Here is a 576,716-nt window from a genome sequence, read left to right on the forward strand (position 1 = left end):
AGACTTTTTAATTCCAGATTTTTATTGAATTCAAATTCCACCATCTGCCATGGCAGGATTCAAACTCAGGTCCTCAGAGCATTCTTGTGGGTCTCCAGATTAATAATCCAGCAACAATACCACTATACCATCACCTCCCTCTTAACATGAAGATTCTTGCTTTTGTGTTGCATGTACAATGTAATCTCCAGAAGCAGTCAATCTTCCCAAGCAGTAGCTTGGTTCAAATAATGCCATCCATCAGCTGGCTACTAGTCACTCACCATGTTCCAAATTATCCAACCTCCCAGGTTAATAGTTGTTCAAATGTATAAATTACACCAATGTTTACATATTTTGAAATAATATCACGTTCCTTTATCAAATTGTCATGAAGGCTCACTACATTTTTTTGTCAAATGGTAAAGTAACCTCAAGCCACCTTGGCAGCAATGGTTCAAATGGAAATTGAAACTCTGCATTGGAATGCCAAAGGAAGTGGAAAAAAACCTCTATTCACATTCAAAGTCAAGATCAGTGAATCCCCATGAAAAGGAATTCTGATCTGGAAAGGAAACGACAAAGAAAATCCTTCTCAGACTATCCACTCATTTCCTGTCTTCTCCTATTGGAAGGCATTGGGGAATTAATCTTTGCTGGAAGAACAATTGTAACCAAAGAATGCAAACTGATATTGGGGAAAATGTTACTAATTAACTGTATGCAAAAATATGTCAATTTTAACACAAACCAAGGGTAACAATGGAAGTGTATGATCAAAAAGCCTGGTGTGGGGTTAAATTCTATCATACTAGTACATGACACAACATGAATAAAGCAGGCCTTAAATATTTTAAGCAGTTTCACAGTAACGTGCAGTCAGGTGAGAGAGCAGAATCTCAAACAAGGTGCTAAACCTATATTGAACTGCCCTCGCTTCTTTCCCAATGAATACATTTTCAATGTGACAAATTTTATGAACTGCAAATGCAGTTCTTTAGAAAGTATAACTGGAGCGATGTAAGAAACTATTTTTCGTTTGCAAGGTTCTCCAAGTCATTTTAAAGCACATAGGGGTAAAAATTCGACCTCATTGCAGCCTGAACAAATCTCTTAATGGATAAATGACAAGATAAGTGGGAGGCATTTAAAAAAAGAATTTAATGTGACACAGAAATAGGTTATACCCCTTATTGGCAAAAGTTCTATAGTACTTGTCAAAAAGCAGAGTCATGGATGACTAATGAGGTAAGAGACACCATAAAACTAAGAGAAAAAGCATACAAAAATGCAAAAAAAAGCACAGATCCAGGCAAATAGGAAAAATACAAAGACAGCAAAGGATGACAAATTGGTAAGTACTCTAACAAAGGAGTATGAAACGACAAAAACAAAAATACCTGGAAAAACTCAGCAGGTCTGACAGCATCTGCGGAGAGGGACACAGTTGACTTTTTGAGTCCTTATGACCCTTCATCAGAACTAAGACATATAGGAGTATGAAAGGAAACTTGCAAGGGATATCAAAATAAATACCTCTATTTTTACAGTTATATTAGGAAAGAGTGGGTGGTCAGGGGCAATGTAGGCCCCTTGGAACAATTGTCAATGAAAATAAGGAAATAGTGGACATGCTGAATAATTGCTTTGGACCAGATTTTTTCAGGCCGGTACAGAAGTGGGCAGCCAGAAAAAACAACAGTGTCACATGCAGCTGGACATCCAGCTGGACCTCCATTTCCCTCATCTATGATATTTGTGAGATTTTTGAGGAGAGCGCAGGCTTCCAAACTCACTCGTGCTCCTAAACAGGCCAATTAATCTCATTAAGGGCTCACGGAAAGCCAGCCTGTAGAAAATTTCTGTGTTTTCCTTGGGGGCAGCCAGTGTTTTGGAGCTGTCTGCCTCAGACCAGCTGAAGGCTGGCGTGCACCAAATCAGGGGCGAGTCAGGAGTTCAGAAATCTTTGTGAGGATTACTGTCTTGGCAACTCATAGGTGAAAGGGTTTACCCCTTTGGAGAAAAATTTGCAGTGGCATATCAGTGGACAGGAGAGGACCTTAAGATCTTTGGCAGTTCAGGAGGTTTTCACCCTCCTGGCATTGCATTGGCATTGGAGCATTGATCAAGGCTTTGTGGACCCCACCTGAGCTGGAAATGGGTGCTGTACCCTGAGAAATCAAGGACAGCACAGGAAGGGCAGAGTGCCAGGCATTAGGAGGACACAGGGGAGGAAGGGGGTGGGGGGGGGGGGGGGAAGAAAAAAAAAGAGATACAACTCTGAGCACAGAATCCAAAGGCAGAGGCAAAGTGATGTGGACATGACTATGAACCAGTGCCAGTGGAGACTGTGACTCTCTAGGCAGTTGGTCACAGACATCTGTGTCCTCGTCAGCAAGAAGCTTACACCTCGCACCACTCATCACCATACCCTGCCAGTAGCAGTCAAGGTAACTGTGGCCTTAAATTTTTCTTTGCCTCTGGATCCTGTCAATGGTCAACTGCGGACAACTGCGACATCTCACAGGAGGCTGCACACTGCTGTCACCCAGGTGACAGTTGCCCTCTTCGCCAAGGCTCAACACCATATCAGATTCACAACTGATGGGGCATCACAGGCTCAGAGGGCACTGGGTTTCACCACCATCACCAGATTCCCCAATGTGCAGGGCATCATTGAATGCACCCATGTTGCCATCAAGCCACCCAGTTTCCAATCAGAAAGGTTTATTAACAGGCCTACCACTCCCTGAATGTCCAGCTTGTCTACAACCACAAGAGGAATTTCCCCCCATGTGTGTGCATGCTTTCCTGGTGATTGGTAGCTGCCATCACACTTGCATTCTCTGTCAGTCCAGCATTCCGCAGCTATTCAATCCCAAACACACAAGTCTGGATAGATTACCATCACGGAATCCTCCACTATCAACAGCCTGGAGGTTACCATTGACCAGAAACTGAACTGGACCAGACGTATAAATACTATGGCTACAACAGCAGGTCAGAGGTTAGGAATCGTGCGACGAGTAACTCACCTCCTGACTCCCCAAAGCTTGTCCACAAAGCACAAGCCAGGAGTGTGATGGAATACTCCCCACTTGCCTGGATGAGTGCAGCTCCCACAGCCTGACACCATCCAGGACAAAGCAGCCCATTTGATTGGCCCCACATCAACAAACATTCACTTCCTCAACTACCAACACACAGTAGCAGCAGAGTGTACCATCTACAAGACGCACTGCAGGAATTCACCAAGGCCCCTTATACAGAACCTTCCAAACCCACAACCACTACCATCTAGAAGGACAAAGGCAGCAGATAGATGGGAACACCACCACCTGGAAGTTCCCCGCCAAGTCATTCAGCATCCTGGCTGGGAAATATATCGCCGTTCCTTCACTGTTGCTGGGTCGAAATCCTGGAACTCCCTTCCTAACAGCACTGTGGATGTACCTACACCACATGGACTGCAGCAGTTCAAGAAGGCAGCTCACCACCACCTTCTCAAGGGCAACTAGGGATGGGCAATAAATACTGCCCCAACCAGCGAAGCCTACATCCCATTAATGAACAGTAAAAAAAGACACAAGGAGAGCTTATGAGAGTTAGCCTCTGAGACCCCGAAGGCTCTGCAATATTGAGGTCTTCCACACCATCCAGTGTTTGCCTTGCTTTCAAATGAGAGGTCGCACAAGCCAAACAATGCCCAGATTGGCCTCTTCAATGACCATGTGCACCTGGATTGGCAGTCTCGCCATCATCCTGCCATGGCACTTGAACTACTTCCATAGCTGTCTCCTCAGTCGCCCTTATAGGAAGTATAAGGGGGATCTCTCCACCAGTCTTGGCTCTCTAACTCCTTCTAGCCTCAGTCAGGCTTCCACCTGCAATCATTCCACTCAGACTCTCTTAAGACTTAGCTGCAGGCCTCTGGTGATGAGACAAGTGGTCCAGTATTTAATTCTTCAGCTGGTCCAGCTGCCCGTGAAGGCAGGACATGTACTAGCAACTTGCACCATTACCTAGATGATGCCCAAGGACCAGATTTTTGCAATTGCCGAGACTCTGTCTTGAGGTGCAGAGGATGATCCTCACTCTCATTTATTGCTTATAAGTTAAATTAATTTCTAAGCCCTCATTTTTGAGTTGGGTTTTGGAGAGGAGATAAATTAATAGATATATTATTAAATAGAAGGAAAATTGAAAATTGATGTTTCTTTTACATAAACACGGATTACAGGATGGGGTCACCAGCTAGTCTTATCACCTATACTTAGCAAATTACCCAGCAAATTACCCACAGGCATGGTGATAGCCTACAGAATAGACGGGAAACTGTTCAACATATACTCCCTTTAATCCAAAACCAAAATCACTCCAACCTCAGTCATGGATCTTCAATATGCAGATGATGCTTGTATGTGCGCTCGCTCAGAAACTGAGCACCGGGTCATTGTCAACTCCTCCAAAGCATATGAGAAATACGGTCATTCATTAAAAACCTGGAAAACTGAGACTCTCTTCCAACTAACTGCCAGAGCACGTCACCTTTCCCCGTTGATTAAGATCAATGGCAAGATTCTGGAAATTATGGGCCATGTTCTGGTATCTTAGGAGCCTCCTCTCGACGAAGACCACCATAGATGATGAAATTTATCATCGCCTCCTAAGTGCCAGCTCAGCCTTCAGCCATCTGAGGAGAATGGTATTTGGGTGCTAGGATCGCAAACAAAGCCTAAGGTCATGGTTTACTGGGCAGCAGTGAACCCTGTGCTTCTAACTGCTTCGGAGACTTGGACAACCTACCGCAGGCACCTCAAAGCACTGGAGAAATATCACCACTGGTGCCTTCCCAAGACCCTCCAAATTAGATGGCAAGAAGCCCCTCTCCCAAGCCAACATGCCCAGGATCAAGGCAGCAATCACTCAAAAACAGCTCCGCTGTATGCGTGGCACCAGACTCCTGAAGTAATTGTTCTACTTGGAGCTCGGCGGTGACAGAAGACTCCCAGAAGGTTAGTGGGAAGGTTTCAGGGAAAGGCTTCAAAGCATCCCTGAAGAGATCAAACATTCCAACTGTTTCATGGAGTCGCTGGCTTGTGACTGACCAAAATGGAGAAGGTTTCTATAGGAAGGCACCCAACACAGCGAGTGACTTTGTGAAGAATGCACAGAGTTGAAGCTGAGACATTGAAGAGAGTGCACAAAACTTCAAACACCTCAACTACCCAACCGTCCAAGCACCAGCTGCCCTGCATGTGGCAGAGTGTGCAGACTGCACAGTCATCACACACTCCATCAACCAGAGTGGAAGCAAGTCATCCTTGATCTCAAGGGACTGCCGAAGAGAAGGGACTTAGAGAAGGTATCCCAGTTAAGCTGGAAAGTTTGTTTGCAATGGTTCCTTGCCAAAAGGCAGATGACAAAACAGTAGAAGGGACAAAATAGATTCAACACCAATCAACATTTCAACAAAGCAATATTTTGAACTTTTCAGCTCAGTGGTTGGCATTTTATCATATTTATATAATACTATTTTATATTTAACCTTTTGTTCCTAATTTGAGGATGTGGTTGCCAATTGTACAAGAACATGGGGCATTATACATCCCGGGGGCAGATGCGTGCATAAATGGCTCGCGATGGCATTGGGTAAATGTCCCGATGTCATCACACGCTTACGTGATAGCTCGGTCAGCAGGCGTGAGCAGGTGCCAGAGCTGCACCCGTCATTAATTAAGAGGCCACTTGGGGCAATTAAAAAGCCAATTGAAGGTGGTTTTGCATTGCCTGTTCGATTTTGTGCTCATCACAGAATCTAATGGCACAGAAGGAAGGCATTCGGCCCATTGAGTTTTCACCGGCTCTCCAAATGAGCACTATGACCTAGTGCCATTGCCCTGCCTTTTCCCCATACCCTCACACATTGTTTCTATTCAAATAATCATCTAATGCCCTCTTCAATGCCTCAATTGAACCTGCCTCTGCCACACTTCCAGGCAGAGCATTCCAGAGCCGAACCACTCGTTGTGTGAAAAAGTTTTACCTCACGGGCAAAACGGGCAGGCGGCCAACTGACATTTTCACAAACCTCATCCACGGGCAGGATAAAAGGGGTGAGCAGTATTGCCAGTGTCAGTAGTGGGGAGTTTGGTACATATGTCTGAGGTGCAATGCCGAAGGAGGCTCCACCTCACAAGGGAGATCGTGACCTCCATTGGTCAGATGATTGGGCCTGAGATCTCCTCCAACTGTGTGGGCGGACACCTCATGCCAGTGGCTCTGAAGGTCACAGTGTCCCTCAACTTCTATGCCTCCGGCTCTTTCCAGGGCTCAGCGGGGGATCTGTGTGCAGTCTCCCAATCAGCTGTCCACAGTTGCATCAAGCTGGTGACAGAAGCTCTGTTCAGGCGGGTCCTGACCTTTATTCTTTACTGTAAGATGAAGCCAGCCAGGCTGAGCAAGCCAGAGGCTTTGTAGCGATTGCTCGGTTCCCCCACATCCAGGGTGCCATTGACTGCACACATTTGGCCATCAAGGTGGGTCAGCCTTCGTCAACAGGAAGGGATTCCACTCGATGAACGTGCAGATAGTGTGTGACCACAGGATGCAGATTCTGCAAGCCTGAGCAAGGTACCCTGGCAGTTCCCATGATGCTTACATCCTGAGACACTCCCGAATGGCGAGGCTCTTCAGTGTTCCAGCCCGACTGGATGGGTGGCTGCTGGGTGACAAGGGAAATCTGTTGAAGAGTTGGCTCATGACGCCTCTCCGCCACCCAAGAACAGAGGCAGAGCAGCGTTACAATACGAGTCATGCCTCCACAAGGACAGTTATAGAGAGGACCATAGGTCATCTCAAGATGTGCTTCTGATGCCTGGACTGTTCATTACAATACCCTCCAGAGCGGGGGGTCACTGATAGTGGTTGCATGCCACACTCACCACAATCTGACATTGGCAAGGGGGGACCCACTGCAGGAAGAGGATTTTGATGCAGCTGCTCAGGCCACAGATGATGAATCCAGTGGTGAGTCAGAAGAGGAGCACAGTGAGGAGAAGGCTGAGATTGTGGAGGGAGACCTTGGTAACCTGCAGGGAGGCAGGGACACCAGGGACGCCTTGATCCAACAATCCTTCAGCTAGGCTACCAAGGATCAGCTTCAACCTCATGCCAGGGCTGCCGCCTCCATCCCGGATGTCTGAAAGGACCCTTTCATTTGAATCCAAAGGACACTCAGTGCTTGTGCAATAAAGTTCAGAGCCACTTACAGCCAGCATTACATGCTGGTGTACCCTGCATGCAAAAAAAGGTGAAGCATTCTTAGGCCATGACAACAAAAACAAAATTTATCTGATTTTGACAATTCAAAACAATTTACAAAACCTTCTCTGGTCTTCATTCCCAGACCAATATAGATAAAGCAAACATAAATGAACAGAAAATCACCCATGAACTGTCCCTCTTGTACTCATGGTGCCTTTAACTTATATTTCTGAGTGCTATGTCTTGGTGCCCCTCCCCTGCTGGCAGCAGCGTTGGAGACAGCCTGCTGACACTGCTGTCTTGTTGGCCTTGATGACCTAGGTGGTTGTCCTCTGGCCAGTGGAGCCTGTGCTGGCCCTGTCTGGGAGGAAGCGGCCAGTGCCATGGCTGGCATCTCCCCAGTCGTTGCAGCCTCATCAGATGCAATGGTCGCTGGCAGAGGGGCGGGAGAGCTGCTGCCGTCATCCAGACCACCCTGAGAGGAGCCTGCAGAGATGAAAGGCAGCTTGCGCACCCACGTGAGGTCGCTGTGAACCTCCCTGCTCACCATTGATGGATGCGTACCCAGCTGGGATACTGGGTGCCTCATCCATCTTCCACACCAGCACTGACCACTGGAGGTCAGTGCCTGTGTGAGGGCTTGCAGGTCCGAGCACAAACCCAGGAACCCCTGATTCTGTCCCTGGAGCTGCCTGGAGTGCGCTTAGCCATGAGAGTGAATGAAGTGTTATGCTCCACACGGACTCCTCTACAGCGCAGATCATGGCACACAGACTCTCATGGATCTCGGCCAGATCCTCATGCACATCTCGCTGGACATCCAGCCTCTGCCGCCTAATGGACGACTCCAGAGGCTCATCACCAGCCTTCGGCTGAACATTGTCCTGGTCCCCAGCAGTCCTCTGACTGCCGGCGTGCTGGGCACTCTCTGCCTCTGCGTGTACCTCAAGTGAGTGTGAAGTGCCCTCATCAATGTGCACCGAGATACTAGGCACCAATCTAACGCCCACCAAGGTGTTGGTATCTGTGCTGGTGCCTGCCTCAGCTCTGATGCAGGTGCAACTGAAGCTCAGTGGTCCTCTGGCGTCATGGGTGGCCCTTCAGGGTCCAAAGAGCGAGTGTGTGCTGGTGAATCTAAAAGGGAGAACAAGGACATGTCATTATTTTAAGTCACCACACTGTCACTGTGCATGCCAGGCACCCTGGTAAGACAATGGAGATCTGCATCATGATGCCATCATCTTTCAATCACAGAATCACAGAATCTTAACGTCACAGGAGAAGGCCATTCAGCCCATCATGTCTGCACCAGCTCTCCAAAGGAGCATTATGACCAATTGCCATTGACCTACCTTTTCCCTGTACCCTTGCACATTGTTTCTATTCAAATAATCATCTAATGTCTTCTTGAATGCCTCAATTGAACCTGCCTCCACCACACTTCCAGGCAGCGCATTCCAAACCTGAACCACTCATTGTGTGAAAAAGGTTTTTCTCGCGTCACACTTGCTTCTTTTGCAAATCACTTTAAATCTGTGCCCTTTAGTTCTTGATCCTTTTATGAGTGGGAACATCTTCTCCCTATCCAATCTGTCCAGCCCCATCATGATTTTGAACATCTCTGTCAAATTTCCTCTCACCCTTCTTCTCTCCAAGTAGAACAGTCCCAACTTCTCCAATCTATCCTCATAGCTGAAGTTTCTCATCCCTGGAGCCATTCTTGTAAACCTCTTCTGCACTCTCTCCAACATGTTCACACCCTTCCAATAAAATGGTACCCAGAACTGTACACAATATTTCAGCTGAGATCAATGCTCAATGGAGGCTCCAAGTTCGAGGTTCAAATCAATGAAGAGACTGCACTACAATGGTTGGACAAGCCGAAAGCCTCACCTCTGTTCACTGCGCTTTTACCTTCATCAGGCACTCCCACCTCTCCACACCCGGTTGCACGGGGAGCATGCCAGCTTTCGGGCTCAAGGGTGTCCTGCTCAAACCTGCTGAGTAGCAGCAGGTTGGGTGAGCCTCCACCTGCACATACCCCCTCTGTTTGGTTATGGCTCGTCTTCTCCTGAAAGGACAGAGGAGCGTTGATTAGTCCACTCTGTACCTGCAGCGCCATTGCAGCCTGGCCAACCCCAGCTGAGGAACACCTCACAGGGCACATCCGAGTCGTGGTCCTCAAGCCGCAAGACACTCAGTTCAAGCAGCCAGGGCAGACCCCTTGGCCAGCTTCGGAGTCATTGACAATTGGCACTCAGACTCTAGCACCCCTGAGGACCATGGGGGAGACGGCCACACCTGAACACTTCTGTACACTGACCCGTGCCAACCCGTTCTGAGCACAGCTGGTCATTGAACAGCTTGCAGCATTTCACCCATGTGCGCCACACCACGTCATGGCTGCTCACCAGCGCTGCCACCTCCTTCCATGCCCTCTTTGTGAGGTGCAGTGGTCTCCTCCTCCCATCTCTGCGGACAAAGGTGTCCCTCCTAGCAGCCGCCTTCTCCAGGTTAATTTTGAGGCACTCATCCAATGAGTGGGGGAGTGGCGGGGGGGGGGGGCAAGTGCCGACCTGCCCAGCCATCCAGCCTGCTGTGTCCTGCCACACTTGACTCCATAACTCCAATATTGACAACACAGAGGAGATGTTCTTCCAGAGGCTGTCCCGCCCCAACTCGGCCCTTCCTGACCAGTGACAAGCCATGTTTCACACTGGGCGGGCCTTAATAAGCTCGCCAGCGTGAAATTGCGGTCAGGGGCTGATCGCGGGCGGTGGATGTTTCCTGGCCACTCCTGGGTCTACCCATCATGCTCACCTGACAACCTCAAAATCCTGCCCATGGAATAAATCATACATTATTTGTTTTCATTTTAAGGATATACAGATTACTTCTGCTAATGTGACTGATCTCACTGACTGATATCTTCTATTAGGAGACGTGGAGTTCAATCGAGTTGGAAATCTCTCTATTATAATGGCAGTAGATATCATGATGAAAGGCTTTTGACTTTGGAAAATATTATTGCTTTGAGATTCCAGGATTGTAAATAAATGTAATCCATTTGTTTGGATTTGCAATATTTGCAGCAGCTGACTATGATGACAGACAAAACTACCATAATCATAAGTAAAGCATAATTGATACATTTGCATTATAATTATTGCTCTTCGTATAAAGAAGGATCTGCTTTGTTTCCAAAATTTTAGACTTGTGTGCTATCTGGCCTGTCAGTTTGGTAATGTGATCCTTGTTGGTCAGTATGTTGTCTAAACTTATTTAAGCATCCAACAGTTAGCTTTCTCCAGGATGAAGCTTTTTCTGTTGGTTGCCCAAGTGACTTTTCCCAGAAAGTCCCTGAAAAAGGTAAATAAATTTGATTTGATTTTGGTAATGCTTATCTTGACAAGATTGTCAGCCAACTTCTGGGAAACTCCAGTCATATTCCCATTCATACTTTTCCCACAATTTTAACAGGTTCATAAAAAGATGTTTTAGTTTGAATGGTCAACATTTCACTGAAATATCTGTCAGTTAGAGACAGAATGGTCAATCTCCCACCCTATGCTTAAGCCCCCAAAAAATCCCAAGCACTTATTAGAGGAGTATTTTTGGGATGGGGAAACTACTGAAAGGGGTGGTACAAGACTCATTGCTGTGACTACCACTGTTTCTAATTTACATTGGTGACACAGATTCACAAACACAATGCAAATCAGTTAAATTTGCATGTGATTCCAAATTAGAGGGGGAAATAGAGTTGATGGATGCAGCTCAGAAATTGCAGAATGAGTTAGAATCGTAGGGTAGAACTTAATGCCCTTCCGCAGGTAAGTTTGGAGGTGGGGGGCATTTAATTGGATGGGAGGGTACCAGGTGGGGGGTGCACTGCCTTCCCGTTTCTGCCTCAATTAAGTCCAGGGCAAGAAGGTTCGTGCACAGCCTTTCCACCCAGGTGCCAATTGAGGCCCTTAAGTGGGCAATTAATGTCCATTTAAGGGCCTCATCCAGCCGGTTTTGGGCAGAGCAGCCGCCACCCTGGTGTTTTTGCTTGCAGGCTCTAGGGCCGGGGGTGGGGTGAGGGGGGGGGAGTTGGCGAGGAGGGTGTCCCCCGTTTCTAGAGACAGTGCCTGATTCAGGCCCCAGCATCCGGAAGGTGGGGGCCCACTGAGAGACACCCTCCCACACTTTCCTCTGAAACCCCTCTCCGAACATCCCAACAACCCCCATCCTGCTCTCATTCATCTCTGACCCAGGTCTGTCGCTGATATGGGGCTTCTGGTGAGCTTTGCTAGCAGCTAGCACTGGCCCCCCGGTGGCGTTGATGGCAAATGAGGAGTTCCCAACCTCTGATTGGCCTGTAGCTCTCGGGATGGTGATTTCTGCACCTTGAGGTCCTTGATTCCAGAGAAAGCTTGCTGCTGGCCACTTTTGTATTGCTGGCACTTAATAAGCCGGGCCTTCCCCAACAGATGCTATGTGGGGCTCTCATGGGATCTCTAGCTGGTGGGTGAGACCCTGAACCAGGATCAAATTCTTCCCAGAGAATAGTTACAGCACAGAGGAAGGCCATTCAACCTACTATGTCCCTGCTGACTGTCTGTAAGGGCAATTTAACTTTTCTCACACTTGTCCTTGCACTTTCCTTATAACCCTGCACTTTTTTTCTCTTCAGGTGCTTATGCAATTTCCATATGAAAGACACAATTGAACCTGCTTCCACAACATTCTCAGGCAGAACATTCTAGATCTTAACCACTCAATGCACAAAAAGGTTTCTCCTCAGGTTGCTTCTTTGGCCAATTACCTTTAAATCAGTGTCCTCTGGTTCTCGATCCAACCACCAATAAGAATAACTCCTCTTCATCGACTTTGAATAGACACTTCTCTTAACTTTCTCTTCTCTAAGGAGAACAACCCCAGCTTTTCCAATCTATCCATGTAACTGAAATCCCTCACTCATTAAAGCTTTCTTATAAATCATTACTATAACTTCAACTAAGAGTTTGGCCGGAACTTTCCAGACCCTTTGGCGTTGGACATCATGGTAAACAGTTGGGGGGTTCGGAGGGTGGGGTGGGTGGGTGGCAGGGGTGAGGGGCACTGGTGGGGAGGTGAAGCAATATGGTGAGAAGGCGAAAAATCAGCTTGATACTGTAGTGAAGCCAGTTTGCGATTGTCCGCTCCACCCATCAGTGGTGGGCCTTGTTTCCCACCGCCGTATGTCAGGAACCTAATTTCCTAAATACTTTAGCATCTCCTTATAAGTCCTGCTCACCAGAATCATCCCCCATGTTGGATCATCAGGCATGTGTTTCACAACTGTACAAAAGCGACGCATACCTGGCGAGCTGCACTTCACTCAGGACTTCAAGGTTTGTTTGCCAACCTGGCTTCAGGCAGCACTCGCAGTCATCAGCACCAGGCTTCACAGGCAGCACCACATCATTTTTAGGGGGGCTCACGGGCAGGTCTCCACTCACCAGACCAGCCGTAAGGCGGGGGTGACTTTTCAATGGCTGCAGGGATAGGGCTTGCTTGGCTGACATTTTCCTTTGATCCTTTTTTGATCATTTGCAATTTTCCATTCCTATGGCACCATCCCTGCATCTAAAGAGGACTGGAAAGTAATGGTTAGTGCATCCACAATTTCCACCCTTATATCCCTCAGCGTCCTGAGATATATCCCATCTGATCTTGGGAATTTATCAACTTTAAGCATAGCCTGTCTTTCTAATACCTCCTGTCCATCAATTTTAGCCCATCCAGTATCTCAACTACCTCTTCCTTCACCAGGACTTTGGCAACATCTTCTTTCTTGGCAAAGACAAATGCTCATTTAGTATCTCAGCCATAACCCCGCCTCCATGCATAGGTTCCCTTTGTGGTATAAATGGCCCCAGCTCTCTATTTAACATTCTTTTTCTATTTATATGCCTATTGAAGACTTTTGGACTCCCTTTTATGTTAGCTGCCAGTTTCTTCTCATGCTCTCTCCTTGCTGTTCTTTGTGCTTATTTCACTTGGCCTCTGAACTTTCTATACTCAGCCAGGTTCTCATTTGAATCATCAACCTGACATCTGTCATATGGGCCCTTTTCCAGCTTCATCATACTCTCCATCTATTTCGTCATCCAGGGAACTCTGACTTTGGTTGCCCCACCTTTCCCTCCCACGGGAATGTACCTCAACTATACACAAAGCATCTCCTCTTTAAAGTCAAACCATTATTCCATGCCTGTTAGTCTTTGATTCCAATTTACCTAGGACAGACCCATTCTCACCCCAGTAAAATTGGCCCTCCATCAATTAAGTATTTATAACTCCAGATTGTTCCTTTTCCTTTTTCTATAGCTAACCTAAACCTTATGGTACAATGATCACTGTTCTCTAAATGTTCTGACAATTGGTCCACTTGACCCATCTCATTCTCTAGAACCAAATCCAACAATGCCTCCTTCCTTGTTGGGCTGGAAACATAATGATTGAGAAAATTATCCTAAACAGACTTCATAAACTCTTTTCCCTCTTTGCCTTTACACTATTACTATCCCAGTCTACTTTAGAATAATTAGTCCCCTGCAAAAAAACTATATAGCTATTTTCACCTTTCTATAATTTCCCTGAAAATTTGCTCCTCTATTTCTTCACACCAGTTGGTGGCCTATAGAATACACCCAATACTGTAAAATAAAGCCCTCCCTCCTGCATCATTTCTCCAACCACATTAAGCTAAATACTTCCAAACTTCACTACAACAGCACGGACCTTTCTACACTGATTCCGCGATTCCCAGTCAGTCTTATAAAGACATCAGGAGATGGCTCCAGAGATGGAGCTGAGTGTGGATACCTCCATACACACTGGCCATTCCTGATTCCCCAGCTCAGTAGAGCCCCAGCTTATTACAGGAGGCAAGTGAGATACAGTGGTGTAAGCTGAAAATCCCAAAATCATTTAAGAAACAATTCATTCCAGCAATGGCGAGGTGGGGAGCGACTGGGGGAGTGTAGGAGCGTTCTGGATGGATAAATTGATATTTTGGAATGGATCTCCATACTTTTTCAGTCATTTGTATATGAAAGCTGTGTATTAATCAGGAACAATGGACAGGAAGATCAATCTAGTAATGCAGTAATTTCTATGAACCAAAATTAAGAGTTCACAATCAGCAACTGTTTTAATGCAAGTTCAAAAATAAACACACTTTTATTTTCCTGAGGCAAACTGATCATCTTTGCAAACCTTTCCCACTAAAGGAGATCAAATGACAAGACTTTATTGTTGCGAACTGCAAATATTTTTTGTATAAGAGCAATAACAGGTGATACACAAGTAAATGAGGTCAGGGAGGATCAGATAAACTGCAGGCAACTACTAAGGTGAAAAAAAACTAATACTTAGAACTAACAGATCAGAGCCAGAGCTTTACAAAGCAAATGTTTGAACTAAATTCAATTAGAAGTCTAAGATGTGATGTTACAAGCCTAAGTATTCATATGAAAACCATCTGTTCTGCTTCTTCATGAACAATAACAACTATAAGAGAACAGCTTTGTACCATTTAAACCAGAATGAAGTAGCTTCCAAAGCCTTAAGATGTATCATCCAATTGTTAACGTTAAATTCTGTCTGCAAGATTTTAAAAAGACATCTGCTGAGAATTTCCTCATGAGTCCACCTGATTGGCCACCATAACTTTAGCAGATGGTTGGCAGAAAGCCCACTCATATGGTGTATCTATGATTTCTGCCGATCCTCGGCTGGGTTATTCTGGACATTTAGGAGAACCCTGAGTACCTATATGAAAAGAAAGACAGCCCTTATACTTTCATGGAAATTCTTAGCAATTGTCGCAGATGATATACCACAGAAGCCCAGAAATTAGTTGGCATGTGCCCTTTTTAAAAAGGGTAAAATAGATTCCAAAGGGTTCAATATAACGAATGGTGTGTGCTCATGAATGTGCTATTGCAGGTGCACCAGCCACCCTATTAGGAAAGGCAGAAACAGAAGTGTCCAGAGCACGTGCCTGAAACAAGCATTAGAAGTTGGGGAGAGATTCTTTTACACAGGAGTGGTTATGGCCTAAAACGTACTGCCATAAATGGTGGTGGAATCAGATTCAATTGTGGCTTTCAGAAGAGAATTAGATATACATATAAACAGAAGCGCTATTTATGGGGAAAGAACAGGGGAATGGAACTGGATAGCTAAAGTGATGGCATGAGCACGACAGGGCGGATGCATTTCTCTCTGTTGTAAGGTTTTATTATTCTAATGCCTGCTTTCCTGGAAAATGTTGCCACATGCGGCCTAGACAGCATTTCTTAAAAGACTGGTGGCCAACAACAACAAAAAAAATAAGTTTGTTAAAAACTATTCAACTGAATCTGGAGCTATGAGGAGTAGGTGTGCTCCTTCTGGTTCCATTGCACTGCTGTTGGTCACTGCCAGCTTCTGCTACACTGTCCCAATCATCCCACCTTTGAGCACTCATTCCCCCATCCCCTTCAATCGTCACACCTCACTCCTGACCACTTTCCCGACTCTCAAGATTTCCTTGAGGGGTTGCGCCTGGCAACACAGTGACCTGAATTCCAATGCTAAACCACCAGCAAGTTTTCTGGAGTGCTCAAAATGTGTACACAGCTTGCCAGTCCCATTCAAATGGGATACAAGGCCCAATATTAAGTCTGCCTCAGGCCTACCCATTCCGGTGCAAATAACATTCTCTTCTTATGGAGCACTGAACACCTGATATGTTTTGGCTTCTCTAAATCCTTTTTGCTTTATGGAAATGGTTTAGGAATGAGTTATAGACGTGTTTTATTATAAAGTGATTTTCCACAGGTTTAAAATAATTCATTGGCACAGGTTCATTAAAACTAGATAAACCAGTTTGTGGAATGCTGCAGCTGGTCATCAATGTCAAACACAAATAATGAGTTAAAAACAAAAAACTGCGGATGCTGGAAATCCAAAACAAAAACAGAATTACCTGGAAAAACTCAGCAGGTCTGGCAGTATCGGCGGAGGAGAAAAGAGTTGACGTTTCGAGTCCTCATGACCCTTCAGCAGAACTGGTTGAATCCAAGGAGAGGGGTGAAATACAAGCTGGTTTAAGGTGTGGGGGGGGGTGGTGGTGGGGAGAAGTGGAGTGGGGTGGTGTTGTTGTAGGGACAAGCAAGCAGTGATAGGAGCAGATAATCAAAAGATGTCACAGACAAAAGAACACAGAGGTGTTGAAGTTGGTGATATCTAAACAAATGTGCTAATTAAGAATGGATGGTAGGGCACTCAAGGTATAGGTCTAGTGGGAGTGGGGGGGCATAAAAGATGTTAAAATAATGGAAATAGGTGGGAAAAGAAAAATCTATCTAAATTATTGGAAAAAACAAAAGGTAGGGGGAAGAAACAGAAGGGGGTGGGGATGGGGGAGCAATGTCAAGATCTGAAGTTGTTGAATTCAATATTCAGTCCGGAAGGCTGTAAAGTGCCTAGTCGGAAGATGAGGTGCTGTTCCTCCAGTTTGCGTTGGGCTTCACTGGAACAATGCAGCAAGCCAAGGACAGACATGTGGGCAAGAGAGCCGGGTGGGGTGTTAAAATGGCAAGCACCAGGGAGGTTTGGGTCATTCTTGCGGACAGACCGCAGGTGTTCTGCAAAGCAGTCACCCAGTTTACGTTTGGTCTCTCCAATGTAGAGGAGACCGCATTGGGAGCAACGAATGCACTAGACTGAGTTGGGGGAAATGCAAGTGAGATGCTGCTTCACTTGAAAGGAATGTTTGGGCCCTTGGACGGTGAGGAGAGAGGAAGTGAAGAGGCAGGTGTTGCATCTTTTGTGTGGGCATGGGGAGGTGCCATAGGTGGGGGTTGAGGAGTAGGGGGTGATGGAGGAGTGGACCAGGGTGTCCCGGAGGGAACGATCCCTACGGAATGCCGCCGGGGGATGAAGGCAAGATGTGTTTGGTTATGGCATCATGCTGGAGTTGGCAGAAATGGCGGAGGATGATCCTTTGAATGTGGAGCCTGGTGGGGTGATAAGTGAGGACAAGGGGGACCCTATCATGTTTCTGGGAGGGAGGAGAAGGTATGAGGGCGGATGCGCGGGAGATGGGCTGGACACGGTTGAGGGCCCTGTCAACGACCGTGGGTGGAAAACCTCGGTTAAGGAAGAAGGAGAACATGTCAAAGGAGCTGTTTTTGAAGGTAGCATCATCAGAACAGATGCGACGGAGGTGAAGGAACTGAGAGAATGGGATGGAGTCCTTACAAGAATCGGGGTGTGAGGAGCTGTAGTCGAGGTAGCTGTGGGAGTCGGTAGGCTTGTAATGGATATTGGTGGACAGTCTATCACGAGAGATTGAGACAGAGAGGTCAAGGTAGGGAAGGGAAATGTCAGAGATGGACCACGTGAAAATGATGGAGGGGTGGAGATTGGAAGCAAAATTAATAAATTTTTCCAAGTCCCAACAAGAGCATGAAGCAGCACCAAAGTAATCATCGATGTACCGGAGAAAGAGTTGTGGAAGGGGGCCAGAGTAGGACTGGAACAGGGAATGTTCCACATACCCCATAAAGAGACAGGCATAGCTGGGGCCCATGCGGGTGCCCATAGCCACACCTTTTATTTGGAGGAAGTGAGAGGAGTTTTAGGAGAAATTGTTCAGTGTGAGAACAAGTTCAGCCAGATGGAGGAGAGTAGTGGTGGATGGGGATTGTTTGGGCCTTTGTTCGAGGAAGAAGCTAAGGGCCCTCAGACCATCCTGGTGGGGGATGGAGGTGTAGAGGGATTGGACGTCCATGGTGAAGAGGAGGCGGTTGGGGCCAGGGAACTGGAAATTGTTGATGTGACGTAAGGTGTCAGAGGAATCACGGATGTAGGTGGGAAGGGACTGGACAAGGGGAGAGAGAAGGGAGTCAAGATAACGAGAAATGAGTTCCGTGGGGCAGGAGCAAGCTGACACGATCGGTCTACTGGGACAGTTCTGTTTGTGAATTTTGGGTAGGAGGTAGAAGCGGGCCGTCCAAGGTTGGGTGACTATCAGGTTGGAAGCTGTGGGAGGAACATCTCCAGAGGAGATGAGGTCAGTGACAGTCCTGGAAACAATGGCTTGATGTTCAGTGGTGGGGTCATGGTTCAGGGAGAGGTAGGAGGAAGTGTCTGCGAGTTGACACTCAGCCTTCGCGAGGTAGAGGTCAGTGCGCCAGACAACAACAGCACCACCCTCGTCAGCGGGTTTGTTGACAATGTTGGGGTTGGACCTGAGAGAACGGAGTGCAGTAAGTTCAGAGAGAGACAGATTAGAATGGGTGAGAGGAGCAGAGAAATTGAGACGACTAATGTCGCGCCGACAAATAATGAGTTATTTGTTTCGCCATAGACCCATTAAACCAAGTTTGTCCCTACTTATTTTGATAAATGATGTCTGATGTCCCAGAACCCAAGGCAGGAGGAGAGGTAGCTGGTTTTACTCAAAGATCTATTGGTGTCGTGCTGAATGTGGAAAAGGTCAACTGGATTGCCATGACAAACATCAACAGTCAAATAAATCTGGGGACAAAGTCTGGCCTAGAGGAGAGAAACACATTCTTCCGAAACCCAGATTCAATTAGGATTGAAGGGTTCCCAGGAAACGTTAAGCGAGCCCACTAATAGACAGTGTTACATAATTTTATTATTTTTCTTGGTCTCGAGGAGGGTTCAACAGTTAATTGAATTAATTTGATTAGATCCATTACTTTGTAAATTTCTTCTGTCTGTCAATGATAATTCTCTCCTGACTTCATCTCACCAAAGTATTTCAGCCTATCTTGAGAAAGATTGGACAAGTGCACATGAGGGCATGTGCAAAGAACGCAACATTTAATCAGATCACAAAGGAGTTCCTGTTGTCATAACCTTGCATTATGCTATTAGATAATTAGATATTGAACATTACAGGCACACTCCTGAACATAAGCCGCTCAGAGTACTTACAGGCTTGGCCAGCTTGCTGCAGCCCAGAGAATATCTAAGCTAAGCTGAAAATAAACAGGTAAACTGATTGGAAAATGGAGCAATGGATACATGACCTGACAGTTATACATTGAAATCCTTTGATGTCTATAATGACTGCACTTGAACAGAGTAATCTCTAAGTAAATATAGGATGAAAGCCCAGGAATGATGTTTTCTATTGGATTAATTATTCATTTGGACTGTTTTTAGCAACTAACAACAAGAGAAACCACTTCTTAGATTATTACAAACAAATCTTATATTGGTTGAGGGAAGTGTCATGTTCCAGTGTATTATGAACTTTCAGACAATATTTTAAAATTTTGAACAAACACAGACTTAAGATGGCTGCTGCAAGCCATTTTTGGTAGTATCAGCTCCAGACAGTCCTGAGACTCAGGCAAGTACCTAATTACATAATGGCAGTCACAGAGATCCTGGAAATTTGCACATCCCTTTATTTAAGGATGGAATGTCAACAAAAAGATTATAGCATTCCAGCATTATAGCATTTCACTATGGAAAAAAGACACATCGAAACTCACTGTGCATTAGACCAATGTGATTTTTTTTTTCATTCATGAGATGTGGGCTGCCTTCTTGCACCACTGCAGTCCATGTGGTGTCCATGTAGGTACACCCACAGTATTGTTTGCAAGGACAATGCAGGATTTTGACCCAGCGACAGTGAAGGAACAGCGATATATTTCCAAGTCAGGATAGTGAGTGGCATGAAGCGGAACTTCCAGGCAGTGGTGTTCCCATGCATCTGTTGCCATTGTCCTTCTAGATGGTAGTGGTCATGGGTTTGGAAAGTTCTGTCTAAGGAGCCTTGGTGAGTTCCTGCACTGCATCTTGTAGATGGTACATTCTGCTGCCACTGTGCATCAGTGGTGGAGGGAGTGAATGTTTGTAGATGGGGTGCCAGTCAAGCAGGCTGCTTTGTCCTGGATGGTGTCAAGCTCCTTGAGTGTTGTTGGAGCTGCACTCATCCAGGCAAGCGGAGAGTATTCCACCACACCCCTGGCTTGTGCCTTGTAGGTGGATAGGCTTTGGGGATTCAGGAGGTGAGTTACTCACCACAGGATTAGTAAGGGGCACGTGAGGAGACAGGGGACTACACAGGTGTGAGACAGAGACTAATTGAGTAATAAATTAGGTTCATGTGGTAAGTTCTGGTAAGTCCTTTTCAGGTTTTAACTATAGATGAAGAATCAAGATCTGATGTAGTACTAACCTTCAAATAAGTTAGGTTAGCTTATTAAGTAGAGAACTACATGGAGTGGCAGTTATCTGCCAATCACCTGAAAGCAGTTGGTTCAAGTGGCGATAATTACTGTAGCAGGAAGCTAAACTAGCTAGTGACTCATCAGAGAGTCTATAAAAGAGACAGGCTTTTCAAACTGCACAATCAGTAAGGGACGCACAAAAAATAAGGGCTCTGTATCTGAATTCGTGTAGCATTCATAATAAAGTAAATGAATTGATAGCGCACATTGAAGTAAATAAATATGATCTGATAGCCATTACAGAGATGTGGCTAGAGGATGACAAGGATTGCACCCTGAATATTGAGGGGTATATGACATTCAGGCGACTATGCCAGAGTAAGGTGGACGCTGAGTGATTAGTGAATTAAGGTCATGTGGGAATTCAGCGCACGGGGGAAAGAGGCGTGGTAGACAAAGGAATCATTCTAAGTTAATTAAGTGAGTAATTAAATTAAGTTAACTAAATAACATAAGTAACAATGGCAGGCCAGGTATTATGTTGCAGCTGTGGAGTGTGGGAGCTTTAAGACACCAAAGTGATCCATGACAAACATGTCTGCAGAAAGTGTAAGCAGCCAGAGGAATTCCAGATCAGGAATATTAATCTGGAAGCCAAACTGCAGACATTGCTCAACATAAGGGAGGGGGAGAAATACCTGGACATTTTATTCCAGAAGGCAGTCCCGCCTCTTTGAATAGGGTTGTCTTCTTTGGTCAGCAGTGAGGGACAGGCAGACATGATCGTGAGTGGGGCAGGTAATGGGACTGAGCAGACAATGGTGGAGGAGCCACAGACTTTGCAAATGTCAAACAGGTTTGAGGTATTCACAACCTGTATGGACAAAAGTGAGGTCTGCAAGGTGGATGAACAGGCAGGCCATAGCACCATGGTACAGGAAACTGTTCAAGCATGGGGTGCAAACAGGAATGTAGTGGTAGTAGGGAACAATATAGTGAGGCAGATTGACACTGTTCTGTGTAGCAAAGAGCGAGAGTCCAGAAAGGGTGTGTTGCCTGCCTGGTGCCAAGGTTTAGGACAACTGCTCAGGGCTGGAGATGAACTTGCAGTGGGAGGGGAAGGATCCAGTTGTCATGGTCCATGTATGTACCAACAACATAGGCAGGACAAAGAAAAAGTTTCTGCATAGTCAGCATGAGAAGCTAGGTACCAAATTAAGAAGCAAAACCTCAAAGGCAATAATCTCTGGATTATTACCTGAACCACATGCAAGTTGGCATGGGGCAAATAAGATCAGAGAGATGAATGCGTGGCTCAAAGTCTGGTGTGGGAGAAGTGGGTTCTGGTTCATGGGGCACTGGCACCAATGCTGGGGAAAGTGGGGATCATACCACTGGGACGATCTACACCTGAACCATGCTGGGACCAGTGTTCTTGCAAATTGCATAACTAGGGAAGTAGAGAGGGCTTTAAACTAAACAATTGGTTGAGAGATCAAGCTTGTGTAAATATGGCAAATCCAGGGGTAGATTCAAGGCAGGAGACCATAATAGCAATATGGGAAATGAGAGTCATAGAACAGTAGGAAGGGACAGAGAGACTAAACCTAAGAATACACCAATAGTCAAGACTATACAAAGATAACAAAAAGACAAAACTGGAGGCTCTGTAGCTGAATGTGTGTAGTATTCATAACAAAATAAATTAATTGACAGCGCACATTGAAGTAAATAATTATGATCTGAAAGCCATTATGGAGATGTGACTACAGGGTGTCAAGGATTGCGTCCTGAATATTGAGGGGTATGTGGCATTCAAGAAGAACAGGAACCGAGATAAAGATGGAGGAGTAGCACTGTTAATCAAGGATGGCATTAGTGCAATAGTTAGAGATGACTTTGGTTCAGGAGAACAGGATGTAGAATCGGTTTGGGTAGAGATGAGGAATAGCAGGGAAAAGAAGTCAGTGGGAGTAGTCTAACAGGAACCACAATGTAGGACAAAGTATACAAGAAGAAACGTTGGGTGCTTGTGATAAAGGGACAGAAATAATCCTGGGTATTTTACTCACATATAAACTGGAAAAATCAGATTAGCAGTAGTAGCCTGGATGAGGAGTTCATAGAATGCTTTCAAGAGTACTTTAGAGCAGCACATTCTGAAACCAATCAGAGAGCAGGTTATATTAGACTTCGTATTATATAATGTGACAGGATTAATTAATGACCTCAGAGTGAAGGTACACTTAAGCAGCAGCAACCACAGTACGACTGAATTTTGCATCCAGTTTGAAAAGGAGAAGAGTAGGTCTAAGACTAGTATTTTAAACTTAAGTAAGGGCAACTATGTGGGGCATGTAAGCTGAGCTAGCTGAAGTGAACTCGGATACTAGGCTAGGCAATAGATCAATAGAGAAGCAGTGGGATATTTCAGAATACTCAGAATAACTATATTCCTGCTATAAAGAAAAATTCTATGGGGTGAACCCACCATCTGTGGTTATCTAAACAAGTTAAGGAAATCATCAAACTTAAGGAAAAAGCATATAACAGCGCAAAGATGAGTAACAGGTCAGATGATTGGTCAGAATATAAAGAACAGCAGAGAATGACTAAAAGGATTATCAGGAGAAAGAAATTAGGGCGGAGGCATCACAGATTTGTACTAAATGCGGTAGTGGGTGGGAAAAAGGTCATTTTAGCCGTTGGCCACAATGGCGGGTTTTCAAGGCATATCATCCTATTCCTGCCTCATTAATTATACAGCCACATGAAACATACTGTCTTGCTGGTGGGCAGCCTCTAATTTGCCCACCAAGCCATCACCTCACTGCCTCCTCACACAGGGCACCATATTTAAACTGCAGCTGCACACACACTTCTCAATGCTTGCAGCCCAGGACTGCTCCAGTAAAGACATGGCCCCCAAACCCAAGAAGAGTACAGCCCGTGGATTCAGTGACACTTCCTGGGGATGACTGTTGCACTCCATGGAGGCCCATCATGATGTCCTCTACCCCCGCTCTGGCCGCAGGAGGCCCATCAGTCTCACCGCTCCAGCTTGAAAGGCAGTGGCAGAGGTGGTCAGTGCCAATGCTGCATGCAAGAGGTCAGCCATCTAGAGCACAAAACATATGAAGGGCCTCATCGTGCCACCAGGGTGAGGGAGCCAACTTATTTCTCTAAAATCACACACTCACAAGCCCATCACATATTCATTAGCATCTCACTCACTGCCAGCTCAAGGGATATCACCACTCAATCTCACACACCCTCAAATCCCTATCTGGCCTCAACTTCTCTGGAGATTGTCTCCTCAGCCTTCACCATCTTGAGGCCACTTGTACAGATCAACATGTGCTCCCAGACATACCCTGGGAACCCCCCTTCCCCAGTACAGCCCTCGCCCTACAGTCTTTTTCCTTGTCTGAGACCACTTCTCCCCTTTCCCCAAGCAAGCCCTAGCCCTACAGCCATTGAAAAGCCGCCCCCATCTCATGGCTGGCTTGGTAGGTGGAAACCTGCCCGTGAACCCCCCCTAAAAGTGATGTGGTGCTGTCTGCAAAGCCTGGTGCTGATGACCGCGAGTGCTGCCTGAAGCAAGGCAAGCAAACAAACCTCAAAGTCTTGAGTGAAGTGCAGCTCGCCAGGTGCACGTCGCTTATGTGCAGTTGTGAAACATGTTGGCATAATGCTGGATGATCCAACGAGGGGGGATGATTCTGGCAAGCAGGGCTTATAATGAGATGCTAAAGTGTTGAAGTTAGGTTCCTGACGTGTGGCAGTGGGAAATGCGGCCCACCATTGACAGGTGGAGCAGATTGCTTTCAAGATAGTGTGAAAGCAATTTTTGGCCTCCTCACCATATTGTCCCTCCCTGCCCACCATGATGTCTGATGCCAACGGGGCTGGAAAATTCTGGCCTTAGAGTATGAGGGGCTACTAGCTTCTTAAGGGGCAGCAGAGCAATTAGCCAACAGGGCAAGTTGAGCTGGTGAGCGACCACCACAAACAAATCCTACATGTCAGACATGAACGCTGATCATCAGAACAAGGAGCCACAGGCAAGGAGAAATTCTTGCGAGTTTATTTGCAATAGTGAACATTAAGTAAAAGTGATTAATACCCATGCACAGGCTGCACAACTAATTATTCGTAACCCCCCGCTTTCCATCAGGGACCTGGGTTGGAGAGTGTTGCACGTAGCAGTCCCGAAGGATGTGTCGGTTCACGGACTCCCAAGATACCTGCCCCTTTTGCGGTCTTGTGGAGTCCGTGGACCATGTTTACTTAGGGTGTTGAAGGCTGCACTCGCTTTTCAGTTATTTAAAGAACCTTTTATTAATGTTTTGTTTGCACTTCAGCCCCACACTCCTGATCTATGGGTACCTGGTGTGGAGGGGGGAGCGAGAGGGAGGAGGACCTCCTTGTGAACCTGTTCCTGGGCCTGGCCAGGTTAGCCATTAACAGGTCCAGGCAGCGGGCGATCGAGGGCATTGTCCGACCCCAATGTCTGCCCCTCTTCCACGGCCACTTTCATGCCCGGGTGTCCCTGGAGAGGGAGCACGTGGTGTCTGCTGGCACCGTTGAGGCCTTCTGTGCCCAGCGGGCACCATGGGGGCTGGGCTGCTTTATCGACCCTCTTAACCACATTTTGGTTTGATGTTGTAAGCTTCCTTTAAACTTTGTCTTTGGTTTTACAGCTACCCTAATTTAGGGGCTGTGTTTATTTTGTCCCTGATTTTGTTAATTTCATTTATTTGGTGGACCCTAAAAGAGTTAATTCTTTGTAACCCCCCGCTTTCCATCAGGGCCTGGGTTGGAGCGTGTTGTATGCAGTAGTCCCATACAATCGTTGGATGTGTTGGTTCACGGACTCCCAAGATACCTGCATCTTTTGCGGTCTTGTGGAGTTCATGGACCACGTGTATATAGGATATTGTAGGCTGCACTCCATTTCCAGTTAATTAAAAAACCTGTTATTGATGTTTTGTTTGCATTTCAGTCCCATGCTCCTGATCTGTGGGCACCCGGTGCAGAGGGGGGCCGGAAGGGAGGAGGACCTCCTCGTGAACCTGCTCCTGGGCCTGGCCAACTTAGCAATTAACAGGTCCAGGCAGAAGGCAATCAAGTGCGTCATCCAGCCCAACTGTCTGCCCCTCGTCCATGTCATGTTTGCAACCAGGTGTCCCTGGAGAGGGAGCACGTGGTGTCCGCCAGCACCATTGAGGCCTTCTGTGGGGACTGGGGTGTTTTATTGATCCCGTTAATCACATTCTGTTTTAATATTGGTAAGCTTCCTTTAAACTTTGTCTTTGGTTTTGTAGTCTCCCTAATTTAGGGGTTGCATTTATTTTGTCCCTCATTTTGTTAATTTAGCTTATTTGGTTGACTCTAAAAGAGTTAATTCTTCATAACCTTCTTAACCATGCCGCAATGCCTTGGTGCTCCACAACATCCACAGCAGAAATGGATGCAGCCTGCTGACTGCAATGTCCTGACTGTGATGCCCTTGATGTGCGTCCTCTGGATGACCCAGGCCTGCTTTCAGGTCCTGCTGGTCAACAGTGGCACCCTCCAAAACCTGTGGTGCTGGAGCTGCTGGGGTCACAGGAAGAAGGGATTTAGATAGGCTGAACACTCCCGAAGTTGCCTGGGTGGATGGCCCCAGGATGTACAGCTGCTGACCCTCCTCCCTATGGGCGCCTCAGGACCCCTGACTGACTCCTTGAGGAGAAGGAGTGAGATCGAGCTGCCTGGCACCCCTCTCACTTTGACAACTGTTGGAAGCCAGTGATGGAATTCAGCCCACGCAGCAGTGCAGGACCAAATTCCTGGACCATGGTCTCCATGGAGGTTGCCATCCAACAGTGTTGCCCTCAGTGCATTGGCATGCTGGTGTTATTACCTCAGTCTGAAGGGGGATGGACTCCTCCATTGTGCCTTGCAATCTAAGATTGCAGTGGACATCCCTTCCTCGTGTTCCCGAGCTTGCCTTTGCTGCTCCAGCAACTGAGGTATGACCAAGTCCAGAGGCTCATCATCTGACTCAAACTCAGCAGATTTCAGGCCTCCAGCAGTCCTCCAAGTCCCGGGAACCTGGGAAGTCCCTGCTGCTGCCTGGTGTGGATCAGGCAGTGCGATGTGCTCACCAGATTTTGACCCCAAGGCTACTCTAGAACTAGGTCTCACTGAAGTGTGTGTCTCTGCGCTGGTGGAGGGGGTGGGTGAGCACTGTGATGGGCCATCAATTAGAGTGTCATTAGATTTTTTTTCCAAGGTGTCTTTGGGGCTTGAGTCAAGGATCTGGGTCGTGGACTCTCTCGGCTGCTTCCCAGATGTGCCTGCGAAAGCAAAGAGAGATAATTAGTGCATGGCAGGGCGCTGCGGAACAAGGGAACTCACTCACAGCACGGTTGTCTGATGGGTGTTGCACTGCTGGATCCTCACTTGGTTGAGCATCACCAACCTCAACGTCAGCGGAGGAACGGTCCAGATCCTTGCCAGCCGGCTGGATGACCCTATTTTCAAAGTCTGGGAGGACCTTGATGTAAGGCATTCCTCTACCAGTCTGTGACCTTTCCCTTTTGTTGTGTGCCAGCTTGTCCTTCATGAAGACAGGTGGAGAGCGCATAGGTAGGACACATGCCAGGCCAAATGAGAAGGATGCCTGGCGTGTGTGGGTGGTGAGTGGCGTCATGGATGGGGTGAGGACACAATCCGTAGAATAGAGAGAGTGAATGTTGATTTCCCTTGAACTGACAATAGTGAGATCACTGTGGAGATGTGATGGGTTTGTAAGCATGAGTTGAGAGTGATGAAAAGAATGACTTACCTCAACAGGACGGAGGAGATCATTTATGCACTTTTGGCACTGCCTGGCTTTTGTCTTTTGCAGGCTATTGATGCTGACCACCCCTGCCGCTGCCTCCCATGCTGGATTGGTGACTTTGTTTGCTGGTCTTCACCCAGAGTGGGGGTAGAGGACTTTACGGTGGGCCTCCACTGTGTCCAGTAAGTGCCCAATGTTTCCTCCCTTTGGCAGCCATCACTTTGCAGCAGCTTCTGATCCTTTAGACAGTGCTAGCTCTGTGCAGGGGCACCCTTTAAATATGGCACCTGGATTACTGACAGCCTGAGGCGATGGTGTGAGAGCAAATCAGAGTCTGCCCCGTCAGCAATCTGGTGAGTTTGCCGGGAGTGCATTATTAATGAGGTGGGATGTGCCAGGAATAGGACGATATGGTATGAAAACCCACTACTGCAGCCAGCAGATTAAACGTCCTTTTTCCCACCTGCTACCACACTTAGTGAAAATTTGAGATGATTCTGCCCAGAGTTAGTAATTGAAGCAAGGCCTATAGTTAAAATTTGGAATGGGTTGGATAGCTGGTTGAAGAAAAAGGGAATAATGGATTTGAGAACAGAAGATAAAATCCAGCATGGACTGGTTGAGCCATGTAACCCATATACATATTGTAACATCTTCGTAATTATATCTCAAAATACAATTGGATTAAATTTCACACAGGTCCCAGTCATAGGGATAGACAATGACATATTCCTGCAGATTTACCTGAGTTAAAATCAAAATAAAGCACAAGTCCTTGGGCAGAATAGTTCCAGATTTGCACAAAGTGCAATAGCAGGCTGGAAAAAGTCATCTTACCCGCCTGCTGCAATAGTGGGATTTCTCACCGTATCATCCCATTCCCGGCGCGTCCCACCTCATTAATAATGCATTCATGGGAAACGCTCCAGATCACTGGCGGGCAGGCTTCAATTTGCCTGCCCCTCCATGACCTCAGTGCTTCCTCACTCCAGGCGCCATATTTAAAGTGCGCCAGAGCACAGCCTACTTCATGTTTTCAGACCAGGGCTGCTCCAGGCGACAGATGGCCCAAAAGCAAAGAAGACAGCAGCCCTCAAATTTAATGACGCCTCTCTGGGGCACCTGCTGGGCACACCGGAAGACTGCTGCGACATCCTCTACGCCCACTTTGGCCACAGGAGGTTCACCAGAGTCACAAATCCGGCCTGGGAGGGGTGGCAGTGGCGGTCAGCATCACCAGAGCACAAAGAAGGTCAGCCATCCAGTGCAGGTATACTGGACTGTGTCCCTCATCCGTTCCTCCAGGGTAAGTCAACCACCTCATCACTCCAAACTCACACACTCACAAACCCATCACACATCCACAGGGATCTCACACCTCAAGAGACAACACCACTAACTCTCACACACACCCTCACATCTCCATCAGGCTCATTCCCATGGAGCTCGCGTCCTCACCCTGTCCATGGTTTTGCTGACCGCACGAACATTCCATGCAATGCCATGTGTCCTGTCTCTCCATCTGTTTTCATGCAGGAGAAGTTGGCTCACAACAGCAGGGAGAGGTTGCAGACCAGGAGTGGAAAGGCCCACATTCGGCCCCTCACTCACTTTGAGAAGTGTCCCATCCCGCTGACTGGTGAGGACATTGTCTCTGCCTGTGACGCCGGAGAGGTCGGTGGCAAATACCCATGTGAGGATCCTGCATCACATCATCCCTCTCTCAATGCAACTGCGACTGCTCTCTCTCCTGTTTTTGACTCTACTGCCATGCACTAATTATCTCTACTTTGGTTCACAGGGAGCTCTGCCAAGCGAGTGACACCGTCAGACAGCCAGTCCCTCAGCTTCAACCAGGTCCTCACCTCCAGCCAAGAGGACACCTCCTCCATTGAAGAGCTGGAAATAAGCAGTCTGGAAGATCCATCACAGCGCTTACCCACACCTTCCACCAGTGCAGAGACACATACCTCGGCGGGACCTAGAGCAGGCTCGGTTTCAAAATCTGTGGGTTACTGCATAGACATGTGTCCGCAACAGGAGGAGGCAGGTTCAACTGAGCTTCCCAGCACCCGGAGGACTGCTGGGGAAGAGGCATCTTTGAGGTCCAAGTCAGATGACGAGCCTCTGGATTTAGCCTTCCAACTGATTGTGGTCAGTCAGCATAAGGTGGGGGAACATCACGCAGAGCTGTTGGAAGCCTTCAACAGAGTGGCATGCGAGTTGGAGGAGTGTGTTCGCTTGGTCTCTGATAAATGGTGCTCACATATGTGCATATGGAGGTCTCCATGAGAAGGATGGTGGACGCCATGGAGACCCTGGTCCAGCAGAAAGCGGAGATGAGCACAGGCCTGCACTCCATCATGGTAGTCATGGATGAGTTCCTCAGGTGGCTACACAAGAGGGAAGCAGGGCACCTTGATATTTCTCCAGGTGCTCCTTGCCCTTAAGGAGTCAGGCTAGGTTTCTCGGGCACCTGAAGGGAGGAGGAGCAGCAGGTGGACACCACTGGGTCATCCTCTGAGGAATCTCAGAGGCTGTCCAGAGCTTCGGAGTTCCCTTTACCTGTGGCCCCCTCAACCTCATTCTCTGTCACCACAAAGGGAGCAGCTGGCCCACAGGAGGAGAGCCAAAGCAAGCTGAGCCCCTCAAGGCTTCTGCTCTCCAGAGGACTAAATCATCAGAGGTGACAGAGACAACCATTACAAAAGGCTGTCTCCACCCCTGCTGTGGATGTCAGGTCACCACTTAGAAAAAGTGGTAGGCCTAGAAAAGTTAAGAAATTCTGATAACAAGTGGCTGTATGGGTGGACACATTTTGTTACTTTATAATCTGAAAATATATTCACTTTCACTACATAATGTGTAATGATGCCTTTCAGCTTCATTGACAGGCTTCACAAGTCCTCCCATTACATCCACCCACCCCCCCAACACCCCACCCACCACCCCCCATCCCCCCCGTCCCCATCTCAGTCCCAGTCCCCCACCACTAGCAGTTCAGCTGCACGCAACCAGACCATGAATGATTCTGGAGAGAGAAGTGTGTGTGTGCAGGGTCTTTCGGAACTTCATGCAAGCACTCTCCCACATACCTGGAGCCTTCATCCTTCACACTCATCTCACTGACCTGAGCATTTTCAGTACTGCCTGCTGGAGTTCTCTTTCAGTCGTTCACCTGAGCTGACCTGCATCTCCACCCACCCACTGAGCGGGTGCAGCACCTGTACCCCTGTACCCGTCCAACACAAGACTCCACTGACTTTCGATTTTGACAACAATGGTCGTAGTCAGATTTTTCTCAACTCCCCTGTCCTTTCCCCTCCCGCAGTCACCCATGTCCTTCCCCCCATTGCTGTCGACCCCCCGGCATCATCTTCCACATCCCCACCATTACCTACCAACCCTTGTCTTTTCAGGATGTCCAGGTAAACGTGCACATCCCTGCATTCCCGAGAATCCCACTCCCATCCATATTGACCTCCTCTTCCTCCTCCTTCCCACCCCCCCAGGGTCTGTGTCTGCCTCCAAATCTTCACCAACCATCTTTGCTGCCCCTTCTACTGCTACCCTTCTAGCACTCTTGGCCCCCTTTCATACTCACCATTCCATCCTACCACGCCCACCCTCATTTTGCTCCCCAGGAGATAGTCATTGACCCTAAGACCCTTACTTTGCGCGTTCACCTGGATATCCCCCACCCCTTACTTCCTCCTCCATCCTCACTCCCTCCTCTCCCTGCATACCTTCTTCCCCACTGGACTCCTTCCCTCCTCCAAATTCCTTTCCCCCTCCAAACCCCTCCCCTTATACCTTCCTCCCACCTTACACCTACTTGCAGCATTCTCCCCTGTTACAGCCTTCTCCCCCTGTAGTCCATCCTCCCCCCTCTCAACATCACACCCCCTGACATCTTCGTCCCCCGTCTCCCAACCTCACCCCTACTGACACCTTCATTTCCCCCACACCCTCAATCTCCACCCCCGGTACACCTTCCTCTTCCACTCACAGCTAGACCTTCCTCTGTCCCCACTTCGCTGATCATCCGTAGCAGCCCATGGCCAAGACCTTGATGTTCCAAAGTAGGCCCAAAGCATTAACGGAGACTTCCCTCCTTCTGTGAGCTGCTTCGCAGTGGAGCCGTTTCCATGAGAAGCCACCCAACATGTGATGTGCGTGTTCCTCCAGGGCCTGGTAGCTATAGAGCTCCAGCATCTTCTGCTCCTCAGATGTCCACAATCTGAGCAAGGCCCTCCTGGCAAGTCTCGGCTTCTGCACATCACACTTGTTTGGATGTGTTCTGGGCCAGTGTGTTTTCCTGCCGGCGTAATAGTAAATCTGGCAATGGGTGGACAATTCCGGTTGGGCCTTACTATGCATCCCATTAGCAGGATGCAAGACAGGTTCACGCCGGTCTCCAGCAAGATTCGCATTCTCCCATGGCAGACACCATCAGATGATCCAGCTGTGCTTTGACACCAGCGTGAAATCAATTTTTGGCCCTCTCGCTATATTATCCTCCCACCACCTGCCAAGATGCCTGATGCCAACGGGGCCGGAACTTGTTTCTCTCACAGTGTTTATTTATTTTAATCAACTATTCACAAAAAGCTTTCATGCTTTTATCCCGAGCAGCCGTAATGCTCCTTTCCTAAAACAAGGCAATGCTTCCTGTACTAACAGTCAGTACCATAGATTCCACCCGGCTACAGGTTTTAAGAAACTATAGATTGAGAAAGACCATTCAGTCTATCAAAATGTATCCTTCCACAGAACATATAACTCATAATGAACTCCATGTCACAGGCTAGAAAACTCTGCACTGACGGATAATCTATGGGGTCGAACTTCAACCCACCTCTGAATAAACCCCTGATCCCCTCCCAAGTCAGAGCTCAGGGTACTAACTTATACCATTTTTTGGTGCAACTTGGCCACCTGCTTCAATAGAGCAGGAAGGGTTCTACTCCAGCACCTTGCACAGTGTAAGTGGATCAGCTGGGAAATTAAAGATTTTTTTAAAAATTACAGTGTCTGAATTTTTAATTTGTTGTACAAAAGTTATCTTTTGAAATACAAGTGTCCCAGGATCAGGTCCTGGTGCACATAGATGGCTGCTTCAGAACTGTAGGGAATTTTAATTGATGGGTCATCTTACCATCCTGTCTGTTGCCATGAAGTCCATATGGAGGTGGCCAGAATTTCAAAGCACACAAAGAAAATGAGTGATAGGGATCCAGAAGAGCTGGCACATGCTCCAAATTCCTCTGTCCTTTCACAGATTGGATGATTATTTTACCTCAGAACAGATACATTTTGGTGGTTGCAGATTGAATCTCCTGAATGATTTTTTCCTATGCTGTAAACTTCCGTAGTTCTAAATTTCTTCTGCTCTAATGAAAACAGTTCTCTTTTTCACTCAATAATAAAGTCCTTATTTCAATAGTGAATTGTGATAAACAATTTCACATTCTAAAAGGCTTCTATGTGAAAAAGATGTCTTCTAATCCCAAAAAGTAATGAAGGAAAATTCCAGTTCTCTATCTATTCCCAAATCTTTGCGGTGCCCAGACGTTCAACTCATCAGTAAGTGTAGGGTTGAACTTTGAATAGACAAATTCAGTTCAGACATCAACTATTTCAGGTCGACCTGACCTTATGAGCAGGAACTGAGTAATAAAGGGAAGCCCTGCTGGATACTGGATGATTTGCCAATTCCATTGTATCCTGGTGAGGGAACAAAGCAAGAGAATAAGGAAGGGTCCCTTACGTTATGACAAATAAAGTTCTATTTTAACCTTAAATGTACATATTTTTTAACAAGATGAAGCATTCTTTCAAGCATTCTTTCTTCATATTCTGTAAAAGTAGATCTATTGGCTCACAAACTAATACCCTTCACTTCTGAAATCAAATCACGGACCTAGAAAGTCAATGATCATCTGGTGAATATCGACATCTATGTTCTTAATATTTCTGATTTGTTTTGTGGAATTGCTCCCCAACCTGACAAAGTGTGAATATTACACAGTGACAGTTGAAGAAATGTTTATTGTGTGTTGAGTCTCCAGAGGGAGAAATAAAAAACACTCCATTTGTAATAATGCACTGTGTATTTTGCCAAGCACATATTCAGCTACAAGTGTGAAATTTGGCACTACACGCAGACCTAGGGAAAGATTTTACCTTTTGTTAGCGAAACATGAGTCATATACTAGAGTTGATTGCTTTTTCAGGCTGCCTGCAATATCAGACAAAATATGACATGTAAAAGTGTACGTATAATAATCGCATAATATGTCTATCTGTTATTAACTTTCAGACAGATGAGTGATTGTCACCTCTGATCTCCTAAGCCCAGCCAGCTTTGCTTCTTTTTATTTAATGCATTGCGTTGCTGAAAAAAAAACAATTATGTTAAAAAACTTCAGCTATCAGTGGTAGATTTATTGCTACAATATAAATATCAAATGGTAAAATAATTTTATTTGAAAATTATAAATAATATGAACAACAAACTTTTTCACCTTATTGGTCCAATTTTCCCACTCCCTTTTTTATCACTCTCTCTTTACATTCTAGTTTTTTTTACATTAATTTTCACTTGTTTCTACCAATTTCGTCTTTCCTAATTTCTCCCAAAACAAATCAGTTTGACATCTTCTCCTAACCAGTCTTCTTTTTTTCCTGCCAAATTCCATTAATTTTGGTGGTAGCTATTGTACGAAGTTGTGTGTGTCTGCATGCCACTGCAATATAAAGGTGCTCAGCAGAGCAAGGGTTAATGTGGGACCGGAGAATAGCACCACCCATGATATGATGTATAGAGTCACATTATAATGGACTGAGCGAACAGTTTTGAGAGAACACTCTGGAACCAGCCTGCGTGGAGGTAACAGCACCATGCATGACAGTAAGCGGGGGGATCTGTAAATAGTTGAAGGTTAACAATAAAGAATTCATGTTTAAATATACAATTCTCAAGATCTCATCATTGAGACATCTAAAGAACCCATAGTACAACAGTAACCATTCATTGACTTTTAAACTTGTTTCCCAGCCAACTGCAAGCCCAGACTTGGAAAATTGGCATGCTACAGGTCAATCCTTGACTTGTTGGCACGCATTAAACCAGAAAGAAGGTTGACAAATGAGTTTTTTCACTGGCAGTCCCTGGAGCCTATCAGATCCAGGATAAGTGAACTAAGATTCAGGGGCTCATTTGAAAACTGGTCAAGTTTGCAGACAATACTAAAGAAGGACAGGTAGCTGAGACTGCACAGCTTGGGAACAACAAATGAGTTAATCGAAATGGATAGAACAACAACAGGTTAAATTTAATTTCGGGAAATTTAGGGTAGTCCATGCAGGAAGAAAAGTGAGAGAAATAAAGATTTGACAAATAGTATTAAAGTAGCTAATGTTGAAGTGAACGAGATCTAAGGATTTTGTAAAGCCAATTTTCCTTCCCTTCCTCCATCAGACTTGGCCTGACCTAAATCCACCTGTGTCGGATCCTGGTCCTAGGTTTAGTAGGTCTAATGGATCCAGATTACATGCTTGTTTTGGGATGGCTGAGTTGGCACCATGGACAGATTAGATCAGCAGACAATTCTTATGTAGAACATGTTCTACTTATTTACAAAGGAACTCGGTAGCAACACTTATGTGCTTACTGCTCAAACTTTGTCTCTACATTACAGACTCTAACTCCAGACTTCTTCTCCTAGCTACAAACTACTGACTACTGAAGAAGACCACACTACTCTGTCATTGGATAAGATCAGGTAATCTTCCGGTATATATTCTTCTTAAAGGCATATTGCACATCAGATTACCACATCCCTCCCCCTTTACTCAGGAATACCTTTTACAGTTACTATTGCAATTTTTCTCAAAATATCAAGTTATTTATACTGATAAGCAATTTACAAACACAGTCTTTCTGGGGGTTTCCTTATGCATGTAGGACATCCCAGCTCTACGGCTTCAGATGTTTGGTCAGAACCTGCTTTCCTGGTGTTGTCCGAACATCCGGTTCTTCGGTGAGCACCTGAAAATCTGTTTCCTCGACTCTTGCAGGTACAGCCTGTACTCAGCTGAGTTCTTTCAACATGAGATGTTGATGCAGTCGTGAACACTGGAGGAATCATTTCTCGATACTTTGTTTCTCTCCTCCTTATATGATCTACATCTCCATAAGATTCGGTCTTCCACTTTTACGTGGTAAGAAAGAGGTCCAGTCATCGCACTTATTTTACCTAATAACCATTTAGGCCCTTCACCAAACTTTTTCACATATACCATCTCTCCTATGGTAAACTTTCTGTCACAACTATGCCAGTGATGTCCAATTTTCTGACTTCCCTGACTCCTTTCTATCTTCTCCCTTAAGTTTGGAGCTACTAAGCTCAATCTCGTTCTGAGACGACGTTTCATCAACAATTCCACAGGTGTGATACCTGTTGTCATATGAGGGGTTCTATAATGGAAAAGAAGGCATGCTAGCTTGGTCACAATGGAGTCTCCTGTTAATTTCTTCATACCATTTTTGAATGTTTGAACTGCTCGCTCAGCCAGTCCATTCGAAGAAGGGTGGTACGGTGAAGTTTTTACATGAGTGATAACATGAGTTATTTTTGAGGCTGATAAACCATTGAATCTCAGCACTCATAAATACTGTGCTGTTATCTGATACAACCACTTCTGGTAGCCTGTTGATAGCAGAACTTTGATGCTTGTCAAGTGTCACAGAAGACATTGGTGACTTCACCTCATATACGTCCATCCATTTTGAGTGAACGTCAATAATAAGGAGCAACATTGTTCCCGTAAAAGGACCCACATAGTCAATATGCAATCATATCCATGGCCTTCCTGGCCACTCCCAAGTGTTTAACAAAGCTGCTGGAGGTAACTTTTGCATTTGCTGACACTGCATCCAACTTTTCTCTAAGCTCTCTATTTCTCCATCCATTCCCAGCCACCATAAGTAGCTGCATGCTATAGCCTTCATTGGAGAAATACTTGGATGTGTACTATGTAGTCCAGTTAACAATGGCTTTTGTCTTTTTGGAGGAACAATCACTCAAGCTTCCCACAGTAAGATACCATCCTGGCTGATTATCTCATTTCTTCTGTGAAAATATGGTTTCATTTCGTCAGATTCCTGTTCTTGTAACTAAGCGTGAAGAACTTGTTCTCGCACTTTGGATAATACTGGGTCTCGACTTGTCCAATCTCTGTTCTCACTAGCACATACCAGTGATGAGTCTAAGAAGTTCAATAATAAAACGAGTTATTGAGAAACTGGAACATCCTCCTCATTTTATTTCAAAGGCAAACGACTAAGTGTATCAGTGTTTGCAATCTGATTTCCAGGCCTGTGAATGAAAGTACACTCATACGCTGCCAGAATCAATGCCCATCTCTGTTCTTGCTGAGGCTTTGGGTGATATAGCCTTGTCCTCGCTGAACAATCCCAGCAAAGGTTTGTGGTCCGAAACGATAGTAAAATGATGTGTACATACAGGTGAAATTTCTTAACACCAAAGATGATTGACAAGCCTTCTTTTTCTACCTATGAGTATCCCTTTTCTGCTGTGTTGAATGTTCTTGATACATATCCAATATGGCTTTCTGATCCATCATCCATTCAATGGGAGAGCACTGCTCCCACTCCATCAGATAATGTATCGCATGGCAAAACTAAATCTTTTCTTTGGTCAAAATGTACTAATAGGGTGGAAGAGTATAACAGTTGTTTCACCTTTGTGAAAGCTCCTTTCTGTGGTGTTTGCCAAGACCAACATTGTTTTTTCTTGAGTAGGTAATACAGGGGTGCTAGTTCTGTAGACAAATTAGGCAAGAAGTGTCCATAGTAATTGATCAACCCATTTTAGCTGGTTTTAGCTTGGAGGTTTTCCTTGGCACTTGTGCCTCTCTAATGGCTCTCAATTTTTCCTCAACCAGGTGGAGGCCCTGTGAATTTACTCTGTGACCTAGATAAATTACATCTTTCGCTTGGAACATGCACTTTTCTTTTTTCATGCAAACTCCCACCTGTGAAAAACGTTTCAAACCTTCTTCCAAGTTTGCCAAATGTTCCTTTTCAGTGAGCCCTGTCAGTAGAACACCACCTAAATAAACTACAACGTGAGGCAAACCCTGCAGTGAATTTTCCATTGTCCTCTGGATTATGGCACGTGCAGAGGATACACCAAAAGGCAAACGGGTATATTGGTACAAACCTTTGTGTGTATTATTTGTGACAAATATCTGGGAGGCCTTCTCTCACTCCAATTGTTGATAAGCATAGCTCATATCAAGATTTGTGTAGGCGGTTCCACCTGCCAATTTAGCATACAAGTCTTCAATTTTTGTTATAAGATGTCTGTCCAACTTTGCCACTTTATTAATAGTCAATTTGTAGTCTCCATAAATTTGAACACTTTGGTCAGGCTTCAGTATGGGGACTGTTGGTGCTGCCCATTCTGAGAACCGCACAGTTCATATCACTCCCAGTTTCTCTAATCCATCCAATTCAGCGCCTACCTTTTCCCGCATTTCCTAAGGTACTGATCTTGCCTTCATAAATCAGGGTGTACTGCCTGGATCCACGTGAATTTTTGTTTGCAGTCCCGGAAAACTGGGGCATACTTTTGTAGTAGCTCAGGTAGTCTACAGGCTCTCAGCTGGAAGCTCTCAGCCCAATCCAATTTAATTTCTTTCAACCAGTTTTGTCCAAGGAGGCTTGGCCCCTCACCTGCTACCAACATAAAAGGTAACTGATTGACTTCCGCACTGTACAGTAATCCTGCTTCTCCTTTGATTTTGATGTATTCTCCCATGTAAGTTTTCAATTTGGCATCTGTTTCTTCCAAATTTAATTTACATTCTCCATAATTCAGGTATTTGATGATGCGCTCACCTACTACTGTAGTGAAAGCTCCTGTATCCACCTCCATTCTGATAGGCCTATCATTCACCCTCACTGTTACATAGATTGGTTCTGTTCTTCCTACCTTTAAATTATACAATGAGTAAATATCAGAATCTGTTACTTCAGGCTCTTCGATGTTGTGGATCTCACAGGGTTTTTCCTTTTGATTGAAAATCTGCCTGATTCTATCCTTGCAATGTCTCATGAGTGTCTGTTCCGATGACAGTAAAAACATTCAATGTTTTTAAATTTCCATTCATTACAAGGTTGTCTGCTTCGACTTCTGTTACCATTATTCCACGTTTTAGCTGCTAAGTCATTTCCTTTTATTTGTCTGCAAGCGGTGTCTGCTTCCCACTTCTCATCAGAGCTGTGCATTTTAGCTGGGGCTCCCTGCCCAACATGGAGTACTGCACCATTTTGCGCTCCCTGTATAGTTTCCGAGTTCCTCACTGTGCTTTCCATGGCCAGTGCTATTTCCAGTGCCATCTGAAAATCCAAATTTGTTTCAGGCAGTAATCTCTTCTGAATTGGAGTGCCGTCAAGCTTCCAATCAAGTCATAGGTCTTACTCCCACACATGGATAAGAGGATCATGCGCCTCCTCTCCTCTCTCGTAATGTCGTTAGCTTGGAAAAAGAACATGAAGCGTTCAACATAATGAGACTAATCATCCACAGTTTGGTCGAGAGAATCAACTATTCCAAACTGTGGCTTGCTTCGAGGGTATTGTTTTGACGATTAGGACGGAAATTCAACTTACAATTACCTTGCAAGCTCTGGCCCGCTTTCGGTTTACGTGATTCCCTTCCCCACTTTTCTTGCTTTTTTCTCGTCCTTCCTTGCTTTTCTTTGCTTTATCTCTCATCGCCAGTTTGTTGGATTCTGGTCCTTAGTTTAGTCTAATGGAGCCGGGTTGCATGCTTGATGACCGAGTTGGTACCATAGACAGAGTAGATCAGCACACAGTTCTGGTGTAGACCACATCCTATTTATTTACAAAGGAACTCAACAGCAACACTTATGCACTTACAACTCAAACTCTGTCTCTACATTACAGACTCTAAGTCTAGACTTCTTTTTCTGACTACAGACTGATTACTGAGGAAGCCTGCGCTTCTCAGTCATTGGATTCATTGGATAATTAGATCATGTGAACTTCCATTATACATTCTTCTTAAAGGTATATTACACATCAGATTACTACAAACTGTATTTCCAAGTTCAGGCCATTTCAATAGCCAGAACACTTGCCCAGCTCAGGAACACCAAATGCGCCTAGAAGGGGGAAAGTAAATCATTGTTGCAGGCTTCTTAGCTCTCCAGGTAGCGTGGAGGGAAAAAAATAAAGCAACCAGACCTAGTTCCCACTTCCTTCTCAAAACCTTTGATTTGAGAAAGCTGGGCACATTCAGTAAGCTTCAATATCAATGGATGATCCACCATTGGTACCTCTGTTAAGCAAAAACACAGGAAAATAAGGTGGAAGGTGTTGTGACATCACTGGCACTCATTCTCATATATCTTCAATTCCACAAGTGTAGGCAGAGGACAATCGGACCTCTTATGGTCAAGCAATACAAAGCACTAATCAACAAAGCAATTATAATCAAAGCTGTAGAGTGTGGACGGAGGAATATAAGATAGTATCTTTATACAGAAGGTAAATTTGGAACACTTCCTGAAAGCAAGCCATGACACTATGATAAGAGGGCAAAAGTTTGAATTGCTAAAATATAAAGGGCTAATGTCTGGAAGTTCTTCTTTAGACTAAGAACGACAAACGCACAAGTGGACTTACACAGAAAAGCTTGGCAAAAAAATTTAAGAAGCACTTGGATGCTATGAAAAGTAGGGTGTAGGGTATTCTGAATGGATGAGCAAATATGGATTGAATAGGCTTTCTTATCTGAATCTGTGATTTTCTTGTGATTTTCTGATCTTGTAATCAGTAATGTTTGAGAACTAAACCTGCAGAGTCAAAATGCCAATCTCAATTTGGAACATGATATCTGATCACTTAATGCTTAGAAAACCAAGAATTTCAGATTTTATGGTTAAAAGATAGTTTAGAGAACAATGGCATGGCAAATGGCTTACCAGCCATTAAGAGCAACTGATACATTCATAGATTGTCAAAAAGTTGCTCTTGCTTCAGTAAATTGAGAAGCTGCATTACTTAGGAAAAAGAGTAGGGAGAAGAAAGATGACCTGACAAATAGATTCAAAGAAATTCCTATATGATGATCAGTCTGCACGGTGAATGAATACCTTCATATAGGATAGAAAGTAGAATGCTGGGATATCTACAGCCAAAACATTATGAATATTGAGACACCGTTGAATTCTTTGCATTACAGTTGTGAAAATACAATACAAAGTTTAAACCCCTTATTCACAATGAAATGCTGAAATGTTGTCAAGGCAAGAAGCTATTAAAGATCAATTGGTCATCTTTCATACGCAACTGCATACAGTCTGATCATCTGATATGAGGAGACTTTGATCATCTGTTGGAGAGATTTTCATTTTCCTTTGAAATTGTTAAGGAGATATTAAAGTAAGTATGGTACAGGTTAGAAAACAGTTGCACCTTTTTGTAAAATTTATTCATTCATGGGATATGGCAAGGTCACCGTTTATTGACAATCCCTAATGCCCCCTGAAACGATGGTGGTGCCCTGCATCTTGAACTGCCACAGCCCATGTGGTGCAGGTACTCCTTCAGTGCTGTTAGGTAAAGAGTTCTAGGATGTTGACCCAGCAATGATGAAGGAACAATGATATTCATTCAAGTTATGTAGTGTTTGACTTGAAGGGGATCTTGCAGGCGGTGGTGTTATCATGCATCTGCTGCCTTGTCCTTCTAGCTGGTAGCAATCACAGGTTTGGGAGAGGCTTTTGAAGAAACTTTGGTAAGGTGCCACAATGCATCTAATAGATGTTACACACTGCAGCCATGTTGCACTTGTGGTGGATGGAATAAACGTTTAAATTGTTGGATGTAATGCCTATCAAGTGGTTTGTTTCATCCTTGATAGTGTTGAGTGTTTTGATCCTTATTAAAGCTGAACTCACTCATGTAAGTGTGCCACATTCCTCACTTATGCCTATAGTAGGTAGTGGAAAGAACATAAGAAATAGGAGCAGAAATAGACCATCTGGCCTCTCTAACTTGTTCCATCATTCACTACAATTATGGCTGATCTTCTACCTCAAATCTGTTTTCCTGCCAATTCCCCATATCCCTTGATTCCCTTAGAGATTGGATATCTATTGATCTCAGTCTTGAGTATACTCAATGCTGGAGCATACACAACCCTCTGGGATAAAGAATTCCAAAGATTCACAACCCTCTGAATGAAGAAATTTTACCTCATCTCAGTCCTAAATAACCAACGCCTTATCCTGAGACTATCCTTGTGTTCTAGATTCCTCAGTCAGGGGAAACAACCTCTCAGTGTCGATTATGTTAAGCTCTTTCAAAATCCTGTATGTTTCAATGAGATCACCTCTCATTCTTCTTAACCTCCAGGCAGTATATGTCCAATTTACTCAGCCTTTCATCAAGTGACAACCCTCTTATCCCAAGAACTAATCTAGTGAAGCTTCACTGTGTCACTTCTGAAACAAGTATATCCTTCCTTAGATATGGAGACCAAAACTATGCACAATACCCCAAATGTGGTTTCACCAAAGTCCTATACAATTGTAGCATGACTTATTTATTCTTATACTCCAAGCACCTTGCAATAAAGGCCAACATGTCCATTTACCTACCTAATTTCTTGCTATACCTACCTGCTAACTTTCTCAGTTCCTTGTATGAATACACCCAAGTCTTTTTGAACATTAAATTTAAAAGTCTCACAACTTTTAAAACATGGTGTTTTTTTTCTATTTTTATGACAAAAATGAATAACCTCACACTTCCCCTCATTATACCCCATCTGCTACCATGTTGCACACTCAATTAACTAAGGTATTTAGGAAGTCAACAGGTGAATTATTCAGGCATAAATTTCAACCTCTGTCCTGCAGTTGTAACTACAGTGTTTATGTGGCTGGTCTAGTTAAGTTTCTTGTCAGTGTTGACCTCAGGATGTTGATGGTGGGGGTTTGATGATGGCTATGCCATTGAATGTCAAAGGGAGGTGGTGAATCTCTCACTTGCTGGAGATAATCATTGCCTGGCACTTATGTGCTGTGAATGTTACTTGCCGCTTTTCAGCCCAAAGTTGTCTAGGTCTTGCTATATGGGATCAGGAGCTGTTTCTTTATCTGACGAAATACAAATTGAACTGAACACTATGCAATCATCAGTGAACATTCATACTTCTGACCTAATGATGGAGGGAAAGTCATTGATGAAGCAATTTAAAATGGTGGGATTAGTGCACTGCCCTGACGAATTCCTGCAGCAAATTCCTGAGGCTGAGATGATTGGCCTCCAACAACTACAACCTAATATAAATATGTTACTTCAAAATTGCTCAGACAAAAGACAACACAACTTTTTAGGAGGTTAATGAGAGTTATTATAATGCATCTTAGACTAGACCTATTCATCAACACATAAATCCCCTTATTGGTATTACATCAAAGCTGCTAACAGGACATTCAATTCTGGATACAGGAGACATTATTGTTATAATGAGCTGTGTGTTGGGTTTAGATTGAGCTGTGAGTATTAATCCATTGTTTCTTCTGAGCATGGTCAATGGGAGAGGACCAGGAGTGTTTGTGTCACATCTTTGAGTAGTTCCCGCCAGCACTTGGTTGTAACACTGAAACAGGAATATTGGGAAGCAGCAATACTCCCTCCCAATCCTTAGCCATAGAGATCAAAAGCAGACTCAACGTCATTTGTAAGGCATAGAAGGCATTAAAGGAAGGGAAAGTTGTGATCTATTTTTGTCCCTTTCTACTGTTTAAAAATAAGGGGTCACCCATTTACACAGAGATGAGGTGAAATCTTTTCACTCAGGTGGTCGTGAGTGTTTGGCACTCTCTTCCTGAAAAGGAGGTGGAAGCAGAGTCTGAATATTTTTAAAGCAGAGGTGGATAGATTTTTGGTAATCAAAGGGATTGATAGGTTATCGGGGGGTGGGAGGCAGATTTCAGGTTACTATCAGATCAGCCATGATCTTATTAAATGGCAGAGCAGGCTCAAGGGGCTGAATAGCCTAGTCTTGCTCCTTGTTCGTATGTTCATAATTGCTAAAGAGATACCTGCTTGTGGCATAAGCACATATGTAAATGAATTTTTAATTCACATATAAATGGGAAAGAGTTTGGCAAAAATGTACAATCTATAACAAAGCTTTTAGTAGTCATTTGAATTTACAGCTTTGTTATACCAGAGAAGCTGATTTAAATATATAAACTGAAATGCCAACAGATGTACCTGAAAAATATGATCAATGTTCACCTTTTTTAGAGGAAATGAAAAGGATGTTTTGTTACACATCCCTTGATGATTGTGACAATAAATCTTTTCCACTATAGATGAAAACAGATTAAATATTTTTGAATATCAAAGAACGGAAGCTCAAACTGTGTTCCTGCTGGCAGAGATGGTAAATTTACTATTTAGTGTAGTAATGAAAGTCAGGTAGATCCCAGTTTTCATCCCAAATTTTTGCTGGGTTATCTGGTCTTGATTGAAATGACAGTGAGGGGTACCACAGTTGGCTTCAATACCTCTAGGCTAGGGAGAGGAAAGAAATTACCAAGTGTTCTTCCTCCTGATGGTTCTTCAGTGACTCTAGTTGGAAAGTGTTTGGGTGTGGCTGTTGGATGAGTAAAGGATCAAGCTAATTGCACTGTCGTTGCTGTAAACATTTGTGATTTGGCTCACATATGTGAGCTGCGATACTGGGTGACCAGTTGCACCACACATCAATAAAAACACTGAAAGATTTCATCTGAATTAAATATTGTAACCGCAGCCTACCTTAAGGCATTGATTGCATAACTAGTTCTCTGCAGACACTGAGACTCACTTAATCTGTGTGCGATGACGTTGGAGATTCAGGCTTGATGCCAAGTCTCTGGACTTATCGAGATGCAATCTGATTGACCAACACACAGATTTAATACAAAAAATCTCCATCTTTTGCAAGTTTAATCTTCAGAATGCTATAGATGTGGAGAATCCAAAACTTCTGCTTTCCTCTTTCAAAGCTCTTTCCTTTTGAGGATTTTTTGTTGTTGCATATTTTGAAGTATTTCCCTCTAGCTTTTGTGGCTTCTGGTGTTTTCAGCCTGCCTCTAATCTTTGTTCTGTTTAGTTTCACACTGACAGAGTTTCCTAGGCATGAAAAAAATTCCATCTGCTCTTCCTTCCCCCAGTGTGATTTGTGCTTATTCCAATTTGGCTGATGCAAAATCTTTGGGTAAGATGTGTTTCCTCTACCATATCTTTGAGTCATTCTTGTACAGATTTACTGTTGTAAAATACAATATAGTGCAATGAATCTGGGAAAGGAAAAAGAACATGCAACTAGAAATTCAGGTCACTATTGAACTATGATTTTAAAGCCCCCGCTATTCCTATCACAGACACTGTCAAATTTTCTGCTTGTAGTACAGATTCAAGCTTCAATTGCACATATTATAAAGTAAACAAAATACCTAGATCAACACACAATAAATTTCAAATTATATTGAAAATGTTGTTAATAATATAATAAATTCATGACTTTTTTTTACATACAAAAGATTTCACTAATTGGGTTGCACTAGAATGCATAACTTCATTTCAGTGGTACATTTATTACTCAATGAGGAATTTTATGAGTTATAATGTGAGTCCATTTCAAGTTTGCACAACTGCTAAATAGGACCAGAATACTTTGGAGTTCTTCCTAAAACAAGGTCATTGTCATTTTAGTAACTGTTGAAGTTTAGATTTTTAGCACTGTTCTACTTTTGCGCTGAATATCTTACACTTTTGTTTCTTTCTACATTTCTGCCATTTTTCTGAAGCCATCACTATTCTTCCAGGCTACTGCCTGCAGGGGATATACACTGGGTAAGTCAAAGTGCAATTCATATCTATATAAAGTAAACAACTATATTCATGTTTGCCAAAGGAAACACCAGTTATCATTTTTCCAGTGGAATGGAGTCATTTGTTCAGGGGATAATGTATTTTTACCACCAGACAGGGTTGCTGAAAGTCCAAGATATTACAGATGAAATGCTCTGGTCTGCAGTGCTCCGTGCACCAACCTAAATGCATAGAGGAAAAGAAATACAATTCCATATATCTTCAGGCCGTTTCATATAACAGCACTGTGATTTCATAAGTTAATTCACATTTTTCAATGAACAGCCATAATCCTTTAATTGTGAAACAGTCCATTTGTTTGCATTATGTGAAGTCCTGAGAGAATAGACAGATGGCTTTTTGGAGAGCAGGACTACTTTTTGCAGCCATGGATGATGATAGTCCGATTGCTGCCCAATTAGACAGCAAAGTAACATGTACAATGCCACCACCTGAAGTAGTATGAGTCATAGCATGAGGATGTTGATGTATAAGCTTTGTTATTTGAGCTGCTCGGGCAGGGGTTCTCCACCATAGTCTAGCCAAAGTCTCAATTTCATCACTGCTGTGGTTGTGCATGTTACAGATCACACAGGGAGTCCAAGTTGCTGTGGCAACATACATTTTTACATGTGTGTTGTAGTCCGGAGCTATGGATGGTATGGGTTGCAACTTTCTTTTCATTGCATTGGCTGACCAGGAAACTTTCCCACTGCTTGCAGGTTGATAATAAACCCCTTTGACTGTATTATGAACACACCTTCCTTGGCCATCAAATCCTGGGGTGGGACTTGAACACAGAGCTTCTGACTCAGAGGCAGAGACACTAGCCTCTGCATCACAAGACCTCCCATCACCATTGTAGCCTGCACAATATTGCCATCCAAGAAGGAGTGAGCAGGCAACAAAATGGTAAGGATCCCTGTGGGGCGGCCACCACAGAAAGAGGCTTCAGGAAGATGAAAAAGACATAAGTGAGTCCAAGATAATGCCTTCAAAGGGAGGCAAGGTCATAAGACATTTTGCAGTCCAATTTCTACACAGGTTACCCTATACCATAACTTTGGTGGGAAGCAGAGTGAAATAGGTCGGAGAGCTATCATGGCAGCTCCCGGTCATCCAATGCCACTTCTATGACATCCCATAGTGCATTGGGGAATACAATACTTCCAGTGAAATTTGAGCAGGCCTATTATGAGCAAGTAACAGGGTGGCTTATTTCCTACATTTGCCCTTGAGCAATGTTGGCTGCAAGAAATCTTGGTGCAGCCCTGGTTTCAATGTTGCTATGAGCTGTAGGTTTTATTAAAATTTTAACAGGTTACTAATGTAATTAATCATAGAACAATTAAGTGCCTTAGTCAAAGTAGCAAGCTTAAAAATTTAAACTTAAAAAAAGGCTTAATTTTAAATAAGCACTGCCAGCCATGCTATGCTGCGCCTACAATTGCCTCCCCTGAACCTAAGGGGGCATTCCAGCAGTGCTACAAATTAACCCAGTGCCTGTTTCCATAGGTAAATTATCCTGACCCCAGAAAATTGGAAAGAATAGGGACACAAGGAAGCGGCAAGTGGAAATTCTGTTCTGATAAAAATGCATGGTGTTGCAGCTGAAGAGGAAAATTGACCCAGGAGTATGTCATGCACCTACTTAGCAAGCGTGGCCCCAGTGGGGAAGAATAAAAAAGTATGTTGGGAAGTAAATGGGGAGCACAACCACTAAACAATCGATTTTAGTCAGCTGGAAAATTAGCCAATTCATTATATTTAATTATTGCAAATGTGGAGTTCCCTAGTGGTAAAAAGAATTTTAAACATCAGATAAATGGCACATGCAGGAATAGATCTAAACTGATTAAAATGTAGGAAATAATGAAATGGATTTTACAAATCAGCATTTTCGACAAGAGGTTTTTCATTAGGAACATAAATTCTATCTTAACGTTGTGTGATCAGGAAAGGATATGAACATTTTTTTAAATGGTTACATAAATCTGAAGGCTAAAAAAGCACTGCTCGAAAGTAGTTAGTAAAGTAATTAATTGCATAGCCTGTACAGCATAAATCTCATAACACAGTTTTGAGCGGAATAACATTTCGATTTCACTCTGAAAATTTATATCATAAATTTAATGCTATAAGAATAAAATTTGTGCACCTACTCCCAGGGAACCAATAGAAGGAGACATCAGGCTGACACGAACAACATAATAACCCATGGGGCAGAATTTTGAGGTCATCGGGCAGGCAGGCCCAAGAACGGCTGGGGAATGGTTCGCTCCCCGTGATCAGCCCATGACCACCAATTCACGCTGGCTGGCCAATTAACGGCCAGCCAGGTGAAATACGCGCTGAGAAGCTCAGCACTGCCAGGATGGGGACAGGAGGCGTGCAAGCCGTAAAGTCTGCACATGCACGGGGGAGCACGCACTGAAAGCTCCCTGAGGGCACAGAGCTGCCTCAGGAAGCTGAAGAATTGGACATAAACAAATAAAAGATTTTAGAAATGATATAAACATGTCCCCACGTGACTCAGTCACATGAAGAGGGACATGTTAAAAAGGATGTTAAAAAATGTTTATTGGATTTTTATTTACTGTTGGAAACCTCATCCTGTCCGCGGATGAGTTTTCGTGAAAAATGCAAAGGCTACCTGGCCAATTCGCCGGGTTGAACCGGGAGCAAAAAACATAAATAAATTAATTGACTAAGGGCCTTAATAGGCCTCTTAATTGTCAGCAGGCAAGCTGCTGACTTCTGTGCACGCCTGCTGACCGAAATATCATGCAAGTGCGCAATGACGTCGGATTGCACGCCTGACCTCATCACGCGTTATTTTATGCCCAAGCGGGTCAAGCGCGTACCCACCCACGGGACGTAAAATTCAGCCCATGTTGTTAGGCACAAGAATAAATCATTTAGCCTCTCAAGCCTGTTCCTTCATTCAATGAAATCATGGCTGATCCTCCATCTGCAGTGGATAGCTCAACATCCTCGACTAAAATAATCTACCGCACACAAACTCCAGAAATTTCACATGGGCCAGAATTTTTTGGTCAGGGTGCGGGCATGTGCCCGACACACTTGAGTGTAAAATGACGCGCAATGACTTCAGGCAAGCGTCCTGGTGTCATCACGCACTCGTGTGAGATTTTGGCTGGCGGGTGTCGACAACATGGCTGCCAACAATTAATGGGCCTATTAACCCATTAAAGTAATAATTAAATGAAATTTTTCGGTGAATCGGCCAGACGGTCTTTGGATTTTTTATGAAATCTCATCCCCGGGCAGGATGAGGTTTCCAACAGGAATTAAAAATGTTTAAATCTCATTTATAACATCTCCTTGTTCATGTGACAAACTCACATGAGGGCACATGTTTACCTTTTCTTTTAAATCTTTATTTGCAATGTTATAAATCTTAAGCTCCCTGAGGCAGCTCGGTGCCTTCAGGGAGCTTTCAGTGTGCACACCCACGCGCAGATGGAAATTTTCATGCTCGCCCTCCTCCCACCCTGACCCTGGCAGCGCTGCAGCACGTGATTCAGGCTAGCTGGCCTTCAGTTGGCCAGCCAGCATGAAATCGGGTTCGGGGCCTGATCGTGGACAGTGGCCGGGTTGGTAGCTGCTCCCAGGCCCGCCTGCCGCGCCCACCCAACGAGGTAAAAATCCTCCCCTATGATCCCTTCAGGCAAGCATTGGCTATATCTGGGTATTCTCAAACACACCTTCTGACACTGGGCAAATGTTCTGAAGATCACGCAAATTATAATTGACTTTAATGTCCCACACTGACCCAACCTGGGTCCGTTTGGCCTATATTCCGCCAGTTAAGAAATCTCATTGTTACTTGCAGGTTTGCTCAGATTTCATTTCAAGCAAGAAGTGCAGGAAGGTACATTCCTCAACTCTGGTACAACCGACTACTCATCCACCACAAAAATGTGGATAAAGAATCTGGAGGACATCTGCCAAGCAGAAAAAATAATACACTGACTGTACCTGTAACCAGCATGTATCTCCTCCCATCATGCAGGCATGCCTTCTAATCTGTATTCCACACCAACATGAGAAAAGGTGTAACTTGCTGTATTACTCAATAACAAAATAAAATTATTTCTTAAAAAAAAAGCAAGTATTATAATTTCATTTTTATACACAGCCCTGCTGGATTTTATTATGGAGAACTACACTACTTGCTAAAAGTCTCTTTCAGTGTGATCTCTCTTCCTTATGACCAGATTAAAAGTGGTTCTATTAAAATAAACAAGTCACGGATACCGCAGAATAAATCAAATTTAAAAATCATATTACAGGGAAGAGACAGGAATAACTGTTGTAATGGGCAGAATTTTCCCGTTGGCCTATGGGGCCGGGGCCCCCACACTGACATGTAAAATGATGCTCGCCATCGCGATATTTCGGTGGGTGGGCATGCGATGATATCGGATGTGAGCCCGCTGTTAATTAGTTGGCCACTTAAGGCCCTTGAGACACCAGTTGATGCTGATTTTTCGGGGCCTGTGCAATCTTCGGGTCAGCGCACAGGCGCAACGGGCAGGCGGTTAGGAGACATTTGTATAAACCTGATCCACGGGCGGGATAAGAGGTGGGTTCACAAGTCACATGGAGGTCACAAGTGTGCTCTGTCAAATATTTAATTTGGAAAGTAACTGATACTTGACTGTGTGAGCTGCAATACTTCAAAATGCATACCAGCTGCTTGGACTGGACTCACAACCTTCAGATCAGCACTCTGCAGTGAAAAATCTTTTGGGGGCCTGCAGGCTTCAGGAAGCCTTCCCTTAGCCTGGGAATGGGAGTTGAACTCTCAACAGGAGGCACCTCCTCTGAGGAGGAAGGGAAGGCTAGAAGGGGGAGGAGGCCAGGAATGCACAATCAGCCTCCAGGGGAGCTACCTTTGGGAGGGGAGGCGCAGGCACAAGGGGTGCAGGGCCAAGAGGTGGTCCAAGGCAGAAGGGGCTGTAGAAGATGCCACTATCCTGCTGCCAGGATATACAGGTGGCAAAGCAGCTACCTCAATATATCTGAGGTGCAGTGCTGAAGGAGGCTTCATCTCTCAAGGGAGACAGTCAACTATATCTGTCAGGTGATTGGGCCTGAGATCCCCGCTAACTGTGTGGGTAGACACCCCATGCCAGTGGCCCTAAAGGTCACAGCTGCCCTCAACCTCTATGCCTTTGGCTCCTTCCAGGGGTTGGTGGGTGATCTTTGCAGTGTCTCCCAAACAGCTGTCCACACTTGTGTCAAGCAGGTTACAGATGCTCTGTTCAGATGGGCATTGACCTTCATCCACTTCCACTGGGACCAGACAAGCCAGACACAGTGAGCCATAGGCTTCACAGTGATTGCTGGCTTCCCTTGTGTCCAGGGTGCAATAGACTGCACACATGTGACCATCAAGGCACCAACAGGTGAGCCCAGTGCCCTTGTCAACAGGAAGGGCTTCCACTCCATGGACGTGCAGATAGTGTGTGATCACAGGATGCTGATTCTACAAGTCTGTGCAAGGTACCCAGGCAGCTCCCACGATGCCTACATCCTCAGACACTCCCAGGTGCCAGGGCTCTTCAGTGCTCCAGCCTGGCTGGATGGAAGGCTGCTGGGTGACAAGGGCTAATACATCAGAAGGTGGCTCATGACGCCTCTTCACCATCCAAGAACGGAGGCTGAGCAGTGGTACAATAGGAGCCACGCCTCCACAAGGGCTGTGGTGGATCTTCTCAAAATGCACTTCCGATGCCTGGACCGCTCGGGGGGCGCACTCCAGTACCCCCCAGATCGTGTCTCGGTGATAGTGGTTGTATGCTGCGCTATCCACAATCTTGCACTGGAATGGGGGGAAACAGTGGACGACGAAAATGTAGATGCAGTAGCTGCGGCTGCACACGATGACTCCAGCAGTGAGTCCGAGGATGAGCATGCACAGGGAAATGCTGAGGTGGTATGCGGTGACCCGGGCACACTCCAGGGAGGCAGGGGCAGCCAGGAGGCTTTAATCCAACAAACCTTCAGCTAGCACACCACATATGGACCTCCAGGACAAGCCTGGGCTGCAGGCTCTATACTCAATTCCTGTGGGCTAAATCTGCCTAGATAGGAACATTAACTAAGGGCCTTGTTTATAAAGCTGAATGTCACACAAATCACTTATAGCATTATTGGTAACCATCCACCTGCAGAAGAAAAGAGGTACCCTCAGCCATGGTGACATGTCTGAATTTAATGGTATCGCAAAAGGAACTTAAGAAAACAAAATGACAAAGGTGTTAAACATCACACCAGCTCATAAAGACCACATTGCAGGCCAACACAAAAGCACCAGTGATAAACCCATGGTGTTCCAAAGGTGCCTTACGTTTACACTTTTGGGTGCTACGTCTTGGTGCTGCCTCTCAATGGGATTGGCATCTGAGACAGCCTGCCCGCTCTGCTGTCTTGTTGGCCTCGATGACCTTGACGGATGTCCTCTGGCCCGTGGAGCATGTGCTGGCCCTGCCTGGGAGGGAGCTGCCAGTTCCACAGCTGGCATCTCCCCAGTCGTCACAGCCTCACTGGATGCAATGGTCACTGGTAGAGTGGCGGAGGAGCTGCCACCCTCATCTGGAGTGCCCTGAGAGGAGCCTGCAGAGGCGACAGGCAGCTGCTGCGCCAATCTGAGGTCGGTTCGGACCCCCCTGCTCACTATGGGTGGATGGGCACCGAGCTGGGAAACTTGGTGCCCAGATCATCCCCCACACTGGCACTGACCAGCTGAAGTCAATGTCGATGTGAGGGCTCGCTGGTCTGAGCGCATCCCCAGGAAGCCCTGATTGTTCTCTTGCAGGAGCCTTGCCACGAGAGTCACCACTCTCTCCATGGAGGAAGCATGGCACTTGGCCATGAGGCTCATTGCATTGGCGATGGTCCACGTAGACTCCTCCATCACGGGCACTGAGACATGCATAGCCTCATGTATCTCCACCAGGTGCTCCCACACACCCTGCCACATTTCTTGCGTTTGCTGCGTCACGGACTACTCCAGAGGCACATCATCAGCCAGCGAATGAGCATGTGCCTGGTCCCCTGCAGTCCTCTGACTGTTGGCACCATGGGCACTCTCTCTCCGCCAGCACCTCCAGCGACTGTGAAGTGCCCTCACCACTGTGCCCCGGGACACTAGCCAATGATCTAATTGCCACTGAGGTACTAGTTTCTGCCCTGGTGTCTGCTTGGCAGAGATGGTGTGATGCTGGTGAGTGAGAGACTTCAGGGCCCTCAGGTGTGAGTGAGGGCCCCTGCTCCTCCTCCTCTCGGCTCTGCTCTGCTGACGCTGAAAGAAAGAACAAGGACATTTGATTAGTTAAAGTGGAGACAATGTCAATGTGCATCACTGTCCCCTAGATCATTATGCGCTCATCCTTCCATAAGCAATGATCAAGCCATGTTGCAAACTTCAAGTATTGAACATTCAGCACTGCCATGGCTGTTGGGAGAACAATGGTGACCTCACTGCCGGACATACATACCTGTCCATGGCACCCCAGCCTCACCCCCAGCGGTGGACCTGGACGCATGGCGCCTCTCCAGATCTAAAGCCTCCTGCTCAAAGCATCACCACCTGGGCCGGCCCTCCACCAGTTATGTGTATTCTTCTCCTGAAAAGGAAAGAAGAGCATTGATTCGTGCTACTTGTAACTGGATTCTCTTCACGGCCTGTCCAGCCCAACCAGAGGGGACACTGCAGGGCTCCAGTGCCTCCTCACCCCACTGCTGCCGAGCACTCACACAAAGATGCTAGGCCTGTCCCCCGCTACCCTTGGCCAAATTCTGCTGACATCACATGTGGCACCACACGGGCTAACCTTCCATAACAAGGATGCACAAGCACATGGAGCGCAGAGGACAGCAGATCGATCGGTGCCATGCCACCTTGAAGCTCCCCTCCCAGCATGTCATCACCCTGACTTTGGTTGGGGGTTGGGGGGGCGGGGGGGGGTGGAGGGGAAGAAGGGTGGGGGGGTGGAGGGGTGGTGCAGGGGGAAAACCTACCTGCTGGGTTAAGTGACAAATGCCAACATGGTACTCAGTCTTCCCGAGCACAAGAGGTCATTGAAGCGCTTGCAACACTGGGTCCAGGTGCGTCGCACCATGTCGTGGGAGCTCACGACCTCTGCAACATCCTCCTAGGCATGTTTGGTCATGTGGGGGGACCTCCTCCTCCCATCCTGGGGTATAAGGACCTCCCGCCATGCTGCCACCTCCTCAAGGAGCGCAGCAAGGCAATCGTCTGAAAAACGAGGGCAAAGTGTCCCCCTGCCCTTCCCTCCTGCCTGGCCTGCTCACCAGCAGCGTTCTGGGGACCCCTTCCAGTAGCCATGTTTGTCAGCCTTTGAAAGGCCGCAGCAGCTGTTTCAAAAAGGCCACAGGTCGTCATTGGACCCAGTGGTCATTGCAGTCCCATTGCCACCCGTCCACTCCCGCGATCCTCGGGAGCCGTGATTCAGGCTGGGCGGGCCTTAATTGGCCTAAAATGTCCACAGCCGTCCGCTCCTGCTCCACCCGCCCAACAGGCAGAAAATTCTGCCCAATATTTAAGTTCTTTCCTTGCATTCATATTCCTGATAAGGGTGATTAAACAAAAACATATTGTGAAACCGTAGGAAGTATACCTTCAAAATATCTAGTCATTTGTGCTGACTATTTTAGTCAGCTGAACTCACCGATCAGAGTACATGAGGAAAGATTACACTTAGTTACAGTTTTGTGAGCAGCAAATGGCTCTCTTAAATAATTTATCATAAAAATCATTGAAGAGAGAACAAGGAGAAATTTTCTATCAATAGAAAACAATCATGCTACTTGCCAGTTTGTGAAACACAGAATTCAGAGCGACATTAAACAAAACCTCTGCAGCTGAAAAAAAAAAACTAGTTAGCTTTTATTTGTTGTGATATTCACAGCAATATGCAAAAATGTGCAATGAGCCAAAATATATAATAAATATCAATCAGTTTGTTTATTGCGTTGGGTACAAATAGAGTGCAGAAAATGGAACATATTTATGGGAAAAAGTGAATCCACGTATATAATGTATAATGTGATTTCAAAAATGTGCTGACTATTTATTAGTATGTAGTACTATTCTAGGGCAGAATTTTATGCCCCAGGATTTTACACTCCCGCTAAAGTCAATGGACTTTAAAATGGCTCGCTGCATTTTGTGGCCCCTCCCCTACCACGACAGGGCCATAAAATTCTGCCCTAAAGATTACGGCTATCCAAAAATGGGTTTACCACAAATTTACAAAAAGCAACAGAAAAAACAATTGTAAAAACCTCTCAAAAAGTCAGCTTTAAAAAACTTGTGCAAAATTACTCAAGGTGGGAGAAAATCAAAAATGAACACGCCATTGTCCATTTTTGATGTGGATATCAGCATCTTGAGGGCCCGTCTACTTCACCAGAATTGTAGTTCATGGCGTTAATTCTAAGCGCTGAATCTTGTGCTCTCGCTGGTGGCAAGCTTGGAGTTGGGAAGGACAAATAATTAGGTAGTGTACTGGAGCCCTGCTGCCACCTCGCCTCCACCAGAATTAAATTCTGGGCAGGAAGGTCCATGGTCAACCTTCCCACCCCGCCATCTATTGAGGTCCTTATGTGGCCAATTAATGGTCACTTAAGTGCCTCATCCCGCCATCGCTGGTATAAACCCAGTAGTGGATGAGCCTATCGACAAACGGCCTGCATGACAGGTAAAACTGTTGGGCCAGTTTATCACTCTGGGGGGCAGGGGAGAAGTCACTCAATCAAAGGCACTCAGTACCTGATTAAAGGATTCAGGAAGGGACGCCACCCCCACCCTCCCTGCCCTTGCTGCTAACCCCTCTACACTCCTCTCCCAGGGACTTCCACTCGGCGAAAACACATCCCCCCACATTATTTACCTGTGGCCTAGTTGGCTCTGCGATCCTGGGACTCCAATAGACATTTTTCCTGCTGCAGTTACCACCTGCCATGTGGTGCTACTGAGCACAAGAGCTACCAGCCTCTGATTGGTGAGACTTCTGCCACTGGGCTCTTGATTCCAAGGGAAGGCCCGCTGCTAGCCTCGCCAGTGCCTGATTGGCTTGTGGTTCAGTGGACCTTCCCGAAAAGAGGCAGTGCGGTCTCTTGCCGGCTCTGCAGCCAGCAGGCGAACCCTCCAATGCCAGAACAAGATTCCTCCCTAACTGTGTGATATGCTAGTGAGACAGTATACATCATCACAGGAAGTGATGCAAGTCTCATGATCTTGTTCTCTTTCGTTGGACCTCTAGGCAAGATGAAGCCACAGTAAATTGTTTCTTAATAAAGCTAACGTTTTCCTTACTTCAATGGACTCTGTAAATACTCTGTATTAGCTACAAGACTGGGAATATTCTAAAACTCGTGTCTGGAATTCAGTAAGATTTAACCCCCTTCACCTCAAGAAATTCCAGGCATTTAATTGAGTCCTCGATCGACAGTGGGCTGTGAGGGTGGGACCTCCTTTCTGTGCACTTTTTAACCCATGGAGGGATCCCCAGGCAGCAAAGACCTTCCCTGTGACAACGGCACCACCTGTCCACCAAGGCATCACCCACCCCCACCACCATCCTCCGCAGGCCTGCCTGGTCCCGGCATCCCCAGAGCTCAGTAATAACGCTGCTACAAACCATCTGTTCCACTTCAACACTCATTAAGCAAACTATTTTCCTATTCCTGAAAAGAATTTCATTAAAAGATGTGGATCTATAGTTATTCATCCATAAAGTTCCCTGTTCTTCCTGATTAGTTTTTAAACTTTTATTTTTGAAAGGGAGGATTTTATTGTATGAGAACAATTTCCACATAAAATATTCAAGCAGATGTTTCTCTATGGGCAGGGGAATTATGAAATATTTTTCCTACCTTTTAGGAAAGTCTTTGTTTTTCTTCCTCATCAGCAGCCTGCTGGAAACGCACATAACAGATTTCTCCAAGCCTTTGCCAAGTATTAGCAAGTACCCAGCAAGGACTTGGAAAAAAAAATGCAAGGTACATTCCCCATTGGTGTCTACAAGATTCCTCCTTTCTTTGGAACTGGTATTAAAGGGAATCTCTGCCTGAGGTCATTTCAGCAATACTGCTCCATTGCAGCTATCTGAAATAGGTATTTGCAGAGTTCCAAATATTTCTGTAAAACTGAGAAACCTAGTTGAATGGCCACAGTGCAGTTTGATTCCAAGGTTGAAAAAGAGCACAGAAGACAAGTGATATCGAGAAATAGTGAGTAGGTAACACTAGGTTTGGTGAACTCCTTACTATTCACTCAAGCTGAGTTGGGCAGTACATGACCATAAATAATATATACCATTGAAAATAAGAACAGAATATGCTGGAAAAACTCAGCAGTTCTGGCAGCAGCTGTGAAGAGAGAAACCCGAGAACATGGCCCATAGCACTCCATCAACTCTCATTATAAGGGGGGCTAACAGTATTTTGGAGATTCAAGTTATAGCTCAGGCTTAGACCTTCAGGGTGCGTGCTACACATACCAGCTGACAGGTCAGTACATGTGTCTTCATTGGTCATATCAGCTTGCTTGCAGATGTATCGAGCATGGATGAGGAATCTTCCAGCCTGGGAATCTGTTCCGACTGACTCATACTGTCCCTACTGGCACAGACATCCACTGGAATTATTAAAATAACCAAAATAACTTACACCAGATTCCATACACTCCAGCAGGGTAATACCAGACGTTCCTAACAAGAACATCACAGTACCGATGCCAGGATGTTGTCCCATGACTATTCAGGGCTGTTGTCTTTTCCAAATACCAGTAGGTCTTCTCCCCATTTTTTAAATTTCATAATTGAAAAAGAAGTTCTTTAATATGAGGAGCACATGTTAAGAGGTAGACTTATTTTAAATCAAAACATTATCCACTTATAAGATCACAAAATAAATATTCACAATAAAAGTCAATTTGAAAAATTCCACGGCCCACATTATGGCACCCAATTGTTTTTTAATGTAGCCTGAGTCTGAGCTGCTGTGTGGCAGGGAGACAAATATGAGCATCTATGCTGCCCTCCTTTGCAGTGAGGCCAGAAAATCCAGTGAAGCTAGATTGGCTGCAGTGTGAGATAGGCCCCCCAACTGAAGTGATTGAAAAGGTTGGCCTGCTTTGAAAAGTCCTACTTCCATTATCATATAGCTGGAATCTCTAGAACACAGGAACTCTTGGGAGAATGGAGAACATTTTCCTGGCCCTGCTTTCCCAATTGCTTTGTTAGGAGCAGGTGGATGTTCTACTCTCACTAAGCATCATTGATAATTGGGTGCAAGGCCAGAATGTGACATGACAAAGTGCCGGCTGAGTTTCTTGCCAAAGTGAAAGTGGGAGCCCACAACACTAGGCATGGACTTTTGGGACCTAGAGGTGTGAAACCTGGGTCCATGGCATCGCTGGAGCTGGCACTATAGAAGACTAAAGTCCTCCAAGTGCGGGGTTTAGCACAGTCAGCCCCTGCTGAATCGACATGCCTAGCGGCTCATGCTGGGAAAGATGCTGGTGGGTTTTCTGTGCATGCACCGGAAGCTTCCCAACTGGCCAGATTGTGATGTAAAGCAACTTTACTGACTGATTCGCTGCATGATTTACAAACGTAGACCACACAAGCCATTCAATGTATTCACTTGTCACTCACCAATGAACATTTGTTGCAAGCGGGACACACTAGCATTATTTAAAGGACCAGGCACCAAAATTGCAGATAAGTTGATTTAATTGACTTCTGCTATTGTGAAGTGTCTGAAAGTAGTGTGAAGTGTTGTGATGAGTTGTTGGATTTGGCAGGGAATGTTGCTGATCCACACAAAGAGAGCAGACAATTTACTGACCTGTTCACAGAAAGGCTGCAACAAGGGTAGCAGCTGCAATGCCTCTACATCTGCAACACAATGGGGAGATGGAGCAGAGGCTGCAGAGAGGGGAAGCTCTTTGCAATGTCCTCTGTCAAGTTCCTTGACAGTGACAGAAGGCTGTTTGGCCAGCCAATCCACCCAGCATTTCAATGTACCCTCATCAATATCCTCCTGTATGTCAATCCATTAATATCCTCATCTGAGTCTTCTGCAGCAGAACCTGTGACCTCGCCTTTCGGGGAGCTGGCACACAAACTACCCTTTCCGCCTGGCCTGGTTCATGCCCAGTGACTCACCACATGCTGCTCACATCACTACATTAGACTCAAAGGTTATATGTAGTGCTGGTATTTGAGCTGGTAGCTGCAAATGTCAAATGAGATGACTGGGCCTCTTCATTAGTGCTGTGATGTTGTAATCTCTTTTTCACCTGACACTGCTGCGGCTGTATATGTGGCAGTTCTTGGGTGTCTGAGAGCAGAAAATCAGTTGGGGGAGTTTGGCATGAGGGAAGGAGTTGTGGTAAGGAAAATAAGGGGTCCATGGTCACATCATCAGCAGCTTGCACACCATGCCAGATTGCAAGATGTAAGTGAGCAGGGAAATGGGAGGAAAAGGTAGGAACATAATGTCATCCTCAATATTCTCAGTGACACAGGGTACCATGGGCTCTGTCACAAACGGCCTTATGATACAGAAAATCATCTCCTTCTTAGGACTCAGGAGATACTGGTGTCCTTGCCTCCCACCACTACCCTACTCTGCTCCCTTATTGTGGATGACCTTGTCCTGCAACAGAGCAGACAGAATGTCAGTGATTGTGTGGCAGTGTATAGGAAACGTGCTTGCTACAGCTGAATAGTTGGAGGTATGTGAAGGCAATAGGACCTGGGTGTGAGTATGAAGGCATTGGTAGGTGTGTGAAGGTGAGGTGAATTATCTGGATGTTCAGCCTGAACCCTCAGTGCCAGGAAGTACTTCTGGGTGAGTGATGCAGATGTAGTGTTTTGAGCAGTGTGAGAGGTTGGTGGTGCAGTCACTATGAGATGTCATGTGAAGAAGAAAGCACTGACCTTGATACCTCTATGAGCACATTAGAAATGCAGAAATAGCATTCAGCAGCAGCCTCTGGTGATTAACTGCAGCTTACCGTTAAGAGGCACAGCTGCCTTTAAGAAGAGCAGGTTAGCTGTATCATATTTTAGCAGTGCACACTGCTGGGTTCCCTGTCTAGCTATTAGATAGCCAGCAGTGCAGGTCCTGCTCAGCTGCAATCATGATTGTGAACCATGATCTGAAAATGGACCATAACCAATTTTTAGCCCAAGATTTTTAAGAATGTTCCATTTATGCTCTGCAAAAGTGTTATTGGACAACACCAGCCCCAATTACTTTGCTTCAGCTGCTCTCTTACTTCTTTGAAGTTGATTCTTTTAAAAAATCTATATCTGACCGCATGTCTGCAAACTGTATGAATAACTGACCATGCCAGTCTATCCTGTAAGACATGGAAGGCCTAGAAGGATTATGTGCCTATCCCTATGTTCAGAAGTTAAATTAAAACCAGATTTTTTAGTTGGCTGGTGCAACTTAAGTGAAACATTAATAAATGGAGATTGACAAAGAGTAGAATCAACAAATTCTATTTTTTTGATTGATGAACCATGAGTGGTGGGTAATTGTAAGACAATAATACAGAGACATTAATGCCCACCTCAAGGTGCAACAGTTAATTTCACAGGTCTGACAGCAACAAGAAAAAAATGAGGACACTGATTAGGCAGCAAATCATTTGGTTAGATTTATTTTGCTGTTTGTGCACAGGACAAAACTACACAATTTTACATGAACGTGTGAAAATAATGGACAGAAAAAGTACATTGAACCTGTTGAGTTGAGCTGCCAGTGTCATAAGTGCACTGGAAAAGTTTTGTTTGAGGGACCACTAGATTTGGGTATACAGATCTTCAGTATTGGAGTGGGTTGTTGCCAAGTCCTTGGCCTTTGTGTGACCAGTGTACTCTCTTTAATGTCTGATAGTGCATACCGAATTGCCTAGATATTGGCAAATATGATGATTAGGACCTCAGGGAGAGGCCAGCAGCATCACATGCTGATGATGCTTGGAAACACTTTAGCCTCGCCTCTTGCGCTCATGTGTTTGGCTTCACCAGAGTTGATGATAGGGATTCTTACAGAACCTCCTCCTGTTTTTCGCCTGACTGTCCATCATCATTGTCAACTAGACATGATAGGGCTATGAAGCTTTGTTCCAACTGATTAGTTGTAGTACTGCCTAGTTACATCTATAGCCTGCTAATTTTGGTATTTTATGTGTTGGTTGCCCTGTGGTCTAGTTTCATTTGGTTGGTGCCTTTTCAAAACTATTTAAAAATATAGTAATTTTTACCTGAAAATATTTTTAAAGTATTCCAATTCTCCCTTACTGGGTGTCCCATTCTCCATTTGTAAATTTCAGCTTATTCAAAACTCTTATGTCTGTTTTCTATCATGCATCAAGCCCCAGGTCACCTGTGAACTCTGTCCTCATTGACATATATTGGCTCTTGATCCTCAATGCCTCAAACTAAAAATGATTATTCCTCATCTTTAAATCCCTTCAGTCATCATCTTCTTTATTTCTTGTAATCTCTCTACACCCACTGTATAGCCCCCCACCCCCAACCACTGAACTCTCCTTTCCCCTGATCTGCCTTCTTGTGCCCTCTTCCCCTTTCTTCATCCCACCATTGGTGACCATGTCTGGATCCATCCAGGCCTATGTTCTGGCATGTCTTCCTTAAAGCTTCAGTATCTCCACCTCCCTTACCTCCTTTAAAGCTTACATCTTTGGCCAAGTTTTTGGTCATTCCTCCTAATATTTTCTTATTTGGCTCAGGATCCATTTAGTGCCTTGGGATATTTTTTACATTAAGGCACCAAATGAAAGCAAGTTGTTGTGTGTCTGGTGCTCATTGAGTGTAGCCTGTATACATGACACTGACTGCACTTGGCATCCGCCCTTTCCACCACCACATCCTCAGTATCCTTCTTCTCAAGGCGTAGGAACAATTACATTTCAAAGACAAATCTGTTGTTCATTATGTATTGCTCCCTTTAAATCATCTTCAACTTTCACAACATTCCTCTAAATGCTCAGAAACTGTAGCTTCTAAGTATGAAAAGAGATTTTTAACCAAGACACTGTTGCAGAATTGTACTCCTATGTCACCTTTCACCTGCCAGATCTCTTCCTGTCTGTGGGGCACCATACAAGCTCAGCATAATCACATTAAATGAATCCCAGCCAAGACATAGGGAGGAATTGTCCCAGATTTGCATTAAGTGTGGTAGCGAGGTGGGTACATTTTACCTGCCAGCCGCAAGGGCGACTTTTAACGCTGTATCATCCCAAACCCACCGCATTAATTGTGCATTCCTGGCAAACACACCGTTTTCATGGTGGGCGGTGTCTCATTTGGCTGCCACACCATTACCTCACCATTTCATCATCCCAGGCGCCATATTTAAAGTGTAGCCGCGAGCACGTCTTACAGCCTGCAATTGCTGCAAAGAAGACATGGCCCTGAAAGACAAAAAGACTGAAGCCCCCAGGTTCAATGACTTGTCCATAGAGGGCCTTTTGGATGCAGTGGAGGCTTACCATGAATGTCCTCTACTCCGGCTCTGGCCGCAAGATGGGCAGCAACATCACTAATCTGGCTTGGGAGGTGGTGGCGAAGGTGGTCAGCGCCAATGCCCTGCAAAAGAGGGCAGCCACCCAGTGTCACAAGAGGATGAATGATCTCTTCTGTTCCACCAGGCTAAGTCACTCTGCTCATCACTCTCATAAACCGATCACACATCCACAAGGCCCATACTTACTGCCAGTTCAAGGGACATCACCATTCACTCTCTCACACACACCTTCATTGTCCTCATCCCGTCCATGGGACCACTCACCACCCATAACTGCCAGGCATACTTACCATCTGGTCTGGCAGGCATCCTGCTTACACTCTCTCCATCTCTTTTCGTGCAGGACAAGCTGGTACAAAACAAGAGGGAGAGGTCGCAGGCTGGTGGAGGAATGGCTGTAATCAAGGTCCTCCAGACTTTGAAGATAGAGTCATCCAGCTGGCCAGTGAGGATCTGGACTGTTCCTGTGCTGACAGTGAGGATCCAGCAATGCACCATCCATCAGACAACCATGCTGTGAGTGATGTGTCCTGTTTCACAGGCCATTGCCATGCACTAAATATCTCTCCTTGCTTTCACAGGCACGTCTGGGAAACTGCCAAAGGAGTCGATGGCCCCGGGCCTCCAATCAAGCCTTGAGGGAGGCTAAGAAGAGTAATCTGCTGAAACCCTCCCTGAAGACCCTCACAGTGCTCACCAACCCCCTCCGCCAGCGCAGAGACACACACCTCGGTGGGACCTAGCTTTAGAATAGCCTCGAGATCAAAATCTGGTGAGCACATCACAATTTCTGAACCATCGGAGGAGGCAGCAGGGACTTCCCAGGTCCCCGGCTCTTGGAGGACTGCTGGAGGCCAGAAAATTGCTGAGTCCAAGTCAGATGACGAGCCTCTGGACTCGGTCATGTCACAGTTGCTGGAGCTGCAAAGGCAAGCTCTGGAATATCAGAAAGGGATGTCCTTTTCACTCCTTTGATGGAGGACTCCGTCCGCCTTCAGGCTGAGGTGAAAGCGCCGGCATGCCAACACATCAAGGTCAACACTGCTAGGATGGCAACGCCATGGAGACCTTGGTCCAGGATGTCACTCCTGCACTGCTGAGCAGGCTGAACTTCATTGCTGACACCATAGTTGGCCTCCAACAGTGTGTATGTGAGGGGGGTGTGGGGCAGCCCGATCTCACTCCACATACCCCCATCTCATGGTGTCTCCCTATGGACCCTTATGGTGTCTCCTCACTGCATGTTATCATCACCCTTCACAAATCTAGCAGCTATGAGGGCCTCCCTAGCGCACCTGCCTCGTCTGGCCAGTACGAGGGCCTCATCGCCATCGTCTTCGCCTTCGAGGTTCTCCTCACCCTCATCGTCATTGACATCCTCCTCATTGGAGGAGACATCCAACTCCTGCATCTCCTCCTTAGCCAGCTTCTCTCCCTGTTGTAGCACCAAGTTGTAAAGGGCGCTGCAGGCGTCAACGATGCGTGACACCCTCTGTGGACTGTATTGCAAGGCTACACCAGACCAGTCCAGGCACCAGAACCTCATTTTCAGCATCATGATGGTTTGCTTCACCAAGTTGCGAGTTGCAGCATGAGCCTCATTATACCTTCGCTCTGCTACAGTCCGCATGGGTATCATTAGCCACGTCCTCTACGGGTAGCCCTTGTCCCTGAGGAACTATCCCTGCAGCCTCTGTGGATCCTGAAAGACATCAGGGATCTGTGACCGACTGAGAATGTAGGAGTCATGCACTGTCCCTGAAAACCATGCGCAGACCTGCAGGATGTGTTTGTGGTGGCCACACACCAGCTGCACATTCAGTAAATGGAATCCTTTGCGGTTGACATAGTTTATCGTGTGTTGCGATGGAGATCTGAGCACCAAGTGAATGCAGTTGATGGCACCTTGCACCTGTGGGAAATCTGAGATCTGGGTAAATCCAATCGTTCTTGCATCCTGGCTCTCCTCGTCCCAGGCAAAATGTCCTATTGTGTGCCCTCATGAAGATTGGCATCCTTGACTTCATGGATGCATTTGTGGGTAGAGGCTTGTGAGATCCCACAGAGGTCACCTGTGGAGCCCTGAAAGAAGCCACAGGCGTAGAAATTGAGCGCCGCGGTTACTTTCATGGCCAATGGCAGTGGATACCCTTCATGTCTACGTGGCGCCAAATCCTGTAGAAGCTGGCAGATGTGACCAACCAGTTCATTAGACATGCACAGTCTTCGGCGTCACTGGTCCTCAGTCATCTGCAGGAATGAAAGGCGCTGCCTATAAACCCTTGGTCTAGCCAGGCACCAACCAGCAATGGCTCGCTGTGGCTCTTCGGCAGCATGTGTGGGAGCCCCAGCCGCCCCTTCTTCCAGAGGGTGCTACTCCACCCTCTGTGCAGCCAAGCGCCTCAGTCACTCTCTTCTTCGCTGTCTTTGCTCTCTGTAGGCTATGAGGCATACAGCTCATTCACCAGGCTCCATGATCCTATGTACTTCTCCTGCAGGATGAAATAGAGAGATGCGTGGGTTAGCATGGGTGTACTAAGAACTCTCTTGGTTAAGTCAGAAGACCCCTGAACACATCGCAGAGAGGGCTGGCCACCACTTGGATGGCCAGAGATTAGTGTGCCGCATGGCTGCCCGAAACCCCAACTTCCTCCGCCCCATTTCACCTGGCAGCTTTGCCCATTGGGCTGCATGCTGTGGTCTCAGCTCAGGCACAGGCATTCCCCTAACCCGCGCCACAAGGCTGCACTGTTAGCTTGAACCATTGGGGAAACAAGCCCAATTCGGGGTGATGACATTGCAAGGGGCTGTGAGCTCCCCCAACAGTGACTGCTCCATGGCCAGCTTTAGCAAGGAGACAGTACTATGTGCCCAGTTGTCCAACTGTTCTGCAGTCTTCTAAAATGATCATTAGTTTGCAGCCTGTGCCTGAGGGGTGAAAAGCTCTGGAGCACTTGGTCACACTTTGATGCATCTGCGTTGCTTGAGTGGGCAGATAAACTGGAGGCTGGACTCCAATCGTATCAATGTGGCTGCACCTGAACTGTCTCAGCTGCAGGGGAATGGTCGCTTTATACAGGGTGCCCCTAATGAGTGCCCGCTTCCCTTGCCCACACCTCCCCACTCCATTCCACATGTGATTGTATGCTACCTTAACCACAGGGCAACCCTTGCAACCCTCCCCCCACAAAGTTGCCTCAACTGCAGGGCAGCCTTTGCAGCCCCCCCGTCCCAAAAGTCACCTCAACCGCAGAGACCCTTTGCCCCCCCACAATGCGCCTCAACCTTGAAGTCCAACAGGCACTCCACGCGAAGCTCCACAACATTACTGTGTACTAACCTCCAAGTTTCCCTCAAAGTGCAGCCTGCCAAGTGCACACCTTTTATATGTTGTTGTGAACCACATCAGCGTGCAATCACGCCAACGTGGGTGGACAATTCAACAGGACGGGATGAGTCCAGTGGGCCAGCCTTATAATAATATGCTGATGTGTTATAATGAGGTCCCCATCATCCGATGGCAGGAACTGTGACCCGCCATCGACGGGCTGAATGGAAAATCATAAACTGATTTCACGATGTCGTGAAACTGATCTTTGGCCTTCTCGCCTATTGTCTGCTCATGCCACCGAACACGCCTGACGCCAGCGGGCACGGAAAATTCCACCCATAGTTACAGATTGCCTGTGACATGGTTCACGTTTCATATTGCTTTCTGTCTTTGGGACACCATAACAGGCTAGCACCATCACATTGTAACAGCGGTTATTTTTTGGAATAATATGTGGGGACAAATGGAGGAAATGCTACTAAAACCTCGCCACCCTCTTCCTCTTTCATCTACATATGGTAGATGACACAGAGTCATAGCAAGGTCTTAGTAGAGAAATCAGAACAGCCATTTTTGGGGCAGAATTTCAGTGCAAGTCCTTTCCCCCACTTTTTTATTTGCCAGTATGCTTTTGCACTGCCCAAAATTAGACCATTTTTCAGAGGAAAATCTAGGCCAAAAGTGTCATCTTCACTCTGAAACTGCCCTGTACTGTGTAGTGTGGCATACTTCCATGCTAATGGCACATACTAGGAGCAGCACCAACCTGGGCATCCATAAGGCACTCAGCACTTGATAATATGGAGTACCTAAACTTAGTGCATTGGGTGCCAGGTGGGAACCCCACTGCCTTCCCCCATCTGCCCAATTAAGTCAGCGGCGTGAAGGTTAATGGATGGCTTTCTTGCCTGGATGCTAATTGAGGCCCTTAACTGGGCCATTAGTGTCCACTTAAGGGCATCATCCCTCTGACACTGGTATTCAACCAACGGTGGGCAGGGGAGACGCCACAGAGGGAGTCCAAAAAGCCTGTGGGTTTCCTAGATGGGTGGGGCGGCGGGATCCTTGGTTCAAAAGAACTCAAAGGGGCCCGACATTGGGAAGTAGGGAGGGGATGCTGAGAGTCGACTATCGCACTTTAAGGGTAATTCCAAGTATTTTTTCAAATATGATGAGGGTTTCTGCCTCCACCGCCCTCTCCACATCCTCAACATCCTCTGGGTGAAAATAATTCTTCTCAACTCAACTTTAATCCTTCTACCAATTACTTTAAACCTATACTCCACGGTTATTGATCTCTCAGCAAATTTAGACCGCTCTATCCACCCTATCCAGGCCCCTCATAATCTTATACACTTCAATTAGATTTCCCCTCAGCTTCCACAATTCTAAAGAAAACAATCCCAGTTAACAAATCTTTCTTCATGGCTACAACCCTTTAGTTTTAACAATAGATGTGCTCATAAATCCCTGTCTAGTGCAATCAGACTCTTCCTTGTCATGTGGTGAGCAGAACTGTACGCAGTGCTCCAGCTGTGACTAGTGTTTTATACAATTCTAGCATAGGGGAGGATGGGGGTGGTGGACCGCACACATTTATGTTAAAAAACAGGCTGCCTGCTCCTGCCCTGCTGCCCATGCCAAATGTTTTATGGTGTAGACAGCGTATTATCAAGGTCAATTGACTTGATAACTAGCCTATTGACCATTAATTGTTTTTTTAAACATGGCGGGTGGGCTGCCAATTTCAGAGCTCACCCACTCCCCATATTATGGGGGAGAGCTCGGGGGTGGCCGGGAATGTGGTGGGATGGGCGCCCACCCAATTTTATGTGACTTCCATGGGAAATGTGCTCATTAGGGGCATGTAAAATTCAGCCCATGAAGTGCCAACAAGTTTTACTAAGTACAGTGTAACTCTTACTTTATCTAAAATAAGATTTCTTTAGTTGAAATGTATGTTCCCTTTGTTGAAGGAGAAAGGAGAGGTAAGTTAACTGTGCTTTCAGTCATCTACGGAAACATACTAATTCTTTCAATTTGTGTTGAAACTCGAATAATTATATAATGCATTATTATTGATATGTAGATTCTAGAAAGATGTATTCACAGAGGGTGTCAATTTTCCGGTAGTATCAAAAGATGATGATTTCAACCATGTGGCTAAAATAATCAATGTCATCCTCATTACACAGTGCTCACTGTCTCAAAAGGTCTTTTCTCATATTTGCCAAATTCAGAACAAATAGAATGTTTATTGTCAGGAAAATCCAGCAATCTCAGATAACGAACGGCTGGAAATGTTGAACGAAGCTCATGTCAGAAGCCATCAAAATGACGAGTTGGCCTTGCTGGATGCCTCAAGGCATCTTGAATATTATCTAAACACTTTTTCTGCACAGCTTGAGCATTGTTCATGAGTAGATGAAGAAGGCCCCGGGGAATGTCATAAGCATATAGCTTTCAAAGGACAGCTATTGAAAGTTAAAGTGTTGTGGCCACTTAAAATTAAGTTCAAGGTGATATGAAGTATTGTAACCTTTGAAAAATGTTTCTGTCAATACTGTATGTGGGGAAAAAGTGAAAATTAAAGGACATTAAATCTAATGTGGAGGAATGAAATGGCGTCAAAGTAGTCCTGTTCTCAGTTCTCAGTGCCTGATTGAGGTTTCTGACTGAAGCAGGTGCAAGGGTCATTCTCCTGTTTGGAACTTCAGAGCACCTTCTCATTAGGATAACAGGAGGCAACACCCTGTTCAATCTGTGTACAATACTGAACTCGACATCAGATGTAGGAAAGGAAAACTCAATTCAGCAAGGTGAGATCAAAGGTGTGGGGCAAAAGAAGTGGTTGATAAATTCTAAAGGAATGCTACATACATACAGATGAGAAGAATTTGAGTCTGTGGCCAAGTGATGATGCACTGCAACATCTGAAATCTTGTAATTGGTTGCTGGCAAAGTAGATGTACTGCTCAGGAGGTAAATGCAAAGAAGGTTGTCCTGTTTGGCACTAAACACCACTTATGTAGAGGACAGTCATGCAATATACCTGGCTGGAGGTGGTAGTTGGGCCTGTATCTGGAAACAGAAGTGGAGGAAGATGATACAGCATAACGAAGCTGCTGAGTAACAGCCATTTACCAAGTAGACAACCCAAGCATGCTCATCACAAAGAGCTGCATACCAATATATTTCACATTTATTGCTGGCTCATCCAAGCCCTCTCATAATTCTACAGCTCTTTTGTTGCTTTTCATAGAATGGTTACAGCGCAGAACGGTTATCGTGTATAGAAGGAGGCCATCATGTCTGTGTTGACTCTCTGCAACAGCAACACAGCTAGTCCCCTCTTTCCCCTGTAGTCCTGCATTTTTTAAAATTTTCAGGTGCTTGTCCAATTTCCTTTTGAAAGCCATGATTGAATCTGCCTCCACCACACTCGCAGGCAGTACATTCCAGATTGTTACCGTTTGCTGCATTAAAAAAAAATTCTCATGTTGCTGTTGGTTCTTTTGCCAATCGCCTTAAATTGGTGTCCTTGGGAACTCAGCCTTTCTGCTGATGAAAACAGTTTCTCTCTATCTAGACCCCTTATGATTTTGAACACCTCTCAATGTTCTCTTCTCTCTCCAATCTATCAAATTCATGAAGGTCTATATTCCAGCAGAGTGCACCTTCAAACTGACATGAGTGAATTCAGAGCATTTCACATATAAAATCATTGTAACACATTGTAGCACAATATATGGTTAATTTACAAATCATAAAATTGATAAAGGGAATTCAGTAAAAGTACATGTGAACTTTCAGGAGGTGTTCAACAAGGTGTCTCACAAAAGGCTTCTTACAAACTCAGGCAAATAAAAATTCAAGTAGGTGGGGAAATGTTGCTGCATGGCTAGAAAGCTGATTTATGGACATAAAGATCAAGGCATGGAGTTAATTTTGCTCAGATTAAAGAAGAATTCAAAGTTGTGTACACCAGCATACAGTGCTATTGACTTTGGTAGGTATAGATAGTTTGGACTTGAGCACAAGGAACAAACTATCAACATCTCCTGATGACATAACATTAATGTGTTTGATGCACAGAAATACAGATTGTTTAAAAACTTTAGGAAGATGTAGACAGATTGGTAGAATTGACAGGTAGATTGCAGATCCAATTCAATGTTTTGGGAGGAGAAGCAAAATGAATGAGTATACACTAAATGGAAATATGCAATGGATGAATGGAGTGACATAGGGATTCAAATATATAATCCTGGAAAGTGCAAATGCAGGTAAATAAAGGCATAAAAGATCAATAACATTTAGGTTTTATAAATAGAGGTAGTAAGTACAAGCTTAAAGAGGTAGTAATAAACCTATAAGGTAATGGTTAGAGCATTCTACATGGTATTGTGTGGAGCTTTTGGACACTTGAGCATAGAAAGTCTCTTAAAGAACATACATCACAGATTCAGCAGGATGATACCAGGGATGAAAATCTATAATTATAACAAAAGGCATGAAATAATGGCTCAAAATATCCTGAGGACTTGCATGATATTGTAGGGACCCAAGAATGGTGCAAAGTAAGGAAAGCAGAAATTATGAAGTAGGTGACTTACACCATTAATTATGTCACCCGATGCTTTTCTTGCTCTCTGCATAAATAGTTATTATCTGTGCCATATGACCAAAGCTCATTCAAATTATGTGAATATTTTCAGAATTTAAATGACCAATATTCTCGCTACCCATAGTCCTCAACCTCACTAGTCATGAACACAATAAACATATCTTTTTAATAAAACAAGCACATCTGTTCTAATAACTCTAACTTATTAATCATAATTATTGTGATCAAGTATAAGTAAATTGATGGTACACATATTTGAAAAAAACATTTCAAACCATTGACTCAGAGAAATGTCAACATGTCAAAATTTTTGTTGGCTGGAAAGTTTTGCAATCTTGAGTCTCATTCATAAAAAGAACTTTTCAATATTACAAATCAAAAATTAGCTCCTTAGCTAATTTCAACCCTCATAGTCAATAAAATTAAAAGTTAATAATTATGTAATTCCTAAATTATCAATAATGTATAATCAAAGAATCACAGAATTGGTACGGCACAGAAGGAGACGATTCAGGCCATCGTGTCTGCACCGGCTCTCCAAATGAGCAACTCATTAAGTGCCATTCCCCCACCTTTTCCTGTAACCCTGCACATTCTTCCTTTTCAGATAACAGTCTAGCTTCCTTTTGAATACTTAAATTTAACCTGCCTCCACCACACTCTCTGGCAGTGCATTCCAAAACCATTTACTGTGTAAAGAAGCTTCAACTATCACTTTTGCTTCTTTTGCTAATTAGCTCAAATCTGTGCTCTCTCGCTCTAGATCCTTTCACAAGTGGGAACAGTTTCTCCCTATCTACACTGTCCAAACCACTCATGATTTTGAATACCCCTATCAAATCTCCTCTCAACCTTCTTTTCTGTGAGGAAAACAGTCCTAACCTTTCCAACCTATCTTTATAACTGATGTACTTCATCCCTGGGACCATTCTCATGAATCTTTTCTACACCCTCTCTAATGTCTTCACTCCTTCCTAAAGTGCAGCGCCCAGAACTGAATGTAATATTCTAACTGAGGACGAACTAGTGGCCTATACAAATTCAACATAACCTCCTTGCTCTTGTACTCTATGCCCCTCTTAATAAAGCCCAGGATACAGTATGCTTTATTAGCTGCTTTCTCAACCTGTCCTGCCACCTTTAATGATTTCTGCACATATACACCAAGGTCCCTCTGCTCTTGCACCCCCTTTAGAATTGTGCCATTCTTTTGGGGGAGGATGAACAGCCAGAGGTCGTGGTCCGCATTGGGACCAATGACATAGGAGGAAAAGGAATGAGGTCCTGAAAGCAGATTTTAGGGAATTAGGAAGGGAATTAAAAAGCAGGACCACAAGAGCAGTAATCTCAGGATTATTCCCAATACCAAGTGCTAGTGAACATAAGAATAGGAAGATTGAGCAGTTCAACACAAGACTGGAGAAATGGAGCAGGGGTGGGGGGCTTTAGATTTCTGAGGCTTTGGGATCGGTTCTGGTGCAGGTGGGCCCAACAAGAAGGGTGGGTTACACGTTAACAGGATTGGGATTAGTGTCCTCATGGGAAGGTTTGCTAGTACTGTTGGGAGGTTTTAAACTAGATTGGTAGGGGGATGGGATCCTGGGGGGAAATTCAGAGTGGAGAGGAGAAAAACTGGCAGTGGGAAGTTGTGAAGTGTCAACTGATAAAGGGGATATATCAGAGAGTAGTATCAAGGTAGATAGAATACTTGAGAGTTTAATAGAATTAGAGTAGACCACAGTAAGTCATTAGATGGGGTCAGAATATGTGGGAAAGTAAAAAAGCCTAAATCAGGACTAATGTGCATGTAAGTGAGTGCATGGAGTGTGATTAATAAGATTGGTGAACCTCAGGCACAGGTTGACAAATGGAATTATGATGTTATTGCTATAACAGAGAACGGGCTCAAAGAAGGGCAGGACTGGGCATTAAATATTCCTGGGTAGGTGTTTAGGAGAGACAGGAAAGGAAGAAAAGTGGGGTGAATGGCAATATTAGCTAAAGGTGGCAATACCGTACTGGAGAGAGAAGATGTTCCAGAGGATTCAAGGACAAAATCTCTCTGGCTAGAGGTAAGGAATGGGAAGGGTGCAATAACATTGTTTGGTGTAGTGTATAGACCAACAACTAGTGGAAGGGATGTGGAGAAACAAATTTGCAAAGAAATTACGAAGGTGCAAGAATTATTGAATAATCATAATGGGGGTCTTCAATTATCCAAATATAGACTGGGATAGGAATAGTACAAAAGGACAAGAGGGGTGAAAGTTCCTGGAATATGTTCAAGATAATTTTCTACAGCAGTGTGTTTCCAGTCCAATGAGAAGACATGCACCTTTGGACCTGGTTCTGGGGAATGAGTTGGCCCAAGTGGATCAAATATCAGTGGGAGAGCCTCTAGGGAACAGTGACTATTGTATCATAAGATTTAGGTTATTCATGGAAAAGGACAGAGAACAATTCAGAGCAGGGATAATTAATTGGGGAAAGCCAACTTTGATGGGATGAGAATGCATCTGAGTCCAGTGAGTTGGAGTCAAATGTTGGCAGAAAAGACAGTGGCTGAACAATGGGCCACCGTCAAAAAAAAAGTATTGCAGACAATGTCAAGGTATATTCCCTTGAAGGGAAAAGGTAGGACAAATAAATCCAGAGTACCCTGGATGATGAGAAAGATAAAGGTAAAGATGAAAAGGAAGATGTGTGTGTACGACAGATGTCAGATAGAAAATACAATGAAGACAGGCTGAATATAGAAGGACCAGAGGGGAAGTAAAGAAACTAATAAGAAAAGCAAGGAGAGAGCATGAAAAGAGGCTGACGGCGAACATAAAAGGGAATCCCAAGGTCTTCTATAAACATGTAAATAATAAAAGGGCGGTAAAAGAAAGAGTATGGCCGATTAGGGACAAAAAAAGGGACTTGCACGTGGTGGCTGGGGAAACAGCAAAGCTGTTGAACTTTGCATCTGTTTTTACAAAAGAAGGACTTGCTACCCAGGCTGAAGTATGAGAGGAGGTAACTGGTACACTAGAAGAACTTACAATTGAGAGGAAGGAGGTATTGGAAAGGCAATCTTAAAATAGGTAAGGTACCAGGACTGGATGAGATGCATCCAAGGGTACTGAGGGAAGTGAAAATGGAAATTGCCGAGACACTAGCGATAGTCTTCCAGTCTTTCTTAGACACAGGGAAGGTGCCAGAGAACTGGAGAACTGCAAATGTTACATCCTTGTTCAAAAAGGTGTGCAAGGATAAAGCTGGCAACTACAGGTTAGTCTGTTTGGCCTCAGTGGTAGGGAAACTTCTGGAAACTATAACACGGGATAAAATCAATAACCACTTAGACAAGTGCAGGATAATTAAGGAAAGCCAGCATGGATTCATCAAGGAAAAATCATGTTTAGCTAACTTCTGTAATTTTTTGAGGAGGTAACAGAGAATTTTGATAAAGGAAACAATGTTGACATGGTGTATATAGATTTTCAAAAGGCATTTGATGCCATGCCACACAACAGGCTTGAACAAGATTCTAGATCATGGAATAAAAGGGAAAGTAGGCACTTAGATGAGAAATTGACTGGGTGACAGGAAACAGAGAGTAGTGACAAATGGTTGTTTTTCAGATTGGAAGAAGGTTTGTAGTGGAGTTCCTCAGGGGTCATTGTGGAGACTCTTGCTCTCCCTTATATATATAAACGACCTAGACTGTGGTGTGCAGGGCATGATTTAAAAATTTGCAGATGATACGAAGATTGGAAATGTTGTCAACTGTAATTCAGGTAGTCTTAAACTCCAGAAGGACATAGACATGTTGGTGGATTGGGAAGACAAGTGGTAGATGAAGTTCAATGCAGAGAAGTGTTTTGGCAGGAAAGATATGGTGAAACAAAATAAAATAAAGTGAGAGTCTCTAAAGGAGTTGTAGGAACAGAGGGACATTGGTGTATACAAACATAGGTCATTGGAGATGGCAAGGCATGTTGAGAGAGCAGTCAATAAAGCATGTAGTACCTTAGGCTTTATTAATAGAGGCATTGAGTACAAGAGTAAAGAGGTCATGTTGAACTTGTATAAGACACTAGTTAGACCTCATCTGGACTACTGTGTGCAGTTCTGGGTGCCATACTTGAGGAAGGATCTGAACCCATTGGAGAGAGTTCAGAGGAGATTCACAAGAATGATTCATGGGATGAAGAACTGTAGGTATGAGGATAGATTAGAGAGGTTGGGACCGTTTTCCTTAGAGAAAAGAAGGCTGAAAGGACACTTGATAGAGGTATTCAAGATCCTAAGGGGTAAGGACAGGGTAAATAGTGAAAAACTGTTCCCACTCGAGAACATCAAGTTCTAGAGGGCACAGATTCAAAATAATTGGCAACAGGCATAAATGTGATGTGAGGAAAACATTTTTTATTCAGAAGGTGGTTGGAGCCTGGAACAAAACTTACTAATAAAAATAAAACGCTGCTCATCACCCGCATGAATCGGACTCGAAATATTAACTCTGTTTCTATCTCCACAGATGCTGCTAGAACTGCTGAGTTTTTCCTGCATTTTCTCGTTTTGTTTCAGGTTTCCAGCATTTGCAGTATTTTGCTTATATAATAATTCAAAAGCTGTTCTTGTTTAAGAACATAAGAAATAGGAGCGCAAATTGTTCTAAAGAGTCATATGTATTCCACTCGAAATGTTAACTCTGTTTGTCTCTCCACAGATACTGCCAGATATGCTGGATATTTCCAGAACTTTCTGTTTTTATTTGATTTCCAACATCCACAGTATTTTGCTTTTATTTAAGAAATTAAGTGTTACATAAAAAAATGTTTTTCAGAAGTTTAACTTAAAAAGACACCTTAAAAATATTTTTGAAAAAATATCTCAGCTGTGGATCAGTGAATAACACTCTTGCCTCTTAGTTGAAATAGTCTGGGTTCAAGTACTATTCCAGTCTTGAGATCAAAAATCAAGGTTTATACTCCAGTGCAATGAGTGTTGCATTGTCAGATGTACTATTTTTCAGATGAGATGTTAAACTGAGACTTCAATTGCTTAACTGGGTGGATGTAAAAGATCTCATGACACTATCTTTCTGGAGAGCAGTGGAATTCTCCACAGTGCCCTGGCCAATATTTATCCCTCAATCAACATCAAAAGCAGATTATAGCAAAATACTGCAGATGCCGGAAATCTGAAACAAAAACAGAAAATGCTGGAAAAACTCAGCAGATCTAACTCTTCGCATTTTCTGTTTTTGTATCAGAAACAGATTATCTGGTCATTATATCACATTGCTGTTTGTGGGAGTTTGCTGTGTGTAAATTAGCTACCTTGTTTCCAACTTCACAACAGCGACTATACACTTCAAAAGTAATTAATTGGCCGGTAGGCGCTTTAAGACCGGTTGTGGAAGTGCTATATAAATTGAAGTTATTGTTGGTTGAGTGAAGTGGAGTCGAATGAACTGAAAACTGCAATTCCCAACATGCACTGGTGCCAGATAAGCGCATGCGCCGTCTCCAGCCCGGGGAGGACGGTGGCTGCCAAGGGCAGGTGGAGAACGAGCGCGTTTTGAATTTTAGTTTCGAAAGGAGGTGGGGGAGGGAAATGTGAGTGACTGACGAGCATCAGGCAGCAAGTGAAGCTGAGGCGGCGCGAGTTCCAGCGAGTGTGAATCCGAACGTCGTGTTCGGGGGGGTGGGGGGGGGAAAATAAGAGGAGGAAGAATTTAAATTAAAACGAATAAATAAAGAAGCAAACGGGAGAGGCAGAGCGGGTACAGCACGACGCACATTAGGGCACGCGCAAGATTGCTCTCTCTCTCTCTCTCCACCCCCCCCACCTCCTCTCTGCAAGTCGCGAGATGGACGGTTTCGCCGGCAGTTTGGGTGAGTTATTTGAAAAAAATGAAAAAGAAACACAGCCTGCGAAGGAATGGCTGAGATAAACAGTGTCGGGGGCGGGGGGGAACCTGTGTGGGGTCTGTGCTGAGGGAAGGGCAGGAGCTCGGGACAAGCTTCTCCTGCTAACTTTGTGTATTTTTTAAACCCCATCTATTTGTGCTGGAGTCACTGCTCAGATTGCAGGAGGTGACAGTGAGCACTGGTTTTACATGGCGAGCGGAGGGAGGTGGGGGGACTTGCGGGGAAGCTTGTCTCGGTGTCATTGAGGATTGTATCGCTTTCTGGCCGGATTTAGGTTTTATTAATGCGGGTTGTGGATTTTGCGGCAACGCCGCAGCCAAGAGCCATGTCCGAGCCGAACCGAGCGATTCAACACGGCCATTGCGGGGACAGCGCCTCCGGGTCCTAGTGCTCACCTACTGCAAGCGTACACTGCAGCTCCATCTCAGATCAGGACATTTTCCATCTCTCCTCAAACCTCCTCCTCCTCCCTCCCTTTGAGGCACATTCATAGGTGCTTCTGTTTTCTCCCGTGCCTTGTCAACAAATGGTCCTTACTCTTGTGTGAACTTTAATGGTGAATGTCAATAGACTATTTGAACTCGGGGAGTGACCTATTCGAGCTTGGTCCTGTTTACCTCAGAGGTGCTTTTCCCTCGGGCTTGCTGCAGAACAATCTGGAACAGAGGCCAGGACTGATTTTCTCTTCCCTACCAACTCCATCCCTCTCCCTTTCAACTGCCTGAGACTGTTTGCAAACTTGTCATATTTGACCTGAAGGTGAGCTTCTGATCACATCTGCTGTATCACCAAGATTGCCTTTTTTCACCTCTGCAACATTGCCTGACTTAACCCCTACCTCAGCTCATTTGCTGCTGAAATAATGCCTTTGTTACCTCTGTTATCTCTATACTTGACTATTCCAACACAGTGCAGGCCAACCAACCACGTTCTACCCTCCATAAACTTGAGGTCATCCAAAACTCTTCTGCCCGTGTCGTAACTCATCCCAAACATCACTCATCACCTGTATACTTGTTGGCCTAATACAAAAGCAAAATATAAAACACTGGTTTGGCCTTAACAGGAGTATTGCATCCAGTTCTGGGCACCACACTTTAGGATGGATGTGAAAGTATTAGAGAGAGTGCAGAAAAGATTCATGAGAATGGTTCCAGCAATGAGGAACTTCAGTTGTGTAGAAAAATTGCAGAATTTGAGACTCTTCTCCCTGGAGAAGATTGAGAGGAGAGGTATTCAAAATCATGAGGACAGAGTAAATCGGGATAAACTTCCCATTGGTGGAAAGACGGAGAACAAAAGGGCACAGATTTAAGGTGATTGGCAAAAGAAGCAGTGGAGACATGAGAACTTTTTCATGCAGTGAGTGGTTAGGATCTGGAATGCACGGCCTGAGAATGTGGTGGAGGCATTCAAAAGAAAGTTGGATCATTATCTGAAAAGGAAAGAAAAGCAGGGGTGTGGCAGTAGTTGAATTGCTCTTTCAGAGGGCCAACACAGACATGACAGGCTAAATGGCCTCCTTTTGTGCTGTAACCGTTCTATGATACTGGATGTTGAAAACCTGAAATAAAAACGAAAATGCTGGAAATACTCAGGTCTGACAGCATCTGTGAAGAGAGAAACAGAGTTAACTTTTCAGGTAATGATCTTTCATCAGAACTTGGAAAAGTTAGAAATGCAGTAGGTTTTAAGCAAATGAAGGGAGGAGAGTGGGTAAGAGAACAAAAGGGAAGGTTGGAAGATTATGCGACAAAAGGATTGAGGGTGGAAGGACAAAGGGAATGATAATTCAACAAGGGAAAAAGAATGTCTAAATGAAGATGGCTAAATGAGGTGCAAATGGCAGAATCATGAACAGCTGCTGTCAGCCAAAAAAGAGAGAGAAAAACAAAATCAGCAAAGCAAAAGAAAACAAAATAGGGGCAGAGGTTACAAGCTAAAATTATTGGACAAAATGACCAGAGTAGGAGCAAGATGGATAATTAAAATGATGGGCAACTGGCACCTCGGGGTCAAACTTACTGGTTGAACTCAGGTGTCTGCAAAGTGGTCACCAATTCTGCATTTGGTCTCCTCACTGTAGAGCAGACCACGTTATGAGCAGCGACTACAGTACACTAGGTTGAAAGAAGTGCCAGTAAATTGTTGTTTCACCTAGAAAAAGTATTCAGGGCTGTGGACAGTGAGGAGGTAAAAGGCCAGCTGTTGTATATTGACATTTTAAGGCGAGGGTGGGGGAATTTTCAGTTGAGGAAAAAGAAAGAGTTAAACATTAGTGCTGGTTGGAACAGGTACAACCCAAGTTGGAGAAGTTTCATCAACGTTGCCTCCAATTTCCACCCTTGTCTCCCTTCACATGGTTCATCTCAGACAACTCTTTTCTCTCTTTGACCCCTCTGGTTCCATTTTTGGGGATATTAAGCAATATTCACTATAAGCTTAATGACTCTCTCAGCTACCATGACCACACTTCTTCACACGCTGGTTCATGTAAGCACGTTATTCCATTTCACCAGTTTTTCCGTCGCTGAGGAAAAACTTTTTGGTTGTGAATATTTAGAATTCTCTTCCTCAAAAGGCAGTGGAGGCAGAGTTTTTGAATATCTTTAAGGCAGAGCTAGATAGATTCTTGATAAGCAAGGGGGTGAAAGGTTATTGGGGATAAGCGGGAATATGGAGTAGAGGTTAAAATCAGATCAGTCATGATCTTATTGAATGGTGGAGCAGGCTCAAGGGGCCTGGTGGCCTACTCTTGCTCCTACTTTGTATGTTTGTTTTGATGATGCAACCTTCCATATATGCCGTATCAGTATCTGATACGAGCGTGAGAGTAGGTATGGCATTTCTTCTTTATCACTGCCTCCCTGTTCTTTCACCTTTCTCTTCCACCACAGCCTGACAAGATGGCAGTTCTTGGGTAACTGAAAGGAGAAAGACAAAAGCGTGGGGTTGCAATGGGTGGCAGGAGGGCAGTAGGGGGCACAGTGGTAGCCATCTGTAGCTTGTTTACATCAGAAGAGATTGTGGGGTGTGGGAGAAGCAGAATGTGAAAAGGAGGACTTGGGTAAGAGCATACCATCAACTTTAATGTCTTCAGCCTGCCACTGGTCATGGCCTTGGTTATAGCCACTCCAATGATGGTGAACGCCGCCTCCTCCATCAGGTTGATGACATGCAGCCATGACCGACGCCCTCCAATTAGCTGCTTCTGTCTCTGGTTGTGTGCCTGTTTGTTTTGCAAGAGAAACAAAAGTATGCTGAACTGTGTTTTGGTCATGTAGTTGTCCTTGTTCAATAGCTGACAGTGTGTGTAAGCTGTGAGATTTGGGCCCCCCTTTGCAGCAGTGTTAAGCGTGAGATGAAGCTATGAGTGTTAGGTATGAATCGTGATTGATGGAGATTGTTAGTTGATTGTTGGCATGATGAGGGTAGTGGTGTGGCACATTAAGTAGAGTGTAACTGGTGGTGCAGTGATGGGATGTGGTAATCGAAGAGACATTCATTGATCTTGACCACTCGTACAATGTGTTCTGATCCCCGTAGAGAGCAATAACGTTTAAAAAAAATTAAAACTTCCAGTGAATATCTGAAAGGATCACACATCATGATTTTAAGTTTTGAAACTTTTATCGTAACACACAAAGTAAAAGCAACATGACTAAGCCACTATTTTAGAAGGCAAGTTATACTGTATACTACAGAAACGATCTCCACTTTAAAACAACTGAAGATCTCCTTCCATGGTTATACTTTATTCTGCCCCCTTAAATGGATGCTTAATTCTGCAGAAATCAATCCCAAGTGACTCTTGGCTCCCAAGAGCTTGCTTCCTTTGTTTTTCTTTTCCAGTCGATAACTTCTAATGTCCGAAATGGCTTTCACAGTGTGGGTTACCCTCAATGTCCCTCCTTCTATCCAAAGCTAGACAAATATTCCAGCTTTGTTTAAACCGTCATGAGCTAGATCTTTGCAATCTGAGTGTGAGCTCCCACCCACTTTCTTGTGTGGTGAACCATAGGGACCTTGGTGTATAGGGCACAATTTCAAAATTTGCGGATGATACTAAACTTGGAAGTATTGTGAATGGTGAAGAGGGTAGTGCAGAACTTCAAAAGGACATAGACCATAGTTGGTGGAATGGGTGGACAGGTGAAGTTCAATGCGGAGAAAGATGAAGTGAATCATTTTGGAAGGAAGAACATGGAGAGACAATATAAAATAAGGGTATAACTCTGAAGGGGCTGCAGGATCAGGGGGACTTGGGTGCATATGTGCATAAACCATTGAAGGTGGCAGGACAGGTTGAGAACATGGTTAATAAAGGACACAGTATCCTAGGCTTTTTTTAATAGGAACATAAAGTGGAAGAGAAAGGAGTTTAAGTTGAATTTGTATAGGACACAGCTTCAGCTGGTGTATTGCGACCAGTTCTGGGTGCCGTACTTTAGGAAAGACGTGAAGGCATTGGAGAGAGTGCAAAAAAGATTCACGAGAATGATCCCAGGAATGATGAAATACAGTTATGAAGATAGATTGGAGAAGTTAGCACTGTTTTCCTTAGAGAAAAGGTTGAGAGGAGATTTGATGGAGATATTAAAAATCATGAGGGATCTGGACAGAGTAGATAGGGGGAAACTGTTCCCAATCGTGAATGGATCGAGAACGAGAGGGCGCAGATTTTAGGTAATTGGTAAAAGAAGCAAAAGTGACATTAGGAAAATCTTTTTCATGCAGCGAATGGTTAAAGTCTGGAATAATCTGTCAGAGTGTGGTGGAGGCAGGTTCAATCAAAGTATTCAAAAAGGAATTAGACTGTTATCTGAAAAGGAAGAATGTACAGGGTTATGGGACAAAGGTGGGAGAATGCCACCAAGAATTGTTCATTTGGAGAGCCGGTGGCTGACACGATTGGCCGAATGGTTTCCTCCTGTGCTGTAATATTTGTGATTCTGCCTCCCACTCTGTGTCACATTTTTAGGAAAACATGGAAACTAATCCTGCAATGGCTTCCTATGGATCCTTCCCCTCTCAAAGTCCATCTCCATGGTAATGTGAATCACATGGGTCTTGTATCCAGGTAGAAATGCTAATTAGCCATCATTTAGACTCCCAACTTCACTCTATCTTGAAACTAAATAACTGTTTACAAAGATAAAAGCAAAATACTGCGGATGCTGGAAACCTGAAACAAAACCAAAAATTGCTGGAAAAACTCAGCAGGTCTGACAGTATCTGTGGAGAGGAAGTTAATGTTTCGAGTCTATATGACTCTTCATCAGAACTAAAGAGAAATATAAGCTGATTAGGTGTGGGTCAGGTGGAGCTGGATAGAGGGCCAGTGATAGGTGGAGGAAAAGGAGAGATTGCCAAAGATGTCATAAACAAAAGGCCAAAGGGGTGTTAATGGTGGTGATATTAGCTGAAGGATGTGCTAATGGTGACATTAAGGGTAGAAAGCAGGATGAGCAAGTGGCAGATGGCCCTAGTGGGGGCAGGGTGGGGGAAAAGGATCAAAATAGGCTAAAAGGCGGAGATAAAACAATGGATGGAAATAAATTTAAAAATAATAATAGAAATAGGTGGGAAAAGAAAAAAATATATAAAAAATATATAATAATTAGAAAAAAGGGGAGTGAGGATGGAGGAGAGAGTTCATGATCTGAAGCTGTTGAACTCAATGTTAAGTCCGGAAGGCTGTAAAGTGCCTAATCGGAAGATGAGGTGCTGTTCTTCCAGTTTGCGATGAGCTTCACTGGAACATTGCAGGATGCCAAGGGTGATATGTTAAAATGGCAAGCGACAGGAAGGTCTGGGTCATGCTTGCGGACAGACTGAAGGTGTTCCGCAAAGTGGCCACCCAGTCGGCGTTTGGTCTCTCCAGTGTAGAGGAAACCGCGTTGGGAATGGTGAATGCAGTAGACTAAATTGAGGGAAGTGCAATTGAAATGCTGCTTCACTTGAAAGGAGTGTTTGGGCCCTTGGATGGTGAGGAGGGGAAAGTAAAGGGGCAGGTGTTGCACCTTCTGCGGTTGCATGGGAAGGTGCCGTGGGAGGGGGTTGAGGTGTAGAGGGTGATGGAGGAGTGGACCAGGGTGTCCCAGAGGGAACGGTCCCGGGTCCCTATGGAATGCTGATGGGGGGATGAAGGGAAGATGTGTTTGGTAGTAGCATTATGCTGGAGTTGGCGGAACTGGTGAAGGATGATCCTTTAAATCGGAGGCTGGTGTGGTGATAAGTGAGGACAAGGGGGACTCTTATCATGGTTCTGGGAGGGAGAGGAAGGTGTGATGGTGGATGTGCGGGAGATGGGCTGTACACAGTTGAGGGCCCTGTCAACCACTGTGGGTGGAAAACCTCGGATGAGAAAGAAGGAAGACGCGTCACAAGAACTGTTTTGGAAAGTGGCATCATCGGAACAGATGCGACTGAGGCAAAAGAACTGAGAGAATCACCACCGTTAATACCCCTTTGGCCTTTTGTTAATGACATCTTTGGCTATCTCTCCTCTGCCTCCACCTATCACTGGCCCTCTACCCAGCTCCACCTGTCCCCCCCCAATCAGCTTATATTTCACCACATTTCTATTTCTCGTTAGTTCTGATGGAGTCATACGGACTCGAAATGTTAACTCTGTCTACCTCTCCACAGATGCTGTCAGACCTGCTAAGTTTTTCCAGCAATTTTCGTTTTTGTAACTATTTACAAAGCCTGACATTACTAATGCCTTCCTCAGACTTGTAGACCAACAGTCTGTCCATCATCCATACAGATGGTTTTGTTAATGCCTCTAGGCATGAACACCTTGCACCTTCTCCCTAATAAAACAACCTTGATTTCCCCCCCCCCCAATTTAATCTTTAACAACCAAACCACCTCTGCTTACTGTCAGCAGAATTCAGAATAGGTTGCATGACCCCCTTCGTTATTCCATTTTGCCCTAAATTAGCGACAGTCCCAAACATAACAATCTTATAAAACCTTACATTTGTTAATGAAGCCATTATCTTTTGAGGTACTTGTGGTACTGTATCCAGGCCTTCGGGGCTAGACTGTTGGCCTTGACCACGATGGCTATTTGCTCCCACTACCTTTGCATTATCTGTTTGAGAGGTTTCCTCAACTCCTGTGGATAGAGGACCTCTCACACCTTCTGCACCAAGGCTTCCAGTGTTGCAGCAGGAGAACCTTGGAGTGCATACTATCTCCTTTTGTGCCATCATAACTCTTCTTGCAGGTCAGGCATACTTCTGCAGCCACTTCCAGTGCCTAGCCCAGTCAAAATGCAACCCCCTCCCTCAACAACCCCTTCAGAACTGTAGGCTGACTTGAACTCTTGCAAGTTTCTTACAATTTTGCACCCCTGCTCAGCCACTCAATAGCACAGTTTGTGCTGGCTACACACTGAAAGCGCATAAAGAAAGTTTGTGTGCTGCTTGCATTGGAAGGAACTGGTGTAGATTAATGCCACACCATAATCCTGGCACTCATTTTCGGGCCTTATTGAATTTTGGGCTCAAGGCCTCCACTGGTGTGGAGGAACAAAGCTAGATAACAAGAAATCAAATAGCGAATTTAAAAGAAATGCCTTTACTCAAGAGATTGGTGAGATTGTGGAACTTGTGACCACAGGGAGTAGTTGTGGCAAATTGTATCGGAGCATTTAAGGGGAAGCTAGATATGCAAGAAGGGAATAAATAGAGTATTATGCTGATAGAGTTAAATGAGGAGTCTCAAGTGGAGCATAATTTGTTGGGTGGGCCAAATGGCCTTTTTTTGTGCTGTATGTTCTATGTAATATGCATTAGAACTGACACCTGAACATGCCATATTGGATCTAGTAATGAGGAACAAACTAGATATAATTAGCAATCTGACAGTGTTAGAGTATTCTGCAAAAGGTAACCACAATATGATTGAATTAGGTTTGAGACAAAGAGGGAAAGGAGAAACACATATAAGTAAGGCAGATTTTGCAGTGCTAAGAAATAAATTGACCATAGTAAACTGGGCTGAATTGTTAGGGTAAACTCTCAATCAAACAGTGGCAAGTTGCCACAAAAGTATTTTGTATTATCGAAAACCAATATATACCCCTGAAAAGCAAAGGGACACTTCTGCATTTAAGCCAACAATGAGGTAAGCGATGACATTAAACTAAAAGGCTTACATAAAAGAAGGAAAAGTGAAAGCTCAGTACATCGAGAGTTATTTTTAAAAAAAAAAGCGCAGAAATATGTAAAATGGGAAAAAAATTGGAAAGCGTATAAAAGGTAGCAGCAAAATTATTTCTACGATATATGGAAAAAAGTAGTAGAGGGAAATATGGGACCATTAAAGATGGATGCTGATCCCGTAGAAAATGCAGGGTTTGTTAAATGTGTGCTTTGTATCCATTTGGATACTGGAGGAAGTGGACAAACTACCAGTCGTGTAAGGCAACCTAAAAATAAGTCAATGAGAGGAACTTAGTGGATTTAGTATAGGTTGTAGAAGTGGTAATGGAGAAAATAATGTGAATTAAGATGGACAAACTTTCAGGACTTGATGGATTTCACCACAATTCATAGAACCATAGAAGTTATGGCACAGAGAAAGCCATTCAGCCCATTGTGTCCATGCTGGCCAGAAAAAGAGCTATCCAGTCATATCTCACTTTCTAGCTCTTGGTCTGTAGTTTTGTAGGTTTTAGCACTTAAAAAGTATATTTTATGTGATTATGGTATAAAAATAGCTTATGAAGTTACAAATTCATTAGTCATAACTTTCTAAAGTGCTCCCTTTCAGGAGTTACAACTTTTAGATTGGAAAATTGCAAATGCTGCTCATTATTAAAGGAGGAGGGCGAATACTGGTAAATGCAGCAAAAACAAAAATAGCTGAGAAAAACTCAGCAGGTCTGACAGCATCTGCGGAGAGGAAGACAGTTAATGTTCCGAGTCCGAATGACTCTTCATCAGATTCATTCGGACTTGAAACGTTAACTGTATTCCTCTCCGCAGATGCTGTCAGACCTGCTGAGTTTTTCCAGCTATTTTTGTTTTTGTTTCAAATTTCCAGCATCCGCAGTATTTTGCTTTTATCTTACTGGTAAATGCAGACCTGCCATTTTAACATGAAGACAGAGTGACTGAGCAGTTCAGTTGATCAGAGACTCAGCGTGGTTTTGTGAGGGGCAGGTCGTGTCTGACTGATCCAGGTGGATTTTGTGATGAGATTAGTAATACGGTAGACAGAAGTGTGTGTATAGATGTTACCTAACTGGAATTCCAGAAATAATTTGATAAGGTTTTGCACAAGAGGTTTTTTAAAAAAATAAGAACATATGGGATTGGGGGTTACCTTGTCACATGCTGATAATTGGTTGGAAGGTAGGGATAAAGGGTTTGTTTTCTGGTGGCATTATGTTCCCCAGGGATCTATTGGCAAAATATGAAATCATGTGATGTTATCCACTTGGGAGACACAAAGTGGGACTCTGTGGAATATTTTTGTAAAGATGGTAGGACAGGAGCTGTGGAAGAGCGTAGAGAATTTAGGTGGTCATGTACATAAATTGCTAAACACTAGTGCACAATTACAAAAGAAATAATGAAAAGTTTGCCTTATGTCAAAGTAGTAGGAATTCAGAAGTGAATAAGTGATGCTTCAGCCGTTATGAACCTTGGTCAGTCCACATCTGGAGCAATGTTCTGTTTGGGCACTGAACCTCAGAAAAGAGATATTAGCTTTGTAAGAGGTACAATGCAGACTCATCGGAATGAAAAGGCTAAAAGGGTTAAACTATGAGGCTAAATTGTGTCAACTTGACCTGTATTTAGGACATGAGTTTAGGAGCTTGAGGGGTGATTTAATAGAGAAGTTAAAATGATAAAGCGACTTGGTAGGATAGAGACGTAGAAACAGAGAAACCATCTCCTTCAGCTTGGGAAATCCAGAACAAGAGGAGTGGGGAGGGCAAGATAGACAAGGCAACAAACAGAACATTGATTTAACATAATTTATTTCTGAATTTATATTTTATTAATTTTGCCTTTCCCTTTGTCTTCTCCCTCAAAGTAGTTAAATTTTATTTCTAATGAAATATCACAAAAGCAGCAGTTGAAAACGTTCTTTTTTTTGAACTAAGACATAAAGACACTTAAATGACAATGTTAGCATTGGTACTGCCTTTTTATATGGTGCAACTGCTCTCCTCTTGTGTTAAACTACATTGTTGATTAAATCATAATACAGACAGTAATGATGAATTATTTGTAGCCTTTGCAATTTAGGTGTTATTGAAGTGCACACGTTTCCAAACTTAGGCCCCTCGCACTCTCCAATTTTCCATAATGAAATAACACTACAACAGTGATAGTAACAAATCATTCATAAATTCTTGTGTGATTTTATACAGTGGTGCTGCCAGTGCTGTCATTTTGATGTGCTGTGAATGGAAGTGTGATGATACCAATGCTGTTACTCTTTTTTGCTCTGCCTTCTCCAACTAGTGCAATTAAATCTCTAATCAGGACAATGTTATGAAAGCAGCGGTAGCAATTGTTTATAAACCTTGTTGTTTAAATTATACCATGCCTTAATCATACCGTTGGAACTGCTATCGCTTTATTCTCCTGAATGACACCTTCCAAATATAGGATCTTACATTTATCCTTGGCTAACATACCTTCATTTATATTTCTGATGAAACTGTAACATTGCGACTGTTGTAGATGTTTGTATGTGTTCCTTTTAAATTTTGTTACAATTTTGATATCGTCAGTTTCCTTGAAACAATGTAAATTACATTGTGTAGTTATATTTCCGCTTGCATTGCTGTTGAATTAGTAAAAATAGGACTCATTGTTTTAAATATAATCCTCACTGTTCAACTCCCGTTGATAAAATGCTACATGAAAGCAAAACGGATGGGATCGTTGGTTCTTTTCAACTGTTGAAAATCTTAGCTAATTCAGTGGGTCGCCTGACCTATTTTTAAATAAAGGAAAATATCTTTTCATTGCCTTCCGTTGCACTGTAGCTAAGATTTTTATACTAGAAAAAGTGAAAGGATGGAAATTTGGCACTGCTATAGTACACACTTTACATCAGTATGACATGAGAAATTGTAAGACATACTGTATAATTGCTGCATTAAACAGGGTTTAGGCAGGATATTACCAGATAATTCCATAATAATATCAAAAAGAAAATTGAATTTTCTTTTCACATTTTGTGATACATTGAATTTAAGGTAGAATTAAAGTTGTATAATGAAACCGTTATTTTTGAAAGAAATAACTTGTGTATAATTTCCTGTCACAGGTTTGTCAGTGTAATTTCAATGTGGCTTTTAATTGCATTAAGATTATTTTAATGTTGAGTGTTGTGTGCATTATCGATGGTGGCAGGGAGCAGTGAGGCTACTAATTTAATGTCAGAGTTCAGATGACCTCTGTATTGCACTTGAGCTTTGGTTTTCTGATTTATAATCTCAGTTGAAACCAGAGAGTAATTTACAGAGCCAGTAAATGGTGTGTGGGCGTATGTCAAAAGACAGTAACGCACTCAGAGGGTTTGGGATGTACTGGAGTTGCAAACAGAGAAGATTTTACAGTTAGTGATCTATAGCTTTGAATTTACAATTTAAAAAAATTGTATGCAGTAGAGCATTTTGGCGCTAATTTTTTTAAGATCTATTGTTTAAGTTTGTATTTTTCAAATGGCAACATTTTATAGATTTTATTTTACTGTGACTGCACACCGATTATAGTTTCGTATCACACTTGCTATTCTAACTAAAACCTTGCAGTCCCTTACTTATGTTGACTTCTTGCTTTGGCATAGTTGATTCCAGTATTGTCTTTGACTTCAAGTGAAACTCTTGCTTGACCATTGCTAAAGCTACCACCAAAACAATAGACTTCCTCTTTTGCAGGAGACCTTTTCTTCTCTCTCAACAACTTCCAACACTATAAATGTTAAGGCCATCAACGAATACTGCTCTCGTTTCTGAGGAGATACTTCCAGCAAACCATTTGCCACCCTGGATCAGATACAGATAAAGGCATGTCGTCTGATGGACAGTCTCACTGTTACCATTTAACTTGTATACCCCCATTTTATTAATGCTACAATAGCCTGTATTCATTTAGAAATTACTGTCCCCTTCAATTGGATGAATACTTAAAGGGGACAGAGTTGCAGGGCCATGGTGAAAGAACAGGAGAGTGGGACTAATTGGATAGCTTTTTCAAAGAGCACAGTGGACCAAATGGCTGTCTCCTGTGCTGTGAGATTCCATGATTCTGTTCTGTTTCAAAGTTCCAAACTCCCTGCTCTACATGCTCAGTCTCTTCCCAACATCTCCACTGTGTTGAAATCACGACTTGACTATACTCACACTATAACTAACCTTGCCACCTTTAGTCTTTCTTCCTATAAGGATCAGCCTGTTGAAACCTTAATTTGTCATCCAATTCCTCTCCAATTTACCTGGTTGTCCCTTATTCTTTTCAGTCTTTGTGGTGTCCTGGTTTATGTGACTTGGCCCTGCACTGTGACTGCTCAATTTTTAAAAATCATGGAAAGAAATTAGATGTTTGACTCCAGGTCAAAGTATAATAGCATCAGTAATCATGAAGTAAAGAACCTTGAAAATATTTTTGGTACCTTTTCCAGTCCCTCTTACTTGAGGCTGTTGACATTTTACAGAAAAATGCTGCACCATTTTTATAATGAACAACACATCTAAATAAGTTACAGATTCTGCTGCTGATGTAGAGATTGACCAGATGTGAGTATAGCTTGGAGATCTGAAACAGTACCCTGCGCTCTTGTCTAGCAAGGTCTTGCATATGTAAGGGTCATAATTTATGCCCTAATATGTAGAATAACATACAGGCTTGTGTGTATGTCTATTTTTTTAAATAGAACAATTTATTGAGGTGGTCAGATAATGTCTTTTGGCTGTAACTGCAAAACTTGAGCAGGAGAGCAAATTGATTTTATGTTGTGCATGACATAGAATTGGAGTCTGCATATTTTTGTTTTGTGAGGGTAGTCAGTGTGGTTGGTTGGCAGACAGCAGGCTCTGCAACAACATCAAATGTATTATAACATATCTGGTATATATTGTAATTCATAACAAAACATAATTTATTGTGATTCAATTGATTTCATCAGCTGCAAGAACACAAGCCTTCATGCGGAATGATCTTCACACAAAAGGATGAATGCTTTCTGTTGCTATTACTGCAAGCTTAATAAAGAAATAGGGCACCAGAAATTACTATCGGCTGCTCCCAAAAATATAGAAGCTATCAATCAGCCTTTCTACCTTTTGATTGAAAGAAAAAAACTTCTGTAAAAACATTATAAAATTAAATCACTGTTTAATTACAGGACTTAAGTTCTGTGCACTTGCAACCATTTTATCTTAATAGTCATTTTAGATGTAGCAATGTTTCATTGTGATCATTTCAGTGAAGAGAATAATTGCTTGCAAAGTGATATAATAAATGAGGGAGAGACTTGGTAACTCTCAAATGATTTATGGCTTGACTCAGCTGTGGTTATGCTTAAGCTGTCAACCATCATGTATTCTATTTATAATACCCCCACGAGCCCATCTGAATACTTTATAATGCATATTCAGGGCCACATTAAATCTTGTACATTATGTGTAAATATGAAAACTCTTTATAGACAGTGTAACAATCCAAGGAGCATACTGTAGAACAACTAATGCTCCATAAATTGCACATGTATTGATACACAGAAAAATGTATATAACTCAGTGGAAAAATTGTTTTGGTGATGTGTGCTGATTCACCCCCACTCTAGTCGCAATTTAACTGGTTAATGTTTTGAGGGTCAGAAGTGATTATTGAGCCCTTATGGAAGTACCTGTAGCCCAAGAAACTATGAATGACTTTGGAATGCTGCTTTGTCACTGTGATATTGTTTAAAAGAGCATTTTAATTTTCATTACCACTTGTATCTATATATACAGGTTGATTAACCTGAATGAAAATTTAAGAATCGGGATGAATTATCTTAAGAATATTAGCTCATTAACAGCAAACAGTGGAGTGCTCCAGGGACCAGTTTTAGGACCCTGTTGTACCTAATTTACGTTAATAACCTATAATCATTTGCCTTGCAGATAATGGCAGAGAATTGCAACGTAAGCAAGCAGAAACTACTACACATAGAAAGAAAAAATGGCAACATATCTACTCCATAACTTGGGTTTGAAATTGATAAGAGATGTAGGCTATTTAGTAGACTTCATGCTTGGTTTTGTCCAATGACTATGATAGTCAACAAAACATGTAGACTACTGAGCTTATAAAGCCTAAATTGTAGAACACAATCTGGAGGAAATTGTGGTTAAATTCTTTCTTGTGGGACCATAGCTGAGGTTACTGATACAAGGGAAACATTCAAATTTTGGAAGGAGTGCAAAAAAAGAGCCATAAGAATGGTCATTGGAATCAAGTAACTGAATTAAGAAGAAAAACTAGTGAAAATTGGGCTTTTCAGTTTTGAAAGTTGTCTGAGTTGACCTTGCAGTGGTAAGATAAAAGATAAAAAGGAAAAGACAACCCTGGACCATTATTTGAAACTTGTCCATGACTATAGAAAATTGAGAAAATAATAAAATTAGTGAAAGTTAATGATTTTAGAAATGATGCCAGGTGTTTCTTCACACAATGAGTAATTAGCACATGAAATAGACTTCTTAAGGTGGTGTAGCAGGAGATCCTAATCCTGACATCATCGCAGAATTGGTTCCATGTGCTTCCTAGAAGGACTGTAACTATTTTGTGAATTTGAATGAAGGGGAATGCTTTTACTAATATTTGTAACTTAATGTCATAACTAGCATTATGATTCAATATATTTCATTATAATTGCTTATCCAGAAATAATGTGAAATGATATTGCCTGTCTTTATCACAACATTGAGGATTGTTTGATTAACACACCAAAGTGTCAATAGTTTGAATCCACCCCAGACTGGATGTTTCTTCTCTGGTTGTAAAGATCCTTTTTAAATGAAGTTTGTTATTTTAATTCAATCCCTAATAGATCAGGATATATGGCAAAAGTATCAGTCTAATGTAACTGACAGTAATCACATATGAGCATTAAGGTTGGATGTTATGGCAAAATAGAATATTTCATATGGTCCAGCAAAGAGATACTGTTCCAAGGTTGGGATTAAAGGGGAAGAAAAATCTAGAGTGACCATTTTTAGATCCTAAGTATTATTCCCTCTTTTTATAGAGGACAATAATGACCTTAGCAGAATTTCCTTTGACATTTTAAGAATAAAAATCTTTTATTGCCACGCTGGAGACCCCCAAAGCACCTGGCCAGTAGGCTTTTCCTTTCTGCAAGGCTGATCTGGTGTCATGAATGTAGGGAGAAATCTGGTCGAGGTGGAAGTCGGGGCAAGCGGGTCAGTAAGAGTGGTTGGGGTGTCAGTTCTGTGGTTATCCAGGAGTTAGACTAGGATTTTGCTGTCTAACGTTTTCTGGGTAATTATTCAGGTAAACTTGGAGTCGGGGATGTTCAAAGAAGGTCCTGGGGATAAGGGGAATTGCCCTTTGGAAGTTCAAACTTACAGGAAATTCCCATGGTGATCAGTGCATTGGGACTTCGGCGGAATCCGGAGAACAGAAGATCTGGACTATTATTAGAAGCAAGAGTAGGCCATTCAAAAACAGCAACTACTTGCACTTATTGAGCACTTTTAATAAAATGTTCCAAGGCACTTTGTAGGAGTGATGTGGAACAACAAAATTTAATACCAAGCCACATAAGGAAATATAGGCCAGCTGACCAAAAGCTTGGTCAAAAGGGTAGGTTTTAAGGAGTGTTTTAAAGAAGGAAAGAGAAATTGGAAGATTTAGGGAGGGAATTCCAAAGCTTAGGACCCAGGCAGCTGAAGGCACAGTCATCAGTGGTGGAGTGATTAAAATCTGGATTGCTCAAGAGACCAGCTGATATTTGTTCAAGTGCTCAGTCACTCTATTTCTAATGAAAGTTTCTTCTAGTAGTTTTCCCGCAACTGATGTTAAATAAATAACCACACATACAGCACAAAAGGTAAATAATTTACTATGTACTGGAAGACCGGAATGGAATAGTAACACTGAATAGTCAGCTTCAGGTGGAAGATTGAAGCGTATGATGAAATCTAGTGGCATCTCTAGTCAGCCTGATTATAATGGCTACAAGAATGACCAACATTCAGAAGACGCCTTCTTATTGGATGTTTAGCAAGTGTGCAATGAGGAACGAAACTTAATAAGAGATGGCCTTAAAATTCATTATTTTCTTTTCACTGTTGAAAACACACTACAAATATTATAAATAGACGGTGCCTTGGTTAACCATGTGATCTGATAAATCTGTCCACAGACTGACCGGTCAGCTTCTCTTGTGGACAGATTTATCATATCACATGCTTGGCCCAGGGTATGGACTATTTATAACTCTTGTAGTTTGTTTTTAATTTCTTGGGGAGACGGGTGGTGGTGGAATGGGGGCGGGAAATTGAGCTTTTGTTTCCGCTCAAGAAAATCTGGTGAAATTTTTGTGATGCAGTAAATGTAGAGCTGGGATTTTTATTTCCATTGGTATTTCTTCATAAATGTGGTAGCTTTTTGTTTGTGGAGTAATAGTGATTGGTGGAGCTTCACAGGAAATTCCCAGAGGCCCACTGTTCATCATTATTGATGCTGATTGGACTATGTAACATGTCTGGATTTGCTGATATAGAATTTTGCAAATAGTAGGCAAATAATATTGCAGAGGCATATTCAGAAGGGTCCAGAGAAACTTGGCATTAAGGCACTGATTGACAAATGACCTTTAATGCTGGTAAATACTAAGGTAATATACTTAGGCATGTAGCACAAGTTGGAGCAGTCTCATTCAGATGCAGTGCAGTATTAAATATGACTACATAATAAGCGATCAAATCTTTATAAAATGAGAGGCTAAAAAATTCATTTATGGTTGCTGTGTGGACCAGCACATGAAACTGTTTCGCAGTCATCAGAGTTCAGTCCATTCAGGGCTGAATGTGCCATGTGCTTTGCGCATGGTGTTTTGTGAATTTCACATTCTTTTTTCCGTATTTCCTGACTTGCTAGCATATCTCTATATACTAATAAATATTTCTTAAATCATAGTGCAATTTTCCTGCCTTACTTTTCATTAAATCATGGAATGTGGGCATCACTGGAAAGTCCAGAATTTATTAACCTTCCCTAATTGTCCTTGAGAAAGTGGTGGCGAGCTGCCTTTTTTAACCACTGCATTTCATGTGGTGTAGGAATACCATAGTGCTGTTGAGGAGGGAGTTCCAGGAATTTGATGCAGCGATAGTCAAGGAGCGACAATATATTTCTGAGTCTGGTGCATGGCTTGGAGGGGAACTTGCAGGTGGTGGTCTTCCCTTGTTAAGAAGATAGGAGCAGGAGGAGGCTATTTGACTCTTCAGGTCATTCTGCCATTCAGTAAGATCATAGCTGATCCAGTTGTGGTCTCAATTTCACTTTCCTGTCTGTCCCCATAACCCTTGACTCCTTGTTTATCAAAAATCTATCTGACTCAGTCTTGAATAAATCTAATAACCTAGCTTCCACTACTTTCTGGGAAAGAAAATTCCGCATACTAGTGGTCTCTGAAAAAAATTCTCCTCATCTCCACCTTAAAAGGGAAACCTCTTATTTTTAAACTGCCTCCCCTAGTTCTTGTCTCCTCCACAAGAGAAAATATCCACCCTGTCAAATCCCTTCAAGATCTTATATTTCATTAAGATCACCTCTCATTCTTCTAAACTCCAATGGTTATGGGCCGAACTTTCTTCATAAGTCCTTCATCCCAAGAATAAGTTGAACGAACCTTCTCTGAACTGCTAATGCAATTATATCATATTTTCAAATAAGGAGATTAAACTGTACACAGTTCTTCATACAAAAACAAAAATAGCTGGAAAAACTCAGCAAGTCTGACAGCATCTGCGGAGAGGAACACAGTTAACATTTCGAGTCCGTATGACTCTTCATCAGAACAGTTCTCCATATGTGGTCTCAGCAAGGCCCTGTACAGCTGCAATAAAACTTGCCTACTTTTATATCCCATTTCCCTTGCAATAAATGCATTTACCTGGTAGAGGGTTGTGGGTTTGGGAGACTTGGCGAGTTGTTGCAGAGAATTTTGTAGATGGCTTATACTGCTGCCACTGTGTGATGGTGGTGGAAAGGGTGCATATCAAATGGGCCGCTTTGTCCTGGAAAGTTGTCAGGTTTCTTGAGTCTAGTTGGACCTGTATTTATCCAGGCAAATGGAGAGTATTCCATTTTTCATGACTTGTGCCTTGTAGATGGTGGTAGCTGCAGAATTCCCAACCATTGACCTGCTCTTGTAGTCACAGTATTATGGCTGGTCAGTGGTGGTCCCCAGGATGTTGATGGTATTCAGTGATGACAATTCCATTGAATGTCAAAGAAAGATGGTTAGATTCCCTCTTGTCAGAGATGTTGATTGCCTGTTGCTCTCAAGTAACATTCATGCCACACCATTTATCAGCCCAAACCTGAATGTTGTCCAGGTCTTGCTGCATGCAGGCATTGACTGCTTCATTATCTGAGGAGTTGAGAGAGGAGCTGAATACTGTGCAATCATCAGCGAACATCCTCCCTTCTAACCTGATGGAAAGAATGTCATTGCTAAAGCTGCAGAAGATGGTTTAGCCGAGGACACTGCCCTGAGGAACTCCTGCTACAATGTCCAGGAACTGAGATGACTAGCCTCCAACAGCTTGCTTTGTGCAAGGTGTCCCTCCAGCCTGTGGAGAGTTTCCCCCTGATTCCCATTGGTTTCAATTTTGTCAGGACGCCATGATTGCACACTTGGTTAAATGTTGCCTTTATATCAAAGGCAGTAACTTTCATCTCAGCTCTGGAATTCACCTCTTCAGTTCATATTTGCATCAAGGCTGCAATTAGGTTTGGGGCTAAGTGGTCCTGTAGGTATCCAAAATGAACACCAGTGTGAAAGTTGTTGCTGAGTAAGTGCAGTTTATACCACTGTCCATGACTTGTTGCATCATTTTGCCGATGATTGAGAGTAGACTGATGGGGCAATAATTGGCCAGATTTGTCCTGTTTCAGATTGTGGTGGAATACATTTCTGATGATGATGATGATGGCCTCAATTTTGAGCTGGCAGATCCGTTCTGAATCTGTCCCATATCGCTTGATGGAGCATGTTCTCAGTGTGAGGATGAAGTCATGTAAGTGTTTTCCTTCTGCTTGTTCTCTCACCACCTGCCGCAGACCAGTCTGACAAATATGTCCTCCAGACCTCAGCCAGCTCGGCCATTAGTGATGCTACTGAGTCATTCTTTGTGATGGACATTGAAGTCCGCCAACCATTCTGTGCCCTTGCTACGCTTGGTGCTTGTTCCAAGTAGTGTTCAATGTTGAGAAGCCTGGAGTCATTAGTTGAGAAAAGGTGGTAAATGGTAATCAGTGTGAGGTTTCCTTGCCCATGTTTGACCTGGTGTCATGAGATCGTATGGAGTAAATATTGAGGGCTCCCAGGGCCACTCCCCTCCACGTATACTGAAATGCTGCCGCTTCTGGTGAGATTGACCTGCTGGTAGAATGGGGCATACATTGGGATAATGATGGAGGGAATTAGACATAATTGATGTTATAAAAATATATAATTTCATAATTCATGTGCCTCAGAGGTATACACTTTAGTTTTAGGAATTGAATTTTAGGGTAGACAAATGGAAACATCTGATTGAGAAACTGGTAAACAACCCTGAAGTAACTACAATCCAAACAGACTTGGGGTAATTACAGTTCAAAGGGAAAGTTTTATAGTGTTGCTGGGATGGTGGTAAAAGGTATTCACACCCAGGATTATAATGGTTACTTTGGATTTATCTGGAGGAGCCAGTTTGTCTCAAGACATCTTGGAAAAAGCTTTAAAGTTGGAGTAAAAACTGGGAGGTATCAATTATTCATCTAAGTTCCCCAAATTAAAGAAGCTAAAAGCAACTTGGAAACATGGGATTTATTGATGGAACCAGTAGACCCAGTAAAAGGCCAGTACCTACATTACAGATATAAATTATTCATGTGGGTCTCAGAATCAAAAGGATGTTTTGAGGGCAAAAGATAATTAATTTACATTTCCATTGGGAACATCCCAGGTGTGCCATGTTGCCTTGGGGATAGATTGCAGGGAGGCAGTCTTATGTTTTGGATTTATCTGTATGTTTTCTCACAGAAACAGTTAATTGTAGCCTAGAAGCATCTTTGAGACCAGCAGAGAGAAAAATTTGCCAGGATCTGTAGATCACGAAGCAAGGACAGAGTGATGTTTATGCTTCAGCTGGGGTGTCCACAATCCTGAGGCGCTTAAAGAGTTATAGGGTTGCCTGACTGAGTGCTAGTGGAAGGAACCCAAGGAAGCTCATACCTCAGAGAATAGCAGGAACACTGAGGAGAATTGGAGTGAATTCCTAAGAACTGTGGCACACCTTGATTAGGTCCCAGCAGAAGTGAAGGAACTCTCAAGTCCTGGAACGTATTGGGGAATCCTTAGGTGGAACTAAAAATAGGACAGGAACTGGTCCATTAAAATTTTTAGGTTTCAATAATAAAGGTCTACAAAATATAGTGCTAAGTTAGTAACACTTGCTTTGTTTAATCCTTGTACAGTAAAGGTTTTAATTTAAAACGTGAAACGTGTCATTCTACCAGTTAATAACTAAGAGTTTGAATTTCTTTGTAAAAGTTAATGGTCTCCTTCATGATCATAAAAATTGGGGGCTTTTGGAGAGATTGTGGATTCACAGATTAAAATGGATGCGCTGAGATTTGCTGACGTTTAGGCTAACAGGATTTCACAGTGAATTTTATTGTACCTATGATAAGTAGAATGGATTTGTCAATTGTGAAGACTTTTCTGGGGCAGGAAGATTTGTCCCTGGGTGTTTTGCAGCAATTAACAAAGTTGAAGTTAGCAGCATTAGCGGGAGAGTTGAAGATAGTTAAAAGCAGGGGCTAAAAAATCAAATAACTGATACAATAGCACAGTATTTGGAATTTGAAGGAGAAAAGCAGAAATGAGAGGCAGAAAAAGAAAATGTAGCTAGAAATGGAAAGAGAAAGTTGCAGTTACAGATGGAGCAGCTTGAAATGGAAAGAGAAATGAAAAAGCTTGAACTCAAAAGAGAGGAAAGAGAAAGGGAAATGTGAAAACTTGAATTAGCATTTCAGTGAGTAAGAGAATAGGAAAGTCTTGAATTACAAAAGGAAAATGAAGCAAGAAACTTTGAACAGAATGAAGAGAGGCTTTGTTTACATGAACAGGGAGTAACGGGTAGATTTGATGAGGGATCAGATCTAACTTCTGGTTTTGATTTGGCTGGAAATATTCACCTTCTGCCTAAATTTAGTGAGGAAAGAGTTGAAAGGCACTTTGCCTCCTTTGAGAAAATTGCTCCAAATTGAACACTAGAGACATGGACCATTATTTTACAAGGTGCTTTAATAGGATAGCATTGGATGCCTATTAAAACCTTTTGAAGAACAATCTTCAAATTATGAGACAGTTAAACTGCAACATTTAATGTGTACAAGCTTGTCCCCAAAGCCTATCAATTAAAATTTTGGACTTTGAGGCAAAGACAGAATCACACATTATAGAATTTTGCTAGGGAGAAAGACATGTTGTTTGACAGATGGTTCTGATCAATAAAGTTAGAGGAGATTTTTAAAAATGAGAGCATCGTTATTAATAGAATAATTTAAAAGCTGCATCCCAATAGCTTTGGAACGATTGGGGAGCTGAGCCAGAGCTTCCTATTGGAAGAGCATGTCCAAAATTCCAGGCTCTCTCGTGACTAGAATGTAAGAACATAAGGATATAAGAACATAAGAAATAGGATTAGGATTGGACCATACAGTCCTTCGAGCATGCTCTGCCATGAAATATAATCATAGCTGATCTTATACTTCACATTCCCGCCCACTCTCTATATCCCTTGATTCCCTGAGAGATAAAAATCTATCCCTTTCAGCATTGAATATACTTAATGATGGAGCATCCATGCCCTCTTGGGTAGAGAATTTCAAAGATTCACAATCTTCTGTGAAGAAGAAATTTCTCCTTATCGCATTCCTATATGATCAACCCCTTATCCTGAGACTGTGTCCCTGTGTTCTAGATTCACTAGCATGGGGAAACAACCTCTGTGTCTACCCTGTCAAACCCCTTCAGAATCTTGTATGTTTCAATAAGATTACCGCTCATTCTCCTAAATTCCAGAGAATAGAGGTACAGTTCATTCAGCCTGTCATGATAAGACAACCTCCTCATCCCCGTATCGATCTAATGTACATTCACTATACAGTCTCCAATGTAAGTACATCTCTTCTTAGAAACGGAGACCAAAACTGCGCACACTACTCCAGGTGTGGTCTGACCAAAGCCCTATACAATTGTAACAAGACTCCCTTGTTCTTGTAACTCTTTCGAGTACAAACCTGTTTCCATCTGTTTCAGATGAAGTTACATTGTTTCATAGTTTGCCATTGTGAGATTTGAACTCTTGATTTTGGGGTTACAAACCCAGTACCATAACCACTTGGCTATTTAGGCCAAGCCCCTTGTTCTTGTACTCCAATCGCATTGCAATAAAGACCAACGTGCCAGTTGCCTTCCTAATTGTTTGCTGTAACTGCATGCTAATTTTCTGTGTTCCTTATTCAAGTACAGCCAAGTCCCTCTGAACCTCAACATTTACAAGTTTCATGGCTTTCTAAACAATATTCTACTTTTCTATTCTCAGTACTGATGTGAATAAGCCTCCACCTAGCTTTGTTTGTCAGCAAATTTGGAGATATTATCCTCGGTCTCTTCATCTAGGTAATTAGTATAGATTGTAAACAGCTGAAGCCCCAGCACTGATCCTTGTGGTATGCCACTGGTTACAGCTTGGCAAGTTGAAAATGACTCATTTATCCCTACTCCTGCTTCCTGTCAGTTAACCAATCCTCCATCCATGCTAATAGATTACCCCAACTCCATGTTCTTTTTCTATTAACCTTTCATGTGCTACTTTATAGAATGCCTTTTGGATCAAGTTCACAGCATCTGCTGGCTCCCCTTTATCTACTCTGCTGGTTACATCCCCAAAAAATCTCGAATAAATTATCAAACAGGATTTCCCTTTCTAAAACCATGTTGACTCTGTCTGATCATACTATGATTTTCTAAATGCATTAAGACTTCATAGATAACAGATTCTAGCATTCACCTGATGATTCATGTCAGGCTAAATGGCCTGTAATACCCTCTTTTCCCCCTCCTTCCTTTCTCGAATAGCGATTGTTACATTTGCTTATGTCCAATATACTGGGACTGTCCTAGAATCTAAGGAATTGTAGAAAATCATAACCACTGCATTCACTATCTCCGCAGCTACCTTTTTTAGAACCCTCAGATGTAGGCCAACAGTTCCTGGGGATTTGTTGGCTTTTGGTCCCTTAATCTTCTAATACTTTTTCTCTGCTGATACTATTTACCTTGAGTTCCTCACTCTTAGTAGCACCTTGATTACCCTCTATTTCTGTATGTAAATTGTGTCTTAACTGTGAACCCAAACACACAATCCTCAACATCTTTGCCATTTCCTCATTCCCCACGATAAGTTCTCCTGTCTCTCCCCCTAAAGGATCCAAGTTTAATGTAGCTACTCTGCTTTTTATATGCCAACACTTGTAAATAGCTGCCTGTCTCTTAAAACTTGTGTCATCACAACAGCTGGAGCTGGTTTGCAGTTGTTGTTCTGACTTAAATGTAGCCAACAATGTACAGTACAAGTGGAATTTAAATTTAAACTCTGCAGGACTCTGCTGAAAAATATCTTGATTATAAACTCAACTATTTGTGTCTTTATTTAACTCTGAGAAATCTCAGATATGGATGAAGAAGATCATGTAGAGGATCATGTAGCTTATCCATCCAAAAAGCAGTTAGAATTCTATCTGTTTTCCCACTACCCCCAGATTCATTTGTTCTGAAGTCAGGTACTTTCATGGTTGACTCATCTTCCATCATAACTCAATCCTCGTGGCTCCATTCTCCTTTGCCTCCAGGGCATAAATGCTTGCCTGCATGGTGACCAGAACAGGACATAGTGTGAGCCAGCTGAGTGTTGCACAGTTTAAACAAAACTTTCTCCCATTTGTGCTTTGCCTTTTTGGATACTTGTAAGTTGGAGGTTTGGGGAATCCTAATTTTTTGTTCGATAATTAAAACTCTTCAAAAGTATATTTCTGTTGTTATTACTTTGTCCCTGATTTTTCTACAAATTGCATCTTCAATTTGTTTTTTATTGTTGAATGTTCAGAAATGTGACTGGTTTCTTGCTATTGCTCAACTCGATCTAAAGGGATTCTGTTTAGACCACTTCTTTAATTTCTGTCATATCATCTTTAACAGGGCTATCCGCTTCTCATATTAGCCTGCCTGGGAATTTTATATGAAGGGATGTTTAATTGCCAATCTGACCCAGGTGTATAACCATGTTTTAGTTACTGCTGCTTTGTCATGATTTTTTTTTTTGTCATTTCAATCAATGTTTCTAGTTTCTTATGTTTGTTCCTTTTTACTTTTGGCAACTCCTCTCCTGCCATTCAGGTTGATGTTTTTTTAAACTAGGCCTGCTAAACCTATTCAAGCTTTCACCTTCCTTGTTCCTTTTCCTTTTCCTGTGAATGTAAACACATTTCCCTCCAAACTTGCTATTCCAACCTTTGTGTTTCTCCTCGTAGATTAGTTTAAATCCACTCAACCTTCATACCTGTAGTTAATCTTCTTTGCAGCCAATTCTGATTGGACATATTGCTGGAATTGCATCACGTTACCTCCCACCTCCGACTATGACTCCCTGCCCAGTGTAACAACCTATTTTCCCATATCCAATAGTTTTCTAAATAATAAACAAAAATGCTCAAAAAAAACAAAGCGTGCAATCTTTTTTTAATGGCCCATTTTTTTTCTCCTGGGTAGCTTGGAGCAGTGTCCAGGGTACTAATCTTTGATTCCTGGGGACACATGGACAATCCTGGAGAGTTAGCAACCAGGGTCTTGGTTCTTTTCGGGTATAGGCTGCCCTGTTGAGATCAAGGCAAGAGTGTGGTAAATACTCACTAAATTGTCAAAGTCTGGAGGCTTTAATTATGAGGACAGCCTAGAGAAACTGTTGTTTTTTTCATTCAAACCAAAAAGCTTAAGAGGCTATCTCGCAAATGTGTTCAAAAGTTGTGTTTTGAAAAGTTAAATAGGGAAAAATATTTCCACTGGTGATTGATTAACCTAACATTTAATAATGAGCATAAATTTAAGATAATCAAAAGATTGAAGGGAGAGCTTAAGAGGGCTTTCTTTTTGCTTAGAGGGTTGTTAGCACATAGGATGCTCTACCAGAGAAAGCTGTAGAAACAATATTCATAAATTTTAAAGGAACGTGGATAAATAATTGTAAAACACAAATTTCAAAGGGCTGAGAAATAGGACTTGAGTACACTTGTGTTTTCAGAGAGCTGGCACGTGCAAGATGAACCAAATGGCTTCCTTCTGTGCCGTAAAATTCTATGATCCCTCTAGTATCAAATCTCCTACTAACATTGCATTTTTCCACTTAACTTTCTCCTCTGGGAGGAGATTTATGTGCAGGAACTCAGTGATGGTGCTGTGGTTGCTCTCCTCTAAGTCATTGTTCTTGGATCTAGTATTTGGTATTGAAAAGTTACTTGCCAAAAAAATTCTCTCCACTTTTGCACTTCCTTCCTGCTCCTCTTCCCATCCAAACAGATGATCACTCATTTCTGATCTTTATCATTATTACTACGTCTACCTGTGAAGTGACCATGTTTTTATAATGGTGTTCTTAAAGCCTTTTGTATAATGGAATGTCTTGCTGTTCTTCAAACTCAGTAATGTTGACTTTGAGCCTATGAGCAGTTGGAAATACTTGCTGCAAATTTGTTTACTTGGATGCTCAAAGCATTCACGAATTCCTTCATTTGCACAATAAGTTGTAATTCTCCTGTCATTGTCAAGCATATATATTTATGAAGAATAAGATGTGGATGATGTACTTTATTTATGTCTTGATTAATATTTTCCTAAATCTTTGCACCAGGCACTTCAGATCCTTTTTAAGGATTCTTCATGTCCTTGCTATGTTTGAGTGGATGCTGAAAGATGAAAAGTTGGAGAATACCACCAGAAAGAATAAGACTGTTATAGTACAGTATTAACCTTCGTGCTTATTGTTAATACAAACTCTTTTTAGTGCATTGAATTGATGGCACATTCAGAAAGACATTAATGTAGAGAAGTACAAAAATAAAATTCTACTCCTTAGAACATGATTAAAAAAAGTTTATCTAGAAGAACATAATTGCATTGAGCTTAATTCAGAAGGGCAAGGGAAAGGAGCTACAAACCTAATCTGGTTGAAGGTTCAGATGAAGCTCAATCTCTTTCTGTAATTTGAGCCAGACGATTGAAATCACTCCCAGATGTTCTAGTTTTTATAATGTATTGTTGACGAGTGAATTTAGTTCATAATATAAATTCAAATGAAGCTCATTCAGACCATTCCAGCTCTGCAATCTGGAGAAAATCTATAGCCCCTGTCCCTAATCACAGCATTCAACTGTTTTTTAAATGATTCCATGTTCTTTTTCTTCCTCTACTTTCACGCAGAAGACGGTTCCACATGTTCATCGATTTTTCTTTTGTCTGCAGAACTTCCTGTTGTCAGTTTCAAATTAGCCTTTTTCCAGTTTGAACCTGTGCTCCCTTGTTAGATTGCTGTTACATTTAAATTAGTAGTATTCTAGTTTTAACCATTTTCTATGCTGTTTTGCCATCCTTTAAGCTTTTATGCAGCATTCTGCTATTTGCTGAAAAGTTTGGCAAACCCACATTTTACAATCATAACCTGCTGCTCTGTTGCCAGGGATTGATTTCATGGCTTTTTTTCTGTACCAACAATTCGCTTTTATGAGAGCTGCTGTGCGTCATATTACCGATGTACGATGAGAATTCTTTATTGATCACTGCAAGTTTTATTGAGATTCTTGAAAATTATGCAGCCATGTATTTAAAAGTAAATGAAGGAAGGATATGAATTGAAAAGAAAGTAAAATTCTATGCAATACTTTTTAACACATTCTTAAAGCAGTATTTTGAAATTATAGAGATGGCAAAGCCAGCTGAATGGATGAGAGTGAAAAAGACTAAGGTGTTTGGATTCTGAAGGGAAAGCTGGGATAGAAATTATTGCTTTTATTCTTAATTTATCTGGAGGTTGTCTGCAGGGCAGGATTATAATGGTTTGGGAAAGGAAGCAGCTTTTAATGTCCTTCCTTTTCTGTCAAATGAACAGAAATAAAATAATTCATTACTCAGCATATTTCTATAAATATAGTAACTCCTACTATACAGTTTTTAAAAGTAGGTTTGTAGCAAATGGTTGATGATTTTCGTTAAAATCAAGGATTTTCTTTTAAGTGAAAGGTGAATATCTTTTAATTGATTCAGTGAGTTTTGTTTGATAAATTCCTTAGCACTTGGGGCCCGACATGGCCGTTGATGCTTCTTCACTCACTTACCATCTCTTTCCCTTCCAAAATTTCCCCCCACCCTGTGATGTTTGTATTGCAGTAAGTGCAAAGCATAAATTGCTGGAGTCTGCTTTTAGTGGCAGAACACCAGCATTCCCAGTGCCTGCACCATTTCCTTTCCTCTTTCAGTATACCCTTTCAGTAGTAAAGACATATTGCTTTGTACATTGCAACTTTTATACCTTGATACCTGACAAATAATTGTAATTGATGAGGAAGGCATAACTGAAACTAGCCTAATAGCCAAATGTATTATTTAAATACCATAAGTTGTATAAAATTTGTTTTTATTTACTTTTTTTATTAGCTTAGATGTAATTCTTTAACGTTAGTGTTTCTTTCCCAAGTGCAGACACTTCCATTTGTCATAATGTTGCAACATGTTTTGAACAGTGAACATACTTTATTACTTAACATGTTGAACATAGCTGTTTTAATCAAGCATATTTACAATGTTTCTTAGCTACATTGAGCAGCCTTTTATGACATGCAACTTCCCTGAATTTCTATTTTCTTTAAAGAGAAGGTAGGATATGCTGAGCATATTAATGAGAAATGTTACTCTTTGCGTTCATGTGTTACTTTGTAAGAATTATAATTCATTCATGGGATGTGGGCATCGTTGGCTCGGCCAGTATTTATTGCCCATCCCTAATTACCCTTGTTTAGAGGGCATTTAAGAGTCAACCACATTGCTGTGGGTCTGGAGTCAGATGTAGGCCAGACCAGGTAAGGACAGCAGATTTCCTTCCCTAAAGGAAATTAGTGAACCAGATGGGTTTTTACAACAATTGACAGTGCTTTCACGGTCATCATCAGATTTTTAATTCCAGATTTTTTTTTTAATATTGAATTTAAATTCCACCATCGGCCATGGTGGGATTCGAATCCAGGTCCCCAGAGCATTACATTGGGTCCCTGGATTACCAGTCCAGTGACAATGCCACTATGCTTCTCCACAATTCCTGTTTATATTTGGCAGTAGGATTTTTTTCTCTCATTACTTCACCCAATTTATTGGATGCAATTGCTGTCAATTTTTAATTTGTTAAAGTTTTTCCTGAAGTGATTACTCCTGGAGAAGCACAAGTTATTCAACAATATTCAACAATAACACTAGATGGCAGTACCACAGGGCATTTTTGTTTTGATCTACAAAAAAAATCCCAAACCCTCAACAACACAAATCCCTCTTTTTGATATGTTGTTTGGTACCAAAGCATGACACCATTTAGATGCACTTTACTTTTTATCAAAACTCTTAAGTTTATTTTCATTGATTTTCTTTAGTTAGAATATGAATGTTAAATTAATCCACACTATTTGAGAAAAAATAATTTGTGTAATTTTTAATATTTTTTAATAATGTGAGCTGGTTCAATGCTGTGATATAGGTGGCTTAAGCCTCAAAGCTGCTTTGTTTTAAAAAATACAATGGTCTGAATTTCAATATGAAATTGGGACCAAGGACAGCTTGAGATCGGGTGAGTCAGTGCTGCTGGAGAGAGAGAGAGGTCGAGTGTGTTCATATGGTGATGCATGGCACTGACTGTGGATCTCAGGATATGGCGAGAACAGCTGTCCGAGGAATGTTGTATGTCCCGGAGGTACCTGTAATCCTGGGTGGATTCAAAACATGATGGAACTTCAGTTGGAATCCATGTGATTTAAGTTGGAGACTGAGACAGTTGCTGAGGAAGAAAATATATGGCTGTGAAAGCGAGTTTTGGTAAACATCTTGTCAAACACCCAGGAGGGAATGCAAAGCAATGAAGGTGAACAAGGTGAAAGAGACAAATGGAAATCCTGTCAGAGAGAAGAGCAGTACTTCTTCAAAGTAGCCATTTCTGGAAGAGAAGTGGCAGTGAAACACCAAGATAAAAGCAAAATACTACAGATGGTGGAAATACAAAATAAAAACTGAAAATTGCTGGAAAAACTCTGAAGAAGAGTTGTGTTTTTATTTCATATTTCCAGCATCTGCAGTATTTTCCTTTTGTGGGCTAAATCTTTCTGCCCCTGTGGTGACAAACATGGAAGCGGTAACGGGTTTGGGTTGGGGGGCAAGACTGAGAAAATAGTGGGGGAGATGTGCCAGGATGGTTCCCTGACATGTTGACACTGTTGGGCTTTCCTGGGACAGCCTGGGAAACTGATCGGCTACCTGCTCCACTGAGGTGGGCAGGGAATTAACGTTATTAAGGCTCCGATTAGGAGTAATTTTGCTGCCTTGCTGGTTGCAGAGAAGACCCTGCCATGTGTGAAAGCTACCAGCTCAACGGAGGTGGCCACGCTGTGGCAGGCTAGGGAGCCATCGAAGCCAGAGTTTTCATGTCCCAAGGCAGGAAAGGCTGCACCAATTGCCCAGATGATCCACCTGGAGGGATTTCCCTTGCGCTCTAAGGGGTCTAAGGGCTTTTGTCCTCAATTTTGGAAATGGATCCATGGCTCTGAGGGTGCCTCTATGTTGAGATGCCTTCCTGAGCTCTGACCTGCCTCAGCAGTGCCCATCGCTCCCAGCGGAACTCCTGAAGTCTTAAATCTGCTGGCTTGTTGAATGGGCTGACAGAATCGGGAGCCTGGGATGGCAGGTGTGGAGGTAGCCAATTAGGAGGCTGTTTCCAGGAAGATTGTGGTGCCGGTTCCGCTGTCAGTAGGTGTGACCTGAGGATCCCCATTTGGCGCCAATGTTGGGATTCCAAAGCCTGTGGGAAAATCCAGCCCAAGGTGGAGGGTGGTAATTTTCAGAGATAGGATAAATAATCAGATGCCTTTTATATTTGATGGATTTTTGATCCCATTTCAGGAGCCATCATGCTCTATCATATGGTAGAGAAACTCTGTGAAGGCTCCAATTCTCTATGAAAGAGAGCATTTAAATCCAGATTTTTCAATGAACGACCTTTGGAGGATATTCAGACAGATTGGGCATGAAGTTGGTTGGGGATTTCTAAAACTGTGCTGACTTAAACCCATACAGATTTTCCGGTGCATATACAGGCTGTGGTTCTCTGATCTCCAGTTGACCCAATAACAAGTTCTTATAGAATTCTCCTTTACAAAGGAATCCATCAAAGAATTATGTCACATTTGTCAATCTGACCTACAGCAAACCCCTATCCTAGTTTTAAATGTTGCAGCAATACTTAATTTCACACTCCCATTTAGGCAGGCCCCAAAGAGAGGTGTTGGAATACCTGGAGCTCACTCTCAGGATTGTAATTAAACTTCCCCAGAACTTCACTAGGGTCAGTACTTAGTTTTGTGATGAAAAACTCACCCTACCACACTTCCAGGAGAAATTTCTCCTGGAAAATCTGAACTGAAGATTCAAAAACCTCTGCAGTAGTTATAGTTGGCATGATTGTTCATTTTTCCAGAATGTAGGGGCATGACTGCAAGAAATTATGTGGAATTCAAGAAATTTTCTAACATTTTTGTAGAATTGGATGGCTGTCAAGTTTTTGCTCATGATTTTGTAAGTTACACAAAAATCTGTTCTGTTTCATTGTTATAAAAAAGGATTCTGATAAGCATAGAGTTTTGTACGGGTGTGGTTGTGTCCAAACTATTGAAAATAGTTTTGCACTTCAAGGTTTTTGTTTAACTGCACCTCTTTTCTAATGTGGTACACTATAGTACACTTATCAAACTTTACTAAAGCTTGTTTAGGTAAATATTTTGGCTGTATTTCACTGAGTTCAAAGGTATATTACTCTTTTGCTTTAAAGTGAAAAGAGGGGAAGTAAACAACTGTGTGATACTGTTAGCTCTGTCCTTTCTCTGGGACATGGTTTTGAATTGAATGCACATGATGCAATCAAAATCACATCTCTCCACCAGTTCAAAAGGTTCTGAGTAAAATTAGTGTGAAACACTAAATCATATTCCCAATGGGTGCAAATGTATAATGTAGAGTTTTACATAATTTGACATGAAATTGACAGTTACACTGAGCCTCAAATTGAAGTGAAATAGAGCATTACACAGGCCTCATGTGAGACATGGGAAAAAGTTCAAAGAATATGCAAAGTTAAGTGTTAGACAATATATAATGGAGAGCAGTTTTTCATCTTCATTATCTTCTGTGTCATCTTTTGTTAACAAAACCTATGACCAGAACATATATGGTGAGATTAAAATATTAAGTAGATAAATCTGAATGAGCAGAATAGGATGAATGTTGAACCAGTGGTGGGTGCCTGAGGTAGAATCCTCGAATTAGTTTAGTTGGCTTCAGATCAAAGGAGATCAGTAATATTGTGGCCTGAAGGGAACTCCAGTGTTTGACTTCCCATCTCTGTCCCTGAGAAAGAAGATGTGTTATTAAGGACATTTGGGTTACCCTCTTGGATTACCTGAGGGGAAAGAACTAGTAGGTGGAAAAACATAATATTTTTGAATAGTTTGGGAATTACCCTAGCAGCTCAATCAGTTACCAAGGAATTGGTTATAATTTCACTGTTCTACACTTATGTTTCAGCATTTTGTTGTTAAGCCTGTCTGAATGTTTGAGAGGATTGTTGTGTGTATCTGAAGCCTTTTTACGTTGAGGCATAAGCGACTGAGCAGATGGGAAGAGTTAGCTGTGGGAAGGTGTTATGGGTCTTCCTAGCCCGGGGAAGGAGAGAGAATGCTAACTGTTTGCAACAAAACTCAGGATATTTTGTGATGAGAGGAGCAACAGGTCAAGTGCCGTTAACACTTGCTGACCAACTCTCACTGCCTAGATTCATACACAAACCCATACATGGGTACATTTGACTGACTGTGGCATCAAGGGGCCCAAGCAAAACATGAGTCAATGGGAAACAAAAACAGAAACAGAAATACCTGGAAAAACTCAGCAAGTCTGGCAGCATCGGCGGAGAAGAGCACAGTTGACGTTTCAAGTCCTCATGACCCTTCAACAGAACTAAGTAAAAATAGGAAAGGGGTGAAATATAAGCTGGTTTAAGGGGTGGGGGGTGGGTTTATTGTTTATATTGGGATTTCCGGCATCCACAGTTTTTTGTTTTTATCTGAGTCAATGAAAATTGGTTGGGGTGCTGGTGGGGAAACAATCCTCTGGTTCTAGTCATATCTATCATAAAGGAAGATGGCTGTGGTTGTCGCTGCAGGAGGTCCTTGGGGTAGTATCCTAGGCCCAACCATGACCTTCTACCAGCATAAGATCAGAAGTGAGAATATTTATAGATGATTGCACCAATGTTCAGCATCATTCACGACTCCACAGATACTGAAGCAGTTGTGCCCATATGCAGCAAGACCTAGACAATAAGTGGCAAGTAACATCGCACCACACAGGTGCCAGGCAATGGCCATCTCCAACAAGAGAGAATCTAACCATCTCCCCATGACATTTAATGGCATTTCCATTGCTGATTTACCCTACTACCAATATCCAGAAACTGAACTGGACCAGTCATATAAATACTGTGGCTACAAGAGCAGGTCAGAGGCTGGGAATTCTCTGAAGAGTAACTAACCCCCTGACTCCCCAAATCCTGTCGATCATCTACCTGGCACATATTGCGAATGTGATGGAATAATCTCCTCTTGGCTGGATGAGTGCAGCTCCAACAACACTCAAGCTCGACACCATCCAAGACAAAGCAGCCTGCTTGATTGCCACCCTGTCCACCACCTTCAATGGGGCCATTGAATGTTTTTAAGGCAGGGGTAGATTCTTGTTAGACCAGGGAATCAAAGATCATTGTGTTTAGATGGGAACGTGGAAATCGATACACCAAGATCATCAGCCTTGGTCTTATTGAGTGGTGTAGCAGGCTTGAGGGGCCGAATAGTCTACTCCTGTTCCTATTTCTTATGTCCTTATGTATCAATCACTTCCTCCACCACCAATGCACAGTGGCAGCATTGTGTACCATCTACAAGATGCCCTGTAGCAACTCTGCAAAGCTCCAACGACAGCACCTTCCAAACCCACAACCTCTACCACCTTGAAGGACAAGCAGCAGATGCGTGGGAACACCACCACTTGCAAGTTCTCCTCCAAGTCACACACCATCCTGACTTGGAATTATCGCTGTTCCTTCATTGTTGCTGGTTCAAAAACCTGGAACTCCCTTCCTAAGAGCGCTGTGGTTGTTCCTACAACACATGGACTGCAACAGTTCAAGAAAGCAGCTCGCCACCACCTTGTCAGAGACAATTTGGGATGGGCAATAAATGCTGGCCTAGCCAGTGATGCCCACATCCCATGAACAAATGAAAAAACAAAGAATGCCCACTTCGGGGAGCAGACTGATGTTTTCAGGGAACAATAGAATTCCATTGCAGCACACTTCAGCTCGTTCAAAACAGCAGGAGAGAAAACTTGAACAAAAATAAAACCTTTATAGGGTACTGTGGTTCAAAATGAATTAATTCACTGAAAGCATCAATTTGTGATTCAAGATTCAAATAATTTTGGTTGTAAATTCCAACACTTTTATGTGAAATCATCATAACATTATGTAAAAATAAGTAATTTCAAAATGAAGAAATGGTCATTGTGCATAAAATATAATTTTAAAATATAAATAAAAGGTAACGGTTCCAAATGATGATGCGAATCACAAATGTGAAGTTTGAGTGGTTTAGAAGTAATATTTTAGCCAGAGTTGGGTTTGCTGCCTTGTAATCATCCCCAGATATCTATTATCAGTACTGGATAAACCATCATAATCTCCATGCAATTGATGGGCAGTTACATTTATGCTTGAAACTTAACAACAGTGCTGTAATGAATGCAAGTTGATAATTAACTGGAAATAAGCATTTAAAAAAAATTACTCCTCTCTCTGCCAGTTACCTGTGATAACTTTTTTTTCAAGAATACACCCAATTTCCATTGAGAACCACAAGTGAATTTTTCTGAAGCTGGCATGCAGCAAATGTAGTTATTTCTGTTAGCACAAAATTACTATATATGCTGGGGTAAAAGTTGATCTCATGTAAAAGTGAACCTTAACTTTTGGCCTAAAAACTGCAACCTTTCATATACCTTCTGTAAAATTTGATCCTCGTTTCCTAGGGGTCAAACCATGGTGTGATTATTAATTGCTTACCGGTAATTACTGCAGTTCATTAATTTAAAGTTACCTTTAGATTTGCCCTTCACTAGTTCTAGTAGCACTTCCCAGCCAATCAACAAGACTAGTATATACCACATGATTTATCACAATGCCTTCGAGAAAGAATAACATGTACGCAGCTCAATTTGAACTGTGTTAACGAGCATCGGTAAAATGGCCATCTAGTTTCAGGGAAGCATAGTAAGATGGCATTCTAGAATTCAAGGCCAATGGTGGGTGATGTACAAGATTCGTGAAAAGGCATGATTTAGTACTCTTGTCAGAAAATGAAAATTTCACTGTCTGCCACCTGAACTCAGCAACAAACTCACCAAATTTCATCGATTTGTCATCTAACATCGAGACAAGAATAGGTATTGAATGGCCTACATTGGAAATATGGATGAAACACTAATAAACTTTGACATGCTGACAAACAAGACCATTATCAAGATCAGTGAAAAAAACACCCTTTTAAAAACTACTGGTTGTGAGAAGGCATGGTTCACAGTGGTTCCAATTTGAATGGCCGATGAAACAAAATTAAAGCTGATAGTGTTATTCAAGTGGGAAAAACTTCCTCAAAGAGGAATTTCAGAAAGACGTAATCATTCATGTCCATGAAAGAGGCTGGTAGATGAAGGCGGTTGCAAGAAATGGATCAGAAGTTCGAAACTTGAGACCAGGAGGACTACACACACAAAAGGTTTGCTCATCTGGGACATGTTCAAATCCCACCTTTGTTAACACACATTAGTGATGTAAGACTGACCAATACCAGTAGTTATTGCCAGCTGTCTTTTTAGTGTTGTTAGCGCTTGGATGTGTGTGCAAATAAACCTGTCAAGGACAGCATCCGAAAGACGTGGAACATTTGGATATTGGAAAAAAAAATGTTCATTAAGGGTGGAAATGTGTGAGGACCCTCACTAGCAACATTGTATCAGTAGGCCTTGGACAGGTGGATCCCAATATTGTCAAAAAATAAAATGGAATATCAAACGTGCTTTACGGGTTACTGAGGATAGTTACTTGTGGAACGGTGATGCTGAATTTACTACTGATGATGGAGATGAAGATCCATATGATCGTATTATACAATCAGGCGATGGGGACAAATTGTTCAGTGATTCAGATTGACTTTGGAGGATTTGAACATATGTTGTAGTTAATTTGTTGTATATTCATATTGCGTTAGGTAAAATGTATATATTCCGTGATGTTATAAAATGAATGCTAGGTAATTAATATGGATGAAATGTGTCAGTTTGTAATGTTATGAAATAAGTAATTGCTAAAATGAATAATTTAGTGCTGTTGGGTTTTACATTATTCCATTGCGATGGTCTTTTTTTTGGATTTCACTTGAGCCCATATCAAGCATTATTGTCAACCCCTCAAACATCCCTTGTGTAAAAGTTTGGCTTAAAAATTTGGTCTCAACAATGACTTTTACATGAAAATATATGGTATATTTACAAGTTTTCTCTAATTTGTAAATGAGTAGATGTTGCAGAATAAAACTAATGTACATAGAAACATGGAGAATATATAGTTATGGGAGTTTTGTTTTCCCGTTTAAAGTGCTGTGAAGCGCCCCTCTTCCTCCCCACCACCCCCATGAGTGAAGTTTGGGAATCTTGTGCTGTTTTTAAGTCAGCTGTAAAGTAAACAAAATGTGTTGATGCCAGTGCTGGGTGACTTAGTCATTCCAATTTTACCTCCCTTCCTTACGTTCAGCATATTCCAGCAGCCTGGCTTGCTGATAGAAATTTGGCTGTGCTATCTTGCCCTGCCATAACTATAGGATTCATCTTACTTTAATCAAATTACCAATATTGGCTGTCTTCTTTTATTATGATACTTTGAATGCCACAATTAAATAGTTTTATTTTAAATACATGCATCTTTTACACTATCTTCAGGAAGGCTTATGTAGCAGCTAACGGACGATCCATTAAATGATCTAGGAATTGCAGGAAGAGCTGTTTTCATTCTTCCAAAGAAGGTATTTGACAATGTATCACTTGCTTTGCTATCAGAATTGATAGCAGAAGACACTAAAGTGACATGCACCAATAATTGTAGTTATTGCCTACAATAGCCCGTATTGTAGTCTTCTTTGGTATGAGTAAGACTGTGGCATATGGTGCTTATTTCTGACCCTCTCTCATATCTCTTGGTACAAAATTCACAAGAGCAGTGTACGGTGGTAAGACAAGGTGAAGTGGAGCTCTGAAAGGCAGTTAAAATCTGCTGTGCCACCTTTGCGCACTTAACTTTGCTGTGAGATATACCTTTTTGTTGCTAATCAGTATTTGTTGATTTCTCCAATTATCCTTTGTGGTTTGTGAAGGAACTTTAAGTCTATCCCTAGATATTAATAATTATTGAATATTAACTTTGTGGTAATACCTTTTGAAACTTTGCATATATAACAAGATTTGCATATTCCATTTCTACAGATTTTACAGCATTCCCTCTGGACCAAAATCATTGACGTACACAGTAAACATAGATGGCCCTAAAACTGAACTCTGAGGGACAATCACTATCCACTACCTGATGCCAGCTGTTATTTAGTTGGTAGCACTTGCTTCTGAGTCAGGAGGTTGTGTATTGAAGAACTACTTTAGAGGTGTGAGCACAATAATCTACTGCGTGAGTGCTGTACTATTGGAGATGCTATCTTTCAGATGTGACATTAAGTTGAGGCCACGTCTGCCTGTCTGGTGAATGTAAAAGACCCCATGGTCCTGCTGTTGCTCCTGGACAATATCTACTCCTCTACCATCATCCCTGAAACAGATTATTCTTGCCATTATCATATTACTTGGCTGTCTTGGCTGCCACATGTCCGACATCATGAGGGTGACTACACTTCTCCTTGTTCACTCTTTTGGGCAGGAGTCCTCCCCATGTTCAACAGATCCTTTCACCCACCTCCAGTATTCTCCCTCTACCTTGACCCCTTCCTCTGGCTTCATACCTGCTCTTGATCTTTTCATTGAGAACTGTCGGTGTGACATTGGCCACCTTAATTTCTCTGTTCCTCTCACCCATTCCACCCAGTCTCCTTCTGAACTTGCTGCACTCTGTTCTCTCAGGTCCACCCCTGACTTTGTTATCAACCCTGCTGACAAGGGAGGTGCTGTTGTTGTCTGGTACACAAACCTCTACCTTGCAGAGGCTGCACGCCAACTCTAAGACTCCAACTCCTACCTTCGCTGGACCATGATCCCACCACCAAACATCAATCCATTGTTTCCAGGGCTGTCACTGACCACCTCTCCTCTGGAGATCTTCCCTCCAGTTTCCAACCTCATAGTCTCCCAACCCCACACAACCTGCTTCTACCTCCTTCCCAAAATCCACAACCACGACTGTCCTGGTAGACCAATCGTGTTAGCCTGTTCCTGCCCCACTGAATTAATTTCTTCCTATCTTGACTTCATTCTCTCTCTCCTTGTCCAGTCTCTTCCCACCTACATTCGTGATTCCTCTGATGCTCTGCGTCATATCGACAATCTTGTTTCCTGGCCCTAACTGCTGCCTCTTCACCATGGACGTCCAATCCTTGTACAACTCCATCCCCCACCAGGATGGTCTGAGGGCTCTCCGCTCCTTCCTTGAACAGGGTCCTGAACAATCCCCATCTACCACCCTCCACCTGGCTGAACTTGTTCTCTCACTGAACAATTTCTCCTTTAACTTGTCTCACTTCCTCCAAAAAGGTGTGGCAATGGGTACCCAGATGGACCCCAGTTATGCCTGCCTTTTTGTGGGGCATGTGGAACATTCCTTGTTCTAGTCTTACTTAGGCGCCCTCCCACAACACTTCTTTTGGTAGGGTGATGACTGTGTTAGTGCCGCTTCATGCTCTCATCTGGACCTGGAAAAATTTATTGATTTTGCTTCCAATTTCCTCTCTCACCTTCACGTGGATCATGTCCAACAGTTCCATTCCCCTCCTTGACCTCTCTGACTCCATTTCCGGTGATAGACTGTCCACCGATATTCATTACAAGCCACCACTCCAACAGCTCCTCACACCCTGCTTCCTGCACGGACTCCATCCCATTCTTTCAGTTCCTCCTCCTCCGTCGCATTTGTTCCGATGATGCCACCTTCTAAAATGGTGCTTCTGACATGTCTTCCTTTTTCCTTAACCGAGGCTCCTGCCCACACTGTGGTTGACAAGGCCCTCAACTGTGTCCGACCCATCTTCCGCATCTCTGCCCTCACCCCTTCCCCTCCCTCCCAGAACCATGCTATGGTCCCCCTTGTCCTCACTTTTCACCCCACCAGCCTCCACATTCAAAGGATCATCCTCCGCCATATTCTCCAACTCCAGCACAGTCCCATCACCAAACACATCTTCTCCTCACCAATCCCCCACCCCCTCCACCCCGTCAGCATTCTGTAAGGACCATTCCCCCCGTGATGCCCTGGTCCTCTCCTCCATCACCCCCAACACCTCATCATCTTCCCATGCAATCATAAAAGGTGCAACACCTGCCCCATTACCTTCTCCCTCCTCCCTCCTCACAGCCCAAAGCCCCAAACACTCCTTTCAGGTGATGCAGCGCTTCGTTTGGACCCCCTTCACTTTGGTCTACTGTATTCGCTGCTCCCAATGCAGTCTCCTCTACATTGGGGAGACTAAACACAGACTGGGTGACCACTTTGCAGAACACCTTCGCTCAGTCTGCAAGGATGACCCAGACCTTCCTGTCGCTTGCCATTTCAATACATCATTCTGCTCTCATGCCCACATGTCCGTTGTCGGCCTGCCACAATGTTCCAGTAAAGCCCAACGCAAACTGAAGGAACAGCGTCTCATCTTCTGATTAGGCACCTTACAACCTTCTGGGCTTAACATTGAGTTCAATAACTTCAGACCATGAATATTCTCTTCCCTCTCGACCCTTATTTTAAATCCAGTTTTGATTTGTTCATTTATTTATTAAATGTTATTTTATTCCTTTATTTATTTATTCATTTTTAAATCCTTTTTCCCCAAATCTCCCCCACAGGGCCACCTGTCACTTGTTTTTATGTTTTGCTTTCGCAGAGTGCTGACCTTTGTTCTGCTATTAATGCTTCTGCTATCTTACCTTTATGCCACTATCAGCACCTTCTTTACATTTTACCACTAACATTAACAGTCCCTTTGTCTTGTGTCTATGACATCTTTGTCAATCTCTCCTTAGCTGTCACCTATCCCTGACATCCTATCTCGCTCCACCCCCTCCCAAGCAGTATAAAATCAATCGTATTTCTACTTCTCTCTAGCTTGAAGAATCATAAGAACTCGAAACGTTAACCATGTTTCTCTCTCCACAGGTGTTGCCAGACCTGCTGAGTTTTTCCAGCGTTTTCTGTTTTTATTACACTTCAAATGCATTCCATTGGCTGAACACTTTGGGATGTCCTGAGGTATTGAAAGTTGCTATGTAAGTGCAGCCTTTCCTTTATACTTCTAACCATTCTGAAAAAACTTCTTGACTTCATGGGTTTTTTCTGATGATAAGCACATGGTTATCCCTGCACTTTTTGCCTTAATATAATGCTTCCCAAACTATTTTCCAATGTGACCTCATTTTGGCACATGATAGTTAACGTTAACCCAGGCTCCAGCAAGAGGCCCTTAAGTGGCCAGTTTCGGCCACTTAAGGGCCGTTTCTGGCCCAGCCTCAATTTTTAGGCAGGTGGGAGGATTTCCCTGGCATTGGGGAAGCCCGAAAATGAACAGGCTTAGACTTCGGGCAGGAAGCTGGGGGGTGGGGGAGGTGCCTCCATCTAACTAAGGGCACCCCCCCCCTTTAAGGTGGGAAGGGGACCCCAACCAAACTATTCAGGCCCATGTGTTTTAATTCAAATCTCTCAATATTTTTGACTTGGGTTGCAAGGTCAACTCCATTGTACAAGTAGAAACTTGTGAGCAGAAACTTGACTACATCCTTGGGCAAATTTTGTTTGATAATGCTCCTTTGAGATCCTTGAAATTTTTCTGTAAGACAAGTACTATATGAATGCATAAGCAAAATACTGGAGTTGCTGGAACTCTGAAATAAAAACAGAAAATGCTGCAAGTGCTGAACACAACTAACAGCATCAGTGGAGAGAGAAACAAAGTTAATGTTTCAGGTTGATGACCTTTCATAACTGAAAGACAAAAAGTTAAAAGTTTTAAGCAAGTGGAGGAGTGGGGGCTGGTGGTGGGCAAAAGAACAAAAGGAAAGTTGGGGTGCTAGCTTAGAAGACAGGAGCAGGTAAATGACAAAATGAATGGTGGTGCAAGGCCAAAAGAGAGTGGTACTAGGACAAGCAAAAAAGCAGGAGATGTGTCTGGAGGAGGTGTGAATGTCAAAATGATGAACAGCCGCCATCCAAAAGGAAAAACAGCAGTAAAACCAAAACTCACAAATGAAAAGGAAACAAAATAGGAAGCAGAAATTATGATCTAAAATTGCTGAACTGGGTGTTGAGCAAGAAAGCTGTAAAGCGCCTAATTGAAAGATGAGGTGCTGTTCCACGAGCTTACATTGAGCCTCATGGCAGAAGGCCAGGGACAGAGAGATCAGTGTGAGAGCAGGTGGAAAATTAAATGGACCGATGACCAGAATCTTGGGATCATGCTTGCGGATTGAATGGGAATGTTCCGCAAAGCGGTCACCGAATCTGCATTTAGTCTCTCCAATGTAAAGCAGGCTACGTTGTGAGCAGCGAATGCATATTAAGTTGAAAGAAGTACATGCAAATTGCTGTTGCACCTAGAAGTGTTGGGGCTCGGGGCCTTGGACAGTGAGGAAATAAAAAGGCAGGTGTTGCATCACATGTGCTTGCATGGAAAAGTATTGTGGAAAGGGGAAGAGTTGTTGAGGGGATTAGGGGAATGAGCCAGGGTGTCAGGAAGGAAACGGTCCTTACGAAATGCCGAAAAGGGAGGAGATGGGATAATATGTTTGGTGGTGGTGTCATGCTGAAGGTGACGATAAGGGGAACCTGTCATGGTTCTGGGAAGGAGGGGAAGGCATGAGAGTAGAAGTGCAGGAACTGAGATGGACATGGTTGAGTACTCTGTCAACCCCGGTGGAAAAGACTCCTCAGTTGAGAACAAGGAAGACCCATGGAAAATATTAGTAAGGGAAGTTGCATCATCAGAACGGATGTGACAGACAAACTGGGAGAATGGAATGGATTCCTTATAGGAAGCAGGGTATGAGGAAGTGTAGTTGAGGGACCTGTGGGCTTACAGCGAATATTCGTTTAAAGCCTATCCCCAGAAATGGAGACAGAGAAGCGGAGGAAGTGAAGGGAAGAGTCAGAGAGGGACCATATAAGTGCTTGTTGTTGTTACTGTGCAATTGATGAGCTTCTGCATGAACAATGCATCCATTTAACATTGAAGCATACATTGGAAATAACACCTCATGGTATACACTCCACTCCAAATGACAGAAATGCCAGACTGATGAAACTTTTAACTTGAACTAAAATTGCTAATTCATGCATGGTTATGAAGAATTAAATGGGAGCAAGAAAAATAATTTTTAACTTACAGTATTTTAACTTACAGTGGCTAATCCAAAACAAAATTTTTGTAATCGTATCAATTTCCAATTTCCTTCCAAAAATTCTTGCAGCAATAGATCTGTCGAATAAGTCTGCTCTTGACAAAGACTGCCTCTCAGACTTCCTGATTTAATTTTCGTACTATTAGAACAAATTACAACTACAATAATTCTTGAGAGATCCTCTTCCCATCCTCCTGTTATGTTGTGGCATATTTTTTTAAAAAGCAAAGAAAGAATCGTAAGTATTAGTAGTGACAGCCCAATTAGGCCCCTAAGTTTTGTAATGCTGTTAAGTAATCAACAGAAACAGAGGCAAATTGTCACTGTCTTTGCAAGCCTGTATCTGCATACTAAAAAAATATGAATTTTCTCTGAGTAAAGATTACAATTTTGTTTACAGCCACACACTTGTGTAAAAAAAATGTAATTACCTAATATAGAGTTCTTATGATCTGAAGCAAAATATACTATTATGACACAGCCGGTAGTAAAGGCTGAGTTTTTCAAATCCCAGAGGGAAACTTGAAACAACTGTCATAACCCATTTTTGCAGTTTGTATGTTTCGAGATGCAGGCTTTGAATTCAGTAGTGATAAGATCATTGATTGCCAAGAGGTTTTTTATAAAACTAAATTAAACGTTTATTAAGACAAGGAAGATTGTAAACATGTACATATGTGTACAAAATTACTACTATAATAACTACAAAAATTCCCAAATTAATCTGACTCTGTTGCACCCCTGTTAAGGCAACAGTAAATCTCATAGATTTAAAGAAAAACCTGGAAAAGCACCCCTTGGACAGTTGCGTTCAAAATGAGTTTCTTTCAGCTCTGGGTCCTTGCAGACAGCAGCTTGAGGCTTCTCACACTTGTTGGATCTTAAAATGCCTCTACCTTATACACAATGTCATTTATACATATCTTTCTCTTTGTAAATTTTCCATTGTATCGCTAGGCTTTTAACTTTACCTCTTCTAACAATTACATCCTTTCATCCTACCAATTTTATTAATAAGCTGAAAAATGTAAACACATTGATTGGTGTCTTCTAGTTAGGTGTAAGATTGCATCCGCAGCCTTGAATGTATTCTTTTAACAAATACGAGTTTACACTTTACCTTCTACCCTCCTCACATCTACCTACTTAACATCTCAAAACTACTATACATCCAAGCACCCAGATTAGCTGGTTTTAATCCAATTAAGACACATACACAGATCCCACTGGAACTCCATTTTAAAAAATAATTTCCAATTACATAGACATATCTCTTCATGACATACCTTTAGAATTTTAGCATAATATTCCATCGCTAACTGACTAGATGATCCTTCCAAGTGAGTAGAGAAACTACTCAATATTCTTATTCTTTGCAACAGTTTAAAAAAATATATATTTATTCCCTGGATGTACATGTTGCTGGCAAGCCCAGCACTTATTGCAACAAACTCTGGTTGTCCTTAAGAAATGGTATTTAGCTGCCATTTTGAACCGCTGCAATCCATTTGGTTAAAAGTGATCCCACTATGTTGGTAGTTAGGGGTTCCAGCATTTTGATTCAGCAACATTGAAGGCATAGTGTTTATATGGTTATAGGGGAATTTGGAGGTGATGGTACTCTCATTTACTTGCTGCCCATGTTCTTTTAGGTGAAGGAGGTGGATTTGAGGAGTTCCTCAAAAGAAACTTTGCCATGTTGCTGTACTGCATCCTGTAGATGTTACCGTCTACATCCATGGTATGCTGATAATGGAGGGAGTAGATATTTAAGCCATTGGTTCTGATGCTGAAATAGTGGATTACTTTATCTAGATCGTAAGTAGCTTCTTGAGCGATGTTGGAGTTGCATCCAGGCAAGTGGAAAGTATTCCATCACATTTATACCTTGGTGGTAGAGAGACTTAAGGGAGTCAGGAGATGAGCTATTTGCCACAGAATACCCAACCTCTGACCCGCTCTAGTCACAATGGTATTTATGTGGCTGATCAAGTTCAATTTATGCTTGTGGTGATACCCCAGGATTTTGTTGGTGTGACTTGGCAGTGGGAATACCATTGAATGGTGCTTATTGTTAAGGTGCTTATGTTCACTTTTGTTAAGGATGCTCATTGCTCCACTTATCAGCTCCAGCTTGGATGTTTTCTAGGTCTTGATGCATGCAGCCATGAGTATACATATTAGAAATTCACCCATAGTCGTCTGCACCTAAGTTAGTGTTTATAAAATAGCTATATTGTTCAGGAGTTCCATTCACTAGATTGTATTGTTAAGTGATTTTTTTCCATTTTTATCAGATTGATAGTAAAAATTGCTGTGCTTCAGTTGTGTGTGTTCTTAATCTTAAACACTCCACTTTAGATTTTCATTTCTGAAGAACACATGATGATTCAGGAACAGGGCACATCCACAGTGATAGCTCTCATCAGCTTTTCTTGAGGAAAAAATAGTTGTTCAACCTATATTGCTCTGACCTCCACCAATCCACTTAGGTTAATTTACAGTCAGAATATTCAGTTGATGTTCTATAATGAGGCAAATGAGTTGTGTTAATTCATGTAATGTGTAGGCATTTCACCCTGGGGTTATAGTTAGTCATTTGGCTGTAAGGAAAGAAGCTATCCAAACACTAATATCCACAATTATGGAGCTGTAACTTCTGAGCTCCCCAGTGTCGGATTTGTGAGGTACCCTAAAGATGCACTGAGGAATCTAAACTTCTAATTCCTGCAGGCCAACACTTTCCAACGCTAGTTGGAAGTTACGGTCCCATTGGTTTCACTCTTGATTTAAAAAACATGTATCAGGCTTCTGGAGCTTTCCAGCATTGTATACTGTCAACAAATCTATTTCAGTAAATTTAAATAGATGAGATTTTACGCATGAAAGAGGGTAACTAACCTCAAATCAACCCTCCTCTTCCACTTTTGTGGCATAAAGAAACTGGTAAAATGCCTCTATTCCAGCCTTAAAAATTAAATGTAGTTATGTAAACTGCCATATAGCCCATAATCATGCCAGACAATGGTTCAGTGGTAGCGATTTCATCTGAGTAAATCGATGGTGGGCTTAAATCCCACTGCATACTTGAACACCAAATCTAAACTGACAGTTGTTTGCAGTAGTGTCAGAGGTGCTGTTTTTCGGATGAGACTTTAAAGCGGGTCCCCTTCTGCCCCTCGGGTAGACACAAAAGATCCAAGGCACTATTTTGAAGCCTATCAAAGGACTTCTTGGTGTTGTGGAAAATGTTTATCCTTCAACCAACATTTGTAAAAAAAACATTTGGTCATTATCACATTGCTGTTTGTAGACCTTTGTGTGGAAATTGGCTGCTGTTTACTATAGCTGTACACTTCAAAAGTATTTAATGGACTATAAAGTACTTTGGAATGACTAAGGTCTATCTTTTTTTCTTTTATTTCATGAAGGAGCTTCCTGCACACTTGTCTGGGGCCTCTACCTTGTTATATATTTTTGCCTCGAACAATATTTGAAGCAGCCTCAGAGCAGACATTTATGGTACATCCACTCTTCCAATGACTTTGCCTAAAAAGGAACTTGTCACAAATACATGAGAAGAAGCTGCTCCACAACTGTCTCTGTTCATAACAAAGTTTCCTGCTAATACCATTTTTAAAATTCATTCATGGGATTTGGGCATCGCTGGCTAGGCCAGCATTTATTGCCTATGCCTAATTGTCCTTGAGAAGAGGGTGGTGAGCTGAACCTCTGCAATCCATGTTATTGTAGAGGGCATTCTCCTTTTGGCTGGTGAGCATGTTTAGTGCATTTATTATGTAAGATGGGGGGGCGGGGTGGTGGTGGTGTGGAATTTAAACTCCCTCTGTTCTGTGGTACACTTCGCTGCTTGGATACTGCCCTGTGGCTGTTTTAACATTGAATGATTTCAGATATTTGCTTGATTGAAGCAGATACCTCATAGATGTTACTCACAATTAGAGGTTGTGGTGGAAGAATTAATCCAAGCTTGTCTTTTGGTTCAAGCTGGTTTATTTTCAAGACAATTCCTCAGTGCTACTGACTTCCAAGTAGCTTCCACACAGTGTTCCAGCTGTATCTTTTTATTCTATTTAGATGGGATAATTAAAACCCATCACAAAACAAAAACAGAATTACCTGGAAAAACTCAGCAGGTCTGGCAGCATCGGCGGAGAAGAAAAGAGTTGATGTTTCGAGTCCTCATGACCCTTCAGCTAGTTCTGTTGACGGGTCATGAGGACTCGAAACGTCAACTCTTTTCTTCTCCGCCGATGCTGCCGGACCTGCTGAGTTTTTCCAGGTAATTCTGTTTTTGTTTTGGATTTCCAGCATCCGCAGTTTTTTGTTTTTATTATTAATTAATAAATACCCATCACCTGTTTAACTAGCAGTTGTCCTTAACAAGGTGATTGCCACATTGACAATAGATGCAGATGCTTGATAAACGTTTGAAAATTGGAACCCTACCACTGAGAGAGGCCCCTGAGTTTAATTTAACTGCGTACTGGCTGGGCCATCCACTGTAACTGGGTGATTTCATGCACCATTTGACTCGAGCAGATGCTTCATAATATCTATGAAAATTGGGATCCTACCAAAAAACTAATTTCATTAAGTTTTTAGGGTTGTAACAATTTGGATGGATGAATTTTAAGTGCTTAGTAATATTCACATCTAACTGAATTCCTCACCATGTATAAAATAGGTTTTCAAACTGTAGAGTTAAGTGATTTAGTTGATGTATTGACTACTTTTCATCCATCTAATAAGCCTTATAGTATCAGCATGTTTAATTTTGTATTATTGATGAAATGTCAAGAAAGTTCCACTTTGGAAAGAACACTTCTCTGATTTTTTTATTTGCTGAAACTGAAGTTTAATATTTTGACATTATTATGGAACTCAATGGTGCCAGTACTTGTAGAGTAGCTTATTTTGCAGAATTGAAATGCTATTCTGTTTAATTGAATTGCTGTGCAATTGGTACAAATGTCCACATGTATTCTGAATCATTAGGATTAGTAGAGATGTAACAATGATCTAATTGAAATCTGCCTCATCTTTGGGTGCTAGTGGAGGAATGATTCTGAACAGTGTTCGCTTTTGGCTGTGGCAGCAGAAAAATACAAGTGATAAGAAAAATAGCAGTTCTTAGGATTAACTTATTAATAGGTGGAATAGGAATTGGTTTTGGCAAGCAAATGATATTCAAGATAGGCAAAGCTGCACTGCTCTGAAAGTTTTCTTTTAATTGTGATAGTCTCCCTCATTGTTTGGCAATCCTAATCTTTCTGGTGGTGTAACACAGAAGATACCTACTTTTTTTCCCACTCTAATCAAGAGTTGGATCAGGCAGAATTTCATGGCAGCATCGTGTTGGCAAGATGAACAAAATGGATAATGGCTGCTAGAACTTTGTGCACAGTGTGGACTTTGTGTTACCAACAGCTCAACAGCTTCCAGGGCAGGCATCGGCACAAGGCGTCATGGTGTCACCTGAGACCTAGCTGCTGGCACCAAATTGACCTGATAATCACCAGAAGATGTGATCTGTCCAGCATTCTTCACATTCGCACCTATCAAAGTGCGGACTGCAAGACTGATCACTCTCTACTTCAGCCTCAAGAGAAGTGCAGAGAGCAGCAAACACCTCTTTACCTTGCTTTTATGGATCTCACAAAAGCATTTGCCGCCATAAACAGGACAGGCCTCTACCAGATACTAGAGGAATTTGGCTGACCTCCCAAGCTTTGCAGTTTCATACAGTCCTTTCATGATAACATGCATGGTACCACTCGGTTCGACAGTTCCACCTCTGACAGTTTTGAGATCAAGAATGGGGCGAAACAGGGCTTTGTCTAAGCCAGTACCCTTGTATCTTTCTCTCTGTCCTCCTGACTTAATGCTTTCCTTGCCGACATAGTAGGAATGTACCTCCACACACGATCAGATGGGAAACTCCCCAACCTATCGAGACTTGAAGGCAAGAAAAAATGAGGCATGTCCTGATCAGAGATTCTTCTGTATTCTTCTGATAACTCTACTAGTTGCTCATATGGAAGACCAGTTCCTGAGGCTCATGGATCATTTGTCCCATGCCCATGTCATGTTCTCCCTCACCAACAGTGTCAAGAAAGCTATCGTTATGGGGCAGGATATTTTATGTCTCTGGCTGTGATCAGAATCAGCAACACACTACTGGAAGCAGTCAACAAATTCTGCTACCTTAGATCTACAGTGATAGACAACCTGTCTCTTTATGAAGTGCTTAGCAGCACCGACTTTGCCGACTAACAAAACGGCATTGAAAAACAACAAACTGACACACAGGTCTAAAATGCTTATCTACAAGGCCTGTATCCTCAGTACATTGTTGTATGGCAGTGAAGCCTGGACAGCTTGCACCTACCAAGAAGAAAGGCTCAATAACTTTCATCTCCAGTGTCTATGACACATCCTTGGCATCATGTAGAAAGACAAAGTTGCCTATGAAACAGTCCTTTCTAGGGTAAATATGCTAATCATGCTAGTGCTAATCAAGCAAAGAAAGCTTCGCTGGCTTGGGCATGTGTACAGGATGGAAGATGGCCACATTCCCAAGACTATGCTATATTGGGAGGTAGCCCATGCCAAGAGACCAACAGGGCACACAAATCTCTGAATCAAGGATGTTGTGAAAAGAGATGTGAAAGCCCTCAACATCAGTCACAACATGTGTGAAACTCTGGCTGACGACCAAGGCAATTGGCGACACCAGCTGTGGGCAACAACATGTAGTTTCAGAAGCTCCACAGCAGCCACCAGCCCTCCAAACAAGGCAACAGCAGACATCATGCAGCACCGCCAGCAAGGAACAACTTCATGCATGGCACTTGTAGTAGATTTTGCCTTTCCAGAATCTGCTTGTTCTCCCATTGAAATAGGTGCAGCAGATGATCTGACCCTGCCAAAGTTCTGAGGCTGTGTTCCCATCATCTCTTGCAGATGGAAGGATTCCAGCTAACTAGGTAGAATAGGAATTGGTTTTGGCAAGCAAATGATATCCAGGGTGGGCAAAGCTCTGAAAATTTTCTTTTAATTGTGATCGTCTCTCCCAGAATAATTAGTAATTATTTAATCCTAATCTTCCTGATGTTGTAACACAGGAGATACCAACTTTCTTCTCATTTTAACCAAGAGTCTTTTAGTTTTATCCTGTTTCCATTGTGGTAAACTTACATGTGTTTTTTTTCTACTAAAGGAAAACAATGAGGCTGGAAATAGTTAATTTTGAAGTTTAAAACATTTTTTTTAGTCCAGCTTTTAAGTGGCTATCTTCATGTTCCATTCTCAATAGTTATTTATTTGCACAAGATAAGTATTTATGCCTTGGCAAATATGAAGTGTTTTCTCAGTTAGACTTTAGGAATACTTAAGGTAGATGTAGAAGAACCATAACTGGAGATAACTATATTAACAGAACAGTGTATTAGAAAAATTAAATTGGACAAAAGATATGATGACTTTTCATTTCAGAATGCTTTTCAGAAGGAGATTAGAGGCAGTGAGCAGAAATCTCAATACAATCTTCAGCACAATTCGTATTTCCAAACAAATGGAAATGGCAAATTATACCCTTTTTGTTTAAAAAAAAATGTAAGAAGAATAGACTTTAGCTGTGGTTAGATTTCCAGAGTCCATCAATATAGTTGAAATTATTGTACGTGCAAAAAGGCTAATCGAGCATAATCAACAAATGTAAAGGAAATGTGTTGACTAATTTGTGTATTGCCTTGATGAAACCAGGATGTAGATAAAGAGAATGTAGTAGTTGCTGTAGGCACTCGATAAGGGAATGCCATTGCTGGGATGGAAGGATAACTTTGGGGTAGGAAACAAAGGTTAGGGGTAAATTAAATTTTTCAAACTGACAAAATATGGCAAGTGATGTGTCTCACAGATTTGGACCGAGACAAATTTCATTTCCCATCTGTAAGATTATTTGTACACAAAAGAAAGAGGAGTAATATTTAAGCTTGAGGATACCAAATTGTAAACTTAATAAACTGAAAGGACGATTGCAGGAGGATATAGTGAGAGAGTTTTGGCAGACTATGTTAGATGCAGCCCCATGCAGCCAAATATGAAATAGTACATTTTTGGGGAAAACTAATAGTAGAAGTGTGCCCAAAATGTTAAGGGACTGGATAGACTGGAGAGACATTTACATAGATCTTTAAATGTGAGAGTACAGGTAGACAAAGCTACAAACAAAACACATGTGGTTCTGAGGTTTATATACAAGAGCAGTGAATACAGATAGGAAAAAGTTAATTTGAATTTGCACAAAACATTGGTTAGACCACAATTCAAGTATCAAATGTGGGATGTGTACATCTACATGCTATTACAGGAGCCAGGAAAGAACCCAAAGACGACTTATTGAAATAGTACCAGGAATGACAGGAGGGAGTTCAAAGGTTTGGCAGCACATGAGATGGAGTTTGGTGGAGGGATCTCTGGAGGTACTGATGAAAAAATGTGCAGGGTTGGGTAAATAGGTTTAAGGAGATGCCCCTCACAATACTTAAAACCCTATGAGTTCTGCCCAGTTTTCTCATAATCCATAAACATCATCTACATCTGAAAACCTATTCCAAATTCTCTGGCATCTTGAGGTTCCCCACACTATATGTATGTGTACTTTTGTTTTACTTAATTCCATACCATTTCCCCCACCATTGACTTCTTCACCACCACCCTAATTCTTCCTTCTGACTTCGCTGAATCATACCATTAATCTATTTCATACTTAGCATTAAACTGACTGCAGCTTTATTCTATTTTTGTCTTAACTGTGCTGTCAATCAAATGACAATCCCACTTTACCACCTTCTTGCCATCACCAGCCTCTTTTCACCATTGTCAAATTCTCTGCTGCTGCATTCTCTCTTGCTCCATTCCCAACATTTTATATCTCCTCATCACTGAATCCAAACTCCTACACCTTCCTCTTCTGCATATGACACATCCAACATCAAATAACAAACTCCAAAGTAACCCACCTCTTTGAAAACAAATCTTCCACTTAAGTACTAGTTCCCAACTTCCTGTCTCATGACACAGTCACTATTGGACAATCATCAACATAAATGCCATTTGCTCACAGTACACTGATATTCACACAAATTAAAAATTATTTTATAAAAAAACCTTCATATTTATTATACTAACATGCCATGAGCTAATTGTGGAACAGGTTTGAGGGGCCCAATAGTGTACTCCTGTTCCTCTGTTCCTGTAAGCAAAGGGGACTTAATAGCATATATGTTAGACATCTTTCACCCCTTAGAAGTTGGGATTAAGCCAGTCCAGACTAATGGGATGAATGTCCCCCCCAAAGCTTTTGGCTGTAAATGGTATATGCAATGTGTACATAGGCAACTTACAGCACAAACCTGACCCCAGTTTGTATTTGAACATGTAAACTCACTTACAAGACTCTACATGTTGACTTTTGGGGCTGAGGTAATTTGCTCTGGCAGTGTAACAGCAGCTTTACTTAACATTTAACCATGTAATAGCTAATCTGGAAGAACTTTACACTGACACTGAATCACTTTTGTAAATCCCAGAGCACAGAAAAAGCATAAACTGTAATTCTTGTAAGTACCTTTTATTGCCCTGCTTTATACAAGTGTGCACCGTGTTCCAGAGAATAGAGATGGCTGATTAGGATCATTTTATAAGTAACTTGGGAGTATAAACTGAAGCATGTGCCCGTATGAATCTGGATAATGAGAGTTGGTAAGCTATTTGGGTGTTCAGGCTACTAAAGCAAACCTGAATCCTTTCTTCATCAGTACTCAGAAATTAATACACATGTATTTTCAGTTAGGAGTCCCCTGGGTAGTGATCGGGAGTCAGACGTAAACTGATTTTTCTGGTCCCTAACCCAAGGGTCTTGAGGCCTGGTGTGGAATTTTTATTGCTTTCCTATTTGGAATCAGCAAATTCAACATGTATCAAAAATTGAACTTGGAATTTTCCTGATTTGCTCATCTTAGTCTCTTAGGCATTTCATTTATCCATTAAAGCATTGGGAAACTTAAAAATAAGTGCATTTAAACACTTTTGTTTCTGTAATTTACTACATAGTGGCATTCTTGTTTGGGTTGTGTACCGTGTAATGTTATGCATTTAAACTTTGAGCTCATTGAAGTCTCCTTACCTGAAATCGCACTTTTTATTTTTATGGCTGAATTTGAAAACATCCCTCTTCCCCAACTATTGCATTGCAGACTCTGTTTGCTATAGAGATGACCTTAAGTCTTCATAGAAGAGATCAAACTCCACAACCGCATTGCTTTATATACAGTAGTGTTAACCTTCAATCCATGTTGTCAGGTTTATACTCATTGTGGGAAGGAGCACAGATTGTAAATAAAACGTCCAAACATATTACAGTTTCTGGCAAAATATGTACATGTATTGAAGATGAGAAACTTATGTAATGAGTCCTGAAAATACTTGGGATGTTTTAAATGTGAACCTTTTGAAGTGGGTGCCAGTCTATTGGCCTATTATAGCTGATTAAATTGTATTTGAGCTGTGTTCTTGGCAAAACCTGGCCTGACCTTACTGTCACTTAGAAATGCTGGTTGATTGGTTGCAAAATTAGCTGCTCTTGTAACAATTGACTGCTGGTATGAGCTTGTTCCCTTGGAGCACTGAACAGGGTGGATTTTCAATGTTAGAAACTGTGGCCACCAAGATCAGCTGGTGTTAGAACAGCTGATCTTCCAGCATTTCTGCCTGACAGCAGGTGGTTGGGTTCTGAAAGCATTTCAGATGCTGCATTTTATATTTTACATTGGAAAGGACATCAGCTGCAACTTAAGGGGGAATTTTGTGAAAATCCAATGAGCTGCTGTCCAGAATGTTGATCCTCATACGTGAATTAGATTTTTTTTATCTGGAAAATTGGGGTGGGGGTGAAGGATTTCAGATAACTTGGTTACCTTCAATGTAATCTTTTGGGAAAAATGTTTAAATTACATCTTTTAATAGAAAATTAAATTGTGGACACAATGACTTTAAAACCTTATCCATATATAAGTGTACTACACTTTGTAATCTGAACATAGAGCATTGCATGATGCACATAATGGTGGATCTGCATAGAAGCCCAAATGGAGGTGAAATAGCGATCAGAAAGCTTTGTGGAAAGTCATTTAAGAGAAATAGGTCAAACTTGACACTGATAAGAGAGGTTTTCATTTGAGCATATGGTTGGGTTACATTTGTAAAGCCATGTTTTAGTTCATGGTGTCTTTTTTTCAAAAGAGCATGCAGTATGTGACCTTTCTTTAATGCCTCATCCAAAAGTCAGTCTCTAACAGTGTAGCTGTCTGTACTGTACTGAAATACTCGCCTAGGGTTAGTCTCTAGAGTGGGAGATGCAGAAGTAATTTTAGAAAAGAAACTCTTAATGATTCTTAAATTTTAGGTTTGTAACTTGAAATTTAAATGGTAAAATTAGCTACTACTTGATTTAATCTCTTAAACCTGAAGTCTAATGCATGCTCCCTGTTTGTAATGTGTTGAATGGAACATCTATTGAAATGTAACAATAAGATTAAATGAAAGGTTGACATGTAAACAGCTGTCTAATGTCAAATGAAACACTTTCAGGGTTCAACCCACAAATGGGAGAAATGTATCATTGCATTGTATTTCCCCCCTCTTTTGCTTTTTGCAGTGCTTAACACCTGGGACTCCTGTGCTAGGTGGGGACGGGCAGGAAGGAGTTTGAGAATTTTAAAGCCTGTGACGTGTGTGATTGATTTGCATTGGGGCTCACTGATCTTTTGGAGAAATTATTCAGAATGATATAAGTAAAGAGGCCCACAAAAGGGTTAACATAAAATTAAGTCAGTAGCGGAAAAAATTAATGGGAAATGCCTGTGAAAGTAAAGTTAATCAAACCATAACTCTTCTAACTATCACAAGTTAATTAACCAATAAAATCTTCAAAGTTAAAAGCCTTAACTTCCAATGTATATAAACAAGGCAGTTTGTTACTAGTGTTAGAAGCGTTAGTGCTATTTATAAGAAGCACAAAGCTAGAGAAGAACATCTAAGACATAAAGTGGTCATACTCTGTCACGTTTGTGCGTGATTGCTTGAGGGGTTGTAAAAACAGATACACGTCTTGAGGATTCCATTTTTTTACTAACTGAGATTTCTCAGATAACCTACTGACTGTTTGAAAGGATTGACAGCAAAAGCTGTGAAACCTTCAAACACATTTTACTCAGATTAGTCAGAAACTTCTCTTTGAAATTAAGATATAAAAAATGTTTTTTTTTTCAGTCAGTACTAAAGCAGCAGACAAGCCTTTCTCTCAGATTATTTTAGCTTCCCTTTGTATCTGGATTTTGTTTATTGCTCATTTAGAGTAGTAATCTAAATTTAGCAGTCATAGAAAATACCTTTACAAGTACCAGGACAGAAAATTAAAGGCTACAGATCACGAACTCTCTCCTCCATCCTCACCCCCTTTTTGATCCCTTTATTTCTAATAATTATTATATATTTTTTATATGTATTTTCTTTTCTCACCTATTTCTACTATTTTTAAAATTTATTTCCATCCATTGTTTTATCTCCACCTTTTAGCTTATTTTGATCCCCCCCCCCCCCACTAGGGTCATCTGTCACTTGCTCATTCTGCTTTCTACCCTTAAAGTCACCATTAGCATATCCTTTAGCTAATATCACCACCTTAGCACCTCTTTGACCTTTTGTGTATGACATCTTTGACAATCTCTCCTTTGCCTCCACCTATCACTGGCCCTCTATCCAGCTCCACCTGTCCCACCCCCCTTAAACAGCTCATATTTCACCACGTTTCTATTTCTCTTTAGTTCTGAAGAAGAGTCATATGGACTCGAAACGTTAACTCTGTCTTCCTCTCCACAGATGCTGTCAGGCCTGCTGAGTTTTTCCAGCAATTTTTGTTTTTGTTTCAGAAAATGAAAGGGCTGGATTTTATGTACCCCTGCCGGATATTTTTTTGGGGGGTGCATATAAAATATGTCAGGTGCCCAGCCCACCACCTTCCCACCCACCTGAGCTCATCCCATAACGGAAGGTGGATGTGCACCCACCTGCCTTATCTAAGTAATTAGGGGTCATTTGGGCTTGTTAACAAGCCAATTGGCTCCAATAATATGCTGCCCACGCCATAATACTGTTGGTGTAGGCGGGAGCGGGCAGCCCTTCTTCCCTTCCTTCCAACCAGCCTGTTCTCTAAAATCCAACCCCCCACCATCCCCTGCCCCTCTCCCTGGCCAAACCCTCCCCACCCAATGCCCTGGACTTGCCTGACTCAGGGAGCCATTGGGCCTTCTTGAGACTGGCCAGGACTATTGGATCTGCTGGTCAATTCAATTGGCTGGCAGCCCCTGAGGGTGGGTCTTCCTCCTCAGTGAGGGGTGAAAGTCCTATTGTCAGCCAATATAGCTCGCCCATGGCATATTATGGCTGCAGGGCAGGCTTGCATGGAGTGCGGGGGGGTGGGGGGTGGTGTGGGCTGAGTCATCTGTGCTTCTGTGAAATCTTTGTAAAATGCAGCCCAAAGTTTAGAGAAGTCACATCATACAGCTGCATCAGCCAGTTATCAACTGAGATTAGTGTGTCACTGAAGTGTACAGGTGTCTCCGATCAGTTAAGATGAAAAGTAAGCCAGTTAAGGTATCATCATTTGTGTGAAGGTGAGGCCAACAGAAACTAATAATCCAAGTGTAACAGATAACCAAAGTGACTCATTGATTCAGTGCTCCAGAAGCTGTTGCCTGCAATCCAGAGCATAAGGGACATTGACTACCCTTTATCTATTTTATTCTCCCCACACCCAACTATGTTTGGTTTTTAATAAGGATTAATTATTTTCCAAAATGTAACAACAGATATTAATTGTATGGTGCTCTAAATTAGATTGAGGTGTACCTTCCAGTGAATGTCTTAAATTACATAAAAGGTTGTATATATTGTACTGTATAATAGTGAGTACTGCTGTGGTCTTGGTAGAATGGGGTTGATAGAATGGAGCACATGATGATGTTGCTTAGTAGCCATGAATATTAAGCCTGCCCATTGCAATGTAGTATTTTCCTGGTTAGTAACAGCTACATATCTGAGTCTGACATAGTGAGCATTTTGTAACTTGATCATTTTTAGGAGGAAAGATGGTGAAAGTATTTCTGTATTTTAAAATAGATCTGATGGAATGTGTTACTACATTCAACTTTTGTATTGCAATGCCATATCAACTTGTTTTCCTTTCGTACAGATTACCAAGTCTTCTATCCCTATCACCATTTTTCTCTTTAATCTGTGCCACAAAGTTTTTACTGTATTACACACACCACCTGCATAATGGTAATGTACAGAAATAACTTTTTGGGAAATGGACTAAATCATGTAAGACATGTTTTAAGGTGATATTCAAAGTCTTGGGGTTCTTCTGCCATTTAAGAAACTCTCAAACAGTTATGGCTTCATCTCATAACAATGACTTGAATTAATTAGCATTTCATAGTTCCCTGCCAACCATATATTTTTTACATGGACAAGATTTCCTGTTGAGTTGATCATGGTAAATCATAGGATGCACTATTTTATAAAACAGTGATGTTTGTGTTATTGGTGCTATTATCAGGATTACTAATAGACAGTAAATCACGTCAAATTTTGTTTAAATTAAATTGAGTTTGGAAGCATCATGGAGCTGTTGGGGTTGAAAGCTTGTGATTTTCTTTCGCCTGGCATCATTGTGGACATTATTGTGATCTTTCAGAATAGGTTCTAGAATGGTCCCAGTGGCTTGGAAGCAAATATAAGCTTGCTATTTAAGAAATGAGGGATAAGAGGTAATAGGGGACTGCAGTCTAGGCCAAATAGCTTGGCATTGTTAGCAGCGAGAATGCTAGAATCTATTATTAAGGATGTGGTAACAGGACACTTAGCAAACCATAATCATGTTGGGCAGAGTCAATATGAATTTGTGAAAAGGAAATCATGTTTGATAAATCAAAGAGATTTTTAAGGTTGTAACTAGTCGAGTTGGATGGATAAGGGATAGTAGCGTACTTGGATTTTTAAAAGGCATTTGAAAAGGTGCAGAACTTGCACAAAATTAGGGTTAATGAAATTGAAGGGAATATGTTAACATAGATTGAGGATTGGTTAATAGACTGAACACACAAATGATCATTTTTGGGCTAACAGGCTGTAAGGCAGTTGGGTGCGGATGGAACAGTGTTTGGGCCTCAACTATTTACAGTCTCTGTTAGTGACTTAGATGAGGGAATAGGTTGTAAAGTTTGATGATATGAAGCTAGGTGGGAAAGTAAGCCTTGAGGAGGATGCAAAGAGGCTGTAAAAGGAAATAGGTTAAGTGAATGGGCAAGAACATGGATGAAATATACTGTGGGGAAGTGTGAAGTTAGCCACTTTGGCAGAAAAAATAGAAAAGCAGAATATGTTTGAATGGTGAGTGACTGGGAAATGTTGGCATTCAGAGAGATAGGGTGTCCTTGTACAAGGATCACAAAGTTAATGGTACATCAACCGATTAGGAAAGTTTAGTAGTATGTTAGTCTTTATAATAAAGAGATTAGAGTATAAGAGTAAAGAATTCTTTACAGTTGTATAGGGCCTAGGTAAGATCACGTTGGGAGCACTATGTACAGTTTTAGTCTCCTTATCATAGGAAGGCTGTACTTGCCTTAAAGGGAAGGAATGCAATGAAGATTTACTAGATTGATTCCTGGGATGAGGCGATTACGCTATGAGAAGAGATTGAGTAGACTAAGTCTATATTCCTTACTTTAGAAAAATGAAATGTAACCTCTTTAAAACATAGAAAATTCTTAAGGGACTTGATAGTTCAGATGCTGGAAGGATGCTTCCCCTGGCTGGAGGGTCTGAAATTAGGGGGTCACAGTCTCAGAATGAGGGTTCAGCCATTTAGGACTGAGATGAGGCAAAATTTCTACGCTCTGAAGGCTATGAACCTTTGGAATTCTCTACAGCAGAGAGCTGTGGGTGCTTATCATTGAGTATATTCAAGTTCAGAGATAGACTTTTGAATACTAAGAGAATCAAGGGAAATGGGAACAATGCAAAGTGTAGCTGAGGTAGAAAATCAACATGATCTTATTGAATGATCGTCACACTTGATGAGCTAACTGTCTTACTCCTCCTATTTCTTTTGTTCCGATTGATCCTCCAGCCCTTGGAAACAGTTTCTCCTTATTTTGTCTATCTAAAACCTTCATGATTTTAAACACCTCTATCAATCTCCTCTTAGCCTTCTCTGCTATAAGGAGAACATTCCAAGCTTCTCCAGTCTGTTAACATAACTAATCGCTCACCCCTAGAACCATTTGAGAATATTTCTTCTGTGCCCTCTCGAAAACCTTCATGTCCTTCCTAAATTGTGGTGCCCAGTATTGGACACTAGTCTGAACTGGGGCTGAACTAGTGTTTCATATAGATTTTGCATAGCCTGGCTTTTGTATTCTTACCTCTATTTATAAAGCCCACGATCCCGTATGCTTTATTAATTGCTTAGTTAATCTCTGCTGCTGGCTTCAAAGATTTGTGCACAAACACCCCCAGGCCTCTCTTGCACCCGCTTCAAAATTGTACAATTTAGGTTGCATTACTTCCACTCATTATATTTAACAGCTATGTTTTTTACTTGGATGCAGTTAATTAACAAGTCAATAGCCAGTGGAGCTGACACTTATGGGTGTAAAGTGAACATGCATAGTTATACACAAATGCATTTGACTTTGTATATTTTTGCTTGGCAAAAGATGCATTCTATATGTTACAAAATCATTCTAAAAATAACTCCCAGCTGGGAGTCTCATCATTTCAGAATAATTTATCCGCATTGCACTCCGACAAGACTCTGCTTAAAAATTGCTTATTTACCATTTTTCAAATAGATTTTAAATAACAGCTCATGAAAATTACCGTGTTACATACAAAATCAAAAAGTGTTGTAACAAATAAGATTTGAATTTGAAGTCAGTCACGTCTCATTGGCTTACATAATTAAGGTGTAATTGATTATTAGTAGGGCAAGAACCTGTATAAAAGATCTCTGTTAACCTCCACTGGAATTTGAAGGCTTGTAATTTTTGAGACCCACTCCAGGTCAGGTCTGTTCCCTTATAGGGGGTGCTGTCTTGTGCAAGTGAAATAGTTTTGATCTCTTCTGTGTTGAAGAAACATTGATATTTGTGCTGAAAACGGTGTCCATCCTAAGTGACATTAGGTGATCATGGAAGCATACTGTGTACGCTGGTTTGTTTTTTGGTGTAAAAGTCCTTTGAAAGTATTAGTTACAATTGGAATGTGTGTCCCATGGGCATATGCAGTCAACAATGAAAGAGCTTGTGTGAGAATTTGGCACAGGCTGGTAATAAAAGTATACTGACTTGTCCAGTAACCCTCTGCATTCGTTTTATGGGCCATGGACCTGGTAAATGATACAGTTGAACTCACTTTGGCAGCTTCCTTTTTATGAAACCTGGTGGATTGTTTACAGTGTTGAGACTGGCAGTCATCTCCTGCCAGCCATGCTTCCTTTGTGTTTTCTGGGGAAGGTATCCTGGGATGGCAAACAGGGCAAGCCAGTGTATCATCTTCATTGTTCTGGCAAGCACATTAGTGTTTTGAATGCTATGACACTATGAAAATTATTATATCTTCCTGACAGGGAGGGGGACCAGAGTATGACTGGAACAAGGAATGTTCCCCATGTGCCATAGAAAGACAGGCATAGCTAGGACCCGTGTAAGTACCCATGGCAACAACTTTTATTTGGAGGAAGTACAAAAAGTTAAGAGGAGTTGTTAATGAACAAGTTCAACCAGGCAGAGGACAGTGGCGGTAGATGTGGACTGGTTGAGCCTCTGTTCAAGCAAGAAACAGAGCCCTTAAACTACCTTGGTAGGGAATGGTAGTGTAAAGAGCTGTCCATGTGAAAAGGAATTGGTTAGTGCCAGGAAGTTGGAAATTGTTAAAGGTTGGAGGGCATTAGAAGTGTCCTGGATGTGGTTAGGGAGAGACTGGCCAAGGGGAGAAAAAGTGTAGAGTCAAGATAGGAAGAAAGCAGTTCAGTTGGGCAGGTACAGGCTGAAACGATTAGTCTACTAGGATCAAAGTCTGCCATACTGCCTACCCAGATAAAAACCACCAATTCCTCAGCTCACTTGAACAGGCGCTCTCTGGCATCCAGAGGGTAGAAGTGAAATGGAACATACTTCGAGACCCCCATCTGCAGTACTGCACTGTCAACATATGGGAAACATATGTATGAAAGGATCAAAAAGTCAACAGTCCATCAGCAAGCAAGACTGTTCCATTAAGAACGAAGGCATGGGAGGTCATCACCAACTGCAATAAACTGTTGGAGAGATGGGTGAGACACTAACTTGAGTTGTTATCTAGGGAGAGCACTGTCAATGAAGAAACTCCAGACATCATAGAAAGTCTGCCGATCATAGCAGAGCTGGATATCAAACCCATGGTGGAGGAGCTTAGCAAAGCTGTTGACTCGCTTGCATGGGCAAAGCTCCAGGTGCTGATGCTATACTGCCTGAACACATCAAGCATAGGAAACCAGCACTAGTGCAGCATCTGTAAAAACTTCTCTGTCTTTTCTAGAGGGTGGGGGCAATGCCCCAGAATATGTATATTGGAAGATTGTGACCATGTACAGCAATTGTAACAACTATCAAGTCATCTCCCTGCTGAGCATCATGGGGAAAGTATTTGCCCATGTTGCCTTTGTCAGATTGCAGATCATGGCTGAATACACCTATCCCGAATCCCAGTGTGGTTTCAGAACTGGACGATCTATAATTGTCATGATCGTCCCAGTTCGGCAGCTGCAAAAGAAATATTGTGAACAAAGGAGACCACTATATATTACCTTCATTAATTTCTCCAAGGTATTTGACCATGTGAGCTGAGGCAGTCTATTTAAGCCTCTGGAGAAAATTGGATGCCTGTCGAAGCTGCTGTATTGATCTCCTCTTTCTGTGACAACATGATGGATAAGGTCGGCTATGATGGGGCAACATTGGAGTCCTTTGAGAACTGCAGCAGGGTCAAACAGCACTCTATTCTGGTGTCAAAACTCTGGCACATTCATTCTTCTCTTTGCAGGGTGAAGCTATCATATGCCTTCAGATCATCTACAGAGGGTGTCTACCTATATAGCAGAATTGATAGAAAGCTGTTCAGCCTTGCTTGCCTGAGATCCAAGACAAAGATGCATCATGTCCTAATCAGAGAGTTGCTCTATGCTATTGCATTAGCATTCCATACCGAGTAATACCTTCAGTGGTAAATGTACAGACTCTCTCATGCCTATAAGTAGTTTGGTTTGACCATGAACATCAGGAAGACAAATGTCATGGTCCAAGATGTTGCCATACCACCATCTATTAGCACTGACAATGTGACACTGGAGGTTGTTGATAGCTTCACATATCTTCACACTTGTCAGAAATCTGTCACCTGATGCTGAAATCAACACACACCACAAAAGCTGCAGCTGTTATGTCCAAGCTGAGTGCGAATGTGTGGACCAACAACAACCTGATTAAGAACACAAAATGCAAGTCTACCCAGCTTGCATCCTCAGTGCACTCCTCTGCAGTGGTGAGACCTGGACAACATATGCTAGGCAGCGGAAAAGATGGAACAGTTTCCACCTTTGCTATCTGAGAGGTCCTGGAGCTGCTAGTTCTATAGCTCATTGCTAAGCCAACGACATCTGTGCTGGCTTGGCCACGTTCAGTGGATGGATGACAGCCATACAGCCAAAGACTTTCTGTGTGGTGCACTGGCCACTAGACCCCATGATTCTAGACATCTTTATCTCTGCTACTAGGATAACTGCAAGCGTGATATGAAAATGGCAGATAAAAGCAAAATACTGCAAATGCTGGAAAACTTAAATAAAACAGAAAAAGTTAGAAAAGCTCAGCAGGTCTGGCAACATCTGTGGAGAGAGAAACAGTTAGTGTTTTGAATCCATATGGCACTTCAGAGCCAAGGAGAAGCAGAAATATTATGGATTTTATACTGTTTAAGAAGAAGTGGAGCAAAATAAAAGGTCAGGGATAGGTGGGAGCTAAGGAGAAATTTAACAAAGATGTCAAGGACACAGGATGAAGGGAGTGTTAATAGTAGTGTTAAAGACTACAGGAGGTGCTGATAATGGCATAATGTGTTAATAGTAGAACAAGGATCAGTGCTTTGTGAAAGCACACCATAAAAACAAGTGACAGATGGGGGTTTGGTGAAGGATAAAAAAAAATTAATAACAAATTTTAAAATAAATTGGATTAAAAAAGGGCTAAAGGAGGAGAGAGTTCATGGTCTGAAGTTATTGAACTCAATGTTAAGTCCAGAAGGCTGTAAAGTACGTAATCAGAAGATGAAGTGCTGTTCCTCCAGTTTGCATTGGGATTCACTGGAACATTGCGGTAGGCCAGTGATGGACATGGCATGAGAGCAAGATGGTGTGCTGAAATAGTAAGCGACGGGAAGATCTGGGTTATGCTTGCGGACTGAGCGAAGGTGTTCGGCAAGTAGTCACCCAGTCTGCGTTTAATCTCCCCAGTGTATGAAAATGGCAGAGATTAACACTGATGTTGGAAAACAGTTGCTGTGAGTTGTGATTTCTGGAGGCTGACTGTTTGGAAGTGCATTCAAAGATGCGAGCAGAAATGAAAGGCCCAGTTAACCAAGAAGAGGGCCTAGAGAAAACAGATCAGCAAATTGTGCGCCACCTCATCCCACTGTCTTCCTCTGCAGCAAAGACTGCCATGCCAGAGTTGGGGCTCCTGAATCATACCTGGTGATGCTTAACACAGAGTTGCCCACCATGATGCATGCAAAACATCATCTTAGAGATGGAAGACGGCCACCAGAGCAGTCCTGTTTGTGGATCTTGGGAAGGTGGTAGAAGTGGGCCGTTTGGGATTGGGGGACTATAAGGTTGGAAGTTGTGGAAGCAAGATTTTTGAAGGAGATAAGATCAGCAACAATCTTGGAAATAATGGCTTGATGTTCGGTGGTGGGATCATGCTATGGGGGAGATAGGAAAAAGTGCTGGAGAGCTGATGTAAGGCATTTGCTAGATAGAGGTCAGTATGCCAGACAACAGCAGCAATGTTAGTGTTGGACTTGAGAGAATGGACTGCAACAGGTTGAGTGGGAGACAGATTAGAATGAATGAGGGGAACAGAGAAATTGATGTGGCTGAGGCCATGTTGGCATTTCTCAATGAAAAGATCAAGAGCAGTTAAGAGGCCAGAGAGAGGTGTCCAGGTGGAAGGAGAGCACTGAAGACTATGAAAGGGTCTGCTGATGGAGAGGGAAGGAGTCCTGGCCAAAGAGGTGGGTGCTAAGGTGATGGAAGAAAAGCTGAACGTCATGCCAAGCTCAAAATTTATTAAGGTGGGGACCTAAGGTGATAAAGTTGAGCAGTTTGGTAAGGACTGACTGTTCAACATCAGAGGGGAAAGTTAGAGTGTATCATGCATGCACAGCGAGAGATGAGATTAGATGAAAGAATGGGATTAGACGGAAGTGAAGGGGAAGAAAGGAGGGGCCTTGGTACCCATTTAGCATTTTAAGGAATGGTAAGGTTCAATCAATCACATCTTTTGATTTGATTCTGAACTTTTATATATGTACCGTCTTTGCCACACTCCCCTTTCCTTTCTTGCTCAAGTTATTCATCTAGTTGCTTTTTATTTCATGGTAGGTATGTTAAACAAGCCAAGGTACTCAAAATTAAGTAGCTTTTTGTTCTGTAAGCCTTAACTACTTCTATTTAAACTTTATGTACATTTCAGTTTATGCTCCTTTTGTCTAAGACTGCTGCATTTCAGCATTTTTTAAATTTACTGATCAGAAATTTAGTTAACCGCGCATCTTGATTCCCAATTTATTACATGTTGCCAGTCTGTTGGACAGCACTCTTCTAGTACATGATTCATTGAAGGTTTATGACCATCGTCATGAGGCTATTACAAAAGAAGAATGTTTAGATGTATTGTTAGTTCAATTAAATATTAAACAAGAATTGCTATTGTTTCCTTATACATGGTCCCGATCAGGCCAGTACTAAAATATTATTTTGGTTTCTTTACATGATGATGATACTAGGATCTGAAAAAAGTTCATAGGAGGGCCTCTGGTTGATGCCTTGTTTAAGGGACCTTCATTATTGGGACATCTTAGAGAGTTTGGGACCTTTTACTGTGATGACTTCAAGTAGGTAAGATTTGAGGTCTTCAAAGCAATGAAAAAGGTTGGAAGACTATCTTGTGGATTAACTATTTGATCTTTGGAATAAGTTACTGGCATGTACAACAAGTGTAGATTTACTGTTAACATTGAAAAAGGAGTTGCAAGCGGCAAACATCTCTACATTTGGAAGGGTAGGCAGGTCTTGAGGAGCTGTGTGCCACCAGTCATCATGAAGTCCGAGAACTTGCTTGGTCATCTTTGGATGTCTGAAAGGAATTTTCCTGTTTTTTTTTTTTCTCTGCTAAATTGGCCTAAGATTTTTTTGCCTCCTTTCCTTTTCCCAGACGTTATGTAACTAAGGTGATGGATGTAAGTTATACCATGCTGTGATGGGAAAGGCTTAATGGACCAGCTTATTATGGCACAGCTGATGGTAAATGCTGAGCTGCTGAAATCCCAAAACAACTGCCACAAATGTTTTGCAATTTGTATATACTTAGAGATGCATGTCTTGAATTCAGTGGTATTAAGACCACCGAGCCTTTTAGGTTTCTTACAAAACTAAATTAAACCTTTATTAATAGAAGAAATGATTTTAAGCAGATACATAGATCTACAAATTACTACTATGATAACTTCTAAATCCCTTAGTTAACCTATCTCTCAATTATACTTTTGTTAAGGCAACAGTAAGACACACAGATTTTAAAAGACCCAGGCAAAGTGACACAGTCGAACACAAAATGAGTTTTTCTCAGCTTCAGTTCCTTGTAGACAGCAACTTGAGGCTTAGATGCTGGAGGCTTTTCACACTTGTGTTAGATCTTAGAATGCTTTCTCCTACAAGCAGCCTTCTCTCCTTCATACATATTTTTTCCCTTTGAATGCAAATTCCCATTGTTTCACTATGTCTTTGGACTTTACCTCTCTAATAATCAAAATCTATCAAAGCACCAATTTTACCAGTAATATTTGGGAAAAATAAACACACTGTTTCTTAACTTCTGGCTAAGTGAAACATTTCACCTCTTCTTTTGAATTCATGTTAGTCTGGTTTATTTAAAAATGCAAATGTTCCTTTTACACCTCACATTCTAAAACTTCCCCCATGTCTATTTAACATTTCAAACCTAGCTTATCTTCTGATACATCAAAGCCTTCAGACCAGTTGCCTTTAATTCAATTAAGCCCCACACGTGCATGCACACACACACAGACCCCACTATTACTCTACAATAAATTCCAGTAACATTATGAGAATTATTATATCTTCCTGACAAGCTGGTCTTATTCTTTTCTTTCATTCATTTAACATTATTTTTTAAATTTTTGCTAATTTAAACCAATGTTGACTGCTGAAGTGGTGACACTTCCATTTGCACAATGCTAATTAACATGGGCTCCAGGGTTCCAATTTGAGATACTATGTGGAGATAGATACAGGAGTCGTAGATTTCTATTTTCAGTGAATAAGAGCTTATTCTTTAATGGACATTATTTCACTGTAATACCTAACACAAACCAGAATAAATCTTGGTTTGCAGAGTTGTGTAGGATGCAGCATGTGTTTTACTTATATTTGAATTAATTGAAATAAAATATATCTTGCTGGACTTGAAATGACTGCTGCTTGGTGCAAAAATGGCCTGTTGGGCTATAACAGCATGGTATTAAGGCCTTTTATTATCTGTTAGCAAGAATGCTGCAGCAGAAAGAGCTCATAAAAGTCATTGTGGTTCACATGGGCAGTACTGAAATTGTTCCTTTACTGTGGCAAAAAAAAAATCCTCAGGCATTCTTGTATGCTCTCTTTGTAAAACACTCATTAATTCCCATTTAAAAACAACATAAGGTGGGTGGAAAAATAAAAACCACAGTTATGGATGAAGGTATGCTAACGTCAACATGAAGAGTAGCCTCTTACTGAGCTTTGCAGATTTCTGGAATATACTGCCACCTAGTGCAAAAAAAATACTGACATTTCTCTGTTTGTCCAGACAGAATTATGCATGTTTGTGATTCAGGAGAGTGGAGAGATGTAGTTTTCGATAGGAAATGCAATATGCAAAAATACTGTTCAAGAAATAGCGCACATGGAGTGCGAATCTCTGAAGGAGGAGGGCAAAGTTTTAAAACTCTTAACTGGCAGTATGAAGGAGAACCAGATCTGATTTTGGCAGCTGGGGAACCTCTTCTTTCTTGGCCTATAAGTTCCAAGTTGAAATTCTGCTTTAGATTTCTTCTATGATGTCTGAAAAAAGGCTTTGATGATTACTATAATTGATATAATGTGCAATCCAGAGCTGCTATGAGACTCTCAAATTCCTTAATATGTTGTTATATCCATTTACCCACATGCTTGAACCTCTCCAGTAAGGTTTTCACCACTGGCGCACAACACTGAAATTGCTCTAACTAAATTTACAATGGACAGCCTCTAAATATGACCAAGACGGTTTTTCCCTCAACAACAACTTGTATTTATATAGCAACGTTAACATAGTAAAACATCCTATGACACTTCACAGGAGCATTGTCAATGGCCAAAGAGGTTTTAAGGAGCATCATGAAGGAGGAGGGAAAGATAGACAAATTTAGGTGGGAGGGAATTTCAGACCTTAGGGTCTTGGCAGCTGAAGACACGGCTGCCAGTGGTAGAGCAATTAAAATTGGGGACGCTCAAGAGCCCAGAATTGGCGGAGTGCAGGTAACTCGGAGAGTTGAAGCTTTGGGGGAGATACAGAGCTAGAGAAGGGTGAGTCATGGAGGGATTTGAAAGCAAATATGAGAATTTTAAAATTGAGCCATGCTTAACCAGGAATCATTGTAGGTCAGTGAGCTCTTCCTCTTTGTAACTTTTGACATGGTTGACTAAACCATCCTCCTCAAATGCCTCTACTCCATTTGCCAGATCAGTGGGACTGCTGTTATGTGGTTCAGCTTTTAGTTATCAATTACTTAGCAAGATAAGTTCCACCAATGGTTACTTTTTCTATCCCTGAATGGTTTCCACTGGAATTTACCATGAATCTATATGTTACCCTTTCCTGTTCTTCATCTTCATGCTATCATTTGGTGCCGTCATCCACAGACAGGGGGTTGACTTCCAAATAAACACCGATATACCCAACTCTTATTCTCCACCGTCTGTCTTGACTTTTCACTGCATCAAGGCTGTCTATCTGCTTGCCTGGCATTCATTCTAGAATGAGCTGCAGTTTCATCCAATTAAATATTATGAAGACTAAAATTCTTGTTTTAGGTTTCTGCCACAAATACCATACCTATGCCATTGATTCTAACCTTCATTGGAACTCTCTGAAGTTAACCCAGAGTATTCACCACCTCTGCCTGAGCCTATCTGCAATTGCATTATTGTGCCTGGCCTCAGTTAACTTCAATTTATCCAACACTTTGTTACCCATATCTTAACCTGCATCAAGTCTTTCTCACCCATTGCTCTTGCGCTTGCTGATCTACCTTGGATGCAACAATAAGAGCAAAATAGTCTGGATGTTGGAAATCAGAAATAAAATTAGAAAATTTTGGAAGTAATCGGCAGGTCTGGCGGCACCTGAGAAGCGAGAAAAAGTGTTAATGTTTCAAGTCAACGATCTTTTGTCAGAATTGGAAGAAGATAGAGATGTAAGCAAGTGACAGGAAAAGGGAGAAGGGGTAAAGAACAAAAGGGGGCAATCTGTGATAGCGTGGAAGGCAAGAGAAATTAAATGACAAAAGGGATGATGGTGCAAAGCAATGGAACAAGTAATAAAGGAACAAACGATGGGTCTAGAGGGGGTGTAGTTGGGAAAAGCAGAATCATCACCAATAGCTGCCATCCAGAAAAGAAAAGAAAATGGATTCAAGCTATCTGAAAATGTTAAACTCATTGAATCCAGAAGATTGTAAATTGCCCAGTCAAAAGATCAAGTGCTGTTCCTCAAGCTTGCATTGAACTTTATTATGAGTGTAGGAGGCCAAGGTCAGAGGGGAGTGAGGCGGAGAATTAAAGTGATGGGCTTCTGGAAACTCAGCATCCCACTTGCAGACTGAATGGAGGTGTTCCGTAAAATGGTCACCCAATCTGCATTTGGTCTTCCCAATGTAGAGGAGACCGCATTGTGAGCAGTGGAAACAGTAAACTGAATTGAAAGAAGTGAAAGTAAAGTGCTGCTTCACCTGGAAGGAGTGTTTGGATTTTGGATGGTGAGAAGAGAGGAGATAAAAAGACAGGTATTGCACCTTTACACTTTTCAGCACTTTACAGCCTTTTGGACTCGTCTTTGAGTTTAGGAATTTCAGATCATAACCCCTGACCTGGCTTTTTTTTTTGTTTCTGAATGGCAGCTGTTGCTGATGATTCTGCTTTCCCTACTTACATCTCCTGCAGACCCATTTTTTGTTGGTTTCCTTGTTCCATTACCATCTCCCATTGCCTTGCACCATCATTCCATTTGTCATTTAATTTCTCTTGCCTTCTACACGATCACAGACCTTCCTTTTTGTCCTTCAGACCCATGCTCCACTTTTTCCCTACCTCTATACATGCCTAAGACCTGTTATATGTCTCACTATTTTTCCAGTTGTGGTGAAAGGTCATCAATCTGAAATGTGAAATCTGTTTCTCTCTCCACCGATTCTGTCAGACTGACTGAGTATTTCTAGCATTTTATGCTTTATTTCTAATTCATTGGATGCTCATCCTCAATGCCTCAAATTTGAAATTCTCACCTTAGTGTTTAAATTTCTCCATGGACTCTTTCTGTAAGACCTTAATTAGCCCATGGTGAATTCCACTGCCCCTCTCTATGATTGATGGTTGTGTCTTTCTAGACCATCTAGCTCTGTACTTCCTCCCCAGTTCCCTAAGCTCCTTCAAAATCATCCTCTTTAAGAAGCTTTCGACTATTTGTGCTAATAACTCCTGTTTTTGACTTGGTATCCATTTTATGTCAGATTACATTTCTGTGATGCACTTCAGGGTGTTTTTTTATGTTAAAGGTGTTTAATTGCAAGCTGTCTTTGTTGAAGCGTATAGGAAGAATAGAAAACAGGAAATTCAAATTAAAGTCCAGTGGCAGTTAATGCATTTGTTTTTACTAATGATTAAATAATTTTAAAAAAAGATTGTGTACACTGAAGTTTTGCATATCTTTAGAAATGGAACATTTCCCTTGACATGTTCCTTGTCATCTTGGATGTTCTTTCCTTCCGTAAATGTGATTGGGTTTGAAAGCAAAGATCTGAAGTTGTTCCATGTAAATCTCTAATATAGCAAAATACGTGTGTCAAGTTTGTGACATTTGAAGTTATACAAATACTGAAAGCCTAGTCATGTTGTTTTGGGTACCTTGCCACACCAAAGTGAACATTCTTAATCACTGTAGTTCATTTTAAGCCCTATGGGATACCATGGCTTTAATTTTCTGTTTTGTGCTACGTTCACTTCATACAGTTTTCCAATAGGCTACAAAGTTTTTCTCTTTCCTGCCAAGTACAATGCATTTCTTTTAATTGGATGGAGAGAACAGGGCTGGAGAAATTAATGCAGCAGTGCAAATAAAGCTATTCTAACTAAGCATGCCATGGAACAAAATTGTTTCTTTAACCATTTGCTTAAGTCTTAAATAACACTACCTATAAAAGCTCAAATATTGATGATTCAGATATAAATCTTTTCCATTTGGGCATGCCCAGTAAGTATACTTAAGTTTGGAACTGAACTAACCATTTGCTGGTTTTCTTATTACAAGTGATGATGCTAGATTCTAATTATTTCTGGAGTCTATGTAATAAGCTTCCATTACAGTTGGGGTGGCTCCTGATAGGGCAGACTGAATTAATTTTAACTTTTTTTTTTGAAGTAGAGTGGGATTGATGAACTTTCAAGATGATTGCAGCAATAGTCTTAAAGCCAAGCTTTTCTTGAGTAGTTGCTCCAAAAATATTAGACATTGACTTGGTATTTCAGGCTTTATTCTAGGTATATTGGTTTCTGTGAAGGAATTACTCTAAATTAGATTCCTCACAGTGAGGAATTTTTATCACTAAATTATGGGAGTAAACTAGAATAAGGCTTTAATTTCTCTGTAAGGAAATGGTTAATTAAACTGTCCTGAAGGCTACTATTGCTAAACTACAATTGATTCCTCTCTTATATTGCAGTAATATTGACTGTTTTGCCTGTTAAACAGGAAGTATGAGTCAGTTTAAAGTACCAATGGGCTCCTGAACCAGGGCTGACCCCACAGGAATGTTCATTTTCAGAATGAAATAATAAGAGGCCTTTGTGAGTAAAGATTTGTTATTGCATTCTGTGTCATTTAATGCCAGTGTATGAAAATGGCTGGTTTTACAGAATTGTTGCATAGAGGGAGAATATATCCATGATATCCAATTTTCATTGTTTATCGACCTTATTGATTTGAGGAGTAATATTAATAAGTAAGAATCCTGCCTTGAACCGGGCTACATATGGCACCCCCAAGATTGATGGGGATGCATTCTGGGATTAATCAAATTTGGTTAAATGTACATTTGTGCGGGATCACTACAACAGACATTAGTAGTGTAGGATGTTTGATAAATGTACAGAGGCAGGATTTCTTGTAGCTGTTTGAAATGAATTGACAACATTTGTAAATTGCTAGAGCTAGTATTTACCATGTGTGTTAGTAGCCTGTGTTTTGCGATAAGCTCTATATTTGCACTGGTGTGGCTGCATAGATATGTCAAGGACAGTGTAGAATATTGTGGTTCCCAGACAAAAGGCAGGAATGTGCCAGGAAAACCATCAGCCTGATTCTCAGAACCTTTCTTTGTCTTTTATTTTTACATCAGCCAATCAAGCTTTTGAAGTTGCTGACAGCAGCTGCAAAGATCTTTGAAAATGAGCTGACTGGATAGAATGCTGATTGTACATGTTTTTAGCTTGACAGTACCTTTTAAAATAAACCTCAAAAGTAAGAATGAATTGTTGGCAGCTTTGTTATTTTCCCTTTTTAAGATGAAGATTGTTCAAAGGCTGTTGATGTGGAAAAGAGAAAAGTAGAACAAAAAGCTTGGCAAGTTTGAATTTTAGTGCCATCCTGTAGAAAGTGCTTTGTTTCACAAAGTTATTGTTTATCGATCTTTAGATGTGAAAATCTTAAAGTTAGAGGTATCAAATAATGCACAAAATTGTGTTATTGAAAATGTATAGTTCGGATTCCTGGTGGTGAAATAGCTAAGGGTGAGCTGAAAGAGACCTCAATACCTGAGTAGACTGAATAGGCTAAACCTGTTCAATTCGTACAGAGCTGCAATCAGCAAAAGCAATATTGTGTAGAACTACATATTTAAACTGGATTATAATTCAAGAAGATGAAATGACCAAGTGTTTTGGTGCTGTGATTAGACCGCACCTTGAATACTGTGCCATTTCTGTTCAGCAAAATTAAGAAATATGCTTCAAGTGCTGGAAGTAGTATAAAGAGGCAGGAGGTGTGGGGGTATCCAATTTCAAGACTTGGGCAATATGAACTCAGTTTGCTCAGGAAATGCAATAAATTTGACTAATCAATAAAACAGTACATAAACCACAAAACCATGAATCACTTAGCAATCTGACCAACTATACACATTTCAAAACTTCTATTTCAAAACTTGCAACAGAACTCTAAAGGGCTGAAAAACCACCAACCCTAATTAGAAGTAGGAGTATAAAAAATTTGACATCTTTTAGCTCTTATTTACAGCTTGAGATATGTGTCACAGTCAAATTATAATGGTGAAATCAATCCTAAATAAATAGACCTGAATTTTTGTTAAATTGTAAAAGCTGTAAATCTTATTAGGATAGAATTGAGGCTATTGACACTTTGAAGATACAAGCATTGTGAAAGTTAATGGAAATGAAATAAGATGGTCATTATGGGAGGGTTCATTCATTGTTTTGCAATAGATAAGTGAGTGGGTTAGGTTTTTTATTCTTTCATGGGATATGGGCATCGCTGGCTAGGCCAGCATTTATTGTCCATCCCTAATTGCCCTTGAGAAGGTGGTGGTGAGCTGCCGCCTTGAACCACTGCAGTCCATGTGGTGTAGGTACGCCCACAGTGCTGTTAGGAAGGGAGTCCCAGGATTTTGATCCAGTGATAGTGAAGGGCAACACAGTTCCAAGTCAGAATGGTGTGTGACTTGGAGGGGAACTTGCAGGTGGTGGTGTTCCCATGCCTCTGTTGCCCTTGTCCTTCTAGGCGGTAGAGATCACACGTTTGGGAGGTATTGTCGAAGGAATCTTGGTAAGTTGCTGCTGTGCATTTTGTGGATGATACACACTGCTGCCACTGTGGTTGAGGGATTGAATGTTGAAGATGGTGGTGGAAGGATTGAATGTTGAGGGTGGTGAATGTGGTGCCAGTCAAGTGGGCTGCTTTGTCCTGAATGGTGTGGAGCTTCTGGAGTGTTGTTGGAACTGCACTCATCCAGGCAAGTGGAAAATATTCCATCACACTCCTGACTTGTGCCGTGTAGATGATGGACAGGCTTTGGGGAGTCAGGAGATGAGTTACTTGCTACAGAATTCCCAACCTGTGACCTGCTCTTGTAGCCACACTATTTATATGGCTGGCCCAGTTCAGTTTCTGGTCAATGGTAGCTCCCAGGATGTTGTTAGTGAGGGATTCAGTGACAGTAATGCCATTGAATGTCAAGGGGAGATGGTTGGATTCTCCCTTGTTGCAGTTGGTCATTGCCTGGCACTTGTGTGGCAAGAATATTACTTGTCACTTATCAGCCCAAGCCTGAATGTTGTCCAGGTGTTGTTGCATATGGGTACAGACTGCTTCAGTGTCTGAGGCGTCGCAAATGGTGCTGAACATTGTGCAGTCATCAGGGGACATCCCCACTCCTGACCTTATGATGGAAGGCCAATGATGAAGCAGCTGAAGATGATTGACCCTAGAATACTACCCTGAGGAGCTCCTGCACTGATGTCCTGGTGGTCATGGAATTGCACTTGCAATGTACAAAGAGTTCACATATTGTTTTCTCCTCCAAAAAATACTACTTGCATAAAAATTTGTAAATTACAATCCATAACAGTTGAAATTGGATATTACCGAAAGTGCAATATAGTTCAAGCATGCGGCCCTCTGAGGTATCTCAATACAATTGCAATTAGACATGATTTTACAATATGCACCCCATGACAAAGATACAGCTCAAGTAATCTTAAGTAGTTTCCAGTCCCTTGCTGTAATATGGCAGGGGCACCTTAGACCATGTCCTTTCCCGAATGAGCCTTTGTGGCAGCTGCCCCATGCTTTCATGCGTCCCTAAGTACCTAGCCCTGGACTTGAAATGTCTCCGGTCTGCAACACTCAGTCATGGACAACGTTTGTACTGGAAGAGCAACAAGTTTGGGGCTGACCAAAGTGTATCTTTCGCCAAGTTGTTGGTCCTCCAGCAGTCAGTGTTTGTCTTGGTGTGTGCCCCTGGGAACAGCCTGTAGAGCACAGAGTGCTGTGCCAAGCAATTACTCGAGATGAATGTCGACAAAAGCCAGCCTTTCCAGGCCTTCTTTGCAAAGGCACACCCCAGAAGAAGATAGGCGATGGTCTCTTGCCCACTGCACCTGCCTTGTCAGTGTCAGTTTGCTGCTGAACAGAAATGGGCACACTATTCAAGGTGCGGTCTAATCACAGCACTATAACACTTGATCATTTCATTTTCTTGAATTATAATCCACAGTTTAAGTATGTAGTTCTACATAATATTGGTTCTGTTCATTGCAGCTCTGTACGAATTGAACAAGTTTAGCGTTCAGTCTGCTCAGGTATTGAGGTCTCTTTCAGTTCACCTTCAGCTATTTCACCACCAGGAATCTGAACTATACATTTTCAATACCACAATTTTGTGCATTATTTGATACCTCTAACTTTAAGATTTTCACACCTAAAGATCAATAAACAATAACATCATGAAACAAATGCAATCAATTTGACTAATCAATAAAACAGTATATAAACCACAAAACCATGAATCACTTAGCAATCTAGGCATGCAGGAAGGATCTGACTGGGAGGTCCTTTCTCACCATCAGCCAAGCTACATCCAGGTGTTTGTTTGAAAGTTCTGATGATGAGGCCTTCTGCCAAATGACTGGCTGTCTGCTCAGGAAACCATTCAACAGGATCCATCGTCTCCTTTTCCTGCAGGGCCTTGAGGACATTATGTACGGACCACTGCCTGATGGACTTGTGGTCAAAAATGTTTTTCTGCACAGACTTCTCCTGAGGGACAAGTGGTATGGTACAATCCAACTGGCTAGATCGTTCTGTGACAGCATGGCCAGATCCATCCTTTGCAACACCGAGTATGGTAGAACCTCAGCACACGTTGACACTTGGTGTTTGCGTGCCAAAGGTCTACACATTGCTCAATGCAGCTGTACACAAAAGTGGCCATCAGGGTGAAGGTGATACAAAAACAGAAAACGCTGGAATAACTCAACAAGTCTAACAGCACCTGTGGAGAGAAAGACAGAGTTAATGTTTCGAGTTCGTATGACTCTTCAGTGGTGAAGGTGATGTTTGATATGTCTTTGTTCTCCCCTTGTCTATTTATGTAACTGGGATGTGTGGCAGTCAGTGGTGCTTAATTATCTGAACGCTTGAGCTTTTGCATTGCCCTTTGCCTCCGTGGCAGTCAGTTGTGCTTGTCACTCCAAGGTGAGTGACTATCCTGCCCATAGGATTAGGGTTGTCTCCATAAACTGGCATGGGGGGAGGTGGTGGCATAGTGGTATCGTCACTGGACGAGTATTCCAGAGATCCAGGGTAATGCCCTGGGAACCAGGGTGCGAATCCCACCATGGCAGATGATGAAATTTGAATTCATTTAAAAAAAAAATCTGGAATTAAAAATCTGATGATGACCACGAAACCATTGTCATAAAAATCCATCTGGTTCACTAATGTCCTAATTTACCCATCTGGTCCACCCATCCAAAAAACCCATCTGGTTCACTAATGTCCTAATAACCTGTTGAGCTAAGGTATACAGTATTTCTGCAGCATGTGAGGAGAAATATCATTCAACGAATGAGAAAGACCTTGGCAATGAGGAAAACTATCTTTCGTCAGTTAGTTAAGTAGAGGATTCCTTGGACATTTGGAAATAGAATGCATAAAAGTGGCAAAAGTGGCATAGGCAATTTAGCATCAGTAATTTGGATGGATAAAACATTTTTCAGTATTGTCAAAGATCTGCATGTTTTGATTCATAATGTGACCTCTGATATAAGATGCCTACCCATTGCTAATACATAAACTAAAAATTGTTCTTTCTAAGATTAAATTTTTGTAAGGGTTTTCATGGACCAAATAATTTAGTTCTCTCAAATTTTTCAGTTCCTTGGCAGTTGATGAAAGGTAAAAAAAAATCCAATTGTAAAGATGATGATTGCATCTAACAATATGAAATGATAGCAGTTGTCACACTAACAGTGCTTTGACTAAAGGTTGTGATTGTGCTGGTTGGGTAACTGAGGGGCTAGAAAAGATTGCAAGGTTGGAAATGAATGTAAGTTTATAGATAACCCTGTTCCATATGCATCAAGGGGTAATGTGGAGCTTGAGTATAATTAACCACTTGGTTCCCCAGTTTGAGGCCTTGGTGATCAAGGTGAGATAAATTCATGAAGGATCCCACAAAATGCTGGCCTGTTATTCTCAAATTGGATGCTCAAGTGCGATTAGGATGCATCGTGTTTTAGGCCATATTTTCAGCTAATACTGAGAGGGATGGCAAAAGCTCTTAATTTCAGAGAAATTTCAATAATAGGCTGTAAAGTATGGATTTGTTTATATTTTTAGAAACTCAGTAGCTATCTCCTTGTGAAAGGTTTTTCCTCCAATATGTGTTAAAAATTAAATGTTTATTGATATTTTCTTTTAAAATATGTCCAATTTTTATTAAATGTGCGATGCAGTGCACATTTGAAGTGCACTTCCCTTACAAATTTCCATTGATTTGGCTCAGATTTGTAGGGATTATATGTAATAAGATCAAAGGACTTGCAATTACTGCACGACACCAGCTGAAAATTTTCCAAGAAAAAGGCAGGTTAGCATTGTTGGGTCAGAGAAAGAAAACTGGCTTCACCGAAAAAATTGAACTTCTTTCCAAAATATATAAATAGATTGGGAATTTTTAAAAATTAAGTTTGAGAGCATGATAGGTGTTCTCATACTCCCTTGTTCATGTACTGATACCTTGTGTGCAACCAATTATATAAAACTCTGGAAAATTGTTGCCTTTTTCTGAAATCTTATCCCTGTATTTCCTATTTAACAACAGTGACTACACTTCAAAGTACTCCATTGGCTGTAAAAGTACTTCTGGAAGTCCCAAGGTCACGAAAAATGCTATATAAACGCAGGAATTTCTTTTCATGCACATCGTGTGGGATAGCCAGGGTTTGAAGCATTTAAGCTCCTTTTTGTAAGAATCTAGAACATGAGTAGCTTTAGTACCTAATAAATCGAGGCTCCTGACTTAGTCTTCTATTAATTTGTGGTCTGAGGTTACAATAAAACATATTGCCATTCATTTTTATGAAATTGCAATAATGCATCTTAATCATTAGATGTTTTTATCCAGCAACAATAAAGATAACATAACAGCAGGAACAAAACCTTGAGCCAATGACAACTTTAGATGCCTTTAGTAAATCTACTATTTCTTGTCACAGCTTGACAGACCACTTATGCTTATCAATTCAAAACAGGATTCCATGTGACAGATTTAGCGAAATCTTTTTTATGGTCTTCCATATATAAATAAAATAATTTTTCCAGCTGAAGGAATATTTTATAGCTTGTACTACACACCAACTCCATGTTGCTATATCTTGCTAACTGAATTAGATGTGAAATTTGTGCTGAAGTTACCTTTTATAGTCAGTTTTGTCATTGGATATTTAAGCAAAATGAAGTAGCATAAAAGCTTCGGGTTGACATAGCATTTCATTTGATTTAAAGTACTTAAAACAAATAATATATCAAGGAAAATCAAATTGCTTAAACATGTAATTTCTGAGCATAATTGTAGCATTTAATGATTTCATAAACAAAAACAACTCAAACAAAAGTCAACTTGTTTTTCTGCAGTCTTCACCTTGTTAAATTATAGTGGAGAATGCTGTTCTTAGGACTGCTTGGTAAATGTTTTTCCTTCACTTGATCATTTAAATTCATATGTTAGTAAATGATACAAATCCAACAATCTGTCATTATGACCTTGTCGATCACCTTTTTTGCACATTCATTAGTCAAAATACATGCAACATTTTTAGGCAAACTAAACTGTCTCCAGTTGCAAGTGTGTACTTGCCTCTCGAAAGGTAATTAGTAGTTATTTTTTTTGATGTTGGTTGACAATGTTATTATAATCTGAATAAAACATGGCTAAAGTATCTTGGGTTTTCTTATTATTAATCCTCAATATTTCATTAACTAGAGTTTTACAATATGCTGTAATATTTAATATTTTCAGGAATTATTTAACTTTTTACCCCCCACCCAGCCAAAAACATTTCTGTACTCAGAAATTAAAGGGATTGATTCCTCCCGACTGGGGATTATTTGAGACAGATTGTCGACTTGTCATCTGAGTGTAAAACTGGCACCGTGGATTGTTTGCCTGTTATAGAAACTGCTTGATTTTCATTCCTATTTGATCAATAACTGCTAATAAAATTCTCATTATTTAAAAATTTAAAATAATTATTGAAATATATTAAGCAATAACCTTTTAAAAATTCTAAATTAATTTTAAATACTGAGTCGCTTTGTTATACAGTAATCAGCCTTAAATAATACAGGTACAGTGTCACAAAATTGGCAACCTCGGGACTGAGGTCATGTTGGATTTCGGGCTGGGCAGTTTGAACTATGGGTATTTTGGGTCAAGTTGGCTTGGTTGGGGTCAATGGTCGCTTGGGGCAGGGGAATTGACTGGCGCTTGGGCAGCAAAGCGGATAACTAGTCCGGTGTCACCCCATGTCAGTGGAGCGCCTAGCCGCATTGCCAGGTAAGTTAGTTTTTTAAAATTTTGTTCAATTAAAATTGATGCATGGCACATTCTAAAAATGTCCGGATTTCGGACAATTCAGATTTTTGGGCAATGGGATTTGAGACACTGTACCATGTAATTTATGTATTTAATTCCTTCCCCTTTGGTACAACAGTATTGATCATTGGCTGTTATCATAGCCCCAAAGAAATTGGTAGCAGAAATGTGCTGAGACATGTACAGCAAGTAGGAATTGGGAAAGTCTAAATAACATCCTTTTCCTCTCTTTCCCCTCCACCCCCCCGCCATTCTCTCTCCTCCCTGCTCCTGTTCTCTCTCTGCCTTCCATTCTGTCACCTCCTTCAAACAGTTAATGCCTTTTAAAATGGAGTGAGGGGTTGGTTTGTAAATGAATGAATTTGGTAGTAAATAGACGTGAAAATATTCAGTGTAAATACCCTAATTGCGTTGGACAAACCTTAATCCAGTTGCCTCATGTACTGGACTGGACTGGATTCCTACAATGTACATGCCTAAAGTTTGTAAGATACCTTATTTGGCTTATGTGCTCCAGCCAGTTGAAAATGTTTTTAGTTTTACCTGAAGCCAGTCAAGTGTAATTGCAATCTAGTTAAAGGTGTTAACTCCTTTTTGACAGTCATCCAAAATGAGGCCAGGGACAGTTGGTTTAACAATTGCAATATCTAAATTAATACTGTGAATATAATAGTAAAGTTGAGGATTGAATACACACTTGGGCAGGGATTCCTTAGCAACTGAGTATCAGTTGTTCCAGGCATAAACACATTTAAAGTCTTTTCGCAGTATCTTGGGTATAGCTGAATACCCTTGATAGTATAGCAAAGTTTTGTTTAATGTCAAATTACTGTATAGCTTAGCAAAGTTAGGTTTAGAGCTTGTATTTGACTTTGCAGTTCTATTTATTTAACATCCTCTTATAGCTTGCAAAGAGTTGCCATCTTTGGCCATTACCTTCACTCTTTAGTCATTATCATTCTTATATTCCAGAAAGCTGTGAAAGATAGTACTGGAGTCTATCTTTATTCAGCCTTAAATTTATTTACAGAGTTAAACAGTACAAGCATATATCTCTCAACTCAACCACACACAGTTCAATACATATTTCTTTATATGTGCTGAAGTGAAACCTCAGTTAATATCTACCAGCTGCATACAATTAAGCATAATTGTATACAATCATTAATCATCTTGTCTCAACTTGATTAAATTCACTTGTGACAGAATATACTGCTGTAAAGGTACACACTTGGATAAAATTTTCACAGGAATTCTTTCAATTTCTCACCATAGATTCTGCAGAAACTCTGGAGGAATGGCATAAACTTCCAGGGTTACAGTGGGTAATCTGTGGAAATTCTACTCTTAGATCTCCCTTAACTTTCCAGTTTCATTCTTTGTAGTTCCTCAGCCTAAAGTCCCTAATGGTATAGCCTGTTTCTGCATGCAAAACCAATAGTACCATAACCAGGAATCCCAAGACTCACCTGAAATTGGACTTCTGGCCTCATTGCAATAATTTAGATGACTTGCAGGCATTGGTCATTGCCAACGCATCATTTCTGGGCTGCTTGCCTCACTGGCAGCTGGCTTCAGGCAAATTCTGGGAGGAGGGGAAGAGCTCCTGATCTCTTGGCTCTGCATAAAACTTAAATAAAATGCATTTATCTCTTTGAATACAAGTAATATTATAAACTTAAAATCTTATGTATGTTTTTGCATGCATTTTCCTGAAGCAAATATGAAAATATTTTCCCTGCTGTCTTGTCTTTTTGCATATCCTTACAGCACATAAAAATCCGTTCAGTTAACTATAGATCCAGCACATGGGTGTGCCCTCTTTACACTAAAAATCTCAAGATGTCTTTTGTAGGTTGTCATTGAGCCATGTACTTTAAGATTGTTCACTTTGGTGGATTGTGTTGGCACAAAATCCTGTTTATTCTGTCTGTCATCAATTTTGGCTCACATGCCTGGAAGGGAATGCTGCCTGAAGTGTCTACACAGCCCATCTATTAGAGTTTGTCGCTTTGTGTGAACAAAGTGGCTCTTTAAGGATCTAGAGTTTCCTTATGAAACTTGGCAAATTCAAAGCACTAAGTGGCTGTATTAATGTGGACCAATTAACCTTTGCTTTCCTGTCCAGAAACGTTCAGAAAAAAAATTGAAGGGAAAACTAAATAACTCTAATGGTGCCGCATAACATCTAATGAACAGTGAAGTATTGTAAAGTCTTGGCTTCTTAGAATTTTTACGGCATCTTGTGCAGCAAGTCATTTGGGATGTTTTGAGTAACTGTTGGAAAGCGCAGGCTGTGTCCTATGGTGATGTGTCTTTTTGATGTTTTACATGTCAGCTTGAAGTGTATTGAGCATTGTGATAACACCTGTCTATGAAAACGTTATGTCGGCTAGCTTCCAATCTCCTCGTTAACTTGCTAGCAACAACTAAATTGTGGCCATAAACACCTATAAATCCAAATATAGTTCTAAAACGTTACTGGACTAGTAATCCAGCGGCCTGGACTAATGATCCATAGACATGTGTTTAAAACATCAATAGCAGCTGGAGAATTTAAATTCAGTTAGTGAGTTAAATAAACCTGGAAGAAAAAGCTAGCATCAGTAATGGTGGCTGTAAAATACTGAATTCCCATTTTAAAAAAACAGTCTAGTGCGCTAATGCCCTTTAGGGAAGGAACTCTGTCTTCCTTTATCCAACCTGACCTATAGGTGACTCTAGACCCACAGCAGTATGGTTATTTGTCTCTTTACTGCCCTCTGAAATGACCTAGCAAGCCATTCAGTTGTATCAAAACTGCTACAAGAAGAATAAAACCAGACCCATCCGCTGGCATTGGTTTGGGGGCATTGGATTCTGATATAACAAAGGTGCATCCAGTCCAGTTGACCCTGTAAACATCTCTGTCACTGAAATCTGAGGATTTGTGCCAAAATTGGGATAGCTGTCCCATAGACTAGTCAAGCAACAGCCTGACACAGTTGGACTAACGAATCATACCTTACAGCCGAGGTCCCAAACTCCTCTCTCTCCATTCCTGGGTATTATCTGGCAGAACAACCCAGAGGTGGCAGCATTGGTATACGGCCAGGAGGGACTGGCCCTGGGAGTCCTCAATATTGACTCTGGACCCCATGAAGTCTCATGGCATCAGGTCAAATATGGGCAAGAAAACCACTTGCTTATTACCACCTACGGCCCTCCCTCAGCAGATGAATCGGTACTGCTCCATGTTGAACACCATTGCCAAGTGATAGCATCACTATTGACTGAGCTGGCTGGGTCCTGAAGGACATATCTGCCAAACTGGGCCCATGGCAGGTGGTGAGAGAACCCATGAGTGAAAAACCTACTGGACCTCTTCTCCATCAATCTATCTGTCGTGGATGCATTTTTCCATGATAGTGACCACTGCATTGTCCTGGTGAACTATGAAGTTCCACCTTCACAACCTCCATTGTGTTCATGTGGCACTAGCACCATGCTAAATGGGATAGATTCAGGCCAAATTTGTCAGCTCTCAGATGAATGTTTGTGTGGGGCATCTGGAGCAGCAGAATTGTATTCCACTCCGATCTGTAACCTCATGATTTTGCATATCTCTTAATCTGCCATTACCATCATGCCGTGAGGCCAACCCTATTTCAATGTGAAGTGAAAAAGCACATGGTAGGAGCAGCAGTGTCAGGATTATCTTAAAAAATGAATTGAGGTGCCAACCTGTTGAAACGACACAACACTGCATGCATGCCAAATAACTGAAGCAGTATAGTCCGAGGCAATCAATGCCACAACTGACCAGGTTGGATCAACGATTTGCAGTATTGCCACATCCAGTCATGAATGGTGTTAGACAAAAAACTATTGGGAGGAGGAAGCTCCATGAACATACCCATCCTCAATAATAAAAACAAAAAATGCTGGAAAAACTCAGCAGGAATGGCAGCATCTGTGGAGAGCGAAACAGAGTTAACGTTTCAAATCTGTATGACTCTTCAGAGCTGAAGAAGAGCCATACAGACTCGAAACATTAACTCTGTTTCTCTCACCACAGATGCTGCCAGACCTGCTGAGTTTTTCCAACATTTTTTGTTTTTTTCATATTTCCAGCATCCACAGTATTTTGCTTTCATCATACCCATCCTCAATGATGAGAATAAGAAATGGGAGCAGGAATGGGCCCCTCAAGCCTGTTCTGTCATTTAATAAGACCATGGCTAATCCTGGACCTAATCTTCTCTTTCCCACCTGATCCCCACATCACTTGATTTCCTAGGTGATGGTGGTGTGTTACCATTCACTCAGGGAATCAGAATTGCTATGATAACATGCACTTTTACATGCATATTGTAGTCTGGAGCTATGGATGGCGATGTTCGTGGCTCCAAGGTTCTTTCCATCACATGGCTGACCAGGAATCTCTCCCCCCACCCCTTACCCCTTGCCCTTGATGTCTGTTGGAAGGATTTGCAGGTATGCTTAACCTGTTTGGCTGCATTTTACAAGCACTTTCCTTGGTCATCAAGTCCTTGGGTGGGACTCGAATCTGAAGCTGCTGGCTCAGAGGGAAGGAAGCTACCCACTGCACCACAAGACCACTTTGATTCCCTTAGAGGGCAAAAATTTATTGATCTCAGTCTTGAATGCACTCAATGACTCACTATCCACAGCTCTCTCAGGTAGATAGAGAAATTCAGTGATTCACAGCCCTCTGAGTGAAGAAGTTTCTTCTCATCTCAGTTTGAAATGACTGTCTCCTTATCCTGAGACTATGCCCCTAGCTCTAGGCTCTCAAACTAGGAGAAATAGCTCTCAACATCTACCTTGTCAAACCAAATTAAAATCTTAAGTTTCCATGAGATCATTTTTCATTCTTATAAACTGCAGAGAGTAAAGGCCCATTCTCTTCAATCTCTTCGCATAGGATAACCCTCTCATCCCAGGAATCAACCCAGTGAACCTCCATTGCACCCCTCCCCTTGCTCCTTTTTTAGGTATGGCAACTGAAACTGTACACTCTGCACCCGATGTGATTTCATCAAAACCTGGTACAATTGCAGCAAGACCTCTTTACTCTTGTACTAAACCCTCCTAGCAGTAAAGGCCAACATACATACCATTTATCTCCCTAACTGCTTGTTGTACCTGCATGTGTTTCTTGTCAAGGACATCCAAATCCCTCTGAACATCAAATTTAGTAGTTTATTGCCATTTAAAAAAATGTTTTTCTATTCTACCTATTAAAGTGAATAGCCTCACATTTCCTTCCCTATATTATAATCCATCTGCCAGCTTCTTCAACTTCTTGCCAACTTACTTTTGCAGAGTTTTTTCACCTTCATCACAGCTTACTTTCCCACCTAGCTTTGTAAGTAAACTTGAATACATTACACTCTGGCCCTTCCAGATCATTAATATATATTGTAAATAGCTGAGGCCCCTGAATTGATCCTGTGGCAATCCCACTAATAACATGCTGCAACTGAAAATGGCTCATTTATTTCTACTCCCCGTTTTTTTGTCCTTGATCCTTGCTAATGCCTACAACCACATGAGCCCGTGTCTTGTTAAACAAACATAAGTGTGGCACCTTTTTGGATGCCTTTTGAAAACACAAGTATACTACATCAACTGGTTCTCTATATCTACCCTACAAGTTGCATATTGGGAGGCCTATAAGGAAACTACATTTAATCGCTAAGGCAGGTTATAGGCCAAGTAATAAGCTTTGAGGCTAGTGAGATAAGAAGACCATTGCCTGAATGTATGCCTTTGAAACCAAGTACAGTACAGTATCTCAAATTCAGCTGTCCAAAAATCGGAGTTATCCAAAAACCAGAGTTGTCCGAAAACTAGACATTTTTAAAATGTGCTATGCATCAATTTAATTTAAAATAAAAAAAAAGCTTACCTGGACAATTCGGCTAGGTGCTGCATTGGCACAGTATGGCGCATGACTAGTTATTCCCTTCGCTTGCACATTGGTCTATCCTTGCACTCCGAGTGCCCCTTGACCCCACCTGACTCAGCTTGACCTGAAGCACCCAACCTGAAATCTGGCAAGATTGAAATCTGGCATGGTTTTGGTCCCAAGTTACTGTACCCATGTTGTAGAATGTATTAAAATGTGATTACTTATTTTGTACCAAACTTGATAAATTAATAATGTGTGTAGTGGTATTCTTAAACCCTGCATGCGACATGAGATACCATGATGAGGTCGGGGTCAATCCAAGAGTCTAAGATTAGCTCAGCTTGCTGCTAGTTTCCATTACCATGGCATAGAGATGATGAATATATAGCAGGATGAGGATGTTTATTTGAAGATTAATGACCAGTTAGCTTGTTGATTGGTCAGTATATGAATGTAAACAGTATCAGTTAAACCTGAGCATCAAAAGCTTCAATTGTTTACCCTCAATATTATTAAATTCAGTTATTTACAGTTATATGCAGAGTTTTAGAAAATTAGGAAGTATGAGGATGTTCTTCAATGTTTTAATGTTATGTGAACAAAAGTACGTGAGGACCTTTTTAGCTAATCAGTTATAAAAATGGGAAATGCATTTAAATTTCATAGATTTTAAATAATTGAGTGGAGCTTTGAGAATTGCCATCAATTGGAGTATCGGTATTCCAAATCAATAGTGATCATTTACAAGTCTCGATGAGTATATTTTATTCTGGAATCCCAAAAAGAAACCCACTTAGCACAATATTATTAATCTGTCGGCCTTTTGAAGGAGAAAAGCTCTAGGACAAGGGTAGCAGACGTATGGGAACACCAGCACCTGGGGTTCAGGTGTAGGGGCTGATCCCCCTCCCACAGCACCTTCCCATGCAACCGCAGAAGGTGCAACACCTGCCTATTTACTAACCCCCTCCTCACTGTCCAAGGGCCCAAACACTCCTTTCAAGTGAAGCAGCACCTCACTTGCACTTCCCTCAATTTTGTCTACTGCATTTGCTGCTCCCAATACAGTCTCCTCTACATTGGAGAGACCAAACGCAGATTGGGTGACCGCTTTGCGGAACACCTTCAGTCTGTTCGCAAGCATGACCCAGACCTTCTTAATGCACCACCCTGCTTTCATGCCCACATGTCTGTCCTTGGCCTTCTGCAATGTTCCAGTGGGCTTTTGCGTTGTGATTTGGGGTTATCAGACAGTCAAAGCAGTGTGGTACCCTCTCCAGGGATATCCGGGACCTCTATGAACAAGGCAAACGATGGCGTATACACAAATGAATTTTTACTGAGGCATGCAGAGTCTAAACCAGGGGTTGCAAATTAGAATATTTAATTAAATGTGAAATCATGTACAGAGAGTGAAATAAAGAGGGAAAGACAGATGAGATTGAGAGATAAAAATACAAATATGTACAAAATTAAAATATCTCCATTAATATTTAAGTTCTGAAGGAATAAGTCTGTGCACTTGTTGAAGATGCTGGGCAGTAATTAAGACTGATCACAGTTTAAAAATTCACACATACTTTGATGTTTAACTTCTAACTTTTTCTGATGTCTTTAGTGGATATCTAATGGATAAGCACCCCAATTTCATGCCTTCGTATATTTGAATGTCGAGTGCCTCACTGAAGTATCGGTGCAGTTAAACTTGAGGAAGAGCACGGCAAATCAGACAGTAACTTGCTGATTTCTGTGTTTGACTGTGCATGTGTGGAGGCTGGCAGTTGCTATTTAATTTAGTAATGCTGATAGCCTGACCATTATTCTAACTGCTAGATCTGGGCCCTTGTTTATTTATTACTAATCGTTTATGTGGGCAGTGTCAAATAACCTACCCAGTCCACACAGCAGAAAAAGTGTTTATACGAATAGTTGCTTTTAGGAAGTGGAGGGAAAGGGGTGGCAAAAGAGACAGCATTTCTATGATAAATAGAATTGCTGGTTTACTTAGGTTAAGCTTCAGGTTATTACAACATCAGAAAAAATAATGTTTTAGTTTGCTAACTACTGTGGTTTATTCAAACAAACTTTGCTAGAAATTATGAATGAAATTTTAACCCTCCAGGAGAAAATATGCTGTTCATTTTAAGCATAGTACACATTTCTCTAACATTTAATTTGTTACAAGTGAACATTTTTTATCCTCATCTCAAATTTTGCTTTGAGCTTAATAAACTAGTTTCTGACCTAGTGCAGATGGCTGCAGCACATTGTTAGTCTACTGCCACTGTGCATTATGGTTTGTAATATAATAATTTACTGTATATGATGTGGTACTGCCACCTCTTACCAACAGTGGCCTTTAGTATAAATTGACGTGATTGGCTCTTGCTCTCACAAAGGTTAAGTCTATCTGTAGTTTTCGAATACAGGAAACTTTGTTTGCCAAAGTCCTAATTACATGACGTAGCCCAGTCAGGTTCCAGCTGCCACACCTCTGTTAGCCTACTTCTCACTCATTCATTTTAACCTTTGTTCCTTTCCTGTACAAGTCATCCCATTTAGTCTCCTGTTAAACGTTGCAGGGAGACTACCTTATAATTGCTAAACAGTCCACTGGACTTGAATAAGCATATGCAACTGTTATACCGTCCAGACATTTCATTGGACTTTTTTTCTTTGAAATCAGATACTTTTTAAAAAAGCTGATTCAATGGCTGCGCAGCTAGACTTTGTCTCCAGCAATTGTGGTAAGGATATGTTTTATTTCATGTATTGAAACCATTTTCAACAGAGTGTCATGATTATGTCTTGTGGGTTGAGGGGCTGGGGGGTGGTGCGGTGGGGTGCTGGGGGCGGGGAAGGGGGAGAGTTTTTTCCTTTCAAAACCAGATGAAATTTGAGGAGGAAAATTGATTAATATAGCCTTTCTGTTATCAAGAAACCTGCGTGTATGTTCTTTAAGTAAATTTGTTTGTGACAGGCTTCGTCAGATTATTAGCCCTAACTAGTATGCATTGTATGCAGATCCTCTAGCCTCAGTTGAAGCCAGCTGTAATGTTAGGCAATCCACTAAAGTGCATGTTTCCAATTTAAAAACAAATACCAAAGACAATTAGTGAAGTTTATTTATTCCACCTATTTGCTATTGTTTCCAAGCTTACTGCAATGTTGCACAAAAGTAACAAAACAACTTTTTTGTACCTATCTAGATACTCATGACAGTTAGGGAGAGGATTATTATTGATCAAAAATTTCAGCTGCTGATACATGAGAAAGGTCTTAGTATTAAAATAGTAATTTGGTTAACAAAGCATTAACATTTGATAGCAGCAGAACTTGAAACCAGCATAAGCTGTATTCAGTTTAGACCTTGTGTATGAAGATATTTGTGTTTTTAAAGTACAAGTTGAACTCTGCTGCCTCTATCTGAACTATTTAGTGGCAGGCGGGGGTTATCCAGGATTGGAAAATATCGATTGGATTTCAAAGATGGCGAGATTTTTAAAAATGCACTCTTTAAAATTTCACAAATATTGTGATTATGTGGAGTCTCTCATATGCTCATGGAAACCCTCCAATTTTTCTTCAAAATCAAAATGTAGCTTATAAGACCTCCTGCTTTTCTGAGGTAACTTCCCCCATTTCATCTCTCTTGGTACTGTATGAAAATTGGGGAAATTTTATTTTGCTAATGTATATAAAACTGGAGAATTGTACTAATTTATAACTTGTACACTCTAAATTCTTGCTACTGAAAGATTCACAATATTACGGGTTACTAAAGGATTCATTGCATCATGAGGGTGTTGATAGATTTGTTGATCGTAGTCATCTCTAGCCATAAACTCCATGAATCATCTATTTGAAAGATATTTTCAGTTTCCAAAAATAGAATGTGGGCAGGATATACAGGATGTTATATCTTGCATAGGTTACATTTGGCGAAGCCTTTTATGTACTCCATAGAAATTTCTATGCAGATGTGATTGAGCCTTTGTTGAAAAGCATTGAAAACTAAGTCAGAAACACTGAAGAAAAATTTAGCAAAAATGTTTCATGTACTGTAAAGCACAATGTGCAAGCTCAAAATGATATGCATTTAAAAGGAAAACTGAGAATGAAGGATATCTACTGGTGAATTATTTTAAACAGGGAAGCTTGAAATATGCAGTTTCATTCTGAGATTAGATTACTATATCCGAGCAAAGATGTGTTCTGAGTAGGCCAGAACATTTATGTTGTTTCTCTATTAGTGAGGGAGAATTTAGGCAGAAGAAATCTGATCCAAGAAATTGTCTTAATTTCAGGATATAGCTACTTTTTCATTTTTTTCTTATCCTTGCCAGTTCAATATGCTATGGACCAAAGCACCTGAAGGTGAAATTTGCATTTTGGGGCCTGCAATGCTATCATGTTGTTATTTCATATTTGAACTAAATGCAAGAAAAACTTCTTCCTTTTGTATTATTGGAAAGGCAGAACTCCTCAAGATGGAGTGGCCTTGTTATAGACATTTTGTTGGCTGACCTCTTGTTCAGAATATTCAACTTTAACTTTCATGTAAAAATATTTAAAAAGGGAAGAGCCGAGGAGATAAAAACGTGTGACATTGTGTAATTTGTACTAGTGAGATAGAAAAGTTAATACGGAGTTGAGGTTTATTCCCCAGTTCAAATTATAGAAAACACAGTAAAATGATTTCAAGAATAAGAGGGGAAAAGCGTTAGATAAAACCAGCAATTTTGGTACAAATTGGAAAATGCATCTGCAAACTGCAAATGCTAGAAAATCTCAAATTGAAACAAGTGCAGGAAATAGACAGCAGGTCAGTGAGTAACTGTTAAAAAGAAAGACAGATTAACATTCAGGCATGACCTCCTCCTGGGTTTGAAAAGGAGTGGGGACTACAAGATTAATTCCCTGGTTAAAGTGCCCTTAGTTACCTAGATAGGTTCAAAGAGCTGGGCCTGTACGCCTTAGAACAGTTTAGACTTGATGATTTGATCAAGGTTTATAAAATGTTGATGAGAACAGATTGTGTTTATATGGATAAGTTCTATAGCAGTAATTAGATGTTCCACAGTTTTTCTTTTCCCATTTAGTACCTGTGCAACTGTCAGTTTGTTCAGTGATTTGCTGTATTCTTTTGAGAAAATGGGATCTGTTTCTGGCTAGGGCAACCTACATTTTCTATAAGTTAGGTGCCTTGTAATATAAATCTGTGACTGTGTAATCTCTTGAACTAGCTTTGATTGTCTAAATGTGTATGAGAGGGATGTTTTAAATTTACTACCACCTCCAATTGGTCTGGGTTTTTTTCTGCTTTTTTTTCACTTGTCGGGAGATTGCATGGCACAAGTGGATAAGGAGTAATTATGATGCATAAGACGTTATGATTGTATGAGAGAGCCTAGATGGTCCAGGGGTTGCCCCCACTCCCCTCCATCCGTTATTTTCAATTGTAAGAATTTCATAATGAAATATCTCAACTTACAAACATGAAAACATTTCCTATTAGAATCAGCTATTAGTTCAGGATATTTCTTTGATTACACCCCTGTGAATGGCAGTAGGATGTTTTATCATGCTAAAGGTACTACAATATTGTTGTAGTTCCTCATTGTTCTGGGCATTGTCTGATGTACAAGATGTTACAAATTAAATATTCTCCATTTCTCAAGCAGCCTCCCTTCTGCAGATTTCTGCCACCCTCCTTATTTGGGAGGTTCCCAAAATTTGTGTTTAATAAGAGTGGAGCAATTTGCAATGGGCAAATGAATCCAAATTTCCCTACAAGAGGCTGAATATCAAGTTGTAATAGCAGCAACCGTCCTTGCCCTCCTCCATGTATAATTAAAAAAAAGAATATTATGCAAGCAGTAGTTTTATGCAGCCATGCTTCAGTTAATCTGATTATAATTAAATGTTTTCCCTTCAGAAAAACGTTTTTAATCAATAGTCAAACTAGAAAATAAAACAAACAAACTTAATGTTTAAGGAAAACAACATATTTTAAAGTAAACCTGGCCCCTTTGTGGCGAGCCTCAGGGAAACATTGTGTTGATGAGATGATGACCCTGATTGTGAAGTACACTTATCTTTTCCCCAGCTCTTGATAGAGAGAAACTTTACCTACGCACTTCATCAAAGTATATTATTTTCATTCCAGCAATAATAAGCTTGCAAAAATCTTTGCCCAGTCCCAACAGTTAGAATTTTGCAACAGTTAAGATCATAGGGATTATTGTATTATTGTATTATTATATTTAAATTAATGAGGGTTTACCTTTATATAGCACCTTTAATGTAATAAACATCCCAAAGTGCTTCACTTCAAATAAAATTTGACAGGAACCACAGTGAGACATATTGAGACAGGTGACCAAATACTTGGCCAAAAAGTACATAGGTCATTCGGCCCAACCAATCCATGCTGGTGTTTATGTTGCATTCGATTCTCCTCCTCTCCTTCCTCATCAACATAATCCTCTATTCCTTTCTCTCTCATAAACTAATCTAACCCCCGCCCTCAACTGCATCTGTCCTAGTCATATCAACCACTCTCTCTGGTAGCAAGTTCCAAATTCTCACCATTCTCCGCTAAATGAGATTGTTCTGAATTCTCTATTTGATTCTTTGGTGGCTACCTCATTTGATTGCCTCTGGTTTTGCTTTTCCCCACAAGCAGAGATGTACTTTGTGTCTATTCTATCAAAATCTTTCATAATTATAAGGGTCTGTATTAGATATCCTTCAGCCTTTTCAAGAGAAAAGATTCTCAGCTTGTTCACTCTTTCCTGACAGTTGTAACCTCATTTCTGACATCATCACTGTAAATCCTTTTTGCACTTTTCCCAGTTTCTCTGGATCCTTTTTTATAATATGGCAACCAAAATTGTACACAAATGTGGTCTAACTGAGATTTTTTTTCCTTTATTCATTTATGGCATGTGGGCTTCGCTGGCTGGGCCAGTATTTATTGCCCACCCTTAGTTTCCCTTGAGAAGATGGTGATGAGCTGCCTTCTTGAACCACTGCAGTCCCTGTGTTGTAGGGTCAACCACAGTGCTGTTAGGGAGGGAGTTCCATGATTTTGACCCAGTGACAATGAAGGAATGGCGATATATATCCAAGTCAGGATGGTGTGCGGCTTAAAGGGGAACTTCCAGGCAGTGGTGTTCCCATCTATCTGCTGCCCTTGTTCTTCTAGATGTTAACAGTGATGGGTTTGGAAGGAGGTTCTAAGGAGCCTTGGTGAGTTTAGCATAACTTAACTACTTTTCAATTTCTTTCCTCAAGAAATAAACTCTAGTGCTTGGTTTGCCTTTTTGCAGCCTCAGTAGCCTGGTGGGTTTTAAGGAGATTCTTAGAAGAAGAGAGTAAGGTTTAGGATGGGAGCTTAGGGCCTAGGCAGCTGAAAGCATGACCAATTACATTTGTATTTACTGTATATAGCTCTTGTCTTCTGGATATTCAAAGTATTTCACAGCCAACAAATTTAGATTTCAAGTATGCAAATTGCAGGCAAAAACAGCAACACCCCATAAAAAGCAAATGAATGCTACATGATCAGTTTTTGGTAATGTTGGTTGAGGGGTGTAGGTTGGCCAGCAAGATATCTCTGTTTTCTTAAATTTAAATACCTTACCTTGGTTTTCATGTCTCATCTAAATAATTATACTTCCGACAGTATTCCATTGAATTGTCAGCTAGATTATATGATCAGATCTTGGTCTTGGACTTGAATACGTAAACACCTGACTGGTCAGAATGATATCAACTAAGCCAAGCTGACCAGTCTCTGAACAGTGCTATAGGCTGAAAAACTGAGCAAACGGGGTGTATAAAGCAAAACCATTTAGTTATAAGTGAAAAAAATTGAAGTAGCAATCATCAATTTCTATAGAACAATTGAGACACAACTTGCAAAGTTCAGTAGTATGATCACTGCATCAATCTAAATGTAAAAAGAAACCTTATAAAATAAATAAAATCTTTGCTACTCAATTAAAGGATTAATGATGTATTTTAACAACCCATTAACTATAACAAATAAGTATTCCAATCAGCAAACTCTACACTGATCTAAAACAAATTAGTATAAATTAAGGATTCTTTTACATTTAGTCAAAAGAAATGTTCTAAATTAATTGCACTTGACACTAGAGATGAAGAAGCTTCATGTGCAGATGAAGTGGATCAAAATGAGGAAAAGCTTTTTCACAGAATAGGAGAAATCTGTAACACTTTCTCTACAAAAGATTGTGGATGATGGGACAATTGAGTTATCAAGATTTAGATCAAATTTTGTTAGGGAAGGGTATCAAGGGATTTAGAGCAAAAGCAGGTAAATGAAATTGAGGTGCAGACCAGACATGATCTGAACAAAAAGCAGAGCAGGCTTGAGGGGCTGAATTGCCCGCCCCTGTTCTTATGAAGTGCTGCTGCAAAACAAACCCTAAGTGGGCACACATCCTCATCACTGGCAAGTACCAAAAGCTGCTAGTAACAAACATTGAGTATTGGTTGCACCGTGTTTGAATCCCCACTTTGCCTATTGTGGGATATTTCAATTAAAAATGGAGGACGTTTTTGAGTAAGCTCAATTGTGATAAGACTAGTGGACAACATGGAGAAATTTGTGGTAGAAGTTACTGATCTTGCTAAATCATGATGCTGTATCTGATTTTATCTGGGAATCATCAGCAGCCACAGTTGTTAACAACAGCAATTTGCATCTACATAGCACATTTAAAGCAACTGAAGGCACTTCACTGGAGAGTTAGCAAACAGCATTTGACATCGAACCATAGTGGAAATTTCAGGTCAAATGACCAAAAGCTTGGTCAAAGGAGTAGATTTTAAGGAGTGTCATAAAGGAGGAGAAGAGGGGTGGAGGTTGAGGACTGGAATCCTGGAGCTTAAAGCGCAACTACCAATGTGGAATGATTAAAATAGGGGATTTGCAAGAGGCCAAAATTGGAGGAGCACAGATATTTCAAAGGCTTGTAGAGCTGGAAGAAATTGCAGAGGTGAGGATGGACGAGGCCATAGAGCAATTTTAATAGTGAGATGTTGCCAGACCAGGAATCTTTATAGTTCAGCGAGCACGGAGATAATGAGTGAATGGGAGTTGATGCGAGTTAGGATACAGTCAACAGCATTTTTGATTAGCTCAAATTTATGGAGGTGGAAGATGGGAAGCAGGCCAGTAGAGTATTGGAATAGTCAAATGTAGAGATAACAAAGCCATGTATGAGGGTTCCAGCATCAGATGAGTTGAGGCAATGGTGGAGCTGGATAATGTTAGGGGGGTGGGAGTAGACAATCTTGTTGATCTGAAACTCGTCTCAATCTCAAATATGACACCAAGGCTCTGAATTGTTTGGTTCAGCCTCAGACAGTTGCCAAACAGTGCGATGGAATTGGTGGCAGGGACCAAAGGCAATGGCTCTAGTCTTTCCATTATTTAGCTGGAGGAAATTTCTGATCATCCAGTACTGGATGTTCAAGCAGTATGATAAATTACAGACAGAGGAAGGGTTTAGAGAGTTGATGGTGAGGTAGAGCTGGGTGTTGCCAGCGTACATGTGGAAACAGATGTATTCCCAGCTGGTTTTGTCAAGAGGAACATGTAGATGAAAAATAGGAGGGGCCAAGAATTGATCCTTGAGGGACTCCAGTGGTACTGATTTGAGAGTAGGGAAAGAAGTTGTACGTTGGAAGAGAGATGTTAACAGAGGAGGATATGGTTTAACTGTGCCAAAGGCTGCAGACGGGTTGAGAAGGATGAAGAAGGATAATTTACCAGGGTCACATAGAATGGCATTTGTGATGTTGAGTGCCATTTCAGCATTGTGGTAGGAGTGGAACTCTGATTGGAGGGATTCAAAGATGAAATTCTGGTAAAAGATGAGCTAGGGAGGTGATGGCGCATTCAAGGTCTTTGGAATGGCAGTTTGCAAGGACAGAGGATAGGGCTCAAACATATTTCCTTCTAATTGAGAAGGGTGATGATGGCAGATAGGAAACAGAGGGGCTGGTGTTTGAAGAGAGAGAACAATCAGTTAAAATGAAGGCCAGGATTGGAAATTGGGTGGTCAGCAGTTTGGTGGGAATGGGGTCAAGAAAGCAGGAGGTGGGTCTCTTGGTCACAATGAACTCGGAAAGAAACTAAAGAACGGTGTGATTTATGATTAGGACATGTGAAGCCTTAGAGGTAATTTGGCCTGGTGAGCTAGGAGAAGGGAAGGAAACAGCAGAGGTAGCTGAACGGATGGTCTCAATCATTGAACATTTCCTTGTTTAAAGGAAGGCATTGTTTGTTACATATTGCAACTGTATGAGTTTCTTGTATTTCAATGGTTTATTACTGTTTGTTAAGGAATGGTAGCTTTGTGGCTATGTTACTGGGCTAGTAGGCTGGAATCATGATCTGTGGACCCAAGTTCAAAATCTGCCCTTGCAGTTGGAGAACTTAAATTTAGTTCATAAATCTGGAATAAAAAGTTGCAATCAGTGACCATGCAACTACTCAATTGTTAAAAATCACCGGTGTCACAGATATACTTTAGAGAAGGAAATCAGCTATCCTTACCTAGTGTGGCCTAGATGTGACTCCAGACCCACAGCTATGCGGTTGACTCTTAACTGCCCTCTTGTAATGGCCTAACAAGCCACTCAGTTAAGTCCAAATTGGGAATGGTTAATAATGTGGCTGCCAACGACACCCACTTTTCATGAATCAATTAAAATGGATGTAGGGTACAGTATTAAGTTTTCTTACCAGATATGAAGTTAAACTCAAGTACTTCAAATTGCATGAAGCATTTGAAAAAAAAATTGATAAAGCTCCTTTGTGGGATGTCAGAATATTTTAGACAATTTCTGTGTAAATCCAGTATCCTGCAGTAGTCCAGGAATCTGGTTTCTTTGTTTAAAGTGTTGCATTATACAGGTAGATTGAGACAGCACTACTGTTTACAATTTAAAAGGAGGTTTCTGTGACCAGGTTTGTGCAATGATTGTGGAACAGCAGAGGATGCTGCTTTATCTCAATGTGGATTTATCTCTGAAAACATTTATATTTTTGTAATTAATTTGATGAATTAAGTTGACAACTTTTATTTGTGCCCTTGGCTCATGGCAGAATTCATAGTTGGGTGTATAATGTGGAACTGTGAATAAATTAACATTTTCACATATATGTATGTGTATCTGTATATACCTGATGTACCCACATGTTCCCTGACCGTCATTGACATTATTTCAAGCACTGTGCCTTGTCAGTGGACTCCTGGAACTTTTGAAGGACGATGATACTCAGCTGGAAATCATTGCTGTGTGCCCATGTAACATAAGATAGAGCAGCCATTTTAAACACTCTTGGCTGTCTCCCAAACCCCAACTTCCGAGACCAAAATGTGCACCTGGGCATTTCTTCTGCTTCACCCTACTGAAAGCTAATTTGTGTGCATGACTTGGTCAGCACCCACTTGGCTGAATCAGGCCCCTCTGTCAAAAAAAAAACACTCCCAGCTTCTCTCTTTCTCTCTCTTTCCATCCCCTGCCCTAGAAATTTGATACTGATCTGCCGTGACTCCCCAAAACATTGAGACTAAAATCTGGCCTTCCCCCATCTCTTTTTTTAATTCATTCATGTGATGTGGGTGTCACTGGCTAAGCCAGTATTTATTGCCCTTGAGAAAGTGGTGATGAGTTGCCTTCTTGAACCGTGCAGTTCACGTTGCTGTTAGAGAGGAAGTTCCAGGATTTTGACCCAGCAACAGTGAAGGAACGGAGATATATTCCCAACTCAGGATGATGAGTAACTGGGACAGGAACTTCCAGGCAGTGCTGTTCCCTTGTGTCTGCTGCCCTTACATTAATTAGAACATAAGAACTAGGAGCAGGAGTAAGTCATTCAGCCCCTCGAGCCTGCCCCGCCATTCATTACGATCATGGCGGATCTCATTTCAGCCTCAACTTCAATTTCCAGCCCCTCTCCCCATAACCTTTCAACCCGTTACTAATTAAAAATCTGTCTATCTCCTCAAATTTATTCAGCATCCCAGCATCTACTGCATTCTGAGATAGTGAGTTCCACAGATTCACGACCCTTTGAGAAAAGTAATTCCTCTTCAGCTCTGATTTAAATCTACCACCCCTTAGTCTAAAACTATGGCCCCTCATTCTAGAATGCCCCAGAAGGGGAAACATTCACTCCACGTCTACTTTGTCTATCCCCTTTAACATCTTATATATCTCAATTAGATCTCCTCTCATCCTTCTAAACTCTAGTGAGTATAGGCCTAAACTGCTCAATCTCTCCTCAAAAGACAAGCCCCGCAACTCTGGAATCAATCTACTGAACCTCCTCTGAACCGCCTCTGGTGCAACTACATCTTTCCTCAAGTAAGGGGACCAAAACTGTGCACAGTACTCCAGGTACGGTCTCACGAATGCCTTGTACAGCTGCAACAACACTTCCCTATTTTTATACTCTATTCCTTTAGCAATAAATGCCAAAATTCCATTTGCCTTCCTTATTACCTGCTGTACCTGCATACTAGCTTTCAGCGATTCATATGAGAACACCCAGATCCCTCTACGATGAAGCATTCTGAAGTTTCTCTCCATTTAAATAATAAGTCGCCTTTTTATTCTTCTGACCAAAATGGATAACCTCACAATTATCCACGTTAAACTCCAAATTTTGGCCCACTCACCTAACCTGTTCATATCCATTTGTAAATTTCTTATTTCTTCATTGCAACTTACTTTCCCACCTATTTTGGTGTCATCTGCAAATTTAGCTATAGTACCTTCTATCCCTGAATCCAAGTCATTAGTATAGATTGTAAATAGGACACAAGGACCGAGCCCTGTGGCACCCCACTAGTTACAGCTTGCCATCCAGAAAAAGATCCATTTATCCCATCTCTCTGCTTTCTGTTGGTTAGCCAATCCTCTATCCAAGCTAATATATTACCACTAACTCAGTATGATCTTATCTTGTGTATTGATCTTTTGTGTGGCGCCTTGTCAAAGGCCTTCTGGAAGTCCAGATATACTACATCTATAGGATCCCCATTATCCACTTTGCTTGTCACGTCTTCAAAGAACTCTAGCAAATTAGTCAAACATGATTTACTCTTCGTAAAACCATTAATTTATTTGTGCTTGCTATGTGAATTTATTGATCCAATGATGGGCCTGCTTTTGATCTGCTTATCCTTTGGTTTCTATTCAACTGTGCTCTAATTTTCATTGGTATAATTTTGTTTTCCGCAAATTGTGATGCTTGCGGTTTGTAGTTTTGGTATGTTCAGTATTGCTATGGAGAATGTATGATGTCCTAAAAGGTTGAAATGCATGTTCTTCTAATTTAGGTTCATTGGTTTAGTTTTTATTATTCTTCAGTTTTGAGAAATAGTTTGCAATTAAGAAAAGATTAGAAAATTCTGCATTTTGGGTTGTGTATGCATATTATGTTACTGGATTATTGAGCATATGTTGAACAGGGGTGTTCCAGCAAATCGGTTGAGCTACAGTTAGATTCTTGAACTTCATTCCATACGAGGCCAAAAGTGGATTTTATTTCATTATCAAAAGCTGTTTAATTTTGAGAGTTCTGGTGATCATTTATGAAGCGTGTTCCAGATGAAGAACACGTATATTTGAATGTTGATTATTATTGGAACTGTTCGTGAGTACATAATGTTCAAAGTACGTAATTGTCAAAGTTTGAGTGAAATACTTTCAAAAGAACTATTAATCTCTCATTTGCTGTTCAAAGAAGACGCCTTATAGCAGTTATAGCAGGGTATGTGCTCGAAGGCTAGACATATTGTTGGATTGCGTCTCCAGTTGCATCCGCATGTTTGTGGGTTCTTGTAGAATTGGAAATGTAAAATTCTTTATTAGTCAACAATGTTGTAACAGATCTTATTTATCTAGTACCTAAATGGAATATAAAAAATTGCAGTTAAGCCAAAACAAAAACAAAAATAAAAATACCTGGAAAAACTCAGCAGGTCTGACAGCATCTGCGGAGAGGAATACAGTTAACGTTTCGAATCTGTAAGACTCTTCAACAGGACTAAGGGAAAATGGAAGAGAGGTGAAATATAAGCTGGTTTAAAGGGGGGGAGGGATACAGGTAGAGATGGATAGAGGGCCAGTGAAGATTGTCAAAAGATGTCATAGACAAAAGGACAAAGAGGTGTTGACGGTGGTGATATTAATTAAGAAATGTGCTAATAGGTGACATTAAGGGTAGAAAGCAGGACAAGCAAGGTACAGATAGCCCTAGTGGGGGTGGGGTGGGGGGAAGGGATCAAAATAGGCTAAAAGGTAGAGCTAAAACAATGGATGGAAATACATTTAAAAATAATGAAAATAGGTGGGAAAAGAAAAATCTATATAAATTATTGGAAAAAAGGGGGATCGGAAAGGGGGTGGGGATGGAGGAGAGAGTTCATGATCTAAAGTTGTTGAACTCAATATTCAGTTCAGAAGGCTGTAAAGTGCCTAGTCGGAAGATGAGGTGCTGTTCCTCCAGTTTGCGTTGAGCTTCACTGGAACATTGCAGCAGGCCAAGGATGGACATATGGTCATGACAGCAAGGTTGAAATGGCAAGCGACAGGGAGGTCTGGGTCATGCTTGCGGACAGACCGAAGGTGTTCTGTAAAGCGGTCACCCAGTCTGCATTTGGCCTTTCCAATGTAGAGGAAACCACATGGGGAGCAGCGAATGCGGTAGACAAAATTTATGGAGGAGTGGACCAGTGTGTCCTGGAGGGAACGATCCTTGCGGAATGCCACGGGGGAGGTGGGGGGGGTGAAGGGAAGATGTGTTTGGTAGTGGCAGCATGCTGCAGTTGGCGGAAATGGCGGAGGATGATCCTTTGAATGCGGAGGCTGGTGGGGTGATAATTGAGGACAAGGGGGACCCTATCATGGTTCTGGGAGGGAGAGCAAGGTGTGAGGGCGGATGGGCGGGACACGGTTCAGGGCCCTGTCACCCACTGTGGATGGAAAACCTCAGTTAAGGAAGAAGGAAGACATGTCACAGGAACTGTTTTTGAAAGTGGCATCATCAGAACACATGCGACGGAGGCGAAGGAACTGAGAGAATGGGATGGAGGAATTAGAGGAAGCGGGGTGTGAGGAGCTGTCGTCAAGGTAGCTGTGGGAGTTAAAAGGCTTGTAAAGGATATTGATGGACAGTCTATCACCAGAAATTGAGACAGAGAGGTCAAGGAAGGGAAAGGAAGTGTCAATGATGGACCACATGAAAATGATGGAGGGGTGGAAATTGGAAGCAAAATTAATAAATTTTCCCAGGTCCAGACGAGAGCATGAAGCAGCACCGAAGCAGTCATCAATGTGCCGGAGAAAGAATTGTGGGGGTGGGGGGTGGGGGAGTGGGGGGGTGGTAGGACTGGAACAAGGAATGTTCCACATACCCCATTACAGTGACAGGCATAACTGGGGTCCATAGCCACACCTTTTATTTGGAGGAAGTGAGAGGAGTTTAAGGAGAAATTGTTCAGTGAGAGAACAAGTTCAGCCAGGCGGAGGAGAGTAGTGATGGATGGGGATTGTTCGGGTCTCTGTTTGAAGAAGAAGCGGAGAGCCCTCAGACCGTCCCTGTGGGGGATGGAGGTGTAAAGGGATTGGACATCCACGGTGAAGAGGAGGCAGTTGGGGCCAGGGAACTGGAAATTGTTGATATGATGTAGGGTGTCAGAGGAATTGTGGATGTAGGTGGGAAGGGACTGGAAAAGGGGAGAGAGAATGGAGTCAAGATAGCAAGAAATGAGTTCCGTGGGGCAGGAACAGGCTGACACAATCTATCTGCCAGGACAGTCCTGTTTGTGGATTTTGGGTAGGAGGTAGAAGTGGGCCATCTGAGATTGGGTGACTATCAGGTTGGAAGCTGTGGAAGGAAGATCTCCAGAGGAGATGAGGTCAGTAACAGTCCTGGAAACAATGGCCTGATGTTCAGTGGTGGGGCCTTGGTCCAGGGGGAGGTAGGAGGTTCAGCGAGTTGACGCTGAAAAATTTTAACACACACCCAGTTTCAGTATTTTCTTTAGAAGCGCCTTTGTGTGGACCTGAACTTGAGTGTATGGTTATTTAGGAAACAGCTGATCCACTAAGCAGAAGATAAGCCAATATACCTTTTATATGATCACAGATTACCCCCGCAAATGGACAGAATTATAACTATCAATGTTTCACCCTGGGATTGTTGTCAATTGTTAATTTGAAGTTGCTTTACCAAAAAAAAATCAATTATCTACTAGTTTGCCTGAAGCAATATTAATGAAATGGCACAGCAAAACTCTACAAAGGCACTAAATCATTTGCCACATCAAAGCAAATATTGAAATGCATATGACCCTTCCCATCATTAGAACTTAAAAACAAAAAATGCTGGGAATACTCAGCAGGTCAGACAGCATCTGTGGAGAGAAACAGAGTTAGTACTCCTCATGCCGAGATGATTTATCAGAAGAATTATGATGAAAGGTCATCTTGACCTGAAACATTCCAATCCAGCACCACTTATCCAATCATTGACCCTGCCCTCACTGGTTCATATTGGTGCTCTATTTAGTGTGTATTCAATTTAAAATTCTTGGACATCAAATTCTCCAGACTTGGTCCATCTATTACTGCAAGTTCATTTAACTCTATAACCCCTTCTGATACTCTACCCTTCTTGTTCTGGCCTTTTGTTCGCCCCTCTTTCTCTTCTCTCCATCACTGGTGGTATAGCCTTCTGTTGTACTGGTTTTGCTCTTTGGAGCTCTCCCCCTGAACCTCTTCACATCCCCACCTCTTGACCCAACTTTGAAAAGGTTTTCTTGGTACTGGTCAGTTCAGCCAAGCTTTCCAACCCATTTCCTAATCCCTGCCTTTTCTCAACATTCATTCATAATCATCATCTATGTAGGAATAATTTTATTCATTAAAAGCATCATATAAATTCGAGTTAATGATTGGAACTTGAGCAGTTTACAAGCTACTCAACACAAAGATCAGTTAGTTCTCTAAATATTCGGTGATTGTGGTTTCTTATTGCCAAGAGCAAATTCATCCATAAAGTTTGCTAAACAAACCATCCTAAAAGTAGTTTATTTCTCTCCCCACCTCAGCAATTTTTGTTGATGATGGCTGGTATTCTGTTTGTGTTTCTTGTAAGAAATGGTGGTTTCATCAGCATCAAAGTTATCTTTGAACTCAGAACAAAAGGCAACCCAGTTTCAGTATTTTCTTTAGAAGCACCAGTTGCTTTTGTGTGGACCTGAACGTGAGTGGTTATTTTGGAAGCAGCTGATCTACTAAGTAGAATTTAATGCATTCATTTTTTTTTCCGATAAGATGAGGTCAGACTATCTTATTGCATTTGTCATGCTGGAACAATTACGGTAACAGAGAGGGGCCAAGTGAAGGTTGCCATCTTCTCCTCTCAGTGGGAGAGGAAGGGTGTCCCAATTTGTGACAGTAAGAAGTTGATCCAAACCATGGAACCTTTTGTGAACCATTGTTTGCTAACATTTTTCCTAGAATAATAGCTGCTATTCACTCCACATCACCAGAGGTGATAGAGTAGATGACAAATTTGTATATTGACGTTTAAAGTTTCTTTTCAAACTGCCGTATAGAAGAAGAATTCAAGTTATCAGATAATTTGAATTAAGCAGCTTATGTAGATCAAAATGCAAAAAAACCCCAGAATGACTATGATGCTCACATCACATGAACAAAATCTGTAACTGGATCACACTATTACACTTTGTGGAAATGTTAGTAAAAGAATGACTGTCAAGTGGACTTGCAGAAAAATTTCATGTACTTCTAAAATCCTATTTTTAGAAAAAGTGATTGTATTTGTTAACTTCATTTGCCTAAGGTTTATAAGTTTATTATAACAGTTATGCCAGCCTTTTTTGCATATTGTATTTTTTGGATTAGTCAAGTATATCTTTATATAAATAAAGGTCTAAAGCATGGCCATGGCATTAACTTACCTTTAAACAAATGTAAAATCTAGCTGGAATAATTTGAGATTCTGTCCACTATCTCAGGACATAGCTTTTTATCCATGGTGTAAATTCTCATCAACTTGTCATTTCTGCTTTTTGGTTTTCACTGTAGCATAACTGAAATTGGGAACTCAACATGCATAGAAATAGTAGGCAATAGTCCACATCCAGTCATTCAGAGCCACAATCTTAATGCATAAATTTTTTAAAGTAAACTGTAATCCAGAGACCCAGATTAATGCTCTGGGTACGAGGGTTCGAATCTTGCCATGGCAGATGGTGGAATTTGAATTCAATAAATATCTGGAATTAAAAGTCCAATGATGACCATGGAACCATTGTCGATTTGTTGTCCTTTGGGAAAGAAGATCTGTCATCCTTACCTGGACTGGCTTACATGTGACTCCAGACCCACAGCAATGTGGTTGACTCTTAAATGCTCTGAACTAGGGCAATTAGGGATGGGTAATAAATGCTGGCCTGGCCAGTGATGCCCACATCCTATGAAAGAATAAAAAAAACTTAGACTTGATCTTTTGGTGTTTCGGTGATTTGAAAGCTTTGCCTCTTCACTTTCACAATTATTCTCATAAAATTATAGGGTACAAGTATGTTTTAATTCAAGAGGGTGAAAAAAAAATTAAATACCTAGATTTAGGGTAAATGAGGCAGGTGGCACTCTCCTGGTGCATGTTACTTAATGCAACAAAGGACAATTGCAGTGCATTCTCTTGTTGGCTTAGAAGTTGCATATTTTATTAATTGCCCTCGGTAGTGTGTCTTCCAGTGAAGACGCTTCCAATGGTTGCAATCTGGTCTATCTATAATGGAAAGACTAAAACTTATTCACCAATTTTTTTCCTTCCCCTTTTGAAAGTTGAGCCCTATAGAACTATTGTTCCATGAGCAGATATCATCCCCTAGTACTTTGTTGAAATGGCTGTTATCTGCTTTGTTGAAATGGCTGTTATCTGCTTGAGGCGAAGGCAAATTTGGAAGGCAGTTTTGCATGGAGGATTGCATTTCGGACCATTCCTGCCATTGCCTGATTTCCATGCATGACCACTTTCAGCAAAGATCATTGGCTAACATTCAAAAATGCTGTCTGAATTATTTTCTCCTCCACCCTCTCCTAATTCTTTAGACTGGGAATGCTTAAGCTAATTGTAGTGACCTTATTGCAAGCACCTTGGCTTAGAACAGCAAACTCATTAAAAGACAAGGGATCAAATCATGCATTTTGTTTTTATTTTTGTTTTTATCTTCCTGATTGGTATGATTTTCTGGGTAAGCCCATGGAACCATCTGAGTGTGATTTAGGCATTATTTGAATTCCCAGGGTGCACAGGGAGAAATTGGGCATGTTCATTAAAAACTTTAAAACGCGAGTTGACTATTGTAATGTGACAGCTGCTGATATGTGTTGTGTTCTCATTTGCAGTTATAAAATCGAGGAACTACTTGCTATATAAATGTTGATAAAGTCCTGGCACTGTCATTATCCATCTGATTGTGTGGAGTGTAATCTCTCCTATCTTCATATTCTCATGTGGCATCGTGTCTGTTAAAATCTCTATATTTATAGGCTGTTAGTACAGGCCTTTGTTTTGTGATTCTATCCCAAGGCCTTATAGAGTCATTTAGTTTCAGCTTTTATCCTGGGTTCAATGTAAAATATTCTCTTTTTTAATGTGATACTGCTTCAAACTGCTATAATAATAATAGAAGAAACAGCATTGTAGTCTTTATGAAATGCAGTCATAATAACTACAATTAAATTCTGAATTAACTTATGCTTTCAAGAACAGAGTGCCATTATTATTTACTTGACTTCAGTCCGTTAAGGAAGCTTTGTGTTAAAAGTTTATTTTGTGTGACACATTTTAGCATTGAATATTTCACTTGGGGAGTTAGACAGCGACAAGCATAGGGTGGCAACATTTGAGGCAAAATTGATGTGCCTGTATGTACATATAATCTATTGCATCTATTTTGAGTATGGTTACTGAAATGAATGGAAAACAAAAGTGCTTCCATATGTTCTTTGGAGAATTGACACACCCATATATTTTTAATTTTATTTTCTGAAGTGGCTTTCTCCAACTCTAGGACCCCAAATTAATTTGCCTTAGATTAGTTTTTTTTTATTTGTGTTGTTTGTACATTCATGCTCCAAACATGAAAGACCCACATATGGGAATTTGTGGTGCTGTCCTTGGCACTATTCTGCCAGAGGAATACATTGTGTTAATGCAAACCATTTTGGCTGAATTACTTAAATACATTTCCCAGCCTAACCATAAAGATAGCCTGGAGGCTGATGTTGCCCTGCTTTTATAGCTTTCAAAACAACAGCACTTGTACAGAACCTTATATCATGGTAAAACATTCCAAGTCATTTCATAGCATCAAACAAAATTTGACACTGGGCCACGTGAGGTATTGGGACAGATGACCAAAAATTTGGTCAAGGAGGTAGGTTTTGATGAGTGTCTTAAAGGATGAAGGCGAGGTGGGCAGGCTTAGGGCAGCAATTCCAGAGCTTGGTGTTTTTGCAACTGAAGCCATGGCTATCAATGGTGAAGTGAGTGAAAGCACTTACAAGAGCCAGAATGGGAAGTGTCCAAATATGAGGATTGAAGGAGTGAGGATATGGAGGCTTTTGAAAACAAGGATGAGAATTTTAAAGTCAAAGCATTGCTTAACCAGGAGCCAGTGTGAGTCAGTGAGCAAAGGTTATGGATGAAGGGACTTAGTGTGAGTTAAAACACCAGCAGCAGTGTATTCATTAATTCATGGATAAAATGTATTAATTTCAATTATGATTTCAAATTAGTTCAAATAAAGGCTTGTATTTGAGACATTGGCCCAGAATTTCTGATTTCCTAATGATCGTACCATGGAGGCACCCCCTGATGTACCGCCTGAGGTGTGCTCGGGACCCCTCGGGAGGCCCCAAGCATTGATGATATAGGAATTACCCAGGAAGTTTGGACTTCAGATGGATGATTACCCTGCATCTGGAGCCTCTGAAACTGTTAAAGTTGAAGACTTCGGATGGTTCCAGTTTACCAGAATAGTTACCCAGGAAAAGTTAGAAAGATTAAACTAGTTCTAACTCCTGGGTATCTATACTACTGACTTGCCCTGGCTCTCCACTGGACTCCCAACTATCCCCCCATGACAAAACGGCCCCCCTAACCCTGCAACCACCCCTCGACCCGCTGACTAATCCCCCGAGTATCTTGCCCCGTCTCCCTGACTACCCCCCAATCTCTTGATTGACCTGACTAACTCCCTGACCCGCCCTACCCCCTCACCCACTTACCTTGCAAACCTACCTTCTCTCTGTAGTTTCTCAAAGTGGCTTCGGGGCATTTAAACTTACCGGAATACAGCAGCTAGTGCATAAAAAGGGGTTGTGGTTTGAATTCCCCCGATGCTCCTGCACTATGAAGGACTCTTTACTCCATGTTTCAGAGGAGTTCCAGTTCTGAAGTTCTGGCAGGATTTGGAGCTCTGATGCAAGGTAGGTAAATAGGAGCAGATTAGCAACCCAATGGTAATTGTTGTCCTCAGAAGATTTAGCCTGTTGTATTTGTCTGGAGGATCTAAGCAGATACTCTGCCCAATTTTGATCTATTCAAAAGCCACCCAATTGTACAGCATTAAAATCAGCCCCTCCAAGTCCATGATGTATTTCAGAATTCTGACTGTCTCAACACTACTGTCAGGTATGAAGCTATGGAGTCCTTTAAACGCTGTAAACAATAGCTGAACGTTTAGCAAAAACAGAAAATGCTGGAACAACTCAGTTGGTCTAGCAGCATCTGTGGAGAGAGGAACAGAGTTAACATTTTGAGTCCATATGACTTGAAACATTAACTCTGTTTCTCTCTCCACAGATGCTGCTAATCCTGCTGAGTTTTTCCAGCATTTTCTGTTTCTGTTTCAGTATTTTGTATTCAGTATTTTGCTTTGATCTGAGCTGAACATGTAGTTTGGCTACAGCTATTTTGTAAAGTTTGCATCCTTTTACGTCAGCAAATATAACAAAAGCAAGAAATAAGTTTAAGAAAGAAAATCAAAACATCACTGACAATTCTCAGTCACAGCTTTAGGCAGATTTAATGCTGAAACTTGGCGTACAAGAGTGAAACTTGGTGCAAACAATGTATTGAGCAGCAAGCACCTGAATATTTTTGCAATTAGGTAGAAACTTTTAAACCTGTTGAATTTCCCTCTGTTATAAAACAGCTCAAAACATGTAAAGGATATACCTAAAATATTCTTAAGGTAAGGAAGAATTTAAGCTTATAAATTAATAGAACAATGTTAACTTTACAGTGTCATCAACTTGATAATTTCTCATTTATTCAGGAATTATTCTGTACATGCTTGACTTGGCAGCAGAGAATTCATTTTTGGTTCAAGCAGACAATTAAGTTTTGGTTCTGACCATCTTGTTGGTTGGAATGTTTAGATTTGCATATCAAGTTGGTGGTTTTGTTTTACTACTACATAACTAGGAAAATATATTTTTCTGGCGGTATATCCTGGTTAATGGCTGCATTGCTCCCACCAGATTTTACACTGCAAATGGGAATAAACACCAATATTTGGTCTGATTTCAATTTTTTTTCAAAACATGACAAAACGTCATTGTCTCTCACACCCTGCTTCCTGTAAGGATTCCATTCCATTCTCCCCAGTTTCTCTATCTCTGTTGCATCTGTTCTAATGATGCTACCTTCCACCCAGGGTGCTTCAAACATATGAACATACGAATTAGGAACAGGAATGGGCCACTTGGCCCCCCGAGTCTGCTCTGCCATTCAATAAGATCATGGCTGATCTGAATGTAACCTCAACTCCACATTCCTGCCTACCCCCAATAACCTTTCACCCCTTTGTTAATTTGTTAATTAAGAATCTATCTAGCTCTGCCTTAAAAATATTCAAAGACTCTCTTCCACCGTCTTTTGAAGAAGAGTTCCAAAGACACTCAACCCTCTGAAGAAAAAAATTTCTCCTCACCTCTGCCTTAAATGAGTGACCTCTGCCTTAAATGAGTGACCTCTGCCTTAAATGAGTGACCTCTGCCTTAAATGAGTGACCTACTTCTAGATTCTTCTTCGGGAGGAAACATCCTCTCCATATCCACCCTTCTGACATGGCTTAGTTTTCCCTAGACCAAGGATTCCCCCCCACTGTGGCTGACAGGGTCCTTAACCATGTCAGACCCATTTCCCACTCTTGTCCCTTCCCCTCCCTCCCAGAACCACAATAAAATTCCCTTTGTCCTCACTTTCTACCCCACCAGCCTCCCTATTCAAAGGATCATCCTCTGCCACTGCTGCCACCTCCAGCATGATGCCAGCATGAACACATCTTCCCCTCTGTCAGCATTCCGAAGGGACTGCTCCCTCTGCAACACCCTGATCCACTCCTCTATTACCCCCAACTCCTTATCCCCTTCCCAAGACACCTTCCCATTCAATCGCAGGAGGTGTAACACTTGTCCCTTTGCCTCCTCTCTCCTAATTGTTCAAAGCCCTAAATGCATCATTCAGGTGAATTCATGATTTACTTGTACTACTTTCAATTTATTCTACTATATTCGCTGCTCTCAATGTAATCTCCTTTATATTGGGGACACCAAACGCTGACTGGGTGACTGCTTTGCAGAACACCTCCATTCAATCTGCAAGCATGACCCTGACCTTCTGGTCGTATTCCATTTTAAGTCACCATCTTGCTGTCATGCTCACATTTCTGTTTTCAGCTTGCTGTAGTGTGCCAGCGAAACCCAGTGCAAGGTGGAGGAATAGTACCTCATCTTTTGATTAGGCACTTTACACCTTTCTGGACTCAATATTGAGTTCAACAACTTCAGACCATGAACTCTGTCCTCCATTTTGAATTTTGTTCCCCCAAGTGCAATTTGTGTCTTGTTTTCATGTTTTTGCTTTCAGACAGAGCTGACCTTTATTTTGTTATTAACACCTGCTGTGGACCAGTGCTTTGTTTCTTTGCCTTTTGTTCCATGCCAACTTTGGTGTTTAATCTCCCCCACCCCCTAAACTATCCTTGGCTTTCCCTTTTGTTCCACCTAACTCCCCCCACCACCGCCGACTTTTATCAACAGCATAAAACCCATCACATTTCTACCTCTCTCCAGTTCTGAAGAAGAGTTATATTGGACTCAGAACGTTAACTCTGTTTCTCTTTCTACAGATGATGCCAGACCTGCTGAGTTTTTCTAGCAGTTTGTTTATTTCATTTTTCTCTTAATATTTAGTAACATAATTCTTGTGATCATTCAAGGGAGTTGTCTTGACCTGGGAATATTTCTCAAAAGGTGTCTCAAAAGGTGCTGATTATTTTCGCAAACGGGTTATATTGACTGATTGGATGGTTAGTTCTATGCAGTGGAATGTTTTAGGGGTCCAATCATCCATTAGTAATAGGAATTTAGAGCTGGAGCTCAAGTTTCCGCTTGTTGGGGCTATTTGAAGTGGAGCTTAAACCTTGCACCCACTTAATGGTGGGAACGTTGAATCCTTTTGTTTAAAGTTGCATGATATAAGGAAAAGTCAAGTTGCTGCATCAAAAAGCAGTATGTATATTTCTGCTTATGGTGGAGGTTGGAGCTTTGCAAGTGGATCCCAATTTTCCTAACCTGTACTTAGTACCCGTTTGGTGAATTAATGTGCATTAGCTCTTGGGTTCAAACCTGTGAAAATATGGATGTGAAATAAGTATTTCAATAAATACAATATATTGAAGATTTTTTAAAATCAAATACCACATTACTTTTGCCTGAAGTAGCTTTTGTGGTGAAGGTCTTGTGATTCATTGTGGGTTATTTACTGAGAATCATTTAAAAGCTATTAGGATTATGATAATTTGAATAGGTGTATTTAGGTTAAAGGCTCAATAATGACAATAATATGGTTTTTTTTAAACACTTTCACACAATTCAACAGGAGCTGCATCGCATTCCAGAAAATAAAATTAGATGTGGTTTATTTTTCTATTGCACATTGAGCTCACACTTATAAATGCTGTATTACCTTAAGCTATAAGCAAAACAATTTTCTTAAGCATGCTGTGCTTAATGTGCATAAATGATGGTTTTATGACTTAAGCTTTATTTTTTATAATGTTAATAAAACAAAAGACTTAAAGAAAGGAGGTGCCATATGTTCTGCACCTTTCTTCATGCCCTGATTGGTTTCCACTGATTTCTATCTGTTTTAGACCAAGTTTCAACATATTATTGCAATAAGTTCCCATTGACAAGATCTGTGGGGAAAAAAAAGCATAAATTTACAGCATTTTAGTGTGTGCAGTCCAGGAAATTCCACACTAATGAGACAGACAAATGGATCACTAACGACTTGTTCCTTTGTTAGAACGATTATCATACGCTCACGTAAGCAGTCTCTGAATGGAGTCAGTGTGCTTTAAGTATGGAGTGAGCTGTTTCTCAGTTTTGCATATGGCTACAAGCAAAATGAGGCAGCACTGTGAATTGCTAAACCCATAAGATCATGCTTACTTGCACCCTATAAAGCAGGCTCCATTTGACCTGAATAGCTACAAAAAAATCTGCATGATGAGCACCATATTCCAGAACCTTAAAACTTTTACTTCATCAACTTGTTTGCCTTTCTGTGATTTTGTATGTGTCCCTTATCACTTTTGAAATGTCAATAAATGTTTCACACAATGAATGATTTTTGTTGTGTTGGTGCATGTAGAAATATAGTCATGTTTTATGCAGGGGAAGACCATTAATCCAACTAGTTTATCCTCCCAAAAGTTTCCTCAGGTTCTTCAGTGATTCTGGAACCAAAGGCTCTGTGCCCTCCTCCCTAGTAAGAATTCATCCATTTCTTTCTAAAAAAAAACTGGCTTTCTGTTTCATCAGCTGAATGACCCATTCCATTTATGCCATTTTTTTTTAAACGGTTGCACAAACTTGCTATTTTATGACAAGCTTAAGTTTGAACTGTCACCTAATCCTTTGATCATATATCCGATGGAACTTACCTGGATTCAGTATATCCATACTTGTGAAAATCTTCACAGCACCAACAGGACTGTGGGTGCACCAGCCAAGTGGTTATGGTACTGGGTTTGTAACCCCAAGATCAAGAGTTCAGGTCTCACAATGGCAAACTATGAAACAATGTAGCTTCATCTGAATAGGAACAGATGGAAACATATTTGTACTCAAAAGAGTTACAACATTTTAGCTTGGCCTAAATAGCCAAGTGGTTATGGTACTGGGTTTGTAACCCCCAGATCAAGAGTTCAAATCTCACAATGGCAAACTATGAAACAATGTAACTTCATCTGAAACAGATGGAAACGGGTTTGTACTCTAAAGAGTTACACCAGATAGACTGCAGGTGTTCAAGAAAATGACTCACCGCCACCACTTTGAGGACAATTTGAGATGGGTAACATTTACTGGCCTTGCCAGCGACACCTACATCCCATGAAAGAATAACTTGAAAAATCACTTATCGAGTTCCATCTGACCACCCCGTTCTCTAGAGGGTAGAGTTCTCGGATAGCCTTATAATTTAGTTTTCTTCATTCCAGTTGTAGGGCTCATAAGTCTGCTTTAGGTTTCCTCCAATAAAAAGTTCTACAGCTTTCTTGTGATACAAAGACCAAAACTGTAATTTGCACTAATGGGCTTAAAGAATGTCAGAACTTTAGCAACGATTGTCTGTCGCTAATTAATCCTTAATGCACAAAAATTTGTATTGTGTGAAGGATCAAGACAGTTAAAAAAAAATGTTCATCTCTGCCTTTGCAAAACTAGCATTTCAAAATTGGAACAACATGCAAACTCTTATAATATTTTATCCAATTGAAGATAGTATTACTGTAATTTAGCACATTTCACTCAACTGGTGACAAAGAGTTGCATTGTTGGATGTTAGCTGGCATGTATTCCCCTGAAAATGTCAAATACAATGAATGGAAGCTTGCATTAGATCCAGTGCACTTTTGATTATTCACACAAATCCAAAGAGAGTAGGTCAGGTTAAATGAGAATTTGAATAACTACGAACAACTCATTTTTACAAAAAAAAATGCTTAAAGGACATCACTCTTCCTCGGATGAATGTATTTTCTATTCGTTATGATTTCAATTTGTCAGAATAGCCCATATTTTGTTGCCAATGTAACAGTGAGTTTAATGACACTTAGTGATCCCCAAGACGTCCATAACATCACCCATCTCCTACCTTGTCTCAGCTCATCTAGTGCAAAAATCCTCATCCATGCCCTTTTTTTTTGCCTCTAAACTTGATTATCCCAATGCTCTCCTGGGCGACCATCCTCCTTGCATTTTCTTAACCTCGAGCTCATCTTAAACCCTATTGGCTCTTATCCTAACTCTCACCAAGTCCAGTTCATCTATTACTCTAATGCTCATTGGCCTACATTAGCATCCAGTCTGCCAACTGTATCATTTTAAAGTTCTCGTCCTTGTTTTCAAATTAACTTTCTCCAGCCCCATAAACCGCTAGGATTATTGTACTCATCCAATTCTGGCATCTTGTGCATCTCCTGATTTTCACTTCTCTATCATTCATGGCCACGCTTCAATTGCCTAGGCCCTCAGCTATGGAATTCCTTCCCAAAACCCCTCTGCCTCTCTCACTTCTTCTTTTGCCACTCTTTAAAAGGCTGCTATTAACCTTCCCTCTCACTGCCGACCCTCCCTCTCTCTGCCTGTCCAGCTTGTGGCTTAGCTTTGCAACTCAAAGCTGCTCTTCCTGCTTCTTGCTGTTCATCTCGCAAGCCCGTGCTCACAGCGAGGATTCAGGGGAGAGAGTGGACAAACTGGGGAGCCGGAGGGTTGGGAAGCAGGAGAGGCAGTGAGCCGGGGATAAGTGAAAGAGTCAGCATATTTCTTTTATATTTTAAAATTTTATTTTAAAAGTTATTTCATTTATGAATATAGGAATTTCGCAACATAAAGTATTTCAGCTTGCAGGGTATAAAGTTTTTTCTTCTGATAGGAAAGCTGCTACAGAACAAAACTACAACTTTTACATTGGTTGTTATGGGAAAATCTGATTCACTTAGTTATTTCATTTAAAGTTGCACTTTTCAGGAATGCAAGTACAATGTTAAGCAAGGACTTAATGTATTGTAGCCAAATTTGCAGATGATAAAAAGATCGATGGAAAAGCAAGTTGAGAGGACAACACAATGGGTCTGCAAAGGGCTATAGATAGGTGAAGTGAGTGGGCAAAAATTTGGCAGTTGGAGTACAATAGGAGAATGTGAGGTTACCCACGTTGGGAGGAAGAATAGAAGATCAGAATATTAATTAAATGGAGAGAGACAGCTGAATGTTGCCGTAAACATGAATCGTACATGAATCACAAAATGTTACCGTACAAATATAGCAAGTAATTAGGAGGCAAATTAAATATTGTCCTTTACTGCAGGGAAGTCTTGCTACAACTGTACATGGCATACTGCACTGCATACATTTTTACTTATTTAAAAAGAGAGACATAGTTGCCTTGGAAGCAGTTCCGAGAAGGCTACCTACTTTGATTTCTGGGAAGGAGTGGTTGTCTTAAGAAGGAAAGTTGAGCAGGTTGGATCTATACTCATTGGGGTTTAGATGAATAAGAGCTGATATTTAAACAGAAAATTCTGAGGGGGCTTGAAAGGCTATAGATGCTGAGAGGATGTTTCCCATTGTGGAGGAATCTAGAGCTGGGGGCACAGCTTTAAAATAAGAGGTCTCCCATTTAAGATGAAGATAAGATGGAAATTCTCCTAAGGTTTGTGAATCTTTGGAATTCTCTACTCTAAAGAGCAGTTGAGGCTTTGTCATTGAATATATTCAAGAATGAGTTATGTTTTAAATCTACAAGGGAGTTAACAGTTACGGGGAGCAGGTATGAAAGTGGAGTTGAGGCTATGATCAGATCAGCACTGATCATATTGAATGGCTCGAGGGGCCGAGTTGCCTACTTCTCCTATTTCTTCTGTTCTTAAAGAGAGAGTGTGTTTGGTTGCTTGAGGATTGCATTCTGGAGGAACCTTACTAGCACACCTGGAGGAGTGCAGAATCAATGACAGCAACTTCTGGACTTCCATGTTATTCTGCACATTCTTGAAGTTGTTGTTTGTTTCAATGGAGTAATGATGGTGCACGCTGACTATTTTGACACCATTACCGCTGCAACATTGACCCAATGTATTTTCTCTGTTGAAGTATGTGAACATTGTGGGCTACCTTAGTTACTGAGCAATTACCTCCAAAAGGCAAGTATGTTCTGAAAAGCAAATGGCATGTTGCTCTCTTTATGAAAACTTAAGGCGGTACAAATAAACTATCACAAATTAGTTTAATTTTAAATTCGGAATCCTTATTCATGGCAGCCATTAGGCCTGTGTAACTTTCCTGCTTTGTCCAAATTGAAATTGTTGTTGGCATTACCCAGATTCTTTTCTTTTGCATTCTAATCCAATCATTGCAAAAGTATGTTGCTTAAATGCATTTTTTTTAGTTTGGGGGAAAAAAAGCAAAAACATAAATGTGAATAGTTTTAATGATTTTCCTGTGGAATTTTCAATATGGCTTCCCAAGGCATCTCCCTGCTGAGCATTGCGGGCAAAGCATTTGCCCGTGTTTCCCTTTATCAGCCAGGATCTGCAGTCTAAAGCACCTATCCTCATTCCCAGTGTGGTTTCAGAACTAGAAGACTCACGTTTGACATGATCTCAATCCAGTCTATTTAAGCTGCTGAAGAAAATTGGCTGCCTACAAAAGCTGCTCAGTGTGATGATCTCCCTGACGACATGAAGGGTAAGGTCAGCTATGACAGGGCAACATTGGGACCCTTCAAGATCCACTGCATGGTCAAATGACACAAGAAATGGGAGCAGGAGTAGACCAAATGGCCCTTCAAGCCATGCTCCACCATTCAATATGATTGTGGCCTTTAACTTCACTTTCCTGCCCATTCCCCATTTCCCTTTACTTCCTGAGAGACCAAAACTCTGTCTATTCCGTCCTTAAATGTATTCAGTGATGGACCATCCACAATCCTCTGGGACAGACAATTCCAAAGATTCACAATCCTTTGAGTGAAGTAAGTTCCCCTCATCTCAGTCCTAAATGATCAGCCCTTATCCTGAGACTGTGCCCCCGCGGGAATAACTTCACATTTCTGTACACTTTAATCCATCTGCCATCGTGTTGCCCACTCACTTAACCTGTCTATATCTCTTTGCAGCCTCTGTGCCCTCCCTACAGTTTACCTTTCCACCGAGCTTTGTATCATCAGCAGACATAGATATATTACTCTCTGTCTCGTCATCGAAGTAATTAATATAGATCATAATCAGCACAGGCCCCAATACTGACCTTTGTGGTATTCCACGATTCGCTACCTGCCAACTTGAAAAAGTCCCATTTATGCCCACATTCTGCTTCCCCGTCTGTTAACTAATCCTTTATCCATGCTAATATATTACCTCCAACTCTATGAGCACTTATCTCACCTATTAACTTTTGTGTAGCACCTTATCAAAGGCCTTTTGGAAATCCAGGTATTTTACATCTACTGGTTCCCCTTTATCAACCTTGTTGACTTGTTCTAATGATCCCATGCTTTTCTAAGTGCATTGTTAACACTTCCTTAATAATAGATTCTGGCATTTTCCCAACTGGTAATAAGCTAACTGGCCTATAGTTCCCTGTTTTCCCTCTCCCTCCTTTCTTGAAAAACAGAGTAACTTTTGCCAACTTCCAATCTGATGGGACTGTTCCCGAATCCAATTAATTCTGGAAAATCACAGCTGGCACATCCACTATCTCTGCCAGCCATCTCCTTTAGAATTCTAGGTGAAGGTCATTAAGCCCCAGGGGTTTGTTGCATTTTAGTCCCTTAAGTTTCTCCAATACTTTTTCTTTGATATTAATTTCTCTAATTTCCTCACTCTTTTTAGTTCCTAGTTTACCATCTATTTCTGTAATGAAACCTGTGTCTTCTACTGTGAACACAGACACAAACATATTTGTTCAATGTCTCTGCAGTTTCCTCATTCCCCACAATAGAATCAGAGACAGTAGAACCTAACCGACCAACATTAACTTTAGCTACTTTCTTCCTTTCTAGCTCTTAAAATCATTTTATATTACTGATTAGTTTACTCTCTAATTCTATTTTACCCTTTGATCAACTTTTTGTTTCTGCTTTGCTCGTTTCTAAAACACTGTCAATCTTCAGACTTGTTATTGGCTGTTTTGCAATGTTGTAAGCCTCTTCTTTTAATCTAATACTTTGAGGCACAATGGGTCTTTCTTGCTGAGTTTTTTTTTCATAGAATCTATTTTTGTTCGACATTTTGAATTTTCTCTTTTAAATGTTTCCCACTGTTCATATACAGCCATACCTTTTAGTCTATTTACCCAATTTAACTTAGCCAGTTCTCCCCTCATACCAATATAATTGGCTTTGTTTAAGTTTAAGATTCTTGTTTGTGATTGGAGAATGTCATTTTCAAATTTAATTCAAGGTATTATGGTCACTATTTCTCGGTGGATCTTTCACTACAAAATTACTAATTAATCCTGCTTCATTACACAATACTGGATCTAAATTAACTTAATTCCTAGTTGGTTCCAAAACATATTGGTCCAAGGAACTATCACAAAAACATTCCACAAACTCATATTCTAAACCACTCTTGGTAATTTGATTGTCCCAGCCTATATGAAGATTAAAGTCCCCCACAATTATTACATTGCCTTTGTTACAAGCTCCAATAATTTCTTCTTTAATGCTCTGTCCAACGGTATAACTGTTAAGGGACCTATAAACTACTCCCACTAGTGTTTTCTGACTCTTGCTATGTCTAATTCCTACCCATATTGATTCTACTTCATGATCTTCTGAGGCCAGATCCCTTCTCTGTAAAGTCCTTATGTCACCCTTTACTGTCAGGGTTACCTCACCACCTTTGCCATTTCATCTGTCTTTCCCAAATATCATGTACCCTGGAATATTTATTACCCAACCTTGATTACGTTGTAACAAGGTTGCGTTCTGCTGCCGACACTCTTTGGCTCACTCATCTCTTTTCTGCTGTCATATGCTTTCAGTTCATCTACGGTGGGTGCCCACATACTTACCAGAACTGACAGAAAACTGTTCAGCTTTGTTTGCCTGTGATCCAAGACAAAAGTGCACCAGATCCTCTTTAGAGAGTTGCTGTCTGCCAATGATGTTGCACTAGCATCCCATATTGAGGCACACTTTCTTCAACAAATGCACTGATGCTCTCACGCCTATAAACAGTTTGGTTTGACATCAGCATCAGGAAGACAAATGTCACGGTTCAGGATGCTGCCATACTTATCAATCAACATTGACAATATAATGCTGAAGGTTGGTCATAGCTTAACATAGCTAATTTTTGAATATCTACGCTCTACAATTTGCCAGCAATCTGTCACTTGATGCTGTAATCAACAGGCAAATTGCAAAAGTTGCATCTGTTATGTCCAAGCTGATTAAGAGTGTGTGGAACAACAGCCACCTGACTGCAAACACCAAACTGCGAGTCTACCTCATTTCACTCCTCTACAGTGGTGAGACCTGGACAACATATGTGAGGAAGGAGAAAAAGGCTGAATAGTTTCCACCTTCACCATCTCAGACATATCCTTTGCATCTCTTGGTGAGACAAGGTTACCAATTCAGAGGTCGTGGAGCATGCTAATTCCACCAGCTTGCACTCATTAATAAGCCAATGATATCTGCAATGTCTTGGCCAAGTTCATCGGATGAATGATGGCCTTAAATCCAAAGATCTTCTGAACGGCAAAACGGCTGTCAAAGCCTGCCAGATGCCCATTCCTTCGCTACAAGGACACATACAAATGAGGTATGAAGATGGTGGACATCAAAATGACAACTGAGAGACAGTTGCCGATGGCTGGGACCTCTGGGCGGACTGCTAGAGGGTCATTAGAAGATGCAGGGAGAAACAAATAATTCAGCTGGCTAATTAAGGAGTCCAGAGACAACAGAGGCCAGCGAATCCTGTGCTTTCTTGGCCCACTGCCTTCATCATCTGCAGTAAATGTAGCAGACTGCCATGCCAGAATGGGGCCCCTGACACCAAGCAAGGTTTAACACAGGGTTGATCACCAAGGCGCAAGCCATCATCTCACAAAACAGAAGACTGCCAGAAAACAAAAACAGCATAGAAGGAAGCCCATTGTGCTTGTGCCAGTTCTTTGAAAGATCTGCCCAACTAATTCAACTCCCCTACTCTTTCCTCAGTGCTCTGTAATTGTTTTTCACTTTGAGTACTTATCCAGTTCCCTTGATTGTTACAATTGAATCTGCTTCCACTACCCTTTTAGCCAGTGCATTCCAGATCATAACCAGCTATGTACAATGTGTTTCTTCTTGTCACCTCTCCTGTTAAATTTGTGTCCCTTCTGCCACTGGAAGCAGTTTCCCCTTATTTAGTCTATCAAAATTATTTCTGATTTTGAACAGCTCTAAGGAAATCTACCTTCCTCCCTCTCACTACATAACTGAAGTTCCCCACTCCTCAAATCTTTCTAGTAAATGTCTGCATCCTCTCTAATATGTGGTGTCCACATTTTAACACACACTTTATAAAGATATTGCTGAAAAAAAGAGACATGCTATCGAAGCTTTTCATCTTGCACTCATCAGGACAGATTTGGAAGAATACCAAATCTCAAAGGGAACAACAATTTATACTGCATGAGAAGTTGGTGCTGATTGGTAGAGGTGTTGCCATGGCAAATGCACCAGGGAACAATTAACTACCAAGCTTTTGTTTAAATTTGGTCAAGGCATTGTCATAGGAATGAACCAAGGAATAGTTACTCCCCCAACTTTTCTTTAGTTGAAAAAGGCTCAGTGTGTGGACATGTTCTTTCTGTTTGAAAAAAAATTATTTCTGGTGGATCGTGTCAAACAGCATGTCCCTTTGGCTGTTTGCAACAGGCAAAGTACTGATTCAGAACATAATGTCCACATTAGATGTGATTCCGTGATTGGACAATAATTACTAGACAATCCCGATTGTGCTAAGAATTACACTAACAACCAATTTAAAATGATCAGTCAGGCTCGCAGTGTGGCTCATTTACCCATGCTAGAAGCTACATATATTCGCTCACAGGGTCCTGTCCTTTGCAAACAGAACGTGTCTACATATTGCTCCTTTTTCAACTAAACAAAAGCTTGGAGGACAGCTATTCCCTGTTTTCTCCCCCATGGCAATGCCTTAACCAATCAGTGTCGACTAGCCTTGTTTGAATTTAAACGAAGGCTTAGCAGTTAACTGTTCCCTGGTACATTTTCCATGGTAACACCTCTACCAATCAGAGCCCACTAGCCAACCAATCAGCACCCTCTTATGCGGTATAAATTGTTGTCCCCTTTGAGATTTGGTACTCTTGAGAATCTGTCCTGGTGATGCGAGGCAAAAGCAACAGCGTGTCTCTTCAGCCTTACTCAAGTTCTGAATTACCAAGCAACTATTATGTTAACCCTTTATTAAACAGACTTCCTTGATTTCGGTTCCTCTATTGATGAAGCCAAGGATCCCATATGAATTTTTAACAGCTTTCTTCTCAATAGTTCTGCCACCATCAAAATTTGTGCATGTAGAGGTTTTTGTTTCTATACCCCCTTTAAATTGTACCATTTAATTCATATTGCCTATCCCCATTCTTCTGACCAAAATGTTTACCCTATTTAACCTTTTAAAAAGTTGATTAAACATTCCCTGATCCCAGAGTTAATCTCTGTAGAGCTGCATAATATTTATTCATATTTACAGATTCATATTTATGTTACTTAGCCTTTGCTTGCTGCTATTCACAAATGAAAGTTGCATCCTTGCCCTTGAAGCACAGGGATTAATTCAGTTTGTATTTATTGCTGTAACCTGCATCCCCATTCCTAACCAATTCATTTGCATTTAAACCGCATTTCCTGGAAATCTGTTTTATATATCCACTAAGTCAAAAAGTTTGCTTAAATCAGTGTCTGCCGCAGCCCTAAAATTGTGGTGTACCCCCATTTAGAATTACTTTTTCAGATGAAAACTGATTCAGCTCCACAAGCTTCTCCTCATGTGACTCTGAGCTGTAAGTAATAACTATTGAAGCCTTAATTGGTTCCTTGTTACCCTTACAGTGCTGTTTTCTTGGGGCCCATTACACTACATACCAGTTTTGGTTTTGCATCGGTGTTAAACATGTATTGTAAATTGAGTATAAAAATCTAAATGGACTTCAAAGCAAAGCAGGACTTCTTTGAGGTGTCTCATTCTGCTTCACTCCAGCACTAGCTCTAGATTCTGGTTGCTTTTATAATATGGCTGCAGCATTGGAAAACTGTATTGTAATTGCATCCTTAAAGAATTTGGCTGTCTTGTGTCCCACTTGCTGTTTATATTATTAAATATTACACTGGTTGTCAAAAGCTCATATTTTTACACAGTAACTTCTTTTGTTGCTTAATTCTTCCCATTTTACTTTTTCATTTTCTTTGTGTTATGTATTTCTTAGCTGCATTATATTTTAGAATTATTCCTTCTGTGCTCCTTTGCTCTCTCCCTAACTTGTGTGTGTGTGTTTTTAATAAACTGAGAGCTCCTTTATCAGTGTAAAACTAGCCTGATTTTCTGTGTAGTTTGGCTTTGCTGAGTTTTTGATTGGATGATTTATTCCTTTTTGGCAGTAGCCATCCATAGTAAATTTTAGGACATTTGCAGAATAAAATTTACAAAACATTGAACTTGCATGCAAATCTTGTACTTCCAATTCCTAATTTCGCTAAAGGATTTATTAGGGTGCCAGTAATCTTCATTTTACACTTAAATAATTGTCTTGGACATTTTCCTGAAAATATATTTGCTTTGCAAGTCTGAGTGTCGCATTGTGTACAGGGAACTTGTCTAAATAGTAGCATTGTAATGCAGACCAGTTTCCTATGCATGCAATTTTAGTGAATCCTTCCAGAATTGAACTTTTTTTGTCCTGCTATACAACTTGTCATTATTTTTGGAATATGGCGGAGTGTTGAAGAACAGAGAGAAACGTGCTGAATTCGTCATTGGGTATTTATGCACATAGCAGCCTGTTGACAGCAGCTAAAACTCCTAGGGATTTGGCTGCCTTTTTCCTGTAGTTGGTGCGTGGTCCTCAAGAGACCAGAGAAAATGGGGAAGTATAGATGAAAGTATTTTTATTTTTGTCAAAAATCATTGTTAAGATGGGGATCCTATTTGGGGTATTGGTTTGTGCTCCTTTTGACATCTTATGACAGTATGTATCCTGGATAATGTTTCTTAATACTATATTTTTCTAATATACCTTGCAGGAGGTAATGAAGGCATGAGCATCTGAGCGTTGCCACAAAAATTTTGTGTTATGACCACTTATTTTCTGTTTGCTAAGGCTCTAATAAATGAATGACATTTTCCTAGTTTTTAAAGGATCTGTAAATCAGAGATCAAATTAGCTAATCGTCTGAATTCAGAAAGAATTTGAAAAAATAAGATTGAAATTGCATCCAAATCTTGAACCTCTAATATGTAAATTGCAGAGATCAGGAAAAAGTGCTTTGAAACAGGTACAATATTATTTCTTGTAGTCTCTGGCCCACGTATATATGGATCTAATCTGTATTGCTTGATTTTAATATTGTACGACAGAGCACATGATGAAAGTAAGCAAAGTATAGAATTAATTAAATGTGTTTTGACGGAGACAAATGTTAACTTGTTAGTCAAGTTCACTTTAACGCATCAAACAACTCCATTGAGCCCAAGATTCTTAAAATTCTCAGTGGTGGTATCTTCAAGTACCTAATGCAGGAAATTTGTGTATTTTTCAAATCATTTCTACTCCTGAAAATGCTTTAAATTCTGTTTATTTTAATCTGTAGATGTTGTAGAACACTTACTTCCCCAAAACAACTACTTGACCTGGCTAGTAATCATAATTTAAAACTGAGTGGTTTGAAAGGGAAGTGTCCTTTTTAAAAAAAACTTGTGGCTGTAAATCTACTGTTTAAAACTGTACATACAGTATTTTTTTTAACTGGAGATTTTTGTCTTGAATTTTAGTTATTGAGGTCAACAAATTTTCCTTGTAATTTCAAAGTGGCAGTTATGCATCAGACTTAAATTGTAGGGAACATAAATAATTCAATTAGCATAAGCTAAACTGCTGGACCATTTAGATCAAAGTTTTATTTTTCTCTTCATGTCCTTCAATGAAGCAGAATGTGTAAGTGCCAGCTAACTTTGATCCTGTGGTGTTGAGGATGTTTGTTCACACTGGAATAGAGGGAAAATCTTGCCAGTATTGTTGCATGATATATATAATGTCTATTTAAAAAAAAACACTCATACATACATGTTAGACGATTTCATGTATATTTCTTATGTCTAAAATGATTACAGAAATTTATTTTGTCCATTATTGTCCAAATTTGGCTATGTCTATGTTGTATTTGTGTAGCCCCTTTCATGTTCAACAAGCGTTTAGGAAGGCAAGTGGTATCTTGATCTTTATTGCAATGGGGTTATAGTACAAGAGTAAAGAAGTCTTGCTGCAATTGTACAGGGTTTAAGTGAGACTATGCCCAGCTATACTGTGTATAATTTGCTATCTATACCTAAGGAAGGAAATACTAGCCTTAGAAAGAGTGCAACAAAAGTTCACTAGATTGATTCCTGTGATGAGGGGATTGCCCAGTGGTGAGCGATTGAGTAGAATGGGCCTATGTTCTCGGTTTTAGAAAAATGAAAGGTGATCTCATTGAAAACTGTAAGATTCTGAGAGGGTTTGGCAGAGTAGATGCAAAGGATATTGGGAGAACTACACCCTGCTTTTCTCCAAATAGTGCTGCAGGACCTTTGACTTCCACCTGAACAGGCACAAGACTTCAGTTTTACAACTGATCCAAGTGATTGCGCACCTGACATTTGAATCACCTCAGTACTGCATTGAAATGCCAGCACAGATTGTGATCAAGTCCCAGAGTGGAGCATGAACTTCTGACTCAAAGGTGAAAGTGTTACCACTGAGCCAAGCTGACATCTCACTGTGCAACTATTCTGCCAGAATTAAAATTTGTTATCCGTTATTGTTTAATCTCCACTAATCAGTTGGTTAAATTTTACTGAACGTAAAACTCTCATAAAAATGAAGAATGCCAAGTTGTGCAGCTTATCGTATATCAGAGAATGGGATGTAACTTGGATTGGGGGTAAGGAGGACATGAAAAATTAATATTTTTCCCCAGAATCAATCTACCTCCTTCTCTGAAAACAGAAGTAAGAATAACTTAGCTTTGTTTTTTAAAGTTCTCTGTCAAACTGATTTTTAAAAGAGCTTACATTGTATATGTGTAGCTTCCCAGACATAGCTGCTCTGTTTTGTGCCATTTCCAAAGGAGGGAGATTGAAAGTGCTGAAGCTTGACTTGTCTGTAACCAGCCTGTTACTCCAAGCATATTCTGATCTGTCAGCATATTCATTAGAACATTGATCAGCTGCTTACAGCTTTCTTGAGCTGCTACATGTGTAAAGACCTGAATTTTACTGTGATTTATATTGTACTCCAGCGTTGGGATTGCCATCAACAACTGTTTGTTTTAATTAGCTTATATGTTTTGCCTATTGGAAGTTACTGCTTTCAATTAGCTATCATTTGATCTAACTTGATTGGTTAAGAAAGCCAATCATATGGGAGTTTATTATTTTGCTAGATATTCTGAGGATAATAATAATAATGAAAAATAGAATCAGTGGATGTTATAAAAAGCTTTGTAGACTAAGAGACAAACCATCTTATTGAGGAGTATTCCCTCATCGTGAAACAAATTTAAATACCAGAAACACTATATAATCCCCACAAATGTTCTATACACACATCCTAAGCCATATAGCAGAAAGTGTGTCTAGCAACATTATATCTGTTGGAGTCCTATAGAGTGCATTACTGTGCATCATATACTTAAGTTAGAATCACAGAATTGTTATGGTGCAGGTGGAGGCCATTTGGCCTAAGTTAGATATTAGGGTGAAGGCCATTTTTATATGTTGTCAGGTGTTCCCTGGCATGATTTGAGCAGTGGCTGAAGAAGTTCATTCACTAAATAACTAAATCATAGAGATTAGGAAGGTCCTAGATTTGATATGTGGTTGGTACTGAATTAGCTGATCGCAGCCATTGAGGTTGAGATCCTAAAAATAACCTCCGTTCTCCACTTCCTTCCTTGGTTTAAGAACCAAGGGTGAAGCAATTGCCAGGATTTCCTGATTACTTGCCCATATCACTTGTTAGAAGCACACATGATGAGGAGAAATTGGATTTGGTTTTGATGCCCACTTCCCTGTGTTTTGAGAGGCTTCTGAAACTCATTGTCAACATTCGCCTATGAATACTGATTAATTGCGACAAGTGGGGTGCCCATGGAACCTTACTTAATATACAACAATGTTGCTTTGTGTAACAGTAATAAACTTTGACAAACATTCCAACCTGCTTCACAAAGGTGTGGAGGAAGCAAATGGATGCTGAGCCAAAGGAGAGGAGTTGGAGTGTGTGACAGAAAGCTTAACCAAATATGCAGGTTTTAAGATTGGTCTTAAAGGGCAGAGAAAGACGAAGAGGGACTGAACAACTGTAGGCATGAAGGTTAGAGATAAGGAGGAGCAAGGACATGAAAGAATTTAAATAACAGAATCAGAACTTAAAATTTGTTGGAGATGGATATAAGGCTGTAAGTATTTCCAGAAACCTAGTAAGGTAGGACCATGGCAGCATTTGAAGATGAAGAGTTTGGAGTTTAATGCACCACAGGCTAGGAACCAATATAGGTCAGCAAGGACAGCAGTGCTGGGTGAGAAGAATTTGGACAGCTTTGTTTTCAACTAGTTGGAGTTTATGGAGAGTATAGGATGGGATGCCAGTGAGAATTGTTAAAATATTTGTGTAAACCTCTGTCTCTAGGGTACACCAGTATTGGTCAGTCCTTTTAAGTGGTTTGATCATCTTGTGTTCGGGTGTGTCTCCATTTAATGCTCTAAGTCATTAGCCTAACAGTAGGATGATTTTGTGATCGGGACTGAATATCTTTGGAATTTTTGTAAGGATGACAATGAAACATTTTGATTAATTCCTGAGATAGTATACTGAAATGGCCCCTAATAATCAAAGCCTCACATCAAAAAGGCTCTTCATTGTACAGAGGAATTCCCTGATCTTATTTAACAAGGTAAATATACAGCTTCTGATCCAACAACAGATACTTTTGTAAAAGCCCTCTTATACAATGCAGGGTAGATGTCACACATCTGTTTCAATCCCTCCTCAGTGCAGAGCTAACTGATTTTAGCAAGGATGGTATAGTTTAATTGATCTCTGCTGTCTAACTAGAGAGGTGAAAATTGACCAGGAATCAAGCCCCTTATTGCAACCATCCTTGCTTTAGCTGCTAAGTTTTCAACCCATATTTTAGGTTATTGACAACTCACAAAAAAAAAATCTGCTTATTTTCTTTGTGAATGGAGATTGCCAGTATCAACTTTGCAGATCAGCTAGAAGGTAGAAATTATTTTATTCCAGTGTTGGTTGCACACATACTTTAGGCAGAAAAGATTTGGGATGAGCTGATGCTTTCTGAAGAAGAGCGTGAGAGGAGCCGGGCGTTGAAGAAGAGCGCGAGGGGAGCCGGGCGTTGAAGAAGAGCGCGAGGGGAGCCGGGCGTTGAAGAAGAGCGCGAGGGGAGCCGGGCGTTGAAGAAGAGCGCGAGGGGAGCCGGGCGTTGAAGAAGAGCGCGAGGGGAGCCGGGCGTTGAAGAAGAGCGCGAGGGGAGCCGGGCGTTGAAGAAGAGCGCGAGGGGAGCCGGGCGTTGAAGAAGAGCGCGAGGGGAGCCGGGCGTTGAAGAAGAGCGCGAGGGGAGCCGGGCGTTGAAGAAGAGCGCGAGGGGAGCCGGGCGTTGAAGAAGAGCGCGAGGGGAGCCGGGCGTTGAAGAAGAGCGCGAGGGGAGCCGGGCGTTGAAGAAGAGCGCGAGGGGAGCCGGGCGTTGAAGAAGAGCGCGAGAGGAGAGCGGACCTGTGTGAAAAGGGCAATGGCAGCGGGAGATAAAAACTGGCAGCAGAGAGCCCCTTCAACCTATTTCTACCTGTCAGCCGAAGTGTGATGTTACAGGAAAACAGGTAGGTGATTGTTGGGTATCTCTTTTGTGTCCCTTTTGATTGGCCAAGTGGAGATGGTATTACAGCTGAAGAGTACGATTAAGTTCAATTTTAAAATATTTAACATCCAAATTAATTAATTAAATATAAAAGAGATGGCTGGGTAGGCGATGTGTTGCAGCTGTCATATGTGGGAGCTTGTGGACGCTGGTGAGATCCACAGTGACCACGTCTGCAGTAAGTGCTGGCTGCTCAAAGAACTTCAGCTCAGAGTTGATCTGGAGTCTGAGCTGCGGACACTGTGACACATCAGGGAGGGGGAGAGTTTCCTGGATACTGTGTTTCAGGAGATAGTCACACCCCTTAGATTAATTATATCAAATTTGGACCGTGATCAGGGACAGGAGGGTGTGACTGCAAGTCAGGCAGTTATGCGGATCCAGAATTTGGCTTTGGAGGAGCCAGTGCCCTTGTTCAATAGGTACGAGGCTCTTGCTCCCAGTGTGGACGAGGGCACAGACTGCAGGGAAGATGAGCAAACTTACCACAGCACCATGGTACAGAGTGCCGTTCAAGTGAGGGGAGAAAAGAGAAATGTAATAGTAATAGGGGATAGCATAGTTACTGCTAGATACTGTTCTCTGCAGCAAAGACAGAGAGTCCTGAAGGCTGTGTGCCTACCTGGTACCAAGGTTAAGGACATCTGTTCTGGGCTGGAGAGGAAGTTGGAATGGGAGGGGAAGGATCCAGTTGTCGTGGTCCACGTAGGTACCAATGACATAGGTAGAACTAGGAAAGGGGTTCTGCTGAGGGACCACAAGTAGCTCGGGGCTAAATTAAAAAGCAGAACCACAAAGGTAATAATCTCCAGATTACAACCTGAGTCACGTACAAATTGGTGTAAGGTAAATAAGATTATAGAGGTAACTGCGTGGCTCAAATATTCATGTGGGAGAAATGGGTTCCGATTCGTGGGCCACTGACACCAGTATTGAGGAAGGAGAGAACTATTCCATTGGGACGGGCTTTATTTGAACCATGCTGGGACCAGTGTCCTGGCAAATTGTATAATTAGGGTTGTAGATAGGACTTCAAACTAATGAGCGGGGGGTGGGTTCAATTGAAGGGAAGTTTAAAAAATCAAAAAGAAACGAGAGAGCAGAAATGCAGGATAGTGGTGAGGAAAATGATAATCAAAGTGTGACAGGAAGGGCAGAAAATATAACAGAAGAGTGCAGCAGAAATTAGAACCAGAATGAGAAATAATGGTAAAAAATCAAAACTTAAGGCTCTTTATCTGAGTGCATGCACCATTTTTAACAACATAGACAAGTTGATGGCACAAATAGAAATAAATGAATATAACTTGATGTGATTGCAGGGTGACCAAGGCTGTGAACTCAATATTCAAGGATATCCAACATTCCGAAAAAATAGGCAGAAAGGAAAAGTAGGTGGGGTAGCTTTGTTAATGAAGGAAGGTATCAGTGTGGTGGTGAATAGTGATATAGGTGCAATAGATCTCGTGATGTGGAATCAGTTTGGGTGGAAATAAGGAATAGCAAAGGAAAGAAGTCACGGGCGGGAGTCATCTATAGGCCCACGCAGAGTTGTCTTACTATAGGACATAGAATAAATCGGGAAATAATGGAGGCATGTAAGAAAGGCACTACAATTGTCATGTGTGCTTTTAATCTGCATATTGACTGGACAAATCAGGTTTGCAGGGGTAACATGGAAGACAAATTTGTAGAGTGCTAGAGGGATTGTTTCTTGAGCAATATGTTGCAGAACCTACCTGGGAACAGGCTATTTTATATCTAGTAATGTGTAATGAGGTAGGATTAATGAGAGATCTTGTAGTTAAGGATCCTCGAGGGGGTAGCGATCACAACTTGGTAGAGTTTCAAATTCAGTTTGAGGGTGAGCAACCTGGGTCTCAAACCAGTGTCCTCAACTTAAATAAGGGCAATTACAGAGGTATGAAGAAAGAGTTGTCTAAAGTGGGCTGGGAAAATAGATTAAGGGAAAGGTCAGTGGATGAGCAGTGGCAGATATTTCATATTGCTCAGCACAAATTTATCCTGATCAAAAAGAAGGACTCTATGAGAAGGATGAACCATCTGTGATTAACAGAGGTGGTCAAGGAGAGTATCCAATCAAAAGCTAAGGCATACATAGCGGCAAAAACTAATGGTAGGCCAGAAGATTGGGAACTTTTTAGGAACCAGCAGTGGATGACTAAGAAGCTAATAAAGAGGGAGGAAATTGATTATGAAAGTAAATTGGCAAGAAATATAAAAACAAACAGCAAGAGCTTCTACAGGTTTATAGAAAGAAAGAATAGCTAAAGTGAGCTTGGGACCCTTGAAGGATGCAACTGGAGAATTGACAATGGAGAACAAGGAAATGGCAGAGAATTTAAACCAATATTTTGCATCGGTCTTCACGGTGGAGGGCACTATAAACATTCCAAAGATTTCAGATAAGTAAGGAACTAATGGGAGGAAAGATCTTGTAACAGTCTCTATCACGAGGGACAAAGTATTTGAGAAATTAATGGGACTAAAGGCAGATAAGTCACCAGGACCTGATGGCCTGCATCCAAGGGTTTTTAAGATAGTGGCTACAGAGATAGTGGAGGCATTGGTCAAAATATTCCAGAACTCACTGGATTTCAGGAGGATTCCAGTGGATTGGAAAACCACTAATGTGACGGCCCTTGTTCAAGAAGGGAGGGGGACAAAAAGCTGGAAACCATAGGCTAGTGAGCCTAACATCTGTCATTGGGAAAACTCTAGAATTCACTATTAAGGAAGAAATAGCAGGACATTTAGAAAAGCTTAATGCAATCAAATAGGATCAACATGGTTTTATGAAAGCAAAATTATGTTTGACAAATTTGCTAGAGTTGATTGAGGATACAATAAGCGGAGTTGTTAAGGGGAACTGGTAGATCTAGTGTATTTGGATTTCCCGAAGGCATTTGATAAGGTGCCACATAGGCTATTGCACAAAGTAGGAGCTCACGGTATTGGGGGTAATTTATTGGCACGGATTGAGGATTGATTAACACACAGAAGACAGAGTTGGGATTAATGGGATTTTTCCAGGTTGGAAAGACATAACAAGTGGAATGCCGCAAGGATCAGTCCTAGGGCCCAAATTATTTACTATCCATATTGATGACTTGGATGAGGGGGCAAAGTGTATATCCAAATTTGCTGACTATACACAATTAGGTGGGAGGGCATGTTGTGATAAGAACATAAGGAATCTGCAAAGGGACATAGGTAGGTTGCGTGAGTGGTCAAAAACTTGGCAGATGGATTTTAAAGTAGGAAAGTGTGAGGTCATGTGCTTTGGTAGGAAAAATCAAAAGGCAGACTATTATTTAAATGGAGAGAGACTCCAAAACAGTGTAGCGCAGAAGGATCTGGATGTTCTTGTGCATGAAACACAAAGCTAGCATGCAGGTGCAGCAAATAATTAAGAAGGCAAATGGAATTTTAGCCTGTATTGCTAGGGAGTTGGAGTTTAAAAATAGGGAAGTCTTGTTACAACTGTACAGGGTGTTGGTGAGGCCGCACCTGGAGCACTGTAAACAGTTTTATTTAAGAAAGGATATACTGGCATTGGAGGCGGTTCAAAAGACATTCACTAGGCTAATTCCTGGGATGAAGAGGTTGACTTATCAAGAACAGCTAAACAGTTTAGGCCTTTATTCATTAGAGTTTAGAAGAATGAGGGGTGATCTTATTGAAATGTACAAGATTCTGAGGGGGCTCGACAGGGTAGACGTTGAGAAGATATTTCTACTAGTTGGTGGTATCTCAAACTAGGGGACTTGGTTACAGAATAAGGGACACTCATTTAAAACTGAGATACGAAGGGATTTCTTCTCCTGAGAGTAGTGAATGCCTGGAATTTCTACCCCAAAGAGTTGTGGAGGCTAGATCACTGAAAGTATTTAAAGAGCAGGTATATAGATTTTTGAAATTATGGGAGTTGAGGGCTATAAAGAGCTGGCACCAAAGAGGAATTGAGGCCTGGGGCAGATCAACCATGATTTATTGAATAGCGGGGCAAGCTTGAGAGGCTGAATGGCCTTTTCCTGCTCCTATTTCTTATGTTCTTATGAAAGATACAATTGAATATGCAAATATTTATTTGTATGCACCTAAATAAGCCAAACATTACTTAAAAATAGCTTTAAAGTAAATTCATAGATAAATGTCCTGGTATCACCTTGTTCTTGCCCTTCCCCCAAAACAGTTTGCTGATATGATTTGGAAATGAAGCAAATAGCCTCTGGTGTAAGCACACTAGCTTTCTTGCATTGAATGTTCCGGTCACAGAACTTTTATTTGGAAATAAAATTGGGAGTAGGGTTTGAAGGGTGATGGTTCATTGTATTTTTTAAAGAAAACACTGAGGCTCCCATTTTAAAAAAGCAGTATAAGATTGATTCCTGGGATGAGAGCATTGTCCTATGAGGAGCAATTAAGTAGAATGGGCCCATATTCTTTGGAGTTTAGAAGAATGAGATGTGACCTCTTTGGAATATGTGAAATTCTTAGGGGGCTTGACAGGTCTCTGAAAGGCAGTATCCCCGGCTGGAAAGTCTGGAATGAATGGACATACTCTCAGGGTAAAGGTCGGCTACTTAGGACTGAGATGGGAAGTTTTTTCACTAAGGATTGTAAATCCTTCGAATTCTCAACCCCAGAGGAAGGTGGATACTCAGTTGTTAAGCATATTCAATGATGAGAACTTTTTGGGTACTGAGGAAATCAAGGGATAGGTCAGGAAAGTGGAGCTGATGTAAAACTTTAGCCATATCTTATTGAAAGGCTGAGCAGACTTGATGGCTATATGGCCTAATTAGAACTTTTCTATGTATGCTAAAGATAAACAATATGGATTCATGAATGGCTTGCAGACCTATACATTAAATTGTTTCCTATTTGGGCAGCAGAAGTTAAGTGACGTTGTAGGAGCATAAGTCTTATCATTAAAAATTACTTATTGAGTACTAGTCCTAACTTTCTGTGGTGAATTAATGTGCAAATGCAACATTTTCTTTGAAACCCAAGGGGGGGTTGAGGGCAAGCTGCTTATCTTCACAAGACTAAGGAGAACCACACAAATCAACCAGTAACTTCTGATACAATTCCAGGTGTCTCTTTCTTGCCACAAGTTGTTAGAGGACATGCAAGTTAATGATATATGCATGAAACATGCTATTATTTTGAGCAGCAAAATTTAGGCCAATGTGTGGATGTGACTTTTCATCAAAACTAGGGCTCTGTTTTAGTGATATGATTGTCATCACCCTGACTGATTAAAAAATAAAATACAAGTTCATTTAAAATGGCTAAATCAACATACTTTCAAATCCAGTTAATCTGTTGCCTCTCTTCTGGCAGTTGTGGGGCCTGCAACAGTGGAAGATCTGCTAGCCAGCCAATTTCTTCAATGCAGAATGGATGGGCTAATGGTTGAGATTACAGTTGGTGTATTTTGTAAAAAGTTTCAGACCACAATTAATGATTTATTTGTGAATAGATTCCCAGTGAAAGGAATTGGATGTTTTGAAGTGGTATAAAAGTCTCAATCTAGCTATTCCCTATCTATTCCTATTAAAAATACCTGTAACTGTTTCAAGAAAAATTATTGTTGATTTGTAAATCAGAGTTGCACAAAAGTCCCCAGAAGCTGCAGAAAAGTAAATCTCATGCTGCCACATCAGTAACCTAAATCGGTTATTGCTGGAAATCATATTTTTGCTGCAAACAAAAAGCATACAAAAGTAACTAGGTATAACTGCAGTGTGTTATGCAAGCCTGTGCCCCACTCCAATTTCAGGGGTCATGTGTCATAAAGCTCAATCAAGGCTGTTTTTTCTTTGCTGTAATGCCTCTCACAGTCAAATGCACTGAGGTTCGCCATACAAGTTCAACATAGAGAATAATTTAGGTGAGGTATCAAAGGGTACCTGACAACTAAAGAATCCTATCCTGGAATCGGAAGGCCCTTTTACATATTTGGGCAGCTCTTGGGCAAGTAGCCTAAGAATACCGTTCTTCAAAACATATTGTCAGTGCTAAAATCAAGAAATTTAGTTCCCTATACTGCTAGTCCCCTTGTGAGCTGGCGGCAAATGAGAAGTGTGTAAATTGACTAGCTGTAACATTTTGGCTGATGTACATGCATCTAACATTTGACATCATGATCTCAATAAGGAGATTATGCATGGTTATCATATGACTCAACACCATGACATTACCACTAAAATGTGCTGCCACAGCAGTATGTCTCTTCTACTGGTTGCATTGTACATACTTAGGCCTTCTGAGATTGCTGAATTAGTAGTCATAGCGAATTAATAAGCAGTTTTGTGAAGAAACCATAATCTTATGGAACTGGATCATAACAGCCTCAACACAGCTTAGAATCATTAGTAGATATCTAGAGACTTGCAGTCCATGCATCTGGGTTGAGTTTGACTCCAGGTTCCATAGGTCAAATAGTGTGCTCCTCTGTCTCAAAGTTGCATTTTTATCTGCATTGTTACAGATGTTAAACAAACTGTCAGTTGTTTACAAAATTAATTTTTAAATAAATTTAGACAAATATTTCCTTTTATTTTTAAAGTGATGTGCATTCCACACACCCCCCCCCCCCCACCCCGTCAATTTGTTTGCTGCATCACATACAAAGAGTGATAATTCTTGATTTTCCCCTTTGTTAAACTGAAAACAGGCGCTCCATCTGCTACTTATGTATATTCTGTATCTCCATAAACCAGCACATCATGAGCATCAGTTTCCCAGTTTCCAGCAAATGTTTAAGCATTCAGTTCTAATATCACAGAATGGTTACAGCACTGAAGATGACCATTCAGCCCATCATGTCTGTGCTGGTTCTCCAAAGGAGCAAATCGCCTAGTGCCACTGTGTTCTCCACATATCCCTGCACATTCTTCCTTTTCGATAATAACCCAATTCCCCCTCGAAGACCTTGATTGAACCTGCCTCCACCACTTTCAGGCTGATCCTAACCACTTGCTGCGTGAGAATGTTTTTCCTCATGTTCCATTGTTTCTTTTGCCAATCACCTTAAATCTGTGCTCTGTTGTTCTCGATCAGTGAGAACAGTTTTTCCCTTTCTACCCTGTTCGGTCCCCACATGAACACCTCTAACAAATCTCCTCTCAACCTTCTCTTCTCCAAGGAAAACAATCCCAACTTCTCTGATCTGTGTCTGTAACTGGATTCCCCTATCCCTACAACCATTCTTGTGAATCTTTTCTGAACCCTATCTAATGCCTTCATATTCTTCCTAAAGTGTGGTATCCAGAACTGGATTCAGTACTCCAGTTGAGACCAAACCAGTGTTCTATACAAATTTAACCTAACTCCCTTACTTTTGTACGCTGTGCCCCTAATAATAAAGCCTAGGATGTTGCATACTTTATTAACCACTTTCTCAACCTGTCCTGCCACCTTCAATGATTTGTGCACTCCTGCATGGCCCTCCTTAGAATTGTACCCTTTATTTTGGTGCATTCTTCCCACCAAAATGAGCCACATCACACTCTCCAGCATAAAATTTCATCTGTCACTTGTTTGCCAATTCCACCAGCCTACCAGTGTCCTTTTGAGTTCTACGTTATTCTCCTTACAGTTCACAATATTTTCAAGTTTTTTATTGTCTGCATATTTTGAAGTTGTGCCTGTCTGCAAAGGTCTAGGTTGTTAATGTATATCAGGAAGAGGAGGGGTCCTAACACTGACTCTTGGGTACTCCAGTATAAACCTACCTCCAGTCTGAAAAGCATCCATTAACCACTACTGTTTTTTGTTATTCAGTCAATTTCATATCCATGTTGCTACTGTCCCTTTTATTTCATGATCTCTAACTTTGCTCACAAGTCTCTTGTGCAGCACTTTATCCAATGCCTTTTGGAAGTCCATGTATACTACATCAATAGCATTGGTCCTTTGGTCAACCCTCTTTGTTACCTCATCAAAAAACTCTAGAAAGTTAGTTAAACATGATTTGCCCTTAACAAATCTGCATCGGTGTTCCATAATTAACTTGTATTTGTCCAAATAACTATTAATTTTGTCCCCAATTATTGTTTCTAGAAGATTTCCCACCACCGAAGTTAAACTGACGACCCTGTAATTGCTGGGCTTATCTTTACACCTTTTTGAACAAGGGCGTAACATTTGCAGTTCTCCAGTCCTCTGGCACCACCTCTGAGTCTAAGGAAGATTGGAAAATTATGGCCAGTGCCTCTGCAATTTCCACTGTCACTTCCGTCACTATCCTTGGATACACCTTATCGAGTCCTGGTGCCTTATTAATTTAGTTCTGACAGCCAAAACAGTACCACCTCCTTTTCAATTTTAAACCCTTTTAAGTGTCTGAATTACTTCCTCTAGCACCATGTCCTTGGCAGCAGCATCTGCCTTGGTAAATAACTAGCCATTTCCCCCTACATCCATCTCTAAATTCCATTTTCGTCCATAAATTTGCCTCACTCCTCTTACTATTTTACTATTTATATACTGTTTATATCCCCCCTCTGAACTTTTGAATTTCAGTTTGGTTCTCAGTTGTATATTCCACCTGACGTCTGTTGTTAGCATGCTTTTTTTCATCTTAATCCTTATCTCTTTTGTCATCAAGGAGCTCTGGATTTGTTTGCTCTACCTTTCCCCTTCATGGGAAGGTACCTTGACTATACCTGATTATCTCCTCTTTAAAGGCAGCCCATTGTTTGATTACAGTTTTGCCTGCCAACCTTTGATTCCAAATAGACTGAGTTAGATCCATTCTTGCCCCTTTAAAGTTGGCTTTCTCCCAGTTAATTATTCTTATCCTTGTCCTTTTCTATAGCCATCCTAAACTTATGATACAGTAATCACTGTTCCCTAAATGTTCTCCTACTGACACTTGATCCACATGGCCCACCTCATTCCCAAGAACTGGGTTTAGCAATGCCTCCTTTCTCATTGGACTGGCAACATACTGCTGTAGAAAATTTCCCTGAACAAACTCTAGGAACTCGTTCCCCTCTTTATTTTTAAGACTACTACTGTCCCAGTCTATGTTCGGATAAGTAAAGCCCTCCATTATAACTACTGTAGAATTCTTGCATGTCTCTACAATTTCCTTGCAAAATTTTTCCTCTGCATCTTTCACACTAGTTGGTGGCATATAAACTGCAGAGCAATGTAATTGCACCATTTTTGTTCCTTGGCTCTAACTAAATAGATTCTATTCTTGACCCCTCGAGGGCAGCCTCTCTAAACAGCACAGCAACGTTCTCCGTGATCAATACTGCCACACCCCCTCCCCCCCACACCTTTCCTTCATTTCCTATCTTTCCTGAACACCTTATATGCAGGAATATTTAATGCACAGTCCTGCCCTTCTTTGAGCCAGATCTCTGTTATAATCACAATAACATATTTCCCTGTGGCAATCTGCGCCTGTAACTCACCAATCTTATTTATGACACTCCCTGCATCCCTGCAAAGTAATCCTAATTTAGACTTTTTTTACTTTATCCCTTTCTCTAAACTCATCTAACAACTTCTTATTTCCTACTCTACTGTTACTTGTGCACCTTGTTCCTCTGATAGCACCTCCTAGTTCCCACACCCCTGCCAAGTTATTTTAAATCCTTTCCAATAGCAGTAGCAAATTGCCCTGTAAGGAAATTGGTCCCGTGGGTATTGGAGCATGTTTCTAAACGTTTGTCTGAAATATATAATAAAACAATTAAACCTTCAAACAAAAATATTAGTCCTAAAACCAAAACTAACCTTTCTATACTATGATTTAAGAAATGTTCCATGGTTCTGTACATTTCTCGTTCTACCAGGAAAACGTAGAGATTTTATCAAGTTGTTTGTAGAAATGAAATGTCTGTTTTAGAAACAGAGTTTTCAGAACTTCAACAGTTAAGGTAACCTGTTGAAGAGTTATTTTTGTTCTTTTCCCCTTACAAGTTTAATTCAACCCTGGAAATGCAGGAAAGAGTTAATTTCTGATGTTTATACAGTTCCCCTTGCTATAATAGTTCCTAAAGGTCTAACACGTTAAATAATTCTTTGCCCAGATTGTTCGGCAATAGCTTTGGAATTGCCTTGACATTTCCCTAAGTGAAGGTAGACTCAATTGCCTTGGGAGGCTGCTACTAAAAGAATGAACACATGTTGCATTCATTAGATCTCCTTTGACCCTTGCAGTTTGTTATGAAGATAAAACCCTCTTGCACTGAGAAAGTTGTGGAGCGTTTGCAATTCCACGAATATTGTCCCAGAGGATTGCCGACATAGCAGAGGATTGCTGCATTTAGCCAGGGCAGAAATGCTCCTAAGTAGTTTGAGGCACGTGACTGAAGCTCTCAGGTAGCAAGTGTAGTTGTTTACCGTGTTTGGAACATTCTTGTAATTGGGGCCTCACCATTTCCCGAAGTGACCAGAACACTGTCTGCTCCCCTCCTCCCCCCTAGCACTCCAGTGCTTGGCGTGTTCAGACAGGCAGAAGGAATGGGTGGGTGTCTTGTGGAGTTCTTATTTGTGCCAACACAGAAGTGCTTTGTCACCAGCCATCTGGACTGGGAGGATATCCTTAGAATTCGAAGTATGTTGGAGCTATGCTTGCTGTGAAAGCATTGGAAAGGAAGAGAAAAACAGACCAAACTAGTTTGTCCTTTATAGGAAGGCAAGCATGGAAGACGATTTGTCCAGTGTGCCCTCAATATATGATGCCTCAACATTGCTCAACTTCTCCACTGGTAATTCATCAACCACTTAACAAACTCTCATTCTTGGGTTATTTTCTCCAATAAATATGAAATTTTAAGCACCAACATTTTTTGTCTTCAAAATAATATTATGCTTTGTGCATTGTATGCAATTTAAAAAGGAAAAATGTAAAGCATTAATTAGACAGTTGTATTCTTTAATTTAAGAAGCTACGGACAGAAGTAGTAAAAAAAAAATTGAAATTTAGGTCATGAGCTTATAGAGAATGTCTTAGTTTATTTTCACTGTTTCCAGTGTTATACCTATAGAAATTTATCCAGAATTCTCGCTTGCATTTGTTAACATTTTAAAAATTCCCCTCTTCCCTTTCCCTACTCCCAAAATTGTTTTATAAATGCACAAAACTTGTATCTGATTGCAAACTTGGCTTTTCTTCTGGTTGTATCTAAAGTGTTACATCAGATTTAAATAGACTCCATTCTATCTTAACTGCAAGCAAGTTTGTTTTTAAGTCTGGCTATAGTTTTGTGTTAATCACAGTGCAAGTATTTATATACATTATGGACTAAATCATATAATCAATAGAATTTAGGGAATCTTAAAATTCAGTGGTTGAAAAGGAAACTTTTATTTGTAGTTGGGTTTTAAGCTAATTCCTTTTACATGAAAGCAATACTGCTTGTTTGAGAAGAAAGGCTGCATTTTTTGGCCATACATAACCACTATCTGGGCAAATGGCGCAAAGATGTTTAAAGCTGAAATGATATTGAGTGGACATCAAATATGCAACCGCACAACTAATTAGAAAATTAGCATGTTATAGAATTGCTAAAGGTATGCATTTATTTCTCTCTTAACTGTTGAGTTTAATTTGAAGGTGCAATTCAACTTTGTCCTTTGGATGTTTTTGAAAAAGTTACAGAAAATCATTGCCCTTCTGTAGGATGCTATTTTAAGGGGCACAGCTATAAGTTTTCTGATTCATAAATATCATATTGCTATCCTGACTCTGAGGTAGCTGTCCAGGTATTCAATGGTACTGGGAACTCACTACTGCCTAATTATACTTCGATATAGCTCTTAGGGGATTCACCATCACTCTCAGTCAAAGCAGAGTGTTAAAGCAATCATTGGCCTGATTTTAAAATTGGCAGGCTTTGGAATTTATTACTATTATACTCTATTTAATTCTGTAAGTAGATAGAAACATACTTAAAAAAAGAAAAATTGCAAATGCTGGAAATACATGGACAGATAAGTAATTTTTTGCTTATCTTTCAGTTTTGAAGAATGGTACCTGAAGTTTTATTCTGTTAAGAATGGTCCACTGAGTGTTAAATTGGATTTACACCTGTGTGAGCAGCAGAGTGCACAGAGTACAGTTAATAATCCTGAAATTCTGGTGATATTAGAGGTTTTAACCAAATCCAGTAATGATCTTGATTCTACAGTGATTTAATGACCCAGTACCTTTCCTGTTGTGTTTAATAATTATAGAGACAAATTATAAAGAAACAAAACATGCAATTCTATAGTAACTTCCATGTCTTCTCTATGTCCCCAAAATGCTTCACATTACTTGAAGACTGTTTAATATTTCATTGGAGGGTGGCATCTCTGACAAAATAGAAATCTAATACCTCATTTAAGTGTGAATCCAGATTTTATGTTCAGGTGTAGAGAGAGCACCTTGAACTCACAAACATTGACTGAAGTGAGAGAGCTACCACTGAGCCAATCTCTTGCAGGTGGTGTATTGAGTAGTAAGATTTACATAATTGTCGTCAGGGTTGGGTAAATGTAACATATAAGAAGCTGCATCAGTCTCATACAATTTTGAAAGATAATCTATTTAAAACAATAATGACAACTTGCATTTATAAAGCACCTTAAAGTAGTAAAATATTCCAAGGTGCCTTACTTGTAGTGTATCGTAAAATGTGTGTTTTGAACCTATGGATAAAGACTTTATGGAGTGTATAGATAATATAGAGGGAATCTACTCGGAGATCTAAAGGTTCATGAATTTGGGGTAGTTATGGTATTATTTGAAATGTAATGAGATGACAAGATTTTGGTTAAATAACCAAATGACCACCATACCAGTAAAATATGTGGGAAAATATCTTAAACAACTTGATAATCAAAATCCTCATTTTTAAACTGGTGCCCTCAGAATTTGTATTAGCATTGAGATTGACTGCTTCTGCTATGTTGCTTTCCCCTACACCAAAGCTCCAACTGATATGCTATGGTAAAAAGTTTGAAATATATAAATTTGGTAATCTTATACCCTGCAAAGATGCTTACTTAGATACAAGTTAGCTAGTAGCTATGTTCAGTTCATTAAAGCAAATATGGTGAGATAGTTCTTTTTCACAGGTGTATGACTAAACAATGTGGGATGACTTGGTTATATGGATGGTGTGAAGAAAAAATGTATCACATGTTCCCTTACGGACCTATGGTGTTTATATATCAGGAATTTTAATCAAACCAGAAATTATTATGGCTTGATCCACACTTGATGGGCCAGGCAAAATGTTTCTGTGGTGTAATATTCTATTATTTTAATTAGTTTTTTTAAGTTACATGCATGCATTTTTATTACTGAAATGAGGTCTCAAGGTTCCTGCTAAATGTTTCAGTTTTTTTTTCAGGTAGTGTAAGAGATGAATCTTCATCCATCTGGAACAGGCAGTTGGGGTGTGGGGGTGCATTGGAATCTAGGGTTGTGATGAGTGTTATTAGTGACTTTCTCAGTCTGGTTAAAACTTCTAACCCTTGAGCTGTCCTTCATGGTGAGATTCTCTCTAGTGCAAGCTGGGTGAATCTTCCAGCTTTGTTTTAACTCCTCACAAATTTGGTCTTCTCAATCCAAGCACTAACTTCCACCCACATTCCAGAGCGCTGAACCATAGAGATTTTTGACCTCTAGCTGTTTTCTCTCTCCTGGACCCTGGCAGATTAACTTGCCTGTGATATTCAGTGTTATTTTAGGAAAGCGTGTAACCCGATATCGCAATGGCTTCCTCTACACTCTTCCCATCACAGAGCCCATCACCATGGCAACATGCATCACATGGGCCTTGTACCTAGGTAGATGTGCTGATTAGTTATTCTTGGGATCCCGACACTCTCATCCTGGAAGTAAATGCACAGTTTAAAGCACAACTGTTTACAACCCAATATTCTCGGCACTTTTCTGGAACTTTAAAGACTCGTAGTCTATCCACTAGTAAGTAGCACACCTGCTGCTGCCATTATCCCCAACTATAAACACATTACACCTTCTTCCCATTAAAGCATTCTGGGCTCCTTTCATTCTCTAACAATCAAACCATGCAGTCTTGCTATCAGGTAGACTTAAAGACAGGTCACATGACTCCCTTCATTTTGCCTTAAATTAAAGACACAGTCCCAAAACATACAATTATGAAAGTTTATAAGATTGTTAAAATGAAAATGGCTATCCTTGATATCAAGGCCAAGTTGCATCAAGGAATCCTATCAAAGTTATAGTGAATTGAACTACGGGAGGACCAGGGTGGGGGAGGGGGAAATTGGAGCCGGATGTTGTGTTATGGGTTCGTTTGATGTTTCATGGAAAGGTCTTGGAAGCTTGTATGTTTAAATATGAGCCATTTATTGGTAGTCTTGAACTATAAGCAGATCCTAGTTATTGTCATGCATGGTGCTGCTACCACTAGGCTGTCTCTAGAATGTTCTCTTAGCTTATTACCATGTGATTCAATACATCACACTGTGGGCAGTGCTATTCTGCAGTCCACACTAACCCTTGCTCTGTTGAGCATCTTTACATTACAGTGGCATGCAGGCACATACAACGTACTCCTTCTCAAAAAAACCTTTCCCTTCCAATGGAGTATAACTATTTGTAATACAGTCTTTACTTGCTATCCCTTCACCCCATCTCAAGTTTCTGACTTTATAAATTCAGATGGTCTTGAGGCTTGACAGCTCTTCCACATCTTGATCTGTCACAGTTGGAGGAATGTAGTAGTATTCTGTGTTTCTGGTACTTGGTTATCTTCATTTCATTCACTTTTTGTGCTCCTTTGAGTTGCATTTCTCTTTATTAACAACCCGTTTGCTTTTCTCGGGCATTGTGCGTTTCCCAGAGGGAATATGCACTCTGTTCGTTCCTTGAGTGGACTTGAATTTTATTTTTCTGTGGTGTCTGCTATGTTCTTGTCGGACGTATACATTAAGCAAATGGAACCTTCATTTCCACCTGTTTCACAATCTTAGCTAAACAATCGTTTGCTGGTTTATGTCCAGATCGTTTTACAAGCTTGTGAATCTTTTCATTCAGCTTGGCTTTTTCTTCTTATAGTTCCTTGCACTTCACTGTCAGTTTTCCAGTTTCCAATCCTATTCCTGTCGTTTCTTTCTCTGTCTGCAACAGAATTTTGTCCTTGTACTTCATCTTGGTTTCATTGTTGGTAAGGTTGGTCTCCAGCGAAGTCTTAGCCCGTTTCAGTTCTGTCATTGTGCTGCTCATGGCTTCATTAAACATGCACAGCTTGGAAAGTTCTATGGATTTTCCTGTCAATGCCTCCTTTTTTAAAATTCAGCTACTTCTTCAGCTCTTCAGTCTGTTTCTTGCAGTTTTTGGATTCCTCCTGGAATAGTGAACATTGTTGAGTCTTGTCTGCCAACTGGTTCTTCAGTTTGCTCAGTGACGTTAAGTTCATTTAGCTTCTCTTTGTAATTTTCCATAGGTACAAACTTTGACCTAAGGTGTCCTTGTAATGTGTGATGTCTCTTCAACAGGGTTTCCTTTTCTTTGCGAAGCTCGCATTGCTTCATCTTGAATTTCCCTGTAATTCAGCACAGTCTCCTCAAGTTCCTTCTGCTGTTCCGCCACTCTGCTGTTTTAAGACAGTCTTCATTTATTTCAGTTGCTGAATAGTTACACATTCCTTTTACATTTGGCCTTGATGGACAATCAGCTGTTCTTTCAACTGTTTATTTTCTTGTTGACCACTTGCTAACTCATTCTGGACTTCAGTGCATCGTTTTGTTGCTGCTGATAACTCCAACACACCTTTTTCTAAAGTAATATTCAAGATCCTTTTTAGCTCCTCATGTTTTTCTTGGGCTACATATTAATTCTTCAAGGAGTCTTTCAGGGTTGCAACTTTGCATGCCTTTTTTGCCTGTTTTATCTTGCTGTAAATCTGGTTGAATTTTCCCAAATTTCACTTTGATTTGCTAGCTGTGGATTTGAGGGTCATCATTTCATCCTGGTACCTTTGTGTTGTCTTTGAAATTTGTTTGTTCAGTTCTTGAACAGCTTTGTTCATTGAAGACTTCAGTTTATCATGCATTTTGAAAAGCATATACTCAGCTTGAATCTTCCTGTTCAGCTCTGATGCGAACATTCTCCTGTAGAACAGCTTTATTTACTTTATGCACATTTTGTTTCTTTTGACTTACCTCTGATGGCTTTCCTCCATTCATTGCCATCTGCTCACACCAACTGCTATCTGCCTCCCTCACTCTGGGGTCTTTTGGCTCCCCCTCTTTTTGACTTTTTGCCACCCTTGCTCAGGGGTCTTTTGTTACCCTCTCTCTGGGGTCTCTAGTTGCCCTTTATTGAGGGTGTGCTAGACTTTTGTCTAGCGTATGCCCTCTCCACAACTTGGAGTTTAGGTTATCTGTCAAAGGCTTTCAATATCTCACCAAATGTTCTCGAGTATTGATCTATATGTTGGCTGTGGAATACTTCACACCAGCAAATGAACCAAACAGGAATAAAAACTCATCAACTTGTACTTCTTCTGATTCCTTATTTTATCCTGTAATTATCTTATAAACTAAAAATTGTCTTCTCCAAGACTCCCACTTTTTGGCCTAGTTTAGCCCTTTCCTGAACCAAAATATGTCTGGCTCTTCTAATTTCTGTCCATGGCCATTTTTTTTCCTTGTAGTTACTGTTTTAAATGTTGTTGCCCCTTTAAGGCTATTAGTGCAGTAACCTTCTTTTCCACTTGGACTGTCTGCAGCCTGTTGGTTTTCTTTGTTGTGGGTCTCCCATGCTATTATGTTTCCGGTGGCCTCCCTAATGGTCGTGGATGTTTTTTCCTTACTTTTTAAAGAAAATACTGCAGCAGTTTTTGCTAATCTTTTTGAAGGAACTTATAAAAAGCAACAGTTCGTTCCTCGGTACAAGAGGCCATGGACCCCACTGAAAAAAGTTCCTTTTCTCTTAAATTCTGCAGGTTTTTTACTGTGCTCCATGGGTTTTTCTCCTCTGCAGCCTTTTTTTCTGCAGGTTTTTATTAAAAGCCTTAGTGTAGCATGGTCACCAATGCTTCAATCTGCTGAGCCTCTGGGACTGTCACCTATTTTAAAATTGTAAGTACAGCTTTCTTGTAACTTTTGCTCACTATCTTGTGAACTGACCGGTAATCTTCATGCTCTGTCAGTCAGGGTCTTGTAATTTTGTATTTTTGCTCACCCATCTTTATGATCTCACCAGGTTTTTTTATTTTTACTCTGAATCGCTTGGGGGTCCAGCAAGGAACTTTCACTCACTGTGGTAAATTCCTCAATTTCTAAGTCTGTAGCGAAGCTTTTTCAACTGTTTTTTTCAATTTTTCTTTTTACGCTCATGTCTCTCTTAGCCAAGCTTCAGAGATTTTCATATCTTGCGATACTATACTGAGTTCATCTCTTAAAATGCCACCTTTCATATAGCAGTTGATCACCATGTTGCGTACCACCGCTGATCACCATGTTGTTTGATGTTTCACAGAGAAGTCTTGAGTCTTTTATGTTTAAATATAAACCATTTATTGGTAGTCTTGAACTATATACAGATCTCAGTTATTGTTTTGCATGGTGCTGCTGCCATGCAGATAGGCTGCTTCTAGAATGTATTCTCAGTCTATTACCATGTGACTCTGCATCATACTGTGGGTAGTGCTATTTTGCAGTCCCATATTAACCCTTGCTCTGCTGAGCACCTTTTCCATTACAATGGCATTCAGGCATGTACGACACCAAACTGGGGGCCCTACAGATGGATCCGGCAGTCCCACTTCCCCCCACCCATCCCAGCCCTGAGTTACTTGCACTTAACCATCTGATCAGTGGCTGGCATCCCTGCCCTGCACTCCTGCTTCCAGACCTTGGACCTCTCTCCCTGCAGCCTCAGCCTCTGGTGACAGTGACTCACCATCAAAAACATGGTGGTGGCTGGCCCAGAGTGCAGCTTGCGGGTAGGCAGGACCAGAGTGCAGATAAAGTAAATCTGAAAATGGCGAGACAAATCAGAAAAACAGGCCCTAAAGAATAAACAGCATTAAAACGAAATAACTTTAAATGGGACAACTTAAATTTAGGACTTATTGTAAATGCAACAGCTAATCAATGTTTCCCATAGTATGCTTGGAGTTGGAATTTGGCACTTGATAAGATTTCCCTCCCATAGTCTTCTGCCTGGGAGTTGTCACAGAAGGTGTGCAATGAGCGTAGTTGATGGTCACATTATCAATAAATTTCAACAGATTTCCCTTTAATGAATTCTCAGGGGGCACAGAGATTGAGGTTTGTGGAAGATTGTTCCGGTCCTTAATTGTTCTTTGGAAAAAAGTGTTAGCAAAGGAAGCATGTTGGGGTATACACAGTTGGAGCTGTTGGGTATGAACTCTTGAAGCTCAGCCACTTTTGGGCTTAATGTATTGCTTAGAAATAATTAATTGTTCGCACAAAAATTATAAGGACATGACAAGCTACGGGCTTTTCTTCGGTTCTGGAGACAGTGCCAGCCTAGCAAATTGGGAGATACTAGAATCAAGCAAGTAATTGCTTATAATGAGCTGCCTGGGGTTGAACTTTCTCAAGGAGAGTAATGTATATGGGTCTGAAGCGGCTATGCCATACACCAAGTCTGGTCTAACCAATGTCTGGTACAGACCTTCCTTTACTGTAGTTGAAGAGTGATGGTAGTTCCACTTCATGAACCCAAGCATTTTGGATACATTGGAGGATGCATATTGACATTGCGCATTCTACTTAAAATTATTTTGGATATGGTTCCAAAGCAGCGGCATTCTTTAGTGACTTCAAGGGGGGAATCGTGCATTGTAGTAAGTACTGATGGACATTGAGTATTGCTGATTCGCATGATACTTTTTTTTACATTGTATTTCATTCCTAATATATTGGCCCATTTGATGAGATTACTTGTATCTTCCTGAAGGCTAACTTATCTGCTACTTCAGTAATGCTCAATAAACTAGGCAGTCATCTGCAAAGAGTCTTATCTGCCTTGATATTCCATCCTGGATGTCATTTAAGATGAGGCGAAACAAGCGTGAGCCCAGGATGGTACCTTGGGGCTGCCTAAGGCTGGTTTCCAATTTCCCATTCACTGTGACTCTTTGTTGTCAGTAAAACACTGTTGTGCTCAAATACATGTTAATAATCCTATTCTCTTGTGTACATCAGTGCTACTGTGATAGATTGCATGTGGAGGAAGTGGCCTTGTAAAGTGCAACACAAACATTTGAGGTGATTTCCACTTAATTAGAGATTGATGTAACTTTTCAAGTGTTTTTTGTAGAGGTTTTATAAGTCTTGAGACCTGTACCAGCCATAACTTGTTATTTTGAGGAGCAGTGAACTACTGTGGTTAAAATAGCTGAATTAATTATTCAATCTTGAACCTCCTTATCATACCTCAAAAGAGTAGAGGCAAATGCAGAATGTGTTTTATAACTAACAGTTAATATTAATTTAAACTTTGGACTTTGCTGACAAAAATAAATTGCTTGAGCTTTCTTTTTGCAGTTTCACTTCACTAGAACTATTGTTAAAATACCCTGTTGTACCTTTCTGAGAGTCATTAAATCTTGGGCTAGAGATTGCTGAAATGGCAGGTTTGGCAGCAAAACCTTCATTGGACTTTTAGGCCCACCATTAAAATTGCGCTATATTTGTGCTGCAATTCACCGGAATGTCAATCTGATAGCCATGCAGTGAAGTCAATGTCCCACCTGGTAACTCATGAATGTTGTGCCCACAGGCTTATTCCTTGACTAAGGAAAGAAAAAAATAGAAAAAGGAAAAAGGTGGAAGATGGCGAGAGAGATGTAGTGAGTTAGAGTCTAACAAAATGTAGACAAAAAGTGGCGATTATATAAAAAAAAAAGTGGATTAAGAGAGAGGGGAAGAAAAGGAGACAAGGGAAAAGTAAACAAAAAAGAAAAGGACAAGTAGAAGAAAATGTAAGCCAGTTCTCCTTGGGACATGCTGCATTGGTCCTTAAGACAATGAATGAATGGGAAGGTGTGTGTGTGAAATGTACAAACATTCTCAACCCAAGGCGTACAAAACCAGCAGAGCCTAATCCAACAGGGACAGTGGAACATCCAGTGAGCACAACACTGCACTGCATTGATAGGAACTTAGAAATTGCTAGATAAAAAAAGACCAAGGTTCATCTGATTCACCTTCTGCCCCCCACCCCCCGTAGTTGCATGATACAGGGTTTTCAGAGTTGTTGATTCATCATGGCAATCAATCTCTATTAATTAGTTTACAACCGATCCAGAAATGACAGGAGGAAAACACAAGTGATGGAGATCTTTGGGGAAAAAAGACATGTCATGTCTCAAATTATTCATGTACTGTATCCCACAGGATTATTTTCTAAAAGCAATCAATCTAATTTTTATTTGAATTAGTGATCCTTCCCCCTGTTGCAACAACTTTGCGTCCTGAAAATGATTTCCTTCCAGTGCTAACATGGCTGGTACAGAAATACTGCCAAGGCAGATGAAAAGATTACAAATCCTCAAGGACCAATTCACTATTTGCTGCAGTGAGAGTCACAGAATCTCAGTGTAGAAGAGGCCCTTCGGCCCATCAAGTCTGTACCGACAAGTGAGAAGCACCTGACCTACCTACCTACCTACCTAACCCCATTTACCAGCACTTGGTCCATAGCCTTGAATGGCTATGTTATGACGTGCCAAGTGCTCATCCAGGTACTTTTTAAAGGATGTGAGGCAACCCACCTCCACCACCCTGCCAGGCAGTGCATTCCAGACTGTCACTGCCCTCTGGGTAAAAAAGTTTTTCCTCACAACCCCCTCTAAACCGCCTGCACCTCATCTTGAACTTATGTTCCCTTGTGACTGACCCTTCAACTAGTGGCAACAGCTGTTCCCTGTCCATGCCCCTCATAATCTTGTACACCGCGATCAGGTTGCCCTTCAGTCTTTAATGCTCCAATGAAAACAACCCAAGTCTATCCAACCTCTCTTCATAACTTAAACGTTTCATCCCAGGCAACATCCTGGTGAATCTCCTCTGCACCCCTTCCGGTGCAGTCTCATCCTTCCTATAATGTGGCGACCAGAACTGCACATACTACTCCAGCTGTGGCCTCACCAAGGTTCTATACAACTCCAACATGACCTCCCTACTTTTCCACAGCATTATTTGCCCCTTTTATGGGCATCCACGGTTGTGTATCATATCAGAAGTATCAATTGTGTTGTTCACTGGATCCTCTATGACAATCTCAAAACATTAAAGATAGCACTAGAGCAATCAATTCAGTCAGAATTATGCCGGTACTTATTAAGTGCTGTCACTTCACAGCATAAAACTGTATCGCAGTGTTGTGGATTATTGTTCAACTGGATGTGAAATAAGCATATTAGCATTGTTAAGTAATTTAATGCATACTAAAACAAAAGAGCAAAATCAGTAAAGCAGTTTTTGTTGTAGCTCAGAGTACTTTGTATGGTTGTACAGATCTGAAGCTTATCCAAGAGAAAGATGTGATATCCTGTGACAGTGGCATTGATCTCACAGTCAGTAGCGAAGCAAAGGCACTCGTTGTTGACCTCCTAAGAAAGCTGCCTATAAAGATCTAGTGACTTTTGTGATGTGGATTTTGCTTTTGTTTGAATCTGGCGCCAAATCAAGGTGATCTCCAGGCATCCAGCAAGTTATGTTATCAATCAGTGTAAGCAGCAGAATACTTTGAAGTATTCACTCATACAGCAAACCAGAAAGTAAAATCCACTGATTATTCTTCACTTTTTCATTAAATTTTTCAAACAGCAAAATGAATGGTTGGGATATAGACTTCTTGAAAAATTATTTAAGAAAAAATTGTTTTTTTAAAAATCATGATGGAGATATTTGACGTTCTGCAAGTATAAAACTAGTTAAAAACAAAAAACTGCGGATGCTGGAAATCCAAAACAAAAACAGAATTACTTGGAAAAACTCAGCAGGTCTGGCGGCATTGGCGGAGAAGAAAAGAGTTGACGTTTCGAGTCCTCGTGACCCTTCAGCAGAACTGGGTGAATCCAAGGAGAGGGATGAAATATAAGCTGGTTTAAGGTGGGGCGGGGGGTGGGGGGAGTGGGGGGGGGAGTTGGGGGGGTTGGGTAGGGGGAGAGAAGTGGAGGGGGGTGGTGTGGTTGTGGGGACAAGCAAGCAGTGATAGGAGCAGATAATCAAACGATGTCACAGACAAAATAACACGTGTTGAAGTTGGTGATATTATCTAAACGAATGTGCTAATTAAGAATGGATGGTAGGGCACTCAAGGTATAGCTCTAGTGGCAGTGGGGGGGCATAAAAGATTTAAAAATAATGGAAATAGGTGGGAAAAAGAAAAATCTACATAATTTATTGGAAAAAAACAAAAGGAAGGGGGAAGAAACAGAAAGGGGGTGGGGATGGAGGAGGGAGGTCAAGACCTAAAGTTGTTGAATTCAATATTCAGTCCGGAAGGCTGTAAAGTGCCTAGTCGGAAGATGAGGTGTTGTTCCTCCAGTTTGCGTTGGGCTTCACTGGAACAATGCAGCAAGCCAAGGACAGACATGTGGGCAAGAGAGCAGGTTGGAGTGCTGAAATGGCAAGCGACAGGGAGGTTTGGGTCATTCTTGCGGACAGACCGCAGGTGTTCTGCAAAGCGGTCGCCCAGTTTACGTTTGGTCTCTCCAATGTAGAGGAGACCGGTCTCCTCTACATTGGAGAGACCAAACGTAAACTGGGCGACCGCTTTGCAGAACACCTGCGGTCTGTCCGCAAGAATGACCCAAACCTCCCTGTCGCTTGCCATTTCAGCACTCCAACCTGCTCTCTTGCCCACATGTCTGTCCTTGGCTTGCTGCATTGTTCCAGTGAAGCCCAACGCAAACTGGAGGAACAACACCTCATCTTCCGACTAGGCACTTTACAGCCTTCCGGACTGAATATTGAATTCAACAACTTTAGGTCTTGACCTCCCTCCTCCATCCCCACCCCCTTTCTGTTTCTTCCCCCTTCCTTTTGTTTTTTTCCAATAAATTATGTAGATTTTTCTTTTTCCCACCTATTTCCATTATTTTTAAATATTTTTAAATCTTTAATGCTCCCCCCACCCCCACTAGAGCTATACCTTGAGTGCCCTACCATCCATTCTTAATTAGCACATTCGTTTAGATAATAACACCAACTTCGACACCTATGTGTTCTTTTGTTCTGTTGTCTGTGACATCTTTTGATGATCTGCTCCTATCACTGCTTGTTTGTCCCTACAACCACACCACCCCCTCTACTTCTCTCCCCCCACCCAATCCACCCCCACCCCCCCCCCCACCTTAAACCAGCTTATATTTCACCCCTTCTTGGATTCACCTAGTTTTGTCAAAGGGTCATGAGGACTCGAAACGTCAACTCTTTTCTTCTCCGCCGATGCTGCCAGACCTGCTGAGTTTTTCCAGGTAATTCTGTTTTTGTTTTGGATTTCCAGCATCCGCAGTTTTTTGTTTTTTTCCCTGATTGAGCATGCACCACTTAACCAATGTCTGGTATCAAAGGTGATGGTCACCTTACTGATGTCACTTCCCATTAACTCCTAATTGGTTTCCTAAGATGTCAGTCACTTGTGGGACCATCCTCTTTATAGTTTTTGCCTGTTAAGTTTATAGGTTTCCACGAAGGTAACAAGGCACTGCAAGGTAATTTGTGTTTGTGCTGATTTGTGATAAGTGGGTGTGTGGTGTCACTTCCTCATGATTGATTCCATGGGCTCATTGTCTCAAAAGACCTAACTAATACATCTTAGGTTGTCTGGAAAATTCAAACGCCTATATGTAACTTCCTAGTGACTGCTGATTTCTGAAACAAGTTACTTAAAGAAAATAACTAAAAATCCAAGAGGTACACGATCTTAAACTAATACAGCAAATATAGAATTACTACAGTATAAATAAAATTAGTACTTGGAGATGTTGGTGTGTTAAAGTTGATGTAGCAAGATACACATTACAAAATAACATTTTCAATTCATACGTGTTTGTAAGAAATGAAAATCACAAAAACAACATAACTACAACACTGATTACAGAAACTGATTCCAAAAACCACAGTAGGTGTGTTACATACTTTAAAAGGTGACTGTTTCTCTTTAAGGCACTTTAAGTTTAAAAAGCTAAGACAATTTAAGACGTAGAACTGTAGTTTGAGACTAAAACTATTTTACATTGCACAGTCGGCTTTTGAGAGGAATACAGCATAAGTGTCAAACCAGTGTCAAACCACTTCCCAGAGTCTCATCTCTGCAGCATTTGCTTTGACAATTTAGCTACAAATGACATCACCTGTCATGTAATCAAGTTTCAAAATGTGACCATGGGTTTGCTCCAACATTTCTTCCGTGGTAAAACCATAAAGCGTAACCTTACTTTGGCTTAAGGCATTATGGCACACTTCACTTGTCAAAAAGGAATGTACCAAAAGACAAAGGCTCACCTAGTATACTAGTACCTTATGTATTGATTTAATTGATTAATACACTTTGATTTTTTGATAATTGCACATAACTAAACTAAAACTAATTATTAAACATGGACTTCCCTACAGTCCCATGTTAATCTTGCTCTGGAGGTGTGGATCATCTTTGTAGGTGATGCATTTGTGCAGTTTGTGAAGTTCTTTAAAAAGATCATTCTTTGTCTACCTCAATCTCTTTTACGATTAATCTTTCCCATCTGCATCATACTTTCTAAATCATGGTTTCTTATCATGTGCCTGAAAAATTTCAACTGTCGCTTCCTGATCTTGGTCAGCAGAGTTCTTTTGGTCTCAGATTTTACTAGCACCTCTTCATTGGCAGTGTGACTTGTCCAAGATATCTTCATTATTCGCCTCAAAAACCACAACTCTGCAGTCTCAAATCTTCTCTGCATTGCTTCACTGATCATCCAACTCTTGCTTCTGTATGTCAAAATTAGTGTGATGTAGCATTTCAGAATTCTCAGCTTTGTTCTCATGGCTAATTTTGAGTTGATCCTAATCTTCCTCATTTTTTGAAATGCACCTTTGGCCATTTCAATCCTTTGTCTTATTTCTTGGTTGTACTTTCCATCCGATATTAACATACTTCCTTCGGTAACAAAATTTGTCTACATTTGACCTTTTCATTCTTCACTGTGATCTTGTCTTCTGGTATGATTTTCTTTTTGGACACTACTAGACATTGTTTTCTTACAATTTATGCTCGGCTCCTTCTTCTCACTTTCATTTAATTGTCTATCCAAAATTGCAGTTTCTGTTCAGAGTTGGCAAGAAAAACAGTGTCATTGGCAAATCTTATGTTATTAAAGTTGTAACCTCTAACTAATGATCCAGGAAGGTCTTCAATCTCTCTAAGAATATTTCACTGTACAAATTGAATAAACCTGGGGAGAAAACACTCCCCTGTCTGACCCTTCTTTAATCTTCAAAATCGCTTAGATCGTTCTCAACTTTTTCGGCAGCAGTTTGCTCCCAATAAAGATTTCTTATCACTAAAACCTTTGCTTTCAAAGTTAACCAAGAAATTAATAAAGAAAGAGAAAATAGATTGTGAAATTAAACTAGCTAGGAACATAAAAAGAGACTCTAAGGCTTTTATAGATATGTAAAAAGGAAAAGGTTAGTAAAGACAGTTGTGGATCCATTACAGTCAGAGAATGGGGTATTTATAATGGGTAATAAGGAAATGACAGAGAAACTAAACAATTACTTTATGTTTGCCTTCATGAAGGAAGATATGAGAAACCAACCTGAAATATTGAGGAACCAAGGGACTAGTGAGGTTGAGGATCTAAAATAAATTAGTATTAGTACAAAAAAATAGTGCTGGAGAAATTAATGGGGATGAAACTTGATAAATCCCCTGGACCTGATAATCTACATCCCAGAGTGTTGAAAGAGATAGCTTTAGAGATAGTGGGTGCATTGGTGATCATCTGTCAAAATTCTGTAGACTCTAGATTGGAAGTAGCGAATGTGACCCCACACTTCAGAAAGGATGGAGAGAGGAAATGGGGAACTGTTGACCTATTAGTCTGAAATGAGTAATAAGGAAAATGTTTGAATCTGTTCTAAAGGATGTGATAACTGGGCACTTAGAAAATAATGCTGAGATTGGGCAGAGTTAACATGGATTTATGAAAGGGAGATCATGTTTAACAAACCTGTTGAAGTTTTTTGAGAATGTTACTAGCAGAATAGATAAGGGAGAACCAATGGATGTGGTCTATTTGGATTTTCAGAAGGCTTTCAATAAGGTCCCACACGAGAGATTAGTAAACAAGATTAGAGTGCAAGGGATTTTGGGTAATATACTGACTTGGATTGAGGATTACTTATGGACAGAAAACAGAATGTGAATAAACGGATCATTTTCAGTTTGACATACTGTGGTTTGCCGCAAGGATCAATGCTTGGGCCCCAGCTATTCACAATCTATGTCAATGATTTGGATATGGGAACCAAATGTAATATTTCTAAGTTTGCTGTTGACACAAAACTTGGTGAAAACGTGAGTTGTGAGGAGGATGCAGAGAGGCTTCAAGGAGATTTAGACAGACTAAGTGAGTGTGCAAGAACATAGCAGATAGAATATAATGGGGAAAATATGAAGTTATCCATTTTGGTAGGAAAAACAGAAATGCAGAGTATTTCTTAACTGTGGAGATATTGGGAAATGTTGATGTCCAAAGAGACCTGGGTGTTCTTGTTCATAACTCAGTAAAAGCTAATATGTAGGTGCAACAAGCAATTAAGGCGGCAAATGGTATGTTAGTGTTTATTGCAAGGGAATTTGTGTACAGGTGTAAGGAAGTCTTGCTGAAGTCGTGTAGAGCCTTGGTGAGACTACATCCGAAGTATTGTGTGCAGTTTTGGTCACCTTATTTAAGAAAGGATGTACTGACCATTGAGGGAGTGCAATGAAGGTTCACCAGACCAATCCCTGGAATGGCAGGATTGTCCTATCAGGAAGGATTGAGGAGACTGAGCCTGTGTTCTCTAGAGTTTAGAAAAATGAGAGGTGATCTCATTGAAGTGTACAAAATATTTACAGGGCTTGAAAGGGTAGATGCAGGAAGGACGTTTCCCCTGGTTGGGATGTCGAGAACCAGGGGACACATTTTCAGAATAAGAGGTAAGCCATTTAGGACCGAGATGAGGGCAAATTTCTTCAGTCAAAGGGTAGTAAACCTTTGGAATTCTCTACCCAAGAGGACTATGGAGGCTCAGTCATTGAGCATGTTCAAGACTGAGAGAGGTAGATTTCTAGAAAACAATGACAGCAAGGGATGTGGTGATAATGTGGAGATGATGTTGATGTAGAAGATGAGCTATGATCTAGATAAATGACGGAGCAGGCTCGAGAGACCTAATGGCCTACTCCTCCTATGTTAAGAGACTCTAACATGGCCATCAGTTCTCTGTTTCACCTTCTTAAATGCCTTACTATAATCAGCAAAACACGTTGTCAGATCTGGGGTTCACTCTATAAGACCATAAGATGTAGGAGCAGAAGTAGGCCATTCAACCCATGGAGTCTGCTCCGCCATTCAGTGAGATCTGATAATCCTCAACTCTGCTTTCCTACCTTTTCCCCATAACCCTTGATTCACTTACTGATTAAAAATCTGTCTATCTCAGCTTTGAATATACTTAACGACCCAGCCTCTACAGCCCTCTGTGGTAAATAATTCCACAGGTTGACTGCCCTCTGAGAAAAGAAATTCTTCCTTATCTCTGTTTTAAATGGCCCCTTACTCTGAGATTATGCCCTCTGGTCCTAGACTCTCCCACAAGGAAAAACAACCTCTCAGCATCTACCCTGTCAAGCCCCCTAAGAATCTTATATGTTTCAATAAGGTCACCTCATTCTTCTAAACTCCAATGAGTACAGGCCCAACCGATTCAATCTCTCCTCATAAGAATTAAGTCAATTACCATTATCAGAATGAATTGGGAAAGTTATCTCAAAGGAACCTGCAGTTCTTGACTAGCTACAGACCACTCTGGGTAGAAATATCTTGTCCCAAGTTCCACAGAATTTAAGTTAATTGTAATAAATACACTGCCTTGTTAAGTATTGTAATTTTGTATCAGCCCGTTCACTGTGGAACACCGGCTCTCAACTTCCAATTGACTGTGGCACTATCTCTTGTCCTGTTGACCAAAGTCTATCTTTCTTCTTTCTTCATGTTGTGTTGTGTACCTAGCTACTGAAAAGTTGTTGCTTTTTAGCCCTTGCGAGCAACAACCTCTCTGTATGGCCAGCAGTATCCTTTAGTTCTGATTGGCCCAAAAAGCACATGGTCAGTCCCAGATTGATTAATATCTGGCCTCATAAGGGTGATGGTCATCTTGCTGATGTCACTTTCTATTAACTCCTAACTGATTCCCTAAGATGTCAGTTGCTTGTGGGAACATCCTTCTCTTTATAGCTTTTCCCTGTTATTTTATTATGTTTATAGCTTTTCCACAAAGATAACAAGACACCACAAGGTAATTGGTGGGTTTGTTTATTTGTGATGAGCGGATGTGTGGTGTTACTTCCTAATGGTTGATTTCCTTTAGGGCTCATGTCCCAAAAGATCTAACTGATGCATCTTAGGTGTTTTGGAAAGTTCAAACACCTATATGTAACTTCTTAATGACTGCTGATGCCTAAAGCAAGTTACTGAAAAACAAATAACTAAAAGTACAAGAGACATATAAGCTTAAACTAATATAGCAATTGCAAACTTACTGCAGTATATGTAAAATCAATACATAAAGATGATTGGTGTGCTAAAGTTGAGGGAGCAATAGAAACATTACAAAATACCATGTTCGATTAATACATTACATGTTCATAAGAAATAAAAGTCACAAAAGCTACATAAATACGATGCTATTACAAAAACCGATGATAAAAATCACCGTAATGCATAAAATCTGTTGTATACTTTGAAGGAAAGCGACTATTTCTCTTTAAGGTACTTTAAGTTAAAAAGCTAAGATAGTTTAAGACATAGAGCTATATTACTTCACACAACAGACTTTTGAGAGGAAAACAGCATAAGTGTCAAACCACTTTCTAAATCCTAATCTCTACAGCATTTTTGCAACATTTGCTTTAACAATTAAACAGCAAGAGACTTCACATGTATCCTTTTAATCAAGCCATGAAATGTAACAATGATTCCCTTCAACATTTGTTCAGTGGTAAAACCATAAAATGTAACCCTACTTTGGCCTAAGACATTATGATACGCATCACTTGTCAAGCAGGAAAGCACCTAAAGAGAGAGACTCACATAGTATGATGTCATATTGAGTTAATTGATTAATACACTTTGATTCCTTGATAACTGAACATAAATATACTAAAACTATTAAAATAATTCAACATGGACTTCCCTGCAATATGAATACATCTTTTTTCATCTATATAAGAACTAGGAGCAGGAGTAGGCAATTCAGCCCCTTGAGTCTGCTCCGCCATTCAATATGATCATGGCTGATCTCATTTCGGTCTCAACTCCAATTTCCCACCCTCTCCCCATAACCTTTCAACCCGTTACTAATTAAAAATCTGTCTTGTCTCCTCAAATTTATTCAGTGTCCCAGCATCTACTGCACTCTGAGGTAGTGAATTCCACAGATTTTCGACCCTTTGCGAAAAGCAATTCCTCCTCATCTCTGATTAAAATCTACCACTCCTCAGCCTAAAACTATGGTGTCTCATTCTAGAATGCCCCAGAAGGGGAAACATTTGCTCCACGTCTACTTTGTCTACCCCCTTTAGCATCTTATAAAACAATTAGATCTCCTCTCATCCTTCTAAACTCTAGTGAGTATAAGCCTAAACTGTGCAATCTATCCTCATAAGACAAGCCCCGCATCTCTGGAAGCAATCTAGTGAACGTCCTCTGAACCACCTCCAGTGCAACTACATCCGTCCTCAAGAAAGGGGACCAAAACTGCACTGTACTCCAGGTCCGGTCTCACCAATGCCTTGTATGGTTGCAACCACACTTCCCTATTTTTATACTCTATTCCTTTAGCAATAAATTCCAAAATTCCATTTGCCTTCTTTATTACCTGCTGTAGATGCATACTAGCTTTCAGCGATTCATGCGCGAGGACACCCAGATCCCTCTGCACTGAAGCATTCTGAAGTTTCTCTCCATTTAAGTAATAAGTTGCCTTTTTATTCTTCTGACCAAATTGGATAACCTCACACTTATCCATGTTAAACTCCATTGCCAAATTTTGGCCCAATCACCTAACCTGTCCATATCCATTTATACATTTTTTATTTCCTCATTGCAACTTATTTTCCCACTTATTTTGGTGTCATCTGCAAATTTAGCTATAGTACCTTCTATCCCTGAATCCAAGTCATTAATATAGATTGTAAATAGTTGGGGCCCAAGGACCAAACCCTGTGGCACCCTACTAGTTAAACAGCTTGCCACCCAGAAAAAGACCTATTTTTCCCGACTCTTATGCATACCATAAAGATAGCATTTCTCGTTCTTCTATCTTCTACAAAACTACACTGAAGAGCTGAAATTTCTGGCTTTATCTTGTTGATGGCCCTATTTGTCAGTATTCGAAGAAGAATCTTAGACTCATCAGACCAAGAATGTGATGGAGTTCACACTCAATTGCTCCAGCCTTTTTGGGGAGTGCAATAAATATTGATTTACTTAAGTCTTCTGGGATTTCTCCCATTTCATAAACTTCATTAAGGGTGAGAATCAGCTTGTCTATTACAAAATATTCCAAACTTTTAATTTGTTTGGTAAATATTTTATCTGGGCCATCTGCTTTATTGTTTTTCATCTTATTTATTGCTGTTCTTTCTTCATCTTTCATGATCTTTGGACTGTTCATGTTTTTATTATTTTTTGGCTTTTCTTCTTGTCTGTTGTCAGTCTTGCACGTATTCAGTCCATCTTGCAACTACTTTCCTTGATAATGTTCCCATGTTTCCCTTTGCATCTGCCCATGGAAGTCTGAGTGCCAGCTTCAACAGAATGGTTAAAGGGGGGAAAAGAGTGGCAGCTTAAAAAGAGAGAAGAAGGAAGCGTGCCGTTTTGAACTAAGTTGAAGGATGAGTGCCAGGTTGTATTGAAGAGGGAAAATGTTTCTGTAAAAGAGTAGACTGCTGAAGTGTGAACTACACCTGCATGAGGCTTGAATTTGTCGATGAACTGGGAAGGTGAAAAATTACTGTTGAGTGACTTATTTGGAGAAGTCATTTCGTTACTTATTCTTTTGATTAAAATGTATTAATTATTTATTGGTAGAATTAATCAGTGCCACATTTTTAGCCTGAAAATTTGTTTTTTTTTAGTGGAACATGCCATAAGGCTTTCCCAGAAATGTGCCACCAATTTTGGACCTCTACCATTTGGATTTCCCCCTCCAAATTTCAAATACTTGTGTTGTTTTCTTCCTCTAATAATTGAAGGAATGTTGACACACCTACAACTTAACTGTAAAGCCTACATAACTTGTTTTCTCATGTCAGAGGCTTAAAAGCAAGGGTTATCACTTAGTTGGGACTATTGGGTTCTACCACTTTTCCAGGATAGCATATATGACTTCCGTATACAGTACATTTTAAATGTACAATGAAGATCCTTTTGTTTGCTTCAACCCCAATCATATATTGGTGTCAGGATGAGCTTCTGTGTTTTGCCACAGTGTCTTTCCTTTCAGTGTTGATGCATTTCAATGCTGCATTATGGCAGTTTTGAGATAATAGGGACCTGACTGAGATCATCTAAACTAATTTTCACAGAAGCAATATCCTGGAGGGCAGTTTTCTAACCTACTATTTCACCTAGTTGATCAACCGGTCTTGAATTACCAGGGTTTTATTTTTGTAAAAGCAGCTGGAAAGAGGAATATGTTAGTGCATAATCTCCATATAACTAGAAATGCTTATAAGTTACTGGATGTGGTATTGGTATCTTTACTGTAGAATCTACAGTAATACAGCCTTTGTAATAGTTTCTGTATTCTGTTTTTATTTCTAATTTTTGCCCCTTTTCTCATCCTCCCATCTTTCTGCTGCCCTCCTCTCCACTCTCATCTCAATTTCTCTGCTGTCAGTCATGACCTACCATTATTAAGTATGAAGTAAAATAATTATATTTAAAAAAAATATTTCAGCACTTGTATGTATAAATTCAGTAACAGATTTGGATTTGTGAAATCCTCTTATTTTGCGTGCTGCATTTGACATCATTTCGCCCTTGATTTGTTGCAGCCTTATAGCACATTGTGGACAACATGTTATCCCATGTGTTTTTGCATTCTCCCCACCACTAATGACATTACTGCAAACTAGGCATCATTATATTTCACTTTTTCTTTCTGAAATAATTACTTAAAATGGAAATATTTAATAGACAGGAAGAAATTACTTGCAGTTTTGCAAAACATATCAATGTAATGAATCCATCTAAGCTTTGGCCAATTATTAACCATTCTATGAAGTGAGCTGCATATATATATATCAAAGCTGGAAAAGTCAGGATATTTAAAATGAGAGATTTAACAAGATTATTTTAGCAACTCAATAATGGGCCTGAACTCTATTCACTCCTGTTCCTGCTAGAATCACACTATATAACTTTATCTAACTTCAGTGAATATGACCTGTTACCTTTCCGCCAACGTGGTGCTAAACTCCAAGTATGTCCAAGCTGTAAGTGACTTCTTCACCTACCGTGGGTCCTCTCTTGACTGAAGAGTCCGACGTGAGATTGGCATGCATGTCCACAGAACTGACATTTTATGTTGCTGTAGGTGCTTGGAGGAACTTCTGCAACTCCGCCACCTCTGGCTATCCTCTGAGCATGTTGGATGTGGCGCACTTGGCATAGCTGATCCTCAAAGCATGCTGAGCTAAATTTTCGTGCTTGCCTCCAAATGGGCCAGTCAGCTGCAGTGTTTTCCCAAGAGAGGTGGTCTGCAATGCAGGATTTTGTAAGGCTCTTTTTCAGGCTGTCCTTGTATTAGTTGTACTGACCACCTTGATGTTGTTTGCCATAGAAGATCTGCTTGGGGATGGGATTCATGCAGAAGACATGGTTTGCCCATCTAAATTGAATTTTCTGGAGGGTGGCCTTCTTGCTGTTTAAGCCCAGCACTCTTAAGGACCTCATTGTTTGTGATTTTGTTGTGTTAATGAACTCTCATGATGGACCTCATGGACACAAAGGTGCCTTTGGTGTTAGCATTCCACAGTTTTGATGTGGCACCTATTCTACATCATACAGCAGGATGGTAAGGATAATAGCCTTGTAGAGTTTGATGTTAGTCTTCAGCTTGATGCTATGCTGCTTCTAGGCATGACCATGGAGTTGGCCTTAGGCAGAACTTGCTTTCTGGATGTTTGCACTGATGTGTTCATCAGTAATGGCATCCCTTGTGGGCACATTGCCAAGGTATGATTTTTTCTGCAACATTAAGACTAGTGCCATAAACCGTTACACCTGGTGTTTCATGGTGTGTGCCTGGTGCTAGTTGAAATGTAACCTTGTCAGGGACATTGATTTTAAGACCATTATTTTTGCTGATGTTGGGGAATTTTGTTTGCCATAGACTGGATGCCTTTCTTTTGTGGGCAGCTAGGGCACAGTCATCTCCGTACAGAAACTTTCTGAATACTGCTTCGGTGAGTTTGGTAGAGGCATGGAGTCTTGAGGGATTGAAGAGCTTCCCTGAATAGAACCTGGTGATGCCTGCAGCCATGTTTCTGGTGGCTTCCTTAGCATTACAACAAAGGGATTGAAGAGTTGGGGAGCAGTGGCACATCCTTTCTTTACACCTCTGATTGCCACAAAGGCATTGGACATCTTGCCACAGGCACAAACATGTCCAACCATGCTAACACGCAGTAGACACAGGATTTTGACAAACTTGTTTGGACTTCCTAGCTTGGAATGCAAGTGCCATAGACCAGGTCAACTCTCACTGTCAAAAGCTTTAGTTAAGTCTATGAACAGCTTTCATAGATCCTGATGTTGCTCTCTGCACTTGTCTTGTATCTGCAAACCCCATATCAGCTGTCCCACAGTTAGCCCTAAAATCATACTGTGTTTCTGAGAGGGCATCATCCACAAGGCTGTCTAGTAGACAGTTTAATTGGATCCTTGCAAGGATCTTTCCAGTGATTGAGAGAAGACGTATTCCTTTGTAGTTGCTGCATACATTTTTGGATCCTTTCTGATTCCAGACGCTGACTATGTTAGCATCCTTGAGGTCCTGTAGAACTTTTTCCTGATCCCAGATATTCTTAAAAATGGCTGTAAGTCTCCTGACTACCTCTGTACTATTACTTTTCCAAATCTCTGCTGGAATGCTGTCTGGGCCAAGGGATTTGCCTGTTTGGTTACTTTGATTGTCTTTTATTACCCACCCCTTCAATGACAGGAGACAACTGCTCACTTTGATGCAGAGATTCTGCTGAGATGTGGGAGTCTTTACTGAGAAGCTCGGTGAAGTGTTCACGCAACCTTACCATTGCAGCTGCCTTATTAGTGATTAGTTTATTTTCATCGGCTGTTAGGATAGGAACAAAGATTGTGGTGGGTGGGCCAAATACAGCCTTCAGCTCATCATAAAAACATGATCAATCCTCTCAACTAGATTTTGCAGCTCATCAGCTTTTGAATTCCGCCAATCATTCTGCATTTCTCTTAAAGCATACTGGAGCTTGTGTTTAACATTTTTAAAGGCTTGATGCTTGGTTGTTGACTGTGGGGCTGCTAGAAGACTTGCATGTGCGAGCTGTTTTTGTTTGGAAAGATGGGAGATGTTGTTATCATTCTCATCACAACAGTCCTGTTGTTTGTGCTTGCAGTGTTCCTGGAGAGCTACTGAATTCCTGAGGATCTGATTATGGAGCTGTTTCCATTCATATTCCATCTCACTTGAGAGGGGAAATCAAATGCCGAATGGTGTCAATTTTTGTAGCAAGGTCTTGAGTTTGATATTTAGCTTTGCCAGTGTCTGACAAGTTGACTTAATGATGCCTTGGCTGGATCTTTGGACTCAGCTTGGTGTGGATCAGGCAGAGGTCTGTCCAGCTGTCAATTCCTCACTTGGCACAAGTTATCCTTGACATCAGCCTTTTACTTCTGTCTGATATTGTCAAGGAGATGCCAGGCATAGATCGTGGGTGTTTCCAGGTTGTCTCGTATTTCCCTTTCAGGCAGAGCATGCTATTGGTTATTGGTCATGCTTGGCACACAATAAAGGTGGGAGAGTTCCATGCTGATCAAGGATGCCTGTCCATGTGATGTGGTCATGTTGAAGCTGGCATTGAAATTGCCTTGAGGATATTTTGTTGTCTTTAAGGATTGATAGCAGGAGATGGTCCAGATCGTCATAGAACTTTTTCTTTACATTGGCACTGTTAGTCATTGTGGGGGCATATGCTATTATGAGTGTTGCGTCTCTCCTGTGTTGTATGGAAAGGCATAGGATCATACACTCATTGATGTCTTTGGGGAGGTTTTCCAGATCCTTTGCAATCTCCTTCCTGATGACAAATCCAACCCCCGCCTCTCTACATTCCGTCAGATGTAGAGTGCTCTAAAAGAAAATATATCCTGCTCCTGCTTCTTCAAACCTACCTATTCGTGCAAGTCTTGTCTTGCTAAGGGCAGTTATATCTACACCATACTTGCTAAGTTAATAAAAACAGAAAATGCTAAAAAAACATTTCAGCACAGATGCTGTCAGACCTGCCGAGAGAAATAGTTAACGTTTCGAGTCTGCCTGACTCATCTTCACGGTTAGAGAGATAGAAATGTGACGGATTTTATACCGTTTAAGACGGGCTAGAGCAAGATAGAAGGCCAGGGATAAGTGGGAGCTAAGGAGAAATTTGACGAAGATATCTTGGACGCAGAACAAAGGGAGTGTTAATGTCATGAAGGTATAATAATTTTCATATTTTTCTGGTTTATTGCCAAGTAGGTTTATGGGGGTTAATAGTTGTGTCTGTCTGTGTGTGATTTAATTACATTTGGAGTCAAGTAGACTGTACGCTTTAACTCATCAAAAGAAGCTAGGTGCTTGACATGCTAATGAGTAAACATGGATGCTGGATTAGCATGTAAGGTGTGATGGGACTTTGCATTTTTAGATAGATGAAGGGAGATTTGGATTTCAAAGGGATCTGTCTCTTTACAAATTAGATAGATAAGAAAGGCTAAGGAATGTGTTTATTTTTCCCAAACGTTACCGACAGTAAATAGTAGCAACATGGATGTTTTTGTATTGTGAGGAAGATATAGTTTCAAAGACACATGACACAATAGAATTTAGTTATTAAGAAGAGAGAAATATATATAAAGGAGAATGAGGCTGTGTGTCGGGGAAGGCATTGTGAGATCTAACAAGTGTGTGAAATAGCCTTAATGAAACCTCCAGTATTTGTGCATAAGTCTGCTGTCTACTGGAACTGAAGCTGGAGAAAGCCATTTGGAATACCACTGTACTGGGTATTGTGTTAATTTGCTGGATCTGTTTAAAACCTAGAGTCTATTCCGGACCGTTACCTTAAAGGGGGTGTAACTGGGAGTCAGGTTAATTAGGAAATTTAGGAGTTATTATAGTATTAATTTGTAGTCTTATGTATATGCTTGAAATCTTTTCTTTTGTTAATAAATATTTTATTCAGTCTTTTAAAAAACCTCAAAGTTTTGGTGGACTTATTATTTCTGAATTCAGTGCACGCATCACGAAATAAATACAAATTGCAAAACTGTTGTGATAGCGCGATCAAGTTTCCCTTATGGATTTGGTCCACCTGGCACTCATCATCTGCTGCATCATAACAGTTAAAGACTAAAGAAGGTGCTGATAGTGGGATAAAGGTAAGATAGCAAGAATGCATTAATAGCAGAACAAGGGTCAGTTCTCTGTGAAAGCAAAACATAAGGACAAGTGATGGATAGCCCTGTGGGTGAGGAGGGTGAGGAGAAATTTAAAAATCATAATTTTTTTACAGTCTTGAAACGTTAATTGTTTCTCTCTCCACAGATGCTGCCAGACTTGCTGAGTTTTTCTAGCATGTTTTGTTTTTATTTCAGATTTCCAGGATCCACAGTATTTTGCTTTTACATCTGCTAAGTTTCTTGGCTACGAGAACTGAACAGCATTCTGATGTATTGCTGCTTTGATAATGAGGTAGATTGCAGACATTCTAGCATGTCACAGTCTAAGTTGATGGCTTTGCGTTTGTCTTTGTTTTCTTCTGAAATTTCTTTTTTTTTCTTTATTCTTTTGATGGGATGTTAGTGTTGCTGACAAGGCCAACATTTATTGCCCATCCCTAATTGCCCTTGAACTGAGTGCCTTACTAGGCCATTGCGGAGGGCAGTTAAGAGTCCACTACCATACTGTGGACCTGGAGCCACATGAATTCCAGACAAGGTAAGGATGGCAGATTTCCTTCCCTAAAGGACATTAGTGAACCAGATGAGTTTTTACAACAATTGATGATAGTTGTCATGTTCGCCATCACTGATGACTATCTTTCAATTCCAGATTTTTTTTTAAATTAATTGAACTTTATCCCACCATGATAGCTGGTGGAATGTTGAACTAGTATCCCCAGAGCATTAGCCTGGGCCTCTGGATTACTAGCCCAATGACATTGCCAGTATGCCACCATCTCTCTTGCTGCTGGATTGAGTTACTCCCAACTGTGGTATGTTGGAAGTAATGTAAGAATCGGACTCTGTTTAGGCTTCCTTTTCTTGGTCCTTCTGGTGAAAACTGGCCAGCTGTGCTAAATCAGGCAGCAAGGTTGTCACATGGTGCTACATAGAAACATAGGAACTAGGAGCAGGAGTAGGCCATTCAGCTCTGCGCACCTGCTCTGCCACTCAATATGATCATGGCTGATCCTCTATCCCAATGCCATATTCTTGCTTTCTCTCCATAGCCCTTGATACCCCTAATATTCAAAAGTTTATCAATTTCTTTCTTGAATATATTTGGTGACCTATCCTCCACAGCCTTCTGTGGTAGAGAATTCCACAGGTTGACCACCCTCTGAGTGAAGAAATTTTTCCTCATCTCAGTCCTAAATGGTCTGCCCCATATCCTGAGACTGTGGCCCCTGGTTCTAGACTCCCCAACCAGGGGAAACATTGTCCCTGCAACTAGTCTGTCTAGCCCTGTTAGAGTTTTATATGTTTCAATCAGATCCCCTCTCATTCTTCTAAACTGTAGTGAATACGGACCCAGTGGAACTAATCTCCCCTCATATGATCTGATACTGATTCTGCTTCAGGGTACAGGTAACAACCAATCATCACCTAAGGACCGCCAATGTGCAGGTAAAGGACTACAACTTAGTGTGTTTACACCTGTCACATTGCCCACTTCCCATCACTAGGATTTGGTTTTATGTCTAAACCTGCACTAAGGGCTCTGATTACAGGGGAGGAAGCTTGTGTGCTGCTGCCTCCACTCTCTCTGCTGTTTTTGCATGATCTGAGGCAAAAAGGATCAATGATACCAGGGCAGCTTGGCAGCTGCAGTGGATGGCCAATACAGGGTGTTTCTCTGCTTTTGCCCTTTGTCGCAGTCCACACTCCATTACCATTGTGCCATATCCATAGAAAGCACAAGATTCTTGTAAGAATCACCTTCCAAGCCACAGTGGACTTTGTTTCGTCCTTCCCACATCTTCTCCACTGTGAGGTAGAGGTTGATGGGGTTCACCATGCAAAGTGGTGGATAGGACTTGAAGTGAGTGGTTATAGATCCAGAGAGAACTTCTGTTCAGCAATCAGCCAGCTCTTCACTGACGAGGCACTATCTAGAACCCATCTGGTGAACAAGATGAGAGTTGCCTCACAACCTTTGAACCCCTCATCTAACACAATGAAGCATAAATTTTTGACAGTGATATGCACAATAAGTTACCTCAGGATAGCTCCATGGAACATTGTTTCATTATTAATTTCAACCAATAAACCAACAGTTATCAATAAGAATGGAAAGACAGTCCTCTTCTAGGAAAATCAGTTTTTGGCTGTGTACAGTATGATGTGTGGCCATGACAAGACCTTTCCCCAAAATTATTGAATAACATCTGCTGACAAAGTGCCATTTCCCTGTATTCAAAAACCACTACATTTTTTTAAGCATTCTTGTTTAAAAATATATTTTGACAGCTAAGTGGCTGAGGCCAGGGGGATATAGTTAATTGTTCTTCAAGGTCAAATCAAGCAACTTTTTCGTTGTTTAGCTGGCCCATTGCAAGCACTGACATCCTTGTAGTGGCTGGTGTCCTGTCTCATGTGTGAACTGCTTGTATTCAGGGACTTTAGGAACTGAAGGAAGAGTACTTTTTTCATGTTGAAATAGTAGTATTGCATTGGTAACTTCAATTTTAAGTTTTGAAACAGTATTGCATACATTTTTTTATCAACTTTAGTATTTCAGTACTCCCTACTGAAGCTCTTTAAGTCACATTTTAATTTAATCTAGCTTAAATCCATCTTTATTTGAAAACCCTAAAAGTTTGACACTCTGTTATTTATGTACTACTTAAAAATGGCAAGTTGTTCCAACACTAAATATTATGTTGGAAAATAGTGCGTGCTGTGAGCATAATGTGAAGAGACATGTTATGTATAAGTGGGACTCAATTAACATAAAATGATACCTTCAACGTACTGACCCAATAGACTTGTGTCATCTTTGCCTTCCTATCTATTGCTGTACATTCATCCAACCTACCTTTTAAACAGCTGACTGTAAGGCAGATATTGGATACATTCTCACAGTTAAAGATGAAAGGTTTGCAATTATATAGCACCTTCAGAACCTCAGGACATCCCACAACACTTTATGACCATTGAAGTACTTTAGAAATGTAGTTGCTTGTACTGTAGGTGACATGACATGATCAAAATCATAAACTATTTAAATCAACCCTTTTGCTTGCTTAAAAATGAACTTTGTTGAACCAAAATATGACGCTACAAGTCACCTGATGTCTGGAATTGTAAGGTGACCACCAAGCCATTATATGGATTGCACTAGAGACATACCCTGACATGTTGCTCATGGAATCGCACACCTGGGACTGTCAAGTTCCATTTCAAAAAGGAACTATTGAATGAAAATAGACATCATTTGCATCTCTATAAGCTTACCCCTCTAATGGAGTCTGAGGGCCTACCAATACAATAGCTACTCGGAACAGGACCATTAATATGGATAATGAATCTTTCAGAGGCTAATGACTAGGACATTATACACCATAAAACAAAAGCCAGGTTCAGATGCCAGATAAACATCCCTTTATGAAATCATTCTGGAGGAAGGAGATCACATTACTCGAGTGACCATTTTGAAATCTCCATATTCAGTTGAGAATTCCGAAACAAGCAGTCTGCTGATTTACATCCAACCTGCAAGACCAACAGCAGGACTCCATATTGACCAAGTAACCTGCAACATGTATCAACGCCTCCAAGCCTGTTTATCTGGAAGCTCAAGACCATCACCTGCCAAGCAGACCAAGTTTATGTACAGCACAAATTTATTTCCACTTTTAAATTTATTTCCATTTTTAATCATTGTTTTATCCCCAGCTTTTAGCCCTCTCGATCGTTTTTCTCAACACTGTCCCCACCCCATCTCCACTAGGGCCATCTGTCACTTCCCAGAATGCTTACCCTGGTCCTGCCATTATCACATTTTGCTTTCCACTCTTAATGTCACCATTAGCACCTCCTTCAGCCAGTACCACCACTATTAACAACCCTTTGACCTTTTGTTTATGACATCTTTTGCAATCTCTCCTTTGCCTCCACCTATTGCTGGCCTTCTATCCAGCTTCACCCGTTCCAACTCCCTTAAACAGTGTATATTTCACACATTTCTACTTACCTTTAGCTCTGAAGAAGAGTTAAACGACTCAAAATGTTAACTCTGTCTTTCTCTCCACCGATGCTGCCAGACCTGCTGAGTTTTTCCAGCATTTTTGTTTTTTTTATGTACAGCAATCTTATTTTGCTGCATCACCATCCACTTTAAAGGGCTTCTGCACTTCTGCCAGGAACCCAGTGGAACTGGAATTTCTCTGGACTCTGAAATTCATGAACTGCTATCTATTTCTGTGGTTCTTTTATTGTTATGATACTCATAGTTATAAAACTCCTCTTTCCTATCTCCTTACTGTGTACACGTGTGTTTTTTTGTGTGTTTCACCCCCACCCCAACCCCCACCACCACCACGGGTTTAAATGTATGAATAAACTAAACTTCCAATTTAATTCTGAGAGTTTGCTGTGAGTTACTTTTTAAAATTTGACTATACAAGCAAAAATATCCTGCCCTCAACACCCCCAGCATTAAATCCTGCCATGAAACACAAGCAATACTGACAATGTCACAGAACACAAGAGGAGAAAGATCCCAAAAGAAAATTGACCATCCAGACTAACTGAACTAAGTTCAGACTAGAACAATGAAGCATAGAGCTCTACCAAATAATAGAGGATGCAACAATTCTGAGCATTAAGGGGAAAACCCCCTATCTATTTAATAGCCTCTACAGCCCCCAACTTGATTAAGCTTCACTTTCAAGCAATGTTAGGAATCTCTCTGCCCCTAAGCCAATCTTTAGTGCCAATCTCCTAACATCTTTCTGCTCCTCAAACTGCTCCCAGCAAAAGTATTCCTTCGACCTGGTCTAACAGTTTTTTTTTGTGCTCATCACTTCAGTTTGAAAGATATGTATGATCTCTGCCTGTCAAAGGTTAATCACAGTGTAATAATTCTCTGGCTGTTCCTCACTGCTGGATGGGTATTAGAACAAAGAACAAAGAAAAGTACAGCACAGGAACAGGCCCTTCGGCCCTCCAAGCCTGCGCTGATCATATAGCCCGCCAACTAAAACATTTTGCACTTCTGGGGTCCGTATCCCTCTATTCCCATCCTATTCATGTATTTGTCAAGCTGCCTCTTAAACACCACTATCGTACCTGCTTCCACCACCTCCTCTGGCAGCAAATTCCAGACTTCCAGTACCCTCTGCGTAAAAAAACTTGCCCCGCACATCTCCTCTATAGTTTTCTCCTTTCACCTTAAATCTATGTCCCCTAGTAATTGACTCTTCCACCCTGGGAAAAAGCTTCTGACTATCTACTCTGTCCATGCCACTCATAATTTTGTAAACTTCTGTCAAGTCGCCCCTCAATCTCCGTTGCTCTAGTGAGAACATTCCAAGTTTCTCCAACCTCTCCTCATAGCTAATAACCTCCAGACCTGGCAGCATCCTGGTAAACCTCCACTGCACCCTCTCCAATGCCTCCATATCCTTCTGGTAATGTGGCGACCAGAATTGCACGCAATATTCCAAGTGTGGCCTAACCAAGGTTCTATACAGCTGCAGCATGACTTCCCAGCTTTTATACTCAATACCCCTGCTGATGAAGGCAAGCATGCCATATGCCTTCCTGACTACCTTATCCACCTGCATTGCCACTTTCAGTGACCTGTGGACCTGTACACCCAGATCCCTCTGCCCGTCAATGCACTTAAGGGTTCTACCATTTACTGTATAATTCCTATCTGTATTAGACCTTCCAAAATGCATTACTTCGCATTTGCCCAGATTAAACTCCATCTGCCATTTCTCCGCCCAAGTCTCCAACCGATCTATATCCCATTGTATCCTTTGACAATCCTCTTCACTATCTGCAACTCCTCCAACCTTAGTGTTGTTTGCAAACTTACTAATTAGCCCCGTTACATTTCCTTCAAATCATTTATGTATACTACAAACAGCAAAGGCCCCAGCACTGATCCCTGCGGGACTCCACTAGTCACAGCTCTCCATTCAGAAAAGCACCCTTCCACTGCTACCCTCTGACTTCTATGACCAAGCCAATTCTGTATCCATCTTGCCAGCTCACCTCTGATCCTGTGCGACTTTGCCTTCTGTACCAGTCTACCATGAGGGACCTTGTCAAAGGCCTTACTGAAATCCATGTATATAATATCCATCATCGATCATCTGTTATGCCCACCCTATAAAACTTTTAAAGTCTACAAACGCCTGGCCCAACAATGCTGCCTTGATCTACTGTCCATTCTTGGGCCTATGGTTTCTTCAACCTTTCCTACCTTAAGTCGCACAGTTTGGCTTAGCCACGCCTATTCTTTGGCCAGGTAATGACAGCAGCCCCTCCCATATTGCCTCCCCCCACCTATTAAAAAGGGACAATGTGCCTACTGATGACGATGTGATCCGCAGACTGTATTTGCGGTTTTTGGAAATGCAAGGCATCTGCACATACCACAAATACAAAAGCAAAATATTGCAGATGCTGGAAATAAGAAATAAGAGCAGAAAATGCTGGAAATGCTTGGGAGGTCCGCCAGCATCTGTGGAGATAGAAATAAAGTTAATATTTCAGGCATGTGACTTTTCATTAGAACTGGGAGAAGTTAGGGATGTAAGCGGTTTTAATTAAGCAAGTTGAAAGGGGAGAGTGGGATGAGAGTGCCTGTGATAGGGTGGACCTAACATAAGAAAATGTGCCAAGGTGCTTCACAGAAGCATAATCGAACAAAAAATTATACTGATCTGAAGAAGGAGGTATTAGGGTGGGTGACAAAAAGTTTTGTTGAGAAGCGTTTTAAAGGATGAGAGACAGTTATGCCTATAAAGCTTTTAGCTTTAGTGGGGGGAGGGGGTTGGGGGGTGAGGGGAGGGGGTTGGGGGGTGATTGGAGGGGGGGTGGAGGTTGAGGGAAGTGGTGGCAGAGGTATGCAAGGGGCTAGGAGTAAAGGAATGCAGAGTTCTTAATGGTTGGAGAAGGTAACAGAGGTACAGAAGGATAGAGACATTTTACATTTTATAATAAAGCTTTTTTTATATAAATTACTGGCATGGGAATAAAACAAAATATAGAAGGTTATTCTTAAACTTCACAAAATAAAAATTCGAAAGGGATGCATTGAATGTACAGACACAAAACATGTTTTATTTGGACAGGCTTCCAGTGGTATCCTCTAAGTGTGTGCCTCAATATAGTGGTTAGAAATTGTTGTTTATGAAACTAGGAAGGAGCTGAAGAGAGGTAGAATGCATCACAATATAATAGACATTTTAGCCTTCAGAATGTTGGATGAAATTCATCAATTGGCCCTTTGCCTTAATACACACTAAATTGTCTAAGATTTCCATCTTAAATTTCTCATCAGCTATCTTTTACAATTCTAAACTTTTGCAGACTAAAATGGCAGTTAAGGTATTTGGACCTGGAATTGCTTGCTTTATAAAACCTATTCATAACGAAATACACATGAAATTAGTATTGGTTCTGTTATAGTAAAATAACAAGCCAGAATGGCTTTATTTTTAAATAAAAATCTGTCTTGGCACTCTTTTTAACTCTTTGCAACAATGGGCCATGGTTTATTTCTAATATTTTCACAAGGCCAATTTGCTATAAAATGTATTTTAGTAGGCGGTTGGATAATTTTACTTGAACCCTACATTTTTGCTTTGTATAGAAATGTTTGTTTAGAGGAATCTCAGTCTGTGTTCAAGTATTTTGAGTTAACTGCTTGGGGGAGGAATGCGGGTATTTAATTCCATGTTGTAAAAGGATTTGAAAAGAACCTGCTCTTGTTTACTTTGAGTTTTAAGACCTGATGTTGAAAATCTAAAAAAAAATACATACAGTACCATGTTCAGAAACCTGTTCTTTATAAAAATATATTCCACTAAACACTGGGCATTTAAACATCCACTGGAGTGCCAAACCAGACTACAGAAATTAAATTTCTTTATCCACATGGCCACTGTTTATAGAATAGTTTAGAACTTCAAAGTTGTGTTTCAGTTCTTCGAATCCTTCTTGATGAGGGGCAGAGTGGTACGAGTGCTGACACTTGATAATCTCTTGACTATTTTTAAATAAATGTTGTAATTCAGTGTAAACTTGACTTTTTTTGAGTACTGGACTTATCCCAAAATGAATTAGTCAGGCTAGAGGTTAGAACCATAAAATATAGAAATGGGGTCAGTTGAAACAAATGCAAAATGATAAACATGCTAAATAATTTTTTTTTTCCCAAGTTTTCAACAAGGAATGCACTTCCCAGAAATAACCAGCAAGATGAATGAATTAAATGGAATAGAAGTTCTGAACAGATCAACAGGGCTCAAAGCAGATAAATTCATAGGGTTAGTTGGCATTCATTCCCAAAATAGTGAAAGATTAGGGACAAAATGTGTGATGCATTGACTGTCATGGGAGAGTCACCAGACACTGTAGAAATACTTGGAGATACCAGAAAATTTAATGTGATATCCATTTTCAAAAAGAAAAGTGACCACAATAATAAAATCAATTGTCAGGAGTAAACATGGTTATTTGTACAATAATAAATGTTTTCATTTTCAGCATGATTTCTAGTCTAAAGAAAGCAAATAAACATTTTTCTCCTTCTGGAATATATTGTGGGGGAAATAATTGATGCGGCAGCTTGAGAAACAGTGACCACAATACAGTTAAATTAATTAATGAGTCAATTGACACCCATTTTTCCTGAGCCCACCAGAATTTAATGGTGACTCATTGATTAAATGGAGATCACAAGGCTTTCCTGTGCCCTCTGAAGGCTGTCCAACAAACCCTATGGGGTTTCCTGCTCCTCCACCCTGCCCCCAGTAAGGGGAGGTGGGGGGTGGTCCCTTGCTATCAGGCCATTGAAAGCTATCCCCCTACCACCCCGCCACAGTGTGATCCTCAATCTGCCTTCACTCACCTTTAGTCTGGAGTCCGATGACAATTCTGGCCCTCCAATGGGTGTGTTGCCACCAGCTGTCGCTGCTTCTACTGGTGTTGGTGGCCTGTGATTGGCCAATAGCTCTCAGCAGGCAGGACTTCTACTACCAGGGACTTCAATTGGCTCATCTTGCCGCTTTTTCACTAATAGTCAGCTCAACTTTTTTAAACTTTCTTCATTAGATGGTGGATATTAATTTCTGAACTCATGCAATTCATTTTTGTAAATTTTCATAAGATTTTAGCTCAGTTTTTTCTTCTTTTTTAGATGATAGCATCTCTGGTGCAAGCACATCTGATGTCCAAGACCGTCTTTCATCCCTTGAGCTAAGGGTCCAACAGCAGGAGGATGAGATCACAGTGCTGAAAGCAGCCTTGGCTGATGTACTGAGACGCTTAGCCCTATCTGAAGATCAGACTGCCTCCATGAGGAAAACATCACCTGGTAAAGGTGAGGAGCTTTGTAAAAAAATACCACACATAAATACATACGTTTGATTTGTTCACTTGAAATGCTGTTGCTGTAGATAAAGAATATGCAATAGAAAATGCTTATGTATTAATTTAGCAATGTCAAAAAAAGTTAATTTAAAAATCTTTTAAAGCATGGACATTTTTTCTTAGTATGCTGACTTGGAATTTTTGCATATTTTTGTGCCAAAATTTTGGTTGCATATATTTGTGATTTGAAGAGCATATCCACAAAGCATTATTCATTTATGACTCACAGATGTTTGACGACTCCTCATAATTCCACAGTTTTAGTCTTTAATCAAAAGTGTTTTTTTAGGATTACAGTGTGAAAACTTTAGGATTTTTCTTTTAACTGTAAAGGCATCATCTTGACTATCTAAATGAGCTTTAAATATGCTGTGCTTATGATAAAAGAACAAGGGGAATAGAACTTGCTAAAACTCTACTCCAAGTAAAAGCAGAAAATGCTAACAACGCGCAGCAGATTAGTCAATAACTGACAAAGGGTCTAAGATCTTTTTGTGCATTTTATTGTTTATATATGCTTTTTTATTGGAGATTTGAATTTCCTAAACAGGATACCAATGCTGATGTAGCATCCTTCTTTGTTGAAATAAACATGTGTATACTTTTTATTTATTCATTCATGGGATATGGGTTGTCAAGGCAGTATTTATTAGTCATCCATAATTGCTCTTGAGAAGGTGGTGGTGAGCAGCCTTCTTAAACTACTGCAGTCCACGTGGATTATAGTTTATTGCTGTGGCTTTGATATAAATAAGTGGCATACCAGGTCTTTTCAGAAGGCAGTTAAGAGCCAACCACATTGCTGTGGGTGTAGAGTAACACACAGGTCAGACTGGGCAAGGGCAGCAGTGAACCAGATGGATTTTTACAACTGTCTGATAGTTTCATGGTCATTGTTACTGGTACTAGTTTATTCCATTTTTATTTAATTAGTTGAATTTAAATTACCCAACACAGGTGGTATTATTTGAGCTCAAGTCTCTGGATTATGAGTCCATAGGAAGGAGCAGAAGTAGGCCATTTAACCCCTTGAACCTGTTCCACCATTCAATTAGAATTTAGCTGATTTGCAGCTTAACCGTGCATACCCCTTAATATCTTTGGTTAACGAAAATCTATCAATCTCAGCTTTACAATTAACAATTGACCTAGCATCAATTACCATTTGCAGAAGAGTGTTCTGAGCTTCTACCACCCTTTTGCTTGTAAAGATGTTTCCTAATTTCACTCCTGAAAGATGTGGCTCCAGATACAACACCCTGGAAATCGGAAGGTACGGCCCATTAAATTGGTGCCTCTTCCATGTTCAATGTCAACTAAGCTTACTGCCTTGTTTCCAATATTCGTAATTGCTTGAGCCAGAAAATGTAAGAAACAAGCGTAGAAATGTTGCTTAGGAAAAACATCATGAGATTTCAGACTAGCATAAGCATTGTCCTGCAAGGAAATATTTATTCTGTGGTGTTGAAGGTCATTTTACTGCTCACGTATTAATATTTTACATATATGGAATATGGTCAATTGTAGTACAGAGTGGGATTGTTTGTAGAACAGGTTTTCCCTCTCAGTAAAACGGTCACCAGATAATGTATTAGAATTCACCTTCTGCCTCCACTGAGGGCAAGATATAAAGATCAGGCTCGGCCTCATGGGTTGGGAGATGGCAATATCTCGGGTATGTTTGTTTGGAAACTATGTTTAGTTACATTGGAAAGCTCAAATATGTTTTCCCATATGATTACATTTATCTTGGGGCATAGCATTGTGTTAGTTCTGCTAACTGGAATTAATTTTAATTACTCAGGGTTGTATCAGAGAATGTCACATAATGTTTAGGAGGCACCCCACAATTTTTGATGTATTGTGCAATGTTATGTTTACAGTTTCACTTACTGGTACATTACAACCTAAAGACCACTCACCACTGGATTTTAACCTTATGCCCCACGGAAACCAAACAGGTACTTAAAATCACCTTTGAGATATACCTGCAGGACTCCTCCTCTCTTCCCTCTTACTCCGATCTTAGCCTGTTTGTCGAAACAAGCAAGAAGGACTGTAGTAAGAGCTTGTGGGATCCTTCTTTAAATAAGCAGATCATATTCCAATGACATCATTTGGATCTAATTACTATTTTAACTCGAGGCTCGCTGGGGAAGCTGCTGTGGCTTTCCTGCCAGCCCAATCCAATGAGAAACCAGGTTAAAAAACAGTTCCAAAGGTCTGCGATTTTCATTTTTTATACTTTTGTTGTGAAGCCAGGAGGAGCGGAGCCCCATCCCAACCATTTGCCTCAGTGCTATGGAGATTGATCCTTCAGTTCCTGGCAGTGGCATCCTGCTGCTTGACATTCCACTCATGTTTGCCTGTCAGCTGCTGTTTCCTGCCGGTTTGAGCTAGGAAACTGAATGAGCCTTTGCAGGTGAGGTTTAGATATTATGCCTCATGCTGTCAAGGTGGTTGGCTGCCCAACTCGGGCATGGATCTTGCCCAAAGTTAAAATTGGGCCTAAGCAGAAGATTTCAATTTTTAAAAAATTCATTAATTAATTTATGGGTCTCGCTGGCTAGGCCAACATTTATTGCCCATCCCTAAATGCCCTTGTTCAGAGGGCAGTTAAGAGTCAACCACACTGCTGTGGGTCTGGAGTCACGTGTAGGCCAGACCAGGTAAGGACAGCAGATTTCCTTCCTTAAAGGACATTAGTGAACCAGATGGGTTTTTATTCCAATCAACAATGGTTTCGTGGTCATCATTAGACTTTTAATTCCAGATTTTTGTTGAATTCAAAGTTGAACCCGGGTTCCCAGAGCATTACCCTAGGTCTCTGAATTATTAGTCTAGCAACAATGCCACAATGCCATTGCTTCCCAAGTCCTCCAAGTGAAGTCGTCAGAGCATAGCGGAAGGAAATTGATCCACAATATTGAATGCTGGCAATAGCTATGTTTCCACTCTTGCTTTTACAACCATTTGTGACAATAGCAGCAGAAAATTTGCATCTAAAATTCACATTCTGGGTCTGGATGTAAACTTAATGATGTCATAAATTGCATCCTTGTTTTAAGTTTAGTGTGCTTCTCCTTTCCAACAAAGCTTGAGAACAGTAATAGGAATGTAATTTTTCGGCCTCTGTGATCAGGTATAAGCATTCATATAGTCAATAGCTTAAGAGGTGCACATAGCAATTAGTTATATATTTTCATTATTCTACCACTAAAAACATTAGACAGCCTTTTGGAACTGTTACCAATTTATGCCAGTATAACACATTTTAATGGCCCAAGATAATCCTCCTTGGCTTTAATAAATTAAATCTGCCTTCAACCCTCCAGGTGCTCATGCCTCATCAAGTTTCAGAAGAAATTTGGCTTTCCTCTAATAAAAATAAAGCTCCTGCATAAATTTACAGTTTCTACGGTTGGCTTATCGTAGTTTTAATGCTTGTATTGAGGTTTGTAGCATGTAGTGAACAAATTAACCCACTATCACTAGGCAGCTGGGTGTAGTAACTTCGTGCAAAATTGGCTTACAGGATCTAATGCTAAAGCAATACTAGAAAGACATTCCCATTTCATTGATAGCTCAATAGGTCTCATGCTAACCAGCTCCTGAGCACAGTATTCACTTTGGACTGCATGATGTTTAAAATCTAAGCCTTATCGGCATCTTAAAACAGTTCCTCCCTGTAATGAATTCCCTTTTCAGTTCATGAATTCCCCTTGAGTAGTAATCATCAATATGAATGAACAAGACTCTCAATTCTGAAGCCACATGCCTCAATCAAATTCAGAATAAGCTTGCAGGAACTGAGCAATTGAATTAAAAAAGCCATTTCTGGGGTCTCTTCTCCATTCTTTCTCTTCCCTCTCTCTACATTCACATTGTTTTAAGTGGCATTCGATTATAGTAGTCTATCCAGAGGTGTTACAAGAAAATACAAATGGGATGGTCAACTGAAACAAATTCAAGTGAGACCTTGCTTCATTTCGAGGATCTCAACAATCTGGCCCCTGTGAATGATGCTACAGGATTTTTGTTACTAATTCTTTCAAGTTATGTTTAAAAACCTTTCACAATGACTCACTGTAGCACACGAAGTTTCAGTGGCCTAAGGCAATATTTCCCTCTTTGGGACATTAGCATCAATATGACTGTGTTCTAGAAATTTGACAATTTGAGTGAAAACCTAGTATAATTCTTCCCGAGTTGGCCTTTTCCCCAATGAAAGAAGCTGCTTTATATTTTTACATTATATTCATGCATATTCCATTAAATGGGGAGGACTACAATTTAGTGTTTTTAAAACTTGTTAATGAAAAGCATTTCCATTCAGCACCTGCACAGTGATGAAAATGGTGTGAAAATGCAGATCATTTGGCTGGGAGCAGAATGCTATTGAAGGCAAGTGTCTCAGGCAGGGGAATGGAGGAGGGTGGACAGTTAGTGGTCCCAAAAGGAGAGGGGACAGGGAGAGGTACCTGTTAAATTAAAAAGCAGAAAAAGGCTGCTGTTAATAGACTCTAAGTGAAGTGAGCTCAGGAGAAGCCCTGAAGATTTGCAGAATGTTGTTGACTCTGTGCTGTGGACTGTTGGAATGAAAGTACTCCTTTGGAGCAGTAGTGTTCTGCTTCGCACAGCTAAAGAGCTAAAGCTGGTGCTTGAGTGCAGCTTCAGGAATCCAGGGAACGGAATCTCCAGAGGTGTGATTAAAACTCTGTTGGGTGGGTCGTCATTGAGGCCGTCCGAGATGGAGCGACTTTTGGAGAGAATTCCAAAGTGAGATCTTCGAAGGTGAAAATGGGAATCTCTAGTGAGAGAGACAGAGTTTCAACAAAATTGGTTGACTCACTGTTTACTGATGTCTAAATCCATGGACTCTGTTTTGGTTGCATCTGCCATTTATTGTGCATTGTGGTGTGTTCCACCATAGTTTGCTTGTTAATTCACATGAACCTCGTATTTACCCTGAATGTTAGCGTGTAAGTTAGATATTATAAATTGTTTTATCTTTCTGAAATTGTATAGTAAAATTTATTTTTGTTTGCTCAAAACCCTTGGGGATCTTGTTGCTTTATACTTTGAGTAAATACCTTGAATCTCAAACTCCGTCTACTTTAAACAAAACATTAACAGCCCTCAGCGGATCTTACCAACAACTTGGAGGTTTGGTCTAGGATCATAACACCATGCGCAAGCAATAGGCTGCGCACAATCATGTTCCCATTAAGATGTGCTTATGTATAGTCATACAACAATTTTAAATGCACTGCAAGTTCAACAATCTTGTTGAAACTCTGTCTCTCTCACGAGAGATTCCCATTTTCACCTTCGAAGAAAAATTAGAGAGAACATTGATTTAAAAACTTTCCCATAAAATAATCAAGTTTGAGGTAATAATATGTCCTTTATTCCTTTTACATCAGTTTATCATTAATATTTAAAGTTCCTGTCCACGTAATTGGAAATACTTTACATGGAGCATAAGTAAATGCTGATTAAGGGTGTTTATATAAAGAAAACTAGTGTGCTCACCTTAACATGCCTATACTAAAACTGGAACAATACAGAAAATAATGGAAACAATATTTTTGTGAAATATTCTACATTGGAAAAAAACAGCATTTTACTAAAATCCCAATTTGAATTATTTGAATAATAATTCTGCATCCATCTAGCCATTAAAAGTTACAGCAAAGACACTTCATGTGAGCCACCTAGCCTAATTTCAGTCTTCTAGTTCTCTCTCTATATCATTTAATATTTCCCCTTTTCGCGCAACAGTTTAATTCCAGTTTAAAAGAATTTCTGGACTTTTCTTCAATAGGTTTGTCATGGGGATTCCACGTTATACCCACCCTATGTACAAATATATTTTTCTAACCTCCCCTCTTTTGTAATCTTGCAACTTTTCATAACTGAAATCCCTTATTTTTATTAAAAATAACACTCTAGTTAGTCTGCATTGCATAATTTCAATCACTTTTCTATCCTTCCTGTCTTGAAGTGCCCAAAGCTGGACACAAATCTCCAAATGCAGCCTGACCTAAAACCTGTTTAAGTTCAACATTACCCTTTTGTTTTTGTAGTCTTTCACAAAACTAAGGATTTATAGCCTTATCTGCTTGAGCATGCTTCTTTTAAATGACTTGTGTATCTGCACGCAAAGATTCCTCTGCTATTCTGTTCCATTTGAAATATCAGCATCTAATGTTTATTTTCTTTCCATATTTTTACTTCCAATCCTTACTATTCCTCTCATTGGCATTTTTCCAGAGTGCTTTCTTTTTGAGAAGGGAATATTTAAGGCAAAAAATATAGGTAGCCTGTGATAATTTCTATTGCTAAGTCTGCCTTCCCAGAGTTTTCTTTCTCAAAATGGCTGCCTGACATGCTAGTACACCTCAGTTGCTTTCTTGCCAAACTAAATCATGGAAGTGATTGCAAGGTACATTGGTACAGCATTACTTGGCCATTTCTGCACAAATTCTAGAGTGTCTAATAAAGTTAGCAATGTAAGTTCATGCCTACCCGTTTGATGCAGTGAGAATAAATCATCTTAGTTACAAAGTTTTTTTAACTTCTTTTGCCATTTCTTTTAATATACAGTCTGGAACATTCCTGTGTTTGCTGTAAAGTGATACCAATACCTGTGGTTAAAACAGTAATTTTGCTGCATTTTAATAGTAACTTACAGACCTTCAACAGTTCAGTGAGAGAAGTGAGGGAATATTATTGTTTCCAGATAAGTTCATTTACGTAAGACTCCTGGCCTCAGTACTAGACTCCAAGGGTAATAGTAAAAATGTTATGTCTTGAGAGCATTTTTCACCCAGACTTGTTGAAATTTCTAAGCCAGATGTCTAGTACATTATTCAATGCAATTTATAGTTTGGCTCACAAAGTTATAATTTATATTAAACTCAAAAATTAATAAAAAGTTTATTTTGTCCCCACTCTACTTTTGACACTGGAGTTTTTAGGTCTCAAAAGATTTTTCAATGTAAAATTAGGGAGATCATGTTTCACTGAAAACAAGCAGTCATAAGCTGCTGAAAATCATAAATATTGCCCATGTAAAGGGGAACTAGAATTTAATAGAAGGCTGTACTAATTTTAAGTCTTTCAATCAGAAACAACTGCAACCAATATGGTATGTTGAGTTTCAAGACAGGATATAACACACTAGCTGTACAGCAAAAACATATGACTGTGACAAGTAGCAAGTACAGGTCTAGGTCAGTTAAGACAGCTGGCATGCGCAAACAGTTCTTTCTCCTCTTCTTTCTCTTCTCAGTGCCTCACATTTTCTAGACTTCTCAAACCACTCCGGAGTGTTCGACTGGAACACTCAATCCCACGCACCAACGGACACTCATACAACAAAGTGGTTGACTCTTAACTATCCCTGAAATAGTCCAGCAAGCCACTGAGTTCAAGGGCAATTAGGGATGGGCAACAAATGTTGGCCTTGCCAGCAATGACCACATCCCATGAAAGTAAGAAAAGGTATCTACAGCACAGTAACAGGGTATTTGGTCGATGCTAGTGTTTATGCTCTACATGAACCTCTATATATACATGTACTATTTGCCTCAACTATTCCCTGTAGTAGCAACTTCACCGCTGTCTGGGTAAATAAGCTTCTCCTGAATTTCCTATTGGATTTTTTAATGACCATCTTATATTTATGGCCCCAAGTTTACTGCCCTCAAGTGGAAACATTTTCACGACATCCACCCTATCAAATGCTTTCATCATTTTAGAGACTTGTATCCAGTCACCTCTTGGCCTTGTCTTTTCTAGAAGAAAGTCTGTTCAATTAATTCCAACCTCTCAGTTCTGGGTTCACACTTGGGAATCTTTTTGCAATTGTGTTATGTCCTGTCTTAAACTCTGATTAAACTTAACATACTCACCAATCTTCTACACCACTTACTGCACTATGGCATCTCAAAGCCTCATACTTTATATCCTTTTTTCAAGGGTGGACGCCTGGATAGATTACTGACAGGCCCTATGGACCTATAAGGACTTACTTTATTTCAAAATACCCTATAAAATGTCAAGTTATTTGTCTAAACCAGGGGTTGAAAACCCCACCTTTAATATTATTCACCTGCCATTAGTTTGTTGAAGCACATACCTTCTGTCTAATGCCTTACAAACATTGTTTTTTTTTATCTCACCCAATGCAATTCTCCCTGACCAGTTTCATCCTCCCAAGAAGCATTCCACCTCTGGCTTTCAAAGCTAACCTGCAGAAGTATCATTAACTCTTAACTCTCGTATCACCATATGACCAAAACTGGTCACAAGGCCTGTTAATGAACTGTATACAATGGCTATCCAATCTGTCTGTTCCGATTCCTTTTCAAACTAATGAACCATACATTTTTTTCAATACAGTAAGTTCTTTTTTACTCTCATATACCAATGAGCTTATGTATTTCAGCAAGCATCTTAATTAGGCCGATTAAATGAAAAGCTTACACAGCTTTGTAGTATGGATGTTAAGTATCTACCAGTTGCTCTACCACAGGCTTGTCCAACATTTCCTCACCAGGGGCCACATTTCAATTGTATCTCACACTTGGGTGGGTGGGGGGGGGCGCGATGAGCAAATTTCGGAAAGATGAGGTTTAGCACAACATGAAACGTGAATTGCAAAAAAAAAAGCTGGCAATTCCTTGGAAACAACTTGTTGACCAACAAATAATCTCAACAATAAATTGACAATTAAAAAATGAGAAATAAAGACATGCATTCAAGTGTGAAAGGGTGAGAGCATGTGTGTCCAGCTAAGTCCTAGTCCCAGGGTGCTGACTCACTCACCCTCACCCACTGTGAGAGTGCCTGTTGGGGTGTGGGGTTGAGAGTGAATGAGAACCCTGTGACTGGGAGTGAGCCAGGCACACATTCTCCCCTCCCTATCAGTCCCCTCCCCTCTCTCTCCCTCTCCCTGAAGCACATGCACATGCACAGGTGCTCACCCTCTCTGTCACGTACCTTGCACGCATTCACCCTCTTGCGCGCACTCACCCTCTCTCGTGCACTCTCCCTCTCTCATGTACACACTCACCCTCTCTCGGGCACACCCCCCGTCACACCCGGACACTCACCGCATGTGCACACACTCACTCACCACACACCCCACCCATCCTCACCTTCACCCCCTCACTCACCCTCCCCCCTGATCCCCACCACCCCCTCACCCTCCCGCCCACCGGCCCTCGGCCTGCCCATCTGCCTGCCAGCCATCGCTCACGAAATCAGCTTTGCATGTGGTTAGGTGCGATGAGAGCTGGAGCAAGGCTGAAGCCTAGCAGTGCCTGCCAAGGGGAGAGCCAGGGAATGTCGGGGGAGAACCGGTGGCACGTGGAGCGTACTGGGGGGAAAGCAGCTGGGCCAGAGCACCAGCAGCTGGAAGCAGCCGCAGCCGGTCCAGAGCACCGGCAGCCATGGTGCACATGTGCTCCAAATTCGGGCTCTCTATCTACAGATACTCTCCGTTGCTAGTGTACGCTGCTCCTCCAATCACAGCCTGTTTCTCTCCCTTGTTTGGTGCTGATAGGCTCAATCTTCAAATGCATTGAGATGTCTTACTATTTCATAATAATCATTCCGGGGCCCTGTGGAGGGCAGGCCCTGGGTTAGACAAGCCTGCTGTGCCATGATTGTTGAAGCCTTGTCTGACCATAACGTTTTCCAGGCTAGTTAAGCTGCCATCACCTAAGAATGATAATTTCTTGAAACAATTTTCCAAGGAAACAAAATTTACAGCCTAATCTTTTACCTATTTCTAGCTGATTATTCTAAATTCTAACATGGCACCTAGCCCTCCATTATGGAGAGATCTTTGATCTGCTACAAATCCAGAATAAAAATACACCAGAAAAGAATGCCACAATATTTCTAGTAGCAATCATATCAACCATGTGATGCATTGCTTTGATTTGTTCCAATCTTTAGCACAATCTAGCAAGGCCTACCTAATTTGTCCTGTATCGTCTTTCTATCATTCCTTCTTTCCTTTCTTTCTGTCCTACTCTCCCCATCTTCTCACTTGCCCCCGATCTCCTTTTCATTTGGCTAATTTCTTTCCTTCATTTCTCTCTCCTCCTTCCTGTCTCTCTCTCCCTAAGCTCTCTTCTCTCTCTCCCCTCTCTCGTCGTTTCTCTTCCTGTCTCTATCTATCTCTCTCCCTTCCTCTCTTTTTTCTTCCCATCTCCCTATCTTCCTCCTTCCCCCTCCCTTTTTTGTAACTCCTGCTCCACTTTCTCTCACTCACTCTCTCTTGCTCTCTCCTCTATCTCACAACAGTATAAACAAAAAGGATGTGATAAAGCAACAAGGGGGGAAAGCAGACTGTGCAGAAAAGAGAATGCTCTTAGTTGACTTGAAGTGAAAGTGATCAATAAAGGAAATAATTATTTTTTCTGGGCTGGTAGAATGGAATGAAGAAAGCAGAAAAGAAAAGTGACTAATACAAAAGCTGTATTTTTGGCTCAGTGCTCGAATTTGTGGGATATTTCTTTTACCTTTATGAATTGCATCCTACCTTTAAGATTTGCTTCTTGAGAGAATAATTTACATTGGCATTATATCTGAGATTTAGCTTTCTCCTATCTGAAATGTCTTCTTTAAATAAATTTTTTCTGTGCATAATTCTAACTAAATGTAGGTAACATTTGGACACACTGTAAAATCTGTTGGTGTTTTATGGTTGTTGTATTTTTAGTTTTATCATTTGAATCTTTGGTTTTATTAACACCTAATTGATGGGATCAATAAGTGAAAAAAATTGTCCTAAGATTGGCATACGCGTTCTGACTTTAAAATCATATCCACTCCTATAAATATTGAAATATTTAATAAAGCTTTAAGAATTTTTGATTTCATAATTTATTGGAATTCCTTATTTTGTGTCTAGCAACTGTGGAGTCAGGAATGGTGATTCCATTTTGTTAGGCATTGGCATCAAATTTGGGACAGAGGGGAGTTGTTTAATAACAATGGCCAACATCTGAACAAGCAGGGTGTTAATGTACTGGCAAATCAATTAAATATGGAAATGATGTGATTGTTATACTAGGAAGGAGGGCGCTCTGGGATAGCAAACAACAGTTACCATTCAAAAAATTCAACTAGGTTTATTTGGCATAAGTTGTCCTTTACAAAGCCATTCTATCACTCTGAGTTAAACCATATACTCTCTTTTGAAAGCTGCTATCTATTTCACATTTTAATAATTCTGTATAAGTCCAGAGAAAAGAACATTGTACTTCAGTATTTTGCAGTGATTTCCAAACTTCTGTTAACAGTTAAATAGTTTAACTACCTGGTTTCCTTTGTCCCAGTACTCCAACATCCGCTTCATCTAAGGGGTCTATTTGAACCAGTCGAACCAGAGTTAGAACTTTTTTTTTGAACCCTTTGCTTAACCTTTTTTCAGCCTACACATTTGATGTCACTATTTCTCATTACATTTTAAAATAAAGATTATAATTTAGACATTGCAGTCATAGCTCTGACAATTATCAGGATGTTGATGGAATCCAGAATTCACTTATGTTTTTACTTTGAATTTTGACAACTTGGCTTGTGTCCTGGTCACCAGTTACTGAAGTTAATTTTACTTTTATCTTTGCATGTAGCTGCTGTCTTTTGAAAAAAATAGAGCTAAGTGCTAGTTTGCCTGACACTTCCCTGGTGACTTGCAATTTTGACATGGTGTGATTTGTTGGTTTGTATGAAAAATAAACATTTTTGGGACAAAAGTTTTCGATTAATCCATGTTTTTTCACCTAACTGATTTTAACTTTACAAACTTTGGCAGCATGTAATATGATACCTTACTTTCAGATATTTCATATTAGGTCTTTAAATTTTTATTTTCTACATTGGGCATGTTTGCTGGAAGCAGTAAGAATCATCAAGTAATTTTTCTATATATAAAAACAGAAAATTCTGGAAAACTCAGCAGGGCTGGCAACATGTGTGGAGAAAAACAGTTAAAGTTTCATGTCCAAAAAGTTTTATTCTGATTAGTTTTTAAGTGGAGGAAGTGGTGAGGTTAGGAACAAGCATATTGTTGGGGATGGGTTTGGGGGGTGGTGGATATGGGGTAAAGGGCATTGTTAGGAGGGCTGGGGGGGGGGACACTTCTCAGGTTTAACACCACAAAATTAAATACTGTACACTTCTCAAAATTCTGTTTTGAATTTAAACTATCAGATAAATAGAAGTCTAAATTTTAAAATAGGCACTATTCTGATGACATGCTGTGTTGATGTAAGAGAGGCTTGAGAATCTTGGACCTCATCAAAATAAATGCAAGAAACTAAAAACCAGGAGTGATGCAAAACAGTGTGTTGACTCTCTATTGCCTGTGTTATTACTCTTGCAGAGTTTGGGACTGAAATCACTATTTGTCACGAAGAGATTGATTAAAGAAAGGTTTTACAAATGTCTACTCTGTTCTAGGTTCTCCCAACCCTGCACCACCCTATGGGACTAAAGTTTCCCTAGGGGTGAAGAGTCCCGATCATCCATTGTAATTTTGGCAAAAAAAATTCCACTGAAATCCCAGAGAAACCACATAAAGGTATTTTACCATAAAGGGTCTTTATATAAATCCAATCCTATGACTTAAATGCTTCCAGAAATAACTTCTCTCGGGCTTTTGCTGTCACACTGTCTTGTTTGCTGTTGGAGTTTCTTATTCATTATTTACATTTTTCCACTTAATTTGCCTGTTTCTCTCACATCTCAAACAACAACTAGTATTTTTTTTCAAATACTGTTTGCACATTTATTTAGTACAAATCTAATGCAATATATGGAACCTATCCATAGGCTGTAAATTCACATTGTACAACACAATTTCCGTAAGTCGGTTGGCGCCAGAGAAGCCAGAATGGTAAGGTTCCATTAGCTACAGAGTTGAATTGTTTTGTAAAGATAGTGATTTCTTTGTAGCCACTTTCCTGACACCAGTTGATTGCTCTGTGATTAATTGTCCATAGAGACCTCAACATTGGGCCTGCAATTTCACCATTGCTACGGTCACTCTGGCTACTGCATGCAGGTGTAAAGAAAGAAAGACAAAACCTACATTTATACAGCACCTTTCACAATGTCCCAAATTGCTTTACAGTCAATTTAAGTAGTTTTTGTGTTGCACTGGTATTATGTAGGTAATGTTATATGGTGGAGAAGGCGCGAGAGGCCGAATGGCCTACTCATAATATATATGTTCATATGTCATTCTGAATGAATGAGATGAGCTGGGCTAGTTGGCCTTTATCATCCATAATTATCTTGCGAACAGAGGCTGGAGTTTTGTTTGTTATATTGCTAATGAAAGTTTACTGTGAGCAGGCTTTGTAGGGTGAAATTGCCAGGACAGGAGTTATACACTGTTTACACTGCTATACGCAGGACTTGATTCTCAAGAGTCTTTTCCATTGACTTCAACGTTGTCCTTTTGTCTACTTGCCTATTATCTCATTTGTCTTGGTGCTTTTTATGAGCTTTTTTGAGGTACTGAAATATCGTGATAAAGTTGTGTTGCATAGTAGATATTGAAAATATATTGTAGTGAGAAGCAGCACAGAGACAGCTGAGCACTCCAAAACATCTCACTGACAGTGACGACCTGTGTTGTGCAATCATTCCATTCTGTTGCTCAATAGTAATTTGATCTTTCTATCCTGTGAGATTATGATGAAATAGAATCTACTTACACCCATTGTATGAAATAATTATATTGAATAATATCATGCACCCAGGCAAAAGAAAGTTGTCTTCAACTTCAACAGAATAGAAAAGTTCTTGAGCTGAATTTTACATTCTGTGCCACAGGTAAAATTCAGGCCCTTGTGTGGGTTATCTGGGTTGCAAGTATTGAATCTTTCCTCCAAATATGAATTTACCATCACTGTGTTCATATTGTGCGATGTGCAGAACATGGTAATGAGGGCTGAGGTGATTGCTGAAATCAGTATTATCATCTGCACAACATTATAAATAACTAATAGGATATTTTCCTGTCAAATTAACAATATTGCATGATGCTGTTAAAGTTAAATTTGTACTTTCTGATTTGTTAGTCATGGTGGGATCACCTATAGGGCACACACAAAGTAACACTGCATTATATCGTTGCTGCTCTTAATATTAATGACCTATGCTGCATATATAATCGGGTGACATTTGTAACCAAATGCCATATCGTTATCGTTTTGCTAGGACCTTTCTGTGATTGTTTGGTCAATTGATTGGTGAGTCTTGAAAGGGGAAAGATATCATGCATGAGTGAGGAGTAGTTTTAAAGCGCAAGGGTGAGAGGAGGAATAAGGGGCCTGGAAAGAGAAGCACCAGGATCCATGATTTCTCTCCTGAACCTACAAGTATGAGCTGGTTGATTACAGTCTGTACTCTGCCTATTACAGAAGGAATATGCTGTTTGACCCTTATCAGCCAATCAGTTGGACATAATGGCATAAGTACCTGACATAGCAGTGGTACTGAAATTCTACATGATGTTGCTCCATTGTGTGGTAGGTAGAAAGTTTTTTGAATTACCCCGGAGCTTGGGGAGCCTAGTGTTTCCCAGTGCCTTCTCCATGGCAGTGCCTTGGCCAATGAGATTTGACTTACCAACTAATCAGCACCTATGTTTCCTATAGTATACATTGTTGTGATTGTTTAAAATTTGGCATTCTTGTGGTTTTCCTGATACGTGCAAGACAAAAAGCTTCAGCAACATCTCTCTTTTCAGCAGTGACTAGTTCTGTTCTACCAAGTAACTGACCATGTATTGTGTTAGTTGATCTCAACTGTGCCATAATTGGCCTTGGTATCCCTGCACTTAGGAAAGAAAAAAGGTTCAAGATTTTTGCTCTTAACTACTATCAATTGAAGCAGTATATGTTTGTACATTGAGGACAGGCTGGATCTCATTTGTGGTCTGCACACAGTAAGAAAATCTGCCAACAGTCACATCTAAAAAGTAACCATTTGAGGAATGTAGCAAAAGGCTGCTTTTTTTTTTTCAAAAGAATGTACCTCAGTGTGAATCAGTAGCTTAAAGAGAGGAGGGAAGATTTTGCTTAATTTTCAAATGGCGAACACTTGCTTGCAACAAGCACTTTCAAATGTAAACTTAGAAAAACAAATTGGCATAACTAGCTCAGGGTATGGGCTTCCGGTTGGCTGGAAATCTGAAATTTAAAGACATATGAAGAGTATTTTTAAAAGTTTTACTTGCATCTCCAAAATGAAAAGCAAGAGAAACAGCAATGATAAATGTTTAAACTAGTATGGCAGGGGGGTGGGAACCAGAGCAATAGGTCAGCAGGTGAAATAATTGACTGGGAACTAGTGAATATGGTCAGTAGGACTAAGAGGAAGAGTAAGCAGGGAGAAATTACTGAATACAGTGCGACTGGGGGTCTGAAATGCATTTGTTTCAGTGTGAGAAGTATAACAGGCAAGGCAGATGAGCTTAGAGCTTGGATTAGTACTTGGGACTATGATGCTATTACAGAGACTTGATCGAAGGATGGACAGGATTGGCAGATATTCCAGGATTTATATGTTTTAGGCAGGATAGAGAGGGATGTAGAAGAGGTGGGGGAGTAGCACTGCTAGTTAAGGAGAATATCACAGCTGTACGACAGGAGGACACCTCGTGGGTTCATGCAGTGAGGCAATATGGGTAGAGCTCTGGAATAGGAAGGGTGCAGTTACAATGATGGGGGTTTACTATAGGCCCCCAATTGCTGGCAGGAGATTGAGGATCAGTTATGTAGGCAGATTTTGGAAAGATATAAAAGCAATAAGGTTGTTGTGGAGGGTGATTTTAACTTTCCCTATATTGACTGGGAATCACTTAGTGCTAGAGGTTTGGATGGTGCAGAATTTGTAAGGTGCATCCAGGAGGGCTTCCTGAGACAATATGTAAGATAGTCCAACTAGGGAAGGGGCAATACTGGACCTGGTATTCGGGAATGAACCCAGCCAGGTGGTCGAAGTTTCAGTAGGGGAGCATTTTGGGAAAAGTGACCATAATTCAGTAAGTTTCAAGATACTGATGGATAAGGATAACAGGAGTCCTTGGGTTAAGGTGCTTAATTGAGGGAAGGCTAATTATAACAATATTAGGCAGGAACTGAGGAATCTAGACTGGAGGCGGATGTTTGAGGGCAAATCAACAACTGACATGTGGGGGCTTTCAAACATCAGTTGATAAGAATTCAGGACCGGCATGTTCCTGCTAGGATGAAGGATAAGTATGGCAAGTTTCAGGAACTTTGGATAACGAAGGATATTGTGAGATTAGTCAAAAAGAAAAGGGAAGCATTCATAAGGGCTAGAAGGCTGGGAACAGATGAAGCCTGTGGAGCATATAAACTAGGAAGAAACTTAAGCAAGGAGTCAGAAAGGCTAAAAGGGGTCATTGGCAACCAGGAATAAGGAAAATCCCAAGGCCTTTTATACATAAGTAAAAAGCAAGAAGGTAGCCAGAGAAAGGGTACACCCACTCAGGGACAAGGGTGGGAATCTGTGTGTGGAGCCAGAAGAAATGGGGGAGATACTAAATGAGTACTTCTCATCAGTTTTCACCAAAGAGAAGGACTTAGTGGTCGATTTGTCTAGGGAAGAGTGTGTAGATAGCCTGGATCATGTTGAGATCAAAAAAGAGGAGGTGTTAGGCGTCTTGAAGAATATTAAGGTGGATAAGTCCCCAGGGCCAGATGAGATCTACCCTAGAGTACTGAGGGAGGCAAGGGAGGAGATTGCTGGGGCCTTGACAGAAATCTTTGTATCCTCACTGGCCACAGGTGAGGTCCCAGAGGACTGGAGAATGGCCAATGTTGTTCCATTGTTTCAGAAGGGTAGCAGGGATAATCCAGGAAATTACAGGCCAGTGAGCCTTACGTCAGTGGTAGGGAAATTATTGGAGAAGATACTTCGTGACAGGGTTTACTACCATTTGGAAGCAAATGGGCCCATTAGTGAGAGGCAGCATGAATTTGTGAAGGGGAGGTCATGTGTCACTAACTTGATCGAGTTTTTCGAGGAAGTGACAAAGATGATCGATGATGGAAGGGCAGTGGATGTTATCTATATGGATTTCAGTAAGCCCTTTGACAAGGTCCCTCATGGCAGACTGGTACAGCAGGTAAAGTCGCACGGGATCAGAGGTGAGCTGGCAAGATGGATTACAGAATTGGTTTGGTCATAGAGGACAGAGGGTAGCAGTGGAAGGGTGCTTTTCTGAATGGAGAGCTGTGACTAGTGGTGTTCCGCAGGGATCAGTGCTAGGAACTTTGCTGTTTGTAGTATGCGTAAATGATTTGGAGGAAAATGTAACTGGGCTAATTAGTAAGTTTGCAGACGACACTAAGGTTGGAGGAGTTGCAGATAGTGAAGAGGATTGTCAAAGGATACAACGGGATATAGATCGATTGGAGACTTGGGCGGAGAAATGGCAGATGGAGTTTAATCCAGACAAATGCGAGGTATTGCATTTTGGAAGGTCTAATGCAGGCAGGAATTATACAGTAAATGGCAGAACCATTAAGCGCATCGATGGGCAGAGGGATCTGGGTGTACAGGTCCACAGGTCACTGAAAGTGGCAACACAGGTGGATAAGGTAGTCAGGAAGGCATATGGCATGCTCACCTTCATCAGCAGGGGTATTGAGTATAAAAGCTGGGAAGTCATGCTGCAGCTGTATAGAACCTTGGATAGGCCACACTTGGAATATTGCGTGTAATTTTGGTCGCCACATTACCAGAAGGATATGGAAGCGTTGGAGAGGGTGCAGAGGAGGTTTACTAGGATGCTGCTAGGTCTGGAGATTATTAGCTATGAGGAGAGGTTGGAGAAACTCGGATTGTTCTCACTAGAGCGACGGAGATTGAGGGGCGACTTGACAGAAATTTACAAAATTATGAGTGGCATGGACAGAGTAGATAGTCAGAAGCTTTTTCCCAGAGTGGAAGAGACAATTACTAGGGGACGTAGATTTAAGGTGAGAGGAGAAAACTTTAGAGGAGATGTGCGGGCCAAGTTTTTTACGCAGAGGGTAGTAAGTATCTGGAATTCGTTGCCAGAGGAAGTGGTGAAAGCAGGTACAATAGTAGTGTTTAAGAGGCAGCTTGACAAATACATGAATAGGATGGGAATAGAGGGATATGGACCCCGGAAGTGCAAAATGTTTTAGTTTGACAGGCAATATGATCGGTGTAGGCTTGGAGAGCCGAAGGGCCTGTTCCTGTGCTGTACTTTTCTTTGTCCTTGTTCTTGATAAGTAGAAAATTAAAAATGTATTTTTCTTTGCTGGGAATAATGTATGGTTGGGAAGGATAGTATAGTTGCATTAAGAAGGAAAGACTTACATTGATGTAGCACCTTTCAGGACTTCAGTATGAGCTTAGGATGTCCCAAAGTGCTTTACAATCAATGATGGTTTTGTTTTTAAAATGTCATCACCTGTAATGTAGGAAAATTAGGTAGAAATAAGCCAAGTTAAGAATATCAAAAAAAAAATTGGGGGAAAAAAAGAGGTAAAGGGTTAACAGCGCAAGCATAGATTTTTTAAAAATTTCGTTTTAACATTTTATCGCTTAAGGCTAATTTTACAGTACTGAACCTGCACTGCAATGGCAGTATGTTCAGCATGTCAGCGCATGAGTTGAAATCTTGCCACCTGGTCAGCTCGGTGAGAAGGTGGTTGTGACTGCTGGCTGTTTATGTTATTTATGTCCCTACTACACTTCGGCACCTCAGCATTAGAACCGCATATACTTCTGTTACAGAACTTGGATTATCTATAATTAGAACATGGGACTGTTCTAGTATAACTGCTGTTTTTTTAATCAAACATCATCTCACGTTTATTGACATTGAATTCCATTTGCTACTTGTTAGCTCAGTTCCCATCTTATTGATATCCCTTTTCAGGTTCCTTTGGTCTTCTACAAAATTTACTATACTTCTTACTTTGGAATCATCTGTCAACTTTCTCTAGGGATATATGCAAATCACTGATATACACAGTCAGCAGAACTGATTCCAAAGGGATCTACCCATTTTTAACCATTCTGAAAACCTGTCCTGATGTCTTAATCTGGTTTCTCCCTTCTAAGCTATTTTAAAATCTAGCTTTCTATCACCACATTACTGTCACACACACACACACACACACACACACACACACACACACACACACACACACACACACACACACACACACACACACACACACACACACACACACGCTCCCACCCCGCAGTTCCATACCCTTTCATCTTTCCAAGTAATGTCACACACGATTTTACTTCCAGGAGTTTCCTCAAAGTCCATGTACATTACAGCCACTGCACCACCTCCATCTACCATATCTGTTACCTTCTCAAAGAATTTTGAGGTTCTAACCGTTTTGATTCAAGACTCTCAAAATTTTCTGTCAAGCTTACTCACTTGTAACTATCCAGAGAAGCAATTTCCCTTTTAAATTCCCTTTTCATCAAAAAATGCTTTAGGTTCTGTATGTACAAACCTTTTAGTTTTTAATGAGAGTTTCTGTTGGCTTTCATTTAAATTTCTCTGATTTCTTTTGCACCTCACTTGCACTCTAAAACTGCACTCCAACAATTGAGATGGGAAATTTTGTATGTGAGAAATTGAATCAAATTCTCCTTAGTGTGTCATATTAATACATCAATACCCCGTGCTTCCTACTATGCTACACAAATTATTAAAAACTTTAGAAATTGAATTAGAACAGAACTTTACAATAAAAAATAGGAGTGGACCAAAAGGCCCCTTGAGCCTGCTCCACCACTCAATACGATTATGGCTGATCTTCAGCCTTAACTCCATTTTCTTACCTGCTCGTCATATCCTTTGATTTCCTGGGAGACCAAAAGTCTATCTCAGCCTTAAGTATAATCAATGATGGAGAATCCACAACCTCGTGGCGTAGGGAATTTCAAAGATTCAAAATTGTCTGAGTGAAGAAATTTCTCCTCATCTCAGCCCCTTATCCTGAGGCAGTGCCCCTGTGTTCCAGATTCCCCAGTCAGCAAAAAAAGAAACTCTGTCTACTATATCAAGCCCTTTCAGAATCTTGTATGTTTTAATGAGATCACCTCTCATTCTTCTAAATTCCAGAGAGTGTAGGCCCAATTTATTCATCCTCTCATCATAGGACAACCCTCTCATCCCAGGAAGCAATCTAGTGAGCTTTCAGTTTCCAATGCAAGTACACCCTTCCTTAATTATGGAGACCAAAACTGTGCACAGTACTTTAGGTATGATCTCACCAAAGCTCTGTACAATTGTAGCAAGACTTCCTTATTCATGTATTCCAATTCCCCTGAAGTAAAGTCAAGTTGCCTATATCTGCATGCTAATTTTGTGTTCCTTGCAAGAGTACACCCAAGTCCAAGTCTTAAGGATGCACTTAGAAAATCACAGTATGAATAGGCAATGTCAACATGGTTGTATGAAAGGGAAATTTTTGACAACTTTATCAGAATTTTTTGAGGATGTGACTAATAGGGTAGATAAAGCAGAAGCAGTAGATATAATACATTTGGATTTCTAAAAAGGAATTCGATTATGTATCATAAAAAAAGTTTACTACATAGATAAGGGCTCATGGTATTGGAGGTAAATGTTAGCATAGATAGAGGATTGATTAACAGACATGAACATCAACATTTATGAGTTTCACATCTTTTTAAAAAATATTCCGTTTTTCTCTTCTTACTACCAAGGTGAATAACCTCACTTTTTCCCACATTATACTTTGTTACACCTTGTTGCCCACTCCCTTAATCTGTCTACATCTCTATGCAGCCTTTTTGTGTCCTCACAGCTTAGATTCCCAGCTAGCTTTGTATCGTCAGCAAATTAGGTATGTGACTCCTGATCTCTTTGTCTAAGTCATTAATATAAATTGCAAATAACTAAGGCTCTAATACTGAGCTTCATGGCACTCTACTAGTCACAGCCTGAATATGCCCCATTTATCACCAACTCTTTGCTTCATGTCTGTTAATCAATCCTCTATCTATGCTAACATTTACCTCCAATACCATGAGCCCTTATCTGTGTAGTAAACTTTTTTTATGATACATAATCGAATTCCTTTTTAGAAATCCAAATGTATTATATCTACTGCTTCTGCTTTATCTACCCTATTAGTCACATCCTCAAAAAATTCTGATAAAGTTGTCAAAAATTTCCCTTTCATACAACCATGTTGACATTGCCTATTCATACTGTGATTTTCTAAGTGCATCCTTAAGACTTCCTCACCTCATGGATTCCAGCATTTTCCTGACAATTGATGTCAGAGCAACTGGCATAAACTTCTCTGTTTTCTCTCTCCCTCCTTTCTTGAATGGCAGAGTAACACCTGCTAACCTCCAATTTGTTGGGATTGTTCTAGAACCTGGGGAATTTTGGATAACCATAAGTACTATCTCTATAGCTATTTCTTTCAGCTGCCTGGAATGTAGGCCATCAGGTCCTGGGGATTTGTTGGGATTTAGCCCCTTAAGTTTATCTAATACTTTTTCTCTGCTGATATTATTTATCTTAAGCTCCTCACCCTTATTAGGCCCTTGGTTGACCTCTATCTGTAACTTGTGTCTTCTACTTTGTTCAATGCCTCTGCCATTTCCTCATTCCCCATGATAACTTCTCTTGTCCCTGCCTCCAAGGGACCAACATTCACCTTAGCCACTCTGTTCCTTTTTAAACACTTGTAAAAGCTCTTATTTGTTTCCATAACCCTGGCTAGATTATCTCATTCTATTTTTTCCCTTTTTATTAACTTTTTTGCGGGACCTTTGCTGGTTTCCAAAACACTCCAAATCCTCAGGCTTTGATTCTTTGCAACATTATATGCCTCCTTTTTAACCTAAAACCAGCCTTAACTTCCTTAGTAAGCCATTGATGGATATTTCTTGCTGAGTTTTTGTTTTCAATGGAATATATTTCTGTTGAACATTTTGCAATGTTTATTTAAATGTTTCCTACTGTTTATTTATTGCCGTCCCTTTTAATCTTTACCCATCCAACCTTAACCATCTCTTCCCCTCATGCAATTACCAATGCAATTGGCTTTGTTTAAATTTAAGATTCTTGTTTGGGACTGGAATATGTCACTTTCAAATGTAATATTAATTCAATTGTATTATGGTCACTTTTTCCCAGCAGAACTTTTACTTTGAAATTACTAATTAACCCTGCCTCACTGCGCACTACTAGATCTGAAATGGTTTTATCTCTGGTTGGTTCCATAATGTATTGTTCCAGTAAATTGTCACAAAAGCATTCTACAGACTCATCTTCCAGATAACATTTTCCAATTTGATTGGTCCAGTCTATATGAAGATTAAAGTCCCCACACTATTACATTGTCTTTGTTACAGTCTCCAATTATTTCTTGCTTAATGCTCTGTCCAACGGTATAATTACTGCCAGGGGGCCTATAAACGACTTCCACCAGCCTTCTTTGAACCTTGTTATACCCAATCTCTACCCATACTGATTCTACTTCTTTATCTTCTGAACCAAGATCATTCATAACGCTCAAGGCTACTCATCTTCCATTCTGTCTGTCTTTTTGAAATGTTTGTATCCTGGAATATTTATTTCTACCCTTGGTCACCTTATAAACATGCCTTTGAAATGGCAATTCAATCTAAATCATTTATCTCTATTTGCGCTACTCCTTCATCTATCTTATTTCGAATGCTTTGCTCAGTCAGATAAAGAGCCTTTTAATGTCATATTTTTACTGCTATTATTTACGTGGACTTTACTCGCTGTTGCAGTATTACCACAAAACTCCCTTCCTGCCCCACTCGGCTTATCTTTTCTAAATCACTACACTGTTCTGTTGTCTCAATGTTTTTCTTTAGATTTTTTAAAGCTCCCTTCACCTGAACCCTCCCCTCTCCCTTTTCGCTTAAACCTTATCCAGTTAAAACTTTGTTAGTGTCTAAGAGCTTGGATCAAAAGCCCATTAAATGTTTGATTTTTTTTTTAAAGCTACTTTGGGCAAAAAAACAGAACTGTTGTGCATTGTGGCTTTCTGATTGTTGAGTGTGTTTTGAATAGTTTCATTTTTGGGTTAAAAATGTTTCATAATATTATGAAATCAAAACATTTAATATTTGTTGCACTGTAAAAATGGTTCATGTTGCTAAATGTTTCAATGCAATTAGACTACAAAGTGATCTAACCCTTCCACGGATATCTCTGTATGCCATTATTTGTTGACAGCGATTTGTTTTAGGAAGCACAGTAGTCCATAAAATATTACAATAAATTATGATAGTAGAAACAACCTTAACCCTGCCTACTCCAATTAAAATCTACTGGGCACTTAGCCACCAACATCCCACTCTCTTCTTGCAGGCTTCAATTTTAACCTGCTCTGAGCAGAGGGAAATCCACAGGAACAGGGTCCTTCTTTAAGTATGCACAATTATATCATTGCTGTAACAAAAGCAAAACACTGGATGCTGGGAATCTGAACTAAAAACAGGAAGTGCTGGAAATACTCAGCAGGTCAGGCATTATCTGGGAGAGGGAAATGGAATTTTTTCAGCTTGATGACCTTTCATCAGATCTCTCTCTACACATGCTGCCTGACCTGCTGAGTACTTTTGCATTTCTGTTTTGATTTTGTCATTGTGGCACCCTTGTTGTAAACCTGAGGTTTTCTTGTACTAGACTGCAAGAGATTACTCAATTTGAACAGTTTTTAATGTTTCTAATTCTACAACCTTATTCCCCCACATCATTGATACATTCTCTCTCAAGAATGTCTTTAATGTATTTGATTTCTCTTTTTATGTCTCCTCTTGTCTCATTTTTGACATTTAATCACTTCTTGTTTTCCACTTAAACACTTTGCAGTTCTAATTATTTCTATTGTGTATGTGTGTTTACTTCCACTTCTCTCTCTCTTTCTTAAACTCTTTTCATCTGTAATATCCTTCACTTTTGAGGAGGGGTCTACATATAAAATGTTAACTCGCCTGTTTTCTCCAACGATGCTGCCATTAACATTTCCGAATAAAGCATGAATGTTTTAGCAAATGCTAAAACTCCAAAACTATCAACATCTTGGGGAGTTACCATTGACCAAAAACTGAACTGGGTCAGTCATATAAATACTGTGGCTACAGGAGCAGGTCAGAAGCTGGGAGTTCTGCGGAGAGTACCTTGCTTCTTGATTCCCCAAAGCTTGTCCACCTGCAAGGCACAGGTCAAGAGTGTGATGGAATACTGTCCACTTTTCTGGATGAATGTAATTCTGATAACACTCAAGAAGCTGGACACTATCCAGGCCAAAGCAGCCTGCTTGGTTACAGCCCCATCCACCACAAGTTAACCTGTGTTCTGTTAACATCAATCTTGAGCGTTAAATTTTACATGCTAAAATAAATCACCACTTTTAAAAATTTGTTCACAGGATGTGGGCATCGCTGGGTAGGCCAGCATTTATTGGCCATCCCTTATTGCCCTCCACCACTGACCACAGTGGCAGCAGTGTACACCATTTGCAAGATGCAATGCAGCAACTCACCAAGACTCCTTCAACAGCACCTTCCAAACCCGCAACATATACCACCTAGAAGGACAAGGCCAGCAGATGTCTGGGGGCACCACCACCTGCAAGTTTCCCTCCAAGCTGCACACCATCCTGACTTGGAACTATATTGCTGTTCCTTCACTGTCACTGGGTCAAAATCCTGGAACTCCCTCCGAAACAGCATTATGGGTGTACCTACACCACATGGACTGCAGTGATTCAAGAAGGCAGCAGACTACCAGCTTCTCAAGGGCAATTATGGATGGCCAATAAGTGCTGGCCTACCCAGCAATGCCCGCATCCTGTGAACAAATTTTAAAAAGTGATAATTTGTTTTAGCATGTAAAATTTAACGCTCAAGATTGATGTTAACAGAACACAGGTTAACCTGTAACGTGCAGAATAAATCAGAAATACATGCTATTAGAGAATAGAGGCCATAAAATTACATCCTTGTCTCATTTGATTTCAGGACAGCCAGCATTGCGTGAAGCTTATTCCCTGTCATGCATAACTAATGGGAGTCCAATGACCAGGAAACCAATGCATAGCTCGGCTCTGTCCGTTGCCAGGAAGGAAACGCTGTCTTCTGCTGCTAAGAGGTACAGACTTTTTCATATATATATATATATAAGGAAGTTGCAAAGAGAAGTGTTCATAGAAATATGTAATTTAAAGTATAGGGCCCCACATTGTTGAAGAATAACACTTGTACATTTTTAATTCATTGTAATGTGTTTTATATTGTATGTGAAACTTGTGTATGATATACTGAGATATTAATATTGGTGAAAATGTTGGGGAGTGTGTGCATCTGAACTGGACACAAATATAATGCATGCTAGGTGATAACCATACCATACCTTCTACTGAAATGCAAGCTGCTTTCCATTATTTGGGATGCATGAATTTCACCTCAAGTTCTTGCAATGAATCAACTTATTTGCAATTAACATCCAGTTATTACTCTGACTCTTTGAGACCAGCTTAGAAATATTGCTTAAACTTGCCCCTCTCGAAGATCTGATTAAAATTAATATTGAGGATTTTTGTAATTACTGGATACAAATCTGTTGATCTTTTGCACAGTGGCATAGCAAATATAGAAAGAGAGAATTTTCATTCATACTGGTTATTTTGCCAGCTTGGATTGTTATGCAGTCATTAGAAATAGTATTGCAATTTAATTTTATAGGTAATGCTTTGTTTTGTTCAAAATGGTTAAATATAAAGATATGCAGAATTTTCCTCTGGGTTTAATTGTTGTAGAATTGGACATTTTTGTCTCCTTCTGGGACACTCAATTTTATCTCAGTAGACACCAGATGGAATTTAATGGGGCCTGTAAGAGCGGGAGGGCTTAATTAGGCAGGAGCTGAAATCTTGGTTTCCCGATGGCAGGTTTAAATGTAAAGATTAGGTCAGTGACATTATAGTGGTGGGTCAGGCCTCACGCCATTTGGTGGCGGGTTCCTATTTTCAGTACGTTTACATTCCATGAGTACTCATTATCTTAAAACTTTTTCAAATTAAGTCCTTCCCTCAAGATCAAGCCTGTGGAACATGAGAAACTTGTGGCACCAGTTTCATGGCTGTTTAAAAGTAGCATACATCAGTCAAGTTTGTCCATTTGGATCAGAGAGAAGCGGTTGTTTTGTGGAAATCTGCAGCCCAGGCAAGGGGAGAAGGAGACTGGCAGCTTGGCTGGAGGGTCAGAAGGGGCAATTGTGATTCTGGGGTGATGTGGGCATCAATAGGGGCCAGAGATTTTCGAGGAGAGGGGTCTGGGGTCTGACTGTGACGGGGAGCAGGAGGTCCTTAATCGGGGGAGATTGGGTTTGGGTATGAAAACATGCAACAGCAAGGACCTGGCATCTGGGGGGGGAGGGGTGAAGGAGTCAGGAAATGCAGAATAAAGGGCAGGTTCTGTAGTCTCCAATGTTGGGTACTGGGTGTCAAAGTGAGGAAGCTTATGGACAATGCCCACAGCTACAGGGTGGGAGGTTGTTCTGGGGTGAGGGCAAGTCCAGTCGGAAATAGGGATAATAGAAGGTCACAGAGGGCGTCGAATTGCAAGGACATGTCGAGAATGATGGGGGCAGGCCTAGGATCCGAAGAGGAATGTCTATGCTAAGGGGGTTAGGGTCAAGGTGAAGAATTGGCATGACCATTGTAACAGTCAAGGGTGATGGTGGGAGGTTCAAGAATGACAGAGGAAAGGTGCACAGTGCAGTTTGGAGGGTCAAGGACAATGGATTCAATCTCAAAGGTGACAGAGAGATGGTGGAGGGTGACAGGTTCCAGGTGGATTCTGGCCATTTCTCCAAACTTGCTGTCAGGTGGCAGGTGTCCTGGTCCAAGTGGGAGGAGGCCAGGAGGGTTGCGGGGTGGCATTGGTGGGTGGGAGGACTTTAAAGTGTGGTCCATAGGAGAATTTGAAAATCTCATTGCTCAGCAGCTGTATGGGTGAAAGCCATGAACACAGAGGCGCCTTCTTCACACAGTTCTCTTTGTGGATTCATCATGGACCTGATGCACCCAATGCTTTTACAATCTCAGGATCAGAAGGTGAGGATGTGACAAAGAAGGGCTGTTACCATCAACAACAGAGGAAGCCACAAGGCCAGCAGCAGGTAGTACCAAAGAGTGGGGCTGGCCAGGAGGTAGGCATCAAGGGAAGGCATCATAGAAATTGAGCAGTAGTACATCACTGCATCTTCAGTACAAGAACTAATACCTGCAAATGTAGGAAAGGCAATTCCTGAGATGGCTGAGGTTGCCCTGTGAAGCAACCACAGTGATGTTTTGAATCCTGCAGCAGGACCTGCAGCCGCCTGGATTTGGCGGGAATCCCAGACCAGTGACACCCCCCACCCCCCCGCCCCCGGCCAAACCAGGGGGACTGCGGGATTCAATTTCTTTCCCCAGCAGTTGTTTCCAGGGCTCCATGGATGACATATTTGACATTTCACAGGCCGCTACACACACATACCTAAAGGAGGTGACCAATGCCCTCTCCCTTCATGCAAATTAATTCATCAGTCACTCCATGGTTGAGGACAACCAAGTGACAAGGGCATTGGGCTTCGGGGCAATCACTCATTTCCTTAGAGTGCAAGGAGTACCATCAACTGTACTGGCTATTAGAACTGCCTGGGATCAGCGAGCAGCATTTGTGAATCGCAAGGACTTTCACTCTTTGAATGTGCAACTGGTATGCGACCACAGGCAAAGAAACATGCATGCCTTTGCTTGATCCTCAGGTAACTCTCATGACATTTTAATTCATAGGACCCAGAGCTTTTTGTGTCCCCAGCCCAGAGTGACAAGGGTTATCCCCTCTGGACCTGGTTGATGACATGAGAGAGGCTTCCCCACAGTGCAGTGGAAGAGCAGTACAGTGCAGTTCACATCTCCACCAGAGCCATCATTGAGCAAACCATTGGCTTGTTGAAAATGCACTCCTGCTGCCTTGACCAGTCTGGAGGGGCTTTGCAGTACGCAGCACAGAGTTTCATGAATAGTCATGGTCTGCTGTGCACTGCACAATGTGACATGCAACATGGAGAGCCATTGCAACAATTGATTGAACCTGAGGGGGAGGCTTTGGATGTGCATGAGTCTTTACTGGATGCTAGGGCCATGCAGAGACATGCAAGGAGTGCCAGGGACAACCTAATGTGCTCCCGATTTGCTCAAAAGTAAAGTACCTCCATGATCTTAGTCCCATTGCTGGAACTCCATTGCCTGCTGGGGGTGTCTACCAACTCCCTGCCAGTTTCCCTCTTGGAGCTACCTTTGAACCTATGTCCTCTGCCACCTAGAAGAGCCAAGGGGAATAGAGCTTTGTCGCAAACACTGTAGTGAATACTGGGCACAAGGACAACTGTTTCGCACTTGGGCATACAGCAATCAGCCTACCATGACCGAGAATTGAGAACCTACATCAACATTATAGGGCGTTGAATGCACCTACAACAGTTCAACTATCCCCGCTGAGAGTATTCCCAGACAATCCCCTTGACGATGGCCAGCAGAGCCTGCATGTTCAACCAAGTCCCACAGACTGGCAAGTACAAAATGGCACTAACATGAAAATTCAATAAAGAGCAAATGCACACCATTTTCTCCACAATAAAGAAAATGTCCCTAATTCCACTGTAACCATCAATACATGCCAACCATGAGGTGTGCCAGTACATTTAGCTCTCTGACTAAGCTAGTGCCAATAAATGTCAATGATGCACACACGAATAAAGTGAAACCAATATAACATGCAATATTTACATGTGACAAATTGAACTTTTTAAAGCACCTGTGCCATCTTCGTGCTCTCTTCAAGTCTTAAGTTTATGCTTACAGCCACTATGCCATAGTGTAACCCCGACGTCAGCAGCTGAGGTGGAGGCGGCCTGCTCAGTGTGTTGCCCAGTTGCCTGCAATGATCATAGCAGTGTGTCCTCTGGAGGTCTGAGTCCTTGAGGGCTCCACCTTATTGGGGGTCTCTTGCACTGGTGCAGGGACTTCCTCCTCGGTCTCGCCTACTGGAGGCAATGGAGTCAGTAGTAGAGGAGATGAGTCAAGGTCGCTCACCCTGAGGGTGCCCTGAGAGGAAGCCTCCAGGCAGGAAGAACTGGCTCCTCCTCCCTCTGGGTGCGCAATGGCACTTCCCTGCCTCCCCAAGGAGAAGGGGTCCCTGTAGGAAAGTCCAGGTGGCTCACCCCCCTCTCGCTTAACCACTGCTGTAACACAGCCAATGGCTAGAGCAACAGAATGCAGTTCAGAGGGCATATGGGTTGTATGCTGGCCCTGACTCTCCATGGCAGTCGCCAACCTCTCCATGGAGGAAGCCATGTGTTCATATTCCTGAGACGTGGCAGAACTCATGGCTTGCATGGGCTCATCCATCGCCCACGCATAACTTCTGGCATCTCTGCCATATGTTTATCCATCTTATGCTGCATCTCCGGCAGGCTTCTTGTGGCCGCAACCAGAGGCCCATCATCAGCGTGGGTCTCAGCAGGGGGCTGGCCCCCAGAAATCCTCTGAGTGTCAGGGGCCTCAGCAAACTCTGTTTCCCTCAGCTGCTGGGACATATGTGCAATGTGCTCACCAAATTGTGCTCCCAAATCTAAATGCGAGTCCTCTGTGACCTGTGTGGGTGTAACGGCACTGGTTGAGATTGTGGAAGAGGCAGGTGACATTGCATCCTCAGGGTCAGTGGTGTCACTGTCCCCAGAGGTGGAATCTCCAGACTCCTGCTGTGGCTATGGTTTGGGCTTGGGGCTGTGAGGACTTGTAGTGGAGATCAGTGCAGCATGAATGCATTGTATTTCCTCGTGCTTGTTGTGTGCCCATATGCCAGCTCCAGGTTGGATGTATCTCACTCTAATACCAGGCCATTCCAGCCTTGCAGTGTGTGATTACTCAGCTGTCCTCCTCTCCTGCAATTTGCTGTGTCTTTTCCTCTGCTTGGATGAGCACTTTCAGGTCACCTCCATCATTGGCCCCTCCCTCGAATTGTGGGTCTGCTTCTCCTGCATGCAGATTTAGTGCCATGTCAAATGACACCTAACACCCTTGCCTGCATGTATCCCCATCAAACATACTGACCTGTCAGCTGGTTCCAAGCAATAACAAAGCCCTCAATTGCCATGCTGTACTGAGGCTGACCTCTCATTCACCTGCCTGGTCTAGCTGGGTCCACTTGCAAAGATACATCACTTGATGACCCCAAGAGAGACTCTGTGGTAACATATGACCTTGCCACTTACCTTAGCGGATTGGAGCACATTGCCTATCCCTTGTGCACTGTACCTAGAATCTTCGGACGAACCCATGGTTGCTGCCTCCTCTGTGATCTCCAACTAGGCCGCCTTGGTCATGTGGGAGGGTCCTTTGCCTCCATCTGTGGGAAAGAGCACCTTCCACAATTCCCTGACGACCTGGAGGAGAATCTGCAGGGACGTTGCTAAACCATTGGCTGGTCTCTATCTAGGCTTAGATATAAGTGTTGTTGAAAGGGCCTAGATGTGATGGGGAGATGTGAGGAGAGGGTGGGGGGCAGGACACAAAATAATAAAATGGGTGGGGAAGTGATGGGGGAGAAGTTTGGAGGGTGGCGAGGGTGATGAAGGGTTGCAACAAGAAATTGAAGAAAATACTGAGAGAATGGAGGTGGACAGGAAAGTTATGGCAATGATGCATCTCTGTTTGTCCAGGAAGCTCTTTTATAGCCTGCCTGGACCTGCTGCATTTTCAGCTGATAGTGGATCCATCAGCATATATCACCCCCGTAACCACCACATGTGTCTCCCATGCCCGCCACCAGCCTTTTAAATTTTAATTTAAATTGCTTGTGCACCTAATTCTGACACGCAAGCAGAAGTGGCACCTGCTTCCAGTTCTGCCATCAGGATCCGCGTGTCTATTATTAAATTTTCGCTCACAATGATGAATCGTTGTCTGTAGTCATTACCTTTCTTATTTGGTTGTCGTCATCTCATCCTAGCCTAGCCAACCTTACCTGAATTTTGTCTCTGTCTTGTATGTTACCCTCTTTCGTTGTTCTCAGAGACTTAACTTACCTAACAGTGTGATAAACTTGTTTTTTCCTGGGAGATTGAATGCTTAACTTTCCAACTTTCATTCTTAACTTTTCTCAGCTTAGTAAACTTACAACTGATGCTTGTACATTTTCAAAGACTTTGAAGACATCCAGCTTTCTACTACCTTCAAATTGGATATCAAAACCATGATCTTTTGTTGAAAGTAAAAAGTTTTTCTATCTAATTATGCTTGTAAAGGGACCAAGATTACTCATTACATAGGTGCACATAAGGGTGTTGTTCATCTTAAACAGACAAATAATCAGATAATAACTTATTAATGAAGACCAGGAGGTTTATATGTATTAAGTATGCTTTCTTTCTCTAGCCTGAAATGACAACAAGATACTTTGACTTTTCCCAAGGGTATTGAGAATTTTCTCACTGGCTACTGAAATGTATCCTTGCGGCATCAATTAGTCATTCCATCCTCTCCAACACACACATGGGGTTAAACTACAGGCCACCTTCTAGCAGTAAATTAGGGCACTGTGACATCGGCAGTATGCCCACCACCAACACCCCCACCACAATTTTATGGATGGCGGGGGAGAGGTCGGGTGGGCCACCTGCCTGTGGCCCAGTTAAGGGCCCCTTCCTGTCGTTGCTCCGATTTAATGGATGTAGGAGGGGCCTGTGCCCAATGTGTAGCCCATAGATTTAACCCTGCGGGCAGCTGGTCAGTGAAAGGTAGGTTGCCTCTTTCCCATTCCCCCATGCCAATCAGAGGCAACCCCCATAGTTTTGCCTCCCTGCGTCCACCCTTTCCCATGCCGCCCCCCCGCCCCCTCCCCCTTGCCAGGACTGCCAGCTTGAAGAGCCTATTTCTGCACCTACTTCGTATGTTATACCAGCAGTTGCCACTGAACCTGCTGTGGCACAGAGCTGCTGACCTCCGATTGACTGGCAGCTCTTTGAGGCTGGATTTCCTCCTGGAGATCTACAGAATGCCATCTCGTACTAATTAAAGAGCTGTCACCTGTGGAGGGCAGGCTTGCCCCCAGAATTTACACTGGGTTGCAGGGAACCTGCCCTAGGTATATAATCCAGCCCATGTTTCCTGCAATACATCATGTTTGGTTTGCCCACTGTGTATCTGTCCTCATAGCATCTACCAATTTATTTTTAAAGTATTGCCTTTTTCTGTTTTAGAGCCAATCTAACTACCTACTTCAAGGTTAATTTAGAAATAGAAGTCTTGATAAAAGTACAGGAGACTATTAAAAATTGCCTTGTGAGGGGCTTTTTCAGTGTTCTTTCTGTCCACAGTGTGGGGTTAGTTTGGGCTCACCCAACATTCACTACTACTTAGAAACAGCTATCAGATGCACAATGCTCTTGTCACCCCTTTTTTCAGCCTTTAGTTAGTTTCCCAGGATCCTGGTAGTTGTCCCTTTGATATTCCCAGAATAATGCAAAAGACCACTTGTGTGGCATTTTTTTCTACAGTGCCATCTGCCTTTTTCAGCACAATTCCAGATTGAAGTTGGCATCCAGCAAAGCAATAGGTACTGATATGAAACAATTCAGACAGACTCCCCTTCCATCTTCCAATCAATATCTTCAAGAACCTGCTTGCACCATGCAAAGCTATAATACAGACTTGGGGGCAGACACCACCAATCCTCGTGGTTAGTCCATTATTCAAGATATTGAGTAGAAGATACTAGGCCCTAAGCTCAGGTGAGCTCACCAAAAAAACAATGTTATCTGCAAAAAAGAAGTAATGCAACCCTTCCACAATTCTCTGGAAAAGTGGTTAAGATAGGTTGGGGTAGTCTGTCACGGTCCCTCTGTCATGTGGACTGCTGATGCTCATTTTCCATGCCCTTGTGAAGAATGTCCATGCTTCTAAGTGAAAAAGAGAAAATTGCTATTGGCACTGAAAGCACTCCAACTGTGCTTGTGTTTTTCTTACATATGCTGGTGGCTAGCAAGGGTCTTCACTGTCAGCATGAACTTAAAAAAAAATTAAATTGCTAAGTATACCTTGAAAATTTGTGCTTCTCAATAGTTTCAATGTTCTTTCTGTGGAAGGGTTTCAATAGCAAGAAACCATTCCAGCACCAAGTCCTGTGAATTACCATTTCCACATGTGCAGACAATATTTGAAATATGCAGACCACTGTGAAAATTTAATATAAAAACAAAATATTGCGGATGCTGGAATTCTGAAATAAAAACAGAAGGTGCTGGAAAACTCAGGCTTGGCAGCATATTTGGAGAGAGAAACAGAATTAACATCTCAAGTCCATGTGATTCTTCAGAGCTAAAGGGGAGTAGTGATGTGGTGGATGTTATACTGTTTAAGAGGGGATGGAGCAAAATAGAAGGTCAGGGATAGGTGGGAGCTCAGGAGAGATTGACAAAGATGTCATGGACACAAGATGAAGGAAGTATTAATGGTAGTTTAAAGACTGCACTGACCCTTGTTCAGGTATTAAAGCATTCTGCTATCTTACCTTTAAGCACTTATCGGCACCTTCTTTAGTCTTTAAACTACCATTAACACATCCTTTGTCTTGTGTCCATGACATCTTTATCAATCTCTCCTGAGCTCCCATCTATCCCTGATCTTCTATTTGGCTCCACGTGCCCTCAAGAGTTGTTCTCAGATCCCCTTATATCAGTTTGTGTATTTTTTGTTTACTTATTTACTAATTGTATTCCATTGCCTGGAAGCAGACTGATATCGTTTAATTATTACGTGTTTGGAACAAAACCTTTTTGACTAGTAATAGGACATTATTAATTAATAAAGTTAATCAGTGCAAGAATTTGAGGTGGAGTTCCCATTCCTTAGGCAAATTGAAGTCAATTTGACTTTTAGTGCACACTGCAGTGGTTTCTTTGAAACCATGTTTAAGGGTTAAGTAACATGATTTAGCATGAACAGAAATAGGGTTTTGACCAGTTTGATGAATGGAGAGCTGATACATCAGTCACAGCATTGTGATTATGTAGTCACTGGCAGGAATACGTTGCATACTTTTAAGTTCCATGATTTTGGGATTCTGATAATGTGCAAAGCCAGTTGATCTTTGTCCTTATGGTGTATGATGCCAATTAAACCAATTAACTTTCTCCTGTGTACTCAATATTCTACATGTCCATATTCTCAAGATAAAGTTGCCCTGTAGCTGATGTTAAAAATAATCCAAAAACAATCCAAAAGTAATCATGGTTTGATGCTGAATTCAATCTAGTTAATGATGAGAATCACACTGCAGTGTTTACTGTAAAGTTCCCAATCAGTTATTTTTCCTGTTGAGGTTTTCAGCATTTGGTGGTTTGTTTAACTTCAATGAACAGAAACCAAAAACAAACACTATTAATCGTCTGGACACTCTTGGGAAATGAATGTTTGTTTTCTTAAGATGAACACCGAAAATTAGACTAATTTGTAACATTTGACACATGGATAAGGTGGTAAATGAAAAGAAATCAAAAATGAAATACAATTATTTTGATTGATACTCTTAAATTCCCTTTAATTCATTTACTCGAGTTTCCTTTTTGATTTCATTAAAAATGCCTGAAGCAAAACAAGTGGGTTGTTTTTTGTAATGCTGGAATCTGGAAGACTTATCTTTAAAGAAAAATATAATGTCCTTTGCATTTAGATTGGTTTCACAACTTAACAGATCATGATTGTGCATTGTGACTTTTGCATAAATTTTACTTCTGAGAGAAGGTTCCATATAGTTTACTAGAGCACAAAATACCCATTAGCACTCTTAGAATGTCAGCCAATCGTTTATTTCCAGAATGTTTTAATTCTTAAGTTTCTAATTGCATGACATTGTAAAATTAAATGTATTTGCACAATCACAATGTTTTTTTTTAATTCACAGTTATGGCTTGAAAGAGCAAAAAAAGTAAGTTGTATTTTATGTCTTTTAATCTGGGAAAATTGGCTTGCAAATGTTTTCTATAGTGGCTGAAGCTGTACAGGGCTATCAGATAGAAATTAGTGATGAATGTAGAAAAGGGTAATGAAAAATAATGGAATTGAATTATCTGCCTGCGTGATGATGGAGTTAGATTATTTTCAATTCCAAAAGAATGTACTTGACTCTTTGAGTACTGAATATAATGTGTAGTTTGAATTTACTAACTTTTTAAGGGAGAAAAAAGCTTAACTGTAGAATAATTTTCTATAATTTTATAACTATTAACAAGGACTTGAGTAATGTGAAACCTGATAATTACGTTGAGTAAATTGAACTATTGTAATCTGGCTCAGTTGAAAAGCTACATTCAGTTGCCAAAGGGTTAAAATTACCAGTGTAACAGGTTTTATAAACTGCAAGTATATTGCTGCATACCAGTACATAGTAATTGCTTATAGAACTGGCAATAACTTAAAATGTAACCAAACTGAAAGCTAGATTTTTTGCTCAGTGATTTATTTTTCCCATCATAGAATCTCTCAGTACAGTGCATCTTGACTGGGGATCTGCTCTCAGGATTCCAGCATGCCGCTGTATAATCAACAGCTGGGACATGCAGAATTGCTGCTCAGAGTGATGTGTGCTCTGATTTTGCCCCTCCTGCAGTGACACAAATCCAAATTATATTCAGGGCCTCGACATGGGTGAGATCAGGAACTCACTTGCAACTTAAATCTTTCAACCAAGATGTATTGAAGATATGGTTCTGTATTTTGATGTTTTACTAATCTTTTCTTTATAAAACAAATTTGTTAGTGCTATACCTGAAATGTAAGGCAATAAAAATCATTATAGATATCACCCAAAGTTGAAGGTTACATTGCAAAGAAACTGTTGCCCTTTGTATTTGTTTTAATAAACTAATTTGAAAAAGTATATTTTTTGGAGTTAAAATGTAGCAATGGGTTGGCTTGGCATTTTTATCGTGGATGTATGACCAACTTGGACCTTGATATACTCTACATTGGTTACTACAATTGATTTACTTTTTACTTTCTTGGACTCTGACAAGCGATTTCTTTCATTTTATGTTTATGAAACTTAAAAATTCTTGCTTTGAAGCTCCTGTTTGGCATGCTTTTACTACTTCTGGCCCAGACTGTACATCCCTTGAGTGTAATTTCGATTCCCCATTGCCTCCCTCTTCCTCCAGTATTCCCAGCCCACTGGCCAATATTTTGGATAGAAATGGTGGCCAAAACAGCTGAAACTTTGAAGTTTTTTTCTAAATTCCAGCTTTGTTGGAACTCCCATATCCTTCCCTTGCCATTTTGTTAACAACAGTTTCTCAGCAGGAAGCTGAAGATTTGAATTTCATGCAATGTTAGCTGGAAAATGAAAAACAAGTTTTATCTTCAGAATATCAAAACATATTTTCTTTACTATACTAAGAGCATTTAATGACCTCTGACTGCCTGTGTAGTGTGTAATCATTGCAAAACATTATAACCCACTGTATTTAAGTTCTTCTGCATTTAAGTTTACAAACCTGAGAGTGGAAAAATTCAGATTTTGTGCTTGAAAAGATATCTTTTGCATTTCTTGCTAATTGCTTTGTTTTTGGCAAAACATCCTGCATCAGAAGAAAAGTACTTTTTAAACTTAAAATGAAATATTCACCTGACCTGCCAGCATCCTGCAATAGTTTAACTGCAGTACATGTTTACATAATCTTGCTCATTTATGCTGACCAATCAATATGATTTTTCTTCGTACTTTTGTCATCTGATGCATTTTTCCAGCAATCCGGAGAAAATTGAAAAATCCCAAGAAAAAGAGACTGATGGCGAGACTCAATCTAATCATCAAACTTCTCAATCCTCACAATCTCCCCAGTCGCAAAGACACACTCAAGAGAACAAGAACCCTACTTCAGCCAAAAGGTTTCCAGGATGCAGTAATACAAAGTGCAATAGGGTTGTAACGATATTAGCATTCTCATCATTAATGGAACAAAATCCTACAGAAATTAAAATTCACTTAATTTTGTCAAAGGAAATTACATTTTTTATGTTTAAGAAAAGATTAAGCCCAGTGATGAAGTTGCAGTATTCCTTCCGTTGCATTACTGTTCTCTCTCTTTACCGTTACTATTCCTCAACTGTTTATTATAATTGTGGTTGGAACTCAGTCAGATCAGCAGGCTTTTAATATTAATTCATTTTTTCTGCTATGTATTATAGGTAATATAATTGAAGGTTACTAGTTTCACTGATTCTAAGCTGAGTATAAAACCAGATTCAGGGACCCATCTAACACTGAAGAAAAATGGAGCAACACTCCTCAGTTTAGAGTTATCCTGCACCACTTTCATTTGACAATGTGGAGTGTAAATCCAGTGGGTGTTAAGGTGATGTAAAAAGTCAGATTCTCTTGGCACTTGTGAGTCCATGTAACTTTAGTTGAAGTATTTGGAGAGTATGGATTTCCACCCCTCCCCACTTTCTAAGCATTCAAATTTTTAATTGTCAGGAGAAAGCTCTGCTAATTGCCTGCATCCAGGCATGTGCACAGATCTGCCTCAGGCAAGATTGATATAGTTCCAACCAGATAAGAGCCAGGCATATGAGTGGACTTCTATTTGACTGGAACAAGAACTGCAGCTACTGGTCCCAAATCAGGAACTAGGGTGTCAGTGCACCCTAAATGAGCACAGAATGCTGTGGAGGAGGAATAATGCATAAGACAGAGGAGCAGAAATTAGGCCATTCAGCCCATTGAGTCTGCTCTGCCATTCAATCATGGCTGATAAGTTTCTCAACCCCATTCTCCCGCCTTCTCCCCGTAACCTTTGATCCCCTTACCAATCAAGAACCTATCTATTTAGGTCTTAAATACACTCAATGACCTGGCCTCCACAGTCTTCTATGGCAATGAATTCCATATATTCACCACTCTCTGGCTAAAGAAGTTTCTCCTCATCTCTGTTCTAAAAGGTCTTCCCTTTACTCTGAGGCTGTGCCCTCGGGTCCTAGTCTCTCCTACTAATGGAAACATCTTCCCCACTTCCACTCTATCCAGGCCTTTCAGTATTCTGTAAGTTTCAATCAGATCCCCCCTCATCCTTCTAAACTCCATTGAGTATAGACCCAGAGTCCTCAAACGTTCCTCATATGTTAAGCCTTTCATTCCTGGGATCGTTCTGGTGAACCTCCTCAGGACCCTCGCCAAGGCCAGAACATCCTTCCTGAGATACAGGGCCCAAAATTGCTCACAATATTCTAAATGTGGTCTAACCAGAGCCTTGTAAAGCCTCAGCTGCACATCCCTGCTTTTATATTCTAGTCCTCTCGAAATAAATGCCAACATTGCATTTGCCTTCCTAACTACCGACTCAACCTGCAAGTTAACGTTAAGAGAATCCTGGACTAGGACTCTCAAGTCCCTTTGCACTCCAGATTTCTGAATTCTCTCCCCATTTAGAAAATAGTCTATGCCCTATTTTTCCTACCAAAGTGCATGACCTCATACTTCCCCACGTTGTATTCCATCTGCCACTTCTTTGCCCATTCTCCTAACCTGTCCAAATCCTTCTGCAGCCTCCCCACCTCCTCAATACTACCTGTCCCTCCACCTATCTTTGTATCATCTGCAAACTTAGCCAGGATGTCCTCAGTTCCTTCATCTAGATCATTAATGTATAAAGTGAAAAGTTGTGGTCCCAATACTGACCCCTGCGGAAATCCACTAGTCACCGGCCGCCATCCTGAGAAGGACCCCCTTATCCCCACTCTCTGCCTCCTGTCAGACAGCCAATCTTCTATCCATGCTAGTACCTTGCCTCTAACACCATGAGCTCTTATCTTACTGAGCAGCCTCCTGTGTGGCACCTTGTCAAAGGCCTTCTGGAAGTGCAAGTAGATAACATCCATTGGCTCTCCTTTGTCTAACCTAATTGTTACCTCCTCAAAGAATTCTAACAGATTTGTCAGGCATGACCTCCCCTTGATGAAACCATGCTGACTTTGCCCTATTTTATCATGTACTTCCAAGTATTCTGAAATTTCATCCTTAATAATGGACTCTAAAATCTTACCAACGACTGAGGTCAGGCTAATTGGCCTGTAATTTCTCGTGTTTTGCCTCACTCCCTTCTTAAACAGGTGGGTTACATTAGCGATTTTCCTGTCCTCTGGGACCCTCCCTGACTCCAGTGATTCCTAAAAGATCACCACTAACGCCTCCACTATCTCTTCAGCTATCTCCTTCAGAACTCTGGGGTGTAATCCATCTGGTCCAGGAGATTTATCCACCTTCAGACCTTTCAGTTTTCCTAGGACCTTCTTGGTAATGGCCACCATACTCACCTCTGCCCCCCGACTCTCTTGAACTTTGGGGGTGTTACTCGTGTCTTCCACCGTGAAGACCGATGCAAAGTACCTATTCAGTTCCTCCGCCATTTCTTTGTGCCCAACTACTACTTCTCCAGCGTCATTTTCCAGCGGCCCAATGTCCACTTTTGCCTCTCTCTTACCCTTTATATATCTAAAAAAAAACTCTTGCAATCTTCTTTTATATTACTGGCTGGTTTACCCTCATATTTAATCTTCTCCCTCCTTATTTCTTTTTTAGTTGTCCTCTGTTGGTCTTTGTAGGCTTCCCAATCCCCTGGTTTCCCAATGCTCTTCGCCGCATTGTATGCTTTCTCTTTAGCTTTTATGCTGTCCCTGACTTCCCTTGTCAGCCGTGGTTGCCTTGTCCTCCCTTTTGTATGTTGCTTCTTCCTAGGGATGACTTTTTGCTGTGTCTCCCAAATTACTCCCAGAAACTCCTGCCATTGCTGTTCCACTGTCTTTCCTGCTAGGCTCATCTCCCCATCAATTCTGGCCAGCTCCTCCCTCATGCCTCTGCAGTTGCCTTTATTCAACTGTAATACCGTTACATCTGATTCCAGCTTTTTCCTCTCAAATTGCAGGGTAAATTCTATCATATTATGGTCACTTCCACCTAAGGGTTCCTTCGCCTTAAGCTCCCTTATCAAATCTGCCTCATTACACATCACTAAATCTAGAATTGCCTGTTCCCTAGTGGGCTCCACCATAAGCTGCTCCAAAAAGCCATCTCGTAGACATTCCACAAATTCTTTTCTTGGGATCCACTACCAACCTGATTTTCCCAGTCTACCTGCATATTGAAATCCCCCATGATCACTGTAACCTTGCCTTTCTTACATGCCTTTTCTATCTCCTGGTGAATCTTGTGCCCCACATCCTGACTACTGTTCGGAGGCCTGTATGTAACTCTCATTATGGTTTTTTTACCTTTGTGGTTCCTCAACTCTACCCACACAGATTCTACATCATCTGGCCCTATGTCATTTCTTGCTATCGATTTAATTTCATTTCTTACTAACAAAGCAACTCCATCCCTTCTGCCAACCTGCCTATCTTTTCAATAGGATGTATATCCTTGGATATTTAGCTCCCAGTCCTCATCCCCTTGCAGCCATGTCTCCGCGATGCCCACCACATCATACCTGTCAATTTCAATCTACACCACAAGCTTATTTACCTTATTTCGTATACTGCGTGCATTCAGATGGAACATCTTCAGTCCTGTATTTCCCGTCCCCTTTCTCATTGTTGTCCCTTTATCTGATGTGCTTGAAGTTAGATTCCTAGCCCTTTCCAAGCATGTCTGAAAAATACACATACCATAATTAAATGAAGACAAAAATAAGGAAGACATGATCACTGGTTAGTTCCTCCTTTCATTTAAGTTAACATTTCACCTAATGCATCAATATGCCTCAATCTTTAGAAAGGTTGCAGGGTAATCTGTGCATTTTTGCATGGCAGTGATCACTTTTTCATTGAATCTTGGAAAACTTATTAAAGTTGCTGTTTGGGTTGGTAGATGAGAGTTTAGAATTCAAATGTACTGTATCATACAATGATAAGTGGGGTCATGTCTAGAGTTCTCTGCATGCTAAATTTCTGATTTTAGCTTTACCATCCATTATGGAATGCACCAGATGGAGCCAAATTTTTACATGCAGGAACAGAAAGTTGGGAGGGGAGTCACTTGCACTATTCAGGCTCTTCCTTACAGCTGGCTATGGAGCAGCTTTGCCAAAGGTCCAAGAGTAGGTTTTTCTGTTTTTTTGGGTTAGGGACTGAAGTTGCAGGGAGACGAAAAAGAGAAAATTAATCAGGGTTGTGTGTACAGAAATAGTGCTTCAAATGTTTGTGTCTTTTTCAAGTGAACTCACTAACAAAACGCATACACTTAAATTCATGATCACAGTGTATTTATGTTTTTAATAAAACACAAATTCACATTACTGCATGCAATGTGCATTATGGGGCATTTAATTATATCTGCCAACGTTCTGTAAAGTTGAGGAAATCCAACTGGGCAGCCCTGTTTTCCTGACTGACCACAAATAGAGGGTGATAGGAAGTCTTGCAGTGCTGTCAGTGTTTGATAACAAAGAACTGAAAATTTTTTAATCGTGCATAGACATAGTGCTCCCATCTTTATATGAAGTTAGCATTTTACCTATATCCTATTTGACAAAGTGGATTTAGATTCAGCAGTCTTGTTGTTGAATGGTCATTTAAAGCAAAACATTTATTGTGCCTGATTATCGTTACAACCCTACGTTCTTAAATTCTTTACTGTACCGAACTACTAAGAACTGACTTTAGCCCAGTGGTCTGGATCATCTCCTAACAAATAGTTTTAACAAGTATTATTTGGTAGGAAAACTGTGTCTTCTGTAACCTTGAATTGCAGATTCTATTTGGTTGAAAAGAGTTAGTACTCTAAATCTGTAAAGATTCAAAATAAGTTAATCACCATTATTTGGAAACTAGGTCAATTTAGTAAATAAGTTACGAATGAGTTTTAAAGTTGAAAACTATTGTATGAAATCTTTTTAAAATGGTGAAGGCTTTTAGTCTACAAATTATGTTCATCGAATGAATGTTTAATATATTTGTATTATATTTATCCACTACTTTAACAGAAATAAATAGGCTATAAGTATAATATAGGCCATCAGTATAATGGGAAGGATTTTATGCTTCGCTTTTATTGTTTGCACAATATTACCATGCAGCATAATTTTCAGACTTTTTTTGTTTTGAATCATGTTTTTCAGTACCTCAAGTATTTTCAGCAATACTAGTTTATGCTCTGTACTGATAGTAAGTGTAGAAGTGAAATTAACTGCCATCCCAGTTAAATTTGTGGGATTACCCAGTCTTTAAATAACTGTGCAAGCCTACTGTTTTTTAACTACTACTGTTTTCTAACTAAAAATCCTGCCAAAACAATTGAAAATTCTTGAAATAAAGGGCCCCAGAATGCCAATTGTCCATTAAGGCTAGGGTTTAAACTCGAATCTCATCACATCAAGATGATTTTTGGCATTGCAGTTATGACATTATACAGTTTGTAATATTAATTTATTATATGATGAGATTAAAATCTTAACTATATAAAATAAGCTGTTTCAATTGTAAATTCGTTAAGAGTTGATCTATACTATTGGCAGTTTTTAAGTTCTTGTTGGACATTAACATACTATTCAGGGCCTTGTTTGCATACAGTGTGCATGAAACCCTGACTTTACTTTTGCTGGGCTTCTATTCTAAAACAGACTATGCATGTTGCTACATTTTTCAAACTGATAGTTTGCTGCTCTTATTGTTTGCCATGACTTTCAAATATGTGCTGAGAAATTGTGGAGCACAGTCCAGGTTTAGCATTCCATGCACTTTATATTTTTGACTTGATTAACTTTGCATGACTCTACCTTTTTGCAGTATCTTTGTGATATTAATAGAAACTACATGGGGAGGGGATGAAGCTTCTTATTCACCACTTCAGTATTCTGTTGTAATGCTTTTAGAATGGTTAAGTGCAAGGTGAAGTCACAGCAGGAAGTGCAACCGATCTATGTAAAGCTGATTCAACAAATTGGGCCTGCTGACCTTTTATTCACTACAAAGCTAATGCCAACTTCTATTGTAAAGAAGAGAGAACCTGGAATCAAAATCCAATATTAAAAATATCAAGGTTATAGTACAAGAGAAGTGAAGCTGATATCAAGGAGAAAATCTTAATTCTAGTGGTTCTCTTTCCTTAAAAAAAATTATTTCTTGATACGTGGGCTTCATTGTCTATGGACCTATGACCTGTTTTTCTCTTTAAATGAAGAAGTTGAGTATTATGCAAAAAAGCAAATCAAATTACAGTACACAGCCTTAATTCTAAGCAGATGTGTTTGAAGTATTTTGCAAGATTTGCCATGTATTCATTAGCTTATTTGTGCAACCAGTGGTATAAGTAATATGAAAGACTTGATTTATCAAGTTGCTTAAAGAGCCTCCAAATTATACTGGGGGAATTCACATATGCAAAAATGACTTTAACAGACATATTCAAGTATAAACCAAAATCTTCAAAAATGGTAATTCATCATGATGTTAATTAGAAGTTTACTATAACACAAACCTTTCGCTGGACATTCTCTTTAATGAAGACTCAGAACAAACAAGTTGATTTTAAAAATATTTAAGGTGATAGTCTCAACTTAAACATTGAATTTCCTTTGCATTAAATCAATTCATCAGGTTTACAGCTTAACTCAGCGGTTTAGTTGGCCGCTTATAAATCTAGTTGGAATTTTCCTCCAGAATTCCCCTCTATTTAAAATACCAACAATCCTTCTACCTTCCTTTTAGATTTCCCTTTTACTCATTGTATGTGATAAATAAACTAATGCTAAATGTTACAAGGATAGGAATTGGATGGCATTAGCTTTCTACTGTAGTGTTCAGAAGTGTTGCCTACAAAAAGGTTACATAAAATACCATGTGGCGGACAAACAAAATCTTACCATTCTCAAAATGAAGGCTCTAAGCCCTATGCAAATTGTTTTTTTATCACTTCAAGGTTTACTCCATGCTGTTTAAAAGTGTACGCCTTTAGGTTTTGATCAAAGTTAATGAATTGAATAAAAATTACTATTTCCTTCATCTAGCCTTGTTTAATACTTCCAGAGCATTACTGTTGTGACTTGCACTTCTTTTATGACGCTTAACTCAAAATGAGATGCTAGATTAATCTAACTTTTCCCTTTGTCTAGCTTTGAAGATTTGCTTCCACTGCTTCCTGCCTGGTGCTTGGTATTTCAGTTACTTACTTGAAGTATAATGTAATCTTTCTTTACACATTTTGATAATCTCACTTTGTTTTTTACAGTGTAAAACGAGCTTCAACAATTGAAAGGTCACACAGCAGCTGGGAAGGTTCTGATGAGCACCGTAACAAATTGTTAAAAGCGCATTCAACATCCAAGTTATTATCAAAACACAAAAGTACAGATAAGTAAGCACTAAATTTTGCGTAAAATAAATTGTTGGCTTTTACTTAATTACAAATCTTGGAAATGTAAAATTTGTATTTCAGAAGGACTTGGGGTATGGTGGGGTGAAAGGTAGAATGTGTAGGAAACTATCAGATGTAAGAATATTGGATGAACAAAGCCATTCAGTTAGTCATACAAGACCTCTTTAAAGATCAATATGGTTACTTTTTAAAATCTTGTTTTACTATTTTACACATGCATTATTAAATTAGGGATTGCAAGGTGATCAAGTTTGGGAAATAAATATCCCAGAGTACAGAATATTTTAGAAAGACAGAATGGTAATGTAATTATTTTGGGGAGGTGAGGGGGCTTTAATCTACATTTAGACTGGGACAATCAAATTGGCAAGAGTGGCCTGGAAGTTAAGTTTGTGGAATGTTTTTGTCATGGTTCCCTGGAACCATATGTTGTGCAACTGACTAGAGACAAAACTGTCTTAGATCTAGTATTGTGTAATGAGGCTGGGTTAGTTAGTAATGTCATAGCATTACAGCATTAATACAGTGCAGAAAGAGGCCACTCGGCCCATTGTGTCTGCACCAACTCCCCAAGTGACCACTCACCAAGTGCCATTCCTCCACCTTCTCCCTGTAAATTTGTAGTTTGTTCACAACTGCTTCAATTTGAAAAAGCTCCTGGTGATAACTCTCAGTAACTATGCCTTCCTCCTCTGCCAATATGTTGTTTCAGAAAGTTTCTCCCACTTTGTAGATCCACTTAATGCTGAACAGACCTCTTGCCCAGGTCCAGAAATTGCTTATCTAAAAACTCTGTTATAACTGCAAAACGTGTGGAATCGCTTTTATTGTAAAAATCCAAAGGTGGTCAGAACCCAATATTGGATCAGAGATATAAGTACCTGTTCCACATCTCAACTTCATGTGGATTTTGCAATTATTAATGACACAATTAAACCAACACTCAATTCTTCTGCAAAAGCAAAATACTGCATATACTGAAAATCTGAAAAAAAAGAGATTAAATACTGGAACTACTCAGCAAATCAGGGGAACATCTATGAACAGCGGAACAAGAATTAACATTTCATGTTGATGACCTTTTGATACAGCTGGAAAAAAGAGTTACGCCAGCTTTCAAATAAATGCAGAGGCAGGGAAAGGGGGAGGGTGAGAACAGAAGAGAAGCCGTGTAATAGATTGGAAGGCAGGAGAGATAATGGGTGGGATCTTCTAGCCCTGCCAAGGTCTACTGACTTTTGGCTGGCTCACCGCATCCGCCATGCCAGGGTCAGAAAATCCCAGTCTTTTTTATTCTATCATGGGATGAGGGCGTCACTGGCAAGGCCAACAATTGGTGCCCACCCCCAAATGCCCTTGAGCTAAGTGGCTTGCTAGGCCATTTCAGAGGGCATTTAAGGGCCAACCACATTGCTGTGAGCTGGAGGCATGTGTAGGCCAGACCAGGTAAGGATGGCAGATTTCCTTCCCCAAGGGACATTGGTGAACCAGTTCAGTCAATGATTGCTGTCATGGTCACCATTACTGAGACTACCATTATATTCCAAATTTATTAATGAAATTTAAGTTTTTAAGCCATTTTGTCTTTTTTCAGCAATACTCAAGTTCTGTACTACCAAACAACTAATTAAATTTAAATTCCATCAGCTGCATGGTGAGACTTGAACCCATGTCCCCAGAGCATTAGTCTGGGCCTCTGGATTACTAGCCCTGTGATGTTGCCACTATTCCACCAACTCCTTCAATTGACAAAAAGGCAAAGGATGGTGGCAGAGCAAGTTAAATAACAAAAAATGTGTCCAGAGAAGGTATTTAAAAAAAAAAAGTAGAGGTGAAACCATTCCACTCAGTATTAAGTTCAGAAGGCTGTAAAGTGCCTAATCAAAAGTTGAGATGCTATACCCCTTCTAATTGAAAAATATAGGAAGTCAAGGATAGAGAGGCTTGAGTGGGAGAATTAAAAATCACAGGAGACCAGAAGCTCAAGGTCATACTTGCAAACTAAACGGAGGTATTCCTCGAAGCAGTCACCTAATCTACCTTTGACCTCCTTAATGCAGAGACCATGTCATGAATAGCAAACACAGTACGCTGAATTGAAAATACAAGTAAATTACTGCTTCACCCAGAAGGGGCATTTGGAGCCTTGTACAGTGGGGAGGGAAGAGGCAAAAGAGCAGATGTTGCATAACCTGTGCTTGAGTGTGAAGATGCCATGGGAAGGTTTAGTGGCACCTTGATTCACTCCTCAATGGTCCCTGCAGAATGCTAAAAGGGGAGGGGATGATGTACTAGATGGTGTCATCATGCTAGAGGTGGTAGAAAATGATGCTTTGAATATGGAGACTGGTGGAAAGTGTAGACAAGGAGAACCCTGTTGTGATTCTGGGAGGGAGTGGGATAGGGGCAAGAGAAGAAAATGGAATAGGTGTGATTGAAGATTGCTGGAGGAGAATCCTTCATTGAGGAAAAAGAAAGGCACTTTAAAGTACTGCTGTGGAAGGTGACATTGTCAGAACAGACAGCAGAGAGACTTGGAAACTGAACGAGAGTCCTTCAAGAATGCAAGGTGGGAGGAAGTGTAATCAAAGTTGCTGAGGGAGTCAATGGGCTTATAGTGGATATTGATCAATAACTATCTCCGGAAAATTCGAAGTGGAGGAGGTTGGAAGCAAAGTCGATGAAATTGTCTAGTTCAGGGCAACAGAAGGAAACAACATCAATGCAGACATCAGAGTACCAGAAAACAAGGTGAGGGAGAGAACCTAAGTGGGGCTGGAACAAAGAAAGCTCCACATATCCCACGAACAAACAGACATATCTAAGAGCCACATGGATTCCCATAACAACACCTTTAATTTAGATGAAGTGAGTGCAGTCAAAAGATAAGTTGTTCAATGTGAGATCAAGTTCAGCTAGGTGAAGGAGGGCAGGCACTGGTTGGACCCCTGTTCAAGGAAGAAGCGAAGAGCCCTCAGGCTACTCTGGTGAGGTATGGAAGTGTAGAGAAATTGGATGTCCACGGTGAAAAGGAGACAGTTAGAGCCAGGAAATTGAAAACTCTTAAAAGTGACAGAGGATATCAGAAGAATTGCAGAAATGAGTGGGAAGAGACTGGACAAGAGGAGAAAAAAGTCTAGGTAGGAAATCAGTTCTGTGGGACAACAAAGACCTAAAGTTACCAATAATTATTTCAAAAATGAAAATTGCCTACAATCACCAGAGGTAAAGTTATCGTCATTGCATGGCATCCCAAAAAAGGTATGTGCATGGATTTCCAAGTTCATTTTAAATTATTTCATTTTTGCAGTAGTTAATTGAGAAACCATAATTTCAGGGTTCCCAAGGGTTTGTCTTCCCTCTCTCAATATTCATCTGGGAGCTCCTCTATACACAATCTTAAACATTATCCACTCCAGCTGATAGCACTCAACTTTCCTCAAACCTTATACTCTCCAGTCCAATCAATAGCTGAATCATTGCATCTTGATTACCTCTCTGCCCTTCAACAGTGCCATTAAATCTGGTTTCTTTAAATTCTTGAAAGTTTTTTTAAAATACAAATTTTTCACAATTCCAACCAGTAGCTATCACTTCTAATGTTTTGCCTTTGATGGCTCTAATTTTATTCCACAGTAGACATTGGCCAGAATTTTTCCATCTGCGAATTGGGGGCAGGGCCTGCTCGCCAATGCGAAAATGACATGGGATGACATAAATATTCAGGAAGGCGGGCAGACAGTGAAATCAGCTGTCTGCCTGCCGACCTGTCAATGGCCAGTTGAGGCCATTGACAGGGTAGTTAACTCAATTAAAGGCCCTGCCCGTCCAACCTTAAGGCTGGTGGGCAGGCCTGGAGCCCCAGCGGGCTTCTGAAAAAACATGAAACCTCATCCACTGGCTGGATGAAGTTTCATGTCTGTTTTTTAAAAGTTTAATAAAGTTTTAGTCATATTTATTAACATGTCCCATCTCGTGTGACATTGTCACATGAGGGGGACATTTTAATTATTTTTTAATTTTTCTATTTTTGATGTTTGTAAAGCTTTCACCGATCTCCCTGACATGCGTGAAAGAGCGCACTTTGACAGTTGGGGAATCCCTCCCTCCCCTGCACAGGAAGCACATAGCGCTTCCCATTGGGCAGCCCGCTGGGCGGTCCTTAATTGTCCCGCCCACTCAAAATGGTGGCGGGGTCTGCTTCAGTGGTGGCGATAGGCTGCCCACCCACCCATCAAGGGCATAATTCCGCCTATTGGTGCTTATCTTGAGTAGAACTCACACCTGCTCTATTGCTAACCTACTTCAACAAGATGATTTGTTTCCTTTTGCTTCTTTCCCTTTTAATAACCTGTGACTTCTCTATAAAACCCGTGTCTTGGAGGCTGTCCCAGCTCCTTTCGTTTGTGGATAAAAGAAGTCACAAGTGGGCATTTGGTAGCATAGTGGTTATGTTACTGGACTAACAACCCAGAGGCATGGATTAATAATCCAGCGACATGATTTTAAATCCAACCAAACCAGCTGGCGTATTCAAATTCAATTAATTCATTCGTACTGGAATTAAAAAGTTAGCATCAGGAATGGTGACCACAATGCTGGATTGTCATAAAATCCCAACTGGTTCACTAAGATCTTTTGGGAAAGAAAACCTGTTGTCCTTACTCGATCTGGCCCATGCGACTCCAAACCCACAGCAATGTGGTTGAACCTTAGCTGCTCTCTGACATGGCATAGTAAGCCACTCAAGAAGGTAGCTCACCATCATCTTCTCGAGAGCAATTAGGGAAAGATAATAAATAATGGTCTCATCAGCGACACCCACATCCCATGAATTAATTAATAAAAAATCAGCAATCTCCCATTTTCTGTGAATTCCAGAAGCCATTTCCCCCTCTGCCTCTATATCCACCTTTTCAGCAGATGTTTGAAAGTGAAATACTCCAATCACAAACAAGAATCTTAAACTTAACAAAGCCAATTACATAGGAGGGGAGAATTGATGAAGGTTGATTGGGTAAATTGACTAAAAGGCATGATAGTAAATGGACAGCAGGAAACATTTAAAGAAATAATTCAAAATGTTCAACAAAAATACATTCAATTGAAAAACAAAAATTCAGCAAGAAAGAGCCATCCGTGGCTCACTCAGGAGGTTAAGGATAATAGATTAAAAGAAGAGGCATATAATGTTGCGAGGAACAGTAGCAAGTCTGAGGATTAGGAGTGTTTTAGAAACCAGCAAAAGACCACTAAAGCATTTCTTAGAAGGGAAAAAGTAGAATTTCGGAATAAATTAGCCAGAAATATTAAAACTGATTGTGAGAGCTTTATCAAGTATATAAAAAGGAATTAGAAAGTAGCTAAAGCAAATATTGGCCCCTTAGAAGCAGAGACAGGAGAAATTATCATGAGGAATGAGGAAATGTCAGAGGCATTCAACAGATATTTTTTTCTGTCTTCACAGTAGAAGGCACAAGTTGCATACCAGAAATGGAGGGTAACCTAGGGGTTAAAAAGAGTAGGGAAATTAAGTTAATTAATATCGGCAGAGAAAAAGTGTTGGAGAAACTTAAGGGACTAATATCAGGCAGATCCCTGGCCTACATCCTAGAGTTCTAAAAGAGATAGCTGCAGAGATGGTGCTTGTGCTGCCTCTGATTTTCCAAAAAAATACTTTGATTCGGGGACAGACCCACTAGATTGGAAGTTGGCAAATGTAACGCCACTTTTTCAAGAAAGGAAGGAGGGAGAAAATTAGGAACTATAGCTTAACATCAGTTGTTGGGAAAATGCTGGAACCTATTAATAAGGAATAATGTGCTTAGAAAAGTATGGTATGATTAGAGCAAGTCAACATGGTTTTACAAAAGAGAAATCCTGTTTGACAGATTTATTAGAGGTTTTGAGGATGTAATTATTAGGGTAGATAAGGGGAAACCAGTAGATGTGGTATACCTGGATTTCCAAAATGAATGCAATAATGTACCATCAATTTAATGAAAAGATTAGGAGGCAAGATAAGGAGTTGGGGTAGTATGTTAGCATGGATAGAGAATTGGTTAATGGACAGGGAGCTAAGAGTGGGTAGAAACGGGGCCTTTTCAAGTTGGCAGTTGTGACTTGCAGAGTGCCGTAAAGGTCCGAGCTGGAGCCTCCGCTAATTACAATCTATATTGATGACTTGGGCAAAGAAACAGAGAGTCATGTATCTAAGCTTTCTGATGATACAAAGCTAGGTGGAAAGGTAAGCTGTGTTGAAGAACAGGCTGTAAACAGATATGCACAGGTTAAGTGAGTGGAGAACAAGATGGCAGATGAAGTATAATGTAGGGAAATGTTAAGTCATTCACTTTGATCATAAGAATAAAAATCCAGAATGTTTTTCAAAGGTGCAAAACTTGTAAATGTCCTTCAGAGAGACTTGGGTGTACTAGTACAAGGAACACAGAAAATTAGCATGCAGATACAGCAAGCAATTAGGAAGCTAAATGGCATGTTGAACTTTATCGCAAGGGAATTGCAGGAATAAAGAAGTCCTGCTACAATTAGAGAGTTTTGGTAAGACCACATCTGGAATACTGTGTGCAGTTTTGGTCTCCATATTTAAGGAAGGATATGCTTGCACTGGAGGCCATACAGCAAAGATTCACTAAATTGGCCCCTGGAATGCGGGTGTTGTCCTATGATGAGAGGTTGAGTAAATTGGCCTATGTTCTCTGGACTATAGAAGAACGAGAGGTGATCTCATTGAAACAAACAAGTTTCTGAAGGGGCTTGATAGGGTAGATGCTGAAAGATTGTTTCCGCTGGTCGTGGAATCTAAAACATGGTGGGACAGTCTCAGGATGAAGAGCAGATCAGACTGAGATGAGGAGAAATTACTTCGCTCAAAGGGTTGTGAATCTTTCGAACTCTGTACCCTAGAGGGTTATGGATGCTCCATCATTGAATATGTTTAAGGCTGGGATGGACTGAATTTTGTTGTCTCAGCTGGGAATTGAGGGATATGAGGAGTGAGCAGGAAAGTGGAGTTGAAGCCCAAGAGTTGCCATGATAATATTGAATGGAGGAGCAGGCTCAACAGGCCGTATGGTCTACTCCTATTTCTTGTGTTCTTTTGGATTGATCCAAATCATCAGTAGTGTCAGAAATTATTGAACTTATTTGGCGGTCTTTCAATTTGATATGTGTAAATTTTCCACATGATGGCATCTCCTCCCACCCAAAATCTTGATCCCACCCATCGGACTTCACATCACCCCTGCCATTTTCAGGCAGGAGATGGTGTTAAGATATTTAAACAAAGTCTGGGAATTAAAACAGCTTCACACTCAGGCCATTATTGCCTTTATTCTTTTATTCTGCCAGAGCCTCTCTTCGGATTAAAATCAGAGCTATTGTTTCTGGTAATTGTACTGTTGCCAATGAACGGGAAAGGTTTATATGGTCCAGTGAGTGAATCATTACATCATCGACCTACAAAAATGGTTTAACTGCTGAATTTGCTTGCAGCCAGAAAAGATGGCAGCCTCTGCCTTTTGTGACAATGGCAGGTGTGGGTGAGCCTCTGAAGGTGATGGCGAATCCCACGTGTTTAGTTTGGTTGTGGCTTATGTTACAGACAGGGGAGAGTTGGTAGGATAGCTCCCCCTTTTTCCACATCGCAACTAACTGCAACAATATGTGTTTTAAAGAAGTGTTTTAACCTCTTGAGTGCTGTGACTCTCAAGAACCAACACTAGGCAGGCTTTCTAGTAATTTTTTTTTAAAAAAGGAAGAATAAACATTTATTTCTCAACACCCAAAATGTAATCGCAACAGCACCCACTTATTCATTCACACAAGACACACACACAAGTGAGAAAAGTTGATGACAAAAAAATGTAGATGCACTTAGAGTCCAAAAAGTCAGTTACTGATTTTTCAAGGTGCTAGCTGCAAATGTTTCAGACTGGAGGATTCTCTTCCAATTCACTGATATCAATGGAGGTTGGACATTTCTAGCGATGAACTCTGTGGCTTATTACTTGCAACAGTAGGCTCCTGGCTTTCCTCCAGTTGAAGTTGTAGTCGAGTACTTGTAGGTAATAGGCTAGCCCCTGTTCTCTCTGCCTCCAAGGATTCTAGACAGGGTCCTTTCTTTTGCTGGACGGAATCCTTTTTCTCTGTGGTTTCTGACTCCCAGATTGACTGACCTAGGTTGCAGTTCAAAATGTGAGTCAATAAGGTATTTCATACCATAAGCCAGTTTCTGCCATGTAACTATAGTATTGATATCCCCATTGTCCACACAAATGGTTCCTGACGATGTTAGCACGGACACACAATGTGATTTGGATGTTAGCCATTTGCACCTTCTCATGTTAAAATGGTTTTCTTCACTCACTTCTTGTGGAATTTCAGTTTTCAGTCGCTAAGTCTGGGCAGCCGTTATGCAGCAGTTTCTGTAAATATTTAAACAATAGGAGCTGTTATCGCCACATAGGAGACCTGTTGCATATTTAATGTCTCTGCAATGGAATGTCCAAAATGTCATTTACATTTTAATGCCCTGACCATACAAGCAAGCTACTTCCAGCCTCAGGCAATTTCATGTCGGTTTGCAGACAAGGAGAAAGGTCACCTAATTCCCTGGACTCCATCTTGTCTGTTTTCATTCTGCTTTTTAAAAGTAATGTCCATTTTTTTTAATAAATGCGCAGTCGTAACGATGTGAGCTAACTGGATTGCCTGGTTTACCTGCAACAAAAAGACTATCAAAAAATGTCATTACTTTGTATAATGACACCCCTTGCCTTTTATTATGCAAAATAAGCTGAATTGTGATTGAGGGGAGATTTAATAGAGATGCACAAGTTTATGACGGGTTTAGATAAAATAGACAAAGAAAAGCTGTCCCCACTAGCTGATGATACAAGGGCTGGGGGACTCAAGCCATAATGGCTGAAGGGCTATGTGGAACTATTTTCTTCATCAGGTTGTGCTGTACCTGTGGCGAGCTTGCTTGGTTCTAACATTACGTGTCAAAAGTGGAAAAAAGATTTGAATTTCTTAGCACTGTGTTGATTTCACCTTGATGAGAACATAAGACCCTGCAAATCATCTCACCACCATACACTTGTAGATCCATACTTGATGTAGTATGCTGGGTATATAAATAGTCTGCTACTCCTAAATAGATTGTTGGAGGATAACCCTAAAGCATTTCACACTCAGTTTCTGTAAGGTTTTTTTGGTTCCATTTCCCAGCTATGTTTTGTGACTTTTGAGCTGTCAATATAATATGGGCAGAATTAACTATACAAGGCAGAATGGGGAGGCTGTTTGACCTGTCTTGTTTTACCCTATCACACCATTTAACCACCTCTTAAATGATCATGGAGCATTTTCCTCCACTGACCTACCTAAAAGACTATTCCATATATTGATAGCTCTTTGCAAGGAAATAGTGCCTCCTTCCACCAACCTTAATGATGCCTTTCATCAGTTGATCCTGCACTTGTGTTTTGACTTGAAATAGTGTTCCCAATTAACCTTTTTCTATTTTACATCTCCGTTAAGGCCCCACTCATCTAATTCTTCCATGGCTGAGTTTTTCTAACCCTTTCTAACAACTCAGCTTTCTAACATTGGAATCAGCCTACTACTTTATATATACCATATAAACTTGTGTAAAAGTCGAATTTCTGAGCCCCATTTTTTAGGTAAAAAGTTAGGGAGTTGACTTTTACACAGGTAATGTTTTCAAGGGGCGTACTTCCAACTAAAAGGTAATGGGGAAGCCATCGCTGAGACGTATGGAAACACCCAATCAGCACTTGCATCATTTGGGTATGTGTGTGTGGACAGTGCTAAACTATGGAACTTATCTTTGCTTCCAAACATGGTGCCAGGGCTTAATCGGTCCATGAGGATTCTTTTTGCCAGTCCTATGAACTTTGAACTGGACTTGCAGCTCTCAGTCTTTCAGGTAGCATGGCACTTGGTTCCAGATTGATCTGCTTTTATTGCGCTCATCCGGTGTTAGGTGAACGTAATATCAACATGGTGCTTCCGCTAAAATCTTATAGACGTATCGAACTTGAATGCAGTCACTGATACAGTTTCATCAGGTTGTGCTCCTGCTTTAGGGAGACTCTCCAACCCCCCACAGCCCAGGAGAGGAAGTGGCGGCATCGGCTAAGCCTGCGGTTTTGATGCTATTCGGAGGTCAGGGGAAGGGCAATGCCATTGAAAAATGGCATGCAAGTACTGTTTTAATGATTAATCTGCAAGTATGCTTTGATAAAATTAAGCATTTGTTGGCTGAAGTTGGGAGTTGACTTCCACATATGATTGACTATTATTCGAGTAATAGTCGAGTATGTATATTGTGCTTCATAAAAATATTTTGTCCGTATTTTTGAATTCTTGCTTGAAAATTCAATTTGTCTAATAGCTGGTTATTTGAATTTCACTTAAATTATTCTTTTTTTTGCCAGATCTAAAGAACCAGCTATCAGTCAAGGTAAAAACAATCTTTTGGACTTATTTAATGCTTGCAACTTTTTATTTTTGAATAACCCATTACAGATTTTATTTGTTTAATTCAGCTTATAAAAAATGGAATTGAATTTGAGTTAAGTTCATAGAGAATTTTAATACCGTATTGTGCTAAAATGTGAGTGAAGACACAAGGATGCGACTGTTGAAGTAAGAGGCACAGAGTAAAGACAGTCATTTAAGGTTTAAGTAGTTCTGTTTATTTGAATCATTTATTACTCATCAGGTATGTACATTTCAATGTTTCAAAAATTTTTGTGGCTTGATTATATTTTTAAAATAGTTGCTTAAGTGGGTTTTGTCCTGTGATAAATAATAAAATGACCTATCTAATCTATAAATAATATATATTGCTCATTCTGGAATATTGCAATGTGGTTAAAGGTGACCAACATTTTGCAGAGTGAGATTGATGAAAGCAGGTAATTAGTTTCTTATGTTAATAAAGTCCACGTGGCAAAAGTATTTGATAAATTCAGAAGGACTTGATACTCATAAATGCCCTGGGTTAGGTGGTATATATCTTGAAATGTTGAAAGAAATGTATGGGGCTGTGGCTACTGCAGGGCCAAATCATCATGATGTTGCTTAGGACTGAATGCAAAATATTTTTAAAAAGGCAACAAAAATAACTCAACTACAGGCCATTAGCTAAACATCAGTAATGAGAAAGGGTAGTAGCTTTGTAACACCAATTTTGTAAAAAGTGTGAAGAAGGAAAGATTCTACCCGAAGAACCTTCAGGATGTCTTTGATGATAATGTAGTGTTATGACCAAGCAGTTGGTATAGCTGAGTTATTTAAAAATCCCAGAGGGAAACTTTAAACAACTGTCATAACCTATGTTAAGTGGTATGTTTGAGATGCAACTCTAAATTCAGGAATCAGACCATCAGTTCTCGAGAGGTTTTATATTAAACTAAATGAAACATTTTATTAATTTACACAAGTTAAAAACAAATTCCCAAATTGATCTCCATTAAGGCAACGGCAACCCATGGACTTAACCGGACACCAGGCAAAGCATTTTCACCTTACAACTTTAAAATGAGGCTCCTCTCACTTTAGTTCCTGTGGAGGCAGTTGTAGGCTTACAGCTGCTTTGATCATTGCCTCTGCCCTGCACACACAAAACTGCTGTTGGTTATATCCAGCACATCTCATTGAATGTAAATTCTCACTTTATCATCAACCCCTTTGAATTCCACCTCTTCTAACTGTAAAACTCCTTTCATGGTGCCACTCTTATTATTATCCAATTATTATTGCTTGGTCTCTGCTAACTTTCACCCCACTTCTTGAATGCTCTATTCAACAAAATGCAAATGCACCTCTACTTCTCTGTTTACATCTCAAAACTAGTACACATCAAAGCACCCAGACTAGCTGGCTTTAATCCAATTAAGACATGCCAACAGACTAAACCTCTATTTAGAAAAAAAATTCCAATAATATATACAATAATAACTTAATGACAGTAGACAGTGATATCATCCAAGTTATGATTTTCACATTTAAGGAAAACCTTTATGGAAGTTCCACATGAAAGGCTGCTGCTCAGATTTTAAAGCTATTGGAATCAGAGGTAGAAAATGGGATTGGCTATTAAGATAGAAACAAAATACTCTTCAGATGTATAATATCAGACCCAAAGGGGTAAGTGGCTGGACTCCTTTTGTTTGTAATCTACATGAAAATCTGATAAAATTATGCTGAGAGAGAAAATAGCAACAGCATTACTAAAGAATTTAGATTGGTGATGCAATTAGATAAATAGTAAATTAGATTTTTCATTGATAGATGCAAAGTACTGCACATATTTGGAAAACATATGTTATAGTATGCAATTAATCCAATTGAATTATTACAAGAGGATTTAGGAACTGACCCCAATTATCACTTTCTATGTCCAGGCATTGTGCTGAAATAGTTTGAAAAAGCTAATAGAGTGGCAGGAGATATAACCAGAACAGTAAAATAAAAATCAACTGAAATCAAGCCTAATGACGGAATCTCACAAGTACTAAATTGGTTTTCTTGTCACACCATAAAAAAGACATTTTCATTGGAACGGATGCAGTAAAGAGCAACCAGAATATTTTCAAATCTAAAACTGACAAGCTATCAGAACATATCAGAAAAAGTAATCAGCTTTACATTTTACAAAGAAGGCGGCTAAGATGGGACCTCATCAAATATATAAAGTATTAAATTGTACTGACAAGGTAAATAAATTCAGGATATTATTTCAAAGCAAGCTAGGATCCAGCAATAGAAATCAATATAATTGCAACATCAATTCAGGAAGAACATCTTTACTCAAGTAATAAATTTTGGAATGAAATATACCAATCGGGTTTAGCAAAGTAAAATATGTCGGGTAGTTCAAAGTGCAAATTGGACATTGTGATGGAAGAATATTAGAAAATTAGGCTTTTATGATCTCTTTTTTTCTTTTGTGCTATCCATTTATTAGTATGTTTTCTGTCCTATCATTCATTTTATTTTTTTAATTTGATGTTTTAGTTTGATGGTAGGTAGTGATTTTGCATACATTATGATTTGTTTTAAGTTTTCTTTTTATCTCTGTCTTATGGTCAGCTCAAAGTTCACGGCGTGGAGCATACAGCCAAGGTAAGTACCAGCCAAACATCATCCAGTGAACTTCTTGCTGACTGTAGCTTTTGTAGTCTGTTTTTGTGTTCTGATTTTCTGGGACCACACAAGTCATTATAAAGCATTTAGTGTATAGGAATTAACTCATGTATTCATTATTCCCATATGTACTATATGTACCTGTTTGAATTTTTAATCTGGACGAATTACCACGTTGAAGCATTAGAATAATAATTCAGGCATCAGTGCCCCCAAAAATAAATCAGTGATGTTTTTCTTGCGCAACAGGTCATAAAATTTGGAATTTTGCATCCCTGGAACTCTGTCTTAAATGTGCTAAATAATATTATGATTTTGTGGAGAGGTATTTAAGTGTATTTTGGTCACCTTGAGATTTTATATTGAAAGTGACTTTTTGAGCTTGTTTAGTGCTTCAGTGTTTGGACCAGTGTTGACTATTTTTAACTGAAGTCAGTGCCACTTAAATCTCAGTTAATGTTTCCAACCACTTCAGATTTTTTGACAGACATTTTATTGATCATTCTCTTTTGCTGAATAACATCACTTAAAAATACAGTAATTACCTTAGAACAACATGCAGCAGTAGCTGTAAACATCGTCATTTCAGACTTACTAGTTATATATTTGGCGTGTGCATAGTCACAAGCCTTATCAGTGGCTAGATGGTGCTCTTTAAGCCTGCCTTCAAATTTAGTGAGCGGACACTCCTTGACAATGTGAGTTATTGTTTGGACTACACCACAGCTGCAGCCAGGATAGTCTTGGCACCACCCTACTGAGGTTGGGTGGCTGCACAGAGGTCTTGGCCAGTCTGGAAATGGTTTAAAAGGGCCCACTGTCACAGTGGTAAGTCAAAGCTGGATGAACAGTGGGATCTGCGATCAGAGAGCAGTTCCTGCTGGATGTTTTCCACTGCCATAGTTTCCTCAGCTGTCACTCCCTGACTCGGTGGGTTTAACCATTTGGCAGTGGTGTAAGGGAAGGCAGACTGCTGGTGGGTTGAGGATATCATTGAATAAGGGCAGGCCTGGGTTGGAGTAGACCTTCTTCTCTAGTAGCTTGCCTGTTGCAATTACCCTCCCGATGTGGGCAGGTGGCAATGTTACTCAGGACTCGGAGCAGGGGAGGTAAGTTGGTCGAAGAGTACCTGTGATGATGCACATTGTTGAGTTGCACATCGATAAGTTTGGTGTGGACAGATTGGTACCATACTGATAAGTGGTATCCTGCAGTTGTGTATATGATGGCAAGGAAAGAGGTCCCTTAGGATCGTGGGCTGTGATCCTAATGAGGTACCAGCCAATTTACTGAGGAGGTGGTTACGGGTTTTAATTTTTCCTGTAGCCTTGATGAGATGTTGTCTGTATATGAGGGTTCTGTCAAAGGTGATGCCTAGATAAACAGGAGGGGATCGTGCTTCAACCTCTAGCAACCAGGTTGGCGATCAGATGAAACAAGTTCACTTCATTTTAGAGGCAAAGAGGCAAGATTCAGCCGAATGGATTCTTTTTAAGAGCCATACACCAATAATGGAAGCAGCTTCTTTTAACCTTCATCTATAAATCTGTAGTGCTACAGACTGTTATACGTAATGTAAGAGTATGGTATTGCTGCAGAGTGTGTAATATTTTTGATTTCCTAGGTTCCAATAACTAACTTGATTCTAGTTGACCTATAATACAAAAGAAGTGACAAGTAATGGATTAATCTACTATATTTGGAAAAAAGTGTTGGGTTTTTTAAATGTCAAAATATTGAGTGTTAACTTGATAAACATAAACTTGCAGTCACTTAGTCACATTTCATTTTGAGTGCATTATTGTTACTGGCCCTCTACAATATGTGGTATCAGGAAATGCCATTAACCTGAGTACTAGGTAACAGTTTGTATTACAACCATCTACAGAAGTGGGATAAGAATTTGTATGCTTTGAAGGGAAATCGGATACTTTTCTTAGTGTATTTTGGAAGGTGATCACAACATCCTTGTTTTTAGTTGAGCTGATTATCAGTTGTTTGTGTAAAGGTCAAACCAACTATGAACATTGCTGTATGGATTCTGGTTTCTGCACTTGATGAGGAATAGCTATTTGGAGCTAACGTGGGGCACCTCCTTGCTATGGTTAGTTTAATCTTTTTGCAAAGGTTTTTGGCTAGAATAACCATGTCTTCACATAAAGAAATTAAGTAACTTTATGAAAATAGCAGAGTGCAGTGTTCGTTTATCTCTATTACTCTTTTCTTCTTGTCTTGAGCTTAAGAAAATGATTGAAGTGTCCCATTTTAGTATATTCAGTATAAAGGGGAATGGGAATTGTACACTGCAGATGTGAATGCTTAAGGGGAAACGCAAAGGCATTGATGCTCATCAATTTAACCTTTGCTGTCTATTTTACTTTATTTTCTTACCCTTGGTAACCCCATCCTCAAGCCAAAACACAGGCCCCAACTGCAAGTTAGGGAGCAGGCGTATACTCTGCCAGTGGTACATAGGCTCCTCGAGTCTGTTCTGCCATTCAGTAAGATCATGGCTGAAATGTAAGCTAACTCCATGTACCTGTCTTTTTATCCCCTTAACACCCTTAGTTAACAAAAATGTATTAATCTCATTTTTTTAATTAATTAACCTAGTGTCAGTTGCTGCTTGCAGAAGAGAGTTGCAAACTTTGCAGGTAGAAGTGTTAGCCAGTTTCACTCCTGGAAGGTTTTGCTCCAATTTTTAAACTTTTAAAAGATTTATTCATGGGAGATGAACGTTGCTGGCAAGGCTAACGTTTGTTCTCCATCCCTAATTGCCCTTGGTGAGCTGCCTTCTTGAACCACTGCATTCCATGTGGTGTAGGTACACCCACAGTGTTATTTGGAAGGGAGCTCCAGGTTTTTGACCCAGTGACAATTAAGGCACAGCAGTATAGTCCCAAGTCTGGATGTGTGTGGCTTGGAGATGGCTTGGAGGGAACTTGCAGGTGGTGGTGTTCCAATGCATCTGATGCCGCCATCCTTCAAGGTAATGAGGTCGCGGTGGAAGGTGCTGTTGAAGGATCCCTGGGGAGTTGTTGCAGTACCTCTTGTAGATAGTGCACACTGTTGCCAGTGGTGAAGGGAATGAATGTTTAAAGTGGTGGTTAGGGCACTGGTCAAATGGGCTGCTTCGTCCTGGATGGTGCCGAGCTTCTTGAGTGATGTTGGACTCATCCAGGCAAGTGGAGAATATTCCTTCAGACCTCTGACTTGTGTCTTGGAGATAGTGGACGTGCTTTGGGGAGTCAGGAGGTGAGTTACTTGCTGCAGAATTTCCAGCCTCTGACCTTTTATGGCCACAGTGTTGATGCAATTAAATTTCTGGTCAATGGTATCCCCCAAAACATTGATGATGAGGGATTCAGTGATTGTAATGCAGTTGAACATCAAGGGAAAAATGGCTAGATTGTCTCTGATTAAAGATGGTCATTGCCTGGCATTTTATGGTGCGAATGTTACTTGCCACTTATCAGCCCAAACCTGAATGTTGTCCAGCTCTTGTTACATGGAGGCACAGACTGCTTCAGTATGTAAGGAGCTACAAATGTTACTGAACATTGCGCAGTAATCGGAGAGCTGCATCTGACATTATGATGTAGATCATTGATGAAACAAATGAAGATTTTTCTGTAGGAAGAACTCCTACAGTGATGTCCTGGGCTGAGATGACTGGCTTTCCGCAACCACAACTATGCCCCCTCATCCTAGACTTCCCAACCAATAGAAATAGTTTTTCTGTAACTGCCCTATCTGTTCCCCTTAATGTCTTGAAAACTTCGATCAAGCCACCCTTAACCTTTTAAATTCCAGGGAATACAACCCCTAGCTTTAAATCTATCCTCATAATTTAATCCTTGGAGTCGAGATAAATATTTGCTGTACTCCCTCCAAGGCCAATATATTCTTCCTCAGGTGTGGTGCCCAGAACTGCTCTCAGTATGTGAGCTGTGGTCTAACCAAGGCTTGTATAGCTTAAAGATAACTTCTACTCCCTTCTATTCTAATCCTTTAGAGAAAGACCAGCATTTTCACTGGCCTTTTTGATTTATTTTCCGTACCTAATAAGCACCTTGTTCTATTCTTTATTGGTCCAAAGTGGATGGCTTCCCATTTGCCTATGTCAAAATCCATTTCCCATAGTTTTGCCCATTCATTTAATCTATCAATATCTCTTTGTAATGTTACACTTCCATCTACACTGCTTATAATGCTGCCTTTCTTTGTGTTCTTTAAGTGTACATGATAGCAGTATGGCTGTCTGCTCTCTCATTTAATGCACATAAGTGCCTGTCATTAAGATCTTTCCTGTGACATTGTGTTTCGTTATTTATCATATGGGATTTCTAGATGAGAACCCATGTCCAATTGTTCTGAGATGCATGGTGTGACTGCATGACTACACGAACTCACCTCAGTTTGCGCCTTCATTGAGCTGCAGGAACATGTGCATTAACAATTTGTCACCTGCATTTATTAAACTTTGCAAATACTGTTTTGCTATGATACCTATAAATTAGCACAAGTTTTGTGTATGGCATGCACTTTCAAGAATTTTCAATAATTGTCAACGTTTATAATGTCAAAAGTTGATTAAACAATTATGTTGGAAATTACAATGCATTACGATGTGCTGTGCCATGTGTATTCCAGGACCGGCCACCGTTTTTTTTTTAACCCATTCTCTACAGCAGAGTTTGTAAGTTTTATCTTTCACTTTTTGTACTTTATCTATCCTGGTCTGCTCTCCTGCTCCAGTAGTGTGCCAACTGTTATCCACTTCCCCTGTTGCCCTCTCAAGGTACCTCGCTACTGTTTCTCTGGCTGTACCCTGTTCCAGTCAGGTGACCTGCTGCTGTCTCTGATACCTTTGGATATTCTGCAGCCCACCCCCACCACTCCTGCCCTACTGTGAACCCTTTCTTCAGCCATTTGCATCACTATATCCGCTCATCCCTTCTCACAAAGCTCTGCCTTCTCTGCTGCTTTTTTTGCAACATAACTCTCCTGCTCTTCCCTTGCTGCACCTCATCCTCCTCCAATGTCAATTGACCATTCTGATTTACTGCTCCCAGGAAAATTTCCATACCATTTTTTCCAGCCTCGCTTACTGGGCCTTCCCCAACTGTTGCTGCAGGACTTCACTGTTAAATGGAGGGATATATGGTAGCCTACCAGTTGCGGCAGAATACAACCTTTATCAGTTGTTGCTGCAGGACTTCATTTTTACACAGAAGCTGTTACAGATAGGTGGTAAACCCACAAGTGCAAAGTTACACAAATGGAAATGTGGAGGGAAGCACAGATGGGAGATGATGAGGGACAGAAATGGATGAGCAAGATAAAAAAGCAAACATAGTGGAGGTAGGGGAGATAAATCGTTAAGGAGATTGCATCCAGAGAGAGAATAGCACTTGGATCAGCGATCAACTGAAAGGAAAATATTTACAATACAATAACAACTTGCATTTATATAGCACCTTTAAAGTAGTGAAACACCCCAAAAATGCATTATCAAACAAAATGAACACCGAGCCACAGGAGGAGATAATCAGGACAGATTGCCAAAAGCTTGGTTAAAGATGTAGGTTTTAAGGAGCATTTTAAAGGAGGAGAGATGGCAGAGAGTTATAGGGAGGAAATCCCAGAGCTTAGTGCTAGGCAACTGAAAACACGGCCACCAATAGTGAAGTAATTTTTTTGATGAAGGATGTGCAAGATTCTGGAATTGAAGGAGTGTAGATATCCCCAAGGGTTGAAGGAGGTTAGAGGTAGGGAAGATCAAGGCCAAGAAAGGATTTAAAAACAAGGTTGAGGATTTTAAAATTAGACATCGTGTGGGACTGGAAACCAATGCAGTTCAGCAAGCATAAGGGTGATGCATCTCTGAAACAAAAGGGCTGATTTCAACCTCACCCAATAGGAAGAGAATAGGTGTGGTGCTGTATTCCTGCACCCCTTCAATTTTACTTGTCTGAATTCAGGCACAGGAAGGCTGCCTGTCTCAGGAAAGTTACCTTTCTCTAGAGGAGGTCTAATTTAAATGGCACTATCATGTCCTATTACAACTGTGGACCTGTCCGTCCTCTGATTTTGCCAGCAAAAGCCTGCAACGATCCAGGTTTCATCTACATATTCTGACTCTGGCTACCACTCAAAGCTGGCAGAAATGATGTCACTGCCAGTGGATAAGAGTCATAATTTGTGGCAGGAGATCCATGGAAATGGCCAAGTCAGTAAAGGAATAGGGAAATGGGGCGCCTAGGGTAGGGGAGGCTAAAGATTTTTAAGTGCTCTTTCAGAAAAAGCACTCTTCTTGGCCTTGGAGCCTCTGCTACCCCAGACTTCCCTTCCTCCATTGCTTTCCAACATTTCCATGGGTCTCCCGCTCTCTGGCAATGATGGTGTTCCTGCTGGCTTGAGTGGGAGTCAGTGTTAGGACATGCAGCTGAGGCCTGGGAATTGAAATTTTCTCGATCAGGCACTTTGTGGGGCCAGACGGTTTGCTGGTGCTTTGGCTCCCACACGCTTAATTCCTGCTCAGTTAAAATCGGCCCTATAGATTCAGGAAAACGGATAGGGTCCAAGAAGCTGAGACAAAGATGCAGTACTTGTGTCTGTTTTATGTGGCCCAGTCAGACACTAGGGGTGGAATTTTCCGCTCCTGTTGGTGGTGAGCAAGTTTGGTGGTGTGAGCGGACAATATGGCAAGAAGGCCAAAAATCACTTTTACACCGTCATGAAAGCAGTTTGCAATCGTCCGCTCCATCCGTCAATGGCTGGTCATGTTTCCCATCGCCGCACTGCAGGAACCTAATTTCATTACTTTAGCACCATATTTTAAGCCCTGCTCACTGGAATCATCCCACCTACGCTGGATCATCCGGGCACACGGCAACATGATTCACAACTGTACATAAACAATGTGCACTTTGCAAGTTGTACTTTGCTTGGGCTTTTGAAGTTTGTTTGCCTACCTTGCTTCGGGCAATACTCATCAGCGCCAGGCTTCGCAGGCAGCACCACATCACTTTTAAGGAGCCTCATGGGCAGGTCTCTCCCTACCATACCAGCCATAAAGTGGTGGTGGCTTTTCAATAGCTGCATGGCTAGGGCTTGCTTGGGAAAGGGGAGAAGTAGCCTCAGGCAAAGGAAGAGACTGCAGGGCTAGGGCTGTACTGGGGAAGGGGCATATCCCAGGGTGTGTCTGAGGGCACATGTTGATCTTTGCAAGTGGCCTCAAGATGGTGAGGGCTGAGGAGGCAGCCTCCAGAGGAGATGAGGCCAAATGAAGATGTTGAGGGTGTGTGAGAGAGAGTGAGTGAGTGATGTCCTTTGAGCTGGCAGTGAGTGAGATGCCAGTGAATGTGTGATAGCCTTGTGAGTGTGAGAATTTAGAGTGATGAGATGGTTGCCTTACCCTGGCAGCACGGATGAGATCACTCATCCACTTTCTGCATTAGATGGCCAACCCCTCCTGTGCAGTGTTGGCACTGACCACCACTACCACTGCCAAGCCGAAGTGGTGAGACTGCTGGACCACCTGCGGCCAGAGCAGGGATGGAGGACGTCACGGCGGGCCTCCAAAATGCATTCCAGCATGGGTCACTGAACTCTTCTTGGCTTTCAGGGCCATGTCTTCACTGGGGCAGTCCTGGGCTGTAAGTATTGAGAACTGTATATGCGGCTGCAGTTTAAATATGGCACCCAGATTGAGGAAACGGTGAGGTGATGGTGTGGTGGGCGATTCAGAGGCCACCCGCCAGCAAGATGGCATGTTTCCTGTGGCTGCATAATTAATGAGGTGGGAAACGGACAAGGCAGCGCAAAAACCCGCCATCACGGCCAGCAGGTAAAAATGCTGTTTTTCACGCCCACTACTGCACTTAGTGTATTTCTGTTCTGGGAGACTGATGGAGATCATGGGGGAAACAAGACATCACACATATCTATTGATGCACAGATAAGCAAAGGAGAAAGAAATAAGTGACCAGGTGCACAAATATTAGAGAGAGTGATAAAGTGCACTGAAACCAGCAAGCAGTCCAATACAATGCTTACAAAGAAACCACAAACTAATAACTGGGAGCTTCATATCCAACTGATGGCCAGACATGCGAGAGCAAAAGAATAGAGTCTTACCAAAGGTCAGAAACACAGGACTTTCTGTGAGCAGTACGATAGGAGAATTACAGATAATTTATTGGCCAATTTGAACTAGTGCAACACTCCTTTAGTGCTGCTAGAGATCATAATACCCTTCAACTTTTCTAATGCAAAGTTTGCATTTAATTTTAAAGTACATTTTGTGAAGATTGCAAATTTAAGATGATTAATATTTTGAACTAAAGCTATTTGGAATCTTTGGTCAAGCAATAAGTAGACTTTTACCCTTTATTCTGGTGCATATTTTAGTGTTTCCTTATCACAGCGGCTCTGTAACACAAAACATACTTCATTGTTCTGAACCTGCTTTGTTTATACTGCAGGATAGATTTGGTGACCATGAATCACTGCTTATATGCAACTTCAAAGTGACTGCAAGGTACAAATCTCAATGATATTTAGTTCATGGAAGCTTGCACTTTGACCTTGCCAGTCCAACTGAGTCTTTCTTCATGTTGTGATGGCCTATACAAACCAGCAGTGTTAAATTATGGCTACAAATTTAACCTACACTGGACCCGACTCAAAATGACAGAACAAACTTAAGTTCTGGTTGTAATAGCTTTTCATATTTACTGGTGCCGCTGCAATTGGAAAAGTCTCCTCCTAAGGTGAGTTTTGGTGCTTCCAAAAGTGAAGTTGTGTTTTTGTGCTCTTGTCATCAAAGGCCAAGAACTCTTAAATAGATAAAGTGGCTCCAATAAATGAAGTATCCAAATATCTCACTATACTAAGGGAGTCTAATGTGCACAGAGTTACTATTTTTGTTTCAACCCTTGGGATGACCCATATTAGAAGTATTACTTCATCTTTCATTCCTCTTGGTTCTTGGGCCTAGAGATTTAATTGCACCCCAAAACTGGCACAGTTGGAGCTTGGCACATGGGTGATGGGTATCTGCAAAATTTGAACTGGGACATCATTACCATGTATCAGGCAATCAACCAGCATTGTGAATGCTGTTTGCTGACTGGGGAGGTGAGAAATGAAGGAAGTACCATCTCTGAAACTGGTACTCTGTAGAGACAATTCATAGGCTTCGTAGAAAAAATCCATTTACAGCTGGGGATGAACTGAGACACAAGTTGGGCAGAATGCTAAGAGAAATTAGCTGGAACAAGAAGAGGCTATGCCAAGATGGCATGAATTTTGTAAACAAAGTACGTGCCATTTTGCAACGTCTGTGATTGTGGCAATGGCAATTGATTGTATATGTAAATTTGTATATATGTGATTACACTTGTAAGGTTAATTTAAAGTGGTTTTTCACCGTTTGTTTTAAACCTGATTAAAATCACTTCAAATTATTCTTGTTGAGAGTTTTGAAAGTGAAGAACGGGTGTAAAGCATTTGATTGAATATGGAGATCCCCAGCAATTCGATTGACTCCACACGATATCAACAAATGGCTGAAGGCACTGGATACTGCAAAGCCTATGGACCCTGACATTATTCCAGAAATAGTACTGAAGGCTTGTGCTCCAGAACTTGCCACGCCCCTAGCCAAGCTTTTCCAGTACAGCTACAACACTGACATCTACCCAACATCTGACTTCCAATGTGGCAAATTGCCCAGGTATGTCCTGTACACACAAAGCAGGATAAATCCAATCTGGCCAATTACTGCCCCATCATTCTACTCCATCATCAGTAAAGTGATGGAAGGGGACATCAGCGGTGCTATCAAGCAGCACTTGCTTAAGAATAACCTGCTCACTGACGCTCAGTTTGTGTTCCATCAGGGCAACTCGACTTCTGACCTCATTGAAGCCTTGTTTCAAGCATGGACAAAAGACCTGAACTCCAGAGGTGAGATTAGAGTGACTGCGCTTGACATCAAGGCAGCATTTGACCAAGTGTGGCATCAAGGAGCCCTGGCAAAACTGGGGTTAGTGGGAATCAGGTTGGAGCACAAAGATGGTTCAAATTGGCCAATAAATTATCTGTAATTCTCCTATCGTACTGCTCACAGAAAGTCCTGTGTTTCTGACCTTTGGTGAGATTACTATTCTTTTGCTCTCACATGTCTGTCCATCAGTTGGATATGAAGCTCCCAGTTCTTAGTTTGTGGTTTCTTTGTCTCAGTTCCAGTACATCACTGCAGCAGTTCCTCAGGGTAATTGTCCTAGGCCCAACCATCTTCAGCTGCTTCATCAATGACCTTCCTTCCATCATAAGGTCAGAAGTGAGGATGTTTGCTGATGATTCATGAATGGCGCTGAACATTGAGCGCTCCTCAGACACTGAAGCAATCCATGTCCAAATGCAGTGAGACCTGGACAATATCCAGGTTTGGGCTGACAAGTGGCAAGTACCATTCGGGCCACACAAGTGCCAGATCGTGCCACCTCCAACAAGAGAGAATCTAACCATTGCCCCTTGACATTCAATGGTATTACCAGCACTGAACCCCCCCCCACTATCAACATCCTGGGGTTACCAATGACCAGAAAGTGAACCGAAACAGCTATATAAATACTGTGGCTACAAGAGCAGGTCAGAGGCTAGGAATCTTGCAGCAAGTAATTCACCTCCTGACTGCCCAAAGTCTGTCCACCATCTACAAGACACAAGTCAGGAGTGTGATGGAATACTCCCACTTGCCTGGCTGAATGCACCTCCAACAACACTCTGGAAGCTCAACAGCATCCACAACAAAGCAGCCCGCTTGTTGGCTCCCTCCACCACCAACGCACAGTGACAGCAGTGTGTACCATCTAAAAGATGCACTGAAGGAACTCACCAATACTTCTTAGACAGCACCTTCCAAATCCACTACCATCTAGAAGGACAAGGGCAGCAAACAGATGGGAACACCACCATCTGAAAGTTCGCTTCCAAGCCACACACCATCCTGACTTGGAAATATATCGCCGTTCCTTCACTGTCACTGAGTCAAAATCCTGGAACTCCTCCTCTAACAGTACTGTGAGTGTACCTACACCACGTGGACTGCAGCAGTTCAAGAAGGCAGCCCATCACCTCCCTCTCAAGGGCATTAGGGATGGGCAGTAAACGCTGTCCTAGCCAGCGATGCCCACACCCCACGAAAGAATTTAAAAAAAAAGGTACAGGTATTGTCAACACTATCTACTATCAAGGAAATGGAACCTCTTTGTTTTGGATTATCCAAAATCTTAAAGGAAGTTTCAAGTATTTTGAATACAAACATTTTTGAATACTTTGTCTTTATTTTGAAGCAGTGAAAAAAAAATATTTCCGCATTGCAGGGCGTTACTAGATCTGTCCAGCAGGATATTATTTTTCAGTTAAAGTTCCTCCCTGTTTCCTCTTGTCCTGAGTCAGCTTTTGTTTAGCAGATTTCAGCAAGGGTGCTGTGCTTTGAACCATATTGTTGTACTGTTAGTGGACCTGCAGGTTTTTCAAGGATTATATTCCCGAGAGCTAAATTTCCTCAGGAAACAAACAAACAAAAACACACACACACACACACACACACACATACACAAACAGACAGGCACACGCACACTTAATGAAACAGATAATTAAGGATGCTAATGGTTGGTATGTACCTTATTACATTTCCGTGTCTCCAATTGGGGTAAGCGGCTTACCGATTGCAATAGAAAATCTTGGTCCCTGTCAGCCACACGTTTAATTTTTCTGGCTTGTTTAATAATGATGGAACTGTGCATTGGCATAAAATTAATCAAGAAAATTGCCTTGATAGCATTGCTTGTTCTTTTCCTTTAGTTACAGATCAGTTGTACCTTAGTCATAGAGTTTTACACCACGGAAAGAGGCCCTTCGGCCCATTATGTCTGCACTGGTCATCAAGCCCCTATCCACTCTAATCCCATTTCCCAGCAATTGGCCCATAGCCTTATATGCTATGGAATTTCAAGTGTTCATCTAAATACTTAAATGTTGTGAGGGTTCCTGCCTCTACCACCTTTTCAGGCAGTGAGTTTCAGATACCACCCCCTGAGTGAAAAAATTTCCTCAAGTTGCTTCTAAACCTCCTGCCCCTTAACTTAAATCTATACCCACTGGTTATTGACCCCTCCACTGAGGGGAAGTTCCTTCCTATCCACTCTATCTATGCCCCTCATAATTTTGTACACCTCAATCAGGTCCCCCCTCAGCCCTCCCTACCCTAAGGAAAACAACCCCAGCCTGTCTAGTCTCTCTTCATAGCTGAAATGCCCTAGCCCAGGCAACAACCTGCTGAATCTCCTTTGCACCCTCTCCAGTGCAATCACATTCTTCCTATAGAGTGGCGACCAGCACTGCACAGAGTACTCCAAATGTGGCCAAACTAACGCTTTATACAGAAATAAAAACAAAAAACTGCGGATGCTGGAAATCCAAAACAAAAACAGAATTACCTGGAAAAACTCAGCAGGTCTGGCAGCATTGGTGGAGAAGAAAAGAGTTGACATTTCGAGACCTCATGACCCTTCAACAGAACTGATCTTTCTTTACAAGGAGAGGGAAATATAAGCTGATTTAAGGTGGGGCGGGGGGAAGAAGTGGAGGCGGGATGTTAGCTTAGGAGCAGATCCTCAAAAAATGTCACAGACAAAAGAACAAAAGAACATAGAGGTGTTCAAGTTGGTGATATTATCTAAACGAATGTGCTAATTAAGAATGGACGGTAGGGCGCTCAAGGTATAGCTCTAGTGAGGGTGGGGGAGCATAAAAGATTTAAAAATAATGGAAATAGGTGGGAAAAGAAAAATCTATATAAATTATTGGAAAAAAAAAGAGGAAGGGGGAAGAAACAGAAAGGGGGTGAGGATGGAGAAGGGAGCTAGAGTTGTTGAATTCAATATTCAGTCCGGAAGGCTGTAAAGTGCCTAGTCGGGAGATGAGGTGCTGTCCCTCCAGTTTGCGTTGGGCTTCACTGGAACAATGCAGCAGGCCAAGGACAGACATGCGGGCAACAGAGCAGGGTGGAGTGTTAAAATGGCAAGCGACAGGGAGGTTTGGGTCATTCTTGCGGACAGACCGCAGGTGTTCTGCAAAGCGGTCGCCCAGTTTACGTTTGGTTTCTCCAATGTAGAGGAAACCGCATTGGGAGCAGCGAATACAGTAGACTAAGTTGGGGGAAATGCAAGTGAAATGCTGCTTGACTTGAAAGGAGTGTTTGGGCCCTTGGACGGTGAGGAGAGAGGAAGTAAAGGGGCAGGTGTTGCATCTTTTGCGTGGGCATTGGGAGGTGCCATAGGAGGGGGTTGAGGAGTGGGGGGTGATGGAGGAGTGGACCAGGATGTCCCGGAGGGAACGATCCCTATGGAATGCCGACAAGGGGGGGTGAAGGGAAGATGTGTTTGGTGGTGGCATCATGCTGGAGTTGGCGGAAATGGCGGAGGATGATCCTTTGAATGCGGAGGCTGGTGGGGTGATAAGTGCGGACAAGGGGGACCCTATCAAGTTTCTGGGAGGGAGGAGAAGGCGTGAGGGCGGATGGGCAGGAGATGGGCCGGACACGGTTGAGGGCCCTGTCAACGACCGTGGGTGGAAAACCTCGGTTAAGAAAGAAGGAGGACATGTCAGAGGAACTGTTTTTGAAGGTAGCATCATCGGAACAGATGTGACGGAGGCGAATGAACTGAGAGAATGGGATGGAGTCCTTACAGGAAGCGGGGTGTGAGGAGCTGTAGTCGAGGTAGCTGTGGGAGCCGATAGGCTTCTAATGGATATTGGTGGACAGTCCCTCACCAGAGATTGAGACAGAGAGGTCAAGGAAGGGAAGGGAAGTGTTAGAGATGGACCACGTGAAAATGATGGAGGGATGGAGATTGGAAGCAAAATTAATAAATTTTTCCAAGTCCTGACGAGAGCATGAAGAAGCACTGAAGTAATCATCGATGTACCGGAGAAAGAGTTGTGAAAGGGGGCCGGAGTAGGACTGGAACAAGGAATGTTCCACATACCCTATAAAGAGACAAGCATAGCTGGGGCCCATGCGTGTACCCATAGCCACACCTTTTATTTGGAGGAAGTGAGAGGAGTTGAAGGAGAAATTGTTCAGTGTGAGAACAAGTTCAGCCAGACGGAGGAGAGTAGTGGTGGATGGGGATTGTTCGGGCCTCTGTTTGAGGAAGAAGCTAAGGGCCCTCAGCCCATCCTGGTGGGGGATGGAGGTGTAGAGGGATTGGACATCCATAGTGAAGAGGAAGCGGTTGAGGCCAGGGAACTGGAAATTGTTGATGTGACGTAAGGTGTCAGAGGAATCACGGATGTAGGTGGGAAGGGACTGGACAAGGGGAAAGAGAAGGGAGTCAAGATAACGAGAAATGAGTTCCGTGGGGCAGGAGCAAGCTGACATGATCGGTCTACCAGGACAGTTCTGTTTGTGGATTTTGGGTAGGAGGTAGAAGCGGGCCGTCTGAGGTTGGGTGACTATCGGGTTGGAAGCTGTGGGAGGAAGATCTCCAGAGGAGATGAGGTCAGTGACAGTCCTGAAAACAATGGCTTGATATTCAGTGGTGGGGTCATGGTCCAGGGAGAGGTAGGAGGACGTGTCTGCGAGTTGACGCTCAGCCTCCGCGAGGTAGAGGTCAGTGCGCCAGACAACAACAGCACCACCCTTGTCAGCGGGTTTGATGACAATGTCAGGGTTGGACCTGAGAGAACGGAGTGCAGTAAGTTCAGAGAGAGAGAAATTAGAATGGGTGAGAGGAGCAGAGAAATTGAGACAACTAATGTCGCGCCGACAGTTCTCAATGAAAAGATCGGAGAGGGGAAGGTCAGGTGGTATAGTGAATACACGGCTGGGGCTGGGATTGGAAGACGGGGTGGGGAAGGAGGGACAGGCAGGGGTGGAGGGTCCTAGATGGGTGTTGGTGAAACTTTTTCTCTTTCTCTCAAGTGCTAAGGAGTGCAAGCTCCAGCAACTCATCGACACAAACACCCATCTAGGACCCTCCAACCCTGCCTGTCCCTCCGTCCCCACCCAGTCTTCCAGTCCCAGCCCCAGCCGTGTATTCACTATACCTGCTGACCTTCCCCTCTCCGACGCTGAACATTCAGTGCTTAGCAAAGGACTTAGTTTCATACCCTTACGTCCTCATCTCAATGAATTTCGGGTTCGGCACGATGCTGAACTCTTCTTCCGCCGGTATGGGGTATGTGGAACATTCCTTGTTCCAGTCCTACTCCGGCCCCCTTCCACAACTCTTTCTCCGGTACATCGATGATTACTTCGGTGCTGCTTCATGCTCTCGTCGGGACTTGGAAAAATTTATTAATTTTGCTTCCAATCTCCACCCCTCCATCATTTTCACGTGGTCCATCTCTAACACTTCCCTCCCCTTCCTTGACCTCTCTGTCTCAATCTCTGGTGATAGACTGTCCACCAATATCCATTACAAGCCTACCGACTCCCACAGCTACCTCGACTACAGCTCCTCACACCCAGCTTCCTGTAAGGACTCCATCCCATTCTCTCAGTTCCTTTGCCTCCGTCGCATCTGTTCCGATGATGCTACCTTCAAAAACAGTTCCTCTGACATGTCCTCCTTCTTCCTTATCTGAGGTTTTCCACCCACGGTCGTTGACAGGACCCTGAACCGTGTCCGGGCCATCTCCCACGCATCCGCCCTCACGCTTTCTCCTCCCTCCCAACCATGATAGGGTCCCCCTTGTCCTCACTTATCACCCCACCAGCCTTCGCATTCAAAGGATCATCCTCCGCCATCTCCGCCAACTCCAGCATGATGCCACCACCAAACACATCTTCCCTTCACCCCCCCCTTGTCGGCATTCCGTAGGGATCGTTCCATCCGGGACATCCTGGTCCACTCCTCCATCACCTCCTACTCCTCAACCCCCTCCTATGGCACCTCCCCATGCCCACGCAAAAGATGCAACACCTGCCCCTTTACTTCCTCTCTCCTCACCGTCCAAGGGCCCAAACACTCCTTTCAAGTGAAGCAGCATATCACTTGCATTTCCCCCAACTTAGTCTACTGTATTCATTGCTCCCAATGCGGTCTCCTCTACATTGGAGAGACCAAACATAAACTGGGCGACCGCTTTGCAGATCACCTGCAGTCTGTCCGCAAAAATGACCCAAACCTCCCTGTCGCTTGCCATTTTAACACTCCACACTGCTCTCTTGCCCGCATGTCTGTCCTTGGCCTGCTGCATTGTTCCAGTGAAGCCCAACGCAAACTGGAGGGACAGCACCTCATCTTCCAACTAGGCACTTTACAGCCTTCTGGACTGAATATTGAATTCAACAACTTTAGGTCTTGAGCTCCCTCCTCCATCCCCACCCCCTTTCTGTTTCTTCCCCCTTCCTTTTTTTTTCCAATAATTTATATAGATTTTTCTTTTCCCACCTATTTCCATTATTTTTAAATCTTTTATGCTCCCCCACCCCCACTAGAGCTATACCTTGAGTGCCCTACCATCCATTCTTAATTAGCACATTCATTTAGATAATATCACCAACTTCAACACCTCTGTGTTCCTTTGTCTGTGACATCTTTTAATGATCTGCTCCTATCCTAACACCCCCCCCTCCACTTCTCCACCACCACCCCCCCCCAACCACCTTAAACCAGCTTATATTTCACCCCTGTCCTAATTTTACTCAGTTCTGTTGAAGGGTCATGAGGACTCGAAATGTCAACTCTTTTCTTCTCCGCCGATGCTGCCAGACCTGCTGAGTTTTTCCAGGTAATTCTGTTTTTGTTAACGCTTTATACAGCTCCACCATAACCTCCGTGCACTTGTATGCAATGCCTCAACTAATAAAGGCAAGTATCCCATATGCCGCCTTAATCACTTTATCTACCTGTCCTGCTTTCAAGGACTATGGACATGCACACCAACGTCCCTCTGATCCTCTGTACCTCCTAGGGTCCTACCATTCATCATGTACTCCCTTGCATTGTTTGCCCTCCCAAAATGGATCACCTCACACTTTTCAGGATTAAATTCAATTTGCCACTGTTCTGCCCATCTGACCAGCCGGTCTATATCATCCTGTAGTCCAAGGCTTTCCTCCTCGCTATTTACCACACCACCAGTTTTCATGTCATCTGTGAACTTACTGATCATACATCCTACGTTCATGTCTAGATCATTAATGTACGCTTCAAACAGCAAGGGACTCAGCACCGACTCCTGCAGTATGTCACAGGCTTCCAGTCACAAAAACAACCTTTGACCATCACCTTCTGCCTCCTGCCACTTAGCCAATTTAAAATCCAATTTGCCAAATTGCCCTGGTTCCCATGGGCTCTTACCTTCTTGACCATTCTCTCATGTGAGACCTTGTCAAAAGCCTTACTGAGGTCCACGTAGACAACATCAACTGCACTCCCCTCATCTATACACCTGGTCATTTCAAAAAATTCAATCAAATTTGTTAGACATGATCTTCCCTGACAAAGCCATGCTGACTATCCTTGATTAATCCTTGCCTCTCCAAGTGGAGATTAATTCTGTCCCTCAGAATTTTTTCCAAAAGTTTCCCTACCACTGATGTTAGACTCATTGGCCTATAGTTCCCTGGTTTATCCCTACCACCCTTCTAGTATAATGGTACCACATTAGCAGTCCCCCGGCACCTCTCCTGTGGCCAGAGAGGATTTAAAATTAATGTCAGGGCCCCTGCAATCTTCTCCCTTGCCTCCCACAGCAGCCTGGGATACATCTCATCTGGGCCTGGGGATTTATCCACTTTTAAGCCCGCTAAAATTGCTAATATGTCCTTCCTCTGAATGCTAATTTGCTCACATATATCACAGTCCCTCTCCCTGCTTTCTATACCTACTTTGTCCTCTATAGTGAATACAGATGTAAAGCACTCATTTAAAACCTCACCTACATCTTCCGGCTCCTCACACAGATTGCCATTTTGCTCCCTCCTCTTAGAGGCAAGAGATTATCCTCTTGTCTCTAAAATACGTATAAAATGCCTTTGGATTGTTCGTTATTTTACCTTCTAGTGTTTTCTCATGCCCCATCTTCGCTGTCCTAATTTTTTTTTAAGTAACCCCCTGCACTTTCTATACTCCTCTACGGCATCCACTGTTTTGAGCCCTCAGCATCTACCATAAGCTTCCCTTTTTTCCTTAGCGAGCCATGTACATTCCTTGACATCCAAGGTTCTCTGGACTTGTTGCTCCCACCCTTCACCTTTTATGGGAACATGTTGCCCCTGCACATACTCTCTATTTCCTTTTTGAATGACTCCCCCTGCTCTGATGTAGATTGTCCTACAAGTAGCTGCTCCCAGTCCACTTTGGCCAGATCCTGTCTTATCAAATTAAAATCGGCCTTCCCCCAATTGAGAACCTTTATTTCCAGTCCATCTTTTTCCTTTTCCATAGCTATCTTAATTTTGCTGAGTTATGGTCACTATCACCGAAATGCTCCCTCACTGACACTTCTACCACTTGCCCTCCTGTGTTCTCTAAAACTAGGTCAAGCACCACTCCCTTTCTTGTAGGAATCTCTTCACGCTGGCTTAAAAAGCTCCCCTAGATAAGTTTTAAGAATTCTGCCCTCTCTAAACGTTTCACACTTTGTCTATCCCAGTTGATATCGGGGAAGTTGAAATCCCCTACTATTATTACAATATTATGTTTACACTTCTCTGAGATTTGACTTCATATCTGCCCTTCTATCTCCCTGTCTCCCTGACTGTTTGGGGGTCTATAGTACACTCCCATAATTTGTGATTGCTGCCGCCTTGTTTTTAAATTCTACCCATATAGCCTCATTTGAGGAACCTTCTAAGATATCATCCCTCCTTGGTGCAGTAATTGTCTCCTTGATCAATATTGCGACACCACCACCTTTTTACACCCTCCTTCCGCCCCCACCGCCTGAAGATTCTACACCCCAGATTATTGAGCTGCCAGCCCTGCCCCTCCCTCAACCATGCCTCCATGATAGCAATGTTATCATATTCCCTTGTATTAATCAGCATCCTCAATTCATGTGCCTTACACACAAGACTCTTGCATTAAAACAAATGCCTTCCAGCCTTGCCATGCTCCCTTGTGCCTTAACTTGACTATATTGACATTCTGCCTTCCAGACTGACTTGTTTTTTCTTCGATACTTGTCTGTACATCTCCCCCTACTCTACCTCCACTCTGTATCTGGTTCAGGTACAACCCGTCAGATTTGTACGAGTCCCACTTTCCCCAGAAACGGACCCAGCGATCCAGAAATCTAAAGCCCTCCCTCCTGCATCAACTTTTCAGCCATACATTCATCTGCTCTATCCGCCTATTCCGATACTCACTAGCACGTGACACCGGGAATAATCCAGAGATTATAACCTTTGAGGCCCTGCTTTTCAATTTGCTATCTAGCTCCCTCAATTCTTGTTGCAGGACCTTAACCCTCTTTATATCTATGTCGTTGGTACCAATGTGAACCATGATCTCTGATTGTTCACCCTCCCCCTTCAGAATGCCCTTCAGCCGTTCAGTGACATCCTTGACACTGGTCCCAGGGAGGCAACACACCATCATGGAGTCAGGTCTGCGGCCACAGAAACACCTGTCTGTACCCCTCACTGTTGAATCTCCTACCACTATTGCTGTTCCTCTCTTTCTCTTCCCCCCGTGTGCAGCTGGGCTCTGGCTGCATTCCTTAGAAGAACCATCTCTCTCACTGTTTTCCAACACAGAAAAACTTTTCTTGAGCGAGATGCACTCTGGGGCTTTCCTGCCACCCTTCTTCTGACTGGTGGTCACCCATTCTTTCCTTGACTGCACTTCCTTAAGCTGCGGGGTGACCCCATCTAAAAATGTGCTATCCAAATCACATTCAGCCTCGCGGATGCACTGCTGTACCTCCAGCCGACACTCAGCCTTCGAAACCCGGCGCTCAAGCTGGTCAAACCGGTGGCACCTCCTGCAGATGTGGCCATCCAGACTGCCAGGAGTGTCTTAGACTTCCCACATTCTGCAGGCTGTGCAACATATGGGACTGAGCTCCCCTACCATATCTTTAGTTAAAATACTCTTATCCTAAATTTAAGCCAAGTAGAAAATTAATTGTTTCTTCCTTTTAAAGAAAAAAAGCTAGAACTCCTGTCTTAATGTAGCTTTAAAGTGGAGAAAAACAACTTACCCACAACCTACCAATCAGCTCTCTGCTTTGCGCTAACATCACTTTTGTCAGCCTTTTCAAATTCTAACCCCTGTTGGGGTTAGCTGCTGCTCTGACTGGCTTGAACTGGGCCTCGACCCTCAGGCTTTTATTAAGAAGCTTCGCTGGTGCTGTTCACTCCCAGGTTTGCTCTGCTGCCGCTGCTGCTCTGACTGGCTTGAAGTGGAACTGGTTTCTGTTTATGAAGAACAGCATTGGTGCTAGAGCTCTGTATAACCTTTAAAGCAGCTGACTTTCTGACAGCTACTGATTAACCGATCTTGTTTACTAGCACGGGTACAAGAGTGTGCACCGTTTTGTAATGTCCTCCTTTGGAAATCATATGCCTTAATTTTAACCCCTTTCCCCACAGGACCCCCCCCCCCCCAAAACACTTAACTGGCCGTGGTAGATCTTTCCCATCGGTCTGCGGTTGTGACCTCTTGGTCCATAGATTCAACTTCCAATCAACGCCATGATGTCATTGGCACTAGGTGCAGGCAAGAATGATTGGTCTATTTAGAGATGAGTAATACATAACAAAAACACAATTACCTGGAAAAACTCAGCAGGTCTGGCAGCATCGGCAGAGAAGAAAAGAGTTGACGTTTCGGGTCCTCATGACACATGTTGGCCTTACTGGTGAATGAATTTTTAAAAATTAAATGAGGCCCAGAAGTTAAAAGCCTGGGCCTCATGTTGATGAGCCAGGCCAGCTTGACTCTCATAAATATAGCCTCACATTAAAATCAAAGCTGCAATGTTTGTATGCAGGTATCTAGGCATGTTTAGGTATGATTCAGCACAATAACTAAAGGTGGGACATAAGGATGAGCCTTAATTATGCTTCTAAATGAAAACTTGCATGCTTCCTCCTCTTCCAAAACCTGAAAATTCATAGGAGTGCTTAATGACAGATGCTTGTAGCAGCTTTGTATGAAGTATCCCTGAGGAAATCATCTGACCTAACAGATGAAACACAAACACAAACTTAAAACATTGACCATAGTTTTCTAACAAAGCAGCTAAACAGTTTAACAGCAAAAACATATGGATGGAAAAATAAGCAGCCAATACTGACAGTAACTGCTAATGGATGAGCCCCTAAGAGCAAAAAAGATTTGTAGTGCCAGTTTACGTGGCACTGAATTGAGTGCTCTTCCATCCTGACACTAAAATATTTTGGGAGCCTAAGCTTGAGTACATGTTCTGAATGCTCCAAATGCTTCTGGACACTTATATCAAGTGTGGTGTGCATTGAGTGCTCATTAGGCCTCAGTGCTCCTTATTGCAGGCTGATGGTGCCCAAAACAAACCAGTGAAGCCAGCACCAAAAGACCACACTATCAACCCCGTTGATTCTATTGTGCGCTATTATCATCTAGAGATGAGAATGAAGAGATGCATATAGCAATTATTAATGCAATGCTACTTTCTGAATAAAGTAGAAATATCTAATTAACCAGTGCTGAAGTAACTGCTAAAGAATATAACTATTTCCTCTAAATTTTGAGTGAGGTTAGTGCTTATTAAAGTAATGAAAGTCATTGCTGAAAAGCAAAACTCCCCCACCATTCCATTTATAGCACCCATTATTACCATTCAGTACTCTTAAGTAAGATGTAGACAAAAACCAAATACTGTGGATGCTGGAAGTCTGAAATGAAAACAGAAAATGCTAGAATGACATATTGCCAAAGCTTTTCATCTTGCACTCATCAGGACAAATGCAACGATTTCTAATATAGATGAAAAGTTTGGGCAACTTGTCTCTCTTTTCAGCAATATTCAAAATGCTAGAAATACTCAGCCACTCTGGCAGTACCTGTGGAGAGAGAAAAATAATGTTAACATTTCAGGCTGTGACCTTTCATCAGAATTGGGAAAATGTTAGAAATGTATTAGCTTTTATGTGGGTGGAGAAGGGCGGAAAAAGAACAAAATGGAAGGTTTGTGATAGGATGGAAGACAGGAGATATTAAATGGCAAAGGAGTTGGTGGGACAGGGTCAAAGGGAGCAACAAAGTAAAGAACCTAAAGATGAATTCAGAGGAGGTATGAATGGCAGAATAAGGAACAGCTGCTGCCCAAAAACCAAAAAAATGAGATAAAGGCTGACATATGCCAAGAAAACAAAATAAAATGGGGGAGCAGAGATTACAGTCCAAAAATGTTGAACTCTGTGTTGAGTCCAGAAGACGGTAAAGTGCTGATTCGAAAGCTGAGGTTCTATCTCTTGACCTTTCATTGAGCTTCATTGGAACACTGCAGGAGGCCGAGGACAGAGATGTCAGCTTGAGAGCAAGATGGAGAACTAAAATGGCAGGCAACTGGAAGTGGGGTCCTGCTAGCAAACTGAGCGGAGGTGTTCCGCAAAGCAGTCACCAAGTCTGTATTTGAGCTCCCAATGTAGAGGACACTGCAGTGTGAGCAGCAAATACAGTGAATTAAATTGAAAGAAGTAACCGTAAATTGCTGATTCACCTTTGATGGTGAGGAGAGAGAAGGTAAAAGGGCAGTTGTAACATCTCCTGCGTTTGCATGAAAATGTGCTGTGAGCAGGAGATGAAATATTTGGATAATTGAGGAGTGGAGCAGAGCGTTACTAAAGGAACAGTTCCTTCGGAATGCTGAAAGGACATGTGTTTGAGGGTGGCAAAATGGCAAAGGATGATCCATTGAATACGGAGGTGATGGAGTGGAAGTTAAGGTTGGGAAACCATATCATGTTTCTGCAAGGGAGGGGAAAGGATGAGAATAGGTAAGGAAAATAGGCAGTCATGGTTGAGAGCCCTGTCAATCTCAGTCTGGGTGGGGTGGGGTAGGGGGGATTCCTCAGTTGAGGAAAAGAAAGACATATCTGAAGTGCTGGTATGTGAGGTTGTATCATTGGAACAGATGCAATGGAGAAATTCGGAGAATGCAATGGAATCTTTACAGGGTGCGGGGTATGAGGAAGCGTAGTCGAGAGAGCTGTGGGAGTCATTGGGCTTATAATGAATATTTGTTGATAGCCTTTTCCCGGAAATAGAGACAAAGTCGAAAAAGGGAAGAGAAGAGACCCCTTAAGCTGTGCCTCAGAAGCACATTGTCACCTTTTATGGAGTTTTAAATGTACGCAATGTTTATAACATTTTAAAAATGTTATTTACTGCAGTTGTAATATTTTACATAAAAGTGGCTCAGCTCTCACGTCCCACTTGTCATAAGGGCAGAAATGTCTGTTTCCTGCTTTTTAAAAATTCATTCTTGGGGTGTGACTTCAAACTCTCAATTCCTTTTAATGGCTTCAGAATAGCTTCCATATTCAAACAACATTTGTGGTCTCTGAAACCAACTTAGTGCTGAACTATAATAGTTTTATGCTGTGGATTTTTACTTGCTCACTAATAGCGTGTATCTGAAATCTGTATGAATGTCTATGGGCATTGAAGTAATGTCTGGAGGTATTTAGTGCTATTGGATATTTTAGGGTTGCTGCATGCTTTAAAGTGAAACTTTTAAGGTGTTTCTCTCATTATGAGCTAATTTACGAATGTGCCAATGAAGGAAGTTTGGACGGTGTCACTATATCAAGGCAATATAGATATGCCATTTTCTGAATCTGTATTCATTGAAACTTTACAGCTTGCACAGTCGACTTCTGTTTTAATAACAGTGTATGTGTCCAAACATATGGTGTAGCTATGGGGAAGTTCTTCTGGGTCCAGCACTCACTTCCATTGGTTTCCATGAGAAACATGTTTTTGATGGAATGAACCCTAACTTCCTACCCTGTACTCATTTCTAATATGTAAATGATATGTTCACAATCTTTGAATCTGCAATCACGTGTAAGGATCTCCTTACCGACCTTAATATGGTTCATTCAAATTCACTTTTGAGATGGAGCAGTCCAATGCACTCCCTTTCACAGAATCACAGTATCTTAATGGCATAGAAGGAGGCCATTCAGCCCATCATGTCTGCACCAGCTCACCAAATGAGCATTATGACCTAGTGCCATTGACCTGCCTTTTCCCCGTACCGTTGCACATTGTTTCTATTCATATAATCATCTAATGCCCTCCTGAATGCCTCAGTTGAACCTGCCTCCACCACACTTCCAAGCAGTGCATTCCAGACCTGAACCACCCATTGTGTGAAAAAGTTTTTTTTCACCTCACACTTGCTTCTTTTGCAAATCACTTTAAACCTGCGCCCTCTCATTCTTGATCCTTTTACAAGTGGGAACAGCTTCTCCCTATCTACTATGTTCAGCCCCTCATGTTTTTGAACATCTCCATCAAATCTCCTCTCAGCCTTCTCTCCAGGGAGGACAGCCTCTCCAATCTATCCTCATAGCTGAAGTTTCTCATCCCTGGAACCATTCTTGTAAACCTCTTCTGCACACCGTCCAATGTGTTCACATCCTTCCTATAATATGGAGCCCAGAACTGTACACAATATTCCAGCTGAGGTCTAACGAGTTTCTTATATAAATTCAGCATAACCTCCCTGTTCTTGTACTCTATGCCCCTATCAATAAAGCCCAGGATACTATATTTTTTTATTAACTGCTCCCTCCACCTGTCCTGCCTTCAATGATCTATGCACGTAAGCACCCAAGTCTTTCTGCTCCTGCACCCCTTTCAGAATTTCACCCTTTATTTTATGTTGTCAGTCCATGTTCTTCCTACCAAAATGCATCACCTCACGCTTCTTCACCTTGAACTTCATCTGCCACACTACCTACCCACTCCACCAACTTGTCTACGTCCTCTTAAAGTTCCACACCATCCTCCTCGCAGTTAACAACACTCACAGGCTTCGCATCATCCGCAAACTTTGAAATTGTTCCCTGCATACCAAGATCTAGATCATTAATATATATCAGGAAAAGCAAAGGTCCCAATACAGACCCCTGGGGAACTCCACTACAAACCTTCCTCCATTGACCATTATTCTCTGCCTCCTATTTTTCAGCCAATTTTGCATCCACATTGCTACTGTCTCTTTTATTCCATGAGCAATAACTTCTCTTACAAGTCGGTTGTGTGGCACAGTCAAATACGTTTTCAAAGTCCATGTACAGTACAGTATTACCCCCATTGATCTTTTCTGTTACCTCTTCAAAAAAAAACTCCAACAAGTTAGTTAAACACGATTTCCCCTTTAGAAATCCATGCTGGCTCTTCCTTATCAACCCATATTTTTCCATATGACTACTAATTCTATCCAAAATAATTATTTCTAGCATCTTGACCATCACTGAAATTAAACTTGACTGTTCTATAATTGCTGGGTTTATCCTTACAACCTTTTTTGAACAAGGGTGTGTAATGTTTGCAATTCTCCAGTTCTCTGGCACCATCCCTGAGTCTAGGGAAAACTGAAAGATTATGGCTAGTGCCCCTGCGATTTCTACTCTCACTTCCTTCAATAACCTTGATGCATCTCATCCGGTCCTGAATGCTGGTCTTGCTAGCAATCTCATATCCCATAATCAGATAAAAAAAAAACTTATTCATTTGCAAGTTCAGACATCCCTGCACCTGTGCGGTGTTTACTAGCAGCCTTGCCCTAGAGTAAAAGTTTTGAAAGTCGATGACACCCAGCTCTACCTCACCATTGCCTCTCTTAATTTAGCAACAGTACAGAAGTTATGAGCTTTTGGTCCATTTGCGAGAGGTCAATTAGTTTTTTTCCCTCTCGTTGGTTTTCTCGCCACGCATGTGCAGTCTGGCAGGCGTGTTCTTCAGGATTCGACCAGCTTGATCAGTGGTTCGAAATACAGAGTACTGATTCATCAGTTGAGGGAGGGTGATTGGTCATAATCAACAGGAAATTTCCTTCCTCATGGGGACCAGAGTAAGTGCTGAGGACTCCCAGGTCCACTCTCTCCCAGTATACCACTGTGCTGCCACTTCTGGTGGGCTTGGTCTGCTGGTGAGACAGGCCAAACCCAGGATTCTGGGAAATTGGCTGTAAGTTATGATTTGGTGAGTATGACTATGTCAAGCAGTAGGACAGCTCTCCCAGTTGTGGCACGAGTCCCCAGATATTAGTGAGGAGGACTTTGCAGAGTCACCTGGCATGTTTTGCCTTTGTCATTTCCATTGCCTATTTAGATGCCGGGTGGTCTGCCTGGTTTTATTCTTCTTTGATTTTTTTCTGTAGCAGTTTCATGCAACTGAAGGGCTTGCTAAGAGTCAAACATTCTGCTGTGGGTCTGGAGGCCAGACCAGGTAAGGATGGCAAATTTCCTTCCCTTTAGTGAACCAAATGGGGTTTTATCACAACCCGTTAATTTCATGGTCATCATTACTGAGACTTTTTTTATTCCAGAGTTATGAATTAATTGAATTTAAATACCACCAGCTGCCATGGTGAAATTTAAACTTGTCTTTGAAGCATTCATCCAGACCTCCAGATTACTTGTGCTGTAACATTATCACACTGCTTCAACCTTGTGGTGTTTCAAGTTATAGAAAAACTCAATGGCCGGTGTCATCTGACACACATTGTTGAGCCACAGGCATGCTGTCCAGCTGTCTAAAGGCTAAGACTTGAGCTAGTCAGTTTCCCTCGTAGTTCAGTAGATAAATGCACCAATGTTTTGTAGCACTGAGCTGTACAGACTAGAAGGTTTTTTGGTACTGTCCTTGTGCTGAATTAGTTAATCTCAACCAGTGTGGTCAATCAAGGTGAGACAATTGCCTTTGTTGCAAAGCCAGTGAGGGAATGTTAGCTATGCAGTGTTGGGAGCAGGGTGCTGGGTAGTGCAGTCCACCTGCCGGATTTGGATTTGATATTTGCCCCAAACTGATTGGATGAAAGCCTCCTTGGCTAGCTATAATATAGGAGGAAGAATTTTCAACTGTCACTCACCCCATTTATGAAATGGGGTTTGAAAATGACTAGGGAACAGCAGCTGCCTCTTTGACTCGTAGGCCCGTAGACTCAGGCTGGCCTGTAAGTGTGTATTGAATACTCTCACTTGAAATAAGGAGAAGCTGCTTGCATATGCAAATATGGATCCTATCGTCAGTTGTTGGATCGGGTTTGCAGTTTTCAAGTACAAATAGCAATAAGTGTTGAACCTTTATACTGGGTCGTGAGCGGCTAACTAGTGGACTTGAAAGGAACCTCTTAAGGGCGATCGAAAAATGACTGGAACATTTATTACAGGAACTTTTGGACCAACAATAATACTGTAGCCTGCTGCTAACATTAGGTAGCTCCCTGCCAGTTGACTTTCAATCTTGATTGCTCATAGTCACTGAATTTTCAGCCTGATTAATAGTTTGTTTTGTATAATACCTCTTTTAAAAAAAATTTTCTAATGATGAATCCGTAGAATTTTAAATTTGAAGCACATATAGGTAAGCCTGAATATCTTCAGCATTTAAAGATTTATTTTGATACATGGTAAAAAGACATGCAATAACAAATCATGATATTTTAAATAATTAGTAATGTGCTGAACTTGATATCAGTAGTGATGGTGGCTTTTTAGTTATTCTGGATGCTTCTTATTTCTAATCGTCCTAAGATTCCAAACTTTACCTGCAATGGAATTAATTTGATATCTACTGGTTTCATACAAGTTAACTAGCACATTTACAATTGACTATGTTTGAAATCAGTGGCACCAAATTTGCTGCCCTGTATCTTTACATAATTTCTGTAAGTCAGTCTAAATTGTCATTTGATGAACTTGAAGAGAATACTGTTAAAGTAAAATCAAATTAGTTTTAACAACATTACATCTAAATAATATGATAAAATGCTATAAAATGACTTGTGGAATACACATGAACACCCTTTGGATACTTGGGACTTCTCATCCACTGAACTATAAAGGAAACACCTTTCTTACAGTACTGAAATTGCACTTAAGTATAAAACATTTTTTATATATAGTCAAAAATCCCAAACCAGTTAATCATCCAGAACACATTAAAAGCTGAGCTGTTTTTGAAATGAATTTTCATTGACCCAAATCATTCAGCACTTTTTCTTCAGTTAAATGGCAGAATTTTAAAAAAATCAACCATATAAATTTCATTACTGTTCAAATTCGATAGTTCACTACTCAGTAAAGAAAACCTCTTAATTTGCGTGTATCAAATTAAATTAATATTGTCATTTTTAAAACTTTTCCTGTGAAATTTGAAATGATACATCAACCTCCCATTTATTTTCTCTCAACCATACCTCTTTCCACTCTAATTCTCTCTTTGGTCAATGTATGCTTAGAGGCTGCTATTTACTAGTGTGCTAAATCTATTAAATGAATATTTTCCTGATGAATGAATTGGAAGAAAAAGATGGGCTGCATAGAGGCTTTTTTTGTATTTCTGACAGAGTTTCTCTCATTTCACTTCCTAATTGCATGTTGCTTGCCTATTTTAATGTTGGCATTAATAACCAAATGGCTTGGCTGATTACATGCAGGGGTGTGAAATGGAGACCACCTTGGGTCATGACAAAGTAAGGAGTAGGCTTACATAATCCAAATTAAATTGATAAATGTAGAACAAAGTTTGAAAGCTCTTTTTAGCTCAAAACAGATATGCTCTCTTTGCATTCTTGGAGATTTATTTTCTATTCTAAATTCTGGGGATTGATTTCTGTGATTTCAGTTAGGGTGATTAATATTGGTTTGGTGGCAGTGCTGTGCACAGAACAGGCTCTGTCTAAACCTAAATTAAAGTGCAAATAAATGTGCTTAATAGCTCTTTTTTGATTTTTTAAAAAATATTCGTAGTTCCATTCATGCTTACCCAATCATAGCTAGCAAATCTCTTGTAATGCTTTCTCTCCTTATGCAGTTACCTCTGGAGTGTCAGAAGGGTGTATCCTAGCTGCTGCTACCGACCCACGCCCTACCACCCCCCACCTTAATTTCCTAACTACTTGAGGAGACGCGGTAGTGGTAATGTCACTGGACTAGTAATCCAAAGGCCCAGGCTAATACTCTGGGGACATGGGTTCAAATCCCACCATGGCAGCTGGTGGAATTTAAATTCAGTTAATAAATCTGAAATGTAAAGCTAGCCTCAGTAATGATGACCATGATAACCATCATCGATTGTTGTAAAAAAAAACCCATCTAATTCACAAATGCCTTTTAGGGAAGGAAACCTGCCATCCTTACCTGATCTGGCCTGATAGCTATGTGGTTGACTTTTAACTGCCCTCTGAAATGGCCTAGCAAGCCACTGAGTTCAATGGCATTTAGGGATGGGCAACAAATGCAGGCCTTGCCAGTGACATAATGAAAGGATTTTTTAAAAATTACATACTGTTCCTCGCTGAATGCACAGTTTCAGGTTTCACATTTTTACTGATGGCACGTGGCACTATTTCACCTGCCTTTCTCAAATCCTTCGCTGCTGCTGTGTTCTCTGACAGCTTATATGGCATTCTGTTCTGGTTAAGCTGAAATTTTTTCCACTTAAGCATTCAGAAGATGGAAGGTCAAAGCCATTGTCTTTGGAACCCACCACAAACTCTATTCCCTAATCACTGGCTCAGGCTGAACAATAATGTTCACAACCTTGGCATCCTGTTTGCCATTGTGATAAACTTCCTCTTGAGCATAAAGACTGTCCACTTCGGCCTCAGCATAATTATCCACCTCTGTATGCAAACCTGCATCAAGTCCTACTCGCCCCCTTTGCCCCTGTGCTCATTGAAATACATTGGCTTGTGCACCAACACGTCGATTTTATATTTTTTTGTGAATTCTCATCCTCATGTTCAGATCCCACCATGTATTCACCCCTCCCTATTTCTGTAACATTTTCCAACACAACAGCCCTTTGAGAACTCTGTATCTCTCCAACTGTGGTCGTTTGTACGTCACTCACTTCCTTCAGCCATCTGCGCCCTACGCTCTGGACTTCTCTTATTCTCTTGACTTATCCCTGCCTTTAACTAGTCTGCAGTGCAAACCTGATATTTTACTCAACTGGCCTATTTTAAATCAATAGCTCAAATTTCTGAGATTAATGTGAGCATATATATGCTTAGCCTATCCATATGACATTATTTAATGGCATTGTTATCCATTTTTATACCTAGTTTTGAAGCTTAAAAGTAGGGATACTACGCCTGAAATAACCTTAGGGATTGCAGCTTTAATTTTCAAAAGAAGAAATTAGGTAGGAAACCAAAAAACCATCTGTGGCGTTGTCAGAAATCAATAAAAGGTTATTCGCTGGTATAAATTGATACGTCTGAATTATATGTTAATAGCTCAAAGTAAGTTGCTTTAGAGGAAACACTTGTTGAGATTTTGATATTGACAAAATGGCCTATAGTGTAACAATTTAAAAAGTTTAAGATGTCATGACCCAAGATTAAACAATTTTATTGCAACAAATTCAAATGCTTAACTAATTTTTACCGTACAAGGATAGCCACATTCTCTGCATTGCTTGTAGCATGAAAACAATCTTGCCCAATTGCAAAACAATTAAATAGTTTTAAAGCTAACAAGTTTTTTTTTATTTTGAACAGAGGGAGATATGATCAAGATGTTCATGCGTGGACGTCCGATCACAATGTACATTCCTTCTGATGTAACAAATTATGATGAAATGAAGTCAGAACTGCCTTCTGAGAAGCTGAAGCTGGAGTGGGTGTATCCTTGTCCTTTGGTTGGAAATCATTTTAAAATTACATGAATACAGAAGATACAAAATGGGGACCTGATGGATTTTCATTGTGCATACTTATATGCCAGACTAGAAATTTCGGTACCTAAGTTGAGGTGGAAGAGGGTGTCTCATAGTCATACGCCATTGTAGTGGTACCTTAGCTTACTGAAGGGAGTGAAGTTGCCTGTTCAGAACCCTATCCTGTTCTTCTGTTTACGATGGACTCTCCACTATTGACTGGCTGCCTTTCTCCCATTTTCTAGCATTTGCTCTCTGTCAAGCTCCCAGACTCTACTTGCTCAGTTGTACATGGCCATTACAGCACATGGAACAGTCAGAATGTATTAAAGTCAAATTCTGCACTCCAGGCAATTGAGTTAGCTGATGAGACATCTTTGTACATAGGTTTATATTCCAGGTTTCCAGCTGAAAGCTTGAAGTGTATCTGGATCAACTTATACATCTGTATTGAGGACCACAGGATAATGCAGCACAGATGAAGGTTATTTGGCCCATTGTGCTGATAAAGAGCATAGTCAACTGTATAACATGAAAATGAACTTACTAATAGAAAGGTAGAATGCTGTGGATGCTGGATAGTGGACATAAAAATAGAAAATGCTGAAAATATTCTGGTCTGGCAGCATCTGTGGAGAGTGAAATAGAGTTAAACATTTCAGGTCAATAGTATTTCAATAGAACTGTAGAAAGTTTAAAACCGGACAGGTCTAAAGCAAGTATACAGGTAGGGAAGCAGGGAGGGAAGGATAGAACGAAAGAGAAGACCTGTGATAGGCTGGAAGTTGTATAAGATTATATGACAAAGGTGCAAGGCAAGAGGAATGATAACAGGACAAGTAAAGAAACAAAAGATGTGTCTAGAGCTGGTGTAAATGGGAAAGCAAAATCTTCCCCAGCAACTGCCATCCAAAAACAAAACCAAAAAGTACAAAACAAGATGGGGACAGAAGTTATGATCTGAAATTGTTGAACTCGATGCTGATTCCAGAAGAATGTAAAGCACATAATTGAAAGATGACGTGCCGTTCCTCGAGCTTATGTTGAGCTTCAGCGGAGCAATGTAGGAGGCCGAAGACAGAGTTCAGAGTGGGAGTGGAGTGGAGAATTAAAATAACTGATGAATGGAAGCTCTGGGTCATGTATGAACGGAGGTGTTCCACAAAGTAGTCACCAATCCCTATTTAGTCTCCCCATTGTAGAGAAGACTGCATCGTGAGCAGTGAATAGAGTATACTAAATTGAAGGAAGCGTGATTAGACCTTTGTTTCACCTTGCAAGCAGCCTTTAGTGCTTTGGATGATGAGAAGAGAGGAGGTAAAAGGGCAAGCATTGTATCTCCTGTGCTTGCATGGGACGATGCTGTGTGAAGAGGAAGTGTCGTGGCGTGACTGCCTGAGGAGTGGCCAGGATGTTGTGGAGAGAATGGTCCCTTTGGAATGGTGAAGGGGGAGGGTAAGGGAAGGTGTATTTGGTGGTGGCATCATGCTGGAAATGGCGAAGGATAATGCATGGAATGTGGAGACTGGTAGGGTGGAAGCTGAGGACTAAGAGTATCTCTATTGTGGTTTGGTAGGAGGAAGGAATAAGGGCGGTATTATGGGAAATGAAATGGCCACGGTTGAAGGCCCTGTCAAGCAAATGAGGGGGCTCCTCAGTTGAGGAAAAAGGACAGATGCAGTGGAGAAGCTGGGAGAATGGTATGTTGCCCCTGCAGGTAGTGGCGAGTGAGGGAGTGTGGTCGAGGCAGCTTTGGAAGTCAGTGGCCTTATGGTGGATATTGATCAAAGACCTGTCCCCGCGACAGAGGAACCGAGAAAGGGAAGAGTCAGAGGTGCACCATGTGAAAGTGAGGGAAGGGTGGAAAGTGGAGGCAACTTTTGTGAAACTTTCCAGTTCAGGGCAAGAGCAGTAAACTGCACCAACATAGTCACTAATGGACCATAAAAAGAGGTAAGCGAGGGACCTGAATAGGATTGAAATAAAGAACCTTTCACATGTCCCACAAAAAGGCAGGCATATGGGCTCCTATTGCAACACCCTTTATTTTGAGTAAGTGAATGGAGCCAAAGTAGCTGTTCAATGTGAGAACCAGTTCAGCCAGACAAAGCCAGGTGGTGGTGGATGGGGACTGGTTGGGTCCCTGTTCAGGAAGAAATGGAGAACCCTCAAACCATCATGGTGGGGAATGGATATGTAGGGAGATTGTACACCCATGGTGAAAAGGCCAAGTAACCAGAAACTCAAGTGGTGGAGGACGTTGAAAAAGTTGTGGATGTAGGCAGGAAGAAACTGGACAATGGGAGAAGAACTAGAGTTGAGATAGGAAGAAATTAGTCTGTGGGGTAAGAATAGGCTGAAACGATGGGTCTACCAGGCCATTCCTGTTTGTGGAACTTGGCAAGGAGGTAAAAATGGGTTCCTTGGGTTTAAGGGAGTATGAGGTTGGAGGCCATGGGGGAAGATCTCCCATGCAGGAGAAGAGTCGGTGGCAGTCTTGCACACAGTGGATTGATGTTCAGCTGTGGGGTCATATGATATGGGATCTGCTGATTGGATAAATATTCCATCCAACAGGTACCCACGACATTTTCTGATTTGTGCCGTTGGCATGATAAATAAGTAAAATTATATGCTGCAGTGCCAATGCCTTTGCTTTCCCTGGTAGTTATGGAATTGTCAAGTTTATTGATTAATATTTTTCACAGTTTGTGAATGACTCACCAACAGCAACAATTGAAATTTCGAGCAATAAATGCTGGCCTAGCCACCAATGCCCACATCCTGTGAAAGAATAAATAAAATAATATATGTAGTGTCTTATATATGTTTTTGAAATCCTTTGGCCCTTCACAAATAAAAGTAAGGGAAACAGATACTAACTGAAGGCAGGAGAGATTACAAGTAGTGACCAAAGACTGTGTCAAAAAGATGGGCTTTGGAAAGGTTTATAAAGTGAGAGGCAAATGGGACATGTGAAGAGACTTAGGATCAGGATTCTAGGGAGAAGTGCAGAGGTAGCTGAAGACTCTGCTATCAATGTTGGGACAAAGGATGCAAAGGATGGATAACGGTCACAAGGCTAGACTTAGAGGAATAGAGAATGAAGAAGGGGATATTAAGCTGGAGTTGATGAGGGAAGACAATAAAGGGATTTGGTAATCCTAAATAGTCATAAGGATGTTTAATAATTATTCGGGAAACATCTTCCTTAACTCAAAAAAATGACTGCAACTGAGCTAGTAGAAAAGTACCCTTCACATAAAGTAACTATGCTACATGCCCAAAGAAAATGCTTTTGAGAAAATAAGGTGTTTAAAAACTGCATTTTAGCAGGTGTTGCAATCCCCCTGGAGAACAATAACTTTTGAAAGGATATTTCAATTTTCAGTTACTGACCTGGAAGGATCACACACTAAGATTTCAAGTTTTAAGACTTTTACTATCATAAACTAAAAGCACCATTGTCTAAACACTATTCAGTAGGCAACTGCAGAAAAAATCCCCCTTTTAAATGACCAAAAATCCCCCTTCACACTTATACTTTGTCTGTCTCTTAAGTGGACACTTCATTCTTGAGGAAGCAGTCCAAAAATTTTCTTAGCTCCCTTGGCTTGCTTCCTTTTTCCTTTTCTCACTGAATAACTTTTAATCCCTGAACTGACTTTCACAGTGAGCATTACCTTAGAGATTCCTTCCTCTAGCCAAAGCTGGGTGAATCTTCCAGCCCTGTTTAAAACCTCACGCACTTTGTCTCTTCAATCTTAGTGCAAGCTCCCACCCGTCTTCTACAGGGTGGACAATAGAAACTGATTGTCTGTACCTCTTTTGCTCACACTCTCTCAGATTCGTGTAGACTGACCCTTCCGTGAGGTTCAGGGATCTCTTAAGAAAAATACTGTAACCCGATACTACTACAATGGCTTGCTATGGACTGTCCTCTCAAAGTCCATTTCCATGGCAATATGAATCAAAAGGGCCTTGTTTCCAGGCCCTAGTATTCTCTCTTGAAATTAGAGAGACTGTTTACAAACCCTGACATGCCTAACACCTTCCTGTGAGACTTGGAGGCTAACAATCTACCCAGATGTCCTAGCCATTGTCTACAGCTGTGAACACCTTGCACCTTTCTCAGGTAGTAAATCAATGTGGGCTTCACTGTCCCCATAGCAATCAATTCACCCAGGTTTGTTGACCAGGATTTGGAAAAGGTCACATCACACACTTCACTGTTCCATTTTCCCCTAAATTAAAGAGACAGGCAAAAACATAACAATCTTACAAACTTCATATTTGTAACACAGTTGCTATGCTTTGTATAACCTTTTTGGAGCAAACAATAAATATACTGTACTCTGAAGAAGTGTATAAACGAAAATTTAAGAAAATGTACACTGAAGAAGAGTCATACGGACTCGAAACGTTAACTCTGTTTTTCTCTCCACAAATGCTGTTAGACCTGCTGAGTTTTACCCGCATTTTCTGTTTTTGTTTCAGATTTCCAGCATCTGCAGTATTTTGCTTTTATATTAGACAAATATATGTGTAGGCAATTATCAGCCAAACTTAATTTCTTGGCAAAGGTTTATGTGCAGCAAAGAGTGGGAGAAGGTAACAACTCATTGATTCTCACAGGCTCCAGTTTTGCCCTCCAATCAGTTTAATTGATTCTTTCAGCCACTAGTTCCAACATCCAAGTGATTTAATGGTTGATGTTGGAAACTTCGAATCCAGTGATTTAAAAACTAATTTTCGTATGAAACAAACTAACATGTGAGTTTAAAATGCTAATGCTTGGCATGTGGAAAATTATTATTTTTCTATTGATGCAATGAAATATATTTCTTCTTTTCTCATTCCTGTTACTTTATTCTTGCAAATAGTTTTCTTTTACATCTTACAGGTATTGATTCCTTGTAGAAATAACGATGCACCCTCTAATACCTTCCCAAATGAACATAATTCCAGTGTGAGTCTTCACAATGAGTGCTTTCAGCTATTCAAATTCAGGGAGCATTTCAGTTAAAACCTAATTTTTCCTCAACTGAAATATACTCACAAGCTCACTTTGTTTCAGCAAGATTTGCTGGACGTGTTCAGCAGGAGGAATCATTACTGATTTTTCTCTCCATAACCTGCAGCTACTAAAGCCATTTGTACTGCTTATGCCACTGTAATTTTGTATCAGACTGGTATCTTCCAGATCTATACAACTCATCTGCTCACTGGATAAACTTGTTGAGCCATTACGCACAAAATTCAACAAGCAATATATTTTTTTTTGTTGAATATGGCCTTGACTAACCGAAAATAGATATGGGTATCGAGGAAGGGACTGTCGTTCCAATATCTACCTCCTCCCAACTGGAGAAATTATCTATTTTATAGCATCTGTTGTGGTGCTGTACAACGTTGAGGAAAGGACTCAAAGGCACTATCTAGGGCACACTGATTGTGTTAAAAGGTAAGCTTATTTTCCATTACAATTGCTACCAGAAGTTGGTGTGTTTACGAAAGTAAACTTTGTGTGAGAGTATCATATCTATTAAGGCATGAGGAGAGAAAATGGCACAGATTTTGCAATAAGAATAATGGCATGGCTATCCGCACTCGCCTATTCAACAATATTAGGAGAGTTACTCTGGTGTCAGCACATGCACAGTTTAACACAGAAATCAGGAAGTTGCTGTCAGATTTGCTCCGTTCTTCCACATATTTCATTACATCCATACCTTGCTGTGTAACACAGTATTCAAACACATGAAGAGCATGAAGTTGTGTTACTTTACCCACTAGTTACCCATTAAATAGGGCAGAAAAAGTTAGGGCTTGTCCATTTAAGTATGAGTGAATTTTTAACAGTGAGACAAGTCTTAATTATTGCCAAATGATCTCACTGGTGCTGAAAATTTACTTTTATTAGTTTGGAGTCTCATTCCTTCAGATGTTAGTTATTGCTGGAGATATTTTAAATTAAAGTTTTTTTTTCACTTTCTCATTGTTTCTTTTATCTCTCTCAATACCATCTTCCCCCCTCTTTATTTTGCATTCTGAGTATGATTTTAAATTGAATTAAACGTTCTAAATTACATTTCCAGGTATTTCCTCTGTAAGTTTCCATGAGGGTTCTTCAATCTAATTAGTTGAAGAAACACACTGTTGCTTACGCTATTCATGCATGCTAAATCTCCCATCAACAGCATTGTTATTTTGACTGTCTGATAACTGCAAATTGTACTGTGAATGTCAGCAGCAATTCTATGGGCAATTGTAACCATAATGACCAGCAAGCGCCATTTGTTCACTGCTGACCACAAAATCTGAACCAATCTTGATTCTTTTGGTTTGTATTTGTTATCCAGCTATTTGAAAATGTCATTGAAAAGATGTAAAACCCCCCATGCAGTATTGAATAGTAGGAAAAAAAAAATTATTATGCAGCTGGGTTTTCTGCTTCTACAGGTGGACACATCTTTCAACTGATTAGCTCCCACATGTATTGTAGCTTTCAGAAGAGTTACACGTTCTGATTTTTTTTAATGTAGTGTATCTGTATTAGTATATATATTTTAAAAATCTTGTGCATATGTGTATTTTCTATCTACACTACCAGAGTTACATAGCCGCATTTTTGTCACAGTTTTTCCCATTAGAAATTACTATTGTCACACCGATGCAGTTATACTCATGGATTCATGAAAAAATGGACACTTTTAAAAAGAAAGTGGTGAATGGTCAACAAGAAATAATATAATATTGCAGAAGAGGCTCTGAAGAAGAGTCATGTGGACTCAAAACGTTAACTCTGTTTCTCTCTCACAGATGGCGTTAAGATCCCAGCTGGGGTTACCCCTGGGCAAACTTGGTCCCAGAGTGGAACCCAACTTGATAGATCCTGACTTTATTCTGTCTGTTTAGTTACGTAGAGAGTAGCTACTGAGCAGAGTCACAGGAGTCAGCTGATGAACTTTTAACAAAAGAATAAAACATTTGTTAAATAAGAAAAGATGAACTATATTACAATGTTCCTTCGCCCACAACTATACCTTTACAGGTGTATACAGATTTGTAAGGATAACACACGTTACAAAAGCTCCCTTATACTCTAATGTCCACAGTAAGTACACAATCCATGTACCAATAGGCATCCTGTGATCCAACATACAACTCTCTGAAACCAAGTGACAGATGCTCCCTCAACCAGATGCTATGGACCTCTCTGCAACTCCCCCTCCCAGACTGTGAGCCAACCGGTCTCACTGCACTCCTTCTCCCACATGAGGGTTTCCAATCTCCACTCTCCAAGACCCCACCTTGGAATCTTCTTCCAAACCGACTCTCTCTCAGATGCCTTCCACAAGGATTCATCTCCAGGGTTTCAAACTCTCCTTCTGATGTCCCTCTTCCCTGGGTCATCACATGCATTCATGTCTTCCACCCACACATCTCTCACCAACTCAGCTGTTAACAGTACCACTGCTTCACTTGCCCATAGCAAAGAGTTACAGACCTTCAGTTGTCTCTTTGGATCTGCTTGCCTCTTTCAAGCTGTTCTCGCTTTAAATCTGCTTTCTGCAGCTTTTGTCTCTTTAAATCTGAAACTTGGAGCCTTTCTCTTTGCCCCTCACTCTTAACTTCAGTCATAGGACCTTTTCCAGGTTGCGTTCTTCCTTTGACTATAACGTCTGTTTGGGACTTTCCCCGGTTCCATTCTCCTGAATCTTGGGGTCTTTTGTTTAGCTTGGGACTGGCTATCTGTCCCCTTTGCTCCAGTCTTTCTCTGGAGACTACTTTCAAAACCAACCGAGCTCAGTTTCCAAAGTCAAACTGTTGTTTTTCTTCTACGTGCGCCTGTGGGGGGGACCTGCTGCTCTGCACCCCTGTTGCCAGGTAACAGCACTTTTTTTTACCCTCGTTTGCTTAACTTAGTTTACAGTCATAAAGCTCTCATTAGAAATGCAATCACCTTTTAAACTCAACTTGACCTTCTTAACACAATGAGACAGAAATATAAATCAAATTTAAACACTAAAGCTAAAACTCATTCCTGATACCCACAAATACCAATGTAACTTACATAAACGATCTCTATTTCTTCACACCTTCCCTTTGGAGGAAAGAAAGCTCCACAACATAAACTTAACATCATAAACCTCTAACAATGGCTTATTACATACTATACAAGGAGGTTTTCCCTTTTGCTTCACAATTACACATCATATTGTGCAATACAAAGATTTAAGCAAAACAAAGTCAATAAATATAACGATTAGCTGTACCTATACATCGTAGCATTATCATGAGTCAACCCTTATGTCTCTTTTTCCTCTTATTCCCAGTCTTTAACTCAGTATCGAATGTTTCATTTAAGTCTACAGCCCAGTCTTCCTTTTCATTCACTGTAGGCATAATTGCAGCCTCAAGTTCATTTTCTGAACTCAAATATGGTAAATTCTCATTTCAATTTGACGAAGTCAAAATGGCATTTTTGTGCATTAACATCTCATTCCTTCTCTGGTCAAAGTACCTTTTTGCTGTTTCAAGGACATTGTTGAGGTGCTTCTTATGTTCATACGAAAAGGTTTCATACTGCTGCTTGTTTTGATTTTTGAACTTTTTGTGATATTGTTGTTTCTCCAGATCCCATTTTTTCCAGGTCTTTTCCACTCCTTTTTGAGCAATGTCAATTATATTCTCCCAGTGGAGTTTCATAGTTCATTCCAATCCTTCAATTCTTTTGCATAATCCACGAACTATATCATTCTACTCCTTTACAGGTTTTGGATGATCTTTTGCAAATTGTCCACTTGCCTAGATTCCAACTGCTGTATTTTGTATATTAGTACTGGCAATCACTTGTAAATCTCTCTCTTTGATCATTGACTTGGAAAAGTCATTTTGCACTTTCAGTCCTTTTTGTTGACAATTCTTGATTTCCAAATCTGCAGGCACCTTAGTTGCTTTCATATTGTCCATTACTGAGGTCGATATATCAGTACTTTTACTTTGATCAGCTCTTTGCTCAACTGGACCACAATTCAGCAAAGAGTTTTTGTTCACAGGAATAACTTTGACACTCCGTATCACACACTTTCCCCTTCATCCTCTCCGGATTGCTTTGAAGTTCAAGAACCTCATTACTCTTTTCATGGTGAAGTTCCAACAGTTCGTCCGTCTTGGTTTTTAATTCTGCATTCAACCAATTATTCTGATTCGCCAACAATTCCTTTTCCTGATCAAGGCATTTTCCCTGATATTTAATAGCAATCACTGATGCTTGAAGTTCATTAAGCTTTAACTGAAGATTGACCTTTGTTAAATTTGCTTCCAAAAGTTTATTATTTAGACATTTCGCGCCGTCAGTCAAGTGTTCTACTTTCTGTGACTGGTTCTCAATTGTTCCCACAAATTTTCTTCTTTCATTAGCAAACTCCTCCTCCATACGGGAAAGTTGGTTTTCTACCTAAATTAGGCTTTCCTTCAATTGCTTGTTATCAGCAATAAGCACCTCATTTTTGGCCACAGTAGTTTTCTGAAGTTGGTTAAGATCAGCATAATCAACCGCCTGCTGCAATACAGTCATTGCCACATTGCAGTCTCCACTAGTCAAATCATTACCCAGAGTAAAATCCACCCCTTCGATAGGTGATTTAGGAATAATTCCCACTGTAACAATTCCATTTACAAAGTGACTTTGTAAGTTAGCTTTGCACGAAGAAATAGGTTCATAAATTCCATGAATACCCCTTATCAATACTTTTTCTTTCTTGAAGCTACCTAAAACACACATTATCATCAACCACTATCAATGATTGATCTGCCCCGTATCTCGCAAAATTTTAATCTGTTTACTTATTTTGTTGGAGGAGCAAGGGAACACTTCTCCCTTCAACACAAAACATCCAGATCCTCTGTTAGCCTGACTTCCTTCACTAGTAATCAAAGAAGATTCACTGGCCTACCTTTTCTATATGTTCTGAGGCAACACATTTCACCTGTACTACTACTACAGTTTCAACAACCATTTCCTTTTCTGATGCAACCTTCCCTGAGGATTCCTTAAACATTCCTACTACTGCAATAGGGCAATCATTTAATCTCTAGCAATCTGCCCTAACATGTCCCACCTTGTTACAATGAAAATACTTAGGCTTTCGAAAGTCACTTCTCCCCTCAGTACCTTCTTTTCTGGTCTGAGGAGATGTTTCCTGAGAATTCCCAACTGTCCCTTCTCTTCCCTGGCTACTTGCTTTACTTGCACCTTCCCATCTTCTGTCCTTCTCGGGTTTATAGGGATAATGGGAAAAGGGTTTAGATTTATGGACCAGTTCATAATCATCAGCCATCTCTGCTGCCTGCCTAGCCGTTTTAACTTTCTGGTCTTCAACATGGGTTCTAACTACAAGAAGTGAATCTTTAAATTCTTCCAAGAGTAGTATTTCCCCAAAAGCTTTGTATGGTGCCTCTGCCTTTAATACCCTTATCCAATGGTCAAAATTACTTTGCTTTACCCTTTCAAATTCAATACAGGTCTGCCCAGGCTGTTTCCTTATATTCCAAAATTTATGCCTGTATGCCTCAGGGACTAACACATATGCTATCAGAATAGCCTTTTTTACTGCATCATAATCCACCAATACCTCTTCTCATAGCAATGCATGAAACTCATGAGCTCTACCTACCAACCTATCCTGTAATGGTAATGTCCAGATTTCTTTTGGCCAGTTAATTTACTTAAGCTACCTTTTCAAACGAAATAAAGAATGCCTCTACATCCCTTTCCCCAAACTTTGGGAGAACTTGCATAACATTAAACATCTCACCGCTAGATTTTAGGTTGAAGGTATTTGCAGGATAAGACCTTTCCTCAGCATCTGAGATCTCTTTTTTTAAAGTCCAGCTTTTTAAGCCGGCATTCCTTTTCTCGTTCCTTCTCTCTTTCCTCCATTGTTAACTTCTCCCTCTGAAAGTTGAGTTTTCGCATTTCCATTTCTCTTTGAAATACTCTTTTTTTTTTTTCTTTTCTGCCCTTTTTCTCTTTCTCCTTTGCCTCTAGCCTTTTCAATTCCAATTCTGTCTTTTTCTTTTTCTGCCCTTTTTCTTTTCCTCCAATTCAAGTTTCTTCATTTGTCACTGAAGTCTTACTACCTCCAGCTGTGCCTCACTCCCTGTAGAACGTGGTATCTCTAATATCCCTTGCAGGTTGAAATGCTGTGCGATTATCTCAACTATACCTACTTTCCCCCACCCTTCGGGTAATTCTAACTCCAGCTTATCTGCCAATTTCATCAGCTTACTCTTGGTTAATTTCTTTAAACCAGTCACGGTTACATTTTCAATCTGTAGAAAAGTCTTAGCAACTCCCAACCCCATTTTGAATTCCAATCTGTATATTATACCTTACAGCACATCCAATTCCTATGTATGGTATCTCTTTTCTTCCATGTACTCATTTTATAAGGATTCACAGATCCCACCAATGTTCAAGGATTTCCAATCCCATTTTATAATGATAATCCCAAACCAATTATTATTCTGTGTCCAATCACCTGCTGTCCACGTTTTAAATCCCGACGAGCCCCCACTTAATTATGATCCCAGCTGATGTTACCCCTGGACAAGCCTGATCCCAGAGTGGAATCCAGCTTGATAGATCCTAACTTTTATTCTGTTTGTTTAGATACGTGGAGAGTAGCTATTGAACAGAGTCATAGGAGTCAACTGATGAATTTTTAACAGGAGAATAAAACATTTATTAAACAAGAAAAGATGAACTATACCACAATACTCCTTCACCCACAACTATACCTTTATAAATATATACAGATTTGTAAGGATAACACAAGTTACAAAAGCTATTTTAAACTCTGATATCCACAGTAAGTACACAGTACATGTACTTATAGGAACCCTGTGGTCAGACACACCACACTCTGAAACCAAGTGATAGATGCCACCTCAACCAGATGCTATGGATCTCTCTGCAACTCTTCCCCCCTCCCCCACACCCCCACCCCACCCCCGCAGACACTTGTCACACCATAAGCCAACCGGCCTCACTGCACCCCATCTTTCATGCCAGGGTTTTCAATCTCCACTCTCCAAGACCTCACCTTGGAATCTTCTCGCAAACTGATGCTTCCTCTCAAATGCCATCCACAAGGGTTCACCTCCAGGGTTTCGAACTCCCCTTCTGATATTCCTCTTCCCTGGGTCACCACATGCATTCAAGCTGTCTTCCCCACAAACTCTCTCTCCACTCAGCCATCGACAGCCTCACACTTCATATGCCCATTGCAAAGAGTTATAGCCCTTCAGTTGTCTCTTCGGACCTTCTCGCCTCTTCCAAGCTGTTCTCACTTTAAATCTGCTTTCTGCAGCTTTTGCCTCTTTAAATCTGAAGCTTGGAGCCTTTCTGCCCCTCACTCTTAACTTCATTAACAGGACCTTTTCCAGGTTCCTGTCTTCCCTTTGACTAGAAGGCCTGTTTAGGACTTTCTCCTGTTCCACTCTCCTGGATCTTAGGGTCTTTTCTTTAGCATGGTACTGGCTATCTGTCCCCTTTGCCCCAGTATCTCTGGCAGCTCCTTTCCAAACCAACCGAACTCAGACAGCTTCCAAAATCAAGCTGCTACTTTTTTTCTTGTGTGTGTGCCTGTGGGGGTACCTGCCACTCTGGACAGACCCCTCCCCCCACCTCCCTTGCTAGACAACAGCACTTTTTTTCTACCATTATTTGCTTAACTTAGCTTACAGTCATAAAACTCTCATTAGAATTGCAAGCACCTTTTAAAGTGAAACTAAAACTCCATTTGACCTTTCTTAACACGCATACAGAAATACAAATCAAATTTAAACATTAAAGCTAAAATTCATTCCTAATACCTACAAATACCAATATAACTTACTTAAACTATCTCTGTTAATCTACAATGCCAGACTTGCTGAGTTTTTCCAGGATTTTCTGTTTTATTTCAGATTTCCAGCATCCGCAGTATTTTGCTTTTATATTATTATCATGGGGAATGGACAACCTGCTTTGAAACAAGATGGAGTTGTGCGATTAGGTGACTTCCTTTCTTGCCTGCCAATATACATGCAACCACACAAGGTTGGAAGTTGGCATGCTTGTATGGACAGGGCATTAAAATGCAAATGACCTTCTGGAACATTCCATTGAGAAGGCATTAAAATACAACAGATTGTTCCTGTGGATTTACTGGTTTCCATTGTCTAAATACCTGCAGAAGCTACTTCACAATGGCCCTGCAAATATCTTGGCTGTGGAATGGAATTCCACAGAATGGGCATGAAGAGAAACCCATTCTATCACAAAGAATGCAAATGGCTGAAACTCAAACGCTGTTATGTGTCAATGCTCTAGCTGTCAGAGACCGTTTGTGTGGAGAAACATAATATGGTCATCTGACAAAAACGAGGTTGTAATCGGGAACATTTATTAACATGCATTTTGAGAGCAGCCACAGTCAGTCTGGGAGACAAGGCGACTCAGAGGGACAGATCCATCCCAACAAAGGAAGGACCCTGCATAAAATCCACCAGCAGGCAGAGAATTGGGACTAGCCCTTAACCTACCAATTTCCTTTGCTACAGGGATTTGACTGCACCTCGATTGGAGTAATGCCAGAAACCTGCTGCTACAAGCAGTAAGTCCATCGTAGGAAACTCCTAACCTCCATTTCTTCAGTGAACCAAAATTGAATCATCAGACCTACAATGTTTTAATCTTCCATCTCAAGGGACTCAAGTATAACAGAGAATTTTTGGACTTTTTAAAAAGTCACGTGCATGCTACTCTTTTATAATCACTTATTCCTGTCTGTGTATGTGTCTGAGTGGGTGATGTTGCGAATACATTTGGGTGTTGGGAAATAAACATTTATTCGTCCTTTTTAAGAAACTTATCAGAAAACCTGTCTTTTGCCTGTTCTTGAAAACACAGCACTCAAGGGGTTAAGATATTTCTTCTTTAAAACACATCTATCTGCGGTCAGTCAAAAGGTGGAAGAAAAGTGGAACTATCCTACCATCTGTCCCAGAGATAAAAACAAAAAAACTGCGGATGCTGGAAATCCAAAACAAAAACAGAATTACCTGGAAAAACTCAGCAGGTCTGGCAGCATCGGCGGAGAAGAAAAGAGTTGACGTTTCGAGTCCTCATGACCCTTCGACAGAACTTCGAAGGGTCATGAGGACTTGAAACGTCAACTCTTTTCTTCTCCGCCGATGCTGCCAGACCTGCTGAGTTTTTCCAGGTAATTCTGTTTTTGTTTACCATCTGTCCCCATCTGTAACACTATCACCACATTGTTTACAACTTTGTGAACTTTTCACTTTGTACCTCTGGCCACCAATTTCCCACAAAGCACCTATTATCTTCAACAGCCATTTTTGTTTTCCCTCTCACTCTGGTAAGGAATCGCTTTAACAAATTAACTCCCAGCCTGACCACAGCGAAATGAAACATGATCAATTTTAATGGACATGCCTCATTTAAATCCAGCCAGCCAACTTCTTACCTGTTCCAATCGGGAAGCAGCAGAAAATTACATGGTTTTTAGGCTGCCCCCCCCCCCCCCCCTCCCCCCACCATACCAGGCAGATGGTAGTCAGTTGCTGGGACTGTCCCACATGAATCTTGCAGTAGGAAAAGTTTGCGAATCAGCATCAACAACGTAATGCACAACATAATTACATAGAGGCCTAAAGTGTGCCCGGTTGTTACGCTCAGCCTTTATTAAGTTAGGCCGCTGCTGGGGCATTGTGTTAAACTCCGGGTACCATATTTTAGGAAGGATGCTAATGTCCTTAGGAAGAGTATAGAAGAATTTTACTACATTGTAACCAGGAACTAGGGATTTCAGTTATGTAGAGACACTGAAAAAGCTGGAGCTGTTCTCCTTAGCATAGAGGAAGTTAAGAGGAGATTTGATGGAGATTTCAAAATCATGAACGTATTTGACTGTAAATAAGGAGGAACTGTATCCAGTGGCAGAAGCGTTGGTAGGTTGGTAACCAGAGAACACAGATTTAAAGCAATAAACAAAAGTGAACAAAATTTTACACAGCAGGAATTGTGCTGGGAACCAGACATTGCAAAAGGCCACATGAAGCATTCCCCACATAGTTAGCGCTGAGTGGAGGGGCCTCCAAGGAACTGGCAGGGAGTAGCCAGGTGGGGAAAATGTAAATAGGCCATTTAGCCTTTGAGCCTGTTCTGCCACGCTAAGGAAGCTGAAATACAGGTTAGTATCTGGTGCCTACTCATGCTCCTCCTTGCCTAAAAGAAATTCCAACAAAAATTTGTAAGTAAACTTGCCATGCTGGGGTGGGTGTGGGGTGAAGGGGAATGTGGCGCTTTGTAAACCTCTCAATACTTGGACCCAAAATTGCATTGCAGTACTGGTGACCCACATCTTCTTCATCTTAATTAGGCCTCTGCCTGGCTGGAGTGGTCTTCCCCCTGCTGACCCCATTTGGCACTGAGTTAAACTGGCATTCAGTAGGAATGTGTTGGAAATACGGTGTGAATAACTCCAACCGCCATTTTAACAACCTGTTCGCATGGGCTAAAGTCCAGGCTGTGGATTACTGACATACAATATGCATATTTTCATAAATCAAGCAGGAGGTTAAAAAGTATTCAAAACGGTAAAATGCTAAAGATCTAGTATACTAAAGCTTTTTAAAAGTGTCCTTGGCAAGCAGCTTCAGTGCATCCCTAGTTAGTATGTGGTGAAGGAGTGGATGCTTAGGCGCTGTTTCAAAGATATTCATATCATACTGATGCAACATGGATTGGTTGATCTTTTCTAATCTTAAATGAACATGTCTCTGAAACCATGAGGACTTTTATTTTTCATATATTGCAAACCATTTTGAGTAGCCATTGGAATGTCCATGCTGAGCACTGTATTTGTAGCTCCAATCGGCAGCTGGTGGCAGCAAGAATACTGTTGCTGGAATTGTGTACCAAAGGAATGTGAGATTGTAAAAAAAAAACTTGGAAATGGTAGAAGATTCCAGCTAGAAACACTAGCCATTGAATCACAATGATCCTCTTCATGCTGTAAGATTGACTTACAAGTAAATTAGTATTTTCCAAGGGATCGACAGAAAACTGCGGAATAGATTTGGTTTCAACTGAAATGGTGCTTTGCTTCAGGCATTTTGTTTAATTGACTTTGATACATTTATGAGTGACAATTTAATCACTGGAATTCACATATTTCACTTGGAGCCAAAATTTGCAGTTGCATCCGCCCAGAAAAGACTACCTCAGCATATTATTTGATTGTATGTGTTAGCAAATGAAAAATGTGACAATGTATGTATGCAGAATTTGTTTAAGATATTTAATACTGTTTTGACCAATTTATTGCAGCCTTGCAGTTCATCCAGATAAAATCAAAATTGCAACAGGACAGATAGCTGGTGTAGATAAAGATGGAAGAGTAAGTACAGGTATATTTTTTAAGAAAAAAATTGTACAAAATGTCAAACCTCCAATGCAACCAGGATTTTGATGATGTGCCCAGTTTTAAAGTATCACTTCCATTATCTACCAAATCAATGTGATCCTCTGTTGGATAATCAAGTCCTAACATTTTAGTTTTGCATGTATGGTTAGTTCAGCATACTGTGGACACAGGAATGGAAAACTAGTACAATCCAACAGTAAATTGAAATTAAATTTTCTTCAGCTGTAAGGTTTTCTTGGACTGAGATTAATTTATTTCAGAAAGATAGAGGCTGGTGGAGCTGTTCAATGAGGCAGTGTCATTCACAAGGCTTTGTCCATGAATATTCTGGACAATTGCAGTATAAATGACACAGGTTCCTTTGTACTGTGAAGAAATCGTTGAAGAACTTATTGCTGAAGAAAACTTTTTCCCCCATTTTTTAAGTTTTTGCATTCAACCAAGAATTGTCATTATCCTGTAAGGGGCAGAAAGGATTGGTGTAAACCAGCTGTTTTGGGTGTTGTGGGGGTAGGGGGCTACTTTTAATTATTTTATTTTCTTTCCCATAACCAGGAGAGCAATGCTGACTGTTTTCTGTATCGATTTCTACTGTGTCCCCACCCATTCCGTCCCATCAGCTGCTCTACCTGCACAACGTCGCCCACCTCTGATCTTACATCACCCGCCTGTACCAATGAAATCCTTATCCATACTTCGGCCATTTGGCTCTGATTTCCTTCTTTCTGACCTCAGGTCATCCATTCAGTGCAAACACTAACTTTTGCTAAACATATGCTGTCTGAAATGTCCATTATGCATGACCTTGCTAACCTATACTAGCTCTCTTTTCCCTACCATTTAAAATGTAAACTCTTCATCCTTGCTCTCAAATTCTTCCATGGGGATGTCACACTCTAACTCTATAATCTCCCTTAGCTTCATATTCCTAGTGTGTAAGTTACTTTGACGTTATTTATGGCTATGCTGCAATACTGACCTCAGACCTGACTTTCAAATGTAGTCTTACGTGGGTGCATGTCACTGATAAATGACGGCAACTCCCTATGTTTAATAAATTTTCTAATGTTTCCTATTCTTTTGATTGTGGGTCTCACTTCCTTAAACTACACTTTCATGCTAATTTTTTTCAGCTCTCAATCCACCCCCCCCCACCCCACCTTCTTCTACTATTCCTCTCAAGTTTGCTACCTTACCTTCCCAAACATCTATGGTTATTGTGTGAAACTTGATTATGAGTGTTAATATGCTGTTTAATTGCAGTGGGCATGCAACTGCCAAACTTGATAATATTCTTGCCTTATATGCACTTCCAGGCAGGGTCGCTACAGGAATTGGAATCCTCCCTAACTTTAAAAGATTTTGAAGTTAATTTTGGTGCTCCTAAGCTGTCAGCCCAAGATTGGCTAATTCAGCACAGACAGGGGATCAAGCTGGGATCATTTTGGTCTGTGATTTAGCTGGAGAAATTTGCTGAGCTATTATGGGAACAATATAATATTTTTAAATATACTTTTTTTTCAAAAACCTTACATTTTCAAGGTATTATTTATATTTCATGCAGCTATTTTGCTTAGCACCTTATTAGCATGATTTATCTTGACTGTGGCAAATACATTTGCATTAAATAAACATATATTTGGTCAAAACAAAAGCCTTGTAATTATTTCAATTCAGCCCCTACAGCCTCATGTGCGAGTGTGGGATTCAGTTAGCCTAGCAACACTACAGATAATTGGTCTTGGAACTTTTGAACGAGGAGTTGGTTCATTGGCTTTCTCGAAAGCTGTAAGTATGAAAGCAATATTGCACTTCAGTAATTTATTGCAGTGTTTTTCACATTTGTATCACCAGTGCCAATTGCTTCTGGGGCCGAACTGTTTTTGTTTTGAATATTTGCTGAATGGAAAAGAAAACTTAACAGTGCTCTCAAAAGTTTCTTCCGGGAACCTCAGCTAAAAATTCTAAAAGCTGGCTAATTTATCATTAAAGAAACTGGCACTTTGGAAAATATAATAATTTATTTTTCGTAATGAATGTGCCTACCTTTGCCTGTGTTTGGAGGTTATTTTGACTCTGAAGTTACGTGACATAGAAAATTTGAAACCATATATTTTGCCAGTGATTCATTCTTTACAATGTTTGTTCAGCATATCCAGACTTGATGTACAGGAAAAGTTGCTGTAAGTCAAAAACTGATCCAATTTTTCTTTTAGTTCGCCCAGACTTTTGTTATCTTGTTTATGCTGTAGAGGCAGATTGGAAAAGGCCTCACTACATCCATAGATAGAAATTCCTGTCGGTGTAATACCGGGTCCTATCTGAAATAGTTTCATGTAGTCATAACAGAGATCACCAAAAGAGCCCCATAATGATTTACTGGGCACTAAGTTGTACAGAGCAGGCTTTTGATCCTGGCTTTGTGCTGTCATATTTTACAATCCACCCCCAAGTGAAGTTCCCCAAAGTTGTTGACCCAGGCGAGACCCCTCAATTTGTTACCGTCTGGCTGGGACACCCCCAAATTGTTATGCCTGGGTGAGGAGGGATGAACTGGCTCCCTGCCTTAATTCAGGCACCACACACACACACACACACACACAACCCCCCTCCACCACCCCCCCCACCCACCGCCCTCTGTTCATCGCAACAAGCTTTAATCTAATAAGGATTGCTTTCACTGATACCTTTTACCCAGACTCAATTGTTCTGGCTTTGAAGGAGCCAATTTGATCAGATTTTCTTGAACTAAAGATAAGAGTAGGTTTATTAACTACTAAAGGCAATAAAGAATAAAACACATGCGTATACAGTCATACAGGTTAAAAGTAAGAACTCAGCTTGAAGTAAGTGAGTATAAATATATTTCAAAAGTTATACGGAACAGTGCTTGACTCGTGGGGAGTAGGTGATTGAGCGTTGTGATTCGAGATTCCAGTAGAATTGACTCTGGTAGACGAATAGTAAATTTTAAGGTTCCAGTTGTGTTGAATTCGATAGAGTGGGAGAGACATTGGGACACCTGCAAAATGGCAATTCGCAGGAGTACTGTGTGGCTGTTATTTCTGAGTCAAACTTTCAGCACTTGCTTTCAGAACACCCACCAATAGACAGACACTGGAGCAACGCTTCAGCTCACTTTTAACTCCTTCTTTGTATATTCCAAGTGGAATGCGAATTCACAAATATGCCTGGGCATTGCACACAGGGTTGCTTGATGAGATGATGGCTCATCTCCTATTATGTTCCATTGTTTCTACCGGAGGGAGCAATTAGTTTCAATAGTACCTTGTCTGGCAACAGGGTGGGGTTCCATTACCTCTTAGGGAGTCACCCTGTAGCATTCCAGACATTGGCTTGTGTGCATTTTTAAAAACTCAGGTCTTATTTTTGAAGTCCAATATTTCTGGACACAATTCAGTGTTTTTCTTTCATTATCATGACACATAGTTGATCTTGACCTTGGATGGAGGCACCAGAATTGACTGAGGTTAATTAAGTTTTCCCTTTTCGGCCAATGTGGTTCTTCCCAGTAGTGATCCAATTATTCATGGTGAATATTCACACACTTGTGATTTCAAGCATCCTGACAGCAAGTTTAAGTTAAATAGCATTGGGTAAGCTAAATTTTGAAATTGGAATAAGAAATTGTCACCTCAGAGTTTAATTTACAGGCAAGGATACTGGCTAATTCGATTTAATCCCTGATTGACATGTATTTTGCGAATGATCAATAAATTATCATTGTGTGGGAACATTCTACAAACCATGGACTATAATTGAAAAATTATATGCAAAACTGGTTTCCAAAGAGTTGAAGGAATTCTATCAGTACCATCTAAATGGGCCCTGTGAGAACTGGTTGGTAGTAATGTCACAGAAGACACTTGGCACTAATGAGGAATAAATTATTGTGATTTGAATTTCTCCATTGCACTTCCTTACAACAATAGCTTACATATATGTACCATCTTTAACACAGTAAAATGTCCCAAGACACTTGATGGGAGCGTGTTCAAATAAAATTTGACATCGAGCTACATAAGGTGCTATTTGCATAGAAGCTTAGTCACAGACACAGAAGGCTGGTTGTGGACCTGTAAGCAATGGGACGTGTGACTTAAGGATGAAATCCAAAACAATGCAACACTAGTTTCATATTCGAATTTCATATTTGATGTTAAGATCAGAAATATCAAACTTCTCACCTGGCACTAAATATACCTATATATTCAATTTGCTTATGTACCTTTTTAATGTTACAGGCTTTGTAAGGGTGAAGTTACATGTCTTCATCTGCTTTTTTTCAAAAAAAATCTTAGGATTCAGGTACTCATTTGTGTGTAGTGGATGACTCCAATGACCACATGCTAACTGTATGGGAGTGGCAGAAAAAATCCAAAATTGCTGAAATAAAGGTATGTGTGTTAGCTGCACAGAAATAAACATACTTAGTCATTTTTAATTAACAGTGCAAATCACAATGTTGCTAATGTAAGTGAATGAAATAGTCACACAGTCGGAGGTTAACATATCTGTGAAACTTGACCTGATATATTGCAGGTACAGCGAAGTATTAAAAGTGGAAGTACCTTGAAGATTTTAAATATTGCTAAATTTGTACCCTGTCGTAGTTCACAGGAGATGGTGACATTGTGGTAATGTCACTGGTCCAGTAATCCAGAGGCCCAAGCTAATGCTCTGGAGATGTGGATTCAAATCCCATCATGGCAGCTGGTGGAATTTGAATTCAATTAATAATTCTGGAATTAAAAACTAGTCTCAGTAATGGTGACCATGAAATTATCATCAATTGTCATAAAAACCATCTGGTTCATTAATGCTCTTTGGAAAAGGAAATCTGCTATCCTTACCTGATCTGGCCTCCATGTGACTCCAGATCCACAGCAATGTGTTTGACTCTTGGCTGTCTGAAATGGCCTAGCAAGCCACTCAATTCAAGGACAAGTAGGGATGGGCAACAAATGCTGACCTTGCAGTGGCACCCTCATCTCATGAAAGAACAAAAAAAATTGTCTAGGCTATTGGATTAAAGAACCACTACAGTAGTAAAGTTTTGAGAAATATGCTTATGCTGTTTTATCTCTAATATAATAAACAGAAAAGTCCTGCAACTTGTAACTGAATTACAAAAATCTCCACAAGGGCTACAAGACACAATGGGCAGTTCCTTCAAAGAGCAGGTTAAGGAACAATAGACCAAATGGTTTCCTTCTGTGCTGCAACATTCTGTGATGTTATGGACACAAAATTCAGAGTTTGTGAGGATAAAAAAAGGGAAAAAAATCACTGATAAAATAAGTCATCCTTTCTGAGTTGAGGAAAAGCAGAAGTAGTCTTTCTGTGTAGCTGCGAATGCAGTGGGTGGAAAAAGCTGTTCCATTTCCGAGAATATAACGTCCTTCATCTTTTTTTAATAAATCTAAATAAAGTGCTGTAAAGAATGCTCATTTTTTATAAAGACATATTGTGCAATAGAAGAGCTAAAATTTCAAGTAAGACAGTACCTGCTGTGAAGAAATTTAGTCAAACTAATTTTGTAATCGGTGAGAAAAAATGGAAGTTTCCCACAAAGGATAATCATTCTGTTCATGTGACTAAGAAGAATAAGTGTGCTTTATTTTTATTTGTCAATCAAAGTCATTAATGCAATGGTTTTGTGTTTTCTTTTGAACAGAGCACCAATGAGTCAGTACTTGCTGCTGATTTTCACCCTACAGACCCCAACACAATAGTAACTTGTGGCAAATCGCATATCTTTTTCTGGACATGGAATGGAAACTCACTTGCTAGAAAACAAGGAATTTTTGGGGTAAGTTTTCATATGTTCCAATGAAACACTAAGAGAATACTGTGTTCTATGCTATAATATATCCAAATTCAGAAACAAAAGAAGTTTGCAAGTGAAAACTAAATTGTGTTAATCCCCAACAGAGGCTACGGGGCATAACTCTTCACAAACTGACATAAAATTTAGAATTTTGATGGAGTTGGACAATAGATTCACATTGATATAATCAGGCATGCTCTTCTAAGATAAAACAAAGGGCAAGCCCTCTGTGTGGGAGACCTTGTTGCACACAGTACATGGCTGATCCATTTCCAAGAACTTAACATACTTCACCTTCAATTTTCAAAAGGAAACTAAACAAACCTTGTTATTCCTTCTGCTATACAAATATAGTTAAGAAGAGTTAAAACTTGAATCAATGACCATTCCGGATTTGGTTGTAATTTTCCTATCACAATTTGACTGATTGATCTATGCTTCATCAATGTCAGTTTCCAGAAACTTTGCAACTGACTTTTAGCCTCTGAAAACCCTTTAGGGGGAAAAATAACTTGTTCCAAAATGACAGTGGGAGCAAAAAGCCAGAGCATAAGACAAGTTAAAACTTTTACTATAAAAATAAGGTAGAGAATAATGAAAGCAGCATAGGGAAAAAATAAGCAATTAGCAAACACAGAGATAAAGTGAGACCAGTAAGAAATAAATTTCCTTGACACTAGACCCCTAGCACTGAATATTAGAAAGACAAATTAGAAGAATGTGCAAAATGTGAGTAGTTCTCCTTAATTCTTCTTAAAGTGTAATTTCACAAACTGAAAATGCTTGAACATTTTCAACTATGGTTTAAGCACTTTCCTGTCAGACAGACATACACATTCTGTTATGGGTGATAAAAGCAAAATACTGTGCATACTGGAAATCTGAAATAAAGACAGAAAATACTGGAAAAACTCAGCAGGTCTGACAACATCTGTGGAGAGAGAAAAGGAGTTCACGTTTCGAGATCGTATGACTCTTCTTCAGAGCTGTTATGGGTGAACTCAGCCTTGAATTTGCAAGCAAAATTCTGGAAACATCCATACTGGACATCAAAAGTCTTATGTGATGATACTAAGAGCTGGATCGCCTTGCACTTATCAAGGCAGCACTGTGTTATGAAACTGACTAACCTTTCTGTCTTTGGGGAAAGTGGGGGGGTTTCTGGTGGAGGCTGCGGACTGCAATTCCTGGCAGGCCATGAGTTTCAGTGTGTGTGCAGTATGCGGCAGTTTGTCTGACACATGCTCTGTTCTGGGTTTCTCCTGGAGCAGTGAATGGGTTTGACCATTCTGACAGTAGTGCGCTTGTATGAAAAGCGGTGCAAAAACCCAGATCACTTGACCTAGGAGCAGGGTGTCATACTGGAGAGAGTCCCAGACAGGGAGAGGCCCCAAAGAGGGAATCCAGGGAGCGTGGCAGGTCCCAGAGAGAGAGAGAGAAGTAGGGAAGGAACCACTGGGAGGGAGGAGGAGAGAAAGAGGCTCCAAACAAGTAAAAGTGCCGCGGTTAGCAGGCTTCCAGTAGTGAGGGGCTGGAGAAGCCCTAGAGGTCTGAAAAGGCAGCAGAAGTTTGGTGATTCCATGCTGTGCACTGTTGGGCAAAGGTAACCATTTGGAGCATTAGTGTTCTGCTTGATGCAGCTGAGGAGCTGAAGTTGTATTTGTGAGTAGGTACTGGAGTGCAGACTCGGGAATCCAGGGGATTGGAGTCTCAGGAAACAGATTGAGACCCTGTGAGATTTAGCCAACAGTCCATCATTTGTCACGATATCTCTACAGCTGCCAGGCTGCTCAAACACTCCTTTGCCTCCACTGTTGATGCCCTTTTCTCCATTAGAATCCTTTCTCTCTCTCTCCTACCCTGGTTGTTCCCTATCTTGCAGCCACTATCTAGTTTAAACGGTGCAGCGTGCGATTCTGGCTGGACTACATCAAGTACTATTGAGTTTTGCTGTATTTTACCAAATATGCTCAGTACTCCAGCATTATACTGAACAGAAAAAGTAGCCCTAAAATAAAAGCAAAACACTTCAAATGCTGGAAATCTGAAATAAATATAAAAAATACTGGAAACCTCAGCAGGTCTGGTAAACTCTGTGGCGAGAGAAACAGAATTAATGTTTTGAGTCTGTATGAATCTTCTTCAGAAATGGCTTCTCCATAACTGGCTTCTCTTCCTGCCATTGCACCATTACCTTTGTTGCCCCCTTAACTTTCCTTTTCTTGCTCATTTACACGCTGTTCCTTGGTGACATTATCTGGAGACATGCAGTCAGGTTCCACTTGCACACTAATGCTACTGAGCTTGACCCTCCCACCACGTGCAGTCCTAGATGGGTCTCAATTTCCTCAGCTGCACATTGAAAAGGTTGAAGCCATTGCCTTCAGCCCATACAACAAATTTCATACCCTTGCCACTCTAGTGTCAGACGTGGTTCACTTGGTAGCACTTTTGCATCTGAGTCAGAAGTCGATTCAATTCCCACTCACCCCAGATCTCAGTAGTCTACATTGGCTCTTGGTACTGCGCACCGCCCAAAGCCTCAAATTGAAAATTCTCATTATTGGGTTTTAAACCCTTCATGGTCTCAGTCCTCCCTATCTCTGTTACCTTCTCTAGCTCCGCAACCCTCTGAGAACTCTTGTGTTCTTCTAATACTGGCCTCTTGTGCATCCACCATTCCCTATGTCCCACCATTAGTAGTGTCTTCGGCTGTTTTGTCTCTCAGCTCTGGAGTTTCTTGCTTAAAACAATTTACATCACCACATTCAATAGCCACTTGAATGATTTGGGTTTTTACCTCAAGAAGAACTTCTTTGCTCAAACAATGAATGATATCTGTAATGGTCTTCCAAGTAAGATAATGGAAGCAAAGACTGTAGATTCATTCCAGAGGCAATTGAATGGTGTGATTTGGAGACCCAAAGGCTTCTTGGGAAGATGTGCCAAAGTGGGTGAATATTATCACTCAACTGTACTGCTCCTTCATGAACATCGAATAAATCTAATTTAGTGTGTTTTTAAATTATTTTTTCCCTTCCCAATCATTCCACTATCAATGCAAGTTTGTAGACAGTCAATTTGAAGGTATGCACCTGTTGATCTTTAATTTTCAATTCTTCCTGCTGTCTAGAGCCATGGCTGAAAATTTCAAATCCTAATAATGAAAGCAGATAAGTTTTGAAGTCAATGCAGGTTGAGATTTGCAATTTAATTTCTTAAATGCTGTGTTATTTTCCAGGTTGTGACATTTATTTTTTAACCCATAGTTATTGGCTTTGGAGTTAAGTGTTGCTAATCCTTGTAATTTGCCTATTTTAAGTGTCCTGCCCTAAGGCATAATTGATGTTTCCTCCTATGTTAAAGAATGTCTAATGATATGTTCGCAGAATTTTTATTTTTCTTAGAAGAATAACTGATGAACATATTCTAAATTAAATTGTAGAAAAGGCATTTATTTCCTTAAATATTACCAGGAATAAAGTGGAAATGTCAAACAAACTTAAAAGGATGGCACACCACAACCTGATAAAGAAGCACAGTATTGTGAAGGTTCAGCCACCTAACATTTTGGTCTCAGCTAGGCTTTTTGAAAGAGGCATCAAACATGCTGAGGTACTACCACATGATGAGAAAAGTCAGTTACCAATGTTCTACCTAACAACTTTTTTATGAAGAGTTGTAACTCAAAATGTAACATCAGACAATAAACCAAAACACTGTGGATGATAATATTTCTAAAACCCCTCAATGTTCATATCTTTCAGAAATATGAAAAACCAAAATTTGTACAGTGTTTAGCATTTTTGGAGAATGGTGATGTGCTAACTGGAGATTCTGGAGGGATTATGCTAATTTGGAATAGAACTACTGTGGAATCGGCACAGGGGAAAGGATCCAAAGGTAAATGCAGTTTTTTTTTCAAAAAATAACTCATTCAAATCAGTGCAAGTTTACCTATAATAGAATAACTATTCTAGCTGGTTATATTTACCTTTAGGCATGCTATTTCCGATGGTAAATCAGTACTCCATGTTAAACATCACTTGGAAGATGCACTTAGGGTGGTAATATATGTTAGATGGGGGGGGGGCTTCATTGTACATGACTAAGAGTGGCTTGGTAGCATTACTACTGACTGAAACGACCGAGTCCAGAGGGACATATCTCCCATAATGGGCTTGTAGTAGGTGGTGACGGAACCAATAAGAGGGAAAAACCTCCTTGATCTTGTCCTTGTCCATGCCAAACTACTGGTCGCAGATGCACCTGCCATGACAGTATTGGTAGGAGTGACCACTGCACAGTTCTTGTGGGAATGAAGTCCTACCTTCATACTAAGGACATCTTCCTGTATCAATAATCTGCTCATCGATGCTCAGTTTGGTTCCATTAGGACCACTCAGCTCCAGATCTCATTACAGCTTCAGTCCAAACATTAACAAAAAAAGCTGAATTTCAGAGGGGAGTGAGAGTGACTGACCTTGACATCAAGTCAGCATTTGACCGAGTGTGCCATCAAGGAGCCCTTTAAAATTGAAGTCAATGGGAATTGATGAGGGGAATCTCTCTTCTAGCTAGAGACAAAGCTAGCACAAAAGAAGATAGTTGTGGTTGTTGGAAGTCAATCATCTTAGCCCCATGACATTGCTTCAAGAGTTCCTCAGCATGGTGTCCATGTCCATCGATCTTTGGCTGCCTCATCAGTGACCCTTCCCTCCATCATAAAGTCAGAAGTGGGGATGTTCACTGATTGATGCAATGTTCAGTGGGTTATCTACAGTGAGTGACCCATCTCTTGACTCTTTAAATCCTCTCCAACGTCTCCAAGGCACATGTCAGGGGTGTAATGGAATAATCTTCACATGCCTGGATCACTACAGTTCTAACATCATTCAGGAAGCACAACACCATCCAGGACAAAGCAGTCCACTTGATTGGAACCCCAACCACCATTTTAAACAGTCCCTTCCTCCAACACTGTTGCACCATGGCTTCAGTGTGTACCATCTACAAGGTGTACTGCAGTACTCGCTAAGGCTTCTATGATAGCACTTCCCAAACCCGTAACCTCAATCACCTAGAAGGACAAGGGATGCAGGCTCAGTGAAACATACCACATGCAAGTTCCCCTCCAAATGACTCATCATCCTGACTTAGAAACATATTGCCGTTCCTACATCGTTGCTAGGCCAAACTCCTGGAATTCCCTATCCAATAGCACTGTGGACCTCACATCACCACACAGATTGTAGCAATTCAAGAATTCACTGGAATTTAGAAGAGTAAGAGGTGACTTAATTGAAAACTTTAAGATCCTGAGGGGTCTTGACAGGGCGAATGTGGTGAATATGTTTCCTCTTGTGGGAGAATCTAGAACTAGGGATCACTGTTTAAAAATAAGGAGTCGCTCATTTAAGACAGAGATGAGAATTTTTTTCTCTGAGGGTTTTGTGTTTTTGGAACTCTCTTCCTCAAAAGGTGGCGGAAGCAGAGCCTTTGAGTATTTTTAAGGCAGAGGTGGATGGATTTTTGATTAACAAGAGGTTGAAAGGTTATTGGGGGTAGGCATGAATTTGGGGTTCAGTTACATTCAGATCAGCCATGATCTTATTGATAGTGGAGCAGACTTGAGGGGCCGAGTGGCCTATTCCTGCTCCCAATTCATATGTAAGGTGCTCACCACCACTTTCTTAAGGGCAGTGAGTACGATGTTCTGTGTTTACGGTTAAGTTTAACATTGGATAAGAATAGGAGCTTTACTCTTTATTAAACTTCATTTAAGAGTGTCTGGTGTTGACACTAACTACTGCATTCAAGTTTTTTAGGCCTTGGATTAAAGCAACAGTATTAGCATGGATACAAAATTGGCTAATGGATAAAAAGCAGACTTGGGATAAATGGCTTTTTTTTTTAAAGGCTTTAGTTAGGTATACAGTCATATTTTCCTGAGTTCACTATTAGGATCACTGCTATTTTTGATATATATTAATGACTTGGACTTGGAAATATAGGGTACAATTTTTAAATTTAGAGAGAACCTCGGTGGTGCGGAAGCTTCTAAAAATGGCTAAGGGGGACAAAATTAACATTCATTTGGGCAATTGTAGGTTAATTAAAGAAACCTAGCAGAGAATTTTTAAGGGAAAATCGTGTTTAACTAACCGGTTTTTTGATGAGCTAACGGAGAGGGTTAATGAAAGTAAAGCTGTTGTGGTTTAGATGGGCTTCCAGAAGCATAAAGGTGTGAGCAAAGTGGGCTAAAAGGGGCAGTGGCAACATGGATACAAAATAAACTGAGTGATAGGAAACAGGGAGCTAATTGTTTCCTTTCGGACTAAAGGAGGGTTTATAGTAGAGTTTCTCAGGGGTTGGTGTTAGGATCCCTGCTCTTCCTGATGATGTAGACCTTGGTGTACAGGGCACAATTTCAAAATTTGTGGATGATACAAAACTTGGAAGCATTGTGAACAGTGAGGAGGATAGTGTAGAACTTCAAAATGTGAATATGTTGGTGGATTAGGCAGCAAGTAGCAGATGAAATTTAATGCAGTCAAGAATGAAGTGATTTATTTTTCAGGGAGATGATATAAAATATAGGGAACAATTCTAAAGTGGGTGCAGGAGCAGAGGGACCTGGGTGTATATGTGCCTAAGTCATTGAAGGTGGCAGGACAGGCTGAGAGAGGGGATCAATAAAGCATACAGCATCCTGGGTTTTATCAATAGGGTTCTAGAGTACAAAAGCAAGGAAAATATGTTAAACCTATATAAAGCACTGGTTCGGCCTCAACTGGAGTATTGCACCACACTCAATGAAGAATGTCAAGGAATTAGAGAGGGTGCAGAAAAGATTTACGAGAATGGTTCTAGGGATGAGGAACTTCAGTTACATAGTTTGGAGAAATTGGGACTGCTCTCCTTGGAGAAGAGAAGGCTGAGAGCAACTTTGATAGGAGTATTCAAAAACACAAGGGGTCTGATCAGAGTAGAGAGGGAGAAATTATTCCCATTGGTGGAAGGATCAAGAACCAGAGAGCACAGATTTAAGATAACTGGCAAAATAAGCAATGGCGACATGAGGAAAACCTTTTTTATGCAGCAAGTATCTGGAATGAACTGCCTGAGAGTGTGGTTGGAGACAGGTTCAATCAAGGCATCCAAGAGTGAATTGGATTTATAAGCTGAAAAGAAGAATGAGCATGGATGCGGGGAGATGGCACTAGGTAACTAGCTCCTTCAGAGAGCCAGCGCAGACACGTTGAGCCAAATGGCTTCCTTCTGTGCTGTAATCATTCTATGATTCTATGACACAAAACTTTAAGGTACAGTTAACAGTGAGAAGGATAATAATGGACTTAAAGAGGGCACAGGCTGGTTGAATGAGTGAACACATGCAAATGCAATTCAGTGGGGAAGAGTGTGAAATGATACATTTTGATAGAAAGAATGAAACAAGAATGCATACTAAATGGTACAATTTTAAGGGGGGGGCAAGGACCCCAAGTTGGAGTATTTTTAATTCTGGGCAGCACACTTTAGGAAGGATGTGATGACTTTGAAGTGACAATAGAAGAGAGACACTAGAATGGTTCCAGGGACGAGGAAGTAAGTTGCATCAGAAAATTGGAGAAGCTGGGCTGTTGTCCTTAGAGAAGACTAATAGGAGATCTAATAGAGGAGTTTAAAACCATGAAGGATTTAGCTGGATTAAATAAAAATAATTGTTTCCAGTGGCTGAAGGGTTAATAACCAGAGGGGACCGATTTAAAATGTTTGGCAAAAGAAAATAAGGAAAATATTTTTTTACCCAGCACTTGGTTAGGATTTTGAACACACTGACCAATAGGCTAGTGACTGCAGACTCAATGTAGTCATCAAAAGGGAATGGGAAATATACTTGAAGGAGAAAAAAATTGCAAAATCTAGGGAAAAGACAATTGGGTGGGATGAACTAGATTGCTCTTTGAAAGAGCTGGTACAGACTCAATAGACAAAACAGCCGTCCCTGTGACTGCTAAAAGTATTCCTGCTAAATTACTGCTAAATGTAAAGCAATCCGGTGCCCAGAACCTTATATCTGTTATCTTCATAGGCACAAATTTGATCCCTCTAGTACAGTCCAACCTTGCTTGTTTTTTTTTTAAACTGTACAGTGAAGATTATTAGGAAATATACATATTAACTAAGCAATATTAAATTTACCACCTTTACTATATTCTTACTGTTGCTTAAAAACAGTGTTTTAACATATCACTTATATTTGGTTCTTTTCATTATTTAGGGGTATATCAGATCAGCAGGCAAATTAAAGCACATGATGGCAGTGTATTCACTCTCTGCCAAATGAGAAATGGAATGCTGCTTACAGGGGGCGGGAAGGATCGTAAAATCATCCTGTGGGATCATGACCTCGTTGCAGAAAGGGAAATTGAGGTAAACCTATGCCGCACCCTAATAAGATTGTGAAAGCATTCAGTCAGTCATCAATTATCAGGTTTTTTAAAAAAAAAGTACACTAAAATGGTTCCTGAAAAAAGTTCTCCATTCATTGGGTGAATTGTCAAGCAGCTTTACGTGCAAAGTTGAATTGCGGGCATTATGCACTGAAATATCTGAAAAGTAACTCATCAAATAAAGAAAAGATAGTCTGTCAGGAATACAATGGTTTGAATGCTTCAAGGATTACTTAACAACCCTCTGCAGGAAGAAATTTCTCCTATACACTCTCCTCATTCCCTTAGAGATGTTACCAAACGTTCTTCGACAGTGTTTCTCAGCTCCACCACTGCAAACAACAAGTGTCAATGCCCTGGAAGCATCGCTGTTGTTAGGTATCAAGCCTTCCTAACGTAGATATATTATCACCATCTTCATCATCAATATCCTGACATTCTCTAGAAAACACCACCCTGAAAGCATCATCATCAGAACAATTGCAGGGGTTTATTGACTAGGCCCAACTCCATCTTCTCAAAGCAACTAGGGATGATCAATAAATATACCATGCACACTCAGTGAAGAACAAATTTTGCATTTATTTCTCTCTGAGTCAGAAGTTATGGATCATATCCACATAATCTAGGTCAACATCCCCAATGCAGTATTGAGGAAGTATTACTGTCAGAGGCACCATCATTTGGGTGAAACATTGTACTGTCCTCCCTCATGTGGATGGTGAGGATCCCAGAGTACTAATTAAAGAGCAATACATCATTCCACCATCGATCAGCATTTGGGAAACAGATTATTTTGTTCTTTACCTCAATGATGTTTCTGTGACTTTTTGTTTGCAGCATGCCTGCTGTTTATGCATCTTTAAGAATTATCACGGAATCACACAGTGCAGAAGAGGCCCTTTGGCCCATCGACCCTCTACCGACACGTGAGACACACCTGACCTACCTACCTAATCCCATTTACCAGCACTTGGTCCATAGCCTTGAATGTTATAACGTACCAAGTGCTCATCCAGGTACTTTTTAAAGGATGTGAGGCAACCCCACATCCACCACCCTCCCAGGCAGTGCATTCCAGTCCGTCACCACCCTCTGGGTAAAAAAGTTTTTCCTCACATCCCCCCCTAAACCTCCTGCCTCTCATCTTGAACTTATGTCCCCTCGTGACTGACCCTTCAACTAAGGGGAATGGCTGCTCCCTGTCCATGCCCCTCATAATCTTGTACACCTCGTTCAAGTTGCCCCTCCGTCTTCTCTGCTCTAACGAAAACAACCCAAGTCTATCCAACCTCTCTTCATTACTTAAATGTTTCATCCCAGGCAACATCCTGGTGAAACTCCTCTGCACCCCCTCCAGTGCAATCACACCCTTCCTATAATGTGGCGACCAGAACTGCACACAGTACTCCAGCTGTGGCCTCCCCAAGGTTCTATACAACTCTAACATGACCTCCCTACTTTTATAATCTATGCCTCGATTGATAAAGGCAAGTTTCCCATATGCCTTTTTCACCACCCCACTAACGTGCCCCTCAGCCTTCGGAGATCTATGGACACACATGCCAAGGTAACTTTGTTCCTCAGAACTTCCTAGTGTCATGCCATTCATTGAATACTTCCTTGTCAAATTACTCCTTCCAAAGTGTACCACCTCACACTTTTCAGGGTTAAATTCCAGCTGCCACTTATCTGCCCATTTGACCATCCCATCTATATCTCCCTGTAGCCCAAGACACTCAACCTCACTGTTAACCACCCAGCCAATTTTTGTGTCATCTGCAAATTTATTAATCCTACTCCCCACATAGTCATCTATGCTGCCTGATCATCATCATTTCCTAGAGTGTGCACCGTTCCCAAGTGGTTGTACAAATAGCTTGTTTCACGAACACTCAATCCTATGCATGCTTGAGAAAGATTTGAGTAGATCATAATCTTTTGTCAGAAGGTGCCTTCTGAGATCTTACATCTGGCTGAGATGGGGAACTGCATCTACAGGAAATCTCGAAGGGAACTACCATCCTGCTATGTCATAGCATGAAACCTTGGCAGATGGTGTGCTGGAATTAAAATCGTCTTTATAGAATTTGTTTTCACCAAAATCATCTGAATTTAGACTTAGGGAATTCCTGGCCAAGGTGATTTGAAAGAATAGATATTTATACTGCAAGAAATGCTGTGTTTGAATATCACTGCTGAATGAAATATTAGTGTATGTGTTTTATTCACCTATTCAGCTGAAGTGGATAATGTATCAGTGTTCTTCAATAGTTTGATAATTTGCTTAATAAATATATGGTTCAAAATGTTACAGTAGTGGTGTCTTATGGTGTGTGATACTGTTCAGTGTCTGTAATTTTATATTTTTGTGTTGCATGAGGTTCCTGACCAGTTTGGAGCCATTCGAGCAGTAGCAGAGGGGAAGGGGGACCAATTTCTGATTGGTACATCACGCAACTTCATTTTAAGAGGAACATTCAATGATGGCTTCCAGATAGAAGTACAGGTAAGTGATATCTTTACTTTAAAGTGGAGTTTCATTTAAAGAACTAAGTGCTGTTTTGTTGTGAAGGAGGTGGTGATTTTTAACGACAAGCTTGAGTGCTAAAGAGAGATTTTTCACATTAATGGTCTTAATAAAAAATACAGATTATTCGAATTTTTGAGCCTACAGCAGGGTTTATTTTATTCAGAATGTCGTTTTGCATATTTTAATTGCTATTGCAAGAAAGTAATCTGACTAGGTTCAATTCCATTAAAGTATCCTTCACAATTTTATTTCAAATATTCTTTCTTTAAATTATCTATCTGTTATAAAATATCCTAAGACATGGTCCCTTGCTTACTCCATGTGTTTTAGTATAGAAAAATCACATGTCAACACGTTGCATTTAGTAAAACCTTAGCTAAATATTTCATTATTTCTTGACGAACTAATCAAATCATTCAAAATGCTTTTTGAAAAATAAATGCTACGTTTTTTTTCCTCAATATCATGAATTTCTCAAGTCCAAAATAAAGTTTTTTAAGAATTAAAGCAATTCAAAAAAGTAAATATTTCACAATTAAATATAGCTACTCAATTTTTTGTCTTAATTTTTCATATTGCAAAATATCTTTTAGGGTGCATTCATGCACACCATTATTCAAAATGCAAACAGGAAAACTCATCTGGTTCCCTAAAGTGGAAATAATTTGATTTAGTGAATAAATCTACATTGTTCACTATGCAGACTTAAAGGGACCTTTTCAATATTGTGTCATTCATATAACTTTTAAAAGTTAATAGTTGTAACAGGAAAACATTTGTATAGAATTCTGACTAGAACATATGTTGTATGATTCTAAAGCTTGCTGTTTTAATTGTGTCAGGGTCACACAGATGAACTTTGGGGACTCGCTACACACCCTTTCAAGGACCTTTTCCTGACATGTGCTCAGGATCGACAAGTTTGCTTGTGGAACTCAGTGGACCACACGCTTGAGTGGAACAAAATCTTGGATGTAATTATTTTCTGCATTTTAAAATTATTTTTGTAAAGATATGAGATTGTGCATATTGATTTTTTTAAGCTATTTATAGATCCAGTGTCACTGGTGAGGGGTGATTTTTCTTAAAAATCTGAACCTTTCAAAAGTCTCTTAATATTAATTCTCCAATGTGAATGGTCCTGACTAGCACTCTGTTCCAGATGATATGATGAAACAATATTGCACAAAAATGTCATACGTTGTCTTTTGACTTATTGCCATGGATTTATTTTAATTATGGTGTTGTAATCCTATTGGGAGTTCTGATGTCTTTGTGTGATTCAGCTCTTTCTAGAAGAACATGTTTGTTATATTGAAACGCCAACAGTGGGAATTAAAATGAGAAATTATGAGTAGTTCTAAATCCAAACAGTGGGGACAGTTTTTAGTGGATGTCAGCCTACCAATTCCTGAAAGAGCAATACAAGTTCCTGACGTTTCCAGCTATTATGGGCATTGGTTTCTGGTTTCAACTTAAGTTTACAGCAGTAATGATTTTCTGGTAGCGGCTCAAAAGCAGCAATTATTGGTTGGATTGGTTGTAACTGTATTGCATTTCAGAATAAATTTCTTGATGTACAGGTGGAAAATATAAGTTTCAGGTTAAGACAGTGTTACAAGTATGAGGTTTGTAAGATTGTTATGGTTTGAGAAGGTGTCTTTAACTTAACATAATAATGAAGCGGGTCATGTGACCTATTTTGAAGTCTGCCTGAAAGCAAGCCTGAGCGGTTTAATTGTTAGAGAATAAAGGAAGTCCAGGCTGTTTTACTGGAAAATGGGCGCAAGGTGTTTACACTTGGAGAGCAGTCTGTGTGCTAACTGTGGATAGACTGAGTTTCCCAAGTGCCAGAAATGTCAGGTTGTTAACAGTTGTGCATTTCCATACCTGACAATTTACTTCCAAAATAAGAGAGTTGGGGTCTCAACAATAGCTAATCAGAATTTCTACCTGGATACCAGGCCCATGTGTTATACGTTGCCATGGAGATAGGCTTTGAGAGGGGAAGGGTTTCTAAGAAATCACTGAAAACTCTCAGACAAGGTTAGGTTTTAAGTTTCCAAGGTCCAGGCGAGCGAGAGAATGACTAGATACTAAAGGTTACTGTGGTTCGGTGCTCAGTAAGGGTGGGTAGGAGATCACTTCGCCACCACCCCCCCACCCCATCCCTCCATCCGCACCCTCCGTCCGCCACACTGGTCCTTCCCCCAGTGCCCCATTCTTTCTCTCAGCGATCCCCTCCTTTCCTCGGCGCCCCGTCGTCCCTCCTTCGGTGCCCCATTGTCCCTACCTTGGGCCCCGGCCCTGCTCTTTCCTCTTTCCTCTCTGCCTCCATCTTCCCTCACTTGAATGTAAATATTACTGTGTATCTTAAGTGTAAAATTAAGGCAGCTCAGTGGTAGGATATAATGCACTGCAGTTCATTTTTGCTGTTCTCTTTAAACCAAAGCGTTAAAAGAGCAAATTTTTTCCCTGGTGAATGTTCTCACCTAAACATTGCTCTAGGTTTCTTTTTCTTGTTGACAAACATATTGATGGCTTTTTTTTTAAAGGGCAATGCTGGAAAGGCAACATTTATTGCACTACTCTAGTTGACTGGATGAAGGTGATATTGGAGTTCTTGAACCATTCCAGTCCTTGTGCTGATGGTGTTCCTGCAACAGTGTTAGAGAGGAAGTAGAATCAGTATGGGTGGAGATTTGGAATAGCAAGCCTTAGAAGATGCTGGTGGGAGTAATTTATAGGCCCCCTAACCGTAGTTATACCATTGGACAGAGGATTAAACAAGAAATGATTGAAGTTTATATGAAGGCCAGTACAAGAATTGTGGGTAGAGGCATAAATATTGAGTCAGTGGAAGGGGTGCTTTCTCCTCAATGATATCCAGTATCATGCCTGAAGTTGTAGATCCATCCATCCTAGGAGTGGTAACTATTTCACCATACTGCTGACTTGATTTTTGAAAATGGTGGAAAACTTTGGTCAGGAAGTGAGCAACTTGCAACAACATATTGAAGAAAAACATTATGTATCAGTGGCCACTATTTTTTACACAATTCATCAATTAACTCCTGAATTTTAATACAGAAGTGGGCGTTTGGGGGCGAAGGAGATGAGATAAGTAAATGTAATGAGCTTTCTCCCAGCACAGCTTCTAGTTTCTTTTGATAGTCAGTGAGCGACAAACTAAAGCATAGATTGTAGAATCAAGATGCACATTCAGTGGGGTGAAACATCTGACTGGCACAACAACGAACTCCTGACCTCGGCTGGTTTCCTAGAACTGGGGTGATTCACATTGTGATGGTTGCTTACTTTTGACCAGGGCGAGTGTGAACGTTGACTATGGTAAATCTTGGAGACCTGCTGTAAGCAGCATTGCAAGTAAAAGTCAATTAAAATCTGTTTAAGCTTGGTATCATGTCCTGTGTGATTGACTGCATAAAATTTCCTAGTTTTGAAATTGGATTGCAGCTCTGGCATATCCTGTACAGAATCCAGGTGCTATAGCTGGGAACGTTAACAAAAATGAGAGCATGCATTAAAATAATTTTAAAAGAAAATATATTTTCTTTGGTCTTTCTTTAGGAACCAGGCCATTGTGCTGAATTCCATCCCAGCGGTGTAGTGGTTGCTATAGGAACGCATTCGGGCAGGTAAATCTGATCATATCTGTGGAATACAATAGGTCTCCATCTGATTTTGTTCATGTGTTTGTGTTTTGGAATAGTATGTTATGGTGATTTACAGTTCAACAGATAGTTGCCATACTCCCAAACCTCCATTCATACTGCAGTTGGGCTAGCAGATAGGAGGTGCACAGCATCAATCTAGTGCCCTAATTCAGCAACTGATATTTTTTGCCCTTCTAGAAACATAACTTAGATGGGGAATATTAAAAAGTGGGAGGATCAAGCTTGTGATGGCTTTTCAGAGTTAACTATGTAGTTAATGCTATGTAGCTTAAATTATTTGTTAGGCTTGTACTCATTTTATTCCAAATTGCAGAATGGGAATAAATAAACTCTACTGTTTACATTGAACTAGTAAATTTTGCAACTGAAAGCTATAGAAACATGAATGCGTTACTGCTCTAAGGTCAATATTTTTTTTAAAAACTATAAAAATGAATGAAAATGTTAACATAATAGTTCAGCTTAGTAGCAGTAGTTAATTAGCTAGAATATGAACTTCCTGTATGTAATGTTACTCATATAAATTGGTGTAGACTGCGATCAGGACACTTTTGGCTCCTTGGGGCAAAACTGTTCTGTTTATGATCTGCAGCAATTTTACAAGCAGAAAGGTAAAGTTGCTGTACCCTTGCTACCCTCCCAGGGTAATTATTTTGTATACAAGTAGGTCAATCAGACTGGCAGCAATGCACAAAAACAATCTACATTCCAATCTACTCATGATACAGTGAGCAGTGGTAGGCTCACTATTCCACCTCTTTCTTCTCTTGACTCATAGGCAATAACAATAAAATACATAATTGACTGAATTTAGGATTAAAGTGTGAAAACCAGTACCCTTATAACATGTTGCAACCTAAAAAAAATAGAGGTTTTGAAAATTTTCATTAACTAATTTTCATTATTAGGAAAGATATTATCTGTACTCAGGTTATTTACTTATTTTAAAGCCTTCAACAGGAATAGGAAAGTAATGTAAATCTTTTCACAGAAAAAATAGTTTTGGATCATTTTGCATGTAATAAGTTTGACATGTGGGAAATCATGACTAGTTTTTTAGTGTCTCAGTCATGAAGCCACAGCGAACTTCAAATGCAGGGTAATGCAACTCCTTGGATTTTATGTGGTTTGGCATTTGTGATTCTGACTATACAGATTAAAGAATATCCGTATAACGATGAATGATTCAGTTTGTGGGCTGGGTAGGGTACAGAAACACTGAAAAAGGCTGGTCATATCCTGAATTTCAGCAGTTATTTCAGTGCAAAGTAAAATAACTCCCTGGTTATTGCATTGATATTGAAAATTTAGAGATGGGTAAAATTTGTTGAAGTATTGAACCTTAGCTAAAAACAAGGCATTAATGTTGATGTACCTTGATGTAACTCAATATAGCTAGCATTGAAAGGAGTATATCATTCGAAACACATGCCTTGCTGTGATATGTTGAGGTCAACAAGTAAGACTTTATATAAATGCTTCATGTCTTCCCAGAGTGTGTCATATAGTATTCATTATAACTTACTGCTGCATTGTATTCTGGATACCATAGGGAAAATAATTCATGAATATTTAAACTTATTTGGGTCTGGAATGTATTTAAATAAAGATCTATTAGTCCAGAATGTCACATGTCTGGAAGGATCAGAAAAATTAGGCAAAATATATTCTAAAGTGAGCCCGAAGAATGGCATTTCTAATATAACTGATGTTTCACCAGACTTTGCTGGAGGTTTGTAATATTTGTGGCCTCATTCACTTTTAATGCCTCACTTTGGCTGCTGCTAACATTTTAAAAGATTTCCCAGAAGGAGCAGGTAAAGAGGACCGAGACAGAAAAATTGAAGGTTCATTGCACACTAAACCTTCTGAGCAACAGAAAGCTTTGTTGTGGTTTTCATCAGTTATTATATACTTTTTCTTAAAAAAGCTCCAATGTTTGCTTAAAACTGGTATTCTCTGCCAACCTGTGCTTCCACATTGGAGGAGGTTGCAAGGAATGAGGAATAGGAAAATCAATGTCTGTTAAAGAAGTTACAGGTGGTATTAGATGAAAAGAGGAGGCTTATAGTGCTACAAAGAATAGTAGCAAATCTGGGAACTGGGAAAATTTTAAAACAGCAAAAGATGACCTGATAACTGATAATAAGGGAGAAAAATAGAAAATGAGAGTAAACTAGCAAGAAACATAAATGTAACAGCTTCAACAAATACATAAAAAGAGAGTAGCAAAAGTAAACATTGACCCCTTGGAAGCTAAGATCGGAGAAATTCTAATTGGGAATAAGGAAATCGCAGAGATGTTAAAAGAATTATTTTGTATCTGTCTTCCCCATGGAAGACAAAAAGCACCATAAATATTGCAGAATCAAGGGGCAAATGAGAGTAAGGAACCTAAAGTATTTAATATCAGTGGAGGAAAAGTAGTAGAAAAACTAAGTAACTAAAATCAACAAATGCCCCGGACCTAGGTCCTGTTGCTCTAAAGAGGTAGCTGCAGAAATAATGGATGCACTGGTTATGACCTTCCAAAATTCCCTGGGTTCTATAACAGTTGTAGTGGATTGGGAGGTAGAAAACACCACTATTCAAGAAAGAAGGGAGGAAGAAAAGAGGGAATTACAAGCCGGTTAGCCTGACATCAGTCGTGAAGTAAATACCAGAATCTATTATTGAGGAAAAGTTAGCAAGTTAACCTAGATAATATGATCAGGCAGAGTCAAAATCGTTTTATGAAAGGGAAATTGTGCCTGTAAAATTTATTAGAGTTATCTGAGAATATAACTAACAGTGAGTAAAAGAGAACCAGTGAATGTAGTATATTTGGATTTCCAAAAGGCATTCAGCAAGATGCCACATAAAAAGTTATTGCACAAGATAAGGGCTCATTGGTTGCTGAGAACTGAACTATTTACAATCTATCTTAATTACTTATTTGAAAGTACTGGAGAGTAATGTATTCAAGGTTGCTAAACATACAAAGCTAGGTGGGGACAGTAAGTTGTAAGTACGGTACAAAGAGGCAACAAAGGGATTTAGATAGATTAAGTAAGTAAGCATTGTGCCAAATGGAGTATAGTGTGGGGAAATGTGAGATAATTCATTTTGGTGGGAAGAATAGAAAAGCTGAAGTTTTTTAAATAGCGAGAAACTTTTAAATGTTGATGTTCGGAGATTTGGGTGTCGTCCTACAAGAAAACAAATTTAAAATGTAAGTACAGCAAGCAATGTGGAAGACAACTGGTATGTTGTCCTTTATGCCAAGGAGGTTGAAGTACAAGACTAAGGAAATCTTGCTACAATTGGTGAGACCACATTTAGAATACTGTGCATAATTTTGATCACCTTGCCAAAGGAAGGATATATTTTCACTGGAGGGTGATGCAGTGAAGATTCACTAGATTAATCCTTGGGATGACAGGATTGTCCTATGATGAGAGATTGAGTAGAATTGGCCTATACAGTGGAGTTTCGAGGAATGTGAGGTGGTATCATTCTAACTTCTAAAATTCTGAGGGGATTTGACAGGGTAGATGCTGTGAGGTTGCTTTCCCCTGGTTGGAGAGTCCAAAACTAGGGACCATAGTCTCAGGTTAAGGGGCCAATCTTTAAAGACTGAGATGAGGAAGAATTTTTTCATTCAGAATGTTTTGAATCTTTGAAATTCCCCACTCCAGAGGGCTGTGGATACTCGAGTTGTGGCATATATTCAAAGCTGAGACAGCTAGATCTTTAGACTCTTGGAGAATCAAGGGAATATGGGGATTGGGTGGGAAAATGAAATCGAGATCAAAGATCAGCAATTGCCTTCTTGAATGGTGGAACAGATTTGAGATGTCGTATGTCCTACCCCTGCTCCTCTTTCTTATGTTAAAATTGAATTATGTCCAGTCCCATTTTACTGCTTTCACCCTTTAGGGTGTATGTGAGTTAAGATAGCTACAGAACCACCTTTTTCCACCTCCGTAACATTGTTCAGCTTTGCCTTTGTCTCGACTCATCTGCTGCTGAAATCTTCAATACCTTCATAGCCTTTACACTCGACCATTCCTAAGCAATTCTCTCAGATTGTACCCTTCATAAACTTGAGGTCACCCAAAACTCATGTCTTAACTCGCAGCAAGTCCTGTTTCCCTATCATCCCTGTGCTTGCTTACCTACATCGGCTCGCAGTCAAGCAACACCTTGATTTTAAAATTCTAACCCTTGTTTTCAAATCCCTCCATGCCTTGTCCCATCTCTGTAATTGCCTACAATCCCACGAACCTTTGAGATAATTGCACTCCTCTAATTCTGAACTCTGTGCATTCCCAATCATAATTGCTCCATCAAAAGTGGGAAAAGTTAGGAACATAATAGGGTTTAAGCAGGTGAAAGGGTGGGGGTGGGTGTGAAAAAGAACAGAAGGGAATGCCTGTGATAGGTGAAAGGCTCTCCTGCCATTAACCCTGTTTCTGGTTCCACAGACACTGCCAGGCCAGCTGAGTGTTTCCAGCATTTTCTGTTTTTCTTTTTAAACTTGGTTTGATGCTGCATTGGAGATGTGCTCTATGCAATACCAAACCCAAGCTGTGCAAGATTCCTCCACTAGAATCTTGAGCATGTTTTCTATCCAAGCTGAGGCATGCCTTTGATGATGTTCCTTCGCTTTTACATTGCTAAACTGAAACTACTTAACAAGGTGCAAAAATATTCTTGTAACTCCACCTTTAGAGGTGGCTTAATTTTTTTTTTAAAAATTAGTTTGGCTTTTTTAAAAGCTTGTTTTAACTTATGGCATTCTACATTTTATAGACCCCACCCATGACTTTAATCTGTACTATATTATTTCAATGATTGCATATGACAGTCAGGTGGGAATCAGAAATTAATATCTGATGAACTATTGGGAAATGTTTCCAGGCATCCAATTTTCAGACACTGTTTTTATTGTTTCCTCTGCAGCATTTAAATAAAGGTTGAGAGTTTCACAGTCATAGCCAAAAAAAACATTGAAATCTGTCACAGTGATGGAGAACTTTGGAATATAATCAATGGGAAAACAGTAATTGTCAAAAATATGCCTTCACGCAGCTGGCCCATTCTACGGAATCATTTAAAGCATACACCTCAATATTAGATTCTTTGGCTGACACTCTAGTAGTGGATTCTGTACTTATAAACGAAACTTTTTTTCACAATTAAAGATAAAAGACAGGTATCTCTTCACTTTCAAACAAGCCCTATGTAATTCAAATAGAATGTTAACATACCACAGCTAGGTGTGCGAAAGTGTTAATCAGAATGAAATATCTGGTTAAGTTAAAATTTAAAATGATTAATGGACTAAGGAAGATGTTTCCAAGTAAGCGTAATATTTATTAATGCATGCAACAGTACAGTAAGAATTGCTTAAGTAGCAATGAATTTGATTTATTAATATTTCTTGTATAACAGGTGGTTTGTTCTAGATGCTGAGACAAAAGATCTAGTTTCAATACACACTGATGGAAACGAACAGCTATCAGTGATGCGGTATTCTCCAGGTAATTGAATTTGTTTTATCTTTGTTCCAATCGTTGTCATATAACAATATTTAAAACGCTAAGTTGCAATCATGAGCAGAAGTGACGAGTGCAGTTTGTTTGGTGATGAAAAGTTCCCAATTGTTTTCCAATCCTATCAAGTTCTTAGTGATGATCAGGGCTGATTTAGCTCTGATGAACTTACTTCTAACCAGAGGGAACATAAGGTGCAAATTCTAGCTTTGACTGATATTGACACTTGTCTTTTCCGATTGAGCATTTAATCATGTTTTGGCAGGTATGATTATGTAACAAAGTTAAATAGGCAGGATCAGCCTCACCTCAACTTATCACAAAATGTCTAGTTGCAAAGGTGGCAGCATCACCACACCAAATTATCTTGCACTCCCAAATTAACTGCTAATATGGAAGAAAGCCAAGATGAGAGTAAAGATATAAACAAATGGAAAAAGTAACCTATGGACTAATTTTCACTTAAAATGGAATGCTTGTTAACTGTTTAGTAAATGTATCTTTTATATAATTGTGACCAATTTTCATAGTATATTTGCCTTTCTGGCTTACTTTCCTAATAGCCTGTTATAAAGGTGCCCTCAGCAGGAACACAGAGTTGCTGAAAAAAGACATTTTGTCAAAGCTTTTTGTCTTGCACTCATCAGGACAATCGCAAGAATAGTTTAAACTGTATGAGAAGAGAGTGTTGATAGGTAGAGGTGTTGCCATGGAGAATGCACCAGTTAATGATGACTGACTGTTAACACGAAACCCAAACAAGCCCTGAGTGGCACAGTTTCTGAATCTAAACCACAGCAGTCCTGAAACTCAGCACAAAATTTTGCCTGCTTTGCTTTCCCACTGTATCACTCTCTTCTCCGTCCGATTCCCATTCTGTGTGTGTGTGTCTGTCTCGCTCTCTCCCCATCTCTCCTTTCCCACTGTGTCTCACTCTTTTGATGTCCTCTGGTTCTCCTTTCTCTCTTTCCTTTCCTTTCCCTCCCTCTCCCCCTCTCTCTCTAACTCAAACTATCTAACTTCTCTCTTTCTCTAACTGTCTAACTCTCAATCTCTCCTTTCCTACTCTGTCTTCCCCCCCTCTCTGTCTCTCTCACTCTGTCCTTCCCACTCTGTCACTGTCTCTCTCTTTCTCTCTCACCTTTCCCACTCTATCTCTCTCACTTTCCTCGCCTTCCACTCCCCTTTCTGACCCCACACCCCCCACTTCTGTCCCGCTCCCTGCCCCCCTCCCCACTCCCTTCCCACTTCTGTCCCCCTCCCTTCCCACTTCTGTCCCCCTCTTTCTCCCCCCTCCCTTCCCACTTCTGTCCCCCTCTTTCTCCCCCCTCTCTTTTTCTCCCCCTCCTTTTTTCCTCCCTCACTTTCTCTCCCTCTCTCCCCCCACCCTCTCTCCCCCCACCCCCTCTCTTCCCCCCCCCTCTCTTCCCCCCCTCTCTCTTCCCCCCCCCTCTCTTCCCCCCCTCTCTCTCTTCCCCCCCCTCTCTTCCCCCCCTCTCTCTCTTCCCCCCCCTCTCTTTCCCCCCCTCTCTCTCTTTCTCCCTCCTCTCTCTCTCTCTCTCTCCACTCTCACCCACCACCTCTCTCTGCCACCCCTCTCTCTCCCCGTCACACACTATCTCTCTCGTCCCCGTCTCTTTCTCTCTCTCTCACCCCCATCTCTTTCTCTCTCTCCTCCTCCCATCTCTCTCTTTCCCCCCGCCCCCCACCCCGGGTCTCTCTCTCTCTCTCCCCCCCACCCCCCTCTTTCTACCTCCCTCTCTCTCTCCCCCTCTCTTTTTCACTCTCTCTCCTTCTCTCCCCCCTCTCTATGCCTTTCTCTCCCTCCCTCTCTCTCGCCCCCGTCTCTTTCTCTCACTCTCTCGCCCTCGTCTTTTTCTCTCTCTCACTGCCCCTTCCCTGTCTCTTTCTCTCTCCCCTTCACTCCCCCGTCTCTCCCCCTCACTCCCCTTGTCTCTCCCCCTCACTCCCCTTGTCTCTCTCCCTCACTCCCCACCGTCTCTCTCCCTCACTCCCCACCGTCTCTCTCCCTCACTCCCCACCGTCTCTCTCCCTCACTCCCCACCGTCTCTCCCCCTCACTCTCCCCGTCTCTCCCCCTCACTCTCCCCGTCTCTCCCCCCCGTCTCTCCCGCTCACTCCCCCCCCCCCCCCGTCTCTCCCCCTCACTCCCCCCCCGTCTCTCCCCCTCACTCCCCCCCCCCGTCTCTCCCCCTCACTCCCCCCCTCTCTCCCCCTCACTCCCCCTCACTCCCCCCCCCGTCTCTCCCCCTCACTCCCCCCCCCCGTCTCTCCCCCTCACTCCCCCCCCTCTCTCCCCCTCACTCCCCCCCCCTCCTCTCCCCCTCACTCCCCCCCCCCCCCGTCTCTCCCCCTCACTCCCCCCCCCCCGTCTCTCCCCCTCACTCCCCCCCCCCGTCTCTCCCCCTCACTCCCCCCCCCCCGTCTCTCCCCCTCACTACCACCCCCCGTCTCTCCCCCTCACTCCCCCCCCCGTCTCTCCCCCTCACTCCCCCCCCCGTCTCTCCCCCTCACTCCCCCCCCCGTCTCTCCCCCTCACTCCCCCCCCCGTCTCTCCCCCTCACTACCCCCCCGTCTCTCCCCCTCACTCCCCCCCCGTCTCTCCCCCTCACTCCCCCCCCGTCTCTCCCCCTCACTTCCCCCCCCGTCTCTCCCCCTCACTCCCCCCCCCCCGTCTCTCCCCCTCACTCCCCCCCTCGTCTCTCCCCCTCGTCTCCCCCCCCGTCTCTCCCCCTCGTCTCCCCCCCCCGTCTCCCCCCCCGTCTCTCCCCCTCGTCTCTCCCCCCCGTCTCTCCCCCCCGTCTCTCCCCCTCGTCTCCCCCCCCCGTCTCTCCCCCTCGTCTCCCCCCCCCCGTCTCTCCCCCTCACTCCCCCCCCCCGTCTCTCCCCCTCACTCCCCCCCCCGTCTCTCCCCCTCACTCCCCCCCCCGTCTCTCCCCCTCACTCCCCCCCCCCCGTCTCTCCCCCTCACTCCCCCCCCCCCCGTCTCTCCCCCTCACTCCCCCCCCCCGTCTCTCCCCCTCACTCCCCCCCCCCGTCTCTCCCCCTCACTCCCCCCCTCGTCTCTCCCCCTCACTCCCCCCCCGTCTCTCCCCCTCACTCCCCCCCCCGTCTCTCCCCCTCACTTCCCCCCCCCGTCTCTCCCCCTCACTCCCCCCCCCGTCTCTCCCCCTCGTCTCCCCCCCCGTCTCTCCCCCTCGTCTCCCCCCCGTCTCTCCCCCTCGTCTCCCACCCGTCTCTCCCCCTCGTCTCCCCCCGTCTCTCCCCCTCACTCCCCCCCCCGTCTCCCCCCCCCCGTCTCTCCCCCCCGTCTCTCCCCGTCTCTCCCCCCCTCGTCTCCCCCCCCTCTCTCCCCCCCCCGTCTCCCCCCCCGTCTCTCCCCCTCGTCTCTCCCCCCCGTCTCTCCCCCCCGTCTCTCCCCCTCGTCTCCCCCCCCGTCTCTCCCCCTCGTCTCCCCCCCCCCGTCTCTCCCCCTCACTCCCCCCCCCCGTCTCTCCCCCTCACTCCCCCCCCCCGTCTCTCCCCCTCACTCCCCCCCCCGTCTCTCCCCCTCACTCCCCCCCCCGTCTCTCCCCCTCACTCCCCCCCCCCCCGTCTCTCCCCCTCACTCCCCCCCCCCCCGTCTCTCCCCCTCACTCCCCCCCCCCGTCTCTCCCCCTCACTCCCCCCCCCCGTCTCTCCCCCTCACTCCCCCCCTCGTCTCTCCCCCTCACTCCCCCCCCGTCTCTCCCCCTCACTCCCCCCCCCGTCTCTCCCCCTCACTTCCCCCCCCCGTCTCTCCCCCTCACTCCCCCCCCCGTCTCTCCCCCTCGTCTCCCCCCCCGTCTCTCCCCCTCGTCTCCCCCCCGTCTCTCCCCCTCGTCTCCCACCCGTCTCTCCCCCTCGTCTCCCCCCGTCTCTCCCCCTCACTCCCCCCCCCGTCTCCCCCCCCCCGTCTCTCCCCCCCGTCTCTCCCCGTCTCTCCCCCCCTCGTCTCCCCCCCCTCTCTCTCCCCCTCGTCTCCCCCCCTCTCTCTCCCCCTCGACTCCCCCCCGTCTCTCCCCCTCACTCCCCCCCGTCTCTCCCCCTCACTCCGCCCGTCTCTCCCCCTCACTCCGCCCCGTCTCTCCCCCTCACTCCGCCCCGTCTCTCCCCCTCACTCCCCCCCTCACTCCCCCTCTCACTCCCCCCCCGTCTCTCCCCCTCACTCCCCCCCCCCGTCTCTCCCCCTCACTCCCCCCGTCTCTCCCCCTCACTCCCCCCCGTCTCTCCCCCTCACTCCCCCCCGTCTCTCCCCCTCACTCCCCCCCGTCTCTCCCCCTCACTCCCCCCCGTCTCTCCCCCTCACTCCCCCCCGTCTCTCCCCCTCACTCCCCCCCGTCTCTCCCCCTCACTCCCCCCCGTCTCTCCCCCTCACTCCTCCCCGTCTCTCCCCCTCACTCCCCCCCGTCTCTCCCCCTCGTCTCTCCCCCTCACTCCCCCCCGTCTCTTTCTTTCTCCCCCTCACTCCCCCATCTCTCTGTCTCTGTCTGTTGCTCTCACTCTGTCTGTCTCTCCCTCCCTCTCTATCTCCCCCATCACTATCTCCCTCTCTCTCCCTCCCTCTCTCTCTCTCTCTCTCTCCCTCCCTCCCACCTTCTCTCTCTCTCTCCCTCCCTCCCTCCCCGCCTCCCTCCCTCCCCGCCTCTCTCTCCACCCTCACCCCTCTCCCTCGCCCCTCTCCCTCTCCCTCTCCCTCGCCCCTCTCCCTCTCCCTCTCCCTCTCCCTCGCCCCTCGCCCCTCGCCCCTCGCCCCTCGCCCCTCTCTCCCTCCCTCCCTCCCTCCCTCGCCCCTCTCTCTCTCCCTCCCTCCCTCGCCCCTCTCTCCCTCCCTCCCTCGCCCCTCTCTCTCTCCCTCCCTCCCTCCCTCGCCCCTCTCTCCCTCCCTCCCTCCCTCGCCCCTCTCTCCCTCCCTCCCTCGCCCCTCGCCCCTCTCTCCCTCCCTCCCTCGCCCCTCTCTCCTCCCTCCCTCCCTCGCCCCTCTCTCCCTCCCTCCCTCGCCCCTCTCTCCCTCCCTCCCTCGCCCCTCTCTCCCTCCCTCCCTCGCCCCTCTCTCCTCCCTCCCTCCCTCCCTCGCCCCTCTCTCCCTCCCTCCCTCGCCCCTCTCTCCCTCCCTCCCTCGCCCCTCTCTCCCTCCCTCCCTCGCCCCTCTCTCCCTCCCTCCCTCGCCCCTCTCTCCCTCCCTCCCTCGCCCCTCTCTCCCTCCCTCCCTCGCCCCTCTCTCCCTCCCTCCCTCGCCCCTCTCTCCCTCCCTCCCTCGCCCCTCTCTCCCTCCCTCCCTCGCCCCTCTCCCTCCCTCGCCCCTCTCCCTCCCTCGCCCCTCTCCCTCCCTCGCCCCTCTCCCTCCCTCTACCTCCCTCGCCCCTCTACCTCCCTCGCCCCTCTACCTCCCTCGCCCCTCTACCTCCCTACCTCCCTCGCCCCTCTACCTCCCTACCTCCCTCGCCCCCTCCCTCCCTCGCCCCTCTCTCGCTCCTTCTCTCGCTCCTCTCTCGCTCCCTCCCTCGCCCCCTCCCTCGCCCCTCTCTCGCTCCCTCCCTCGCTCCCTCCCTCGCCCCCTCTCGCTCCCTCGCTCGCCCCTCTCTCTCGCTCCCTCCCTCGCCCCCTCTCTCGCGCTCCCTCCCTCGCCCCTCTCTCTCGCGCTCCCTCCCTCGCCCCTCTCTCTCGCGCTCCCTCCCTCGCCCCTCTCTCTCGCGCTCCCTCCCTCGCCCCTCTCTCTCGCGCTCCCTCCCTCGCCCCTCTCTCCTCCTCCTCGCCCTCCTCCCTCGCCCCTCTCTCTCGCGCTCCCTCCCTCGCCCCTCTCTCTCGCGCTCCCTCCCTCGCCCCTCTCTCTCGCGCTCCCTCCCTCGCCCCTCTCTCTCGCGCTCCCTCCCTCGCCCCTCTCTCTCGCGCTCCCTCCCTCGCCCCTCTCTCTCGCGCTCCCTCCCTCGCCCCTCTCTCTCGCGCTCCCTCCCTCGCCCCTCTCTCTCGCGCTCCCTCCCTCGCCCCTCTCTCTCGCGCTCCCTCCCTCGCCCCTCTCTCTCGCGCTCCCTCCCTCGCCCCTCTCTCTCGCGCTCCCTCCCTCGCCCCTCTCTCTCGCGCTCCCTCCCTCGCCCCTCTCTCTCGCGCTCCCTCCCTCGCCCCTCTCTCTCGCGCTCCCTCCCTCGCCCCTCTCTCTCGCGCTCCCTCCCTCGCCCCTCTCTCTCGCGCTCCCTCCCTCGCCCCTCTCTCTCGCGCTCCCTCCCTCGCCCCTCTCTCTCGCGCTCCCTCCCTCGCCCCTCTCTCTCGCGCTCCCTCCCTCGCCCCTCTCTCTCGCGCTCCCTCCCTCGCCCCTCTCTCTCGCGCTCCCTCCCTCGCCCCTCTCTCTCGCGCTCCCTCCCTCGCCCCTCTCTCTCGCGCTCCCTCCCTCGCCCCTCTCTCTCGCGCTCCCTCCCTCGCCCCTCTCTCTCGCGCTCCCTCCCTCGCCCCTCTCTCTCGCGCTCCCTCCCTCGCCCCTCTCTCTCGCGCTCCCTCCCTCGCCCCTCTCTCTCCGCGCTCCCTCCCTCGCCCCTCTCTCTCGCGCTCCCTCCCTCGCCCCTCTCTCTCGCGCTCCCTCCCTCGCCCCTCTCTCTCGCGCTCCTCCCTCGCCCTCTCTCTCGCGCTCCCTCCTCGCCCCTCTCTCTCGCGCTCCCTCCCTCGCCCCTCTCTCTCGCGCTCCCTCCCTCGCCCCTCTCTCTCGCGCTCCCTCCCTCGCCCCTCTCTCTCGCGCTCCCTCCCTCGCCCCTCTCTCGCGCGCTCCCTCCCTCGCCCCTCTCTCGCGCGCTCCCTCCCTCGCCCCTCTCTCGCGCGCTTCCCTCCCTCGCCCTCTCTCGCGCGCTCCCTCCCTCGCCCCTCTCTCGCGCGCTCCCTCCTCGCCCCTCTCTCGCGCGCATCCCTCCCTCGCCCCTCTCTCGCGCGCTCCCTCCCTCGCCCCTCTCTCGCGCGCTTCCCTCCCTCGCCCCTCTCTCGCGCGCTCCCTCCCTCGCCCCTCTCTCGCGCGCTCCCTCCCTCGCCCCTCTCTCTCGCGCTCCCTCCCTCGCCCCTCTCTCTCGCGCTCCCTCCCTCGCCCCTCTCTCTCGCGCTCCCTCCCTCGCCCCTCTCTCTCGCGCTCCCTCCCTCGCCCCTCTCTCGCGCGCTTCCCTCCCTCGCCCCTCTCTCGCGCGCTCCCTCCCTCGCCCCTCTCTCGCGCGCTCCCTCCCTCGCCCCTCTCTCGCGCGCTCCCTCCCTCGCCCCTCTCTCGCGCGCTCCCTCCCTCGCCCCTCTCTCGCGCGCTCCCTCCCTCGCCCCTCTCTCGCGCGCTCCCTCCTTCGCCCCTCTCTCTCGCGCGCTTCCCTCCCTCGCCCCTCTCTCGCGCGCTCCCTCCCTCGCCCCTCTCTCGCGCTCCCTCTCTCCCTCGCCCCTCTCTCGCGCTCCCTCTCTCCCTCGCCCCTCTCTCGCGCTCCCTCTCTCCCTCGCCCCTCTCCCTCCCTCCCCTCCTCACCCCTCTCCCTCCCTCCCCTCCTCACCCCTCTCCCTCCCTCCCCTCCTCACCCCTCTCCCTCCCTCCCCTCCTCACCCCTCTCCCTCCCTCCCTCGCCCCTCTCCCTCCCTCCCTCGCCCCTCTCCCTCCCTCGCCCCTCTCCCTCCCTCCCTCGCCCCTCTCCCTCCCTCCCTCCCTCGCCCCTCTCCCTCCCTCCCTCCCTCGCCCTCCCTCCCTCCCTCGCCCCTCTCCCTCCCTCCCTCCCTCGCCCCTCTCTCTCCCTCCCTCCCTCGCCCCTCTCTCTCCCTCCCTCCCTCGCCCCTCTCTCTCCCTCCCTCCCTCTCCCCACTCTCTCCCTCCCTCCCTCTCCCCACTCTCTCCCTCCCTCCCTCTCCCCACTCTCTCCCTCCCTCCCTCTCCCCACTCTCTCCCTCCCTCCCTCTCCCCACTCTCTCCCTCCCTCCCTCTCCCCACTCTCTCCCTCCCTCCCTCGCCCCTCTCTCTCTCCCTCCCTCCCTCGCCCCTCTCTCTCCCTCCCTCCCTCGCCCCTCTCTCTCCCTCCCTCCCTCGCCCCTCTCTCTCCCTCCCTCCCTCGCCCCTCTCTCTCCCTCCCTCCCTCGCCCCTCTCTCTCCCTCCCTCCCTCGCCCCTCTCTCTCCCTCCCTCCCTCGCCCCTCTCTCTCCCTCCCTCCCTCGCCCCTCTCTCTCCCTCCCTCCCTCGCCCCTCTCTCTCCCTCCCTCCCTCGCCCCTCTCTCTCCCTCCCTCCCTCGCCCCTCTCTCTCCCTCCCTCCCTCGCCCCTCTCTCTCCCTCCCTCCCTCGCCCCTCTCTCTCCCTCCCTCCCTCGCCCCTCTCTCTCCCTCCCTCCCTCGCCCCTCTCTCTCCCTCCCTCCCTCGCCCCTCTCTCTCCCTCCCTCCCTCGCCCCTCTCTCTCCCTCCCTCCCTCGCCCCTCTCTCTCCCTCCCTCCCTCGCCCCTCTCTCTCCCTCCCTCCCTCGCCCCTCTCTCTCCCTCCCTCCCTCGCCCCTCTCTCTCCCTCCCTCCCTCGCCCCTCTCTCTCCCTCCCTCCCTCGCCCCTCTCTCTCCCTCCCTCCCTCGCCCCTCTCTCTCCCTCCCTCCCTCGCCCCTCTCTCTCCCTCCCTCCCTCGCCCCTCTCTCTCCCTCCCTCCCTCGCCCCTCTCTCTCCCTCCCTCCCTCGCCCCTCTCTCTCCCTCCCTCCCTCGCCCCTCTCTCTCCCTCCCTCCCTCGCCCCTCTCTCTCCCTCCCTCCCTCGCCCCTCTCTCTCCCTCCCTCCCTCGCCCCTCTCTCTCCCTCCCTCCCTCGCCCCTCTCTCTCCCTCCCTCCCTCGCCCCTCTCTCTCCCTCCCTCCCTCGCCCCTCTCTCTCCCTCCCTCCCTCGCCCCTCTCTCTCCCTCCCTCCCTCGCCCCTCTCTCTCCCTCCCTCCCTCGCCCCTCTCTCTCCCTCCCTCCCTCGCCCCTCTCTCTCCCTCCCTCCCTCGCCCCTCTCTCTCCCTCCCTCCCTCGCCCCTCTCTCTCCCTCCCTCCCTCGCCCCTCTCTCTCCCTCCCTCCCTCGCCCCTCTCTCTCCCTCCCTCCCTCGCCCCTCTCTCTCCCTCCCTCCCTCGCCCCTCTCTCTCCCTCCCTCCCTCGCCCCTCTCTCTCCCTCCCTCCCTCGCCCCTCTCTCTCCCTCCCTCCCTCGCCCCTCTCTCTCCCTCCCTCCCTCGCCCCTCTCTCTCCCTCCCTCCCTCGCCCCTCTCTCTCCCTCCCTCCCTCGCCCCTCTCTCTCCCTCCCTCCCTCGCCCCTCTCTCTCCCTCCCTCCCTCGCCCCTCTCTCTCCCTCCCTCCCTCGCCCCTCTCTCTCCCTCCCTCCCTCGCCCCTCTCTCTCCCTCCCTCCCTCGCCCCTCTCTCTCCCTCCCTCCCTCGCCCCTCTCTCTCCCTCCCTCCCTCGCCCCTCTCTCTCCCTCCCTCCCTCGCCCCTCTCTCTCCCTCCCTCCCTCGCCCCTCTCTCTCCCTCCCTCCCTCGCCCCTCTCTCTCCCTCCCTCCCTCGCCCCTCTCTCTCCCTCCCTCCCTCGCCCCTCTCTCTCCCTCCCTCCCTCGCCCCTCTCTCTCCCTCCCTCCCTCGCCCCTCTCTCTCCCTCCCTCCCTCGCCCCTCTCTCTCCCTCCCTCCCTCGCCCCTCTCTCTCCCTCCCTCCCTCGCCCCTCTCTCTCCCTCCCTCCCTCGCCCCTCTCTCTCCCTCCCTCCCTCGCCCCTCTCTCTCCCTCCCTCCCTCGCCCCTCTCTCTCCCTCCCTCCCTCGCCCCTCTCTCTCCCTCCCTCCCTCGCCCCCTCTCTCCCTCCCTCCCTCGCCCCCTCTCTCCCTCCCTCCCTCGCCCCTCTCTCTCCCTCCCTCCCTCGCCCCTCTCTCTCCCTCCCTCCCTCGCCCCTCTCTCTCCCTCCCTCCCTCGCCCCCTCTCTCCCTCCCTCCCTCGCCCCTCTCTCTCCCTCCCTCCCTCGCCCCTCTCTCTCCCTCCCTCCCTCGCCCCTCTCTCTCCCTCCCTCCCTCGCCCCTCTCTCTCCCTCCCTCCCTCGCCCCTCTCTCTCCCTCCCTCCCTCGCCCCTCTCTCTCCCTCCCTCCCTCGCCCCTCTCTCTCCCTCCCTCCCTCGCCCCTCTCTCTCCCTCCCTCCCTCGCCCCTCTCTCTCCCTCCCTCCCTCGCCCCTCTCTCTCCCTCCCTCCCTCGCCCCTCTCTCTCCCTCCCTCCCTCGCCCCTCTCTCTCCCTCCCTCCCTCGCCCCTCTCTCTCCCTCCCTCCCTCGCCCCTCTCTCTCCCTCCCTCCCTCGCCCCTCTCTCTCCCTCCCTCCCTCGCCCCTCTCTCTCCCTCCCTCCCTCGCCCCTCTCTCTCCCTCCCTCCCTCGCCCCTCTCTCTCCCTCCCTCCCTCGCCCCTCTCTCTCCCTCCCTCCCTCGCCCCTCTCTCTCCCTCCCTCCCTCGCCCCTCTCTCTCCCTCCCTCCCTCGCCCCTCTCTCTCCCTCCCTCCCTCGCCCCTCTCTCTCCCTCCCTCCCTCGCCCCTCTCTCTCCCTCCCTCCCTCGCCCCTCTCTCTCCCTCCCTCCCTCGCCCCTCTCTCTCCCTCCCTCCCTCGCCCCTCTCTCTCCCTCCCTCCCTCGCCCCTCTCTCTCCCTCCCTCCCTCGCCCCTCTCTCTCCCTCCCTCCCTCGCCCCTCTCTCTCCCTCCCTCCCTCGCCCCTCTCTCTCCCTCCCTCCCTCGCCCCTCTCTCTCCCTCCCTCCCTCGCCCCTCTCTCTCCCTCCCTCCCTCGCCCCTCTCTCTCCCTCCCTCCCTCGCCCCTCTCTCTCCCTCCCTCCCTCGCCCCTCTCTCTCCCTCCCTCCCTCGCCCCTCTCTCTCCCTCCCTCCCTCGCCCCTCTCTCTCCCTCCCTCCCTCGCCCCTCTCTCTCCCTCCCTCCCTCGCCCCTCTCTCTCCCTCCCTCCCTCGCCCCTCTCTCTCCCTCCCTCCTCGCCCCTCTCTCTCCTCCCTCCCTCGCCCCTCTCTCTCCCTCCCTCGCCCCTCTCTCTCCCTCCCTCCCTCGCCCCTCTCCCTCCCTCCCTCGCCCCTCTCTCTCCCTCCCTCCCTCGCCCCTCTCTCTCCCTCCCTCCCTCGCCCCTCTCTCTCCCTCCCTCCCTCGCCCCTCTCTCTCCCTCCCTCCCTCGCCCCTCTCTCTCCCTCCCTCCCTCGCCCCTCTCTCTCCCTCCCTCCCTCGCCCCTCTCTCTCCCTCCCTCCCTCGCCCCTCTCTCTCCCTCCCTCCCTCGCCCCTCTCTCTCCCTCCCTCCCTCGCCCCTCTCTCTCCCTCCCTCCCTCGCCCCTCTCTCTCCCTCCCTCCCTCGCCCCTCTCTCTCCCTCCCTCCCTCGCCCCTCTCTCTCCCTCCCTCCCTCGCCCCTCTCTCTCCCTCCCTCCCTCGCCCCTCTCTCTCCCTCCCTCCCTCGCCCCTCTCTCTCCCTCCCTCCCTCGCCCCTCTCTCTCCCTCCCTCCCTCGCCCCTCTCTCTCCCTCCCTCCCTCGCCCCTCTCTCTCCCTCCCTCCCTCGCCCCTCTCTCTCCCTCCCTCCCTCGCCCCTCTCCCTCCCTCGCCCCTCTCCCTCCCTCGCCCCTCTCCCTCCCTCGCCCCTCTCCCTCCCTCGCCCCTCTCCCTCCCTCGCCCCTCTCTCTCCCTCGCCCCTCTCCCTCCCTCGCCCCTCTCCCTCCCTCGCCCCTCTCCTCCCTCGCCCCTCTCTCTCCCTCGCCCCTCTCTCTCCCTCGCCCCTCTCTCTCCCTCGCCCCTCTCTCTCCCTCGCCCCTCTCTCTCCCTCGCCCCTCTCTCTCCCTCGCCCCTCTCTCTCCCTCGCCCCTCTCTCTCCCTCGCCCCTCTCTCTCCCTCGCCCCTCTCTCTCCCTCGCCCCTCTCTCTCCCTCGCCCCTCTCTCTCCCTCGCCCCTCTCTCTCCCTCGCCCCTCTCCCTCCCTCGCCCCTCTCCCTCCCTCGCCCCTCTCCCTCCCTCGCCCCTCTCCCTCCCTCGCCCCTCTCCCTCCCTCGCCCCTCTCCCTCCCTCGCCCCTCTCCCTCCCTCGCCCCTCTCCCTCCCTCGCCCCTCTCTCTCCCTCGCCCCTCTCTCTCCCTCGCCCCTCTCTCTCCCTCGCCCCTCTCTCTCCCTCGCCCCTCTCTCTCCCTCGCCCCTCTCTCTCCCTCGCCCCTCTCTCTCCCTCGCCCCTCTCTCTCCCTCGCCCCTCTCTCTCCCTCGCCCCTCTCTCTCCCTCGCCCCTCTCTCTCCCTCGCCCCTCTCTCTCCCTCGCCCCTCTCTCTCCCTCGCCTCTCTCTCTCCCTCGCCCCTCTCTCTCCCTCCCTCCCTCTCCCCTCTCTCTCCCTCCCTCCCTCGCCCCTCTCTCTCCCTCCCTCGCCCCTCTCTCTCCCTCGCCCCTCTCGCCCCTCTCTCTCCCTCGCCCCTCTCGCCCCTCTCTCTCCCTCGCCCCTCTCGCCCCTCTCTCTCTCCCTCCCTCCCCCCTCTCTCTCCCTCTCTCCCTCGCCCCTTTCTCTCTCTCCCTCCCCCCTGTCTCTCCCTCCCCCCTCGCCCCTCACTCCGCCTCTCTCTCCCTCGCCCCTCTCTCTCCCTCCCTCGCTCTCTCTCCCTCCCTCGCTCACCCCTCTCTCTCTCTCCCTCCCTCACCCCTCTCTCCCCACCCCCGTCTCTCGCCACCTTACTGTTGGCAGGCAGGCGAAAGGGCCTAGCGGCCTTTGCACTTTTTAAAACTCATCCATGGGCGGGATGAAGTTTCCAACCGCAAATAAAATTAAAATTTTAACATTTTATTTATAACATGTCTCTGTTCATGTGACAAAGTCACATGAACTGGGACATGTTTTATAACATTTTTAAAATCTTTTTTTTTAATATTTAGAACTCTTCATCTCCCTGAGGCAGCTCTGTGCCTCAGGAAGCTTTTCCAGTATGCGCCCACTTGCATGCATGAACCTGCGTGCTGGCCCTCCTCTTCCCCCCCACCTGCCCCCCACACACAGGCAGCACTGAGCACTGCCATTCGCCACTCACGCTGGGTAGGCCTTAGTTGACCCGCCAGCATGAAATCGCGGTCCGGCCCTGATCGTCTTCCTGACTGCCCCTGCTGAGCCTGCCGGAAGAGGGATAAATCCTCTTCTTGGTTTTATTTTGATACTCATTCTGATTCCTTCTGAAACTATTTAAGATTAAATACTTGAAACTGCTAAATCAGGATATCCTCAATTCAAGTAGTTCCATAATTGCCTCAGGTGTTCTATTGTTGTGATAGTAAGTTTGTTTTGTCTTGTGAACATAGAAATATTACTGATTGGGATTATTATAGGTTCATGCTATAAAACATTTTGTTAACATGGTGTATCTGAGGCTGTACTTGTGATGAAATAAACAGAACTCTATGCAATTGTATTAAAGTCCATACAATACTTTAAATATTTTCAATATGAAAATTAATTAATCCAAGAGAAATTATCTTTGACTTTAGGCACAGGATTATAGTAGACTCCGAAACACCAGAAAACGTACATAAACTGGGGACAAGCAAGCATTCCTTTGTAGGGGAGTCATGCTCCTAAATCCTGCTTGAAGGCAATGCATGTACTGAAGACATTTTTTTTAAGTATCTTCTAAATTCAGCACTGCTGCAAACATTTTTTTTCCATCCCTATAATAAGCTTGCATGTTGGGTAAATCTGCAGCTTAATTTATAACGCGCCTCTGTCCTCTGCTGCACTTTTATTCTAAGATAAAAGCAAAATTCTAACGCCTTGCCTTCAAGTCATAAGATCTATATTCAGGATTGTTTTTTGAGCTATTTTAGCTATTTGGGACTACGTGCATTCTTGCTAGGCTTCTTTGTTGTCCTGGTATGCTTAAAAAGTGATACTATTGACACCTATTGCGTTGATCCATGTAGGGGAATAAATTGACTTCTCCCATAAGAACTTATTATTTTCCTCCAATTAACTAAAGGTTTAGAAAAGTTTGGTTTCCCTTGAGGATATTTATGATTCTAACTCATTTTAGATTTTATTCCCATAGTTATTTTATTCAAAGGTGTGGTTCTAAATTGTGGATGTGAACATTGCAAGTTACTTCCCTTATAAATCACTTTTTTTTCCCCGATTTAAATTAAGTTAAAGAAAACCTTGCAAAAATCTATTTTATTTCCATAAATTATTTATGTATAAGGTTTGGTGTCAGGTGTTATGAATATTTTCTTGTGCTGTTTACCGTGGCTTTTAGCTACTTACCACTGGTTCTGGGATTGACCAGCATTAGGAGTGTAGCATTGCCATCAGTGCTGTAATGATACAACTGCATTACCAAAATTATGCCTGCTAAGGAACATTATCCTGAAAATAATGGTTGGACCAGTGTCCTGGCCAATATTTAACCCTCAATTAACATCACTAAAAACAAATTATCTAGTCTTTATCACATTGCTATTTGTGGAAGTTTGCGGAACACAAATTAACTGTTGTTTTTCCTGCATTACAACAGTGATGACAGTGCTTCATTGGCTGTAAAGGTGCTTTGAGACGTCAGGTGGTTGTGAAAAGCAGGATATAAATGGAAGTCTTTTTATGCATGCATATGTTTTCATGATAAAACCTTCATTCTGAAAATAGTCCCCCTCAACTTTATGATGGCAAAATGTTATTTTGATTTCAGAACATAATTTTTTCTTGATTTAAATTTTATTAAACCCATCAAGTCCATTCTATCCAGAGTTGATACATAATTTTTCCCTGCTCCCCCAGACCATTGTTACCCGCCTCCTTTAGGCACTTCCTTCTTTAAATTTCTTGAAAGATTGAGCAATGGGTTACTAATTTACCCCATGCCCTACACTGCGCTTGATCTGAGGTGCGCAAACTTCTTTCATTTTTCCATTTGATCCGATCTGTTTATGCTGTTATATTGCTTCAACAGATGACCGCACCATAAACAATACTTATTTGAAACACGTCCGCACCATAAACTCACTTAAGCAGAAGCAGTTTGGCAAGGCAATTAATTATGCCACTAAACATGTAACAACTCTCTCTGACCATGTGCTCTCAGAAAGCAAGGAGTTTGTTCTTGCGCATGGTTTCAATTTTGGTGTGCCCTCCTCCCAATCAGACAGGAAGATGTATTTGCTGAGTTCGAACTCCTCTACTCTCAACTATCCCGCCACAAACTAACATCCAATGAAGACGCTGAATCCTTGAAAGTGCACCTAGCTGATCTAGCGTACGCATATTGTGGGATTCCGAACGACCTGTCTGACTTTCACATGCGACACAAATGTCTTGCAGTGTTGCGAGGCCTGAAGATCAACCTGGTCATACATATCAGTAACCTGACAAAGGGTGGGAGTATTCATCCTTAACAAGTGTGACTATCAACAAAATGCACGCTATTCTTATTGACAGGTCCAAATTAGTATCCATTGGACCTGCCGCTCAACATGACGAGACTGCCTTGCTCGAAAGTATGTTGACAAATGCTTGCTGGACTTGTGTAAGAGTGAAGAGCTACTATATGATGACATGGTTTGCCCTCATGGTTCGCTACGTTCGCCTATGTATGAGCTGCCCAAAACATACAAGTGATGTCCCTTTACACCCTATCTTATCTGTGACCGGTTCTGCACAACATGAATTGGCCAAATGGTTGGGCGAATTGATACAACCAGTTTTGACCAAGTTTTCCACATACATGGTGAAGGACTCCTCCACACCTGCGAAGACCACACAGGACTTGCACATCAATAGCTGTGTTGTGTCCATGTGCTCATTTGACATTGCTAGCCTATTCACCAATTTTCCACTTAAGGAAGCCATAGATATTTGTGCTGCAGCACTATATCATGGCAATCTAGACCCGTCACCATTGCGGGAATCAGTATTTATTGAACTTAAACTCGGCAACTTGCACAGTTGAGTTCAGTTTTAATGACACCATGTATGCCCAAATTGATGATGTTGCCATGGGATCCCCTCTAGGCCCAGCTCTCGCAAACATCTTTGTTAGGTTTCATGAGAAACGTGTCTTTGATGGAATGACACCTAACCTCCAATTATTTCCAATATGCAGATGATACGTTTGCTATATTTAAATCCACAGCTGCATGTAATGATTTCCTTAATGGGCTTCATCCTGCACTCAAATTCACCTTTGAAATGGAACAGTCAAATGAACTCCCCTTTCTTGATGTACTAGTTGAGAAACCTGCCAAGGGGGTTCTCTACCATGGTCTGCCACAAGCCTACCCTTACTGGTCAATATACACGTTAGGATTCATACTGTTCCACATGCTACAAGATTGATTTTATCAGCACCCTTTTAAATAGGGCCCGAGCTATTTGCTCACCGTGCAAGCTTGATGCTGAAATAGGGTGCATCAAAGGCATTGCCTAGGATAATGGCTACCCTGATCAGACCATTTCAGGCTGCTTATCATGCAAACTCATGAACGGGCTTCAGGCCATTACTTTTGGCCTCGAAAGTGCCCAGTCTTCCTCAGGTTACGCGAGAAGGGCAAGGTATCTCAAAAATATGAGCAACAGGTAAAGCTATCTGTTTCACACAGCTACTATGCAGTAGCAACATGAGTAGTATTTGCCATTAAAAGGATGCTGCCCTCAAGCCTAGCACACATGAGTAATGTGGTATATGAATTTCAGTGCCAGTGTGATGCTAGTTATGTAGGCCATATGTTCCAAATACTGTTGGATCGTATCTGTGGTGATTGTTGTTTTAAGGCCAGCCTCACTGAGTAAGAGTCACATGGTTAGAACGGCCAATCAGTACCAAGTGCAGGGAAGCTGATAAGGGGTGGAATTTTCCTAGTCTAGGGAATGTATTGTAGCCTTGCTAGAGGCCTGCAGCTAATCCAACAGCTCTGTAAATAAAGTTCATTGTTCAACTAAAGAAGCCTCTCAGTAGTACATTCCTACATCTGACAACAAGGATAAATGATCCTGGTGTTAACCTATCGCCCTACAGTTGTGAGTATCTCTTAAAAATATATACTCACCAGGATGCCTCTCTTTGGAAGGATCGACTCATTTGACTCTTCCATGGAGGACTGGACTCAATACATAGAGTGCCTTGGGTTTTATTTCCAGGAAAATGAAATAGGGGAGGAGGCAAAGCAATCATCTGTGGGAGTCAAAGCTACAAACTTGTTCGTAGTCTCAGCCTGAAGCGTGCCCAACTCCAAATTATTCAGTGAGCTCATGGATTTAGTGAAGGCCCGTTTTCAGCCCAAACCATCAGTCGTTATGCAAAGATTCAAATTTAATACAAGGGTGAGGGCCCCAGGCGAATCAATTGTGACATATATGGCTAAATTAAAGCAATTGTCAGCATTGTGATTTGAGTGAACTTGAACAACATGCTACAAGATCAGTTACTTTGTGGCATGTGCAATGATGCTATTCAGCATCAATTGCTGGCAGAAGTCGATATAAATTTTAAACTATTAATGGAAATGGCGCTGGCCATGGAAAGCACTGAAAAAGATTCGCAGGAGCTACAGAGCTTGCAAGATGGTGCCGATTACCAGTTAATGTGGGAACCTGCAGCCAGACGTGAAACTTAAACCGCAGAAGCAACCGCAAAGCAGGAATCATTCCCAATCACCCAGAAATCAAAAAAAATACCGGAGGCATATCATGAATTTGAAATGTCACATGTGGGGGTAACCATTCTCCTGAAACATGTAGATTTAAGGAGGCCGAGTGCTATTACTGTCGCAAAAGAGGACATTTGATACAGCAGTGCAGAGCCAAGTCCAGACTGCCAAGTAACCAGCCAGAAGTACATAACGTGAAAGAGCCTGAAATAACTGATTCTGACATTCACTCTCTTTTTAATCTTAAAGCAGTCAAAGCAAACCCTATTACTATCACACTGCACGAAAACAGGAAGTCTCTAACTATGGAGTTGGATATAGATGCATCAGCCACAATGATGGATGAGCACACATTTCAGTACCTGAGAGAAGGTACCCAATCCTTAAGCCTGGAGAGAACTTTTGCCCAGTTGAAGACTTACACGGTAAAAGCCATAAAAGTAAAAGACACTGCCATGGTACCTGTGTGCTATGGGCAGCAGTCAGCCCAGCTCCCAGTAATACTAGTAACTGGAGAAGTACCAAGCCTTCTGGACCATGATTGGCTAAAAGAAATCAAGTTAAGTTGGTCGAAGATTTTTCAAGTGCAGGCAGGAGGACTGCTAGAATTTTTTTTTAATTGATAGTGTCTTTCGCAACGAATTAGGAAAAATCAAAGGCTTGCAAGCCAAGATTTATGTTCATTCACAGGCAACTCTCCGATCTTTTTTAAGGTAAGACCAGTGCCATATGCCTTAAGAGAAAAAGTGGATACTGAGTTAAACAGATTGGAGGAACTGGGCATCAAACAGCCGGTTCAATTTTCGGAATGGGCAACACCTATCATCCCCGTACTGAAACCAGATAAGACCATCCGTATTTGTGGCAATTATAAGCTAACAGTTAATTGGGCAGCCAAATTGGATAAATATCCAATTCCAAGAATTGAAGGCTTGTACGCAGAGCTGGCTGGAGGTCAGTCCTACATTATCAATATCAGTCCTACACGATCAATCTTGCACTAAGTTGGATATGAGCCACACGTACCAGCAACTTGAGTTAGATAACATGTCCTGGGGTTATTCGTAGCACATTAAACACACACAAAGGGCTATTCCAGTATACATGCCTACCTTTCAGAGTGTCCTCAGCATGTGCAATATTTCAAAGGACAATAGAGAGTTTGCTACAGGGATTACCCCGGGTTGTAGTGTACAATGATGATGTCCTCAGAACTGGATCGACAGAGGCCGAGTATTTAACATTTAGAGGAGGTATTTTTAAAAGATTTTTGGAAGCTGGAGCCTGACTAAAAAAGGAGAAATGCACTTTCCAAGCCACTGAGGTTACCTATCTGGGACACTGTGTAGACGCACAAGGATTATGCACAAGGATTACACCCTGTGGAAGAAAAGGTTAAGGTGATAAAGGAGGCGCCTTCCCCCACAAATATCACCAAACTCAAATCATTTTTAGGGATGTTAAACTACTACGGGTGATTTTTACCCAATTTATCGACTGTACTGACCCCCTTGCACATACTGCTGAAGAAACACCATCATTGGTCCTGGAAGGCTCCACAGGAAGCAGCCTTCAACAGAGTAAAACAACTGCTGCACTCCTCAACCTTGTTAGTGCACTTCGCCCCATCTGAGAATTGATATTGACCTGCGATGCCTCTCCATATGGTGTTGGTGTAGTATTATCCCATGAAATGGATGATGGCCCTGAGAGGCCAATAGGTTACGTATCAAGAACCCTCTTAGTGGCCAAAGAAGGTTATTTGCAGATCGAGATGGAAGACTGTCAATAGACTTAGGAGTTGAAAAAAAAAATCCCCCAGTACTTACATGGCAGGCACTTCACTATCGTCTTCGATCATAAACCGCTTTTGGGTCTTTTCAAAGAAGATGAGGCTATCCCACCGATAGCTTTGGCAAGAATTCAGTGATGGGCATTAATTCTGTCCACCTACGAATACACTTGCAAGCACTGACCTGGGATACACATAGCGAATGCAGACACCCTTAGCCGGCCCTTGCAAGAAAGCATCAAGTGTACTCCTGTACCCCAAGAAATTGTCCTTGCTTTGAATTTTTTAGACATATTGCCTGTCTGCATGAAGCAGATCAAGAACTGGACCAATCGAGATTCGCTTCTGTCCAAAGTGAGAGAGCAGATACTTACAGGATGTTTAAATGAGCCGGTCTCTGAGGAAATGAGAGTTGTCAGGATGGCTTCACACTCTGGGGAGCAAGAGTAGCCGTTCCTGTACCAGGCAGGGAACTGCTCCTAATCGAATTACAGAACACTCACCCTGGCATTTCTAAAATGAAAATGCTCGCCAGGAGTTGTGTGTGGTGGCCTGATATAGATGCAGATATCGAGAAATTAGTCAAACACTCAACAGTGCCGACTGTAACAAAAGTAGCCAGCCATAGCCCCACTATACACGTGGGAATGGCCGGGCTGACCATGGGTGCAGGTCCATACAGACCACGTGAGTCCATTCCTAGGCGCAATGTTTTTGCTCAAAATGGATGAAGATTTTTGAGGTGAAATCATCTATGTTGCACGCTACCATCAAAAGGTTATGCCAATGCTTTTCGACTCACGGATTGCCCAAATGCCCCAATTGCCCAAACTCATTGTATCAGACAACGGAGCTGCATTTACAAGTGCTGAATTTCGGAACTTCAATCTAAACGGCATTAAACACATCCGAACTGCGCCTTACCACCCTGCATCAAACAGACTAGCTGAGTGACTCATCCAAACTTTCAAGTTAGGACTAAAAAAATTGTCGGGAGGAACCTTGGAAACCAAAATCTCACGCTTCCTTCTTAGCTACCGCACGACTCCACATGCAACAATGGGAGTTCTACCAGCAAAGCTGCTTATAAAGTGTTGTCTCAGAACAAGACTGAGCCTCATGTTTTCAAATTTACCTGGGAGGGTACAGCCCAGAAATTTATATTAGATGAAGCCGTATATGAGAGAAACTTAGGTAGCGGTCCAAGTTGGATCCCTGGAAGTATTGTCTGTGAGACCAGACCTTTTTCATACCACGTGGAATTGGAAGGCCAGATCGTTCGTAAACACGTGGATCACCTGAGGAGCAAGGTGACACTTCTACAGTCAGTGTTGCCACCAAGGAATGCTATTGAGCCTGTAAGCACCGAAGTACCTGATTGACCTGTTTTAGACATGACTGATATCTACATTGAATCGAATAGTGATGAGCTGCCTCTGCCAGAAGAGGTACCCATTATCGCAGTTCCTTTTAGTGTTGATCTTGTAGGAGAGTCTCGGGCTATAGAATTGTGCGCCTCTACCCAGAACAGAATTGATTTATAATTACTGGAATTATGTATATGTGTATAATCTGAATTCATGACAGAGTGCCAGTGTGATTATTTCTAAGATTTTTGATATTGTTTTCTATTCACCTGTAAAGAAGTAATTTGTGTAAATAAGGAATGTAAAACAAGGAATTAAAGGGAGAGGGATGTGGTGATTGTTGCTCTAAGGCCAGTCTTACTGAGTAAGGGGGATGTGGTCAGTACAGCCAGTCTGCACTGAGCATGGGGAAGCTTAAGGGGCGGAGTTTTCCTAGTCCAAAGAATGTATTGTAGCCTTGCTAGGGGCTTGCAGCTACTGCAGCTCTGTAAATAAAGTTGTTGTTCAACTAAAGAAACCTTTCGGTAGTACACCTCTACAGTGTCAAACAGCATGTCCCTGCCGCTGTTTGCAACGGGCAAGGTATAGAACGTACCCAACCAGCCTGTGCTTGCAAAACTCAATACACATTGTCCAGCATTAGATGTGATTCTGCGGTTGGTCAACATTTGCTATGTAATCTTCAGTCTGTTAAGAATTATGCTGACAGCCAATTTAAGGTTGTCAGTCAAGCTCACAGTGTGGTGTATTTGTGTGTACTGGAAGCTACGTACATTAATACACAGGGCCCTGTTCATTGCAGACAGAAAGACCATGCACACACATGGCGTTTGTTTCAGCTAATTAAAATAAGTGACAGCCATTCGCTGACTCATTCTTCAAGGCAATGCCTTGATCAATCAGGGTCAAGCTGCCTGGTTTAAGTTTCAAACAATGCTTGGCAGTTAACTGTCAGTCACCACCACTGGTGCATTCTCCATGACAATGCCTCTACCAACGTTTTTCATTATTTCCATGACCCTAAATACCAGTTCAACAAATATCAATCCAGCTCCTTTAAAAATTATCATTTGACTCTGAATTCTCTACCTTTTCTAGAAGTGTGATCCATTGATCCTCTTACTTTGCTTGTACTTAGTGATTTTTCTTTTACATGTTTTCTCTAGTTTTATTCTCATTGTCCTATTTGCCTATCTTATAAGCACTAATAATCAATTTTAAGACTGTTTTCTTTAATTTTAAAATTAACAAATCAATGATTTATGTGCTAGCACACATTTAAAACCATGACTTAGACAAAAAATTAATTTTAAACACTACATTGTTAATGAGAGGAAATAGTAGGAGAAGATTTCCTTTGTTGGCATCCGGTATGTGAGAAGGCAACTGATCCTGTTTTTGTTCCCCAAGCCATTTGCATGGCCTGATCAGGCCTCAAGTGCAGGGTCTGCCTCTTGGCTGGGCATGTGAAAAGCCAGGAGGAAGTGCAAGTGCCACAGCAGGCTTGAGAGGCAAGAGAAAGTAAGGTTACACTTCCAGGATTTAATCTAGTTTCAATCAGCTGGCTGTGTCCAATATTGCTTATTAAATGTACCAAGCATCACAGTTATTACAAACTCAAAAACAAAATCTCAAATTTGTATAGATGTCAGTAGGTAATTCCAGGAACTTAAGATATATCAGACAAGTCAGCGTACCCAGAACCTCTGCTGATTTGAATCCAAAGCAATATGTTGATTTGTCAGTTAAAATAAAACCTTTTGCTAAGGTCAGCCCACTCCTCCACATTTGTAATTTGTTGTACTTCATGTATTTTGAGTTAACAGACTCAGCCAAGAACTGTGAAAATACTTCTAATTCAGTCTGAGTTTGCCAAGTTAGTGTTGTAGAGCCTTGCCCTTCAACGACAGTGATGCAAAATAAGCATTTACTTATTGTGTTCATTGACCTTTTAATTATTTTAATAAAGGCCTATAATAAAGAATGAACTGATATTCATAATTTCTTGAGCTCTTCTAATGCTGAAACCCTCATCCATGTCTTTGTTACCTCTGGACTCTTTCAACTTACTTCTGGCTGGCCTCCCACTTTCTTCACTTTGTGAACATGAAGTCATCCAAAACTCTGTTGCCCATGCCCTAACTAGCACCAACTCCATTCACCCATCACCCTTGTGCTCATTAATCTACATTGGCTGCCAGTGAAGCAGTGCCTCAGTTTTAAAATGCTCCTTTTTAACAAATTCCTCGATGGTCTCATCCCTTCCTATCTCTGTCTCCTCCAGCCACACAACCCTCTGGGATATCTGTGTTCTAATTCTGGCCTCTTGACCATCTTCGATTTTATTCACTCCACTAATTGGTGTAGCCGTGCCTTCAGCTGTCAAGGCCCTACAGGAATTCCTTCTCCCTAGTTTTTTGTCTTTTAAACAGTTCCTAAAACCAACGACTGACAACTTTTGGTCCTCTTCCCTTATATACCTTTGTGGCTCAATGTCAAGTTTTGTTCTATAATGCTCCTATGAACTGTCTAGGAATGTTTGATTACATTAAAGGTGCTTTATAAATTCAGGTTGTTGTTCTATAACTAACTCCTTTGAATTGGGAGATTTTAAATCAAATTCAAGAACATCTTTAAGCCTTTAATCAAAAATCCTATACTCTTAGGGATCATTTCTATAGTTCTTTTGAGAAATATATTTCAGTGATTATGACAGTTACGTAAACCTGCTCTCAAACAGCAAAGTGAACGCGGTTGAGCAGCACTAATAAGAAACTATGGAAGAGCAAAATTAAATAAAAGCAAACTGTCCTACATATGTCTTTAACTTGCATTGAAAAGACCTACATAACTAGAGGGTTTAGAAAAGGGTAACAATTCCACTCTGAATTTTTTTTATTCGCAGCCATCTGATCTGATGGCCTAAATTGAGGACATGGAACAAGAGTGCACCTTCAGTACCACTATAATATGCCTTGTTTTCCACGGTCATTTCCAATGATTAGAAATATCACTTGCTCATTTTGGACAGGTACATATCTATATGCAGAACAACTTTTAATTGTTTTGACACTATTTTTGATGACCCTCACTGTATCCCTACAGCAGTCCATACCCAGCACTGTGTCCTTCCTGTTATGCCTGTCAGCTTCAAATACAGCTAGTGGACGAACATACATATGCACCACCCCCATGCATGTGAATTCCAGCCACGCCATGAGTATTAGGCGCACACACTGCATGGCTTCAGATCTTTGAGAGAAAAAAGACCTAATGTTACCAAGGAGATCATTGGAGACCTGTTTTCTGGTTGTCCATGTCTATTTATTTAATTTGTCAAAGCCAGAATAACCTTACCCAGTCCGAACACTAGACTGATAAAGTTGGTCCACTCAATGACAGTAATAATGAGCTCTGGGATCAAATTTTATTCCATTTATTTTCAGGAATGTTGTAAAGCTGGCTGGTTTGGGTAGCACAGAGGGTAATTCTTCTGGCAACCAGCTTATGTAGCACCACCTCCCGCTCTGTAGCCATCAACCAGCGAACTTGGTGTTTTGCCGCAGTGTCACTGACCTACAGACTGGTACCTATGCCTTGCAGTCTTTTCTCTTCATTTTTGCTTGTTGCCTTCCTCGTTCTCCAGCGACTTTCAATTTAATGATGAACCCCAATTGTGATATTCCTGCAGTTGGCTTTGTGCTTTTTAATTTGACTGACACACTTCACTATTTTCTCCATCATGGCTTCATATCGTTCTTCGATCTACTATGCATGACTTTAGTAGGTTCCCCCACATGAGCTCCATCTGCAATACGCTGTATGAAATCATTTCCAGTGGCTAAACCACAGCTTGATGCTCTACCAGCCTTGCCCTTTCAACAGGGGAACAGTAAGCTCCAGATCTCTGAGCTCTTCAGCCAAAAGGCAAAGCAGCCCGACTTTCTAACCAGCAATGTCTCCCATTTCATGAGCCACTGCTCCTTTTTACTTGTACTGCGTGTCATCAAGTGCACTCCCGCTTATGTGTAATAGAGGTAGCGACAGTAAATGCTGTGAAGTAATGCCAGAGGTTTGAATGACCTGTGCTGTTAGATGCACCATATCTAGAGGAGGAAAAGAAGTTAGGAGCATTTTTAGAAGAGTTGAATTCACGTGTCACTGTATAAGGAATTATCTGAGGATTTCATAAGATTTAGGAGCTGGTGTAGGCTATTTGGCATTTTGAGCCTGCTCTGCCATTCAATATCATGGCTGATCTACCTCAGCTCTAGTCTTCTGCATTATCCCCATAAACCCAATTCCCTTAGTACTCAAAAATCGATTGACTTCTATCTTGAATATACTCAACATCTAAGCATCCACAGCTCTCTGGGATAGAAAATTCCAATGACTCGCACCCTTTGAGTGAAAAGATTTCTCCTCATCTCAATTCTAAATAGTTGACACCTTATTCTGAGACAATGTCGTAGGTTTCCCAGCTAGGGGAAACATTCTCAACATTTACCCTGTCAAACCCCTTAAATGTTTCAATTCTATCACCTCACATTCTTCTAAACTCCAGGGAATATAGAAATGTTCTGCTTAATCTCTCATCGGACAATCCCTTCCAACAATGTTAGAAATGCAGATCCCTTTAAGAGTAAACCAGGACAAGCTTCAGAGTGAATTGAGAGCAGGTGATGCTTATTGAAGCCTTCTGGACCCTTTCCTTGTCCAAAAGCAAACACCCCTACTGCGGAAAGGGTTTTTCCGCAGTAGGGGTGTTTGCTTTTGGACAGGGAGAGGATCCAGAAGGGAAGAGTGGAAACTGTTATTTGTATTGAACTAAAGTTGATTAATGAATGTCTTCTGCTGCATGATTTGGTAAATGGATCCCCACCTATTAAGCACCTCAACCCAAGAGCCAGTCTATTGAACTTTCTCTGCACTCCCTTGAGGGCAATTATGTCCTTATTTTGGTAAGGAGACCAAAGTTGCACACTGGGTGTGGCCTCACCAATGTCCTATGTAATTGTAGTAAGTCTTCTTTATTCTTATACTCCAATCCCTTTGTGGCATATGTTAACATACTATTTGCCTTCCAAATTGCTTGCTGTATCTGCATGTTATCCCTGTGATACATGTACAAAGACAACCAGATTTCTCTAAATGCAAACATTTCCTGATCTCTCTCTATTCAAAACATATCCGTTTAACTTTTCCTATCAAAGTGGATAACTTCACACTTTGCCACATTGTATTCCATCTGCCATTTTCTTGCCCACTCACCCAACATGTCTATATTCTTCCGTAGACTCTTTGTCCTCTTCACTGCTTACTTTGCCAGCTAATTTTCTATCGTTGAAAACTTGGATGTGTTACACTCAGCCCCCTCATGTCAGTCATTAATATAGATTGTAAATAGCTGAGGTCCAAGTACTGATCCTTGCGGTACCAGCCTGCCAACCATAAAACATCCCACTTATTCTGTTTCCTGTCCATTAACCAACTCTCAATCTGTGCTAATATATTTGATGAGTGAATTGATTCATAGAACTAAAAACCAATGAAGTAAGTAATTAATCAAAAAAGTTTAATGCTGATTGCAATGCTGAGCCAGGCAACTTCCTTTCAAGCGGGTGGCGGCCATTGAGCAGCAGCAACCGAGCCGAAATGGGCAAGTTTATGAAACCTGGGAAGGTTGTTCTGGTGCTGGCCGGACGCTACGCCGAGCGCAAAGGTGTCATGGTGAAGAACATCGATGATGGAACCTCTGACAGACCCTACAGTCATGCTCTTGTTGCTGGTATAGATCGTTACCCTCGTAAAGTGACTGCCAAAATGGGTAAGAAGAAGGTGGCCAAGAGATCCAAGATCAAGTCCTTTGTGAAAGTATATAACTACAACCACCTGATGCCAACCAGATACTCAGTTGACATTCCTCTGGATAAGACCATTGTGAACAAGGATGTTTTTAGGGATCCTGCTTTGAAACGCAAAGCCAGACGGGAAGCCAAAGTAAAGTTTGAGGAAAGGTACAAGACAGGAAAGAATAAATGGTTTTTCCAGAAGCTCCGATTCTAAATTGTATTTCAGTATAAATAAATATTCAGTTAATGTTTTGAGCATCGGTGTAGTATATGAATAAATTTACTTTGCTTGAATAGTTAAAAAAAAGTGCAATGCTCAGGTAGCTAGCAACCATGACTGAACTTGCTGTTTCTTTGCACAGTGGAGCAGGCAGGAGAGCAGAGAGCCAACAGCCTCCTGATGCATTCATGTGGCCAAACAATTAATGACAAGGTACTTAACCTGTCCTGCCTAATCCCATGAGACCAAATTTTGTGTCATAATCTGTGTGGCACCTTACTGAACACTTTTCCAATATCTAAATATACAGTTTCCCCCCAATATACCCTACTAATTACATCCTCAAACCCTGAACGGAATTGTTAAACACTATTTCCCTTTCATGTTATGATTTATATATAAGTGCCCTGTTATCACATCCCTAATAGATTTTAGCTTCTTGCTGACTCCTGTTAGGCTAACTGGACTGTAGTTCCCTTTTTTCTCTCTACCTCTTTTTTTAATATGGCAGAGTTATCTTTGCTGCCTTCTGATCTTTGGAAACCGTTCTCGAAGATTCATTCTCTAGGACTGCAGCTACCACTTTTAAAACAATAGGATTGCAGGTCATCAAGTCCAGGAGATTTATCACCACTTAATTCCATTAATTTCTCCAGTATTATTTATTATCTTTTACTGATTTCTTTAAGTTCCTTACTCCCAGTAGACCCTTGGTTCCTCATTATTTCCAGAATGTTTCTAATCTCCTCTACCAAGAAGACGAACACACAGCAGGGGATAGATTTTCCAACGCCCAGGGAGGCAAGGTTAAGTGCGGACAGGCTTTGAAAATAACACTCCCAAAGGGCACGTTGGTCTTCTGGCACCTCAAGAATATGCTGCAATTTTCAAAGCGAGGGCAAGCTAGAACAGGAGGAGCTGACAACCTGATTGCCTCCAATTAACTACTTGTTGAGGAGCTTGTTAATGGGCTGAAGAGAGCCAGAAGTAAATTTTCATAATGGTGAATGGGAAAAGCAAATGGTCTGGGGCACGTTCGTGTAAACATGTTGGGAGCACTGCAGGGAGCCATAACCTGATGAATTAACATATTGAAAAAAATGGGTTATTTAAACTGAAGTGCTCCAGCAGTGGCAGAAAGTTGCCATTGCTTGAGCAGAACAGGTTAAGTACCTTGTCATTAACTACAACAAAAACAGAATTACCTGGAAAAACTCAGCAGGTCTGGCAGCATCGGCGGAGAAGAAAAGAGTTGACGTTTCGAGTCCTCATGACCCTTCGACAGAACTGTTAACTGTTAACATTAACTGTTTGGCCACATGTATGCATCAGGAGGCTGCTGGCTGTCTATTCTACTCTGCAAGGCAACAGCAAGTTCAGTCATGGCTGCCTTGAGCATTGCACTTTATGCTGCAGTTAAGGCACACCATCTGCTCTGCCATGTCTATTAACCTTAATTTATTTTTTGATTAATTAATTGTTACTTAATTGGCTACTTTAGTTCTATGAATTAATTCACTCATCAAATTTAGTTAGTAATTTAGTAAAGTAAAGCAAGTTTCCTAGCTTAGTGACAAAAAAACAGTAAAACTCAGCAACCAGTCCACCTACCTGCTGTCCTATGTCATCACTCCTTGATTTTTTGTTTGTTGATTTTAAAACTCTGGCTCCCGAATCATCACTCTGGCTCTCAGCTCCTGCTCTTTCCAATCTCCGCTTTGGAAAGAGCAGGAGCCAAAAGAGTTAGAGCGGAGATTAGAAAGAGCAGGAGCCGAGAGCAAATATCCACTCTGGCTCTCCTATGTGCTCTCTTGAAAAAAGAATACAAAACATTAGAACTGCCTTTTGTTCTTAATAGCTGCAGTAAAATACAGATATCAATACATAGACAGTGCAAAGCATTTTTGGAGTAAATGCATGTAAAAGTGTGAATGAGGAAACATTTTAGATTGAAAGATGGGACAATAAGGTGTGCTGCACTACATCATGGGCATTGATAACCAATTAAGACACTTGGACACAGTGTGGGAAGAAAGTTAGTAAAAGTGGCAGGCATGCTTAGTATAGTGCATTCTTAGATATGGATGAATATTCTTATCTTGACTGTCTTTATATGGTCATTAAAGTTTTTCTTGTCCTAAATAACGTGCAGGGTGTTGATATTAACTGCTGGGCCCAAGTAAATCTCTTTGGGGCCTTCTATATCACTGTTCCAAAGAGGCCTCCCTCCTTCTCTAACCACCAGCTATTTTACAACAGAATTCAGCAGAAAGTGGGGGTTCCCTAGAGAGTTTACAAAATTACTTTGGTACTGCAAAAGCTACTAAGATATTTCCTGGCAAATTAAAATATTGGAAACCTTTAATTCCTGTTTCCAACCTGCAACTCCCAATAGGCAAACTTTAAACCTGAGGCTTTCCCAATGCCCAGAGCAGATCCAACTTGTTAAAAAGAGAAGAAAGCAACATATTGCAGATGCTGGCAATCTGAAGACAAAAAAGAAAAGGCAGCATCTGTGGAGAGAAAGTAATGTCTGGATTTTGTGAGGTGTTTTTGATGGCAAACTGTCAGTGTTTGCCACCATTACACTCTGAAACTGATCCCAATGCAGAAATCTTAAAGTTGTGGTCCATCATTCACTGCTCCAACAGGCTGTATTATGCACCCTGACCTCCCCATCCCCAGAAGCAGTAATCAGTGAAACCTGTTAATGTGGTGTGAACTTTCCCTTTTCTGCTCCTATATCGCTGTTAGTAATCACATAAGAGGTTACACCTTGTTAATCAGGTGTACTTGGGTTTTCAATGCTGATCAGAGCAACAACTATCACTTAACAACAGATCTGGACCCCAAAATAATTTCTATTGGTGGAATGTTAATAAATGTCTCATGATTTAATTGCTAGATTTTTTGATTTTTTTTAAGCTCTCATGATATTTCAGCTTCTACTTTCATCTCATGTGTATGTGCTAATCTTTATTTTACTGCATGTAAAATTAGGAAGTGTTTTGGCTTTTAGTGCCTTTCATTCCCTAATTGGCTGTCTGTGAGAATTCTTTAATGTGGCTGGTGCTTGATGATAGCATGATGATAGCACTGCAGATCCATGCTGGGAATCTCCATTAAAAAATATACTGTAACCTCTCCAGGCTGGAACTCTTTTTTGGAAACCAATTTTTATTACTGCTTTATATTTTACCATATGCTTCAGGTAAATACTCATATCTACGATGTTTTCCGGTTCACATACTTATGGTTAGGCATTCTAAAGTCATTCTATAATCCAGAGATGACTTGGTACCAAGCATTCCAGATTGAATAGGTTACAGTGTACTACAATCAATTGCATGGTGAGACAGGTAAAGTTCTTGCCACAAAGACCCCTAGATTTCTATGTGGCTTTCTTCAAGGTCAGCCATCAGCACCCATGTTTGGCAGTTCAGTTTAATAATGTGATAAAAGTTAATTTGTTTTTCTCTCCACAGATGCTTCCTGACCTGCTGAATATTTCCAGAATTTTCTTCTTTTATTTCTTAAAATGATGCTGATCCCAGAAATGACGACTTGGTTAACACTCAGCAATATAGGGCAGGCATAAATTTTGCTCTGCCCCAATTCTTTTGGGCTTGAGCCCAGTTAGATAATTCAACTTTCAAATTTCTGAGTGGACACATTTGGCTTAAATTGTAACTAACGCTAGCTGAGCTCAGAACACTATTGATACAAATTATGACATAATTTGTGCCCCAGATTGTATTATGGCAAGCAACCCACCATAGAAGTGAAGTGTGTGAATATTTTGGGCGGAGGGGGAGAGGGATCCATTTAATCGTCTCAGTAAATTGCTTAATATGTTGTTCAAACTTCTAGAATGCTTCTAGAATGCTCAACAGCAGCTCTTCTGTCTTAGATACTCACGGAGCTTGATGTGCTGAAAATGCATGGCTATAATTTGCTAATATATGTCTGGTTGAATGTTTTTTATTTCTTTTACAGATGGCAATTACTTGGCAGTGGGGTCCCATGACAATTTTATTTACATCTACACAGTAGCCGAAAATGGCAGAAAATACGGCAGACAAGGAAAATGCACTGTGAGTGAGTACTAAAAATGTTTAATATGAGGTGGAATTAAAGAGAGAAGTATGGACATTTACTGATTTCTTACTGAGCATGCTTTGCAAATGCATAGACTTTCAGAAAATGCATTTCCATTTTTTTTAACTTTCCTTTTAAATGATGAGTTGCAGAACTATCATTCCAGAAAATCATACATTTTTACCCAACTGACTCAGGAATGCAAATGTAACTTTTAGATTAGAGCAAGTACAGGAAAGTGTATGTCATTCTGTGTTGACCTGTTTTTTATACTTTCAGCTTGCAAACCATTGATGTTGAAAGAAATGCTCATGTTGTAAAAAGCTGTTGAAATATCCAATGTAATTTTATTACCATGACTTTAACCTTGGCCTACAAAATATTGAGTTAACTTGCTGTTAAGACAATTAAATTTACCATTAATTTATCAAAAGTAATATTTAACATACATCATATGGTGTTTGGATAAGAACATGTAGGTCCCTGTGATTTGTATTTTAAACCCTCAGAAATATATTTACTGTTAGACCAGCCACTAGATTTTGATCAATGGAGACAGCTGTGAAAAACTATTGAGGAAAAAAATAAAATTGATACTTTTATGATGCACCTTTTCAACACCAAATAAGTGCTTTGTGAGGTGCTGTAAACATGATAACTTGATTTTCTGAGAAGTCTTAGAGTCATTACAGCTCAGAAGGAAGCCATTCGGCCTATTGAGTCCATGCTGAGAGGGCCCTCTTCCCACCGCCCCCCACTCTCTGCCATTCCTTGGAGTTGTGCACTCTCTTCTGCAAGGAAAGAAAGCAGAGCATTGTGAGTGTTAGAAATGGATTTGTGGAGAGAGGGGAAGGGCAACATGTTATGGAAGGTGACTTTGACAGATGAGTATGAGATGGCACAAAGTGAGGGTGAGTGTGAGTGTTGGCTGCTCAGATATGAGGAAATGATTTGAGAAAGAGGAATGAGTGAGGAGAGGATGATCATTTAGGACTGAGATAAGGAGAAATTTCTTCACTCAAAGGGTTGCGAATCTTTGGAATTATCTACCCCAGAGAGTTGTGGATGCTCCATTGTTGAATATATTTAAGGCTGAGATAGACAGATTTTTGGTCTTTCGGAATAAAAGGATATGGGGAGAGGATGGGAAAGTGGAATTGAAGCCGAAGATCAGCCATGATCATATTGAATGGCGGAGCAAGCTCAGTAAATCATATAGTCTACTTCTGCTCCTATTTCTTATGTTCTAATCCATTCAGGTCCATTCCTCCATGCTCTATCCCTATAGTCCTGCAATTTGTTTCCCTCAAGTTCCCATCCAATTTCTTTTCAAATTATTCATTGTCTCTGCTTCCACCATCCTTGTAGACAGGGGGTTCCAGATCATTGCCACTCGCTACATAAAAAACGCTCATCCTCACATCCCCCATGCATTCCTTGCCCAAATCCTAAATCTGTGTCCCCTCCTCTTCATACCATTAGCTAATGGGAACTACTTTTTTTTGACTACATTATCCAAACCTGTCATCATCATGTACACCTCTATCAAATCTACCATCTCAGAGAACCACCCCAGCTTTTCCAATCTAACCTTGGAACTAAAATCCCTCATTCCCAGAACCATTCTGGTAAATCTCTTCTGCACCCAATCAAGTGTGGTGACCAGAGCTGGATGCAGTATTCTAGTTGGAGCCTAACCAGAGCTTTCAAAAGTTCAGCATAACTTCCCTGCTTTTGCATCCAATGGCTCTATTTATGAAGCCTAAAACCCCATATGCTTTGCTAACCACTCTCTCAATATATTCTACCACCTTCAAAGATCGATGCTCATGTTTCCCCAGGTCCTTCTTTTCCTGCATACACTTTGGAACAATACTATTTACTGTATTGTGTATCTCTAAACAAGCCTGTTCAGTATTTCCACATAATTCAATCCACAAGAATTATGGATCAGTCTTCTAACTTAAATGTTTCCCTGCTTCTGTTATCAGAACTGTTCATTCAAGATGTGCCCTGACAAGAGCACTACAATTTAAGCATGATTTCTTCAAATTTGTCCTCTACTGGTTTGTTCAGTGTTGCATTTATTTTGTTGATTGCTGCTCCACAGTGATTGAGCAGTGAATGGTCATTGTAATGTCTGAAACTCTTAAATTCCTTTTTAGGAAAATCTGATTTTTGTTTGTATGTGTAATACAGAAATCTGGATTTCTCATCAGTAAAGCTCAATAAACATAAATTGGTGAATTGCTTTCTTTTCAGTAAGAAAGATTAGTCACAAAGGTTAAAGCTCTGGCTTTCTCAAACAAGAATCCAGCCTGCTCTCAAAGCTCAAATTTCAGCCAAAGGAATTTTATACAGCTGCCAAATTTCTCACAGAATGGCAATAAGCTGCTCATGATGGTACAAAAACATTTAACTTTTGGAATTCAGCTTCTGGATTGCAGGGAAATTAAACGAATGTAAGATGATCAGTGAAGTCTTATTAACTGAGGAATTTTGGCTGAATTCTTACTAACAATTCATCGGTTCAGCTATATCAACTTCAAGATAAATGACATTTTTGTAATAACATGCAAATGTTGCATTTTTTTGGGGCTGCCAAATAATCAGTTAACTTCAGCATGTTAGTGCATTAACTATTTTTGGCAATTACTTTTCTAATGTGACAGTCACAGAAGTTACCACACAAAGCCTGTGATTAGCATGAGAGTCCACAGCAAGCGAAACATGAGGCAGAGAGGCGCAATTACATTAGGCATGTTTTAATTACCCCTGGCAGTGTGTCAAGCAAAGAATGGACTCAGTGACCCATGCACTAAGTGCCTTCAGCATCCCACTGGAGGCCTCAGGCTCGGTGCCCGTGCCACCAAAGCCTTCATCTACAAATTGGTCTGAGGCCTTGCTCACTCTTATGAATCTGGGTGCTTTAAACTACAATTTAGCAATAGTTGCCAAATCTGTGGATATGAAGGTGGAGAGGAGCTGCCAGAGCAGGATAGATATCTGAAATATCTTGTGTCATTGAAATGGTTGTTCCAAGTCCTTGGTTTCCTTATTGTGCTTCTGATCTCACCTAACAACCTAGGAGCTTGCACTTTAAGAGATTGCAAGTTGAGGCTTGTACTGGGATCTTTTCAGTTATAACTCTTATTTCTGCTATGTCAGTGATTCTCGAGCTTTTCTGCTTGAAGGATTCCTCGGATTAATGATCACAGATTCTACCCCTCCCCTGTCCCAACCATATATAAATTATAATACTATATCAATGAAAATATTTGATATAGGGTAACAGGCAAATGTAACAACCTATACTAAATTCACTGGCACTACAAACCAATTCAGTAAATCCTGTTCCAGTGATCAACACAAAATCAGCAAAAATAAGCAGACCACCGGATGATTATTTACAATGCAAATCTTCATGCTAGTTTCAGCACTCCCCATTCCACTCGCCTGACAGCCACACTCCACTCCTACCTCTCACCAAGCCCATCTCCAGCCATCACTCATTCGCTTACTCTGGACCATTTCCTGTAGTCATTCATTACAGGCTTATGGGTAAGCTGACACCCTTGAAAAGCCCTGTCCTCTTAAAGTCTCTGAATCTTACTCTTGAGGTTATATCATGGACCTGCTGAAAAGTCTCTGTAGATTCAAGTCTGAGAACCACTGTACTATGCCAGGTTTGAAAACATTGTTTTCAGGTATGATAGAATAGCTAATATGCCCAGTAGTATATTTTGGTCTGCTCCATGATTGGAGGTATGTTTTTCGCCTGATTAATCAAGTTCCTAGATTACCCCTTTTAACAGAAATTGTAATATATATGGGATTTGGTAATGGAGACCAAGCAATTGACCAGTATGGACTGTTTAAACTTACCGTGCAGAAGAGTCATTTAGGAAGATTTAGTTCACTGTCTGTGGGGGCAAAAAACACAATTTCACTGAATTTAGGCTGCAAGTACCCTATCTTGTGCAAAGAATCACATTGGGCATAAGTAGTTACATAAATTTGAATAAAATAGCTGCATTAATTATATTAAATATGTGATCAACATCAAGATTAATGTTTAAAAATGTGTTGCAAGATTAAATGTGATTTTTAAATTGTTTGAACAGCCCTAATCTTTCTCACATGATTTTACTTTGCTAGATGGTTCCTATCCTCTGAGTTTAAACCTGTTTCTCCTGAATAAATTTATTGTTATTTGGTTTCCCTTTTACAGCTAAGGAAAATCTTATTACCCCAAAAATACAACACAAGTGAAATTTGGCATTAATAGTATATCCCTTTACTGGCCATTGTAGGTTGTACTTTGCTAAAACTCTTGTTTGGAAAGATTGATGTAGTTCTGTTCAATCGCCTTGTGTGATAAATTTATTCTAAGACATGTGGCAGATTTTCTGAAATGAATAGTTAGCATTTTACAGCAGTCTGTTAAAAAGAACAAAGCAAGGCTATAAAAATTCTTTTGCAACTGAAGCCCATTTTTCCCCCTAAAAAGAAGCTTATTAAATATGTCAATTTTTATTTAATGTGCTATTCTTCAAATGGTGTGCAGACACATTTTAAAAGTAGATGAGATTTCTGACCCTTTTCCTTAAGAAAATTTCTGTCTATGTTCATTCTGATCGAATCTCGTTACAAAACCAGTGTTTGGGGAATCACAGACTTGTAGTGACTTGTTTTTCTTGCTGTCTCAGTGGTACAGCTGTCCTTCTTCTCATGCACCTAATTTTAAGGAATTAAATTTTGAGGAAAAAATAAACACAATTTTCTAATGCAAACACAGTTTAACCCCTAATGGCTAGTGGCAAGTTTGAGGTAGACCCAAATGGAAATATACTAGTTGCACCCAGTTCATGAAGGTTAGCTCATGTGTTATTTCAGATGAAGATTTGGAGGGGTGCATGAAGCACTTTGAAAATGGAAAAGCCTATGATTGCCTGTAATTGAAATTTAAAGGCAAACTGATAAAGGGAAATGTTGAAATAAGGAAGCAACAATTATTAAAGCTTTTTGAAAGGTTCATAAGGCACTTGAACCCCATTGGTTGCCTTTGCCGAAATCAAAAGAGGAAAGGAGAACTGAAAAGTGACTTGCAAAAATTAAGGAAAAGGAAACACAACAAGCCTCTAGGGTAAGTAACATGGCAGTCCAGCAAATAATATTCTAGTTGATAGCTGCTGATATGGAGGTGGTGTGGCATGCAATGGCTGCAGTGACCCACTGTGCCATTCTAATGACACCATCATAATTGGCAGTATTGCAGCATGCCTGTGGACCAGGCAGTGTCAAGCTTCAACCCATAGTTTGAATGATACTGTCACTGGACGTGCTGGTCCTTTTTTTCACATGGTAGCATTTCTGCATCTGGCGCCTGATCTGGATTCTATGTAAGCAGTTCCCTGCAGCCATTGCCAGTGTAGATGTGCTAGGACCTGTAAATATGACTGGCATCTTGGTAGGTGAAGCTAATCAGAGTACACTGCCTGCTGATCACTTGACATGCCTTTCAAGTCTTGCTACTGAATGCATCATGTACAACATCATGGCTAGTCAGTCATATCCTTATAGTGCTGCCTTAACTTCTTTTGTGAAGATGAACCACTGCAAGCACTAATTGTCTGCCAAAACCAAGTTTGCCACTACCAGTCTAGTGAGAGGACCACAAATACTTCTTGTACAGCTTAATTTGCCTGACATCTCTCTTTAGAGCCTCTTGCTCCTGTTCCAAGCGTTGAAACTCATTGGTACCAGAATTAGTGCTAGAAGCAAGAGGAAATTTGAACAATACGCACAAAACCTCATGCAATCCTAAGTGTCTGCAGAAGAAAACAGGAAAATAATTAAAATACAATGTGACTAAATCTTGCAGATTTAATGTACTTACCTTTAAATCAGTATATCGAACTCCCTGGCAATCCATGCTTTCTATTTTGCATGGGCATCTATGAGCAATGTTATCCTGCATCCCCAAATATCAGAGCTTAAAGTGAATGTTGCCATGAAGTGCACACCTGCTTGGGATGGGTGCTTCCTATACTGCTGGAACCACCTGAAAAAATTACTCCATGCAAAGTGGACAGAGTTCTGTCAAGACTCCCACCCATTTTCTGCAGCCAGATATTCAATTCTAGCAATGCAAAGGACAAATAGTAGTGGACAATTGAATCTAAATTGTATTGTCTGGTCAACATTTTGAAACTTGATTTTGATAGCTGTTGCATTCCTACTATTTTTATACCCAATTTAAAAAAGGTGTAATTGACATATAATCTATGAATTGATTTTATGATGTTTTTTTCCCTTTCTTCAGGGACATTCCAGTTATATTACACACCTTGACTGGTCACCAGATACAAATTTCATAATGTCTAACTCGGGAGACTATGAAATCCTATATTGTAAGTATCCTGATATTCCTTCCAAAACTGAAAAAAAAAGAGTTTTTTAAGGTATTCTGTTGGTTTCTTTGTTGTTTTGAACAATATATTTTCTTTCAGACTGTGATAAAACTAAACTGAAAACTTAGTATCTTATTGACAGTCTTTCTGTCTCAGAATTTATGAATCACTACCAGTGCACTCTACACTGTTTAGTCACCTAGGCACAGAACCCAGTTCATTATAAATTACCACTGAGCTGGATTGACGCCAGATTGTAGTAAGACTGCTACAACTTCTCATTCTGTGGGGAATGTTAAATTTCACGGACAGTGTATGTATGGCCTTATATTAAACTCTGCCAACATAGTGGTAGCTAACATATTTCAGTGGCATAGTTTTGTTTTCCCTTCTCACCACCCCAAGCTCCAGAGTTCCATATAGTCTCGAATACACCAATCAAATAAATTTTGAATGCATTTCTAATATTTCACAAATGTCATTTGTCTCCATTACAGATATTTTAAATGTAAGCAGGCCAGCGTATTGTAATTACATGTCCTACTGTTGAAAATTAATCTGAAATGGTGTATAGCAACATTCTGCAGATTACCCAACTTTGCCTGAATGTTTGCCTCTAAGCCTACTGATGCTCTGACAATAATTATTACTTACTCTTACCGTAGTTCCTTTTATGTAACAAAAGCATATCAGGGCATAATATGGAACAGTGACAAACATCAATCAGGAACTGGAAGTAAAGTTAAGGGGATTGATTTAAATGTATATAAATGCCTGGAAGCAGGCCATTTGGCCCAATCAGTCTGCACTGGTGTTTACCTTACACAAAAGCAAATGATCCAAATCACATTTACCCAGCGTCTTGCCATATCCCTTCATCCACATATCAAAACTAATCTTAAATGTTGATATAGCATCTGCCTCTACCACTAACCCTGAAAGTGAATTCTTCATCTTCACAATTCTTTGCAAATAAGTTTATTTAGTTCTCGGTTCTAAATTTTGTATTTTTAATCTTGTCTCAATGGCTCTTCAGTTTAGATCCCTCGACTACTAAAGAATAATCTGCTTCTATCTACTTGATCCCATTCTTTCACGCTTATATCATAGTAACCTGAAATCTGCATTGAACTAATGAAATAGCAGGCTCAAGAGGCCAAGTAGCCTATATTTGCTCCAAATTTGTACTAACGTGTGTATTTTTCCCATCAGCTCATGGTATGATAATTAGAGGACACAGATTTGAGGTTTTGGGCAAGAGATGCTAGAGCTGGGGGGTGGAGGTATATGAGGAAGAACTTCTTTATGCAGCAAGTGGTAATGACTTGGAACTTGCTGCGCATGAGGGCGGTAGAAGCAGAGACAATGAGTGATTTTAAAACTAAATTAGATAAGCATTTGAGGGAAATCAACTTGCAGCTCTATGGGAATAAAGTGGAGGAATGGGACTGACTGAATTGCTCAACAGAGAGCCAGTATGTCAATGGGCTGAATGGCCTCCTTCTGTGTTGTCATGAGCCTAAAGCCTCAATACCCTTCCTGCAGTATGAAGTTCAGTACTGAGCAGTGCTCCAAAGTTTCATATGGGTTTATAGGCTCTTGATAAACCATAGTGTTTTACCTTAAGCTGATGCTACCTTAATGTCCTGATAAGTTACACCTGCAAATCACTCCTTTTCTACATCACCACGCCTAGCTCCATTGAGAGCCCATTGAAGTAAATTCGGAAATTTTGTCTTGAGGTGACACATGAGTTGGCAAGAGTTTTGCTGATGATGAGAGTAGAGATAGAATGTGATCACATGTTGATACAGATAATCGCTCAGAAACCAGTTAAACTCTACCACTTAGACAAGAATCCATAATAGCTATTATGCATAGTCACTCCACCTATGTGATTTTAAAGTTATGCTTTGGGTTTATTTTATTAGGAATTGCCCCACTCTATCTCCATAGAGCTGCAAGTTGATTTCCCTCAAATGACCACTTAGCTTCTTTTTGAAATCATTCATTATCTCCACTTCTATCCCCTCTTAGGCAGTGAGTTATAGGGCATTACCACTCACTGCATTAAAAAAGCTGAAGCTTACTAAAAGTAAGTGGGCCCTTCTGTAATGCCTAGACACTTGGAAGCTGATCTAAATTTTAATCTTATTCTTTATTGACATTCACACCATAGTGTCCCTTCAGAAGAAATTTAGCATTGGCTTAGCCATCATGAGAAAGAGTGGAAATGGAAGGGCATCTTTAAATGTTGCAATTAAGTTCATTTTGGAGCATCTTTCCAGTGGTGTAATTGATGAAGCAAAATAGATGCAGAAAAAAATTTTTGAAGAGAGAAACACAATACAATGATGCTCACTTCATGTTGGTGAATAATTCAACTGTTCTCATCCAGAGTTTTAGTGGGAGTGTTTCTAAATGGAGGCAGAGGAATTCACATTTTTTGTCCTCTCTCAAAAATGACTGCTGGAGGGTGGAAGTGTGAAAATTAAAATAAATTCCAAATTTTAAAAAATGTCAAAGCTTAGCAACTGGAAATCCTGTGTTTTGACTAACATAAAGGCATTGTGTTTTTAGGGGATATTCAGAATGGCTGCAAACTGATCAGAAATCGCTCAGAATGCAGAGATATGGAATGGTATACATATACATGTGTTCTGGGCTTTCATGTTTTTGGTAAGTAGTTACATTATTATATATTATTTGGTGTCCCTGCTTCTTTCTGATTCTCTCCTGTGCCTAGAGATGCATGAGATAGACAAAGCACGTCCGTTTCCATAGCTTGTTTTCCCTGGAACAAGTTGCTAGCATGTCGCCTAAGGCTATAGCTTGAGGAACACCACTCCACATCAAGCATGCTAACCCTCTCTTGCTTGCCAAAGGCATATCGGAAGGTTGATAATCAACTTATCTGGCCACATTATGAAAGCACCTTCCATGGCCATTAAGTCCTGGAATGGGACTCAAGCCTGCAGTTCTGGCTCAGAAACAGGGACATTACCCACTATGCCACAAGACCTGCTATTTGGCATACCACTGCATCAATATTATTTTTTTATTAATGCATCACCATACAGATTACAATTTATAATGTAGTCATAGGTGGTGCGGTGGTTCACCTCTAATTGAAGCACCACGTATTATGTCAAAAGGATGCCTTTCATCTCGAGCATGTTATTATGGAAAAGCAATGAAGAGATCTCTGAGTCATGGTTTAATATGTAATTCTGAGCAATCTGAGCAGGGAAAACAGTTCCACAGTGAAAAATACAGAAACAATGTGTTATCAACAGAACTAATGAAGAGTAGATATATAAGTGATTCAATACAAAATTATTAACATTTTATTAATGTTGAAAAGTTAAGAAATTATCACTTTTATTTCACATGACTTCTTATTTTATGGCATGACTTTTATATTTTAACTAGTCAATTAATAAGTCAGCAATTTAAGCTATGTAGCTTCTAACAAAATAATTACTACCACCAAAAAGAGATGCTCAACTATTGCCATCTCCTGGGCTCATAATAACATTACTTCTTTTTGGCATTGGTAAATGTTAATCTAAGTGTATTGATGCATTTACTCATATCAAGGATATACATTATTATTTGGTGTCTAAAGAGATTTACCCACCAAGAATCAGAAAACCATTGTTATTCAGAGGATGGGTAAAAATCAGAAACCCTGCAATGTATAACTTAACTATTAAAGCCTCTGGTTTGATTGTTCTCAGTTACGACTTTTTTCTTTTGAGTAAATGGCCTTGGGATTGGACTTTGTACAACTAAGGCTGTGTTACACCTTTGAATAAATTCTTTCCTCAAAGAATTTACTTTCTTTAAGAAATTGCATAATGCAACGTCTGAGAACAGAGAAGATGACCAATCTCAATGTAAACTGAAATCCGGCCAAAGAATAATAGATAAGTTAGTGCAATTTGCTGAAAATTAATATGTGGGACGGTTTATATTTGCCTCTTCCAGAAAATCATGAGAGTTTGAAATGACACACTAAATTTAAACGTTAATTAGTATAACATTAAGACTTTTTCAACTATTATGTATGGAATGGTGATGTACCATTTTTATAAATGTCTCTGACGTATTACTTACATACCTTACACAAGCATAACTCAAGCCAACTTTCAGTTAAAGCTTGAATCATAAAACTGCTGCAACCCCTTGCTCTTCCATGTTAGAAGATTTGTCAGAATCAATGTTTTCTTAATTGCTGAGAACGGAATCAGTTTAATAAATATTGCCATTTGCTTTGTAATTTAAAAACTGCAAGTTTTTTTAGAAAAGTAATTTTATTGAGTCATATAAATGTATTGCTTTTTATTCCCAAAGGTTTTTCTGACACACACTGTTTAACTTCCTTTTTCCATTTCTTAATGAATAACCTGCCAGTTATTGAAATGCCTGGTCACATAAGATAAAAGCTTCTCAATCAGTAATGTGTGATAATCCCAACAGGAAAAATGTAACCCTAGATGGCTTGCAGTTCTGTTGCTTCACAAGAAAAAACTGATGAAAATATTTGGTCAAATATTCAGCAAGGGCTTTATTTTTTATGTCCTGAATAGATATTCTAAATTTGGAACAAGCTTTACTGTTACCTCACTGACTTAAACCAGTTCTGCTGCTGTTAATGTAGTTTGTGGTTTAAATCTGTTTCTTTGAGGGAAAAACATTCAAAATTTACTTTAAGGAAATAGATCAAATATTATCTCTATAAATTATTGACCTTTATGGTTTTCATTTTAAATTCTTAACATTTTCATATAGGTACTATCCAATCATTGGATAAGTATGGCAGTGAAGCAATTGCAAACAGCAAGGAACATTACTTTGGCATTTGTAAAGATTTGCAGAAAAGAGTATGTCCACAGGAATGTGGAGTCATACAAAAAGACATGAGAATGTAAGAAATAGGAGCAGAAGTAGACCACATGTATGCTCTGCCATCCAATACAATCATGGCTGAGCTGCTACCTCAACTCTGCTTTCCTGCCTGCTCCGCATATTCCTTGATTCCATAGAGACCAAAAATCTACTGATCTCAGCCATGAATAACTCAATGATGGAATGTCCACAACCTCTTGGGTAGAGAATTCCAAAGATTTACAACCCTCTGAAGTAAAGAAATTTCTCATTTTAGTCCTAAGTGAGTAACCCCTTATCCTGTGACTGTATCCCTGTATTCTAGATTTCCCAGCCAAGGGAAACAACCTCTGTGTCTACAGACCCCTTCAGAATTTTGTATGTTTCAATGAGATCACCTCTCATTCTTCTAAACTCCAAATGTATAAGTCCAATTTACTCAATCTCTCATCATAGGACAACCTTCTCATTCACAGGAACCAAACTAGTGAACCTTTGCTGTACCGTCTCCCAGGGCAAATATATCTTTCCTTGGATATGGAGACCAAAACTACACACACTACTCTGTGTGATCTTATCAAAGCACTCTATAATGATAGCAAGACTTCCTTATTTGCGTACTCCAGTGCCCTTTCAATAAAGTCCATCATGACATTTGCCTTTTTAATTGTTTGCTGTATCTGCATGCTAACTTGCTGTGATCCTTGTACGACTCCAACCGAGCCTCTATGAAAATCAACATGTAGAAGTTTCAGTCCTGTTTAAAAAAATATTCTGCCTTTCAATTCTTACTACTGAAGTAGGTATAACTTCACATTTCCCATATGACACACCATCTGCCATCTTGTTGCCCACTTACTTAACCTGTCTATACCTCTTTACAGCCTCTTTGTGACTTCCTCATAGCCTCCATTTCCACCTAGCTTTGTGTCATCGCCAAACTTAGATTACTCGCAGTCTCTCCATCTAAGTCAGGGGTGGGGAACCAATAGCCTTTAGGCCAGATCTGGCCCGTTGCTCAATTTCATCCGGGCTGCAGCAAGGTTTCTAAAAATGTAGACCTGTGACAGTAGGACCTACAAAATAGCATTTATCATCATCATTACAAATTTATTTTGGATAAAAGCATCAGCTAAATTACTATAATATTTAACAATACAATAATCAAATTCAGCCATCACATTAAAACAACAGGTGAGTTGAACATTTCTGTATTCTCTCTTTAAAAAAAAAACTAAATTAAGTTGATTTTTGTCTTTGTGACCTGTGACTGATTTTGTCTGTGTATGAATGGCCTTTGTTAAGAAAAAGGTGCCTCACCCCTGATCTAAGTCATTAATATAGATTGTTAACAGCTGAGGCCCCAACACTGATCCTCACAGCATTCTTCCAGTTACAGCCTGTTGACTTAAAAATACCCCATTTATCCCTATTCTCTACTTCCTGTCCCTTAAGCAATGCTAATCCATCCACGCTAATATTTCAAACCCCATGAGCCCTTATCTTGTATGTTAAACATTTGTGTGGCCCCTTATCAAATACCTTTTGAAAATCCCAGCATTATGCAACTACTGACTTTCCTTTAGCTACCCTACTGGTTACATCCGCAAAAAAAAAACTCTTTGTCAAACAAAATTTCCTTTTCATAACACCATGATGATCCTGTCTAATCATACTATGATTTTATAAGTGCATTGTTAAGTCTTCCTGAATAATAGATTCTAGCATGTTCCCAATGACCAATTAATTGATCATTATTACCCTGTCTTCTCTATCCCTCCTTTCTTGAATAGGTTGTTACACTTGCTCCTTCCAGTGCCCTGGGACCATTCTAGAATCTGTGGCATTTTGGTTAATCATAACCAGTGCATCTTATTTTGGAATCTTAAAAATATACATTTATAATAAATGGGTTTATCGAGACTCTATATATAGATAGGCTCATGGGCTGGATTTTAATTCCAGGGTCTGGAACTCAATAGCCGGATCATTTCTGAGCCCCAACCCCATGCTCTGTCAGCATCAGTGATTTTTACTGGTCCTAATTAGTTCGGAGGCAGGTTCGGCATCCACTTAATGGTGCCAGGAGTGATCCAGAGGTGGGATTTCATGCTGGAGGTCAACCAGGGGATTTGTTTGATTTTAGTCCCTTAAGTTTCTCTAATACTTTTTCTCTGCTGATAAGTGCCTTAAGTTCCACTAACCCTGTGGTTACCCTCTCTTTCTGCTATGTAGTTTGTGTTTTCTGTTGTGAAGAGAGTCACAAAATATTTGTTCAACATCTTTGCCATTTGCTCATTCCACATCATAATTTCTCCTGCCTCTGCCTCTAAGGGACCAATGTTTACTTTAGTTACTCTGCTTTTATTTACTTGCTAAAACTCTTGCAATCTGTTTTTATATTCCTGGCTGGTTCGCTCACATTCTGTTTTTTCCCTTTTTATCAAATTTTTGGTTGCCCTCTGCTGGTTTCTACAATTCTTCCAATCTTTGCAATATTTTAAGCCTCCTCTTCTACTCTTTTAATCTAATGCTATCCTTATTTTCCCTAGAAAACCACAGATGGATCTTTCTTTCACTGAAACCTATTTTTGTTGAACATTTTGAAACGTTTCTTTAGTTTCCCTCTGTTTATTTACCACCTTGCCTTTTAGTCCATTTACCTAATCAACCTTGGCCAGCTCTCCCTTCATACCTATGTAATTGGTTCTGTTTAAATTTTAAGATTCTCCTTGTAGACTCAAATGTGTTGCTCTCAAAATAAATGGTGAATTTTACAGCCCCTGTTGGACATGTTTTCAGCAGGGGGCACGTAGAATATGACAGGTGGTTTGCCCACTGCCTCCCTGCCTATCCTTAACTCGTTCCTCATAATACAGTGGGTGGGTAAGGCATCCACTAGACTGCCTGTCCTTAGGCCTATTGAGACCTTTAACTGTCCATTTAAGTGACATATTGCTCTGGCCAGTGAAAGGTGGACGAGAGTGGGAAGCCCACTTTTACACCATCTGAGGTGAAAAAGCAAGAAGGAAAGATGAGTACCTCCGTCTCAGAGTCCCCTGCACCTTGGGGCATCTTCCTGAAGATGGTACCCCACCCCTTTTATGCTTCCCCCTTGGCCTCAAAAACCTGGTCCCCTACCCTCCTCCACCTCTAGCGTGCCCAATCCCTCCCACCCAAAAAGCCTGGACTCTGCTCACTATGGCTTCTTCATGGAACTGCTTGCAGTCCCAGCAGCATCCACTACTGAGTTCTGGCACTGCTGCGACTGCAAGAGCTGCTAGATTCAGGTGCTTCCACAGAGGGACGGAAGTCCCATTCTCAGCTTTCTAAGGCCACTGCAAAGTAATATTAATGTGGGACGGTCTTTTTGCAAGTTGGTCAGTTTGTGACCGACTTTTCTACCAGGGGATGAACAATCCATATAATTCATCCCAATGTGAAATTCAATTGCATTATAATCACTTTTTCCCAGAGAATCTTCTACTATGGGCAGGATTTCCTGGTCGGCAAGCAGGGGGCTGGGCCCATTCACCGACCCGTAAAATGACGCGGGATGATGTCGGGCGGAACTCTCGATGTCACCCCGCGTCATTTCAATTTTCAAGTCGGCGGGGGCTATTGAGGCCATTGACAAACTCATTAACATCATGAATGGACCTGCCCGTCCAACCTTAAGATTGACAGGCAAGCTGCGAGCCCTGGCAGGCTTCAGAGAAAGCATAAAACCTCATCAACAGGTGGGATGAGGCTTCATGTAGGTTTTTAAAAGTGTAATAAAAGTTTAACTATAAGTGATGGACATGTCCCAACTCATGTGACAGTGTCACATGAGGGGACATGTCAGGGAAATTTTATTTTTCTATTTTTAGCATTTTTACATTTGGAGCCGATCTCTCTGAGGCAGCACTTAGCCTCAGGGAGATGAGTGCATTCTTTCGCGCGCATGTACAAAAGAGCGCACTCTCAGCTCAGGGAATCTTCCCCCCCCACCCCGCCCGCACAGGGAGTGCATAGCGCTTCCTGGCAGACGTCACACTGGGCAGGCCTTAATTGGCCCACTTATGTAAAATGGCAGCGCACCCCCAATTGGGGGTGCTGATTGGTGGCGCGCCTCCACGCGCCCACTCCTGAACTCTTTCTCTCCCCCCCCCCCCCGGCCCCCCATTCTGCCCTATGTGATTGCTAATTATCCCTGCTTCGTTACACAATGCTAGTTCTAAAATAGCTTTATCTCAAGTATGCTCCACAACATATTGTTCTAGGAAGCTGTTGCGAAAGCATTCTAATTTTCCAGACTACCTTTGCCAATTTGATTTGTCCAGTCTATATGAAGATTAAAATGCTTTTTGACTATTACATTGCTTTTGTTGCAACTTCCAATTATTTCTTGTTTAATGCTGTGCCCCACCAGCGTTTTCTGACTTAGTTATTCCTAATCTCCACCCATATTGGGCAGAATTTTCTGCCTTCCGGGAGGGCGGACCCAACCCAATTTCCGGTGGCAGGGAGATGATCCCCGCCGGAGAAGCGGGCCCTGCCACCATTTTACGTGGGCAGGCTAATTAAAGCGCTTCCTGTGCAGGCGGCAGGGGGGAATTCCCCAAAAGCAAGAGTGCGCTCTGTCGCGCATGCACGTGAAAGAGCGCACATCTCCCTGAAGCTAAGTGCTGTCTCAGGGAGATCGCTTACACTTTTAAAAATATTAAAAATAGAAAAATATAAATTCCCTAACATGTCCCCCTCATGTGACAATGTCACATGAGATGGGACATGTTCATAATTAACATAACTTTATTAAAAAGTTTAAAAACCTGCATGAAACCTCATCCCGCCGTGTATGAGGTTTCATGTTTTTCAGTTTGCTGCTGGGGCTCCTGGCCTGCCCACCAACTTTAAAGTTGGACGGGCAGGTACACTAAGTACTTTAATTAATCTGTCAATTGTCCATTGACAGGTCGGCGGGCCCGCAGCTGATTTTGCTGCAGGCCCGCCTTCCTGAAAATTTAAGTGGACCGGGATGAAGTTGGGGGTTCTACCCAACGTCATCCCGCGTCATTTTACGCGTCGGCAAGCGGGCCCGGCCCCTTGCTAGCTGATGGCAAAATTCTGCCCGTTGATTCTACAACTTGATCTAATCCAAGATCCTTTCTTACTATTGTCCTTATGGCATCCTTTTTATCAGAACTACTGCTTCTCCTCCTCTTGCATTCTGCCTGTCTTTTCAAAATGTTGTGTACCCTGAAATATTTATTTCCCAACCTTGTAATCATGACTCTGTAATGGTGATTAATTCAAATCTATTTATCTCTATCTATGTCACTAGTTTGACTGTTTTATTATGAATGCTTGGTGCATTCAGAGAAAGAGCCTTTAATTTTATTTCTTTTAAACCACCATTTTTTGCATGAACCTTATTTGTGGTGCACCAATACTGTTAAACTCTTTCCCCTTCTTGTCCCATTCTGCTTGTCCTTATACACAATGCTACACTGCTTTGTTGCCCTGAAATTTTTTTAGGATTTCTAAACCTTCCTTCACCTGACATCTACCAACCCCCCCGCCCCCTCAACCCCGCACTCCGCTTTTAAGAGAGCAACTTCAGTGCATTGATTCCACAATAAAAAGTGATGAATCTGATAAACATTGAGCAATAAAAGAAAGAAAAATTGCAATTCTAAAATAAGAACAAGAAATACTGATTACTACTGAATGTCAGAATCTAAAGGGAAAACACAAGTTATGGCATTTAGGTAGCATGTCCCTATGATGTAGGGTACACATCCAAAACATCATAAGCCGTCTTTCCTCTTGACAGTGTTTCTTGTTTTTGATCAGCATGTTGTCAAATGGTTGGCTAATAACACTGGGGCCAAGGACAAATTTAGATGCTATGAAACTTAGCCTTTATATGGTGATTTGTGCCAGGTCCCAAAACATAGGTCTTGTGCAGAGATCTGCAACTTGAACATTAACCTGCCATGATTGATAGCTTGATATTGGTTGCTCTCCTGTACTACCCACCGCTAAGTCTGATCTGTCATCACTTGATATTCACATATAGGTACACTACAGAACAAGTAGAAATTCTGACACATTTTGCCTTGCGTCCCCCTTAGCCTAACAGCCACTGGCCCAACTGTTTTTTCCTCATTTGCCCACCCAACTCAGCAACTAGATCAGTATAGACCAGGGATTAAAGTGGATCCTCTTGGTCTGTCATTAGAAACCATGCTGTATGAGTGAATTTTCACTAGAATTCTCATGTTTGTCACCATTACTTCAATGGATGAGATGTGAAAACCTTGGGAAAATGGTGTAACAATTTTCTGGGTTTCTGTGGCTCTTCTACCAAAATTATGGTGGACGAGCAGGAGAATTCGCATTGAAATTCAGTGTTCATTTGTGGTTGGTCATCATTGAGGCTGAATATTATTTCTTTAATATATTTACCCTGAATAAATATCCCAATAATGTGTTACAGAATAGTTCTTGATAATGCAATGGTTCCCCCTTTTTCTGCATGGAATTGTATTCAAGGACTAATAGTATAAATACTGGCCAAAACTAGAATGGAAATTTCATGTAAACGTGACACTGTATATATTCTAAATAACAATTCAGAAACATGGTTTTGAGTGTAGCTTACTGCCTAGGTTTCAGATACATATGTAAATTTATGAAATATTACAACACAGAAACAAAGCTGAATGCCTCAAGTATGTACCTGTGTTTTTCTCCACGAACTACCTAGTCCAATCTTATTTTCTGCTCACTTCCCAAATCCTTTAATATTCCGCTTTTTCAAGCTAGTGTCTAATTCCCTTTCAAAATGTTTTTTTATATGGATCTTGCAATAGTTTGCATCAAAAAATTACAAATACCAACCACCTAAGATTGCTTTCTTCATACTGAGGTTGTTTGAACCCACAATTAGATTTATTGGATTGTAATTACTCCCCAGCATTCATCATCCTCTAATTTGTGCATTAAAAGTTGCAAAGGAAATGAGGTTTAGACTAGTCATTCCTCACTTAGCCATAAAGGAAGTAATTAGCAGCATGTATTGATTTATTTAAGCAGTGCTGTATATGTTTGAACTTAGATATTTCACACCACACTAAATAATAAAGGCTTAGCTATGATCTACAGCCGTCACAATTGGAAACAATAATTGGCACTACTTACAAAAATGAAGTAACAATTATCTAAAATTTGTCTTTTTTTTTTCAAGAAACTCAACTGTAACAGAAAGACTTGTAAAATGGTTGGAGTTATATAAACAATGGGCAGAATTTTCTGCCTACCGGGTGGGCGGGCCAGACCCAATCTCCGGCGGGCAGGGAGTCGCTCCCTGCCGGAGAAGCGGGCCCTGCTGTCATTTCAAGTGGGCGGGCCAATTAAAGCCCGCCTAACATGACGTCCGCTGGGAAACGCTATGTGCTTCCTATGCAGGCGGTGGGGGGATTCCCCAAATGCGAGAGTGCATTCTTTTGCACATGCGCACGAAAGAGCGCACATCTCCCTGAGGCAAAGTGCTGCCTCAGGGAGATCGCTGACAGTTGTGAAAACATTAAAAATAGAAAAAAAAATCTTTAACATGACCCCCTCATGTGACATGTTTATAAATTTCACTAAAACTTTATTAAACTTTTTAAATCCCTACATGAAACCTCTTCCCGCCAGTGGATGAGGTTTCATGTTTTTGCTATTCCCTGCCAGGGCTCCTGACCTGCCCGCCAACTTTAAGGTTGGACGGGCAGGTCCTTTAATTGTTTTAATGACCCTGTCAATGGCTTCAATTGACCATTGACAGGTCGGCGGGCCCGCAGCTGATTTTGCTGCAGGTCTGCCTTCCTGAAGATTTAAATGAGGTGGGATGAACCTCTGACATTTAATGCGTTGGCGAGAGGGCCCTGCCCCCTGTTCGCCGAAGGCAAAATTCAGCCCAATGGGTATTATGGAGTGCCAATTTTTTTGGCAAATTCAAAACGCATGTGTGTGTGATTGTTTGACCTTTTAGTCCTAAGATTCAATGAAGTATTACATTTAAAAATACATTGGTAGTAGCAGCAATACAAAATACAGTTGAAACCCCAACATTCCTCGAGCGACCCACCCTGCCCCTAACCCTCTAATACATCCTTAAGTTTAAATATTGCAATTTCCTTAGTAAGATACATGGCACGGTACTGTTATTATATAACATAGAATTATTCACTTATTCTTTAAGTTATCCATCTTGTAATGTTTATGTCAATACAAAAAATTGATCATTTCTGCAAGACATCCTGTGGAAAACTAATCCTTCTTTGTGACTCAAGAATCCATATTTACTTTCTGTACGTCAGATAAACCTGTCAGATTTTTTTTAACTCACTCTTTAAAAGGACATTCCTATGTTACTTGGGAACTGAAGAGAAAATGCATGATGCATGTTTTTCATTCCTTGCAGGAGTGTGGCCCGAAGGCTCGGATGGAACAGATATCAATGCACTTTGCAGATCACACAGCAAAAAAGTAGTGGCTGTTGCTGATGATTTTTGCAAAGTTCACATCTTTCAGTACCCCATTTCTAAGCCTAAGGTGAATAAGATTTTATTTCTTATGTATTCTTACTAAGCTAAAGGTTATGTTGCCATAGTCAAATCAGACCTTGAATCCAGTGACCAAAGTTAGATCAGTACACCTGAACACCATTATACCAGTATTTTTTAAAAGTACATAATTTTGTTTATATGTAAAAATTATAATCAGTTTCCTTAATGTACTATGGTACCATTCCCTAGGTCTTTGGAGGCTGGGAAGGCTGGATTGTGCCATTTTAAAGCGCAAGTTTCCCTGACTCAGTACATCAGCATTCAACTTGAAAAGGAATTTTGAAGAATTACATTTTTGACCACAAGTGCGAATTGGGGTCAATGCTGAGACTACTGTTGTTCATAATCTATATTAACAATTAAGAATTTGGTATAAAAAGCAAACTTCTAAATTTGCAGCTAATGTCAAATTGGGAGGGTTATTCAATCCTGAGGAGGATTGCAACAAATTATAACAAATTTGTTAATTTGCCGAATGGGCAAATAATTGACAAATGAACTTCAACACAGATAATTGTGAGGTATTACACTTTGGTAAGTAAAATAAGGAGTCATGTATTACTGGAAATTAAGAATCTAAAAGGGGTAGAGGAGAAAAGGGATGTTAAGCAGAAATACACAAATCACTAAAAGTTGCAGCAATTCTAGGTCATTAATGCCATAACAAAAGCAAACCATACACTGGGGTTTATTTCTAGAGGAAAAGCCAGTAAGTTATGCTAAACATATATTGAATCTTGGTTAAATCACAGTTAGAGTACTATATACAGTTCTGGTTGCCGTATTATAACTTGGATGTAGAGACGCTGGAGAGGATAATATAAGAAATAGGAGGAGGAGTAGGCCATTTGGCCCCTCGGGTCTGCGCTGCCATTCATGGTCATCCGTGGCTGATCTGATTGTGGCCTTGACTCCGCTATCCTGCCTGACTCCATAATCCTTGGTTCCTTGGAGATCAAGCATCTAACTCAACCTTGAATATATGCATGGCCTAGCCTCCATTGCTCCCTCTCACAGAGAATTCCAAAGATTAACAAACTCTCAGAGAAGAAATTCCTCCTTATCTCCATTCTAAATAGGAGATTCCTAATTTTTAAACTGTGCCCCCAGTTCTAGACTCCTGAACAAGGAGAACCATCCTCTCAGCTTCTACCCTGTCAAGCCCCCTCAGAATAGTATATGTTTCAATAAGATCACTTCTCATTCTTCTAAACTCCAATGAGTACAGGCCCAACCTGCCCTCATAGGAGTTCATCCCTTCATCCCAGGAATGAACCTAGCGAACCTTCTCTGAATTGCCTCTAATACAAGGATGTTCCCACTTAGGTAAGAAGACCAAAACTGTATGCAGTACTCTAGGTGCAGTCTCACCAATGCTCTGTGCAGTTGTAGCAAGACTTTCCTATTTTATACTCCATCTTCCTTGCAATAAAGGCTAACATTCTATTTGCCTTCCTAATTACTTGCTGTACCTGCATGCTAACTTTTTTTGATTTATGCAGAAGGATACCCGGATCCCTCTGTACTGCAGCATTCTGCTGTCTTCCACTTAAATAATCTGCTTTTTTATTCTCCTTGCCAAAGTGGACAATCTCACATTTTCCCACATTATTTTGCACACTCACTTAACCTATTGCAGATTCTATGTCCTCCTCACAACTCGCTTTCCTACTCATTTTTGTGTGCCTGCAAATTTGGCTACAATACTTCCAGTCCCTTCATCCAAGTCATTAATATAGATTGTAAGTAATTGAGGGCCCGGCACTGATCCCTGTGGCGTGCCACTAGTTATAGTTTGCCAACCTGAAAATCACCCATTTATCCCAACTCTATTCCCTGTTCAATCCCCTGCTGGTTACATCCTCAAAGAATTCTAATAAATTTGTCAAACTCTCTTTCTTTTCATAACACTATGTTCACTCAGTTGACTCTGCTTGATTGTATTATGATTTTCTAAATGCCCCGCTACTAATAATAATGGATTCCAGCATTTTCCTAATGACAGATGTTAAGCTAACTGGTCTATAGTTTTGTACTTTAGGTCTCCCTCCTTTCTTGAATGGAGGTGTCATATTTGTGGTTTTCCATTCCGCTGGGACCTTTCCAGACTGCAGGAATTTTTGGAAGATTACAACTAATGCATCTATTCCTGCAGCTATTTTTTTTTAAGACCCTTGGATACAGGCCTTTAGGTCCAAGGAATTTATCAGCCTTTAGTCCCATTAGGTTTCCTAGTACTTTTTCTCTCATGATAGGGATTGTTTTAAGTTATAGAGTCATAGAGGTCTACAGCACAAAAGCCCTTCGCCCATCAAGTCTGCGCCGGTCAAACAAGTACCTAACTATTCTAATCCCATTTTCCAGCACCAGGCCTGTAGCCTTGTATACCATGGCATTGCAAGTGCACATCCAAATACTTCTTAAACGTTATGAGGGTTTCTGCTTCTACCGTCCTTTCAGGCAGAGTTCCAGATTCCCACCACACACTGGGTGAAAAAATTCTTCCTCACATCCCCTTTAAACCTCCTGCCCTTTACCTTAAATCTATGCCCCCTGATTACTGATCCCTCCACCAAGGGGAAAGGTCCTTCCTGTCTACCCTATCTATGCCCCTCATAATTTTATACACCTCAATCATGTCCCCCCTCAATCTCCTCTGCTCCAAGGAAAATAACCCCAGTCTATCCAATCTCTCCTCATAACTAAAACTCTCCAGCCCAGGCAACATCCTGAAAAATCTCCTCTGCACACTCTCTAGTTCAATCACATCCTTCCTATAATGCGGATTCCAGAACTGCACACAATACTCTAGCTGTGGCCTAACCAGTGTTTTATACAGTTCCAGCATAACCTCCCTGTTCTTATATTCGATGCCTCGGTTAATAAAGGCAAGTATCCCATATGCCTTCTTAACCACCTTATCTACGTGTCTCACTATCTTAAGGGACCGGTGGACCTGCGCACCACGGTTCCTCTGATCCTCAGTACCTCTCAGGGTCCTACCATTCGTCATGTATTCCCATGCCTTGTTTGTCCTGCCCATATGCATCACCTCACACTTATCCGGACTAAATTCCATTTGCCACTGATCAGCCCATCTGACCAGCCCGTCTATATCCTCCTGTAATCTAAAGCTATCCTCCTCACTATTTACCACCCCGCCAATTTTCGTGTCATCCACGAACTTACTGGTCAACCCTCCTAAGTTCAAGTCTAAATTATTTATATGTACCACAAACAGCAAGGGACCCAACATTGATCCCTGTGGAACTCCACTGGACACAGGCACCCAGCCACAAAAACATCCCTTGACCATCACCCTCTGCTTCCTGCCACTCAGCCAATTCTAGATCCAATTTGCCAAATTGCCATGGATCCCATGGGCTCTTAACTTCGTTATCAATCTCCCATGCGGGACCTTATCTCACTCCTTTTTGCCTCCTTGGTTTTCTGCTATTATTGAAATGTTTTTTGTCTTCTGCTTGAAGACAGATACAAAATACTTGCTCAAAGCCTCTGCTATTTCTTTGTTTCTCATTATTAATTCCCCAGTTTTGTCTTCTAAGGGAACAACACTCAATGAAGCTACTCTCCTTATTTTTATATCCTTGCACAAGCTCTTGCTGTCTGTTACTAGCTTAATCCCATGTTCTAATTTATCTCTGCCACTGCTTTGCCACTATCTTAATTTTTGACCTATTTCCCAGTCCACTGTAGCCAACACTGTCTTCATAGCTTTGTAATTGCCTTTAAGTTTAAGATACTGACCTTAGGCTCATGTTTCTCACCCTCAAACTGAATGTGAAGTTCTATTGTGCGAGGATCATACTTGCCCAGTGGATCCTAGAAGAATGTTTAATACTGTCTTTTTACTATTTTTCCCTACTCTGACCATATTTGCCAGAATGTTTGTATCCTCTGTCACATCCTGTCACACTGAGTATCATTTCTCATACTTTCCCTGCACTGTTGCCTTGTTGACTTTCTAAATCCCATCTCACGTGAACCCTTGCCCCCACTATTTAATTTAAAGCCCTCTCTACAGCTCTAGTTATTTGATTCATCAGAATGCAAAAGAGATTTACAAGGATGCTACCTGAACTGAGGTTATGCCTTCGAGGGAGAAATGAACAGCTGTAGTCTCTTTTCTAGAGAAAAAAGAAGGCTGAGAGCTGAAAGACTTTGGAATTGTACAGCACAGAAGGTGCTCACTCAGCCATTGTCAGGGTGCTAGCTCTTCCCCCATAACTCTACAGATTTATCCAGTTTTCCTTTTTGAAAATTGCCATCTTAGAAGGGGAACGGAGGTCGTTTAAACCCAAGTTGGCGCAGCTTATGCTTAAGCTCTTTTTACTTGGGCAAATGAAATGTATCCCAATATATTGCTAGAGTAAAATTATTGCTGTGCTTCAGAAACTCATGACCATCGTGATGGCTCGCCACATATGTCGGATACCTATCTGACCTTAAAACAAAAAGCGTTCCTGAGCTCTACATTTGCCAGCCATTTTCTCCATTGAGCCATAGAAAATTTACAGCACAGAAAGAAGCCATTCAGCCCATCATGTCTGCACTGGCTGAAAAATAAAAAAATAAAAAAACTAGCTGCCCATTTTAATCCCATCCTCTAGTACCTGGTCCATAGCCTTGCAAGTTACAGCACTCTAGGTGCAGATCCAGGTGCCTTTTAAATGAGTTAAGAGTTTCTGTCTCCACCACCAAACCAGGCACTGAATTCTAAATTCCCACCACTACCCTTTGGGTGAAGAATTTTTTCCTCATGTCCCCTCTGATCTTTCTACCAATCACTTTAAATCTGCGCCCCCAGTAATTGATCTCTCTGCTAGGGGAAACAGGGCATCCCTGTCTACTTTATCCAGGCCCCTCATAATCTTGTATGCCTCAATCGTGTCACCCCTCAGCCTCCTCAGCTCCAAGGAAAACAACCCCAGCCTATCCAATCTTTCCACATAGCTGGAATTTTCAAGCCCTGGCAACATTCTTGTAAATCTCCTCTGTATTCTCTCCAGAGCAATTATGTCCTTCCTGTGATGTGGCAACCAGAACCGCACACAAAATTCCAGCTGTGGCCTAATCACCATTTTATACAGCTCCATCATTACATAACTGCTTTTGTTTTCTATACCTCATCCAATAAAGGAAAGCATTCCAAATGCTTTCTTTACTGCCTTGTCCTTGAGCAGCCCTTGACCAGTTCTGCTGTGTTCAGAATGAATCTCATCAAGAATCAATTTTCAGAATGAGAGTGGTGGTCCTAGTTGTCTAATGGCAGACCGTGGAACTGAAAGCTGCAAGTAATGTGCATCATAGAATCTCTTTGCTTGATATCCGTGGATATATTTCCATCACAAAATGTTGGTTATTTGAACGTAGCCTAAGAAATTGGAACAGAAGTAGATGACATGGTCCCTTGAGCCTGCTCCCCCATTCGATACAATTGTGACTGATCTTCTGCCTCAACTCCACTTTGCTGCTCTCCCCCCCCCATATTTCTTGATTCACTGAGGGTCCAAAAATTTATCTATCTCAGCCTTGAATATATTCAACAATTGAGCAATTTTGATCGAGTAGACAGAGAGTGTTCTAACTCACGGGGAGGAGCAAAACTAGAGTCCATCAATATAATCAAGGAATCAAAGAGGGAATTCAGAAGAATTTAGAAAATTGAAATCCTGCAGCTTGAAAAGAAAACTGCCTGTTGACAAAGTAAAATGGCAGACTGAAGCTCTAAATTTAACCTGTGAAAGCTGCAAACATATTTATAGACTGAACACTACCAAAATTAGCCATATTGTATAACTAAAACTTGAACAAACCATGTGGGCTCAGCATGTCAGTGCAATCTTTTATACATCTTTGCTTAAAAAATGTGGATGTCTGAAATTAATAATCTTAATGTTGATCTTGCTTTTCCACCTCCTAAAACCAAAATAAGAATGATTGTCAATGCCTTTTCATGAAGACAATGTTAAGAGACCATTTGAAAAGTTAATTTTATTTCTCTGAAAGGCAAGTTCCTTGCCCCAAAAGATAGGAAAAATATTTGGGACTGTGATTGTGGCACTTCTGGTTTTATTCAAAATGTCATCTGTGATGACCAATTAGAGAATGAGAGTGCAGAAATGAAAAGGATTTCTTTAAACCCAGTTCAGAAGTTTTTCCATTGTACTAGCCCAAGAGAAACATAGATTTACATGAGTTTTCATGGAAGTACTTGCAAAATTTTGTAAAGAACGACTTATCGCAGTGACAGCAGACTGTGGTACTTCCTCCATATTAATTCCTTGTCCCACTGAGTGCTGGCTAGTGTCATGCTTTGTACTTCTAATGAAACGTTACTGGTACATTTACCTTATCTGCCTTTAGTAAAAATATCCCAGGCAAGGCACGTGCTTCTTTCTTTTACTTAGCATGTTTCTTCCCCTAATGTAATCCCATCCTATATTCCTAAGTGGGTATAAGAATGCTATGAAGCAGTTTCATGTACATGAGAGTATGGTAACATCCACCTTTATTTACATTTTAAAACAACAATCTCATAATAGTTGAGGAAGTGTTGGCATCCTATGATGCAGCATTGCCATTTCTAACTATTCCTGGGGATTGTCTGATTGTTCTGTCATCTCTATATATGAAACAGTCCATGTTCTGGACACCACACTGGATGCTTTTTTTGCACTGGAATTCCACATTCACCATTAGCCTTGCTTAGAAATAAATATTATTATGAGGGTGAATATATATAGTTAATATATATAGTTAGTGTTTTCTTGAAAGATGCAAGTTTTCATGATAGCAGATAAATAATAGTATATAGATATTAATTTCCCATTATTTCATAAACCTTCAGTTGCAGTCAGTTTATGCATCTGTGAATCCAGGGCTAGACCTTACATTTACCAAACCTTTCCCTTGTGATGTGTTTCCAGGCTCCGAGCCATGTTTACAGTGCACACAGTAGTCATGTGACCAATGTCAGCTTCACCTACAATGATGGTCACTTGATTTCGACAGGAGGAAAGGACACCAGCATCATACAGTGGAGAGTGACAGAGAAGACACCGCTTCCATCAAATGGAAGCAACCTCGAGCAGAATGCTCCACCTTCTCCCACTGACGGTCCAACAGAAAACTCGTCAGTGTCTTAAAATGTCAAAAAATTCAGAGATTCTTGGCTTATATGATGAGGAATAGTGGCTGGGTATAGTGAATAGGGCTGCTGATTTTGTTTAATTCTGGTCTAATCTTCCATTGCAAGGATGGAAAGATTCCCAAGGGCATCACTTGCAAGTGTCAAGTGACTTTAATGACTGGCCAAAGTTCTTCTTGGGAAGAAATTGCAACACTTAAAGTAGATTTTAGTAAAGCAATTAATTAAATAAAGGCAGAAGTTACAGAATGTAAATACTGGAAAAAAACACTTCTGTGGTTGGGAAATGCTGAATTGAGTCCGCTTTGTATTATAAAGCATTTTTTTCAAGTTGAATTTAAATGATTGCATAACAAACAGCGTTAACTGTTAACTTCAGTCAAAATTAACTGTCATTTTATCAGGCCTGTTTGTGGCCAAGAATTGTGAATGAGATTGACTTGCACAGAGTCTTCTGGTAAACCACGACTGCCATGAGCATGGCACTGCCTTCTTGAATACTAAATATGCAATGTCTTCATATCACCAGTGTCTGGTGATCAAGTAGACATTTTTGTGATCTCTTATTTGAAGTAGGCTTGCTTACTTTTGTTTCAGATGAATTAAAACTATACCTCGTAAAGTGATCTCAAGTCTACACACATCTTCTGATTGTATCTTTTTTAATTTAAAATTAATTTTCAGTAGTGGATGTGTATTAGGAGCAGTTGCACCATCTTAAAGAAAATCAACCATTTGAAATAACTCTAGGATTTGGTGAAATAATACTGCCTGGTTGGTTGTTCTTTCCTAGTCTGGTGAAGTTCGACAAGTTGATACCATATTTATATTTTATGCTGTATCATCATGGACTTACACATCTTAACAGTTGCTGTGTGTTAAATCTGGTCGTGGTCAGCCATGAAATAACGTGGTACTTAAAGTACACTATCAGGATATCAAAGTATAGATTTGTTTTGTGTTTTCTGGGGTTTTTTTCCTTTTTTTTTAGACCTGGGAAATTGTTTAGAATTTAGATTCACTTTGTACTTGCTATACAAGAGGGGGAAAACACTCACTGACAATATGCAAGGGGAAGTGTCCAAATGAACTTATTTATACTTTGATTTGCATAGAATAAACTGCATCTTTATTTGATACGTTGATCCAATGCTTTTGGTTTAATGAGAAGTTATGGTTAGTAATTTTAGATGTTGTTAGTGTGCTTAAGTCTTAAGTGTGAAATCAAGTGTTTACCAGATCGTGCCATTCCAAAGTGGATCAGAACTGTCATTCCCTTTGAATCTGTACTCAGGATTAACTAATTACCAGGCATCCAGCAATCTAGAGAAAGTGCCTAGATGGGCTCAAAAAACATGTAGAGCTCCTTTAGTGTATAATAGGTGCTATCTGGGGATGCTATTGACATACAAGAGCCTTACAGCTACCAACTAACAGTATAACAACCATTGAATTGATGCATCGGTCTGCAATAACTTATGGAATTTAAGGTCGGAAATATGTTGCTGTATTAAAAACACACTCAATGATTGTAAGGGAAATACGATTGACCAAGAGTTTTCCAATGTGTTGATGTTAGAACTATGTGTTTTCATGCATTCCTGACAAATGCCATAAAAATTGATGGAAAAAAAAACAAATAAAAGAGATCAGAGTGAAAATTCAATTGTTGGTGACTTTTCAATGTTCTACGATCTAACCTTGTTCTTCATTTTTCAAAATTTGTTCTTCGGATATGACAGCATTGATAAGGCTGTAATAAAAACGGAAAATGCTGGAAAAACTCAGCAGGCCTGGCAGAATCCGTGGAGAGAGAAACAGAATTGATGTTTCAAGTCCATATGACTCTTCTTCAGAAGAAGTCGTCATACAGGCTTGAAATGTTAACTCTGTTTCTCTCTGCACAGATTCTGCCAGAGTTTTTCCAGCATTTTCTGTTTTTATTTCAGATTTCCAGCATCTGCAGTATTTTACTTTTATGTTGGTAAGGCTGTATTTGTTGATCAGGTAGTAATCAGTCTTCTCTTTATCCACTGCAGCCCATGTAATTAAGATAGGGAATTCCAAAATGTTGAGTCAACAATGAAGAAGAAATAGTGGCATATGTGCAAGTCAGGATCGCGTATGACTTGGAGTGAATTTGGAGGCAATGATGCTCCCACGGCATTGCTGCTGTAATTGGAGATCAAAGAGGAAGAAAATGCTATTGTTACAATCCCAGAACCCAGAGTGAGACCTGGCTTAATAAATACTAACTTTTTGTTTTAGAAACCGTGGAGAAAAGTTACTGAACGAATTCACAGGATTTTGCTGATGAACTTTTAACTCAGAATGAAACATTTATTAAACGAGAAAATGAACTATATTACACCAGACAAAAAGGTTGGAAATATCTCAATACCAACACAAGAAAATGACTAAAATCACATAATTCCTTTACCCACATAGAAATTCAAAAAGAGAAACAATATACAATAACTATCTTATAAGCTAACATTCAGTGTAGGTATGAGGTACACGTGAATTAACAGACACACCACACTGCAAAGTAAATGACAGATGCAGCCAAAGCAAATTCCATGGATTTCTCAACAACCCACCTAGCCATTTGTCATATTGTGAGCCAACCAGTCTCTCAGAAACTTTATCGTCTTCACGAGGGTTTCTAATCTCTACATTTGAAGATGTCGCCTTGGCATTCTCTCCAAATGTCGCTCCCACTCGGACAGTTGCAGCAATGGCCCACCTCGCAGAGTTTCAATCTCACTTTGAGATTTCTTTCCTCAGGATCTCTGAGTACATGCAAACTTCGCCTTCACAATTTCAGATCCTCAGCCACGCCAAGCAGAACACTGCTCCAAAAAGCCTGCAGTAAGGCATCATCAACCTTTGGCTGCCCTGTCTGATCTTCTGGGCTTCTCTCTCACCCGCTTTGCTTCAGGTCTGCTCCCTGTAGTTTTTTCTCTTTAACTCGAAGCCTATTGCTCTGCTCCTTCAACATGACTTCTGGGACCTCTTTCTAATCCCTGTCTTTGTCACTCCCTGAGACATTCTTCTGGGACATCTCGGTGTCCCCCCTTCCCGTGTTGTGCTCCTTGGGACACCTTCAATAATGGCACTCTGGTTCAGGTTACTTGACGTGCAGCTTTGTGCCATTTCACTTGTTTGCTTCTGTGTGGGTGCGCAGGGCAGGTTCCCAGCCTAAAGACAGTAAAAGACATGAACTATGCATGTATGGCCATTTCCCGGCTGGCGTATGCACAGGAGACATGAGGCCCGCTGGGAATTGGAGTTCCCAGCCTCCAAGGTAAGGATTCGAGTTTGTAACACTATTAAGGTAACCTTGTGAATTACTGCAGCATATTCTGTCAATCATACATGTTGCAGACATATTGGTGATGAAGGTGGTCAATATTCAGACCAGTGACAATTATGTGAACTTTGTGGGTGATCTCGAGCTGCCTTTTGTGACTACACACACCCAATTCAATGATTGTTTTATCATAATTCTGAATTGTAGATGGTGAAGATATTGGGGATCAGGAGTGAACTCATTACAGAGTGCCAGCTTCTGACTAACTCTTGTAGACATTGTGTTGATAGAGGTGGTATAGCTAAGAATTAGCTGGATACGAATCTGTATTGTTGCGAGCCTCTGGAGGAGGTATAGTAGAATCATTCAATTAGTCGTTTTGGCTAAAGATGCTTGCACTCTCTTGACTCTTGACTTGTGCTGGATTTCACCGTAGCTAAAGACGATAATGTTCATTGACCCTCCATCTATTGTTCTAGTTTGTCCACCACCATTCCCAGTTGAATGTGGTCAGGCTACAGAACTTTTCTCTGACCATTTGTAGGACAATGTTGTTCTGTCTATAACCTGCTTTTGGTATTCCACTTCATCCATGTGTTGTAGCTTCACTAAGTTTGTACCTCATTCTAAAATATATGCTGTACTCTGCATGCCATTCTATATTGCCCATCGAATTAAGGTTGGTTCCAACCTTGATGGCTATCAAGGGGTAAGGGATGTGATGGGCCACAACACAATGAAGAGTGTCCTTACTATTCAGTTATAGCAATTCCTATTAAAATATATGTTTTAGATGTTTGGAGAAGTTAAGCTATCTGAGAATGATGATTCCAAAATGAGATACTGTACTTTTTCATTTTATAAATGTAACCTATTGAGAGGAAAAAATGTATGCACCAAGTTGCATAAAATAGGTTGCAAATGTGAAAGAGGCATTAGGTGCCTTGAATATGCTAATCAGCATCCTAGCCTCTGCTTTAGGATCCTGTTGGATGAAATATACTCTGCCCAATTCTTCCATGTCTACAGCGATCCTTAAAGAAGCCTTTGGAAACTGCTGGCGTAGATAAGTTAACCATTTTATACATACATTTATATGGACCCAGAAGAAGCAGGAGTGAGACACCTGGCTTCACAACACTACTACTGTGAGCCATTCCTAGACCAAGATTACACCTTCCATGCCCTCCACCACCACTTTCACTTTGCCTCTTCTCCACCCACTATGGTTAGTTGTGGGTTAGCTCATAGTTGAATCCAGATAATTTTCCTAAAGCTGAATTATAGCTTGTCAATTTTATGCTGATGAGATCTGAGGCCAAATTTCAAGTTACCCTTGGGCCGCCATCAATAAACATCAGTCGACCTCAGGCCATTACAATTCATCTGTGCCACCTGCCGTGGAAGGGACTGCCACTCGCGAATTGGCCTCTTCAGCCACAATAGACTATGTTCAATACAGAACTGTCTTACACCCTGGGTGCAGTCCATTGTCTTCCAATACAGATGGATGCCAAACTCTGGATTCTGGTGTCACACAAATTTCTTGGCCACTATCTTATACTGGATTTAGGCTTTCACAGACCCAATATTGACGCACATGCACTTTCTAGAATGGATCACATAATCTGATGCAAGAATTCTGGCTAAGTTTTTTATTTCCTCCTTCCATTTCCTATCCCAAGGATAAGCTTTCTTCCACTAGTTTAATGAAATTACATTTCCAGATGCACTACCAAAATGTACATGTAACAGGAAAGAAAGGACATTATTCAAAGATAGAAAATAAAAACACAAAATGTTGGATATACTCAACAGGTGAGGAAACATCAAAACAAAGTTAACATTTTGGGTTGATCTTTCATCAGAACTGGAAAAAGTTAGAGATGTAACAGGTTTTAAGCAAGTACAGGGGTGGGAATTGGGAATGAAGACCAAAAGGAAAGGGATATGGTGGAAAACAGGAAACATTAAATGATGAAACGGATGATGGTACAAGGCAAAAAAGATCGTAAATGGGACAAGTAAAATAACAAAAAACAGGGTTTAACGAAGTTGTAAATGGAAACGACAGAATTGTAACCACAGCCCCCAACTTTCTCAGACAACAGTTATTGGTAATGGAAATTGAAGAACTTAGTATCGAGTCCGGAAGGCTATAAAACACCTGTTCCTTGAGCTTACCTTCAGCTTCGTTGAAACAATGTAGGATACAGTGGAAATAGGGCAGAAAATTAAAATGATGGGCTCCCGGCTGTGCCTATGGACTGAAACTGAATACCCAACGTGCGTTTGGTCTTACCAATGAAGAGGAGACTGCATCGTGACTAAATTGAAGAAGTATGAGTAAACACTGCTTCACCTGGAAGGGGCCCTGAACGAATGAAAGAAAGGAGGTAAAAGAACTGCTGCTGTATCTCCTGTACATGCATGGAAAGGAGAGAGGGTGATTGGAGAGTGAACCAGGGTATTAACGGAGAGAATGTCCTTTTGCAATGTTGAAAGGGGAGGGAAGCTGTGTTTGGTGGTGGCATCATACCGGAGACAGCGTAAATGGTGGAGGAGAATCTGTTGAGTGTAGAAGCTTGGGGGGGGTAGAAAGTGAGGACCAGGAGAGCCTATTCTGGGAGGGATGGGAAGAGATCAGAGGGGAAGTACTGGAAATGGGATGGAAATGGCCATGTTGCAGGGAAATCATTGGTTGAGAAAACAGCAAAACGTATGAGACACACTGATGTGTGGCATTGTCAACAGATGCAACGGAGTCGGAGAAAACGCAAGAATTGAATAAAGCAACTCATTCTATATTCTAAGGGTAATTTCATTTTTTTTGTTAGTGGATTGTTTGTAATATGAATTGCACTTTGATTAAAGTTATCATGATTAAATATTTAAAGTTTCTTTCTTGTAACTCACGTTGTTACCAATGAAAAAGAGCAGGCAGAAAGAGTAAATGCTGCAATGTTTCTTTCTATGCTCTTTAACTTGTCAAAGGAGATGAACAGCAGCTGCCTCTAAATGCACTCCAATGATTTTTCTGTCCCTGTGGGATGAACCTAGCTGCTTCTTGTGTTTTTTTTATCAGAATGGCATAGTAACTTGCCATTTAGAGAACTGGGAGTGAAAACTCAATATCTACTAGTCTGTAGCATGAGTGGGGTCTAAAATGCACTGCACTGGGTGCTAAGGCCAATTCCCCTCCGACTACACTTCCTTTGAGATCGGATAATTCAACACAGAATGGAATCAAGCATTTCTATGACTTATTCGAGATCTTTCTTGTGCATTGTTTGCAATATTCAATTAAATCACCTGCTATGTAAGTGTTAAATCACCTGCTATGTAAATGTTAATTGAAATACAGTTTACAGAAAATATCTCAGATTTCCTTTCAAAATTGTTTAAATCTTGCTTTGTTTTATCATTCACACAGACAGGCGTGCATAGAAGTTCCTGCTGGCAACTAAATATGCTGCACTGAATTTGAATTAATAATTACAAATCCAAGTCATCTCAAAATATATTTTCTAAATTTAAATCGTTCTATAAACTGTCAATATATATGTTTTACAAAAACAAAAATACCTGGAAAAACTCAGCAGGTCTGGCAGCATCTGCGGAGAGGAACACAGTTAGTGTTTCGAGTCCGAATGACCCTTCAATAGAACTAAGTAAAAATAGAAGAGAGGTGAAATATATGAAATATATATGTTTTACATGTTTGTTTGTCTTCGAAATAACTTTTTCTGATTTTCACCATTCTGTTAAGATATCTTGAGGGCAGTTTTTCCTCTCATCTCATTACCATCTCACTCGCACTGAAAACTGAGGCGATCTGTTCTAATTTTGTTTTCAAGGTCCACCCAACCTTGTTTTCAGGTAGGTGTCAAAATGGGAAGCCAGCACTCCTGTTTGAATCAGGCAGGATCTTTATTTCAATAAAATCAATGCCCAACTCTCTACAGCCCTCTGCCAGGATTGCTTCCACCATGTATTTCATATTCTGCACCAGCTGGATTCAACTGGATTGGAGCCACAGTATGGGAATGAGTCTGCCTGCCCAACCAATGAATTAGTCAATGAAAATCACTCCGTTTAAGTCTTGTGTGTATACAATAAACTGTAACCATAGTTGCTTTATTCCTTCCCTAGCCCAGACGTGTGGAGGTCAATTGCATCTCTCCTACTAAGGTTAGCTCATTCAACATTGGCCAAGAATTAAACATAAAAAACTGTACCTCTGCCAGTTGTTTTCTGAATTTGATACATGTACAATTGCTATACACCAGTCATTGGTGTGCATCAATCAATGCAGGAAGAAGGAAGCAGGGTTACACTTTCCTTTTGCCAAGACCAATCTTACTTTATAATGGGATGTGGTAGGAGATCATCAGATATTGCTAACTTCAAAGTGAATGATCATTTTTGCCTGATGTTATTGAAGTTCACAAGTCTCTAAGCTGCTTCTTGAAAGATTGAAAGCCAACTTATCCCGGTTGCCTCATTTATCAAAAATACTGTCAACTTGTCATGAAAGCAGCAGGTGAAACAACTTTCCAGTGTACAGGAGCAAATGATTCTCTTTCATTCTTGGATTTGGATTGCTCTATAATTGAAAGACATGACACAATTTATCCCAACAAATATGCTGATAAATATAAGCTATCAATATTTGCCAATAGAGCTTTTCGACAACATATTAAAACTTGGATTTTTCATTGGTGTGTAATCTCTGCTGGAAATACAGCAGTCCATGAAGGACACCTACCTGATGTCAATGAGCCATTTGTAAATTATCAGGCCATTTTAATTAGAATAATTTTGTTGAGCTTCACTTATTGCAAATGCCTTTAATTGGGAACATGCTCACTGGGAAGGAATGTGTTTTGACAGCAAGAATGCTTGTGATTGTTGTTCAAGTATCTGTGAGGTCAGCTACAGGGTAAAAGCCCCTGACTTTGCAAGTTAGTATGAAGAGGAACTACTAAAAAGAGGACCCCAAGGAAAGCTACTGTGGGTCAATGGCAAGGAATGATAGAAAAGTGAGTATCAATTCAATTACTTCACATACCACCAATCAATGCTGGAAAAATGTTTAATAATTATATTAATCAAGGTAAGAGGAGTCAGCAATGCCTTTCAAAAATGTATTGCGTTAAGCATGTATGCTACTTCCAATGGCCTCGCCCCTCACATTATGTTAAAGTGCTTCCGTTACTTACTATTACTGTCAGGAATTAGTATGCTGCTCTTTACATTCCAGCCTTCACAAGAAAGCATTCGTTCATTCACTCACTCACATGCATTTACTCCATAAAACTAATATATGAAATCTAATTGCTTATTGTAGGCACCTGCACAAAACCCATTACAGACTGCAACTGACACCTGGGTTCTGCTACATGTACTAGACAGTTCTTTCTTATTGCATTATTTTTCAGATAAGAGCTAGCCCTTAATAGACAGGAGAAATTGACAAAAAGTAGCAGTTCCCAATATTTGAGCCTTCTTATCCAACAATGGAAAAGTAGAATCTTAGGAAGCCTATGGTACAGAAAGAGGCCACTTTGCCCTTCCTGTCTGTGTCGGCCAAAAAAAAAGCCACCCAGCCTAATCCCAATTTCTAGCATTTGGTCCATAGCCCTGCAAGTTCAGGCACTTCAGGTGCATATGCAGACACCTTTTAAATGAGTTGAGAGTTTCTCTCTACTACCCTTTCAGGCAGTGAGTGATCCCCACAACCCTGTGGGTGAAAAAAATGTTTCCTCATCCCCCCTCTAATCTTTCGACCAAGCACTTTAAATCTATGCCCTTTAGTCACTGACCTCTCTGCAAAAGTAAGTAGGCCCTTCCCATCTACTCTATCCAGGCCCCTCACAATTTTGCACATCTCAATCAAATCTGCCCTCAGCCTCCTCTGCTCCAAAGAGAACAACCCCAGCCTATCCAATCTTTCCTCATATTTTCTGGTCCTGGCAACAACCTCGTGAATCACCTCTGCACCCTCTCTAGTGCAATTACATCCTTTCTGTAATGAGGTGGCCAGAACTGCACACAGTACTCAAGTTGTTGCCTAAATAATGTTTTGTATAGTTCCAGCATAACCTCCCCACTATTATATTCTATGCCTCGACTAATAAATGAAAGGATTCCATCTGCCGCCTTAAACACCTTATCAACCTGTTCTGCTACCTTCAGGGATCTGTGAACATTCACTCCGAGGTCTCTCTCTTCATTTACACCTCTGTGTCTTCCCATTTATTGTGTAGTTTAATGTGTGAGGGATTTAACTTACTAATAATTTAATGTTGAGGGATTTCTGATTGGTAATGAAACATCAATGGCAGCATTTTTCTGTATTTGCCATCACTTGCTCTTTACTTCCCAAACATGAGCTGAGACATGAGGGAGTTAGAGAGAGAAGTGGAGGGAAATGCACTGAATAATACACTAGGAGTGCTGGTAGAACATAAAGAGGAGGACATTAATGGCCGAAAGGTCAGGTTATATTGGCTCAGCTGAAGCATTAAGATCTGCTGCTCATAGCTGTTGTGTAAAAACAAAAATAATGCAATTGAAACAACACACACTTTGGCAGGCATTGGGGATATATTGGACAGGATGGTGAGGGATGCACGCAGGGTGAATTTTGATCATTTTGTTTCTGGGAATCAGGAGGAGCCGGATTCCATGATATTGCCCCAATACCAATTAAGAATTGCCAATATATGGTCAAATCAAGATGGTGTGTGAGCTGGAGAGAAACTTGGAACTGATTATGTTCTCACAATATAACTGCTCTAGTCTTACATTGTGGTAGAGGTTGCAGCTGGGGAACGGAGTTCCTCACCATACGTTTTTTTAAATCAAAATCTTTGAAGATGGCAGGAAAAGGTGACAAATCATGTTAAGCATGCAGGATGATAGGATTTATAAATAGAGGCATTGGGTATGACAAACAGGAAGTTATGCTAAACATTTATAAACTAGTTAGGCATCAACTGGAGTACTGTGTCCTTCCATTTAGGGAGGATGTCAAGGTCTTTGAGAGAATATAAAAGAAATTTACCTGAATGAGGCCAGGGTTGTAGGTAGTGTGGAGAGACTAGAATAGCTGCTATTATTCTCCTTAGTCCATTTTGTTTCCCATGGCGGGAGGGTCAATAGCCAGATGATGCTGACTTAAGGGAATTGGCAAAAAAAAAATCAGAGTGAGGATGAGACTTTTTTTACACAGTGAATTGTTAAGATCTGGAATGCAGGTTCGATATCAGCTTTCAAAAAGGAAAAGATATATGTGCTTCAAAGTGAACAATTTGCAGAACTATGGGGAAAAAGCAGGAGACTGGGATTAATTGAATAGCTCACTCAAGAAGCTGTTGCAAGCATGATGGGCAAATGCTTCCTTTTGTGCTGTAAGATTCCATGAAAACACTTTGCTCCCTGATTGTTAAATAGTAGTTTGTGTTGGGACAGAATAATACAGCTGCCATTTCAAAGTCTTGCTCAGATCAACACTTCCATGTTAATTAGAGGCTATTGAAAAGCTTTGGGCTCATTGCCCAGATACACAAGAGTCTTCCAGCTGACAGGCGCCTATTGAAAAGTAATTAAAAAAATATTTGGACTTGGACCGAATATATAATGCCCCCACTGTCCTGCTCCAGCTTTCTTCGTAAGGCCAAATTCATTCTAATGATTCCAGCAATGGCATTGACTCATTGGATACTGGATGCCATCCAATATAGTCTTAAGTAACTGATCCCCACATTGGGAAATTCATCAAATCTTATGTTAAAAATGAATTCTGTGGAATAATCAAAATACTTCATTGGAGAGGATGATATGTGATGCTATTTCTGACTGCTGCTGTTAATCTACACAGCTCTCTGACAGCTGGCACTTGTCATTCATGGATTCATTTCATCTGTGAACACTGTGTTGCAATTCTCTCCACCTTCACCTGCCTTCCACTATTTCTAACCACAGATAATTAAAATTTCTTAGTACAAACCAGATCAGAAATGCACCAATTAACAGTTCAGTTCAAACTTGTTTGATTTCTCAATTTTATGATTGAAGGATAGAGCAAAGTGATGTTGATTTAAACTGGCAATGGGAAGAATTTAGTTCTGTGCTTTTATTTTATGAGACAGCTGTCCCACGACAACGCCTACATTATTAGAGTTGAATATTGTATGGTTTTGAGTTATCTGTGAAATCCTTTGAGCTATAAATGGTATTTACACACCCAGCCCCCTGCAGCACTTGGGAAACAAGAAGCAATAGGGTATAAGTTCTACATTTCTGGGTGTATTATACATTCATTCCTGTAGATTACAAATATTACTTAGCTACATTATGATTATGTAGAACAAGAGAGGGAGCATGTGACCATCATCTGAAGTCAAAAGGCAACCATCCAATGTATGGAAAGTCTTGCAAAAAGTTTTGCCAGTCGCAAAATCATAGGCAGGCACCATGGCAAGGGGACAGGACAATTCGGCATAAGGGGCACAAATCGGTGTGAAAGCACAACAGGACCAAGGAGACCCCCATGTCTGCACACGTGGGCACCACTTCATCAGAGAGCAGGTGGACACACTCCTCCAACTCGCATGTCACTCTGTTGAGGGCTTCCAGCAGCTTGCAGAATGTTCCCCTGCCTTCTGCTGACTCTCCAGGATAATTTGGAAGGCCAAATCCAAAGGCTCGGCTTCTGACTCAGACCTCACAGGTGCCTCTTCCCCAGCAGTCAACTGAGTGACGGGGAGCTCGGCTGAAGCGCTCTTGATGCGGATACGTGTCCATGCAGTGACCAGATTGTGAACCCGAGCCTGTTCTAGATCCCACTGAGGTGTGTGCCTCTGCGCTGGTGGAGGTTGTGGGTAAACACTGGGATAGGTCTTACAGCCTGCTTATTTCCAGCTCTTTAATGGAGGATGTGTTGTCTTGGCGGAGATGAGAATATGGATGAAGCTGAGGGACTGGAATGCTGAGGGTGTCGGTCGCTTGATAGAGCTCCCTGTGAACCAAAGTAGAGGTAATTAGAAGAGATCATTTGAAGAAGAGTCATACGGACTCGAAACATTAACTCTGTTTCTCTCTCCACAGATACTGCCAGACCTCCTGAATTTTTCCAGAATTTTCTGTTTTTACTTTATATTAGAGATAATTAGTGCATGGCAGCAGGGTCAAAAACAGGAGAGAGAGCACTCAGTTGCGTTGAGAGAGGTGCAGGATCCTCATATTGGAGTTCATCACCGACCTTACTGTTGCCACAGGCACAGTCCACATTCTCACCAGTCAGCGCAATGGCACACTCCTCAAAGTGAGTGAAGGGCCTAATGTGGGCCACTCCACCCCTGGTCTGGAAACTCTCCCTGCTGTTGTGAGCCAGCTTCTCCTGCATGAAAACAGATGGAGAGAGTGTGAGCAGGATAAATGGCACTGCATGGAATTCTTGTGTAGTGAGTGGAGCTATGGACAGGATGAGGATATGAGCTCCAGAGGGTATGAGCCTGATGGAGATGTGAGGGTGTGTGTGAGAGTTAGTGGTGTTGTCCCTTGAGCTGTCAGATCCCTGTGGATGTGTGATGGGTTTGTGAGTGCGTGAGCGATGAGGTGGTTGACTTACCCTGGCGGAATGAATGAGATAATTCATCCTCTTCCTGCACTGGATGGCTGACCTCTTTTGTGCACTGGTGGTGCTGATTGCCACTGCCACCACCTCCCAGGCCAGATTAGTGACTCTAGTGGAATTCCTGCGGCCAGAGCTGGGCTAGAGGTCCCCCACTGCGTTCAGCAGGCATCCCAGAGAGATGTCACTAAATTTGGGGGCTGCTGTCTTCTTTGCATTCAGGGCTATGTGTCACCTGGAGCAGCCCTGGTCTATAGACATGAAGTAGGCTGCACTCTGGTGCACTTTAAATATGGCGCCCGGAGCGAGGAAGCACTGAGGTCATTGAATGGTGGGCAAATCCAAGCCTGCCCACCAGTGAACCGGTGTGTTTCCCGTCAATGCATCGTTCACGAAGTGGGACGCTCTGGGAAGGAGATGATATGGCGCAAAAATGCACCATTGTGGCCAGCAGGGAATATGATGGTTTTCACACCTGCTACCACACTTAACACAAATCTGGCACAATTCCACCCATAGGTTTTAAATTGGCGGGGAGGAAGGTATAAATCAGGCTGAAGAATGATAGGGCATGTGGACGAACTTTGATTCCAAAACAAGAACATACATTTTCCTGTTGGATCTCTGCCCCACTAAGAGTTGGAAGTAGCAAATGTTAAATCAGACTATTGCTGATATGACTTGATGTAGTGGACAGGTTTCAACAAGACACAGATAAACTTTATTACAGAGAGCCTTTTAGGTGCTACATGCTTGATCAGGATTCTTGTCAAAATGTCCCAACTGCTCGGGTTGCCTGCGCTTAGGGCTCATTGGTCGGAACCTCCCAGAACATCACGTAACCCCTGATAGACAGCAGAAGAGGCTATACCCACAGTTGCTACATTCCCTCCACCTTTAGTTTTTTTTTACAATTTCTATTTACAGGGAAACATTGAATATCCAGCAACATATACATATACACAACTTCAGGTGATTAAAGATCAAGTCTCTGAGGTGCTCTCCTTATACAGCTAGAGCGGCTTGGCCCTGCCACTTGAGGTTCCTCAACAGGATCGACAGGATCTGCATCTGCAGCATGAGACACATCATTAGAAAGTGGCAGTTCTGGGTCTGGAAACTCTACAGAGACATCGGGCATGTCTGTTCTAGGTCAATCTGTCACCTCAGGAATTGATGGTTCGACATTAATCACAGGAGGAATAGTTGGCTACTGGAATGTCTCTCGCACAAATATTATCTATTTACTTACAGATGATCCTATCCTCCACTTGTACTTGGAAAGATAATGGACCAGTCTTTGAGACAACTGTTCCAGGAGCCCAACAAGGTCCACTTCTGAAATTACCGTGTCACCGACACAGTGGGAGCTTTGCTGTGTATATTGTGGTTCAATTTTTGATTACTCTGATTCCGCTCTACCTTCCCCTCTAAATTTGGAAACACCAGGCTTAATTGTGTACATAGGTCGCGTTTCATCAATAATTCAGCCTATGCTGAACCCATAGTTGAATGTGGCCTTGCGCAATAACTGAGAAGAAAGTGGGAAAGTTGAGATTCTGGAGAACCTTCTGATAACCTTTTCATACCAGACTTGAAAGTTTGTACAGCTCTCTCAGCTAAACCACTCGATGAGGGATGATAAAGGGCTGTTTTATGTCTGATTCTATTCAGATTCATGAATTTCGGAAACCCTGTGCTGGTAATGGCTGTACCATTATCACAAACGACTATTTCAGATAGGCCTTGTAGGCTAAAACAGTGATGCAGCTTCTCAATAGTAGCACTCAATGTTGGCAATTTGACTTCATATACATCTATCCATTTAGAATCTACAATCAACAAAAACATGGTACCTAAGAATGGTCCTACAAAATCGATATGTGGCCTAACCCAGGGTCGACCTGGTCACCGATATAGGGGAGTTGAAGCAGGCATCATGAAGAGATATTAATGTATATAATATTATTGGAATTTTTTTAATAGAGGTATAATCTGTGTGTTTGTGTTAATTGGATTAAATCTGTTAGTCTGGGTACTTTAATGTATAATAGTTTTGAGATGTAAACAGTAAGGTAAACCATTCAAGACTGGGAGTGAAATCTTGCACCTAGTGGGAGGCACCAAGCAATGTTTATATTAGTAATAAATTTGGTAGTATGAAAGGGATTCAAAGGGCCTGGTGATATAATGAAAATTTACATCAAAGAGAAAGGCTGGGTATAACAGAAAGGAGTTTGTGTGTGCAGGTCAGAGGCATGAAAGATCTAAGCCTGCAAGCCGACCACTGTGCCTGCGAAGGAACAAATTGAAAGGAACCTAATTTTGAATTTGTAAGGTCAAAAACGCTTTGCCTGGTGTCTGTTTAAGTCTATTGGTTATTGCTGCCTCAATGGAGATTAATTTGGGAATTTGTTAAAAATTCTGATAGTAGTAATTTGTAGCCATGTGTATGTGTTTAATTTGTTGTAAATTAATAAGTGTTTCATTTAGTTTGATATAAAAACCTCTCGAGAACCGATGGTCTTATTCCTGAATTTCGAGCTGCAAATCAAAACATACCAATTGAAAATATAGGCTATGACAGTTGTTTAAAATTTCCCTCTGGGATTTCAAATAGCTCAGCCTTTATCAACTGCTAAGTGATATCACAGGCAACCTCCATTGTTGCTGACAATAGAGACGGTGCTTGACCATGCTTTCAATGTCACTGTCAATGCCTGGCCACCAGACGTAACTTTACACAAGCATTTTCATCTTTGATATACCTGGATGTGCACTGTGAAGCTCTGTCAAGAGTGGTTCTCTACCTTGTGATATGACGACAGCCCTTGATACCCACAACAAAATTCCACCTTGACATGTTAACTCTGTGTTTCTGCCATGGAATGGTTTCAATTCTTCAGATACAGGTGAATTTGGCCATCCTTGCAAAACAAAGTCTTTGACTTCTGATAATATTGGATCTCTTTTCATCCAATTTCAAATTTGTTTCGCGCAGACAGGTGAAGAATCCAGGAAATTCAGTAATAACACAACTTCTTGTGGAGCAGGAGCATGTACAATGCTACCTAGTAACGGGAGACAGCTGAGCATTTGCAATGTGTAAGCCAGGACGGTACATAAAAGTATACTCATACGCAGTTATTATCAAAGCCCAACGTTGAATTCTTGCTGATGCTATTGGCAGAACGCCTTATCCTCACTGAATAAGCCCATTAATGATTTATGGTCCGACACAATGGTTAAATGTCATCCTTATAGATACTGGTGGAAATTCTTCACTCCAAAATTCTTCACACCGATAAACCCTCCTTTTCTAGCTGGAAATAACCCTTCTCAGCTGTGGAGAGGGCTCTCAAGATGTAGCCAATAAGCCTTTCAGATCCATTTTCCATTCTATATGATAACAGGGCTCCTACACCATAAGGAGAGGCATCATATGTTAATAACAACTCTTTCAATGGTCATAGGTTACCAATAAACATGACGAAGGCAACAGTTTTTTTACTTTCACAAAGGCTTCTTCCTGTTGTGAATTCCATGACCAATGGTGATTATTTTTTAACAACAAGTGCAACGATGCTAACACAGTTGATAAGTTAAGCAAGAAGCGGCTGTGGTAGTTGATCATACCCAGGAAGGATTTGAGCTTGGTTACATTGGCTGGTGAGGCTGCATCTTTTATTGCCCGAACTTTCTCTTCTACAGGATGCAAGCCCATGGCGTCCACCCTGTGACCCAGGTAAGTAACTTCTGGCGCTTGAGATGTGCATTTTAACTTCTTTAACTGCACACTGGCTTCCATGAACCTTCTTAGCACCTCCTAAAGGTTGGCCAAGTGTTCGGTCTCGGTTAACCCTGTAATCAGAACATCATCTAGTTACACTACCATTCGGGGAAGTAATTGCAAAAGATCCTCCATTGTTCTCTGGAAGATAGCGCATGCAGACAATACTCCAAAGGGTAGGCGAGTGTACTGATAAAGGCCCTTGTGTGTGTTAATAGTCACGTATGCTCTCGATGTGCTATCCAGTTCTAATTGTTGGTAAGCGTGGCTCATGTCCACTTTTGTATAGGACTTGCCTCTGGCCATCTTTGCATTTAAGTTGTCTATCCTTGGACTTTGCTGCCCTATTTACAGTCAATTTATAGCTCCCACAAATGCAAATGGTTTGGTCAAGCTTAACCACTGGAACATTGGGTGCTGCCCATTTTGGGAATTGGACACATTGGATGATGCCCAGCTTTTCTAACTGGCACAGTTTGACATCCACCTTCTCCTTCAGCGCATTCGGCTGACACTGACAGACAGGTCTGGCCTCAAAGAAATGCGGTGTCACCTGAGGATTCACATATATCTTGGCATGCACACCTTTTAACTTCCCTAAACAAAAACAAAAATACCTGGAAAAACTCAGCAGGTCCGGCAGCATCTGCGGACAGGAGCACAGTCAACATTTCGAGTCTGAATGACCCTTCAACAGAACTAAGTAAAAACAGAAGAGAGGTGAAATGTAAGCTGGTTTAAGGGGGGGAGGTGGGACAAGAGGAGATTACAAAAACCCTTGATCAATATTCTCCTGATGGACAGGTGAGCCAACACTGCACAAATGAATACAAATTATATTAACAGAGTCCTATAAAAACCTATGTTAGAGTATAAGTAACACACTTTTACAGTGTTTTAGCCTACTGGAGGATCCTGTCAGTTAACTTAGCACAAATTTGTCGTGATCTATTTTCATAGATTGAAATGCTTGCCCAAATATCATTCTAATATTATTTTATTATTGATCATGTAGTTACAACAAGTATCTTTTATACATCTTAGCCATGCACGTGCTGAGTGTAAGATCCAAGTGCTTTGAATCCAAGTATTTTGCCAGCTTTGCTCTGCGAGAAAGAGATTCATTGGGAATATTGAATAGAAATGCATAAAATTTACAGATTACATACATTTGGCCCAACTGGTCCATGCTGATGTTTATACTCTGCACAATGCTCTTCCCACCCTATTTCGAATAACCCCATCAACATATTCCTTTTTCCCTCCTGTACTTATCTAGCTTCCCCTTATCCCTGGTTTAACATTCTAACCACTTCTGAATTCCTTCTTGTATTTACATTGACCATATTATATTTATGCCCCCTAATTTTAGACTCTCTCTCACAAGTGAAAATACTTTCACTACATTTGCTCCATCAAAGTCTTTCATAATATTGAAGTTCCATGTTTTCAGTCTGTCTATGACCCCTGAGTTCTGCTGTTGTCCTTTGTTCATTGTTTTTGCACTTTCTCATGTGTCTCAGTTTCCTTTTTGTGATATGGAGAGCAGAACTGTGCACAGTCCTGGAAATGTGGTCTAATCAAGGTTCAATATAACTTGCATGTAACTTCTCTGCTGCGGAGCTCTATTCCTCCAGAGATGATTATTGGTACTTTGTAAACATATTGGCCTGAATTTTTCTGCATCAAAAATGGCAGGGTGAAAAGCGAGCCCAGTGCCTGCACTTCCTAGTAGCGGGACCAGTTTGGCAATCTTACCACAGGCAACCTCCTAATTGGTCACCTGTAGGCCCACGGCCCAAGGACAGCAGGCGTCCTCCTGATGTTGCCATCCCCATCAGAGGACTGGCAGCTCTGAAGCCTCAGCAACACCTCCAGGAGGAGGTGGTTCACTGCTGAGGTGCACAGGAAGCCTTGGGGGCTTGACCGGGTAAGCTCAAAAACTTCTGCTTTTAAAATTCCGAGGGCTGAGACTCATGTGAGAAGCCCCTCCAGGGAGACCACTGGGGCCATGGGGAATGCCCACGCTGCATGCGCTCCCCTCCCCCCCACTTTGGGGCATGGAGTGTCAGACTGTTGCAGGGAGGCTGCATACATTAAGCCGGCAGCCTTCCCATGGAGTGGGGCCTGGTCTGCTGAAATGCCAGTGGTTGCATAAAATGGCCCTCAATTGGGCCTTGGATTATGCAAATCAGTCCACATCGGCACCCGTTGCTAGGATATTGCCATCACGATGCAGCTCCCCAGTATTTTACCAGCCCCATTCCCGCCTCCGTTCCTGACACCCAGAGGCTGTTGAAATTCAGGTCATTAACTATAAACTGCTTTGGGATGCCCAAAGAAGATAGGAAAGACATTTTGCAAATGCAAGTTTTTTTTCCCCCTCTAAGTGTAATGTATTCCATTTGTTACAGTAACCAGCATTTAAAGAAACTGCCTGTTTCCTGTGCCTGATTGTTGAAAAATATGGGCTCAAGATTGTAATTGTGACTGAAATCTCCATTTTCACAGCTGCAATTAATTTTATTTTCATACCTAAAATTTCTGTAACCTTTCCAGGAAAAATGTTTTTTGGCCTGGAAGGCAGTGGGTCCAGAATGCCATCAAATACACCAAATAATTATCAAAAATCTACGTTTTCTTGATGACAGATTGAGCTAGAAAATAAATTTAATGCCTGCAATAAAAGTACTTGAATTTTGAGTTTAACTGCAACTTAAGTTATGATAGGCCCATGTCCAGCTGTACTTTCGATCCAGCTCCTTGGCCTGAGGCTTAAATTCCAGGCTGGTTTTCAGATCAGCATTTTTTGGGGCCTTGTCAGTTTTAACTAGTTCTTCTAGATTGGCACATATATGTTAAAAATCCCAGGGATTTATTTAAAAAAAGAGTAGTGAATTCCCAGTGTCCTGGTCAACATTACTCCTTCAGCCATTGTTGCCATTATCGGATTAACTGGTCATTCACCTCATTGCCATTTCTGAACTCTTGCTGCGTGCATACTACTTGTCACTCCACAGCAAAGATATTTATTACACATGCAGTGGTTTGAGATGGTTCTGAGATGTGACAAGTTGAAGCCCTTTCCTTTTCCTCCCTCTATTAGCCCAGTTTACTTCAGAAGCTGCTTGAGTTTTATAAAACGGAAATGTAAAAGCTTTGGATGTTTTAAAAACTAATGAAAAAAGGCGAGATTGCTGCATACGATTTTTAGCTGAGATCTCGGATTTCTTTCTGAAGAGAAGTACTAGCAAGAAGTTTCCAGAGACGGTAAAACACCAAAATCAGCAGCAAAATGGAAGTAGACAATTGTCTCCATGCAGGTGATCTGTTGCTATTGTGCTTGAGTGCCAAAAATCATACTGCATCAATAGGACACTGCAGCGGCGGTTCCAGTATAACTTCCTGTTTGGTAAAACTTATACTTTTGTGTAAACCAGTTATTTTCTTCACTTTCCATTCTGTGGAAACCACATCCTTCCTTGAAAGAGCAGGCAGGCGGATGTTTCCCACATTTTATTTGTATTAGTAAGTCCGTGCAGGGAACTGCAGTGGAAATCTGCATCCTGTCACTGGTATAGAACTCTGGAGCTCCAGTGCCATGCTGAATGTTCTTTTGGACGGCAGCATTTCATTTATCTGAATATTGCGTGCTCAAGAAACTAAAGAATGTCAGTTATGCAAAAAAGAATAGATTTTTCCACAGTTTGAATCAAGTGTCAGCATCAAAGAGGCTGAACAAAGCTCCTTCTACTCTCTCCCAGATTGAACCTGATTTTTGAAGTGCTCTCTCCTACTGCACCATGATGAAATTTTGATATCTACCATCTGTTGTTCCTTTCAATGAGTTAATTAGTGTTGGAATAAGGAGCAATTTTGTACAATGGAATTGTGTTTTGCTGGGAAATAGGTTGAACCTGTTCAAACTCTTTAGAGCAAGAAAACAGGTTTTTATCCCAGCTAGATTCAGCTCTCCAGAAGGCCGTAGGAATGAAAGGACTGCAATCTAAACGTATAAGCACCCAGTTCATTATTTTTCTGGAAATTCCAGATGAATTGAACTTCCCTCTTAGCTCCTAGCACTCAGGCCACTACACTGGCCTCACCTCTCCCAGAACATCATAGAAGGGTGGGGGAGAGGGAGGAAATAGGGATGTACTTTATGTAAAAGTTTTCAATTCTCCATACGAAGGAAGCAGAAAAGAAGGCCTTGCATTTATAAAGTACCAGTCATGACAACAGGACATCCCAATGAAGTACTTTCGAAATGTAGTCATTCTTGCAATATAGGAAAATCAGAAGCCAATTTGCACACAGCAAGATCCAATAATTTTGTATTGTTGATGAGGGACAAATTTTGGCCAGTGTCACGGGACTATAATAAGTTTCATAATGTCATTGTGGTTTATTGTAAAGTAGGTTTGTGGGTGTGAGTGTAGATGGTCCTGTCTGTGTGATTTAATTGAATTAGAGTCAGGTAGGGTGCAAGCTTGAAATTATTGAAAGGAGTTAGGGGTAAAATATATTTGAAATGCTAATGAGTAAACATGGATGACGTCTTATCATGTAGGGTGTGAAGGAAATTTTCGTTTTTAGATAAGTGAAGAGTTTGGATTTCAAAGGGATGGTAGGATGTTTACAACTAACAAGATAAATAGGGCAAGGTTATTATGTTTATTTTTCCTCAAAAGGTACTGACCATATTGGCAACATGGAAGATTTTTATATTATGGGAAAAGTACATTTCCAAAGGCACAGAGAGCAATGGAATTTACAGATTAAAGAGAGAGAAACATATACAAAGAAGGATGGAAGGTGATGTTGTGGGACCACATATGAGCTAAAAAGAGTGTGTAAAACAGGTTTGAGGAAGCCTCCAGCCATGTTTGCAAAAGTCTGCTATGTCCAATAACTGAAGTTGGAGAAAACCCTTTGGAATTCCACTGTTGAATGGGTGCTGTGGTAAATTTGCTGGCTTGCTAGTTAAATTTAAAATCTATTTTGGACAGTTGCCTTAAAGGGGGTGTGTAGATGAGAGTCAAAGTTTAATTAGGAATTTTGGGATTAAGTAACTGTAATCTTATGTATGTGCTTGAAATTTTTTCTTTTGTTAATAAATGTCTAATTTAGTTTTTAAAATCTCTAAAGGTGTTAGTGGACTCATTGACCAGGATTTTCCAGCGCTGTTACCAGTGGGACCCGCCGCGGGTGAGGCAGCACCCCAGCCAGAAGCCCATTGACTTGTGGTGGGACTGGAAGATCCAGGTGGTGGGCGGGTGTGGAAAATCCTGCTGATTACTTCTGAATTCCGTTCCCAAATCTTCTTGTAATAAATACAAATTACAAAACCATTGTGATAGAGTGGCCAAGTTTCCATTGAGGATTTGGTCCACCTGGCACACATCACCTGCCATGTCATAATACCAGGATACCAGGAATAACTCCCTGCTCTTCTTCCAAATAGTGCCTTGCAATCTTTTATGTCTACCTGAGAGGCCATACAAGGCCTTGGTTTAACATTTCATTCAAAAAATAGCATCTCCAGCACTTTGGTCGGCCTTGATTTTTTTTGTACTCAAATCCCGGGGTGGGACTTGAACCCACAACATTTTAACTGGAGTGTTACCAACTGAGCCACAGTTAATATTGTCAACCTGGATCAAGAGAATGAATAGTCCTTTGTAAAAAGTTCTCAGTAGTGCAGTGACATGATACAAAGATATGTTGGAACGCCAGTGTTCTATTCGCACAGTAATGGGGTGCAGATTTGTGCTGCAGTTGCTCACATGTGGAGTTACTACTAAAAATAAATAAAAAGCTAGAAATTAGAAAAAAAAGGGAATGCAAAGGGTACTCAACAGCCAATAACATGTCAAAGTTGTGATGAAAGGTCTGCACCCAAAATGTAGACCTATTTCAAATGCTGACAGTCCAAGTGTATAATTTAAGCACTTATTGTTTTTGTTGCTGAGTTGTGAATCTCAGCCATTCACCCCATGCCACTTCAGTACATCGAACAGAGACAAGCTAGAGAGCAGAATTGCTGGAGGCTTTAGACCAATTCAACTGTTAAGCAAGGTTTGTGGTTCCCACGTAATGGTTTATACAGAAGTACAAGTTTCGACAAGCGAGATTTTGCTGGAAGAGACGTTGCAGGAATGGAATGGTACAGTAACACCGCGTGAATTTTGAACATTAGCAACAGTTTCAAAGTTAAAATGTGAGCTAAGACATTCACAGAATGTTATCCAGATTGATTACTTTTTCAGTTACAGCACCTTGATTTACATCCAGTTCTGTGCTGGTCCTGCAGTGCATGCCTTTTCTGCAGAGTGTATTGGAAAACAATCCTATATACCAATGCATAATGTGCACAAAAATTGGCCAACAGCTTCAAAATAGCTGACACTACTGCAATAAAGCTGACAGTTCAAAGACGTAGAATGTAAACCAGTCACTAATGAAGGCAAGATGATAGGCTGACTGTACAATGAGGCAAACAGCCTCATCATATAAGCTGCAGGTTTCACCCAATTTATTGCAGTTTGCTCAAGCACAATCAGCAATAGTGGTGATTTAGAAATGAGTGAAGAGGGATGTCAGAGCTGGAAATACAGGGATCACTTTTGTATGGGGGCGGTGACTGCTCCCTCACAGGATATCTTCATTTTTGACACTTGGTTGGGGAGGCAGTGACCTTCCTGACCTTTGCTTTGGGAACTTCAAAAATCAGAAAAAAGAGGAGGGGAAGGTGAAGGTCAGAGGAAAAGGAGGAAGAAGCCAATTAAACTAGATTCCCATGCCATTACCATTGCCCTGGGAATTCCAGGCTTCCCCAGTCGTGCAAAGCAGAGCAATCTGCTCTGGCCCAGCAACAGCAACTTGCATTTGTTTGAGCCATTAAAATAGTAAAACATTCCCAGGTGTTCACAGAGACATTATCAAATAAAATTAGACACTGAGCCACAAAAGGAGATATTAGGACAGACGGCCAAAAGTTTGTTCAAAGAGTTCTGTTTTAAAGAGCATCTTAAAGAAGAGAGAGGTAGAAATGTGGAGAGGTTTAGGAAGGGTATTCCTGAGCTTAGGGCCTTGGCAGCTAAACCACAGCCACCAGTGGTGATTAGTGATTAAAATCAGGGATGCTTAAGAAGCCAGTATTGAAGAAGTGCAGTTTTCTTGTATTAAAATTAACTTGAGCTTCTTGGTTGGGGTGCGCACCATCTGTGGAAAGTGGGCCTCAACCAATTTCAACTTGCATTGAGCCTCAATACTCCCTTTGCTTATCTTTGACTTCCATGGAATCTTAGTAATAATGCTCCGTGCCTTTTCGGTTTTTTCAAGGCAAGAAAATTGTACCTGTTGGCCTTTCTTGATGAATTAATAGAAAATACAATGCATTGCCTATTTGTTGTCTTTGAATTTTTCTCCCCCCATCGGCATTAGATTCACATTTAAACAGCTGTGCTGTTTTCCGGAGGCCTTTAGCTTCTCTGAGACTTGTGGTTCAGCTATTGAGTCCACTACAGCCAAAAAACACAGTAGCGTCTGCCAACAGGCATTTGTTTAGCTATTAAAGCTACAGATCAACGTCATCTCTTATAGTTGCCAAATCTCCCAGGATTGTCTTGGAGTCTCTGGGTGTTAAAGGTTCATCACCTGAACCCTGCTGTGAGAAACCCAGGATAAAATTTATTGGGGTAAAGAAAAGATGTTTTTCCCTTTCCTTTGAACAAATTTGTCAATTAGCAATAAAAATATTGGAAATGGAGAAAAACACCCCCTTGAGTGATCAGGTAATTGTACGCAGGAGATTATGTTTTGAAACACTCAAATATGTCCAAGCAGAATTGGAAACCCTAATTGCACACTGAATCTCACCAAACTTGCATTTTACTTAATTTGCCTTTGGCAACAACAAAGCAATAAATTATATTAATTATGAGCCAGCCAACTTCCCAGCAAGATGAGAGAGTTCCCAGGGAACTGAAGCATAAATTCAGCAAGGTTTCATGTGGGAAGGGTTTTCCCCTCAATGGAGAACGTGGAAGACTTAGAGTTCGGTGGGCGGGCATGGCGGTGGGCCCGGGAGTGGCCGGGAAACAGACCGCTGTCCATGATCGGCCTCTGATCATTATTTCACGCTGGCGGGCCAAGTAAGGACCGCCCAGCATGAAGCGCAGCTCCTCATTGGTCGGGAAATGCCGGACTGGGGCCTGTTGGCCATCAGGCCCAATGGCAACCCGGCAGTCAGTTTAAAAATGGCCCAGGCAGCCGCTGAAAGGTGGCCAGCGAGGACATTATGGCTTCCAGTGCGCCTGAAGATGCCAGGTGGGAAGGCAGGTCAGGTGGGCACTTGGCCCACCCACCACCCTCCAGTTTTCCGATGAGTGCCTTGCAGTCCCCCTGGAGGAAGTGGCTGCCAGGAGGAACAACCTTGTCCCCAGGGATGGAAGAAGGAGGCCACTGCACCTTACAAAAAGACCTTTGGAGGAGGTGGCAGCACTGGTCAGTAGCCATGATGTTGTGCGCCACACCTGGGTCCAGTGCTGCAAGAGGTTTAATAACCTGCTGTGCTCAGGAAGGATTAGAACCATGTTGGCATGGATCAGTGTGCTGAAGTGTTAAGGTCTGGCCATCCCACCCCATGGAGCTCAGGGGTGTTAGAGCCTATGTGCGAACCATCAATGGCACCGGAGCTGGACAAGGGGGTGAGCCCAGGCTGCATGGACTGAGTACCTTGTGGCTTGAAGGCCAGGAATCAGATGTGCCCCGCAAGGTGCTTCACAGCTGGGTTTGGCCAGGCTGCAATGGCGCTGCAGGTAGGGAGTGAACTAATCAATGTTCCTCTTCAGGAGAAAACGGCCCATAACAACATTGAGAGGTCACGGGCTGGTGGAGGCCCCCAAAACCTCCTAATCCTCGTGAGGTATGAGTTGGATGCCTTGGAGATGGAGAGCTGACACGCACCTCAGTCAGCCAGCTGCAGAGAAGCTGGAGAGCCAGGTGAGGGTAAGAGCGCAGTGCACAGAGGTGAGAGTTTCAGATGCTGCAAACATTCTTGTGTAGTCTCATCATTGATGGGAGCCTCAAAACTGGATTCCCATTGATCATTGAAAGAGGATTGCACCATGATACAGATCTCCATGGTCTCACCAGGATGCCTGGCATGCACAGTGACAGTGTGAAGACTTAAACAAATGTCATTGTTCGTCCTTAGATTTGCCACCACAATCCAATTGCAGGACCCCGATGCCAGAGGCCCACCAGGCTCATGCATCACACCCACACTCTGAACCAGCCACCAGTGCAGATACCAGCACCTCGGTGGGTGTTAGATCAGTGGCTAGAACGTCAGTGCACATTGGTAAGGACACTTCATATTCGTTTGAGGTGCAGGCGGAGACAGAGTGCCTAGGGTGCTGGCAGTTGGAGGGCTGCTGGAGACCAGGACACTGCTCAGTCGAAGGCTAATAATGAACCGCTGGATATGTCCATTAGGCAGCAGATAATGGATACCCAGCAGGATTTGCGGGAGGATCTGGCGGAGATCCATGAGGGTATACATGCCATGGTCTCTGTTATGGAGGAGTCCATGAGAAGCATCAGAACTGCCTTGACCCTCTTGGCTGAGCGCACTGCCTCCTCCATTGAGAGAATGCTGACTCTCATGGAGAGGCAGCTCCAGAGACACAATCAGGGGTTCCTGGGGATGCGCACAGACCTGCAAGCCCTCACATGGGCAATGACCTCAGGTGGTCAGTATCAATGTGGGAGATGGATGAGGCACCCAATATCCCAGCTAGGTGCCCGCCCATCTTTGGTGAGCAGCGAGGTCCAGAGCGACCTCACGTTGGCGCACAAGCTGCCTGTTGTCTCTGCGGGCTCCTCTCAGGATGCTCTGGATGACTGCAGCAGCTCCTCCCCCCCTCTGCCAGTGACCGTGGCATCTGATGAGGCTGCAGCGACTGAGGAAATGCCAACCATGGCACTGGCTGCTCCCTCCCAGGCAGGGCCAACATGGGCTCCACTGGCCAGAGGATGACCGTCAAGGTCATCAAGGCCAACAAGACACCAGAGTCAGCAGGCTGTCTCCAATGCTGGTGCCAGTGAGGTGGGGGGGGGGGGGGGGGGGTGGGGGGTGGCGGGTGGGTGCTGCGGTGAGGGCACCAAGACGTAGCACTCGCAAACGTAAGCTTAAAACACATGAGCACAAGACGGACTGGACATAGGTGATCTCCTGTCATGCAATGTTTTGTTTATATGCCCTGGTCTGGAGATGAAGATCAGAGAAGGTTCTGTTAATTTGTTTGGACTGTAAAAACAAGATAAATTGTCTTTTGTCGTAATGGCCTGAATATGCTTCACCCTTTTTATTTAATGTGGTGCAGGGTACACCGGTATGTTACGCTGGACGTGGGTGGCTCTAAACTTCATTGCACAGGCACTGAGTGGACTTTGGGGTCAAAGGAAAGGGTCACTTCAGGCATCCAGGATGGAGGTGGCAGCCCTGGCATATGGGGTGGTAAAGCTTATTTGGCAGCCTAGCTGAAGGAGCATTGGATCAAGGCATCTGTGGTAATTTGATGTGTAATATACCTTTAAGAAGAATGTTATAATGGAAGATTACACGATCTTAGTAACCAATAGCAGAGTCGTGCGGGCTACCTTAGTAGTCAGTAGTCAGCCGGACTAGTCTAGAGTTAGAATCTGTAATGTAGAGACAGGGTGAGTTGGAAGCACATAAGCGTAGCTGCTGAGTTCTTTTGTAAATAAATAGAATGTATTCTACATGAGAACTGTCTGCTGATTTGCTCTGTCTATGGTACCAACTCGACCATCCCAAAACAAGCATGCAACCCCGATCCATTAGTCCAACTAAACTAGTGACCAGGATCCAGCAAACTGGCGGTGAGGCAAAAGCATGAAAAAGCAAGGAAGGACAAGGAAAAACCAAGAAAATATGAGGAAGGAAATCAAGTGAACCGAAATCAGGTCATATCTCACATGGTAATTGTAAGTAGAATTTCCACCCTAATTGTTGAAGCAGTCCCCTTGGAGCATGCCGCAGTTTGGAAGAGTTGATCCTTTTGGCCCAACTGTAGATGATTGGTCTCATTATGTTGAACGCCTTGCATTATTTTTCTAAGCTAACGATATTGCACGAGAGGAGAAGAGGTGAGCAATCCTCTTATCCACGTGTGGGAGTAAGACCTATGGATTGATTCGAAGTTTGATGGCACCAGTCCCCCAGATTCGAAAAGTTTTGATGACTCAGTGAACCTTGTGAATAGTCATTACCAGCCCAAGCCATCGGTAATCAGAAGGAAGAAGTAATCGATAGTCAGAATCTTTTTCCCAGGGTGGAAAAGTCAATTACTAGGGGACATAGATTTAAGGTGAGAGCAGAAAACTATACAGGAGATGTGTGAGGCAAGTTTTTTATGCAGAGGGTAGTGAGTGTCTGGAATTCGCTGCCAGAGGAGGTGGTGGAAGCAGGTACGATAGTGGTGTTTAAGAGGCAGCTTGACAAATACATGAATAGGATGGGAATAGAGGGATACGGACCCCGGAAGTGTAAAATGTTTTAGTTGACGGGCAATATGATCGGCGCAGGCTTGGAGGGCCGAAGGGCCTGTTCCTGTGCTGTACTTTTCTTTGTTCTTTTCTTTGTTCTTTGTAACGATGCAACAGTTCACTTTAACTCAAGAAATAGAGCCCCAGTTGCTTGTTATGTGGCAAGTCTGAAACAGTTAACAGAATATTGCAAGTTTGGTACATCTATAAATGATATGGTTACAGATCGTTTAGTGTGCGGTATGAATGAAGATACGAATCAGGAGAGACTACTGTCTGAAACGAACTTAGAAATAGCATTGGCTATGGAAAGTGCAGTGAGGGACTCAAAAGCCATACAGGGAGTGGAAAATGGCACCATTCTCCACGTTGGGCAGGGAACCCCAGCCAAAAAGGGCACGAAAATGCACAGCTCTGATGAGAAGCGGGAAGCAGCCACCACTTTCGGACAAATAAAAAGCAATTACTTAGCAGCGAAAAAATGGAATAATGGTAACAGAGCTGGAAGCAGACAACCTTGTAATGAATGGAAATTATTTAAAAATCCAATGTTTTTCTGTCACCTCATGGATAGAATCAGGCAGATTTTCAATCAAAAGAAAAGACCCTGTGAGATCCACAATGTAGAAGAGCTTGAAGTAACAGATTCAGATATTTATTCATTGTATAATTTAAAGGTAGGAACAGCAGAACCAATCTATGTAACAGTGAGGATGAATGGTAGGCCTGTCAGAATGGAGGTGGATACAGGAGCTTCCGCTATGGTAATAGGTGAGCATACCTTCACAAATCTGAATTATGGAGAACGTAAATTAAATTAGGAAGACACAGATGCCAAACTGAAAACTTACATAGGAGAAGACATCACAATCAAAGGTATAAGCAAGGTTACTGTACAGTACAGAAATCAATCAGTAAAATTACCCTTGATGGTGGTAGCAGGTGAGGGGTCAAGCCTTCTTGGATGAAACTGGCTGAAAGAAATTCAATTGGATTGGACTGAGATCTTCCAGCTGAGAGCCAGTGGACTACCTGAGCTAGATGAACTCGGGAAGATCCAGGGGCTACAAGCAAAAATTCATGTAGATTCAGACGTTAACCCCCAGTTTATGAAGGCAAGAACAGTGCTTTATGCAATGCGGGAAAAGGTAGATGCTGAATTGGACAGATTAGAGAAACTGGGAGATATACAACCTGTGTAGTTCTCAGAATGGGCAGCACCAATTGTCCCCGTACTTAAACCCAACCAAAGCATTCAAATTTGTAGAGACTATAAATTGACTGTTAATAAAGTGGCTCAGTTGGAAATAGAGAGCTTAGTGAGAAGTTGGATGCAGTGTCAGCAAATGCAAAAGTTACCTCCAACAACTCTGTGGGAGTGGCCAGGAAGACCCTGAGTGTGATTACATACCGACTATGTGGGACCTTTTATGGGAACAATGTTTCTCCTTATTGTTATTCTCCTTATCCCTCTAAATGGATGGAGATATATGAGGTGAAGTCACCAACATCTTCTGCTACAATTGACAAGATATGTCAAAGTTTCGCCATTAACAGACTACCAGAAGTGGCTGTATCAGATAACAGCACAGCATTTACGAGTGCTGAGTTTCAATGGTTTATCAGCCTCAATGGTATCACTCGTAAAAACTTCATTGCACTACCCTTCACCAAATGGACTGGCCGAGGGAGTGGTTCAAACATTTAAAACTAGCATGAAGAAATTAACTGGAGAGTCCATAGCAGCCAAGCTAGCATGTTTTCTTTTTCATTATAGGACCACCCTTCACATGACAACAGGTGTCACACTCACGGAATTATTGATGAAACGCTGTCTCAGGATGAGATTGAGCTTAGTAATGCCAAATTTAGTGGGGGAGGATGGAAAGGAGACAGGAAAGTCAGAAAACTGGGCATGACTGGCATAGTCATGACAGAAAGTTTACGGTAGGAAAGACAGTATATGTGAAAAAGTTTGGAAAAGGACCCAAGTGAAATAAGTGCAGTGACTGGACCTCTTTCTTACCACGTGAAAGTGGAAGATTGACTCATACAGAGACATATAGATCATATACAAAAGAGAGAAACAAAGTATCAGGAAATGATTCCTCCAGTATTCACAACTGCGTCAACATCTCCTGTTGAAAGAACTCAGCGGAGTACAGATGTGTCTGAAGGATCGGCTGCATCTGCAAGAGTCGGGGAGACAAATTTGCAGGTGCCCACCGAAGAACCTGATGTTCGGACAACACCAGGAAAGCAGGTTCCTGACATAACATCTGAAGCTGTAGATCTGGGACGTTTTACACGCATAAGGAAACCCCCAGAAAGATTGAATTTGTAAATTACTTATCAGTGTAAATAATTTGATATTTTGAGAAAAATTGTAACTGTAACTGTAAAAAGTATTTCTGAGTAAAGGGGGAGGGATGTGGTAATCTGATATGCAATATACCTTTAAGAAGCGTGTTATAATGGAAGATCACATGTCCTTAATATCCAATAGCAGGGTAGCGTGGGCTACCTTAGTAGTCAGTAGTCAGCAGACTAGTCTAGAATTAGAGTCTGTAATGTAGAGACAGGGTTTGAGTTGTAAGCACATAAGTGTAGCTGCTGAGATCCTTTGTAAATAAATAGAATGTTCTACATGAGAACTGTCTATCCATTTGCCATTTTTCTGCACAGATGAGGCAGGTGTGGTGGGGAGGCCCTCATAACTGCTAGATTCGTGGAGGATGATGATGACATGCAGTGAGGACACTCCACAGATCTTCACAAAATATGATTTGACTTGTCTGAGTTAAATTATTATATAAGACAAGCAGATCTGAGTTTCTGAGCTGCAGTTGGAAGGAGGGTCAGGGCTGGTCACCTTGACTCAGGCCTACATTCTACAATGGACAGACCAGCTCTGTTAGGGATTGTGAGTGTTTTCAGCCATATCATGGTGATATTGGCCTGAAGGTTTTGGGCTGCAGTCGGAGGAGGTGTTGAATTTGATCACCTTGACTCAGGCCTACAGTCAACACCAGGTAGAACAGCCATGTTGGAGATTGAGAGTTTAAACCAAATCATAGTGATGTTGGTCTGAGGGTTTTGCAAAGGTTTGGGACTAAAACTTCATATTTTTTTGCCGGTACCTTGCAACTTGTTTCAGCTATGTCTTGGTGATATCGTTCTGAGGGTTTTCTCATAAGATTTCAGGACACGACGTGGAGTATGGCCTGTGCTTTTATAAGTTCAAACTGAATCATGGGGACTTTGTGTGGAGTTAGCCTTCTCGTTTGTTTAAGCCCGGGTCGTGGTGACTGCGTGTTGGGTACTGGGAATGGATTGTTTTAAATTTTGGGGTTTTGTACTGTGGGGTCATGGGTGATTCAATAAAGCAATTGTGAATTATCAGGGGAAACTTGTCTCGCTGGTCAGTCTATTCAAGCCATACACTTGTGAATCTGCCATGAGCTTGAGTGTAGGGAGGGTGTCTGAGAGAAAAAGGGAACCCTACACCTCCTGGTAATTGACCACTGAGCGAGGGGAAAGTCTTTCCTGTCTACCCTATCTAGGTGTCTTATAATTTTGTACACCTCAGTTAGGTCACCCCTCAGCTTCCTCTGTTCTAAGGAAAAACAACCCTAGCCTATCCAATCTTTCCTCATCACTGCAATTTTCAAGCCTTGGCAACATTCTTGTAACTATCCTCTGTGCAGTCTCCAGAGCAATTATGTCCTTCCTGTAATGTGGTCACCAGAAATGTACACAAAATTCCAGCTGTGGTCTAACCAGCGTTTTATACGGTTCCATCATTACAACACTGCTTTTGTATTCAATACCTCAACCAATAAAAGAAAGTATCCCATATGCTTTCTTTACCAGTTTATCCACCTATCCTGCCACCTTCAGGAACCTGTGGGCATATAATCCAAGGCCTCTCACTTCCTAACCCCTCTCAATATGCTCCCATTTATTGAGCATTCCCTTGCTTTGTTTGCCCTCCCCAAATGCATTACCTCACATTTTTTCAGATTGAATTCCATTTGCCACTTTTCTGCACAGATGAGGCAGGTGTGGTGGGGAGACCCTCATAAATGCTAGATTCGTGGAGGATGATGATGACACGTGGTGAGGACACTCCACATAGCCTCTGAGAATGTCTGACTCCTGTCTGGCTGAGGGAGCTTGCTTGCGCTCTGTGATCAGGGATATAACATAGAAACGCAGCTATAGAACTTTAAATGCACCTGATCCTTTGTCAGCCTTCAGCATCTGACCCCTTCAGGAGCACAGCGTCACTGGTCACAGATACTGAAGAGATGGGAGGGCCAGCCCCACCTCAAGGTGCTGAGGGAACACAGAGAATGACAAAACTGTGCCACCTGCCCACATCATTCTGGCAGCAATGACAAGTGCCAGCGTGCAGGCATCAGTAGTGTCCTGGGAGTATGAGGCCGGACCATCACTTTGGTCTGAAGGCTGCACAAAGAACAGGGAAGAGGGCTTGGACTGAGAAACCTGCCTTTTACTTGTGCAGGAACCAAGGTTTCACATCTGAGTGACATGAACACTGCTCATCAGAACATGGAGCCGTAGGAGGCATTTTTGAGAGCATATTTACAATAGTGAGCATTATGTACATGTGATCAACACCCATGCCCAGGCTGTGCAAACACATCATCTTATCTTCCTAATCCTGCCGCCACGTCTTGATGCTCCTCCGACATCCTCAGCAGAGGTGGAGGCAGCCTGCTGACTGCTACGGCCTATCTATGATGACCTTGCCAGGTGTCCTCCGGAGGGCCGAGACCTGGAGGGCCCCAGCCTGCTTTCGGGATCCTGCTGTGTGGCAGTGGCACGCTCCTCGGCCTGTGGAGCTGGAGCTACAGGGGCCACAAAAAGAGGGTATTCAGATGAGCCGGATATTCCTGGAGTCACCTGGGTGGATGGCTCCCCTAGGATGTACACTCGCTGATCCTCCCCCACATGGGTGCCCGAGGACCCCTGGCTGTCCCCTTGAGGAGTAGGGGAATCTGGAGTGAGATCGAACTGCCCTGCAACCTCATGTGTTGATACTGCTGGAGGCCAACTATGGTGTCAGCGATGGAATTGAGCCTGCGCAGCAGTGCAGGACCATTGTCCTGGACCAAGGTCTCCATGGTGGCCACCATCCTACCAGCGTTGACCTCTGTGCATTGGCATGCCAGCACCGTCATGTTAGACTGAAGGTGGACAGACTTCTCCAGCGTGCTTTGCAATCTGAGGCATGCAGCAGACATCCCTTCCTGAATTTCCTGGACTTGCCTTTGCACCTCTAGCAACTGACGCTTGTCATCTGACTTGGACTCAGCAGACTTCTGATTTCCAGCAGTCCTCCAAGTACTGCCTGCCTTGACCTGCTATGGATCAGACAGTGCGATGTGTCCACCAGATTGTGACCCCAAGGCATCCTGTAAAGCTAGGTCCCACCATGGTGCTTGTCTCTGCGCTGGTGGAGGATGTGGGTGGGCGCTATGATGGGTCTTCAATGAGGGTTTCAGCAGATTCCTCTTTGGAGGTGTCTTTGGGGCTTGAGCTGAGGATCTGGGTCGTGGATTCCCATGGCTGTTTCCCAAATGTGCCTACGAAAGCAAGGGGAGATAATTAGTGCATGGCAGTGGCCTGTGAAACATCACAACACTCACAGCATGGTTGCCTGATGGATCCTTGCTTGAAAGAGCACCACTGACTTCACCATCAGCACAGGAATGATCCAGATCTTTGCCAGCCAACTGGATGACTCTATTTTCAAAGTCTGTTAGAACCTTGATGTCGGGCATTCCTCCACCAGCCTGCGACCTCTCCCTCTTGTTGTTTGTTAGATTGTCCTGCATGAATACAGATAGTGAGAGTGTAAGCAGGATGCCTGCCAGGCCAGATGATAAGGATACATGGCATGTGTAGGTGGTGAGTGATGCCATGGATGGGATGAAGCCAATGAAGGTGTGTGTATGTGAGAGTGAATGGTGACTGGCAGTAAGTGAGCTCCCTTTGGATGTGTGGTGGATTTGTGAGTGTGTGAGTTGAGAGTGATGAGAAGAGTGACTTACCCTAGAAGAAAAGAGGAAGATCATTCATCCTTTTTCAGTACTGGGTGGCTGTCCTCTTTTGCAATGTGTTGGCACTAGCCACCGCTGCCACTGCCTCCTAAGTCGGATTGGTGATGTTGCCGCCCCTCCTGTGGCCAGAGCAGGGGTAGAGGCCATCACGGCGGGCATACACAGCACCCAAAAGGTGCCCCAGGGATGCATCACTGAATCGGGGAGCTGCAGTCTTCTGTGCAGCAGTCCTGGGCTGGAAGCACTGTGAGATGTTCATGCAGCTGCACTTTAAATGTGATGCTCAGCTCCTGCTCCTATTTCTTATGTTTTTATGGTTTTAACGTTAAGTAAGAAAAAGCAATACAAATTTAAAATTTGACATTCTTAAAATCTCTGAAAACATTTCACAGCCAAACTCCTCCCTTGCAGGAGTTAATTTTCAGTGCCAGGGAGGTTAATTGCAATGGTTAACAATTTTGTTGTTAAAAAGGTACCTGTGCTAAATACGACCTTTAAACCACAATAGTGAGATTACTCATATCTGAATTATGTTAAAAAGAAGCTCCTCATAGTCAATAAACTCAAAAGGGGATAATTTTGAATGTGTATGATGGGTGTTATCAGCTTGGTCACTTACTTGAAAGAAAAATGAGCAGAGGTGTTTTAGACACGAGGAATTACAATAATGAGAAAAATAAGGTGGAAGATTTTCTTTTTCAAAAAGCATTTCCCGTGTTTCAATTGATTCATCGACGTGAGCTGGAGAGATGTTGACATATGGACATTAGGTTCTCTCATTGTAAATGTTGACATTAAGTATTTTATAGAAAGTAAATGTTGTGGACAGGAAGTGTGTACATACACAAGATATTTAATAATGGTTAGAGAGAATGGACAGATGACAGATGGATAGATGATAGATAGTTCACATGGAGGGTTAATAAATGGAAATCTCTCCAGAAATGCCATATTATCTAGGATTCTCTATTGACCAGTGTATCCCAGAATGTAAACCACATGGAATACCATGTGGAATTATGTGGAATATAGGAAAGGGCAAGCGATTTTAACAATGCCCAATGGCCTGAATCACATGCATAGTATCAGAGGCATTAAATTCACTGAAAAACTACCCTCTTTCCAGTAATAACAGGGAACGCCTTAAACTACATTTTCTGGAAATGGCAGAAAATTAAGGATCTATCGGCAAAGAAAAACTGCTTTCCCCTATGAATTATAAAAGTTCCATTTTATTATTCAGACATTATGCAATTTTTATGCATTTTAAGAAAACAGATGAATTAACTAAATCTTAAGAAAACAGATGAATGGAAACTTATTGTTAGAGGAGTGCTGTATACTCTAACTCAAACAAAATACACAAGATGGAATGATGTAATACGTCCTCAATAAATTTTGTTAGACATTAATTGCTTTAAGTTGAGCATTGGTTCATGTTTCACTGATGCATTAGTTGGTTCCAAAGTATACATAAAGTACATTATTTACTACAGAATCATGCATAAATGCCTTCTACAATTCATTTGTTCTCCAGCTAAAAATGCAATTAAGGATCAAACTGAGACATGTATAATCCAATTGAATATAATTTAGTGATTTTTAGCTTTATTTAATTTTTTGAAACATCAGTTACAATTGTATTAAAACTTCAGAGATCAATGCACATATTGCCTTGAATTGATCTAACTGTATAGGCTAATTAATGGGAGCCATTTTAACTTTTGTAAAAGCAAAAAACTGCGGATGCTGGAAATCCAAAACAAAAACAGAATTACCTGGAAAATCTCAGCAGGTTTGGCAGCATTGGTGGAGAAGAAAAGAGTTGACGTTTCGAGTCCTCATGACCCTTCAATGGAACTGAGTAAAATTAGGAGAGGGGTGAAATATAAGCTGATTTAAGGTTGGGGGGGGAGTGGGGGGTGGTTTGTAGGGACAAGCAAGCAGTGATAGGAGCAGATAATCAAAAGATGTCACAGACAAAAGAACAAAGAGGTGTTGAAGGTGGTGATATTATCTAAAAGAATGTGCTAATTAAAAATGGATGGCAGGACACACAAGGTACAGCTCAAGTGGGGGTGGGGTGAAATAAGACTAACAGGTCATAAAAGGTATAGATTTAAAAATAATGGAAATAGGTGGGAAAAGAAAAATCTATATAAATTATTGGAAAAAACAAAAGGGAGGGGGAAGAAACAGAAAGGGGGTGGGGATGGAGGAGGCAGTTCAAGATCTAAAGTTGTTGAATTCAATATTTAGTCCAGAAGGCTGTAAAGTGCCTAGTTGGAAGATGAGGTGCTGTTGAGCTTCACTAGAACAATGCAGCAAGCCAAGGACAGACATGTGGGAAAGAGAGCAGGGTGGAGTATTAAAATGGCAAGCGACATGGAGGTTTGGGTCATTCTTGCGGACAGACCGCAGGTGTTCTGCAAAGCGGTCGCCCAGTTTACGTTTGGTCTCTCCAATGTAGAGGAGACTGCATTGGGAGCAACAAATGCAGTAGACGAAGTTGGGGGAAATGCAAGTGAAATGCTGCTTCATGATAGGGTCCCTCTTGTCCTTACTTATCAGCCCACCAGCCTCCACATTCAAAGGATCATCCTCCGCCATTTTTGCCAACTCCAGCATGATGCCACCACCAAACACATCTTCCTTTCACCCACCCTGGTGGCATTCCGTAGGGATAGTCCCCCCTGGGACACCCTGGTCCACTCCTCCATCACCCCCTACTCCTCAACCCCCACCTATGGCACCTCCCCATGCCCACGCAAAAGGTGAAATACCTGCCCCTTCACTTCCTCTCTCCTCACCGTCCAAGGGCCCAAACACTCCTTTCAAGTGAAGCAATATTTCATTTGCATTTCCCCCAACTTAGTCTACTGCATTTGTTGCTCCCAATGCGGTCTCCTCTACATTGGAGAGACCAAACGCAAACTGGGCAACCACTTTGCAGAACATCTGCGGTCTGTCCGCAAGAATGACCCAAACCTCCCTGTCGCTTGCCATTTTAACACTCCACCCTGCTCTCTTGCCCACATGTCTGTCCTTGGCTTGCTGCATTGTTCCAGTGAAGCTCAACACAAACTGGAGGAACAGCACCTCATCTTCCGACTAGGCACTTTACAGCCTTCCGGACTGAATATTGAATTCAACAACTTTTGTTCTTGAACTCCCTCCTCCATCCCCACCCCCTTTCTGTTTCTTCCCTCTCCCTTTAGTTTTTTCCAATAATTTATATAGATTTTTCTTTTCCCACCTTTTTCCATTATTTTTAAACCTATACCTTTTATGCCCTGTTAGTCTTATTTCACCCCACCCCCACTAGAGCTGTACCTTGTGTGTCCTGCCATCCATTCTTAATTAGCACATTCTTTTAGATAATATCACCACCTTCAATACCTCTTTGTTCTTTTGTCTGTGACATCTTTTGATTATCTGCTCCTATCCCTGCTTGCTTGTCCCTCCAACTCCCTCCCCCCCACATTAAACCAGCTTATATTTCACCCCTCTCCTAATTTTACTCAGTTCTCGTGAAGGGTCATGAGGACTCGAAACGTCAACTTTGTTCTTCTCCGCTGATGCTGCCAGACGTGCTGTGTTTTTCCATTTTAACTTTTGTTTCCAGGCAAAAATTGGCTGATAGTGAACCTTCCCAATTTACACCCTCTTCCAGCCCCATGGAAAAGAAAACCGGGCGTGGTATAAAAACAAGATGTTGATTCGCTATTACATGTCTTATAAAAGTTAAAATTATTGCTGTGTGCAAAATGCCTTTCAACAACACCTTCAGGCTATCTTTTCTCCCTGTTCACTTTAAGCTTCGCAATCAACTTTCCAATGATTTTAGAAACCTTCCCCGCTCAGAGAGGGTCAGGGCAGAATTTTATCTGCTGGCTTGATCTCACCATGACACTGACCCATTGTCCTGGGGCAGAGTTTATTTTATGCAGGGTTAGTTCCTGCTGGGAATCCTGCCCACAGCTAGGAGCCCACCTCTGCAAGGCTGGGAAATTCTGCTGGTGCAGCAGCAGCAGGCTTTTCACTGCAACACAAGGGAGGTCACTTAATGGTCCTGAAGCTCAGAGCAGTTTTTTTTTGCTGAAACCCTTGTCCGAGAGCCAGGGCTTTGGAAAGGTGAGATGGGGAAATGGTGGGAGAGAAAGCTGCAAAACCCTCAGCCTCCATCCAGCAACTTTGGGACCTTCTAATCACTACCCAGGCACCATTACCGACCCTCTCTGGAACTCACTGCCTGAAAGGGTGATAGAGGCTGAAACCCTCATAACATTTAAGAAGTATTTGGGTGTGCACTTGCGATGCCAGGTCATACAAGGCTATGGGCCTAGTGTTGGAAAATGGGATTAGAATAGTTAGGTACTTGTTTGACTGGTGCAGACTCGATGGGCCGAAGGGGCTTTTTCTGTGCTGTAGACCTCTCTGACTCTATGATTCTCCCAGACAGCAACTGGCAGAGGGGCAGACAAAGGGAATAAATTGGAATCTTGCAGCCATTTGCATGCAGTAGGCAGGGAAGGGGGTGGTCAGTATGTGTGGCTGGAAGAAAGTGAAGGCACGGGCGGTGAGGTTGGTGGCAAGCTCCATGGTCTGATTTTTACAGATGCTTTTGCCAGATTTTGAGAGGGATAACACAGCAGTCTATAATATTAAAACCTCTGGGCAAGGATTTCCAGTGGAATTACGGAAACCTAGCACCATTTAGTTGGGGCACCCTGCATCACCAGCTGCTTCTGGCGTTACCTGTCCTCTTGAGAAAGATCCTGTGTCAAGGTCCCCAGTGTGAGAGGAAGCTTCGGAGGGAGCACTATCCTGGTGTCACACAGCCCAACTGCGTGATTTGAATAATGCAGGTCCAGGGAATAAATTTGTGCATTACTCTGCAAACAATTAGAGTTAAGCTGCAAGATGGGCTCTGCACTCATGTTATTTAAAGGGCCAGGCACCCCAATGGCAGGTAAAGTAATTTTTAAGAATGTCTGCTATTACAAGGTGTCTGGGAGTACTCTGCAGTGTTTTTGGAAATGCTATGGTGTGCTCCTGGAATTTTCAGAGTGTTGCTGCATCCTCACAGAGATGGCAGAGGAGTAGATGACCTGACCACATAAAGGCTACAATCGTTATGGGGCCAGCAGGATGCTTTTAGGGTCAGTTAGCTCAGATGGCTGATTTGTGACGCCAACAGCGTGGGTTCAAATCCCATACTGGCTGTGGTCATCCCTGCAGAAGTCCCTTGGATCTACATTGGGATTACCCAGGAAGTTTAAACTTCCGATGGGCAATTCCTCTGCTGCCCTGGACTCTGCATGAAAGTCTCTGAGTCTGAGCTGGAGTCGGAGAATTGGGACAGGTCCATGCAACTTAGCATGATAGTTACCTGGGAAATGTTAGACAGTTTAAAACCTGGTCTAACACCTGGGTAACTCCACATCCAAGCCCCCTCCCCAACCCCCAATCACCCCCCTGATTACCTGACTACTCCCCTCCAACCACCACCTGAATACACCCCCAATCGCCCGACTACGCACCTCACCCACTCACCCTCCTACTCACATCACCCACCTACCCACTCAGACATTCACCCACTCACACATTCACCTATTCACCCACTCGCACATTCACTCACACACATATTCACTGACACACTGAAAAGCTTTGGGTCCATTCGATATTTACCTCAATATGTCGTGAAAAGAGCATATGTCTTCTGTGCTGATCCCCTTTGCTGCTGTCTGTGTGGATTCCTGTGCCAAAGATGTTCTCCTGGATCCTGCCTCGGAAGTTTAACCAGGAAAAATGTATCCAGGTTAAGTGGGCAGGTTTCGGTCTGATCAGTGTCGGACACAGTGATTCTGACTCTGATTGGAAGATTTGGGCCAGTGTTTTTAATCATTTGTTGCAGTCAAAAATCTTAAAATGTGAAATCTTGTTATGTCATCCCCTGAATTTGTTTTGAATTTCTTTTTAAACATTATCAGTCTCTCATTGGATTGTACCACAATTCATATCATACAGCCGGAAAGGTTTTACTGACTTCCCAGCCTCTCAGCAGGAGGGCCTTGGATAGTGGCCTATCCCCATTGAGCCTTTGTGGCTGCTCCCAAAGCTTTAGTGCATCCGTCAGTACGTAGTCCGAGAATGTGCCAGTCTGCAACACTCATTTGTCGACAACTCTTTGCATTGGAAAATCAGCAGGTTTCAGGCAGATCAAAGAGCATCTTTCACTGAATAGGTGATTCTCCAGCAGTAGTTGATGTTTATCTTGGTGTGAGTTCCTGGAAACAGCCTGTGGAGCACTGAGTTGTATGTTATTGAGCTGCTCGCTATGAACCTCAACGCAAACTATTTCTTTCCAAACCTGCTTTGTAAAGGCACATTCCAGATGGAGACGAGCGATGGTCTCCTCCCCAGCACAACCACCTCACAGGCAGCACTCGGAGTGGTTGATACTCCGGGCACACAGGAAGGGTTTAACAGGGAGGGCCCTTCTTGCCACCAGCCAAGCTATTTCTTTGTATTTATTTCTATTTGTATTTATTTGAAAGTTCTGGCAATGAGATATTCTTCAAAGTGACTTTGATTGTCTGCTCAGGAAACCATCTGACTGCATCCACCATCTCCTTTTCCTGTTATATGAGGACCACGGCCTGATGGGCTTGTGGGCAAAGGTGTTTCTCTGCGTAAACTTTACGCAAGGGACACTGGTGCGAACAGTCTAACTGAATGGAGCACTCAGCGGCAATGTGGCCTGAGTCATCCTTCACAGCTAGAGGGAGAGGCCAAACCTCAGCATGTGGTGACACTTGGGCCAGAATTTTCCGGTCCCGCTGGTGTTGGCTGTCATGGTGGGCATGAGCGGACAATAAGGCGAGAAGGCCAAATATTGATTACATCCTGTCGCAAAACCCGTTTACGATCGTCCGCTCCACCCATCAATGGCGGGTCATCTTTCCTACTGTCGCACATCGGGAACTTAATTTCAATGCATTTGCACCTCATCACTTTGCCTGCTCCCTCATTTCAAATTTACCATCCACGTCGGTGGGAAAACACACCAGCCCAGAACACGTCTTGACAGGTGTAATGTGCAGAAGTCAGGAATCGCTGTTAGGGCCTTGTTCACCTCGCCGACATCTGAGGAGCAGAAGATGCTGGGGCCTGCAGGAGCTGAACCCTGGAGGAACACGTGCATCACATGCTGGGTGGATTCCCATAGACATGGTTCCATCGCAAAGCAGCTCACGGAACGTGGGAGGTCTCCATTGATGTCTGGGGTCTGCTTCGGGACATCATAGTCTTGGCCATTGACCTCTATGGATGAGTGGGGTGGGGGGAAGAAGGTCCAGCTGTGAGTTGAAAAGGAAGGTGTACCAGGAGATGCGGTGGGAGGGGAAGGTCTAGGTTTGATTGGGAGAGAAAGGTGTACCAGGGGGATGAGTTTGGGAGGGGGGAAACGATGGTTTTGGTGCAGGGGGGTGAGGTTGGTAGGGAGAGGGGGTACAGGGGAAGAGGCCCTTGAAGTGGTTGCAGTGGGGAAGAGACCGTTGCCCATTTCCATCTGGAATGTGCCTTTGAAAATTCACAGGGCCAAATGTCAGAGGGGGTTCCCCTCTGGGGTAGTCTTTGGGGTCATGGGTGCTGCCTTCCCTGCCTGCGACCCCCTCTTCAATCCTCCATGGGGAAGGATGCTGCCTTCATTTAGCTGGCGACCTCCCCACGTGGCAGGAGTTACCCTGCTGGCAAAATGTCAAAGACAATGTAAAATAATCCCTAACTGGGTCTTTAAATATGTAAATTGGCTGCCCACCTCCTCCTTGGAGCGGCCACTTCAAATCTGGTCCCACCTTTGTTAAAATGCCCCACCTACAGGATTTGATCTGAGCCGGCTCCACATGATTTTACCACTCCCAACCCACCCCACTCCCCCCAACTATCCCCTACCTCCCAGGGGCCTGTGTGTGTGTCAGTGTGTGTGTGTGTGTTAGTGTATGAGTGTGTCAGTGTATGAGTATGTCAGTGTGGCAAGGTATGAGTGTGTCAGTGTATGAGTATGTCAGTGTGGCAAGGTATGAGTGTGTCAGTGTATGAGTGTGTCAGTGTGTCAGGGTATGAGTGTGTCAGTGTATGAGTGTGTCAGTGTGTCAGGGTATGAGTGTGTCAGTGTATGAGTGTGTCAGTGTGTGAGTGTGTCAGTGTGTCAGGGTATGAGTGTGTCAGTGTGTCAGGGTATGAGTGTGTCAGTGTATGAGTGTGTCAGTGTGTCAGGGTATGAGTGTGTCAGTGTGTGAGTGTGTCAGGGTATGAGTGTGTCAGTGTATGAGTGTGTCAGTGTTCAGGGTATGAGTGTGTCAGTGTGTGAGTGTGTCAGTGTGTCAGGGTATGAGTGTGTCAGTGTGTCAGGGTATGAGTGTGTCAGTGTGTGAGTGTGTCAGGGTATGAGTGTGTTAGTGTGTCAGGGTATGAGTGTGTCAGTGTGTCAAGGTATGAGTGTGTCAGTATATGAGTGTGTCAGGGTATGAGTGTGTCAGGGTATGAGTGTGTCAGTGTGTCAGGGTATGAGTGTGTCAGTGTATGAGTGTGTCAGTGTGCCAGGGTATGAGTGTGTCAGTGTATGAGTGTGCCAGTGTGTCAGGGTATGAGTGTGTCAGTGTATGAGTGTGTCAGTGTGTCAGGGTATGAGTGTGTCAGTGTATGAGTGTGTCAGTGTGTCAGGGTATGAGTGTGTCAGTGTATGAGTGTGTCAGTGTATGTGTGTGTCAGTGTGTTTGTTCTTTGCCAGAGAAGCAGTTCTTCTGAAAGCCTTTCAGGGCTTTCATGACTAATGATGCACATCACTGAAGTGTTGGCGGCTACACCCATTCTAACCCCATCAATGCGTGTAAGAACCAGTGAAAATACTTTAATTGAATAAAATGCTCATTTTGATCTAATGACTCAGGGTAGACCAGCTGGCTCACTTACGAAAGGAAGATGTCTGGTTCCAACCTCATGCTGTGCTAAATTAGCTAATCTCAGAGTGAACAATCCGAAAAAAAACAATCTTCATTTAATACATTTTCTTTGCAATAAATAAAGAAAATTCAAGTCAGCATAACACAAGTATTCAGGTACAAGTCCAAACTGCTCGAGTCATCCCCGAGTCACTTTGGGTGGAATTTTACAACGATGGGATTTTACGGTCCCTCTGCAGGCAATGGGCTTTTGAACGGCTTGCCACATGTTACGACCCCCGCCCCCACTGTGACAGGGACATAAAATTCTGCCCTTTGAAAAGTATGCTTGTTATTTTCTCATGCGGATTAGACCGATGGTTTCCTGGTCAGCTGAGCCAGTGCTGGGGATTGGAAAAGGGAGCAATCAGGATTTCGGCTTGATTTCCTTCCTGCAGATTTTGACCTCCTGTATTTTGTGCACCAGAATCCTGACTCGCATTTTGTACCAAAGACCCCCAAGTATTCAGGCAAAAATAGTCAAACAAGCATATTCTGCGATTTTGCAGCTTTTGAGCCAGAACTGTCACGTTTGTCTTCAAAACTCATCAAAGAAAACTCCATGAGGGTAAATTTGAATCTCACTGCATTTGTCAGAAACACTCTCTGTCCCACATTGGGCATTAAGCTGTTGGATTGTCATAAAAGCTCAACTGGCTCCATAGCAGGATCATAAGTCACTACCCTTGATGTCACTAAGCTTCTGCCCTCAAGCTGTGAAAAGTGCTGAGTTTTTAGATTGCCTTAAAACAAAGGGATCGTGACAACTCCCTGAGTTATGGGCATTTACATTCATAGCAACATGCTCAGCATTGTAACCCAGCTGCACATAAAGCAAGCGAATTTCTTCCCTGTTGATGTAGTTTAGAGCATTCCACAATGGTGCACATATGGCAAAATGCATGCCATCAATGGTCTCTTGGGCCTGAGGATATCCAAGAGCTCCATAAAAAATGTATCAAATTAGTATTGATACACCATCTCCACCAGGAGAGAGAAATGGAGTTGCTACCTAAAACAGGTCACCAATAGCCTACTTTATGTAGTGCTGGGCCATCATATGGGGGGTGGTCAAGGGAGAGTTTCACACGATTGCAACAAGATAAATGTTTTCTTTAACTTCATCTTCTTCTTTATGCTTCAATTTCATTCAGTAATATGCTGTCACTGTTGCCCTTCAGGAGAATGACACTACATATTCACCAGGTTGCTGTGTATCTTATATATCTGATTTATCTCAGAGAAATGCAGAGATGACGCTAGTTCTAAATCCACAGTTTATTTACAGAACTTTAAAATATCTCAGAATTTACAAGATTTTGTACACACATGGGCGTGAATTTTACGTGCCTCTGGTGGGCATGTTGCCCGTTGGGCAGCACATAAAATGGGGTGAGCACCCATCCCATCACCTCCTTGCCCATCCCTGAGCTCTCCCCATAATATGGGGAACAGATGAATGGGCACCAAAATCAGCAACCCGCCTGCCATATTTAAATAAATAATTAAGGGTCAATTAGGATTGTTTTCAAGCTAATTGACTCGAATAATACACTGCTCATGCCATAAATTGTTTGGCGTGGGAGCAGGAAGCCTGCTTATTAATCATAAATGTTTAAAGGGCAGGAAGGAAGAGGGTTTCACCCTTGGGGAACTGCCCTTGGTCAATCGCGGAATGGCTCCCCCACCTTAGGTTGAAACCCCCCTTCCTTCCTATCCATTCTCTCCCTTAAACCCAACCCCTCCACCCCCTGCTCCTCTACCTAACCTACCCGGTCCAAGACCCTGGGACTTACCTGCCCTGGGGATCCAAGGGCCTTGATCTTTCTTTTCCTGCAGTCCTGGCAGCTGCCACTCATGCCTTCCTGGCGCTGCTGGGACTGATGGAGCTGTTCACCAATCGAATTTGCCAGCAGCTCCAGAGCGTGGGATTTCCACAACAATGAGGGGCGGAAGTCCCATCCTGCCCTTGTTAGTCTGCCCTATAATGCTTTATGGCTGTGGGGCAGATCAGCGTGGATCATGTCAGCTCAACGCTAACTTGACTTCCAGGGCTGGCTGTGCCATTGCCCCCCCCTGCCACACCCCACTGTTATTCTGCCAATGATCTTTTCACCTTGCATAGATCTCAGATCCTTTCTGGAACATTCTCAGATTTTGTAGCTCTCTGGCTCCACCCACAGGCTTAGGCAATCAACCAAGTGTACAAGGATCAGTTACCAAGGAAACATAATCAAACCCAGATGAATCAAACCATTGAACACCACAGACACTATTGCCCTTGCCACTCTGTACAGAGCTTTGTCCCATGTGGTTCTATTCTCTTTGCATAGGGGCCTCCCAAAATGATATGCCCACTGATAAAAATGAGCAAGGAATTGACACCTTACAGAAGGGTGTATCGAGTTTTCCAAAGCCTGCTCACATCAGCTTGGACACAAGAGGTATCGCCTAGCACAGTTGAGGAGGAGTAAGCGAAGATGGCAGCAGATGAACCTCAGCATGAGGAAGCGAGGACTAGGTCTAGACAGGCAGCTGCTGATGGAATAATTTGATTTATCACAGAGCAATGCAGAGATGACTCTAGTTCTAAATCGAAACAGATTATTTACAGAACTTTAAAATATCTCAGAACTTATGAGATTTTGTACACACATGAAGCTGAATTTTACACGCCCTTGGTGGGCGTGTTGCCTGTTGGGGGGTGGGGGGCACATAAAATGAGGACTCATACTTAGAGGGGCTACATACATTACTGACATTCATCTGCAGAGGCATTTTCTGCGATCCTTTGAAAATCTTCAGGGCTCCTTGTGTGAATTGATGAGCAATACACAGAAGTGCAGCTCTGGTATCTGTGCAAACATGCAAGTGATTATTGAAAACCTACAGTCCACCATAGAAGAAGTGGCAAATCCATGGTGATCTGCAGAGAGCCTGGAGGCTAAGTACAGATGTAGCTTACCCGCTAATACTGTGACTGTCATCCTTGGGCTTCAATTTACGAAACCATTTTACTCGTAATCTCAAAGCTAGGAGTTTGGCTTGAGAGGACTTTATCTTCCACAAAGATCCCTGGTCACCTGTGAGGGATGCAGAAGCTGCAGTCCACCAGGAAGAGGCATGGATCAGGGTCATGACTTTTCCAACAACCCAGCTGTACATGAATTACCACAGAGAAGATGCTCCAAACAAAATCATGCGTCATATACCTCGGCCTTAGTGTTTGTGCTCTGTAATGTTTAGTCCCAAAATAAAATAAAATGTTTCAAAGTTTAATTTTATTTCCAATCCACTTATCAAAAGTTAACCATATAGTGAGAGTGACTGATTTTAAACCTAGCTGACCAGTGGTGGTTGAACAGTTAAAATCACCCAGGTTATTTACTTGCCCATGAGCCACCCAGATCCCATCGCTGCAATTATTAACCAGGTTTCTGGCTAGGCAGAGAAGATGTCTTCCAAAAATCAGGGAGGTCCTTCTTTACTGTAGCTTCTTACAGCAGAGGAGGCCATCCTGCCTTTGAAGGGAATGGCCAATTAGTTCCCATGGCCCTCCTCATACCCCATGGTTTTCTTCAATATTCAAATCATGATCCAATTACACCTTTGGCTCTGAATGCAATTTTAACTCATGCCTGAGCAGAGACCTTGTTGTCGAATTCCTGCCAGGCTGAAGGACTTGCCACAAGGTGAAGTGGGCCAACCAGCTAAGTGGGTTTTTTTTTACCTTTCCATTGAGGAGCCAGGAGAAGCAGAGCTGGCCCTCTGAACTCCGCAAGGAAAGTTTAGGCCTTTGTACTAGATTTTTTTTTCAGAATCCCCTTCCTCACACTTACCCTAATGTTTATGGGCAGTGACGGGCTGACTGATTTTCCTGGAGGTCAGCCGCTGTGCTTCCAACTACTTTGTGCTCCTGCTGCTCCTGACCCCACAGAGGAAGATTTTTCCACTACTGGGGCCTCTTCTTCCTTCCCAGTAGCTTCTGACCTCCTTCACCCGGCAGATACCGCAGTGATTTCCTGGTTCAGGACCGCATTAAAATGCACTCAAGGGTCCTATTAGTACAATGGAACCACATTTTCCTAGGTTCCTGAGCTGCCTGCAGAACCCTGAAGTTTAGGGTCACAAATAGAGAGAACCGGGTGACTTCCAGGTTGGTAAGTAACCCCCTTAGCATTAACTGCCCACCCGCAAAGTTTTGGAGGCAATCCCCCTGCTACGTTTACCAATGGTTATATATGCAAACATTTCTGGAGTACAAGTGAGTCAAAAATAGGACATCTGCTTGCATACTTGAACATATAATTTCAAATGAACCAGTGTATGGCTAGGGAAGGAAAAAACACAAAATAGTACAGTATCTTTTTTCAATCGGTTCTGATCTTGGTGTAGAAGGAATTGTGAGATACAATAATCACTAGGAGGAGCTATTGAGCTGCAACTCGCATTTTACTGAGAACTTATGAGTAAAGTTTGAAAATGATGAAGATTGCGATTTTCCATCAAGTTGGCTAAATCTATTTACCGGAATCTTTGTAAAAGCAACCATTTCTCACACATTTTTTCTTTTGCCTTTCTGGTGTTGGCGTGTGATATTATAAACAGATAGGCCTGGAAATCTCTGGGCTTCTGAGCTGCTGGTGTGAATGCTCACCACGAAGACAGGAAGCCGACCCTGTCGAGAATTCTGGGATCATCTAATTTGAGTAAGGCTATCAGGACATGGGTGGAAGGCCCAGCAACTTCAATAGATATAAAAATTGAGAGAGGTTCAGGGCGGAATTTTACCGCCCGTCCTGCCGGCGGGATCTCCAGGTCCCGCTGAAGCCAATGGAGTTTTGAACAGCTCGCTGCATTTTTCAGCCTTGCCCCCACTGCGATGAGGCCATAAAATCCCGCCGTTTGACCAACAGGTCCATGCTAGTATTTACATCCTAGAGCTGCAAAATGGGCTGCAATTCTTTAATACTCTATTTATGTCAAAATACGTAGTTACATTGGCCGGGATTTTCCGGTCTACCAGTGGCTGTACCGGAAATTCCCACCCAAAGTCAATGGCTGCTCAACAAATTTTCCGGTCCCATCCACACTGATTCCCACCAATGGTGGGACCGGAAAATCCCACCATGGTATTTGCAGCACAGGAACAGGCCATTCGACCAACAGGCCCATGCTAGTATTTACATCCTCAGTACCATGCTGGTATTTAAAAGCCTCCTACGCCCATCCTCATCTGGCCCCATCAATGTATCCTTCTTTTCTTCCCCATGTTTATTTAGCTTTCCCTTAAATGCATCTATGCTATTCACCTCAACTTCCTCTCGTGGTTGTGAGTTTCACATTACAACCTCTCTATGGGTAGAGATTTTTAACATGAATTCCTTATTGGATTTGTTTAGTGACTTATATTTATGGCCCCTGGTTCTGGTCTCTCTCGCAAGTGGAAATATTTTTTTTTACTCATATCAAACCTTTTTGCAATTTTCAATACCTCTATCAGATCACCCCTTAGTCTTCCCTTTTCTATAGAGAAGAGCTCCAATGTGTTCATTCTCTCCCAGTAGGTTTACCTCCTCAGTTCTGGTATTCTCTTAGTAAATCTTTTTTATACCTTCACTACCGCCTCTAGTTTCTTTTTATAATATGGAGACCAGAACTGTGCATAATGCTCCAAGTGCAATCAAGCCAAGGTTCTGTACCAGTGTGATATAATGGCCCAGATTGTCATGCCTCCCTCTGTGTTGGAACAAAAGTGGGCAGGATTTAAAAATGGTGAGCGGGGCATGATTCTGGGATTTCAACCCCTATTCCTGTTGTGTGAGAGTTTAAAGGGTGAGGGACAAGGGTGCAAGTAGCGTGCGGGCGTGAGCATTTTAGACCCATGGAGTCAGGCTTGGTAGGCAATGTGGTTCACAGCAGCTCAGAAGAATCATGAACAGTGGGGAGGCCTAGTCTAGAGTCAGGAACCTTTTGACAGGTAAGTTCACATGTCATAATGTAATGTAAGTTGAATATGTTTATAATACTGTGATTAATGGTTGGGCTTTGTTTAGAAAAGGTAAGTGACCATTAAATTGACCAGCATTGTGAAAATGTTCAGATGCATTGGAAAGTGTTCTTCTGCATTCAACAGTATTGAGATTAAGATTTTAATTTCTCAATTTTCCTGTGATTTAATCTTTCCTTTGATTAATTTGGAATAGCTGAACAGATGCCTTCCTCCTTTGATTGAAAGCCGAGCCATCTGTTCAAACTTTGATGCAGTGGAACAGATTCTACTACTTCAAAGATCTTAATATATACAGCTCCGGAGGCTTTTGTTGACACAGTAGTGAAATGGAATCCTATAATAAATGCTTAGTTGAGCTCCAAGCCCCGTAATGGGTTCAATCAGCAACAGTTGTTGATTCAGCCATCAAGAGGATGGTGAACTTGTTTTATGAGCAATTAATAGGATTATGTTTTTGAAGAGCTTTTGAAGCAGCTTGAATGGCTGCTTGTTTATTTTGACAGTATCATGAGCATCCCAAAGACTTCCCAATGTTATTATAGGGCTCCTGAGTTCTATCCATAGTTGATACTGCCTGAGTGGGCATGGTGAGAATATGAGGGGGTATGGGTGTTCTGGAGTGGGCTTGGGGTATATGAGGGGCATGGATGGGGAGTTGATGAAAGGAGGGAGCCTAATATTCATGTACAGAACTGGGCCAATGTCCCAGTGAACAAAGATGGGCCTTCTAACCTGCCAGCCTCAGTCATTACCTCAGGCCTGCTTTGGGAGGCAGTGGCCCTGACTCCAAAGCGTCCTTACAACTCCTCTGAAAATAGAGTGGGTGGCATTGCCGGGAAGAAGGAGGGATTGCAATGCTGGGAAAAGGCCCAACATGCACTTTCAGACTTGAGGATGAAAATCCAGGCCAATTTTTCTTTTTTTTCAATTCTATCTCTCTAGAAATAAACACCAATAAATAGTTTTTTGTGGCCTACATTGCTACTTTTTAGTGATCTGTACCTTCAGATGCCTTCAGATCTCTCTTTCCCTGTACCCCAATTAAATCTTTATTTTCCAAGAGATACATGACCTCAGCATTCTTCCTACCAAAATGCACCAGCTCACACTTATCGACATTGAAGTTAATTTTCCAGTTACACATAATACCTATTCTGTAAGTTTATTCACGTCTTCCTGTACTTTGTCACAGTCCTACACCCTGAACTTGTACTTCCAATTCCCAGGTCTAAACCATTTGAGTAAGCAGTGAATAAGTGGCTCCAGCACTGATCCCTGTGGAAAATCACTTCTCACCTTTTACCAGTCTGAACAACTTCTGTCAGCATGTTTTAAAGCTCAAGGTTCAAATGATATTGGTAAAATGTTCAAGCTAACATTAACTCCTTCTGTGCCTCATAAATCGCTAATTACTAAGGATGCATTAAGGGTCATTTTCTGACCTTATGTTGTCATCAGAGAAGTTTGGCCATGTGCTGCGCATTACTTTCCAATCGTGTAAAATTAATACTTAAAGAAATTACGCACCATGCATACTGAATATTTAATATGCACTCTCTGTGGGCAAGGTTTTCTGCCAGAAGCACAAGATCAGAAAGTTACCTCTTAAGTATGACATGCTGGTATTCCACAATATAACTTTGAGGCCTCAGTTTTCCCATTAGCTGCAGGGCTATTGAACACAATGCTGTAGCAATTCATTGAGCTGTGAATTATTTTATAGGATCCATTAGTTTTTATTGGCTATTGCTGTTATGTAGGCAATAGGCTGGTTCTCACTCATTTCTTTCACTTGGTTATACTTGGTAAATTGAATAATTTTATCAAAAGGCATGGGGATGATGTTCCACCTGGTTTGATTGTGCCCACTGGCATAATTTGGATGTGTAACAACTGAGAAGTTGCACAGATTCCAATTTTGCCCACTTGCTGCTCAACTTATGCATCTGGTCTTTTAGATTGCTTTAGCATTCTCCCACAAACAATGTTCAAAAGCTTCAGTTTTGTAGCCAATTTAATGTTAATCAGCTGTTGCTGTTTAATTTCCTGAATTTTGATGATGGATCACGCTACATGTTTAGCCTGCTCATACAGAATGGGCATTAAAGGCTAGCCGTGCTCTTGACATTCACCAAGTAATTCCCGAAAACTGTGCTGATGGAATTCTAATTATTGTGAAAATAGGTGTAGAGTTCTAGTCCCTCAGTGTCTGAACTTTTGGTGCTCATCCATGGCTTTGTTTCCTTTAGACTTGATTGTTCCAATGCTCTCCTGTCCAACTGGACATTTTCTCTCCATAAATTTGAGGTCATCCCAAACCTTGCTGCCTGTGTCCTCACTCTCACCAGGTCCCCTTCACCCATCCTGCCTGTGCTCATTGAGTCACATTGGCTCCTGTTGGAGCAACACCTTGATTCTAAAGTTCTCATTCATGTTTTCAAATCCCTCCAAGGGCCACACCCCTCCCGACCTCAGAAATCTCCACTGGCCCCACAACCCTTCGATATGTGCATTCATCTAATTCTGACCCTTCAACTGCTAGAGCCAGATCTGGAATTCCCTCACTACACCTCTCCAACTCTCTACCTCTTTTTCCACCTTTAAGCGGACCCTTAAAACCTACCTCTTTCACCAAGCTTTTGTGTCAAACTTTTCTTTAATATGGCCCTGTGGAGTACCTTTGGACATTTAGAAATATTATACAAATTGTTGTTGCTGTTGGTGTTGTTGTTGGGACTACCTTTAAGGTTATTATGATATAAATGCTCCTCAAGTTAATTCCTGATGATCAATTTCATTATTTTACATAAAAAAGAGGTGGGACTAATGGTTCTGTATTTTCCTTTGTTTGTTTTATTCCCCATCTCAAGTATAGGCATTATATTGGCTTGTTTACAATCTAAGTTAGCAAGAAAGACTTGCATTTATATAGCACCGTTTACAATCTCAGAATGTCCCAAATGCTTTCCAGCCAATGAAGTACTTTAAAAGTGTAGTCACATTGCAATGCAAGGAAAATATATTGGTATCTTCCCAGTGCCCAGTGACTCCTTCATGACAGTTGTCTATGCCTTACAAATTTACTTCTTAAGCTTATTCTGTGCCATGAAATAAATCTCTTATGATTTATTTGGTTGAACTTCTGTTAGCCTCTCTAGTATTTCTATCAAAGTCATTAATTTTACTTTGATTAACTCTATTTGAGGAGGGCATATCATTCTTTTGTGAATACTTGGAATCATTCAGAACATTAACTTATTTGTGCTCCTCCTCAGTTTTGGTGCTATTATGAATCTTATAGGGTTTTCACCTCTTCTCCAAATGCTCTCTTACAGCCTTAACATGTGAGAAAAACTGCCCTGGGATGAGTAGAGGATTGTGACATTCTCAGTGTAAGGTGAAGTAATTAACATACAATTATAGCAGGTCAAGTATTCTACGTATAATTAGTTCGCACTTATAAAAATTAGATTAAGTATTAAGGTATAAATAGCTCATGCTCCTAAGAAGTATAAAATAGCTCGGAAAACCATAGAATGGCCAAGAGCTTTTCCATAATGCAAAAGGGACTGGGTAAAAAAGGGTGCTGCAAAACTGCTTACACTGCAGTTTGTTTGAAGCCTGGGAGGGAGATGCTGATAAGGTCCAGACCTTGTTAAATTGAGAAAAGAGAGGCCCAACATTCCAAATTCTTGAGCAAAATAAGATTAGAGGAAGGCAGCAGTGAACAACAACTCAGCTGTACGTGACTAGCAGGCTGTAAGTATTTGAGTTTAAACAGCTTTAAGTTATAAAGAATTTGACAGGAGGCCAGAAGACAGTTAGAGGGTTACAATCTCTAACCACTGCCAAAAATGGGTAACGTTGTTTATTTATTTTTTTGAAGTACTACGACAACAACTTAACGCCTATTTATATATCATCTTCAATGTAGTAAAACATCCCATGGTGCTTCACGGGAAACTTATAAAGCAAAATTGCCTGCCAAGCCACTTAAGAAGATATTAGGACAGATAATCAAAAGCACGATCAAGGAGGTCAGTTTTAAGGAGCATTCTAAAGGAGGAATAAAAGATAGAGAGGCGGAGAGGTTTAGGAAGGGAAAAGGCCTTAGCCGTTGAAGGCACACCGATGATGAAGCAATTAAAATCAGGTAATTTTCCAGGTAATTCTGTTTTTGTTTTGCAATTAAAATCAAGGATGCCCAAGAAGTGAGAATCAGTGGAGTGCAGATATCTTAGAGGGTTGTGGGGCTGGAAGAGATCACAGAAATAAGGAGGAGTGAGGACATGCAGCCATTTAAAGACAAGGATGAAAATTTTAAAAATTGAAGTGTTCTGAACCAGGAGCGGATATAGGTCAGCAAGCAGAGGGCTGATAGGTGAACAGGACTAGGTTCAAGTAAAGCCATGCGCAGCAGAGTTTTGAATAACCTCAGACTCACGGAATTAGGATGTGGAAGGTCAACCTGGAGCATGTTGTATTAATCAATTCTAGAGGTATAATGAACTTATGAAGGAGGTTTTCAGTAGTGAAGTGGAGCTCGGCGATGTTATGGATGTGGAAGTAGGTGATCTTAGTGATAATGGGGATATGTGGTCTGCAGCTCATCTCAGGGTTACATATGACAAAAAGGATGGGAACAGTTTGGGTCAGCCTCAAACAATTGCCATGAAACAATCGGTAGCTAGGGAACAGAGTTGATAGTGAGGATTGAGGATAATGGCTTCAGTCTTCCCAATAATTAATATCTTAGACATTAAGTATGCTGAGACTTATTACATTCAATAAAGCCTTATTTTTAACCAATTGGTGTCTAGTCCAAATCAATCTTACTGGTGAATTTATAGACTTAACCTGATACCTTCCTAAAATTGGTGATAATGTTCTCTTACAATTGTTCAAAATGGCACCAATGTATGTGAGGCAGAGCATGATGATTTGCTTTCTGAAGATCAAGACATTCAAATGTGAGAAGTTGTTGCTTATAATCAATCATCAAATCACACAGTGAAACTGTGTCAGCTGTGGTTAATTTGTCTCACTTTTCTTAGGATTAAGATGTTTCGGGTTCAAGTCTCACTCCAGAAACTTGAGCATAAAGCCTTGTGTGATGCTTCAGTGCTGTGGCACCTGCAACATCTTTTGGATAAGATGTTAAACCAAGACTCTGTCTGCCCTCTCAGATGAATATAATAGATCTCATGGTACTATCTCGAAGAAAAACAGGAAAATTTGTCCTCTTGATAATATTTAATGTTATATTTATTACTTATTATATATTTATTTTCATGATCTGTCGTCCTGACCAATATTTATCTTTCAAAATGACACCAAAAAGCAGCTAACATTAACACGTTGCAGCTTGTGGGAACTTGCAGTACAAATTGGTGCCAAATTTGCTACATTACAATGGTGACTACACTTCAAAAGTGGGATTTGGGATCGCCTGAGTTTGTGCATGGTGCTACATAAATGCAGCTTCTTTCTTCTTTCTTTAACTCTTTAATACAGAAAAACCACACTCAAAACTAACACCAAAGTTGATTATGGAATGAAAACAACCACTATAATCCAAATTAAATAAAAGTAGGAAATGTCTTGTGGTTCTGATTATTTGCCTATGTCGAAATTTACCACGGAAATTTAAAAGCATTTTCTTTACTTTTAATTCCTTAGCATATCAAGATAATAAATATGCACGCTAAGAAAGAAAACATTAGCAAGGAAAGCAAATGCTGAGCAGAATCCAGAAACCAGTATGAGCTGAACTCTGCAGGTCCGCTGGAGGTGTGCTGGGAGGCCTTCAAGGTGCCTCAACATGGAGGCGCCCTCTGCTCCCTGTAGTCTCCACAGCGGTCATGCCAATTGGTGGCACTGCCAAAGCTGCTGAGCTCTCAAATGTCCGCAATTAGATGGTGGTCTTGGCCATAGCCTCTTAATTGGCTGCTATCAGTAAAGTCATGCCCAGGGTCCCGCCATCCACTATTGTGGGCTCAGGACCCACTTTTGGTGCTGGCGGCAGGACTTCCTAAAGCTTCGGTAAAATTTTGCCCAGTGTCAATGCCCAAAATGTCAACTTGTCTGTTTTCTCTACAGAGGTTCACAGACCAGCTGAGTTTAACTAGCATTTTTGATTCAGGTTTCCAGCATGTGCAGTAATTTTTCCCTTTGCTTATAGAAAAATACATCCCCTCTTCTCTACACAATCGCTGCAATTAACATTTTCTGGCCAGATGTACTGTGAGAAGCTATGGGCGGAATCTTCCCCGTCTCATGGACATGGAGTTGAAGGTGGGACTGCAATCTATCTTGCAGATCAGGTTGGTGGGTTGACATCTCCCCATTTCCATGCTTTCTTGTAGGAGCCAAGTGAACAACAGAGGCAGGTACCTGCCTGGCAGCGCTAGCCAATAATGATCAATTAAGGGCGTAATGTGAGGAATGGGGAGGACTCCGTTGGGATCTTTCTAGTAGCAGAGAAGATTTCCACTAAGGGCCAAGCCTGGCAGCTCCATGGAGGTGGCGAGGTCTGGTTTAATTCATCAAATCCCACTCCCAAACCCGCACTGCCCAGAGCAGCAAATGCCAGAAGCCACAGGCTGCGATGTGGAGGAATTTTCCCCTCTACACTGATAGACTGACAGCTGTGACCACACAGATTTTTTGAAATGTCATAATTCTTCAGAAGGCACCTCTATCTTGTAGTGCCCTTGTGGTCTCCTACCTACCTGAATGGCACCCAACTCTCACAAAGGGGCTGCCGGCAAGACATCACTGTGGGTCCTCTGATTGGGTCTGCAGCCTTGTGAACCCACCCACCATCCTTAATTGTATGGAGGGCATGGAGGGAACCAATTAAGAAGCCGCCTCCTGGAAGATTGTGCTGGAGTGTACATGTCAGGCCCACTTGGGGTCAGTACTGGAAGTCATCTCCACTCCTGAAAATATTCAAACAATGCAAAATTCTGCACAAAACTATGGCCGGAAACTTGCTGAGACATGAAAATCTTGCCTGCTGGTTGGATAGCTGGCAAGACACCAGCGCCACGTCTATTCGGGGAGGCCCACTGAATCACAAGCCCGGTGGCAAGGCCAGCAATGGGCCTTTCCCTAGAATCAAGACCCCGAGGATGGACGTCTCGCTTACTGAGAGGTGCCAGCTAATCAGAGGCTGGCAGCTTGTGCTCAAGTGGCAGGGACAACACCTATTGGGGTCCTTGGATCGCTGAGCGACCCAGGCCTCAGGCAAATAATGGAGAGGGTATGTCGGCAGCAAGGGCAGGGGTCAGCTTTCATCAGGCTCGCCATCCCCCAACCCAATGATGAGTCCCTCGATCAGGCTAAATACCTTTGATCGAGGGACAACAACCCCCCACCCCAATCCCCAGAGGTGGCAAGCTGGCTGCACAGTTTCACCTGTTATGTTGAGAAATCTGCCCACCACTGGGTTAATACCAGCGTCAGTGGGATGATGCAATTAAGTGACATTAAGGGTCTCAATAGGCAGCACTGTAATCCTGGCATAGGTGGGAAGGGCACCATGCCGCCTAATTACTTGCCACTATCAAGAGCACAAGATTCTGCCCTCCTTCAAAACCAATATAAATTGGATAGTTTCACTCAAGCAGTTATGTGAAAAATGTGGAATAAGTTTTTAAAAAATAAATTAAATGAATATTTTATAAGTTATTGGGTAATTTTAAGCCAATCTGCCAATTGGAAACTGATGAGATTCAATCATGATAAAAACAAAAAACTGCGGATGCTGGAAATCCAAAACAAAAACAGAATTACCTGGAAAAACTCAGCAGGTCTGGCAGCATCGGCAGAGGAGAAAAGAGTTGATGTTTCGAGTCCTCATGGCCCTTCCACAGAACTGAGTGAATATAAGGAGAGGGGTGAAATATAAGCTGGTTTAAGGTGAGGGGGGTGGGGGCGGGGGAGGGGGGGGTGTAGAGAGAAGTTGCGGGGGGGTGGTGGTGTCGTTGTAGGGACAAGCAAGCAGTGATAGGAGCAGATAATCAAAAGATTTCACAGTCAAAAGAACAAAAGAACACAGAGGTGTTGAAGGTAGTGATATTATCTAAACAAATGTGCTAATTAAGAATGGATGGTAGGGCACTCAAGGTACAGCTCTAGTGGGGGTGGGGTGGAAGACTAGCAGGGCATAAAAGATTTAAAAATAATGGAAATAAATGGGAAAAGAAAAATCTATATAAATTATTGGAAAAAGCAAAAGGAAGGGGGAAAAACAGAAAGGGGGTGGGGATGGAGGAGGGAGTTCAAGATCAAAAGTTGTTGAATTCAATATTCAGTCTGGAAGGCTGTAAAGTGCCTAGTCGGAAGATGAGGTGCTGTTCCTCCAGTTTGCATTGGGCTTCACTGGAACAATGCAGCAAGCCAAGGACAGACATGTGGGCAAGAGAGCAGGGGGGAGTGTTAAAATGGCAAGCGACAGGGAGGTTTGGGTCATTCTTGCGGACAGACCGCAGATGTTCTGCAAAGAGGTCGCCTAGTTTACGTTTGGTCTCTCCAATGTAGAGGACACCGCATTGGGAGCAACGAATGCATTAGACTAAGTTGGGGGAAATGCAAGTGTTTGGGCCCTTGGATGGTGAGGAGAGAGGAAGTAATAGGGCAGGTGTTGCATCTTTTGCGTGGGCATGGGGAGGTGCCATAGATGGGGGTTGAGGAGGTGATGGAGGAGTGGACCAGGGTGTCCTGGAGGGAATGATCCCTAGGAATGCCGCCGGGGGGGGGTGAAGGGAAGATGTGTTTGGTGGTGGCATCATGCTGGAGTTGGCGGAAATGGTGGAGGATGATCCTTTGAATGCGGAGCTGGTGTGGTGATAAGTGAGGACAAGGGGGACCCTATCATGGTTCTGGGAGGGAGGAGAAGGCGTGAGGGTGGATGCACGGGAGATGGGCCGGACACGGTTGAGGGCCCTGTCAACGACCGTGGGTGGAAAACCTCGGTTAAGGAAGAAGGAGGACATGTCAGAGGAACTGTTTTTGAATGTAGCATCATCGGAACAGATGCGACGGAGGTGAAGGAACTGAGAGAATGGGATGGAGTCCTTACAGGAAGTGGGGTGTGAAGAGCTGTAGTCGAGGTAGCTGTGAGAGTCGATAGGTTTGTAATGGATATTGGTGGACAGTCTATCACCAGAGATTGAGACAGAGAGGTCAAGGAAGGGAAGGGAAGTGTCAGAGATGGACCACGTGAAAATGATGGAGGGGTGGAGATTGGAAGCAAAATTAATAAATTTTTCCAAGTCCCGACGAGAGCACGAAGCAGCACCGAAGTAATCATCGATGTACTGGAGAAAGAGTTGTGGGAGGGGGCTGGAGTAGGACTGGAACAAGGAATGTTCCACATACCCCATAAAGAGACAGGCGTAGCTGGAGCCCATAGCCACACCTTTTATTTGGAGGAAGTGAGAGGAGTTAAAGGAGAAATTGTTCAGTGTGAGAACAAGTTCAGCCAGACAGAGGAGAGTAGTGGTGGATGGGGATTGTTCGGGCCTCTGTTCGAGCAAGAAACTAAGGGCCCTCAGACCATCCTGGTGGGTGATGGAGATGTAGAGGGATTGGACGTCCATGGTGAAGAGGAAGCGGGTGGGGCCAGGGAACAGGAAATTGTTGATGTGACGTAAGGTGTCAGATGAATCACGGATGTAGGTGGGAAGGGACTGGACAAGGGGAGAGAGAAGGAAGTCAAGATTACGAGAAATGAGTTCCGTGGGGCAGGTGCAAGCTGACACAATCAGTCTACCGGGACAGTTCTGTTTGTGGATTTTGGGTAGGGGGTAGAAGCGGGCCGTCCGAGGTTGGGCGACTATCAGGTTGGAAGCTGTGGGAGGAAGTGACAGTCCTGGAAACAATAGCTTGATGTTCAGTGGTGGGGTCATGGTCCAGGGAGAGGTAAGAGGAAGTGTCTGCGAGTTGACGCTCAGCCTCCGGGAGGTAGAGGTCAGTGCACCAGACAACAACAGCACCACCCTCGTCAGCGGGTTTGATGACAATGTCGGGGTTGGACCTGAGAGAACGGAGTGCAGTAAGTTCAGAGAGAGACAGATTAGAATCGGTGAGAGGAGCAGAGAAATTGAGATGACTAATGTCACGCCGACAGTTCTCAATGAAAAGATCAAGAGAAGGTAAGAATCCAGAGAGAGGGGTCCAGGTGGAGGGAGAATATTGGAAGTGGGTAAAAGGATCCGTTGAACTGGGAGAGGACTCCTGCCCAAAGAAGTGAGCATAGAGACGAAGACGGCGGAAGAAGAGTTCAGCATTGTGCCGAGCCCGAAATTCATTGAGATGAGGACGTAAGTGTATGAAACTAAGTCCTTTGCTGAGCACTGAACATTCAGCGTCGGAGAGGGGAAGGTCAGGGGGTATAGTGAATACACGGCTGGGGTTGGGATTGGAAGATGGGGTGGGGACGGAGGGACAGGCAGGGGTGGAGGGTCCTAGATGGGTGTTGGTGTCAGTGAGTTGTTGGAGCTTGCGTTCCTTAGCACTTGAGAGAAAGAGAAAAAGTTTCTTGTTGAGGCGTCTGATGAGACGAAGAATAAAATGAAACTGGGGGCACATGCAGCTTTGAAAAAGGGGATGGTGGTGCTGCTGGCGGGAGAGGTCGAATGTCGGCGCATGGCACTGAGTGTGGATTTCAGAATGTGACGGAAACAGCAGTCCGAGAAACGTTTTATGTCCTGGAGTTACCCGTAATCCTGGGTGGGTTCGAAACAAGAGGGATGGAATTTCAGTTGAAATCCACGTGGGGTAAGTCGGAGACAGAGACAGTCACTGAGAAAGGAGATATGGCTGTGAAAGCGCGTTTTAGTAAACACCTTGTCAAACACCAGGAGAGAAATGGAAAGCAGTGAAGGTGAACAAGGCAAAAGAGAGATATGGAAATGGCAGAGAGGAACAAAATGTCTTCAAGGTAGGCATTTCTTGAAGAGGAGTGGCAATCATTAAACACAGAGATAAAAACAAAAAACTGCGGATGCTGGAAATCCAAAACAAAAACAGAATTACCTGGGAAAACTCAGCAGGTCTGGCAGCATTGGCAGAGAAGAAAAGAGTTGACGTTTCGAGTCCTCATGACCCTTCCACAGAACTGAGTGAATATAAGGAGAGGGGTGAAATATAAGCTGGTTTAAGGTGGGGGGGTTTCAGTTTCTTCCCCCTTCCTTTTGTTTTTTTCCAATAACTTATATAGATTTTTCTTTTCCCACCTATTTCCATTATTTTTAAATCTTTTATGCCCTGCTTGTCTTTCCACCCCACCCCCATTCTTAATTAGCACATTCGTTTAGATAATATCACTACCTTCAACACCTCTGTGTTCTTTTGTTCTTTTGTCTGTGACTTCTTTTGATTATCTGCTCCTATCACTGCTTGCTTGTCCCTACAATCACACCACCACCCTCCACTTCTCTCCTCCCCCCACCCCCCCATCTTAAACCAGCTTATATTTCACCCCTCTCCTTATATTCACTCAGTTCTGTGGAAGGGTCAGGAGGACTCGAAACGTCAACTCTTTTCTTCTCCGCCGATGCAGCCAGATTCAATCATGTCCTGATAGCCCATGTCAGAAGTACTCACTTGTATTTTCTTCCATCGTACTTTTATTTTTTGCCTTGATAAACAAAGAAATTAAAACCTGTGGATAATGATAGAGGCCTGTGAAAAGTTTTGGATCTTGAGAGTCCCTTTCTTTTGTATGAACGGAGTCTGATATTTCGATTTCTTTCACCATCATTTCTTACAAGCTAGGCAAATGAGATTGTCCAATTTGTACTGATCTTATGGTGGTTTTGCACTGTGATTCAGTGCCCACTGGGAATTGCACTGAAACTGTCTGAACCAATTTTTGCTGTTTTAACATCGTTATCAGAGAGAGGACATTCATCATATTTGTTCAGGCTAGATTAGAACCAGGGCTTCAGAACTGAAAGGAGAGAATTTTAACCTATAATGCCACCAAGTCTAAGGCTCCTAATTGCTTTATTTAAAGCACCCTTTCTCTTAAATTGACTGTTTCCATTATTTATGTCAAAAATCTTTATGCGGGATTGAGCACAAAGAGCTCATAATTTAAATGAACTCATATTTCACTGAAAACTTCTCATAGTTTTGCATGCCCAGTATAATTAAAATTGTGTTACTGTGCGAGTGACATGATGTTGAATCAAATACAATAAATAAACTTGTTAACAAACCTTTGCCTCAAATCTCAGTGAAGAGCTGGTCATAAGAGAGGGAAGGGAGTCTCAGTGATTGGCAGCTGTGGGATTCAAATCCATAACCATCTCATTGAAAGACAGCTGCTACACTGTCTGTAATACTGGAGCATCAAGAAAATTTACCTAGCTTTGATACTTGTGTGGTGGGATGGGCTTGGTAGAAATGGTTTATGCAATTTGGAGTAGTTTCACATTCCAACTTGTGTAGACCATAAGGAATGCCAATTTGCTACGTAGAATGTAGCATGTGCTCGGTGGAGAACAGATTTTAGGAAAATTACTGTGTCATTTTATTTTCAACCTGACTGACATTGGTTGTGTCAAGGTAGTATCATGGTACCACCGTCAACACCCCTTTGTCTATGACATCTCTTCTTTGCCTCCACCTATCACTGGCCCTCTATCCAGCTCTACCTGTCCCAACACCCTCAAACAGCTTATATTTTGCCTCATTTCTATTTTTCTTTAGTTCCGATGAAGAGTCATTTAGACTCGAAATGTTAACTCTCTTCCTCTCCGCAGATGCTGTCAGACCTGCTGAGTTTTTCTAGCAATTTTTGTTTTTGTTTCAGATTTCCAGCATCCGCATTATTTTGCCTTTATCTTAATATCATGGTATGTTGTTCTGTGAAGAAAGCAAAAATCATGCATAAGAACTTCCAATCTTGCTTGAAGAATAACAAACATTCACAAGTTATAAAGTGATATGCACATTTACAATTCAACCTGTTATTTATTACTGACCAGTTCTGTCACATAGCCCTGTGTACCTGCTATAGCAGCTAATGCTTTCGCAACTTTATGACAGAACAAACACAGTGTATAACTTAAAAATAAATGATATTGGTGATAATATGTGGAATTTTTCTGCAGTTGTAAAAATTGAAATTTAGATGCTGAACTTGTTCTTTCATAGAAATTAGAAGTGCATTTATACATTCTTTATGGTCAGCTGGATATCTGACATTAGTAGATATCAATTCCCAAGTGTAGCAAGGAATTTTGTAGCCACATAAGCACTAGTGAGTGATCATTGTGAACAAGAGAAATTCCAGCCATCTCCCCTTGACGTTCAACAGTGCCATCATTGCAGAGACCCTCAGTCAGCTACCACAATATTTTGCTTTGTTGTTGCAGGAACCCATTGAGGAATCTAACCAAATCCTTTCAGTGACATTAGCTGATCAAATCCCAAAATCAAGACCTGCAGGAAAGACATTGGCTAGAAACATAACTAGACAAGAGAAGATATTTTACGGTGAGTGACTCACCACATGAATCCCCAACACCATGACACCATCTAAAAGGCACAAGCCGGGTGTGTGATGGAACACTCTTCACTTGCCTGGATGAATTCAGCTTCAACAACACTCAAGAAGCTCAACACCATACAGGACAAAGCAGCCACTTGATAGGTGCCCCATCCACCTCAAGCATTCACTCCCTCCATCAATGGCACCTCTTGGCCATAGTGTGTACCACCTACAAGATGCACTGTAGCAATTCGCTAAGGCTTCTTTGACAGCACCTCCCAAATTCACAGTTTATATCATATAGAAGGTTGAGGGCAGCAGTTGCAAGTTCTCCTCCAGGTTACACACCATCCAGACTTGGAACTGTATTGCCATTCCATCATTGTCATTGGGTCAAAATTCTGGCACTTCCTCCCTAACAGGACTGTGGATGTTTCTGTGTCACATAGTCATCAGTGGTTCAAGAAGGAAGCTCACCATCACCTTCTCAAGGGCAATTAGAGATGGGCATTTGTCACTTGCCAGCAGTGCTCAAGTCTCATGAATGAATAAAAATGATTTTTATAAAAGATAACTAGCAACTTCACCTAAAATATGTATCTGCATTGCTACCATCTTCTGACCACAGTAGCAACATACAAGATACCTCATCGAATGGTGGTTCCACTGATTGGAGAAGCAGAACTTCTGCAGTAGTTGCTCACTGTTCTGTTAATTACCCAGTCATGGTAGGCACTGAGCCCTGGAAATGTGCGTGCATATACTGATACCCAGGTTCCAGTTTGTGACTTCCAGCAGTTGTCGCAAAACATCATCCCTTATCAGCTGTATATTGTCAATCTGCCCTCAACATGGGGGAAGGACCTCCATGTAGCAGTTTCCATTGAAGTCAGCTACCTAGATTTTCTAAGTCCAAAACATACCAGAAACACTCAAGGCCAACTGTTTAATTGAGGTGCTATATGTGAGAATCTTTGGGTTCTCAGTGATAGATTAGGGCAGAAGCTAAGAAAGGGTGAGCAGCATCACCCCTGGGGATAAGGAGACAGGGAGGTGGTGAACGGGGCATGTCTGTATGGTGCTGAATTAGTATTCTCCTGGCACCAGCAAGATACCACCTCCCTTGTTGTCTCCCATGGGAAGAACTGTGTGTCTCCACACAAGCACCATTGTATTTTACTTTTATTTGAAGGGAATTAGGTATTTATGGTTTGGAACATCCATCGCTCACCCCGCCTCCCCTTTTGTCTCCACCCCCCCACATGCCCTGCATGTGACAAGCGTTATGCACCTATTTGTCCTGCAAGATGATGGAGTGAGAGAGGGTAAAGTTGGCAGATGTGGAATGTGAGACACGTGGTATGGAAGAACTGAGGGATGAGAAACTTCTGATGCAGAGAGGTCAGATACGACCTGCACTACCTATGTGTTCTTTGTGGTTGGGAGGGGTGTGCTCAGACTTGTTACCTTGGATGACTGCATCTTCCTTGATCCCAATATCGCACGGAGTATTTCATCATTATAACTTCCAAGTCCATTCCTAATCTGATAGCAATCAAGGAAGTGAATAAGGCACTGGAGATCCACTTCAAATTTTGCATTCTGCCCTCCCATGCATAACACTAATGACCTAGTGATACTGCAGATATTACTTCAACACTAGTCCCTAGCTCACTATTTGATCAGGTAAAGCACATGCACTTACTGGCACTCGATTAACACTAAAATCACTCAATTGGTTAAAGAGCCTTCTGCATCTGTACTTATTCCTGAGCAGGATAAGTATTCCTGATCATTTCCAGAACAACTTAGTCTAAGCTGAGGATTTCACAATTCACTGAATGGATCTGGGTTATAACCTCAATAAGTTAGTAGAGAGGATCAGGGCTAAGTCATTCAGCCTTTTGAGTCTGTTCTCCCACCCATGAAGGATTCTGGCTTTATAAATAAGCTAATGATACTGCACGTTGACACTAGGTATCACGATGCTGTTTGATCAGATAAAGCAGATCCCTGAACAAGTGCTCACATGCAGTCAGAGTTCCATTTGCGGACACTTTAATCATAAGGTACCTGTGAATTGGCAAAAGGATGTAATTTTGTTATGTCTTATATCTTATTGAGTGCAGTAACAATTTGACAGTGGGTGGTATTTAATGGATGTGATGGGAGTCTCAACAGCTGGAGAGCCAGTGAGAGCTATACCTTTCCTCTTTTAAGGAAGGCCTGCTGAATGAATGTTGCTCAGGCACTTAAATGGACAGCAGCGGGCCTTCCCCAGGATCAAGTTTGCCCACCCGCCCTACTGACAGTCTCACCACAGGGGAAGCAGTGGCTGCTGTTGGTGTGACAGCCACCTGAGGCCTAGTGTTCGTCCCCCAGGCCACAGGTGAGTGATGATGCAAAGCAGGGAGTGGTCGAGTGGTGTAGGTCATGGGGGGAGGGGGCACAGAGTTGACAGCAAGGGCAGGGGATGGCAATCAGCTGGCATCTCCTTCCCAATACTGGGTTCTTCAATCAGGCACTGAATGCCTTTGAGATCCTCCACCCCAACCTCACACCCCCCACTCCAGGAGTCCGCAAGCATCATTGATTGCCTAATTAAGGGCCTTATTTGGCAGCAGGGCAGAAAGGCCATCCACAGGCCTTCCCGCTATGGACTTAAGCAGGGTGGAGGCGGGAAGGTGATGGGGCCCCCACCCACCACCCACCCTCCTGATTAAATGCTCCCCACCACCAAACTTTCTACGGGGGAAGGCATTAAATTCTGCCCAGTGTCTCTGAAGACATTATGAAATGAATTGATCACATTTATGTATTTTTGCAACTAGTGCAGCATTTAGTTGGCGAGCTCAGTGTAAACATGTTGCATTCATGACATTCATCGCCAAAAGCGCATGGTGTGATATATTTACATTCTGCAGAGTCATTCAATTATTTTGAATGATCATAATGCAAAGTCATCATTAATGAAATTTTAATTAAATAGCCATAATTTTACATCACTTTAACTGGAGTTTTAATTACTGCAGCTACGCTTGCTACAATTATTATTGTACTTACTGAAGTCACCAAAGTGTCCTTGCTACCAATAATTGTTCCTTGCTTATAATGGGAATTTAGACAAATTTAATTGATACTAAGGCACATCTGCTGTATTTTATGTATGTACTTTGGAAAGTTTCCATAATCATCTCTGTTATTGCTAAAAATTTAGGAATAAGTAGACTTTTAAATTTCAACTTTATAGTTGGCATTCACAATGTTTGATTACAATGAACAAATATATTTCTGGTTGGCTTGAAGAGTTCCTTTGGAGACAGTTCAATTTTTAACAAAGGGATTGTTATTATGTAAAGCGCACTTTTCCACTTGCTGAAAAAAACACATACTGAAATAATTGCATTGCTGTTCAGATCTCATAGAATCCACAATTGAGGCACAGAATAAAACAATTCAGTACCAAATCCATTCATCTGCTCTTTTCCCCATATCCTTTGCATATCAATGCAATACTTAACAAATTCTATTTAAAGCCATGTTATAGTCTTTGATTCTATAGTCTCTTGTGGTAAAGAATTCCGTGTTCTAATAACCCATTGTGAGAAACAATTCTTCGAATAGTGAGCGTTTAGGATCTGGAACCGTGCTGTATGAGAGTGCGAAGGAGATGGATTATTCAGACATGGCTTTCAAAAGGGAACTGAGTAAGCACGTAAAAAGTAAAAAGCTCAGGTCTATGGAGAAAAGGTGGACAACTGGGGCAAGCTGACTTCCTCTTGCAAAAAGCTATCATGGACATGGCAGGCCAAATGGCCTCCTTCTGTGCTATAACCATTCTATGAATCCATGGTCTCCTCCTTTGGTCATCAAGTGTTAAATCAGAGCCTAAGGGTTGGCTTTTGATGTCAGATGTGGGAATTGGGAGGTGGAACTAATCCCGCCATCAAAATCCCACCTCAGTCTTGAGGCTGCTGGCACTCCAGGAATCCATGCCCTAAGTGGCCTGGCAGTGGATCTGCCACTTTTTATGGAAAACCCAAAGTGGAAATGGAGTCTGGAGCTGAGTCCAGAGCTGAGAGGTTAAAAAGCCCACAACTGTTCCCAGAGAGACTTGGTCTAGTGCTTCAGAGGAAACTAGTGATGCACCTATATTCAGTTCTGACTACATTAAACACCCTCCTCACCCAACCACCTCATCCCCTCATCCTCATCCCTCAACCATTACCCACTTTATGAGCAGCACCTTAGTTGGAAACCATTGAGAAATCCAAACAACTGAGTAAATAGGCTATTCAAAGCAGTTGTATGGACAATGCGAATCATTCATAAAAGGATTAGGTGGCAGCCAAGAACTTATAAACCTCTGTGAGTAAACAAACAGACTTCAGAATTGTTATCTCCACTGACGTCTAGACTGAATATATATAGGCAATAGGAAATGGTTAAGCATTTACATATTGTTATCATACTAGGTTACCCTTTTAATACTTAGAAATGTACACCACCTTTTATCCATTAGATGAATATTTTTAACTCACCCAACCACCTCATCAAGATTTTTCCACATTTACAATGTCGATCTTTTACTTGACACTTGCCTGTTTGCAGAAGGAAGAATCTGGCAAACCATTGTTTAAGGGGTGGTACATCTTCCAATCACAGCACTGCCATAATTTACCTTACTGAACATAGATACAACTCAGAATCACAGAATTGTAACAGTACAGGAAGAGAAACCCAAGGAAATCCAAGTACAGATCAGTGGGACCCATTGTTACTCATATCTTCAAACTGAAGCCTTTCATGTACTCCCACACTTTGCTCTCTGTCCCTTAACCATGTAACTACATACCTTTTAAAACCAAGTCCCTTCATTTTTACAGCACATCCCTTATGTAGCACGTCTCTTCTTAAATGTCTCTAAAAATCCCTGTGCATAAACATTCATTGTATTTGCTACATCTACAGTGTGGCCAACATTTTGCCCTCGTTTGGCAGGCTTGGCAGAGGTAAGCAGGAGTGGCTGTGAAAGTGACCACCACCCACGATTGGGTGCCCACCGCGATAGGGCAGGCAGTGCTTTGCATTCCTTTGGAATAAACTAGGGAGGTCAAGAGGGGGACCCTGACGTTTAGGCAGTCCAGGATCTCAATAAATTTTGCCCGGGCTTGCACCCTGAACAGGGCACTCCAGTTTCCCTGTAAAGCATTAACACAGCACAGGAGACAGCTGTTTTGAGTGATAAGTCCAACTTGACTGGCATGGTGCTTAGTCTCTGCTCAAAGTGGACAGAATCTATCGCACCAGGCAAACAAGTGAAACAAACCAAAAGAATTACATGATAGACTTTGAAAGGCTTTTGACAATATCTTTGAATCGCAGCTTTGGGTGCCCTGCTGGTCTCTTGGCAGGGGCTACCTCCTGTAAAGCATTTCCTTGGGGATGCAGCCAACTTCCAACCTGTGCCATGCCCAACTCAGTGAAGCTTTCTTTGCTTGATTAGAGCTATCAAGCTTAGCATGTATACCCTAGAAAGGGCTGCTTCATTGGTGATTCCATTCTTGCCATGTGATGCTAAGGATGCATCATAGACACTGAAGGTGCAAGTTACTGAGCCTTTTTTCTTGATAGTTGTAAGTTTCCCAGTGACCAGGATTTTCCCCTCGGTGATTTGGGGGCGGGGCCCGGTCGCTGAGGGGAAAACGACACGGGATGTCGTTGGGAGGGACCCCTGACGTCATCCCGGTCCATTTAAATTTTCAGGAAGGCAGGCGGACAGCGAAGTCAGCTTTCTGCCCGCTGACCTGTCAATGGCCAATTGAGGCTATTGACAGGCTAGTTAAAGTAATTAAAGACCAGCCTGTCCAAGCTTAAGGCTGGCGGGCAGGCCAGGAGCCCCAGTGGGCTCCAGATTATTCATGAAACTTCATCCACTGGCAGGATGAGGTTTCATGTCCGTTTTGTAAAAAAATAATAAAGTTTATGTGTTCTTTATTAACATGTCCCATCTCGTGTGACATTGTCACATGAGGGGGAAATGTTAATAATTTTTTAATGTTTCTATTCTTAATGTTTTTTCCACTATTAGTATTCTCCCTGAGACAGGACTTTGCCTCAGGGAGAAGTGCACTCTTTCACGTGCAAGTGCGAAAGAGCGCACTTTGACAGATGGGAATTCTCTCCCCCCGGAACAGAATGCGCATAGCGCTTCCCGTCGGGGATGCCGCTGGGCGGGCCTTAATTGGCCCACCTATTCAAAATGGTGGTTGGCCCCATTTCAGTGGCGGGGGTCGGCTGCCCGGCCTCCGCCAAGCCAGTGGGGCCTGCCGCCATCTGAGGGCAAAGTTCTGCCCAGTAAGTTTGCTGCCATACAGCAATCTGATGAGGATACAAGCCTTATAGATAAGCATCTTGGTATGATTGGGAAATTTGCAGATGGCCGTATAGTTGGGTGAAGAGGATAGCAGTCAACTCCAGGATGATAGTTAGGTTGAGTGGGTGGAGAAACGGCAAACGGAATTCAATCCGGAAAAGTGTGAGGTTATGCGTTTGGGGAGAGCAAACAAAGCAAGGGAATACTCAATAAATGGGAAGTTATTGAGAGGGGTTGAGGAAGTGAGAGAGCTTGGAGTGCATGTCCACAGGTCCTTGAAGGTAGTAGGACAGGTGGACAGGGTGGTCAAGGAAGCATATCGAATACTTTCCTTTACTGGGCGAGGTATTGAATACAAAAGCAGGGATGTAATGCTGGAGCTGTATAAAATGCTGGTTAGGCCACAGCTGGAATTTTGCACACAATTCTGGTCACCACATTACAGGAAGGACATAATTGGCCTGGAGAGAGTGCAGAGGACATTTATAAGAATGTTGCCAATGCTTGAAAATTGCAGTTATGAGGAGTGATTGGATAGGATAGGGTTGTTTTCCTTAGACCGGGGGAGGCTGAATAGTGAACTAATTGAGGTGTACAAAATTATGAGGGGCCTAGATAGGGTAGACAGGAAAGACTTGTTTCCCCTATCTGTGGGGTCAATTATCAGGGGGCATAGATTTAAGGTGATTGGTTGAAGGATTAGAAGGGACATGAGAAAAAACCTTTTCACCCAGAGGGTGATCGCATCTGGAATTCACAGCTGAAACTAGTGGTTGAGGCTGAAACGCTCAACACATTTAAAAAGTACCTGGACCTGCATCTGAAGTGCTGTAACCTGCAAGGCTATGGACCAGGTGCTTGAAAGTAGGATTAAAATGAATGGCTAGTTTATTTTTTCTCTTTTTGGCTGGTGCAGAATGATGGGCTGAAAAGCCACTTTCTGCACTGTACCTTTTCTATGGTTCTATGGTTATGAGTCAGTTTGTTGTTTTTCCATGGCCATTTTGTTAGTTGGCCAAAGTTGGTGGCTGCCTTTACAATAAACGTGCTGAGCTCTTAGTCAGGTTACCTGTCACCGTAGATCCAAGAGAGGAGAGTTTACCGACTGCTTCCAGTGGTATGTTGTTGAGTCTGAGACATAACACTCCGTCCCGTAACTATAGTTTTCTTGACCCTGATGGTGAGGGAGAACATGACACAGACAACCCACGAGCGTTTGGAGCTGGTCTTCTGGCTGAGCAACCAGTGCAGTGTTATCAGTTTACAAAAGTTCTCTGATCAGGACCCATCGCACTTTTGTCTTGGTTTTCAGTTTTGATAGGTTGAAGTGTTTTCTGTCTTATGCTTGACCTTCCATGAAGGCAAGGAAAGTATAGTCAGTAGGACAGAGAAAAAAGATACCAAACAAAGAAAAAGATACTAAACAGATTAGGGGCTAAACTGCAAACCTATTTCACCCCATTCTTGATCGCAAAACCATCAGAGCTGGAGCTGTCAAACTGAATAGTGCTGCGCATGTTATCACACACAGACCATATGAGACTGCGAAGTTTGGGAGGACAAGCAATTTTCTCTCATATCCAGTAGACGCCTGTCCTGCTCACAGTGTCAATTGCTTTTGTGAGATCCACAAAAGCAAGGTATAGTTCTGTTGAAGAGTCATACGGACTCGAAACGTTAACTGTATTCCTCTCCGCAGATGCTGCCAGACCTGCTGAGTTTTTCCAGGTATTTCTATTTTTGTTTTGGATTTCCAGCATCCGCAGTTTTTTGTTTTTATCAAGGTATAGTGGTGTTCACTGCTCTCTGTACTTCTCTTAAAGCTGACATAGCAAGAAGACCATATCTACTGTGACTCTGCCTGCTCTGAACCCACACTATGCCTCTGGGTGTACCTGTTGGTTAATCAATGGAGCTTGTTAGTATGACTCTGGAAAAAGCCTTCCCAGTGATGCTGAAGGGGGAGATGCCTCAGTAGTTGTTGCAATCCCTTCGATGACCTGAAAAGTTATTACACAGAGGTAATTCAAGGAGAAGATGTGGAATACATGGGAGAACTATGCTGCTTAGAATTCTATTAATAGTTAAAATAGTTGCATGAATTTAAAATAAATATTTCCTGATGTGCTTGTATTTGTGTAATGTGGCCCCATTCAATGCAGGGAAAACTTAACTGAGGCCATAAAAGAACATCGCACAAGAAATAGAGGGAAAAAACAAGGTATGTGAGGGACAAAATCTTATCGATGCACAGAAAGAGCACAGTTACATTGTGTTGGGAAGGATAACCAGAGAAGTTGAAATTTAAAATATCAGCACCTGTAACTTCTCCCTAGCAATGCACACCCGTACCACCCACCCCCACCCTAGGCCCACTCACCCTGACCTGCGCCCCGTAAAATGAACTATCTGCCTAGATTCAGTGTTTTACATCATTATTTTTAACACGTTTTGGTCAGTTGTAAGTGAGATGAGGCATAAGAAGAGACCTTAAAATAGTTTCTCCATGGAATAAAGATTATTTTACTTCTCATTTTATCACTTAAATCGGACAAGTTAAAATTAAGCAGACGGTTCAACATATCAAAAGGATAAGGAGCAAGCTTAGCTGTAGCTGGGTTTTCTCATTGTGTTTCATCAGTTGAAGATGATATCTCTCCAGGCATTCCAAAACATCTGTCTTCTTGTTTTCTGTCAGTGTTGTCTTATGTTTATAACCGACAATGCTGCACAATCTTTTACCATTGAAGTGTGGAATATTTTTGAAGTAAATTGAAAGGCTAGCTTCCAGGCACGCTGTTATCAGCTGATTTATATGCAACAATGATTGAGTAAGTAATCTGGAATGCATTTTTAATTGGCTCAAACATGGCTTAATTGGCTCAAAACATGTTAAAGTTTTCTTATGTCCTTAAGCATTGTACCAATGTTGACTTTTTCAACACAATCACATCAATAGAATATATTAAAAATTTTAAACCTGATTTTTTTTCTTTTCAAGGGTACTTTTTTTTACACCTATTTTTCTCCTTTCTGATCTCGCCAATGACTGAGAGGACGGGTGGAGGAATTATGTTACTCAGCCTTCATCTCTGCTGCTCTTGTACTCATTGTTAGAAGGATTATAACAGTGCTCCAGTAAGGAGCTTTGCTTGATTCCCCCTTCCCGGTGGAGGTACCTGAGCTTCTCTTGCCTCCTCCCCGATGCTGCACAACTGAGGTCAAGAACTCAGAGGAGGTGTGGAGTTATGGACTTTGTGCCCCTACAATCCTTGGCACTATCCGTCAGTGCTCACGTAGACTACATTACTGTATGTAGTCTACATGATTAACTTCTATTTTCTGACTTTATTTAAAAAATTGAAAATTGAGTTACAGTTATTAAATAACTTTTACGTTGCGTTAAAATTCAACACCTAGGCCGAGACTTTCGCCACAATGAAGAGCCTCTCTGTCATGGCAAAAATAGTGGAAGTGCCCAAAAATCGTAAGTCCCACCCCCAAACCTGGCAATTCCCATTTTTGAGGGGGCAGGAATGTGGAGGGAGCCATTTTGCACATGCGCATTTCACAGAGGCAGCTAGCAATTTAAACAGCAGCAGCCTTCACTCCAGTCGGATTTTGATTGCCTCGGAATGTGGGACCCAAAGTGTGCAGAGTAGACTTGGTAAGAGCAGGCCTGAATTTGATGTATTTGTTTGGACAGCCAGGGGGTTCCTTTGGAGAGGTAGGGTTCCACCCTTGTGGAACTTGCATTAAAATTTTATTCACTGCCCCAGAAGTGGGACAAAATCAATTCCAACTGTCTTCACTTAGCCCAAGGGAGTAGGAAGATGGGGCTTCTGGTTTCACAGGGCAATTATCTTTGCCTCTACTGTCTCGTGCACCCTTGTGAAAGGAAGGACTTTTTGCTGGGGAAGAGCCCATAGTGCTTTGTGCAAAGGAACATAGAAGTTGGGTATGGCGCCCTTGCACTTAGAGGCCATAGAAACCAATCAATGTGAGTGGACAGAGGCCAGAGGGAAGGTGGAAGGTCAGGAGGAAGAGGCAGCTGCACCGCACCAGGAAAAGAGGAGGAGGACAGGCAGTACCCTGTGGGAAGGGTGTGCAGACTTAAGGCATCCTACCTTGATATAACGGAGAACAAGTGTCGAATGCTACCCTTTTCATCTTGGCATACAGAGGAGATGCAGGGGAAAGGATGGGTCCAGCTGCCCCGTGATTTTCTGACCAAGACCTTCACGTTTTGGTGGAAGAGGCTCAGGAGAGGTGAGTCCTCTACCCTGCTGGCCACCATAACACCCCTGCAGCGACCAAGAAGGCCTGGAAAGGGTGCAGCCTCTCCAATTTTTGCTGCATGTGTCTCTCCATGAGATTGGTCAATGTCTCATGGTCAGAGTTCATGCAGTTGAGCCAATGGGGCAATGTGGAGATCATGATGGTGATGGACTCCTCCATTCGCAACCCAAGAGCTCCCACTGCCTCTGGGAACTCTGCCAAATGTCCATGCATCTGCTGCTGATGATCTAAATACTGTGCCCCAAGAGGTGACTCCTGAGGCTCCATGTTTCTGCCCACTGGGACATCATCGTGACTTTCCTCCCTCCTCTGAGGGGACAGTGCACAGATGTCTCTAACTCTAGCCCCTCCTCCACTGTGCTCTGGCATGGTGACTTACATCCAGTGCCACCAGCTCGACACACACATACGACATCCCTAGGGAGTACTTGTATCCGAGGTGGTGGAGTGTGAGCTAGTCAGATGTGGCCCTGCCTCCTCAGACATCTCTTCCCCCTCTTGAAGCCCGAGGAATGATCTGGCCCAGGCGGATAATGAAGCAGAGCTGGGACCTGTGTGAGGCACAGGAGGAGTTATTTAGATATAATCCCTTTCATTGTGAATGCACTCTCTGATGCATGCCAGTGCCTTAACCATGCTCATGCTGCCCGTATGATGCAACCCCATCGTTGTGCTCCCTCTCACGCCAATGTCCCATGGTGCTCAGTGAAGTGACATCATGATCTCCAACATGTGCCAAGGTGATTTCAATGCTGAAACAAAACCAAAAATACCTGGAAAAACTCAGCAGATCTGACAGCATCTGCGGAGAGGGATACAGTTAACATTTCGTGTCTGTATGACTCTTCGTCAGAACTCAGGAAAAATAGAAAAGAGATGAAATATAAAACAAAAACAGAATTATCTGGAAAAACTCAGCAGGTCTGGCAGCATCGGCGGAGAAGAAAAGAGTTGACGTTTCGAGTCCTCATGACCCTTCGACAGATATTATGAAATATAAGCTTGTTGAAGGGGGGTGGGACAGATAGAGCTGGATAGAAGGCCAGTGATAGGTGGAGATAATCAAAAGATGTCATAGACAAAAGGAAAAAGAGGTGTTGACGGTGGTCTTATTATCTAAGAAGTGTGCTAATAGTGACATTAAGGGTAGAAAGCAGGACGAGCAAGGGACAGATAGCCCTAGTGGGGGTGGGATGGGGGGGAGGATCAAAATAGGCTAAAAGGTAGAGATAAAACAATGGATGAAAATACATTTAAAAATAATGGAAATAGGTGGGAAGAAGCAGAGAACCCTCAGACCATCCCAGTGGGGGATGGACGTCCAATCCCTCTACACCTCCATCCCCCACCGGGATGGTCTGATGGCTCTCTGATTCTTCCTCGAACAGATGCCCGAACAATTCCCAACCACCACTACTCTCCTCCATCTGGCTGAACTTGTTCTCTCACTGAACAATTTCTCCTTTAACTCTTCTCACTCCCTTTAAATAAAAGGCGTGGCTATGGGTACCCGCATGGGCCCCAGTTATGCCTGTCTCTTTATGGGGTATGTGGAACATTCCTTGTTCCAGTCCTACTCCGGCCCCCTCCCATGACTCTTTCTCCAGTATATCGATGACTGCTTCGGTGCTGCTTCATGCTCTTGTCTGGACCTGGAAAAATTTATTAATTTTGCTTCCAATTTCCACCCCTCCATCATTTTCACATGGTTCATCTCTGACATTTCCTTTCCCTTCCTTGACCTCTCTGTCTCAATTTCTGGTGATAGACTGTCCACCAATATTCATTACAAGCCTACCGACTCCCACAGCTACCTTGACTATAGCTCCTCACACCCCGCTTCCTGTAAGAACGCCAACCCATTCTCTCAGTTCCTTCTCCTCTGTCGCATCTGTTCTGATGATGCCACTTTCAAAAACAGTTCCCCTGACATGTCTTCCTTCTTCCTTAACCGAGGTTTTCCACCCACAGTCGTTGACAGGGCTCTCAACCGTGTCCGGCCCATCTCCCGCACATACATCCTCACACCTTCCTCTCCCTCCCAGAGCCATGATAGGGTCCCCCTTGTCCTCACTTATCACCCCACCAGCCTCCGCATTCAAAGGATCATCCTCCCCATTTCCGCCAACTCCAGCATGATGCCACCACCAAACATCTTCCCTTCACAGCCCCGGTGGCATTCCGCAGGGATCGTTCCCTCCGAACACTCTGGTCCACTCCTCCATCATCCCCTACACCTCAAGCCCCTCCCACAGCACTTTCCCATGCAACCACAGAGGTGCAACACCTGCCCCTTTATTTTACCCCTCCTCACCATCCAAGGGCCCAAACACTCCTTTCAAGTGAAGCAGCATTTCATTTGTACTTCCCTCAATTTAGTCTACTGCATTCGCTGCTCCCCGTGCAGTCTCTTCCACATTGGAGAGACCAAATGCAGACTGGGTGGCCGCTTTGTGGAACACCTTTGGTCTGTCTGCAAGCATGACCCAGACCTCCCCGTCGCTCGCCATTTCAACATTCCACCCTGCTCTCATGCCCACATGTCCATCCTTGGCCTGCTGCATTGTTCCAGTGAAGCTCAACGCAAACTGGAGGAACTGCACCTCATCTTCCAACTAGGCACTTTACAGCCTTCTGGACTGAATAATGAGTTCGACAACTTTAGATCATGAACTCTCTCCTCCATCCCCACCGCCTTTCCGATCCCCCTTTTTCCAATAATTTATATAGATTTTTTTTTCTTTTCCCACCTATTTCCATTATTTTTAAATGTATTTCCATCCATTATTTTATCTCTACCTTTTAGCCTATTTCGATCCCTTCCCCCCAACCCTGCCCCTACTAGGGCTATCTGTACCTTGCTCGTCCTGCTTTCTGCCCTAAATATCACCATTAGCATATTTCTTAGATATCACCACCGTCAACACCTCTTTGTCCTTTTGACTGTGACATCTTTTGGCAATCTCCACCTATTACTGGCCCTCTATCCAGCTCTATCTGTCCCACCACCACCACCACCACCCCCCCACTTCAACCAGCTTATATTTCACCTCTTTTCTATTTTTCCTTAGTTCTGTTGAAGAGTCATACAGACTCGAAATGTTAACTGTATTCCTCTCCACAGATGCTGTCAGACCTGCTGAGTTTTTCCAGCTATATTTGTTTTTGTTTCGGATTTCCAGTATCCGCAGTTTTTTGCTTTGATTTCAACACTGCTTTTATTGCCTGCTAACAGTGATTCAACATTGCCAATAGTTAGCTGTTCGTGTTTATGTTAGCCTGATATATATTGGAAAAAAGAATATTGCTCTTCACTGTGTCTGTGCAGCATAGTGCCTCATTCACATGTGTTCTGTCTGCACCTACATGAACTGTGTCTACATACAAGCCTCAATGTTGAAGCAGATATACGTGCCATGCCTCAAACCTTAGCTGCAGCTTGCAGATATGACCCTTCCCTTGGAGCTCTATGTGGATGAGCCAAGCTACTCACATTACCGGAACACAGCAGGTCATTAAACCCTTTCCTGCACTGAATCCATGAGTGCTGATGGTCTCCTGCTGTGCTCACTGCAGCAGCTATTTGAATCCAAGCCGCCTTGGTTGCTGCAGGGGCATTACAATGGCCAGCAGGGTAGAGGGCTCCTCTTCTGGACTTCTTCCTGGTCTGGAAGGCATGGGGCAGCTGGACCCATCCCTTCCCCTGCATCTTCCCTGTGTGACGTTCTCTAAATAAAAATGTAAGGTGAAAAGGGGTGTGAGCCACTCAGACTACAATGTTCTCATTCACTTTTGTGTGTTTGCATGCACTAACCATTCTCACCATATCATCAATGATTACTGATAAGGTTCAGTGGAGAAACTGACACTGTGAAAATGCTTGGTGCCATGTAGGTTATGACTGTGGCTCCAAGGTAGCATGTTGTGGTCTGTGACCACTGACAGCCCTACTGGCTTACTCCCTCTTAGTCACACTGTTAGGCATGGCAGTGTGCAGCATTGGGAGACCTGGTCAAGGGTCAACATCCTCATAGATGGGTGGGAAAAGGGCAAATAGATGGCACTGTTCATCTTTCATCTACCTGAGTCTTGGCAGCTAACTACATGACTGCATAGTATCTGTACCAGGTATTGGCGGCGAGACAATGCCATCTCCATTGCTGTATCTTGTGAATTGAATCCATGCTTTTAGCTCTGAAGGAGAGTCATATGGACTTGAAACATGGGGGAGAATTTTCTCCCCGTCAGGCGGCTGGTCAGGAGTGGGCACGGGCAGGTGCGGGGCCGATCGCTGCCCGCGATCGGCTCTGTGCCGCCATTTTATGAGGGTGGGCCAGTTAAGGCCTGCCCAGCGTGACAGTAGTGCTCAATGCTGCCTGTGTGGATGGGGGGAGGAGGGAGAGTCGGGGCCTGCACTCCTTCGTGCATGCGTGCAAAAGAGCGCAGAAATCTCCCTGAGGCAGTTCCGTGCCTCAGGGAGATTAAGTTTAGTTTTAAACATGGAAAAAGTTAAAAAATAAAATTATTCCAACATGTCCCATCATGTGACAGTGTCACATGAGCTAGGGCATGTTTATGAATTTTCATAAGTTTTTAAATTTAATTAATAAACCCTTCATGAAACTTCATCCCGCCCGTGGATGAGGTTTCAAGAAAAATGGAAGGGCAGCTCTGACAATTACGTTAATTAGTTTATTAATGGCCTTAACAGGCCTTTGACAAGTCAGTGGGCGCGCAGCCAACTCCGGTGTGCACCCTCCAAACGAAATATCGGAATGACGCGCATCATTTTACATGTAGGCGTGCGAGGCCCACCCCCCGCACACCAAACAGAAGATTCTGCCCACTAACTCTATTTCTTTTGCCACAGATGCTGCCAGACCTGCTGAGTATTTCCAGCATTTTCTGTTTTCATTTTAGATTTCCACAGTATTTTGCTTTTGTCTTAGTGTTTAATACACTGCCACTTCTCTTATAGGACTGCCTACTTTGAAGAAATGCTGCTCTTCTCTCTGACAGGATTTCTGTTTGTCTCTTTCACCCCGAACATCTTCATTGCTTTCCATTCCCTCCTGGTGTTTGACAAGGTGTTTACCAAAACTCGCTTTCACAGCCATATTTCCTTCCTCATGGACTGCATCTGTCTCCAACATGGATTCCAACTGAAGTTCTATCCCTCATGTTTCGAATCCAACCAGGATTATAGGCATCTCCAGGACATGGAACATTCCTTGGACTGCCATTCTCGCCGCATCCTGAGATTCACTCTCAGTGCCATGCGCTGCCATATGTACACATTCGACCTCTACCTCGAGCAGCACCGATTCTCTCTATCTCAAAGCTATCTTTGTCCCCAGTTTCATTCTAATCTTGATCTCATCTGATGCCATAACAAGAAGCTTTTTCTCTTCCTTTTAGGTGTTAAGGAACCAGCTCTGAAGAAGAATCTTACAGACTCAAAACTTTAACTCTGTTTCTCTCTCCACAGATGCTGCCAGACCTGCTGAGATTTTTCAGCATTTTCTGTTTTTATTCTGTGCTTTCAGTGATTCAGTAGCATACATTTTGACTAGGCAGCAACAATGACAATTTTCACATAGGGGAAGCCCATGATGAGCCATCCATTCTGGGATCCGTTAACAGTTGGACAACGTTTCCAGCTTGGAGACTCACCTGAAAAGGCAATGCTGTCCTCTCCGTGGCACAGGGACTTCAGGATTGACGACCTACCTCTGTGATGAAAGTATAATAATGTTCATAATATTTTTCTGGTTTATTGTGAAGTAGGATTATGATGTAATTATAGTTGTGCCTGTCTCTGTGATTCAATTACATTTGGTGTCAAGTAGACTGCAAGCTTGAAATCATCAAAAGAAGCTAGGTGCTTGACATGCTAATGATTAAACATAGATGCTGGCTTAGCATGTAAGGTATGATGGAAATTTGCATTTTTAAATAAATGAAGGGACCGTTGGATTTCAAAGGGATCTTAGTCCATTTACAACTAGCAAGGATAAGTAGTGTGTTTATTTTTCGCTAAGGTTACTGACAATATTGGCAACATGAAAGTTTTTATATTATGTGGAAGATACAGTTTCAAAGACATATGGAACAATATATATGTTTCTCATTTTAACATGTAAATTCTAAAGGAGAATGAAAGGCTATGTGAGGGAAGGCCATGCAAGATCTAACAGAAGTGTGTGAAACAGCCTTCAAGAAGCCTCCAGCCATTTGTGCATAAATCTGCTATGTTAAGAAACTGAAGTTGGGGAAAAGCCATTTGGAATTCCACTGTAAAATGGGTATAGTGTTAACTGCTGGCTCCGTTTTAAATCTAAATCTATTTTGGCCTTAAAGGGGGTGTAACTGGGAGCCAGGTCAGTTAGGAATTTTAGAATTTGTTGTAGTAGTAAGTAATTGTAGTCGTATGTATGTGCTTGAAATCTTTTACTTTTGATATTAAATTTTTTAATTTAATTTTTAAAATCTCTAAAGGTCTTGGTGGACTCATTTCTTCTGATTTCAGAGCACACATATTCTTGTAATAAATACAAATTGCAAAACCATTGTGATGGTGTGACCAAGTTTCCCCTGTGGATTTGGCACATCATAACACCTCTCAAATGGGTCTTTCTGAAGGCCCGCTTTTTAACTGTGCCTGAGTTGCCCGCCCACCACCAGGCCCACCTCTGACCCATTACTACTTCTTTGGTCACCCACCACCCACCCTGGACCAAAAACCGCTAGTTCGGGCAGCCATTTTTGAAGTTGGGTTCATGGAGCTGGGAACTCCCCTGTCTCTGCACTCAACCTGGGAGCAAGAACCTGGGCCCTAATTTCATTAATTGTATCCCAAACTTACTTTGAGGTATTTAAATATTTGTGGTTTTATTGTTTTGGCAACAAATAGGCTGAATCTCTCTTTTGAAGTGTGTTAGTATGAAGAAATTGTGTGCGTTAGTAATGGAACCATTTCTAACTTTGGCCCATGCTCTTATAATTCCCTTGTTGAGTAACACAATTTAACAGACCTTAAGAAATAGACATAACATTAATGGTTTTTTGAATTGTTAGGAACATGATTTGAAGACAAATATGTCAATTTTCTCATGCTTATCTTCAAGCCCACATTGAATTATCGACTGACTTTATAAATTTTACTTTACTCACAGAATGGAATCTTCTTTCACATCAAGTAGCTGAGGTGAATAGCGTATATGCATTTAAAGGGAAGCTAGATAAGTAAGGTGGGATGAGGTCTGTGTAGAGCAGAAACACTCACAGAATTATCGAGCCTAAAGGCCTATTTCTGTAATGTTAACAATATGATACCAAGTATGTGTTATTAAAACAGAGAAGAGAGTCAGTAGATGTATAGCCAGAGCAGTTCCAGCAACATTTTAACACATAGAAGCATATAATGGTTAAATCACTGGGTTAGTGATTTAGAGGCCTGGACTAATAATCCAGAGAGCATGAGTTCAAATCCCACCATGAATTCAATTTTTTTAAAATCTGGAATTAAAAGACTGGTTTCAGTAAAAGTGATCATGAAGCTTTCGGATTACTGTAAAAGGCCAAATGGTTCACTGATATCTGTCAGGAAGGAAACTGCTATCCTTACCCAATTTAGCCTTCATGTATTCCTCTGAAGTGGTACAGCATGCTACTCAGTTGAGGCAATTAGGCATGGACAATAAATGCCACACTTGCCAGCGACACATTCCAAAAGTAGTGTTCCCTCCTAGTATTTTTATCATATGTAGTATGTCAGGAAGATATAATAATTCTTATAATGTTATTGGAATTTATTGTAAAATAGTGGTCTCTGTGTCTATATCTGTCTGTGTATGAGTGTGTATGAGAGACTTAATTGGATTAAAGGCAGCTGGGTTGGAGGCTTTGATGGAACAAAAGATGAGCTAGGTTTGAACTGTTAAGTAGGTAAACATGGGGGAAGTTTAAAATGTAAGAGGTAAAGGGAACATTTGCATTTTAAATAAACCAGGCTAGTTTGGATTCAAAGAGAGGGAGTGAAATATGACACCTAGCTAGGAGAAGTAAGAAAAAAGCAAAAAACTGTGGATGCTGGAAATCCAAAACAAAAACAAAAATAAAAATACCTGGGAAAACTCAGCAGGTCTGACAGTATCTGCAGAGAAGAACACAGTTAACGTTTCGAGTCCGTATGACTCTTCAACAGAACTAAGTAAAAATAGAAGAGAGATGAAATATAAGCTGGTTGAAGGGGGGATGAGGAACAAATAGAGCTGGATAGAGGGCCAGTGATAGGTGGAGATAGCCAAAATTTGTCATAGACAAAAGGACAAAGAGGTGTTGAAGGTGGTGATATTATCTAGGGAATGCTAATTAAGGGTAGAAAGCAGGACGAGCAAGGTACAGATAGCCCTAGTTGGGGTGGGGTGAAGGAATCGAAAAAGACTAAAAGGTAGAGATAAAACAATGGTTGGAATTACATTTAAAAATAATGGAAATAGGTGGGAAAAGAAAAATCTATATCAATTATTGGGGGAAAAAAGGGGGGATCGGAAAGAGGGTGGGGATGGAGGAGAGAGTTCATGATCTAAAATTGTTGAACTCAATATTCAATCCGGAAGGCTGTAAAGTGCCTAGTCAGAAGATGAGGAGAAGTAAGAAACCGTGTGTTTATTTTTCCCAAAGGTTACTGGTAAAACTTGGTACTATGAGGGATTTTTATTATTAGAAAGGTAAAGTCCAAAGACATGGTGAAACAACGGGAATTTGCATTCAGTGGGGAAAATATGTATAAAGGATCAAAGCCTGTATGTAAGGGTGGGCATTTTAAGATTTAACAGGCCTTCAGCATCTATGCTTCAAGCTGCTGTCTACAAGGTGCTGAAGTTACGAAGGCTCATTAGTTTGGGATTGTCACTTGGATTGTCAGGGTATCATGTTTCTTGACAGGGCCCTCAACCGCGTCCAGCCCATCTCCCACGCATCTGCCCTCACACCTTTGTCTGCCTCCCAGAACCATGATAGGGTCTCTCTTGTCCTCACTAATCACCCCACCAGCCTCCGCATTCAAAGGATCATCCACTGCCATTTCCGCCAACCCCAGCATGATGCCACCTCCAAACACATCTTCCCTTCACCCCCCCCAATGGCATTCCACAGGGATCATTCCCTCTGGGACACCCTGGTCCACTCCTCCATCACCCCCTACAGCTCAACCCCCTCCCACTGCACCTTCCCATGCAACCGCAGAAGGTGCAACACCTGCCCCTTTACTTCCCCCCTCCTCACCATCCAAGGGCCCAAAAACTCCTTTCAAGTGAAGCAGCATTTAACTTGCACTTCCCTCAATTTAGTCTACTGCATTCGCTGCTCCCAATGCGGTTTCCTCTACATTGGAGAGACCAAATGCAGACTGGGTAACCGCTTTGCGGAACACCTTCGGTCTGTCCGAAAACATGACCCAGACCTCCCTGTCACTTGCCATTTCAGCACACCACCCTGCTCTCATGCCCACATGTCCATCCTTGGCCTGCTGCAATGTTCCAGTGAAGCTCAACGCAAACTGGAGGAACAGCACCTCATCTTCCGACTAGGCACTTTACAGCCTCCTGGGCTTAATATTGAGTTCAACAACTTTAGATCATGAACTCTCTCCTCCATCCCCACCCCCCTTTCCGATCCCCACTTTTCCAATAATTTATATGTATTTTTCTTTTCCTGCCTATTTCCATTATTTTTAAATGTATTTCTATCCATTGTTTTATCTCTACCTTTTAGCCTATTTCGATCCCTTCCCCCCACCCCACCCCCACTAGGGCTATCTGTACCTTGCTCGTCCTGCTTTCTACCCTAAATGTCACCATTAGCACATTTCTTAGCTAATATCACCACCATCAACTCTCCCTTGTCCTTTTGTCTGTGACATCTTTGGCATTCTCCACCTATCACTGGCCCTCTATCCAGCTCTATCTGTCCCACCCAACCGCCCCCACCCCCCTGTTCAATCAGCTTATATTTCACCTCTTTTCTATTTTTCCTTAGTTCTGATGAAGAATCATACGGACTCGAAACGTTAACTGTATTCCTCTCTGCAGATGCTGTCAGACCTGCTGAGTTTTACCAGGTATTTTTGTTTATGTATCATGTTTCTTTGCCTGGATCTTTTAAAATCTATGTGTCTTACTGTTGCCTTAATGAAAGTGTAACTGGGAGTCAGATCAAGTAGAGGATTTAAAAGTTATTATAGTAGTAATTTGTAGACATATGCATGTGCTTTAAAATCATTTCTTCCAATAATAAATGTTTAATCTAGTTTTGTAAAAAAAAACCTATAAGACTCAGGGGTCTTATTACCACTGAATTCAAGGCATGCATCTTAAAATTTATACAAATTGCAAAATAAGTTGTGGCAGTTGTTTCAATTTTCTTTGGGATTTGAACAACTCAACATTTACCATCGGCTATGCCATAACATCGTATCATATTCATGGTTATCTCAGTTGGTTAGATGCTAGTGTGTAGATCAGATTAACACCAACAGAATGTGGTTTGATCACTGTCCCAGCTGAGGTAGACTCAGGGCCTGCCTCCTTGCCTTGCCCATAGTAAAAAAATCACAGCACTTTGCCATGGCTTGATGAATAATCACCAAGGGCTTGCCTTCAGGCAGAGAACTGAAGATCATACTCATGTATCCTATTCTCATAGATCATTCAAAAAGATTTCAGGAAAGGCCAAAAAGTTTAGAGGAAACACATAACTAGAGAAAGAGAGTATTGCCTCATTCTAATATGCTTCTCTTTTAAAGTGCAATTAAGTTATATTTTCAAATAAACTGAGGGAAATAGATTGGAAGGGAGGGTAGGAAGAGGATGGTGAGGAGAGGCAGATACTGAATATGAGGGGCCTCCATGCATCAGTGTCTGCCCTTAGGGTACAAGCGGGACTGGAAGTAGATAGATGGTGAAGGATGGCACGATTCATAGCAGAACAAGGAAAAGGAAAGGATATGGAATTTGAACATAATTTCAAAGGAAAGATGATAGTGAGAAGATCAGGAGGGGTATTAGAAATGTAAAGGGATACATGATGTGATGGGGATGAAGAGAGAGAAAGGATGCATGAGAGATTGTGGTTAGGCTAGGAAAGGAGCCACTATGAGCAGCATTTTACTACAACCCCCACTCTAAATGCAGCCTGCAATGATTGGTGACTCCTTTCTCCATTCCATCACTTGATACTATTGACCATGTCCCACCTGAAAAGAAAGAAGCAGCAGAGAACAGAAATAGATGAAAAAAAGAGTGAGGGAGAGAAACAGAGGAAAGAGGAGAGGCAGAGAAAAAGAGAGACCATTCCTTGATTTACCCCGTGAGATCTAAATGAGGGATCATACAATATGTGAATTCATATCTCATGAGACATGTGGCTCTGAAATATAATTGGTACCAGTGAAACTATTAATCCTAGTCTTCCATGCATCATAATAAGCAGAAGAGATCAAATATATACCAAATTTGTAATGAAAGCTGTGAACCAAGCCAAAAATGAATTGTGCATCAGGAGCTTGTGTCTCTGATCAAAGAGAATATGTCAGTATTCTGTGCCTACAATTTTGCTACATTGAATCTTTGGATGTAGTGATGCATTAAAATCTTCAGTCATTTTAGTCAACCTTACTTTAATTCCTTAAGTAAGATCAACGGATGACTAGCTTGAATTTATCCAAACATACAGAAAATAACCATACTTATTGAAGATAACTGATCTGTACATATTTGCAAGGCCATGTAGGCTGTTACAGGATGTAAAAAGTATACAGGCTGGTAGTAGTTTTAATTCCCCACCCAAATGAATTCTATTTTGGCAGAAGCAATTGTTTGAATTTTCTCACATGGATTTAACAGGGTGTTAAAATGTTAGTGTTAATTGCTCGACAACAGCAATTAGGTCAATTATGAGGGTGGGGTAGATCTCATTAATTGTAGTCTGCCAGCCATTCCTGAGCCATAACCTGGACTATAGTTAGATTCAGCTCAGATTTTAATGTATTGTCAGTAAGTATGATGGAAATCTATTTTCATTGTTCAGTCACAGTGATGAAAACAACCACTAAGGGAGGCATCATTGATCAACATATACAAAATAGTGTATTGGATTCTGAAAGTGCTTTATACCTGATATGAACTCATTATACATTATATTTCATTTGAACAGTATTCTAAATACACTTGCAGAATCATCAAAGTGCAACCTATACCACGAGTGCCATAATTGCAATTTCACAATTGGTAGCATTCAGGCAGTTTCTGCATGATTAATGTTCCAAGAACCCCAGAAGAACAAAACACCAAATTGGACTGAGCATTACAGAAATATTTATAGACCAGGAGGGTAAAACTTACAAATGAGGCTGGTTTAAAGTGAGACATGTGAGAGAAAAAGAATACACAGGGGACATAAGTGATATGAAGAGGCATAAGAATGCAACAAATTAGGGAACAGGAGTAGGCCATTCAGCCCCTCAAGCCTCTGCCATTTGATAAGATCATGGCTGATCTGATTGTGCTTTGAACTCCATTTTCCAGCCCACCCCCTATATCATTTGACTCTCTTGTCAATCAAGAATCTAACTCAACCTTAAAAATATTCTTTAACCCAGCCTCCGCTGTTCTCCGGGGGAGAGAATTCCACAGACCAGTGACCCTCTTAAGAGAAAAATATCTCCTCATCTTTGTCTTAAATGGGAGACCCCTTGTTTTTAAACTGTGTCCCCTAGTTCTAATCTCTCCCACAAGGGGAAACATCCTCTCAGCATCCACTCTGTCAATCCTCCTTAGGATGTTAAGTTTCAATAAGATCACTTCTCATTCTTCTAAATTCAAATGGATACAGGCCTAACCTTTCCACATAAGATAACTGCTTCATCCCAGGAATCAATCAAGTGAACCTTCACTGACCTGCTTCTAACGTTACTATGGCCTGTATTTCCAGTTGGCCGGGGTGGGGGATGGGTGGGTGGGGGGGGGGATGGTATTGGGGGGGGTAGGAGCAGGAGCAGACACGGACCCGATTGCCACCCTTATCGGGTCTGCGTCGCCATTTTATGCGGGCGAGCCAATTAAGGCCCGCCCAGGGTATTTCTCGGCTCCGGAGGCTAGCAGGAGTGGGCAGCCTGTTTACATGAAGGCCTGGCAGCCTTTTCTAGGCTGCTGAAAATGGCAAGTGCATGGCCACAGCAGGGGGCTTCTGGTGAGCAGGCCAGTCTGGAGAGTAGGGCAGGGGGCCAGTGTTCCCCTCGTTTTTTCGATTACTGCCTTGCTGCGCTCCTCGAGGAGGTGGCAGCATGGCAGAAGGTGCTGGTCCCCCCACCATGGGAGGAGGAGGCCCCCCCCTACATGACGAAATGTGCCTGGGAGGAGATGGCAGATATGGTGAGCTCCTGTGACGTGGTGCGGCACACCTGGATCCAGTGTCGCAAGCATTTCAACGACTTGTTGCGCTCTGGCAGGATGAGTACCATGTTGGCATTGGGCATTTATCCCAACAGGTCGGCTTATGCCCCTGCTGCCCACCACAACCCCCCACAGGCCTGAGTGTCGTCACTGCATTGAATCATTGATAGCTTTTGTCCTTTGCTGGGTGGGCAAGCAGGTATTGCCCATGCTGAGGTCAGCCTGAGAGGGTGATGAAGAGATGAGGTTTGCCCCTGCAGCATGTGTTACATTGAGTCCCATATGACTGGTGTGGGGGCAACCTGGAGGAGATGCACCTAGGTGCTGTGTTAGAACACCAGGACATGTCCAAGTCAGGGTGATGAGATGGTAGGAGGGGAGCTTCAAGGTGGCATGGCAACAAACCATCTGCTGTGCTCTCTGCTCCACGTGCTTGTGCCTCTTTGCTATGGAAGGATATACCATGTGGTGTCTAATGTGATGTAGGCAGAATGTGTTCAAGTGATGGGTTGGGGTGGGGGATTGGGGAGCGGGCCTAGCATCTTTGTCTGAGTGATCAGCAGCAGCGGGGTGAGGAGGCACTGGAGCCCTGATATGTCTCACTCTGGTTGGGGTGGGCTGTGCGCGAACAGAGTCCATGTGTAATTTGCAGTAATCAATGCTCTTCTCTCATTTTCAGGAGAAGAATGCTCGTAATGCTGCTGAGTGTGTGAGGACTGGCGACAGCCAGGCACAGATTACCATTCAAGGCTGTTTTGAGCAGGAGGCCCTGGATCTGGAGAGGCGCCAAGCACCCAGGACCCACTGGTGTCAGTGAGGCTGGGGTGCCATGGCCAGGTAGTTATGCCCAACAGTGAGGTCAGCATTGTCCTCCCAACATCCATAATACTGCTGAATGTTAATTGATTTAATTCTGCAACATGGCTTGACCATTGCTTATGGAGCGCATAATGATCTGGGGGATAGGGGTGGACTTTGTCATTGTCTCCACACTATGTACTCCACTGTCCTTGTTCTTCCTTTCAGCATCATTGGAGCAGGGCCAGGAGGAGGAGCAGCAGAGACCCTGCATCACACCTGAGGAGCCTGAAGTCTCACCAGCATCACACCATTTCTGCGATGCAGGCACCAGCGCAGATACCAGCACCTCAGAGGGAATTCGAACAATGACTAGTGTCCCGGGGCACACTGGTGAGGGCACTTCATAGTCGCTGGAGGAGCTGGCAGACACAGAGAGTGCCCATGACGCCAGCAGTCAGAGGACTGCAGGGGACCAGGCACATGCTCAGTCGATGCCTGATGATGTACCTCTGGAGTCATCTGCGATGCAGCAGGTGCAGGAAATGAGGTGTGCAGGAGCATCTGGGAGAGATACATGAGGATATGCTTGGCTTGGTCTCCGTGGTGGAGTCTATGCGGACACTCGATGAAGCAATGAGCCACATGTCCGAGCGCCTTGCATCCTCCATGGAGAGAGTGGCGACTCTCGTGGAGAGGCTACTGGGAATGTGCTCGGACCAGCAAGCCCTCACATTGACATTGACCTCGGATGGTCAGTGCCAGTGTGGGAGATGGTGTGGGCATCAAGTTTCCCAGCTCGGTGCCCATCCATCTACGGTGAGCATGGAGGTTCGAAGCGACCTCATGTCAGCATAGCAGCTGCCTGTCGTCTCTAAAGGCTCCTCTCAGAATGCTCTGGAGAAGGGTGGCAGTTCCTCCGCCCCTCTCCCAGTGACTGTATCATCCGATGAGGCTGTGATGACTGGGGAGGTGCCAGCTGTGGAACTGGCAGCTCCCTCCCAGGTGGGGCCAACACAGGCTCCATGGGCTAGAGGATGACTGGCGAGGTCATCGAGGCCAACAGGACAGCAGAGTCAGCAGGCTGTTTCAGTTGCCACTCTGAGAGATGGGGCAGCATCAAGACATAACACCTGCAAACGAATGCTTAAGGCACATTAGGCATACTATGGGCTTTTCACTGGTACTTTTGCGTTGGCCCAAGATGAGGCCCTTATGATTTTATTTGATTTGTAACTCTATTGTTTTTTTTTTGTAATAAGTTGCTTTGCTTGACACATTAACTTCAGACATGTCACCATGGCTGAGGGTGCCTCTTTTTTTCTGCATGTGGATGGTTTCCAAAACTGTAATGAGTGCTTTGTGGGATATTCAGCTTTATTAACAAGGCCCTTAGTTACTGTTGCTAGCCTGGCAGATTTTGCACTTAGGTGTCAAGTATCAAGCTGACAGCCTAGGCTTGTCCTGGAGGTCCATCTGTGATGTGCTAGCTGAAGGCTCGTTGGATTAAAGACTCCCGGGTGCCCCTGCCTCCCTGCAGTATTCCTGGGTCTACCCCCTCAGTATTTCCCTGTGTGTGCTCATCCTCGGACTCACTGCTGGACTCATCGTGTGCAGCTGTGGACACTGCATCAACGTCTTCATTGTCCACAGCGTCCCCCCTTTCCAGTGCAAGATTGTGGAGAGCGCAGCATGCAACCACTATCAGCGACACACGATCTGAGGGGTACTGGAGTGCACCCCCTGAGCGGCCCAGGCATCGGAAGCGCATCTTGAGAAGACCAATGGTTCTCTCCACCCCAGCCCTTATGGAGCCGTGGCTCCTATTGTAGCGCTGCTCAGCCTCTGTTCTTGGATGGCAGAGAGGCATCATGAGCCACCTTCTGAGGAGATAGTCCTTGTCACCCACCAGCCAACCATCAAACTGGGCTGGAGCACTGAACAGCCCTGGCAACTGGGAGTGTCTGAGGATGTAGGCGTCATGGGAGCTGCCTGGGTACCTTGCACAGACTTGTAGAATCAGCATCCTGTGATCACACACTATCTGCACGTTCATGGAGTGGAAGCTCTTCCTGTTGACAAAGGCACTGGGCTTACCTGCTGGCGCCTTGATGGCCACACGTGTACAGTCTATTGCACTATTGCACCCTGGACACGGGGGAAGCCAGCAATGGCCGCGAAGCCTCTGGCTTGATGTGCCTGACTTGCCTGGTCCCAATGGAAATGGATGAAGGTCAATACCTGTCTGAGCAGAGCATCTGTAATCTGCTTGACACAAGTATGGACAGCTGATTGGGGACACCGCAAAGATCACCCACTGAGCTGTGGAAGGAGACAGAGGCATAGAAGTTCAGGGCAGCTGTGACATTTAGAGCCAACTACACAGTTAAGGGAGATCTCAGGGCCAATCATCTGACAGATTTGGTTAACTGTCTCCCTTGAGAGACGGAGCCTCCTTTGGCACTGCACCTCAGACATATTGAGGTAGTTGCTTCGCAGCCTGTATACCCTGACTGCAGGATAGTGGCACCTTCTGTGGACCCTTCTGCCTTGGACTCTTGGCCCTGCACCCCTTGTGCCTGCGCCTGTCCTCCCAAAGGTGGCTCCCCTGGAGGCTAAATGTGCACTCTAGGCCTCCTCCCCTTTATATCCCTCCCTTCCTCCTCAGAGGGGCTGTCTCCAGTGGACAGTTCAGCTCCCATTCTCAGGCTAAGGGAAGGTTTCGTGAAACCTGCATGCCCAGAAAAGATTCCTCATCACAGATTGCTGACCTGAAGTTTAAAAACCCAGAAAAAGCAGCCGGTATGCGTTTTGAAGTACTGCAGATCACACAGGCAAGTTTGAAAAACTTCCAAAAATAAATACTTGACTATGCATGTCCGCGATCCCACTGAGCCCTCTTATCCTGCCTGTGGATGAGGTTTATACAAATGTGTCCTACCCGCCTGCCCATTGCACTCATGCACTGACTCGAAGATTGCACGGGCGCCAAAAAATTGGCGTCGATTGAACACTCAAGGGCCTTAAGTGGCCCATTAATTAATGGCGGGCGCACATCGGACCTCATTGCACGGCTGTGAAATATTGCATTGGTGCGTGGTGACATTGGGACACTTGCCCGAGGTCACCGTGCGTTATTTTACACACGGACGTGCAAGGCCCACCCCCGCACGACAACGGGAAAATTCTGCCCTATATTCTTTCTCATGTAAGGGGACCAAAACTGTGCACAGTACTCCAGATGTTGTCTCACCAATACTCTAGACAACTATGGCAAAACTTCCCTAATTTTGTATTCCATTTCACTTGCAAGAAATAACAACGTTCCATTTGCATTCCAAATCATTTGCTGTACCTTCAGACCGACTTTTTGTGATTCATGTAATAGGAAACCCAAATCCCTCTATACCTCTGCAATCTCTCTCCATTTAAATAATATTCTGGCTTTTCTATTCTCCCTGCCAAAGTGGACGAGTTCACATTTTCCAATTTTTTTATGCCTAACAACTAGAAAAGTAATTATAGCTATATACAAAAACATTAGGTTATTATCCACGCTACTGTGTAATGTAGTTTGTCAGTTGAGGCACTTACTAAAACTTAGATACAACTATTTACTTTTGTGTAAGTATACAGGAATAGGAATCCAGTGGTCAATTTTCAGATGTTGGGTGTTGCCCCATTAATGTTGGACTTGACCATGTAAATACTGCAAATAAATAAGAAGGCAGCAGTGCAGTTTCCTCTAAGCATTTGCCATTTGTAAATTTAGTGAACTAATCCGAGTAGAGACATGATTACTGTAATAAACCTGGTTTACCGGACAGGTTTCTTAGTTGAAACAATTAACTTTACTTACAGAGCTCCTGAAGAAGCTACAAACCTGAAACAAGTCCACGACTAGAAAGCTTCTCCCCTAAGATTACCCACCTACTGATTCATTAATACAATCACATGATTCCTAAAACAGTCAGGAGGGTTTTACTTACAATCACGACATTTCTCCCCTTTAATTTTTGTTACATTTTTTATTTACACAAATATCTTAATCCATAACATATACATATATACACAGGTCATGCAATTACAGATGAAGTCTCTGAGGTGGTTTCCTAACTCAGTTAGAGCGACATATCTCTACGAGGAACCCTCACAACATTTAAGAAGTATTTAGATGAGCATTTGAAACACCATAGCATACAGGGCTATGGGCCAAGTGCTGGAAAATGGGATTAGAATAGATAGGTGCTTGATGGCCGGCACTGACACGATGGGCCGAAGGGCCTGTTTCTGTGCTGTATAACTCTATGACTCTATAGCTTGAGATTCTCCCACTGGATTGACATGACCAGGAACTGAAGCATCAGGGACATCCTTAGACAGTGGCAGTTCAGAATTATTTAATTCAACAGAGACATCAGGAATGTCTATTCTAGGTTGATCTGTCGCCTCAGGGATTAAAGGTTCAACATCAATTACAGCTTGAATAACTCATTGTTGGAATGTCTCTCTACTTCTTAGATGATCCTCATGTTTTCAAACAATTCAGTTTACCACTTCCATTTGGTATGACAAGGTCCAACTTCAGAGACAATTATACCAGGAACTCAATTATGCCCATTTCCAAAAATTCACACAAAAACTGTCTCTTCCATAGTAAATTTTTGAGCTTTGCTATGAATATCATGATTCACTTTCTGACTACTCTGGTTCTTCTCTACCTTCCCCTCTAAGTTGGAAACACCAGACTTAACCTGGTATGAAGGCGGCATTTCATCAGTAATTCAGACAGTGTTGAACCCATAGTTGCATGAGGAGTCATATGATAACTGAGAAGAAAACATGAAATTCACGTTTCTAACGTTCCTTCAGATAGCTTCTTCACTCCTGTTTTGAAGGATTTCACTAGTTTCTGCTAACCCACTGGCTGACAGATGATATGGTCCTGGGCTGCGATTCTAATATGTTTAATCCCATTTAAGCTCATGAATGTCTGGAATTCCAAACTAGTGAAAGCAGTACCATTATTCGAAACAAAGATCTATGGTAGCCCATGTACACTAAAACATTGGCGCAGCTTTTCAGTCGTTGCACATGATGCCAGTGATGGGAATTCATACACATCTATCCACTTAGGATGTGCGTCAATGATAAATAAAAACATGGTGCCCAGAAATGGACATAGCCTATGTGTAATCTAACCCAGGGTTGACCAGGCCGCCCCCATGGACACAGTGGAGCTGAAATAGGCAACTTCTGCTGTTGCTGACACTGGAGGCAGTGTTTAACCATTTTTTCTAAATCACTGCCTATACCTGGCCATCAGACATAGCTTTGCACAAGCATCTTCATCTTCAAAATGTCTGGATGCGCACTGTGAATCTGTTAGGATTTCTCTTCCTTGCGAAGGGATGCTGACTCTTGATCCCCACAGCAAGATTCCATCTTGCCAACTTAGCTCAATTTTATGGGCATGGAATGGTCTTATCTCTTCAGAGACTGGTGCATTCAACCATCCTTGCAATATCCGATTTATCCAGTTCTTTATTTGCTTCACACAGATGAGCGAGGAGTCCAAGAAATTCAAGTACAACTTCTTGTGGCACTGGAGCATGTATGATGCCAACTGGCAGTGGACGACGACTGAGGGTGTCTGCATTTGCAATATACACACCCGGATGGTGCATAAAGGTATATTCATGTGCAGACAAAATCAAGGCCCATCTTTGAATTCTAACAGAGGCTATTGGCGGAATGGCTTTACCGTCACTAAATAAACCCATTGGTGGCTTGTGATCTGACACTATGGTGAAATGTCGACCATGCAAATATTGATGGAATTTCTTTACTCCAAATATTATGGATAAGCCTTCTTTTTCAAGTTGTGAATAACCCTTCTCGGCTGCAGAGAGGGTTCTGGAGACATAGCCTATTGGTCTTTCGGATTTGATTTCTGTCTTTTCTTCTTCTGTTTGCTGCAAAGTTTTGTCATATCCTTCATTTTGATTCCACAGTCGGCCAAATTTCTCTCAGTGAAATCTTAATTTGGTTCAGTTCAGGGGTTGAGCTACCCATTGTTTTGCTACTCACTCGCATCTTGGAAAGTTCCATGACTTTTCCTTCTAATGCCTCTTTTGTCTCAATCAGCTGATTCTTCAGCTGTTCCATCTCCTTCTTGTATCTTTTGGCTTCCTCCTGGTACATTGAACAATCTTTAGTTTTTTTCTGCCAACTGTTTCTTCAGTTTGTTCAGAGTGACACAGTATCCATTTCGCTTCTTTTCATGATTTTCCCACAGAACCAACTCTGATCTGAGGAGTCCTTGCATCCTGTAAAGGTCTTTCTGTTCTTCAACCTCATTCCAAAGACACCATCATATTCCCTTATCAACTCAGGATTTCTTCCTGTTCTAGCTTGAAAAATTTCTGACCAGTTGAGCTTAATTTCTTTTATCCAATTGCAGCCCAGAAGAGTAGGTCCTTCACCTGTTACAACAATCATTGGAAGCTGGGCTGTGTGTTGTCTGTAAGGTACAGGTACAGAGGCAATGCCTTTCACCTGTTTGGCTCTCCAGTCTACATTTTCAGTTGAGCCGTGGTTTGCTCCAGATTCAGTGGCAGTGGGTACCTTCACTTAGGTACTTAAATGTGTTTTCTCCAACCACTGTGGTCGATGCTCCGCTGTCAACCTCCATATAGAGGCTTTCCTTTCATTTGGAAGGTGACGGTAATTGGTTCAGTTTTTACTACTTTGACATTGTATCAGGAATTGATATCAGTATCAGCAGCTTCTGGTTCAGTTATATTGTGCACTTCAATCATCTTGGTCTGCTGTCTGATTGGCTGACTGTCCTGTATTGCTTTATAACTTGCTCTTTTTTGTGACAGTAGTGGCATTCTGCCTCTTTAAATCTGCAGGTTTCCAGTGCATGGTTACCTCCACATCAGTAACAAATTAATTTCTGAATTGCTGGTGAGATACTTCCTGTAAGCCTTTTCATTTTTCAAGCAGTAGAGACTGTTTCCCACTTTGCGGTTATCTCCCTGGTTTTCATGCCACGCCCAGTGGCAGGTTCCTGCCCCACACTCTGCAAAGCCTAAGTGCCTCTCTCAGCACTCTCCATTGCTAGTGCTATTTCCATGGCGCGCCTCAGATCGATATTAACTTCTGCAAGTAAACAGCACTGAATGGTGTCGTCGTATACGCCAAAACCCAAGTGATCTCGCAACATGTCATTGAGTGCATCTCCGAAGTCGCAGTGCTCAGTCAACTGTTTTAACTTCACAATATAAGTTGCGATTTACTCACTCGGGGCCCTTACTCTGGAGTTGAACTTAAATCTTTGCATGTTCACCGAAGGCTTCGGCTGAAAATGTGCCTTCATGAGGTCTACCAGCTCATTCAAGGATTTAGAATTGGGCACATTTGGGGCCATCAGACTATGGATGAAGTTATATGTCTCGTTCCTGCAGACACTTAAAAGAATTGCTTTCTGCTTCTCCTCTGCTGTTATTTCATTCGCCAAGGAATAAAAATCTAAGCGCTCCATGTACTGGCTCCAGTCTTTCATGGGCGAGTCATAAGGGTCAACTCTGCCGAAGAGTGGCATGACTGGTGAGTGCACTTTTCTTTCTTTCCTTAAGAACAGATGTGCTCGCATTCAGGAGGCAAGGTGCAGCGTTGGAGCTATTTATCCTTGTCACCAATTGTAATAAACATGGTGTACTCAGCAGGTTTCCTACTTGAAAGAGTTAACTTTATTTACAAAACTCCTGAAGAAGCTACATGCTTGAACCAGGTCCATGACCAGAAAGCTCTGTTCCGAAGATTATCTGTACCCAGGGCTGATTCATTAATACAATCACGTGATCCCTAAAACTGTGGGAAAGGTTTTACTTACAATCACTACAATTACCAGAGTTTACAAACATGCAAACAGAAAATCAGCCCTTAGATCTCTGTAAGGAACAAGTTGCTTTCTGATCAAGATGTAGTGATTAGAATCTCATTGGCTATAGCTCAGGTATTAGCTATAAAAGTTCATTCCAACATCACCGAAATATTGATCAGTATGAAAGAGGTACTAGCCAGATAGGGAACATTATTTATCACAGGCACTCCATTAACCATCCCCACACACAAATGACAAGCCTGGCAGGTAATTACCATTCTCTGAAAAGCTCTTGACTGTTGAGGATAGATTGCAAAAAGCTTATATTTGCCTCTTGTTCCTGACATCACCTTCCCTCTCTCTGTAATTTCTGTTCCTCTCATTTTCATCTTGTGCATCCCCACTCCCATCCTTGGCCCCAACATTGGCAGGCCATGCCTTCAGAAAATTTAGGACTCTGGCCTGGGATTCCACCACAAAACTCCTCCACCCTCTAAAAACCCTTCAAGACCCTCTTTAAAACCTAACTTTTGCCACACTTTGGGTTACCCCATCCTAACCTTGCCTACTTTGGCTTGGGAGCCATTTTTTAAAATTATTCCTTTGTGAAGCCGCTTGGGATGTTTATCTGGTTTGAAGGTGAATGAGAGGTGATCGCAATGAAACATTCAAGATCCTGAAGGGGCTTGACCGGCTAGACATGGAGAGGTTGTTTTCCCTGGCTGGAAAATCTAGAACACGAGGGCATAGCATCAGGGCTGAACATTTAGAACTGAGATGAGGAGAAATTTCTTCACTCATAGAGTTGTGAATCTTTGGAATTCTCTCCTCCAGAGGAGTGTGGATACTCCATCAGTGAATATATTTAAGGCTGAAACAGACAGGGTTTTGGTCACTCAGGAAATCAAGGGATTGGGGCATGGGCGGGATAGTGGAGTTGAAGTTGAAGATCAACCATGATTGTATTGAATGTTGAAGGCTTGATGGACCATATGGTCTATTCCTGTTCCTATTTCTTATGTTCTTAAAGTGCTATATAAATGTTATTTCTATCCAAGTCATAACCTGCCATTGCAGAACTTCCTCAATAGTGCAGGTACTTCGGTTCAACCATAGAAAGGACCTGACAGTAATGTGACAGACCTTCTTGCTGCTAAGCAGGAGATTATGAATTCATTTTTCTCCTGGATTTTCTTCAATGGCTAGAGGTGGTGGGCGGAATTTTCCGTGCCCGCCGGCGTCGGGCGTGATCGGTGGTGTGAGTGGACGGCATGAAACCAGTTTATGATTATCCGCTCAGCCTGCCAACGGCAGGCCATGTTTCCCACCATCGGACATTGGTAACCTCATTGGAATACATCAGCATATCATTATCAGGCCAGCCCACCGGAATCATTCCCCCCCAGCCCCCCAAACCCCCTTGCTGGATTGTCCGCCCACACTGGCGGGAAAGCATGCCGACATGTTTCACAACAGCACATAAAAGGTGTGCACTTGGTGGGCTGCACTTTGAGGGGAACTCAGAGGTGAGTACACAGTAACATTGTGCAGCTTTCGCCAGGGTTGCCTGTTGGTCTTCAAGCTTGAAGGGCATAGGGGGGTCAGTGTTAAGGGCAGCCCAGCTGCTGAGGCAAATTTTGGGTTGGGGTTTAAGGGCAGTCCTGCTGTTGAGGCGGCCTGTGTGGGGGGGAGGGGGTGGTTGGCAAGGGCAGCCCAGTTGTTGAATATAGCACATAAGAATTTGGGAGTGGGGGTAGGACCAGCAAGGGAAGCAGCCATGCATTAGGGAGAACAGTATAAAGTGACCATTACTCTGCAGCTGAGACAATTCAGGCGCAGCCACATTGATATGATTGGAGTTGGGCTTCTGGTTTATCTGCCCGCTCAAGCAATGCAGATGCATCAATTTGCAACCAAGTGCTCCAAAGCTTTGCACACCCCCCCCATACCCACAGCCCCCAGAACAGACCACAAAATCATGAGCATTTTAGTGGACTGCAGAACAGTTGGGTGACTGCACATGTTGTACAATCTCCTTGCTAAAGCTGGACATGGAGCAGTCACTGCTGGAGGCAATGTCTCCTTGTAATGAGATCATCCCGGTTTGGACCAGTCTCCCCTATGGTTCAAGCTAACAGGCCAGCCATGAAAGGTGGGTTAGGAGAATGCCTGCACCTGAGTTGCAGCCAACTGGTCGGGTGGAGTGGGGTGGAGGTGTGTTGGGGTTTCGGGCAGCCATGCACCACACTAATCTCTGGACATCCAAGTGGTGGCCAGCACTCTCCAGGAGGCGTTAACGGGCCTTTGCACATAACCAGGACAGGTCTTTTATACACCCAGGCTAACCATGTGTCTCTCTCTTTCATCCTGCAGGAGGAGTACATCAGGATCATGGAGCCTGGTAAACTAGCTGTATGCCTGATGGCCTACAGAGAGTGAAGACAATGGAGGAGAGAGAGACTGAGGCTCCTAACTGTGCAGAGGCTGGAGCAGCAACCTCAGGAAGAAGTAATGGCTGGGGCTCCTGCACGTGCTGCTGAAGAGCCACAGTGAGCCGTCAATGGTCAGTGCCTAGCAACACCCAGGGTCTATAGACGCCGCCTGTCATTCCTGCAGATGACCGAGAACCAGTGTCGCCGAAGACTGCACCTGTCTAGGGAACTGGTAGGTCACATCTGCCACTTACTGCAGGATTTGGTGCCACAAGGACATGGAGGGCATCCACTGCCAATTGCCCTGAAAGTGACTGCGGCCATCAATTTCTATGCCAGTGGCTCCTTTCAGGGCTCCAGAGGTGACCTCTGTGGGATCTCTCAAGCCTCCACCCACAAATGCATCCATGAGGTCACGGATGCCATCTTTGTGAGGGCACACAACTTTGTGCATTTCGCCCAGGACCAGGACAGCCAGGATGCAAGAGCGATTGGATTTGCCCAGATCTCAGGTTTCCCACAGGTACAGGGTGCCATCGATTGTGCTCAACTGGCATTCAGATCTCCGTCACAACAAGTGTTGGACTACATCAGTCACAAAGGATTCCATTCGCTGAATGTGCGACCACCAGAAACGTATCCAGCAGGTATGCGCAAGGCTTCCAGGAAGTGTGTACGACTCCTTCATCGTCAGTCAGTCACAGATCCCTGATGTCTCCAGGGTCCACAGAAGCTGCAGGGATGGCTCCTCAGCAACAAAGGCTACCCGCAGAGGCCGTGGCTGATGACACCCATGCAGCAGCCTCAGACTGCAGCAGAGCGACGGTATAATGAGGCTCATGCTGCAGCTCACTGAGGATGCTGACGAGGATGAGAGTGAGGAGGTTCTCGGAGGCGACAATGATGGGGATGAGGTCCTCACATTGGCTAGAGGAGGCAGGTGTGCTTGGGAGGCCCTCGTACCTGCTAGATTTGTGGGGGATGATGATGATATGCAGTGAGGTGACCCCATATATCCTCACATTGCATATGTGAATGTTTGACTCCAGTCTGGCTTATGGCAGCACGAATACCCTCTGTGAGAATGGCCCTGCCATGGAGATGCAGTGGAGGCCCTAATAGTCGCTCGATTGCAGGATGATGACAAGATGCAATGAGGACACTGCATAGATCTTCACATAGCCTCTGAGAATGTCTCACTCCTTTCTGGCCGAGAGCAGCTCGCTTGCCTGTGATCAGGGTCATATTATAGAGACACAGCCATGAAACTTTAGAAGCATCTGATCCTTTGTCCAGCTTCAGCACCTGATCCATTCAGGAGCACAGCTTCACTGGTCACAGATACTGAAGAGATTAGGACCAGCCCCACCTTAAAGGTGCTGAGAGCACACAGAATGAATGAGAGAACTCTGTGCCACCTGCCAACTACACCCTGGCAGCAATGACAAGCACAGTCGTGTTGCAGGCATCAGTAATGTGTTCAGGGAGTGTGAAGCCGGACCATCACTTTGGTCTGAAGGCTGCACAGAGCACAGGGAAGAGGCCCTGGACTGAGACACCTGCCTTTATCTTGTGCAGAAAGGTTTCACATCTGAGTGACACACACACTGCTCATCAGGACAGGGAGCCATAGGTAGGGAGACATTCTTGGGAGTTTATTGACAATAGTGAACATTATGTACAAGTGATTAAGACCTGTGCCAGGCCATGCAACTACATCTTCTTAATTTTCCTAACCCTGCCGCTATGTCTTGTGCTCCCCGGACATTCACAGTGGAGGTGGAGTCAGCCTGCTGACTGCTACGCCCTGTCTGTGATGACCTTGGCGGGCGTCCTCAGGGTAGTCGAGACTTGGAGGGCTGCAGCCTGCTTTCGGGGTCCTGCTGTGTGGCAGTGGCACCCTAAACAGTTTGTTGAGCTGGAGTTGCTGAGGTGACAGGAAGAGGGGATTCGGATGGGCTGGACACTCCCAGAGTCACCTGGATGGATGGCCCCAAAGCGTGCACCTGCTGATTGCCCTCCCTATGGGTGCCTGAGGCCCCCAGGCTGACTCCTGGAGGAGAAGGGGTAGCTGGAATGAGATCGAGCTGCCCCGCACCCCTCTCGCATACACACTGTTAGAGGTCAACAGTGGCGTTAGCAATGGAGTTGAGCCTGCACAGCAGTGCAGGAGTGACTACCTGAACCAAGGCCTCCATGGCGGCCACCATCCTATCAGTGTTGATCTCAGTGCGTTGGCATGCCAGTGCTATCACTCAGCTTGAAGACGTACGAACTCCTCCACTGTGCCTTGTAATCTGAGGAGTGAAGCGGACATCCCTTTCTGATGTTCCCGAATTTGCATTTGCAGCTCCAGCAACTGAGACATGACCAAGTCCAGAGGCTCATCATCTGACTTGGACTTCGCAATTTTCTGGCCTCCAGCAGTCCTCCAAGTGCCAGACACCTGGGAAGTCCCTGTCGCCATCTGCTGTGGATCAGAAAATGCAATGTGCTCACCAGATTGTGATCCTGAGGCTACTCTAAAGCTAGGTCCCACTGAGACATGTGGTGGAGAGTGTGGGTGAGCGCCATGCCAGGAATTCAAGGAGGGTGCCTTAAGATTCCTCTTCAGAGGGTTTTTCGGGGCTTGATGGGGGGCCCTGGGTTGTGGACTCCGTCGGCTGTTTCCCAGATGTGCCTGCAGAAGCAAGGGGAGATAATTAGTGCATGGCAGTGGCCTGTGAAAGAGGGCACATCACTCACAGCATGGTTGTCTGATGGATGTTGCACAGCTGGATCCTCACTTGGTTGAGCACCGTCGACCTCACCATCAGCACAGGAACAGTCCAGATCCTCACCAGCCAGCTGGATGGCTCTGTTTTCAAAGTCGATGAGGACCTTGATTGCAGGCATTCCTCCACCAGTCTGCAACCTCTCCCTTTTGTTGTGTGCCAGCTTGTCCTGCATGAATAGCGATGGAGAAAATGTAAGCAAAATGCCTACCAATCCAGATGATAAGTATGCCTGGCCTGTGTGGGTGGTCCCATGGATGGGATGAGGGCAATGACAGTGAGTGTTAGAGAGTGAATGATGATGCCCCATGAGCCGGCAGTGAGTGAGATCCCTGTGGATGTGTTGGCATGCCGGCACTGTCATCTCAGCCTGAAGTGACGGGCTTGTGAGTGTGTGAGTTGAGATTGATGAGAAGAGCGACTTACCTCGGCAAAATGGAGGAGGTCATTCACATTCTTGCGCCGCTGGTTGGCTGTCCTCTTTTGAAAAGCGTTGGCACTAACCACCACTGCCACTGCCTCCCAAGCCAGATTAGTGAGGCTGCTGCCCATTCTGTGGCCAGAGCTTCAGTAGCGGACATCCCGGTGGGACTGCACGTAAACCGACAGGTGTTCCAGCGGCACGTCGCTGAACTGGAGGGTGGGAGGTGCGGGTGGTGGTGGCTGCAGTCTTTTGCATTTCAGGGCTATATCTTCTGTGCAGCAGTTGTGGTCGGAGATGTGAGCGCGTGACTGGACTTTGAATATGGCGCCTGGCGTGATGAAGCGGTGAAGTGATGGTGGGCCATGGAAACAGCGTGTTTCCCAGGAGTGCATAAATAATGTGGTGGTTCGGGATGATATGGCGTGAAAACCCACCATCTTGACTGGCGGGTAGAACGTTGTTTTACCCACCCGCTACCGCAAATCTGGGAAAATTCCACCCAGTGACTTCTGTCAGCACTGGATTCCTGGCTGTCCAGCCCATACTGAGCACATTCTAAAATGGTGTAAACCTTTGCCACTGATGGAGCGAAGCTAGAACTCAATGGCTTGAGATTTTATCGACCCAGGGACAAAGAGTTGGGAGGCGAGGGTTCTGATAGAATGCTCGGGGGCTGGGTTTGGAGTATTTATTTTAGTCCATCTTGCAGGCTTTGGCTTTACATCCTTTGAATTATAACCCTGAAAATGACTAGTAAAACTATCATCTAATTCTAGGAATAGAAATCATCATTTTTAAAAAAAAAGAAAATTAGAAGCCTGATTGAATTAATTTTTAAGTTCGTTATCATTTATTTGATAGAAATTGTAATTTCCAAGAGATTCAATCTGATCATTTCTCCCACCCAAGTTAATGATCATTCTATTATTAAGAACCTTCATCTGAAAGAAAAAAAGCTCACTTTCTCTTGCACTCCCATTACTGTCTGATAGAAAGAACTGACTGGTCTAGTAAGAACAGTATGGTCTATAGTTTCAGCATTGTGCTATAATTTTGAGTCATTTGCAGCTGATCCATTCGCTTTGCATATTTAATTCATATGCTTAGAAGGCAAATTGAAATTTGAACCATTGAGTAAGGCTGAGTTTGACTCAGTTTAGGGCTCATGGAGTGTAGATTAACTTTCAACAAAGGAAAAGCTGATACTCCACATCTGGAGGGATATGTACCTGTCTTAATCTGATTCATTGCATTTAGCTCTGTTCGCATGCACATAATATTTTTCCGGATCTTATCACTGTCATGCCCAGTACAGGCTGTCATATTATGAACTTTCACTCAATCCTTTTAAAAATTGGACACAAACAACCTGTTAAAATGGCTGCTGCAAATCATGTGACTTTTGGCATTTGGACTACAGACAGTATCAAGTCTCCGGTGAATACCCAATTCAATATGGGCATAGTTGAGGATACCTCACAGTCATTTGTTGAATTCACGCATCCCATTGATTAAGGATGGGCCAATGGAGACTATGGAGTTTCCAGATGGCCTGTCTCCATATTTCATATTGGACAAAAGAGAAGATCAAAACTCAATGGCCATAATCAATTTCCCATTGTATCATAATGGCCTCGCCCATCCAAACTAGACTATCTGGGGCTCAGATAGTCATGTGATCAAAGCTGGTTTCAGGGATTGCACCCTCATTACCCCAGAACCCAGCAGAACCATCAGTCATCGGCCAGTCTGAGAACCAGACTCTGAAACCAGCTGCAAGTTATCAAGCAGCCAAAGTACTTATCCTGTTCCAGTTTCAAAGTTTACCTGAGAACCAACCTTCTAGATATTCAACCACAAAAACATTGCAGCCTGCTTGAACCCTTCGCTTTCCAAGACACTCACTTCAACGTTAAATCATCAAATCCAAAAAAAACTATAGGCCTCCCACGTGGGAAACCGGAAATTTAACTGTAATCTGTAAAAGTGCATGACCTTTATCCAATCTTTGCATGTGTGTGTGGATGCATGAGATTGAGTGTGTTGCATTGCATTAATTCGGAGAATAAATAGCCTTCTTTATTTTAAAATTGCAAACACTTTCTGCTGAGTTATTTAATTAGAATACACACTGCAATAGTGAGAAAAGACACATACCTCTTTTCATACAAAACATACTGATTATGGGCAGTAAGAGAAGAGATACATTCTGCCTGTGACATCACTAGCTTGCCAACAACATTGTATCTGAGAAATGGGCAACTTTTAGCTGTTGAACGTGGATGAAATCACAGCTGCAAAAGTATAGCTGTGGTTAAGAAGTACATATCACTATTTATTCCTGTCCTTAGATAGTGTCCAACTCCAACAATTGAAAATGCATCTATATTGCCCAGTAATACTGGAATTTGGGAGCAGATAGGGAATATTCAATATTGCATGGTGTTCATGTTTCATCATATAGAACATATTTGGTTTCCCTCAAGAGGCTAGGCCTCAACATATTAAGGCTTCAAAACTAAAGTTATTCTCCACAAATCGGCATGCTTACTAAAATCCTGTGATGTCTCTCTCTATGATCGGTGTTGGTCAAGTTCCTCTATAACAGATAGAACTGACAAGGGGTAACATGATTGGATTGGTTATTCACATTGCCTCCAGTCGTTTGAATTACCTCTTATTTACTTGTCTTACATTTGCTATTTAATGGACTCAGCCCTAAAATACTAGTACTAATCTCCCTCAACCCAAAACTGTTATTCCAAAATAAATCAGTCAAAATCTTGTCCCATCTCATCTTTACAACAGAGGAAAAAAATGTGATGAATTCCTGTGGGTGTGTTAATTTTCCTTGATCGTCTAGGGAGGGGCAGGACTGTTATTTTTGTTTGATTTATTTTGGAGAATACAGCCATCCTCATTGATGACTATAGCTAATCAATGTGAGAGAAGATTGGGTACATATTCATCCTTAGCAACATAAAGAAAATATTGATCTGTTTTCCTTTCTAGCTTAATGGTTGAGATTTGGTTATTAAAAGAAAATTTATGTCCTGACTGGCAAAGAAGGAATTTGGGATCTGACACCTGTATTTTACCACCTTTTGTGAAGGAAAGATCCCAATTCAAAAAAATCAGTATTTTCCATTAAAATATCAAATAACTTATTTGTATAATATACTTTCATATAAGACTAGGGAGTTAATGAACATAGTGCTCTAATGATGTAAGCTATGTCTTTTGAAAACAATATATTGATTGAGCATTGAATGCGCCAAATGATACAGGCACAATTTAATAAACCATTAAGTTCATGATTTACTTATGCAGTTATACGATCACCCTGTACAGTTAAATCTAGGAGTGCATAAATGTCAATCATAAATTTAATAGTGATTATGAAGTACAGATGATGTTTATATTAGGACTCAAGTCATTATTGGGCGTCTGCTATTAAATACTGAAGCCATGATTTGCATATAAATAGGAAAGCTAAGGAACAGCGTTTCATAAGTGAATTCGTTATCACTTTAATCCTTTTGACCTTTCCCTGCAATCATTTTTGACCTTAATTAATGTCTGAAAACCACTGCAATAAATGCATGTTTCAGTTGTCAAAATATGACCCAGCAAGATGTTGCACAACAAATCTCCTCTCCAGAACCTGAATTAACCATTTGTGATCTGGAGTAGGAATGCTGCGGTCTACTGCAGATTAATGTTTTCAATACAGCTGTTTTCATCCATTTGCTGACCTAACTAGGGTAATGTGATAACCTGTAAGAATTTATATTCAATACATCATAAAACATATTTTCAACAAGTGTTCATGAATGGACTTTTAGAAATTACACCTGCTATTTCAACCATTCGAAGGGAACTGAGATTTCCTGATAAGTCTATCCTTTTTGTTACACAATATGGGAGCACACAGAAGAAATCTTTTACCTAAATGCCAATCAACCATTATACAATGGAAAGTATTACATTTATAACAGGATTAAAACAAAAAAACTCAAAATTGTTTGCTTCATGAAGCTGTAAAATGCTTATCAATCCTCTCAATCCTCTCTGTACAGCTTGTCTAGCCTACAAACTTCTTAGGCCCATGATTATACATTTATGTGACCTACGGTTAGTATTCAGCAATGGTGTTCTTCATTTGGCCGTGAGAAGGTACTGATAAAGACTCTCTTGTTCGTTTTTCCCCTTATGCACCAGTGCTTGGCTTCAGGTTGATACCTCCCTACAGCAGTACAGCTGGGGTCAGTACTTTAGCAAAGTTTGCAATTTGATGTAATCACTGCCACTGATACTCCACCCAGTCTGTGATTTTGAGAACAGAAGTATAAGTTGCCAACTCATATAATGGCACCATATTTGCAAAGTTGCTAACAAAGCAATAGCGTAGATTTTCATATGAACAAGAAGCAGGAATAGGCCATTCAGCCCTCGAGCCTGCTCCACCATTTAAAAAAATCATGGCTGATCTGATAGTAACCTGAAATCTGCATCCCACCTATCGCTGATCACCTATCACTTCCTTGCTTACCAACAATCTATCCACCTCTGCCTTAAAAATATTCAAAGATTCTGCTTGCACTACCTTATCAGGAAGAGTTCCAAAGACTCATGACCATCTGAGTGAGAAAAGTTCACCTCACCTCTGTTTTAAATGGGTGATGCCTTATTTTTAAACAGTGACCCTTAGTTCTAGATTCTTTCACAAGAGGAAACACCCTCTTCACATCCACCCTGTCAAGACCCCTCAGGATCTTATATGTTTCAATAAAGTCGCCTCTTACGCTTCTAAACTCCAGTGGATACAAGCCTAGTCTGTCCAATCTTTCCTCAGAAAACAACCCACCCATTCCAGGTATTAGTCTGCTAAGCCTTCTCTAAACTGCTTCCAATGCATTTACATCCTTCCTTAAATAAGGTGGCCAATATTGTACACAGTACTCCAGATGTGATCTCACTAGTGCCCTATACAATTGAAGCATAACCTCCCTACTTTTATATTCAATTCCCCACGCAGTAAATTATAACATTCTATCAGCTTTCCTAATTACTTGCTGTAACTTGCATATTAGCCTTTTGTGATCCATGCACTAGGACACTCAGATCCCTCTGCACCACAGAGCTCTGCAATCTCTCACCATTAAGATAATTTGTTTCTCTTTTATTCTCTTTTATTCTGTCAAAATGGACAATTTCACATTTTCCTACATTATACTCCAATTTCACATTTTCCCACATTATACTCCATCTTATACACATCTTTACCAGGGTATTGGGCAGCCTTTGAGTGGAACACAAAGAGGGAAATTGGACAATGAGCTTTGCACCCAGTAACTGAGTCCATGGGCAGAATTCTCCCTTTGGCGAGTGGGGGCGGGGCCCTGCTCACTGACACGTAAAATGACACGTGGCAACGTGTGGTTTAGATTTTCAGTTCGACGGGCATGTAGCCTAAGACTAAGGCATATTGAAAAGTAATTTAAAAAGTTAAAGGAGCTGCCTGTCCAACCTTAAGGTTGATGGGCAGGCGAAGAGGGCTGGTGAAGAGCCCAGGCGGCCTTCAGAAAAACCACGGGCGGGATGAGGTTTCGTGAGGGACTTGTGTTACATTTTTAACAAAAGTAATTGACATGTCCCAGCTCATGTGACAATGTCACATGAGGGGACATGTCAATAAAATATTTCTCATTGTTTATTATCTTTTTAAAAGCAACACTGATCTCCCTGAGACAGCACTTTGCCTCAGGGAGATCTGTGTGCACAGGGAGTGCATAGCACTTCCTGGTGCACGTCACATTGGGCAGGCCTTAACTGGCCCGCCCACGTAAAATGGCGGCGCACCCCTGAATGGGGGCGCCGATCAGGAACCCGCCCACTCCCACACAACCCCCCCGACGGGGGGAAAATGCTGCCCCAAGTGCTTCTACTATTTAAATTAATGAAAGAAACATATGCTAATTTCTATAACAGGCGTTCAATCCTGTCCACCTGATTCTCCTCTCAGTGCTCCACAAAGGTGATGCTTAATGACCAGGCAATAAAGCTGAAAACCTACCCCTAATTTAACTTCTATTTTACACATGGTAGAAAAAGCCTGGCAAGACAAATATAAGAGTTAACTACAAATTTGGGATTTTTCCTCCATTGCGGTTGTCAACCAGCTCCATAAAATACAGAATTTTTTTTTGAAAGAAAATATATTTCTAAAATTGATACATTGCTGAGACAGTGGCTGGTGTTGCAAATGTGAAAGAATTGGGAAATTGTGTGGACAAAACTTGAGTGTGGAGAGGATTGAATGAAAATGAAGTGGGTCTTATAAGCAAGAGTGAATTGATATATTAGGCAAAATTTCTATCCATAGAGTTTCAGGAGTGTGGAATGTTTCATTGCAGGAAATAGTTGAGGCAGAAACCTGTGAACCTTTCAAGGGTAAGGTGGGTATATCTTTGAAGTAAATCAAGATACAGTGTTCTGGAGAGAAAGTCAGGCAATGGTGTTAGTTTTGAGTTGCTCTAACAAACTACTGGCACAGATACAAAGGACTGGGTGGCTTCCTTTGCACTGCAGGCCTCTATAATTCTATTGTTCTAACTTGGGAGAGAAGGGTTTAAGGAGACAAAACAAAAACAGAATTACCTGGAAAAACTCAGCAGGTCTGGCAGCATCGGCGGAGAAGAAAAGAGTTGACGTTTCGAGTCCTCATGACCCTTCGACAGAACTTGAGTTCGAGTCCAGGAAAGAGCTGAAATATAAGCTGGTTTAAGGTGTGTGTGTGGGGGGTGGAGAGATAGAGAGACAGAGAGGTGGAGGGGGTTGGTGTGGTTGTAGGGACAAACAAGCAGTGATAGAAGCAGATCATCAAAAGATGTCAACGACAATAGTACAATAGAACACATAGGTGTTAAAGTTAAAGTTGGTGATATTATCTAAACGAATGTGCTAATTAAGAATGGATGGTAGGGCACTCAAGGTATAGCTCTAGTGGGTTTTTTTTTAATTTTTTTTTAGACAGTTGTTATTTGAATAATGGATGATCCTAAAGTAACAGTGTTGACTTGAACTAAATTGGTTTATTAACAGGGGTGGGAAACATTGACTAATTTGCTTGAACAAGAGCATTGAAGGCAAGGGCAAGAGAACAGTTAAACAAATCAACAGAAGCAGAAATGGGTGTGACGTGGAGGGTAAGAAAATTGAACATTTGTGATGGAATCAGGGAGAGTATAATCCATTGATGAATGGTGGGAATAATGGGATTGGAGGAAGATAGGGAATTGTAAATTGTCATGGAGATAAGGAAATATTCAGCACTAGCCTTGTCACTGATCAAACCTTGGATATAGGAAAAGATGGTGTAGTTGAGGGGCTGACTTACAATATAGGTAGAAGAATTTATACGAAATTGTGTTTGAGGGGAAAACAAGAGAGCAGTTGAGTCAGAAGAGAAGTAGCTAAGTGTTAATTGATATTCGGTAGCATCAGGTGTTGCTCGGGGTAGAGGCTGAGGGAAGAGAGAAGGCAGGACATCTCTCTAAAGGTCCCGTTTTCTTATGAGTTTTATTTCTTTCACAGCAACCAACTCTGATTCTATGCTTCTGACTACCCATCTTGCAGTGATGTTCATGATTAATATCAGCACGTCTAATTAAGCTTTACATTTCTCCTATAATTGGGGATGGAAACATCCTTATGTCCCTTTTGGATGTGTCATTTGGTGTTATGCCACCTGGAATAAATACGTCAGATAAGGTTAGATTATAGAGATCAAACAGTATTGTTGTACGTAAAAAAAGCATTAGAATGCAAAAGAATATTCAGAAAACATTTCATCACCTAACAAAAAATGACCAGAAACTGAACATAGCTCAATTAAGTTGGTTGGTCATTAAGGGTTGGTTTTCCTCTCTCCTTCATCACAGTAGTTTTGAGAATATTGCATTGAATCCTGGGGATGAATTTTCATTTCGGGGATGGGAAGCAGGAGTTGAGACTGTTTCTGGGTCCAAAACCTGACCCTGGGATGGGAGGGGGGAAAAACAGTCACTCTGATAATTTCACAGTCACCTCCTTATTGGCTCAGAGACAGATTCCCTATTGCTGAAGGCAGTGAGTGGACTCGCAAAGCTAGAGGGCCAATCTTAGGCCTGCCAGCTTGACCGGAGCAGCAGGCTGCAATGAATAGTAAGCAACTGAGAGGGCACGTCAGCATGGAGACACCCTACCAACAACTTTTTAAAATCATTAAATGCTTCATGGTCTTTGGCTGCATCCACACTCAGACAGGCAGGGAGGATCTGTTGGCCTATCTGGAGGTTTGGCACCCCAGGTGGCCACCACATGCCCACCTCCAGGCAGTTAAACTGCATGCCCACCACCCGTACTACCCCCCCCCCCCTGTTAACTAGGCTCTTAATGAACTCAGCTAGTTACCCACCTCATGGGGCCAGGTAGCCTTGTCGGCTTTGGCCAAAATGGTCAGCACCGGGAACGGGGTCAGGAATCCGGTATGCTGGCCGCACTAGTATTCCTGGGCCCATCCACCCCTGTTCCCAAGCTCAGCAAGTCCCAAAAGTTCAGCCCGTAATGTCTGGTTGAAAGAAAGAATGTGTTGCGATTTTTCTAATAATACTGAGTAAACTTTATTTAAAGTGATTCAGGAAATATTTGAAAGTCTGAAAACATTACAGAGTGTTATCACTTTGGTAAATACTCAGCTCTGGAAGAGAGGCCTGGAAAAACTCTTTCCCCGTGCATCTAAAATCTATCATAGCTTGTCTCTAATGTGGTTTGTTCTGTTTACCATGCAGTCATAAAAAATGATCTTTCAGTTTGGCCTAATTAGAGTGCTTAATTAGTTTATAGCATTTGACGTATTATTCTTGTACATTAATCATTAAGTTAACTGCTTTTACCAGCAAACTATGATACTTCATATTGACACAAGTCCTAACATTATCACCTTAGACAATGTGCAATTAATATCACTCATTTTTATTAAATTAAATTCAAAAACAGCTCTATATATATCATTAATGAACCCTCTAGAGAAAAATTGAGGAAATCCACCACTTATATAAACAGGATACGTTGAAATACACGAACACAACACTTTCTAAGGCCTTTGTTATGTCTGTGATATATTAATACTTAATTTAGTATTAACACATTGATACATAAAAGGCACTGTATTAACAAAAGGGTATTTAATGTTAATGTGAAAGTGACACATATATTGTCTCAAATTAATGTACAGTTATTGTCAAAGAAAATGTTTGCATAAACTAAGTTTGGATCATTGAGTCTGCTAACCTTTTATGACCAGATGAATTTCAGTCATCTCTTAATTTCAGTGGTGAGGAAATATTCAATCTATGTCTTTTCACTTGGTGGTAACAATGATGTATGCTCCACCAAGTCTGACATTTTGAGCACAGCAGTGTGGCTGCTAACTAGTTTAATGCCATTAGAGCTAATGAGGTTCATCTGCGCAAAGGATTTTAGGTAATGACTTGGACCATGACTGCATTTTTCCACATATCAGGCTAGATTTCCATGGGGGAGATGAGAAGATGGAGCGGGGAAGTTTCTTGACTCGAGCTTCCTGCTTCCTTTAAAAAGCCCCCTGCCCATCGTATTTTCATTCTGGGGAGGCGGGGACAGGATGGAGTTGGGCCTGCAGTCTCTGGAGGCAGGCTTGAGGCAGCAATGGGGGCAGTGAATAGTGAGGTTGGCAGGCTGGAACACCCACCTCCATTTACTAGCACATCAGCCCCATTGTAAGAATGAATGCCAGGCCCTCAAACTCCCACCCCTCATCTCCCATCCACCCCATAGGCCTTCCATGGCCTCTTATAGTCCATCTGCCCTTATAACCCCATGCCCCTCCATGTGCCCTCATATACCCATACCCCTCAATATCCTCATGCCCTGTAATGCCTCCTCCATGGCCCACCAAGCACCCTCATGCCCCCCATGTTCTTTCCATGTCTCCATGCAACCTCCATAGCAACTCACCCAGTATCCAATATAGGCAGACCTCATAAAGTCTTTGAAATGGCCATTAGAAATGAACTCCTAATAATCTAATAGAGCTGTCATTCAAACAGACTTCATATGGAAAGAAATCTCATTCATAAAAGGCTTTGAAAAATTAAATCGCCTCCAGTGGCCAATCTGTGGTAAAAAACAAATACTTGTCCACTTATCACATCAAGGACAGATAATACTTTAATAATCTCTTAACAGTGTCAATTAAAATATGAACACGGCCCCCTGCTGAGATAAGTGGTTCTTTAGTTTTTGTACCTCAGCCAAGCATTCATAATGGACCTAGCTATAATAACAAACTCTGGGAAATGTAAACAATAGAGTCAATTGAAACTTCTTGCTTGGGACTGGCACAGTTACAAACAGTTTTCTTCTGGAGAACTTCTGAGCATTCACTCAATGCTTTTCACCCAACTTGTATCTGTCCCTGAGTTCCTTAACTGTCGCTGGGTCAAAATCCTGGAACTCCCTCTCTAACAGCACTGTGGGTATACCTACCATGTGGGTTGCAGTGGCCCAAGATGGCAGCTCACCATCAGCTTCTCAAGGGCAATTAGGGATGGGCAATAAATGCTGGCCTTAGCCAGCATTGCACACATCACATGAATGAATAAAAAAAACACCCAAAACCACACTCCAAGCTCAGTCCTCCAGTAGCACTGCTGCTAAACTGATCACTTTACTGAGTTCTATAACTAGCAATTTAGTCAACTACTGTCCCAATAGCCTTGTAATATTTTCTTCTCAGGGAGCTGAAAATCTTTGTCTTCACACTCTGACATGCACTGAACTCTCCCTTCTGTCTTTTTTCTATGTCTGTGTCCCTGGGCCACTGTCACTAGCCAATAGTAATGTTTTTTTTCTACTTTCATCCTCCCCAAAATCACAAAATTTTTAACCCATCTCTCTACCTTCAGGCGTTGTGAAACCTCATTAACTATGTATATATGCAAACACACTCAAAAGACCCGACCTTTCAGTCAGGAGTCCACCCAGGCTTCCCGGCACTAATGTTCACAAACAAAACCTAAATGAAACTGGAACCCTTTTTACCTTACTTAACTCACAAATATATATATTCAACGTAAAAATTATACATTGTCCCTAACACTTCCTCCTCCTCCTTCAAGGAATTGTGTTACTCCTTCACTTTTCCCTGGTCAAGGTCTTCAACTCTCTGGAGGGCATGAAGAGCACAGCAGACCACCACAATCTGAGAGACTCTTAAGGGAATGTACTGGAGTGAACCCCTGACCAGTGAAGGCACAGAACCTAATTCTCATCAGTCCAATAGCTGCTCAATGGTGGCCCTTATGCTAAGATGGCACTGGTTGTAGCTCCTCTGTGCCTCTATGCAAAGGTTATGCATAGGTGTCAGCAGCTATCTCTTCAATAGACAGCCCTTGTCCCCTAGCAGCCACCCATATAGCATGAAATGTCATGCCAGCCACTAGGAAACCTTGCACACAGTTTGCAGGAAAAACTGGACATGGTCACACTCCAGTTGAATGTTGAGAATGTTGAATCCTTTCCTATTTTTAAATGCTCCTGGCTACTCAATTGGTAACATAATGACCACATGGATGCAGTCAACAACCCGCTGCACCTGAGGGAATCTAGCCATGGAGACAACTCTCCCTCCTACCCTCTGTGCCTGTGTGGATCCATCAGTGGAAAATGCAATGTAATCTGATGCCCTTCCAAGTAAGGCATCTGTGCACTGCTTGCCTTACGTTGCGATGGGCAGCTGCTTACCAGTCAGATCCACTGCTGCCTCTTAAAAGGGCATAGAGGCACAAAGGCTTAACACCACTGTTGCTATAATCACTGCAGGCAGGATGTGCCCGTGCAATCGGCAAGAAATGAGATTCTCCTACCACCATTTGCCTTGATAGATGCATCCCCCTGCAACACTGACACTCACTTGTGCAGGAAGTTCATCCTTTGCTGCTATACCCTATGATGATGACCTTTGTGCTGCCCCTGCCACTTGTGCGTCACCTCAGCATGCCTCAGGACCAATGGGTTGTATTTGCTGTTGGAGCAGTTGCTCCTCATTTCTGCTTGTCTCCAACTCAGAGTAGCTCCACACCACGCCCAGGGGTGGCCTTTTCTTACCAGCAGATGCAATGTAACAGCTACCTGATTTCTCTCTGCTATTTCCCCCTGATTCCTAGAGGTTCACTACCATGTCCCACACCACCCCCCCCCCCACCCCCAATTGTTTCAGTGCAATTCTCTACGATGTTGTCATTGTGTGTCGCCACATGAAGAGCTCTCTGCTCCTTTCTCCTTTTATACAAAGCTGTGAAATATACCTGCCTCCATGGCAGACCCCTCAGTGCGATGCCACCTCCTCTTCATGATCATAGTTGTGGTACTCTGTGTTTCCAGTGTCTCCCCTGCAAACACACTTTTGGTCTTTGAACGAGCTCTCAGTTGGCCCATTTTCATGTTAAATTGATGACCCAATACTTTTGCAAGGGTTGCCGCTACACAATATCTGATGCCTCTACCAAAATGAGCAGCGGGACCATGTTAGAAAGCCAGCACGCCACTTGAGGATGCCAAATTCCCAATACGCCCACTTTCAATCAGCCTCCTCAGCCCAGTGAAAGCTCAGCCCCTATGTGTTAGAGGGATTTAGAAACACAAAGTTGTTTTTGTAGCTGTGTGAGAGGCTTGGGAAAATATGTAGAAGTGGAACGGCATTAATGAGGGTTGACTTTCTCTTGATCTGTTGGTAGCTTTTATCTGAGTTTGATTAGAATTTGTTCATAAGGAATAGTCTCAGAAGATATAGCAGCTGTCAGTTTAAGGGTACTTATGAAAGCCAGTAGCCTTTTTTAAATATTGGCATCTTTTCTGAATTGGGGCCTTGTGTACAAAAAAGTGAGGTCATTTGTTACAGATTAATATTAATATGATTAACTTTTTTGAAATATAACATTATTTGACAAAACAGTTTAGAGTTGTTTGTGGACATGCTTCTGTATATACCACTGTCCATTGCTATTTTAATATAAAGATGGACATCAGTTAACTGCATTTCATCCAAGTTTTCGAATTATCGCCTATTTTTACAAGGTTGCAGGTCATTTTTGAGCTTCCATTATTAGTCTCATGAAAATACAAAAATGTGCATCAAAAATATTAAAGTTTGAAAAGATAAGGATCAGCTATTTACCTTTCAGACCTGGCCTGAATTGGTTTCAGCAATTCATTTTTGCATAGGGGCAAGCAGACAGTGAACCTGATGGCGGTGAGCATGAGATCAGTTAAATTACAACTTTGATACCAGGATACAGGGTACATGAATCAGGCCCCAGTGGAAGCTACAAAATCAAAGCACCACAGAGAGTGCTGCTTTGTCAAAGAGTGTGACATCTGAAAAATGGGTTTCCGATAGATCAAGCACACAGCATTTAATGATTCTAATTAAAGTAAATTTAACTGAGTTCAAGGTAACTGCATCAAAATGGGCTATTGACCTTTGATTATAAAAAGTGTGACATTGTTATTAAGTGGAAATCCCAGGAGAGATTGCATTTTAAGAATCAATGGATAACAGGACAAGAAGTCAAGACTAATCTGAGAAATAATTATGTTGACAACACAAAGTCCAGGATTAAGAGATCATCGAGAAAAACACTGAGAAGAGTTTCCTGATGGAAATATTAAATCTTCCAACTCATTTACGTTACCACAGCATTCTGATTGGATACTTTGGCACAATTTGCAGAAATTGTGTTTAAAATATCTGTGTATAAATAACATGTTTCTGTTGCCTCTGTCCTTTGTCATTACCTGCTAAACAGCAGCTGCAGAATACAATAGATTTAATTAAGAAGCAGAATTGCCTGATGAGGTCAAAGACTTTATCATTGAAAGACCTGTGAGTAGAATTTCCCTCAGGATTAGAATGCTACAGAAATAATAATGCAGATGAATTCTGCATAAGCACTAGAAATATGATTGCGCATCTGCTGGTACTTACAGCATTTGGGAGCAAACTGATGTGTTTACATGAGTCCTTGTATTAGATGTGATGATCATATATTACATGGAACATAAAACAGTGCATGGATTCAGAGTTGGGGATATTGTTAAGCAGATTTAAATCTGATGTCATGAGTATGACAAAACACTAATAAATATTCCTGTTTGTTCACGAAACCATTAAACAGAAACAAAATGCAAAATGCCGTGGCAGGTGTTAAGATGCCCATTGAGACCATTATTAGTTGCATTAAAAAAATAAATTTGAACTTCCAGTTGATAGCTGAAAGGATGATATGACAAAATTTCACCTTTTAAGACTTTTGTTCTAACAGACTAAAATCACTATTTACTGAACACTAATTTTGTAGTCAACTTATACTTTAAGCTACATTACAGAATTGCCCCCTTTTACTTTTAATATAACTGAATAACACACTTCACAGTTAAATTTTACACTGTCCTTTAAGTTGACATTCCATTCTTGCGGACCCAATCCAAAATGATTCTTAGCTCCTGAGGGCTTACTTCCATCCCTTTCCTTTCCCAGCCTGGTAACTTTTAACGCCAGAACTGTCCTTACAGTGAGGATTTTTCCTGACAATTCTCCCTCCAGTGCAAGCTAGACAAATCTTCCAGCCACGTTGTCCGGGGATGGGAACCTGAGGGAAAATTCAGAGCAGGGAATGGGACACCGAGAATTATTTAGTGACTCTGAAAGACAGAAGCAGCACAGATTAAAAAGTGTACAGCTCAGGAATTTGGCAGTGTTAAAAGGTATATATGTAAATGCAGGAAGCATAGTAAATAAAGCTGTGATGAGCTAAGGGCACAGGTAGACACATGACAGGATGATATCATTGCTATAACAGAAGCTTGGCTTATGGAGGGGCAAAAATGGCAGCTCAGAATCCCTGGATATAGAGGTTTCAGGCAGGATAGAGAGGAGGATAAAAAAGTGGGGGTGTAGCATTATCGGTTAAAGAATCAATCTGTGAGGAGGGATGATATAATAAATGAAGCATCAAATGAGGCCATATAGATTGAGCTCAGAAATAAAAAAAGGCAGCCACACTGCTAGGATTGTACTATTGACCCCTAAATAGTGGAAGGGGGTTAGAAGAGCAAATAAGTAGACAGATTTCTGAGTGCAAAAACAATGGTCGGGATTTTCCGTGCCCACTGGCATTGGGCATGTTCGGTGGCATGAGCAGACAATATGGTGCGATCAGTTTCACAACGGCATGAAACCACTTCATGATTGTCCGCTCAACCCACCAATGGCGGGCCACATTCTCCACCATTGGACGTCGGGAGCCTCATCCTAATTTATCAGCATATCATTATTAGGTATGACCACCGGAATCGTTCCCCCGCCCTGGCTGGATCGTCTGCCCACGTCGGCAGGAAAACACGCCGGCATGTTTCACAAAAGCAGGTAAATGACGTGCATCTGGCAGGCTGCACTTCGCTCAGGACTTCAAGGTTTGTTTGCCCACCTTGCTTCAGTCAGCACTCACAACTATCAGTTCCAGGCTTCACATCACTTTTAGGGGGGCTCACAGCAGTCCCCTACCAATCAAATCAGCCCATATGTGGGTGGTTTTTCAATGGTTGCAGGGCTAGGGCTTGCATGATGAAGGGGGAGAAGTGGCCTCAGGAAAGGGAAGAGGCTACAGGACGATGGCTGTACTGGGGAAGGAGGGTAACCCAGAGTGTGTGTGGGAGCACACGTTGATCTGTGCAAGTGGCCTCAAGATGGTGAGGGCTGAGGAGGCAGCCTCCAGAGGAGATGAGGCCAGGTGGAGATGTGAGGATATGTGTGTGAGAACAGGTGGTGATGCCCCTTGAGCTGGCAGTGAGCAAGATGCCAGTGAATGTGTGATAGGCTTAAATGTGTGAGTTTCGAGTGATGAGATGGCTGCCTTACCCTGGCTGCACAGATGGCCAACCTCTTCTGTGCAGCATTGGCACTGATCACCACTGCCACTGCCTCCCAAACCTGGCCCATCCTGCAGCCAGAGTGGGAATAGAGGACTTTGTGCCAGGTCTCCACGGTGACCAAAAGGTAAAAAGCGTCACTAAACCTGAAGGCTGCAGTCTTTTTGCCTTTCATGGACATCTTCCCTGCATTAGCCATGGGCTGGAAACATTAAGATGTGTACATGCGGCTGGACTTTAAGTATGGCACCCAACTAGAATTGTGCCCCCTCTCATTGGGCTTGTTATGTGCTGGCTAAAAAAGTGATGAGGTGATGGTATGGTGGGCAAATGAGAGCCTGCTCGCATGTTTCCCGGGAATGCATAACTAATGCAGCCGGTATGGGATGATACAGTGTGAAAACCCGCCGTTGCAGCCAACAGGTAAAACATCATTGTACCCACCTGCTATCGCACTTAGCGCAAACCTGGGACGATTCCGTCCAATAGGGCAGTAATCGTTGAGGACTTCAACCACCCTGATATCAACTGGGATACGAAGAGTGTGAAGGGCACAGAGGGCACAAAATTCTTGAACTGCACTCAAGAGAACTTTTTTAGCCAGCACATAACAAGCCCAATGAGAGGGGGCACAATTCTAGATTTAGTCTTAGGAAATGAAACTGGGCAAGTGGATGAAATAGCAATGGTGACCATTTTGGAGATAGTGACCATAATTTAGTTAGATTTAGCATCATTATGGAAAAGGCCAAAGATAGAACAGGAGTAAAAGTTCTAAATTGGGGGTAAACAAATTTTACAAAGCTGAGAGATGAGCTAGCAAGAGTGAACTGAATGGAGTTATTAGGAGGAAAACTGTGTCAAATCAGTGGGAGACGTTCAAAATGAGATTCTATAGGCACAGAGTAGCCGTGTCCCCCACAAAGGAAAAGGGCAATACTGCCAAATCTAGAGCCCGCTGGTAATCCAGAAGCATACAGACCAAGATAAAGCAGAAAAAGGAAGCTTATGACAGTCACAAAAGACTTATACTGTAGAAAGCCTAGAGGAGTATAGAAATACAGAAGTCAAAATAGAAATTAGGAAAGCAAAGAGAAGATACAATAAAATATTGGCAGGTAAGATCAAAGAAAATCCTAATGTACTGTTTTACCAGTACATTAAGAGCAAGAAAATAACTAAGGAAAAGGTATGGCCTATCAGAGCTGTACATGGTAACTTGTAGGTTGATGCAGAAGATGTGGGCAGGGTTCTCAATGAGTACTTTGTCTCTGTCTTCACTAAAGAGAGGGATGATGCAGATATTCTAGTTAAAGAGGATGAGTGTGAAATATTTGATACAATAAGTATAGTGAGAGAGAAAGTACTGGAGGGACTGGAATCCTTGAAGGTGGATAAATCGCCAGGGCCAGATAGATTCCCAGGTTGTTGAAGAAAGCCAGGAAGGAAATAGTAGATGCTCTGAGGATAATTTTCTAACCCTTACTAGATACAGGTGAGGTCCCAGAGGATTGGAGGTTTGCGATGTTGCACTATTATTTAAAAAGAGCATGAGATATACGTCAGAAAATTATAGGCCGGTCAGTCTGACTTTGGTGGTGGGAAAATTATTGGAAACAATTCTAGCCTACATGTGACTCTAAATTAGGGCTGGGCAATTAACACTGAGAGACAGGATAAACTATCACTTTGAAAGGCACAGAAGGATCAGAGATGGTCAGCATAGTTTTGTTAGGGGAAGATCGTGTCTTACTAACTTAATAGAATTTTTTGAGAAGTAACAAGGAGGATTGATGAGGGTAGTGTAGTGGATGTTACCTACATGGATTCTACTAAGGCATTTGACAAGGTCTCACATGGAAGACTGGTCAGGAAAGTGAGATTTCATGGGATACAGGGAAAGGCGGCAGATTGGATCCAAAATTGGCTCAGTGACAGGAAACAAAGGGTAACGGTCAATGGATGTTTTTGCAATTTCAGTGGCGTTCCACAGGAGTCATCGTTAGGGCCTTTGCTGTTTGTTGTATATATTAATGTTTTAGACTTAAATGTGGGAGGCATGATTGGGAAATTTGCAAATGACACAAAAAATGGCCGTGTGGTTGAGAGTGAAGAAGATATCTGTTGATTTCAGAGTTATTTCAATGTTTGGTTGAGTGAGCAGAGAAGTGGCAAGTGGAATTCAATCTGGAAAAGTGTGAGGTAATGCATTTGGGGAGGGCAAACAAAGCAAGGGAATACTTAATAAACAGAAATTCATTGAGATGGTTTGAAGAAGTGAGAGACTTGGGCCAGGATTTTCCACTCAGTGATTTGGGGGCAGGGCCTGCTTGCTGAGGGGAAAATGATGCGGGATGACATCGGGAGGAATCCCTGATGTCATCCCAGACCATTTAAATTTTCAGGAAGGCGGGCAGACAGCAAAATCAGCTGTCCGCCTGCCGACCTGTCAATGGCCAATTGAGGCCTTTGAAAGACTAGTTAAGATAATTAAATACCTGCCCATCCAACCTTAAGGCTGGCGGGTAGGCCAGGAGCCCCAAATGTAATAAATTTTAAATGTTTATTATTAACATGTCCCATCTCACGTGACTTTGTCACATGAGGTGGACATGTTAATAATTTCAATGTTTATCTATTTTAGATAAACTTTACTTATAGATAGACTTTACTTATCTGTCACAAATCTCCCTGAGACAGGACTTTGCCTGTCTTTGCGCGCATGCACGAAAGAGCGCACTTTGACAGTTGGGGAATCCCTTCCCACCAGAACAGGGAGCGCATAGCACTTCCTGTCGGCCAGGCCGCTTGGCGGGCCTTAATTGGTCCGCCCACTCAAAATGGTGGTGGGCCCCATTTCGGCGACGGGAGTTGGCTGTCCGTCCGCCGCTGAGCCTGTGGGGCCTGCCCGCCATCTGAGGGCAAAATTCTGCCCTTGGAGTGCAGGTCCACGGGTCCTTGAAGTTGTCATTAGATTATTGCAGTTTACTCTAAAGTAGGTTTTTAGGTGTGAGTGTGGATGGTTCTGTCCGTGTGATTTAATTGAGTCAGATAGACTGCAATCTTGAAATTGTAAAAAGAATTTAGGGGTAAAAGGCATTTGAAATGCTAATGAGTAAACATGGATGAGTGCTTACCACGTAGGGTGTGAAAGAAATTTGCATTTTAGATGAGTGAAGAGTTGCTTAGGTTTCAAAGGAACGACAGGATGTTTACAACTAACAAGATATGCAAGGCTAAGAAGTGTGTTTATTTTTCCAAAAGGTACTGTCCACGTTTGCAACATGAAAGATTTTTATATTATGGGAAAAGTAAATTTCCAAAGACATAAAGAACAATGGAATTTATAGATTAAAGAGAGAGAAACATATATAAAGAGAGTGGCAGGCTATGATGTGGGGCTATGTAAGATCTAAGGGGACCATGGTAAACAGCCTTGGGGAAGCCTCTAGCCATTTTAGTAGAAATCTGGTGTGTCCAGTAATCAAAGGTGGAGGAAAGCCTTTGGAATTCCACTGTCGAGTAGGTGCTGTGGTAAACTTGCTGGCTTGCTATATGAATTTAAAACCTCTTTTGGACTGTTGGCTTAAAGGGGGGATGTGTAGTTGGGATTCAGGTTAATTAGGAATGTTGGGATTTGTTATAGTATTAAGTAGGGGAGATGGTGGTGTTGTAGTATTGTCACTGGATTAGTAATCCAAAGACCTAGGGTAATTCCCCTGCGGACCTGGGTTCAAATCCCACCATGGCAAATGGGAATTCAATAAAAAAACATTCTGGATTTAAAAGTCTAATGATGGCCATGAATCTGTTGCTCAAAGCCCATCTGGTTCACTAATGTCCTTTAGGGAAATATATCTGCTGTCCTTACCTGGTCTAGCTTACATGTGACTCTAAATTAGGGCTGGGCAATTAACACTAGCCTAGCCAGCAATGCCCATATATCAAGAACAAATGAATAAAAAAGTAACTGTAATCTTATGTATGTGCTTGAAATCTTTTCTTTTGTTAATAAATTTAGTTTTTAAAACCTCTAAAGGTGTTAGTGGACTCATTAATTCTGCATTCAGTGCACAAATCTTTTCATAATAAATACAAATTGCAAAACCATTGTGATAGCTTGGCCAAGTTTCCTTTGTGGATTTGGTCCACCTGGTAAACTTTACCTGCCATGTCATAACAAAGATGGCAGGACAGGTAGACAAGGTGGTCAAGAAAGCACATGAAATTATTTCCTTTATTGATCAAGGTATTGAATACCTGGTGCCAAGCTTAAGGACATCTCTTCTGGGATGGAGAGGAACTTGAAGTAGGAGGGGAAGGATCCAGTTGTCGAGGCCCACATAGGTATCAACGACATAGGTAAGACTAGGAAAGAGGTTCTGCTGAAGGACTATGAGCAGCTCAGGGCTAAATTAAAAATCAGAACCACAAAGGTAATCGTTTCCAGATTGCTACCTGAGTCATGTGCAAATTGGCATTGGGTAAATAAAATTAGAGAGGTAAATGCATGGCTCAAAGATTGGTGTGGGAGAAATGGGTCCTGCTTTATGGGGCACTGGCACCAATACTGGGGAAGGAGAGAGCTGTTCCATTGGGATGGGCTTCATTTGAACCATGCTGGGACCAGTGTCCTGGCGAATTGTATAGCTAGTGTTGTAGATAGGACTTTAAACCAATCAGTGAGTGTGGGGGAATGGTTCAATTGAAGGGAAGTTTAGAAAATCAAAAATAAACGAGAGAGCAGAGATGGAGTGTAGTGAAGGGGTGAACAGTAATCAAAGTGTGACAGGAAGGGGCAGAAAATATAAGCTGAAGAGTGCAGTAGAAATTAGAACCAGAATGAGTAATAATGGTAAAAAGTCAAAGGTTAAGGTTCTTTATCTGAATGCACATAGCATTTGTAATGAGATAGATGTATTCATGGCACAAATAGAAATAAATGGCTAAAACTTGATAGCTATTACAGAGATGTGATTGCAGGGTGACCAAGACTGGGAACTCAATATTCAAGGGTATTCGATGTTCCAGAAAAATAGACAAAAAGAAAAAGGAGGCGGGGTAGCTTTGTTAATAAAAGAAGTTATCAGTCTGGTGGTGAGTAATGATCTAGGTGCAATAGATCATGATGGGGAATCAGTTTTGGTGGAAATAAAGAATAGCAAGGGGAAGAAGTCATGGGTGGGAGTGGTCTATAGGCCCCCGAAGAGTTACCTCACTGTAGGACAATGTATAAATTGGAAAATAATGGAGGCATGTAAGAAGGGTGCTACAATTGTCATGGATGATTTTAATCTGCATATTGACTGGACAAATCAGATTGGCAGGGGTAACATGAAGATGAATTTATAGAACAATGCATTGCAGAACCTACCCAGGAACAGGCTATTTTAGGTCTAGTAATGTGTAATGAGGTAGGGTTAATAAGCAATCTCATAGTTAAGGATTCTCTAGGGGTTAACTATCATAACATGGTAGAATTTCAAATTCAGTTTGAGGGTGACCAACTTGGATCTCAAACCAGTGTCCTTAATTTAAATAAGGGCAATTACAGAGGTATGAAGAAAGAATTGTCTAACGCGGGCTGGTAAAATAGACCAAGGGGAAGGTCAGTGGCAGACATTTAAACAGATATTCTATAACACATGCGACTGGAGAATTGATAATGGGGAACAGGGAAATAGCAGATAATTTAAACCAATATTTTGCATCGGACTTCACGATGGAGGACACTATAAACATCCCAAAGATATCAGATAAGCAAGGAGCTAACGCGAGGAAAGATCTTGTAACAGTATCTATCACAAGGGACAAAGTATTTGAAAAAACTAATGGGACTAAAGGCAAACAAGTCGCTAGGACCTGATGGTCTGGATCCAAGGGTTTTAAAGAAAGTGGCTGCAGATATAGTGGAGGCATTGGTCAAAATATTCTAGAACTCACTGGATTCCAGGAGGGTCCCAGCGGATTGGAAAACTGCTGATGTGATGCCCCTGTTCAAGAAGGGAGGGAGACGAAAAGGAGGAAACTATAGACCAGTCAGCCTAACAACTGTCATTGGAAAAATGCTACAATCCATTATTAAGTAAGAAATGGTAGGACATTCAGAAAAACTTAACACAATCAAACAGAGTCAACATAGTTTTGTGAAAGGGAAATCATGTTTGACAAATTTACTAGAGTTCTTTGAGGATATAACAAGCAGAGTTGATAAAGGGGAACTGGTAGATCTAGTGTATTTGGATTTCCAGAAGGCATTCAATAAGGTGCTATGTAAAAGATTATTGCACAAGATAAGAACTCAAGGTATTTAGGGTAATGTATTAGCATGGACTGAGGATTGGTTAACACATAGAAGAAAGAGAGTTGGGATTAAGCTGTCTTTTTGAGGTTGGAAAGACGTAACCAGTGGAGTGTCACAAGGATCAGCCTTAGGGCCTCAATTATTTACTATCCATATTAATGACTTGAAGGAGGGGGCAGAGTATAATGTATCCAAATTTGCTGACAATACAAAAATTGGTGGGAAGGCATGTTGCGAAGAGGACATAAGGAATCTGCAAGGGGATATAGACAGTTCGAGTGGGTAGGCAAAAAACTTAGCAGATGGAGTTTAATGTAGGAAAGTGTGAGGTCATGCACTTTGGTAGGAAAAACAAAAGGCAGACTATTATTTAAATGGAGAGAGACTCCAAAAAAGTGCAGCACGGGGGGATCTGGGTGTTCTTGTGCATGAAACACAAAAGTTTAGCATGTAAGTGCAGCAAGTAATTAAGAAAGCAAATGGAGTTTTGACCTGTATTGCTAGGAGATTGGAGCTTAAAAATAGGGAAGTCTTGTTACAATTGTGCAGGATGTTGGTGAGGCCACACCTGTAGTACTGTGTACAGTTTTGGTCCCCATATTTAAGAAACGATATATTAGCATTGGAGGCAGTTCAAAAGAGATTCACTAGGCTGATTCGTGGGATGAAGGGGTTGGCTTATCAAGAATGGCTAAACAGGTTAGGCCTTTATTCATTAGAGCTTAGAAGAATGAGGAATGATCTTATTGGAACGTACAAGATTCGGAGGGGCCTTGACAGGGTAGATGCTGAGAAGATGTTACCACTAGTGGGGGAATCTCGAACTAGCGGACATAGTTACAGAATAAGAGGGCACTCATTTAAAACTGAGATGTGAAGGAATTTCTTCTCTCAGAGGGTAGTTAATGTCTGGATGTCAGAGAGTTGTGGAGGCTAGATCATTGAAAGTATTTAAAGAGGAGATAGATTTTTTTAAAATATCGGGGAGTTGAGGGCTATCAGGAGCTGGCACAAAAGAGGAGTTGAGGCCTGGGGCAGATCAACCATGATCTTATTGAATGGTGGGGCAGGCTTGAGGGGCCAAAAGGGCTACTCCTGCTCTTATTTCTTATGTTCTTATGTTCTTATAATGATGGAACTGTATAAAATGCTGGTTCGGCCACAGCTAGAGTTTTGTGTACAGTTCTGGTCACCACATTACTTGAGGGACTTAATTGTTCTGGAGAGAGTGCAGAGGGGATTTACAAGAATGTTGCCAGGGCTTGAAAATTGTAGCTATGAGGAGAGATTGGATAGGCTAGGGTTGTTTTCCTTAGAATAGAGGAGGCTTAGGGGTGACCTAATTGAGGTTTACAAAATTATGAGGGGGCTAGGTAGGGTAGACAGGAAAGACTTGTTTCCCCTAACTGAGGGGTCAATTACTAGGGGGCATAGATTTAAGGTGGTCGGTAGAGGGATTAGAGGGGATATGAGGAAAAGCTTTTCCACCCAGAGGGTGGTGGGCATCTGGAATTCACTGCCTAAGTTGGTGGTTGAGGCTGAAATGCTGAATTCATTTAAAAGGTACTTGGATCTGCATCTGAAATGCTGTAACCTGCAAGGCCACGGACCAGGTGCTAGAAAGTGGGATTAAAATGAGCTGCTAGTTTCTTTTCTCTTTTTGGCTAGCACAGACATGATGGGCTGAATGGCCTCTTTCTACACCATAAATTTTCTATGGTTCTATATCTTAGAAACTCTTCACCTCTCAATGCCCAACTTCATGGAAATGTGAATCACGTGGGCCTTGTATCCAGGTAGAAATGCTGATTATCTATACTTGAGACCTCACTTCTCTTTAATCTTGGAAGTGAATGGACAGTCTAAAGCACAACTGTTTACAACCAGACATTTTCAACACCATCCTGAGACTTTGGAGACCAGCAGTCTAACCACTGTAAACACATATGCTGCTGCCATTATTTCCAAGTAATGAACATATTACATCTTCTTTTCAACAAAACAAATGGGCCTCCCTTTAATCTTTAACAGCCCCCTCACCCAGGCCTGTTGTTAGGCAGACTTCAGAATAGGTCACATGACCCTCTTCATTTTAACCTAATTTAAAGACATGGCCCTGTAACATAATTATCTTACAAACCTTATAATTGTTCAAATGCTGAGGCTGGATGGACATTTTAGAGTTTTGCTAAAGCATTATTTATCTAAGCTTTCACACAGAAAACTGAACGTGTGGGATGAAGTCCATTTGAGTGGATTGTCTTGGTTTGAGAATTAATGAGTTGAATGGACTTTTTAGATTAGTCTTTGTTGTTGTGATGATTAATTGACATTCAATGTTTCTTGAAGCATTGCACTTTTAGATATAAAAACTACAATCAAAACTTGTTTTGGCTGATGGGTGCATATCTAAGTATCAACAGCACCAATAGTAAACCTGCTACTTCCTAATTTCCAGATGGTCCTCATGAGTATAAAAGTAGATATAATTAGGGAAGTGTCCACCTTTCACCTTCAAATAACAGTGGAACAAAATGAAAGCATTATGGTTATTGTATGCTTAACAGGACATTAAATTACATTCTTTGATGCCAATGTTGTAGATGTCTTAAATGACTTTTGGTAACCTATTTCAGTTTGGAGGAGGGAGAGGAGTTTCCCAGAAGGAATCAGAGACAAGTGTAATTATATTGGAGGTGTTCTGCCGTATCCAACTTTAATACAAGGGATTGGACTATAACCAAGGCAAAGCCACCTAGGTACATAACAAGAGATCTACTTATGTAATTTATACTTCCTGAGTGATGCAGTATTGAATTACATCATTCCTTTCAGTCAGACATTCAAACAGCATGACAGGATGAGAGTGACCACAACAGCGATTACAGCCTTGAATTTCTATACTACTGGAAAATTCCTAACCACCACTGCCAGTATATGCTCAATAAGTCAGTTCTCTGTGCACCAATGCATGAAGCTGGTGACAGAAAGATTACTTACTAGAGGAACTCTTTCTCTGGGAAAGGCAGCAGCACTAAGATTTAGTGACAGGCTTATCTGAAGTGCAGGGCATCATAGATTATTGATCTTAGAGTATTTCATGGTATATTTTCAGTCAGAACAATGGGAAAAGCCATCACCTGAATCTATAAAAATGATTTAAGTGGCTATATAAAAAAGTAAGCTTCAAAATTCATGCACGCAATTTTCTTACAGATTTCCAGGGCTGAATTTTGCCCTTAACGGGTGGGCAGCCGATCGCTGCCGCTGAAACGGACCCCACTGCCATTTTACGTGGACGGGCTATACTTTTCCTGTGCAGGTGGTGGGGGGGGTATTCTCCAACAGCAAGAGTGCACACACCTCTCTAAAGCTAAGTGGTGTCTCAGGGAGATTGCTGAAAGGCTGTGAAAGTTTAAAAATAGAAAAATAAAAACATCATTAACATGTCCCCCTCATGTGAAAATGTCACATGAGATGGGACATGTTAACAAAGTCCACAAAAACTTTATTAAACATTTTTAAAGCCGAAATTAAACCTCATCCCGCCAGTGGATGAGGTTTGTTAAAAAATCACTTAGCCGCCTGCCCGTTGGGCCCGTGCGCTGAGCCGAAGTTCGCACAGGCCCCTCAAAATCGTCATCAATTGCCGACTTTAGGGCCTTAACAAGGCCTTTAATTAATGGCGGACGCCGACCTAAACATCGCGATGCCGCGCGCTGACATCGGGACGCTTGCGCGACATTTTAAGTGCTGATGTGTGGGGTCCGCCACCCACACATCAGCCAGAAAATTCAGCACCTAGTATTTGCTTCCTTTTATCACCCCCTTCTATAAACTGTATATCAACATTAAAATTAAAGGAGTTTGATCAATTAATGCATAAGAGGTATTCAATCACAATCATCTGAGAATGCAACAGCATGTGCTGTTGACCCTGTAATGCTCACACACTTTCATTTTTTTCCACGGTTAATTGAAGGAGAACGGATTGGACAGATGGCTCCTTCTCGATTATGAATGCCCTCTGAATGCTGACTGCTAACTCCCTGAAAAAATCACATAATAAGGGCTGAAAGATACTATAATTGAGACGTTGCCTCCATCAGAATTTTTATGAACCATGCGATCAGCATATTAAAACAATTTCAGAATTGTGAATGAACCAGGGATATCCTGCAGCATAGCTGAGCAAGGTTTCCTGATTGCAGCCATGGATTTCATGTTACACAATTCCACCTTACAGGAAGAAGTTGCCATTAGAACAACAAAAGCTTGGAAGCATTTAGTCCCTTTCACATAGGAAAATATCTCAAGGTGCTTCACAGCAGCAATTATCAGATAGAATTTAGCACTCAGCCACATACAGAGATATTAAGGAGCTTGGTCAAAGACGTAATTTTAACAAGTGTGTTAAAGGAGGAGAGAGAGGTAAAGAGGCAATGAGGTTTATGGAGGAATTCCAGAGCTTAGTGCCCTGGCAGTAAGGCACTGTAGTTGGTGCAACTATAATCGGGGATGTTCAAGAAACCAAAATTGGAGAGCGCTAAAATCTTGGATATTGTATGACTAGAGGAAGTTATAGAGATAGTGGGGCAAGACCATGGAAGGAATTTAAAGCAAGGCTGAGAATTTTAGAATCGAGATACTGCTGGACAAGGAGCCAATGTCGATTAGCGAGCACAGGAATGATGGGTGAAAGGAACTTCATGCAAACTAGGATACAGGCGGCACAGCTTTCGATGAACTCACCTTACGGATGGTGCAAGGTGGGAAGAAGTGGTCTAGCCATCATTATTGATACAAGATGACAATGAGGACAAGGCTAAAGAAATATATGATAGAGCCAAACCAGATTGATGTATCAGTGCCCCATGTTGGCACATTTAACCTAAGTGCTTAAGGCTCAATGTATAATTAGTCTTGTTCATCTGTGCTCAATGTAATGGCCCAATAAACAGCGTGTTCACCTTGATGTAACACTTTTCATATCTGGAAAAAAATATCATTCAGTGAAGGTGCATTAATGAGAAGCTAACATATGTGTATTTGTTCCCTTGTTCTTGCCTTGTTAGGGGAGGTGGTGACGTAGTGCTATTGTCACTGGACTAGTAATCCAGAGATGAGGGTAGTGCTCAAATCTACCACAGCAGATGGTGAAAATTGAAGTCAATAAAAATAAACCTCGAATTAAAAATTATGACCATGAAACCATTGTTGGTTGTTGTAAAAACCCATTTGGTTCACTAATGTCTTTTAGGGAAGGAAATCTGACGTTCTTACCTGGTCTGGCCTACATGTCACTCCAAACCCACAGCAATGTGGTTGACTCTTAAATGCCCTCTGGAATGGTCTAGCAAACCACTCAGTTCTTTAAAGGCAATCAGGGACGCCCCCATCCCATGAACAAATAAAAAAAATACATTCAACTGCAATGCCTGCACATCTGCAGAAATGTATTCCCTGAAGTGAAAGCATTTTGTTTCCCTACTGGTGAGCAGTATCTGTAACAGTAACATTTTTACAAGAATACTTTCCCTTGGTGTAATTTCATTACCCATGACCCTAGCTCACTAGAAAGAGACCTAGGGGAACTTTCTAATAATTGACTGATGAGGCTGTAGGATTGACAATGTGGTGTGGGAAATGCTCAATGTATGAAAATAAGCCTGATAGACTAGAAAATTGTGGCAAATGTGCTTAATTTAATATTTTGTGTTAATACATGTTTTCCTGTGTTACAATTGTTTATTTGTTGGATTTATGCTGTAAACATCTTTCTTGAGCAAAGAAAAAGAAACTATTAATTTTTCATTTTGAAACCCTAAAAGTTGCAACATAAATTCCTACAAACAGGTAATATTCCAATTAATTGTCTACATATCCATAATGAGATCACAATCAAGGATTAATGGGAACACATGACAAAGGTTATTTATCAGTAAGTTTATTGTTTTAGCTCCTAATCTGAAATTATTCAGTGGGTAACAGCACTGAATAAAAATACGTATGAGGGAAACAATGTGAATTTTCTTTGGCTGTCACTTTTTTAATTCATTCATGGGATATGGGTATCACTGGCTTGGCCAGCATTTATTTCCCATCCCTAATTGCCCTTGAGAAAGTGGTGGTGAGCTGCCTTCTTGAACCGCTGTAGTCTTTGTGGTGTAGGTACACCCACAATGCTGTTAGGGAGGGCGATCCAGGATTTTGACCCAGCTAAAGTGAAGGAACGTTGATATATTTCCAAGTCAGGGTGGTGAGTGGCTTGGAGGGGAACTTTCAGTGGTGTTGTTCCCATGTGTCTGTTGCCTCTGTCCTAGGTGGTAGCAGTCATGGATTTGGAAGGTGCTGTCTAAGGAGCCTTGGTGAGTTCCTGACATGCAAAGTTTCTAGATTTCAAACATGTGCCTGAAACACCAACGTATCTCATGGTGTCACCCATGTAGCAAATTTGTGCTGCACTACTTAAATCTTGAATGGGATTCATCAGCTAAATCTTCTGTACTAATGCCCATCCTCTTCTGAAAACGTAGAATGAGTGGAAAAGTGAAGAAATCACATTATATAAAATAAGAAGACTTATCTGGACAGAGTGGTCGTGTAATATCAAAGGATCAGCATGCAGCCCTGTAACAATGATGGAAGGAACATTTGATCCTCCAAGGTGTTTGGTTGCACTGGGGGAAAGAAAATCAAGTGGAGATTTCTCCTAGTGCAAATAATGTGCATATCCTACAAGGTGCATGTGACCCAGGAGGACAAAGGAACAAATACACGGGTGTTAGCCTCTCATCAATGCCTGCATGTTCACTGGATGATTTGTTTTTCCAGTTATGGAAAGTGTTATATCTCAAGAGATAATTCTGAGGGTTATTTCAAATCAGACAACAGCCATGAACTGCAACAACAAAGTTTTTTTATTATTTCAAGAAAACAAATTGTACAAGTGCCTGCCTTAGATGCTGCCTCCTAGATTTCAAACTTCCTGAGACTTGTTGTACACAAATTGAAAATGTCACCCTTGTTTTACTTCCATTTACATTGCTTTCACCACATTAGCAAAGCGAACCTTCAGTAAGCTGAAAATAGGTACTCAGCTCATACTTTGCTAGGAGCTCAGCAGGAGGACACCTGTTATCATGTGTGAGAGATTTACATCAGTAGTAAATTTGCCAAGCAATGTTGCAAGAACAAATGTGTTTTTAATCTGGTCAGGACAAAATTCCTGTTAGGGCTTGTAGCAACTTCGAACACCCGCTACCTCTGAATGCTTCACTTATTGTCAGTGAATGAAAAGCCCAACAAACAATGCAAAGGTGGTTAATACTGTCATTCCTACATCATTTAAAATAAATAAGTTTAACAACCCTCTCTAATTGGAAATCTCCCAGAACTGAAGGTTGCTTCCAGGACACTGCTGCCTACAGCTCAGGCGAAAAGTACTTGCATCTGTATACCTAAGTCTCTTGACTGTCTCTATTTACAGGCCTTACTGTAGCTGCTGTTCAGGCTTTTGCCTTTCAGTTCTGTATCTTTCATGTCCAAATATTTGGTTGCACTGGGAGAAAGAATGGTGAAGTTACTATGTTTTGGCAGACTTCAATCTCTGAGTTGCATAGTCTACACATATTGGGGAAGCTCAAGCTCATAGCTGTTTCTCAGGGAGTAATATTTACCTCACCTGTCTGGCTGAAGCTAATGCGTTCAGGCAGGGCACTCACTTCATGCTCCGTTCCATTGCCTTGAATGGGGAGTAAAATCAAGTGGGGTATAAAATGGGTATCTGATCAAATTCCATCCATTTCCTGTCAGAGAGGTTAGGTAAAATTGTGTGCATTAGGAACACTTCATGCGGCACCAGTGGCAGAGTGCAAATATAATACATTTGTTCCGAGCTGTGGAAATCTCTGCAGTTATTTTTTTTGTGCCAGCTATTAACTGCTTCTCAGGCATTAGACAAGCCCAGTGGTTCTCCATGCTCTGGATTGGGAGACTAAACCAATGCTTTCTTTTTGCCCACTCCTCCTTTCATGCAATCGCTGAAGTACAATTATTTTTGCACTGAAGAAAAATGCAGTTCTGTTATTTGTCAGTCTTCATAATGCACTGATGAAGCAATTAGAAATAAAAACAGATGTGGGCCATTTCCACAAAATAGGCGAATTGCAGGACAATTACCTTCTATAGCTAACATATGGAGAATCCATCCCATAAACTGTGGAGAAATGCCTCCCTGTTGGCAAGTAAATTTTAAAAAAAAAGAAATTGGCAACTGTTGGATAATTTTATAAATGTCTGATTGGAAATAACTCACAGATGGAAACCATCTGCAAAAGAAAAACGTGAATGAGGTGGAAGCCGCAGATGTCCTTGTATAAGTATAATCCTTGAAGAAAATAAAGCATGTAAAATAAAGCCTGTACTTGCTGGTGACTTTGACAACTTTAAGCCAATTGACCAAATACTTTGAAACATTTTAACTTGACATTACAGTAGCTTTATTGTCTTATTGGAACACTAAGGCAAAGATAATTGTGTGTGCATGTGCACGTGCGCATGTGTGTGTGCGTGTGCATGTGGTTCAGTGCATAACAGCACTGAGGCTGGGTAGGATGGAAGGTGAGATGGTCAAGTAATAGTGATTAGGTGATTTAAAAATGATGAGAATGCAAACAAAGAAGAGTACATTGATAGAATATTTGGAATTTAAGGGGAATATATAGAATTTATACTCGGTCTACTTAAACTGGTTAGGCGTTATAATTCACTATTCTTTTTGTTCAAATACAAAGTTGACAAACAACTGCAATACCACTGCTAACCTGCTGGTTGTTCTACAGTGCTTTCCACTGGCAGGAATTTAGGCCGGAATTTTCCCATCCTGCCCACGGCAGGTTTCATGGCAGGCAGGAAGGGAGAATCCAGTGGCAGGCAAAAATTTGGAAAACTGCCAGCATAAAAACAGGTTGCAATTCTCCCAATGGTGGGTTTATGGTGGGTCGGTTATCTTGCTGACTAGTGGCACGAGCGCTATTTGCATTCATTAACATGTGATGAATACTCATTAAAACAGCTGCTTGCCGGAATCTTGTCACGCCTTCCAATCTTGCGTCATGCCAGCAGGAAATTACCTCAGCCTCAAACCCGTTTGAAAAGGAGTGGCGTGCACAAGTCAGACTTCAGTTCACTGGTAACTTCGATAGTGAGTGGAACATACATAGCTAACCTGCCGTAGCGCTGCGCTAGTTTTGTTGAGATGGACGCCACACTGCTCGGGTTGGTCTGCTCCTGCTTTATGCCTACATTGTCCTGAAGAACATCGCTGCGCTCTGGTACTCAAACAGGCCTCCAATTTCAGAAAAACTTCAACTGAGGGTGGGCTGTGAGGTGAGGGTGGGGTTAATGAACACGAGGCGGGCAACAGAGAGGGAAGGGTGTGAAATGGCAGTCAGAGGGAAGGGCAAACATGAAGGGGGCCTTTCTGGTGTAACCCTCTAACCTCTTGTTGTTGCAGGACTGAACAGGAGTCTGTTTAGAGAGAAAGGAGGAAGACCTCCTTGCAGTGAAAGTCACTGAAAGCCAATGGCTTCATTAGTACTGTTAAAGGGCTACTCAGTTGCTTCACATCACAGTCGCTGCATCTCAAGAGTAACACCATAGGAATGTAGAATTTGTGAATGCAGGAAATAGTGAAGGAGGCCCATCTGCATCATATATGGCATTCCATCAATGAAGACCTGTCACGTGTTCACCAGATTTCACACTCCTAATGAGCCAAAGGATGTCCACTCATCGGCCATGGGCAACTCATTAATATTCCACATCAGAGATTGGAGCACAGATCTCGGTTGGGTCACCCATCTCAATTAAACTTTAGCAACCCACACAGGGCTCAAGATATTAGATATCTGCAAAGCCATCTTGGTCACCTTGATGTGTGTGGTAGTGTCTCAGGGACAAAGCAGCATCAGACCCCATGCAAGTAGGGCAGGAAAAACCATGGACCCTTACAGTTTCCTAACATGTCATCTTCTAAGCTTCACTTTCTTGCCCCTTGAATCATTAATGTCTTCAATGTTTCCTTTCAGAGAGAAGGCAAAAGCAGATATAGATCCAGGGCTCAATGCTACCTTTGTCAGTGTCCTAATGCAGCGGAGGAGGCGAAAGAGGGAGAGGTGATTCCATGTGCAGCTCCTGCAGTAGGAACAGGCTTAAGCAGAGCCAGAGCATGAACTGGGGGCACAGGAGGGGAGACCCAGACAACAGGACCTGGGTTACATGCATCTTGTAGGATATGCACATTATTGGCACTAGGAGGAATTTCCACTTGATTTTCTTTCCCCCAGAGTCTCCTATTTACAAATGAGTAAGAGGCAATGCCATGCACATCTGCGCTTGTCCCGAGCTCTGGTACATCACATATGCCCCATTCTTTGTGAAGACCTGACTCCACATGGAGTTGGAGGGTATCCCCTGTCAGTGGCTTCGAAGCACTCAATTTCTTGGCCTCTGGTTCTTTCCAAAGATCAACAGGGAACTTGTGTGGCATCCCTCAGTTCGCAACACATCAATACATAAAGGAGTTCACAGAAGCCCTTTACTGGAAGGCCTATTATTGTGTCAGGTTTGCTCTGGATGAAGATAGCCAGGCTGCGAGATTCACTGGCTTTGCCACCATCTCAGGCTTCCCAAGAGTGCAGGGTGCAATAGACTGCACCCATGTATATATGGGCTCCATGGCAGTAGGCCCAAATGCTTATTAACCGCAAGGGTTATCATTCCATCAATGTACAACTGCAGCATTTGTGCACAGTACCCTGGGAGTTGCCATGACTCCTACATCCTGAGCCACACCAGGTGCCTGAGATTTTCAAGGGGCCATTATGTCTGCAGGGATGGCTGCTTGGGAATAAGAGTTACCCAATGAAATGCTGGCTGATGACACTGGTGCATTGCCCTCAGATTCAGTCTGAGAAGAGGTACAACGCGGCTCACAGCTCCACATGCTCCCTTATAGAACAGACCATAGGGTTCCTGATGATGCGCATCACATGCTTGGACCGCTCAGGTGGCTCACTAAAATACACCAACAGGGTTTCCTGCACTATCACAGTGTGTTGCGCCCTTCACAATCTGACAATGCAAGGAGGTGACCCTCTGCCAGAGGATGAACTGGAGGAGGATGAAAGCTCTTCAGAAGATGAGGTTCTGGAGCCCAGCAATCTCAGGAGGCTGCAGAGGATCAGTATGAGCGGGATTAGCCATCGAGGAAGGAAGACTTGGGAGACGTGCCTATGATACATTAATTGCTGACAGGTTCCAGGAATAGTAAAGTGAAGTGAGGGAATATGGCCACATCTCTCCGAGCCCTCAATGCCATTTTCTTTCAACTTAGGAGAGGTCCACCCACTTGCAGCGAGAACAAGACCTACATTCACACTTGCGCATTCTGGCCTCATGAATTGCTAGGGCATGATCTTTGCTTTGGTCAGAGGGGCCCTGTGAGTGAGCTCACTCTGGGAACTGAGAGTCCACTTGGAACAAGAGTGATGCGAGAGAAGACTTGAAGCCTTTGCTGCCATCTAATGATGCAGACACTGCTGTGACTGAGACTGGAAATGCCTAGGGATCTCCTCCTCCTGTGCTTGACTTTTCTTCTGCCACTACCACTGAGGGGACACAAATGCTGCTAGAATATCAATGCTGATGAGCTACCGTCACTCAATGGCGTTCCTTGAGGAAGAAAGGTTAGAAAGAGTTACACCACACACTTCCAAAAAAGATTTAAACACATCTCCCTGACATCACACAAGGGTGCAGAGACTAGTTCAACTGAGGTTGACATCACAGGAATGTGAATCTCACAGTGGGACACTATCACTGAGTGGGAGGAAGGCTAAACTTCAAAATGAGAGGATTCCAAAGTACAAAATCACAACGCCTTCAGCTGCCAGGAACATTCACATAACCATCAAATGTATTCACAGAAATGCAATTTCGTTACATGTATAGCACACCCATGACCCAAACTGACATCAATTTTTCTTAACTTTCCTAACTCTACTGCTATCCCTGGGTGCAGCCCCGACATCTGCAGCAGTGGCAGAGGCAGCCTGCTGACTGTTACATCCTGCTGTCTGCGATGACCTTAGCAGATGTCCTCTGGTGGTCCAAGGCCTTGAGGGCCCTGGCCTGATATGGGTCACCTGCTCAGGGGCAGAAGGGCCCTCGGCGGCCTGAGAAGCTGGAGGGGATGGGGTCACAGGCAGAGGGGGCTGTGAGCAGTTGCACACCCTTGGAGTGTGCAACTCCCTAACCCTCCCCAGAAGGGCCAGAGGATGGAATTTGAGCAACATGATAGATGGGAAAGAAAGGGATAGATGGGATAGAAAGTCTTGGTGAGAGTGAGTGTTGATAGGTGTCTCCCGTTAATGGTTGTGTGAGATCCCTGAAGAGAGTAGCCATTTGAGTGCATGATGTCATGATGAGCGTTTGATATTGGATGGAGTTGAAGGAAAGCTTACCCTGGCGAAGTGGATGAAATCGTTCATCCTCTTCCTGCACTGGGTGGCGTTTCGGGAGTGGTTGCCAACCGCGCTAACCTGTTCTACGATAGCTTCCCAGGCTGGGGAGATGAGGCTGCTGTGCTTCCTGCAGCCATCCCTGGGATAGAGCACTTACCTGTGCGCCTGCACCCCTCTGATCAAGACCTTGGAGGGCCTGGTGCGTGAAGCAGGGTGCTGCCTTCTTCTTGAGGCTCTTGGCCTTCTTCTTCTGGCAGCCACACATTTCTGGTGAGCTGGAGAGAGTGAGATTGTGTGTTGGACTGGCCTTTAAATATGGCACCCGCACCTTTGGAGCCACCAGTTGACGGCGAATGGATGAGTCAGCTCCTGACCCGCCAGATGATTCGGACCGATACGCATCTTTGCACAATTAATGACTTCCCCAAGCGCAGGATCAGGCACAATTTCCTACCCAACCAGCCAGCGAGGTGGATGCTGTCAAAACCACCTGCCACTCTCCACTGTGTCCAAACCCCTACACGTCACTTTCGAGATGAGAGAGTCAAAACAGAGACTGACCTCAGAGTTTGGTGATGCCTCCCTTCAGATTCTCCTCCAGGCCATCAGGGAACAGTGGGAGGAGCTCTACCCAATCAATAGCAACAGAAGACCCTCCCACCAGGTGGCCTGGACAGAGGTTGCAGATGAGGTTAGTAACTGTAGGGTCCACCACAGATCTGGGGTCCAGTGGAGCAAAAGGGGTCAATAACCTCATTTGATCCACCCAAGTAAATGACATGGTGACATTGGGATTGGTTCTCATGGGCATTTGGCTACGTATTTATGCGGGTAAATAGTTAGGCTAGGCAGCCGAACACATGATCAGCCTCAGAACCGATGGCACTTCCAGGCATGTGACTGTTTGGCTCGAGTTAGCGTTTGGATCAACCTACACATCAACAAGGCAGTATTAGCGATGGGGATGCGAAATCTCCACTTTCTTCTGCAGGACAAGCAGATCCACAACCATAACTTAAAGGAAAGGGTGAAGGTGGGCTAAGGGATTCCAGTCTCAAGGGTCTTACCCTTGCTGTGAAGAAGGCCTCCAGTTTGCAGGAGAACAGGCCAGTTGAGCATCTAGCTAACAGCAAGGCTGGATTGTCAAGGCATCAGAGTGAGAATGCATCGAACCTGATGATGCCGTATGGGTGCTCAAGAGCACATGAAGAATTGTGCTGCGCTCAGAGATTCTGGGATCTGAATGTGTTTCTCTTAATTCTCCATTACATGTCCCCACAATCTAAGCCCCAGGCCTCAGCCATTCCAGGAGACGAAAGACTCCATCTCTGGTATACAAATCTCAGAACCACAGAATTGTTACGGTACAGAAGGAGGCCATTCAGCCCATTGTGTTTGCACCAGCTCTCTGAATGAGCGTTATGACTCAATACCATTCTCCTGCCTTTTCCCTGTACCCCTGCACATTGTTTCTATTTAAATAAACATCTAATGCTCTCTTGAATGCCTCGATTGAAACTACCTCCACCACCCTTCCAGGCAGTGCTTTTCAGACCCAAGCCACTCATGTGAAAAAGTTTTTCCTCACATCAAATTTGCTCCTTTTGCAAATCACTTTAAATCTGTCACCTCTTGTTCTTGTTCCTTTTATGAGTGGGAACAACTTCTCCCTATCTACTCTGTCCAGCTCCCTCATTATTTTGAACATCTCTATCAAATCTCCTTTCAGCCTTCTTCTCTCCAAGGAGAACAGTCCCAACCTCTCCAATCTATCCTCATAGCTGAAGTTTCTCATCCGTGGAACCATCTTTGTAAATCTCTTCTGCGTTTACATTCTTCCTAAAGTGTGATGACCAGAACTGTACACAATATTCTAGCTGAGGCCTAACTACTGCCCTATACAGGTTCAGGTGGAGAGAGCAGTTCTTGCTCTTGGGCTGTATACCCCTATTAATAAAACCTAAGATACTGTATGCTTTGTTAACTGCTCTCTCCACCTGTCCTGCCATCTTCAATGACTTATGCACATACACACCCAGGTCCCTCTGCTCCTGCACACCCTTATTTTATATTGTATCTCTGTGTTCTTCTACCAAAATGAATCACCTCACGCTTCTGTGCATTCTCTGCCATCTAATTGCTCACTCCACCAACTTGTCTATGTCCTTTTGAAGTTCTGCACAGTCCTCCTCACAGCTTACAATGCTTCTAAGTTAAGCAAACTTTGAAATTGTCCCCTGCACGCCAAAATCTAGATCATTAATATATTTCAAGAAAAGCAAGGGTCCCAATACCGACCCCAGGAAACTCCATTACAAACTTTCCTCCAGCCCAAAAAATATCCATTTACCATTACTCACTGTTTCCTATTACCCAGCTAATTTTGTATCCATGTTGCTACTGTTTTTTATAAAATTTCTCACAAGTCTGTTATGCGGCACAGTATCAAATGTCTTTTGGGAGTCCATTTACACCACATCAACAACATTACCCTTATCAACCCTCTCTGTTACCTCTCAAAAGAACTCAGCAAGTTAGTTAAACATGATTTTCCATTAAGAAAACCATGCTGGCTCTTCTCAATCAACCCACATTTTTCCACGTGACTACTAATTCTATCCCAAATAACTGTTGCGAGAAGCTTCCCCACCATCAAAGTTAAACTGACTGGTCTGTAATTGCTGGGCTTATCCTTACAACATTTTTTGAACAAGGGCATAATGTTTGCAATTCTCCAGTCCTCTGGTACCACCCCTGAGTCTAAGGAAGACTGAAAGATTATGGTCAGTGCCCCTGCAAATTTGCACTC

General features: G+C 42.2%; 2 protein-coding genes across 5 annotated transcripts; both read left to right on the plus strand.

Moving 5' to 3' along the window:
* Window positions 1–75,628: 75,628 nt before the first annotated feature.
* Window positions 75,629–439,344, plus strand: LOC121293998 (echinoderm microtubule-associated protein-like 4). 4 transcript variants are annotated; one of them, XM_041217491.1, is made up of 25 exons: window positions 75,629–75,788; window positions 248,150–248,332; window positions 273,493–273,622; window positions 283,483–283,506; window positions 285,324–285,464; window positions 292,795–292,920; window positions 303,426–303,451; window positions 306,088–306,120; window positions 336,907–337,030; window positions 342,379–342,528; window positions 353,470–353,539; window positions 355,244–355,354; window positions 357,889–357,984; window positions 359,265–359,399; window positions 363,185–363,320; window positions 367,702–367,853; window positions 370,257–370,382; window positions 371,249–371,380; window positions 373,998–374,065; window positions 379,541–379,629; window positions 410,508–410,605; window positions 416,935–417,022; window positions 419,603–419,701; window positions 430,368–430,498; window positions 437,463–439,344. In XM_041217491.1, exons 1-25 carry the CDS (start codon window positions 75,764–75,766, stop codon window positions 437,679–437,681), a joined length of 2,712 nt encoding a protein of 903 aa, XP_041073425.1. In that variant the 5' UTR covers window positions 75,629–75,763; the 3' UTR covers window positions 437,682–439,344. The 4 variants fall into 4 exon arrangements, 3 of the variants coding, with proteins under 3 accessions (XP_041073425.1, XP_041073432.1, XP_041073417.1); XM_041217498.1 differs by lacking the exon at window positions 75,629–75,788 and adding an exon at window positions 95,103–95,124; XM_041217483.1 differs by lacking the exon at window positions 75,629–75,788 and adding an exon at window positions 163,145–163,331.
* Window positions 406,072–406,538, plus strand: LOC121294022 (60S ribosomal protein L27-like). Its single transcript, XM_041217514.1, has one exon. The coding sequence runs from the start codon at window positions 406,095–406,097 to the stop codon at window positions 406,503–406,505; it is 411 nt and encodes a 136-aa protein (XP_041073448.1). The 5' UTR covers window positions 406,072–406,094; the 3' UTR covers window positions 406,506–406,538.
* Window positions 439,345–576,716: the final 137,372 nt, after the last annotated feature.

Source organism: Carcharodon carcharias, chromosome 2 (assembly GCF_017639515.1).
Source record: "Carcharodon carcharias isolate sCarCar2 chromosome 2, sCarCar2.pri, whole genome shotgun sequence".
Taxonomy (NCBI): domain Eukaryota; kingdom Metazoa; phylum Chordata; class Chondrichthyes; order Lamniformes; family Lamnidae; genus Carcharodon; species Carcharodon carcharias.

Coding starts and splice junctions, on each gene's coding strand:
- LOC121294022 (XM_041217514.1), top strand. CDS start 406,095: ATGGGCAAGTTTATGAAACCTGGGAAGGTTGTTCTGGTGCTGGCCGGA.
- LOC121293998 (XM_041217483.1), top strand. CDS start 163,295: ATGGCTGCGCAGCTAGACTTTGTCTCCAGCAATTGTG. Junction 273,623..283,482: donor CTGTCTTCTGCTGCTAAGAG/GTACAGACTTTT, acceptor TTTAATTCACAG/TTATGGCTTGAAAGAGCAAA. Junction 419,702..430,367: donor TCTGGGCTTTCATGTTTTTG/GTAAGTAGTTAC, acceptor CATTCCTTGCAG/GAGTGTGGCCCGAAGGCTCG.